Source organism: Phalacrocorax carbo, chromosome 2 (assembly GCF_963921805.1).
Source record: "Phalacrocorax carbo chromosome 2, bPhaCar2.1, whole genome shotgun sequence".
Taxonomy (NCBI): Eukaryota; Metazoa; Chordata; class Aves; order Suliformes; family Phalacrocoracidae; genus Phalacrocorax; species Phalacrocorax carbo.
This window is the reverse complement of record NC_087514.1, coordinates 61,852,155-62,387,452: the sequence shown is the minus strand read 5'-3', so window position 1 is coordinate 62,387,452 and position 535,298 is coordinate 61,852,155. Positions and strand designations below refer to the sequence as shown.

The 535,298-nt window shown below is 37.6% G+C and overlaps 3 protein-coding genes and 1 long non-coding RNA gene across 6 annotated transcripts; 2 read left to right on the top strand and 2 right to left on the bottom strand.

Moving 5' to 3' along the window:
* The first annotated feature begins 36,700 nt into the window (after positions 1-36,700).
* On the top strand, positions 36,701-125,641 carry RTTN (rotatin). 3 transcript variants are annotated; one of them, XM_064443097.1, is made up of 49 exons: positions 36,701-37,036; positions 37,816-38,003; positions 38,595-38,793; positions 40,319-40,408; positions 41,445-41,523; positions 42,921-43,035; positions 43,548-43,698; positions 44,633-44,798; positions 48,190-48,371; positions 51,757-51,872; positions 54,866-55,036; positions 56,403-56,615; positions 57,847-57,959; positions 58,851-58,977; positions 61,208-61,333; positions 63,409-63,525; positions 65,386-65,525; positions 65,777-65,948; positions 67,036-67,135; positions 67,594-67,682; positions 70,318-70,435; positions 70,737-70,833; positions 71,631-71,699; positions 71,967-72,155; positions 73,187-73,426; positions 76,858-77,002; positions 78,129-78,283; positions 79,758-79,977; positions 80,865-80,993; positions 84,498-84,605; positions 85,354-85,500; positions 86,813-86,884; positions 90,738-90,930; positions 94,458-94,540; positions 100,941-101,052; positions 101,786-101,984; positions 102,949-103,039; positions 104,111-104,264; positions 104,423-104,560; positions 105,607-105,818; positions 110,028-110,133; positions 112,455-112,549; positions 116,083-116,160; positions 117,606-117,732; positions 119,270-119,469; positions 121,328-121,595; positions 122,907-123,010; positions 123,372-123,441; positions 125,171-125,641. In XM_064443097.1, exons 1-49 carry the CDS (start codon positions 37,006-37,008, stop codon positions 125,251-125,253), a joined length of 6,687 nt encoding a protein of 2,228 aa, XP_064299167.1. In that variant the 5' UTR covers positions 36,701-37,005; the 3' UTR covers positions 125,254-125,641. The 3 variants fall into 3 exon arrangements, with proteins under 3 accessions (XP_064299167.1, XP_064299166.1, XP_064299168.1); XM_064443096.1 differs by having other exon boundaries at positions 85,354-85,512; XM_064443098.1 differs by lacking the exon at positions 73,187-73,426 and having other exon boundaries at positions 85,354-85,512.
* A 14,950-nt stretch (positions 125,642-140,591) lies between these two features.
* Positions 140,592-174,195, top strand: CD226 (CD226 molecule). Its single transcript, XM_064441781.1, is given in 7 exon segments — positions 140,592-140,673; positions 145,450-145,777; positions 162,207-162,547; positions 171,825-171,933; positions 172,792-172,816; positions 172,818-172,853; positions 174,067-174,195. Coding segments are annotated over 7 exon segments (1,050 nt in total).
* Positions 174,196-174,954: 759 nt separating this feature from the next.
* Positions 174,955-449,812, bottom strand: DOK6 (docking protein 6). The gene is made up of 8 exons (XM_064443089.1): positions 449,419-449,812; positions 347,984-348,091; positions 322,936-323,050; positions 290,948-291,067; positions 281,592-281,781; positions 257,916-258,054; positions 230,687-230,804; positions 174,955-187,575 (listed from the first exon to the last, which is right to left on the bottom strand). Exons 1-8 carry the CDS (start codon positions 449,482-449,484, stop codon positions 187,436-187,438), a joined length of 996 nt encoding a protein of 331 aa, XP_064299159.1. The 5' UTR covers positions 449,485-449,812; the 3' UTR covers positions 174,955-187,435.
* LOC135312311 (uncharacterized) lies at positions 441,966-444,708 on the bottom strand. The gene is made up of 3 exons (XR_010371882.1): positions 444,661-444,708; positions 443,164-443,363; positions 441,966-442,208 (listed from the first exon to the last, which is right to left on the bottom strand). It is a non-coding gene; the product is annotated as an uncharacterized LOC135312311 (long non-coding RNA).
* Positions 449,813-535,298: the final 85,486 nt, after the last annotated feature.

The following is a 535,298-nucleotide window of genomic DNA, read 5'->3' as shown; positions in this document are numbered from 1 at the left end:
TGCTGCCGCCCCGCCGGGAGGCGACGGCGATGGGCGCCCCCCTGCAGCCCCCGCCGCGCCGGGACGGGGGAGGTGGGCTCGTCTCCCTGCCGCTCGCCTCCTCTGCGCGCACACCCCCTCGGCGTGACCCCGCTGCGCCAGGGAAGGCATCGGTTCTGTGTTCAACTTCGCTTCCCGGGTCGCCACGAGAAAAGTGTCACTGAAGTTCGGCCACACCAGCTGTGCGACGGCCGTTGCCTTGCTGGCTTGCTTGCCGGCCGCTCTTTTAAAAATAAAATGCTGAATCAAGGGCAACAAAGCAGTTGTTAACTTTAGACGTGTGAGACCGACGGCAGCGACTAGCACGGGGCAAAGAATTAATATCTGTGGACAATATGGGTCATAAAAGTTGTCGCGAGTCATATTTGCTGAATGATGCGGAGCTAGTAAAATTCTACCTTCATTTCCTGCTTGTGGTGCATAACTGACGCAAATCAAGAGCCTGATTTGCAAGGATAGGCGTAATTTGCTTACCTGTGTAATCGCATGAAAGTCAGTGAGATTGTTTGTACAACTCATTATGTAACTGCTTAACTGATTTTAAGGTTAAAAAGTAATTGATAGCACTCACAAGGTTGTGAGAATATTCTTGTACATGCTGCCTGAGTTCTGCTGAGATCACAGGTGTTTGTGGGTTGAGGTTAGTGAAGTCTTCAATTGCCAAAGTTATCTGAGGTCAGAATGTGTCCTGATTGCTTTTACATTTTTATATCTGATGCATTTATTGAGAGTTAAAGGCTTTTCTTGAGTCTTATCCAAGAGTTGTATGCTTCTTTATGTGTCTGATCAACCTCGGTTGCTGGCAGGCCAGCACCATTGCATGAGATGATGACTATAGTAAGAGTTGCAAAAGGAAATAAATTTTTTAAAATACAAAGTTTGGCTTTTTCAGATATAACATACCTAGAATGATTTATATTTTTGTTAAGTGTTTTGTATTAAAACTGTTTGCTTTACAATTATGATTACATGTTATCAGTGGTATAACAAACAAAGCTAAGAATAGCTCCGAGTAGATCATTTTGGAAACCTAATGGAGTGCAGTTCTTGCTTGTAAAACCGATACTGTCGGTATGAAAAATACAAGTGACTTTCTGGGTTGGCAATGGTGTTCAAAGAAAGAAAAAGATGCAGTAAATCACAAAAGGCTACCTTTTCTATCAACATAGTAGGTTCCTCCTTTCCTAGGTAAACTGTTGGGAGTTTAGCAACCTAATCCAAAAGGGTACCAAGAGAGCCGTATAAGGAAGGAAGGCCCTGAATGGGAAAGTTTCAGTTTAGTTTTCATACAGTTCTGTCAGCTCCTCAAATTGGGGGGGCACCTGAAGGGGGATGTTTTTGTCTTCTCAGGCCTCCTTTTCCTTTGGATACAAACATTTGAACAAGTAATTATCTTTAGGATCCAGCTGGTATTCTTGCAGGACGCACATACGTAGTACCAACTTCAGCAGCAGCTGTGGGGCAATAGCAGCCGTTCGCGAAGAAGCCAACTGGGCTAAAAATGTTTTAACACCTTCAGCCAGCTTTTACCATAGGCAACTTTTGCAGTAGACTATACTGCATGTAAGACAAAACAAAAAAATTGGTCTTGGGAATCGTATTGTACAGCCTCCTACACTACTGAAAAAACAGTTTCCAGATTATGACGTTTTCCAGCCCGTGTGTCGACCAAAGGTTTTCATGTGTCTGAAACTGTCCCCTTGTCACTCTGATAGGAATAAAAAGGCTTTGTTTTTTGCAGAAATGGCACGGATAGACAACCCTACAGAGCCGAAGGAAAATAATCCAGAAACCGTGGTAGGCTTTTCCCACACAGTTTGTCTTCCATACCTGAACTTTCTCCTCACTAGTGATGATGCTAACTAAACACGGCTTAAATTAGTACCACTACGAAAAGTGGTGACCTTCCTCATCTTGTCTCCGTTGTTTCCTTCCCTCCTCCTGCCCACACCTCTCATTTTCTTTACAGTGGCTCCAGTGCTCATTGGACGTCTCTAAGCCAGCTCAGGTAGCTAAATCTCCTGAAGTTCATTTGCCGAACAATAAAACATGACATAAATTAGAATAAGTGCCTTATTTTTCACTCCTGTCATTTAGAAACTCTCATCTGTTCCTGTAACAGTTCACAAGAACAGCATTTTCAGCTTGTTAAGCGGTTTATAAGAAGTCAGGGTCTTTCAAGTCAGGCATGCAAACTTAATAAGCAAAACCAAACAATACTTTCCAGCTGGATTAGTAGCTGATGTAGTTCAACCTGTTATCAAGCGAGTACCTCGGCCTACACAAATAGAAGAGGTAGTTTGCTCGTTTGAACTGGTGGTGGTAAGAAAGGGGAGGAGGATCAGGGACTGGGATCCTCTCAATAGGTTACCAGTGTGCTATTGGCTTGTCTCAGCCTTAGCATATAGCTTCATGTTCTGGATAGATTTTTGTCTGTCCAAACATGTCAGCAAACAGCCGTGTCCCAGTAAAAGCAACAGTTTATCGCCTAAGTGTGCTACTGGCATTGCAACTTGAATGGCAGACGGGGAGGATGTTAGCAGGATCGCTCAGATAAATTTGTTCTTGGCTTAAAAATACATGAACTAAACTGGGCGTTTCATACATTCACACATCTTGTTTTAATGCCTTCTGCACATATCACCTATTAGACTTGCCTCACAGTTGCTAGCTTTGGTTCAAAATCATGAGGACTAGAAATTTGGTTTTAGTAATACAAAATTCAGATCTTTCATATCCGATGTCCTGATATGCATGAACTTCTAAAATCAGGAGCTCCAGACCCAGTTCTAATTGCTTTGACTGAGGTCTGCATGTTGATGAGTTCCATATTTTGATATGCTTCTGTATTTTTTCTCCTTTTTTATACTCAAAAGTGTGATTACAAATTATTTATTAACTTTTGAGTCTTATCTGTGTATATACAAATCTGTAGTTCAGAGAGACGGGTCAGAAACCTAAATTATGAGTGTTCCCTGACAACAAAGCCAATATTATACCCACCATACCCACTTTTTATCTTATTGCCGCCTACCTGCCTGGCATAGGTTATTTATCGAACATACATAAAATTACACATTTCTTTTTCTGGCTAAGTATAGGTGGCCCGTCCACCTTGGTAAAGACTGGTGATTACTGTCTTTGGCAGGATAGGTGACACGTCGTGATACAGAGCCCCAGTTTGTCCCTACATACTCTTGCCCTTTTATCTAAGCTTTTGTCGCCCTCAGCTTTTCCAGAAGGGTCCGGCTCCCAGCTTAGATAGATAGAAAATTCAGTTTATTTACAAATCATTTGATAAAACATTTACAATACATTAAATCATTAAGATCTTGCAGTAGTTCTTACTTGACTAACAAACATAAACGTAATGTCCACTGAGGAGACCAACGCTCAATTCAATAAAGTACGAGCTAAGTTTTCCTGTCTGTGATCTTGTAAACAACTATTCTCCTCCTGGCTCTTTGGCCTGAATTGCCATGGGAAGTTAATGCCTTTGTCTTCTTACTGCTCTTTGCAGGCATGTAACTTTATGCAATTGTATTTTAAGGACACAAATGTCTTCTTTTCCGCTTCTGTTAAGTATAATTCAGAAAGGGCATGTGTCGTCATTTTATTAAAATTTTCAAATTATTTTAACGCTTTACAGGAACTTGATCTTTTAGACGGTAAATGCTCAAACGGCCTTAGAAAATCTTAGACTTTTAAGGAAATCAATATTCACAAAGTCACTGTGGATTGCTGGTCATTTTTGGTAACTGTAGTCTAATTTTCTGATTTTTTAATGCCTGTAGTTATTTTTTATTACATGTATTTTATTTATTCCTGTATTTTTATTTTTAGATAATATTGTATGTTAATATTACTACACTATTATACATATTAGAAATGTTTATCACCTCATCACATACAGTTTTGGGGCACTGTAAGTTGATTGTTCACTTTGTTTTCGCATAGATTCTTGCACATCTTCTGTTAGTAAATTCCATTTCCTTTATAGCAGTTAATTTATGCAAATATTTTCAAAGTTGGGGCGTTTTTTCCTTCTTTTTGAAGGGACTTCTCTCCACCCAGTTTAATAGTATTGTTAAAAAAAAAAAAACAACCACCAAAACAATGTGAAGTATGCAGGAAGTTCTTTCACAGCCCCCTTTGTCTCAGATTGGAGTTAAATTTGCATTGTTTACTGGCACTGCTGAAATCTGTTTAAAGTATAATTGGCGTTAAGACCTTACCAAAGATAAACTATCCATAACACATACGTATAAATCATGTGTCATGTTCTAATCAGAGTAGTGCTATTGCTTCTGCTTCATCCTGTGGTTATGTTGTGATACTCTGTATCTGTATCTGTTATGCTTATGCCTAAAAAACCAAGTGCTTATTTACTTCAAATTTTTCTAATTTACACTTATTTTTGAGTGCTACTCTCACCTGTTTCATTTCATTTCAAGAGGAAATGTACTTAAAAATGATTGGTGAGCACTTTTGAAATTAAGATTTTTAAATCTATAACAAAGCTTCCTGTTGATGATAGGGGTGTTCACTTTTTAACAAGAGCACAGCTCTATAATTTCTTAGATCAAAGTTCTCTAACATTAATATTATGGTAGAAAACAGTATAGCAAAATAACATTCTAATAACAGCACACGAAGACTAACTTCTAATCTGCTGAGCAATGGAGAAAGGGAGGGGTCATTCTAATTGTCTATGGATGAAAAGATGAATAAAATCTGGGTGAACTGGGCCTCACAAATGGATTTCTATTAAAGTCAGGGAAATAATATATTGCTTTTCTTGTCGTCGAAGACACACAATAAATCATGGCGATAGCTGTTGTGAGTAGCTCTATACTGTTAGGTTAGCCTATGCATCTTATTCATTGATTGTCCATATTGCCTGTACAGTCGCTTGTAAACTAGCTCAGGTCTGCAGTGAGTCATGTAGATTTGGAGATGCAGAAAGATGGGGAAGGTGGAGAACTCGTTCCAGCTCAGATCTCATCTGTACAGGCACTGTTGACACAACCAGTCTGAATTTATTGGCATAGTGGATTTTAACCTCGAGTAGAACATAGCTAACAAAGACAATATATATAAATATATATAAAGTCTGTACTCTCATAGCCAATGCATCTGTTTTCCCATACTTGTTCATCAAAATAATATATATAGAAGGCTATGGTCACACATTTTGCTGTAACAGAAGAGCAGAAACCTCACAGAGACCTCCTTCTTCAACTTGTAAAGTTTATGGCCTTAAAAATCAAAAGTATATGTCCAGTAAGAATTTGTATCGATACTGGTGTCTCATACCTTTTTTGAAAAAATATACATATATTTTTATTTGGAACATTATATTCTCCTCTGTAGCCAAATTAATTCTATTTAAATTCTTTATTGTTCTTTACAGTGCAGCTCATGGGCTTACTTTTGTAGCCTTTAAGTATTCAAAACTGGCCCAAGGAGTATAGACCTCACCACAAAGCAATAATTTTGGACAGCAAGTGCCGAAGACAAACCAAAACAACTCCAGAGGTCACTTTAGAGTACTTAAACATTCTGAACTTTTGGTTATGGGTTTGCCATAGGTCTGGAGGATCGAATGAGATTTGTGTGATTTGACTGAGATTATGGCAAGGGCATGTGTTGCTCAGTGTCTGTTTCCTGGTTTCCCTGTCTGGAGGGTGAAACTGAGCAAGGAAATGTTGCACTTGAACTGTTTTTTCAGGGAAGAGTTCATGACAAAAGTGTGCCCCAAACTTCTCAAATATAAACCCAGTCATTTAAAAATAAACAATTCTATTTGTCAGAAGTTTATTGTTCTTAAGCAGGACTGCTTAAAAGGAAAAGAAGCAGTAGTTTGTGTTGTCATCTTTAAGGGGGAATAGAGCATGGAATAAAAAAAAATGAAAAGCAGTTAGAAGATGACTCACTCTTTTTCACAGGGAAAAATATTTTTGAAAACTCAAGAGGTAATTTTTTTTTCTGCATTTTTTCTTCAGCCAGCTGCTGTCGGAGTTATGTGAGGGCTAAGCACACAGCTGTAGCTAGAATTTTATTAAACAAACTATAAATAAAAGTTGGTTAGACACCAAGAATCATACCTAGCTCATTAGACCACATAAAAGAGAACAAAGTGTAGATACCAAGTCAGAATGTTCACCACAAAGGATTATATTAAATTTGAAAAATGTCTAAAACAGTAGTAGCAGGTGTGTCTAGAGATTAATGTTGTTCTACTTTCTGTGTAACGACTAACTGTTCCTCTTGGCTTTAAGTGTTACAGCCATTTCCTTAGATATGAAAGTCAAACGGGTTCTTTTCAGTCTCCTTAAGAATGCTTTTAAAAACATGCATAAAAGCATAAAAAATACTCAATTCATGGGCAGAAGCATATTAAAAATAATAAAACCCTGCCCGCTAAAATGGTTGTATGGTTACAGGAAGTCAGCAGATGTCACAATGCCAGCCGAACAGTTCTTGTCCAGCCTTGATCGTCCTTTCCTTCCAGTTCACGGAAAAGATCCGCATTTACTTCAGCACTGTAAGGCTGTGCCTGTAGCGCCACAAACAATCTCTCTTCATTTCTGAACTCCCACTGACTTCAGCTAGATCCAGGGCTGCTCCAGTACTCTCATTTCTCAGTGGCTTATTGTTACGCAGTGTACTTTCAGCTGGATCAAGAGATGCCCCCATACTCTTGTTTCTCAAGAGCTTATCATTAGAGGGTGTACTTGAAGCTGCTAGTTTTAATTGAACACAGTTTGTAAATAATTTTAACCCATATTGATTATACTTAAAAAGCTCAAAAAACCCAACCAACCCCAAACAAAGCAAAACTTTGGGCTGTATCAGTCAAACAATACAGTTCACAGTCTTCTGGAATAAAATTTACTGCTGTTGAAGAAACAGTGTTTAAGTCTAGATGGCTCGCAGGGGTACATATGGAACTTTTCACATTTAGGTCACAAGTTCAAACATGGTCTTCGTTACCTGCAAATTAAATCTATCAGTAACTGACATCTGTTACATAACCAATATACAATGAGCTGCTTTCTAAAGTGGATAGCACAGGAGACATGATCGGTGAACTTGTTCCTAACTGTACTCTAAACGTGCACATTTAAATATCTTTCTTCTCAAAAATGAAAAGTCTTATTTCTCAAAAACAAGTCAACAGTACTGACTCCTACATTTTCCAAAACACTGTTTTATTACTGTTGTCCCAACAAGTAATAAAATATTGACATTAAAAGCTCTGTTGTACCTGAAACTTGCTTTCTCATTGAAGTCTGAGCTTCCAACTACAGTTCCTCACATGTGTGCTGATCTCTCAGGAGAGGTGAAGCTGACTGGCAGTGCAGGGTGGAAAAGCCCCTGGTGCTCACAGTACACTTTTTCAATAGGTCTCGGACTCAGGTCGGATCACTGCAAGATCCTGAAATGGCATTGCGTTCATTATGAAATAATCTATTGCACCTCTGCATATTATTTTCAAAAACATCCTGATAGTATTTATGAAGACATCTATGCAAGTAGAGAGCCACAGTGGAATATAGTCTACATTTAAGTGTGAGGAGGCTTTATGATCAGTTAATGAAATTTGGGTTGTTCTTCAGAAATATTTGTCAAATTAATCCCCAAAATTATATTAAGCATTTAAAAAAAATGTAGGAGGACAAGATGAAGTTTCACAGCTTCAGAAAAAAAAAAGTGAAAAATCTTCAGATTATGACTGGTTTTGTAGGTTGTTTTTAGTGTGCAAAACAACCAGGAAATATTCTGTCAGCTTCTCTGGCTGCTACTTGATGGCCAAAGACAGAGTTGTAATAGTAAGTGAATGATCTTTTGTATAAGCCGCCTTCTTCCACAACATCTTTGCAGATCCGTTAAACATTTCTCTGCTTTATTTATGAAACAGTAAATTTTGTCACTGTGTAGCAAAACTCTTTTTAATCATTCTGCTCTGCTCTGGATAGAAGTGACTGAAGGCATCTTTCAGAAGAAAAATAAAAGAAAGACTCAATAACTACAACCTGGACATGCTAAAGTTCACATCACAGCTCTTATTCATTTCATCCAGGAACTTTATCAGAGAAAAGAGCAGTGCTGAATATGTAATGTGTTGTTCCAAAGCTGGAAATTATTACTGATGTAAAATAACACTGGCAGCAACTTCTTCCCACTGCAAATGCAGTGACTTTGAATGTGTTCCTCAATATACCACTAAAATCTACATCTGTAAAGACAATGCTAAGAATGATATACTCTTAAACCCCAGAAATTTCAGCTGAAACTGATAAATAAGGCTATTCTTTTTGAAAAAAGGAGGTTGATATGTTTCAAAATGTGATCACATAGTGAACACACAACCACAGTCTCTTCTGTGGGTAAAAATCAGTCTTAGGCTGCATTTAATAATTTCCTCCAGAAAAGAAAATGCTTCCTTTGATGGAAAGAATGTCATTCTACTAAGTAGCATGCATTCAAAGCAGATTTTCAAAGACATGAAGGGCACTTAGATACATCAGTTGGGTGCCTCGTGGATCTTTGTGCCTTTGAAAAAATATCCTCCCTTGCTCTGGTAGGTTTTCTTAACACAGAATTTCTTTTCCTTTATGACTCATCTCTGTCACGTCTTTGCTGTAAATAAAACATTCTCTTAGTTTTATAAATATGTTGATAGGCAGCATGGAAAACATTAATCACTGTAAAGCTGAAGGATACTTAGCAAAAGTGAAGATCATGAATTGAGGAATGTTGATTTAAATAGTATTCAACAGCTAAAAAATGCGATGCAATTTCACTATGATCACATCGGAGAGGCTATTTTATCATGCATGAAAAATAATAAAATCTCTATTTGTCTAATCTGAAACAAAAAGATAGTGAAACAAAGTCATTCAAAACATGTTATGTAACACTAACATTAAGTATTTTTAGAACACATTGACAAATATAGAATATTACTTTTTTCATGATAGACATGCTTGATAAAAAGAAGAAAATTATTAAAAATCTTGTAATACCTAAGTAGGTACCTAGTGGGAGCAGTTTTTATACGTGGACAACTAAGGGTAGATGCTTAATTATCAATGAACATTTGATTTTGCATAGTGGGTGGCTTGAAACAAAATCTTTATGCCATTTAAATACTTAGCAAAATTGCTGGTCACTTCAGAAGGACTGTGGTTTCCTCACTCTTGCTTAAATACTAACTAGAATGGCTGGTATTATGTATGTTACTGAATAGTAAACCCTTCCTGTAATAATCTAAAGATAAAAATAATAGAATATAATTTTTAAACCTTCCTGCTTCAGATTCAGAGGAAGTCAAACTACTTCTTTTTATTAAGAACATCAAAATCAAAATGGAACATCAAAAGCAAATTAATGTAAACAGAAGTGGCTATTCTTTGTTGTGTTATAAGAAGCAATTGCTCTTGTAAAACTGCTCTACTTAATTAATGCACCAAATTTTTTAAAGAAATATCTTACTACTATTGATCATTACATCAAATTATTGCTGGCTGTTGCCTATTCCTAGTTGAATTGGTATCAGTAAATACTGATTTTTGTACAGTTCAGCTCCTTGGTCCAAAGTGTCCCGGTTCTAAAGAAATCTTGCATTTCCCTGTGTTCTTGAAAAAAACATGAAAGTGCTGAACTACAATATAAGTGGAAAACTGTCCTTAAATATATCATTTCAATGGGAATTAATCTACTCATCACATTTCTTTTATCTGTATTAAATCTTAATCACAGACTTATTCAGTAGTAAGGTAAGTGCCATCCTGTTTCTTTAATACTATTTCACTTAGCTTTAGACTCACAAAAAGCTTGGTCAGTTTGACCAGACCCATTTCTCGTAAGCCTATGATGTTTGGCAATTAATTATATTTCTGTCTTTTAAGCCTTCATTATCAAAACCTGTATCAGGCTAGTAATTTTCTAGACTTTTTCCCAGTCTTACTGAACACCAAGAGAAACCTTGTGGCTGATTACGCTTAACATCTGTGTGGGAGGGATGTGTGTGTGTGTGTGTGTGGTGGGAGGAAACATTTCGGACTTATATTAGTAATGAAGGCAGCATTTTGGGATTATCTGTTTAAGTAAAACCAAACATAATTTTATATATTGGGCAAAGATACTGCTGTAATTGTGCCTGCATGGTCTCTGTGACGTGGGGTCTGCAGCTCTTCCCTGAGCGTGTGCCTGTGAGGCTGGGAGGAGGGCACCCTTCAGGAGATGTGGTTAATGTAACTTCCTGCCCAGTCTGCGCTCTGTGTAATGCAAAACCAACACCCATAAGCAAGACTGTGATTTTGAAACCAGTTACAGTTCTGCGTGTGATGTGACTTGTCTTATTACATTTAAACCAGTCTAATCTGAAAACATGTCTTCATTCCCCACTCCCAGCAAAGTGTCCCTGATGCTTCCGTGAACTGAGCCTGGAGATCGTGCTGCTGCAGGGGAGAATCGACTCAGTCCCTCAGCCATTCACAGGGTGTGCCAGGGAAGGTGGGTTAGTTTTCTGACAGATGGATGTGCTGATCCAGCTCACATTGACATGTGATTGCTAGAGCTGATACGAGATTGGGTGGGAAAGGGGAAAAGCAGGATCACCCTTTTATCAGCAGCCCACAGTCATGTCAGATGAGGTGTGAGCTGAAACCGCATCCTTAGGCTGAGGTTTCTTGGTTGGCAACTCTGTTGCTGCTCCGCTGAGCACCTTCTCCTGGGGCTTCTCCCTCCCAGCCCTGCACAACTTCGTGGCTCTTCTAGGGCAATGGCTTATGCAGCTGCACAGGGAATGGGTTGAGGAAATAATCTAGGTGAAAAAATAAAATTAAGAAAAGCTTGATTTTTTTGCAGAAAAATAAGTGATCTGCAGATCACTTCATCAGCCTGGTTCCAAGTGCAGCTGTACTGCTTGCAGTGTAGGAGGTTACACAGGGCATACGTGAGAGAAGGGGCAGCTGTGCCTTAAAACAGAGTCTTACATGTATTATAGGTAGTCCCACTTCTGCAACAGTAAGAATTGAGGGTTTAGGACTTCCCAGCCTTCCAGACACTGCCTCTACCACCCTCACTGTCACTTTGCAGCTGTGGAAACACCAGTTTCCCATTACTTTGCCCTTCTTCATCTTTGACATGGGCTGTAACTTATCCCAATTCTATGGGTGAATGTCTGTCTTTTCTGCCTGTCCTCTACTGGTCCATTATTGGACTTGTCCTTCTCTGGCTGTCCCAGAAGGTCATGTTCCAGTGGCAGAAGGAGGAGGAGCAGGACAGAGATGGGCTAAGTCAAGATGGAATAGACAGAGACCATTGCTGCTGTTACAGATGCTGCTGGGGAGAAGAGGGAGAGGGAGAGGGAAGAGCACCTGCTGCCTGGGATAATGAAATTCAGGTCATGAGCTGCAAACTGCACCTTATCTCCTAGGAACACCACCGTGGGATTTTTTTTGCCATCAAAGCTAGGGCTGGTCAAACATCTTAAAATGGGTTTTCAACTGTAATGATTTTTTTTAAAGAATTCTTTAATTTTAAACAATTTTTTACTAAAGAATAAAAAATGTTGGCACTTTTTAATCACTTTGTAAACCATTTGATAAATCACTTAATAAATTATCACTTTATACAGTGGGAAAAAACCCTACTTGTCCTGCAAGTCTATGAAGTGGGATTTCCCCTGCAAAAATCACGCCCACAAACATAAATGGGAAAATATACTTTTAGTGAAGCACACCGATGGAAACAGAACAATGTAATTTTCTCTATATTTTCCACAAAACAGAATGATATTTTTGACCAAATCAGAAAATCTGCCAGAAATTTATGTAGAATTATATTGTTATGGCATGGGCAGAATAAGTGAGTCACAGCCGCTTCACTCCTGTGTGGGATGACTCCAACTAGTGACTCCATCAGTTCTGAGCATTTCTGTCCTTGTACCTGTGCTCTGTCATTCCTGTCAAGGGTTTGACTGCCAGAAGCTCTGAGATTAAGATCTCACTCTCTTGGGCCTTGAGTTCATGAAATCCCTGATATACAGACCTTACAATGTGAATAGGTGAGACAACAAAAGGATGAGTGGAAGGTGTGCTTTGACCAAGGTTCAACAGCACTTCAGCAGCAGCAGCAGACACACAGCTTTTTAGAGTATTTTTTCAGCTGACTACTGCTGTTGATTCCTGAATTCATCTTCCCTACCAGGTAAGAGCGCTAAAGCATTTATAGGAAAAATCCTATAAAGGATCCTAGAAGGAACCTCATTCATAAACGTTGAAATAACTTTAACTATTCACTTTATGCCAGGGGAGGGCTCTTCTGCAAATGCTCAGTGATGTCAGATTTTTCAGTCTGCTTGTGGAGGTATGCTAAGTGGCTGATCTTTGACGAAAATGGATTCATTTCAGTGAAATTACACTAACTGATACTAGCAGAGAGTCTGTTCCTAGCCAATCATTTACTAATCGGTTACTGGTGCAATAGAAAGTGAATGTAAGCCTTGCTGGGAAAACTTTCAGGTTACTGACATGTAAGATAATCACTATGGTCACTTAATTCCTCTGGAGTAATTTATACTGCTTTACCTATCACTACCCTGTAAGTCACCAGATTTCTCCTTACCATATTGTGACTATTTATATGCAGGTAGTTCTCACCAGCTGTTTAATGACCATCCTCATATCAAAGTTTAATTTGTACATGATACTTTCCTGTTACATTTCTTAGCAAGATTGCCCTAAGCCAACAGGCAACGCATCCGAAAATGGTCATTTTTCTAAAAGAATGAAATTTAATAGAGCATTCATCTAATAATCAAAACATATTTCATTCTTGTTATTTTCAGATATCATTAATTCACAGGGGAAACTTAGATGTTTCTCCAGTCTGTAACTCTCTTAAGCAGATTCAAAAGACAAAAGCTGCATTGACTGCTGCTAAGGGAAAATTGCTGGAGGCACTTCTTTTGTTTTTCTAATGAACACCATATGAAAACAGGCATAGAGCAACTATTTATTTACATGCAGTGGTCTACTAGGGTCTCATACATGGGCTACGTCCTTCTCCATGACAGTGAACGTATTACAGTGGTCAGTCTATTTATAAGACTTTTCTTATTTCCTTTTTTTTTTTTTTTTATTTTTTGCAATGCAATAATCATAGAATCATAGGATCAATAAGGTTGAAAAAGACCTCTAGGATCATCAAGTCCAACCATCAACCCAACACCACAATGTCTCCTAAACCATGCCCTGAAGTGCCACATCTACACACTTTTTGGACACCTCCAGGGACAGTGACTCGACCACCTCTCTGGGCAGCCTGTTCCAATGCCTGAACACTCTTTCAGTGAAGAAATTTTTAATAATATCCATTCTAAACCTCCCCTGGCGCAGCTTGAGGCCATTTCCTCTCATTCTATTGCTTGTTACTAGGGAGAAGAGACCAACACCCACCTCACTACAACCTCCTTTCAGGTAGTTGTAGAGAGCGATAAGGTCTCCTCTTCTCCAGACTAAACAATCCCAGATTTCTATATTACTTTGACCTGAATTTTTAATGATGGTGCTCTGTGTATGGGTGAATGATACTGTTATGTATAATTTACTAGACTTAAACACATAAAAGAGCAATAATATTTGATAGATTTAAATGTTACAAAGTCAGTCTTGCTCATTTCCTTATTTCAAAGTTCAGCTTTACTCTTCACTGATACCACAATTTTTATTGTTCCTGGTGCTGGAAGTTCCTACTTTGCCTGCTTAAGGATGATTTGGAGAGCATGTTGGGAGAGGAATGGATATTTTTATAGACCTTCCTGGATTAACCATCTATGGCTAGATGTGCTTTTGGTGACCTGGTACAATGATTTACAGTCTTGCTTTCCAGTCTAGTATTCCCTGCTGCATCAGATTGATACCAGGCAGCATATACTTTCCTGAGTCCACTGGCATAACAGCACAAGCCATGTTGTGACATGTGTCAGACCCAGGCATCCATCATTCTGCTGCAAAAAGGAGGGACATAGTAGCTGTATAGCAGGATACTGTTAAATGGTTTTTTGTCCCTTTACCTATCTATGCACGTGCATACAACTGAGTTGAACACAGCACTATGAAGAACAGCATTTTTTTGCAAACAGAATACAGGTACAGACACATACATATGTATTTCCACATCTACTAATTTCTTTGTACAAGTTATTGTCTTCTTTCTGCATCACATTCTTTTCCAGAAAATTTCACCTACTTGTTTTAATAAGAATAACTTTGTTTTTTAAGAGTAACTTGTAGAAGACTTTCAGCAGGTAAAATAGTTCACCGTAGTAAACCTTATTTGAGAAATAAGAATACACAGTCCAGGAGGGACAGGCTGAACAAAAGCAAAGTGTAGAAAATTACTTTTAATTTTCCAGTTTCTCTCTGGAAGTTTCAGAACAACTAACCACCATCAGCTTGACATTAACAAGCTTGCTACTACAGATATATAGCTTTCATTCAGTGAAGAATGACCTGTAGAAAACTTGCATCAAAAGCCAATGAAGTGAGGCAATGATTTATTTATGTGCATCCCAGTATGAGAAAGTTACTTTCAAAGGTAAGAGAGGTGATTTGAAAAAATATTGCCTCTGCATGAAAAAAACCTTTGCTTTCTATTGAACACAATATATTAAAGTGAAATGGATAGCAAATATACCTGAAAGTGATTGCACAAATGTTCAGTTCAAAGAAGGATCTGATGTGTTCAGGGGCTTTTTTCCTATGAAAAGCTTGATAATTAAAAACACAGTTTGTACAGGATAAATAGCTACAGTCATTTCCACTTAATTATAATTTGAGTTAAATATTTAGCTTCCATTAAATAAAAATACTGAGATCCACCTAATACTACGAAATAAGAAATAGTGCTTACATTGTTCGAAGAGCATTAGTAGGAAAACATTACATGAAGAGTTATTTTAAGTCTTGCTCCTCCCTACTTACACCTATTCTGTCTAAGATTGTAACTAGTGGTGTGACATCTGGCAACCATACTACCTCAGGTTGTGACCTTGTCAGTTCTTATAAAACTGTGGGAAAAGTTTAACAGTGTAAGCATCAGGTTTGGATTATTTTAACTCTCTAGAAGCGCAGAATCAAATATAGATACAAGCTACTCAGCTCTTTTGTCTCTGGACAGCTAAATCTGCTTTCCTTGGGACAGATTCTTTCAAGAGTTGCAGTTAGATTATACGCAGGCAAAGAAACTAAGTGGTTGGGGGCTTTTGGTGGGGAGCAGTTCTTGAAGCTTACAGCAAGTCTATGTTCCCAATTAATTTATATCATCCATCTTGAAGAAACATATAGCAAAAGAAAGCTGATTCTGCAAAATTGCAAAGTATATTATTGCAAAATTTTGTAACTGGGAAACTTTTTGCAAAATTGTGCATTTTTGCTATCCATTTGAAAAGGATGCTGATTTAATTGCTGAAGTGTTATTATTAAGAAAAAAGGGCGTTGTTATCTGACCAGGTTCAAGGTCATATTTGTAGTTCTAATCATAAATATCCTCTCTTCCACCTACTTTCAAGATAGTAATAAAAAGAAGAGAAACCAACACGCTCAGCCTTCTTTCTGGCAGAGGTCACTTTCTGTTAGATGGCACTATGTTATAGAGCGAGTTGCTTTGTTCAGTCTCTGGGGAGTATGTTAAAGTATTTTTCTCACTGCATGGCAACGATCACCACAGAGCAGAGTTTTTCAGTTCAGAGATGATCATTTTGCATTAAGCATTGTGAGGAGTGGCATCTGGAGAAAGCACATCAGTGTTAAAAATCAGGAGGAACATTCAGGAATAGCATTAGGTATGAGTATGAAATCGGTGGTATCACAGAATGTAAAAGTAGTCTTGGATGAGCTGGCAATCTCCAGTTACCCAGAGATCATCTGCATTCTCTTCTCATCATGGCTTCTTCAAATTGCCAGAGAAAATTGTTCTTCTATTGAAGGGACATATTGTTTGGCCATCCAGTAGTAAAGAATTTACTAAAATCCTTTGGATATCTAAAGCTTTAGCTAGATTTAAGAAATGGCAGAAATGTTTGCCATTCTTCCATATTTAAAAAGAACCCACCCTTATGAATTGTAGAGTTCTTCTGGTTGCCATATCACCTAACGTAATATAGGATATGTGATGCTGAGCTTGCAAAATGAAACTACATGTCATCACTCAGATAAATTCCAGTTGTGAGTTAGAAGCTATCACATCTTCTGCTACCCTTGTAAAAGCATAGTGTTTGGGAGGGTATTTAACCATCATCTACTGTAGTCTGGTGTTTGGCCACCAGGTCAGGCTGAGTGCTACCAGAAAACAGAAGCTTCAGACACTCTTAGGTATCTAATCTTCTCACCTGTCATTAAAAAATACTTGAAAAAGTATTTTGCAGTATCAGGATATTAGCTTTGAAAAGCTTTCTTAATTTCTTGTTTGCCACACTGATGAAATGCCTAAGACATAAACTGAGCTTTGGAAGAATCCCAAGAGAGGAGCCATCTGCTAGACAGGAGAAATCCTGTACCTCTGAACAGTTTCCTTCAGTATTGGGAATACAACACCATGCTTCTTTCTTCTGAAAACTGGTATAAGTTATGACCTTATTTATCTATGTTTGTCCTTTATCAAAGATACTACAAAATGTTTATTGCTTCTACTCGCATCATCACCCATTTTATTGAAAATTGCTGCTACAAGCTGATACTTTCAGTACCCTTCAGCTGTGTTTTTCTTTATATAATTGGGTGAGAATAAACACTGAAACAAACAGCAATTCTCTTCTTTGTTTCTTAGGATCACGTATACATGGAAGATAGGTCTTTAACAGAACTAGCAATTCCCCCTATTCAGAAAGCCCACAGTTACATCCAAGATTCTTTTGATAATGACATTGCTGTTCAGAGCTAGTAAAAAGTTTTCTCCATTTTTTATATCCAAAATACTGTTTAAGCTCTGCATGCTACTTTAGCTGGCATCTTAGGACTGGGTTAAGAAGTTCTAAACATTACAAAAGATGCAAGTGACTAAGACAATATTCGTATTTTGGAAACCTCCTGCAAGGAAGAGTTCTTAAATGGAAGCTAATCAAATGAGTTACCATGGACACAAATGTTTTTGATGGCCTGTGGTGGGTTAACCTTGGCTGGGTGCTAGGTGCCCACCGAGCTGCTTTCTCACTCTCTCTCCTGAACAGGACAGGAGGAGAAAATAAGATGGAAAAGCTTGTGGGCTGAGATAAAGACAGAGAGATTGCCCCCCATTTACTGTCATGGGCAAAACAGAATCAACTTGGGCATGATTAATTTAATTTATTGCCTGTTAAGAATAGAGTTGGATGGTGAGAAACAAAGACAAAACTAAAAATGTCTTCCCCTACCCCTTCCCCCTTCTTCCCAGGCACAACTTCACTCCCTCACTCCTGACTCCTCTATGTCCTCCCCTGTTGCCAGAGGGGAGGTCAGTCCATAACAGCTCCTCTGCCACTTCTTCCTCACACTCTTTCCCTGCTCCAGTGTGGGGTCCCTCCCATGGGAGACAGTCCTTCATGAACAGCTCCAGCATGGATCCTTCTCCATGGAGTACAGTCCTTCAGGAACAGGTTGCTCCAGTGTGGGTCCCCCCACAGGCTGCAGCTCTGCCAGGAGTCTGCTCCTGTGTGGGCTCTCCACGGGCTTCATCTTCCTTCAAGGACATGTCCACCTTCTGCAGCATGGGGTCCTCCACGGACAGCAGGGTTACAACCTGCATCACCATGGTCTTCTTGGACTACAGGGAATCTCTGCTCTAGCAGCTGGAGCACCCCCTCTTTCTTCTCTGGCCTGAATATCTGCAGGGCTGTTTCTCTTCCATTTTCTCTCCCCTCTCTCTTACAGCTGCTATGCAGCATTTTTACCCTTTTCTTAAACATGCTTTCCTAGAGGTGCCACCGTCATGGCTGCTGGGCTCAGCCGTGCCCTGCGATGGGTCCGTTGGAGTTGGCTGGAACTGGCTGTGTCTGGCACAGGGCAGCCCCATGTCTGTTCTGATAGACACTGCCCCTGCAGCCCTCCTGCTGCCAAAACCTTGCCACCCAAACCCAACACACTGCCTCACAGGTCCATTGGCTTAAACCGAGCATAAGCTGGGGCCTGGTGCACAAAGGAATCAGTGGCGTGTGCCGAAAGGCGCATGGGCGAACAGTTCAATGGTACGACTAAAACCTGAACGCCACAGCCACTGCTGGTGTCAGCTCTACAGATCTCAGACAAGTAACAAAAGCACAGCACTTGATAAGTGACGCCTCATTTTGGGCACGATGGTCTTTGGATTTAAGTACTTGCGAATGGATCTTGAGACATCCCTGAGCATCTCCAACCTCAGGTGAAAACAAGGGGAAGGATGTACAGGTGCTCAACATCTGAAATTCAGACCCAGGGAAAGCAAGAATCATCACTCAAATGTGTGCCACTCATTTGAAGGTAGTTAAAAAAAAAAAGTTGCCTTGATGAGGTACAAAAGAGCAACAGAGAAGAGGCTCTAGCCGTAACATCTCCACCTGCCATGGTGCCTGCATGCCTGTTTTGTGTGGCAGACATTCTGGAGGCCCATTCAGCCTGAGCCAGAGCCTGAGCTGGCCCTTGCCTTTAACCAGCTTGTTCTACATTCTGCATATGTAAAATAACTCATATCCCTCACCTGCCTCTCAGCACTGTTGTGCAACTTAATTAGAAATAGCAGCAAATTCGTCCCATGTGTCATGCCCCTCCCAGCTACGCAAGTGCTCGAGCATCTGCTGGGAACCTTCACCAGAGAATCAGCGCCTGTGGTCCAGGTATCATTTCCATTATTAAACACTGATTTATTTCATGTCAGTATCAAAGAGGCTGCCAATAGTCAAAATCTTCCCAGTCACATTTAGCACATTAGACTAAACAGACTAATTAGACTAATTAGAGGCAGGACTTCCCTATTGTTATTCTCTATAAGTTCAAAGTAAATTTAAAAGCTTATCGGAAAAAGCAGCTTTCATATCAAGGGATCCAAATGCTGGACAGACTTGACAGGTTTTCTCTCTCCTTCTGCTTGTCCCATCTATATTCCCTGTAGAAAATAGGCTAAGGGAAAGAACATCCACATACCCTAATATACATAATATGAAAAGCTAAGTCAAAGACTGTGGCAAAATCTCTGTACTAGTAATGTACATATCCAGTACTATCCATACGAAACAGAAATATCTGAAGCTATTACATTAAATCCAAAATCTAATCTATATAATAATACAGGTGATAAGCTAAAAGGTACTTATTTTCATTTACACAGAAAAAATAAAGACTAAATCAACCATGGTGAAATTTAAATATGCAATTTTACAAGCTTTGATATTCAAACTCCATTTTTTATAACCATTTTTATTTTTTTATAGTGATTTCTACCTAACAATAAGAAGAATAACCTGTTTAATGTCTAGAAGTCTGAAATTTTAATAATTAAAAAACCCCTATTTTAAAAAATCACCTATTTCAAGATACATGAAAGGCAATGTAACAAAATAAAGCAACTTCTTATTTATGTCACAAAATCAAGAACTATAACTTCAGTGTACTTTGCCAACAAGTTCACAAATACCTAAATCTTTATTAGGTTTGTCCCGAATTTTAAGGAACTCTCAGTCAACTTTGGTGTTAACTAGCTTAAAGTTAGATTTGTAAAACTTTTAAAATTTGCCATTCCCTCAGTATTGATACAGTTTGATAATTATAGTTATTTCACCCACCTGATGTCCTCTGATGCTCAAATCCACAATTCTATAAACTGCAACTAGTTGGCAATTCAGACTAAAAAATATTTTCACAAAGCCTGTGTGTAGAAACTGGACAATCCTATGCAGCTGTACTGCTAAAGCATTTGTTAGTTCTTTCAAAGGGCAATCCTACCTTTACTCCAATAATGAAATTATACCAAGAAAAGTATAATCATCCAGTGAAACAGTACTTAATAATATTCCTTGAAGAAAACAAACAAAACAGTAATACTTTTTGCAACGCTTCTAATTTTAATTTTATTTTGGATAAAATTTCACATTCTTGACTACTTTTAGCTTCTGAAAAAAAGTTGGAATTTCCTCTAACAGTTTGGTCATTTTGTTTTTAATCTCGTCGGAGACAGAGCTTCCAAGTTAGCGCACATCTTGGTTGCAATTTGCACCAATGTAACCAAGTTTTGACAAAAAGGCTTACAGAATAAACAAAGAAATAAAGAATCAAGTGTTCTCCATGTAACAGTGGTTTAACAATAGTTTCACTTTATGTGTAGAGCTTTTGTTTCTGGATCTGGGAACAGCATATGGCCAATTCCTCTTACCCTCAAAGGTCAGATTCCATTATATCTGACCTCCACATCACAAATTAGCAAACAAAGCCATTTGTGAGCCTTCACTGCTTGACATTGTTATTCATGCAAATCTGCTGCAATTTGCCATTTGGGACAGTCATTGTTGTAACCCAACTACATGACAATGTATGCAAATAACTAACAGAATGAGATACGAAGAAAGAAACAAGAAGTTAGCATCGATTTTCCCCAGTTGTCCACATATGTAGGCATTAATAGCAGGAATATCTAAGAATAATTGAGCCAGCCCTCGGTGGAGGAATGAGGGTCTTGCACCCAGGAAACCTGGAGAGAATCCTGCAGAGAAAAAGGACAAAAAGGTCTGGATGCAGTTTATCAGAGGGTTCAGAGCTGTTAAAACCCCAGGGTGGGGGGATGGGGAAGAAAAAAAGTTTACATTGAGAAGCAGGTTTATTTCAATCCATAAGTGTTCTTGGATGTCTATTCATGTTTTATTTTCTCACAAGGGATATTTAAAGGGCATTAACTATGACTAAATTAAGAGCATTGATTAATTTCAGTGTAGCATATCCTGTAGAGTATTTTTGTTGCAGGCAGTTGCTGTCAAATGTCAGGATCCTCAGAAAGGGTATGTGTTGTCCCCTAAGATGCCCCTTTAAGCTATGTTAAACTGGGGGAAGCAGGGAGTAGGACACTAGTCACTTTGGAGTTGACCTAAAATAGCAAAATATTTAGGCATGACAGATCCACCTAAATGCAAAATCTGTAGTAGGGGGAATTCAGACTACATTAACTGCTCTTTTTGATGATAACAAAGTGAACTGTACTGGAGGGCGTAAAGAACGATCCTGTAACAGCCAAGAGGTGGGCTGTTTGATTTTATATATTTGTTCTGTACAAAATAAGCACATTTTTTGGTGACTCAGCAGTTGTTTATAAAGTAGATTTGCATTATACAAAACTTAATGAACTTTGAACCAAATGTCTTTGTAGCATTTGTCCCCTGGAGTTTGACTTTGAATTACGCACATTTTCACGTAAAAGAAAAATTAATCTATATTATGTTGTTAATCATAAAAGAAAAAACTCCAAAATTTTATGGTACACTGATGTACGTATGGGGGATGTTGGCATAACAAATGAGTTATGTAATCTGTAAGGTAACAAACAAAGATAACTTTCTCTGTATTCCTGGCTCTTCCTGTTCCCATGTTTTTATTGTCTTTTCACTACATGTGTATGGAAATTATTACGTGTAATACATAGTTGAGGACAGCTAACAAGTCTCCACTGAAAGGCATATAACCAGTTTCCTTATTACCACTGTTTCTATGCCCCGTTTTCTTTGGCTTGAAAAGTTTAATTTGAAAATCACTGGGAACATTTTCCTGTGTCAGTTATATAAATGCAGTTAAATATAGTCATTAGGATTTTCTATTTAGGTCCTTCCCATATGTTTAGGATTTCCAACAGAGATTTTACAAGCCATGAAATCACATGGAATGCCATCGAGTAGAGTATAAATTTCTATTAAAAAAGTAGAAAAAGGAAGCACAAATACTGAGATGTTAGGTTGGTTTTTTTGTTTTGGTTTGTTTTGGGTTTTTTTGGTAATACAACCAGTAATATAAGGAAGTGTATAATTCTGAGTATGATTGACCATATATTATCTTATTTTCCTGTTTCTTAGGTTTAATGGCCAGGCCAGGCCAGCCCTTCCAATCCCACTGATTTCAGGGATGCATGGGGATACACCCCTCCACACAACTATAAACCTACCTCAGTACTTTGGTAAAATATAAATCTATAAAAATGCTGTATTTTACGCCTCCATTGAAGGTCTCTACCCCAGCCAAGAGTCAGACCTTCTTTAAAAATTTGACCTGCTCCTCTGTATGCAAATAAAGTAGCAATTTAAGCATAGATGTTTTCTATCTGTTTTAGTTATGATTAGATGGCTCACAATTCCCTAAGAGGGTACTTTATTTTTGCTTTCATTGTCATAATGTTCTAGCCAAACTAAAAGTTATAGTCCGTAAAGACCATATATCTGGCAATCCAGAGTACTTTACGGTATCTTTGCAAATTTTGCAAGAATTGTTTCCATGCCATTTGCCAGGAATAAGCACTAAAGTGCTCTTCAGCATCCCGAAATGCTGCACTGTTTATTACAGCTGTTCTGATACACTGCTGAGCTGAACTCTCTCTAATATTAATACCTTTTCTTTCCAAAACCAGTCATATCCGGGCACTTAAGAGTGTTTACTTCAGCTGGGCCGGTATCTCTTTTTGAAGTTACGAACAATTTTCTCAAACAAGGAAGTTCTATTAATATAAGTTTACAGGCAAGAAGCCCGTGTCTGCGTTATTCTCTGACTCATCTGTTATCAAAAGAATTAGTGTCGTCTTTAGAAAACTCTATTTTACAACTGCAGCCCGAAACTTCAAAACTGTTTAGAATGTCTCAAAGTAAAAAATTTGCAATGTTAACATCTCAGATTAAACAAAGAGTAACAGGGAGAGAAAAACACGAGTTTTATTTGTGTCATGGAAAGATACAAAGACAGGATTTATCATACCTGATCAACATCTGAGTTAACATCCTATCTAAACCCGGTAATCTATTTAAAGCTTTGCCCAGCGTGGGATGCTTCATCTAAGGCGCTACTCCCTCAAATACCAAGGTAATTGTGTAATGCTGTTGAGAGCTTTGGAGATGCAACTACTTCCTAAATTGTCCAAAAACTAAGCTGAGCCCCTAGGCTTCCTTAATGCACAGGACTCTGCCTGAGACCGTAACACCACAACCAGCATGTGGGGAGCAGCTCCCTGGCATCGCCTCCTGCACTTCCTCCCTGTCAAACACATGTCTCAGTCAACAGCTGTATTTGACTCTTCTCAACCAACTTAAAGCAATGGGAACAATGAAAATAATTCCTTAAAAAAGTGAAAACTAGAGACAGGCAGTTTAATGAACGGACAGACTTATGATGGGCGGATAAACAGGGGGTTGCTACTAAAAAGCCCCTGTGTGTGCGCGCACCCTTGCGCCTACATATTTTACTTAAATATCCTTCACACATGAGGACAGGGTCTCATCTAGGAAAGGACATATTAGTGCTGCGGGATGAGATAGCTTGCTGTGCTAACTATGAAAACTGTCACATCAATAACAAATAACGTGATGAAATATTTAAGTAACAGGATCTTCTTGGATTTCTAGTGGCATTCTTTCACAGAGCACTCACAACTTCACAGCTTATGAAGTCAGTGGAATTTCTTTGGTAATGAATACTGCTCATTTTCTTAGAAAGAATTTTAAATGTAACTGTATTTTATGATAATATATAATTTTATCTTAGAAGCAGCAGAATATTTGGGGTTATCTCAGACTCACCCTATTAAGCTCTATTTTTTAAAGCTGGTAATTGTCAAACAATTTCAGCATGAATGTAAGGCCTCAGATCTGGAAAACGTTCTGAAAATGAGTTGTAAATTTGCTTAATATTGCTTAAATAATCTCTGTCTTGATCTGAATAGAATATAAACCAGAAATATTTTGGGACTGAGTTTGGGTCACTTGTTAAGGGACCTTTTTGGCCTCTGTTCTGAGTCCTAGTATTTAGATACTAGTGTTTGACAGTTCTTTTTTTCCAAATGTTTCAAAATGTTTAAGAGGATACCTAAGTTCTTATGAGTAAAGAACTAGGTTCTTTTTGAAGAATAAGAAGAATAACCAATATATATACACTTTAGGCTGGTCATTTCACAGTAATTTAAAATAACCCCTTGACTTGACTACATTCTAAGCCAGTAAAAAACACCTATGACTTAACTGGACCAAGATTTCTGTAGCTGTACGCTTCTACGGGAGAACTTATCTTGGGCCGCATACCTCCGGGACACAGGGCTCTACCCACCCTGGGGACAGTGATGCACAGACACCAGTATGATGGATACAAAATGTCCGTTTATTTAGCTGTGTCACACGCTTATATAGCTCTTGCGGTTCCTGTCCCTGCCACTCCTATGGGGAGGAGTCTATCTTTCCGTCACATCCCGTGATCTTCCGGTCACCGATCCCTGTCTATTCCCCTACATCTTCAAATTTTGTGTGCAATTTGTAATGCTGTCAGTGGGCTTGCATTTTTACTACAGCTTGTAAATCACATCAATTAATCCTGAATTTATTTAGAGAAGGAAAAGCTTGTAGAAACTGTTGTATTAAGAAAATGAATAAACATGGTTATGTATAGAAATTGCATGGGGGAGGAAGGTTTGAGACAAACAATATGCTACCCATTGATAAATATATAAAGGGTGTTAGAATCAGAGGGGTATAAATAGTCTGTTGTCTGTCAGGAATGAAAACGTAAGCATGCAATGACTAAATTAATCTTTAGTCAAAAATATATAAAGGAAAAAAATAGTTCAGAATGATTACACAAGTCAAAAGTAAGAAATCATTAGAAACAGTCAAATAGGCTAAATAAAGCCATCATAAATACTAGACAGGACATTCTTCCCTTCAATGCAGAAATGAGCTGGAAGACTTTTTAGACTTTCTTTCATTTGTAATTTCTAGATGTGGATGTTGCAAAGCTGCCTAGCAACACTGAGTGCCCAGTTTCCTTATTGTTAACCAGTATGGGATATCTAGCTCTCTTAGCTGCTTATGAAAACTCTGAGCCCTAATCCATCATTTCGTGGTTAAAAAGATATTTTACAAAAAATCTACAGCCTTTGAGGAGCTAAAGGATGGTTCTACCCTCTCTTTTGTGAGTGTTATAGGTCATGCATTGCTTTCTTCAGTACTTTGTCTTAAGACAGTTACTAAACCAGTGAAGTAATTTACTCCATTAAATTTTCCTTTAATGTTCCTCAAGGGGACATGCAGGAAACCAGTTTCCCTTCTGAATGCCTGTGGACTGTCAGTAAATTCTACTCTGCTCTTTGCCAGGTGTCCCAGGCTTTGCTACTTGCATCAGTAACGGCTGATTGTAGAAAGAAGAGGAAGAATACAACAAGCTCCAGAGTATTCATTCATAGTATTTTAAAATGCTATTTTGAAAGGTTGCAGGATGAATTTGTGGTAATTGCTGGCTTAACACATGAGATCTGAAAAATGTCTTTAAGTGACGATGTCCAGCCTTTTGTTTTTGTTTGTTTTTTCCTCCCCACTGAAGACACTCAGTTGTGATAATATACCTAGTGGCCAAGTAGAAGTTGAAGAAGACTCCTCTGCTTCTGAGTATCTTCTGGTGTCACTGCTAAATCATGCTTCTACCTATAGCATATCTCAGAGAGTTTTCCATTTCCCCAGGTTGTGCTTCTGCTGAACTTCAGTCCTCAGGGCAAAGAAAAGCAGTCTTGTCTGTATCACCAGTCCCTTGTACAGGGGCTCAGGTTGCCCAGAGGGGTGCCCTACATCTCTCCATTTTTAGAGCACTCCCTTTAAAAACAGAACCAACAAAAAAATTATAAAGATTTAATGAACCCAGATTTCATTAATTGCCATGCGTGTCAGGTAGTGGGTGTCTATAAACACACAGCAGTGAGGCTGCAGCTGGCCTTCAGACTGCAATATGTTGCAGCTGAATCAGAGCAGGATCACGTCTTTTTACAGTGTACAACCCATCGGGCAGTAATTTGGGGCTAGATTGCAGTTTCAGCCTCATGCTAGCCGTGGGGAAGATGAGCTGTACACTAATAACAGTTCCCAGCGATGCTCCCTGTTGTGCTGGGAGTGCACAGACAGCAGCTGCTGCTGGCCTTGTGGAGGGCTGTGCACACCCTCTCCTACACTGGTCCAGCCCTGATGACATCTGTGTACAAACAGCATCATCGCTTCAACAGTGTCAAGGCTACCGCCTACCACTAATAAGGTTTCTGTTACCACTTTTTGACAGGTCCTGATGAAATAGGTGAAGTTCTGAAAAGATCAAAAGTAAGGAAACAGAAGAATATGCTATTCTTTATCCTCATTCCTATGCATACACTTATGGAGAAACGCTAACCAACAGCTTGTCATTTCACTGAGACATGTCTACGTAGCGATACAGCTTTCAGACAGTTAAATGGGTGTCTTGGAGCTTAAAGAGAACTCTGGGGAGGCACAGTCTGGGACCAAACCTCTCATTTTGAAACACCACCAGCCTAATGCTGTTTAATCCATACACAGCGAGGGGATATGAAGCTACAGTCATCTTTCTACTAAAGCATGAGCCAGTAATAGACCCCTGACTCGACAGAATGACAAGACTGAGATCTAACAAAGTGATTTGTGCTTCCTATTGGACAAACGATTATCCGTCACACTGGTACCAGAGAATCTACACGCTGCGTTCTGAAAGGGTTGCACAGCTCAAATGGATTCTTAATGAAACTAGTTATTTTCTAATTGTAGAGCTAATTAAATTGTAAAGAGAGACCTGCTGGCACTGGAAACAGTATTCACACTCTTCAGCTACAGCCTTATTAAAAAAGCTGTTGAGCTACTATAGGCTGGCTGGACCTCTGCTGTATCTGTCTAATCCAGGTTTCTTTCAGTATCTGTGGAGAATATTTGGTTACTGCAAACAGATAATTTCAAGGAATGTTTTTATAGCAAATTTCTTTCTTAGAGATAAGTATACATCTGCCTTCTTCAGGCAGTGAACAAAGCAATAGATAGATACTGGGTTACTATTTCCCCTGCCCCTGACTTTAGCAATTGGAAGGTATGTATGGTTAGGTGGCCCTTTTGCTACATTGAAGATATATTTATATTTTGCTACATTCAATAACATATAATTACATTCACTGTATAGAATTTAAATCGCTAGGAAAAAAATTAAAAAGCCTTCAAAAATATCATGATGTTAGAAAATACAGATTTCTGTCCTGTCAGCTGAAGAATAGAAACATTGTCCAACAAAACGGCAGTAGCTCTCCTAATGGCCACCACTATATTATTCATTAAAAAGAAACCAGTGTATTTTTCTTCACTAAATATAGCGGTTTTGAATGTTTAGATACTGCCTGTAAACAGAATGACTTGTCTGTGAAAAAATGAGAATTAAAACACCTTATAATTTTTTCACTGTTACATCCAAATTATAATATAACATGCAGATTATGTATGAAATTTCCTACTAGTTAGATTAAGATGAATGCACAAACCAAGATGGTAAAGAATTCAGTACCGAGTAAAAATATTTTTAGCCCAGAATGTGTCATATCTCTCATATCTTTAGGGTGCTATTAATAAAGTTTTCCTATATGAAACCAGAAAAAGGCATTGCCAGGCATTGCAAAAATATAGATTTTTGTCATTTATACTTTGAAAAACAATTAAAACTGACTCATTGATAATAGCAGAAAGCTTTCCATATTTTCATGCTTATGAATACCTCAGACTATTAACATTCCTTAAAAGTGCCTGCATTTGAAAATAAATCCTCAGACAATGCATGCCATCAGATAATGCACTCCTTTAGGCAGCCCTGGCAAAAACAGAGGCAAAGAAGGTGGAAATCAGGGACAAATGTATGTATACATATATATAAATGTGTATGTATATCTCTCTAAACCCATAGTGCTGGTGAAAGATAGGTGTTGGGTTTGTTTTGCCTTTTTAAGTAGCGCTGACATCTGAGCTTCAGTGTTTTAACATAAGACCTCTTCCTCACGGAGTGCGACTGAAGCTTCTGTGTTTTATATTTAGCATGTTAACTAAGTGAAATTACGATCAGAAAAAGTTGTAAAAATGAAAAGTTGGCAGCTCTGCTGGGTCTGTCGATGTCTCATTTATTCTCTCAGGCTACACATGCCAGTACATGAACAGAGTGATTTCAGCTACCTGCAAAAGAACCATGTCCCCTCTCCTCTGCCTATCATTCATTGCCTACTGCCACCGAAGACTGGAGAGACTCAGTCTTGCTAATAATCAGCCCTGCGGTTAATTCTGGAGGCAGAATATGGTCCATCCAGCTCACTGCTTGGCAGCTACTCTGAGTTAGCAGGGTGACATTAGCTAAAACTTATTTTTGTCAGTTCACTAAGAAAATATGACTAGGTGAAGGCATACATATGGTTACATTTCCAAACTGACTTCTGAAAAATGTTCTCAGGATATTTGGAAAAATGCCTGTTTTTAAAGACAGAACTGAAGCTTTGTACAGAAAATAGGCTTTCCACATACACTGTATCTCTTACAAGTGCTACAGGTGAATTTGAGTATGATGCTTTTGAAAAAGTGCTGTGGGATCCAAAAAAAAAGAAAAAATTAAGAGTTGCCATTCAAATTACACCAGCTGACAGTATCCAATTTTTAGCAGTTCAGAGGGAGATATGAGGCTGAGTAGGAAAACACAGTGAGGAATACAACTGAATGACAATTATATAAAAGAGTTTAGATTAATTTACAGATCAAATTATCAGAAACAAATACCTTATCTTTAAGATCTGTAGTCATAAAAATGTACATATTATTTCAAGACTGTTTAATTGTCTTCACAAGCTCTGAAAGCTTGCCAGAAATTGAGAGTCTCACATTGTTCATGTTACTGTCCAAGAACATTCAGGCAATGACAGCTCTTGCAGATGTCATGATGTCAGACTTGTGGGCAATGACAAGCCATGTGACTTTCTGCTGCCTTCACAAACAGCAATTGAGAAATATGCGGTATTAGAGTCTCTGAGAGTTACTGTGCCTATATAAAAGTGTGCAGTACAGCAATCGCAATATTTAGAGGACAACAAATGGTATTGCAAGATACCTGGAGTCCAATATTCAGATTCAAAGTCTAGGAAAGTCACGAGAGAAATCAAGAAATCAGACCTGTGTTAGTGACAATCTCTATGAAAAATTAATTCTAAATTTGGAATTCACACACATACACTTTGAAATTTTGTTTAAGATAGAAATAAATATATTTTTATAATTTTGAGGATTTTGACAACAGAAAATTTTCCCAAAACATTTCTTCCACTTGAACATAAGATAGAGCATCTAACTTCATTGTCAAATATTTCAGCATATAACTATTGTATTTCACCATTTCTCCAAAAGCTAGAGAAGTTGAGAAACGTAAAATATACAATTCCAATTGCATCTCAAGTCAAGTCACTGCTGTACAACTATCTCTATCTTTGTTTTTAGAAATTGTGCCCTACTCAGGCCAGGACGCAATTTACACTACAATACTTGCCTCAGTAATCTTCTCCCTCTTGTCCTTTCTGCCTGACGTGAATCTACAGCATCTGGAGGATGCAAGCCCTGTGCGTGAACAGCAGGCCACCTCTTACTTCTGCGATGAGAACCATAATTTTGATGAACTTGGTGGATTCTTGAAAAGATAGAATGGAAACAGAATCTCATTTCCTCCTTCTTTGGCACCATCTTTAGTTATTTATTAATTCTAAGGGAAGGGCAACACTGGAGAAAAGTATTAAATGGGAAACACTCACCACTGGCTTCTTTTTCCTCTGTAACTCATAGACTGAAGTAAGTGCAATGGCTAATTAATGGCCAGACTTGTGAATATGACTGTGTGGCTGAGATGCATGGGGTAATGACATGAGTTTGGAAAACCCACTTTCTGAGGCAAATAGAAGAGTATTACATAGCTTGCAGATATTATTATCACTGCTAATTAATAGTAAAAACATTCAAAATTATATTCAGCTCTATTAATGTCATCTGAAGTTTTTACAAGTCCATAAATTAGAATGGTACAAAATGATTACTCCATCAGTACTTTAAGAAGAATTATTTCCTGTTTTGAACTAGACTTGGTAATTTAATTACAGTTACATCAGAATAAAAACAAAAATGTCATAATGTTGGCTAAAATGGGAATATCTTCCAAATCCAAGAACTGATTACTTAAATGTTTTTACCCTTTGCTATGATGTACAGCATTAGTTTTAGCAGAAAAGTGTAACTCCCATGACAATTTAACAGTTCTCAATAATATACTGTTTTCTAGAATCATAGCCCATCTTGAGATATTTAATATTATCCAAGCAATAAACTGCATAAGAAACTCCCTTCAGAATGCGCTGTCTTCATGAAGTAAGTGCACTAAACAATGTCCTAAATTATCTAAAAGCAGTAAAGAAGTGCCTTGATACAAACTAAAATGCTAGATGTTTTAATAACATCAAAGGTTTTATCTGAGTGGTTTATTAATTTTATATAACTAGAAATTGTTTATAAATGGGAAAATATACATGGTAATTATGTATCTTGAGCCAGAAATCATGTGTAATGCACTGTCCCCTCAAATAAAGCAAACTAGTTACGTATGTTAGGCATTGCCTTGCCAGCACTTTCTGTGAATTGGATGCAGAGAACATTTATGGCAGTTTAATCCAGCCTTTTCATTACAGCAAAAAACCCCATGCCAACATTCAGTTTGATTTGGCTTTATATTTCTGAGGGAAGAAGATGCCTACTACCTGTGAAAAGGTAATTTAAAATCTGTGGGCCAGATCTCTCTTTTGAAGGATTTGGAACATGACAAATGCTAAATGCAGGAGGCGCTTTTCAGAGTTGTAAAGGCTGGATCTAAATTCACCCATCAGATGAGAGTAAGAAACGTCTTACCGGAGGAGACGGATCTAGCTGTTGATCGAAGACACTGCTGGCGGAAAGCTGCTTTCCCGTCGTCTGCCCCATCCCATCCAGAGACCATGTCCGCTGCCTTGGAAGGCCAGTGGGCACATCCCTGCCTCTGCCTCTGGTGTCTACAGGCCTGTTCTCCGTTACTTTGCCTAATCTTTTTTGGGTTTACTGGTACTACCTGCATTGACAACTTCTTGTGCCAAAAAATTCCATAAGTTCATTACCTATGGTATAAAAATGTGCTTCTATATGCTTTAAACAAACATCATGGAAAAAAGATTTTCTCAGGTTTTTTAAAGTCCTTTTCTTTTGCAGTTTCATAGTAGACATTTATATTGATATTGACTGTTTCACCAAATGCAATAATCCATATGAATTTAAATTGTCTAGCTATTATTTAGCTGCAAGTGTTTTTTCTGCATCCCTCTATAAGCCAGTTACATATCTGCATATGGAATTTAGCATAGGTGGTAGATCCAGTTAAATGAAAAAGGAAAACAGAGAAATTAGAAAGCCTCACTAGGGATGAAAATATAGACAATAAATTAGTAATATCATAAATAAGCTTCCAAATTTGCATCTGCACTGCTGCAAACACAAACATTTGTAACATGTTCTTAGGTTGGGTATTACATACCTGATTTGGAAGCAGTAAAATTCAAGAATTTACATTAAAGCACCTGTTGAGATCCTGTCACAAGCTTTAAGATAACGCAATACTAAAATGCTGTTCCTGGCCACAGAAAGCACAAAGGAAAGGGTTTTTATACATGCAGCTCCACTGATGTTTACAGAAAACCTTTACAAGTCTGCAATCATCCTACTGATTTGGAATACTAATTTCAGGAATCTGGTAGTCACTTAAAGCAATAAACACACAGCTACTGCGTATGCCCATGTTGTCTTTACAGAGCATGTGCAGTAGGTCCAGTATGGACTGCATATACAGGCAACCCATGGGTTTTTTTGTTTTTAATTTTAGATACCAGCATGTTCTTTTTACCAATAGCAGCTAGTTAACGGAGAAGGATGAGAAAGCTGGGGGTGACAGCAAGCAAAGAAGGTCTTCAGGACAGGAAAGGATACTTTGAAGTGGACTCTGAAATGAATAAAGAGGCAGATTGACAGGATGGTTAATATACAGAGATGACTTTCTCAGCTGGGGAATTTCTCATCTACACTCTCTTGGCCATTTCCACCTCCTTCCATGCCCAGTGTTCTCATTTTCTTTGCTTTCTTGACTTCCTTTTCACAGTCTTGTTTCAGCTGGTAAGTCATAAGGTTCATTTTAACTACAGCAGTCAGTGAGGTTTGGGCACCACTGTCCGTCTTTGGCGTCCCCTTCAGAGAGGCACCTGGAATTCATGTCTTTTGCATCCCACATGCCCTGCTGTTTCTTTGTAAGGTTGCTGCTCTTTGTGAAGAGCCAGACAGCAAGAAATTCATAGAGAATGTTAAGCTCAGAACTACAGTAAGATTATTATCAAAAATGGAATAAAGACCCTGTCAGATAGAGTCTTTGATATGGTGAACTTCAGAGAACTTTAGGAACACAAGACAACAGAACTCAAAAGCAGTGAGGAAAGGAAAAATAATTGTTTTGAATAGACAGCTTTGAAAAAAGAATGCAGCGATAATAAGACTTCATCCTGCATTGAATGAACCACAGAAATTATAAACAAACTAAGACTCTGAAAATTCTTTAAAAAAGAATCAGAAAAAGTTTTTTTCAAGCTCATCTCCCTCTGGATTTAACTGAAGGGAAGTTTCAAAGTTACAGGGCATCCTGTATTAAAAGTGCTAAAAGATAGTGTTTGTCAAAAATTCTTCACAAAACCATGAAGATTACAAGGCCACTTTCATTTGTGCAACTGCAGTTCCACACAAAAACTTCATGAGCATATACACACAAAAATGTTCTTTACTTGTCCACCTATCATCAATTTATTGGGACAGAACCCAACTGATACAGAAGAGATTTTAAAAGGTTATTGGAATTATAAAAACCAAGCTTGTGAGGAGACACGAGTAGGCAGCCCTTTAAAGTTCATCTTACGTAGAGTGCAGTAAGGAAGCAACAAGGGACAATGTAAATGAGATTCTGTGACTAATTTCCCCAGTGGTGGAACTCCTACACATTTTGACTGTGGATCAGTAAGAATATATATGGTGGAAGTGTCATCCGTGTTAAATAACACCAATGGAGATGAGAAAGTCAAACTGGTTTCAGAAGCAGCTATGGGAAGCTGCAAACTAATGGGAACAACCAGACAGTAGGGAAAGTGGAGGCACTAGTGGGAGCCCAAAACAGGAGACAGACACAGAGGGAATCAGTGCTCCCAGTCACAGGAGACTAGTCTTCTCCTATTTAGGTTATCTCACAATGCCAACAATAATTATTGAATCCATCCACCATTTTTTCCATTTTGAATACCCAGTAAAATGTTGTGTGGTGTTTTTTTTTAATTTTTTCTTCATATACAACACTTTGTCCTTATCACTCCTCTATTTGTAACAAAGAAAATTTGATTACTGATCATTCTGAATACCAGTCTTGAGCCATGATAGCATAAAATGTATTGCACCAGCTGATAGTGTGCTCCCGGATCACTGTTTTAAGTACACAACCACCCCTTCTCTGGTCTAAACCAGGAGCAGCAATATTGAGGCTGCTCTTCAAGGTTAGGAATCTTTTTTGGAGTTGAAGTTAATTATGCCTTCAGTTAAGAAAATCTGAATGAAATGCCCATGCTTACAGTGCAGAGGAGTATATTACCAATGGAGAGTGCGTATGTGTCACCCGTGCATTAGCAACAACTCTATGAACCGTTTGTGCAGCAACTAATTCAGACACTGAAGACAGTGCAAGAAAACATTTGTTTTTCTGATGCAATATAGATTGACTGTATTTAAAGAGGTGAGAAGGACCTGGATCGAACACTCCTGTAGATTTGAATGATACATCTTTTCCTCCTGAAGGAAAGTTTTCCCAAAAGGGAAATGACTGCTTCAGCAATTCCATCTCCTTGCTGGACAAATGAGACACAAATCCATTCCATTATTATTGTGAGTCTCATATCAGGTCTCATAAAATTCCCACCGGTCCTGTGTGGGGAAATGTGAGCAGCCCTGTGCAGATCTGATTAGAGCTCTTCATATTTCATTACATGAGCATACCATCCACAGCTAAAAGCAATTTTTACTCAGTTATGCTTCTTTTGTAATTGCTCTTGTAAAGCCTCCTGTGGAAAAAAAACAAACAACCCTTGCAGCAATCAAGGTAGATTTATAATGAATTTAATAAAGTCCCTTTGTTTTATTGCCCCACAGACAGAAATATTGTCTTGCAAAACGATGGACAGTTCTGAGTTGTGTACAGCCTTGATAGAGCAGATAGAATCATAGAATTGTTTAGGCTGGAAAAGACCTTGAAGATCATCAACTCCAACTGTAAACGTAACACTGCCAAGTCCACCATTAAACCATGTCCCCAAGTGCCACATCTACACATTTTTCAAATATCTCCAGGGATGATGACTCAACCACTTCCCTGGGCAGCCTGTTCCAATGCTTGATAATGCTTTCGGTGAAGAAATTTTTCCTAATATCCAATTAATAGGATTATCCAATTAATAGGATTTAATGAAAAATCCATTTAATATCCAATAAAATCCTCCCCTGGTGCAACTTGAGGCCATTTCCTCTTGTCCTATTGCTTATTACTTGGGAAAAGAGCCTGACACCCACCTCACTACAACCTCCTTTCAGGTAGTTGTAGAGAGTGATGAGGTCTCCCCTGAATCTTGTTTTCTCCAGGCTAAACAACTGCAGTTCCCTCAGCCGCTCCTCATAAGACTTGCTCTCCAGACCCTTCACTGGTTTTGTTGCCCTTCTCTGGACACACTCCAGCAACACAATGTCCTTCTTGTACTAAGAGACCCCAAACTGAACACAGTATTCGAGGTGTGGCCTCACCAATGCCAAGACAACCAATTCCTTACTCCTGCTGGCCACACTATTCCTGATACAAGCCAGGATGCTGTTGGCCTTCTTGGCCACCCGGGCACACTGCTGGCTCATGTTCAGCTGGCTGTCAACCAGCATCCCCAGGTCCTTCTCCGCTGGGCAGGTTTCCAGCCACTCCTCCCCAAACCTGTAGCGTTGCATGGGGTTGTTGTGACCAAAGTGCAGGACCTGGCACTTGGTCTTGTTAAACTTCATACAATTGGCCTCGGCCCATCAATCAGCTCGTCCAGATCCCTCTGCAGAGCCTTCCAGATGAACACTCCCACCCAGTTTGGTGTCGTCTGCAAACTTTTTATGGTGCACTTGATCCCCTCATCCAGATCATTGATGAAGACATTAAACAAGACTGGCCCCAACACTGAGCCCTGGGGAACACTGCTTGTGACCAGCTGCCAACTGGATTTAGCTCCATTCACCACAACTCTTTGGGCTCAGCCATCCAGCCAGTTTTTTAACCAGGGAGGAGTACACCTGTCCAAGCTGTGAGCAGCCAGTTTCTCTTGGAGAACGTTGTAGCAACTTGTGTCAAAGGCTTTACTAGAGTCCAGGTAGGCAACATCCACAGCCTTTCCCTCATCCACTAGGTGGATCACCTGGTCACAGAAGGAGATCAGGTTAGTTAAACAGGACCTGCCTTTCATAAACCCATGCTGACTGAGCCTGATCACCTGGTTGTTCTGTATGTGCTGCGTGATGACACTCAAGATGATCTGCTCCAGGTATGCGCAGAGCTCATGTTCAACCTACATGCACAACAGCAAGGTGTCAGCTCCCTTACTGGCACAGAACACCAATTGCTATTGAAATGCTTACTATTCTGAATGCTGCTAGACAGGTAGCCCGTTTGGTTTTGGTAGACTAACCCGCAGGACCACCGCTGTGTTACCCAGGTATGGCAGCATTCTGAGCCATAAGGCTGGGAATTTTAAACTGTAAGGTTGGGTTTCTGCATTGCACAGAATAATGATGGAAAGGGCTTGCGTTTCTAGAACATGGGTAATTCACATCAAGCTGGAAAATGCACGCCAGTAATTGCAGGTGGCCAGCTGAAGCTTTTCTAATTATTTTGAAGGATAAAACAACGTGTCTGTTTGCACTGAATTTTTTAAATTCTCTCAGGTGCGCTGACTGAATTGCGAACCCACTTGTAACCGGTCCTTTGCTATCTGAAAGGCATTGCTCTAAATGTTTGAAGTTTGACAACGACTTACAAGTTACTCGTTCGGTTCATTAAGCTCCGCCCCCCCGCAATCGCTTGGAGAAGCCTGAGGTAAAAAAAGACACCGAGGATACCTGCTTCTGCCAAGAAACCACGACTAAGCCCGACAGCGGTTCATCCGGCCAGGACCCCACAAACCCCTACCGGCGGCAGGCCGTCCCGCCGGCGCGCTCTCCCTCGGGGCAGGCGGGGCGCGCCCCCGCGGCGGCGAGGACCCCTGGGCGGCGCCAGGCCCGCGGCCTCGCCGGTGCCCGCGCCGGGAGGCGGCTGCAGCCCGCAAACCTTAGGGAAAGGGCGGCAGCAGCAGCCGTGCCACCACCGGCCGCCGGATCGCTGTCACCCGGGGCCGGGGTCGCGCCTAGGCGAAGCACCCCCACACCCGCGCATCGCGGGCGGGCACCGCAAAGCCGCCCCGCTCCGCTCCGCCCTGCCGGCCGGCTGCCGCGGCGGGGCGGGAGGGCTGCCCGCGGGGCTGCCCGGGAGTCGGAGTTGCTTGTGCCCCCTCCCCTGGAGTGTCCCCCCGCCGCACGGCCCGCTCCGGGGCTGCGGCGGCGCTGGAGGCTCGCGGCGTGCGTGGCGCGCAGCAGCGGCCGGTGGGGAGCGGCGGGCTGGAGCGGGAAGCGGGGCGGACTACGTTTCCCAGGGCGCACCGCGGCCGCCGTTGGCTCGGCGGGGCGGGCTGGCGGCGGAACCGGCGCGGCGGTTGAATGCTGGCGGGGAGCGGGGCGCCATGGAGGTGTCGTCGCTCGTCAGGAAGCTGGGTAACGGCTCCCCGCTCCCTCCCGGAGCGCTGCGGCCGGCTGTCGGGGGGCGTCGCGGCTGTCGCGTAGGGGGCTGCGGGGCTGCGTGCCGGGGGGCGGCGGGGCAGGTCGCCCCCCCCCCCCCCCCCCCGCGGCGCTGGCCGCGGAGGTCTCACTGCCCGGCCGGACTCCGGCAGCGAGGACAGGAGGGAGAGAGCGAGCGGGAGGTGGAGCGGGGGCGCTCCTTCCTTCCCCGGCACCGGCGGCCCATGCCCGGCCTCCGGTCCCGCACGGCCGCCGCCCGGGCCCTTCCCCTGGTTTTCGCCTTCTGCTTCTCCACGCGTCTGCCCGCTGCAGGCGTGCAGGGGGCGGTGGCACGCGTGATGCCCCCCTGGGGAACGGCGAAGGCTTTCCCCCTCGGATACGGTGCCCTTCGATGCACTGGGCTTGGGCAGGTTTTGCCTGATGGGCGAGGCTGAGGCAGCTCTTGGTATCTGCAACGTATTGTGGTAGAGTTTTTCAGAGTTTAGTTGTATGCTTCAAGGAAAAGGCCATCCTCGTGTTTTACGTTCGGCACCAGATTATATCAGCGTATTTTTTAATATTTTACAGTTTTACACCGTGCAAACATACTTGATTAGCTTACTGCTGGTGAGAGCAGTGTTTCTCTTCCTGGCAAGCATAATACCGACCGTATAAAAGCTACCTTTTTTCACAGATCTTTTGACAGCGTTCTGGTTGTCCAAATATTAAGTCAGATGAATTTATGGGGTTTTTTTAATCCCCCTTTTTTTGGGCAGGTCACGAACTGGCAGAGATAAGAGAACGATCTCTGAAGACTATTCTGTTTAAATTAGAACATAACTTGATTTCGTACGCTGATCTGGTCCATGAAAATGTGCTTTTCCTTAATCTTTTGGAGTGGTTCAATTTTCCAGTCGTACCAATGAAGGAGGAAGTACTAAATTTTGTGAACAATCTAATCAAGGTATGACACACTAATGTTTATTTATATATAAACTATATGTCTTTAGAATGCTAAAGCTAAATAAAACTGGATATTATTTAGTTTTGTAGCTCCACGTGATGAGATGTTATTATTCACTTCTTTGTAAAACACTCTAAAGTAGTGTGTGGACAGAAATTAAGACAATTTGAGTGACTTGCAGTTGGTCATAGGGATAGCAGCAAAACCTAATTCTTTTCTGGGCTTCTGATTTAGTTCTTCTTCAGCTTCTCATTTAGTGTTTAATTTCTTCTGTGGAACATGATTTGCAGCTAAGCACTTGCACTCTTCCTGAAAAGTGAAGATTTGAACAATGGTGCAACTTTTAAAAAAGTTGAGAAAACACTGCAGAAAGTTTGGCGATCTCATAATATGGTCTTATGTTTTAATCACTAAACAACAGCTTTGCAGAGGGGGAAAAAAAAACATCCTTGAAACTGATGGATGGCCTAAACAAAGGCGAAATCTAACTTAAGTTTTGATGACGAGTCTTTCCTTTCCTCCCCCTCCCTCAAGGTTAAGAAACCTTGAGCCTCTTCAGGCTAACTTTGTCAGTTATTTGTCCAAATGTAGCATCCGCCTGTGGCCCAGAAAATGATTGGAATTGGTGCAGTGGAATTCTTCTCTCAGCTTCGCCCCAATGTGGATCCAAACTTACAGGCTATAATTGATGGGATTGTGGATGGGCTGTTCTTCCTTCCTTCTGGACTTCCTTCTAGTTCTTTATCAGTATGTTATCAAACTCAGTCTCAGCCTTCAGCAGATCAACCAGGTAAATTACGCATTTTGAAGTGTGATTTATTTAAAATGAGAATAAAGTAAATAGAAAGCTTCTAGGCTATGAGAAGTTGAGGCTTTCAGCCATAGTAGGCAAATGATTCTTGAGAGATCAGTGAAGTGCGTGGTAAGTAGATTCTGCCAGAGAAACTGTGATCTTTAGCTAAATCGTATAGTGTCATTCCTGTAATGGAATTCTCTGTACAAGAACACCACCACTGTTGTTTGTAACCTGACCTTCTCTGTCCATTTTTTTCAGTATGTAATGTCTGTTTGCTTTAATGTAAAAAGGGCATGATACAGGACATAAACTTCCAAAGACTGCTTCATGGCAGTGAGAGCAGCAACTTTGAACAAATATGTAATTAAGTGATTGGCACTGTGATTTACAGTGCCTCTTAGATGCAGTCAAGAAGCAAACCCATGTGGTTCTCTTCTGCCTTAAAAATTTTAGCACAGAGGAGAAAATTACGTACCATGGAGGTCCTTACTTTATCCCTCTGGTTCTCGTGGGAAGGACACTGCTGTTATACTGCATGCTGTAGTAATGGACACAGCTCTGTCACTTGTACTGTGCAATCTCAGAGCTAAAAGTAATTTTCCTGCTGCTTCTGCAACCTGTCTAGTGCTTGGAGTTTTAGTTTGCTAGAACTATGTGGTGGCTGTAAATTGATTTCCCTCCCCCCACTTCATGCCCACATAAGGATTTAGCTAGATTTTTACCTAGGATTGCAACTGTATGGGGAATAATACAATTTTTACATATACATTCTTACACTAAACCTTTTTTAAACTACCCAATTGAAGTATTGTACATAATTCCCATTTATGCTGTAAATTGTCTACAGGTGTGGATTAAATAATGCTTAGTTACAGGAGTGTTATATTTTACTTTCAATTTCACTTACTGGGAAAAATTGTAAACTAACAATTTGCGCATTATCTAGTTTGATCCTTTGAGCCACATATGGTGTTCTGGAGAGATTGCTTTTAATGTTACATACCTTTTGTATACTTTGTAATATAGTTTGTGTATTAATTGCATGTGTTTAATATACATACTATATACAAGGGGGGACTACTTTTCAGCTGACTTGAAAAGAAAGCAGTTTTGATATAAAAAGGTTTTAAAGAGTTAATTTAAAAAGTTGATTTTATTACTGTGTAGGTAGATTAGAGGAAAACATATTTTTGGCTGCCAGTTCTCCATCAGGCAATACATTTTGTGTACCTGTTTTTACTATTGCTTATGTGCTGTGCAAGGTAGTGTAAGAAAATGGAAAAAACCTTTACAGTTGCAGAATATGACTGTAGAAAAATAGACATTGACACACTCCTTTTTTTCACTCCACTTTCCTGATCAACTGAGACTATTTTAAATTGGTTGCCTGAACAGGTTAAAACTCAAGGGCAAAAGGGAGGCAGTTCAGGAGAAGCATGAAGATAAATTGAGGCTTGCTTTCGGGTGTTTTTTTTTTTTTAGTGTGCATTTTTTTAAACTTACCATTTATTTGTTTTAGCTCTGCCTCACGAGGAATTAGTGACTGGATATTTTTGTCAAGGTAGAAGTCATCTGCCGCAGTTAGAAATCCCTCCCAAAAGGACAGTTGGTATGTGTAGTTATAAGAATATGTTAATTACAGAATTAGAGTTGTAATTTAGATTGACTTCCGTTACAAGTATTATTATTTTCCTGTTGTTATTCTATGAAACCTAGTATCACAGAAACTACGATTATAATGTTTATAAAGATGACATTCATCTTAATAGATCCTTCTCTTTTCTAATAAATAGTTACTATAACTATTTGGAATATGTAAAGTATGTTAAAATATGCTGTAATTTAAGAAAATATTTAAATTTTGAATGATTTTCAGAAGATTTATGTTCCATACTAGAAAGTGTCTGTTTAAGTACATTTTTATTTCAACAGAACTTAAAGTCTGAAGTACCTTTCTACTTTTCAGAAAACTAGATTATGTGCTTTAGAAATCTTTGTATCTAAGTGAAAACCAGTGTTATGCTTTTATTTATTGTTGGTAAAATGATGTGAAATGTTTCACTGACAAACAGAGATGATTATTATTTTGGAAAGTCTTTGCCTGTACCAATATACTAGTAATAGTTCACATAGGAGCATCATATTTAACATGCAATACAGTGCTGAGAACTAGATTTTAAAATATGACTTTGGAGTTACTGTATGTAAATCACCCAGTGTAACAGCTGTCTCTAGAATTGCATAATTATGATATTGGTACAGGAAAAGATATTCCAAAATATATATGGCCTGTGTTTGTAGTCTGGAAAGACTACTAAAGAATATTTGTAGTAGAACAAAATTATAATTTGATGGAAAGCATGATCTGGGAGATTGAGTGCTCTTCCACTAATGCCGTGTTTTCCATTTGCTAAAACTTACTTCAGTAAATGTATTTCATCTTGATTGGAGATGACTTCAATATTTTTTTGTTATTGCTGAAAATTCTCATTAGAAGCACTTGGGTTTGTGTGAGTGAATATTTAATAAAAGGTATTTCTATTTCAGATACTGTGTAGTTCATAAGTTTTTGACTTTGCCATGGAAATATACAGCATAATACTCCTTTAAAATATTCTCCAAAATTTCCCTTCTCTTTTTTGCAGTGAAATGCTTGAAATTTTCCACGTTTCCTTGGCTAACTCTGACTTCAACAGATAGACATGTTCTTTCATCAAATGAAAGGTACAGTAATAGAAACATTACAGTTTGCTTGTAGTAATTTTTCTTGGGTAAAAGTGGTTCTAAATTTCTGCCCTTCTGCATCATTAGACTGTTCCTGTAAATAACTTAATGAGGTAAATTATAATAAATGATCATAAAAGCTGCCTGGAAGTTGAGAGCCAATAAACAATGAGTTGTAATAGGACAAGTTTTTTGTTAATGTTGCTCTCCATTCTTAGTGTTTAATTCAATGTATATTCTTTTTGTTCATTACACTTCAGTCTCTCTTCTAAATTTGTCAAATGGATCAAAGATTTCATTCAGTTAATTCAGTCAATTAAATTTCATTCAGTTAATTAAGCTGGAATAAAATCATTATTTACTTTACCCCTACAGCTGCTTGGCAGAGAAATCCATACTTTCAGGAGTAGCTTAACTAGGTTTAGGCCAATAAGTTTAGGTACAATACCTTATCCAGACACTGAGTCATTTGGATCATCTTTCTGTAGTGAATTTCTTTTTTTGTTTGTTTTTAAATTTATTTTAGAAAAACGGTGTTTGAAGTGACTCAAGGAAAAGTTCTGTAATTGGGATTCCTTATGAGTTGTCACAGAGCTGTGATACTTTTGTAGCATAGCCAGTAATGCAGTTTCATGGACTGGACTATTTAACAAGTCTACTATAACTGTAAGCTTTCTTGTAAGAGGTTTCAAAAGATCTCTGAAGCTGGAAAACCTCTTTAATATTTAATTTCCCTTATGCCTGAGTCTAGAAAAAGAACACAGATCCTTAAAACTGGACGTGTTTGATATTTTTTTTACAGTGGTTTCAGAAACAGTGGTTTCTGAAACAACAAAAATAGGGAAAAGAACAGTAAGGTAGAATCCCCAAAAGGTTCTTATTATTTACTAATATATGTATTAGAGAATAGCTAATAAATGTTTTCCTTTACATAACTTCCCACATATGTAATTCAAGTGCTTTTAAGTTATACATGAACCTTGGTAATGAAAAAAAGCTTTCTTACTGGTAAGAGTTAGATTACTTGCTGTATACTACTAAGATAATCACTAGGTTCACAGGAAATCTCCAGTCTTTCTTAATTTCAAATTCAGAATCAATAAAGTTATTTCTCTTCTGGGAACTTAATTTTACATGTGGTTTGATAACAGCTGGAATTGAGTTTGTTCTCTATTGTATACAGAATTAGCATAGCTAAGGAATAATTCAAATTTAAAAATGGTATGACAGTAGAATTACAGCATTTTGTTCTTTAGATTCTTCAGTGTTGTGATTATAACTTTCTTGTAAAGCCTTGTTCAAGCTCATGATTACTGGTTGGGTTTGGTGGTGGTGGGTGTGCGTTTTTTTTGTTTGTTTTGTTTTAATACCTATTTAAATACGTACTGCATTTTCAGCTCTTTGAGAAGTAACAACCAAAGTTTAATTTGGAGTACATGTGAGCTTCTTCAGGATGTGATTATGCAAGATTTTCCTGCTGAGATCTTCCTTCAAAGGCCAAAGATTGTACAGGCAAGAATTCACTTCAAGTTTAAGGTTTTTATTGTGCTGTAGTGTAAGTTGTGCCAAGTAAGAATTGATGTAAATGACTTGTTTCTAAATGAACTCTTGTTTAACTGTTTTGATTATGTAAACTCTAAGTGCACAGACAAGGGGACCTTAGCTAAATATTGTATTTACTAAGTTATTTGGTTGTAACAATGTATCTTGCTAATCAGTAATGAAGTGTGTTGTGAACTAGTACTTTGTTTCTTTTGGATAAGATAAAATTGTGTCATTGTCATGTGCACATCCTTGGATGGGCTCCCATAATGAAAGTAGTGACCTGATTGAAAATATAATGTGGAACCGATAGTCTTCATTCAGTAAGAAAACAGTAGTTAAGCCTATTTATTCTTTGCTGTGATTTTTAAACACTTAGAAACATCTGTGAACTCTATATAGTGCAAAACACTTGCTGGCAGTGTTGTTCATGAAGGTGCATTAATGTTCAGCTACCAGCATTGATGGTTTTGTATTTGCAGAGTCTTTTGTGTCTGCTAAACCTGGCTTTTGGAGGAGATGGAAGACATCGGTTAGCTTTGCAGGCTGTGTCGTGCCTGCAACAGTTGTGCATCTTCTTGAGAAGCAGACTTAACTTTCACAGAGATCCAAGTTTTTCTTCCACAGAGCACAGTAGGCATTTTCAAATATTTGAAATACTGTTGTGCTTTTACCACAGGTAGGACTGTCTAAAATAATTAAAGAAAAAAAAAAGCCAACCCACAGGTTTATAGCAAACGTAATCTTGTGAAACTGTTTTGCTAAATGATGATGTGCAGTACTATTCATGTTAGTAAATATTCTTTGAGTGCTGTCTTTATTTTAAAAAACGGACTAATTTTTACACTTTCCTGTGATCCTCTGTTCATCAGCTTTTTCCAGTATCCGACTGTTTGTATGTCAGTAGGAAAGGGATTTTTAATGAAAACATAATGAAATCTGTAAAATAAAAGTGGGCAGAGTTTCAGAACAGTTTCCAATCTATTAGTGCTGAACAGTTTAGTTACTTATTTCATGAGGTGTGTTTAATTTTCTTTTTTTATTCTGATGGCTGAAAATAGTCTAGTCATCGGTTTGAATTTTACAGTGATTAGGGCTATTTCACAATGTTCTTCATGCTTAAATTTTGTAGATTTAATAGTGTAGATTAGTTATAATGATCTTCCTATTTCCATTTTGTCAGCTGAATTTAATCAACTTTGTTTCTGTAAATTCGTAGTCTGGTTCTCTTCATAAGATTGCCACTATATTTCGTGTCTTAATAAATGATACTGCTTGTTTCATTGCTAATTCAGTTATAACAACAAATCTAATAGCCTTCATCAGATGCTATGTTTGTATTTTTAAAACTCAAGATCTGTGATTCAACTGTGATTTTCAGTGGTTTTGCCTTGGAAATGAGTTTCTAAACTCTGCTACTTGCCAGTGATAGGTTGTTCTAGCTTGCCAATATTTACTTGGTGTTTTCCATATCTTACCTTGGCTACTTTTACCATTACTTCACTATGTAGAACCTTTCAGAATAATGGATTCTGTTAATGGAAAATATTGTTTGTGTTACATAAAGGCACAGCTTCCCAGAATTCATCTATATCTTACTGTCAAGAAGCAAGAGGTCCTCCTCGTTCTCAGAATCCATCACCTGGAAGCAGTAGCCCTCGGCCGTCTGTGATTGGACGGCCAGTTCAGCGTCCTAGAGGAGATGGTCAAGACTGGGATGCAGCATCTTCCAGGTGAAATAGCAAATAAATTTTTATTTTAAGTGTAAGTTATTAATTAAGCTAATTAACAATTGTCAGTGTGTGGGATGATGTGAGAGTTTTGTGAACATGGAAAATTCAAACCATGTTTATTAGATGGTTAGTTCTTTAACTGGTGTTCAGAATACATAAGGTAAGTTTTACCAGCCACATTCTGTACCCAACCAACCTTTTTAACGAACTCTCTTAGTATCAGTTGTTACTGCTTGTGCATGTATTTGTAAGATGCAGAAAAGCATTTATGCAGCCTATTGCTGTAAAGTCAGGGGTTTTTCTTCAGCAGATGACCCTGGTAAGTTCTTATAAGTTAAATGGCCATCCCATAGGTAACAGTGTGCAGTATTGTCAAAAATCCTATCTGTATAAAGATTTCCATTGAAGCCTTTAAGCTGTGTTGTGAAATCTGACAACAAATTTCAGTAGTATATCATCTAACTATTCAACTCCAATATGAAATTATGAATTGTCTGTATACCTTCAAAATGCTGAGGTGGTTCTTCATGTGTAGTTTTATTACTCATCTTGACAGACTTAAAGCTGCTGTTCTAGAACCAGTGTCTTCTAGTATGTGGGAATTTAACAGTTCTTGTGAATCCTTACTGTGTGCTTGTTGGCAGTTCTTCTGAGTCTCCATGGAATATTGGCTTAGTGAATCAGTAACTCCTAGGTATTCAAATAGACTCTGATATTACAGATGAGAATAGCTCATGTAGTTACTTGTAAATGCATCTTGAGAGTCATTATATTAAAAGGTTATTTTCACTCATCTTAAGTGTAATGTATTCATTTTTTTATTATGTAACTGTAAATGAACTCCAGGCTTTCTGTGGACCTCTGCATTATGCATTTATGCATTCTACGACCTGTTTTCCCCAGTGAACGGTTAACAGTTTAATAGTAGCTGGTGTATATTGTGCAAGAGACATGGATGGCCTGCCTATCCATGTAGTAAGAAAATTTACATAAGAGTAAGCAACAGTGAAGGCTGTGATGAGACATCCACAAAGCAGGGAGTGGTAATATATTAAAAGTATAAGGCCATATTATGACCTGTTCATGACGGTACACTTCTATCGTCTTGCATCCTGTGTGCTGCAGCAGAACTGCTCACTGCCCATGGATCCCATTTCTTACATAGATAAAATTTAGCCCAGAGACAGTATAAAGAAAAGCCTGATGTTGAACAGGGAACATGGTAGAGGGAAATGACTATAGTGTTGCTCTGATGTTGCTGATTTTGATATGGAAGAGCTGCTTTTAGTGAATCTTGTATTTTTCAACATTATTGTTGTATAAATTATTTGCTTATTGCCATTCTATATGTAACTCTTCTTTTTCCTTGTTCTTAAATCTTGAGACTCTTCAATCTATCTGTTTGTCTGTTTCAAATTCTGCCTGGAAACTTAATCTTTCCTCTTCTGAATTGTTTTTATGATTGATACCTCTCCTCCCTTACCCTCTGGTAAGTGTAATCAGAACCACTACCTACTGGTGAATTCTCCTATCTTCCTTATAGTCTTCCATTTACCTCTTAAAATCAGTTGGCTTTTAAATTCTTAATTTCTATTCTTTAGACATCTTTTACATTTAGTTAGACAACATAATGTAACTCAGTCATGCCACAATTCAGTTTCTTCAGCTTGCTTAATAATACAAAAACAACCAAACAGAAAACAACTATAAAAATCACACGTGTTTTTAAAGCAATTCAAGATTGCTAAATACTAGGCTAAGAAAAAATATAAATATTAATTCTGAGTTGCATTAATTATAATGTTGCCAATAGAATTAGATTCTTTTTGAAAGCAGTCAGAAAATAAAATTACGAACTATAGAGCTCATAATTTTAAATAATTATATTTATAATATAATGACTACATGTATGTTTTACATGTAATATATACTTGGTTGCACTTAAGGCTTTCTTGGACAAGGGAATGTTTTCTGTTTCACAGTGGACAAAGAGGTCCTATAGGCTTAAACACATGGCTTGCTTACTTAATTTTCCTTCTAAGGATTCTTGTGACTAGCCGTAGCAGATGAAACCAAGCTGAGGAGTGAAGTTGACATGCCAGAAGGACAGGATGCCATCCAGAGACTTAGACAAGCTGGATAGGTGGGCCTGTGAGAACCCCATGAGGTTCAACAAGGCCAAGAGCAAGGTCCTGCCCATCATCTGGGGCAACCCCCAGTATCAGTACAGGCTGGGGGATGAAGGGATTGAGAGCAGCCCTGCAGAGAAGGATTTGGGGGTACTGGTGAATCAAAAGCTGGACATGAGATGGCAGTGTGCACTTGCAGCCCAGAAGGCCAACTGTATCCTGGGCTGCATCAAAAGAAGCGTGGCCAGCAGGTTGAGGGAGGTGATTCTGCCCTTTTACTCTGCTCTGGTGAGACCGCAGCTGGAGTGCTGCGTCCAGCTCTGGAGCCCTCAGCACAGGAAGGACATGGACCTGTTGGGGCGGGTCCAGAGGAGGCCACAAAAATGATCTGAGGGCTGGAGCACCTCTCCTATGGGGACAGGCTGAGAGAGTTGGGGTTGTTCAGCCTGGAGAAGAGAAGGCTGCAGGGAGACCTTATTGCAGCCTTTCAGTACTTAAAGGGGGAGTATAGGAAAGATGGGAGCAACCTCTTTATCAAGGCTTGTTGTGTCAGGGCACAGAGTAACGGTTTTAAACTAAGAGAGGGTAGATTCAGACTAGATATAAGGAAGAAATTTTTTACAATGGGAGTGGTGAGACACTGGCACAGGTTGCCCAGAGAGGTGGTAGATGCTCCATCCCTAGGAACATTCAGGGTCAGGTTGGTCGGGTCTCTGCACAACCTGATAGAGTTGAAGATGTCCCTGCTCACTGCAGGGGGGTTGGCCTAGATGACCTCTAAAGGTCTCTTCCAACCTAAACCATTCTATGATTCTATATAGAATGGCTTTAATATTTAGTAGGTATAGTTCAGGCTGAAATTTTATTTAGTAGGTGGCCTTGCTGCAAGCAACTAAGACTTTGTTCATGAAAAATGATGTTTCAAATAAACGGATTTTTCTCTTGCAATATAGTATTCGTTGCACGTGTATTTATTTGAGTACACATTTCTGAGTGCTTTTGAAGATGACTGCCAAAAAAGTAGGCATCCTCCTGTGATGCTACCGGTTCTGACATTTAAAAAACATACCAAATAAAATCCCTCTTTTCCTGCAACACTGATGGATAGGAGAGAATGATTGGGATAGAAGGAAGGATATGCACTGAGGAAGGAGGACATTAAAATACTTGATGTTGTTTTTAACATATGTACATACATGGGTTTTCTCTTTGCAAGAGTTAACTGTGGCTTTTTTTGTGTGTGTTTTGTTTGTTGTTTCAAGTGGAAACAGTACCCAAGCAAATGCAACCTCCAGAATATCTCTGCATTCCCCACTTGATATAGGACGTATTGACCTACCAGATAATGAAAATGAGGACACTTTGGAATTACAGATGAAGCAGCTTAGCCTTCCTCAGTTCTGTGTTTCCATCTTAGAAAATGCAATACCTCTTCTAAGAACAGGTGAGAAAGTTTTGACTTACATATTTCACTTATGTATCCTTCCCATCTTCAGTGCAAACCTCTGAAGAAGTTGGTACTATGAGTTGAGTACCTAAAATAAATAAGGTACAGTTGATTGCCAATATACTGTAGGTAGTTACAACAGTTCTTTTCTAGAGATTTTGTTCAGGTCATAAAGCTTCACTCTTCTGGTTGATTTCCAGAATTGCCGCAGAAGTTTGAAGTGCTTTTTACTGATGGTGGGAAGTAGCGGTAGGAAGTAGTGGGTGTGTGGTGGAAAATGGTACGGCTGAATAAAATGTCATTCAAGAAGATGAAAAAAATAACCACATGTAACAAAATGTGTCTGATCTCTTTGAGCATAGAGTTTTCCTTCTGTTCAGGAAACAATGAACAAGAATTCTGGGAGAAGGTTTGTTTTTATTCTTATGAATGCAGTAACAAATTATAATTATGTTTTAAGAGACATAAGTAATGATAGTGTAAGTAAAACTAATGATTTTTAACTTACAAAGCTTCTAAATTGCAAAGCCTGTTTGAAGGACAGTCTTTTTGCTCTTAGATTGTCTAAAGTAGTATTTAGTCATAAAACAATGTCATCCAAAACAGGTATTAGTAAATGTGGTAATGTTTTCAAAGTAGGAGCTGGAAATGTGTATATATTTATGACTGGAATACTAAAGGTTGTTTTTTCTAATATTCCTGTCAACATTGCCTGAGCTGGGTAGTGGCTTTAACTTACAACAATTGTATGAAATATGTATGAAACTTCCATTTACTGTTGTTTTCATTATTTTTTTATAACTTTTAATGACTTTCTGCTCTGTCATGAAATACTAATTTATTTGTGTATTTCATAGTAACATCAGCATTAATCTGTGTCCACAAGAAAATTATTCAGTCCTCATTTTACTGGTAACAAACAAAAGTAAAATGAACAAAAGTTTTGTCTTCCCCTTTCAGAACAGTGATAATTAAATATTAATTCTTCACAAGCACATTCATGAATTCTGTCATCTTCTCTTTTTACTTATAGTGCAAAAGAAATATTTTCAATTTTTGCCATTTCTGGCGCATGTAACTTCAAATCTGCAGTTAGTGAATTTTTCCATCTTTCAAGATTCTTTTGTTGTATCTTATCATAGAACTAAAATAGTTTCATTTTCAGATGAAGTTGATCTGTCCTTATTTCTCTTGCCATCAAATTTTTTATGCTTTTTAAACTCTGCTAGATCATATTTCTTCTTTATTCCACTGTGCTTTAATGAGACATGGATTGTAAGTAAACTAATATTTTTACTCTGATCCCATTGATCTGATATCCTGTGATCTGAAGGCACCCTGTCATACTGTGAGAGGGTGACACACAGTAACACACTGCCTCTTGTGTGGTTATCTTTTCTGAATTGTTTTCTTCAGTAAAATCAACAGGCACTTTTACAATGTAATGGCAAAAGTTATATGGTAGGTATTGTATAGTGTAGATTTTCTTCTGTTTAAATTACCGGGTAAAGGAAAAACAGTAAGCTTACTGTAAAATTTGCTTGCTTGTATTTTACACTATAAAGTATTTTTTTCTGTTTTTTTTTTTTTTGATCAGTTTTAAGATACCATACTCGTCTGAAGTTCAGTGTTGATACTGCATGTTTTAAAGACAATTATTTAAATCTGAACAGCATAAGATTTGTTTTATAGCAATTGATTATATCTATCTTACTGTGCATTTAGTAATAATGAACTCTTAGCACATACTAATTGCCACAGGTGTTGGGAAATAAGTATTTTGCTGATATATTCAGGTAGGAATATGGTGGAATGAACTTGCATGTCTTTAGATCATTACAGCTGCCGCAAAACGTTGCAGATGTTATTTTCAGTTATTACCTTAAAAATATTTCTGAACCTATAGTTCAAACCCACTATTATTTACTTGCATTATAATGGAGAAATTTATTAAATCACTTTTCAAATGTTTTAAGCACAGAAATTTGATGAAGAATTTGAAAAATAATTGTGAAGAGAGAAAAAGTGCTTCTGGAGTTTTCAGGCATATACCCTTCAAGTTGGCAACATTTTGCCTAAAATAAATGGAAAACAGCACTTCTGTGAGATAGGAAAAAACAAGGTTTCAAAAAGGCCCTGTGCCATTTTCTGCCATATGCTCACTCAGAGCAGATCACTTAAGCTGCAGATTGCATGAGCTGTGGTCATTGTCACTACGTATATAGTCATGCACAGACATATATATATTTTTCCTCAAGTATATCAACAAGGCTTCTACAGTGTATAAAATCTACAAGAGTAGAAAAAGTGACAAAGAAATTAGTGTTCAATCATAAGCTGTAGGGCTTGCTTTGTTTTTTAAACAGATTTTGAAGTGTGCAAAATTTCAGTGGTAGTTGAAAAATAAATTGGAGGTTCAATGGTGCTGTGTGAAATCCATCCATGGTTTTAAATAGAAACATACCATCAACAAGTAACTAAGCCAACAGTTGCACTAAATCAAGTGTTTGCGGGAAACTGTCACTGTATGGTTCCCTAGGATGCCAGACAGTTCTGGCATCCTGTCTTGTATGAGGTTGAAAATATTTGGTCTGGCTCTACATACTCTGCCTTGTAATTCATGAAACCTTCTAGCCTTTGACTGTTCCTCCCCTTTTGTCTCATTATCTGGGACATTAGGGGGAGGTTTATATTTGTAGTAAATGTAGGCTGTTACTGTTTAAGTTTGGGCCGTGGACCTGTGTGAAGCATAAAACTGTACAAAGTATAAAAGTTACTAATTTTACAGATTTTCCTTGTTATTAAGGGATACTGAGTCAGAAAGAGCAATGAAAATTAATAAATATGAGCCTGAAAACAAGGTGGGGAAGCTGTTATGGGGAAAAGTACAAGTGGGTAAAGTGGGTATTCATCTTTTTGCCTTTCAGAAAAAGATCTCAATCAAAATAATGCAGCAAGAAAGCCTCTCCCACTATGCCAAAAATGCAGATTAACAGGAATAGATAATACACATGGAAGATCTGTAACCTAGCTGCCAGGGTGGGGGAAATAAGTGACTTTATTCTGAACTTCAAAGAAGTCCAGTAATCAATTTACAGCTGTAATAAAGTTTATGTAGTACTATAGGATTTAAGGAAATGCAGTCTTTTTCAAGTATATGATTGCTTTAATATCTCCTGTTGTGATTTTGGCTAGTTATTGTCTTCCGCGATTCAGAGCTATTGGTGGTTGAGGGCAGTTAGCATTTTTTTTCAGTAGAAGGGTATAGGAAAACTAAAATACCAGAATTTCAGATTTAGAATAATCCCTTGTTCAAAATGGTGTTGTCTGAATATTATAGTATAATATTTTGCCTGTGTTATTCTCTCATTTGTATTCCTAGGCAGTAGGAGAGTGACGATGGAAGTTCTTGAGTTGCTTGTTGAAGATATGTTCCTTATTGGTGATGCTATTTCTGAAAACGTTTGGGAAGATGATAGCCTTTTTGCATTGGAATTGGTAAGATTCTTTAGGCTTTGATCAGCTGTTTTTAACAGTCTGCTTTTATAAGCCTCTGACATTTTCTGCAGTGATTCATATACGTATCTAATCTGCTGAGCTACCCTTTTGAAAAATCTTAAATAGTTTAGTACTGGTTCTATCACTGGCATATCCTTTTTATTTTAAATGTAAGTTCTTTTCTAGATGATACTTGAAGTTTCACCTCAACAAAATAAGTAATGAATTTTGTCTTACAGTGAAAGGCTGTTAAGCAGCCATTGAGAGAAAAACATGTGGGGAAGGGTATCTGAGGGGAAAACTACTGACTACAAATGTTGGAGACCAATTTGATGTAAATGACAACTTTCACTTCCTTTACTGCTTATAAACTATCTGTTTAAAGTTAGGGAGATAATTGTTTAGATCCAGGACTAGGATTGTACAATACATGGATTAATTTCCTACACAGGACCTATTGATCCCTGCACAGATTTCAGCTATCCTTCACTCTGTGGCTTAGCTGGGAAAGAGGAGAAGGCTTTTTGGCCCAGAAGAGATACAAAGTGTTAAGGTGCTGTTGACCAAACAATTTAAATTGCTGGAAATACATACCTGAGCACAGCTGAGGGCTGTTGTATACATGAAATGTCAAATTAGTGAATAACAGATGAAATAATGATGAGTGACTTGCTTGTTTGAAGACAACTAAAAGCTGAAACTTAAGCCAGCATGGCTTATACACGTAACAAACGTACCAGAGTTGCAGACTGAAACTTGCCTAAAAACTTGAGTTAAGTGTAGTCTTAAATGCACATCACTTAAGTTAGAATTCATGAAAATACCACTGAATATGAAACAATGGTATTCCAATAATTATTAAAAAAATATTACTGGAAGCTTTCCTATTATTGATTTTACAATCAATTTTTATATTATTTTTAAGACCTAGCAGTGAATCAGAACTTTTTTCTTTGAATTTTGTGTACTGATCTGTCAAAACCTATTATAATTGATCAAGTCAGTACTGAAGATTCCTTGCAGAACATTTAATCTAAGCAGCTTAATACAATCATAGAATCATAGTCTTTTCTTGTGATAATCTTCTGTCTGGGTGTTGTATGACCTGAATCAGTTTATTCCATTGGATATAAATCATTCAAACTACAGTAGAAACTGTAAACACAATCAGGTGTACGTCATACTGATTGTCATTAGTAGGATAACATTTGTTTCCAGGCTACTAACAAGCAAAACTCTGCAAATAAGCTGGGTAACTGTATACATTTACATTGATTTTTAAAAAGAAAAAAAAAAAGCCTTGCTGATATAACTTTATTCCTTTGGTAGAACTTTGAGATTTATATCTGGAAAGTATTGTACTAATAAAATTCACATCCCATTGTAAGTTATGAATCTGCATCAATTTGTGATGCAGAGCTGGACTGTACAGTGCAGTCTAAAAAAGCTCATTTTGATAAAGCAATTGCGAAGCAGGAGATAAAAACTAGTTCTTCATCTGTCTTAGTGTTTGACTAAATAAAAATAATTTACCTTTATAGTATTTAAAACTATATAAAATAATGTCTTTTATCAGAAGTAGACTGTTTTTAGAGTTGTTAGGCTTCAGTGCCTAGAGAACATGCTTCCTCTTTGTGTTTTGTGTTAGCTGCAAGGGAAGGAGGTTATGTGTCTCTTTTCTGGGAAACTTGAAAACATTTCTTGCATAACATTATTGCTTTATGTTTCATTGTTTATCCACTTTTAAAACTCTGCACTGGAATATTGTTGTGAAAAATACATATTTTGGAAATCCCATTCAAAAATACTTAAGTTTGTAGCTGTGTGTATTTTACCCATGTTTTTATGCTTCCTTCCTCCAAAGTAAAGTTTTTACTGTTTTCCAGTTTTGTCAGTGTGCTTAAGTGCAGTTTGATTCTGCCATGCCAAAAAGTTAGATACTGCAGATTGCCATAGATTTTTTGGATCACTAGCTTTGAGATGGTCATCCCTGTCTCAGGGAGGAATAAACTTTGAATCCACTGTTAATTTGAGACTCCATGGTCTTGAAGCAGGGGCGCTTCCTACCTCTCCAAATGGTAACAGGGCAGAGAGAAATTTACTTTTTTGAACTCCTAGAGATGAAAATTAACCCTTTTCATCTTACTGTATAATACTGTGAGTTGACAATTACTTTAAAAGACTGATTTGATTTAGTCAATTGCTGCTTGTCATTTTCTTTAGCTGTGTTGAGTCAGATAAATAGTGCTTAATTGCTTAACAGTGATTATCAGTTTCTGTACTTAATGAGCTAAATCTCACATGTGCTATTGACTTCATAATTGTTATGAGGCATTCCAAAACTCGCAACTGAAATTAAGTCTACCTTTGTTCTAGTGTCCTTAAGTACAAACCTGGCTTTCTCAGGTGACCAAAATTCTAGAAACTAATTTTGTTTTCGCCAGTGTCCATGAGCTGGGTTTATCCAACGGTAGTGATTCTCTAGTAGGATTTTACATAACCTGAGAAATGTGCTGCTGTTTCCTTTGAGAATCAATAGGCACAAAAAAAGTTTGATGTTGTCAAGGTTTGGGTTGTGGGTTGGGTTTTTGTTAATTTATGTATTTTTAATTTTAAGATAAAGCTTCATAAGCAGGTTCAAACCTGCTCCTAATATTTCCATACTAAAACTTCAAAATAGTTAAAATTCCAGAGGTTCAAAAGTGTAGTGAGCATGGATTGGGGGGGTGTGGGGTGGGGTGGGGAGAACAACCAGTAATGGATAATTACTGATCAAAGTATTGAGAACTGCAGGGGAAGGTAGATTGAGGTCTAGAACTAATGCACAGTTCTGGTCAGATGACAAAAAAAATGCCATGTATTTTGTACTATTTCTGCATTTTTAAATCATTTGGTATAATTGTGTTAATGATGCTATGGGTGCTGTATAAACACTGTAAAGACAGTAGTGTTTCAATTCTTTCTAATGATTGTACTTCTGATATTGTTTTCAGAAAGAGAAATTGCTTCTGGTCTTGGGTTTGCTTGGAGAAACTATATTATATCACAAAACCAATATAAGTGCAGAACAGCCCGAGGTGATGTTGGTGCATCACAGAATGGCATTTATTAGCATTTCACTCTTCACTGTTAGATTGCTGCAAATACTTCTCCCTGTGGAAAAGGTATGCCATCACTAATTTTAAGTCACTGTCTTTTGGTTTTGCATTTTAAGAGGGCAAAAAGTGATACCTTCCTCAGTGATTAATAGTGGGAAAATACTGGCTGATGTATGATCACAGAAGGCGACTTTGTCTGTTCTGTAGATACCGGTGCATTCTGCAGAATCTTCTGCATATTTCAAGTCTTCAAAAAATATGTTCAATACAGTTTTTTAATTAGTTTTTGACATTCAATGCTCTTTTTCCTCCTATAGTGTTTTTTCTGGTATGATGCATGGTTTGCAAAGCTATGCTGCCCTCTGCTCGTTTATAGTATGCGTGCAAGTAAGGCTAAGTAAGACTAGAACAACATAGCGTTTAAGATCATCTCTCTCAATCTGATGACTCATGGTAAATTATGTTTCATACATCATAGGGATTTTAATTATTCTTTGCTTTGAATGCTCTTTAAAAGAAGTTTTGTTGTAGCTCTTGGGTTGTGTGTGTGTGTGTATGTGCTTGTGTATTTCAGATGGGGTTAGTCTGATGTTTGGAAGTTTGTGGGATGAAAAGTGTTAAGATGTTAAACCTGTGTGGGTTTACATTTTTTTGGATCAGTTTTTATTGCAGTGTAGGTCTTCTTTAGACATTCTTTGTCTGAGTAGCAGGTTGATTTTCAGTTACAGGCTTTTTGTCACAAATATATAGTGTTTCCCTATTAATATAAGTAGTCTCTTGTACCTGCAAATACATGTAGACATACTAATCTGATGGTTTTTTAATAATTTTTGTCTTTATATTATTACAAACATAATACAAAATTCCCGTTCTGTGTATGACAGGGGTTGGAAAAAAGTTACTGTATTTGAGCTCAAAATTTTAGTTGAAGGAATAGTGAACAGTTGCAGTAAAAAACCAAAACAAAATCCCACAAACAAAAACAAACAAACAAACAGAAAACCCCCACACCAAAAAACCCAAACAAACCCTAAAACAGCAACAGAAATCCCAGTTCTTAGTATGTGGAATTGTAGGCAGCTTTTTTTAATTCAATCCAGAAATAATTGTGGTCTGTGTATTCTCTGCCATCTAGTGGTTAGTCAGTAAATTGACCCTGGTGAGTGTTGTGTGTGGTGGTTGGTGCTGTGGCTGGATCAGACACGACTCTTGTGACTGGTTGCAGGTCTGACATTAGGCCGGACTACTAATGAACTCTCACTTTTTAATTAGTTAAAAAGAATTTGTCATATAGAACTCATTTGATACGTGTTTTTCTCTAATTTTTAAGTAGCAGCAGTAGTGATTGTACTTGTTGAATGACTGCAAATGCTGTTTTTGGTTTTACTGTATTTTCAGGTTATTATTCTGACAGTTGTTTTCTTTTTCAAAGGCGAGTAAAGTTTTACAAAAGAGTTTGCTGAGCGCTTTATTTCTTCTTTCTCTGGACGTGTCCTTCTCCATGGAATACCCAAGCATTCATGAATCTGTTGCAGCCTACCTGGAGCAGATGAGTACTGAGAACTACAGTATTTATAAACAAGCTTCAGAAGCTGTGTATTCGATCGAATGCACTTGTAGCTTTATGACTGAAGTTCATAAGAAGGTGTGAAATTTTATTATATAAAATTTCCTGTAGGCAAATTTCTTCCTTCCACTTCCCTTTCTCTGTGGTAAAAACTATAGTCGAGCATAGCCAAAGAAAATCCATGAGTGTTCCGTACCATGCAAGATGTAGTTAATTTATGTTTGTTTTCACTAATACTACTTGTGATGTTTGTAAATACTTTATCGTAAGTAAAAACAAAGAAATAAAGACTGGGAGATTGGAAGTGAGCACAAGACCTTTTATGGGCAAAGAAGTAAGAAAGAAGCAAATACTCTAAATATACAGTGTGTGTATGTGTGTGTGTATGTATGTTGTCTAGTACTTAAATAGTTCAGAAAATTCTAATTCCCAACTACTTGTTTATTAGAGTTAAAATTGCCAACTGCTTCTAGACTGTGTGAGATTTGTGTGTTTTCACTTTGTTATGGAGACAACTAATATACTTTGCTTTACTGGTTGAGAGATTCTAGCATGGTACACAAATGTTCTTCACCATTATCCAAATGGACAAGTAATTGTGCAAAATACTTGTTCCATTGATACTAAAACAAATGAATAAAATACAGCAATATAAATGTAGTGCTATCTTAAATCTGAGTTAATCTGTCCTTCATAAAGGCAGGTTCTGAACTTAATAGAAGCAATACTTTGCTCATAAAATACCGTTTACATGAGGTTCACTCCATCAAATTTAAATGGCTCATGTTTAATGTATTTGGTAACCAAAAGTATGAAGAGATATGTACTTAAATTAAAAAAGAAAACTTACTCTTTAATATCATAGTGAATTGTTAACAGTTTACAAGTGAAATATTTCATTATGCTTTTCTCACATAAAATGCAGTTGATTTAAAAAAAATAATAATTTGATTAAACGCATAAAATATTCAAGGATGAGTCTATTCTTGGGCATTTTAGAAAGTATTTTGAACAGTTATAGTGTTCATGCTGTGAAATGTTAGACATACTTTATTCTCACTGAGTTTAATAGAAGTTTATTTGGATTCAGCAGCTGAAGCATTTTCAACTCCCAGAAGCAGGTTCTAAAATTTGTTTAAAATCTGTTTAATTTGTTAATCAGGTTAATTATGAACTTCTCTGTGAAGGCTGAACCAAACCTTAGTTGTTAGAAGTATTAAATGATGATAAATTCTGCAAGATTACGCAGTAACATTGTATATTTTTAATATTATTAATCCTTATTCTTTCTCTTCATTTTACTTCTCAGGTGGACAACAATCTTTCTGAATTAGTAGAGTTGGCAGATCAGGCCTTGAGTAGTCTACCCTACCATCAACACTTTCCCTTGCTTCAGGAATGCATTCACATGTGCTCAAATATGTAAGTATGTTACTATTTAAAACTCGTTTTTAAGAAAATAATATTTTTTTTTTATGGATAAACTTTCTCAAGTAGAAGCTCAACTTGCTTAATCCCTGTATTTGAATGATTGTTTTCTTCTAGCCATCGAAAGGTCTCTTCTAAATAATTTGTGTCATTCTGTAGTGGATTTCTTGAAAATTGAATTTCCAGTGCTAAAAAACCTAATGTCTTATTCTTTTCTATGTATAAGCTTCTATGGTCTTGTGTATAAAGTTACTATGTGATTTACAAAGAAACAGTCTTAAAACACTTCGACCTGTCTTTCAAACTTTTTTTTTAAATTATTTTGTCCAAGTGTATTTGTTTAGCTTTTATTTTATTTTCAGAAATCCTAAAGGACTTATTTTATTGCAGATGCTATATATTGCAATATGGCATGGCATTTATTAAACAGCAAGTTTTTACTGCTTTTATTGATTTTTCCAGTTCTCTAGTTACAGAATTTAAGTTACCTTGTGGTGCCTGGAGAAGTTCTGTATTGAACACTTTAATTAGAAATAGAAAATGTTAATTTTGTACTGATTCAGAATTTGACTTTAGGGATTTTTTCAAAGGAAACTATGTTTAAAAACTATCTAATAAGCGTTTTTAAATTATGAAATGTCAGAGTTTTCAGTGTTCTAATGCATTTAGAATCAATTATTGTTTGATTACTGTTTCAAGCAACAGGAAATGCACTTCAGTTGATTAACTAAAATCAATTAACTATGTGATAATGTGATGGACTTTTACCTCTACAAGGAAAAAATTCTGAAAGCATAGAATAGATTTTATAATCATATACCATGATCTAAGGAGTCTTTGGGTACTGTAAAATAAATAGCTAAATTAATTATTTTTCATTTTTAGTTGGAAGTCTGACAAGGCTAACTCAGTGCTCCAGGCTGAGAGTCAGAAGGTGCTTCTCCGTCTGTTGTCTCACCCTTTGCTGAATATAAAAACTGAAGCCTATCACTGCTGTTTGGAAGTGGTTAAGGTTAGAACTAATGCTTACGTAATGGTCTTGGTGTTGCACTAAATAATAAGTATTATATGATTTCCCCATTAAAAGCCTTTTTAATGCAAATTCTGTTTACCATGCTATATGCTGTGAAATCCGTATAGGCCTGGGTTTGCAGTTTGCTGTTATAGTTTTGGTTTTAGATCTAATTGATTAGGTTATAATTCAGGTACTTCACTTCAGAATGACAGGATTTCTAGAGGGGATAAAACAGTGACAACTTTATTTTTTAAAAAGATTCTTAATAATGCCAGTCACTTTAGTGTTTTTGTGGTTTGTGTTTTTTTTTTAAACACTGTCATGCAGAAGTATTTCAATTTAATTATTTAATTTTGCTTTTGAAAAGAATTCAGGTGTTCAGTTTTCCTTATCTGCTGAAACGATGTTCACAGAATCACATACTCATTTGGTTAGGGACCTAGTCCAACGTGCCTGCAGTGAGCAGGGACATCAACTCTATCAGGTTGCGCAGAGACCCATCTGGCCTGACCTTGAATGTTCCTAGGGAAGGAGCATCTACCACCTCTCTGTGGGCAACCTGTGTCAGTGTCTCACCACCCTCATGGTGAAAAATTTCTTCCTTATATCTAGTCTGAATCTACCCTCTCTTAGTTTAAAACCGTTACTCTGTGCCCTGACACAACAGGCCCTGCTAAAATGTTTGTTGCCGTCTTTCTTATAGTCCCCCTTTAAGTACTGAAAGGCTGCAATAAGGTCTCCCTGCAGCCTTCTCTTCTCCAGGCTGAACAACCCCAACTCTCTCAGCCTGTCCCCATAGGAGAGGTGCTCCAGCCCTCAGATCATTTTTGTGGCCTCCTCTGGACCCGCCCCAACAGGTCCATGTCCTTCCTGTGCTGAGGGCTCCAGAGCTGGACGCAGCACTCCAGCTGCGGTCTCACCAGAGCAGAGTAAAAGGGCAGAATCACCTCCCTCAACCTGCTGGCCACGCTTCTTTTGATGCAGCCCAGGATACAGTTGGCCTTCTGGGCTGCAAGTGCACGCTGCCATCTCATGTCCAGCTTTTGATTCACCAGTACCCCCAAATCCTTCTCTGCAGGGCTGCTCTCAATCCCTTCATCCTCCAGCCTGTGCTGATACTGGGCGTTGCCCCAAATGATGTGCAGGACCTTGCTCTTGGCCTTGTTGAATCTCATGAGGTTTACATTGGCCCACTCCTCAAGGACAGGTTCTATTCTATTCTATTGGTTTTGGGTTTGGTTTTTTTTTTTTGGTCAGGTTTTTTTTGTGCCTTAGCAAAAATCATTTTGAGGTGACTGCTTTCTGCTTTTTACAAGGATGTTTACTGAAGGAAAAATAAAAACATATTAATTAAATAGTCTCAAAATAAATATTTTTACTTAGATTATGCTTTAAGTACTTAGACCTTACTAAAAAAAAGTGAAAGAAAAATACCCTTTTTTCTCCTGTGTATAAAAGCTTGGGTTGTGTTTAAGAACATGTACGTCTTTTTATGTAGTCATTGTTCTAAAACCTTAATTCGTTGTTGTTTGAGGGGGCTTGTTTTGTTTTTGATTTTGTTTTGTATGGACGTTTTGTTACTGCCTTAGCTTTTCATAAAGATAGCCCAAGCGATAAAGAGTGTGAACTCCCTAAAAGTATGGCTGTACTCTATATTAAGAATGGCAATGTCATATTCATCAGGTCATTTTAGGTATTCAGTAATATTGGCTCACAAAATAAAAAGCACTTTTCTATTTTGATATAATACTTTGTTGTAATTCTTATTTTCTATAATAGACGTCAGCTAAACTTACTGTGCTTATAACACCATTCACTAATGTACAAAAGATGCTGGAGCTAGTTTTTCACTAAAAAACCCTCTCTCCACTGAATGACACTTGTATCTTTCTGTGAGATTTTTACCTGCCTGTTTTAGGTTTTGCTTATTTTAATGTAATACCAAACCACATATAAAGTTTAATTTATTTTCACTATTACTTAAAATAGAAGTACAAAATAATTTCATATTTCTTAGTCCTGTGTAGCAGCAGGAATTTTCAGTCAGTGATCTGTAAAGTCAATGTTTCTTCCAGTGCTGTAATATTTAGCTTTCAGAACTGCAGTCTTCCGAACTTCATGGAGAAAGACTTTGACTGGATGACAACTTCAGGCGATCTTTAAAACAAGATGTAGTAGTGGAGACTATCTTGAATTTTAAAACTAACCAACTTTATTTTCACTGAAGGACTGTTTAGGTATTCATAATACTGCGAAGCCTGTATCTTCACTTTGCCATGGAGTACATTTTCTTCTTCATCCAAGAGTTTTCTATGAAATCTGTACGTTTGGCCTTCAGGAAGATAAGAAGGAGGTACTGTGTTTAGTAGCTATATTTATAAGTTGATGTGCATGCAAAGTAGGTGTTGAGATTCTCCATAGTGGTCTGAGGCTTACCCGAAATTTTGACTACATGCAGTTTCTTGTATGTAGAAAAGCTATGCAAACAGTGAAGTTGTAGTAAATGGAGATTTTTTTTTATCATGAATCCATAATGTTCTATACATAGGATGCTATTACATGTAATAAAGACCAATGAAAAATGAAATAAGCTATGTCTTATAATCTTTTCCTGTAATATATTCAGCCCTAATAAAATGTGCATGTGCTGAAATAGTATGTATGATGCTTTACATTTATGGAATACACGAATTCTCAAGTCTGTGTAAAGGTGGGATGACCTCAGAAATATGTGCAATATGTGAAATATGTGGTTGAGGAGCAAAAAGGCACTTTAAATCTGCAGTGTCTCTGCGATAAAAGTGTTCATCACTACAAACACATCTGTGTTTCAGTTTAATTACCTGAGTATTATAGAAGTGTTTTATAGTATTATAGAATAGGAGCGAATTTCCACTGGGTTCATTTTATATGCATGGATGCTGAACATATATCCACTATTTCCTAGCTTACATACAAAGCTAAGTAGGGAGTTCGTGGCGGGTGGGTGGAATTAGTTTGGTTATTCGTAACTACTTTATAGCTGATCTATAAGGTCCCTATGGTCAGAGCAGAAAGAACATTGGCTAACAAATTCTTTTTTTCAGCTTCTCTCTTGAAACGAGATTTTTTTTTTAACACAGAACTGTGCACAATTCCATTTAGAAGTGATTTTTTTAAATGTTAGCATTTTAAAAGAAGCAGAATATGTTCGATAATGTGCTGTGTTTGTATTTGTACTTTGATGTAATTTACCTTTTCAAAGGAAAGCATATATTTTGTTTGACTACTCCATTGGGTGCCTTATTAAAAAGACTGCCAGTTCTCTCTTTTAGTGATTGGACAAGCATAACAAATAGACTTCTGCTGATGTCAAATTTAAAAAAGATCATTGAAACAGAGAACACATTTACAAAATTATCTCAATTTGTTCTCTTTACCTTATAATGCATTATTATTCTTCTAACAAAATATATAATGAAGTTCTTATTCAAACATTTTTTCTTTAACTTCTTGGATGTATATCTGCTACATAAATTCCCATAAAGTAAAGTATCAGCTTAATCTTTCAGGCATGTGACAGTGAGAAGAATTTGAGAAGAAGGTTGGGCTTAAGATTTGCCATGTGATTTTACAAATCCAGTCCCTTAAAGAGATAGGCCAGAGTGATATTATTAAAGGCTGTTCTTGTTGTCTGGGGTGAGAGGATTTTTAGCTCTGGCAAAAAACATAGGTTTTTAGCTGCTAAAGGTAGACGATTTTACACTATGTAAGTAAGAGTGAATTCTGCCCTTCCCCCCACCCCCCCGTTCCCATTGTAGTAGTATTAGCTTGTAAATACTTTAATATTGCATATAGTGTACATTATATACGTATGCAGGAAAAATTAATACGGTATAAAAGCTGTATCATATACCTTTTTTCTTTTGTGATAAGGAGCTTCAGATAAATTCATGTACAACTTGAAATATTTGGTAACCTTGGTTTGGCTATTTTCCTCAAGAAAGTGAAATGACCATGTAACAGGCTTTAAGTCCCTCTTCTTCCTGTATTTTCAGAAGCATATCATAAAGACTGGGAATGAAATGCTCCAGAAATGTAACGTCAGGAAAGAAAAGAAACAGAATTTGTTTTACCTGCAGGATAGAGGGACCAATAGATATATAAGTTGAAGTAATGATTTATTTTATTTCAGAAAAGACAAACCAGAGTTCTAAGGGGAAAATAATTGGGTGCTATTTAGGCAGAATATGTTTTCTCTGAGAGGCTTCTCTAACAACTTAATGTTTAGCGTGACTGACAATTCAAAAGTAGCATTCCGCAGTGACAATATTGTGTCTGTAGATCCTCTTTGAGATGTTTTTGTATAATATTTCCAATTACAGCATTGACAAACTGTCCTAGGCACATCAGCTGTTGCATTAGTTTCTTTTTTTTGTTATTGAGCAGGTGAACTCTACAGCCAAGGCCATTCTGATGCATCTATTGCAGGGACGATTAGTAATGGCAGTATTGACTTGGAACAAGTTTATTGAGGCCCTCTATCCCGTCATTCCTATTTTACAGGTACTTGGAAGTGCTTTAATCTGAATTTGATGTATAAAATAATGTAAACAGCAACACTGTCATGTTGAATGACAAACAAAATATTCATCTAAACTGCAGGTAGAAAATAGATAAACAGTAACAGACTTGTTTAGTCAGATGTCAAATGGAGAAATGTTTTATAAGGGTTCTAATGCCCGTCAAAGTTACTACTTTGAATTTGTAGACAAATCTTAGCTTGGTATTACTAAAATGTGAAACTTTGAAATGTTAGTAGAAATCAAGAAGTATTGACTTGGACTTAAATGGTGTGACGATAGAAGTGGATAATCCAAGTATAGATTAAAACATTGCATGCTTTTTAATATTCGTTAATAATTCGAATAATAATTAGAATTCCAAATCTTAAATTTGGAAATTGTAACTCCTCTGTGATGGTTATATTGTTTTCTGATCAAGTATGCACTCAATAAATAGCAATAGGTGTAAACTGTATTTTCTGTATGTTTTGATGTTTGGTTTTTTGATTTGTTTGTTTCCAATATTAGAAGCATCAACAGTCAGTATTATCCTTAGTCCTTAGTCTTTATATCTGTAACAATGTGCAAATTTTCTTTTAGTTATCTTTATTCTTGGCTTACTACAATGGGAACTTTGGCCTTTCTCAGTCTGATTTTCAGCCTAGTTGATCCATCCAAATACTTTTTTGTTTCTTCTCTGATGCTAGAAATTTCCCTTTTGTGATCTGCCTATAGTCGTCCAGGTTAGATGTTTTGCTGCACCTATCTCATATCTGGTTTTTGTGATGTCTGGGTTTTTTGCATTATCACTGTCATTTACTTTAATTTAGCTAATGCATCCAAGTATACTTTTGGGTTTTTTTCTTCCTCCAAAAATGTCACTGTTGATAATTATACCTATTTCTTTATATCGCTGCTATATATTAATTCGTTGCCTGCACCTCAGTATTATCATAAGTTCAAAAAAATGCTTATACAACTTAAGTCCTTGCATAAACGGGACAAAAGTTAAGGCAAAAATGGGGAGAAATTGCAGATAAGATGGGCCATGAAATAGAAGGCTGAGACAGAAAAACATGCAGAGGAAATATACTGAGAACTTGAAAGTGCTGGGAGAAAGCTTACCTCAGAGCTTTCTTGACCAGTAATGTCAGCTTTTCTGTGTTACCCATATAGGTATCTTCCATTAGTATTCAAGATTAGGTAGGTGGGGGGTTAATATATGCTGTAGGCTAAACATGTGAGAAAGAACTTACCCTGCTTTCATTTTTGTGGGTAGAATTTTCCTCTGTACTGTAGCCTGTAGTGGCTGTGTACAATAGATACTTGAGCAGATCATACCAGAGGCCTACCTGACGCATATAAAATGCCTTGTATTTTACTGTGCTGTTTAAATGTTTGCAGTATCATTACTTGATGTAACTGATTCTGGTTTGTCTTGGTTGTGTTGAAAATGCTTTGACTAAATATCTGAAAATAGATAGGATTTAATGTTTTGAAGTAATTTTCTTGTAGAGACTGAATTTGAAATGGAAATTGACCTTATAGAGCAGCATCATGTTAATAGATTGAAGGGTAGAGTTTCAGGTCAAAGTACCTCTGGGCCATGTAAAAATCTTTATTTTGATTTGTATACAGGATAATCTATTAATTTTTAAAATTGTTTTTATAAAGGAATATTAATATGCAGAAATTGAGTGTTTTCCCAAAAGTTATTTCTTTTTGGAGGGTGGGGATGGGTGGGTGTTGCTCTTCTTCACCTTTCCTTAGCTGCTAAAAGGGGCATTACCATGTCTAATTTGCTAAGTTAGAAGGCGGATTTTTCTAATTTTTCTAATTTTTGTTTGTTTGGTTGGTTTAGGGTTATGCTGATGCAAAAGATACACTAGGTAACTGTATCCTCACTTTGAGTGAAACAACCTCTGACAAAGGAGAGGGTATTCTCCCTAGAACTACTAGACTGCGGGCTGCTCTGCGTCTTCTCTTCTCAAAGAAACAGTTGTAAGTAATGCCCTGTAGCATTTCAGCACATTATCTAATGCTCATCACAAAAATATGTACTCTAAAAACCCAATTGATTATCACGCACTGGGTTGATTTGGAAGGTAGATTAATCAATACCAATTAATCAGTATTAAGTACTTCCCTCTGACTGTATTAACTTTATGTACTAATTAATTTTTTACCTATACAGCTAAAATTTTCCAGTATGAGGATTTATATATTTATTTATATGTTGTTTACTCCTATAGGGTTCGTTCTACAGCACTTAAACATTTAACTTTCCATCTTTTGAATGAAGAAGGGGCAAACCTGAAACGGCCGCATCTGCATGGTAGTGTGCTTTCCAGCATTTCCAACTTATTTATTATAGAAAGAGCTATTGAACTAAAAATGGATGATAAAACTGAGTCGATATTTAAGGTGAGTAAACACTGTCTAAATATTGGATCATCGATTAGCTCTTCTACCTGCCCAGTCACTGACATTATCATTTTCTGAAGGTTGCAATATTCCATACAAATTGTCTTGCTTCTTAAAAAGAAATCTGTTGTTATATTCTTTCCATGTACATTTGAACAGTAGTTTTTACGCTACCATATACAACAATAAGAAAAGAATTCCTTCTTTGTTCTTTCCTTTATTTTTTCCTCCTCCTCTCTGCAGATAAGTTAACAGCAAGACTTAATTTGAGTACAGAGAGCACAGGCCTTCTCAGCTTACAACAGTTTCATTGTGCATGGATAGATTCTGATTTTTTTCACATGAACCTTTTTTCCCCACAAAATCAATTTTTACTGAAACAGGCACAAATAATTTTTAATATTAAATATTCTGAAACAGATTACAAATTTGTCTGTGTTTTCTTAATATTGCTGCTTTTGCAAAGTGAAAAATCATAAATATTTGACCAGTGGAAAATTTCAATTTGGTTTTTTTATTTTTCTTTTTTTATCATCCCTACTCCATTCTCCTTCCTTCTTCATCCTCAATGCTTTCAGATTAACAACAATATATTAAACAAATGCTAAGATCCTTCCCCTCTGAAAAAAAGTACTCTGACCATTCATTGTACACTTGATTTCTATTCTTTGCCTACCTCCTTCAATAAGTTAGAACCACAAATTTGTATGGATATGTGGGGTTATTTAAATTTCTCTAGCCCTATTGCCATTAAGAAGTCAGTCCCATTCACAGACTTAGAAGCATATTCTAGCATTTCTGTGTCGCGTTGAGCTGTCAGTAGTGCTGTATACATTAAACAGTACTTTTTAGAAATTTGCTTGTGTCGTGTGCTAGCAACTATTGTCTTGTTATATCCTGCAGGTATTAACAGAGACTTGTTTTAAAAAGATTATAACCTAATCCTTTCCTTTTACATCCTTGTGGAATCTAAGCAAATACGTTCTAATAAGGAATTTAGATCTTTTTTCTAGTTCCTGTTAAGAATTTGGCTGGTTGTCTTTATAATAGTGTACTGGATGTAAATCTGATACAGTTTTACTTTTAGGCAGAAACTATTGAAAAGCTGTATGACATCCTGACTTCTGATGCTGTTGACCTAGTTTTACGGAAGTCTGCAGCCGAGCAGCTAGCTATCATTTTAGAAGGTAAAATTCTTCAGAAACTCAACCAGCTCAACTGACATAGCTTTACTGTTGCTGAATATTCTTAAACCAGGTGCTCTGAATTATGAGTTCAGTGGAAAATACTGTCATGGTGATTGAGTTTTTGTAAATACCATTTTTAGTTCCATATTAAACTGTTGAAGTCTCTTTAAATATTACAGGTGAAATCCTCATTTGACTGAAATTGAGTTGCACAGGGGGTCACTGTAATTGTGGGACATGAAGTTCTTATGGGAAGTTATGTAAGATATTTAAGAGTCTACTATAGTCATATAACGACTTTGAGGAGCCTTGGTACAGGTAGAGCTGTATTTGTTCTGTTGATTAGCAATTTTGGAAACTCGTTCTCAACAGCAAGAGTTTGTGATCTTGTGGAAAGAAGTTTAATATTAAATTGGTGCAGAACCAGTGATTCTTACTATCTCTTGTTTTTCGTACAGATACCAAAATGCATGGCACCGTGAAAAAGTTAGGTGTGATAGAAAAGATTTTGGTTTACCTTAATGAAAGTATACATGTGGATGGCAAGGTAAAACTGTTGTTACAAGTTCTTCTGCAAGCATTGCACAGCATTGACAGTAGTAGCATTTGCCTTTTTCTGCACTTCTAACACTATACTTGTGCATTAATTCTCCGCAGAACACAAAAGTTTAGTAACAATTGTAGTTGCATCATGTACTTTATTATATTTTTGATAATGCTAAGATTCTCTAAATGAAAGAAGACTGGTTTGCCTGCCTATTAGAATAATTAGCCAGAGAACTGTGTTTGGTGTGGTTCAGAAATATACCACAACTTCCCTGAAGCTTTCTCAGTAGAGACTAGAAAAGAAAATTTTTAATGACCTTAAAAAAATTGTTATTGTATATCATAGTCTCTAAATTTGAAGTCCTAGATGTTATTGTAAATGGGAATCTATGTGTCAGATTGAGTTTCAGATGGAAGTAATTTTCTGACCAATGAAAGATCACCTCACCAGGGAGAGTCTCAAGAGATAAGATCATATTTAGAGTTTAGTGTATATTTTGTAGATGACAAAGCTTTCTGTTTTTATAATATCTCTAATTTGATGCTTGAATTTTTCTGAAATTAATAATTTGAAAACATTTTATGCAAACTTATTTAGGCTATAAGTTGTTCAGCATCACTTCACTGGATAAACTTTTTGCATATTTCCATGAGAATTTTCATTTAGTAATAACCTCTTTCCCAAAAATGTACATGAGAAAAGAACTGCTTGATACTTAGTGGAATTCCTCTTATCTGTCAAATTAATGAAAATTATGTTCTTCTTTCATAATGGTAATGGTTTTTTTCCCCCAGATTATCATTATCTAGGATTATTCTATCCCTGTAGCATTAAGGAATGTCTAGTCCAGTTTGTGATAACTTGAATATCAGTACTTTTATAAACCACTGAAACCTAGTTGGAGAAATTGAAATATTTGGTTCGTCAGGTTTTTTACTGTGTCGGGTTTTTTAATGTCAGTTTTTTATTATCTTAACCTTTTTTAAAGATGCAGAGTAATTCAACTATTGTTTTGTTTCATTTTGGATAGTCACTAGATATTAGCATAATTACTTAATAATACAGAAATACAAGCATGGGAAATATATTGCCTTAAGCTGATCTTTCACAGCCAGATAAGTGTCTAGGATGAACTTCAAAATAATGTAAAAAAATGTGGTGTGTTTTTTATCCTTTATAAGCCTGAATTTAATCCAGGAAGGGCACAGGCAACAGCTCTCTAGGGGCTGTGAAACCTTTCACTTGCACACATGGCTTGTGCAATGCAGGACCTTGTACTAAACAGGATATTCAAACTTAACATTATGAAAGTTGCAGAATATTTAGAGGAGAAATCTAAAATTGCAGATGTTGAACAATGAATGTTGATCAAGTCAGCAGAAGAGCGTAAGCCAGCAGCTGTCTATGAAATTCCACTTCAAGTGCTATCATTCAGAAATTTGTTCGTTGATTCTGTGTTGATGGAAGTTTTGGATCCCAAATGCTCTGCTATGTGAAATAACTGTAAAATGTTTCCTCTGCAAAATGACTAAGCAGTCTTACTCCTGTCTCTTGAACACAACCAGTAAAGGTCCTATCCTTAGCTCCCTCAAGCTCTGACAGTTCAAACTAATTCCCAAGAAAATGAGCTATGCACCAGAATAGAAAATAAATGCAGTAGGAGCACTGCTTACCTTTTGTTTGATATAGCTTGGTCTAAACACAAAGTAGTGCTAGTTTCATTAGGTCAAAGACAGACCCATATAGGTGTGATGAAATAAGTCATTAGTACACTATCCTGAGGGCTTCTAGGCCAGATTCTGGTTCTCCTCTCAAATTAGGTTTTTTTATTATTATTTCATCCTAAAATCAATAGAAAGGAAAAACAAACAACCCAAACAAAAACCCTTGCATGTTCTTAGAAAGTGGCTACCAAGAAAAGGATTAAAGGATGGTAGTAGATGGAAAAAGCACCAATTTAAATAAGGCTTTATATATAGCTGTGCAAAACATTCTTTCCGTTTAGTATAAGCAGGGCTTTTGTTTATTTGATATTAAACTAAACTGTATTTGGTGATGCAGTTTACAAAACAAAATTTAAAGACAGAACTTCAGACAAGCAAAGTAATGGTACTGTGAAAGACATACTGTCTTCTCATTCTTAGGAGCAGTGACTTCGGTCATATTTTTGGCCATTCAGTGATACTTTAATTTTTAGCCAGCTGCTTTTCCTTCATAGATTTCCTGATCCAAATGATTGAGTCCTAGAAAATTAATGTGATACAATCAGGTATTTGCATTAAAAAAAAATTAATAAGCTTATATGTTGTAAATATTTGGGGTTTTCTTGAAATCCCTCAGCTCACATATGTGCTTCTTAAAAATACATGTTTTGGAAATAAACTTTATAATTGTGTTATGATGCCAGAGACAAATAAAATGACCGTCAATTACTAATAAAATTGGAAATTAATAAATATTTTCTAATGAATATGCAGTTATCATCTGGATGAAATGTGCTTGTCAGAAAGTTCTAGGATTCTCTACTATAAATGATGGAATGTATTGCTTCGTAGCTTGACAGTTTGTATTAAGCATTTCATAATAGATTATCCTAATTATTATCTGTATTTAATTCTTTTCTCCGTTCCTGCAGCTCATGGAATCCATAGTGTTACCATGTCTAGCACTCTTACGCAAACTTGTATATGCTGATCCAGCTGTTCGTCTATCCCTAGCACAGCAGTCACCTTTACTGCTTTCACTATTCAGAGGTAAAGACTCTATTTTGACTTTAATACATACGTGGAAAGAAAATATGTGAAATATGGTTTAACCAAAAGCCTTCTTAAGGAACTTGGATCGCTTCAGAGTCTCTAATATTCAAAAGATAAACCACTGTGTGCTAGTGTTACCCATGTTTTGGTATCTGTTGAAGATGTTGGCAAAATGACTGTGGAAATCAGTTGGTTTTTGTTGTGTGTTTGTTTTTTTTTTTTTAACCAGTGTCCTTCTATGTATTATTAAACGTCAATGTTTTCCTAACACATTTTTAAATATCTTTATTTTATTCAGTTTCCCTGATATTCCAAAACGATCGTGCTGTTTTAACTGAAACTACAGTATTGCTTTGTCTTCTGTTGTTTGATGAAGTAGCAAGAACAGAAACATGGTATGAAAAACCCCCCAGTTATTTAATGGCATATTCTCTAGTCAAAATGTAAGGTTTTAATGAAAATTAGGCTATATATATCTCCAAACAAATTATACCCCAAACTTCTATATATTCAAAATCACTTATTTGTAGGCCTAACAAATTGTTTCAATATTTGGGTTGCATGCTGTATAGGTCTACTTGGCATATTTTTGCAGTATAAATACTTCGTACCTCAGTGTTGATTTTAAGTTTACTTTAATTTTCAAAAAACCCTGATGGGTCTGTAATCCATCTTTTCCATAAATGGAGACTGCACAAACCAGATAGCTAGCTGTAGGCATGGGTTTTTTAACTCAGTGAGAATTCTCCTATTTACTTTGGCTTTTAAGTGTAGCAGTTGGCCTTAAAACAACAGACTGCAGCTGATGATGTTTTATTATTTGAAATTTGCATATACTTCAGAAGAAAATATGTTTTTAGAATTCACACATGTGAAATATACTGAAAAGAATTATAATGCATATTTTTTCTCTAGTAGAAAAAAGGAAACAAACATGTGCTTTGGTATATTTAGTTTCATTTTTATGTGCAATACATCTGCAACAAGTATTCTGTATGTGTGTGATCTACGAACTATTTTAATATCGCATAATCATGAAGAAACATTGTTAAAACAAGTTATTCGTCAATGCATTACTAAAGAGCTAGCTGGAGGAAAAAATACAGCTGCATCTGAATAATAAATAATAAGTGTACCATTAGTAGAATTTTGAAGCTTAAAATAGGGAAAAATATCACTTAATGTCTTACAGGGCTGATGGTGTAATCAGTAATGATAGTGGCCTACCTGCCTTCAGTTTACCTGTTGCTGTTGTTAGAAGGTATGTATGATGTTTGGTTTTTTTTGTTTGGGTTGGGTGGGGTTTTTTTGTTTTGTTTGTTTTTACAGTTAACTCCGCTTCTTTCCATTTGCTGTCCTTCCTGAAGTATGGGGGTGGGAGAATGAAGGGAAACATTTTGACGTTAATCCAAAATTGTCTGCAGTTTTAAACATGGAGTTTTTTCTCCAAGTCTTTGTTCTCTGAAAAAGACTTTCAAGCTTGCTTTACTAAAGCCTTTTTTGTTTTGTTTTCGTTTTTTTTTAATAGGTATCATCTCCCAGTTAGGACCACTGCTCATCATGTTGTTAGCCCTAATACTGTTGTGGTGCCATTGTCTTCTGAGTGTTTGGCTATGAAACCTGTGTCAGATATGCTTAAGATGGCTTGGAATCTGTCATGGTACCATGGGACTGAAAACCTATTGCAACTGATAAATTATGAAAAGGAAGCAGAAACGTAAGCCATTTTATCTTGATCTTTAAATCCCAATATATTTTTATTAAATTAGTGTTCCATCAAGTTTAAATAGGTTTTCAACTTCAAACAGCAGTTCAAGTTGTTACTGGTTTGAGAATGCTGCCTTTTAAAATGTAAAGGATCACAGTCCAAGAGGATGTAGATATGTTGTCACAGCTAATATTTTACCTAAATTGCATTTATAAATTAATTCTAGAGCTTGATCCAACCTTTATTGATGGTCAGACTAATTTCAAACAATTTTAAATGGGGTCTGTGGCTGTTTTTCTTTGTAGTAATTGTGGTTTTTTAGGGAGCTGCCCTTTTTCCCCCTTTATAGTTACTTAATTTTTCTCTTTCCTTGGGGTTTTAAATTTCAAATAATTATTCTTTTTAATGGTAACACTAAGAATTATGGTAGATAATAAAGAAAATTCCTTTTGCATCCTTTGATTAGCTCTTGATTACGGATCATTTCTCTCTGAGACTGTTTTGTGTACAGAACTCAATGTCTTAAAAGATTCTTGATTTAATACAAATGAAATGCTCTGTCCATCTGGACAATTTTTCAGTTTTTGCTTGTGTCCTTTAAGGTGCCCTACAAGTTTTAATAGAAAACAGTGTGGTTCTGAGCAATTGGAAACGTTGTCAGTTCCTCCAGGCAAAACCAAATCAATCTCTTAAAACAGTAAAGTGGTGTATTCCAACTGGCCAACATTTACAGCAGTGTGGAGAAAAAGTTCATTATAAACAATGTGAAGACCACCTTTCAAGTAACTTTTTGGAAGGTGCTGTTTTTCCAGAGAACCCAAACAGTTCAGGATTTAATATGTGGTGGGGTGGTTTGTTGGTTATAGGTCTTTTGGAGGTAGGGAAGAAGGAGGAGAAAGGATTAGTTAACAAAAAGGAAGTTTTTAAGGCAATTTCTGTTTTGTTTTCTCATTTGGACTGGGAAGTGGAGGAGTCCACAGTCACTGAAATAGTTTATAAAAATACTGGCTATAAATGATTTTTCTCTTATGCCTTTTCAGATTTTTAGACTCGCTAAAACTATCCTCAGAAGATATTCTTATACTCAAAATAACCCACACGAACTATGGACTGCAGGATTGTCTTCATTCAATCATTCAGGCAGTATCCCACAGGGATGTTAGGGCTGCTCTCACTAGGCTTAGTTTTTATGTTCTGAATGACAGACTTGCATTAAAATGCAGTTCTGGATCTTGTGGAACCACTTTGAAGAGCTTTGTTTGGCAAAAAGCAATAAACAGGTAAGCATATTGACCACCTCAATCCATTAAAGATTGATGTTTAAATTGCAAATTTTTTAGTTTTGATATTTTCAAATTTATGGAATTGATTGTCTATGCACCTCTGATATATCTATATATGTTGTTCCCTCTGTCTGGTGGAGGGACAGTGCAGCAGGGCATAAGCAATCCAGGAGGTTCCTGGAGACCATCAGTGACAACTTCCTGATTGAGGTGACAGAGGAGCCAATGAGAAGAGGTATTCTGCTAGAACTAATGCTCACAAACAGGCAAGGGCTCATTAGGGATGTGAAGGTCTAAGGCAGCTTTGGCTGTAGTGATGATGAGGTAGTAGAGCTCAGGATCCTGAGAGGAGTGATGAGGGCAAATAGTAAGGTCACAGCACTGGATTTCAGGAGAGCAGACTTTGGCTTCTTTAAAGACCTGCTTGGTAGAGTCTGGGATCAGGTCCTGAAAGGAAGAGAGGCCCAAGAAAGCTAGTTAATATCCAGTGATTGCCACCTCCAAGCTCAAGAGCGGTCCATGCCATTGCACAGGAAGTGAGGCAAAAATGCCAGGAGTCCTGCATGAATGAAGAAGGAGCTCCTGGCAAAACTCAAAGATAAAATGAAAGTCTACAGAGGGTAGATGTAGGGACAGGTAACTGGAGAGGAATACAGAGGCATTGCCTGATCATGCAGAGACATAGTTAAGAAAGCCAAAAGCCCACCTGGAATTGAATCTGTTGAGGGATGTCAAAGGCAACAAGAAGAGCTTCTGGGTTGCTAAATGGGGCAGTGGTCCCAGTGACACAGGACATGGGAAAGGCTGGGGTCCTGAATGCCTTCTTTGCCTCAGTCTTCACTATCAAGACCAGCCTTCAGGAATCCCATGCCCCAGAGACCAGGGGGAAAGTCTGGAGTAAGGAAGACATATTGTTGGTGGAAGAGGATCAGTTTAGGGAATAATACGTAAGTAAACTGGACATTCATAAGTCCATGGTTCCTGCTGGGATGCACCCGTGTGTGTATCCTGGCTGATGTTATTTTGTGTCTGCTTTGATCAGTCAAGGTGATTCAGAGAGGTGCCTGAGAATAGGAGGAAAGCAAATGTCGCTCCTATCTTCAAGAAGGGCAGGAAGGATGACCTAGGAAACTACAGGCCAGTCAGCCTCATCTTGATCCCTGCAAAGGTGGTGGAGCCAGCCAACCCTGGAAACTATTTCCAGGCACATCAACAAGAAGATGATGATGAGTAGTCAGCATGGATCCACCAAGGGGAAGTCATGCTTGACCAGCCTGCTGATACCCCTCTAAAATGAAGTGACTGGCTTGGTAGATGAGAGTAGAGCAGTAGATATCGTCTACCTTGACTTCAGGAAGGCTTTTTGACACTGTCTCCCATGAGATCCTTGTGGAAAAGCTGATGAGGTATGGGCTGGATGAGTAGACAGTAAGATGGATGGTAAACTGGCTGAATGGCTGGGCCCAGAGGGTGGTGATCAGTGACAAGAAGTCCAGTTCGAAGGCAGTAACTAGCAGTGTACCCCAGGGATCAATACTGGGTCCAGTTTGGTTCAACATCTTCATTGATTATTGGAGTGCTGGGGTGGAATGCACCCTCAGTGACTTTGTTTATTACAAAACTGGGAGGAGAGCCATGCTGCCATCCAGAGGGATCTCAACAGGCTGAAGAGGTGGGCTGACAGGAACCCAATGAAGTTCAACAAGGGGAAGTGCAAAGTCCTGCACCTGGGCTGGAACAACCCCAGGCACCACTGTATGGTGGAGCTCACCAAGCTGGAAATCAGCTTTCTAGGAAAGGACCTGGGGATCCTGGTGGAGACCAAGCTGAACATGAGCCAGCAATGTGCCTTTGCGGCAAAGAAGGCTAATGTTAACCTGGACTACGTTAGGAGGACTGTTGCCAGCAGGCTGAGGCAGGTGATCCTTCCCCTCCACTCAGTACTGCTGAGGCCTCACTTGGAGTGCTCTGTGCAGTTCTGGACTCCCCAGTGCAACAGAGACGTGTATGTTCTGGAGAGAGTCACAATGAAGCACCACAAAGATGATGAAAGACTGGAGCATCTTTCCTGTGAGGAAAAGCTGAGGGCTGGGACTTCTTAGCCTGGAGAAGAGAAGGCTCAGATTTGGGGATATTACCAGTGTTTGTAAATACCTGAGGGGAAGATATAAAGAAGATGATAGAATCATTAAAGTTGGAAAAGACCTCTAGGATCAACAAGTCCAACCGTCAACCCAACACCACCATGCCTCCTAAGCCATGCCCTGGTTTAAAAAACATCTACATGTTACATCTACATGTTCCAATCCCTTGCTGCTCTTTCAGTAATGAAATCTTTCCTAATATTCAATCTAAACCTTCCCTGGTGTAACTTGAGGCCATTTTCTCTCATCCTGTCAGTAACTTGGGAGAAGAGACCAACACCCACCTCGCTACAACCTCCTTTCAGGTAGTTGTAGAAAGCAGCAAGATCTCCCCTCAGCCTCTTCTTCTCCAGACTAAACAACTGCAGTTCCCTCAACCTTTTAATGTAAAACCTGCTCTCCAGACGCTTCACCAGCTTTGTTGCCCTCCTCTGGACATGTTACAGCAACTCAATTTCCTTGTAGTGAGGAGCTCAAAACTGAACACAATATTCGAAGGTGGGGCCAGGCTCTTTCCAGTGGTGCCCAGCGACAGGACAAGAGGCAATGAGCACACACTGAAACACAGGAGGTTCCCTCTGAGCATCGGGAAAAATTTTTACTGTGAAGGTGACCAAGCAGTGGCACAGGCTGCCCAGAGAGGTTATGGGGTCTCCCACCTTGGAGATATTCAAAAGTTGATTGGACATGATCCTGAGGAACTGGCTCCTGCGTAAACAGCGGGGTTGGACCAGGTGACTTCCGGAGGCCCCTTCCAACCTCAATGATTATGTGATTCTGTAATGTACATACAAAAAACCAGCTAAAAATAGGAATGCTCTATTTAAAATGCATAGGTAGGCTTTGCTACTATTATTAATTGCTAGCATTTAATAACTAATTACCTTTTTGCTTTCCTGTCTGTGGCCCTGTTCAGATTTTTCTACCTTTTACTATATGCAATTCCATGTTTATTAGAAGTAAATACATTTTAATATGCATAAAATTTTATATTATTACAATACACAAGAACTAAATAATAGTATATAGGTATAATAATTTAACCAATAGATTAAAAGTATTCAAATATATCTAATTTAATATATATGATATATAATGAATATAATTCCATATTTGCTATATGTAAATATATGTAATACACATATTTACTCTATATTTTATTTTAATAATACAATAGTTGTATATTACTATATTTGCAGGTGACTTCAGTCCCATTAGGCTGAGATCTTAAACTCTTTTAACATGCTACAAGTATGAAATTAAATATTTTTGATTGCATTGCAGGTTTCTGCAAGTGCTTCCAGCTTCTGTGGAGGATGAGAAGCTTTTAGTAGATGTCCTACGGTTGTTAAACAAATTGCTTAGAGAGCAGAGATCAGATTTGGAGTCAGACCATCTAAAGTGGATCCTGAAATCATTGCTTAAAAATGTAAGAATATACCTAAGAAGTTAGCTGTAGACTGTAAGAAATTATATAACTGTGAACTGCTTGGCTGGGTTGTTTTTGGTGAGTTCTTCAAGGAAAATTACTTCTCTCAACAAAAGCAAGAAATAGCAGATCTTGGGGTATTTACGTCTTGCTACTTTGTGGTCAGTGCTATGGTTTTAGTGTTTGGGGAAATTAACTTTGAACAAGAGCAAATTTCCTTCTCTCCTTTCTATTTGAGAGATCTGTTCTATCCAATACTGTTCACTTAAGATGTGTAAAGTTAGAAAGTATAAAAACAAACAGGAAACAAACATCATAAAGCAGTATAAAACAACTTTTATTGTATTTGTCAAAATAAAATAATCCAATCTTGCTGTATAAAAACAATAGTTAAATGCCAAGGATAAAAGCCATGGCTGCAGTTTTAGAAGTTTGAAAAGTATTGTTCTTCATAAAGCAAGGGCATACTGCCCACGTGCGAGATCATTCATGGTCCTATAAAGGATATCATACATGAAGTACAGTCTGCACGCACTTGCATTTTCCCATTTCAAAATACAATCTTAAAAAAAAAAGCTAGTAGACTTCATTTTGATTGCTTGTAGAGTTCAGGTACTTCAATTTCTGGCAAACTGGGAATCCTATAAAATCCTATAAAATTGTGTAAGTGTGGGCCATTCAGTATATTAATATAAAATTTTTTTTTTCAAATGATTTCAAGTTTTTCAAGCAACTAACACATACAAGATCCATCTTTAGCTAATGTTTCTACTGTGTATTTTCTGTTGTGATCTCTTATTGCAGGTTGTTGCTGTATATAACTTCGATTTTTCTCTCATGCTTCATAATACGCTGTATCATGGCTTAATGCCAGGAAATTTTAAAGGCCTTAACAGTAGGTTCTTTTATGGCATTTAGTAGAGTCCAGATTCAAATAATTGGCATTTGTACGAATTTTTTACTGTGCTTTTTACAAAAATACTTCTTAGTAAAACGATCATGGAATATGTGATTTATAATGTGTTGTGATTTGTAAGCTCTCAAAAGAAAAATGGCTTTACTGTGGGTATTAAAATAGGATTTAAACAATGCATTATGTGACTGTATTTTTATTTTTCTCTCGTAGAAGCCCAAATCCCTTTTGGGTCTCCTGGTGCGACCGGAATCCCAAGTGCGGGATGAAATAGATGAAGTGCAGACTGCTGTCAGGCAGCAACTGGATAAAGAACTCGTTCGTCATTTTAACAAACTGTTATTTTGTTCTGTGTCACTGACTGACAGGTACAGTGTAGATGGACCTGTCCATGTAATTCTGACTGGGGATCGTAATACCTACTGCTGCTGTATCTCAGAATTTGAATATTATTACATCATGACTCAATAATTTTAAACTGTAAAACCAGAATATACTTCTCTTGAAGTCAAGATCAACATTGTATAGGCCTTTTCACAGTAAAATTAGGAAATTAACCAGGAAACTTGGAGGAGTATGTACTAGTGATCACTTTTTCAGCAAATTAGTGCCCAACGACGGGACAAGGGGCAATGGGCACAAGTTGGAACCTCAATATGAAAAAACCCTTCTTTCCTGTGAGGGTGCCAGAGCAGTGGCACAGGCTGCCCAGGGAGGCTGTGGAGTCCCTTCCCTGGAGACATTCAAAACCTGCCTGGATGCGTTCCTGTGCCCCCTGCTCTGGGTGTCCCTGCTCAAGCAGGGGGGTTGGACAAGATGATCTCCAGAGGTCCCTTCCAACTGCTACCATTCTGTGATTCTGTGAAATGATAATTAAACTAATTACAGGGAGGAGATGGGCTATTTCTCTTTCACTGCTGGAAATTTGCATGGGCAGATGATAACTTGGTTGATTTTATAGCGTTTATTTATAACAAAGTAAAACATTTAAATATTTGAAATATCAACAACTCTTTATTTTCACTGAACTCCTTTTTGGCCTAATATCGTATATCAGTGCACATTAGTGATTGTTTAGGGCAGCTACTTCCAGCATGGAGTTCCAAACTTCTTGTCAATCAAGCAAACACAGAAATTAATTTCTATTAGTTTTTTCCTCTGAGTTTCTAATATAACATCTTCCTATGCTGAATCTCTCTGTCCAAGTGTATTCTAAGGGATACTAAATTGCAGCTGAAGGTAATATTAATTCATTTATGTGCCGCAATGTAACTATAAAGATACTTGCAAAATGTTACCTTCTTCATTCTTCCCATGCAATTATTAATTTTCTAAAAATTTTCACACTGGAAAAGGGAGCATTCTAGAAATTCCTGCTAGTTATATGTTACACTCCTGTATTTTCTATCTGAATTCTAGATTGATGGTGTTTTGCAGGAAATATTTTTAAACTTGTCTCTTGAACCAGAAAAAAACATAAACATAGCTCCTAACCTTTGTGGCTCTTCTCATTGTTATCCATCGTCTTCAATCTCTTGCTCTTTATTTAATATGCTCCTTAGTAATTAGAGTTATTTCTCATTTGTCCATTTTTGGTTAAGCAACTTGTTTTAATCAGATGCAATATTATGCTTTCAGAACTTGGGTGAAGCTAGAAAAATCAAATTTAATTCCATGTTATTCTGTGCATAAGGCAATAGTAACCAGTTGAGATGCTGAGACTCATAGACTAACAGTAAGAAGAATGAGGGATTGACCTCTTGTAAAATGATTCATTTTGTTTTGTTTTGTTTTGGTGTGGTTTTTTTTTTTTGTTTTTTTTTTTTTTTACATTTAAACCAGAGAGGGCTTGGAACTTGCTGGCTCTTTCAGAACTGAGTTGGCTCTGAAGCTGCTGCAATGCTTAAGGCTAACAGATGCACCACATTTTTATGGACTTCCTTCGCTGGAGAGAACATTACGAGGAATGGTTCATGTTACTGCTCTTCCAGGCTGGAGTACCTATTCTGCTGCAGTTGAACCTTTCACAATTTGTAAGAAATATTTAATAGGTCTTCTTGAGGTAAGTAGCTTATGGTATAACTTAGCTTTTGGTTTGAATGCTTGCAAAGAACAGATTAACTAATGACATTATCATTTTTAGGATTATGGAATGAAATCAACTAGTAGAGCATAAACTTTATGTGCAGAAGAATTACGCAGTTTTACTTGGCCTGAATATGAAAGTAAATGTAGTTTTCTTTTTGGGGGGAGGGGAGAAAGTGAGCTTGAAGGAATTCCTATAGAGTGGGACACTGAAAGGACAAGACCAAAAATGGAGAGGCTTAAATTGCCATGCTTTGGGGAGAAAAATACATCTAGAAGTGTAAGCCTGTAGATTATTAAAAAATACTTCGGGGCATGTTTTGTTGAAAACAGCACACTTTTTTTGTTTAATGTGTATGGTTAGATATTTGGTTAGAGAATTTGTTTTATGTTATGTTCCAGTGACCTTTATTTCTGTTGATTAGAATTTCATATAAAAATCTGATATATTTATTCCAATTTAAATCACGATAAAAGATCTAAATTACTCTTTTTACTGAACACAAAATTTTGAAAATAAATTATATTTTTAATTCCAAAATTAGCATCAAAAACTCGGTGTAATAAATGGACTTTTTCCATCAAAAACAAACTTTCGTGTTTCTATTCAATATTGTGCGTATTATTAAGCTCAACTTCATTCTTCATTTGAAAAAGCAAAAAGCACCACTGATCTTCAGAGGTTTAACTGTATAGGAATCGATCACATGACCAAATGACTCATAAATAAATAAATTCTTAAAACTCAGCTAAAAATCTGCAGTGTTTTCATTAGTTTATAATTTAGTAGTGTGTAAGACAGTTTGTACTCTACCTGTATACTGCTTACAGTAAACTACCATGAACCTGTACCCCCACTCCTAGGTCATCTCATCATTTTATGTTGAATGGGGAGGAAACGCTATGTCCTTCATGGGAAAAGGTGTTACGAAAAGCACAGTTCTTTGCTTGCTTCACTTATCTCATGAAATGATGGCTCAAGCCAAGGATACGGTGAGTGCATTACAGTTGTAGTTATCTTGTCATTCGTGAGGGCTATGCACAGTTATATTTTAACTGCTAAAGTTAAATGATAGATTTTCTTATGTGGTGAGGGAAGATGTCTTACATGGCAACAGATAGTAAAAGAGTGAAAAAAAAAGGTAATCTCATTTAGTATACCATGTTAGATAAATGAATAGGATAGAGTATAGTATACAAGAAAGATGAAGATTCAGTTCTAGCCTTAGTGAAATTATTCTGCAAATAATTCTGTGGATTTAGAAAGGCCTTCTTTCAGAATAAGGTATAATTTTTTTCTTGTAAAAATGACAAATCAGGATTTTGTGTAGGATGAATAAATTTAAGGATTTATAACATCATTGTTACTTCAGCCTTATACAGATAACATTACACATATGTCTGTGTATATGGGGAAGAGATATGGATATCATCTATCTGGGCTTCAGTAAGGCCTTTGACATGCTCCCCCAATATATCCATCTCTCTACATTGGAGAGAGATGGATTTGATGGATGGACTGTTTGGTGGATGAGGAATTGGTTGGGTGGCTGCATCCAGGGGGTAGTGTTCAACAGCTCAATGCCCAGATGGAATCATAGCATTGTTAAGGTTGGGTCACCCGTGGTATCCCTCGGGTCCATATTGGGACCAGTATTGTTTAATATCTTCGTCAATGACACAGACAGTGGGATCGAGTCGTACCCTCAGCAAGTTTGCAGACGACATCAAGCTGAGTGGTGTGATTGATGTGCCTGAGGGATGGGATGCCATCCAGAGGGACCTGAACAAGTTCAAGGAGTGGGCCAATGTAAACCTCATGAGATTCAACAAGGCCAAGAGCAAGGTCCTGCACATCATTTGGGGCAACCCCCAGTATCAGTACAGGCTGGGGGATGAAGGGATTGAGAGCAGCCCTGCAGAGAAGGATTTGGGGGTACTGGTGAATCAAAAGCTGGACATGAGATGGCAGTGTGCACTTGCAGCCCAGAAGGCCAACTGTATCCTGGGCTGCATCAAAAGAAGCGTGGCCAGCAGGTTGAGGGAGGTGATTCTGCCCTTTTACTCTGCTCTGGTGAGACCCCAGCTGGAGTGCTGCGTCCAGCTCTGGAGCCCTCAGCACAGGAAGGACATGGACCTGTTGGAGCGGGTCCAGAGGAGGCCACAAAAATGATCTGAGGGCTGGAGCACCTCTCCTATGGGGACAGGCTGAGAGAGTTGGGGTTGTTCAGCCTGGAGAAGAGAAGGCTGCAGGGAGACCTTATTGCAGCCTTTCAGTACTTAAAGGGGGAGTATAGGAAAGATGGGAGCAACCTCTTTATCAAGGCTTGTTGTGTCAGGGCACAGAGTAACGGTTTTAAACTAAGAGAGGGTAGATTCAGACTAGATATAAGGAAGAAATTTTTCACCATGAGGGTGGTGAGACACTGACACAGGTTGCCCACAGAGAGGTGGTAGATGCTCCATCCCTAGGAACATTCAGGGTCAGGTTGGTCGGGGCTCTGAGCAACCTGATCTAGTTGAAGATGTTCCTGTTCATTGCAGGTGGAGGTGGACCAGATGACCTCTAAAGGTCCCTTCCAACCCAAACCATTCTATTTTATATATATATGTGTGTGTGTGTATCTGTATACGTGAAAGAATATATACATACATGAAAGAATGATTATCTAGCTTACAAAAGGAGCTTTCATTACTTCTTAGCAAAATTCATACCTGTGCTGTCCATGTGCATATTCTGAGAGCTAAACTTTTGGGTGTTTAGAAAAGGCCTTCATCCTGAAGCAGGAAAAGCAAATTCAACAGTTTAGTGTAATCATTGTTGAGAATTAAAATCCACTCCTGTTAATATCTGATAGCCACAAGTGAAAACTGTTCAGTATGATCAAGTACAGATGTACCTAGAAACAGCACTATATCTGCTTCTCTGAATTCCAGATGTCTATTTCTTCAATTCTGTACTCCTTCAAGGTATGTGCTGACAAAATTTATTTAAATTGCATGGATACAGAGTATTAACTACACTGCAGGAAGACTGCAGCTCCAAAGAATTAGATCATAAATGCGTGGATGAAGGAGGGGACTTGAACTGATCTTTGGGGTTTTTTTCATTATGCCAGTCTTGTAGAATAATATGTTCAGTAGCATATGATAGGTGACTTTTTTTTTTTGTGGCTACAAATCATAATCTGTACGTACAGCAGTGTTACTGTCTAGACTGTAGTAATAACATCTATTCTCACAGAAATTTTAAATACTGGCCATTGTTTACAATCATGTGATACAGTGTCAAATCTTATGAATAAAGAAATACAAAATTAGCCTTCTTCCTCTGAGCAAGCAGTGTTATACAGGAGGTATACACTGGATAACTGATTAAAAAAAAAAAAAGTAACTTAAAATATACAGTCTAATGACTTGAAACTAAAATTAGTTAAAGCAAATTATTTTTTTGCTCGTTAGCAGTATTATGAACCATTATGGTTCTTGGTTATTAAAAGAACCACCTTGTTAAGTCAGACGTATGATCCTTTAGCTCATACTGATAAACAGAAGTTAACTTACAGATGTTTGTAGTACATAAGAAATAGACCATATGCTTAGGGTGTACTAGAATTGCTGCCATGTTCTGTTTGTTTGTTATGGTATCATTTCACTGGTTGTGCTTTGCTGACCTATGCTTTGTATTTAATTTTGTATTTTAAAGCTCTTTTCCCCCAAATTCAAAGATGTAAAATACAGTACTTTTTGTAATTAATATTGTGTACATTGAGGAAAATCCATGCAAAATATGCTGCTCCAAATGAAACATCAGTCATCTACTGTGTAAAAAATATACAGGATTGAGACAGTCAGAGGACACATACATAAAATTTTAGGTTTCATGATTCATTATGAAGTTAATGCATTTTTTGTTCAGTGCCATGGTTAAACAGCATTTTGCAGGTATGTGGTTTTGGGGTGGGTTTGGTTTTTTTTAACTGGAGCTAAAGCAATTAATTTGAAAAGTCAACTATGATTTCATAGAATCTGCAGCTAAGTAGTATGTGGGAATCTGCATGACTTTAATCATGTGGCACGTGTATGAAGAAAAAGAATAAATTATGATCAAAGAAAAAATTGCACATTCTTATTTGGTAGTTTTCTGCACATGTATAATTATGAGAGAAAGATTATTAATAAGCAAAAATTAAAAATGTAAGGAATAAATTTTGAATAGAAATAATTATCCCAGTATTTCAAGTAAAATATTTAATATCTCTTTATCACTGCTGTCCTAATTCTATGAAGACCACACAAATTTATTAATTGGGTGAAGTCATCAGGTTAAATACTTATTTATAGAGGCAGAATCAAAATAGTTTTCCTGGCATATCAGTGTTGTGTGCATTTAAAGTGTTTTAGTATGTAATCAGTAGCTTAGGCTGTGGGTAGACTGGCATGGTATTGAAAGATTTATAAAATAATTTCATAATTTATTTTCTGTTTTCTTATCAGGACTGGATATCTCTTTGGTCTTTGCCTTATGATAACAGTGAAGAACAAGTTCTTTCTCAGCTAGGTTTGGCATGGCTGGTTCCTTTATGGGTAGATAGAGACCCTGAGGTTAGTTAATATAATGTTAAGTTGATATCTTTTGACCCTGAGGTATTTGCAAAAGGAATGAATGATAATCAAAAAAATAATTGCATGGTTCTTATTTGGTAGTTTTCTGCACATGTATAATTAAGAGAGAAAGATATAATAAGCAAACATAAAAATGTATTTTTATTAATTTTTATTTATTAATATTTATACTGTTTCATTTATTTAATATTGAAACTACTGTTTTGCATAATTTAAAATGTACTGACTATATCCTAATTAACAGTAACAATGAAGTAGGGAGAATGTTTCCATATAAACAACTGCTGAGAAGTCCTTCCCTACATCTTCTGTCTTCTGTGCTTTCATTAGTCACTCACGGTCATGATTCATTTCATTGACATTGCTGTTACTTAGCTGCAAAGCAGAAACATTTACATGAGCTGCAAATTTAGAGCAAATGTATTTGATACAAATCTTGAATGAGTTTGCTAAATTGAACTATTTTAAGTGGTAAAATGAGAAGAATATTGCAGACTATCTTAGTATTTTTAAGTATTCAAAGATCTATTTTATTAATTCTGTTGTTTTTACATGCATGTAGTTTTGATTATGAGTATAGGGCCAGAGAAGTATAGGCAAAGAGGTTGCTACTTTTTTCAATTATTCCCTTAAGCTCCAGATTCAGTTGATACAACTTAATAATTTAAAAAATGTGTTGCTAATGACTGTAAGAAATATCACTCTGTGTTGTCCTTATATGTGCTAGGTCAGATTTACAGCACTTGGAATAGGATCAGCTCTTACATCTCTTGAAATAGGATGTATTGCTTTAGCAGAAAGTTGCCAGAACATCTCAGGAGGGCTGTGGGGGACAGTGATAAACATCCTTCTGGACCAATCTGAATGTAGCATGGTACGCAGGGAGGTATGTTTCTTGTGTTCTTCTCCTGTCTTAGATTGTCGAGGTTTGTTTTTTTTTCATTAAGGAAAAAATATTTTTTTTCTTTTTAAATTCTATAAATCTATTTTCTGATGTTCCACAGCACCTTCTGCTTTCTAAGTTAAATACTACCTAATTAAAAAAAATGCTTAGCTTCTTATTTACAATTACTCAAGAAGCAACAATTACAGGTGGCTAGTATAAAAGCAGAAATTATCTAAACAAGTGAATGCTTAAAAACTCCAAAGGCTTACCCACGCAGTCCAGATTTTAGTGGCTATTTTGTTCTATTTATGAACACTTCAGCATGAACTCATCACCTGATCTATAGTAAATATCTCTTTGTTGTTTATGAGAATTGAAAGTGTGTACTCTGGTAGAACAGCACACAGAGTTATGTAATACTGTATTTAAACTGTGTACACATTTTTTTGCACCTTTCTGTCAACTTTAGTTGTAAGGTTATTTTTTTCTGATGACTAAGAAAGAACTGTGACAAATAGTGGGTTAGTTTCTTCCCAGCTCTGTTGCTCAACTGATTACATATTCCAAAGTAATATTTTGTATTTATTTGTGCAAAATGCTTTTGGGAGAGCAACCCTCACTGTTTTATTTAACTTCCAGATCACTGCAGTAGTCTCCAAAGTCAAATTAATGACAAAAGATTGACAAGCTATGAAAAAAGCAGTTTCTATCCACCCACATATGCATGTGAAATGTTTGTAATATAATTTAGAAAAACACACATACAATGTATTTAGAAAGGAAAATATTTGGAACATATGTGTCTCTGTGTCCCAATATGTCCCCCGTGTTGTCCCAATTATTTTACAGTAATTAAAAAAAAAAAAAAATGAGGATAGAGTGAAAGGTCATAAACAGGTATCCAGGTTTTTCTGCTAAGGGTTTTTTTTTTTTTCCAGTACTACTTGTTATGTAATGCTCATTCAACAGGATTGACTGTACTGGAACAGTGATGAAAGTATTTTATAAAAAAATTAATTTGTTTCCTTGTGATTTCTGTTCCATCTCTTCCTTGTCTCTTTTTCTTACCAGCCTTCTCCTCTGGCATGCCCTAATGATGTCTGTTGTAGGTGAAGTTTGAGGGGGTTTAGGTTATATCCTTCTAATATTTTTTTTCCCCCAACATGAACAAGAAAATTCTTTGTCTTTTGGCATACGTCTAAAGCAATGGAATAATATGTAGACTCTGCTGTTAAATCTGATGTGGTATTTTTGAACTGTGATGGCTAGATGACAATGCTGATGCTTTCCTTTCTTTCAGGCTGCTTTTATTCTACAAAATCTCCTTGTGATTCCAATTCCTACAGATGATGTGAAAGATTGTATTTGGCAAGTGAGTGACTATTACATTTGATGACAAAGGTAGTAGTGTCAGAGAGATGTTATTTGATATAAAAACTTATGTCAGTACACCTGTAAAATACAACCTTAAAAAATTACATGTCTCAGGTGACGTTTTGGAAAGAGAAATATATGAATAGACAAATTTCTTTCAAACTTACAGCAAGCTCAAGAAAAGAACCAAAATAAGTTTGTATATACATTGCATTTCATGAATATACTATCTTTGAGCTCCTAGGAAACTTGCATACTTGCATAGTGTCATTAATGTTTTAGGATAGAAATTGGTCATTAATGTTACCCACAGCTGGAATGCAACATGATTTGAGGTGTATGAGGAAGAAGAAATTCTGAGAATGCGATGTTTATAAAGTGTTTTGAAGAAGTATGTGATACCTTAAAAAGTGATTCCTTACAAAGAAAGATGAAGCAGCTTGTTGCTTAAGTCAATTTAAATGCTGCTTTAAGCATAACGTACCCCCATGCTCAAAACAGGGTGAACTAGATAGAGCAGGTTGCTCAGAACTGTGTCCAGTTGGGTTTTGAGTATCTCCAGGGATGGAGACTCCACTACCTCTCTGGGCAACTTGTTCTAATCTTTGACTACCCTCACAGGGAAAAAGTTTCTTCCTCAGTTTAAATAGAAATTCCTGTGTTTCAGTTTTGCTTGTTGCCTCTTGTCCTGTCACTGGATACCAATGAGAGTCCCTTTACTGTCTCTCATCAGATATTAATACAAACTGTTAAGATCCCCTGGAGACTTTTCCAGTTCTGATCTTGAGTCAGTTGAGTCATCTCGTGTTACCTTCAGCAAGTCTGGTTCATTTTACATAAAGATCTTCGGATCTTAGTTCCCCATTTTTGACTTTTTTGTTGCTTTGCTACCTGTTTTTTCGTCCATCTTGCTCATTCCAGGATGTAACATCGTACCTATATGAGAACAGTGGTATGCTCTATGTTCTTATCAAAGAAATTTGCAGATGCAGCCATATCCTGTTTTATCTGTTCCTTTCTGCAAAAGATCAAGTTAGTACTGAAAACAGTGGTCCTATTTTTCTAGGATAAGTTACCTATGATTCAGCTGCACCCAAAATCAATTATGCTGTTTCTTGCAGAGCTGCATTTGTAGTATGCCTTATCTTCCCTGATCATAAAGAAAGATGTTCAAGTCATCTTATGAATCTGGCCATTGTTTCAGTCATCTTGCTTACTGTGCTGGTTTTGGCTGAGAAGGGGTTAATTCTCCTCACTGTGGGGGTTGGCTACCTTTCCAGCTTCCTGTGCTCTGCTGCGTGGTGGGGCGGGGCTGGGAGGGGCAGGGCCATGGTGGGGGCGGCTGACCCCGACTGGCCAATGGCAGGTTCATTCCATACCATGTGACACCATGACCAATATATTGAGGGGGGGGTGGTGGCAGCGGGGAGGCGGCGTGGCGTCAGGTCGGCAGGCGGCTGCGGCGCGTGTGGTTTGTTTCGGCAGTTCGTTCCCCCTCTCCCCTCCCTTCCCCCCCTGCCGGGGCTTTGCGCCTCTCGTTGTTCTCCTTTGCATTGCATTTCTATTGTTGTTTCTTTTAATTTTAATTATTAAACTGTTCTTATCCCAATCCACGAGCGTTACCCTTCTGATTCTCTCCCCCATCTACCGGTGGGGGACTGAGCGAGCGACTGTGTGGGGCTGAGCTGCAGGCTAAACCACGACACTTACTTATATTTATCAATAAGAATAGCAATTCTTTCAGTTCATAATAGCAGGGGATTTACAAGAGGCAGCCGTTGTAACTTGTTGGTGCAAACTCTGTTAAAAGTTGCTTTTTAGTCTTTTTAAACATCTCAGTGACTATGGTGAGGTGACAAAAATTGAATCCAGTTGCAGAATTCTGGATGAATTCCAGTGCAATTAATAGAAGCGTTGAGTCAATGTGATTCTTATTCAGAAGTGCAATTTAATTGAAGTTGTTCATCACTTATTAAGTGTTCATGCTGAAAGATATTATCAACACTTTATGGTAACGGGTAAATTAAACCTGTTCAAAATACAAACAACAATTAAAATTGTAAGATACCACCAGGATCAAATTCTGTATTTCAGAGTTATGTTGAACTGAATAAGATGGTTTGTCTGTTGCCTTAATGCAAGCAAGTTCAAAGGAGAGCTGTAAGTGCATCTGGGTGACTAGTATGACTAATATACTATAGCCACATTAGAACATTATCATTTTATCCCTTAGGCAAATAAGGCTCGAAAAGGAAAGGCTGTTAATAGAGTTTGTAGGCCTGTATCTTCATAAGAATGTCTATAGTGTTGCTGTTATCTAGTTGATCTGCTTAGGAAACTTTTTGTCACGAGTAAAGTCAACCTGTGTAAAGTATTCTAAGACTGCAGCATACTGTGTTGTGTGCAGATTGCTGAAGTCAGAGCACTTTAGGAATGTAATTGATGAGTAGCTCTTTCAGGGTCCCCATCATACAATCAAGTGTCTGGCATAGCTTTTTAAACTGGCAAAGACAGTTTTGGATAGTAAAATTTTGACTAAATTTATCAAAATTTCCAAAGTATGCATTTGTCATAGCTGATATAGTCCAAATATATTGCTGACAGTGTACGAGTAGTTTTATAATTAATTCTAAACAGTTTACATGAAATACTACATTCTTCTTCAAGCTGTTTGTCATATCTGATTCTCCATTAATAGGCATAAAAGGCAAATAGTGAAAATAGTCTGTTTTTATATTACAGAAACCAGAAAGGATGATCAGTAGCCATCCAAAACTCTGGTTATAACTTACCCTATAACACAAAATTGTTTTACTCCTTCTACTTGATCTGTTCTTTGTTCTGTTTTCTTGGAACATGAACATTAAGTGTAAATGGAGGAGTTGGGGAAGAACTAGAGCCTTTTGGGGACAAACGGTGTTTTTCAAATCACTTCTTTGCAGTTTATCTACCTCTGCTCTCTCCTGACTGCCAAACAAAGTTTCTAATTAGCACTGACAAGTTTTCTTTCTGTAATTTTAACTAGCATCTTTTTGAAGTTGTCTCCTAAACCTGCCTTGCAGAATGTAATTAGTTTGAATTTTTCTCAGTCTGGGTTCTTTTGCCAATTAAAACTTCTAATTTTTATGGTCACGCTAAACAGGTTATGTTGTAGCTTAATAAAACTTGTTGTTTTCCTCTGTTACCATAGAAAACACTGGAGAAACAGTGTAACAAAGGCAGTCAAATCAAACTGTTTATTTGAAATAAGACTATGAAGTCTTTCTTTTCAGGTGTAAATCCACTTCTCTAGAAAGTTTTCCCTGAAGTCAGTATTTAAAAAGAAATGACTGAAAACCATTCCTCAAAGAGACTTTCTTTCTTATCTCGTTTTCTGATAAATCTTTTATCATAGTAGATTGACATGGATAGATGGCAGTATACTTAAGAGTAAATATCCTGAAAAGGTCATCCTGTTCTAATGTTAGTATGAGTGTTCTCTTTTTCTGAAGAAAACTTTTGCATTAGTTGATATCTGTAAGTAGAATGAAATGAGACTTTAAAATTGTAAAGTCTTGTGATACATATGCTGATTAAAACCATCCAGTTATAGCTTTCTGTGGCTTTCTGTTTAGCTGTTAACAAATTTCTCAGGAGCTAAATAACTACTTCTATTTTTCTAACTCATTAGAGTTTTGTAATTTATTATGATTTAGGTCAGCCTTAATAAAATCTACATTCGATGTTTTGCATCTGTAAACCAGCTATGTGTATACACACGTAGGGAGAATTAGGCTTAATTCGGGATTTTTTGACAGTTTAAAGGAATCTTTTACATAAAATAATTATATTTCTGAATTTTGTGTCTTCAGGGTCCCTGTGTACATGATGAAGACTCTGGCTTCTCACAGATAGGAAAACCTGCACTTAAGGCCCTTTTGTATCACTGCCAATTCTATGAACATGTGAATCAGATGGTGAAACACTGTTACCTAGGATGTTATATGTTTGATTTTAATTCTTCCAAGGAAAACAACCTCATCATAGAAAAAGGTGATATAATTGGTAAGTGATGTTAATGTAAACTTCTAGCATTTTAAACCCACTTAAATAACTTCTAGTTTTGAGTGACTTACCTCAAATATTCTTACTAAAAATGGAACTGAAAATGAATATCTAAACCATGAATTAAATATGCTGTTAAGTCAAAATATTGCTCTGAAGATTTAAGATATAGATTAGTCACTAGTTTAACATATGTCAGAAAAAGTTCTGAACTGTTACTTGCATCTTCAAAAAGTTACAAGTGGGAAAGGTATCATTGGTCCTGTAATATATTTTCTTGCAAAATATGGGGGGAAAATAATTTATACGGTTGTGACTATGACAGACCAGTAGAATGAAAGTTTAGGAAAAAGAAATATATGGATTGTTTTTAAGACTCCTACTTCTGTTGCTTGATGTGTTCAACTTGAAAGACACATCAGTAGGAGTGGACTCTAGTATGCTGAAGTTAGCTGCATTCTAAGACATTCAGGTATAATTTAATTCATAGATATCAAATTTAATACTCAGATTGGACTGATTTTTTTTTTTTCTAACCTATATACCCTTGGAGTATATCAAGTCTAACTTTCGTATTGACTAATCATTGTCTGAACAATATTTCTAAGTCTTACTATGATGCATTGTGTGAACCCACGTTCTTGTCCAAATATGTATTATGATCATAAGTTTAGAAACCTAGGAAATTCTTCAGAGCACTCAATAAGAACTGCTCAAGGGAAGGAAAATTATTAAGTTAGTTCTTTTTGGTTTCTTTCTTTTTTGTGTGCTTAAATCTCTGTATTTCCATCTTCTAAGTCTACAGATTTAAACAGTTACAGAATCACAGAATGGTGGGGGTTGGAAGGGACCTCTGGAGATCATCTCATCCAACCCCACTGCTTGAGCAGGGACACCTAGAGCAGGGGGCACAGGAACGCATCCAGGCAGGTTTTGAATGTCTCCAGGGAAGGGACTCCACAGCCTCCCTGGGCAGCCTGTTCCACTGCTCTGGCACCCTCACAGGAAAGAAGGTTTTTTTCATATTGAGGTGGAACTTCCTGTGTTCCAACTTGTGCCCATTGCCCCTTGTCCTGTCGTTGGGGACTATTGAAAAGAGCCTACTCCCATCATCCTGACACCCACCCTTTAGATATTTATAGGTATTGAAGAGATCCCCCCTCAGCCTTCTCTTCTCCAGGCTGAACAAACCCAAATCTCTCAGCCTTTCCTCATAAGAGAGGTGCTCCAGTCCCATTATCATCTTTGTAGCACTCCACTGGACTCTCTCCAGTAGTTCCCTGTCTTTCTTGAAGTGGGGAGTCCAGAAATGGACACAGTACTCCAAATGTTGCCCCACTAGGGTGGAATAGAGGGGGAGGATAACCTCCCTTGACCTGCTGGTGGCACTCCTTTCAATGCACCGCACAACACTGTTGGACTTCTTGGCCACAAGGGCACAGTGCTGGCTCATGGTCAACTTGTTGTCCACCAGCACTACCCAGCTCTTCTCAACAGAGCCACTTTCCAGTAGGTCAGCCCCCAACCTGTACTGGTACATGGGGTTGTTCCTCCCCAGGTGCAGGACCTTGCACTTGCTCTTGTTGAATTTCATCAGGTTCTCCTTGGCCCAGCTCTCCAGCCTGTCCAGGACTTGCTGGATGGTAGCACAGACTTCTGGCATATCAGCCACTCCTCCCAGCTTGGTATCATCAGCAAACTTGCTGAGGTTACACTCTATCCCTTCATCCAGGTAATCACTGATGAATATGTTGAACAGGACTAGACCCAGCACAGACCCCTGGGGAACACCACTAGTTACAGGCCTCCAACCAGACTCTGCCCCATTGACCACGACCCTCTGAGTTCTGTTGTTCAGCCAGTTCTCAATCCACCTCACTGTCCACCCACCCTTAGCTTGCCTGTGAGGATGCTATGGGAGACAGTGTCAAATGCCTTACTGAGGTTGAGGTAAACAGCATCCACTGCTCTCCCTTTGTCTACCCAGCCAGTCACACCATCATAGAAGGCTATCAGGTTGGTCAAGCATGATCTTCCCTTGGTGAATCCATGTTGACTACTTCTGATAACTTCCTTTTTCTGTAGGAATTCTGATAGGTCTGCTTCTGTTAAATTTGTTACAGAAGCATGAACAGAAGAGGAATGCTGTTTCCCCTACCAAGTTATGAATTCATGACAGACCCAAGGAAAAGAAATACTCTTGGTTAACTCAGTGATTTAATCAGAGGAGTATCTCAGCAGTATACAGAATTCCAGCCCTAAAAATTCTCAGTTTCTTCTGTGGTTGCTTCCTTTAAAAGTATCTTTTTTTCAGTCCAACGCATTTCACTCCTCCTGGCGTCCCTTTATTTGTGCTTCTTGATAGTTGTATTAGCTGGTGCAATATCATATCTAAAAGCAACTCAAAGGATTGTAGAACTTCTCAGTGAGCAGCTGAGATATGTTTTATCAGGTCATTGAAAAGCAAAGCTAAAAAAAAAAAAAAAAGTTTCCAAGAGTTTTAAAATAAGGAGGAAGAATCGTTTACGATATTTCAGGAACAAGAAACAAAATTTTGGTTTATTTATAAAAGGGAGGACAGGACAGTGTTTGCTCCCTCTCTAAAACTATAGTGCTTGAAAGGCCTGTAAATACTTCATTCATATGTTCAGAATTGTATTATTTATCTATAATGACCTGTTTCTGCTTTTTAATATGTCCCTTGTCACCTGTTCATAGAAGATCTTGATTTGGTTTACTTTCCTGAAACTAGTTTTGACATTTTTCTTCCCCTATGTATTTTCCTCACATTTTTCAGGAATACAAAAAAAAAAGTCATCCACAAAGTTGTGTTAAAAATAAAATTAGTTAGCTAAGTTTAGCAATTAGCGAAGATATGTGTAGGATTTCTACTTTTGTGAGTTTTGCACTCAATCCGTGTCATCTAGTGCTTTATTCTTCGTTGTTTTCTAAATATTTGAAAGTCTCAAAACCTGTTATTGACAGGTTCATGCTATAAAATTTTTGGCACTTTTTATTCTGAAACAGATTTGCAAAGTAATTCTGTCTTCATTATATTTCCGAATAAGAGTTCTCCTGAAACTGCTTCTCTTAAAATGCAAATTTGAAGTTTTTTGAAGACAAGGACATCTGCTCATTATGTTTGTGCTGTAAGATCCCAGTATGTTCAATAGTTTTGTACTATTAAGTTTTAAATAAAACTGAATCTGAACTAATTCAAATTACTAAAGGCTATGCAGTTGCAGTTTGAGTTGTGTAGGTTTTCTCAGACTATTTTATGTTGCAGATGAAAATTGTGTTTTATTTAATTTCTTCTTATTCAAGGGATATGCTGGATAAGAATTCATAGGCACAGTGTGTGAAAGCTTATACTGCGAGATCTTCAGAAGGATAACTGTGATTGGCTACTTCTGTTTCATGGAAACAATCCTCTGAAAAACATGTTATGCTCTATGCTCTCTGCTGGCCTTGTAGTAATGAAAAAGAAAACTTTCTTTGTGTTCAATTTTAATTCTTCTTTCATACAGATTTTGATGATCCTCTTAATCTTTGGAAAGCTCCATCCAGTCAAAGCGAATCTTCACATTCTCAGTCAACGTCTGAAACTATGGTAACTTAGAGTAATCTGTTTGTTTCAAATATAAAGTTGTTCATGAAGCTCTTTGAAGACTAGTACTCTTAAAAATGCTTTAAAAAAACCCAACAAAACCCAAAACAAAATTGAAATTAAACTGAAAATTAAAAAGCTGAAACTAAATTGAAATTTACTCTGGAGTAGCTTTACTGTGTTAAAGAAAACTTTTACAGTCATTTACCTGAGCAAAAGTAAATAAAATAGCTTACTGTGACTAGTTAAATGCATAAGGCAGTGCTAAATTCCGTAGCTTCTCACAGCAAGATATATTCTCTAGACATTACTTTGTAATTGGCTTTATTGACAAAATGCAGTCATCTCCATCTACAGTTGTCACTTCTGCTGCTTTTATCCAAACTGTCCTTTCAGAGTGAACCTATATTTATACTACACAGCTACAGAACTGGATTATTCAAAACAGCAGAAGTACATTGGGTTAAACTTATGTTGTATGTTGTAATAAACTCTGGATTCTGAAAATGCTTTTATAAAACATAAAAGTGGCCCAAGTGTAAGACCCAAAATAGACATGGAAAATATAAGAAAGCAGGTGGCTGCTTGAAAAATTTGTTTCTGGCTAGGATGATTACAGGAGTGAAAGGCTGTAAACATATGTTGTCTTTCAAGATGACAAATGCAAAGGAAATACATTCTTTCAGTTCCAGAGTAAGTTTGTTTTTTTTTTTAATATCAGATCAGGCTGTAGGGGAAGCTTTTTATAACATTCATTAGTTACCTGATAAAAATGATATATTTTTAGTGACTGCAGCATAACTCCAAGGAAACTCTGACATGTTGCACTGAAATCCATTTTTATTTTGTATTTTCTTCAAAAATTGTTGATTTATGAATAACCATCTAATGTAATACGGAATCATAGAATCAAAACTCAGAAGTTTCCTTTCAGCTAAACAGATGTGCTGATATCAGTCTGTTAAAGCACAACAAGATACTCTCTTATTTTATTAACTAAAATTGTTATGCCCAGTTTTGCTGTGGATCATGATAAAAATGAAAGCATAGAAAAGCCAGTAGTGAAATTTAGTTTCAAAACATTTCACAATTATAGTTTTTCCTTACTGTTTTGTCTCTTTATTATAAATGTATTGCTGTCTAGTTTCTGTTATTGTTATCTGGCATGTTTTTAATAATTGAGGAAAAAGTTTTAAGCTAAAATTTCTTTTTCAGAAATTTTATTAATGAATTTAATTTTCATTTATCTAGAACAAAACAACACCAACACCACCCCAAAACCCCTTAGGGTTATTTTAAACACAAATACAGACGTTTGAATATTTGAATATAAAATAAATGAAAGCACATATAAATCAGGAAGTAGATGTGAGCATGAGTACTGATTAAAAAACATTTACTTAAGAATCTCAGATTGTTTAAAAGCAGTTGTTTCCAAATTACTTCTTACTGAATAAATTGAGTGCCACTTTCTTAAAGGAATAGAATTTGAAAAAATTTGATCTTGTTTTGTTCATGTTACTTGAAGGAAAAATTAAATTTCAGCAATTCTTATCAGGGTTGAGTGTCTAATCTACTTGAAGTTGTACTTGAGTTCTCACGGAGAGTTGAAGAATTAATTACATGAAATTGCTTCAGCTTCAGTACCTTAAAAGAAGAAAAAAGGAAAAATAATTTGGAGTCTACTAGATCAACTTCAAGTGTCTATATTTATATGTGTAAAGTAGCATCATAGTTTAACAAATGGACAGTTAATTATTTAAAGTGGAAGGCACAGTGTAATACTAAGATGCTCATTTGTATTAGTCTTCCAGATGTTGTAGACTTCATATTTGCTAAGATTATGCTCTTAGAGCTAATGTTAGTTTTATTCAAGTTTGGTTTTTGTTTGGTTTTGCTTTCCTTCTTTCCCTGATACATAAAACGATTTCACACAAAAACTTTGGTTGTCATTTACAGAAGTTAATTTAATTTCTGTTTGTCCTTCATTGACCTATTTAGCAGCTGTAGATTTTTTTTCAATTAACTAAGTTTCTTACCTTTAAAAAAAATACCAGTGCTGACATGACAGATGGTAAGTTTCCAAGCTGGAAGGCAAGATGTAGAGGTCTGATGTTCCAATGCCAGTATTAATTAGGAGAAGAAATATAGAGGAAGGGAACTAAAGCTAAATGCAAACTATTTCAGAGGGCAGTTAATGACTATTAAGTGTCTATCTAGTAAAGTTTAGAAATAATTTTAAAAAAACCAAACTTGTCCTGAAATCAGGCATTTCTCAGTTATTCCTATATAACTTCACATTTTATGTTCCTACGCTTTGTCCCAAAGCTTTCCATTTTGATGTATGTGAAAAAGAAGTACATTTAGGATGTCATTACCAAAAGTTTGTAGAAGTTTGTCTCTAAATTTTATATATTGATGGTACCAGGAAGATGTAGTTATTCCATGCCCACTAGATGGCATACTTTCCCTATCACAGCTGAAAGGGAGTCTGCCGGTCTATTGAAGGGAAAAATGGCGCGGGGGGGCGGGGGGGGAGGTGGTTTTGTTTATGGTACAGATTTGATGACAACAGCCAGAAATAATTGATAGTTACCAGCTATCAAACCAAGTAGAATCATTTCAACTGGAAGCTCTTCTGATATTTTAATAACGTTTAAAAGCAAAAAAAAAATAAATAAAATCTTCTAAATATGTCTATATCCATTCATTCCAGGAATGTCAGAGTAAGAAGCCAAAACTGCTTTTTGCTTCAGTAAGCCACATCCTGAAGATCTTTGCAGAAGCAAAAGTGGTGTCTTTTTGCAGAATTTTATGGATTTATTTTCTGTGACGAGAAAAGGCCTGCTGGATTTTGGTTTTGTTCAAATCTATTTGGAAGCAGTTCTGACAAAAAGACACTATTATTTTTCTCTGTTTTCAGATTTCAAGTAATCAATACTTGAATTAAGCTATCTGCTATGAAAGGCTGATTTCACACAGGGTTCATATAAACTGAAGTGAAAATAGTATCTAAATTACTTTTTGGCTTCATCTTTTTTTCCCCCCATCCCCATTTTTTTTCCCAAATTTGCAGAAAGTAAAATTGAGAAAATTAAAAAGCAAGTATATTAATAACAGAAATTATTCTTGTTTTACTTTAGCCTATAAAATAGTCTTTCAGAGGTCTTGCAGAGGCCTTAAGTACAATTTTCCCCAATTTGTAGAGTAAAGAATAGCAAAGTAGGGGTGAAAACAATGATTCAAGGTCACGTAAAAAACAGCAGCATAGCTGGATTGCGTGTACTCTGTTAACTCATATGCACTGTATTTGGTGTCTTTAAGATCTCAGTGGATTACAGGTTTTTGACAAATTATTTTTCTCTAAACTGGAGTGTGGATACTGCAAAAAGTCCAATTCTGAGAAGATTAAAAGTCTCTGCCTTTTATAGAATTCATAGTTTAAATGTTCTTTCTGGTTATCATTACAGAGGGCAAATCCTTATTCTTATTTTAGCCAATGTGTTGTTTTGTGTTTAGTACATATGACTGAGAACACCAGTTAGGATGGAGATACCAACTTGCTTCACACTGCATAAATACACTAGGGCTGTTCTGTGCCCAGGACTGCTGTGCAAAATGAGCAGTTATTTAAAAACTTGAGCTAAAAATGGTGCAGGTTAAAGATCTACAGATATTTCCCAGATAGCTTTAAGTCATGGCCATTCTTTCCTATGAAATCTTGCTATTTTATAAAAATGTGTGCTTTATTTTCTGGAACCATGGTTATCAGAGTGCTATACAGTTAAGTGATTTAAACCTTTGAAAGGAGAACTGAATAGAATTAATCACTGCAAGTGTATTAAAGGGATTTTTATACTAGAGGTTAAGAAAAGACCTGTTATTCATATCTAGTAGATAAATGGCAAAATCCTCACATTTCTTCTGTATTTCCAATCAAACAGTTTTTCTTTTCTCTTGTATTAGTTCTAATCTATAGTCAACATGTCCACCCACACATCCCTTTCTTTTCCCCAGTTAAACTCCTTTCTGAAGTGTGGTGTTTCACTGTTAAGCAACAGAATGCTTCTTTGCTCCCAGAAAGAATATGGTGGCAGTAGTAAATATCCTTTAATAGATACAATGTTCCAGACCCCCAGTTCATCCTTATCAAAGGTGATGTGTAAAAGCAGTAATATCTTTTCTCTCCTGGAAGACAGAACATCATGGAAACAATCTCATTGTGTTACTCTATGTTTTTTTGGTTAAGATAGCAGAAAATTTCTGGTTTTAACCCATGCTCTGCTGTGAAGCAATTACCAATGAATGTTCCATTAGTGCAGGAAGCTGATATTTTTCTAACCAGATAGAGCTTTTACTGATCTTATTTTTTTAACATATCTAAGACCTTATTTTTATTTCTTTGCCCAAAGTGTTTAGACAGTTTTAGAAGATGAAGAGTTGTGCAATGTAGAAGATACTATTTATTAATATGTGAAACCTTGTATAAAATCATAATAATATCTTTAAAATTACTCTTAGCATAGTAATAATTCCTTTTAGGCCTTTACTTGTTGCAAAAGAACCATATGGACTCTAGAAATTGCATTTTGGGTTTGTACTTTTAAAGAAAAAGTTATGGTTTTTGTCATTTATTAGGAAGCTTGGAATTGCCGTATAGTACTGAAAATATGCAGAATTTACCATGTGTCATGATGGATTGATTTATGCTAATATAAATATTGGATTTTAATAATTATTTAAATCAGCAAGCATGAAACTTTATTTCAGTTGGCAAATATGAGTTTTATATAAACAGAATTTGAATTTCAGTTGGTTGGTACAGTTTGGTACTGTGTTTTGCTAACAAGGCAATAATTTAGCCAAGCATGTTCTAGTGTATGTGACCCAAGCTATATGTGAATCATGGGTTTCAGACATGCACCCCAAATCCTATTGTAGCTTGTCTTCTGTGTTACAATAACATTCTAGCTTTTTTGATGAACAACTGAGTGTGCTTGAGGAGAAAGATTCAAGACTGTAGGATAGACAGTAGAGGAGACCAGAGGAAAATAGGAGAGAGAAGGGAGTTACGGCATGGAGGTGGCAACCTTTAGGTCATGCAGGGACTCTGGTCTCAAGTAAGGATGTTCTGATAGAAACCTAATAATATTTGGAAGTGATGGGGGGAAGAGGTGGAGTTAAACCTTCTAGGGGGTGAGAAAAGACTAAGTAGAGAGTTTCTGTAGCTCAAAATTCTGCTGAGTATATCACAGCAAAACCTGGAAAGCAGTGACCTAACTGCAAGGACATAATATCTAGGAAGGGAGTAATCTACAATTTCCTTCCCTCCATCCTTCTTGTCAATTAAGTCACTTGTGACTTTTCCTTAGGTAAAAAAAAAAATTCCAAATGATATTCTAATAAAAATCATGAAATTCTAAGAAAACCTTTGAAATATTTCAGTCTTCCTTAGAAAGCTCACTGTGAGGAGAAGTCTGGACTCCTTCAAGCTGTGACTGTCTTAGAATTTCACAGGCTTCCCCAACATTCTTTATCCTTTACATTATATAGGGACACTGGAAGAAGATTTATCTGATGTGGATTGTCCAGCTAGAAAACAAAAAACAGAAGTGAAAAAGTGACCTGACATAGGAGATGCTTATCCCATACTTGAAATAGGTCACAGGTCTTGTCTTTCAAAAGCGTGTTACTAAGCTGGAGATTCTAGGTCTCCTGATATCAAGCTTGTGGTTTTAAACAGAGTTGCAAGAGCATGGGGAACTTTTGAAAGCATGCAATAATTGGCAGAAGGAGCATGGTAGCATGATAGAAAATTATCTACTGTTGTGTAAATCTCATATCTTCATGAAATGAATACGTGCAAGGATCACAGGACTAAGGTTAAGAGAAGTAACCAGAGTTGGAAAGACTCTAGAACTTCAGCTTTGGCTGATGACTAATGCACTTGTGATATTTTTATCTGAGTGTGTCCCGGTACAAATGGGCAGGCACTGATATTCTCAGTAGAGCAAATAGTCCATGAAAAATTTGAGTTTAAATGCTTCAGTAATGCCTTTCTATCTTTGTCCAAATGTAGACTGAGTCAATTATGTGGATGAAAAAGAAGGATTAAGAGGAGGAATTTCCAGAAAGATGGGTGTTGATCAGTTTTTAACTGAAATGTTTCACAGTGTTGCACATCTGTCAATAGTTTCAATTATTGGATGTTTATAAATTTTATTTTTATATATATATACATACATATAATGAGTAAAATTTAATCAAATTAGTTTTGAACAGTAATTTTTACATTGGTTTTGGTTTTGTGAGCTTGTTAGTTTGGTGAGTTAGTGGTTTGGTTCCCTCCACCGCTGCTCTATAGAAGCTGGAATCAACTAGTTTCCCTTTTATGTCTTTCTAGATTCGGTCTGCATCACCATCACTGGGGAGCGTTGCTGAGCTCCAGGCAATAGTCCCAACAAATTCAACCCATTTTATTCCTGAGTCTGTAGTTGATCGGCTTATGGCACAAGGTAAGTCAGTCAAACTTTGAGTTTGTGCACGTAGTGATGAACACCATATAATAGCCTCCCATATTCCAGTACTTGTACATGCATATAAAGCTTGCGTATTGATGGAACAATCACCATTAATGCTCCTAGTAGTTGTTTTGGAACACAAACATAAAACGCTTCGTTTAAAATGGAGTGAAATATATTTGACAGAAATAAGTGAAAATGGTTGATACTGCTTGAAATATAAATCAAAACAGGTTCTATTCCTCTCATCCAGTCATCCTTTCAAAACTCAGTTTTGCTAGATCTGTCATATGCATACATGCACACACACAGACAGCTGTGTATATAATTCTCTTTATATGTAGAAAGATAAAATGTATATAATGTGAAAGAATATATAAAATGGTGTATGTGGAAATAGATATCTGCAAATATAAAATATTTTTCTGTGAAGGAAAGAAGTGAAAATTTGTATCTCCCAAATTTACCATTAATCTTTAACAATTATTAGTGCCTTGTAGAAGGAATATTTCATTTCAGAACTGTTTTAAATAACACTTTCCTGTATCTGATTTCTTGGTTTTGGTTTGGGTTTCTTTTTTCCCCTCATTCCAGAATATACTGTTTTAAATGTCGAGGGAACTTGGATATTTTATGAAAAAGAAAAAGCAGTTTGTTTTGTGTACCTGCTCTAACCTTTTTGTGTTTTTTTCTTTTTCTTTTCTGTTTTTTATTAAACATATTGTAGGTCAAAGTGATACAACCACAACAGAATCCTCAAGTCAACATGATTCTCCCATGTCTGCTGCCCTGCCTAAACAGCGTGCTGTAGTCACACCTGCCCTTTTGTCAGCTGTTTGCAGCCTTCTGCACAATCTGCTGGTTGTCACACCAGAAGATACTGGAATTGCTCTTCAGCAAGCACATTTGCTAACAGCTCTCAGCAGGTATGAGATCAATAACTGCTGAACGACAAACAACATGTAGCAATAGAGGTGAAAAGTTTTAAATGAGATCTACCAGTGTTTCTTACCAAAACTGTTAAATATATTGATCACCTCTTGCCTCCAAAGTATTTAGAAATGCCCTTTTTTAAAAAACACAGTCAACAAAAGAGAGGAATTTGGTTTATTTCTTTTTTTCACAGAAAAGGTAATCACACTGGTGATTTCATTCGTAGTGTCTGTGTTCTACAGGACTACTGTCTTCCTCAGTAATGTTTTCGTTTTTTGTCTAGATAGCCATTTAGTCATCCTTTTCGGAGGGGTAATTTTCTAACATGATATAGTCAGGTATTCACAGGTAGATCATTTCAGTTCATTTTATGATTTTTTTTTTTTAATTGTATGCAGTGTTTTTAGGATGAGCCAAGGGCATTCACCCTAAAAAAGAGTAAATAATGCCAACTTCAGAATAGTCTTCAGATTGTGTTCCATGTTTCCATTGGCATTTTAACAAATTCTTTCACTTGTAGAAAGTGTTTGGAAGTCTTGAAATGAAGCATGAAAATTAGTTCTTTTTTTTTTTTTAAGGTTTTCAAGAGCTTTTGTAGTTATTCATACTGCAATTAATGGAAAAAAAAAACCCAAGACCTTCTTTTGAAAGCAGTTTGTATTATTATATAGCTGTTCATTCTTCTACAGGAAAGAAAATAAGCAATCAAATATAAACAAAAAATTTTTACCAGTGCAGTCACAGCCATTGTGGAGACTATTTTGAAACAACTTACAGCTACTATAGTTGCTATTGCACTATACTTGCTGCTAAACCCCACTATTTTAAGAAAGTTCTTAATAATTTATTTTTACTCTGTCTATTTAAAATGCTCTCTTCTATGGAATATTAAGTTAGTAGAATGTTTAGTCGTTTGATTAAGTATATTTCTAACCAAATTACTTTATTTTATTTTAGTCTTGTAAGTGCTAATCTGGTTGAGAGATGTATCTTGGAACTGAAAGCTCCATTGGGTCATCCATGTCATATAGAACATATAAAAGCTCAGGTTAGAGAAGTGTTTGTTACTTTCTAATTTTTTAAAATTATGATATTAAATGTTTGCATAATCTATACTCATTAACATAGTTCAGACACACTGCTATATGTTACATTCATGTGAATCTCTGTGCTTTAGACAAGGTTTAAAGAAAATAAACCATGTTATATTCAACACAGACCAATTTCTGTGTTAGAACTATAACTAGAACCATCAAACTGAAAACCAATTGTGTTTTAAAAATACAAACTGAGTTTATCAGTTACAGAAATCATGTAATAGAATGCCTATGTATGGTATTGAAGTATGAGCCAGATACAGTTACTGACATATTTAATATTTATTTTCCACAACAAACCCAGCTGCTTTGTGTTGTCTCCAATCCTGCAGACACTTACATAGTTCTCAATTTATTTCGATGTATGCAAAGCATATAGGGTTCCTGCCAGTGGAATTACTTTTGTACCAAATTTAACTCTGTATATATAATATATAGAACATACTATGTTCATGGCACAGCACCATTTTAAAGCTTCTGCTGCTCTGCATTCATATTTACTTCGAAGAAAGATACCCAGGTTATAGAGAAAATATGTTTCTGCAGAAATCTTGTGAGAATAAAAAATAAATATGTCAGGATACTATTTTTTTCCTAAAGCTTCAACTTGAGCTTCTGTTTTCAGGAAATACACATATATTCATCAATATTAATGACCATTTTTATGTTTTTCTTTGTAAGCTTCCAGAGAATATGTACATATAAGGAGAGTCATTACTTTCTCACAAGGAACTTTATTCTTTGTCACTAGAAAATTGATTTCACGCATGTTTCCAGACTAAGAATTCTGTTTCATCTTCTACAGTAAAAACTGAGAGCAATTTTTAATTTGTATCCTATTATTTCTGTTAAGTGGTGTGTATTAATTCAAAATGTTATGAATAAGCTGAGGAGGTCTTTTCCAACCTTAATGATTCCATGATTCTGTATACGTGTAATGTGAGTACTTAAATTAAGAAAAAAATATGTGCAAGGTGCAAATATATGGCATTATTTCATATCTTTTTAAAAATATTTAACAGGTGTTATTACTACTTCAATACTTGTCATCTGTGTCCAGGCTTCTGAAATCATGTTTATTGGTGGACTCTCAACTTGTAATCCAGGATGAACTGTTGAAACCTCTCTTGGGAAATACCTTCACAATTCTCGCCATTCGCACCAGAGATGGGTTAGGTAATGAAGTACTTTGTTTCCAGTATAACTAGGCAGAGGCAGGTCGTCATTGATGTACCACCTTCATTTAAATTGGCAGTTGTTGTCAGGCGTAGCTATCCAGATTTGCACACGTGTGAATGGTTTGATTTTTTTTTTTTCCTGTATTATCTTTGCAGATGCCGAGTTAACGTCTCTACTTCGTGAAACATGGGTAGACCTTTTCAACCTTCTTGCTACATTATTGTGGAAGAGTGGTCATATATCTTTTCCACCTGTGACAGCAGCCCTTGCAAATCACTGTACAGCAATAATTGGTAATAACTATTCCTGGATGGGTTTTAATGTAGCAACTAATAAAATAAACAAATAGAAGAGAGGGGCATTGCTGTTTAGAAGCTGTTAAGTAATTACTAATATCCAAAATGAAAACCAAATGTGTCCAGAGCTTGACTGGCTTTTCCCTGTAATGGGATTTTTATAACTCTCATACTATCAGACTAACTTCTGAACTGCCAGATAAAATCACAACTTCTGTTTGCATATATGGGTTACTGATACTAGTTGTAAAACTTAACCAAATATGGCACCTTTGAGTAAAGCCTGAAATGATCCATTAGCACTTCATTTTTTTCCTTACACGTTTTGGGTTTTTTAGGTTTGTTTGGGTTTTTTTTCATGGTTTGTTTTTTGTTCTTTTTTGTTTTTTTCTTTTTGTGTGTGTGTGTGGTTTGTTTTGTGGTTTGTGGGTTTTTTTTTGTCTTACCTAAAAGTAAAGCAAAATTTTGAGGGGAAATAAGAGATATAGGAATTAAAAATTATTACCCAGGGTGTGTGTTTGTTTGTGTTTTGATTATTTCTTCATTAGTTGCTTGCCAAGTCAGGGCTCTAGGTTACCAAGGTTTCTTTGACATGTTTCAATACTGAAGTATGAGCATAGTCCATTCAAACTTGTGATTTCAGCCAGGTGCATGTTAAGTGAATCCAAATCCAGTTGCACATAAAGCAGCTGATGAGTACTGTTGGAATTATAATGTAAGCTCTTGGATAAAGTGAGAAGAGTTCACAAAATTGTCGAACAAATGAGTGATTTAGCAAATAGAAATAGCTTTTTTTGTTTTATAGTCAAATTAATGCAGAGCAATTAATTTATCGAAACCTATAAAATTGAAAATTTTCTTTCTTAGATTTTTTAAGACTTATCAAATGCATAGAATTTGTAGAGTTCCTTGTGCAGTGCACAGGTATAACTGCTTATTGGCCTTCACACACTTTATTTGATAAGTCTTTCTGAGTTCTGAAGCACTTAAGCTTTATTCAGAATGAAATATAGAAGTTTTTATTTTTCTGTTTAACCTTTCAGATAATATTTGTGATTGTATTCATCTGTCAACCACATATCCTGCTTTATATATGGCTAGTTTACAGTTCCTCTCTGTCCTTTTGAATGAGGAAGGAAGAAGACAGCTCCAAGATAAGCAGAGTATATGTCAGAATCCAACTATTAGCTTTCTTCTGGATCATGTTGAAGTATGCCAGGCATCAGTAACTCAACTTACTGCATTAATTATTCAGGTATTTAAAATCTGATTGTGTGAATGCAGGATATATTTTTGCATTTTTGTGTTTTGTTAAAAAGGTGTGTAGTTACCTAATGAAAAATCAGTTGTTTGCAGTGATGAACCAAGACATCTTTGATTTGAGACATCTGTTACACTGATTTTTTAAATTCATGTAATAAGATGGAACGATTGCCAAGAAGTAACTTCACAAGCTGTCCTAAATGATTTTTTTACTTCCTTTATATTTACATCCTTCACTTATTTACTGACTGTTAAAATATCTTTCATTTCTTAGTAATAAGAAAAGTTATATGTGAAACTTGTGTATGATTCGTTTCCCTCACAAGTTGGTTCTTTTATCTATATACTCATTGCCCTTCTTTAAATTATGTGCAGTTAGTCATTGTAACAATAATAGTGATCCATAATTAGAAGTGTAGTGTCTGAAAGACGCAGGTTTTGTATAGCATAATGTAGCTTATGATTTCTGATGTTCTGGAGGCAATGTCTTGTAATTACTACTTTTTTTATACATAAGAACCATATTTAGTACTATTGTGCTATGTAAAACATTATTTTCAACATGTATTAGTACATATTGGATGGTGTGACTGAAATAATACTGTCTTAGTATCACTTAATCTCTCTTCTTCCTGTGGTTGCTGAATTCTTGTAGAATAACCTCACTGCTACAAAGACTTCTCCTGATCTACCTAACATCTCTCACATAACCTGTGTTCCTTTGCTGCTGTGTTACACCACTGTGACTCTGCAGTGTTTATTGGGGCATAATAAGAACCTGGTGTCTTTCAGGGAGGAGGGACTTCCAAAGAAGTTCTTTCTTGGCATCGCTGTATAGGCTACTAAAACTAGAATTCCCTGTGTCTTTGGCAACTAATTTCAGATAATTTCTGTGCACAGAGATTTCCTGTGAGGACATGATTTCAGAGACTCTGACAGCAAAACAGGGGCACTTCACTGAAATCCCATAATTTGCTAAATTCCTTGGTAGGTTTTTGTATTTAATGCTTATGTATGTGCCTAAAACGGAACTTCTTGGCTCTGGCACAAAAAATGTGATTGCATGAAAGTGTATCAGACAAAGGTGTGCTGTAAGTCACATTCCTCTGTTTTCGTACAAGTATACATTGCTTATGACCAAGCTTTGGCAGCAAAAAGTGATGGTTCTCATGGTGACAGCAGGGAAGGTCTATACAATGAAAAATTAACTGCAGCCAGGCCAATGAAAGTATATCAGACACTATGACATAGTTTAAGTATTGTGAGAGATAGCAGCTTTTAACTTGCTCTTTAACTGTTCAGAGCTGTAGATGGACATTGCATTTTGTTCATAAAAGAGCTCAAAAAATAACCTATTCTGTGTGAGGCTTTGTAATATAAGAAAGGGACATCACTGCTATGATCCCCAAAAAAGGATAACAGAATTAAGAAAGAAACAGCTTAAACTTTTTATAGCAAAGTACATATAGTTATTTACTCTTTTTTTTTCCACCCCCCCATGGTGGTCAGTGAGAGGCAGTTGAAAGAGGAGCCCATCCTATGGGCTCATAAAAAAGAAGAAAAAAACCCAAACAACCCAAAAGATTTAAATATGATCAATGTTCAATAGAAGCACTCAAGCAAATAATTGACTAATATAGAAAAGGCTGTGAGAGAAAATTTTCAAACAATGGGCCACCTCCATTAATCACAGAATCACAGAATGGTAGGGGTTGGAAGGGACCTCTGGAGATCATCTTGTCCAACCCCGCTGCTTGAGCAGGGACACCTACAGCAGGGGGCACAGGAACGCGTCCAGGTGGGTTTTGAATCCTAATTACATAAAATCTACAGAATAGGTAATACTCAATGGCAAGTGCTAACTTAGGACCCCATCTGCAGGTATGAATATTAGCAGACCAGGTCCTGGATTAGTATGCATTATTGCATACAACCAATTTAGTAAACTCATATGTTGACTTTGAAAGGTTTTGTTGCTTTTGTGTATGTAAATTTTAACTCTTGTATACATGTTTTCAAGATCAGAGGTAAAAGTAGTGAGGAAACTATATTCTGTACATAAAGTCTCAAATTTAGGCCCTACCTTTTTTTTTCTAGATATAAAATTTACAAAATTCTAGAAAGGCTGTGATCTCACCTTCAACTAATTTACAGTAGGTGCAGGCTAACATAGCTAGATCTGCTGTGGATTTATGGGCCATCTTAAATTTATTTTGCATCATAATTTAAAACAAGAATTAAAAGTGTCCATTGTCATTTTAATACTTCTATACTAGTAGATTAAAACTATAGAATCTGCTGGCAGAAGGCATAATAAATATTCGTAGCGTTATTTTTTTCCATTCAACTAGTAGTTAATCATCAATTAATTATTAAGTTTTTGTGTTCCCTATGATTGACATAAATTTTTGTTATAAATTGTAATTCTTGATTACAGAGTAAGGAAAAAAAATGCATAAAAGAGAATGCTTCAAGGCATGGAATTTTGCTAGTTTTTAAGATAAAATTTAGAAAATAGTAAGATGAAATCAAAACTTTTTAAAAAGATACAAATATAGGACAACTCAATTATTGTTCAGTTCTAATCAGCACACAATAGTTAATTAAAGGAAAATGCCCAAGAGATTGACAGGGAAATATGTTTTTTAATTACTAAAATATTCCTAAGTACTAAGAAAAACTTAAAAAAAAATACAGCTAGCAACTTGACAGGGCAAAAGTGTTTGAGTGGATAAATCGCAAAAAGCTACATTTGAGGTTGCACAGGACTGAAGGAGCTTAACATTTTCGTTTTTCCTGGCTTGTGTAAAGTAGAATCAAGTTTAAACTTTAAGATTTTTAGATGTTTGAGTAGTTCAAAATATAAATTATTTAATTTGCAAAGAAACCACCATCTATCAGTACAGAAAAACCGTTAATTTACTTAGAACATTCTTGTATTTCTGACAGCTTTGAGATTTCACTTGCGATCTAAAAATCAGTTGTAGTCCAAACGTGACATTTCTTTTGTTATCTATCAATGCAGAACCCAGTCTATGCTTTGGGCTTTAGTGCTTTAATTTGATGTCAGTTGTCCTTATCGATGAGGTTTTGGGGTTTGTGGTTTGTTTTGGGTTGTTGTTTTTTTTTTCCAAGTTATTAACTTACTAGTCTTCATTCCTTGACCTTTTCAGTCCTGGTTACACTGAACACTTCAATAAATGATAACTCTAGAGCATACACTGATATTTTATTGCATATTAAAATTTGAAAAAATTTCTTAGGCAATTACTAGGTGGAGGACTAAAGCCAATAAAAAGTGATATATGTGATGTATGCAGAGGTATAAAATCTATGAGGTCCTGTGGCTAAGGTACTAATGAGATTTCTGTCTGACGTATTAAGTTTTTGGTAAGATGTTGTTTATTTAGCTAACATTAAAGTATGTTTTTCTTTCTACTATGACCCAGCAACAGTTCTTAGTTTACTATATTCTTCTGATTACAATGCATACCATTTTCCATTATATTGGATGTCAGTATTGGAATATATTAGGGAAAATTGCTGGATGCACAAAATTCTCTAGTGGATAATATATAAAGCTCAGACAGCTCCTCGTCTTTCACCTCTCTTGTTATATGACTCCAAATAAATATTCCTTTGAAAACACATCTTTTATTTATGTTACTGGAAATACAGTGATACTCACAAAGGCCCCACAAAAATAAGTCAAAGTACCATTTTTCTCTGGTTGGAAGAGTATCTAAAAAAATTATCCATGTGTCAATGATATTTTTATTCTAAAGAATTTAACTGGTATTTAATGTCTCTTCTTCATCACTGTGTTCAAGGAAAGTGAGATTGCGCTAATGGCATGTCAGTGAATTGTCTGCTGTAGCAAGCCTGAATGTTAGGAAAGGCCTGGAATGCCAAGGCTGGGAGTCTAGGCTTTAAGAAGGTAGAATGCTAAGAAAAGAGTAAGAGGATTGGGTTTAGGAGCAAGAAAAAAAATTATTTTAAACATTTTAATTAGAAAAAATAATGAAGCACTTCAGTATAGACAGACTATAAACATGAATATAGAGAGGGAGAACTCTGGATAGGAATATAGTGATGAATCATCCAAATGAAAAGATAGACTATAACAACATATTCATAGATATGAATACTGCTTTTAATATGTTCACTTTTTCATTTGGTAATGAAATTGCATTATTTGAAGGTCTGTGAAAGAAAATCTTCAAAGGATGTGCTGAAAGAAGTTGCTGCAAATGCATTGCTGTCTCTCTTAGCTGTCAGTAAAAATGCCCAGAAATGTGCTTTGGAAGGTGAGCATTTCAAAATGTGTGTTAAATGATTTATGAATCAAATGCTTGCAGGTGTTTTATGTATTTTTTAAATAATCATGTTTTTTGTCAAAACAAAAGACCTAGTTTTCAGTGGCCTTTTTTGCAGATTTTTACAGAGAAAGCTTATGAATAAAGTTTTCAGCTACAGATAAAATATGTTGTAGCGAGTCTAAAAATTTGTAGTTAACGCACAGCTCTGTGTTAGAGTGAGAAGAAACTTGCGATCTTTTACTGCTAGTGGCATATTCATCCATTTGAAACTGGAGATATCACACTGTCAGTATCTTCCATTTCTTTTTTCACACTATGCCAGTGCAGGTTTGTAGGTGAAGGTACACCCTGTGTTCTCAGTTCTGGCTGTACCTAGACAAGAAGAGACTTCTTGTTCCCAGCTTTGTTCTTCCCTGACTATTTGTTTCTTTCTTCCTGTTTTACAGTTTAAGTAGGGCCTTCTCCCTTTGCAATGCAACATCTTTCATGCCTAAGGTTTTTACTTTATAGTAGTAAAACAAAAGTAAAAAACCTCTAATCAAAGGCCTTTTGTGCCCACTAGAACACAGGGGAGACTGGTTAATTTGCATTTCTCATGGATCATGCATTTAATAGCTGCTGATCAGCCCAAGTGCACTTTGTCTTGGGTGCTCTCTCATTACTTGCATCTCTCTGTTGGTTTGTTCAGTCCTTTAAACCTACACTACACTGAAATAGATAGCCTAGATATGTCTGCTCAATGTGTGATCCCAATAGTGGCAGAAAACTCCAAGTTTCAAATCCTATGCTATATACCTACTTTCTGCTCTTTCCCAGTCTATTGGTGGTCTACTCAGCCCTTGCTTCAATCAGGTGGTTGTTCTGCTGATGACCTGACTTCCCATGAAGGCTCTACCAGTGCATGAAGTGCATCACATTCTGTGCTAGAGCAGTCTTCAAGTCATCCTTCCTGTGATGCAACACAAATCTTAGAGAAAAGGAAGAGGAGTTCTGGGTTCATATCAATGTTCTGAAGATATCTGTAGCTCTTAAAGATTAATTTTTAAGATACACATGCTGCAAAGTCCTGCACCTGGCCCCTTACAGCAGTACAGGCTGACCAGGGAGCTGGAGAGGACCTTGAGGTCTTGATAAACAGCAAGCTGAATGTGAGAAGACTTAATAGCATCTGGGGCTGTATTAACAGGAACACAGCCAGTGGATCGAGGGGAAAGGATTATCTTTCCTCTACTTAGTACTTGTTAGACCAAATCTAAAATAATGCATCCAGGTTTGGCCCAGTACAAGAAAGACATCAACAAACTGGAGCAAGTTCAGCAGAGGGCCACTAAGGTAGTTGTGTCCGCCTGTCCTTAGAAGATAGGCTGAGGAAACTGGCCTTGTTCAACCTGGAGAAAATAAGGTTTTGGGAGGATCTAATAGCAGCCCTCTCATACCTGTGAGGTTTTAAAGAAGACAGAGCCAGGTTTTTCACAGCAGTGCATGGTGTAGGAGGATGAGAGAGAATGGGCATAAATTGAAACGTGAGAGTCAGATTGGCTGTAAAGAAACGCTTCCCCTTTGAAGGTAGTGAAGCAGTGGTTAGGCATACTATGCAGTCTCTGTCTTTGGACATTTTCAAGACCCAACTGGATAAGTCAGCAGGTAAACCTTGCCTGATCTTGTAGGTGACTGCTTTGAGCGGGAGGTTGGACTATATGACCTCTGGAGGCCACCTTTTCTAACCAGAATATCCCAAGAGCCTATAATCTTGTAATAAATTAAAGACTGTAGATCCCAAGAAGAGCACCTAACTCAACATCTTGCACGTTGAGTCACCTGAACATTTGCTTTCCTCTGTCTCACCTCAGATGCAGCAAATCTGTTGCTGTCAGGGAAGATTTGGGTAAGATAAATGCATGCCCTAACCTCTTGAAGCTTCAGTCTTCTAGGCAGCAACACTGACGGTATCCTGAAGAGTTATGAGTTGCTATCCTCTTCCTCCCCAATCATCCTCCCCTCTCTATCTTATCAGTCCTTCCTTTGGGTACTCCTCTCACAGAACTCTGTTGCAAGAGGACTCAAATGTATTCTTGCTTCTCAAGATCATTCAAGTAGATGCTATCCATCTCGGAGACTGTTAGTTACTTCCTGATATCAAGAAGAATACAATATATTATGAACTCACAGAATGTGGACATCTGAACTCTTAAATCTCAGTTCAGGAGGGTAACAGTAACTAAGATCATTGCAAGAAAGTTATTTTATGTTTCATAAAATATTTTTGATTGTGAATTAACTTCTAAATGTTAATACTTTTTGTTTTCCAGTTGGCCTGTTAGACAGCTGTATAGAAGACATGAAACACATTCATGCACAGCTGAATTTGGATTCCCTAAAGCCTGGGAAAGCACAGAAAAAAAAGGTAACTACAAAACCAAAAAGACCGATACAAGAAGACACTTCCCTGCTCTTTTTTGTTTGTTCTGTTTTTTTTTTTCCTTGAGGTGGATACTGTTGGTATCTGTCACGTGTGAGACAGTAAAGGAAAACTTGTAGTGGATCTGGATACTGGGGCTTCTTTCTGTTTCAATTACTTTAGAACTTTTACCAATTTGATTATCTCACACTCACTCTCCCAGACAGAATTTTGTTCACTAGGCCTCAACTTCCTTTTGCAACATGGAGAGGACTGCTGGTTCAAGAAAGTCAGGCAGAAAATCACATCAGTTTGTGCTTTGCGGCTGCTCAGTTACCAGTCTTGGGTGTTACTGACCAAAGCCCCTGAGCATGTGCTCATGTTTGTCTTCATGCATCTCTCTAGTCTCCAGGATCTTCTCCAACTTGCAGCATTGTTCCTTCAGCCAGGATCTTCACATTCTTCTTTTTGGGCCCATTTCTTCTTAGGAATCTTTCTTTTCGCCACCAGCTTTTCTTTCCAGAGCTCTGAGCTCCAGCTTATCTAATAAATATTCTGTGTGTGTGAAGTATAACGCATGATCAGCCTCTGAATTAGTGGTTCTGTGTCATGTCTTTTCATTAACTGGAGGATTCAGGACTTCCCACTTTTAGTCCAGGTTATCAGAATTAGCAGCTAGCCCATTCTGACTGAAGCCAGCAACTAGCAGACTTCTCATTGATAGTTCAAAAGTTCAGTTTTGGACATTCACACACATACATGTTCATCCATTTGTCACCTGCCAGTGCTTGCAATTTATGATATTAGCCTACAACAATATCTAGGAGTACTGTATTATTTTCAGACGTAGTTGGACTTTCAGCCTTGACTTTGTGGTTCTATCTAATCCAGATATTTTTTTCCATCTTCTTTCCACAATAATAACTTTTGTGTTTCTCAGGTTTTCTTTCTCAGTGTCTTTCAATCGATGCTAACCATTTTTTTTTCTGTTCCTGTGCCAGTCAATCTCCCTCCCACCCCAAAACTAGTTCCAGTCTCTTTGTGCAAGTCATAGTTTTTGTTCTCTACCTTCTCATATTATCTGGCTTCCAATTCTAATTCTTTTTCTGTCCTTGTGCCTACTTGGTCTGGATATCTTGGTCTCTTGTCATCAGACTCAGTTGTCCCTGGCTGTAACTTCTTGTCAGAATTTTTTTGTTTTTTTATCCTCATACTTGTGCTCCTTTCACTGCCTGTACTTCCAGTTTCGTCTCTCCATTTACAATTTCTTTTTTTAGCCTTTTTTTTAACCTCCCTTCCAGTTGTTTTAGGATCTTATATCACCCAGCTCTTCCTTACCACATCTAGACATAGATTATTTCTTTACCATCATACAACAGTTTCATAAGATTTTTGTTGCAATCTGCTTGTTTTCTACCACTTTCATCTAAGAGAATTATTAAAATACAGACAATAACCTCTGCTGTCAAGTTTGATATCTTGTCTACTCCCACATAAAGCAGAAATTGCAGAAAACATCTTCCTGCAGGATATTTCTGCATTGTTTGAACTCAATAGTATTTTCCTCTGAGGCACTGGCACAAACAGACATTAGCCTTGATTTGTGACACTGGAATTGTGTTTTATAACAATGTGGTCTTAAAAAATTTTGGGTTTGACCCTGACACTTGAAGGCTACAATATTTTTTTCCTGAGATCTCCAAAACACATTTATTATCCGTTCTTCAAGGCGTGGAGGCTGAGAGGTGTCCTGCCCTAGATATGTCCAGTAAGGTTGAAGTCAGCTGGTTCTTTATATTTCTTGGGTTGAGAATTGAGAAGCTGAGGACGTTTTCTCCTCTGCTAAATCTAGAATGAATTTTAAACTTGAAAAAAATTGAAGGAAAGGAGCCTCTGAGAAAGGTCAGAAAGACTGTTAATGTTTGTTTAAGAATTCTTTGAAAGAGATTTGCAAAGGACTGTGGCAGATTTCCCTGCTGAGCTGGGACTGTAGGTTGCTACATCATATGTAAGTGTGCTGTTTATCATATGTGGTGCATAATGACAAGCAATCTAATTTCAAGTGAGGGAAGCTGAGACATTGCTTTCATAGTCAGATTTAGCTGATCATTCACAAAACTGCCCCTCAGCCCACTTCGAGGCACAGCTCTCAAAATGAAGTCATCAGCACTTCTTTTCTTTTTAACTGTTGTGAAAAATGCGATTGACTTAGCTTCATTCTCAGGGCAACTGAAGTATTTTAGCTGATAGTCCTTTTCTTTCACAATAATTACTGATGCTAACCAAGGGCATGAAAAGTATTTACAGATAGTCAAGCTTTCAAAAAAACCCATCAAAATAGAATTTAGTAAAAATCAAGGTATCCTAAAATAAATAAATACAAATGGTGCCATCAACACAGTCTATAACTTTCTCAGCCTCCTAGGAATTTACACATTGAGTATAAGTTGTAGCTTGTGTCATTTCATAGGATTTAGTGCTATTTGTACTTATTAAATTTATGAATACATATGGAAGTTCTTGAAGGAAGACATTAGAGTTAGCATTTTATTTAACTAAAAATGATATAAACCAGTTAAAACGCATTTGTAACGATGACTTGTATGTTTCTTTTTCCTCTACTATGCCTGACTTTCATTAACTTTTTTGAGATAGATTTTTACTTCATCTCTAAATGTCATCAGCTGCACATATGATTTATAAGCAAGCATTGTTGCTTCACCTTGTCTGAGATTAAGCATGAATCCTATTTTACATTTTTGTTCCTTTATGATTGATAAAACAGAAATAGTCTGTGCTGAACAAGCTTATAGGAATTTGATCATCTTTCAGCAGTGGTTTAGTATGTCAACCTTATAGAAGTTAGGTCAGCCATCATTAGCCTTTTAGTGTCACAACACTATCATGAAGATAGATTTTTTGTTTACTTGTATACTTGAATCTCAGTATAGTACCTCACTGTCCAAAGAGCTGTATTTATCTTTGTAATATTCTTATCAGGTTGGAAACTATTTCCATTATTAAGAATAGGGAACTAAGATACTGGGAATATAAGGATGGATTGATCAGACCAAATGTAGATATCTGCAAGACAGAGCTATTTTATCCTTGTTTTTATCCAAGGAAGAAAAATAGGTGCTTCTAGGGAGTGATTGATTTGACTTGTGTTAGATGTCTGCTTTAGGATGGAACAAATACCCAGACAGTGTTCCCACCTATTTGTCACTAGTTGTAAGAGAAATGGAGCTCTACATTACAGATCTCTGCATTTGGCCAGATCAGTGCCCCTGCAAGTGGTATCTGTGGGTTATAAAGAGAGATGAGGATGACTCCAAGTAACTTGTAAATGTCTTTAGTATACGTGTTTAAATCTAGCTGAGATGAATTTTACCTGAGATCAGAAGGAAACTCTGCTGAAGAGATGTTACCCAAATGTTGATGCTTTAGATTTGCACCTTCCCTTTGAAATCTCTTTCCTTCTTGTACAAAATTCGTTCTGGTCTTCTGTTGGTGATCATCAAATATTTTTCTCTGGGTAGGAGGATAACCTCATCAAGCAGTTAAGGTGTTCTATGCAGCTCCTCAGAAACTGCCTCTTTCAAAATGAAGAATGCAAAGTAAGTATTCTTATACTGAAATAATGTGAGCACATTCAGTTAGTGAATGAAGATCCTAATTTTCTTTTTTCTACTTTGAAATTATTTTCTAAGATGGCTAAATTTAAGCTTGATATCAAGGCAAGAAATACTTCAAATTTCATTATTATTCCCATCTCCTAAGAATATTTCATACGTGCATTAGGAACTCAGTGTTCATATTGAAACATCATCTCCCAAAGGTTTCAGATGGATAACATCCTTTATACCCACTTCTGCTTTGCTTAAATCAATAATTACAATTTTCAAAGCATATAATGTGAAAAATGGATGTAGAGAAAAGCGTGGGGCCACAAAAAAGGCACATAAGAGGAACATTTCACATCTTGGGAAAGTAGTTCCATATTCCTCTCTCCTTTTTCCTTTCCCTTTCTGAAAGACAAAAAAAAACCCCAAACCAAAAACCAATCTTAAATAATAACTTGCCATTTACTTTTGTCTGAGTTAAATTACAATAATACTGCAAGTCACAGTTTTGTTTTCATCTTAATTTTTTTCATGATTTTGCTTGCTCAGAATATTGTTCTGAATGTCGTCTTTTCATTTCACATTCTCTGTCTTTTTCTCTGTGCTGTTCAATTTCTTTTCTACTTCAGTTCTTCTGCCTACCTGTGGTTTTTTCGTGGGAAAAATGTTACTTTTTTTAATTATTTTTTTCTGTATTCTTTCTTTCTGATCATTACTCTTCCTCTTTCTTATTGCTAATACCTTTCACACATTTATTTCCATTTTCTTTCCACAGTTTAACTTGTCTTGGCACTCCGATACAACTTGTGATACTTTTAGCAAATGCATTGGTGGAATCACAAGATTTCCAGACCTTCTAGAAGTACCCCTGTTGAGAGCATGTGTTAGCATCCTTTTTGTATACAGAACACCATGTAAATTATGGGCCTGAATAAGCCATCTGGTTATCCCTAAGGTCCCTGTAACTTGGTTGTGCCATCATCTCAGATAAGATTATTGTGGGATATTTTTCTTCTTTTGATCAGGGCAATGCAGAGACAATACCTTGGAGGAGAGGAGGAGGTTGCTGGTGGTAGCTGAAGTTTTAGAATTTTAGAATAATTTGCTCTTCTATTTCCATGCTTTTTGAGTTCCAACAGTTAGTTTAGTTGGAGTAGAATAAAGCTTCAGAATAGGGAGCTCTTGAACAATCATAGTTGGAATGAATAATTCTTTGCTTTTGTTTGCATGTCTCTGTATTTAAAACGTGTGCTGGTTTTGACTGGGAAAGAGTTAATTTCATTAGTGTTGAAATAAGGATGTCAGTTCCCTCCATACAAACTTTTAAAGCAAAGTAATGGGACATAATAAGATAAAAATATGCTTTTATCACTATTTATACTTAATTTTCAAAGTATTCAACAGTATAGTATTTTAAATTCTTCCTCATGTTCTTGTAGGTGGCAGCACTCAAAGCTCATCTTGTTCCTGTTCTGTATTCGCTATGGCCATGGTTTTTAACAGATGACTCCTCCATGCAAATAGCTCTACATTTGCTTTGTGTCTATACTGCAAACTATCCTGCAGGTATGAGAGTTACTCTGTGATGTAATACATCAAACTATTTAACCAGAATAAGTCAGACAGAAAAGCATGATAAAGGTAAAGAATGTTGATTACTACCATAGGAGGAAAGTATAAAAGCACTGGTCCGCCAAAGTCTATCAAGAGTTTTGATTTTGATACATTCAAGACTTCTGTTCAGATCCTGTTTCAGTCGGTGGATTTAGCAAGAGTACAATTGTATTACAGGATTAAATAGCATTTAATACAAATCATTGTGTTTGAAGGTTACACTGAAAGGCCTGCCGAACTGAATAGTATACTGTAGAAATAGTACTCTAGAAATTCTCTTACAGAGAACAGTGTATCAGTACTTTATACAGTTTGTACTTCAGCCCTTATTGATGACATTCTGGTTTTGAAATATTCAATAATCTAATTTAATTCTGTATTAAATTTCTTCCATTTATTTATGCATTAGGCTCAGAAACTTGTATTTTGTATATTTTTCATAAGGATTCTCTTGATTTCAGGAAACTCTTTGTTTCCATTGAGATGTAATTATCGCCACCACTAGAAGCCTGTGCTCTTTTCTAGTATTAATCCATATTCTGGTTATTGAATTAGATAATGATTTGCTACTGGCTTGAAGAGGCATATAAGTATCTGTTGATTTCTCCCTGTCAAGGTACCATAAAAGGTTTATCATGGTTAAAATATATGAACTGAACAGTCTCTGAGCTTATATCCTCTTTTAAAGTTAATGTCTCCAGACCTTTAATAAGCTTGTGATGCTTTGTTTCATAAAGACTTTTTTTTTTAATATGGACTTGAATATGTATTAGTCAACCACAGGATATAAAACTAAAATGCACTGTTCTGTGATGTACTGGAAATCAAGCTGAAGTTCTGATGGTCTTTTCTTGTTCCTTAACTCTGAGTGACTCTAAGCTGCATTTTTATTTCCTTTGCAAGTGGTTTTAGACTAATATGCATATTTGTGCACAAACATGCTGGTAACTCTGTTGTTCCCTGATGCTCTATTCATTGGAGCTTATTAGCTCCAGAGCATAGGATTTTGCATGCTGCTGTGGTACAATGTAACGATGGATGCAGACAGTGCTTTTATTTCTCAGAAAAATATTTTAAGGAACTTAATAAACCTTTCAGATATATAGGCACCTCTTTTTCTGAACCAGTTTCAGAGGGTCACTTCAGATTCTGATGCCAAATAATTGTATAATGCCTTAGATAAAATGTTCAGGTTTTTAAGGAGACTTTCCGACACGGAGCAATGGCTTGTCTTTAACAGCACAATCGCCTCTTAGATTCTAGAACAATAGGACAGTAGGCGCCTATTCCAGTAAACTGCCACATGCAGGCATATTTCTATTCAAAGCCTGCCCATTGACCTCACTGTGGTTCAAAGAAAAAAAACCCCAATCCTTTCAAAAGTCTCATCTCAGTCTTTGAGCTGTTAGACTGCTCTTTCATAGATTTTTTTTTTTTCTCTTAATGTATATATGCGTTTCTCATATGATAAACATTTTATTTCTTTAAGGTTGTGCTTCACTTTGTTGGGCCAGTGGTGGACAATCATCACTTGCATCTGCACGAAGTGCAGCTGGCAATTCATTAATGCATAGCATCTTGAAATTGGCTTCCCAAGTGTCAAATGATAACAGCCCAATTCAGCAGGTGGTCTTTTGTCTTCTTTCTAACCTTGCTCTGTCTCATGACTGTAAAGGCATTATTCAGAAGGTAAGTAAATAATATCCTTGATTTTAGCAATGTGATAGATGCATTTTCCTTTTTAATAAACCATTACATTTCAATATGGAGTGTCCTGTGATCATAGAGAGATGCTTCTGTGGGAATCAAAACGATTATGTCTTCTCAGTTGTGTTACTGTTCCATAAGTGCAACATGGAGTTCAGTCTTATTCATAGCCTGAACAGAAACGGCATATACACAATTTTTGCTAGAGCTTTTTATAACTGCTCAGTTTCAGTGGGGTGTAAAATTTTTAATACCCATATATATATTGATACCAATCACTAGTGGATCATGAAAGTGAGCATGCAGTAGAACAAACTGCGTGTGAGTAAACAAGAAATTAAACATTGTTATAAATCATTAGGTATACTATGGGAAACATTATCTTTATAAAAATTATAGTTTTAGAGATGTCCTATGTGTCAGTAATTGGCTGCTAGGTAGAAATCTATTCTTATATAAATATAAGTACAGTCTTTTACCTTTTTTTATATATTGAATGATCCTTACTCTGTTTTATCAAACGTTCTTTGAAAAATCTGTTTAAGTTTAACTTTGATCATTTAAATAAATTCAACACCTTGAAACAAGAAATCAAACCATGTAGAAAATCAGTTATAGTGGTGATGTGATAAAACTAGCTAACACACAGAAATTATAAAAAGCATTTGGTTTTAGCATCTTTTATAGTAGTTTAATAATAACAATTTCTTTCAATTTAAATTAACAGTGTTCTGTGCTTGGACCTAATTAGCTGTTAGAAAGTGCAGGGAAATGTGATCTTTTTGTGGTGCTAATTATGTAAAATCTGGTCATACAGTTACAAAATTGCTGACACTCAAACTTTTTGATAAAAATGAAGAGTAGTAAGTGTGAATTCTGTGAATTGTTTTGGCTTTTGCTGTTTTCAGAGTTTCACTCTAGTGTGAAAGTACTTAGTCTTCATTCTCTCTCCTAAGCTCTGCTTTCGTAAGTGTAAGCCATGCTGAATTACTAATTCGATCTGGTAATTGGTAATTAAATTACCACTATTATATTCACATGAAGAAAACCATAGTGAGTTGATATGCTGGATTGTTTGCTTTTGACTGCATGCCTGTATGTGTTGTTGAGGGTCAGTGAGGTTGAGAATATTTAGTCAAGGACATTTTTCATCAGTGGTGTTATTTCAGGACATCTCCCTCTTCCAACAGGGGAATAGATTTTCACCTGCTCAGTCTCCTTAAAGTGGAGGCAAACCCTGAGATTGGGAAGCAGTAGTATATGCCATGTCAGCATATGGACCTTTTTCTTCAAAGTTTACAAAAGTAGAGGACTTTACTGTGGCAGTCAGTGAAGGGGTAGGGTAGTATAGATCCTTATGGGTTCCTTCCAGCTCAAGAAATTCTGTGATTCTATGGTACCTTTAACGTTTGCTAATAACACAAGCAATAATAAATAACGAATCAAGAATACATTAGGTAAGTAGTGCATTGATTCATTTAAATTGCTTCTAGCTTATTTTGGGGCAGGAATGCTAAGTGCAATGCAAAAAGCTTATGTAGTGGTGGGAACTAGCCTTCAGAGAAATATATTGTGTTGGGTCAACTTTTTATGTATCTACACTGCATAAATTACTACAGAAGAAAATTTATTTTACCATATTAACTTTTTAACCAAGATGTTGATTATTTTTCAAATGTAATTCTTTACAAAATCCTTGATTAATAGTGGATTCCCTGAAATATATCAATGAAGCATTAGTACTAGGTTTTGGTCAAGTATGCAGATTGGAAGGTCAAAGAGCAGTGAACAAACCAAAGAATACTATAAATTCTAACATGCTTATTCTCCCTTCTGACAGAGTAAGTTCCTGCAAAATTTTTTGTCTCTCTCACTACCAAAAGGAAGCCATAAAAATCCTGGTAATGTGTCTACTCTTTGGCTAAAGTTGCTACTGAACATATCTTTTGGAGAAGACGGACAGCAGATGATCATGAAGATAAATGGTTTTTTAGACCAGATCGTGCAAATGTGTAAATACAAACACAAGAACAGCCAACATCTAGCACTTCTCATTCTACATAATGTATGTTTTAGTCCAACCAATAAACCAAAGATATTAGCTAATGGTAAGTATTTAAAGAGTATACAAGCTATTTTACTCTGAGAATATTGTCTTCCAGAATACCATATTTTGGTTGCACTTTGGGTTACTGACCTAGAACTCAATATTGTTATTTAGAAAAGCATTCTTATAAAAATTATTTTCATAGATTAATTATAGAACATACATCTTGGCAGAAGAGCAATTAAAATAAGAATATATAGCAAAAGGAAATAAATAGTTTATAATAGAAATAAATAGAAATAAAAAAGCAAATTTTTTTTTTGAAAAGAAAAAAACCCACAATTTATTGTGAGACTGGTCATTTGAATATAGTAGCACATTATGAATGGAAGCATTTTTGCAGTTTTCTCAAACAGTTAGTTTTTCAGGGAGCAGTTGAAGGATTCCTTGTGTCAGTCAGTTTGAAATAACTAACTTGAGAAAATATTTCTTTAAACATATTTCTACCATGGAAGTTTCTTTCTTTAAGTTGGACAAAACCTTTTTAGCTCCTGCAAGTCATGGATGTTGAGACAAACTATTTTGTATTCTGTCATGTGCAGAAAACTTTTATGATAATGATGAAGTTATGATCATGGCATATATAATGTACCAACATTCACAGAACTTTTTTCTCTGTTGTTTGTAAAAGGCATGTTTCTTTCCCCCATTTAATTGCAGAGAGACTGCTGCTGTTTTTGTCATAAGTTCTCAGCAGGTTTTCCATATTATCCATGCTTTTAATTTTTACCTAAGATGCTGATTTGCTGCCTTAATTAAGCATACATTTTCAGTTACATAATCTGTGAATTTTTATTATGACGTGAACAAGGAAACATAGAGTCTGGCTTCAGAGCAAGGCTAGGAAATGAAGGCACCCACAGTGGGGTGGCATATATTTCTCATTGGTTATAAATCATCTACATAATAAGTGCTAAGGAAAATAGAAACATCTTAATTTCTATCCTGATGTGGCTCTAATTGTGGCTACTGGGAGTTATAAAACAGCTTCGTGGCTTACTCAGTCCCTATGCGTAGCTGATGGCTGTACATAACATGTATGTTTTATTACTGATGACTTAATTTTTTAGCATTGCTTGTTTTTGTTTTGCTATATTCTTATTAACAGTTCTTTCAATGTAGCTTGCCAATTTCGTGAGCATATTTAAATACAATTAATGTGATGATAAAATTTCTGTAATTCCTTTGCTGTACCAATACTTGTTATAGAAATAAGTGTGCTCCAAACATCAAAATACTGAGACATGTAAATATATTTCTGTGCTTTTGATGATATTTTCTAGGTGAGGTTTCTTTTTATTTTTCTCATTAGGTGAAGCGATTGCAGTATTGTCTGCCTGTTTGGAAAGTGATAGTTGTGCTGTTCAGAGAATAGGAGCAGCTTCGCTTTGGGCTTTGCTTCACAACTATCAGAAGGTTAGTATTTGAGAGATACTTGAAAAAAATTGTAAAGTTACTTTTATTATGCTGTAAACAATACAGTAACCTTTAAGAAAATAAAAATAACGTTTACAGCAGCAGTTCCATTTCATTATTTTAATTACATAGCTGCTCAGGCTAGCAGGTTAAACCACATGGTAAGGAAGGAGCTTGTCCTCTGTGATTTGTGACTGCTTATATAAATGCAGTCTGTGTGATGATACAGTCATACGCTAATTCTAAAATTCCTGAATTTCATGTGCTGCTGGTTTTTTGTCATTTTCTAAACTGCTCTTAAAGTGTGAACATGTGGGGAAGAAAGTCAAGTCTGTATTTTGTGTGTTTGTGTGTACTACAGGCAAAAGTGACTTTGAAGAATCCGTTGATACGGAGAAGAATAGATGAGGCTTATTCTTTAGTGAAGAAAAGTAAGTCTTAGTTCCAACTAATGCCAATTGTTTTATTTTTCCAACAGGTAGATCATTAATACATTTCAATTTATATCATCACAATAAGTTTTTGTTGTGCTACAAGTTTTTGAAAGGATACTTTTGTCTTTAAAATCACGAGCAGTAATATGCTATATGGTTAGGCATCTTATAAATACAGATATAGAAAAATGCCTCTTGGCTTACAAATTATAAGTAAGACCTCAGGTAATTGCTAAGGTTGGTTAGTAAGAATAGGACTGATGGGGCTTGCAGCAAAATGCTTTCTTTGCACGTTACACTTCTGTGTTAATTTTTAAATTTAGTGATAAGAAAAATTGTTCATTTAGCATTGACTATGCTTAACAGTGCTCAGCCTAGCTGTGTTCAGCCGCGCAGAGAAGGTATCAGAACAGTGCCAGTCTTAACATACTGTACCATGAGTTAGCTGGCTTTCTGAAAGGTTGAGGGTTTTTTTGCTCAAGTAAATGAACTAAACTGTTGTTTGAATAGCTTTTATATGAGCTAAGAGCATTCATTTTGAAAGATGTTCAAACATTGGTCTGTAGTTGGAGCTTCAGTAGCTAATAATGGGTTTATTGGTTGTCAGTCACATCAAGACTCTGTTCTTGCAAAAAACATACAAATGTTTCATTTTAAGCCAATGAGTTTTCCTACTGATTTTAATTGCTCTATAGATGTACTCCAATAGGTTTATCAATTGTGGGGCTTATAATACGAGTTCCAATAGTATTTTGCACAACAGAATTGCCACAAAATTTCTGCCATCATTGAACGCTGTTTGTCAGTATACTAACAAGGAGAAGGTGTATTTTTGCTAGAACATCTCATGAAAATGCTTCCTGTACTGTCACCCACATCCATTGATTTTGTCAATGTACTGTTCTTTCAAACTCATCCTTTATGAAGTCGACCATTAAACATAACATAATCTAACGTTTCATATACTGATAGTGTGTTAATAAATAGATATGTTTGTATTGTTCTTTATAGCATACCTACTACTGACTGATAAGAGACCTCAAAATACTGTGTTGAATCAGCAGGGTAGAAATATGCAGCTTTTACAGACTAGCACCTTGTTGCTTTTGTCCCTATTTATTTATGTACTACTTCAGAACATGAAGTCCTAAGCTGAAAGATTGATTATCTTTAATTCAGTAAACATTTAAATATCAAAATATTGAGTACGCAATATTTTATGCAACTGTAATTGTTACAGTTTACAGTCATATGAAGTTGTCCTCTATCTTTTCCTGCATTAAGGTTCTTATCTAGCCTGCCCTATTAAAGCTTTGATAACTTTACAGTGATAATTGGGCTAAAATGGTAGATTGTTCTTCTGAGTACAAGTGGGGGAATTTTTCAACACGTTTATTGTTATTTTTCATTTCCCACTTTGTCCTACCCAAGCAGTTCTGCAACAACAAGGCATGACCTCACTGTAACATAGTATAATCAAAAGGCAGTTTACACTTTATTACAACTAAGTGGGGGCTTGGAAAGCTGCTAAAAACCCTAGCCCTTTTAGAAAACAAAAGAAAAGAAAATAAACAGACTTACAACATAAAGTATTAGTATTTGATTTGCTACTCATAATGTAGATGTTAAGATCATAAAATAGCATTAATACTAGAAAGACATTTGATGTGATATCATCTTGTATTAACAATTGAGAAGTTCAAATCTTGTTTTTTCTTCCTTTTAGCTACTCCACAGCCAGAGGAAAATGAGCTACATGCCTACTATTTAAAATGCTTAGAGAATATAGTGCAACTTCTTGATTGTTAATGATCGTCAGATGACTTCTCATGTTGAAATTGGACAGCTTATTCAATGGAGGCCTGAAATGTGAAGAAAACACTTCTAATTCATGGATTTGTGGCAGCAGCACACATGCTGTGGAAGAAATTTACGAAGCCTTTGAGGAAGGACTTCATCACTTTGAACCAAAGAAATTGCATTAAATGTGGTTTGAACTGTTTGTACTGTAATCCCAATGGGAAATTGTAATGATGCTACTATGTAAAGTATGTACACAGAAGAAGGAATGTACAGAGGAAAAGGATGTGAAAAAATCAGTGACTTTCTTAAATTATGCATTGAAACTGTTACTGTAAAGGATTAAAACTGCTGTTTTGGATTGGTCTTAATAAAGGGTTTTTTAATGAGATCAGCATTCACTGCCGGTGGACTGCAATTTGTTGTGTTGCAGATGTGCACAGTGCGTACTCCAGATACAAGAACTGAAAATGTTGGCAGTTGTGGTGTGTTAGAACAGCAAGGTGTGTGTTTTAGTTTTGATGCAGTTTTCAGTTCAAACTGCTGCATTTTTTTAAGAGGCTAACAACTGAAAGAGCTCTCAGTTGCCCATATTACAGGTGATAGTTACATTCACATAGCCGTTTATTCAGGGTATGAGGTATGTGCATCAGTTTTAGTTACATTACATTATAGAAAATATTTGAGAGACAATCTGTTGGTTTCCAATTTATAAACACTTCAGATCTTTTCCTTCAGTTAAACAGTCTGTTAATCAGGTCTGTGTTTTCTTTGAACTGCTACTGTGCAACTATTGTCATAAATTTCTCAGTATTCTGTGCTAAATGAGTTTGAGAGAAAAGTACATTGATGCCTGAGCACATGACGGTTTTGCTGAACATGCTTCTGAAATATCTAGCAGGGTGTTTAGATTTCTCTCAACGCAAAGTTTTGGGGTTATTTTTTTGTCAGGGACAGATAAAAGCGAGCAAATAGAAAGCAAAACTTGGGTAACATCTCTGAAAGAGTTGAGCAAGGCTATGCCTATCTGTAATTAGTCTTTTCTTCTTAACCAGGTGATGAAAGTATTTTCCACCGACAGAAGATATTTTTGTTTGTTTGTTTTGCAATGCTTGTAAGTAATGTGTGACTTGCTTATGTCAGCCGCAATATAGTGCGATGCTTATAGTGGCTGGATTAAGTCATTGCTAGAAATGTAATTATTGGCTAACCTCCTGCTCCACCAAACAAAAAGCAAGGATAGACCACCAGAGCCTGATTCGTTTCTGCTTGATACTTTGCATAATTATTGTAACTTCAAAAGAGATCGTAAAATGCTGTCATGTTCATCCCATTGTGTTGCAGAAGAGTGAGCTGCAGGGCAGGAGAACACTTGACAGCAAGCAAGTCTGCAAGTCAGAGTTTGCTGTCTGGGCTTGGGGAGGGGGGTCTCTTCCCAGCAGACTAGTGAGTGTGTTCTCTTTAGAGACTTGTGATTCAGCACACTTGACCCCAATGATTTCTGTCATAAATCAGGTTATAAGTCAAAATGCAGATTGTTTGCCAGTTTTCTTTCTTCTCCAGAGAAACCAAAAATAAAGCACTCAATGCCAAATTAATTCCAGTGAAACTAACCACTCGGCAAGGAGGGCGAGAGCTCTTCCAAAGTGTAGAAATACGTATGGATCTAGTGAGATGAAATAGGGCTACATAGTTGAATGACTCCATTAAATGCAAGTACAATATAATAAGAACATAGAAGAACTGGCTGCTTATTTTCTGTTAAACATTTCTATTTTACTGAGCTGTACAAATTCTTGAAGAAATTATTAATATTGAAAAATCTGGATAAGTTGCTAATACTTCTGTTGTTTCAGTAAGCCCTAGTGCAAGTGCTGTGTTTATCCCAAAATGAGCATAGAGGTAACTGCTCTTTTCTCAGTGTTTTGCAACACTTTACAATTGTAGGATGCAACTGTAGCGATGGCATAAGTAAATACTTCTCTTTGGTGCTGCTTGTCAGGAAATTCAAAATAATTTTTGGCCTCTCAGGGCACGTACATTGAATCTGTATATTCACTTTGTGTACAAAGTCGTCCAGAATACTTAAAATTTTTCTCCTTAAAGATTAAGGAAAGAGGAATTTAGTTAGTTATTAAGGGACAGCACTCTCTTCATCCCCTTTTTCCTCAAAAATTGGGGACGTAGAGCAGCTGCATCCTGTCTCCCTGCATGTTGATAAAGAGGTGGGTTATAAAACAGAAATGACCCTATAATTTCTGTTCACTAGCACAATTAACCTCACAGTAACCTTTAGTCTTAAGAGTCTTAGTCGAAAGAAAATATTGAGACATCATTCACAGTTAAACTTAATTTCGGAATTTTGAAGATGCACCTATTTTCAAGGATGTGGTATTTATCATGTAGAAAACTAAATCCTAAAATACCTGCAAATTTTAAGAGCTGTAAAATAATTTCTTATCCTACAGGGAAAGAGGAATTAAAGCGGAGATGGATTGCCTGATTAGACCACAGAATTTAAAAGGTAATATTCAGCATGCATCTAGTTTCTCTAATAAAAGTCATGGCTATGCAAGCTAGGAGTCTCTTGAAAATCCTTATCCAGGAGAACACAATTACCATTTGCACTAACTATAGATATATTATGCTCTCACTTGGTTGCTTTATCTTTTACGATAACTTTGTAATCAAGAAAGTAGTTATTTTAAATTCAAAAGCGGTATGTACATAAAATCCACTGCAAATGAGGCTTTCACATTTTTCAAGACTGATGTGTCATCTATTGCATGTTATAACTTTCAAAGAAATAATTTTCGCTTGAGTGGTTAAAAATTGTGGATTGAACTTAAATCATTTAGTTTTGATTGTGTGTGTTCATGCAAAGAGAGACATTAAGTCATGACTTGCTGATGAAGTTTTCAAACCTTTGAGTAACAGATTTTCAAGCCTACTTGAAAATTCTCAGAAAAAGATTTAATTTATGAGAAAGGCGCTATTTCTTGCTTTTCTAGCAATTTGGACCTAAGGATTCTCCTCAGTCATACTAACTACACAGCACCTGGTGCAGTTTTTCATTGGTTCTTCTCTGTATGAAACTTGCAAATTACAGCAGTTACAGGCTTCTGGCTTCAGTGGAACGATGGAGCAGTACTGGCCAGACTGGGAAAGGGAATTTTCTGTACTGTGACTCCGGCTCAGCTTTAAATAAAGATTTCCCCTCACACTAAAGTAGATGATACTGCGACAACTTCTCAAATCTGATGGTACTTCAGAGAAGTGTTTTACTGTCTTCTAGGGGGAAGAAAAACCTGGTTAGCAGATACCTGAAGGTTGCTGTCCTCTAGGGAGTCTAGGGACGCTCCACAGTCCACTTGAGGTTTCTTACGGTGGTGGAAAAAAAGAAAAAGTGATCCCTTCAAATCTTTCCCCCAGACGGCCTCCTAGAGTAATCATTTGCAGCCACACCTCTGTGATAGCATCATACTACCATTACTTTAGAAGAAAGAGTGTGAGTTGTAAATATAATTTCACACCACATAAATCATTTTTAGCTCATCTTTTGGCTCCTAGGCCACACTGTAGATTATGTGCACTCTTCATTTATCACCTCTTCCTCATTTTTTGGTGATGACCTGACCTCATTCAGTAATTCTGTGTGGCCTCTGGGCAATCCCAAGAGCCAGCAAGTCTACCTGTTGTGTAACCCCGAAGGGTTTGGCCCCATGGCTGGGTGTCGGTGTGTGCCCGCTGGCCTCAGCGCCAGCTGCTCTTTGGCATGTCTTACTTTTATAACTGGTGTTTTTAGGTGCTGAGCGGTAACTGTAGGGATTTTACAGATCAGATTGGTGTTCAGCTGCATGTTCTCCCCACTAACCCTATCTCAGCCACCACAATGTTTTCAAGGAAAAAAAAAAAAAAAGTATGGTCCGGGAGCTGGTCCCAGTTTCACTGGAAGAGGAGATTCTTACAACACCTGCTTTTCTGCATCCAAAATGGAGAGTGTCAGTCTGTACTGGATTTAGAGCAAACAAACATGCTCAGGTTCGCAAATATACCCATTCTTCATGAATACATGGACCAGTTCTGACTGATCAATCCAGGTGTTACATCGTCATTCCAGCTTCTTGATTGCTTGCTAACAGCACTATGAAATTTTGCGCTGTTAGATCCGGGTCCTTAGTGTTTAGTGTATGTGGACAAGTTTTGCAGAGCAAAAGTCTAATTTCCATAGAAACCAATACTGCATATGATTTTTGCATAAAGTTCTATAACTTTATTCAAAATGGAAATGCTGGGAGACAGTTGGAGTTGAAAGATTTTTTCATAAATATGTGATGGAGCTGTTTGGAAACAAGTTCATTTTCTGTTGCACAAAATTTTTATATTCCTTTCCACTTCAGCTGAAAATAAAAATAATCTACTTTATAAAGAAATCTCAGGAGACTGATAAATAGATTGGATTATTATTACATTTTTATTATTTTTATTTTTAATACTTTATTTAGATGTTTTTATTTTTCCAGAGAAGTCTAATAAATTTTCAGTAACTTCAACACTGGCATATTTCTGCTTTTATCCTTTTTTCCTTTGTTTTGGATTACTGACACACCATTATCTACCTTTTAGATCCAATAATGTACTATATAGGGCCTAGAAATGTAAATTCTTCTGACCAGTGATTCTATCAAATGTGTCTTTAATTTGATTCAGCATTTCTAAGTTTTCTCAGTTTGAACAATTACGCAATTTAAATCCTCACCCATTGTTATCAAACAGTGTTGATTTTTCTTTTAAATTAAATCAAAGCCAAACCCATTTCAATGTTCCTTGTTTTATTGAAAAGTACATGCATAATTGTGGTTTTTTTTAAGCAGGTCTCTATTTTTGTACGCAGCATCTGTTGTTTCTTCTACTTTCCCTAACTTAAAATCACGTGAATGCTGGTCTTACTGAGATCTCAGAGTTTAACAGTAACTCCTGCTACTGATGGAACTGATGATTTTTCAAGAAGCTAGTGGGTGTCTGGTTTTTTGTGCCTGTGGTTTTACAAAGCATGGGTGATGCCGGCAAGCCCCTTTTTGGTATTTTCAACCTGTCAGAGAGATGCCCTGCAACTTAGAGAACATGCTTTTCTTTGTAAAAAGCTGAAAGCTTTGCTAACCTTGCTCCCTTCCCTTGCAAATCCAGTGCAAAAAATTATCACAATAGTTGTGATAGTTATTTATCACAGGCAAAATATTTTATTAATGCTGAATTATGCATATTAACAATGGTGCAGTGTTTGAAGTACTTTGCCCAAACATATCACTGCATGCAGTGCTTTAACCTGCAAGCAAGATTTCTTTATATTGGAATCCTTGTTTAAGAATAATTTTGTATGAAAAAAACCCAACCCAAACATTTCCAACTGTAGAATCTGATGTAGTAGATTAGACACAGTCTTTTATCAACTCATGGTATTTTATTTAGTTGTGAGACTTTAAGGCATATGGTGGGGGAAAAAAAACACTATCCAAAAACCCATGACAGTTTCACAATTCCTCGAAACTCAATATCCATTTCACAGTCAAGTTATGCAAGGAGAGAACAAGCCCAGGTCTTGCATGGCTGAGATCACAAGCCATAAGGATGGAGAGTTAAGCCAAACTTCAAAGTGACAGGACAGACTGCATTCACCCACATCTCTTAAAATCATAGAATCATTAAGGTTGGAAAAGACCTCTGGGATCACCAAATCCAACTGTCAACCCAACACTACTGTGTCTTCTAAACCATACCCTGAAGTGCCACGTCTACACATCTTTTAAATGCCTCCAGGGATGGTCACTCCACCACCTCTCTGGACAGCCTGTTCCAGTGCCTGACCACTCTTCCAGTAAAGACATTTTTCCTAATGTCCAATCTAAACCTCCCCTGACACAGCTTGAAGCCTTTTCCTCTTGTTCTATCACTAGTTACTTGGGAGAAGAGCCCAACTCCCTCCTTGCTACAACCTCCTTTCAGGTAGTTGTTGAGAGTGATAAGGTCTCCCCTCAGCCTCTTCTTCTCTGGGCTAAACAACCCCAGGGCCCTCAGTCACTCCTCGTAAGACTTGTTCTCCAGACCCTCCACCAGCTTCGTTGCCCTTCTCTGGACATGCTCCAGCCCCTCAATGTCCTTCTTGTAGGGAGGGGCCCCAAACTGAACACAGTATTCGAGGTGCGGCCTCACCAGTGCCGAGTACAGGGGCACGATCACTTCCCTGCTCCTGCTGGCCACACTATTCCTGATACAAGCCCAGATGCTGTGGCCTTCTGGCCAAAGACTACCAATTCACTTCATTTAGAGCAAGAAAGTTCTGGCTGAATGCAGTTTCTGACTTCATCGGTAAGAAGGAAAAACTGCAACCAATTTCCAGTTTGTTACTCTCTGAAAATGGGGGAAAAGCTGGTTTGGATGTGCCTTAAATATTGCTGGTCCATTGCTGACAATAATAGGTAGAAGCTGGTTGTTTTTCTTGCTGATTTGTGAATGATTTTAGTGTAGTACAGGTTCAGCTGGATGGGATTTTTGAAAAAGAAGAGGGTCAAGGAAATCTGCTGTACTTCCTTTCACAGTTATTGCTGGCCAAGTCATGTCTGTTTTCAAGAGAATCTCTATATAAGGGGATTTCTGACTTAGTATCGAAACTGATACTCTCTTGAGAAGCCTGAGGTTAACAACTCCAAAACATGCATATTGTATGACTGCTTTCTGTAAAATAATTTATAGTTCACTTACTGTTTTAAAAGTACTATTTTTAGTATTTTCTTTGACCTAATACTTGCCAAGATCAGCAGAAAAAGACAGGACAAAAAAGAAAAAAATTCTAAAAGTGAGAAGACTCATACTTGGGGGGGGGGGGGGGGGAAATACGGGGTATGCAAGTGTGATTTTTCAATCACCAAAGCAGGATTGATTAAGTCACAGCAGACAATTTTTACGACCAGTAAATAGTAGATCTGAACCCACAAGCAATACATATCCATACATACTTTCTGTCAGAGCTTTTGCTTCTTGCTGGCAGGTAAAACTTACGTTTTCATTCTTTTTTCCATAGGATAAGTGCTTCTAAAAACAGCATGGCGTGTAGAGTAGTGCGACACAAGAAACACTGCTAGTGAGTTGAATGTTTGAAGCATCTGAAGCCATCAGAATACAGCCTGGCAATTCCCAGTGCTTCATGTAGGTAGTACAAGATTTTGTTCACTAAAATGGGTAGTTTACATCCCCTGTAATTTTTTGCTGGTGTTGCCTATCTCTCTTCAAAAAGGCAGGTTTAGAAATGCTTCCTAATTCAGAAGATTTTCTGAAGACTGACCTGGAGTTAAAATACATGTGAGATCAGCAGCAGCAACAAATGCCTTTTAAAATGAAATATTTTCTATCCTCACCCCTTCCATAACCCTACATAGCAGTGCAGAGCTTCACAGAGGCAGAGCAGAACGGGAGAGAGAGGGGATGTCCGCACTGCCTGTTGACCCGGTATCTTACACCTACAGGGAGTTAAAGCATCACCTGTGTCCTTGCTTTGGATCCATGAGTAATAAATGTGTGTTATTAAAAATTTGCTAGCCAATTCAGATGTGGTCTGCTAACTGAGTTTAACAAGAGCATAATGTCTCCCCGGTTTCATTTCCTGTGTTAGGTCTGCATCACTGGCTGCTACCGACTTCAAAGACCAGTTATAGTGTGGCTGAGTGCCAATCGTTAAACCAAACGATAAAACAAAAAGAGGAAAAAAAAAAAGAAAAAAAAAAAAGTAAAACCTCTTCAAAAGCTTTTTTGAGAGAATAGAGTTGCCAGCATGCAGGTGAGCTGGGAAAGATTCACTCTCAACTGAGGCAAGGGCAGCCAACATGCTAACATTAGAACAGCAGTAGTCATCACATAAATCCAAATTTAGGGTGTTGTAGAAAAGCGCAAAGTTCTTCCCCTTCAAAAGTGAATCTCACCAAATCAGGAAGGGGAAAATTGTCTTTCCTCTCAGTTACCGTTCCAGGACTCTCTGTAGCTGAGAATTTACAGAGGGCCATTTTCTCATTGTCATGGCAGCTGGAGCATGACTCACTCCTCCTCCTCAGCTGGAGATCTTCTTGCCCATCAGGAGACTTTTCCAGAAAGGTGTTTTGCAGACTCGAATTACAGGCCTTGAATAAAAACTTTGAGTTGCTTCCAGTTAAAGCTACTTTATCTGAATTCAGAGCCTTCCTGTACCTGGAATTTGGCGAATCCCAAGATTACACACAAGCTTTAGTGCCTTCATGGTTAGATTCTGTGCAGTTTGAAAGTTCTTCATAAATGGCAAATAACCCTGAAGTTTCTAGGGCTAGCACAAGCTTCCTCTGGAGGTAGAAACAGCATCACTGGAACTCACAGTTTTTCTGACACTTTTGGTGTGATTTTTAATCTGTTTGCATAAATTAAGACATCAGCTGGCCATTAATCCACAGCTCAGGAAATTGTTCCTTAGACACTTTGGACCCTTTGCACCTGCAAGTTGTACAGTTTCCAGCATTAAAAATAATTTTAAAAAAGGAATATTGAATTCATCTGCATGCTGGTTTCTGATCCAATAAAAATGCCCCACTTGAGTGAAAAACCTTGTGTTGTCCGAAATTACTGTGCAATAACTAAAGGTTTGCAAAGCACCCCTACCAAAAGGTGTATTAATACGTGAGAAGGCGTGCAGCCAGTCAGCCGGAGGCTGCCAGTAGATGTAGCAGCCAGCAGGGAGGGCTCTGAGGTTTCAGGGCATTGCAAAGCCTGCGGCTGTCTCTGCACCTCAGGGCTCACCCACCCTCCTCGTCTGCACCCTGCGCTGGGGAGCAACCAAACAGTGGCCAAAATAACAAGATTTACTTGCGAGTGGTGATGTTTAGCACAAAACTAATGAGGGTTTCTGAAAATTTTTCCTTTTTTTTTTTTTTGCATTTAACATTTATAGGAGAAAAAAGTATTTCTGGTCACTTTGGGTATTTGTTGACAGTAATTTGCTGTTGTCTTGTTTCCCTTTATTGCATTTACTGGACATCAGCAGACCAATACACACCACCCCCCACCCCCACCCCAATTTGAATAAAGCAACTGGTTTTATACAGTTTTAAATGGCAATATGACTAAGGCCAGAGTCATAAAAATGCTTTTGAATATTATTTTAAAATCTGAATCTCTTAGTGACAAGCGGTTGACATCCTGTAAGAATAGAAATGAGAACAAAATTGTAGCACAGCAATGGACTATAGGGATTTGTATTCTTCCATCTGTGTTATTCAAAGTCCGTATGTGGTTAAACATGCAGATTAACGTTTTATCCAGTATGCTTTTCAAAATATATAATGATCAATGAGCATGGAAAGAAAAATTGTTACATATGTACCCAGAACTGATTTTAAGAAGCCATAGACCATAAAAATCAATGGAAAAATCTAACCTGAGGTGATGTTGGACTAGATTCCAGCAGGGAAACATTATTGTGTGGACAAATTCACTAGGGAATATAACAGGAATTGAGGTCAAAATGTAATCACCCAGAATGTAGCTCTTGCGGGTGGATTATTTTATTCTCCCTCTGAACTGAAACATCTCTTAATGGTAATAAATCTCCTTATTCTGTGCTGAGAGTGTATTTGCAATAATGTATCAGAAAAAAGATCCTTAACAGCCTACGCACTTTTTCATAGGACTCTAAAGTATTCCATGCTTTCTTCCCAACATGCTGGCATAATTTTATTTTCAGTTAGAGATAAAATGGCCAACTGGAAACAGTGGTAGGTGGCAAGTGCTATACCAAGGGTTTGAAACTGTACAGAGAAAGAGAGAGAAATAACATAACAGGTAAAGTAGCCTGATATTGTAGTAAATAAGTTCAAACGACCACAACTATAAACACCTGTGAAAACAGCAGCTGTCTGTGCCGCCATCATAGTTTGAATTTCATTTGTTTGACCCTTATTTTCTTTTTCGCTTTTTTTCTTTGTGCTTAACGATGACTTATTTAAGGTGTTTTCCATTGCTGCAGTTCTAGAGATTTTTGTTAAACCTTACTCTACGAATTGCGATCAAAGCACTTACAAGCAGTCAACAGATTTTGTGTCAACCACTTTAATGTTGGATATTTTTGTACAGACATAGTTGCAGTACTTTAAGGTTGGGGTTTTTTTAATACCAGTGTAACAATATTATTAGTGATTCTCTTGCAAGCACACTATATAGCATTGACTTCCATGCATATATTCACCTTCTCAGAAGTGAATGAAATGGTAAGTGATAAATAAACAGAATTATGTGCTGGTACAAATGCACCTGTCCAAGGATGATGGCATTACTCTAACCATGGTGGCGTAAAGGGACCACTTTCATGCACAGCAAAGTCCTTGAACTTTTCCATGGAAAATAAAGAGAATATATGATGATCTACTTTCAGCAGTTCTGTATTTCTTCTGCTTAAAACACCCCTATTCTGCCTTTATCCTACAATCTGACAGTAGTTCTTTTTGGTTTTAGTTAGAACTTTTCTATCTTTTCTACTGATTTCACAGGGACCAGCACAGTCTATTTTAGAATTGCAGAAAATCTGATGGTGACCAGCGGAGGATGAAATGGCACACGAGTCCACCACCAGCTTCCGCCCCAGCCAAACCATGAGCAGCTCACCCATCTGTGAAGCCAGGCTGGCTGCCTCATGGGGCAAGGAGTACAGTTCTGTGCTTCTGTTCTCTCCTGCCACCAGTGCATGTTACTGCTACTTTCAAAAGGAGTTAATTTCTTCCTACGGAAGACCCCCCACAAAAGAAGTAAAAACCTTTGTTTCAGTGAAGTCACTGGGAATGCCTTACTTGGCATGGTAGCTAACGATGCTAAAAATAAGTTTTGTTTCGTTTTGTTTCATTTTGTTTTGTTTCATTTTCTGGGGTTTTTGTTGAATATGTCAGTACACCAAACTTGACAGCCTTTTAAAATGCAGCAGAAGGTCATAAAAGCATCAGAACTTTCTGTTAGCAGAAGTAATTAACACTGTCAAAATCTTTTCAAAAATCGAATGGAGAATTATTTAAGATCCTTTTGATGCTACCTGTCCTATACAAAGAATGGATAATATCAGAATGACAGGAAATCTGTATCTTTGTTCTCAGAATAACTTATCCACCATTTGATTAATTGTCAGCTGCCACATTCTGTATTTTTTTTTTAAAGCAATAGCATTCCTACGTAAGGGGGGGACACATATGTATTCATTTCAGGCTCAGTAGAAAATACAGTTGATTCAGATGTGGAAAAAAAAAAAGCCCATTGAGACTGAAACATAGTATCCAGAAAATATCATTTTACCATCATCTACAACAGAAACAACAAAAAACAGCACACAAAGCTCTCAGTCCCAGGAATCCAGGGACAAAACGGAGCTATGACAATACAGTGTATCTTTCATTCTCTGCTTTGAAAAAAAAATCAGACAAAAAATACTAATGCCATACATCCAGATTTCCCATTGCAAAATAAATATCATTTGGAATGGATACAAACGCTACTGCAAGGAGGTTGACAAATGTAATTTTGACCTTGGAGATCTTGATCCAGGCTATTCGCTTGAATAACCCAGAACCTGAAGTTGTATGTGCGACAGTCCAGTGTGTGCATGAGGATCCCCCTCCTTTAGCTCTTTAAGAATGAACTGCCTGAAAAAACAAGATCTCTGGGTGTTCCTGATCAACCTAAATTCAGTCAACCAACTCTTTAAAATTATCCTAGTAAGGTTTGCCACGGATTATCTGTTTAAATTCCTGCTTCTCCAATACATCAGATTATTCTGGTAAGCCTTTGAGCAGTTGCACATCATATGCTCACATCACTACCCTTTTTAAAATATCTCTTAACAAAAAAGAAACAAAAATTCAATTAGAAATAGAAAGACATCATTCTAAGAAAATAAATATCTGCAATTTTTAACTTTGGATGGTTGAAAATGGGTTATATTTCAAACTGGCAGGGGCTTCACACATGATTTCAACGAAGGGGAATTGAACCCAACCGTAAAAATAAAAGCGTAATTTTTAGTTGATAGCAGAATCAATACGTTAGGAGAGTTATGTTAGGATAGTTGATAAGCTTTTTTTGAGCAGGTATGCTACTTTACAAGCGTTTTATGATTCCTATATCTCACACACATAATTTTTTTCAAAAAATCTGTCAGACAAGTGCCTCTTGTTATGAACACACTAATGAAACAAAAGACCTATTCAGTCACAATAATTCAATTTAAAAAATAAATCCTCATATATTAACTTTTGATGATTCTGTAACGGGTGCTCTGAAGCCCTGTATATGTAATTAAACTTTCAGGTTCTTAGAAATCCATTAACACAGTGGCAGGCTAAATTTTGGAAACTAAGAAAAAATCTCTGATATTCCTTCTCAAACTGAAGAGGCTAATTGAGAATATGACTCACTGCTGCTTTATGTCAGTACAAATATCATTGATTTCTTTGGAACTAAATTAGCGTAAAACAGATATAATATGTTGTAGTGAATCAGGCAGGAGTTTATGGTACAGTTATGCTATTTCTACTACAACAAACGGTTGCAGCAGGTATTCCTTAGTTCCATTCATTTACAGTTGACTGTGGTACCTTTCTTGAAAAAGCTCTACTGTTTTGTTGGGCTTTGCCTGAGCAAATGAACTTCTGGAAAGCAACAACATGCTCAAGAAACATCTGTTCTAGATTTTAGTAGGAAAGGGATTTTTATCTGAGGAATTGCTATGTATCAGTATATGAGGGTGTAGAGTTAAAAAAAATAACAAACCACAACCCCCCCCCAAAAAAACCCACACAAAAAAAATGCCTCCAAACCCAACAGAATACCTTAATTCATTACAATAGAACAGTATTTTAATTTTTTCTTTAGGTTTTGTTGCTTCTTCCATTTCATTACATATGTAAAGATTTGGTAGGAGATAGTTGTTTTTACATAGTTTCTTTGTCTTTCTTAATCCCCCTCCCCAAGGTCATTTTTCCCCCCTAGAATGGAGAAAGCTTAGTCCATTATATTTTTCAAAAGTTTACTGGCAAATACTTTTTTGTTTTCCATTTTGAAAATCTTTAAGCACTGTACTTGCAGGGGAAGAGGTTGCTTGTTTGTTCTGAATTACACTTCTTTCGAGGGGCCGTTTGTATGGATGGGTTGGTACCTCTTGGGACATTTAAAACAAGTCAAAGATCAAAAAGAGGAAAAGGCCATACATTTGTGTCAAGGTAGTTATCTGGAAAGATAAATACAACCCTTTCTGTGTAAAGGACCACTAAGTCAGCAGGACCTTCGAGCAGGAGCTACTGCTGCTTTCCCTGATGCCACCATACCAAGGTAAGACCTGGGTGTCCTTGGCTGCATTTCTTCAGAATACAAGTAATGAACCAGAACAAGGTCACTCTTTAAAAAGACAGATCTCAAATATGATAGACTAAATAAGAGAGTTTGAAAATAAGTTTCCCCCTGAACCCTGTGTCCTCACGGGAGCAGGTCTCTCCCCTGGTTCTGCTGCGAAGCCTCTCCACTCCACCTGGGTGAGCAGCCCCCGCAGCCTCTGCCGAGCCTGTGAGGTGGCCTGACCCTGAGCCGGCGGGTCTTGTCGGCTTTGGGATCCCATCTCATCTGCTCCTGACTCCTCCAGCCAGCGCCTGCGTGGCGGCGAGCGCATGGCTCCCTGCCCCATCTCCCTCTCAGCATCTGACTGCACCCAGCTCGTCTCAGCCAGCGCCGACAGCAGCTTCTGTCTCTGTCACACAATGACACCCCCCACACCCCTTTTTTGATTTTTAAACAGAAAAAACAATAGGCAGCATTCATCAAACTGGAAATAGCAAAGCAAGCAGTCATCTGATTTTCTGGTTTTGCACATCATGACCACGACCTATTCGGGTTTGGTGTTTGGGGTGTTTTCCTTTGTTTTTGGTTTTCTCTGGGGTTTTTGTGTGTGTTCCAGATAGTATTGGCTGCTTGAGTTGATCTTGTAGGAAAGAGATGTGGATTACTGGAAAGTGATAAACTGTCACTTTGCTGTTTACCAAGCTTTTTCCCAATAAAGGGTCACAAAAAGTGTAGAAGAAAAACAAGATGCATGAGGTAACTGTCTTTGCTAGAAAGGGAGGCTGTGTCGGGTCCTGAATGCATCAACAAAAAGGGTTAAAGATGCCATATATAAAAGATGTATTGGTTGGTCTCTAGCTTTCTTCCTGGATTTTGAAGGACCATTTTTAGTCATAAGCTTCTTTGCCACATAAAAGCTACAGATCTTTCTTGGAGACACATCTGAGCTGACAACATCCTATAATTCAGGATAGCCTCAACCTCAAGTGAACCGCCTCTGCAGGAAGTTTTCACATCCAGGCTGTATTTGAGGGTATTGTTTATAAGGAAAGAGCTCTGTAAGCCCCTGCCAGCAAATGAAAAAAAATCCAGAAACATTCATTTCCTTAAACTGACTTTTAAGAGGGTTTTTTAGCAACATGATGGACGTAAAAAGCAGAGTTGAACCAGGAAAAGGATAATTCAGGAAAAATAATAGGTGTACGAGAATGGCTGTGCTCTGAAACAGAAACGTCAGTTTCCTGTCCCAATAATGGATTTGTGTGAGAACCTTGAAGCCTTTCTGTTTTGATTTTTTTTCTTTCATTAAAATGAATCTTTAAGGTTTCTGCAAATAATATCACTTTTTGGAAACTAATAAAATAAGGTGCTTCAACAGGAAGACAAGAACTAAACTGAAAGAAATAAGCATAGTCAACTACACAGTAGTAGTACACTAAATTCTTAGAGACTCAGTGTAATTTACTGCTTTCCACTGTGAATTAGTTTCTTTCATGAGTTTCAAATGCTGTCTTCCATGTTATTACTAGATGAAAATTCATAGACTAATTGTCAACAAAATGTGAATAGAAATCCAGCACTATCTTCCTATTACAAAAGTAGAAGAATTTATAAAATATTTTTAAGGATGTTTTTGATACCTTATTGAGCTAACCAGTGGCAAATATTTACAGTCAAGATCACTGAACAGAAAAAGTTTAGATAGAAGGGAGAGGCATGGTGATAGCTTTTTTCATTAAGCAATCATGTAAATAAAAATATAAACAAAATATTTAATTGGATATTTTCTTGGGATTATTTGTTGAGGTCTTCTCTTTTTTAAGTAGATCAACTTGGCTCTTTTCATTGTCTTCATAATTATCTTCAGTTCACTTTTTTGTCATATTTTCCACGTTTGTTTTACTCAAGTGGACAGAGGAGTACTTTTAATGGCTGCTTTAAGGAGTTCCCCCTCACATGCAGACATGGAAACTTCACCAAAGTTGAGCAAGTTGTCACAGGCAGACTCTCCTGCTACAAGCACATCAAAGGAACATTACTTACACGGTGAGCTTAAAAAAATACCACAAACCTGATCTCCTACCAACACACATTTGGCTTGAGAGTCGTCAGCAGTAGCGCTTTAATGGTGCCTAGTTCAAAGTTTGTTCATCTGTGGTGTTTCTTCCACTGCCTTAAGCAGACCTTGATGGTATTAGTACATCTCATCATTAGCTTATTCTGTCACTAAACATAGCTTTTCTATATTCAGATGGCATCCATTACTCATGAATAATCTCCCTGAAAAAAACCCCTTTCTGAATCTCAACGTTTACTGTTATCTAGCCTTCATATTACAGCTGTGGTTTTTACCACCAACAGTCTTCAGCTTCTTGACCCATTTAGGTGTTCAGTGTTTTGTTAGGATGAATATCCAGTTGGTGGTCCAGTTCCGAAATATGCGAATGATTTTCCATTTCCAGAAATGTAGAAACATAACCCCTTATCTAAAGATTCCTGAACACGTATCTGCTTGCAAAGACTGGCTTTTTGGGGTTGAAGCATTTCATCACAAAACTACAGTTTATATGCTGTAGCCTCTTGGAGGCGAATATGTTTAACAATAAAAAATTATTGAGAACTTGACTTTGTAGATTATATTTTCTTTACTTTTCTACATTTAGGAAAGGCTTTTAGATTCAACTTTTTTTCCTCTCTGAATCATCTTTACCAATATTCCCAAAATGTGATTGTATTTAATTCACAAGTTTTTACTTTCTCTTTGGAGGAATACCTGGTGTTAGCTTCTCCTCTGAGGTTAATGAATACCTACTGAAGAATTCTATCCATTATGTTACTGAATCTGGTATGCCTATAGATTAATCCAGTTTGAGGGGCTTTATTTGTTCAATTAGATTAGATGCAGAGTAGGAAAACCAAATTGAATTACTGTGCCTTTATCCAGCTGTACCACTCAGCCACCCTGCTTAAAGAAACATAGAACAGTGAAAGGAAAAAGAGGTAATTTCCCTGATGGTAGTGCACGGGCAACAGCGGGACCCTCATCCGGAGAGAAACAGGGAGCTGTATCACTTGTTACTAAATTGTCATCTGGGTTGGTTAACCTGGCTTCTACAGGGTTAGAGCTAATCTACAGGGATGCTCAGACCAAGTGCAAAATACGCTCAAGCCTCCCTCCTCCCAGCTCATTTGCTTCATTATCTTCACTGGAGATTCACTGAAACTAAATAAACTTTTATTTGCCCGATCATTTCCCTGTCGGTCATTTTTTACGTAAAGAAGTGGTACCCAGAGGGGTCTCCTTTTTAGCTATCTCATGCTTCACAGTAGTGCCACAGCCAAGGCCTTTTTTCTGATGGTAGCAGCAGTTCGCAAGTATATTTGCCACACTTTCTGCACTATCGCTACAGGCCTATCTGTTAAATCTTAAATACTAATGAATCATTAAAACGGTATTAACATATTGTGCTGGCCCTATATGCATGTCTTATTCTTCACAGTTTCAGAGCAATTTCTGCTAAAAAAAACTCATTACAGAGATTATTGCAACATGCTTAGAAACAGCAGCATTCATTACATATTATCTATGTATTGGAGTCTGGGAAATTAATGTACCAGGAAATTAAATGACTTACCCAGGGTCACTGAAGATGTGTGTTCAAGTCATGATTAAAATCCAAGCTGTAGATCTCCATTGTGCTTACTGCACAGTCTTTTTCGCTCTTTCTCTTTCCTTCTGGTTGTGGTTTGGTTTTGTTTTTTTTTTTTTATTCTTTTAAACCACATCCTACAGTTGTATATTCAACTGGAAAATTCCACATGCTGCTTTTGTTGTCAAGTTGTAATTGGCATTTACACAACAATTAGCTAGCAACAGCTTGTTTGTCTTTGTGAGCCTTCCCTTCCTTTTCTTAGGGGTTCAAGGGATGGAGAGGAAGTGGGATTACTGGGAAAGAAGAGCCAGACTATGGGGAATGGTGGACAGAGAACCAGAGAGTCAGAGCCCAAGGAACCACTTGTGATGGAGTGACTGTGAGATGTGCTGCTGCTGCTGCTGCTGCTGCTGCTGCTGCTGTGAGAGTCTCTGATCCACAGATGATCAGATAAGTGGATTTTCCAGCCTTTGAGTGCTGGGGAGATAGGGAGAAACAGAGGTTAGAGTTAAGTGAGGTATGAGGAGAGGCTGGAAGAGATGGGGCTGCATGATGGACCTTCCCCTACACTACTTGCTCTGCTACATACATTGCCCAGGAGGGAAGGGTGATGGTGTATATTTCTCTCTTTATAGGTTATATCTTCTGTAAAAATATGATACTTTAAGTGTGTGCCTGCTCCCAAATTATACCAGTAGAGCCAGCTTTCACAGTGCCTACAGCTTTCTGATTTGTGACTTGCAGGTGTGTTGCCCAGGTCTCTAGAGGGGATGTGTACTGGTGCCTGGCGGGGACTTGTATCACAGCTTTTAGAGGGACACCCAGGAATGCTCTGGTGTCAGGCTGCTATTTTTAGCAGGTATGACAAGGGACCCTGTTCTTGGGACTGGCTGACCAAGAATCCCTGACATTTGTAATAACTGTGTCTGTTGTACAGCAAATAAATGTCTTTAGACAACATAAAATATCCTCAATACTTAAGACATCATGTGGGGTTGGACAATAATTTTTTGACTTCTGTTTTTCTTTTAATGCCAGATGGAGAGAAACAAGCATGAAATTCAGAACAATAGCATTGTAGTTTATATTTGTAAACAGATCAGTGAAGAATAATTTTCATTTAAGGGAATTTGTCTTAATTTTGGAGACTTCATGAGTATTTCATCTTACCTTTAATTAAAGAAAATGGATGTGTAAAAAGTTTCATTTTTAATCATAATACAGAAAAATTAACATATAGTAATATTTTCCACTCCACTTTAGACTTTCTGGAACACCACTCATCTGTAATCTACTATACACGTATGTAGTATGACATAAAGAATAATATTTCAAGCTAGAGAGATACTTTATCTTTTTGCCTTGTTTGCAACTGCAATTTGAGAACAGCTAGCCACTGAGGTTCAAGATTTGAATGTGGGAACAATATAGATCCTGTGTAGCTGGTTTAAAGGCCACTATGCCACACAGCACTAGACCTTTTGACCTCACAAGATCCTTTCTTTTCCAATACAAAATCTGCAGTTTAGTTTCTGAAGCTTCCCATTTCCTGCTTTTCTTATCAGCAATACTTCTGTTTCCTGAGACAAGCTTAATGTAGGTTAATCTTTTGATCTGTTTGAAAAGGTAACTTTGTAATGCAAATAAAACAAGACTCAGTCTTCAATTCTTTTCTATTTAGATTTTTACACTCCCTATCAGATGGACTACCAACTATCTAGGAGTACTCTGTGAATCCAGACAAGGTAGAGTGGAAATAAGTGCAACCATGGCAATGGAGAATTACAGATCTAACTAGGAAGTGGCAAAACGAGGTCCTTGCAAACATCTGAAATGCTGTGCTATCCTAAAACATGCCTAGTTTAATACAAATTACTATATAAAGATTTTGGTTTGCACACAAGTTGTTGCACTGTGGGAGGAGTCTTAAACAGATCTAATGCTAAGTTCTGCTCAAGCGTATGCCGGTGATGACCTAAAATATTAATTTCTTTTGTCAGCTTTAGTTCAAATTGCATTTGTTTATTCATTTGAGAATTTTAACCAGTTGATTCAAGCTTGGTTTTGACTTGAAGTCAATCATGTTGTTCCAATTTTAAGCAGCTCCATAAATCTATGGATTGCTGAGGTGCAAAAAATGCTTGCAGTTGTCATGAGAAAAATTCATGAAGAATGGAATCACAGAATCACAGAATCCCAGGTTGGAAGGGAAGTGTCACTTGTTTTGACAAATTTCAACACGAATCACGAATACCCGGGATTCTTACACCTTTGAACATGAATTTTTGAGCTGCATAATTTTGATCCCAAAATACTAGCTCATGACATGTTATCACAAATAAATTCTCAGACCTTAAGACATTGCTTTTTATAACTAGCAACAGAATTATGACCTCTAATATATAGGAACTGCCTGGTCTTCTCTTAGGTTTTATACTCCCTGAATAATAGGTAAGTGTTGAACTGCAGTGTCAGAAAAATTGAGAAATTCTGTTGATTTTGGATACGTTTCACATACGAATTCTGTTTGCTTCTGCTGATGAAACCTAAAGATCCTCACTTCATCAGTTTTCATAGTATTCATGCATTTTGCTAAAGGTTCATTAGCAATGCAAACTTTACTCTGAGGTGGATTTTGATAGGAATTTAATCTCTCTGTTGCAACTGTACTGAGACCTCAAACTTGGTGTTTCTTAGAATGTGAAAGTAAAAAGTGCACAGTGTTTTTCATATCTCAAAAGAAAACACATCCTGTGAGAAGGACACATGGTGCGCAGAGATTGAATAAAACCATGTCGTGCTGCAGTCACTGACTCCCGTGTTCTTTGAGATGGACCACGCAGCTCTCCTTATTGTTGTTCTCCAGCTTTGTGGAAGTAAGATTGTTCCCTTGCTCATAGCTAAACTTCACTCTTTTTATTACATTATGACAGATGTGATAACAATTAATGAGTGTGTTACTGTGTGGTTCAGACAAATTGTAACTGTTCAATGATATTCGTAAGTTAGAAGTAATAATAATGCCTAGGGTTTGGTGGGTTGGTTTTTTTTAGTGAACTTTTTCTTCAGTGTTTTGCTTGTAGTGCTGCCAAAGTTGTTTCTGAGTTTTTCTATAATTTAAATTTTCAGTTATCTTAATTCTGAAACTGAACTTCTTTGTGTGCTTTAGCCAACGTGGAAGGAGGTTTTGTGGATTCAACTGTAAAACTTACTGAGAAGGCAAAACTGGAATGCATCTACCCAAAGAAAGCCACGATAATCCAGACATCCTGGATGAAACTTAATGTAACTCATAAAGAAAATATAGCTGTCTTGCACCCGATCTATGGCATACATATTGAAGAAAAATACAATGGAAGAATTTATTTTGAAAATGCTTCCAGGGAAGACAAGTCCTTATCCTTTATCAAGAGCACTTTGGAAGATGTTGGTCTTTACTTTTGCTCCATTGTAACGTACCCAGATGGAGTTTGGGAAAAGGTAATAGAAATTGTTCAGCTAGGTAAGTAAATATCTCATTGTTTTCAGATTTCTGATATATGCAAAACAGAAATCCATGCCAACTTAAGGAGTGTCTGGCATTGTGATTTTCCTTTTCAAATATCTAGCATGCAGAAATGGAGTAATTTGGGGAAAAGAACTAGCATGACAAAAAAGAATTATATTACTTTGACAAAAGGTCAGTTTAAGAGAAGTGGGCAGGTAGGAGGGGAACTGGAGGAGGCGGACAGATGGCACAGCAGCAGTGTCATACATGGCAGACTTCAGGAACTAATGGTCATTGGAAGAGTGATATTTCCATTGGGCCAGGGTTCTCATAAATTCTGACAAGCTATAAGATCTCTTCAGAGGATGACATTGCAGCTACCCATGAAATAACATGGATGAACCTTGTAACCCATGGAGGATACCATATTTTTATCAGTGTGTTATACAGTGAGGGCTTTCCTGGTTTGAAACTAGGATTGTTTTTTTTTCTAGAAGCTCTTCTGTGCTTGCTTTTTCAGGAACAAAACCATTTAGGAATGGTGTGGAAACAAAAAAGAGGGAAGTAGGGAAGTTTAAATGAAGAAAAATACCTTTCATTTAAAAGTAGACTTTTTTTAAAGATGGAAAAGGGAAGAAGGAAAGAAAAAGATCCAGTTGTGCCCATGTACTTTCCAAGGGCTCTGTAGTTACCTGACCACTCACCCCATTTGGTTTCCTGTCCATCTGTATGAGTAAGAAGAGAAAACACTTTTCTAGTATTTTTCCTTGCACGTCTGTTCAGCGTTGGTCAGCTGACAACTCTGGTGCTAATTAGCAAGCTTCTCTGATAGAAGTCCTTAGAAGATCATTATGTACATATCTTCAAAAGATAACTAATTTTGGTTATTTGTTTCTTGCTTTGATATTGTGAATGTAGAAACAATCTGTTCCTCTTTCCCATCCTCCAGAGTGAAAATAGACTTAATTCAATATTTTATTGTATTTCACAGCTAGGGGATAATGGGTTGAAAGGAAAATTTAGTTCCTAGCAACTGAAAGACCAGAAGATAAAAATAATAATTCTTTTCCTAGCCTGATCCTTCTGAGTCTTCATTTCAACCTTATCTACACCTCTGTAATTTCAATGTTACAATGAAACAGTGGGCCTGACTCTTGTAGGAGATATCTAAACTTCAGAAATTCAAGGTATATGGTTCCTGCCTTCACCACCAAAAGTTTTTGAAACTTGATTTTAACCAGCACATTAGTTGACGGCACTGATGAAATAGGAATCCCGATCTGTCTTCCCATCTCTGCTATCTTTATATTAGTAAACACTGCTGCTCATCAATGCAAAAAATAAGCCACACACAAGTTATGTCCCTGCCTTGGAAAAAAGCAATTCTGTCTTCTCCAGATAATTTAATTAGATAAGATAATTTGGACCTGAAATGATTTTCCCCACTGTGACACATTGGCTATTGGCATAGCCATAAATTCACAATCATTCATGTGTAGAGGAAATGTCCTACTAGTGCAAGAGCTGAGCGGGGTCCCTCAGGGCAGGCTTGTGGTCTGGAAATCCAGGTTGCTCTTTCCAAAAAGGAACTGGCAAACGATCTCTTATGTGGTTTGGTCCAACCCGAATTCTGGCAGTGCTGAGCCCTCTTTCACAGTAGGTTCATTTTCTGTAAAATCCTAAAAGTTAGACAGAGTAGAGTTCTGCAAGTTCATTTAGTCCTCTTCATGGCCAAGGTAGTGCTGCTCTCAGCTACTTGTTCTTGACTGTATTGGCTATGGTTAATCTGAAATGATCCAAGAAACAAGGCAGTCAGTTCCCTGTGGGATGTTACCCTTCAGGCCAATGCCTTGTTAGGCGATCCACTAACAGATTTCAGCACACAAAAAGCGGATCAATTATCAGATGTATGTTCTTTTAAACAATACCGTGGGATTCAGTATTCTCAGTATATGGGATTTCTCTCTTGGATTGAGAACATTAAAACACAAACCTGAACCAAAAGCAAACCCCCTATTTTTCAAGTATATCAATTTAATACTACTACAGAAGGAGATAATAGTGTTCAATAGAAATTAATCCTTTTCCATTTAAAGAATCAAGGTTTCTGAGAACAGGAGCAATCAATCCTGTTCAGTTCCTGATAGAAGTGTATAAACATGATCTTTATATGCACTGATCTGAAGAGAATGAAGTGTATCACCAGTGAAGATAAAATATTACTATTTTGATCTGCATGGCAAGTTAACTATGTTATTAAAACCTGAGTTTAGAGAAAGTATTTATTTATGTAGCAGTTATGGTAGAACTCTTATCAGTGAGGCTTTATATTACTTTAATAGCACCTTCATAAGTACTAAATATTTTAAACTCACTGGGTGATATCTTGCTTTGATTAAATCAACAGTAAACTTCAGATTCACCTCCATGTAGCTGGTATTTTAGCTTGCTGATTACACTAGAGATATATTTTTTCTGCTTTGTCTTCCAACCCATAAAATTAGGATGCCGATGTTAATCTTTAATTTTTTTTTTTTATTCTGCACTTGTGAATAAGCTTTGAGAAAACTGAGTGTTAGTCTCATAATTTCACTGGACACAGACTTGTTCTATAGGATTAATACACAAAAATATTTGAGGTCCTGGATAATGAAGTGTTTTTTAAGGAATCTGATATTCTCTGGTATAATGAAACCTGGCCAACATACTGGAAAGATCATTTTATAAGTAATTAAAACTTTGTTTCAATCACATTGTTTTCTTTGGTTGAGATTTATGATTTATTGATTCCCGATAGGCATTATTTTTCTAAAAGCATTGATTTACCTACACTACCCCAGACAAATAAATAGCTCACTGCAAAATCCATTTCTTCTGTTTAACAGTTAATCAACAAACATTTAAAAGACTAATTCTTTTTTAAGGAATTGCATAGTGTCTAAATCTTCGCGATTTTTTGAAGATTAAAGATTTTTGAAGTTTTAAAGGTTAGTTGGCTAAGCTAAAGTTATATCTGCCTTTAAATGGATGCAACTTTGTGGACATATAATATTCAACACGAAACTTAAACCTGCTTTGGTAAATTGGCACAGATGAAGTTAAGTTGATTATAAGGTTTTTGTGTAAATCAAAACTGAAACCTGGTTTATAATTTAATTTGTGCTACCAGGGCATTGAAAATTGTCAGGATTTATCTATACTGACCTGTTACTGTGGGACCCAGAAACATTCCTGCACCAACTTAAGTAGGTACTACTTGCGGAGGAATCTGCAGTGCATACCTCAATGAAAGCTGGCAGCAGAATATAGATATAGAATTTATGATTGGCTTTCAGAATTTCATCTGAATGGAAATAGAAGAAATAAATAGAAATAATGCCATATGGCATTATAATAATGATGGAGATTCTTAACTAGTTTAAAGTCTAAGGTGAAATGTTCTTCACATGGCAATCATATCCGCTGACAGTTACGTCAATTTGGATAAAGTATCTCAGATTAATTTTTGCTAGCTTGCAAAACAATGAACGTTTCTGCACTCAAACTATTCAAAGTTGCTCTAGTGTTTCATTCCTGGTAATCAACAGAAGTCATGAGTCTGATTCTGCTTTCCCATGTGCTTTGTATAATTTTTTTAAAACTACATATACAAAGTGAGTAAAACTGGTATAATTCTGATTTGTCAACATTTTTCATTTGCACAGTTTGAAGCCTCAAGTGCTGATGCTTAATGACTAAATGTTTCAAGTCTAACTGTCACAGTAGTGTCATTAGATCCAACAACTCAAGTGATAACAAGACCCTGACACTACAAGATCAAGCAGTTAAAAAAAATTTGGGCCTCATGACTTGCTTTTTTAAACAAGAACACAGAAAGAGAAGAAAGAAGTATCTGAAAAGCCTTAAGCATGTTTCTTTTTATTAGTATTTTGACAACATCCCTATTTCTTTCCATTTAGAGTAGAGGTGTCTTTATAAATAAAAAAAATCTACTGTAGTTACACTCTTTCATATGTGATTAAAGATGCTATTGAGTGAATAAAAGATCACTACAGATTTGCAGTGTATGAGGTGGCAAAATAATACTGAAGAAACTATTTAGGGCTCTGCGTCTGGCTTAGTCTCTGATCGCAGAACAGCAGTTCACCCCACCATGGTCTGGATAGGGTGAATGTGATTTTTTTCAATCAGTAAAAAATGCAAACAAACAAACAGATTAATCTTTGATAAGCAATGGCTGAGCTGTCATAAGGACCTGAGATTCTAGGAGACAGAGGAGGTTATAGACCTCATTATAGAGGCCTTTTTTTGGTGCACTGTCCTCATTGCATCACTGGCAGATGGAAGACCCTAGGAGTGGTGATAAATCACCACTTTTATAATGTTTGTGATGTAATTATTGTAGTAACTGATCTTTTTTTTTACTAGACGTGGTCTCTGCTTAGTCCTGGGGCTGTATCAGTATATATAATAAGAATGTTAGGACAAATTTGTTCTTTTTGCCTTAAATTTTGGCTAAAGATTTCCTATTACATCTATTAAATAAGTGAGAAAGAACTCTTGCAGACTGCACAATGTTATCAATGCTTTCTTTACTGACAGTTACTGAAACATACTGACAGAAAAGCAATAATACTTGGGATATTACATCGGAAACTTCACATGTTATGTAGCTACAGGATATTCTTAGAAGTGGATGCAGTGCTGAAATGCTGTACCATAATTGTGAAGAACTTGAGAGTATGTTCTGTCATGGTTACACATGAATATATTTGTCAGCTGGGTGAATCTGTTGCTTCTTTTTTCCTGTAGTGTGAACATATATCCAACAGTTTTCAGAACCGAATTCAAGGGATTTTTTTTTCTTAATATCCCCATATTTTATGAGTCACAACTACTCCTGCACTAAGCAAAAAAAACTCATACCTTCAGAGAAAACTCCTTGTACGTTTTTTGATAAGATGTAATGATTATGTAGGAATAGTCAGTAGTTTTATTTCACCTTCTTTCATGAACAGTTTAAGGATGATCTGTAGTTACTTATATACAGTGCTTAGATATGTATTCCTGAAGACTGATTTTGAGTGCAGTATAAAATATGAGGAGTAGAGACTGAAGTCATTACTAATAGAAGAAGCATTAGCATTGGAGACATCATGCAGGAATTGTTGATCTTCAAAAAGGTGTTATTTCATATGTTTGCTGCCTGGAAGAGAAAGCATTTGAAGCTGCAGGTGTTGTAATTTTACTTTCAAATGAAAGAGCAGTGTACTCGGTCAGTCCATTGGTCTGGTGTGAACGGAGGTGCCTGTTTGTTTAGCTGTCATCCCAGGTCGCCACTCAAAATAGAATGCTCAGCTGTGTCATTTTGCCAATTGCTAGCAATAGCAAGGAAGCAGCTGGAATTCTACAATCAATCTTCCCTTCCCTTCCCTTCCCTTCCCTTCCCTTCCCTTCCCTTCCCTTCCCTTCCCTTCCCTTCCCTTCCCTTCCCTTCCCTTCCCTTCCCTTCCCTTCCCTTCCCTTCCCTTCCCTTCCCTTCCCTTCCCTTCCCTTCCCTTCCCTTCCCTTCCCTTCCCTTCCCTTCCCTTCCCTTCCCTTCCCTTCCCTTCCCTTCCCTTCCCTGCCTTGCCTGCCTTTCTCTTTTGCAAAGAAATATGTACAGGGTACAGATACATTTTCAGTCTCTAGCACTTTGGAATGGATACTTGGATGACTTTCATTTGCAAAGGAATTGGAAGAGGTATTGGCAAAATTCCTTTATGCTTCATACTATATCCCTTGGTTTTTTTCTGGTTTATCCAGATCTTTGCTTATCTATGGTCACTTGAGACAGGGATCCATTTGTTTACTTGATCCTTTTCCAGACTGTCTTCAGTCCTTTGGTTCTTATCTCTTCAGTTAAATCCATCGGTACAACAGTTACTCACTTTTGAAGGGATTTTTTTTTTTTTAATTGGAATAAATTATTTATTCCCAGAAAAGGAGTTTAAGGGATTATTCTCATCATTTAGTCAACAGAAATTAAGGTTTGGTGCTGTCATCCCCTCATGCATATGTGCCTTTAAGTTCTTAGTTTTGTCTGATCTTTGTCAGCCATTCTTGACCCTGTGGAGCATTATAATGAGGATATATCAACAGGAAAGGTTAAGAAAAGATCAATAGACATATTTGGTTCAAATAAATTTGGTTGAATATTTGTTCAATATACGATTTCCATTAATATCTGTACATCAAGATCTTAAGGCTTCTACAAATTTGAAGAGTATTTCTGTCTTTTTGTCCCAACCTGACAAAATAAATTAGTGATAATTTACATCTAAAATATCTTCCAGGTCCAGTACTTTGTTGAATTTAATGGATTTAATTTAGGCTTCTTATATAGACACTATGTAAAACATTTTCCTATTGCACTCTCGTATCTGCGATGATACAAAACGTACCATTAATACTTGGTTATAGCTTTGTATTGTCATTTCCCATAATGATAATCTTGCCTTTTTCTGTCTTGCCCTTGTGAAAGTATGAGGCATTTCTTTGTCAGTTGCAGTTCAGTGCAATACTTTTCACATTTCCTCCTATGCAACTACAAACTATCCTCCAATTCATTCTGCCTTGAGAAATACTGATAAGTACATCTGGCTTCATGTGCTTCACACGTCCTCCCGAACCACTTGGCCTGACTAACAGCTAGTTGCCTAGGTTGCATTGCATCAAAATGTAGCAATCCCTGAATTAAGGGTTTTAAAGTTTCCAATGAAATATATAATTAGAATATTGATTATTTTAAACTGAACAGAATCAGGGATGATGGAGTGTAGGCAAAAACTGTCTTAGAGGCAAAATAAATCAACTTGTGAAGAGTTTTGTGATGCAGAACTCAATCAGTTAAAGTTGGAGCAGCAGTCTTAAAATGCATGATGGACAAATTTACAATGCAAATTTAGCTTAAAATATAGAATATAATAAACATCATTAAAGAGGTGACAAACTGATATTACTCTACTGCTATACACTATGCCTTTGCAACATGTCTAGACAGAAAGTCAAAAGTCTTCAGCAATGAAGAATTGTGTGATAGACAAACTGTTTACATGAAAAGTGGCCTTTATGGCAGAGCAGTGTTGTATGTTTACTTACATAAAGAGCAAATCTAGTTAAAATTCCCTGGGATATTTTTGTCCTGTGTTCGTTCTTTTGCCTTTCAAAACTGTTGAATTCTAACATGAATTTCTGTATATTTTGAAACTTATGTTTATTTTCTCAGAAGTTTTATTGCAGTTAGGTGTTAAACTAGTACTAGTTTGACTTAAAAATTCCCAAGTTATGCTCTGAATAGAATGGGAAATATTCTTGTGATGTTCGTCATGACTTTTACATACATCATGTGAATTATACAGAGCTGCAAATTGCTTGGTTTTATTTTTTTTCTGTTATATGATTGGTAATTGTTGTGGGTTGTGGGTTTTTGTTTTTGTTTTTGTTTTGTTTTTTTTAAATTCATGAGTAAATTTATGTTTCTATCAATCAGTGACAACGGACCATTTGCTCAGGGGATATGTTTTTCTAGCAACTCTGAATAAGAATGGAAGTTCATTAATTGAGTATTTAAATGCCAGATGTACCATGAAGTACTCCCATATTTTAGAGTGATCAGCCTGTTCTGTGATAGCAGAGACAGAGCTTTTCTATTCTTAGCTACTGTGATGATATCCATGCCACTCAGCACTTACTTCTATATTAATGTTCCTCTGCCTGCCAAAAGCAGCACATTGCACAGATTTTTTTCAAGTCTCTATTCACCTGAAATAACTTGCTTTCTATTTATCTCTGTCTCAATTTAGAATGTGATTCATAGGTCTACAGTGAAAAATTATCAGCCCTTTAAAGCACATGGAAGCAAGACCTAATCCTCAGGGATCTTAATTCTTCAACTCTTAGACTCTGAGCTCTCCAGACCAAGAACTATCTCTGTATCTTACACAGTGTCAACCACATTGGCAGCACCTAATTAGAAAGCAAGAGGACGGACACAAGTGAAGCTGCTTTTCTCCCACCTCTGCTGTGATTACTGACCTGTTAAATGCTGCTGTTCTTACTTTTTACCTTCTGTGATGAACTAAAGATTGGGTGCCCCTTCAGTATAAAAGGCTGGGGAAAAAATGAAACCAGCCCTGTTGGGAGTAGAACAGATATCTCCTCTTCCTTTCTGAAGGAAAAGTTTAGATCAAAATGAATTATAGAACTGTGGAAAACTAAGGCTGGGAGAGACATTCCAAATTCATCTCATCCATCTCTGTGTTCTGAGACAGGATAAGCATATCTGTATCATCCCTGACTGAGTCCCATGTTGGAAAAGCATGCATAATACTCTTGTATAGTCATTCAAGCACTTAACCAGCCTTACAAGATCTTTTTCCATGATATCTAACCTAGATATCTCTTGTTTATTACTGAGTTTATTCACTGTAGTCCTTCCTTTGAAAAAAGAGGAAGGCTCTCATGTTGCCAGCCGTCAGTCATCCCTCCGTACTAAACCCACACAGTTCTTTTAACTTTTCTTCTTAGTTCATGATTCTAAATTTCATCATGTTTGTTCTCATCAGAATCTTCTCCTGTTTGTATATAAGCTTATTGAAATAATATACATAGAGTGAAACACCATGTTCCATCTATGGTCTTACCATTGCTAAATGAAGCAGAACAATGCCTCCTTTGTCTTGTATATGACTCTCTGTTGACATACCAGAGAAAATTTGTCTTTTGGAAACAGACAATGTGATAACATTTTTAATTCTACCTGGCTAGCAATCAGAGCATCTGGATCCTTTTATTCAGCACTGGGAAATTTTGGACTTTTTCCCCCCCTCTTTTCTTCTTTTTGTTCCTTACCATTTTGAACGTTCAGTTAGTTACTAAGAATAATGATGCTGTTATGTACTGTTGGTTACGTTGTTTACATCAGAATATGCTACGTTAAGGAAAAAATTGTAACCAAAGTAAGGTAAAATTAGAAGGGTTGTTTTATATGGTCCCTATGAGCATTGTTTTGATGAACATGCATTGCATATCAGCTTTATTAACTGACTTGCTGTTGTGTGATAATTTGGGGATGACTGTCAGTTCTCATCTGTTTATCTGCTGACCCAACCTTCTGCCCAGGGAGGTTTGCTGCATGCCAGGGTAGACTCTAGGATGCTGCAGCAAGACTGCCAAGGCTTGCCCACTCCTCAAACTCCTCATCCTTGCTGCTTTTCCACACATACACCGAAGACTAGTCCAGGACACACCTGGAGCATCAGGCATGACTACGTGGTGCTGGAAGTGGTAGTCAAGGGCATGGGCAGCTAAGGGGGTGGCTCCTTGATCCTGCTGAAGAAGGAAAAATCCCTGGGAAGAGGGGGTGGATTCTGTGGGTCAAGACTCAGTTGCACAGCTGGTGTCAACAACAAGGTGTTACCTTTTGTTGCCATTGACCCTTTTTGATGATCAGGGACTGCTAGGAAGAGACATGATCCACCTGAGCACGTGGGGAAGAAGCATCCTTGCCAACAGGCAGATCAACATAGGTGATATTGTGGTGGGTGTCTGCTACTGATCAGGGAGATCAGGCCTGATATAGATGAGGCCTCCATCAGACAACTGAAAGAAGCTTCATATTCTGTGGTCCTCATGGGAGGGTTCAACCACCTGGTATCTGTACAGGAGCAACACAGCAGGGCACAATCAATCTGGTAGGTTTCTGGAGTGCATTGACAATAACATCCTCACTCAGGTGAATAAGTAGCTGAAGAAAGGTGTGCTCAACCTCAGACTTACAGAGAAGGAAGAACTTGTTGGGGTTGTGAAGATCAGAGGCAACCTTGGCTGTATAGTAAAGTAAAGAAGGTGATAAAAGCAAAAAATCAGGATCACAACCCTGGGCTTCAGAACAGCAGACTTTGGCCCGTTCAGAGTTCTGCTTGGAAGAAGCCCAAGGGTGATGGGGAAAAGATTTTAAAGGAAAACCTCCTCCAGTGGTACATCCAGGCAAGCAGGAAATTAAACAAAAATGCCAGAAGGCCTGCATGGTTGAATAAGAACCTTCTGACTAAACTCAAACATAAAAAGGAAGCATAGGCACAGTGGAAGTAGGGGCAGTTGGCCTGAAAGGAACCTTGAAACACTGTCTGAGCATGAATGGCTGCAGTTAGGAAAGCCAAAACTGACCTGGAGTTGAACCTAGTGCGTTAAAAATATTTTTATTTTGGGGGGGCAAGCATTCCCCTACCTCTATAAGCCAAAACCACTTCATCTTCTCAGCTACTATTCACTAATTCTATGACACTACAGCCACCACTGGGAAATTCAACTCAACTGAGTATGGTATTATCTCTAGTATCAACCATACTTGCTGGGACACCCAGTAGTTAAATCCAGATCCAAGAGTTTTATAACTTTGTTTTTTGTTTCATGTGATGGATGAAATTTTGAGATAATGGAATTTGGAAATCATTACAGGATGCTGTTGCAGAGGAAAATGGAAAAATGCACCCTGACAGCTTTAAATATTCAAAATTAAGAAGACAGTATTAATTTATTTAGGACCGACTGAATGATGTTTTATTTGGGGAAATATACGTTAGGTTCTGGAATGAACAGAGGTAGGTGAAAAGCAGAGGGTAAAAGGAATTACAGATTTGGATAGTTAAAATTCGAAATAGTCTAAAGGATATCACTGAGATAATTAATATTTTAAGTTCTGAAATTATCCCATCTGCAGAACCTCTTTCTGCTGCTTATATTTGTAATGATGAACCTTTCTTTCAGCTGGCCTGTCAGACAGGAATATAATTTATAACTTAATAAGGACAAAAAGAAATGGAAAGGAAACATTCGGTAAAAAAATACTGATGATATATAGATTTCTTCAATTTTCTTACCTAGTGCCAAGCTGCATAACAAACTTATTATGAAATAAACTGTATCTTTATTTCTTCTCCAATAGATTTGCAGTCTATAAACCAATCCATTATGCTTTTATCAGATTACTTCTTCCCCAACAACCAAATTCTCCTTGCTGGAAGTTCATGAATGTTTATACCTGAAGAGAGGATGATTTTCTCACACTTATTAGCACTGTACTCTTTCTCTCTCCCTCTCTTTGGCTTCTTCCTTTCCTTGTACTCTAGGTAACTAAAGTTCAGCTTCAAAGAGTAAAATAACGACAGAGAGTAATGGAGTATACATAAATAAAATGGAATCGGCAGGTGAATTACAATTGCATGCTAAGTGTTAAGAACATCATGCAGACTTAATAATTGGTACAGAAAGATTGACCAAATTGTCACAGTATAATTTAATATATATTTAAAGGGATGTTTTAAGGGTGTAGGAGTACAAATACTTCAATTTTAACTTTTATGACCCCAATAACTGCTAGTAGAAAAATACATCCTTTTCAAACACTGCACTACTGCTGCTTTCTGAGTCTGATTCTAGAACTGGTGTCAGTAGCTCATTAGAAATTAAGATCTTTACTGTTCCAACTTATTTAACAGCTATGCATCTCTGTTTCCCCGTCTCATCCAAAACAGGACAAAAACATTTTTTTAGAAACTCAACAAAATTGTGTGGTGTTTGTTAGTACAGTTGGAAGATATCAGTTTGTGAGCTAAATACAATTCCATATTTAGCCTGTTCAAGAAGGGTGAAGGGGTCACTCAAAGTATTTTCTCATCTGAAAGTTTATTTTCTTGGTGAAAAGAAAAGCCCCAGAGAAAGTTCATAAAATTTTAAGCCTCCTTTTCATCTGCAATTTATTTTGTCACTTCTTATTATAAGCAGAGGAAGAAGATTGTGTTTGTATGCAGAGCTTCAGCAAAGTAAGCGGAACCTGTCTCTGCTGTAGAGCTAAGGTAGCTTTTCAGTTTTGAAAAACCTGCTAAGGTCATTAGTTATTTCTGATGGAGAACATTACTTCCTAAGGGTAGCTACTTTGAAGGTACGTCTGTTACCATCAGTCAGACCCATATGAGCTTGTCCTGAAAACGTCTGTGTGCGGGGATGGCTGAGCGTGCGATGTGACTCCCCACATTCGTTACTCGGCAGTGTATGCTCTTGCCTGCAGGAACCGATGTAACTCTCTCTGTTACACCAGCTGTAAACCAGCGCTGGTAGTACCTAACCTCTGCTAAGCTTTAAGCCTAAACAGAGATGCAGAAACATGCTAAGCCATGCATTTTATTTTACTGTGCTGAATTTTGCCTTTCTGAAGTTGCAGAACTGATGCTGAAGTATGAATATTGTTTCCTTTGTATATGGTTTTAAATCAGGGGGAATGTGTGAGATTTTTGTGTAGCCCAGAGTAAAACTCTGGAATCTTGTGCAAAATTATAAATCTGGGAGTGGTGAAACTCTCAGTGAACAGTAATTAAAAGGTCATAAGTACTGACTTTAAAAATTAATAAACTAGTGGAAGACAAGTACAGATATCTAAGCAACTTTCCTTTGAAGGAACAAAACCAGCTAATCCTGTCAGAGACCAAAAGAACAAAAAGAATAATTGAACTGGAAAGGACAGGAACCAAAAAGTAAGAAGTCTGAAAACCTCCACTCAAAAGAATGGGGACGAAACATTTACGTAACATTCATCTTGGCTTTTACTTGTTGGGGGAGGGGGGGAGGGGGGATAAAAATATAATACCATTATTTTATTTTTCCTCCAAAATAAAATAAATTCTTAACTTCGTCAAATTCCCTGCTGCAGAATTTTGGTTTAGTGGCTTGATCCTTTAAATCCTGGGAAGCTGGTTTACGCTCTTGTATACCTCTATATTCTGAGGTATATATTGGTAAACATATCTTGGTATATTTCCAAGAAAAATATTGAAATATTATGTTTTTAAAAATATGAAATCTTACATTTTTTCTCCTTTAAATGACTAGTAGCCCTAAAGCAGATTGAAATATGTATAACTGCAAAATATGATAACAGTCTACCAAAAAAGATGGGGGGGAGGATATCAAACACAGAGCATTTCTTTAGTAAGCAGAGGCAAATTCACCTACCGTGAGTGCTTTCACCTCCTCCTCCTTCCTGCTCAGGAGGAGAGACGACGTGGCCGTGGCAGGAGGCAGAGCAGGCAACAGTGCTCATTCTGATGAGCAGCGGGCAGGGGATATTTTTATCAGATGCAATAATACCTTTTTTTATCATTTCTGAAATGTTCACGCATTGTGTGTCACCTTGGGTTGTGTGTGTGCGGGGGTGAAGATATGTAGGTATACCTTTTTCCCCATAGAAGCATTTCTCAGAACGGGAGGTTCTCATCCCACGTGTACCAGGCTGAAAGAAAGAAACTCTGTTCAGAAAGCTGCTAAATAAAGTAAGTGGTTGAAGAGAGGAGAGGGAGGATGAAAGAATTATGCTGATGCTGGTGTCACAATAAAATGGGACAATTGCTTAAAACAAAAGCCTGGAACACTTTAGTGTGCTTGGAAGGTGTCATTAGAACCACGTAGGTCTGATTCTCCACTGCTTGTGCCTTACATAATCATTTAAGTTGTGCAAGGATTCATACGGTAAGAAGGGGAACAATTTACATCTTTCATCAAGAGTTAAAATGCCTGAATGTTGCTTCAGGCTATCAAGTAAAATACACATGCAATGCAAAAAATTAAAATGTGTTATGATGTCTGTGTTTGAAAATGGTTATGACAGAATGTACTGCAGCTGAAAATCTCAAAACTGTTTCTATTTTAATTTGGCTCTTTGCACATTCTCATTATTAACCTGCTATTTATTATTTGTATAACAGCAAATTATATAAATATATCAAGATTGGTACCTGGAAATTCTTCACTGAAGTTGCAAGACAACCTTAGCTTTGTAATGTACCCGTTACAGTGTACTATAGTATGTTGTAGTATTGGTAAATATAACACACAAAGTTAACTAGTAAGTTCTAAGACAGAAGGGATTTTCATTGGTTGAAAATGTTTTATCTTCTTGTTTACAGTTCACCATATGTATAATGTATATTTTTCTAGCAAACGTACAGCAGGACAGCAGGGAAGAAGGCTGGTTTTTTATACAGTCCTTGTCGCTGCCCTTTGGGTCAGGTGGGAATCCTCTGGAAGGTGGGAGGTATCTTCATACATGTAATTTCTGTAATAAGCATGTTTAGGTAGGAGAAACACCTGGAGTTCAGGGTACCATTGAAACGATAGAACAGCAAGGATGGACCCAGGACCAGATGGAGAGACTTCGAGAGTCCTAAGGAGAATGTGGCTAGCGGTAGGGCTTGCTCATAGTAGAAGAAGGCAGCAAAGACCGTGCGGTGAAGAAAAGACTTCTCAGGGAAGCATATGAAGTTTATTGTAAAGCAAGCTGTTGCTGGAAGTTAGTGGTCTGGGAAGTGGGACAGGAGAAAAGCATCTCACGTTCTTAAGAATGTGATGGGCAAGAGTGAGAATTGATTTCAATTACCTTTTCATTTACCCCTCTTCCCTAGCAGACCTGAATCTGCAGGTCTGAATTTGCTAGATATATAAAAAAATACCTTTTCTAGTGTAGTGATTTTTGAGGGACTGCACTAGAAGGAACACCTTTTGCAAGTGTAGAGTCCCATCATAGTAGTCTGATATGAATAACACTTAGACTTCCATGAATAAATTCTTGCTGGAACTAGCATGATGTCTTAAATGATTATTTAGCCTTGGCAGCTGTCTTCAGTAATAGAAAATTAGCTGCCTTTGGCAAGCTGTCCAAGGAGTTAATTAGCTCCACTGTGTTGTACCTTCTGTTTAGTTTAGTAAATCTATCTCTCTTCAGTCCTTGTCTATCATTAACTTTCTGTCTCCTTGATTGCAGTCTACATGGATCTTCAAGTTCTTCATTAATTTTTTTTAGGTAAACTCATTAGACACAGTTCCTTTTGTCTTTCAGCATTTCAGTGTTTTAATCATACTTCTGGTCTCCAAAGGCAGAAATAATGTAATTTTTCTGTGCTGTGTTCCATTGATAAAAAATTCACTGTTTCACAGAGACTGCACAAGTCTCAGAAGTCACAGTCTTCCACAATGAAGTTTCTGTCCTGTTGACATGAATACAAATCACTTATTCCTAGATTTAGGGTAGTACAGTCGCCCACATGGAATCCTTTTACTCTTCGCACCTAGCTTAGGAGGTGACGTTGGCCACCCTGTACTGATGATTTCTCCAGTACTTATAATTTTGACAACCCTGTCACTAACAGCAGTCAAAGCGATACAGTTTGCCAGCATTTTCCCCCCTTAGATTTTTGATAACAACATTATATCAAGGAGGATTTAAATCTAGCTCCGCCCTACAGTGTATTCTGTTCCACTCTGAGTGCTACTGCAACCATCCCAGCCCATGAATCTGGCTACAGCTTCATTTTAAAACTCTTTTTTTAAAAAAACCAGATCTTGATGCATTTAATGAGAGTCATTTTTCCTATGCAATTTTAATTTTCTGTCTTTACTCCCAGTTGTTACAATACATAGAGGTAAACACATTAAAATATATATACTAGTGACATTTTGTGACATAAAGGCATCTAATAACAAAAGAAACTCACTGAACAGCTTGAAAGGTCAGTGTAGGAAAAGCAGTCTGGTCATTAGTGTTTTTCAACACTGAAGTCTTCAGAAAGGTGGCAATGCTAGTCCTAATTATGAATATATGCATTACAAAGCCAACTTTAGCAACCAAATAGCTATTGAGTGCTCTGAATATCAGAAACATTGACAATCTGTGTACTGAAGACTTAAATTTTTTTTTCTTGATTTGTAAACAGTGAATTCTATTACTAAAAGCAATAGAGTGGGGGAATTTTAGTCAAAATTATTTAAGATATAATGTATATACAGCTTATATGTAGTGGAAGGCTTGAATTTGTCTGGAAGTCTCCTTTCATACCGTAGCCCATCACACAGGTTTTTCCCAAGTAGAGTATACAAAGAGTTAAGAAGCTTTTTTTTTAAGTGGTGAAGTTTGGGAATGGGACAATTGTAATTCATAGGCTGGAATGTCTTGTAACATAATTTACTAATGCATGTCCTGAGGGTCACATCCAACTATTTTCTTTTTATTATTGGTATGAAAGCGGAAGAAGACTATCACAAATTTAATTAGACAGGCCCCATAATTTATGCTGTTGAATATTTGCTGAAACAGTTAATAAAACATTCATGTACTCAAATTGTACAGAAGTAGCCTTATTGCCATGTCATTGAAGCCTCTTTTGTCTAAATGTGCACAAAAAGATAGTCGTAGATAGGTATAAATAATATTTTTCAATGTTTCAAATGATTTGAATATCTTTCTGCTGTAAGTCAATGTCATTAATATTTGGCATACAGGAATTGTTGATACTAAACTTCCATTGAATGAAATATAAGCAGGTTTTCATTGGGTTTTTTTGTGTGTGTTTTTCAACAGATGCTTTTGAAATATCTGAGAAACAAAATAATCCCGTGTATACCAAGCTGGGAGGAAATGCAGCTTTTACTTGTCCCTATAAAATTGGAGATTCAGTGAAGCAAGTGATGTGGGAAAGGATTAAAGCAGATCAGGTGGATACCATTGTTCTGTGCAGCTCGTCAGGAAAGAGAAGCTTTGGTTCAGATTTCAAAGAGCGTACACTGGTGGATTGCTCTGATCAGGCAAACTCCATGATTATCATTCAAAACATCACTGCCTCTGACTTTGCAACGTACCGCTGCGTGGCTACTGGAAGAAACAAAACCTATGTGATGAGTTTTACTGTGGCTGGTAAGTAAAGGAGGAAGTGGTAAATATTTTTACAATACACCTTCTGAGGTATTAACACTTCTACCCTTATAAAATAACTGTTTAGTAACAAGTGAAGACTTATTTAAATACCACATTCAAATTAGTGACATGTAAAAGATAGCAAAGTTAACAATTAATCTTGTTTCCACAGAAAGAAGCTGGTTTTAAGCTTGTCTGATCTCATTATAGGACTTCAGACCTGTTTGTGTGAAACTGGTTTGATGGTAGGAAGGAGATGCTTTGGAAGAGGGGAGACTGCCTGAGTTTGCAGGGAGAGGTGGGAATTCTCCCAAAGAAGCCATGAGGGGAATTCCCCATTCGCACAGTGCACCTCAAGGTCCCGGGGGAGACACCTATCCTCCAATGTAGGTAAAGAGCACACTCTCATTTGAAAATGTCAAAAATTGTAAAAATGGCCTCGATCTTCATGTAAGGAGTTTCTTTAGGGGAAGCTGAGAAGCTCTCTGGGTTTTGCTGTGACTTCTGTCACAGTTTGGTTATGATGGGAGCTTAGGTCTCCATACACAGACACTTAAAACAAGATTTCTCAAACCGTGAGCTGAATTCCACCTTTACATCTATTTTCTCTTATGACCAAAAAACCCTCAGTTTTGATTCTTCTCTATAGCATGCATTTTGAAGATGCAGTTCTTATTATACCCCACTCCGGCCCCGGTTGCAGCATTCAGTCCATCTCTGGTATCTTTTGAGGGCACTGCTTTTGTTCCTGATAATAAATAGGGTTCGTAGACCTCTCTTTGGCAGTACTAAGAGCTGTGGCATAGGGTAGGAAACTTCAGAACATGCGTGATCTGTGATATTGTTATTGAGAAGTGGAAAATGCGCTCAGAAAAAAAATGCTGGCCAGTTTTACTCTGAATACTTGACCATAAAGGTCCATGAAATTGAGCAGAATGTGATGAAAAGAAAAGGGGTATCAGGAGAATTCCTCTCTCCTCTGACAATTCTAAACATTCAAATTTCAAAAGGTTGACTATATTCATATAATCAAGCATATCCGAATTGTAAAGCAATAGAAATATTTTTTGTTTACTCCAAGTGCAGTGCTTCTTATACCAAAATGAAAGCGTATGAGTTGCAAAAACATACAACTGTAACAATTATCAGTGCTCCCTACACAAACTATTTATTTTCAGAAGAAACCGTTTAGCTTCCATGATTCTTTTGCTCTTGAAACAAATTCTGTTTATCATTTTTAGTTCTAACAATGCCAGCATAGTTATACATATATATATATATATAAAAAAGGTCTGAAACCATTGAAGAAGCTGAAGTACAGTATGATTCAGAAGACACCCCATTGTCTCCCTTTTAAGCGCTCATAAATTATTATAAAGCGTATTTTGTTGTTGAATTTTCATTAATTCCAAAGGAAGTGAAGTGTCAAGGATTTCTGATTATTTCTCTTTAATATTTGGAACTGTTTCATAACATGCAATTAATATTTCCAATAAGATATGGGAGAACACTAAGGGGAGAGGAACAACAGGGAAGGCATCAGCTCCCACCTTACTCTGTGGTATAGCCAGTGAAGTCTCTCACAACTTCACGAGTGACTTACTCTGCTGGATGCAACAGCTGTGGCTTGAATAATCCAAGTGGTAACAGAAACTTGCTACGTTATTTTTTGTGTATTTTCTATCAATTCAGTCACTTCATTTTCTTTGGCTCAGCATTAGAGCTAAGCCACACTCCAGCTTGGATTTTCCTACCAAACTCCTCCAATGTTTTTTGTCTGCTGGTGTGATTCTGCATGGGTACTGCAAATCTTCTCGCCTTGCCCAGTTCCAGAGATATTCTGCAATATTGAGTCTAGAAACTGGGAGAATAGCTGCACTGTAAACAGTAACAGGGAAAACTCTGCTTATGTTGCGAGAGGGTAAGAGGAAAGATAAGAAACATTTTTTTTTGAGAATCTGTCATTGAGAAGACACCAATAATTTTTAAAGATGATGACTCTTAGGTGAAAGGAGGTAGAAATAAAAGCACAGGATTATTTGCAGAACTGATAATAGTTCCAAAATCACTAATTCAAAGATGTGGTACAGTAGAAAGAACCAACTTCCTACTTGTCTAAAGGTGAATGTATTTTTTTCAAGGAGAAACAGCATGGAATTCCTAGGAAGGAAAAAGGGAGAGTGAGGGGAATAGGTATTCAAGCGCTGTGAAAGCCTGTAATATTCTTGTGGTTGTAACAGTAGAAGTTGGCATGCTGCATTTAACATTTTTGAATGAGTGAAAACAAATCCATGAGATCCATTCAATATCAGTAAGCTTGCCTAGTCTATCCCACTAAATATTGTGGTGGTTGTTTTTCAGTAACAGGAATTTCCAGCCGAAATGGGTCTTCTGCAAATCTTGTTTGACCTCAAAACCTGGAATGCATAAAGCAACATGTGTATGTAAAGTAGTGTAGATTTTGTAGGACAACACTTACAGAAACAGGAGGCTGAATATTACATAATTATGTAAAGTGTTCAAGAAACCTCAGATTAACTTCTGATGTGTTCTTCACCATGTTTCTCCTTCTAGAAATTCTGTTAATACAGGGATTTGTCATGCCACAAGATTCAATGATTGTGACGGTAAGGTTGAGTGCAATCCGGGCAGCTACAGGCTAGTCAGCCTGACCTCGGTACTGGGGAAGATTATGGAGCGGTTCATCTTGAGTGAGCTCACCAGGCAAGTGCAGGACAACCAGGAGGTCATCAGGCCCAGTCAGCATGGGTTCATGAAAGGCAGGTCCTGCCTGACCAACCTGATTTGCTTCTATGACCAGGTGACCCACCTAGTGGATGAGGGAAAGGCTGTGGATGTTGTCTACCTGGACTTTAGTAAAGCCTTTGACACCATTTGCCACAGCATTCTCCCAGAGAAACTGGCTGCTCATGGCTTTGATGGGGGTACTCTTCACTGGGTAAAAAACTGGCTGGATGGCTGAGCCTAGAGAATTGTGGTGAATTGAGTTAAATCCAGTTGGAGGCCAGTCACAAGCAGAGTTCTCCAGGGCTCAGTGTTGTTTAATATCTTTACCAATGATCTGGATGAGGGGATTGAGTGCACCCTCAGTAAGTAATTTTGCAGATGACAAAAATTGGGTGGGAGTGTTGACCTGCTCAAGGGTAGGAAGGCTCTGCAGAGGGATCTGGACAGGCTGGATCAAAGGGTCGAGGCCAGTTGTATGAGGTTTAACAAGGCCAAGTGCTGGGTACTGCACTTTGGTCACAACAACCCCATGCAACGCTACAGGCTTGGGGAGGAGTGGCTGGAGCTGCCTGGTGGAGAAGGACCTGGGGGTGCTGGTTGACAGCTGGCTGAACATGAGTCAGCAGTGTGCCCAGGTGGCCAAGAAGGCCAACAGCATCCTGGCTTGTATCAGGAATAGTGTGGCCAGCAGGAGCAGGGAGGTGATCGTGCCCCTGTACTCGGCATTGGTGAGGCCACACCTTGAGTACTGTGTTCAGTTTTGGGCCCCTCAGTACAAGAAGGTCATTGAGTTGCTGGAGTGTGTCCAGAGAAGGGCAATGAAGCTGGTGAAGGGTCCGGAGAGCAGGTGTTATGAGGAGAGGTTGAGGGAGCTGGAGTTGTTTAGTCTGGAGAAAAGGAAGCTGAGGGGAGACCTTATTGCTCTCTACGACTACCTGAAATGAAGTTGTAGTGAGGTGGGTGTTGGTCTCTTCTCCCAGGTCACTAGCGATAGAATGAGAAGAAACAGCCTCAAGTTGCATCAGGGGAGGTTTAGGTTGGACATTAGGAAATATTTCTTTACTGAAAGAGTGTTCAGGCTGCCCAGAGAGCTGGTGGAGTCACCATCCCTGGAGGTATTTAAAAGATGTGTAGACATGGCACTTCAGAGCATGGTTTAGAAGACATGGTAGTGTTGGGTTAATGGTTGGACTTGATGATCCTAGAGGTCTTTTCCGATTAATGATTGTATGAGTCTATGAAAAATCATGTGTTTAAATATCATCAAGGATGGGTGAATCTAAATAGACTTCCATATTTCAGTAGCATCTCCAGCCTGCAGTCTAAACACTCCAGACTTCATTTTTCTTTTCCTGAAGTTTCACCTTCAGTTTTATCAGGTCAAGATAATAATCTCTGAGTTAATGAGTTTGAGAGCTGAGATTATCAGATGTCAGTTAAATTTGGATGAGAAAAATCATTAGAATTTTTTTAAGAGGAAACAACAACTCAAAGCCCTTTTGCCTTTTCTCATTTGAAGTGAGTAAAGCCTTCCTGAGGTATTTGTCTTCTTTAACTATACAAAACCTTTTGTAATTACTGACTTTAATATAACATGGAAGATTTTGCAGTTACACGTCAGAGGCTTGTCATGTGTCTCTTTAGTTCTTGTGTTCTCATCAAAGGTTATATGCTGATGGGAGGCTATTAAGTGTATTTTCAGCATGAGTACAATTTTTGTTAAGACAATCTGTTCCTCTTCCCCCCACCTTTGTAGCCTTGGCATTTTCTCTGCAAGACTGTAATTTTTGTGCATGAAGGTTTTTGACCTTTAGTGTGCTGACTTCGGTTTTGAGTGTGCTGATGGGCCAGACAGTCCTTTGTTTTAACAAGAAATTTGAACTGCATTGTAAAGATCTTCATGTAGCTTGTCACATGCCTGCTGGACTGGCACATATGGTATGCTAACAAGACGTAACTGAAATAGTTTTGCCCACAAGTGAAGGGAAGAAATCCAGCACGAATGCATTCACGCTCAGAGAAAGGTGGTTTTTTGAGCAGACACCCACAGACATGGACTGATATCTTACCTTCATACTGGATGAATTCATGAAGGGAGAAGGAAAGCTAACCTCACTCGTATCCTGATTCTCCTCACCCTCACCTGCAGCCTTGTCTGTTTTCTATGGCACAGAAGTACTGCTGTCTCCTCCCAGCTCAGAAGGACTGTGTGATAACCCTCAATGACTGCACAAGTAGTGCCCCACTTTTCATCTGGGTGCTGTGAAGATCATACTGGGTTGAAGACATACTGAATTGAAAGACATTTAAAGGACAATTTAAAGGCACATTTAACATGGATTCACAAAGGGAAAGTCCTGTCTAACTGATTTGATATCCTTCTATGATAAGGTCAGCTGCCTAGTAGATGAAGGGAACAAATGCTGGATTCTGCACCTAGGACAGATTAAGGCCAGGCACAAATATAAATGGGGAGAGGAGTGGCTGGAGAGCAGCCCTGCAGAAAGGGATCTGGGGACGCTGGTCGACAGCAGGCTTAATATAGGTCAGCACCGTGCCCTGGCATCCAAGAGGGCAAACCGCATGCCAAGGGTGCATCAAACACAGCATAACAAGCAGGTCAAAAGAGGTGATTCTCCCACTGTATTCAGCGTTGGTGCAGCCTCACCTTGAATACTGTGCGGTTCTGGGACCCACAATTTAAGAAGAAAATTAAGGTACTTGAATCCATCCAGAGGAGGGCAACAAAGCTGGTGAAAGGTCTGGTACAAACCATAATGTAATTCTGACCCCTAAATCTACATTTAAATGTAACCACCAACGATTTTTTCCATGTTAGAGGTTGGAAGGAACTTCTAGAGATCGTCTTGTCCAACCCCCTTGCTTGAGCAGGTACACCTAGAGCAGGGGGCACAGGAACCCATCCACGTGAGTTTTGAATGTCTCCAGGGAAAGAGGCTCCACAGCCTCTGTCTATTCCTGTGCTCCGTTACCCGCACAGTAAAGAAATTTTTCATCATATTCCGGTGGAACTTCCTGTGTTCCATGTTCCAGCTTCTGCCCAATCGCTCCCTGTCCTGTCACTGGGCACTACTGAAAAGAGTTGGCCCCATTCTCTTGACACCCACCCTTCAGATATTTATAAGTATTGATAAGATTCCCCCCTCAGCCTTCTCTTCTCCAGGCTGAACAAACCCAAGTCTCTCAGCCTTTCCTCATATGGGAGATCAGTCCCCTGATCATCTAGCTCTCCGCTGGCCTTACTTGAGCAGTTCCTCATCCTTCTTAAACAGGGGAGCCCAAAACTGGACACAGCACTCCAAATGTGGTCTCACTAGGGCAGAGTAGAGGGGGAGGATAACATTCCTTGACCTGGAGGCCACACTCCTTTTTATGCACCCTGGGATACTGTTGGCCTTCTCAGCCACAAGGGCACGGTGCTGGATCAGGGTCACCTCGCTGCCCCCCAGCACTCCCACGTCCTTCTCAACAGAGCCGCTTTCCAGCAGGTCAGCCCCCAGCCTGTACTCGTGCATGGGGTTGTTCCTCCCCAGGTGCAGGACCTTGCCCTTGCTCTTGCTGAATTTCATCAGCTTCCCCTCAGCCCAGCTCTCCAGCCTGTCCAGGTCTCGTTGGATGGCAGCACAGCCATCTGGCATATCAGCCACTCCTCCCAGCTTGGTATCATCAGCAAACTTGCTGAGGTTACACTCTATCCCTTCATCCAGGTCATCACTGATGAATATGTTGAACAGGACTGGACCCAGCACAGACCCCTGGGGAACACCACTAGTAACAGGCCTCCAACCAGACTCTGCCCCATTGACCACGACCCTCTGAGTTCTGTTGTTCAGCCAGTTCTCAATCCACCTCACTGTCCACTCATCTAATTCACGCTTTCTTAGATTGTATATGCAATGTTATGGGAGACAGCGTCAAAAGCCTTGTTGAAGTTGAGGTAAACAACATCCACTGCTCTCCCTTTGTCTACCCAACCAGTCACACCATGATAGAAAGCTATCAGGTTAGTCAAGCATGATCTTCCTTTGGTGAATCCATGCTGACTACTTCTGATAATTTCCTTTACCTCTACATGCCTGGAGATGACCTTCAGGATGAACTGCTCCATCACCTTTCTGGTGACAGAAGTGAGGCTGACTGGCCTACAGTTTCCCGGGTCCTCCTTCTTGCCATTTTTGAAGATTGGAGTGACATTTGCTTTCCTCCAGTCCTTGGGCACTTCTCCTGTCCTCCATGACCATTCAAAGATGATGGAGAGTGGCTTGGCAAGGACATTCACCAGCTCCCTCAGCACTTGTGGGTGCACCCCATCGGGGCCCATGGATTTGTGAGGATCCAGTTTGCCTAGGTGATCTCTGACCCGATCCTCCTCAACCAAGGGGAAGCCTTCCTTTCTCCTGATTTGACGTCTCACCTCTGGCAGTTGGGATGCCTAAGGGCCAGCCTTAGCAGTGAAGACTGAAGTAAAGAAGGCATTCAATAACTCTGCCTTCTCTGCATCCTGCATCACCAGGACACCCACCTGCCCAGCAGCGGGCCCACAGTTTCCCCAGGCTTTCTTTTACTGCTGATGTATTTAAAGAAGCCCTTCTTGTTATCTTTGACATGCATTGCCAGATTTAGTTCCAAGTGGGCGCTGGCCTTCCTCGTCACATCTCCGCATACCCTGACAACGTTCCTATATTCCTCCCAACTGGCCAGTCCCTTTTTCCACATACTGTAAACCTCCTTCTATTTGAGTTTTTCTAGAAGATCTTTGCTCATCCATGAGGGTCTCCTCCTCCTTTGTTTGACTTCTTCCTCCTAGGGATGCACCAATCTTGAGCTTGGAGGAAGTGGTACCTGTATATTGACCAGCTCTCTTGGACCCCCCTACCTTCTAGACCCCTAGCCCATGGGATTCCTCCAAGGTGTTTGAAGCAGCCAAAGTTAGCTCTCCTGAAGTCCAGGGGTTGTAACCCTACTTGTTGCCCTCCTTCTACCATGCAGGATCCTGAACTCCACCATCTCATGGTCACCCCAGCCAAGCCTACCCCCAAACTTCACATCCTCAACCAGACCTTCTTTGTTGTTAGTATAAAGTTCAACAGCACAGCTCGCCTCCTTGGCTCCTCCACCACCCGTGTCAAGAAGTTATCCTTGATGCTCTGCAGGAACCTCCTGGATTGCGTGTGCCTCACTGTGTTGCTTTTCCAGCAAATATCAGGGAGGTTGAAGTCCCCCATGAGAACCAGGGCCTGCAATTGTGAGGCTACTTCCAGCTGTCTGTAGAAGGCCTTGTCACCTTCCTCTTCCTGATCAGGTGGTCTGTAGCAAACACCCACAACAGTGTCACCCATATTTGCCTGCCACTTAACTTTTATCCATAAGCTCTTGACTCATTGTTCCTCACCCCTAGGCAGAGGTTGATACATTCCAGTTGCTCTTTCACGTAAGGCACAACTCCCCAACCTCACCTTGCTGGCCTGTCTTTCCTAAAAGGTATGTAGCCATCCATGACAGCATTCCAGTCATGAGAACTATCCTACCATGTCAGTGTAACTGCAGTGAGATCGTGGCCTTGATACCATGCACACATGGCTGGTTCCTCCTGTTTATTCGCCATGGTTTGTGTGTTGGTGTACTGGTATTTCAGAGAGGTACTTGAGCATGTGGGTTTCCCTGGAGGGATGCATGAGGATCCACTATAGCCATGCAGACCCTTGAGGGGTTTGGTCTTCTGATTGTCATCTCATGAGGCAGCTAAGGCATTTTTGTGGCTGCTCTGGTTGTCCTGGCTTATTATTCTGTTGGATGTGATGGCACTAGCATTGCCAGTTTGGCCTCTGCCCCCCGAGTTCTTCTGTTTAGGCTAGAACAAATAGTATTGGTTTCCTGACATGCATGCACAGAATGGGTTTATATGAAAAAAAAGGTGATCACAATGGGAGAAATCTTTGTGAAAATATTTTTGTTAAAAAGTGAACAGATTTCCTTTTGAATTGGAGCAGAAAATAACTGATACAACTGTGTACAGAATATAAAACGTCTTGGGCACTGAAATGATCTTCCTGGTGCTCTGAAAAATGTCTTGTTGCCACGGATGTATTGCATGATGGTTAGGTGTCTCTTATGGGACAAGCTTTACAATGCCAAGAACATTCACTTAAGTAGTCTGAGTGCTTTTATTATCTGTATATGAGTCATCTATGTATGCTGTTGGACTGTTTTCTCACCACGGGAGTGAAGGAGATAGGAGAGTATTATACAAGGCATCACAGTTTTTTTCATACCACTGTGCTGTGTTCACTCACCTTTGGTGATCCCAGTCACAACCTTTCTAAGAGGTAGTTCAGTATAACAAAGGCATTTTAGAAACAAGGGAATGGTTGTGAGGTCTAAATATTGAGCATGCGCTGTCATGGAATAATGTCTCTACATAATCGTTGATTTTCAACTTAGTTTGTCATAAAAAGTCCGTGCTGATTTATACAAAACTCTAATCATATTTATTACGATTGTATTTTAGCAACTTGGGATCCAAAATTTTTTATTACCTACATAGCTGGAGGAATTTCTGCTGCTGTCTTACTGTTAATTTTACTGATCATCTGCATCGCCACTGCTTATCGCAAAAAGTGAGTAACAAACCAATTTGCTTGATATACTGAGGCAGATAAGTATGAAGGTGTTAGCAGTTCATTCTACTATCTCCTTCAGAAGCAATTAAAAAAAAAGTAGATGTGAAAGTTTAATTTTCTTGCCAAAATTTAAAACTTTAAAAAGTAATCCGTTTTACAGCCAATGAAAAAAGTGACATTTTCAATTTTTTTTCTTTTTTTCACATTTAAAAAACCAAATGGCCTACTGAAGTTCCTTGGTCAGCTAAATGCTTACAGTGATATTAGCTGAAACTTCATGTCAAGGGTGATTTGTCAGGAATAACATAAGCCTAAGCATAGGCTGTTCCTATCTTGTACATAGAGAAGGATAGGCGACATCTTGAGGTTTTCCAAATCTTCTAGCATTTTTTGTCTTCTGATTTTATGTTCCAAATTTGCTCACAGCAGGATCAAGATTAATAATTTAAATCATTATGTAAGTTTGCTGTGTTACTTGCTAAATATACACTAGCAGCCTGATCCAGAATCTCTGTTTCCAATGAAAAGAAATAGTGGGCAGAAAAAAATATTTCTTCCCCTACCACAATATATGAAGCTGCTGGGACTTGCTGGCGATATATTACTGTATTTGCCCTTAAATCAGAAGGCCTTTTTATCTGTCTGGGCCTTTATGAAATGGCGGATCTCATGCATGTTACAGTTTGCAAGTCAGAGGAAAGACTACTTGGATTGGTATTGTCCTTACTGGTTTCAGTGGGAAAGTAAGCAATACCGGCATCATCTCTTGTATGCTGGAATTAGATATTTTGGACTATGCTATGATGCAGGGTGCAGTTCCCTCCATTGTGTTTCTGACTGAATGTGTGTCACCAGAAAGAAGAGGAAGAGAATCACAGAGGACTTCCAAAAATGTTTTGTACTCTACTCAGGCCTGGGTAAGATCAGCTGGAGTTTACTTGTATTTTGTATTGCATATTTCTTAACACCTTTCTCTTCTGTATCTGATCTTTATATTGCTTGAATCTTATTGTCTAATCTTAAACTATAGAGACTGGAAAATTTGAGCATTTTACAGTGTGATTATCCTTATTCACTTTTTAAAATTAATATTCTTTAATATTTTATAGCTACATTTAGAGACCCAACTGTGTTCCATATTATTAACAAATAAGTTTTTTCGGCTTGTTAGCTTTTATATTATTTGTGTATTGTTAATGCTTTTTTTCCTCAAGTTGCTACTTGTAAAAGCGAGGCAAAAAATTTTAGCCCATGATACCCTATGCCTTTATTTATTTCTTCTAGCTCAGCTTCACCATAATTCATCGGGACAGCTGTTTCAGTGCTTCTCCTTTCCTTTTGTATTGTAACAATCAACGTTCTGGAGCTCTGAGTCTTTCATCCCCTGCCCTTAATAATCCTATTCAAGGCCTGAAGTTTAGAAGTGGAAAGATAGGACCCAACTTCACTGCTTCTGCCTTGTCCCTTCATACCCTACAGTCCGGGTATGAAGTGATGTGGTGCTTAGGAACACGACCACATTGTCACAGTCTGAGACTCTAGCTTTCCACCTATCTCCTCTGAGATTACACTTCTGTATGGTCCAACAGTGAGCTCCACTGCAGATATGTCCTTATAAAGCCCTTTGACCTCCTGCCATTTCCATCTCTCTCATTCTTGGGTCACTGTTTGTATCAGAATGAAGCTCTTCCTACTGTGGCCATAGGCTAAGAACAAGCCATTTGCTTCAGAAACCATCTTTCCTCCCATGCCAGTTAACCAAAGCACCATCATATTAATTTGTCTTAATGACAAGACTAATTCTTAGCATGGTCATTACCTTTAGAGTGATTAATGTTTTAAGATTGACACAGTAGATTACTTCAGTATCTGGAGTGTGCATGTGAAGGGAAGGGGGCATTCCACTGGTGCTTTACCAGGCATGTGATGTGGGAAGTGCAACTTCTTTTTTCATGTGTTTTCAATCTGCAGTGTATTCACAGAAAACAATAAACCAAAAGGTATTTTGGCTGATGGCTGAATATTTCTCAGTAAATCTGCATATGAGGAAAATTTGCCATTTTTCTCCTATTTCAAGTCTTTCAGCTTTTTCTTTTTCCTTTTTTTTTTTTTTTATTTTAATTTTTCTAGCCTGCTAACAGTTACGGAAGATCCAATTTTCTTGGCATGTGGAACACAGAAAGAAGAGAAGAATCATCACTCAAGCAGACAGAGGAGATTTATGTCAATGTCTCACACAATCCTACAAAAAGCCATTAGATTCCTTCTTAAATATAAAGTAACCAAAGTGCAGGCCTTACATTTGCAGCTTTGGCATTTTTTTTTTTTTGTGCTGGCGAGATGTGGAAGGTCAAACCAGCTGTGCTGAACACTGCCTGGGCTGCTTTGACTGGACAGCCAGCCTGGTCCAGGTTACACCAGGTGTATTTGTGTTGTATTGCAGCCTCCAGCATCAACGTATCCTTTGATTCATACGTAGAATTAAAGATTATTCGTACTTCTGCAATTTAAACATTTTTATCCAGCAGGTGTACTCTTAGGTAAGAAATTTAGAACAGCTTTGATATGCAGAATGGAGCTGCATATGTTTACATAAAGTTAATTTGGTCTGAGAAATCTCTGTCTGAGAAGCCTATGTGACAGGGTGAGAAAGAAAATGTGCTCGATGTTGTCCACGCCCATGATTTTTGCATCTCAAACTGCAAGGTATTTAGAATAACAAATATCCACAACTTTCCACACAGGAGGTGTTATTTTGCTGCTGGGCAAACAGTACTATTCAGCTGACAAAAGCAAATATATCAGGGATCTTTGAACCTAGATTTAAAACTATGAACAGAAGCTTGCTATCTGACAGCTGTGTGGTTTTACAGGCTTCATGCTACTCACCATAGTTATTTCAGCACTTTCTATTTGGGGATGGAATAGAAGTGTAGCCCCGATTTCCTCTCTCCCTCCTTCCTCCCTGCCTCTCCCCCCATACCCAGGAGAAAACAAAACATGAAGACTCCATCACTGTCAGGTTATATTTAATAATAATTTATTTTAAGGTTTAGTTGCACAAAAAATAAATGAGAACATGGAAGATACATGAATAAATGATGCAAAGCAGAAAAAAGCATGATTGAGAACATTTACAGAACAATACACACACACATGTAGTTGTATGTGTGCGTATGTATACATTCTGCTGAAACCTACAGAAGAAACCACACAGAAATTGAACAAACAGACAAAAAAAAAAATATCCTTAAACAAACAGAACTAGAAGGCAGACCTGAGAATTAGGATCTACACATCTTTTGGCCTTTTACAAATCTGCTGTGTTACTGAGGACGAAATCCCAGTAGATGAAGGTGTCACCATGACAGCTGATAATCATATATGTCTGCACACTAAAAACTGTGTGCCTGGCCCACCTATGCTTGATTCCTCTTTTCTCTTGAAGCATTCGTAAAAGTGTTGCTGAATATGTTGGGTTTTGGTTTTGTTTTTGTTTTTTGAAAAGGATCGAGGGGGAGGCATCATGCGTCTGCCTACGGATCAGTAACTGGTTCCACCTGGCCGGCTAGGAAGGAGCATCAACAGCTTGACAGTGAAAAGCACATTTTGTGTAGCCTTCTCCAATGGAAAACTTTCTTCACTTGCATGGGAAAACAGGAGTCTACGGTCTCTGAGAATAATGTGGATACAAGGCTTCTCTGAACTATTTGAGCAATCGTAGCATTGTGTCGTTATCCTACACTTCAGCTAAAAATCGAAAAACCTAAACTAAACTGTCCTTCAACCTAGCACTGAAGACTTAAATTGTTTACAATGTCTTATACCATTAGAAAACATCTCATTTTGGTTTTGTGTACTCCTGAACAAGGACACATACACATTGCGAGGGATAGTTTTTTTTTTTCTTTCACTTACTGAAGGTTTTGTGATATATAAATGCTTGCATGTGAAGTTGATGAGGATACACAGAACTCTCTTATCAATATGTTGGTTTACTTCCTGAGTATTCAAATGTCATAGCAGATAATTCTAAGTTGTGCACAACATTACAAATAAAACCCTGTAGCATCAGGTCATTTCTTTGATGACCACATTTATATTAAATTGCCAAAACAATAATGCAATGAATGTGATTACTGTGAAGTTCTCAGTTAGAACCCTGACACAGAAATATCCATAAGCCGAGAAGTTAGTACTGTTTCACTGCTTGTAGAGACAGTCAAAGTACATCCTTACTTTACTGAGGGTAAGACTGGGGACAGGTTGAGGTTAAGTACCCAGAATACCAGACTGTTTGATTATTTCTGGTAATGCCCTTATTTCTTGCCTCCCTTGGTACTTTTAGCTTGTCTTTTCAAAATAATTTTTGAGAAAGAAGAAAGAAGAAAAAAAATCTGTAGTGCACATCTTTGCAGGTATTTAATCTGTTTTAATTCAAATTCCATAGACATATTACTTCTACCAGGATAGTCCACAGGGTAAAGCACATCACACATAGCAGAATAAGAACAATATATTATTTTTCTCAAAAAACAAACCCAAAGCAACAGCTTCATTTTTGTACCATGGTAATATCAGTGAACAGCAGCTGAACATGAGACCTATATAAATGAAAACCAGAAAGAAAACAACCCCAAACTTACCAATATTCTCATTGGCTTAGAAACTAGTAAACTACACACAAGAAAAACTTACAAAAGTATAATTTGAAATGTAATATTAAAACTCTATAAATATTTTATGAGCCTGGCAGGATGGGACCCAGCAAGAGTCTATTTGATGTGACAGAGTTTGGATTACGTAAATAAACTTTCCAGTGTAAAATAGTACAAGCTATTGTTTATTGCTGTTTATTTTCAATATTTCCCATAGATTAGATTTCTTTCTTTTGGAAGGTTTTAGTTCCTTTTGAATGAACCTCATCAACTGTAATTTAGAAATTTTATGTTGAACAATTGTGCTATTTCATGCTGCACCACTTGCCCAAATAGTTAAGAGGGAGGGGAAAAAAAAAATCAAGGAACATGACACAACTATGGATAGTAACCAGCTCAGCATACTGTCTAACCTGTAAGATAGTTGTCTTTTTTATGTTGTTTTAAGGCCTTAGAAACTTGGCTGAATGGAAATAGACATCATAAAGCAAATTTTCATTAAAAACACTGAGTCTTTAATCACTGGGTAACTACCTTCTCTGTAACTGGAAAATTAATCTATGAGATTTTAAGAAAAGTAAGAACAGATTTCTTTTCCACAACAACAAAAATTTGATCTTCTATGCTGGATGAAAAAGGTAGATGTTTATGTAAGTCCCACGTTCAAAGGAAAAATCCATGATTAATAGTACCACTAAGTCTTTAAAGGACATAAGCTCACATCTGTCTAAAACAAACATCAGAGAAAAAAATTATTTGCAGTCAGTCTTTGCTGGGACTTCTGAATGTGGGAGAGGCAGTTGCCAGAGTTTGGATCAACAGGGCAAATTCCAAAATTACAGTCTATGAAAGAAGGTGAAAGTTAGAACAGTAACATACATGATCTCCTGTTACTTTCTTTATTCATTTCAAATATGTTCCTTTACCTTGAAGAGCTCCTCTGACCCTGTAATATAGTCATGTTACTGCTCTTTCTGCTTGTCTGCTGCTCTCCCTTGGCTGAGCATCTTGGGGTGAACCAATGTTTCTGTGAGGAAACAGTCTGCTTTAAGGGCTGGACCTACCAAGGAACACAAGAAGCTGGACTCCTCCAAACCCCCATGTTAGGCAGGATAGTCCAGCACTTAATCTGCCTTCTGACCTCCACCTGCTCTAAATTCACAGGCATCTTTTCTGTTAAGCACCTAACTTTTTTCAAGAAGACTCAGAAATAACTTGTTCTAACCGTGCTGTGCAACTTAACCACCTACCTCCTATCCAGGTCTTATCCCAGGACTAGTGGACAGGAGGAGAGGACCAATGCAACAAAGCAGGCAGAACAGTTAAAGTATAGGTGCTAGCTGCATTTGCTAGTTTGATAACAGCTGGATGCTAGTTTACTCCTGAGAGATCCAAATAAGAAACCTTACTTCAGAAAAAGAAAAGATTTCAGAGGACTAATCTCACTATCATCAGTTTCATTTCTAGTTTGGTTTTTTTCTGAGGAGTGGTGGTGACTTTTTTGTTATCATAAAGACATCTGGGAACCAGGGTTCGTTTTTTTTTTTTTTTTAAATTTATTTTAAAATCTTATCTGCATCATGGCCCTCTAAACCTTCTGTGTTATTGAGCTATGTGAAAGTTCAAATCAATGGTATTTATTTACAGTAGCAGAAACTCTGTCTCAGTGAGTATTTCCCAGCACAAGTGAAAAAAGACTTATTTTCTTTAAAGCCTAAATGCTCAATAGGAGTTAATCCCCTAAACGGCTTTGGAAGTCTGACGCTAAAGGCTAGTTCCAAAAACACTCCTGTCTGTCTACAAGATAGGTGCTAAAATGCCTTTTTAGACCGTGGACCCCAGGAGCAGAAACTACATGTCAAATTCTCAGACTGTATTATTTAAGGTGTAAGGCAACTCAAAAGACATTTTCAACACTTATGCATTCCTGGGGAACCGTTTTGGGCACAAGACATGCCCCCATTGCCATGCCTTGCTGGGATGTGGTGTCAGGGTATGTGTGGGCTCAGGGTGGCCACTGCCCCTCTGACATCCAGTGCAAAGGATTCCACCTTGAGGCTAGAGAGCCACAGTGGTCTTCAAAACACTATGCTGGACTAGACTCTTCACTGTCATATGAAATGCTGTTTGTGCTACCGCAGTCAGTTCATCCAGTATCCTACCTGCCAAATCAGCCAGGAAACGGAAGACCCTGGACCAGTTCTCCCGGAGCCTGCATCGGACATGCATCCGCTCTCCCCCGCCCTTTCCAGCCTTCCCCTGAAGCTGGGCTCCTGTACAGAAACAACTCATGTTTTAAGGACTAAGAAGAACCTGCAGGGCTCAGTAGGGCACTCCAAGAAGAGTGTCCTTGTCTCTGCTTGTCCCCCTAACTCCTTTTTTATCATTCTTTTCTAAGAGTAAAACGCATTAAGAGTGATGAGAAGAGGATGGGCATCTAGATAACCATGGGAAAAACACGTGATGAGTTTGCCAACATGTCCTTTAAAATATGAGAGCCTAAGAATCAAGATAGTCTCACCTGTGGGAGGTCTGAGACTAATGGAGCAGGCTACCACCATGACACAGGACTGTGTCACTGCTCTGATGAGTTTCTTGACTCTGATTAGGCTTGATTTATAAAGCTGTAGGTTTACCTTACTACCTATCTGTGTTATAGTCTTGCAGTTATATATACCTACATCTAACTTAGGACATAATGTTCAGGCTAGAAATACCGAAGGAACCGCACAAAGTTATGTAAAGCAAGTTTCAATGCTATCCATGTTGCTAGCTGGTATAATTAGATAAAATAACTAATATGAATTACTAGCAGTGGCCAACATACTACTTCTAGCTTTATGCTTACTTAAAAAGACAATTTTGTAGTTTTAGAAAAAAAGTGTCACCGTGATTCTAAATGGCATTTAATACATTTCTTAAAAGTTTAATTAGATTGTTAGACTAAATAATTAATTTGTAGTATTAACCAGTAAGTTTAATAACACTCCAGAAGGACGGGATGCCATCCAGAGAGACCTGGACAAGCTTGAGAGATGGGCCTCTGAGATCCTCATGAAATTCCACAAGGCCAAGTGCAAGGTCCTGCGCCTGGGTCAGGGCAACCCCCAGTATGAGTACAGGCTGGGGGAGGAAGGGATTGAGAGTAGCCCTGCGGAGAAGGACTTGGGGGTACTGGTGGATGAAAAGCTGGACATGAGATGGCAGTGTGCACTTGCAGCCCAGAAGGCCAGCCATATCCTGGGCTGCATCAAAAGAAGCGTGGCCAGCAGGTCAAGGGAGGTGATTCTGCTCTTCTGCTCTTCTCTGGTAAGACCCCACCTGGAGTGCTGCCTCCAGCTCTGGAGCCCTCAGCACAAGAAGGACATGGACCTGTTGGGGCGGGTCCAGAGAAGGGCCACAAAAATGATCCAAGGGCTGGAGTGCTTCTGCTATGAACACAGGCTGATTTGGGGGTGTTCAGCCTGGAGAAGAGAAGGCTGCAGGGAGACCTTATTGCAGCCTTTCAATAATTAAAGGGGGCTTATAAGAAAGATAGGGACAGACCTTTTAATAGGGTCTGTAGTGATAGGACAAGAGATAATGGTTTTAAACTGAAAGAGGGTAGATTTAGATTAGATGTAAGGAAGAATTTTTTTTACAACGAGGGTGGTGAGACAATGGCACAGGTTGCCCAGAGAGGCGGTAGATGCCCCATCCCTGGAAACATTCAAGGTCAGGTTGGTCAGGGCTCTGAGCAACCTGATCTAGTTGAAGATGTCCCTGCTCACTGCAGGGGGGTTGGACTAGATGACCTCTAAAGGTCCCTTCCAAGCTAAACCATTCTATGATTCTATGATTTAAGTGATCAATAGCTTGTCATAATAAGATCTAGTAAAAAATTACACAGTATCTTTTTTCTTTTTTTTTTTCAATACCTTTCTGTATTTGTGTTGATGTTTAAAGTGTATTTCAAGATAAAAATGTATGTTAGGAATATTTATATATATCTTAAAAATTCTCTTTGTTAATACAATTTTTTTTCTCTGAAATAAATCTCTTTGAAGCAGGCATTTATTATTTTCTTTTAAATTTCCATAATTTACTCAACAATAGTAGTATGGGAGGAACTTTCCCACAGAACTCTGTCAGATCATTGTGCAATTAGATGCATAAAGGCTGAGGACCTATGGATGTATTTTTACACATCATGAATGCAGATGTTGCTTTTATTATCTAGAATTCGATCAGCTCTGAAATGTTCTAGGTAATATTTTTAGAAATATCTGGCTGGCTGCATAACGTCCATAAAGTTGTGTGATAATCATTGCAATGCATGGTGCAAAATACTATTTTTTAAGCATCTATATTGCATAATGCATGTTAGATGGACTGGTACTTGGTTTTTCCAGCCAGGTTAGGGAAAATGAGCCCATCACTCCTGAATCCATTGTCACAGAGCAACTGAGAACTGTGAGTTGGATTAAACACAAAGTATTGTTCCCAGCTTCTCATACAGCCAGAATTTGAACGCTCTGGGAAACTGTTTTGCACAACACAACCCATTGATGTGTGCTTAAATATCTGCTAAATTCTTCTAATAATTTTAAAGATTACAGATTTTTTTTTTTAAATTTTTGCTGGTTTCTTACCCTATTTTTAATTTCCTTTTTATTAGGTTTCAAAACCTTCTCTGTCTTTCTCTAATTATGATTTTCAAAGAAAGAGAAAGAAATACAAGATGAGCATGTGCCATACTTTGGTAGGAAGTCATAATGCTTTTTATCTGCATTGTCTTTTTTCCTTGTAACCATCTTAAATCAGTATAACCTGCAAAAAGCAGTTCTGGAAAATACATATCTCCTGTCACAGCCTGTCAACTGCAGAAACTCAGGAAATGCAACAATTAACATCAACAAGGATAGCTTTATTTTACATAATTTTTCTATTTTAGCTTTAGGAGCAGTGATGAGAATAAATGTTTAACTGGAACCTTTATTTTTGTTACTGTAACAGAATTGCCAAAACAGAGGATTAATTCGTGCTATTTCTATGCCCATTGCAGTCCTGCAATCATACAATTTTAAAAAAGATTGGAAACAATGTGTAGCCTATATTAAAAATGAGGGTTAACTTCATTCATGTCAGCTATTGTTACAGGAAAAAGATCTACTACAGAATGTATCAATTCACTTGACAATCTCAGGATTGTAAGGGAACATGGTAAATCCATTTAACCTCACAAGGATTTCTGTACTGATGGAAAAAAACCAATGAAATCCATGCTTTGGGACTTTCAGTGGGAGATTTAAAAAGATTAACTCTTTCATCTTAGAGAGTGTATTAGATTCTGAGCTTGCATTTAGTTAAAAAGAAAATCTTTTCTCCATTACAACTTGCAATATTCATAACAATATTGACACTTTAAAATTTATTATAATTAATCATACTTAAACCTCAGTTACTTTCATACCTGTTTTATTCACATCCTTAAAAATCTGTCAAGCTGTATATGCATGCAAAGGTGTGAAAAGCATCTTTGTGAAGTGAAACTTCCATTTTCTTCAATAGAAGCAGTTCACCTATGGATTCTAATATTTAGGTTTCTAAGTATAATGCCATTTAAATAATTGCTGAACGCACAGCACCTTTACCTATTGTCTTCTCAGGGCCTGGACAGAGAGACAAACTTCTTATCACAATAGGTTAGTCAATATTCTTTGACATTTCTTTCATTCTACTGTACGTTTCTACTTGTTTCCAATATAACACACCTTTTTACCTAAAATCAAAAGTGAAGACCATTTATTTATAATATCATGTTCTTGACACACAGCACCCTTTGTGGAGTGCAACACTTATATATCCGCACAGTTAATATATCCAACCTTATAACCTTTGATTTTAAAGTTATGTCACTATAATGGTGTTGCACAGTCATTATCTCCTACCTACAAAATAAGCAGACACCCCAACCAGTTGTCTGTGGTGAAAAATATAAGATTCTAATATATACAGGTTGTGTAAGAAGCTGGTTTAGAAACAGTCACAAGTATTTGGATGATCTACATGAAAACAAAATTTTCCAGTGCTGTGGGATCTGCTCTTTTACTCAAACAGTAGCTTTTGACACTTTCTCCACAGTCCACTCTATCCTGTATGTAGATAAAAGCCACATTTATTCTTTTGCAGCAGGTATAAAAGGGAGCTGAACCAATCTCATAATAAACACATATTAAAATAAAATCACTGATATAAAACACACATAAAACACACTAAAAAAGAGATTAATTGGAACACCTTCCTCTTTTTCTTTTAGGAAGAAACAGTTGTAAATAATGCTGTATTTCATGCTAAAAAGCACAGCCATTCAAGAGATTTCTATTTTCTTATGGAATACCACCCTGCAGTTTCTAGGTTACCAGATGAAAACTAGCAAAAAATGTGGCTGGTGAGCTAAGTCTGAGTAGAGGTTTATATGCTACAGGCTGATGGTCTTTGTCAGTTCCTAGAGATGAAATGTCTCAAAAATCACTACTCCTTATAGTATTGCCTTTTTGACTGGAGAGCTGAACAAGCATGAAGTTCATTCCTTTTCTGATAAGTGCAATACAGAGATCTGATTAATGCTTTTTTTTTTTTTTTCTCTTTGCCATGAACAAGTAAGGGTCTTCACAGACTGCCTGCACTGAGCGACCCCTAAATGAATGAGTGCCTGAAATCTGTATGTTGTAATTAAATTATTGCTATAGAGAGCACTTTAAAAGACTTTTGACCTCAGATCTTAAATTTCAACTCCTCCTCCAGCAAAGTGTTATTAGCGTAGGACAAGACTTGATTAGAAATGTGTTTGCTGCTTCGCAACAGGATTTCTAGTCGTGTGTTGTAAAATTAATTATTTTCCCGAAATGTCTGGTAGACTTTTGTCAAAACAAAAAAGAGTTGCGAAGTTGCAAACTTCTTTGGTTTATCAATACATTTCCAAGTTTTACTTGCTAGCTATAGGGGAAAAAACAAAACCAAAATTACCACCAAGAACATGTGAGGAGCTGGAATCAGAGCCTACCACAGAAAGGAAAGTCTACACATCTACTCAGTAAGACAGCAAACTCTATGTGACAAGATTTTCTTTTTCCTTTACATAGGCAGGCAAAATTATTTCAAAAGAGTATACTCACGGATGATTTAAACTATCAATAATAAAATGTAGCTGTTTAAAAAATGCGTCTACTCAAGTACCTTAGCACCATTTGGTGATTTATTACCAGTCTCCTTCAATTTCTCCTTTTCTGCACCAAGTGACTACAAAATCAAAAGAACCAGCATGCATCAATCTATAATTTTCACAGTTAAGATATGTTAATAACTATATTTAGTAATGCTGTGTGTTATTTGTTCATAGGGGTGAATATATTGTTATCAAGAGTCATTTTTTAAAAATTTAAATCATGGTTACGGTTATATATTCCTAACACATCATCAGAACCAAAATGAAAGCGACAGCCTTATATTATTTCTTCTATTTTATAATGTACTAATGCTAAGTTCCATTTGTACCAGTTGCACCTGGTTACCACTGAAGACATTTTCTGCCCTCCATCTCTTCACAGCTCATTAGCTGAAAACAGAGAGCTCCTCTTGGGTCAGGAGTAGACACATTATCTGTGTGCCTTGCACATGAAGAAAGCCGAGACTTGAACAGGGACCCATGGGGTCCCTGGGCCTATTTAAAGGCCCTCGTAGTCTCTAGGCAAGCAGCTCTACCACGTGTGCCAAAAGAGAGTCTTCCTTCTGGCAGAAGCACTAGGAGCTGTACAAAGTAGTCTCAGTGGGGAATCACTTAGATTATCGACAGGCATATGCCAGGAATTAAAGCAATTCCATGAAAACAGAATTTTCTGGCAAACTGTTGGTGCAGTGCCTGCCTGGTTCTCATAGAGCTTTTCTGAGGAACATTTCTGGAAGCTGTGCAAATACAGAAATGTTACAGTGATATCATCTGTTGTGGACTGGCACTAATGGCAAGATCCACCAGCTGCTGAATATCTTTGTGCTTCAGGTGCCCAGTTTTCTTAGATTGTACGATTACAGTACACTGTGAAGTTGCATCCTTATTTACAACTTCCAGCATGGTTACATTTATTCTCTACAAGAAATAGGCTCCCAGTAGGTCAGGTTTGCTTTTTGCTGGTTGCTTTCTCCAGCTTTGTCCTAGAGTTAAAAGTTTCTGACTATTGCTACAAGATGAGACTTCACAGATGTTTATAAATGTATGAGTTGAGAGGATAGTTGTATTATGTAATGAAAGCAAAATATTTAGTAAAACTCCTATACATGGCCAATCGCCCCCTTTTTTTGTGTGTGTTTTGGAAATAGCATCTACATTTTCATTAACTAGACAATATTCATGCACTGCATAGGAAGACAAAACCATCTGTGACAGAGAGCAACTGTTCCCCAGGAAATAGAAAGAGCACACTATGTAGATCTTAGGCTTTTTATCTAAACATAGCTAAAGCACTAACTTCAGGATTTAGATAGGTTCTTAAAGTATATGGGCACTGGAACTACAAAGCAGTTCTCATACTCTCCTGTTTTGCCTTTTCCCCACTTTTAGATTGTGTGAAATACATAAGTACTCAAGTCACGACACAGAGGAAGACAGTTACATGGACACAGCATAGAAATCTGCAGAACATATTGGAAACTGAACCTAAGGAATTTTAAAGAAAATGTATACTTTTAGGGCAAGTGAAAGAATTGCAGTTGTATAGGAATAAAAACAACTGGCCAGTTCCTCAAAAGGCGTGTATTTGGCAAAGCTGCATTTAATAACAGAATTACACCAGGAGAGTATCTATCTTTTTGTATCCCATTTTGCATGTAACATTTGCAAACTGGAAATTTTCCCAAAGCAAAATGTCAACCAAATTTTTTTCTTAAATGAATGTGTGAATGAAGCTTCCTTGATGGGTACAGCTCAGAGAGCACCATGGGTACAGCTCCCTGACAGCGTGGGAGAGCAATTTTTCATTTTAGCTCATCAAAATAATCTGTAGGGAGCCGTTCTATTCCTGAGTATGGCAGCACTGTGAGAAGGAAAAGAGGTAGTGAATGAGACAGGGGAAAAGAGGAAAAAATAAAGCTGATTGTGGTGGGGTAGAAGTGTTGCATTCAAGCGGATCACAAAGCTTTTTTATTCAGTAGCTGTTCACTGAGGTGTAGAAAGCTGTAAGTCTGCAAGGTCTCTTAGCCTGGAAAATGGTTGGAGAAAAGCTGGACATACTGTATCAGTAAATGCTTAATCAAAAGCAGAAGTTTCTTCCATACTTTTTAATACATATATATATATGTGCATATATAAAACAACCCAACAGCACTTTTTTTTTTCAGTTAAATTATGGTACATAAAACTGATTGTTTCATTGGAAAAAAGTCTATGTGTCTCCTCCTTGATATGCTTCCTCAACCTGTCCTGAGAAAAAACTAATGAGACGAATCCGTCTGGTAATCATGGCATCATTTCACACTGGGAACAGAACACAAGGCTGCTCAGATCATAGTAAGAGGGCAGATATTTCTCCCCACAATTTCAAACATTTCAGGGCATCACAAGAAGTACAGAAATGTTCGATACCACTTACAAAAATCTAAATGTTCAGGATAGATAAAACTTGTTCCCCACCTACAGGTATGCCTTCCAACTTATTCCTTCATTACTGATTACAAACACACCTACTAGAGTTCATTTTTTAAAGACCTCTTCCAAAGACAGAAAATTTTCATTGAGATGTACTCATCCTCTTTTTCAAAGTAAACCGATGCTTGACACATGATCGTACAAGGTACAATGTGCATCTAAAACAGAAATTTGAGAAGTAAACAGAGAAAATCAAAGTAACGCTGACCAGAAAGACAAGCCCAGAGCTCAGCTCTACCGTATCTGGCCCAGCCATGGCACAGGCAGTCACCAGCTGGGGATGTGGCCCGCTTTTATTTTTCTGAGAACAGTTTTCCCGCTTTTTAAAGTTAGGCTTGCAGGCACGGTTACCTAAATGATTTGCAAATAAGGACACCTCGCAGCAGTTCTGAGGACGAGACTGTGGTGTTGATGTGGACGTTCACAGCTCTCAGGGGTGTCATGAGAATTATGTGCCAATTAGTAAGGGATGAATTTGTGCCCCAGGAATTTAAGATTAGAGTCATACCAGGCGATAACCTTACCTTAACGCATCGAACTCTATTCCCAACAAAATGTATTAGCCTGCTACTCCAGTATCTGTTGGTGCCTGGCTCGAAAAACACCTGACCACCTTCTAGGGTAATGAGAGAACTCGCTTGGATATGAAGGTGACCCCTGCAGCGCTGAAGCTGCATCTCGAATCGGTGATGTTTCAGCCACTCCAACGGGAATCGGTGGGCTGTGGCAAGGACCTAAAAATGTTACGGGTGAAGATGGGCCGGCCTGCTGGTGGAGGCGGGTAGGAAGGCCCCGATGTCGAATGCGCCATCGTGATGGAGCCCCAGAATGGGCCTTCTCCGGTCATGCAGAAACCTTCACATCAACACAGTTTCGTTTGTTTCCACCACTTTCTCACAACACGAATGTGTTCCCTTCCCCCCCCACCCCCCTCCTTCCTGAACGTTATAGACAAAAGGAACGGCAAAATAAATAAATAAAGACTTAGCCTCTGCTTCAGGGAAGCCGCCTCTCCAGGTTTCCGCCTTGGCAGTGACCCGGCTGGAGCTGGTAGGCATCAGTTTTCACGGCAAATGGTGGGTGCAGAGGGGGCCGGTGGCTCCCCGGCCCTGGCGGCAGGCTCCAGGCTTGACTGTCTCTCTCGGCCGGCCGCCCCCAGCTGTCATGGCACCAAGCCTGAGCCGTAGCTGAAGGCGTAGCTGCTGGACAGCGAGAGGGACTGCTGGTGCTCCTCACCCTGCTCCGAGGGGTAGCTGGGAAATGTCTGTGCCCGGGACACCTTCGCCGAGCCAAGGCTGTGACCTGGAGGGTGAGACATGGACACAAAAGATGTAACTGGGCTTTAATTTAATCTCAGTTTACTTGAGGTCTTTTGCCATGGGTGTGGACCCTGACAGGCTGATGTTGTACTGTCCCGTGGTGCCAGGGTGCCCGGAAAGCAGATGTGCCACATGGGGCCTCACTGGGGCTGCAGAGGAGGGTTTTGCCTGTGCCCGAGGCTGGAGCAGGTGATGGATGCCCAGCTGAGGCAGAAGGTCCCAGACTCAACACAAGCATAATTTATGGGCAGAATTTTTTAATTTGTTTTGTTTTTTTTTAGATTGCAGAATATCATATCTGTAGATCTCCTACTCTATACATCTCAGTTATGCTTGTTAGTTAGAGCTGATGAAGAAGTAATGCACTTATTTATTTGAAGCACTGCTTAAGTGGTGGAAGTAATGCCAGTGGTTTCAAAGGGATTTTTCACATAAACGCCGTTTTACGTACCTACTGTCTTTCAAATAGGATGCCAGTTTGTCAGGTAAACACATCATCATTGCCGTTTCAAAAGGAAATGGAGGTGGGATATGGCTACGTGGCAGAATACTGGTTGGGAAGAGGATGTGCAGGATCTTTCCTCACACAGGCTTGTGATTGTCATATAACCATGGCTTGCTCACTTGCAGACAGCAAGATGGGAAACCATGTGTGAAAAGCCATTAAAAAGCCAATGACCAAACTTAGAAGATGACTCCTATGGCCTGATTCTGTATCCCAATAATTTGCCTATCTCAAAATTTCCTTCTGAAATTGAGATTTAATTAGCAACAAAAAGTTAAGTTCCAAAGTATGTATCTTCATGCAATGTATAGTCTCCATTTTCTGGAAATGTATATTGAAGCCTGTATTTAAAATGGTTTTGGATAATGCTTTTAAAAATGCCTTTAATACATGTATTATATGTAGAAATGCAAAATCTTATTTTTCTTTCAACCACAGAACTATTAAAGAATTGCTGTAACAGAGTACAAGAAGAAGTCAGTTCGCTCTGAAATGTTTCAAAACAGCTAGCAGCTTTCTAGACTGACACAATAGCGCTGGAACCAAGAATGATGTTGACAGAATTTGGCAAAACTTAATCCTAACTTGTATTTGGAAAAGTTTTGCTATAACATGTTACTGACTGCTTCACGAAAAGACCCGGGATCCTCCTGAATATTAGTCTATCAGAGCAATACTAGGACCAAGAGAGAAAAAAAACCTGACTAAATGAAAAATAGAATAAAAGGTACATCTCAGTGACACTAGAGACAATAAAGCCAGAGACTGAATTCCCAGTGGCACGGTAATGGTCATAAAAATCCCTCTGATAGCAAAACCAAGCAGGATGCATTTTGTATGTGTATTTTTACTATTCATTCACTGGGTTAAATTGACATCGGCTATCAAAACCTGACTGAAATGCCAAGTTTAAATGTTTTCTGCTTCAAGCTTTTGCATCAAAATGAATTAAAATGTATGGTGGCTGTGAGATCTGAGCTGCAAAGCAAAAGCACTGGTAATACATTGAGAATAGTCTTAAATGTTATATGGCTTGACCAACTTTTAACCATGATATTAAGTGAGGCCTTCATACGCTTTTATTTCGGATTTGCATCACAATTACTATTAGGGGTTTTTATTTTATTTAATGCAATCCTAAACATAGAAAGTTGCATGATTGTAAGTTTTAATTTTATATTCCAAATCTGGCATTTTTCCTTCTGAGGATGCAAGGTCTTGTTTTCTTCTTACCCAGAAGCTAGAATCATATATATTTTAAGGGCCTTAAGGAACTGCCCATCCAGCCATGTGACTGGCTATGTAAAATTTTTCTCTTTCTTACCAATAAAAATATGTCAAAGTACCATTCTTTTTATGTATTTTATAAAAAAAGACGTGTAACACACAAATAGTCCCTGTGACAATGAGCAGGAGTAAAGACACTTGCCAACTGAGGTAGCTCCCCAAACTCAGGCCTATGTGTATCATGTGCTGTATCTCATATAATTAATTTCAAATTCCCTTCTGTAGAATAATGCAGCTTTAATGCAGTGATGAAGAGTGCCCCTGCTAAACTGATTTCTAGCCAAGGTACTAAGGCAGCCTCTTAGAATATAGAAGATGAATTTGAACCTATTAAGGTTAAAAAGGAAATTAAATTCAGGTCTTCCATTTCCTGGATGTATGCGTCAGCTGCTAGCGCATCCCTTACTGTTCTTTAAAAGAAAATTTGTAGCTGCTAAATCTCACAGCATGGCTGATCTTAGCCATTTTGTAACGAAAGGGGTTAATGAGGATAAGTGATGACTTCTTCCCTGACTGTTAGGATATATAGTCAGAGAAAGAGAGAGTCTCAGATCCAAAAGATTAAAAGACACACTCAGCAGAGCCGAAAGATGTAAGAAACCTGGTTGAGGCTCAGGCCAAACAGGATGACATCAATCTATGGAAATAATAACAAAAAGAATAGAAGACACTGGTTCAAATGAAATGAGAAAGCTATGGGTAATAGAAAATTTGTGACTTTAGGAAAGAATGGCTCAACATTATATATTTACTTGCAACTTTTTTTTTTTTAAACAATGAACTATATTAATATATTTAAATAAAATGAATCAAAAAAATAATGGTGGCAAAATAATGAAATAGTCCAATGGTTCCAAGTTGGATTAAGACTTCTAAGTAGTAAATTTCGCAAATTTAAGTTTTTGTTCAGCTTTTTTTTTTTCATTTGAGTATATCCTGTACTAGAAATGCTAAATGATAATTGATTCTTTTATTTGCATTCCTACTAAATATTATTTAAATACTTATACAGCTCATCAGCCTAATGGAGTCTTAGGTACTGCAGCATCTTCACAGTTATGGTCTATGACAGCAGTAAGGCTTTTGAAACTGAAGTTACAGGCCAAGTTTTTGCAGTAAAGAATTTAAGTTCCACAGCTTTCTAAGTCTCCTGCTTCATTAGTATTTTTGGTGTCATATTTGGGTCTTAAAAGGTTAAAAGAGAAGAAGAAGGCGGCTGTTTGTGGATTTTGCAGCTCTTTGGTGCCACAACTGTTTTCAAGAATACAAAACTAACTCTTCTCTACAGCTCTTCTGAAGTCAGCATAAGAGGAATTTGATTAACACACACTTTGTGACCTGAAGACACCAGTAGAATTGGGGGAGTTTTTTCCTGTGGCTTACATATGAAATGTTTTGTTGGTTGTTTTTGTTTGTTTGTTTGTTTGTTTCCTCCCCCCCCCCCCCCAGTTCTAGGACATGACCTTGGAAACGTATTATTAAGCCTACTTCATCCTTTGTTTAAATTTACTCTCAGGATCATAGAATGCAGTGAAGCTGTAGACCAAAGCAATTAGGTATGAATGATTCATCAAGATAATTTAATGTAACCTGGCAAATTACACCAAAATTAGATTTTTCCTGATCTTAATTATGTTGGAAGCAGAGGCAGTATACACAAGGATCCTATTTCATGACATGGAGCTTATTTATAACAATTCTTTAGAGGAAAAGCTCAATGGTTTCCTAGTAACAGCAGTGATTGATGTACATATAAGTAGATCGATCACAACTTCTAACCGAAAACTTGCAGTACTCAGCTAAATGAAAAGAAAAACAAAAAAAAAAAAGAAGAAGAAAAAAGAGATCCAGCAATAGGCTTTAAAAGCTCCCTTACTGCTGTTTCTTGGGAGATATTTCTCTTTGTTTCAGATTCAGAATTCAAATTCTTAACCAGAAGGAAGGTGCCAAACCTTTTGCTTTTCCAAATTAAAAAAAAAAAAAAAAGTTGTGCTTTTCTTTTCCAGCAAAATAATTCAAGGGAGTCTCTCATCTGATATTCTTTGCTTAGAGCACTCATCTATGATGCAGAGTCCTGTATTAAAATTCCCTTCTCCATGTGGGTAAGGTTCGACATTACGCTTTCTGTAATGGAAAGATCCACTGAAAATGTTCCCTTTCTCCTCTGCCCACACTGCTGCTCGCTGTCCGTCAGTTGTGCCACTGCAACTGAAAGGCTGCTTTGTAAGCTGAAGCACTTTGGTCATCTGGTTTGCAAGAGCCCTACAAATTGTTGTACTGGCACAGCCGAGGAGCAGGACAAGCAGCCAAGGGTAAGAGATGGCAGGGTTTTTCTAAGACTGGCTTTGGTGCCAGATAGTTTGCTTGGGGAATGATGACCTGTGGGCAATATGCAACCCAATGCAGGTGAATGTTATTGCCACCAGACCACTCGCTTCTCTGATGCAGGATCACTTTTGAAACCCTGTGACCAAGCTTTTCTAATACAAGATCTAATATAAGTGTATACTTTTGCAGTACAATGATTAAAAATTAATAGGACCAGAGACTCCTGTGTTTCAGCTTCTGTTGCAGGCCTTTATGTACCTCATATTAGATAGTCATTAGGTAAAATAAAGAAGCAGACTTTTGCAGCTGCACAGCAGGCTTTCATCTGGGATTTCTTAACCTCTGAACAGATGACTTTACAAACAAAATTATGTCCTTCTAATGCAGTTTTACTTTTCTAGGTAATAATAATAAACTTTGTTTTTGAAAATAAAATTTGGCATTTCCATTCCCAAGATTATGAGCATAAAATTGAAGTAATTAAATTAAAGCCAATTGGATATCTTTATTAGTATTATGTTTTGTATATTTGTACTTGGGAGAGCTCTGAAACTTTGTGAGGACAAGAGTTCTGTGATTGCTATAGATGTTTCTATAAAAGTTATGGAAAAAACATGGTTGTTCAAAAGAAATTTATATGAATCAGTCAGTGCAAGTTAAGACCAAATAAAGTGAATCGCTTGGTGTATTGTAAAGAAATCTTTTCTTTTTAGGAATATTCATTCAAAAAATCTGTTGTTCACAATACACAGAACAGTCTGGAAACCAGTGAAACAGAGAAGACAAGGTTTTCTCCAAAAAGGATGGTGCAAGGAGGTGGAAAAAAACCCAATTAGCTAACAGCTGTTTCAGGAATGAAATGTTAGTGGGAAGAAGATAGTTGTATGTTGTTCCTCACACAATTCTCAATAGACAATAAATACAGCCCTTCAGCCAGAAAAGTTCACAAAACTAGTACCAGCCTTTAATCTAGATTTATGTTCTCTAAGGACTTTCCCAACAGCAGCGAAAGCTCCTATTTATACCAGAGAGGGCATGCAGATTGTACTGAGGATATGGTTTTGATGGGCAAGCGTGTCTCAAGATGCTTCAGCCTCTAATATTCATTCTCTGCAGCATTTTTGTTAAGACACGGTACAAAGTGGGAGAGGCACTGTAGCTATGCACTGAAAACCTGCTAGGGAAAATGAAACACTTACTGCAAGAAACTAAATTATTTCAGATGGAAGCTTTTATCCTCTAAGAGCTTTTGTTGTAAAGAAAGAGACTCCACATTTTATTCTGGATAAAGAAAAAGTTCTTCAAAAAACCCCTACTACAATCCCAAATTAGTTAAGTGGCTATTATTGCATCAAAAATGATACTTTCATTTAAGGCAGAAAATAAATGATTGCTGTTACCCTATTTATAAATTGATACTGGTTAGAATTCTGCCAACTCTCCGTATTGAATATACAGTGCTTTCTATTGAGCTGTTGATGACAAAGCAGCTTTTCCTTTTCTGCTGTTAAATGATTGGAATAACTGAAGCAAAGTTTCATAGCAGGACAAACTGCTACAAAGAAAAACATTTATTTTGCAGTAACGATGCAGTTGGATTGCAAGGGCATTAATTGGTACAGCAATTATTACGTTGTCACTCACAAAAAGATGCATTGGAAGGGAGCAGATGGAAACTGAAAAATAGCATAAACTACATTACAGCATATTGATTTCCATATACTTATTGAAAGTGAAACTGTGCGCCTGTTTCAGTTCCAAATAAAGAAATAAAAATTTTCCCTTGAATTTAACTATAGTTGGAATCAAAACTCCAGGGAGCACAGACGGGCTCCATCTTCTATACTTACTAAAATAATTTTGGATTTCATTTCATCAAATATTTATCTTTCTGAAGGGAAAATACGTATCAGGAAACATAATTTTTGAGACAGATTTTTAATAAAATGCTTTAGTTTATTTATTAGAAATAATTTGGAATAAAAATAATTTAAATTGATAGGATATATAGGAAATATATTGAATGAATGTAAGAAACCCCTTCTTAACATTTAAAATATTTCTTTTTTATGCCTTTTATTAAAAAGCATTTTCATTTTCTTTAGAATTTGAAATTAAATGAATTTTTTTTTTTTGGCCCAGCATCAAGATTAATAAGTATCTGAGTAAAATATATTTGTTACATAACTCTATCACTTTCCAGAACTGGAAGACTATTATTTATCTTAGAAGTTTTTGTCATTGTCATCAAGCCCTCCTCTAGAAAAGAAGAAATTTTACATGTGCATGCAGTAAAGATTGCAGAATTGGCAGTTCAAAACAAGTAAATTTACAATATGTAACATTTTTGACTCAAAGTTTTCAACATTCCAATTTCGGCACAAGTATGCTGGAGTTCTATGAAGATTATATTCACATGTCAATATTTTGAAATAAAGAAAATGCATGTCCTTAGGACTTTGCAATAGTGACAATTGTTTCAATAACTACAAAATGTGAATTCCTTGCAAACACGATCTATGGAAAAAAATAAGCATTATTTCATCTGTACCCCTACCTAAAACAGCAAGTATTTAAAAGCAGTACCTTGAATCACATAACTACAACTACTGTATTGACTAAAGGTCAGTCTGGTTTAATTGTGGTTGTGTTTTTCCGGATAGTATTTTTAAATACTTGCTTTCCTGTTGCATTTAAACTGTGGTAGAAATATCAGAACATCAACCACATCTTTCTCAAAGATAGATAGGTTTACCTTGCCCTCTACTTTTAATTCATTAATCTTTTCCGCTGGGAATTTTTCCTAGTAATGCATCTTTTTATTCATAGTATCAGCTTTCTATGCCTCTGTGTGTTTATAAAGGGAGGAGACATATATAAACATCTCCTACCTAACATCTCCACCTAGGAGACAGAAAGTTACTTGCACATGTCTCACATTACCCAATAGTCTTTCCCCTTTCTGCCCGAATTCCTGCAGCCAAAATATGCCACGTATTTGGGAAAAGTAATCTATTTTACATTTTACATCTCTTTGACTTGTGCTCTTCCATTTGTAATACATACTTGTATGCCTGCGCGCCTGAACTACAGGGAGATGAAATAAAAGAAAGTATCTGACTGGAGTAGCAATTTTTTTTAGTTCTGTACTCTGAGCCAATATGCAGATGAAGACAGCAAGCTTGTACTTAGCTTTCTTATGTTGTCTCCCATATACAGATTCCAGTGGTCCTTACAGAGATTAATTGATTTCATCTTTAGAGCTTTTTCACTTGTGCTAATATTGCAATATGAAGCCAGCCTCCTCTCTCCTCTGTTCTGAGTCCAGCTCCTTAACTATGCCAACACAGTTGATGGAGGCACAATCATGTTCTTATTTAACACAAAATTAGGCTAAGGTCCAACTTTGATTCAAAACAAACAGAATTTTCCAGATAAAAACTCTCAGAAAGAAGGGTTTTCTGAGTTTCGTTTTGCAGATTCTATAGAAGTGAAAATTTCTGCATGGATACTTTCAATTTTCAGTTTACTGATTTTAAAGTATTTATCAGGGAACCCAGATCTCTGCTAGCCCTGCATTGAGGAAGCAGTTGGGATGAATTAATTCCAGAGCCAGCTTCCAACGCAAACTATTCTGTGATATAATGCAATACTTTATTTTCAGCCATTTTGCTTTGTGAGAGAAAAGGAACTATCTTGTTTTAATTTGCTAAAGAAAACATTCAGCTGTTCTTTGTGACTGACACACTATATTGGAGAGCTGTAGGTTTTTTCTGAAACAGGTGATAAAATTTGTGTGTGTTAGAGAAGTGACTATGATCAAGGATTTTGTTTTATAATGAAAGATACAGGCATCATGACCTTGAAGAAAACCTTTTGAGAGGACGTGTGTGCAGTTTAATACTGAAATGTGTCAAAATGATCAACAAATTACTTTAAGACTCTAAATACAATCTTGAATGAGTGCCCTAACAAAGCCACCTGAAAAGGCTGAGTACTTTGTACAAGGTGGCTGGCATAGTCAGCATAATTTATGCTTTCAACTACAGACTCAGTCAACCAGAAACTAATATAAAGCATTTCCACATAAGTAGTATAAGTGAGGGTTATTATGAGAATAACAACTCTGTTCCTGAACTTTATACCTTTCCAAAGTAAAGTAAAATTATTTCATTTACCACAGACATAAACAGAGATTAAGCATTTTTATACAAAATGCAGGCACTCTCATTTTCCTATTCAAGCTCAAAACTTAATGAGCTTTTTAAACAGAAATTTCACAAAACCGAGACATTCCATGTTGGTAATATTAAGGAAAGAAAAAGAAAATGGTAGAGGAGAAATTCCTGCAAGTCACAATTTCTTTCACTTCAAGGTATATTTGAATTGGATAAGGATGTCAACAAATGATAAGATGATGGCAAAATGCAAGAAATAATAAGAAAAAATGCTCTGATCCTAAGTACATATGGGAAAGGCTAAATTGGGGGGAAAACAGCTAAGGAAAACTCCAATAAGAAAAATTATTTTAGTCTTTACAGTACTTGGTGTCATGGGGACAAGACAAACCAACAAAAGGAAACACTCAGAAAAATTACCCTGTTCCTGGAATAACTGAAAAGTGGGAAGAATATAAAGCTAGTGAAAAAAGAAACAAATGTGAAAGATAGATAAAACTGTACGGATTCAGTTACTTTGTCTCAAGTAGTGATTTTCTGATGTATTTAAGTAGGTAAAGCTATACACTTTGCTGTCTTCTTTGGCTTTTGATTCTTGTGTAGAGCAGCAAATCATTATGAGAGTGAACTGACTGTTGATGTCTGCATAAATAGATTTCCAGTATAATTTTCTTTTACATCCTTGAAAATTACATCTACCACCTTAATTTATCATCTTGGTTATTCAATTTTTTAGCTCATCATTCACTTTTCCCTTCCTTAAAATGTTTTTGTTGCCTTTTTGTTACAGCCAAACTAAATTCCAGTCAAAACATGGATCTTATCAGGTATCTTGTTAAAGAAAAATCAACCCCTAAATCTGTTAGTGATTTAGCATGAAGCATCTTACTAAAAAATGCAATGCAAAAATGTAAATTTATACATAGCATATTACTTTGATGATATGGAATACCTAACTGTTAAATATTTATTGCATTTCAAATCATGTTGACATTTCCCCTTGGATACACTATTTCACAAAACACTATACATGCCTCATGAAACTCCACTCATACTACAGAGATGAAGTGAAATAGTGAATTTCTAATTTCATGTTAGATATCTAAAGTGAAATGAAGGAAAAAAAATTACTTACATTGAGAAAAAGTGTATGAAGTGGAGACAGTAACCTGCCTTTGAAAAAGGGGATGCTACTGGAGGCTGATTGATCAGTACTGTTCAATCTTGTTGCTGTTATAATTCTGCTGATCTTTAGTGTGGCCAATATTTCCTGCCCCAGTAGTATTTTCATTATAAATGCTCCATTCACAAAGATTTATAACTAGCCTATAAAAAAATTGCCATAAAATGAAACTCAGCGCATGAGATTTGAAGCTGGTGAGCAAATTTGGTCTGACAGGATGGAGGGAATATGCTTTTCACCAGGTTTTTATGTACGTAAAATACAGCTTTGATTGGAAAAAAAATAAAAAGGAAAAAATTGGTAGGCAGTATAGTTTACATTGCTTGATATAGGAAAAGATGAGGACAAAGGATTTATACCACCCCAAATGGATACCTATTCTACAAATATTAAGTTTAAAAGACGATTTCATTATGTCAGTAAAATGTGAGAACTAAACACATATAAGTCTAAGACATTCACGGTGAGTGTGGTGATACAGCTGAGCCCTTCCTTTGACACTCCCAGCCAGTTTTTTTGCACACCTGAAGTGCCAGAGGAATAGGGAGATCAACGATAGCAAAACTAACCCTTATCAAAATCAAAGAAACAAACAAAAAAGCAAACCAAAATCCAAAAAATGTTTTATGCCTGTTAGGCTTTCACTGTGGAATCAGATGTGCTCCACGTCTGGGCTGTTTAAAGAAAAGACAGGAATGCCTGGCTGTTAAAAATGGTTATGAGGTGTAATTGGACCATGCATTTTAGTATATCAGCTGTGTCTTAGAATACCTGAGCAAATAGTTGCACTGCAGTGTCAGTCCCATTTGAGCTCTGCCAGTGTTCCTCACGGCACAAAAGCAGCAAAATCAATCATCTGTTTTGATCACATACTTCTACCCTTGCTCCAGAACACAGAATTGTCCCATTACTGTACTTCCCTATAGGTATTTAAAGACAAAATGCTGTTCAAACTGTAGGCAGTGTCCTCCAAAGACAGGAAAAATTCTTGGACTCCGGTAAAATGTTTTTCATTCAAGGAACATTGTAATTCTGGTGTAACATAGGGAATTAGTCATGCTTTTGTGTATTTTGCTGGGAAGGGAAGGAGGGTGGTGGTTTGCGGGAGGTAGACATGTAGCTCCCAGTTTAATAAAATGAGTTATTTAAACCAAGTAAAGATTTTCCATGACTTTTTTTTCCTGCCACCAATGAACAACCTTCAGAAAAGATAACAGATCTCACATTAATATATGCAGGGATGAAACACAGCTTTTAGAACTTGTACCTTTCAAAAGCTGTTCTATTTTTTACCTATGCATTGAAAGCATTTATTAATCCATTTGTTATTCAGATTTAAGCTTTCTATGAAATAGCTTTCTAAGAAATATTCCTTGGAAATATTCTTTAGAGGGCCTTAATGTTATTTCAAGCTACAACCAGATAGCAATAGTAGATGCCATATAAAAGTGAAGATATTGTGTTAGCTGATAATTAGCTCTCTGGCAATGACTAAGAAGCTTCCTCAAACACTTGAAGACAGGAAGACACATCTTTCCAGCAGTTGTAAAGAAGAAAGGACTTTTTTTTTTTTTAAAGCAATTTGAAATTACAGGCTTATGTTAAACTTAATAAGACTTGAGAGTGCAGGCATTTTATCTAAAACGTAAGGTTGCTTGACTTTAAAAAAGGACTTCACCGTTCACTATGCTTTCACTATACCTGCTTAGAACAACTTAAAAGGATAGACTGGATTACTGAAAAACTGTAACTACAAATTTAGGAATGCTTTGATACTTTCTCACTAAAATAGCAAAGGCAATCTGCTGAATGACATGCAGCCATTAACCATGTTTATAAATTAATGTTTCTTAGACTAAATGCATCACTGGTACTAACCCAATGAAAGCATGATGATAGCTAATTGTGAAGTTAGAACAGTGTCAGAGAGATATGCTTTCCTCTCATGGTGGAATTATAGAAGAAGTGTGTTTAAAAGCTCTCCCTCTTCCTGCTATCATTTTTGAAGTAAAAGCTCATCTCATACACCTCTGGAAGTAGAAAACCAGCAGAGAGTTTTGAAAAGGAGCAGTAAACTGAATAATCTTATACACACAAGAGAGAAACTTTCGGGTTAAATGATAGTATTATTATGTGTTTAATGTCTGTTTGTAAAATGAAGTCGTAAAGTTCTACCAGAAAAAAGTAATTGATGCTCTTCTAGTAAAGAATTTTGCAGGTTACCAATGTGCTACTAAAATTTTGGATTTCAGTTTATTTTATACTTTAGAGAGGAAATTTAAACAGAATGAAAAGACTGACTATAAGAAACTAATACTTTTTATATTTCTAAAAATATTATTTAAGTTTTGGATATTTCTCAGTCATTATTCCATCTGTCTCAAGCAGACCTCTTGAATATTCTCTGAGGAGTAACAATTTAATGCTTCCTTTATTTTCACAGGATTTAGTTCATATTTCTCACATTTAGCAGTTTATTCATTATCACCCAGGCATAATTCACCAAAACAGAAATAAAAACCCTTGACTATCTAAAATATCTCAGGGCCCAAACACAGAGACAAGTTATCATAGCATCAAAATTCACCTTTAACAGGAGAATTTGAGATCTGTGTAGTAAAAATGATGTAACTTGAACAAGCTTGGAATAAGTATCTCAATAGATGCCATCCAGAGCTTAGCCTAACAGTCGTGATGTTAATAAATGTTAGTTGCTGACATGGTAGCAGCGTCCATTTCCAGTCATGGTATTTAACTGAAGATCTTCCTACCTCCATGCTCTGTTCAGTGTCCAGAATTATTTTTTTCTATGAATAAAGATTATGTCAATTTTTAAAAGTTATTTTAGTTATGACTGTTAAATGCTCCACTTATGTTTAGTTAGCCAAGTCTTCTCTTGAGATAAATCGTTATGCATTGAAATCACAATGATGAGAAACATACACACTGTAAGCAAAAAATACAGAAATGGATTTTATGATATATAACTAAGGTATATTTTGAGTTTGAAAAAATCAGTAACTATTAGGAAACTGTATAAACCTAATTTTGAGGAGAGGTACAGCAGGTTTCCTGCATACTTCCATGGCTTCTTCTGAGGCATTTGGTAGTAACCATTGCAAGTGTTTGAACAGTTTATTGGATGGATGCAAATCTAATCCAGCAGGAAAGTTCCTAGGTTCCTTCCCAAAGCTTGACTTCTGTGCAGCCACTGAAGGTGGTGGGAACAAAGGAAAGGTTTCTGTCTATATTGAGCTCAATAGCACTTTAAGCTCTTTTGTTCCTTGCAGAGATTACATGTATCAAATATGTGGAAATAAGGCAGTTCACAGAGGCTAAACAAGTTATTTTCCTCTGTAATTTATTTTCTAAAATAAAGAAGTTCATTGATTTTTAGATTATATAAGTTTAATTGGAGTAAAGTAGATGCCTAAAACCTCAATGAAACACTCAGTAAAGTTAATCCATTTTTCATGACTCTATAAATAACTTCTTCTAGCTGTAAAAGCCTTCAATTACCCACTAGGAAATAAAAAAAACAATGGCTGTAATTCACTGAGGGATGCAAGTGATGTTCTTTTGCTTTTTTTCCCCCTGAAAGGGAATTCACTGTGATTCAGTGTGAACAAGCTGTGCCATTTGCATCAGACCTGTGTAAAGCTAGAGGAAACGAGCAGAGGTAAATCTTGCAAAGGTGTGTCAAACTGTTTGATCTGCTTGTGCCTGCAGATGGGAGGAGTCCCCTTTTCTTCACTCTTTTGGGTGACAGAAGAAACAGCTTAAGCCAAAGCACTTATTTCCTTCCTCCCAAAGAAATAAATAAATTGAATATCAAAACCGAAAATAATAATAAGATACACTGGAATTACCACCCACATGTCTTCTCTGTGGAAATTTGTTATTAAACCTGTAAATATCCTGTCCCGAGTTTAGCCTTTTCTGTTCCCCAGCTTGCTGAGGCTGGGTTTTTTGCTGATATTCCTTTTGTGGCCATTCAAATCACAGAAGCTGTAAAAGCAGCACAGCAGTGGTCCCTTCAACAGCTTTCCTTAATCCCAGCTGCCGGGAAGAGAGTTCTGACAAACCCCAGTGCATTCCGGCAAATCAATTGACCGATCTGCTGAAAGCAGGAAGGGGTAGGGGACTATCATCCCTTACGTGATGTTCATTCCACCCTCTCTCACTGCCTATTAGTTAAGTGTTGCTAAAGCAAGCTAGGAAATGAAAAAAAACCAAAGTGCCCATAGCACAAGGCAATAACCAGAAATTATATTCAGAACATGACATGTACAAAGTAATTATGCTTCATACGGACATTTGGAGAAAAGAGCGTATTACATTAAAGCAAGGCGTTTTCCTGGTGGCGATTTTGCTCGTGGCTTTGATTGGAAAAGATCTGTAATGCAGAAGTTAAATTCATTTGAGTGCCTGTAGTCATAGTCTACAGATAACAGATGATGCAGTGAACAAAGATGAAGCTCACAGGATGGTTGAATGTTAAAGATATTAGTGTTAGGCAGCAGTTTAGCTAAGAGCAAGATGGATGGCATGGAGCCACCAGCAGTAAAAGGGAAAGAAAATGAACATAAGGGACCCACTTCACAATTTCTGAATAAAACCTGGGGTATTTCTTGTGTATGGCTAGACCCAGTCTTCCAGTCATTTTCAGCTATTGGCAGCCACACAGCCGCAGGTGAAATTCAGAGCAGCCCTTTGTGTATTGCTGTTCAGAATACACTAGGACACAAAAGAGACTAAAACCAGCTTTGCCTTCCGCCACCATGGCTCGCTGCTTGTTGTGCTATTTTTACTCCCAATGCCTATTATACTAGAGCAGCATATATTGTAGAAGAATACAATGTGAGACGGTATTCTTCAGTCATGGTACTACTTCTTCATGAACACTGCAAAAATTATTAACTCTCACGTAAATTTTCAGGTTTATTAGTACAGCTTTAAAAGGAGGGAAATAAATGACAGAATACAAGTAGTTTTCCAGCAGGACAAAAATGGGAATTTAGAGAGCTGGAAATCAGCTCTGATTTAAAAGGAAGTTAAAGTATAACTTTAGCAGAAATTACTCTGGAGGTACTGTATCTGATAAAACATGATGACATAGTTTTACATTAAGGCAATATGGCAGCTTGCAAAATTGTGCTGTGTAAAGTACTGGCTCCAGGTTGCAAACATAAAGCCAAACTAAAATTAAACATATATATCCTCTATTTTAAGAGCATACTGAGGATAATTTTAAGGGGAAAAATTAACTATAAATACCTAACATAGCAATTTCATAAAATAAAGAAGAAAGCAAATGGCTTTTTCCAGTTATTTTCAATTTATCTCTTTATAGCCTCCTCCTCCCTGGAGAAATAATAATTAAAAAACAGTAATTGTGAGGACTTTTACTCATTGGTTAAACAGAATAAAGCAGTACTGAGAACAGGTATGCTATTAACAACAAAATATAAATAATTTATATCAAAAGAAGAACAAGAACTAAAATCTTTCATGTTATAGCTCAAACCAGTGATAACTGCACCATCCTGATTACTCATGACACTGATTCTGCATCATAAAATCACCATATTCACATCCCATAGCTAGAACTTGCAGTTAGAATAAATTTCTTTATATAGTCTTGCAGCTGCAGACATGAGAGCACTACTAAGGCACAGAGGAAGGAGTATTAATCTTTCTTGGAGACCTTTGTCATTCAAAGGATGAGATCTTTGCATTCTTTTAAGATTTTATAGTTTTCTTCTTAAGTGTGAGAACAGGATCCAGGTAACAGTTAGTTACTTCCACTTTTGTTTCTTTGTGATGGATATTTAATGAAATACAGGAATGGGTATAGAAGCCTCTAAAATAGCTCAGAAACTGATGTACCAGCTCAGAATGTCAGACAACTTAACAATATCTGACTTCATAAATTCGCTCTGAAAGGCAAAACAAAATTAAACAAACATTTCAGCCTTTTTGAGGAGCTTCATGAGAACAATCATATGCTAAAAAAGGAACTTTTCCGGGATGTAGAATCTGTCTGTCCATTTGCGTTACAGGATAATCAGGAACTGAATTTAAAAGACAACTGGGGAGCTATCTGAATTTTAGAAGACATCAGGCCTGCTGCTGAAGTCTTTGAGACCATATGCTTTGCTCCTATAAATGTGTTTTTTAGAAGATACCCAGGGATTTCAGTAGAGGCAATGAGCAAGGCAAGTTCCAATTTTTAAGTCCTTGGTAGAACAGCTAAGCAGCAACGATTCAGGCAACTGGACCGTCATGATGCATTACAAAACCACCCTGTAACTACTAAACTGTTACTTTAAGAGCAAAAATAAGGAAGAAGTAGCAGCAAACAGAACAATGAAAAATGTAGTGTTACTGTTTCTACCAGCTATCTATCATTCTTCTTCGTTTTAAAAATTTATTGCCTTGAAAAAGAAGCAGAGATGTGTCACAATATCTTGAATTTCCTTCCCCCCAAAAGCAAAGGAATTTAATTTGAAAGAAGATAGAAAAGAAAATATAAAGCTGTACAGCACATGCTTTTTTTTGCTTGTTTTTGTGTGCTGGAGTCATGTAAAAGAACAAAAAGTGATGTAGGTGCTTGGACAACAGCACCTTTGCAAGAACTGGAGTGGAGGAAAAGGAAGTACTACTGTGGTATTTTAACTCTGAAGTAAATAAAGGAGGCAAATAGCATTCTTCACTAAGTTTAAGAACAGAGACATTATCTGAAAGAAAGCATTTCCTCCCTTCCTCAAAATAGGATGTGATTTTTGGTTCATTGAGTATCGCCCTTTGATCAGAGACTTTACATGTACTGTGGTCCCTTGTGTGTTTTTGCACAAAAACTGTCTTTCAATGCCCTATTTTTGCCTAACAAGAACCTAATATATATACATATATTCAACTTACCAGCTAGAAGCTATGAAATCAGTGAGAGTAATTTCAAATTATGAGCAATACTAAACCACTAAGAGGATCTGTCCCTTGCTCAACCCACCTGTGATACAGTAGGAGTAGAGCTGGGAGGTTTACAGCTTTCTAATCTTTCTGCCTAGAACACCATACAGAGGCTGAAACACTCCCTTCATTATTCTGTGGTAACAATGCTCACTTTGCTACCTGCTTGGCTCCTTGATGCTCAGCAGTAAGGAACAGGGATGGATTACAGTCCTCTTTAGACAGAGCACAGTTCTTCAAACAAAGCCTTTTCTTATTTTCCTCTTATCAGTAGCATCTCCCGCTGCATCTGCTCCTGCCTCTCTAGAAATGACTAGAAAGCAGAACCATCACAGTAGGACTTGTCTCTAAATTAAATGATAATAAATGTGCATATGCAAAAGATAGGGGGACTTGGTGATTATTTTTTCAAATATTGCTGGCTGATGTATTTATTTGAAGTTTCTTCCCCATGTCTCTCTCAAGCTTGCTATTTAATTTATTTCTCCCACTATATAAATAATTTAATATTATTTATTATGTTAGGAGGAAGGTTTTTTTTAAAAAAAACCCAAACACCCCCCCCAATTATTTCCAGATGCTAGCCTTTTTACAAATAATTTGAATTTGCGTTACTGTTAATTTCAGATGACAAAATACTCATGTATGCAGCAGTTCCATGAGATGGAGTAACTTCACCCTTTTTGTCATGCATACATATTTCTTCACTTATTTTTGAGAAATCTTTTAAATTCTTAGACTTCAACAGAATTCAGACATATACTTTTGCTCTGATAAATGACAGCCAACTAGCATTAAGCCGCACCACTTGTCTTTTTTTACCTTAATTGAATAAGAATTGAAAAATTAGTCAATGATAAATGACAAAAAAAAAAAAGGAGACATTTTTGACTTTTTAAAATTTGGAGAAATAATAATCTTAATCTTAGGCTAAAATTATTATTTTTCATTTTCCCCCCAAATATTCCTAAATCATTCAAATATTGTCAAGGAATAGATGATGGAAAACTACTTCTGATGAGATGATCAGATATAACTGAAATTTCCTATGGATTCATATATCCCCTATTTCCATATTTCCATAATTTGTTTTTTAACTTAATGAGCAATATCATGCATAAACATTTTCCACTAAGCATTACGTGATCTGCAGAAAATATATAATTTATTATCAAGAATCTTAAAAATATTCTAGTAGATTTTGAATATTTTTAATTTTTACTATTTTACTATTTTTTATCATAGAATTTATTTCTGTGTTGGATTTATTTCATACACCCAGATCATGTGTCAGGTAAAAAACCCCTCTTTCTCTATTATGTGTTCCACAAGTGCCCATATATTTAGAAGGGGACTTGATAAAAAAGGATGCTTTATAGAGCATATACTAAATATTATTGAGAGAAATGAAGAGGAATATATGGAAGTACAGTAAGCTGTGACACACCGTTAACCACTTTATCACCTGTAATGTGTCTTGCTGGACTCGTTTGGCTGTTTACCTGTCTTAGAAACTCTAAATAAATCCTTTTTTTTTTTTAAACTGGTGCTTTGTCAACTGGAATACCACTGCTGCTTAAAGATTTTAATATCTTAGCTCCATTCATCACAGCTGCTGTCATGTCACAGCACTTAGCAGAACGTTCCACTGTCATATAAGAAGTTAGCACACCTGCTGAAAACTGTGAATATTAATTAACTGTATTACAATGCAAATTCTTTTCATGCACCAGAAAAGTCTATCATTTGGATAGAAAGCATCTGGATAAGAATGACCTGGTCCCACCTGAAAAGTGGAAACTTTTTTCCCCAAAAGATTTAATTTCCAGATAAAACAAAAGCGTTACTATGTTTCACTTGTTTTACTTTTTGGCTGACAGAGTTTTGCTGAGAAATAATTAGCCAAAATCCGTGCTCTGGTTTAAATGTTCTTGATGAGCTGGATTATTTTTAGTTCCACCACCAACACACCACTGAAGTGGAGAGGAGCTTTTTTTGCACCCAGGCATCCCTCGGATCTCCGTCACTGTTCCAGGTATCAGCGGCAGCCCTGCAATTCCACTTCCTACAGGAGGATTGTTCCCAAATGCCATAGAAATGAATTCTGGGTTTTGAAAGCAAAGGCTGATTTAAGACCTGCCCTTCTCCGCCCCCCCCCCCCCCCCCCACCCCCCCCCCAATGTCTCACAACCTCATTTCCTCATTTCACAGCGCATCTCGCTGTGGTCACACTGATTATCCCGTGACTGCTGGAGTCTGTACCGTGAAAGCCAAGTGAGGGGCCAAGTATAAAAAGCCCCTCAGCCTAATTCAGTAATTGGGACTCTGGCTGCAGCTTTACAAAGTAGCCAGTTTTCCTTACACTGCCCACTGCTCGGGTAATTGGCATGACATTTTATTCCCTGCTTTGCTGGGAGAAGACACTCGGGCAGAAAGATCTTTCTTCCAGCACATGCCTCTGGCCCCGAGTAAGAGGGCAATTACGCTTCGTGGTTCAGGTGCTGACACCTTTTCCAGGGTGGTCAAGAGTGACCATCTCCTACTCTATCACTCTGCTGAAAATGAGGCATGATGAAAAAACAGAGTGAATGCGCTTCCTGCAAATTCATTCTGTCAGGTAGTTATATACAGATAAAACCTGCCAGTCACATAATTAGGTATGATGCCATTTCTCCCCACCCCCAAAATCTGATGTCTAGGCAGAATTGCTTGGCAAGTATGTGGCACATAGGTTTAACTGTTTCAGATAAACCAGAGGTGTCCATGGATTAAATTGGCCTTCTAGGTTAGAAATTGTAGCTCTATTTGCTGTTTCTCCTTATGTCACTTATGCTCTTCGTTAGTCCTTCAGGAATGGGACAGCTTATGCCACTGAGGTTCAGTTTCATATACAGGTTTTAGCTTGAATTTCTGAGACTTGTCATCACTTTCACTTTAGAAGAAACCTCTGTCTTCAAATACCACCGCAAGGTACTATAGAAATTCTGTAACCGGAGTTAAAATATTGACCACAGCATTAGCGAAGATATTGTAATCTTATAAATTAGGTTTCAGTCATGAGAAGATTTGTTGGATGTGGAACTGTAATAGTGCTCTTTTTGCAGCATCCACTTGCTGCAACAGACAAAACTCTGACAGAACAATAGATTCAACCCCAGTAAGAAGTTAATCTTCTTTCATCATTGTTAACCTGATACAGACTGCATCAATTAAGGAGTATGACCTAAATACACAAGTTTAGCAGTATTGTTCCAACTGAGCATTTTTACAGTCAAGTTATCATAGAAACAATGTCATGCAATTAAATAAATAAGCAACAGGTAAAGATTAACAGCTTTGTGGCTGAGCCGCTGCAGAACTGTCTTTGAACGAATCACACACAACTTCCCTCAAATGAACAAACAAGCTGCTAAGGAAATGGCTTCACCCTGTAAGCTGTTATAAAATGTATAATCAAAGACAAGCTACATTCACCAGAGGGCAACCCAGCACTTTCCAGCATGAAAAGGGTTCTGTTTTATAAATATTCATATATAGGTAAGCCAGCTATAGTCAGATTCTCCAAAGCTCATAAACAGAACAGCAACAAACATGGCAGGCTAAGTTATTTCAAGTGAAACAAATTGAGCGTCTCAGAATAAAAGGAGAGACCAAGAGGTAATACCTTTAAGGTTTAAAACAGCATAGCAGCATTTAAAGCCTTTATTTTCTTTATTGTTGCAGATATCTGTAAGAACAGATGGTTTCAAAAAGATGTGTTTTCACTTAGGCTTTTTCTGTACTGTATTTATGAGAGTGTATAGTCACAAGACATATGCCACCTGGCTTTGAGCTGTGATTCATTCAGCTGCAGAACTGTATTAGGTGAAAATCTTGCAAAACATTGGAGAAGTTGCTGGAAATTTGTAGGAATAAAACTCCTGTGTTTGACGCACTCTACCCTGTTTCCGTAACAATAACTATACGTGATATAGAGTAAGGAAGAAGAAAGCTTAAGTGGATCTTGTAGATCCACGAGGTAGCCAGTTATTCATTTGCCATTGACAAAGACCAAGGAACAAACCTCACAATCCATATGAGTAAAGGGAAGGAATTAGTTAATGAAATCTAGTCCTGAAGTCCCATTTCCAAATGCGGATCTAATGAATAATCCCTAACAGTTACTTGTTCTTTTTTGCAAAAATATATGTGGCTGGGTACATGTCCAGGTGTGTATCTTCATGTATATACAGCCATAAGTGCATTCTAAAGACATGCTGTATTTTATCTTTTCAGCTGTAGTTTTTGAACGATGCTTTGTGGAACCTATCAGTTCTGTTAGAGTCCTTCTGGAAAAGAGTGGAAGGTGACAGGGAATTAATCAAAGACTTCTTCTGGCATTAATCCACTTGGGCTGAATACACGTTTTCTAAGAGCCAAAGCGCAGACACCTACATGTGGCAGCTGTAAAATTTGTTCTGTATGCATATAACCATACTACTGACAGACAGAAGCAAGAACACAGGGAAGTGACCTGTCATTTGAGTCTCAATGCAAGCTGCCAGCAAGGCTCTTCTCTCTCCTGCTCAAGGTTCCTCTCTATCAATCCTGTGATCACAGCCAAACTATGGTTTTGGAACTATGTAATGTAGGAAAGAAAAGAAAAATTTAAATTTCCACAAACTAATGAACCCACTTAAGAACAGTTTAAATTTGGTGACGCATTTAGGCTAACATGGGAGTTCACCTCTGTCTATTCCAGATACCTAGTGCCATGGGCTCCAGAGCCAAAGAAAGCAAACTATTGGGGAAAACAAAGCAAGCCAGAAAGCTTAAATGCAATAAAAAATATCATTTACTTATCAAAGAGTGAGGAGGCGTTGTCATCCTTCCATGTGAATCAGTTGGAAATTTAGAGAACTTTTTCTTTTGTCCCTGATTGATTTAGTCTGGTCAATTTCCTCAGTCTTGCAAAAGATTTCTGCCTAATATGACTCTGAAGCTCAGTGAATCACGGCTCGGAAATGGGAAGATGTACATATGTTTCTGATCATTGTTAAATGTACTTGACCGAATTCTGAAGTGAAGAATGTTTTCACTTTGGGAATACTTGAAAATGTACTTCTTTAAAAGCTTAGTTTGCAAGAAGAGTGTCAACACTGGTTTGAGATTCAGCAAATATATTTATAGCCATTCTAACAAGAAAAAAAGAAGGCAAAAAACCCCCAAAACTTGTTTCTATTTTAATACCAGATAAGCGAACTGACAACCTACACGGAGTTTCATAGATAGGCTATCAACAAGGTGATTTGCTTTGACTGATCAGCCATATAGGCAGGTCTTGGCAGCCTTGTCATGGTTATTCAATGCAGCAGGTGCAGGCCAGATTCTGAACTCATCTCATATTGTGTAAACAGAACAATAATTGCAGTTATATTATATACACAACTGTAGGTATATATGTATTATAGTGTAACATGCTATTTATATTGTAGCCAGAGCACAAGATAAGATTTAGGTTCAGAACTCTGCACTCCTTTCTAGATACATCATACAAGCCACAGGTATGTAAGGAATTAAATAATAAATTCCAAAGTGAAGTAAAGATATTATCAAACAATTGTGTGCTCTTACAGGAACTCTTCAAATTTTCCCCAGTTTTCTGCCTATGAGCTGGGGAAAATTTAAAGAAATGTTAACAAAGAATACAGAATAAACCTCCTATTAAAGGTCATCTTTCTTTAAATGCAAGAAGACTTTTAAAAATAATCTTTCTGTGCCTGAACTGAAATTTCAAACTCTTTTCAAACTTTTCATTTATTTGCTCAGACTTCCAGCACATATAACAGCTACTGCAGGTATATATCAGACTGATGTCTTTTGTGTGAATCTTCACTTTAAAAACTGAGGAGAAGAATTACCTGTATTTCACACAACCCACTGAATGGAAAGGAACCCCTTTTATTCACTCAGATACTACACGCTCAGGTTACTAATGTAGGTGCAGAAGCTTGCTTTTATAACAACAATATCAGCTGGACTCAACACTACCCTCCCATGAAGAATGGTCTAGGGAGAATGACACATCTGAGACAAATCTGGGAATTTTGTAGGGGGGAAAAAAGTACAGTCTGAAAAAAGTTGTACACGTCTGTGCTAGATCTGTTGCTGTACATTGTCGCATCTGATGGCTGCCCAGGGATCCAATTTAAAGGAGATTCCATTGACACAGAAATGCAACAAAACCGGGAATCTCTTGCTCTTTCCCTGCGATTTCTGCTAGTTCAGGAAGAGTCAGCATACTGTTTTCAGTGAGCTGCAATCCAAGCTGCCATTTTTCTAACAAGGTAAGTGGCGAAGACACTCAAAGACTTGTGACTATGCAAAAAGATTATTTGCCATTACTCATTTAGCAATTTCCAAGATGCTGGTCACTGCCTCGACATAGCATGGCACTATGAAAGACAAAGTGCTTGGGCATCCTTTACTCCTGTGTTCCCCCACCATCCTGAGCCGCCACTTTTGGTGGCGTTAAATTTACCAAACCTAACTCGCACAAACTGAAATTGCATTGGAGTATGGTTTCTTAATGTAGGATTATTTTTAAAGGCAGCAGATTCTGTGCCCCAACTCCTGCTTATGTCAAGGGCACTTTCAGGTCCTCCTGTTGTGTATCTTACTGAACATCGGGTCTTAATTCCCTGGCTCTGAAGCCATACCATGTCAAGTTGGGGCCATAAAAAAAATAAATGGCCCTAGAAAATACTCTTTTTTGTCACATAGCACAGTATTCCAATCTGAAATGTGTTTATGTTTCTAGGTTGCATTCTCCCACCCAGGCATACGCAGATTTATCCATCATGAATACTTCCAGGAAGAAGTTAAAAAGTCTGAGAATGTATTTAGTAAGGAGGACATTTAAAGTAACTTTTTTATATTATTAATAATGGGTGATAATTAGACCATAGGATATCAGATACTGCATAAAAGTACAGATTGACAGCATCATATTATCTATTTTTTACTGTATTATCAAACTAGCAAGAAGAATAATTAGTTGCATAATGGAAAGTAATGAATGGCAGCATAGAAGCTTTTCTCCCCCACGTACTTTGCCTGATAATAATGCTGAACCAGGAGCACTGTATGGCCACACACACACAAAAAATGCTAAAACTTCGCAGTGTGGGAATGAAACAAAACACCTGGTTAACAACTTATATGACAACTTTACAACAATTAGAAGAAGGGATATCATGCTAAGAAATGAAAATTATCATTCTTATGCTCTGTTTTTATGAATTTAAACCAATTAACACACTGGCATTTGGATTTAAATTCACAACTTGTAGAAGAAGGAATATTTTAAACTTCTAAAAGTTTCACCAGAAAATTAATGTCTCCATCCTGCTGTTATGCTAAAATTATGGAAAAGGAACCCATCACTGTAGGTTTAATATTGCTAAGGAAATAGCAGTCCTCTTACTGTCAGGACTACATGCAGAACTACGATAAGCCTGATCTAAGAAATGCCTACTTTCATGTAAAAATGCATAGTAAATCATTTCTCCAGGAAAAAGGAATTTGTGCTGCACTTGAGATCATCATAGTACCGAAGAGAAGAAGAAAAGTATAAATACACGCGTTGGAAAGTTCTTCTGAATAGTAAAAATACGTACAAACATGAAATACAGCTCATCTGGATAGATACTCTTGTTTCAGTTAGCTGAACAGTCTGGATGAAATTTTGTTAGCGCAGTAAAGCTAACCATTCTGTTCCTCTGTCACTCACATTTTTGTGAGTACAGCTCAAATGCTCTTACCAAATACACTACCCTTGTGCTAAAGAATTCCTTTGAAGTTGTTGCTTTAGATTGGGAAGGGGTTCAGCACTTGGGCAGACAGAAGAATGATTTGTATGCAGTCATCAGCACAATTTTTTTCTCAGTGTCCTAGATAGACCAATCCAATCAAGTTTATGAATGAGTCTGATTAATAATGATCAATATTGAACCGAAGTAGAAGTTGCAGAAGTTGCTGCACTATAGTATGTCTACTGCTCTGTAATACATTAAATTTGTGGCTTGTAAATAGTTGTGTTTCTGTACAGTTACACAAAAAAAAAAAAAAAAGAAAAAAAATCCCTGGTTTAGCCTATCCCGTTTTCCTTTTAAAGACCTAATGTCTAGTGGTACGAAGCTCTGTCTGGAGGAGTATTTATGTCACTTACCTTTTTCTCTAACTGTGCTATGGATGCACTTAAGCAGTCTTGTAACTGCTGTCTCTTCTGATCACAAAATGGCATTTCGTCTATGAGCCAATTAGTTTTGCCAAGTTTGCGAATTACCAGAGGGACCACTTTTGTAGTCTTTAGAAACCAAATGTTTCACACATTGTTTTGATGGCTTAGATGTTAAACATTATTTAGACATTAGAACCCTCCCTTACTCATTAGCAGTTAATGGACTGGGAGCAAAGGAAGCAGCTAACATTTATTTCTTAAAGTCATCTTTAATGACAAGCTCTAGTAGTGGACTGACATAAGCTAAGTAAGTGAGAAGGGAAATAAACTCTCTGAGAAAAATATAACTCTTTTAAATATGAAGATAAATAATCTACCCCACAGCTAGCATAAGTAATACAATTACAGACTAAGAAGTTATCTTGACCCTGAATTTTCAAATGCTCCTCTCATTTCATTTCTGTCCTCCATTGATTTTTTCTAACATCTAAAATTTGTAGAAAAGTCCACTTATATACAACAACCTCTTGTAGAGGTCACTCCTTCTTATTACCACCAAAAATATAGAATTTCCACCCAAAGTAAGCATATCTGAGGCCTGACCTAATACAGGCCTTTTTCCATTTACAGAAAAACTGAAGTCTCCTTAGGGCAAGAAACACATTTTCTTGCAGTGACTTGTACACTTTTGGCATTCGATGGCAATAATGACAATAAATATAGCTCCTAAAGCCCTCTAATTGTAGTCCATAGCTACATACTGCACATGTTACAGTGAAACCTAGCATTCCTCTTGACCTATGAGAAGGTGTTCAGCTAATTTTCCCTTTTTATGGAAAAAAATTATGCCTCTTGGTCTCTCAGTGAGTGGAGAATGTGCCTCTCCTTTGGGTAAAATCTAGGTGCCTCTGTTCCAAGCAGTTGTTTCAGCCCTTTTAGCAATATAATAAGACTATGTCATAAACCCCAGTGTTTTAATAATATTTACTCTACATTTTTTTCCAAAACCACATAGATGTTGATGATAGGTTATGATTTTATGACATTCATGGATATATTATATAATCTCACTGTAAACTTATTATTTTTAGAATGACAGAAATGTAAATAAACTAAACCACACTGTTTCTTGTACGGATATTAAATGGGAGGAACAAAAAAGTATACTTAATATGTAAAGGCTAAACATTAAGATAAAATTTGCAACAAATGTGTATCACTATTCCCACATTTCGTCTGAGTTTTTCATTACAGTGTTTTCTACTTCTCTTATAAAGAGCTAAATGCAGGGTGGGTTTTTTTTTTTGCTGTTGTTTTTGCCTGAATCTTATTGTACACAGTGATGGCCTTTGCTAACACAGTGAACAGAATTATATCACATATTACATTTATACTACCAGGAAATTTCAGAATAGATCCATGGATCACATGTTTATAATGATAGTGAGGACATATGTTGGAAGTCTGTATGACTTTTTCTCCTTTTGCTAGGAAATTTAAACTGGAAATTAAAATAATTAAAATATTTAAGGCAAAGCTGATTAATGATCCAGATGTTCACTGAAAACTATGCATGTGAGCTAATCCTTTAAGAATGATTACTGATAAGGTAATTTGTTCACAGACACAGTTAGTTCCTCTTGTCTGATAACAGTGCTTAATATCCTTGGCATGTTAAATGCAATCCTGAAAACAACAAAGCTGTTATCATTAGAAAATATACTAACAAAAGATTAAATATATCCATCCATACAGAGGTTCAAAACTGGTTTTGATAGTTATTACTAGAAGTAGTGCAAGATAAAGAACATGAATTTAATTGAAGTGTGGGAATATCAAGTAAAAGGCCACTCATATGTGATCGGCCTTATTTTAACAAATAAGAAAATGAAGTGATACAAACATAAGTCTAGTTAAATACAGATGGAGAATTGAGTTAAGTTTATGCGTGCACTGTGAGACAATAAGGTTATGAGCAGATCTATATTCCACAAAAGACAAGCAGTTTTCAAAGTTAAAAAGCAGCTTTGAGTAAACTTCCTTATAATTTATTAATTTTATTTCTAAAATGAATAAATGTAAATTTGAGTCAACCAGTTGAATGATATTGATAGAATACACTCATTGCCTAGGTTTCTTCTCTAAAGTAAAACATTTTAGAAATAGATTTTAATTTCTAACTGTTGATAGTGTGTTAAAGTACTGGATTATACTGATCGTATTTCTCAAAATATTTGAAAACGTGGTATTATTTGTGGCCACTCTTTGATAACATGAAGTCAAAAAAGTAAAGTTTCTCAAACAATTTGGAAGATTGGTAGTTAAACTTTTAACTTACTGGAAGAAATCCAGTAATAGTTTTTAATATGTAAAACCTTCTGTCAAAATTGAGCTATTGAATAGTGTCTTAAAAAAGCTAATTTCTTCTTTGGGCGCTATCTACATTATATATACACACAAAAAACTACTTAATATTTAGTGAGTAGATATAAAACGAACATTTCTGAATGTTCTTCCTTTTCCTAGAAACTACACACATAATTCAGGACATGCTTTCTATTTTCATCATGACTTTGGTTTGTAGAATTGTTGAGTTTCACATATTTTAGTACTATGTTTCTAGCAGGATTACATATCCAGATAGATTTGACAGATAAAACGCATAACCACTGTTCTTGCCAGAAGGCAGAACATACGTTTCTGTTCCTTCCATCCTGGAAAAGGCTATACGATATTGTCACTACAGTGCTTTTATTAACATTCCAGGGCAGAGAACAAAATGTTTCATATTTTTCAGTCACTATAAAATATAACCTCAGCTTCTTCTTCCCTCCCTATTTTCAATAGGATTACAAAAGTCTATGATATTAAACACACTCTTTCTTCTTGGTCAAATAAATGATAGACTATATAACCCTGCTATGGTTTGATCAAAATGTAAAGGTGTTCACTGTTAGTAGTTATAAGCTGTAGATACAGTGTACTGTTTCTAAGTGATTGGTAATCAAAAGAAAAAAAGAATTTAATGCATTTCCTCTTTCTCTATGATGCTTAAGCTCAAATCCGAGCTGAACCTCTCCAGCCATAAAAATACAGCAGTTATTAAAAATAAGCTTAAATCCTGGCACACAGCTTCTTTGGTGGGAGGGATCCATTATAATATTGATTGTTCACTTTTTGAGAAGTTGTTTTTCCAGAAAAAAACTATCAGTAAACACCCTCCCACTCCCATCTCCTCTTTCCTCCTATCCTGAGGTATCTCAGCTATTTTCTGTCTACACCTGGCTTCTTGAATTGACTCGGATTTTCAAGTGAAATGATGAAATTGAAATTTCATGATAGTGAAACAAGTGTTAGTTGAGAGCAGCCCTGCAGAGAAGGACTTGGGGGTACTGGTGAACAAAAAGCTGGACATGAGATGGCAGTGTGCACTTGCAGCCCAGAAGGCCAACTGTATCCTGGGCTGCATGAAAAGAAGCGTGGCCAGCAGGTTGAGGGAGGTGATTCTGCTCTTCTGCTCTTCTCTGGTGAGACCCCACCTGGAGTGCTGCCTCCAGCTCTGGAGCCCTCAGCACAGGAAGGACATGGACCTGTTGGGGCGGGTCCAGAGGAGGGCCACAAAAATGATCCAAGGGCTGGAGTGCTTCTGCTATGAACACAGGCTGAGAGAGTTGGGGTTGTTCAGCCTGGAGAAGAGAAGGCTGCGGGGAGACCTTATTGCAGCCATTCAGTACTTGAAGGGGGACTATAGGAAGGATGGGGGCAACGTCTTCAGTAGGGTCTGTTGTGACAGGACGAGGGGTAATGGTTTTAAACTAAGAGAGGGTAGATTTAGACTGGATATAAGGAAATAATTTTTTACAACGAGGGTGGTGAAACACTGGCACAGGTTGCCCAGAGAGGTGGTAGATGCCCCATCCCTGGAAACATTCAAGGTCAGGTTGGTCGGGGCTCTGAGCAACCTGATCTAGTTGAAGATGTCCCTGCTCACTGCAGGGGGGTTGGACTAGATGAACTCTAAAGGTCCCTTCCAACCCAAACCATTCTATGATTCTATGAATGAAAAATAAATGTTTCTTGAGTAATCAAGATAGTTATTTGTTTTATTTCAGAATCAAACATTAGCAATGTTTAATGGGTAACACCTTTTATCCCAATCATGTACATAAAACTACAATGGTGGTTATGGATAATATTTCTCCAAATCAGCCTGTTTCTTAGTGGGGAAAAAACCTAATTTCTGAAGTAAAGAAGCTTTTCTCAATAATTTCCATGGGATGTACCTACCATTCTCTTCCAGAAGGAAGAAACTGTTGTATTATCTGTGTCATTTTAATGTTCCCACTTCACAGCATTAGCTGTTATAACTGAGAAAAGTACTGAGGAAAGAAAAAAGTTACCTCAGAATTACACTATAAACACTTCCCCCCCCCCCCCCCGTTTTAAAATGTTCACTTTTTCATGGACATGTTCTGTATAAAATACATAGACATAGGTATCTGGAACTACTCACAATGTTTTATGAGCCTTCACCTTGGCACATGGTCTTGAGAAGGACTGAGAGCTTTTTTGCAATATTTAAAGTACTTCCTGTACCAACACTATACTCAGCTGGTTGAGAATTCAGGGCACTTATCTGCTTTCCCAGGAGTCACACCTTCAGCCTGCATGAACTGTCATAATCATATTAATATCAGTGCTGACTTCTTTATAGGGACTTATACCTTCCAGAGGCCTAAGGAGACACATTCCCCCTACAATATTGAGGAAGTAGTAACCTACATCTAAAAGGCAGACCAACTGATTTAGGGCATTTTAAACCTCAGACTGGTTCAGAGGCAGGACCCAATTACATTTAGTCCCAAAATGTGTGTATCATCTCTTGCACTCCTGCTGGCGATCTAGTCTTTGAACACTGACCTGAGCCCCAGAACTCCAGTAGCGAGAAGAAAAATTAAAAATGGAGATTTGGGTCATGGTTCCTAATACCAGTGAGGCACAGGCACATCACTCAGTCACACAGACTGAATCTAGATCAGGCCTCAGAACATGAGCTTATTTATGCTGAATAAGTGAGAACATACTGATTTGATATAAAGTTCAATTTACATCTAATTTGGCATAAAGTTTGCCTTCACAAACATACCTATCAAAATATTTTGAACAAATTTGAACTGTTTTATTGAGTTTGTGTCATTTCAGCATTCTGAATCAAATAGCCACAGCACTCCCTGTCAAGCAGCAGACACTTTCAAACTGGATTCATTGTTTTGTCAAGTCACAGTCCTAGTCCATGCATCAAGAGGATCATAAGCAAACAAGGCAACATTTTAATCAGGGCACTGCTACCACTTATAATAATTTATATCTCTAAGTTTTACATCAAAATCCTTGCAGGGATTCTTCTCCTAATAAAAATGAGTAAGGAAAAAAAACAACCACAAATATCTTTCATTAAATTAGCACTTGGAGATATGAAGTCGTTCATCATAACAATGCTCATTAATACTATTGAACATGGATGGGTAGGTAGACTTTCTTCTTGCTCCTTCGCTTCATTTTTCAGCGCACTGATGGTCATAGTGAATATGAAAGACCTGAAGAGTTTATCGCCTTGTAGAAAGCTCTTGTCAAAAGCATCTGCATTTCAGTCAATCGTGCAATATTGCGATAACAGTAATTCTTTCATTGTGACAATCCAGATCAGTTTTTTTTTTTTTTCCTGTATTTGTGCCTGAAGTGCTTGTCCTAAGGAAAGAGGCTTCCAGCTATCATGTGACAGTAAATGTGTCTATTACACTTTCCACAGACACTAGAGCACAGCAAATACTTACCAGCGATATCGTTTTGTGCATAGCCATAATGCCAACATAAAAAAATTAAGTTGTAGTTTGTCAAAACAAACGCAACATAAATCCATCTGCTAAGCAAAAGAAACTTTAGGATGACTAGAATGAGTATAAAATGAAAAATATTTTTAGCACATTAGAATGGTAACTATTCACCTTTGCATTTATGATAGCAGATAGTACAAGTACAGAATAATAACATATAAAGGACACCTAACTGTGATGAAATAAAAATTTCTGATATATTATGACCACTTGGAGGTTTCTTTAGCAGAGCTATGCTGATCCATAACAGATTGGGATCTGGCACTCATTTTGGTCTGTCACATAATCAGGAATACTGGACCTAATTGTCATCAACTATTTGCATATCATAGACATTTGAATAGTAGGGGATATATGTAGTTATGATATATGAGAAATGAAAACAATGTTACATGGAAAAGAAGTGAGAAAAGATTTTAACAGTAACATAATGTACATTGGGCAACTCATAAAAGACAAATGCCTGACACAGAAGGTGTAAGGCAATTTAGAATATGCTGTACCTGGCCATATATTTTATGTCTGTGAAGTCTGATAAAAATATGTAAAAAATATAATAGATAACATGGCTTCCTGTTTAACTCCAATCTTCACTCATGGTATTTTTGATCTAATGTATACTTCTGTGAGGAGAAAACACCTGGATGGGAGTTGGATTCAAGTTTGCAGCTATTTAGAAGAGTTTACATAATTTACAAGACGTAATATACATATTCAGGATCTGGCACATCTTGACATATTTTAACTATACAGTTTAGAAAAGATTTCACATTGAAATAACATCTGTGTTACAGCAGTGCATCCAAAAGTAATGTATGACAATATATGAAACTTCATGCTGAAATGCTCATTTTGTAACATGGTTCGTCTTAACATGTACATCTTATGGACAACCGCATCTTTCGTTTTGATCTGCATAACACTTTTTTATTTGCTCATTCACTTTGTGGGTTTAAAAATCCTGTTAACATTTTTGTATGAGATATCTGGGGAATGACTGATATATTAATATCCATGAGTTTTGTGTTCAGCTTCTGTTAGTAGAAGTCCAGACAAAAAAACCCCACCTATAACTATCTGGAGAAACTTCATCCTTATAAGTACATTCACGTAAGCAAAGTACATATAAATATTTCCATTTCAAATAAAATGCTATGAACTAATTCTGGATAATTTTCTCCTAGGAACAATTCTCTTGATGGCTTCAGTGGCCACTTCAAGAAACAATAAACTTCAAACAGTATGCACTAACATGGTACATACACTCTAGTATTGTGGTTGAAGAACAGTGCTTGGCTGTTGGATGAGAGATGCCACAATAATTGTCAGATGTCAATGATTCTTCCCCAGGCAGGTGAACACTGCAAATGCTGTGTAGTCAGACAGTGAGTCATACTTCCTCTGAGGGTAAGGTAATTTACTCCTCTGAGGCCAGCAAAAACAGGCTTCAAAGCTATTTCTATCTATCACTTCTGGATTAAAAATACTTTCAAGCAGCAACTCACAGAGTTTGGCTTTGGAGCTCCTACTGACTAGGGGCTGTTTTCAGGGAGATAAGGGCATCACGACTCCCCTGCTGTTGAGGCTGAATATTGCTTCACAACGGTATGGACCCATTCTCTAGGTATTAACCTATACTGCAACAGTATGTGTGTTGAGACAATTTCATGCTATGTGATGGTACTGAGAAGGCTTTATTAAACTATTTCCACAGCTGCAATGATATTCTTGGTTTTGGCTTTTTTTTTTCTTTTGTTTAATCACATCAATGTAAAAAAATAAGAAAAAGAAAACTCTTTCATAAAGATGACGTTTAAGTCCAAAGCAAATGCGCAGATATTTTATTGTATAAAATGCATCTACATTACCATGTAAAAATCCAGCAGAGATCCATGACTATCAGAATAAAGATTAACTTCAGTCAAAAAGGCTCTACATAATTACACGGACCACTGAAGAAATACTGAGAATTGGGGGTCCTGCTTATGCTACAGTGATCTGTGGACATGAGTTATAGGGAAAGGTTTTCATCCTGTCTAGGTCAGCAGAATTTGGGGATTTTTTTCATGAGCAAAGATACCTTGCAACAGCTGAAGACCAAAGCTTTAACAACAAATTAACTTCTCTTTCTTGTCTAGTTATGAAGGTTTTCTTTTGCATCTTGCATTGTTTTGAACATTTAAATAAGGAAAATGAATAAGTATCTTATATTCATAGCAATGGCACTATTCAGATCTTCTGTACATTTTCCCTTTTCATAGTAGTTATGCACTAGCATAATGTTATTCATGTCCCTGGCAACATTCCTGATTTACTGCAGCATAAGCAAAAAACCAGTCACACCTTGAAGATAACAGCCTAAATTGTCCCCCTCTCTCGTATTTTATTACACAATAAACACCACTGCAAAATTTACGGCTCATTCCTACAGTTCGATACAAGGTTTAAAGCACAACTAAGGTAATAAGAGTACGTGAAGAGGCATCTTGAGCCTTTCTTTATATTTCTTCAGTCCTAAGACACCCTGGTGCTGGTTCAATCCATGAGCATAAGGTGGGGCATTTCTTTGCTTTGAAATGCTGGACAGCAAATCAGGAAATAGTACAAAATGATGAAGAAGCTCAAGAAAAATCTCTTTTCCTCATTCTTATGCTAGATGAAAAGAAGATCTAGAAGCTACAAGGTATTGAGAAGAGATCTTCTCACAGGTATCCTAGAGAGTCAGAAGACGTTACTAGTGCATACAAATCAGTATATATTATGACTGAAAAACCACACATTGGTACAGATAATGTTCAGTATTTGCTGCCCCTGGCCCTGTGTGTCGTTCCCCCCTTACTCCCCATTGAATTGTTAGAAATGGGTTGTCTTAGTTACTGTATGGTGACACTTAGGAGAAAACCAAGACTCTTCACAAACAGATTCATGGAAAATCACTACAACAGATTGACACTTAAACCAAAATGCACACACTTGATCAGAGGAAAGTGTTTCTATAAGAGGCATGAAAGGGATGAAAACCTGCTGAGCTATTTCTCAGAATTAAATATGTGGTCTGATGAATGGGAAATAATGAGACAGTTGACAAGAATGAATGAAATACATTTCCATTTCCTAACCCAGAACAGGTTATCTTTTCTATCATAAAACGCTTGTGACATCAAAAGTTTGGTGATGACAAGACTGTCATCTCACAAACAGAAGCCCTGCAAACTGCTGAGACATCCTGGAACCGTATAACAGCAATAATGAATAAAAACAAGTGGCCAAAGTCTGTCAACAATGAATCATTTAAATTGATGGTACATTTGTAACAATTACAAGAAGAATAGGCTTTTTCAAATGAAAATTTAAGCTTCAACACTTATGTAAACGGGCTCTGAACCATACCTTCAGCAACATTCTTTGCAAATATTCCCAAAACCTGGGATATTCACATATGAAGAGAGGAGATAGAAAGCACATTTGGGTACCTGCATTCCCCCTTTGATGCCATTCGTCTGTGACCAAGAAACTAGGAAATCTGACAGCTTCTCATTAGACACCCTAATACAGCATGCAGAAACCTTATTTGAAAGCAAGACTTTTTCCTATTTTAGCAAAAAAGTAGGCAAGTGTATGGACACAGAGGTGCTACTCTGACATGTACGTAATAGGTATTTAGGAAGAAAACATTCTGTTATTTTTATCTATTTACATGGAAGTGTGGAAAAGAGACAAAACGAGGTAAAAATAAAAACTTGTTTCATGCAGTTTTCACTAACTTCCATGAAAAAGAACAATACCCAGTAATGACAATTTTACAGAAGTACACTATGGAAAAGAATAAAACTGATAGCATTTAAAAGCTTAATTAGTGAAATGCAAGAACAATGAGCAATGTTGTAAGCCAGGGGAAGACTATTTTTCTTGGAAGCTGAAAACAAACAACTGATCAAAATCCTCTTTTAAATATATTTCATGCAGAAAAGATAAAAACAGTGGTATAGATATAACTAATTAGCCATGTGTCTTTCGTTGAAACACAACGATGCACAACTAACTGATTCTCAGCTACGTAGTCAATTAATGAAGTAGACGCTTTACTTTGAGTGTGTGATAATAGTGACTATAAGTTGCACCTAGTTCAGCTCATATCAAGCAGCTTTGGGAACAGCCTGTGGTGGCTATCTAGGGTTCAACAGAGTTTGGAGAGCAAAACGGAGGCTCACTGCTGGCAGTGGCAGTCCCCACCAAGGACTATCCCCGGGGACAAAGGTGGGTTGTCCGAGACCCTGCTTTCTACCGTGGCTGGGGATGAAAGTACAAGGAGGATAAGAGGCAGAGAAAAGATGCATCCTTAGTTTCTCAGTCAACACACTCTGGGCAGAACAGCCCCGCTGGCACAGGGGGACAAGCTGTGCCTCCCCCTGCAGGATGCTGGATTTCCATCACTTCCTTGAGCTGGGCTGAGGGATGGGATTAGTGCACAGAGGAGGAGACAGGATGCTTCTGGGAACACAACCACCCATGCCACATTATGCCACACGCACTACAAGGTCAGAAAGAATAACTATGGCGCAGTCTCTCTTCGTGTAAATTTGGTCTAGTGACAGTGACATAAATATTTGAGTCATTAAAGAGAAAAATAAGGATCTTTTAACTTCATCCTCACTCTCCAATTAAGAGTTCGCTGCTGAACAGTGAAAAGCCTCAGCCCACTAAGGACCTCACCTCTACCGTCTCCAGTTAGGATAGGTATGGCTTTACGGTACGCTGCTCTGCGACTCTGCACTGAATCCTCATCTGGACATTTTTTGTTAGAGGTAGGGAAGGACAGAGTCTTTGATATTTATCTTGTAAATTCCAGAGCATGCAACTCTGGTTTCTATCAAGTCCTTTCTCTCTTATCTGTCTCCCAGTCTGGTATTGCATTTTCCTTTCTTCCATAGAGACTTATAAGAGTATATTTCATTTGTTCTTAAACTTGGGGCAATGAACCTTTGATTAAAATCCTTTCCCAAAAGACATCTTCAAAGAATATTGAAGGATAAACAAGTATCCAGTGGCTAAACAGTGAACTCACTTCTAGTATTCAAACATGGAACTTCGAGGAGTTGGCAGACTTCCGTTTTGGAAAACATGAAAAACTTTCACTTTGGTGAAATCTTGTTAACTCTGCACTGGGAGGAAATTCCTATTGTTATTCACAGTTCTTACTTCCGTGAAATTTATCTTAGTTTCTTACGATGTCTCATTTTGATCAAATAAAAAGTTGGCAGGATATAATCATTCACCAAGATGAAAAGGCTTTTCTGAACAAATAGAGAATGAAAGATGCTCTAAGATTTTTCCTTTGAACATTTTTTTCTCTACTGAATAATACTATGATTTTTTCAATCAGTTGTGCACAGCTAAAATTCACTATTGAGTTATAAAAAATATTTTCTTATGGCTCGAGTAAACTGAACTTACTAGGCAGTGTGTCCATTGTGCTTAAATTGGCCTTTACCATGAAAATAAAAAGGTCCGGACCAACAATAGACTGTATGTTGTGTGCCGTGAATATTGTCACCATAATATTGTTGCATATGAGTAGAGTTACACATAACAGATAATATTACCGAACTTAAGATTAATGTATCGAGATCTTACAATACTCTTTCTGTAACAAATATATTCAAAACTTCAGAATAACCAGTTAAGAGGCAGTTAGGTCAAATATATGTCACTTCAGACAAGCAGTTAAATACATATTTATATGATGCCATTTTATCTCATTAACCATAGAATGTGAAGGGGAGGGTAGATCTTTTTTCCACTTAAAGCAGAACACAATCAATTGCACTTGAAATCCTTGGGCTTGGCTTCTTTCCTCATTACTGCTGACAAAAGTGATATTATTAACATCCCCCACTCTTCCCATTATGCAGCCTATTTTCAAACTTATATTGTTTCTAGATTATAAAAAAAATTTTGTGAACACGTTCTATAAAAGTGTCAATTTTAATAATTTTTACTTTACTTAAAAATAATTATTGAAAGAAAAAGAATTATAAACAGCTCCTGCAAATAAATACAAAGAAAAATGCTTCTTTTTGCCCAGTTATTTTTTTCACAAATAAGCAGGCTGCTCCTCACCTCAAATTGTTTCAAAAGGGGGTTAATGCATCCATGATTTTGAGTAATAATTTAACCAGAAAATCTGGTTTGTCAGCATAGAAATATTTCAATTTGTTTGAAATTACAAAAATGAACTGACAATCTTCTTGATTCTGTGATAACATCCTTATCACAAAATAAGATCGTCATATCTAGAGGAGTCCAGATTTATTGGTGGAACGATTTAACAGAAAAAAGCAGTTTTCATAAAATTGACCTTTGGCAAGTATTTCGATTTTCTTTCTCATATAACATAGCAAACCTTTCTTTTTCAGATAATCCAATACCAGCTGACAGTTTGCATCCATGTAGCTGGTTGTGCGTATTCTCCCACTACACCTATTCTTTCACTGAACTACAGCTCTCATGATACAATGCAGGTCCTTGAATTCTATGATACAGCAGAGACATCAAATGATTGTAGCATAAATGTAGTTAGTCTTAAGCTACCTTAGCGTAAAGATTCCTGGTTTTGGTTAGGTTGAGCTATTCATTAAGTCATTAAGCTAAGCCATAAAAAGAGATTTATAACTGAGAATTTGTGTAGTTTGCACGGAAGAACTTATATTTGTTGGTTTTTGGAGGAGAGAGGAAGCAATCAGCCACTTTTTAACTGCTCTTCTTACACGGTTTGGGCTTTCAGTTGTAACTTGAAACTACAGTGACTTCCACACTTTCTTGTCTAGCACAGAATAACCTCATTGACAAATGATCTCACTGGAGGACCATCTTCTGAGAGAAAGGGCATCACAATACAGGGCTTAAATGAAATCAGAACTTCCGAATTTGACAACAGAATATGCTCTATTAATCTTTTTTGGCTTTTCCCCCCTATTTTCCATGGCTCATAACTGTAACAACCTCTTACCTCAGCAACCATTTATCAGAATGAAAGGGAATATGTCAAGATACTCTTTAAAGCCAGGTCAGTAATGCTCTTAATTAACTATAGCAATCACTGTTAAACAAAATGAGGTTGTTCTTTACTAGTTTCTGAGTAAGACACTTCCCATTTCCAATATGCCATTTTAAAATAAGTTTAGTGATGCGGCATTTTGCACAGAATTTCAAAGCTCAAAAGAAAAGGATCAAATCTACTGCATATGACACGAGAGGCCGCACAATCCAGTCATTTTAAATAATGGTGCTCTTACATAGTTTCTACTCAGTAAGTATCTTGTTTCAGGTGTCCTTTATTCATACTTCAAATTTTATAGGCTTCATTTACTAATGTTGAAGTCCTGATGAGATTCAGCAAAGGAAATGGGAAGGTGGCAGGCAATAAAGCATTTAAGCTTTAGCTGCTGGTAGACACTTAGTGAAACATTACTGAGTGATCAGGTTTATATAACAGATATATTCTAACATTTTATGTCATTCACATTATTCTGGCATCAAGATTAGATGGGGAAATGGATTCTCTACTGTGGCTGGGCATATGAGCAAACAATGGAAATGCCAAAATGACAAATGCCCTCCAATTTATTTTACATACTTTAATTTGCAGAAAACTGCAGAAGCCCAAATCAGAAATTTCTGCAGGATTAACCTAAGGAAGATTGAACAGGATGATTCAAACCCTTCTAAATATTTAGCAACTCGAATATTCTCTGATTATTTTTAATGACATATCAGACCTTCTACTCTGAAAAGGGTGGAGACTTATGTTGCTGGGAGGAATCATTTGTGTATGACTTTGTCTCCCTTTTATGTGCAAAATTTTTAGCTGAATGGTTAACATCACATGTTATTCTACTTAAAATATATTCAAAAACAAAAGAAGAGTGACCTCTCACCTAACAAGGCCAAAAGACAAGGGACCATGCAGGCTTGCTTATGGAGCCCAGAAAGGAGCCAGAGTTTCCCTCTGTTTTGATTTGCAAAAGCAGATTTATCTCTCTTGCATCTTTAGTGTGAAATATAAAAGATAATTGTATATCAACAGCAAAATTCCTACAGACTTCATCGAGGCCAGCTTTTATTTCAGTCTGGTTTTGGTATGTACTTACAGGCTTAAGTGATGCTTCCAGCTTAAGTCCTGTCTTATTGAATACTATAGTTTTATTTCTCAAAGTTCCTCACTAAGTTTAAAAATATGACTCTAGCTCTTAGCAGGCATCTTAGCATTTTTCTGTGTAATTACTTTGTTATGGGTTTACAGCAAAATATGATAAGCATTTGTGATAGAGCAAATCAGCATTTGTGATAAGCAATTTACTGTGGAAAAAAAGGATTAGTATTCTCTTTAAGAGGAAAACATGTAAGACGTTACTGGTGTAATCCTTATACAAATATATGTTCCTTCATGTGAGTACTCTCACAGAAATGAAAAGAATTGGTTTTGCAGGTAGGTGTTCATCTCTCTGAGTATGGATAATAAAACCAAAGTCCAAATAAGGAATAAACGAGGCTCAAACACAACAGGGGTGATTGAAAGCGATTCTTAATTTTTAATTTCTTGGAGAAAGGCCAGCCTGTAATTAGATTTTCTGAACATAGTTCCCTCAGGGATTTAAATAACTGCAATACAAAAAGCTAATGCAGGTTTCCATACCAAAATTTTATTTGGCCTTGTTTGTTTAATACTATACAAACTGACTGCGTTTAAAATTTGTACTGTCCAAATTCTTTAGAGCAAGAACTGTAACACTAAATTTCAGCTAGCTGACAATTCAGTCTGCAACCCTTTTTTCGTCCTTAGCCAATTTAAACCCCCAAATAAAACCTTTTTAAAAAAATATAATATATTAATGCTATTTATTATCTTTTGCTGTATAAAAGGACAAGTGTTTTGTTTGTCAATTTTTAATATCTTGTGAAACAGTGCTAAACCTTATGCCAGGTAGTAACAATAAACAATGAGTTATGAAGATACATACAGGTTGTTTTTTTTTCATGCTTACATGGCTCTTGTATTTTTCTCCTTAACCATGATTTCAGTTCACAAGGTTACTCTTGGCTTGTAATTTTTGTGTTTTTGTAAGTCTTGATGTATAGGAAAGCATAACATAGCAATGAATGTTTATCTTCTGTTGGGCTTGAATTCTTGATAGAGCTGTCTATTATTCATGAAAATGTATAATTCATTTCAGTCTTACTCATGTATGGACAAAAAAATAGTGTATAAGTATTTTGTTTTCTTTTCTCACTGTTACTTAAACTATTTCATGATAAAAAAATCTGTAAGGTCACTATTTCATTTCTGAATTGTAATTAAAGGCAAGATCTGGATTATAAATATGGACACTTTAGAAAGAGGCATTGTGATTTGTAAAGCCATGGGTATCACTTGGGAGTTTAAGTGAAATCATTCTAACACAGAAGTTTAGACTGGAATTTAACCTGATGGCTGTAAAAACTGTTTTCTGCCATGGCAGCAATTCCCCTTTTTATCGTGCAGTGCTGGGGCTTGCCACACGCCCAATGTCACGTCTGATGGAGAGGAGGGGTGATGCGCAGCACTGAAAGGGCACCACTGGGTCACCTAATGAGGCCCCACACCACAGCCTCCACAGCGGCTGCAGATCGCAGATGAAACTGTCAGACCTGCAGCATTGTACTGTACAATTTGAAGTGAATAGCGATAGTGATGTGCTGCTACTTGTAAGAGCCAACCGCCAAGTTGTTCCTATTGACAAGATTAATTAGACAACTAAATTACTACTATTATCTTAGCAGTGCAGTCAAGAACTGAAAGAGTGCAAAGAAGACACAAATGGAAGAAAAGACATATAAAGAGAGAAATGAGCCCACCTCATTTTAGGATATTTTGTGCAAACTGTGTTCCTTTAGCACTATTATTCTGTGTTTTAATCTTTTCAGGTCTTTACATGTGAATGTTTTCATGGGCAGGTGGAGGATGATAAACCCAATACCCATTTATTGAATTGCCGTTCCTCATCTGAAACGCAGTCTTAAAAAAAAAAAAAAAAAAGGAACCACAAAACCCCTCACCTTCTTACTCTACAGCATATTCATTATCAGATCAGCTCACATAACTAATTAAGTTCAATTTGACTGCTAAATAACTCCTGAAGAGCCAATTTATCTAAGGTAGTATAAGCACATATTCATTTCTCCATATACACCACCAGCTGTTATTAATTAAATTCTAGTCACATCAGACAGCAAGTTTGAAATAATTGCCACTATGGAAATAACTTTTACACTGTACTTAACAGTGAGTTTGGCTGTTACTTTACTGATATTGATAGTAATCTCACTAACTCTAAAATGATATAACTGGAGAGGTTTGTGAGATATTCAGAGGAATGTGTGGAATTTTCAAATTCGTTTGTCATAAATACACATGGAGTGCAGAACTGAGTTTGATGGATTATTCTCTAAAGAAAACATCTCCCCTTTGAAGGTGTAATATACCTTTTCAAGCTCAGAGGAGATCACAGCAGCAGCAAGTGATTTTTCCCTCTGCAACAGCTCCTCTCAGCTGGCTGCTGTACTAAGGTGAGCGTTGAAGTGATGCTTGCAATCTGCTTCCTCGCTACCCACCTTCCACCCACACCTATGAAGCATCTGTGGGCTGATGCTTTGACAACCAGTAGGTCTCTGCTGTGCAAAGACTACCAGCATGAACACATATTAGGAGGAAAAAGTGTTCTTTGCTCTCCCTTCATCTTCTGTACAAATACATTGCATTTAATTAGTCATTGCAGCAGAAGGTTCAGAGTGATCTTCATTGCAGGTAATAAATAATACTCTCGCATGTAAAAGTTTTGCAACTAGAGGGAGACAAAATTGTCCTCTGGAGGCATTTCTTACTCCACTGGTAAAACTGAACAAGTCTCTCCAGAAATCAGCAATGTTCTCTCAAGTGTCAGTCATCACAGTACACATAAGAGAAACGGAAATATTAAGTTCTGAAATACTTATTAGGCCCACCTTTCAGTGGAAGTGTGAATAAAATCTGCGTACCTCCAAAAAGTAAAATTATTACATTTTTAGTAACACACTTCTAATACGTTGCGTCCTACAAAGCTAGTTGGTATAGGTATTAAACTATTACTTGATATATCAGGTTTTGCCTTCCTTTATTGCAAAGGCAATTTATAAGAAACATTGCAGACAATGAACAATGTTCCATACATCTATCTCACTTCATGTATCTCATAACATGTTTACCATCTTTTCACCAAAGGAAAGACGCATCAAGAACATAAGAAGGACTCTAACATCTGTACAAATAAACTGGTTGGTTTTTTTTCATTCTTATTGTGTTCATGAAAAAACACAAGTGATATGATGAATATTTTTAAGGTGATCCTCAAGCACAACTTTTTTCATAACTTCTGTAAGGTTAATTTCTTTTTTCAATTACTGTTATTTAACTGTAAGACTATAACCATGACTAGAAATTAACTTTGTTGTATGGGGGATGACAGGAAATAAATGCTGTACCCTTTAGTGAGTCACCCACTGAATTCACAGCTCACCTGCTGATTTTAATTTATGTGATAATTTACAAAACAAAACAATTCATGTCTTTCGTCTATATACTACATTTCACTTATTTTGACAAAAACATGTACTATGTTTTCTTGCATTGGGTGTTCTTTTGTCAGCAGTTTCTAACCTCCTATGAAACCATGAATTGCTTATGCAAATTAAGAGATAAGTGAAACAAAATCCTTAAGCCCTTCCCAAGTAATACAAAAGAATATGTTTCTGATAGGGTGTTATTTTTTAAAAGTGAAAACAATACTACTACCTAAGGTCTACATTTTAAATGTAACAATAATTTCAGTATCCTAAAAGATACAAATAAACTTCTATGTTAAAAGCAGTGAATCATCATCATCATCAAGTTATGTTAGTTATATATGGTAAAGTCTTAAGCAAATAGATTCGAATCTAAACATATGAAAGAGAACTGGTGATAGAAAAAGATTATATGCATACACAGAAGGCCTGCAAGTTAGTCGAATTAAGAGTTCATATGTATGATTTGCCAAGCAAATTCACCAAAAATAGCTCTTATTCCCAGAATTATATTGTTTTAAACTTGCAACTCATATAGCCACATTATGCAGATTTAATTGGGCACCCTGAGGCTGCCCAAAGCAGACACAATCTTATTGGAAGGAAATACTAAAACAACCTGACATTCATTAGCTACTGAGAAGCTACATTGAACCAAATTGTCTATCCAGCTTTATGTGGTGATTCTGGGAATAATTTTCACCGTTCGTTTACAAAATGACTAAAAGAAACCTGTTTTATGTAAATTTGGGAATCCTGCTGAGGTTCCTGACAATTGATGAAATGAAATGAAGAGGAAACAACAAATGCAAATAAAAAGCAGTTTGCGTGAATTCTGGTCAAATGGAAAGAAGGTAATGGACATGGCATTTACTTATAAGGAACTTGCCTTGTAAACTGTAGATTTCTCCAACGCTGTTCTGCCGGGTGATATGATGCCAATATGCACTACGAGGAAGTGAGATCGACTTGGATAATGTCATCGGTTCAGAGAGACTGGTCTGGAGCTAAAAACCAAAGCAGTGTAAATGGAAGATCATACATAACCATACTTGAGAGATAATCTCAAAACTGTAAATTGAACCAATGTTGTTATGAAGACACAATTTCCTGAATTACCACAGGTTTTATACCATCTTTTAAACTGTGTTATAAGCATCAGCACTGTAAATGCTCAGGAACAAGCTGGAAAAGCGTATTTGGGTATATAGGTTCATTATCACAGGCTAATATTAGGACATAGGAATGTGTCTCTCTTTTCTACAGCTATTCTTGTTGCTGTCATTGTCTTCTTTAACTTTATGTTAATGATGGATTAGCATATGCCCGAAATCTTAAACCCCTTTACAATCACGTTTATTTTTGGTCATTTAAGCTGCATATTGGACTGAATACCCAGAAAGATGCTAAGAGATAATCTGAGACAACCATCAGAGAATTAGCAATGAAGAGTCACTAATCCCCTAATCCTCCATTCAAGTGGAGGCATCTCATCACCAGTAGCAGGCTACAGCCTCAAGAGCAAATTTTCCCAGTCCATGAAACTGTGAACTGCAGGATAAGTGTCCATGTAAACAAGAGCTATGGCACAGAAACCTGACAGGAGGAATGTAAACTTTATTAAAGAGATCTCCATCTCCAATGCACTACAGAAGTAAGTGAAAGACAAGCCTAGGCTATAGAAAAAGAATGATGGAGGATTGTGCATCCTGACAACCTCTTCGGACATACCTGTAGAACTTATGCTTTCTCTGTCTAGAAGAAAAGAGAATGCGTCTGCAAAATTTTTGTAACTCTGGCTTTACAGAATATAAAATGCTATCAGTAATTTGCAGGATCTAGCAAATCACAGTGATGCTGTGGGGCATGTAATTTCTTCCGGGGATGCCTGGAAGGATCAACATGGAAGGATCAACACGGAAGGATCAATTATGTCTGAAGATTTCAAGTGGAAAACCTCTTAATTTCAGGAGCAGCACCAGGCTGGTGAGAGTGGTACTCTGAAAGAGTGTGCCCAGAAACCCACATTTTCTACAGAACTCAGCTACAGAACTCAGCAGAAGTTCAGCAGAAGGTACTCAAGGTCTGGATCATTCACTGCAGGCTAATGATTTACTCCAAGGGATTCCTCATTCAGAATCATAATGCCAAATAATAATTAAAGAATTATCTGTACAAACCCATGTTATTCTGTAATAAAAAAAACCCAAACCAAACTTTTAGAGACAGCATCCACCCAAAGATCTACAATTATTTCGTTTTGGAGTATTAACACACACACTGATGCGAGGTAGATATTTTGCTTCAGATCAATCCACTGTAATTACTTCTGTTGTTGTTTTCTTGAGAATTGTCATCAAAATTACTCCCTGTCTACAGCTAATGTCCTTTCTGCTCATTTATAGCCAAATATTACATTTCATTTGTCAGTGGTGCAGATCATAAATGGAAGCTCTTCCATATGAAGTAAAGTGCTTGCAGAAACATCTCCTCCATTAGAAAAAGGTCAAAATCCTTATCACAGGAATGATATTTTTAGATAGACTTGAGAATTTAAAGTTTATAGGTACAGAGAATTTCCTTCATTGTGGAGATCAGGACAATAACAAACCTTATAAGTTATTTTACCATGGTGGTAGAGCAAGGGTAACAAGGGTAACTTTGTTGAGTAAGAAAAATAAATAAAATCATGTAACTTCAATACACAGATTATTTATTCATAGTTTATTCACCCAAAAGGTAAATAATAGTCTTGAGGCAATAGGCAAACCTTTTTCTTAGTATGCACTCTGAAAAAAATAATTCCAGTAAAGGGAACTGCTTTGACTGTGGTTCATTATCTCAAAGCTAAATCCATGGACTGAATTGAAGTGGTTAAAGTTATATCATTATTCCTGATCTGAGGTGATTAGATCCTGCCTGATCTGACCAACAGTGATGCAGAAGACCTTTATATGCACACATTAAAGCTTTGAAAGAACAACAACAACAACAAATTCTCATTACAAATTAAGGTAAGAACGGGTCAAGTGCAGAATATCACATTGTGAGCATTCAAAGCACTTTGTTTCGTCAGATTCCCTAAGAACAACTTATGATATCACCTTTTGGGCATGAACTATCACCATATGCTAACTGCGGTAGGACCAGATGAATTACTGTGGGGACTCCATAGAGAGAAAATGCAATTTCTGTTTTGTTAAAATACCTTTCTCAGAAAAAACCACCACTTTCAAATACATTATCAATTTTGTTTTTAATTTGGGACTTTAAAATATAAACATAAACATAGGGATTTGAAGACCTTATCATCATGTATATCATGTAAAGGATAATATAATAGCACATTAATTTGTCCATTAAGTTATTCTTGCTAATTGTTAGATCATTATTAGCTACAATTTTGGTTTTTATATTTTATATCAGTATAAAAACTACATTATTGGTCAAATGTAATTGACAATGACAGAATGTTTACTCCTACAAACCGCTCTTTGTAAAAATATTTCTGTATTCAATGAAAATTGGATAACCTACTGACACAAACATACTTTCTCTAGAGACCATCTTATATGCTAGATAGTGGGTGTTTCAGATAAGAAAACTTGAAACCAAAGTGAAGAAAATAGGCATATAAACATCCATATAATCAATTGTTCATATACTATTACATAGCTTTTTTTTGCTATATAAATTATTACAGGTTAAATTGGAATTGAATATACAGAGATCTACTGTTTCATAATCCCTTTTCCCCAACTGTAAATTAACTTCTAGTACTTATCGATGTTAAAAAAGAAAAGCAAAACAAACAATTTGTAAATCAGGGAAGATGAACCAGAACTGTTTACTTGTTAAATAATTAGTCACTCAGGTTTGAGACTTCTGGTGTTCCAGACCAGTTGAAGAGACCACTCTGGGTAAGTTCAGAGGCTTTATCCTAGATACTCTTCCCTTTCGCCTTTTTACTATGCCTCAGAATAAAACAGCTGACTTCTCTACGCTTTTCTGAATCAGCTAACTCAGAACATTTCACTATGGAAAATCAAGTAAATAACCTTTCAATTTTCTTCTTTTCTTGAAACTTGTAGACATGAGTTTCCTGCACAGGTTTATTTCTGTCCTTAATTTAATATAGTAATTCAAAAAATATCTTTAAAAATTATTTCACCTATGTCCTTAAGTCTATTTACCACTTACAAAACCAGATCAACATCTCTGAGTATGGACCCCTTCTTATGTAAGAGGCCAATGTTCAGTTGTTGGTTCCAACACTGGCACATTTTCCTCAGGAGCTGGCAAAACAGGCTCAGATGCATTAGCATCAACTGTAACAGAAAGGGCCCATAGTGGCAGAGGTAGCACAGACACACAGAAGAAATAAACATTTTGATCTGGGAATGAATCTGAGGTGATTCTGCCCCTCTACTCCGCTCTGGTGAGACCCCACCTGGAGTGCTGCATCCAGCTCTGGAGCCCTCAGCACAGGAAGGACATGGACCTGTTGGGGCGGGTCCAGAGGAGGCCACAAAAATGATCCGAGGGATGGGCCACCTCTCCTGTGGAGACAGCTGAGAAAGTTGGGGTTGTTCAGCCTGGAGAAGAGAAGGCTGCGGGGAGACCTTATTGCAGCCATTCAGTACTTGAAGGGGGACTATAAGAAGGATGGGGGCAACGTCTTCAGTAGGGTCTGTTGTGACAGGACAAGGGGTAATGGTTTTAAACTGAAAGAGGGTAGATTTAGATTAGATGTAAGGAAGAATTTTTTTATAATGAGGGTGGTGAGACAATGGCACAGGTTGCCCAGAGAGGTGGTAGATGCCCCATCCCTGGAAACATTCAAGGTCAGGTTGGTCGGGGCTCTGAGCAACCTGATCTAGTTGAAGATGTCCCTGCTCACTGCAGGGGGGTTGGCCTATATGACCTCTAAAGGTCCCTTCCAAGCTAAACCATTTTATGATTTCACTGAGGGTTTTTTTTGCAGTCTTGCATCTAATGAACTGACCTAAATCTTTGGTATCTAGGTATAGAAATATAGAAGAAAGTAAAAACAGTACACCAAATTAAATATATATAATATATTAACATAGCATTAAATAAAACTTGCATATAGAATGATTTTGCTACAAATATTTTTCAAATCTGGGGAGATTTCAGGAAATGAAAAACACAATCTAGACTTTTTTGCCCAACTTAAAAGGGAGAAAATGATGATGTAATTAGCACACGGGGAAATACATACTTCAATACCACATCAGCTCAGGGATTTTTTTTTGGTGGTAATATAAAAAAAAACCACCATCAAAGTATTTTTGTTATCTTTTGTTAACTTGGTAGTTAGGTTTCCCAGTTTCCTCCAGAATCTTTCTTTGATTAAGATACCTTCCACACAGAGAATGTTACATTTCTTTCCTGTATCCAAATAAAATATCCAAATCCAAAATATCCAAATCCAAAATATCCAGGATATTAAGTCATATGAAACCTTTGCATTTCCAGTGACAACTTTATAAATCTTAAAGGACTATTTGATTTGAATAGAAATAAAATAAATAAATATATTAGTGTGTCATTGTAACTAGTTCCCCATATTAAGGGCTAAATTTTCTTTTAATTCCCATAGGCCATCTCCATTGACTTAAAGAGATTTGTTACTCTGATATCAATAATGAGTAAATGCCAAGAATGGAGCCTGTTAAATGTATTAAGGTTCTGAGCTTTGATCTGTTCAGCATATTATTCCCTCATTTTCTTTTTGCATTAGAAAAGTCAAAACACTGAAGGTGACAGAAAACACATTTGTCTTGGGGAGAAGAACTGAACAATATACAGTTCATTCTATTTTTTAGCCTGCAATAAAGACAGCTTGCTTTTTACAGATATGCTCTGGAAATAGGTTAGTTTATTATGGATAAAAAATCTCAGCTCATTTCACATTCTCATTAGAGTCTTTAAACAAATATAAAGAGAACTAGGTCACAGAAGACTTACAAGAATTGTAGTCTGGAAATATGAATTAAGTAACACTATTTAGATTTTTTTTCTTTATAACTCTAAAGAATGTTCCTCTGTGTGTTATGCCTTGATGAGGAAGAGGGGTGAAGAAATACATTTCACTTCTCAAGCGTCCATTAGCTGACAGTAGAATAGCACAGACTTATTTCACTGGTATCCGCAGTGGCAAATTACTAGAGTTTAAGAATCACACAATCTAGAAGGTAGCATCAGCTGATGCTAGTTGATGTTAGCTGATGATAGTTGAGCTAGAAACTAGTCAGCTGAGTTAGAAAACAAGCAAAAAAAAAAAAAAAAGTTTTCAGTAATGACCAAGAAAAAGGTGTAATGTTTGCCTTTTTTGCAAAAGCAGATACTGTTGTCTCATGTTCAACTTGTGTACTATGATGCATAGACCTGTTCTACAAAAAGCAGTTCCCATCCAGTTCTGTCAAGCAGATTATTCCTTCTTAAGGGCAGTGTTTTGCTCATGTTTCTGTTGAATTTTATTCTGCTGTTCCAAACAATTTTTCCAACTTGTCATTTTGAATTCTGTCTCTTCATTGACCCACTTCTATATCGTCTGGTAAGTTTAAGATGTGGAAGTCTAATAGTCAGATTATGCCTTGATCCAGAGCTTCTATGAAAATACTTAACGAAACTGGATCCAGGATATATTCCTATGAAAGTCCAACGAGGATATTCTTCCCTTTGGTGATGTCTACTAATAATTACTCTCTGGTTAGAATTTCTCCATAACCCTTTGTTCACGATCACTTAGCTTGCTTAGAAAATAGTTGTGTTATTTGGACCGTGTTCATTATTTAAAGGTGCCGACTAGTAATATAAACACTTATAGGTAACAGCATGCTATTTACTTGGTATGTACTGCTTTATGTTTATTTTTACATTTTTATCCAGTTTGCTGTTCCTGACAACATTAGCAAAAGCCCCACCAATATATGACCTCATAATCTTCTGAAAAGACTTATAGAAAAGCTAGCTGTGAAAGTCATTTCAGTGATTTCAGCCTTTATAATATATTTCTAGCATTTAGGTTTTCATTAGCTATTGTAACCTTCTTATGACCTTTCAGAGAGTTTCTTAATCAATTGTGCAGGAAAAACCTCAAAATAATAATACCACTTTGCAGTGCCAAGGTCGATGATGATTATTCTTTGGTGGTTGAATAATATTATGTCTGAATAATAAAGCAACGGCAAAAGAAAAGCATTATGAAGGGAGATTCAATGGGACTAATATTTTTTTTTTTTCTAATCTCCTTGGCCACACTGAGAATTAGGACATTTTGCTCCTTTCTGGCAGAAGTGTGTTGGGTTTTTTTCTTTTTTTTTTTCTTTCCTCTAAAAGAAGCTCATAATAGATCACTTTGTTGTCTGACAAAATGGATTAATGTTGAAGAAAAGTAGCTCGTTTTTAGTGTATTAGGATTATATTTGTTGAATGTCAGTAAGGTGTGTGTCTTCACCCGTATTCTGCCACCAAATTGTGGTTTTGTTTCTTTCATGAAAGAAGTTTCCTGCCTATGGGAATTATACTAATTACTGTGAGGGCAGAAGATCAGGTTCTTACATCTTTATAAGGTTTGAGCCATTGTATTATATATAGGCAATATATGAAATACTTTATCCCTTTTTCATTGTATAAAACCATTCACTAATAACATGGGAGATGATGCTGACATGAACAGAGCTGAGACTATTTCAAGCCTGACTATGCAGTAGATCTTAGTGAAAACAAACACAATTAAATGGTAGGAGTCTCTAACACATATATTGTAGGGGTCATTTATCTCAAGCAGTTCATCACTGAAATGTTCATTTATACCTTTGTCACTTTTCAAAAACAAGCAGTGAATTATGCTCATCGTTATGAGTGTTTGTTAGTAGGTGATATAAAATACAATCAAAGATGGGAGGGCTAGGAAGAGTTCTGGTTTTCACTGAATTAAGGAGTTAATAGTAGCCATTAGAGTACAGGAGATGTTATTTGGTTTGCGAAAACAACATTGTGACTGGGAGAGGTGCCTGAGGATGGGAGGAAAGCCAATAACACTTATCTTCAAGATGGGCAAGAAGGAGGACCCAGGAAACTACAGGCTGGTCAGCCTCACCTTGATCCCTGGGAAGATGATGGAGCAGCTAATCTTGGAAATAATTTCCAGGCACATGAAGGATAAGAAGATCATCAGGATTAGTCAGCATAGATTCACCAAAAGAAAGACATGCTTGATCAGTCTAATACTCTTCTATGATGAAATGACTGGCTTGGTACAGGAGGGGAGAGCATGGATATTGTCTACTTTGATTTCAGGAAGGCTTTTGACACTTTCCCAAAAGATCCTCATGGAGAAGCTGACAAAATACGGGCTGGATGAGCCACCCATTTCAATGAGCTGGAATGAAAACTGGCTGAATAGATGGGCTTAGAGGGTGGTGATCAGTGGCATGAAATTTACTTGGAGGCCAGTAACTAGCAGTGTACCCCAGGTGTCAATACTGGATCCAGTCCTGTTCAACATCTTCATTAATCATCAGCATGAGGGGGCAGAGTGTACCCTCAGCAGATTTGCTTATGTTACAAAACTGGAGGAATGGCTGATACACCAGAGGGTTGTGCTACCATCCAGAGGGACCTTGACATGCTGAAGAAATGGGCTGACAGGAAATTTATGCAGTTAACAAGGGGAAGTATGAAGTCCTGCACCTGGGTTGAAACAGCCCCAGACACCAGTATGTGCTGGGGGCCACCAAGCTGGAAAGCAGCTTTTCAGAAAAGGACTTGGGGTCCTGATGGACACCAAGTTGAACACGAGCGAGCAAGATACCCCTGTGGCAAAGAAGGTCATTAGTACCCTAGGCTGCATTAGGAGGACTGTCGCCAGCAGGATGAGGTAGGTGATCCTTCCCCTCTACTCAGCACTGGTGAGGCCACACCTGGAGTGCTGTGTCCAGTTCTGGGCTCCCCAGTGCAAGAGAGACATGGACATACTGGAAAGAGTCCAGCAAAGCACCACTGAGATGACAAAGGGATTGGAGCATTTCTCCTAGGAGGAAGGGCTGAGACAGCTGGGACTGCTTAGCCTGGAGAAGAAAAGGTTCAGAGTTGGTGATCTTAACAATGTTTGTAAATACTTGAAGGGAGGGCACAAAGAAGACGGAGCCATGCTTTTTCCAGCAGTGCCCAGTGACAGAGCCAGAGGCCACGGGCACAGACTGAAACATGGGAGGTTCCCTCTGAATGTCAGGAAACACTTTTTTACTGTGAGGGTGACTGACCACTGGCAAAAGTTGCCCAGCGAGGTTGTGGAGTCTCCCACCTTGGAGATACTCAAGACCCATCTGGACATGGTCCTGAGCGACCAGCTCCAGACGGCCCTGTGTGAGACAGTGGGGTTGGTCAGGATAACTTCCAGAGCTCTTTTTCATCCTCAACCAGCCTGTGATTCTATGACTAGCATCTCCAAAATTATAGAAACGGTTTTACTGAAAAAGGGAGCGTGACATCTGTCTTCTGAACAATGTAGAAATAAGTAAGTTGGGGTGGGAAAGAACAAACTGAAATGCATCAGTGGGAGAGGTCAAAGAAAGAGACTGTCTGCAAAGGCTGGTATGCTTCAGCAGGAGTGAGTGTTTCCTGGGGAATTCAACCTGAAATTTATGATATTCCAGAAGGTTCCCTTTCATGAGGTGTGTCTGCCCTGGTTTCAGCTGGGATAGAGTTAATTTTCTTCGCAGTAGCTAGCACGGGGCTATGTTTTGGATTTATGCTGAAAACAGTGTTGATAATGTGGAGTTGTTTTCATTGTTGCTAAGTAGTGCTTACACTAGTCAAGGACTTTTTCAGCTCCCCATGTTCTGCTGTGTGCACAAGAAGCTGGGAGGGGACACAGCCAGGACAGCTGACCCCAACTGACCAAATGGATAACCCATACCATCCAATGTCATGCTCAGTATATAAAGCTGGGGGAAGAAGAAGGAAGGGGGGACATTTGGGGTGATGGTGTTTGTCTTCCCAAGGAACCGTTATGTGTGATGGAGCCCTGCTTTCCTGGAGATGGCTGAGCACCCGCCTGCCCATGGGAAGCAGTGAATGAATTCCTTGTTTTGCTTTGCTTGTGTGTGTGGTTTTTGCTTTACCTGTTGAACTGTCTTTATCTCAACCCAGGAGTTTCCTCACTTTTAGTCTTCCGATTCTCTCCCCCGTCCCTCTGTGGGGAGTGAGCGAACAGCTGCGTGGTGCTTGGTTGCTGACTGGGACTAAACCACGACAATGTCAAGTCAAAGTTAAAAAAAGTGACGCTTGCCATCAGTGCCACTTACAAAGTCTTGTCCTCTTTCCTCTGTCTGCTTTTTACTCTCCTTGCTATGCTCGGTGTCCCTCTCTGACAAAGCTGCTCATGTCTGACCTCAATCTGGTTTGCTTCAGAGGAGATTTCAAAGTATATTAGGCTTTTTCATGGTATTGCTTGCCCAAAGATATAACATACCTTAAGGAGGTATTTGGGACACTTGAAGTCCTCAATATTTTACTTGAGAGCACTGGAAGGACAGCCTGACTTAATGGAAGTTGATTTGGCCGGTTTTAGAGCTGGTATGGTAAAAGTCATGGCATGAAAAATTGTACCTCAGTGGAGAACAGACTTCAGAAACTCTCTCTAGCATGCAGCAAGAAGGGTGAAATAAGAATGAACTCAGAATGTCCCCAGTTGGGAGAACCTTACCAGAGTAAGTTTGGGGCTGAAAAATTGGAATTCTGAGGCTTATGTCTGTATTTTGGAAACAAAAAAAAAAAGAAGCTAGAATCTGTATTAAGAGTGTTCACTGCACAGTTATTTGAGTTTCAATACTTCTGATGAAGCAAATCCTTGGACCTCACAAGCTTTCTTATGAAGTTTATCTTTTATTGTCTAAAATAGATAAGTAGTTTCCAATTACACGTATTTGTGGAAATCACATTTCTTTTAGCCGCTTTATTTCAGTGTACAGAAATTGCTGGCAGCACTGAACTTTAATAAAATGAAAGGAAGACAATTTTCTGAATACTTGCTGAAACAATAATCATCAATAACCTTTCATGAATATTCCTTTATTAAGCTTATCAGTGCGTGACTCCAGTACTCAGTAACACACATAGTCTTACTGACCTCCACTTTCTGGCATTTTCAGAAGTTAGTTTTATGTCATACAGAGACATTTCAATTTAAAAGAAAAAAAAAGCAAACCCAGAATACATAAACATTAATATAACGTAGTAAAGCCCTCTTAGATGACTCCTCAATACCTTCCAAAAGAACACATTTCCTTCCTATTAACTAGTCACTTTTAAACACTATAAATGCATCTTGAATCATAAATACTGGGGCTAGTTATACATGTGCAATGCACATGAATGTATGTAAATGTAAATTATTAAGTTTTAGCTTTGAAATATACTATATTTTTATAGAAGGGGCTAAAAATATGCCTGTGCATATGAACACACAAATAAACGTATTATTTTAATTTAAAGTAATTAATTCATATTTCATATAATATTTACTTTAGTAGCTCCATTGTCTTTAGCAGACTTTAACGGATTAAAAATCAACAGAGAAGCTGCTATATAAAAATAAAGGGCTATTCTTTTCCACTGTGTGTGCTCACACACAGGGATCACATCATGATTGTGTATATAGACAGATACAACTAGAGAATTCTTGACTTTGCTCAGTTTTAAAATGGCAATAAGCAATCACTCAAAACCAATGCATACACTTCTTAATAAATGTACATAATGTATCTTGGAAATATTTTTTTTGGTGTCCAGAAACTACTTAAAATGAGAGACAAGACTCTCCAAATCACAGTCCAAATTTCTGCATAGAAGTAAAGCTAGTCAAATTTTTGCTTCCTTACTGATGCTAGTTTACTAATGTAACAAAAATAGCTCCAAATCAGGAACCCAATTTGGAAAGGGGAAAACAAAGAAGTGTTTGTAAATTGCTGTATCTTTCAACATACTTGCATCAGCCTAATAAATCCTACAACTGGCAACCTTTCTCCATTTGATTTCATTTTTAGACAGTAACTCGGGTCATTTTTCTTCCACTGGCAAAAGTTGCTTGGCGTAGTAGGGGTTGTAGATGCATGACCACATGCCGCATAACTCAAGCCTTTTGAAATCCATGGTTGCCATTTAACAGAACAACCCTTTGCCTCTGTAAGTTCCAGCTTCACAAAACAAAGGAAAGAGAATTATATCGGTTGCCATGGAAATCTGCAACTCCATCACTTTTCTTCTTCATGCAATACAAAATGTGTGTAAAGGTGATCACTGAACAATATGTGGGAAATGTTACAGAACTGCCACCATTTTACAAATGGTTTTACAAAATCTCTCAGCTAGTAGTAACTGCAACTTTTACCACTGTGTCCTACATGGAAACGATAAAGAATAATGAAGAGTCCACAAGTTCTTTCATTTTATAAACAGGAACCTATGCTGATTTGTCAATGGATTTTGAATCACAGATACTGTCGAGATTTGCTTCTAACAGCCAGCCATATGAATCCATATGAATCTTGCCTGGCAGCTACCTTTATGGAAATGGATTCTGACAGGCTGAATATGTGATGAGACTAGCAGCTTTTACCCTGAGACAGTCATAAATAACAGAGCGATGTATGCTTCTACCACTGCATAGAAAATCTTCATCAAGCCCTTTGCTGCTGAATACTGCAGAACTGAAACATTTTTTAAAAAACCTGTTACTGCAGTTTAGATGGGTCAGTACTCCAATACTTTTTAATGTCTTCATAAGCAAGACGGGCAGTGGGACAGAATCCACCCTTAGCAAATTTGGGGATGACATCAGGCTAGGGGGAGCATTCAAAGACTCAGATGGGAGGGCTTCCATTCAGAGGAACCTCAGCAAAGCAGAAGAAAGGGCAGACGGAAACCTTATGAAGCTCAGCAACGACAGATGTTAATGCTGCAACTAGGTCAGGGCAACTCAGTGCACGAGTACAGCCGGGGTACTGACTTGCTAGGTAAAAGCTCTGCCAAAAGGACCTAGAGGTCCTGGTGATAACACAAATGATCAGTGTACATGTGCAGTGATGGAAGTTAACCACATACTGGACCGCATTAGCAAAGGCATGGCCAGCAGATCAGGGGAAGTCACATTTCCCTACAATTTGGCATTTGTGAAAACACATCTGGAAGTTTAGCTGTAACCAGTGTCTTCAGGTTTGGGCCCCGGCACAGGAGAAATGTCAAACTGGAGAGAACCTGGCAGAGAACCTCTAAAAAGCAGAATATGATCAGTGATGCTGGATTAAGTGTCTGATGTTTATTCAGCATGAAAAAGAGAAGGCTAAGAGAAATGTAACTACAGTTTCTCTCTGTTCTTAAAGGTACGTTGTAGGTAAGACTGTTAACAGAGATGCGCAGTGAGAAGGACAAGAGGCAACAGTCACAGACTGTGGCAAGGGAAATTTGAGACAGGCTTAAGGAAAAATTCTTCCCAGTGAAAGCAGCCCAGGACTGGAATGGGTACCAATAATCTACACCCTTGGCGGTATTCAAAACTTGACTGGATAAGACTTTGGGTAACTTGATATAGTTTTGATGCTATCCCTGATTTGAACAGAAGATTAGGTGAGCTGACCACCAGCAGTCCCTTCCAATGCCAATTTTTCTGACCTATAGTCAATGGGTTTGAAAATCTGAGAGCTAATGAGATGGGCTGACTCAGTGTGTTAACCTGACATTATTTTGCTTACTGCATTAGCTGCACATCTTTATATAATATAGCTACTGTAGTAACTGAAATAATGTGAAATCAACAGTACAGCATCTGTATTGTCTCTGCTACTGTCTTACATTTCTCCTGAACCAGATTCCTGCACAGCTGATAAATGAAAACTGTTAGCATGGCTGGGATCATATGGGATATCAGTAATGTAAGAACAACAACCCAAGACTGAGAGAAAAAAGGAACATAAACAACTCCTGTCTGGACAGGCTTTGATTAATACATATCAAAGGACAGCTTGTTCTTGGAAAAGTGCCCATATTTCAGATATGGCTTTTTAAGATAATAAATACATGTTGTCTTCAGTCTAAACATAACCAGAGAGATGATTATAAATAATTTGCATGTTAAAAAATCTGTCATCTTAATAAAAGGAACAGTAGCAGAGAAAAAAAGCAAAATGAAGACAAAGCGTAAACTTCACCTAATTTTTGTCCCAGCAACAGGCACCTGAGGAGCCAAAGCACAAAAAGCACAGGAGAGATTTACAGAGTAACTTTAGGACTATTATGAGAATTTTTGATTCCCTTTCAGATTATTACTTCTTATAATTCTCCTATTCTCTGAAAAGCACTGTGCCTCTCTAAATCATTGATAAAGAAGTTTCTTCTCAATCAGAGACAAAGCCTTAACTATTCCATCAGGTGATATAAAGTTGCTGAAACAGAGGAAGGCCTTGCTTGACAGGAGACACAGAATGATGCTGTAGTTCAAAAGACTGATGAAAACCATGTGAAAAATAACTTTTTCAGAAGTTAATTCTTCTGTGAATAAGTAATTGACTATGATTCAGGATTGGGTTTGTTGTTGCTGTGCTATTCCCAGCGTACAGCTGATTGCTCTATGACCTTGGGCAATTCATATGCAGCTGGATTTGGCCTTAATCTTTATGTGCCTCATTTTAGTTTACTCATTAGTATAATTATTATAATAATACCTGTCTCCTGAGAGCATCGGGTGGCTTCATCAGCTGTTATTTTTGCTAATAATAATAGGAGCTCTATAGGTTACTTTAGTTTACAAAAAAACAGTTTTCTCAAAATAGCAGATATGAGATTAATAATAAATTGAGCCCATTGGAGAACTGGTTTGAGAATTATTTTTCTAGTAATATTTAAGTCAACATAACTGGCTCCTCTGTTAAGAGAGTTCGATGACATAAACCTACCAGCACAGTTATGCAAGCAAGTTGTTTTAAATGTACACAATGCCAAAGAAAACTTCCCTTCCATATTAAATGCTTTTCAGAGTTTAATTAAGAGGAGGGCTGGGAATAGCCAAATAGGGTTCAGTCAGGCATGCAACAACTACCATATAATTACAGCAACCATTCCTAATTTATCACTCATATCACCCATGGCTTTTAGCAAATAAGACTGGTAATCAAATAATCAATTTTGTTTAGGGAAAGTTCTCTGGCTCTTCACTTTCTGCATTTTCTGGAAACAACTATGAATTTCAACTTGACATTGTCTCTCCAACTAGTTTGATAGCTCTGTAAACATGCAATATTCTGCAAAGTACAAGAAAAGAAAAAAAATACTAATGTGCTTATGTCACTAACATTCAAATCTACATATATTCAAATGCAATTTTGTAAAGTTGAAATACTGACTTGTAAGAAATATGTCCCTAGCTCTTTAAAAAGTTCCTAGAAATGTAGATAGGTGGATTTTTGTATGACACATAGGATTCATGTATGCAGCTTTAGGATGGCTTCACAGGATGGAGCAGGTTCCTGGCAGACAATAAACTGTACTCTCTCCATTATGAGACACCCCTGTGAAGCTTTTATTGCAAGTTTTGATTCAGCTCCTACTTTATATTAGGACAAAGGCGGATTTCAATCTGAGTTTTAGGTAGCACAATAGACAGAAAGCTAGAAGAACATTGTAACATTATACAAAATATTCCAGAAAGAATGAGAATAATTTCTAGGTCAGGATATGCATCCATATGGTGAGGTATGTGGGTTTTAGTCCCTAGGAGAGGGACTTTTTGCATTCAGGATCATTCAGCCTAGTGGCTAAGGATAAGAGAGATTTCAAAATTGTGTCAGGCAAGGGAGGAAATTAATTTTTCCCACCACACTCTGAATGAGAGCCCTCATGACTATTACCACTTCAAAAACATTCAAAACTCCAATGCAAGCTCTAGTGGATAGCTTTCAAATGGCAAAATGGCATTTAAATTACATCACCAACTACCAAAATATCTGATACACTCTTATACAAAAACTTGCCAGCTCTGCTCTTGCAGCTACCCACAGCACTTACCTATGCACTCCACAAACCTTTGTTGTCCGCAGTGTTTCTGACATGACAAATAACTCTGTTCCCCCACTGCATACGAGCAGCTGCGCTGACCCTTCATTACCATAGTAAAGAATTTCCCTGTACTGGTTTCATTCAAACACACAGCAGACGCCCAGCAACAACCACCACCTGCAGCATCCCCTGGAGAAGCAGGGCTTTACACATCATTCTCTCACTGCCTGCAAGGTACCTTATAGCAGCCAGTAGACTCCTGCAGCTGATGGAGGAACAGGTGGGTAAAAAAGGTGTTGACTTGGTAAGAAAGGAATAGGCAGTGGCCGTGGAAGTTCAGATTCCATGGCAGGATGAAGTATTTTCTTTCAGAAAATGAATGGCACCTGCTGCATAATTTTTGAATGCTGTGGCAGTATTTGAATGTCTGTTATAGGATATGAGTAATAGTCTCTGAAAAAATGCCAGTGAAATAAGTCTACATTCAAGAAAATATTTTATTTCAATGAGATTAAGAAATAAAACAGCTCCAGTTGGAGGAATCATCAACTGCTGCTGAGTTTTCTGAGCCCAGGGACTAACAAAGAGCCTGGCAAAATTCTTTTAAAAATTCTCAGAGAAAAATCAGAGTCAGCAAAAATGTCATTATGTGCTTAATGAACAAAGAACCCTATGGGAAATTACTGATACTTACGGGAACTAGGTTTACAAAACTCAAACCTAAAAGTACACAGATTCTGACTTGGGGGTGGGGGAAAGAAGTCAGTATTCTTGTTTTTGTTGTTAATCTTGACAATATTTACAGCTGGTCATGGCTTGCCAGTGGATAGATAGATCCTACAGTGGAACACTCCCAATTTTCTATTATCATTTTCCACCACAAAGAAGGATGAGCTTCACTTGCCTAGAAGTCCTCTCCTGCCAGCAGCGCTGCAAGGCTATTTCAGCTTTAACCTGTTACTTTCAAAGACCTCTAGAAGCAGTAATCGAAATAAGCTTCACAACACCTGTGTGAACCAAGTATACAATTCACCGACTATGTTTTGCAATAAAGCAGTCGTCTTTTTACAGGGTTATAAAGTTCCTAAACAAACATTACACAGCAACATCATACAGTAGTTTCAGATGGGGAATACTGAACAATATTGAGCTAGGTATTTGCATGAATAACTGAACAGAAGCTATACTTCAGCTTCCATAAAGTGCATGAGTTCATGAATGATTGTATCTGTTCAGAACCTCAATACTTGAGCTTATACATAACTTGGAAAATGTACTCAGAGACCTATGTGTCATGACATGGGATCATCTATGGATGAACTCTGGAATTTTCTTCTCCATTTTCTCCTCCAGGTATTGACTCTACACAAATGCACTTAGGCAGAATTACAACATAAAAGAGCTTTGTCATATTAAGTAAATTGCAGTGCTGAAATGGAGCCCAAAAGACAAATATTTTAACTAAATATTTCACATAATCATTGAGTCAGCAGCCTCCACTAGTGTCGCTCTGAATTTCCCATACTTCACAAGTTGAAAATAATAGTTATACCATTGCACAAAGACATTAATAACAACCATAAACCAGACAAAGCTCTGAAGATGCACTGGCAAAAGTAGGATACTTCAAACTGAAACCATCAATTTAAAATGAAAATTTAGATTATTTGATGTGTTCGTTGATGATATTCAATCCTGTAATGTTTCAATGATTATGTGTTTAGGTTGTGATTAGGGTAAAAATACATGACGGAACATGTGGTACACACTTGTTCACAGAGCAAAGCTAAATTAAAAGTTCACTTTGAAACTATTATTATTTCCTCCAGCCTCAGTGTTTGTTTTTTTTTCTTTTCTGATTCTAAGACAATTTACATTGATATGCTTCATTCTATTTACATTCTTATTAATACCACGCCTGACAACTCTGTCATTTATATTTATCCTCAGACAAGTCCTATGAAATGCTGTTACCCTCCTCATTCTGTTCCTGATAAGGAAGATTAAATGACTTGCAAGCTTATTTCTTAGCCACCTTCCTCTTCAACCTCTCCTTAAGCCCAGTTCCACTGCTTGATATTTGTCTTCTTTGGCAGATTCATTATTTCCCTAATAACTTAAAAAAAAAAACCAGAACAAACCTCATTGATATTATCTTTTTCAAATGACAGAAATCTATCATGATGACTCACTCACTTATATTAAGTTGAATATTAGAGACAAGACTTGTAAATAATGAGAATGGAAGAGAAATATACTGATGCAGTGTTCCATAAACGTGTTTATCTTCTGGTAAATGTTAAAGGATCACAATCTAAAATTACATTTTTTTACAGCTCTGCTGTCTAAAGAAAAACAAGTGTCATAGAATATTTCCTATGATAATAAGCTATGAAACTTGCACCATTATAATTTCTTCAGGCATTTATACTTCAGTCTTACTGATGTTTGATTAACTTCAGCTGGTTAACATCAACTTTAGTGCTATCTTATTTAGAATTATTGTTTTACACATTGTAAATTTTTATTATTTTGGGATTACATAACAGGTTTTCACTGATAGCCCTTGAAATAAGTGATTTATAAGGTTACAAAGGTATGACTATTTCCTTAGCGTGCCTTCCTCAGATGGGTAGTCATAGCATGAGGAATCTACAGTTCTTAACCCCCTTTTTATATACTTGAACAACAGTGGGTGCAGAAGTTACATCAGGAGTGTTTTCAGAGGAGACTGAGTGGCAGAAGATCAAAGCTGGCATTAAGGAGGAAAATCAAGTCTTAAATTCCAATGCTATGTGACAGGAAGCATGTTGTCATCCTGCTGTAGAGGTTAGATAGACAAGTGCTGCTGAGGATAACTGTGTGCCTGTACTGGTGTGTGAAAATTATCTTAACTGAGATTCTTTAAAGATCACCAAAACCAACATCACCTACTGATTGAGAGGAGGATACTCAGCATTTATGGAGGGTGAATTATTTTTTTTCCTTTTCTCCTTGTGATGGGATAACCGGGAAGATCTGATTGTTCACTGGTGCCTCTATAAACCCATTCAGCTCAGTAACCCTGCAGAATCCTCTTCCTTTTAGCTAGTGGTTTTTTTTGCCAAATCAGCAAACTGAATTGACTCCCTGAGTCAGATAAACACCTGAGCTAACAGAAGGGAAGTGGAAAGAGCTTGCAGACCAGCCTGGGGACGGGTGGAAAAGGTGGTTGTTAGACAATCAGAAGCGCATCTTCCATGCTCAACGTTAAACTACAGTTACTCTGGATACATGCTATTCTTCAGGTAATTATTTTTTTTTTTTTAATTCCAGGAATGCCAATCCAACCAGATTTCTAAATGTTATATTTAAAAACAAACAGGGGTGGTGGTGTGTGCAAGAGAAGAGGTATGTAGGAATGCAGACTCTTAAGATGATAAAACCAGTGTTGGTGACACTCTCATATAGATAATACAACAGCACTAAATAAAATCTTGTAAATAGAAGAAGTAAACGAACAGGTCATTGTTCATTTTGATTAATTTGTGGTGTCGATACTGTAAAATCACTAACAAAATGATCCCATATCACCATTCCCCTCAGAAAACACCCACAAATGAAAATTGTCATCTGTATTACACTGATCTATTAAAAAAGCAAAGCCTGAAAAAAGTGAAAATACAGATGATAATTTCCCTGAAAATAATTTCAATTTACTTGCTTGCATTGGCCCAAATTTACTATTGTCCCAAAGTGAGCATAAAACACTATCACTTTGCCAATTTAACATTTCAAACTCAATCACGAAGACCACCTGAGCTAAATTAGATTATTGTACACTTTGCCATAGTATTTGAATAAAATCCAGTCTGCTCTGATCACAGTAAAACCAATAACCAACTCAAAACCACACCTATACCAGGGACTATTGATCCTCTCTTTCAGGTCCTTCTTCCAGTGTCATAATTTGAAAGGAAAATGGGCAAAAGACAAAAGTGTGCACATGACTGTCTACTTTGACTGGGATTCTCCTGCTTGTGATGACAATGCAGCAGACTTGGTAGGTACTGTATTAGCTGCCACAGAAAAATTTTGCTCCCAGTCCATGCCCTTTCAAAGGTAATGGGAAGAAATAGTTTCCTTCTCATGCCTCTCTCTCATTAACATAGTCATCCAGCATGTTACTTGGCTTGAGCAATGGATTTCTTAGCATAAAAATAAATTTATTGCTTAGTATTCTGAAGCAGCATTTTTGCGTGCAGGAACCTCCAAAAATGGAGTAAATGTGGCCTGTGGCTGCCTGCAATACCTTTATCTGACAAATCTCTGGCAGCAGTAACTAATTTTACCTTTTTTCTTCTGCCAGAATTTGTTTCTGGTTTCTTGTGTGTTTTGTGTCTTTTTGCTTTTTTATTAGTAAGATGATGAACTTCATATATTCATTATGAGAACTAACCTTTATATATTTCATCAAGTTTGCTTCGGTAAGAAATGTACTTTCATTTTCTATGTAAGCTGTATTCACTTTTTATAATACCAGAATATAACCTGTTATAATCTGGAAAAACTTAACTGAAACTTCAGTGTTTTAATTACTTAAAGTAGGTTAACATTTAGGACAGAAGACACAATATTCAGGAGTGCTTTCTAATACATAACTTCTAATGATTGGAAGGAAGAAGTAAATATGGAATCACCATTACATTTATTCCTTTTTTCTGATTTGTATAATAATGGATATACCATTAAGCTTTCTTTACTTTTCAAAATTTCCTTCATTTTCACCTTAACCAAAAAATAAAAGAAGATTTAATTCCATACTATTAGCCATTAGCTGATCATTACAGAAGGGGTCAGGAAAGAGCAAAAAACCCCAAGTATAGATCTATAGATACAAAGGATCAAAGGTCAAGCTCTGGGAAGACCTAAAAGACATTTATGGCCTCTAGATCCCTGATTGAAAAATACACTCTTTCTTGTATTTCAATTTCAGTTCTTATGGAAAATAGATGCATAGGCATTTGGTGAAACTTCTGGATTTAGGTATCACAGAAGCAATTATACTTGATAAAAGAAAAATAACTCATACTTAGTGTCCTGGTTTCAGCTAGGATAGAGTAATTTTCTTTCTAGTAGCTGGTATAGTGCTGTGTTTTGGATCTATTATGAGAATAGTGTTGATAACACACTGATGTTTTAGTGGTTGCTAAGTAGTTCTTACACTAAATCAAGGACTTTTCAGCTTCTTATGCTTTACCAACTGAGAAGGCTGGGGATATAAAGAAGCTGGGAGTGGGCACAGCCAGGACAGCTGACCCAAACTGGCCAAAGGGATATCCCATACCATATGATGTCATGCTCAGCATATAAACTAGCAGAAAGCTGGCTGGGAAGCCACTGCTCGGGGACTGGCTGGACATCAGTGAGTGGGTGGCGAGCAATTGTATCGTCCATCGCTTGCTTTGTATATTCTACTATTTTCATTGTTATAATAATAATAATTTTACTATTATTATTATTTTATTTCATTTATTAAACTGTTCTTATCTCAACCCACTAGTTTCCTCACTTGTACTCTTCTGATTCTCTCCCCCATCCCTGTGAGAGGGCAGTGAGCAAGCGGCTGTGTGGTGCCGAGCCACCTGCTGGAGTTAAACGACAACAGTCTCCTTTCTGGCACCCAACGTGGGGTTTGATGGGTTGAGATAACAACAAATCTGACCAGAGCACGTTACAACAAATTTGTTATAAACATCCATTATGTTAGTTTGCTTGTTGCTGGTCACAATGTTGATTAATTTTCTCTTGGAGTTGTCATGTTTGTTCTCAGAGTTGTGTTATGTAACACCTTCCTTGCTGTGCATGTTCCCTGTTGTGCTGTGTGTCACCTCTGGGAGCTGGGTTAAGGCTGTTGTTTTGCTGTACTTTGTAACACTGGTTTATGATATGATCAAACAACTGGCCATTAGACTAATCTGGTATTTGTACTCAGCATTGTGACATCGCTATATTTTGGGAGCCATCTCTTGGAAATTATTAGTAATTACACTTTATGGCTTTTCTCCTTTGAAAGCCAATTTATGGGGGAGACACCTTCCTTCACATTCCCTTTCTCTTCTAGGCTAGTTGCAATAGCTCTTGAGAACCTTGAATATCCTTGGGATGTTCAAACTAGCATGTTCCTATTGCTGTGTCTCCTGAATGTGCTTCAGGTCTGTTTAAAGTTAAACAACTACTTAAGAATACCACCCAGAGATCTACCCCAAGGCTGGACAGTAATGAGTGGCAAGCTGTGTAGGATAGCATGGGCAAGTACCTAGCACAGGTACTGGGCACCTCCAATATTTTGGAACTTCACCCCTAAACAAGTGCAGAATCCTAAAAAATCAGTTAAATATTTGGAAAAAGGATGCCGTCACCCTGGCAGTTCCACAGAGACACAAATCACTGCAACGTGCTGGGGCCTGGCCCATGCCTACCGAGTCCTGTTCAACACTATTCAGTATCTTTAAGGCGAAGAGAAGGTCTCTGGATCTGACAACAAAATGACAGGTACTGAGCTACTCCAACCCCTGTTGGAGTGCAACAGGCACTGTGGCCACTCCAAGCTTGGTGACCAGCACTGCGACTACTCCAGTCCCAGAGTCAGGAACTGAAGCTGAATCCGAGAACCAACCCGTGCCGGTATCAGTCACCCCTATACACAGGAAGAAATCTTGGAAATGAAAGCCAGCTCATTTAGTAAGGGATGATGAAAAAGCAAGGCCATCACAAGAAGAGGAGGAGGAAGAGGCAGACCTGATAAATGAGGTGGTAGCCACCCGATCCCTATCCCTGAATGAGCTGCGAGATATATGAAAAAATTTCAGCCATTGTCCAGGAGAACACATTGTCACCTGGCTGCTCTGATGCTGGGATAATGAAGACAGTAGCCTAGAACTAGAAGGTAGGGAAGCCAAAGTGAGTCTGGGAATGAGTGCCAGAAACACCCCATTGTGACTGGCCCAGAGGCTCTGTACATCCTTGGCATAGACTACCTCAGAAGAGGGTATTTCAAGGACCCAAAGGGGTACTGGTGGGCTTTTGGTATATCTGCCTTGGAGATGGAAGAAATGAAATAGCTCTCCACCTTGTCTGGTCTCTCAAAGCACACTTCTGTTGTGGAGTTGCTGACAGTCAAAAAAAAAAGCGGTGCCAATTGCTACCACAACAGTGCACCGGCAGCAATATTGCACCCCTATGGCCAGTGCAGAAGTCTAATGGAGAGTGGAGACTAACAGTAGACTATCGTGACCTGAACAAAGTCACTCTACCACTGAGTGCTGCCATGCCAGACATGCTAGAACTTCAACACAAACTGGAGTCAAAGGCAGCCAGGTGGTATGCCACAACTGATATCGCTAATGCATTCTTCTCAATCCCTCTGGCAGCAGAGTGCAGGCCACAGTTTGCTTTCACATGGAGGGGCATCTAGTACACCTGGAATCGACTGCCCCAGGGGTGGAAACACAGTCCTACCATTTGCCATGGACTGATTCAGACTGTACTGGAACAGGGTGGAGCTCCCAAACGCCTACAATAAATTGATGACATCATTGTGTGGGGCAACACAGTGGAAGAAATTTTTGAGAAAGGGAAGAAAATAGTCCAAATCCTTCTGAAGGCCAGTTTTGCCATAAAACAAGGTAAGGTCAGTGGACCCTCACAGGAGATACAGGTTGCAGGAATAAAATGGCCATGTGTCCACCAACTAGCAAAAAGGAAACACAAGCTTTCTTAGGCATTGTGGGTTTTTAGAGAATGCATATTCCAAATTACAGTCTGATCGTAAGCCCTCTCTATCAAGTGACCCAGAAGAAGAATGATTTCACATGGGAACCTGAGCGACGACAAGCCTTTGAACAGATTAAACAGGAGATAGTTCATGCAGTAGCCCTTGGGCCAGTCTGGGCAGGACAAGATGTAAAAATTGTGCTTTACACCACGGCTGGGGAGAATGGCCCTACCTGGAGCCTCTGGCGGAAAGCGCCAGGGGAGACTCAAGGTCAACCCCTGGGGTTTTGGAGTCGGGGATACAGAGGGTCCGAAGCCCGCTATACTCCAACCAAAAAAGAGATATTGGCAGCATATGAAGGGGTTTGATCTGCTTCAGAAGTGGTTGGTACTGAGGCACAGTTGCTCCTGGCACCCCGACTGACAGTGCTGGGCTGGATGTTCAAAGGAAACGTCCCCTCTACACACCATGCAACTGATGCTACGTGGAGTAAATGGGTTGCACTGATCACCCAGCAGGCTCGAGTAGGAAACCCCAGTCGCCCAGGAATCTTGGAAGCGATTATGGACCGGCCAGAAGGCAAAGATTTTGGATTATCACCAGAGGAGGAGGTGACACGTGCTGAAGAAGCCCCACTGTATAACACACTGCCAGAAGATGAGAAGCAATATGCCCTGTTCACTGATGGGTCCTGTCGCCTTGTGGGAAAGCACCGGAGATGGAAGGCTGCTGTATGGAGTCCTATATGACAAGTCACAGAAACTGCTGAAGGAGAAGTGAATTGAGTCAGTTTGAAGAAGTAAAGGCCACCCAGCTGGCCTTAGACATTGCTGAATGGGAAAAGTGGCCAGTGCTCTATCTCTATACTTACTCATGGATGGTGGCAAATGCCCTGTTAGGGCTGGCTACAGCAGTGGAAGCAAAGTAACTGGCAGCGTAGAGGCAAACCCATCTGGGCCGCCACACTGTGGCAAGATATTGCTGCCAAGGAATACAATGTGCTTGTAAAGGTACGTCATGTGGATGCTCACGTCCCCAGGAGTCCGGCCACTGAAGCACATCAGAACAGCCAGCAGGTAGATCAGGCTGCCAAGATTGAAGTGGCTGAGGTGGATCTGGACTGGCAACATAAGGGTGAACTGTTTCTAGCTGGGTGGGCCCATGACACCTCAGGCCATCAAGGGAGAGATGCAACATACAGGTGGGCTCGTGACTGAGGGGTGACTTGACCGTGGATGCTATTGCACAGGTTATCCACGAATGTGAAACGAGCACTGCAATCAAGCAAGCCAAGTGGTTAAAACCTCTGTGGTGTGGAGGATGATGGCTGAAATATAAATATGGGAGGCCTGGCAGATTGACTATATCACACTCCCACAAACCCACCAAGGCAAGCGCCATGTGCTTACAATTGTGGAAGCAACTGCTGGTTGGCTGGAAACATATCCTGTCCCCCAAGCCACTGCCCGGAACACTATCCTGGGCCTGGAAAATCAAGTGTTAGGGCGACATGGCACCCCAGAGAGAACTGAGTCAGAGAATGGGACTCATTTCCAAAATAACCTCAGAGACACCTGGGCCAAAGAGCATGGCATTGAGTGGGTGTATCACATCCCCTGTGATGCACCAGCCTCTGGGAAAATCTAACAATACAACAGACTCTTAAGGTCTACACTGAGAGGAATGGGTGGTGAGACATTCAAACATTGCGATACATGTTTAGGCAAAGCCACCTGGTTAGTCAATGCTAGGGGATCTGCCAATTGGGCTGGCCCTGCTCAGTCAGAACTTCTACATACCGTTGAAGAGGATAGAGTCCCTGTAGTGCACATAAAAAATATGCTGGGGGGACAGTCTGGGTTATTCCTGCTTTGGGTAAAGGCAAACCCGTATGTGGGATTCTTTTTGCTCAAGGACCTGGGTGCACTTAGTGGGTAATGCCAAATGCACAAGACGCTGGGAGGGGACACAGCCAGGACAGCTGGTCCAAACTGGCCAAATGGGCATTCCATACCAAATGACGTCATGCTCAGTACACAAACTAGCAGAAAGCTGGCTGGAAAGCTGCTGCCTAGGGACTGACTGGACATAGGTGAGTGAATGGTGAGCAACTGCATTGTGCATCACTTGCTTTGTATCATCTTTTTCTTCTTCTTCTTCTTCCTATTTTATTTTATTTCAATTATTAAATTGTTCTTATTTCAACCCATGAGTTTTCTCACTTTTACTCTTCAGATTCTCTCCTCCATCCCATTGAGGGGAGAGTGAGCGAGCAGCTGTGTGGGGCTTAGTTGCTGGCTTGGGTTAAACCATGACACTTAGTCTATTTAATATCTTCAGATTTTGTTTCTAATATGAATACAACTCAAATGCTGCAGATGACACAGATGACCACACAGGTGATAAATGTTCAGCACCCCATCAGTCAGGAGCAGCAGAGCTTACAAAACTAAACCAACATTAGCTTACTAGTTGAAGTACAAAATAAACAGATTTTTCATCCTCTTTTGCATAGCCCACAACTTCTACGCAGCCTACAGCAGGCCTCTACTAATCTCCCTCTGCAGATTACAATGCAGCCTCATCCAGGAGCCAAGTACATAATACACTGCATGGCTGATGAGTCATTTCTATTTCTTAGCCTGCTCTCAGAGTTTGATATTACATACTGTATGGCCACAGCCTTCATAAATGAGGTTTTAAGGAAGTCATCTGATGGCAGAATGTAAACAGCTTTGCTAAGCAGCAAAGCTGCTAATTGATAGGTGGAAGACCTGAAAGTGGTGGCTCCATGAAAGGAAAATCCTGTATAATCCTGGTCTAAGCACTTATTACAGCAGCATGAAAATGCTCTAATTTCTCTTGCCAGTGTAGACACTTTAAAAGCTAACATATTTATAATGGTGCTTTTTCCTGATTTTGGAGCACTATTCAATCACTTCCTGCCCAGCAGAATGCAGTTGTTTTCTGCTAGCATTTCTAGTACTTCACAGGCTCTTCCATTTACTCTTTCATCTTGTTTTGGACTTTCCAGCAATTGCTCCTGTGTCCCTAACCTTATTTTAATCTCGATTGTGAGTTCTCCTCTTCTTCCTTTTTCTGTCCAAAGTTCATGTATCTCAACTACTGTGAAAATGCTCCTGTTTTGTCTAATTTTATTGAAACACTTATCCACCTTTCTTCATAACCCCCCGCCAAAACCCCACTTTCTATGGCTTCCCAACTCAGATCTTATTTAGAAATATGCAGAGTCTGAGGGGAGCATTCAACATAACAGACTTTTGATATGGAAATCTAAATATTTTTTAAATTTATTTTTCAGTAAATAGAGGAAGGAAAACTTACCTGGGGAGTCATTAGGAGGAGGAGTTGAACACTGGGGTCCTGAGTTGCCCTTTGCAAGAGCCTTTCTCTCAGAAAGATATTTTGACAGTGATGGAGCGTGTGGGGAGAGGATCACGAGTCATGTAAACATGACAAGGAAGGATGGAAGGGAAAGTCACTGGAAATGCTGCAATTACCCTCAAATCTCTTTCTAGGGACAAAGCTAAGTGGAGAATCTTGGTCATCTGAGAAGAAAAACCTGAAGACCAGGTTCTCTGGGCTCCCCATATCTTTCTGAAGGTAGCTTCAAACCACGGTTGAAAGTTAGCTTTCCAGAATGATCATTTAAGACCATCTCTACTTCTAAGCATACAGTGAACACTTATTTTTCCTTCTGTCTTAAAAAACTCCAAACTCTTCAGTAGTCACTTAAAGATAACTTGTGCAAACTAGAAATTCTGAACATAAAATTAAGAAATATCTCTTTTTTAACTCACATTGCATTGGTACTTATTATAGTGTAGGGAAAGTAATTTCTTTAGAGGGTTAAGAAAAACAGAACACATCTGTTGTCACCTAGGAGTGTTTATACTGGACTTTTTTTTCCCACCTGTGCAATGAGGAGCAAATAACACTTATTCATCAATAGTCAGCTCAGAGCTGGCTTCAGCTAAAGGCTTAATTTTTGAGTAACAGAGCCACAATTTTTGAGAAGGTAATAATGGATCTCACATTTAATCTTATCCTCCATTCCAAAAAGACACCAACAATAGATCATTGTATAGCACATGTTGAAAATCCCTGATCATGAAAATATATAAATCTGAAAGTCTGTTTTGTCTTAGCCACACAGCTAATACCATCATTACAGCTGAATCCATGGGCTGCCATTACTCTATACTTCTTTTGTTCATTACCAATTTTTAAAAGTTTAAAGATTTTGGTGAAGGGACCTTACCCGTGCCTTCTGCTCCATCTCCATCATTAATCTTTCATGTTGCTCTGCTATTGCCAGCGTTGCAGAATGGACTTTCTGATATATCATTTCCCCTTCTCGTGTCTGAAAGGTGAACAGCCCTTCTCCTGTGTCACACATCCTGCAGTGAGATTTAAGCAGAATGGAAGGAAAAAAATGAGTACTGTGTAATTTTTATCTAACTATTATAAAAAGTGCACACCTTGCAGTAGAAAATGCCAACTTTTGTAGTTAAACTCTGGGATTCTGAATATCCGCAGTTATTTTTACCACTGAAGAGAGACATAGTCCAAGAGATGTGCAGAACTTCATGAACATAACCTTTAAATTCAGATTTAATCATCCTCTGGATAGTGAAAAAGAAGTCTTATCGTAGAATAAAGACTGGAGGTAATACAGTCAGCTATTTATGGCATTGTTTCAAACGTCTGTATTGGTAAATGGGAGCTAAATTTAATTCTCTTAACCAATTGATGCCAGAACTACATAGCACAACATGATTTTGAAAATTTGACATTTTAAGAAGATGTTGACCAATTAAAAATGCTATTATGGCTGATCACTACAAAGAAGCTGTATTGAAAGGCAGCATTAAGGAGGGTTAAATTATAATTGTCTCTGTTAGTACATTTATGTGAGGCAGCATCTAAAGCTATCCTGACAATTACAAAAGCTATTCAGTCTCTTCGACAATAGGAATAGTATTTCTGTAGTATTAAGAAGATTAAATAGAGGAAAAAAAAAAACCAGAAATAAAATTTACTTTCTTCTTTTGAGAGAACAGCTGCTATTGTCTTTATCTGTGATATTGCTGTGGCATTATTCTGAGAAAGAAGAGTGGTATAGAGTAAATGCAAAGACAAAGAGGGCTGGGAAATACAGAAAATGTGAGTAGACAACAATGTTAGATTATTGAGTCACTGTTACTTCAAGGATATATACTGTGTTAAACAGCGATGCAATTAAACATATTTATATTAGCAGTTCCATCACATTATCGGTGTCTGATTTCTGTATTTTTATAGAATTATTCTTGCAATTTTAGATATTGAATTAAAAAATCCCTTTTATTTGGTCTGATACTTCATGTAAAGATTTTCAGTTGTCTGTAATAGAAAATTGTTGACTTGAGTCACTGATTCATAACATTCTTCAACCATAGAAGGATTTTGACTTGCCTTAAAATACCAGATTGCTTTAACATTTTGGTTGTTTACATTCTATTAAAGGACATCTATTTTTTTAAAAATATCCCAACACTTTCATACATGGCCCCATAAAGCCCAAGAATTACAAAGCACTTTAGAAAAATATGTCCCAAGTAGCCTAACATTCTACCAGAAAAGCGTTCGAGGCAGAGACAGATCAAACAGAGTTGGTTCTGGAAAATACCTAGTGAAAATACTTAGTAGTCATCAATTCAAGCATTTAAAAGAAAGATGTAGTCTTAAGAATTGATGATTCATGATATTATCCATATGGATATTTGTCATGGTTTAGCCCCAGTCAGCAACCACGCGCCACACAGCTGCTTGCTTTCCCTTCCCACCCCGCCCTGGTGGGATGGGGAAGAGAATCTGAAGAGCAAAAGTAAGAAAGCTCGTTGGTTGAGATAAGAACAGTTTAACAATTGAAATAAGATTTAAATAAATAAAAATTTTAAATAAAATAATTGAAACAAAGTAATAATAATAATAATTACTACTACCTACTAATGTGATGGAAAGGAATACAACACGAGAGAAACAAAACCCAGGAAAATCAAGTGATGCAACCACTCACCAACCAATGCCCAGTCAGTCCCTGAGCATTGATTGCTGCCCCTCAGCCAACTCTCCCCAATTTATATACTGAGCACAACATCACATGGTATGGAATATCCCTTTGGCCCGGTTGGATCAGCTGTGTCCCCTCCCAGCTTCTTGTGCTCCCAGCAGAGCATGGGAAGCTGAAAAAGTCCTTGACTAGCATAAGCACTACTTAGCAACCACTAAAACATCAGTTTGTTATCAACATTATTCTCATACTAAATCCAAAACACAGCACTATACCAGCTACTAGGAAGAAAACTAACTCTATCCCAGCCAAAGCCAAGACAATATTATCCATGATTTTATAATAAAAATAGTCTTCCCCATCCCAAGAAGTAAAGAAAATACAATCCACTTTGTAGACAGGTATTATTTGATCAGTATTAATGTGGTGTGCCAATTAACCGATTAAAAAAGGAAAGCTTTTTTATTAAATTCCAACAGAGATCAAGATCCCTGATGTAAACATCTAAGGTATTTTATATCCTTAGCCACAATTCTCCAAAGAGCTTCTGGTAGAAATAAAATGTCTCCAGAGTTTTGCAACATTATGGCAACAGCATTTCAGATCCCTCAGGGCATCATATAGCTGGTATTCTGCTTTTGTGTAAAGAGATCTTAATAAAATCCAAACAGCGTGAAATGGAAAGTCTGGAAAAAATGACGAGGTTTCAGAAACTGAAGGAAAATATCATCTTTTTGTTGGTTTCAGAGGATGAAAAATCCTACAGGGATAAAACCAAGGAAGCAGGCACAAGGGCGTGATTACGATTCAGAAGTTAAGCTGCTTGTTTTAAGAGAGCAAAACCTAGGCACCACCGCTGCCAATCAGACCGGGGTCTGTACTGTCTCTGTGAGCCCCGGGTGGAGGTAGTGGTGTGCGCTGTGGCTCTGCCCCAGCACCTCGGCCACCACACGGGACAGCACTGCAGGGCCCTGCTTGCCAAGCGCAAGGGTGACCGTGGCGGACGTGTCACGCCGATGTCGGAAAGCCATTGATGGCAGCCTCCCTGTGTCCAGACTATGGGTTCCCTGGCTAACGATGGATGATATGCACGCAGCCACTCAAAACTGGAGGTGGTGGAGAATTATGGGCATCATTTTTTAAAGTGCTGAATTCCCCTAACTGGCTTTGAAGTTAAACAGGACTTAAAGGCCCCAAGAATGAAGCAATGGGCATGTATAACAGGCATGTCTCTGTAAAAGCAAAAATTGTTAGAATAAAACTTACTTTCTTCCATCTAAACTTATTAGTAATCTCTCTCCCAAGGAGATGAATCCCTTTGCCACAGTGAAGTTTTCCTGTTCAGCTCCTCAGGATTTTATTGCTTTACTCAGATAAAAGTCTGAGTTTAGACATTCTATTCTATTATTTTATTCTTCTATTCTATTCCTCTATTCTAGTCTAGTCTAGTCTTCTCTAGTTTCTGTTCTATTCTATTCTAGTTACAATACCTAGAGCAACGGCATATTTTAGGGTTAGTTTCTGCCTTTCTAGAACAAGGAAGCACAAACTAAAATAGAAGCACTCCTAAGCATGATGGAGATGGGGACAAGGAAAGAACTAAATGTGCTCTCCCAAGCTTAAGAGTTTTGCAGAAAAACCAGAGGACCTTTATTTATCTGGCCAACAGAAATGGACAAGCCCATGAGCTGAAACGCACATCTTGTTCTATTTACCATCAAAACATAGTCAGCAGAACAAATAAACTGTTTTCTCTACAACTTCTACTAGAAGGCAGATAACTGTCCATTTAAAGCTACAGTTTCAGGTTTGGCCTTATTAATATGTTGTTTTATTATGACTGAAAGTGAAGTAACTGTGGGTAAATTTAAATTTCTCTGTGCTCAAAGCACACACGGTTGTTTAGTTGCATCCATTTCTGGTTACTGTGAATTATATTTTTAAATCAATCAAAAAATTGCTGCTTGCAACTTTTCTCAAAAACTTTAGAAAAACTCTGTTTTCTACCAACCTTTTAAAATGAAAAATGACCTTTTCCAAAGCATAGATCAAAACTTGTCATAATTATTACTTACATCATTATTGCTTTCCTGCAAAATAATTTTCTGCATTTTTGATGCTAAATAAACAAAAACTTGACTATAATTTTATGTCAATTTAATAAATTCTTCATAACTTTTACATTTCCTAGAATCACTTTAAAGAAAAGACAGAATAAAGGTGTGGGCCTCTTCTTTTCCTGATGCTCCCACGGTTATGCACTGCAGCCCAACCAACTCAGTATGACCTTCACTGTCAAAAAATTTCACTGATCTTGTAATCTTTAATTTTTGATGAAAGCCTTACCAGTCTGTGGTTGCTTGACAAATGCTGATGTTAGTTTTTCTATTTCTGTGTTTTCCAACTTTTACAACAGGAATGTCATTAACCTATGCCTTAGGATATTTAAGGATTCAATACATTAAAATATATGAACTGCTTTGACTGAAATAGGAAAGTGTATTTTTTCTGTATTATTACAGGGTAACTGCGCAGATAATGAAATCAGTAGATAAAGCATTACAAATCACTGTAAATTTTTTACTTCTTAAAATACCTCCACTACTTTTCACAGCCATCATTGTTAGTTAGGAGGTGAGGGCTAAGCTTGTGGCCCAGGATACACTGGATTTGAGATCAACAGTGAAAGTTCTTGCCTTTATTCAAAGACAGGGCTTCTGTTCAAGCCCAAAAGATTTTCCCACCAGTACTGCCAGATTTTTTTTTATGATTTCCTAAACTCACACAGTGTTTTTCCACTGCCTCTGCTCAGTACAGTAAATTTAATCTTTTAGAGCAGAATCGATACTATATATTAAGCTTGTAGAATTCCCTTCAAAAAGGAAACTTTGTGGACTTGATTTGACCACCATTTGCATATGGTGGGTTTTTTTTCCCCAAATAGAGGTTCACGCTCTCATGCCACGCTTGAAATATTTTAAAAGTTTAACAGTGCAGTATTCAGCAACTGCATGAAAGGAGATGAATTTGACATCTCAGTCTCATTTCACTGTTTTGGTAAAGGGTTGTCCTCATTTTGGTTCAGGTTAAACCACAACAAAGGTAAAATGCATTTTCACAATAATGAAGGTTGTCTGAAAATTGAGATGCCCAGAAGCATCATTTGCTATAAGTCCTTGCTTTAAAACAAAGGATAAGTGAAAGTTGTAACTAGAAAATGTTTAGTTCTTCATATATCTAAATCTAATTTTTAATGGATTCATATGATTTCTTTTAATCCATGAATAATTTAACACTGAAGAAGTAATGGCTGATTTGTAAATTTATTACTCAACAGTGTATAAAGCTACATAAAAATGACTAAAAGATTGGTAAACATTCTCAAATAGGCATTGAAAAAATACAATAAAAAACTTTTACTATTAATAACTGATTACTATAGCTACTAATAGCTAATACATAATAATTAACTACTACCCTAGTTTAGCATTTCTAGTTCTTAAAGTAAAAATGGACTTTAAATTTTCAAATGAGAACAGATCATGAATAGGTATTGTCCAGTAATAAGAGTGCTAAAAGTTACCATTACCAAACTGGATGTAATTGCTGTTGCATGGTCTGCACTTAATGTGAAAAAGCTGTTTACTCAGACACTTTCAAGGCCCAGAAATGAAGTTAGTAGTTAGTCACTCAGAAATGAAGTAGTTCTTATTTCCTGTATGCTGAACAAGGTGCTACATATGGACCTGACCTGTAACTATCACAAGGTGAGTGGTCAATAAAAGATGGCCTTCCTTTCAAGCCTTGAAGCCATGGCTGTCAGTCAGGAAAGAACTAATTGGTATGTAATATCTAACTCTGAACTTATTTCTTGTGTTGCTACAGCTTTGTTTTTCTAAAAAGTGTTGGGAACTTGCAATTTTGCCTGCAATTTGATTAGATTATCAGAGGAGACACACAAACACTATCTCTCTTGTGGATATCTAACTTTTGTTCTTTCCTTGTCTGTTGTTATCTCAACTTGAGCTAAGCCATTTTGACAGAAATCCTTTTTGTTCTTTGTGTGGACGTTACACATAGCATACACTAAAGACAGGTTAGCTAACCAGTAGACCTCACTAAGAAATGAATGCAAAGATTCCCTGAGGGTCCAAATTCTTTGCTCATTCCAGCCTTCAGTACATCCTAGCTTGCTTCCTCCCAGTGTTGTTCTTTTCTGAGAAAATGAAAAAAAGCAAGGAAAGCAAATAAACCCTTTGTGGCTGGGCATATTTAGACAAAAACTTCCATTTATACTGAGGAACGCTTATCAAAACAACTGTAAAATAAACTATATATGTTTTTATAAAATTGTAAGTAAAATTCTGTGTTGAAAGGATAGAAAAACAGAGGAAGAAATAAGAAAATGTTGATAAGAATCCTAGCTGACAATAAAGCAGGCAAAAAAATGGATACATTTGGTGGGGAAATCAATTAGAAATATTATAACTACATCATTAGGATATGTATGGGACCTAGAAAAGGTCTATGGGTGAAACAGAGAGAACTCAATAGGAAACATGCACAAAGTGTAATTAATTCAGGTATAGGATTTTGACAGCAAATGTGGTTAGAAAGACCTAAAGTTGGGACAAAGTTGGTGAAAGCAAGGAAAATGTCCTATGAAAAATCTGTGAAAGGGAAATGAAGATTGTCAGCATGAAGCACAGCAACAATATAAAGGGCAATATCCAGAAGAAGCAGACACAGACTCTCTACATCTTCTGAGTGTGGCCTGTTACTCAAACCCTGCCTGAATAATGAGTTAGATTGCCATGCATTGCTGTCAGCAGTGCAGAGTTTTATCCGAAGTTTCAAACAGGTATCCTGGCAATTTTATGATCTGAGAAGCAAACAATGAAAATTATCCAATACATGAGGCATCTGCCTGTCGCCCTTAATGACGGTTGTTTACTGGTAAGAATATACAACATGTAGAAGTAATTATGCATGACATCTACTAATTGCTGGCTATAGACGTTCCTCCATAATATTTATTGTCATGTTGTCGCACTTCAGCTGAGGTGGGTAACTTTCCACTGCTCTTGCACATGCTCATGAGATATAGATAGCAGTGCTTAATCTTAAGTTATCTTTCTTTCACATGGAATCTCCTTGAATTTGGCCTTCGTTAATACAGGGAACATAGAGTATTACCACACTTCTGATATGGCTCAGTAACTTGTTCGTGGAGCTTAGCCCTGAAGATTTGTTCAAGGTCAGATCTTGTATTTCTTGAGTCATCCTCAGCTTCTTCAACTAAAACAACTAAAGGCTCCCTTACGCCATCAAAGCAGCTTTCCCACAAAGAACATTTATGGCAAAATTTTGCAATTCTGAGAAGGAAAATGCTTAGAGATCGAGTGGAAATGAGTGATGATTTGCTCCCAGGTAGCTGGGATTCCATCACTTGGAGGAATCCAGCAGTCCTTCTCCAGTATTTCCTAGAGGACCTTAATACTTTCCAAGTGATAGCTGCATATCTTTTTGAGATATTATATGCAGTCACAGTAAGAGAAACCTTATGTGCTAATCTGATGAATATGCTGCTAGTCTTTTCGAAGAGATGCATCACCCTACAAATTTTCCCTCTACAAGGGAGATTTGTTGTGTGAATAGTGTTTTTTCCTCATAAGATTGTTTCTTTTTTTGCCTAAACCAAACAATCATTTAAGTGGTGTAATATAAACAAAATTTTTCTCATGAAAGCATGTTTTTATTTGTTTTGTCAGATGGGAAAGATTTCTGTACAGTACTAGTGGTAATTATGCCTCTTGGGATATATTTTTTCTTCTCATTGCCTGTCCTGCCTCTACAATCACTGTCTCTGTGCTGCCCTCTGTGATACCACATTTAGACTAGTGGGGCATATATCACACTGCTAAAGCTTCAGGGACAACTAACCCATTCCTGCATGTCAGATGCTTTCCACTTTTTGCTTAATGGAAGTACAGAATACAGAAAGCAGGCTGCGTCTTTCTCCAGACTATCAATGATTGTCCACTAGGCACTGCAATTCTCTAATTAATTTCCACTGGGTTTATCCCTGTCCATCATAAGACACAGCAGAAAAAAATTGTATTTTAGTTTTTTTCCCAATGTTCAGTTTTGATAAGGAGGAGGAGTCTATCTGGGACTTGCTTCAGACCACTTTTATTTGGTTGCTACCAAGCCTTCCCTTCTCTTCTCATTAAAATGTTCTTATTTATAGCAATTACTTTAGTATATCAGAAGAAACGTAACTGGTGCTGAAGAATTAAAGACAGTAACTCATTCTCAATGTTAGTTACAATATAAAAAGCAGAAAAGCTGACTTTACCGAAGAGACGTGTAAAAGGTAGAATGTGGAGATTGGCATGTTATTATGAAACATATCCATAAGTAATAGTAAACATTCTGCGCAGAGGCTCTGTTTTCTACTTCCTGACCCTAGAAACTAAACTATAGTGAATAAGAGAAGCAATTTTCTAGAGTCTAAGAAGCTGAATCCCAAACACTTTACTGTGACTACAATCAGATTTTTTGGTCTCTTCCTCCTTATAGACTAGTTTCGTAAAGCATGACCTAGACATTTTGATGGGGAAGATTGCACTGTGCTCTTTGTACTTTATCACCTCCAAGGATTCTAGGCTGTACATGCAAATCACCTTCTTGTATTAGTATTCAGTTCATATTATTTAAGAAATCAGTGTAGGTAATCAATGCATATGTATATGCAAAACAACCCACTTTACAGAGACTTTTGACCTCAACATTTTCTTTAAAAAAATAATCACATATATTACACAAAAAGGGAAGTTAGCATAAACAAAGCAAGGATAATAAAACCAATTGCTGACATGTTCTTAAATACACAACCCATTTGCATTTTTGACAGTTTAAGTAGTAGAACAAACATGAAAATATTGTTAAATAATTAGTTCTGTTTGTAAAGCTCAGGTCTTGTTGATAATGATGAAATATTATTTAACAATGTGTTGGATGAGTATCTATTCTTACCAGCTATATGAAAGATAAATCAAGAACTCAAATATTTCTATTATCATTTTAGCACAGAAGCAGCAGTTATGGTTGGCTGTACAACAAACAGACCAATGAAAAACATTAGTCTGAGAAAAATAAATAGATTTCAAAGATTACAAACAGCTAAAAATTTTTTTATTAAACCTTTTCATTCATCATGGTTTGGCTATTATTTTTCATCTCACTTTTGAAGGAGAGGGATATAAGTTCCAAGTCCTGGAAGCTGGCATCATATTCAAATATAGGTATTTGTTACAGGACTTCTACCACCCTGTTAAGAGTTATTACTCCCCAATTCCCCAAGACAAACACATCCCATAACAATATTACTCAGTTCCCCTCGCTTTCTTTAGTAGCAGAACACAGGGGAAGCAGCATTAATCTACATGAATTTCGTTGACTTTGACAAGTACAAAAATGTTACATATGAAACCCAAATAAGGCCATTATTGGTTAAAATAAATGATAGTGTAATAACACAGGAGCCCTGTGGCAGCACATCACTACTTGTTACAACAGAAGCAGTAAAACTTAGTGGCCCAGGATCTTTATTTTCTTATTTTTTTTCCTTCTGGAGCCCTAAAGTCACTGTTATGTCCAGGACTACTCCTTGCCCAGGGTGTTGTGGACAAAAATCCTCTCAGATGATACTTGCTAGAGTCTAAATTAATTCTGAACACAAAGTGACACAATTCTGAACTTATTCATAGAATCATTTAGGTTGGAAAAGACCTTTAAGACTATCGAGTCCAACTGCAAACCTAACGCTGCCAAGTCCACTCAATCTTCTCTCGGGAAGTAATGAATTTTGTAAGAAGGCGGCATCTGCCAGTTAACAGATGTTATCATAGTAACAGCCAAGGAACTAATTTGCATAGGTATAATTGATCATTTTACTTCATCTTTGAGGAACTTGGGGTGCTCAGAAGCTATGACACCGGACACTGCTGTAAAGGTGCCAAAATATTTGGAGTAATTGACCATGCTCAACCTAAAAGTTAAACAAAAAGGAATTAATAAAACCCAGTTTTGCATCTGCACATACCAACAAATATGATATTAAGAATTTATCATAGAACCACATTTAAAATTATCTACAAGAGAATTTGTCCTATAATGCCGCAATAACCTCGCATTTATATATTGAATGCTGTTGGAAACACATTGCACCTACCATGATGCAGACAAATACTGTGTTTGTGTCATTACTCTCCTTTTTATTTTGACAGCAAGTACAGGAAACAGGTATTTCCTGTATTTTGATCAAAGTACATCCACTTAAGGAGAGGAGGGAAAATTTCTGGAGGGCTGAACAGGAATGAGTTAATACAATTAACATTTTTGACGGATGAATAATATCAAGACAGGAAAAGTAAAAATTATTAAGGAACTAATACAGAGCAAGGTTTAGATCCATAGAACCAGGGGAAAAAAAAAAAAGGCAATTTAGTCACACTTACTTATAATGTGTATTCAAAACATCAGTTTTCCCAGTTCATGGAAAATCGTTGCTGCATTCTCTCATTTCAAAAGTGGGACACACAGAATGCAAAGAAATGATGACGTGAATATACTGAGCACCCTGCTGAGTTGTTTGAGTTTTGACTGCTTCAGAACAAGGCATTTCAAGTGTGTCCCCTGTCCCCTCCCCTTTTAAATGCACCGTCAGTAATGTTTTTGGCCACTTAAACCATTTATGGTCAGCCACTCTCTGAAACTTTAAGTACACTATGATTTTATTGTGATGGGTATTTAAACACTGCTGTCTTCTTTCAATGTCACTCTCTCCATTTTCAAGGTATGAGAGCTACTGCTTTGACCATTGTGGCCACAGAGGAATTTTCATAAAGTCATATGCAAATATTATGGGCACACAGGGTTGGTTCAGAGACACTCACCATGCTATGTACATACACTAATGAGCAATTAACATATGCTAATGATATCCAAGGACTCATCAACACTAATCTCAAAACTGGCAGGTTGTCAACTCCAGTTTGGAAGCAGCCTGCTACAGTGGCAACCCCCGGGACAAAAGCAACAGGGATGTGACAAGGCAGGGATTTGTTTTAAAAAACAAAAAGATGTATTTCTCATGTGCCAACAGTAAGAACTGAAGATCTTAGCTGAAGGCCATGTTTCTGCTCTGAACTTTAACTAGATATGCATACAGATCGAAGTGGTCAAACAATGCCTTCAGTGGTAAACTGGATGTGCAATAATAACATAACATTAAAAAATATTTAATGTACAGCCCCCAGCACAAGTATAAAACATTCATTGACATTCCGCCAATTTTCTACATGTGGTATTTAATTTAGAGGGGAAACATGACTTCCCTCCCACTTGCTTTAACTTTTTCTCTTTGATATAAGCCAGGCAGAAGTGAAGTAGGTAGCTTTTCCCTGTTCTCTCAACTGCAAACAGCAGCAATTGTTATGTATCAAATAACCCGCACTGCATTCACCTGGCACCTCTGACTCCAGCTTTGATAGTGTATACGACACCCTTGTGGCAGTGCTTCCAGCAGTGGGAAAACCCTCTGTATGTCTCATCAGCCTGATAGCTAAAATCAATTGTTCAGGAAAGTAGCAGCTTGATGAGGGTTGAGAACCCTCAAAATATCTTTTGTAAAATTTTATTACATAAAAGAAGACACTCCTTTCAATTGCACAAGTAAGTAGGTAGGAAAAGGTACAAGTGGATAAAAGGAATGTAAAAACAAAGAAACAAAACAAGAGAGTCCTGCAAAAGAATATCATCACAAAGAATCACATGTATGAAATCATGCAGAAAAAGGACAGGAAAAACATGCAAAAGGATGAAAAATAAGCAGAAAGCAGTATTTACAGCTTATAGTTACATACTTGGGCTCCCCGCAAATTTTCCAAGAAATATCTTCTTTCTAAAACTTCATGGGATGTAATGGCTAGCCATTTTCTGATATTTTGATAAAAGTGTATCTCCACCTCTGATGAACAGCAATCAGTTATGCTGATTAGATTCTCTTAGCTGAATATCTACTACGAGTCCTGTGTGAAACTACTGACGCTGTACTGGATAAAGACACATTTTATGCTATGTTTAGTGAGGATTTTGGCCATTGTGTGTATATGCCACCATCTATTCTTGGTAAATATTCTCTCAGGCCAGTTTTCTACATAGCACAAGATGCTACTAATTGACAAGAAATGCACCTTGACAAGTCCACCAGAAGAGGGGAAAAATAAAGACTGCAAAACAAATTTGAGATAGTAGAATATGGAAGTATGAAATGCATAATCTCTAATGCATAAAATTTTTAAGCACAGCATGCCTGCTCTCTTCCCAGCGAACCTGGGGCATTGTTAGAAAGCAAAATGAAAAAGACTATAGTCCTTTGCTGTGAAAAAACACGAACCAACTACTTTTACACTCGCACTTACTTGTCTAGTTCAATATTTCAGAGTTTAGGCTTCTACTGTTCTACACCGGCTTAGTAATATTTTTATAAGAAATCTGTAACAGCCATGGAACTGCTCTGAACACTGGAATGGATCAACACCTTCTGTCCATGATTCTGTATGCCAGGTTTAAAAAATCTGTGAACTATAGATGCAATACCTACTGGCTTCATCAAAAATTTATATATAGCTATTCAAGAAGGAAGCGCTATAGATGTCAGAAGAGAAAGGGTACAAATCTCTTATGGGCAGAATGATATATAATGGATATTCATAGTTCTTATGCAGCAAAAGGTGACCATGCCTTCCCTGGACATTTACACATAATAGCTTGGGCATGTTTGTGGCTATTTCATTTATGCCATTAGGACCATTTTGAGAATCCTAGGTAACATTTAAAAAGTCTTTTGAAGTATCTCACCACTTTCTTACTCTGAAGCATTCATATTATAGGTATCCTTCATATCACAGACAGAATATTAGTCTCAAGATAAATGCTAATATACATTTCTATTTCTGTGTATTACTATTTCTGCTCTAATTTCTCTGATGGTCCTTTTTATGAGCTATTTGACACTACTTCCACATGCACTGAACACTTTTTTCTTGGCTGCCCTCCATTTCATCTGCGCTTCTAAGACTGAGAGCTAATCATACTCATTTTTCTTTCTTTTCCTCTCTGAGAAATTGGCCCAATAGGGCTTAAAGAAGCCTCCCATAAAAAGGCAAAGTACCTGTGAAATGAAATATTTGTGATGGTATTGTCAACATCTGCCCATGACAAGCACTTATCCTAGACAACCTCTTGGTTTGCTTTTTGAGCAAACTGAGCAACTTTTTGCTCAGATCTTCCACACTTTCTGATTATATGTTGTTCCTAAAATGCTACAGATATTCCAAAAGCTGCTACAGTGTTCCATCAGAAAACCAGCTGCATTTTGCTTTTACTTACCCATCCCTCCCTATCTATTAGTGTCTTACCAGCCCATGTATTTCATCACCACATTCCTATCTCCTCCTAGTTCATGTGCTTAGCCCATTTGTCCCCCACACGAAACCTTCCCTCCTATTTTAATCAATCCCTTGAGTTTCTTTTAGTCCCAGCAAGCCAGTCCACTTGCTGTCCAATGTGTGTGCAAAACAGCTTTAGCACACTCATGCCCTGGTCCTCTCCAGACCAGTGTTGGTTTGCATCGCAGCTGTCACTCTCCATTCTCTGGCGGCAGTGACAGTACTCTTAGATAAGTAAGTCAGCAGAAATATAGATGATCCAACCTGTTCTTTCATTAAATAAAGGTTTGGCACCCTCAGACTTCATCTGAAAGAACTTCAGGGTTTTCACTGAATCATCATCTAGGCTATAAAATTTTCTGCCCTTCAATCCCATTCCTGACAGTAAATGATACTTATGGTCAGATAGTTTCAAATTTTTTTTAGTTTTGAAATACTGCGTACTAATAAATGCAGTTTTGAAATAAGTGATGATAATTTTTATTTACTTTTATAGTCAACTTAATGAAATTTCGGCCATAACAGCACACATTTCAGGAAAATAAACTCTCCTGTCATTCAACCCAAAATGCTGTTTTCAAAAAGTGTATCAGGGATCATTGAAAGTATCATTTTAAAGGAGGGATATTTTCTGAGTTGGACAGAAAATTGAAAAAAACCCCCACCAACTTTAAAACGTGAACACCTACTTTGTTGCACTGGTTCAAGCAAGTCATGCGAGTGCAATGTTATATTTGACTTTTCGGCCACTGACAGGATAATCAAGTAGATGATGCATCTTGGTGAATTATAGCACTGTACTGAGTTTTATTCCAAAAAGTCAGAAAGATCAAATGATGTTTGGAGTCACTGAGATTGAGGGATTCCATTAGATGCTGTCTCTCCCTCCCCTCTTTCTAATAAGATGGAAGCTTTTTAGAAAATACGTGACAAATGACTACTCACAGCAGAAATAAATCACACACCACAGAGTACAGCATTATTAATAGTGCAATAATAGTAATAACTTACTGTGATAGCAAAGAAGTACTATTAGGAGGGACACAGTAGCTAATAGCATTTCGTCTAATGGGGGCTAAGGGACAAACCTTCCTTTGGTACCTTATAAATAAGCGGAAGATTAAAGGAACCTTAGGGACCAGTCAAGCACACCTCAGAAATAGCCTAACTTTTCTAGAATGCTACTGAGCAGGCACTGCCTGTAAAGTGCCCTCCATCTCCCCTGTATGACAATACTTTGATAGTTTTTTAAGTTAATTTAAATTAGAGTGAGAGGACACTTAGTTGCAGTAAAATATTTGAGAGGGGCATAATGTATGATAATGCTAGGAGGGCTGTGACATGGTTTTCAATTGTTAGGCTTGTTTTCTCCTTAGCAGAATGCTTTGTGAAAATAAAACCTGAAATTTATCATGTGGATTTGTATTCAATCAGCATATACCATCACTATCTGAAAAATTAAAGGAATTACTCATGAATGGTCAATTTTATAGTACTTTCAGGTCTTCCTATTTAGTAATATCCCTATTTTGGGAAGAATACATTTTATATTACATTATATGTGTCTTCAAACATATTTGTGTGTACGTGTGTATTTGTCTTAGTAGCAAATACAAAATTAACTTGGATTTCATTAAGGGTCCAGCTGTGGAGAAGTGGTGAAGAATCTATATCAGAGTTTTTTAGCATGTTCTAAAGGTTTGACCCAAAATTTTGTAGGTGTTCTCTGGTTTGCATGGACATAAATTTTAAAATACCTGATTTTATCACAAAAAGAAAACGAATGCAAACTGCCCATTAACTTGCCTTCAATATTATTGTCTTGATCTTTCTTTACCTATAGTGTTTTACAGAAGAGCAGAATTTATTTTTCTAATTAATGTAAAATTAAGTAAATTAATAATTGAGTTACTAGATGAAAATATTCATTACCTTCATGATTATGGATTGATTTTTGCAAAGAAAATTTGTAAAAACTACAGCAATAGAAAAAAAAATTAGAAGTCAGTAACCTCCACAGTTACTCACATATTCCGACACAGTCCTGGGTGCACTGAGATCAAATGTATAAAATGTATAAAAATGTTTGGAAATATTTACATGCAATATACATATATAAAGCTCTGTTGGTAATGGCATTCAGCGTACTAATGAAAAGCCAGAATACAGCTACTGAAGAAAAGAATCACCATGGAAATGTCCACACTAGAGTTTCTGCTCTCACAGTATTACTATGTCCAGAATATAGAAGTACTTCTGGAACCGCTATACATCTGTAACTGACAGTAAAGGCCAAAACCACTCCGTTGACCTCTTTTTGAAGCAAAGAAGTTACTGGGTACCCTCATCCTCCAGAAAAGCTACATCTTAGTAAATTAAGCAAAAGATTGCCAATAGGTATTTTATAAGTGAGTGTTTTATTTGTGAGAACAATGAATTAACACTATCTGAGAGAAAAGGGGGGATTAGGCAGATATTAGGTAAACCTTCCAAGACCAGCCTGCTAAAGCAGCTTTCTCAGCTCATGAGTAATCACCAGCAGTCATGGTATACTCAACTTGATTCCAGTATAATCAAGTCCCAAGACTGAGAGAAAAATAAAATTTCCACTGCAGTTTGTCACAAGATACAACAAGAGACAACTGTTCAGACACTACAATGACCTTTAGAATAAACCTGTGTGCCAGCTGAAGCTGAGGAACCACAGTTCCTGACAACAAATGAAGCTCACAAATGTTTAAAACCATGCGCCTTTATGCTTCCGCAATGCTCCGTGTGTGTACGGTGCAAGCATGGGTTTGCACAGGTTCCTACATATTCATGAACAAGGCTCTTCTGTTGTGCAAATTCCAGCCTTTGCATTTTGATTACTTCCTTCCATGTTTGTACAGTACAGAGCCGCAGCATAGAGGATATTTCAAACGTCCTCCTCAATCGATGATACTACATTCAGAAGCTTTGGAGAAAAGGAGTATTTATTTGTGCCTAGCATTCTTGCTGGCTAGATGGTTCTCTGTGCAAAACGTGGCCTTCTAGATTGCCCTTTGTGAAGTGTTTAACACTCTCCTACTGTCTGTATAGATAATTAGGTGGCCACTTTCAGCGTTTTTAATCAGCTCATGCAAATAGGCTTAGTGGGGGAGAGATGTGGCAGTATTTAACTGCTAAAACAGACACCCTGGCACTAACTGTAAATGGAATCAATATAAAGACAAGAAGCATTATGAAATTTATTAGCATCTTGTATACATGAGTTTCTGAACTTTGCTATTGATTTTTTTTAAAGGGGGCTTTTATTTTGGTGTTTTCTTTTTTACTTTTAAAATCTGAGATGTTTCAGTCCCCCTATATTTTGAGGTAGAAGGTTAAACTTTATTATGACTTTTGGAGAGAAAAGAACCTGCTCCTGGGGCATCTGAAGTTATTCAGAACTACCATATGAGATTAATTATTGCTATTGCTCACTGTGGAATTTAAAGGTTAAAATGTAGAACTGACACGATAAGTGAGTCCTAATGTGATTAAGAATGTATGAATTATTTTGTCTGCTTCTTCTCTGCTCATACATTACATAGCAATAACCTCATTAGTCATATTCAGCATCAGGAATATTAATCCAACAATGCATGCTTACAGCAGGGCATATGTATGAAAAAGGGACATTTAGAAAATAAGTAACTAACAAATCTTCTGGGCTCAAGCGTGGAGGTAAAGCCATCTGAAAGCAAAATGGTGGCTGGTCTCAAAATACTTTAAAACAAGCCCTGTTTTGATTAGGACATACAACCATGTTACGAAGGGAGAAGGCAAACCGTGCACTTCAACTGAAAGGCACAGTTCACGTTATCTCAGGGTCACCAGAAGGAATGTAGCGTGCAGTCTGCTAATACGTTAGGCAAACACAATACAATTCTTAGCGATTTCATTAAAAAGCTTTGTAACGTTTGAATTATACCAATGATATTTGATATCTAGTGATCAGCTGAAAACTCATGCTGCACCCTCTGGGTTGTAAAATGGGCAAATACGAGCCAGTTCTATAGATACCTCAGAGATATGGCTTTCCTTCTGAGCTGCATGTCTTTTGTGTTAACTGGACAAACTTTAGGTGACTTTTTCTAACTGCACGTTTCATTTAGCACAAACTCATAAGGAAATTTACTGGTTAGGCAATGGTGAGTTAATGAATTAGTGATGTGCTCATGCTTATCAATTTAGTATTTGTAAATTTGTTCATTACTATGCTACACAACTCCACCTGTGGAGCTTGCTGCTCTGTCCTAGGGCTCACTGACTTCTCAATCTATTTGTGATGAAATTACAGTTTAATAAAGGTAACTTTATTCTGTCTTTTTTGAGATGCCATTGATTTTCTCATCAAAATTAGAGCTTTCACAGCAAAGTGGAATGGCTCAGGCATTCTTTGTCAGTCGGACAAAATCTGTTGTAGGTGTGTATGTCATGGATGAATTTTTAAAATAGGGGCTAAAAATAAAGCAGAACACTTTAGAAGGTACAAAAGAAATTTAGGATAAAGAAGCTTGTATGTAATCCCTTCTCTCTGCCATACTGAGTTATGCCACGGAGAGTTACATCGTTACGTGAGTTTTGGTGGAATTTGGTCTGACTTTCCAATGCTAGAGCAGCTTGAGAGGAGCCTTGGTGCAGAGAGAAAACTCAATGACCACTTTATAAATCACTTACAATGAGCTATATTAGTTTCTGCTAGTAAAAGAGTTCTTAGATTAGGCACCATGATCAAAACCAGAGCAAGAGCCCTGTAGATGAGTTAAACACACAACGCCTTTTTAAGTAGGGTTTCAGTGAATCAGATGACTAACACAGAACTTATTCCAGGTCAAGAATTTGGCAGAAGGCAAACTGGGAGTTGGAATGGAAAAAAAGTAGGAATGGAACTACAATTACAACATGTTACAGCATAACCCTGGCACTGCTAAATACCAGTAACTAATTAAACCTTTTCAGTGGTAAAAACGTCATTTTTCCTAAAATTAGAGCTATGTGATTACTGAAAAAAACAAGGGGAGAATACATACAAGAGATTCCTGTTTCTTTTTTAAAGTTATTTTAAGATTTTAGCAAACCTTACTGCTTGGGGAAAGAATCTGGGAAAGAAGGGAAGAGGCAGTGACAAAACAGATAAAACAAAACCACAGAAAATTCAAAACATCGATAATTAGGCTTTCTGAAAATATTACAAAAGTATAAAAGAAGAAAAAGATCCTAACAAACTTAACTATTAAGTGTGGGATACTGAGAGCTCTGAGCTAACGTTTTTGTGAAATGGTAAATATATTTATTGCAGCTGCACATGAATGCTCATACTGCTGCTCAACCCAAAGTGACTTACAAATTCTATGACAAGCTTATGACTTATATTGATATTTATAATGATTGAAAATATATGATTTACATAATTCTATGATAAACCTATGAAAATCTTAGTCTACAATTTAGATAATCCACCAGCAATCAGGAAATGAAGGCTTCTCTTCAGGGGGATATAGACTTGAGTTGATACGTACATCACTGTATGAAGTCCCAGAACAGCTGTCTCTTGAGGCACACACATAAGGGGCCTCTCCCCACAAAAGGGAAAACGAGGATGTTTCCTGTAACTTAACTTTAAGGGTTAATTGCCTGATACATTTCACACTAACACCAAAAATCGCCACAGAGGACTGACAGGCAAATGAAAGATTTCAGTCAGATGTAGTGCCTGAAGCAAACACTGAACTTTCTGCTTCAGATAACCCTAGCATCTGTGTATCTGCTGCTGAGAAAATGAGTATGTCAGTCCTGGGTCGCATAAAGGGAAAAAAAAAATCTGAGAAATTCTCTTGTTACCACTCTGCAATGCTTGAGCTTAAGACTTTTCTGGACCAAAGAAACAGATTCTAGATCTTAGAAGTAACAGAGAATACCACATTTCTTTAGATTTTCTCTGACGAAGACAAACACAAAATCAAAGGCAAATGAAGAATAGCTTAGTATGGTTCAGTGGGTCTCTCTGAAAGCACAGCGTGAATAAAATCTGAAATCCTTGAAATTGTTTAAATTTCAATGTCTTGTCTACAAAATAGAAGAAAATATAATTCAGAAAAATGAGTGTGTCATGGGTTTGTGGATCCTTCTGTTCTCAGAACTCTAAGTATAAACCTACTGCCTCCACCTCTCTACTCAGCTAGAAACTTAGAGTATTTGACTAACTTTGGCTTGGGCTTCCACAGCCCATCCCCTTATTGTATTTTCTCACCATGTGTAACTTGATTTCAGCTTGACTTTGGTGGGGTTTTTTTTGGATACTTTAGGCAAGCACTTAATAAACTTGCCCAGACAGCTTCCATACATAGAAAATATTGTTTAACGTAAAAGGCAGATTTGCAGTAAAGCAAAAGAATGAACATTTCAAAAGGAACAGAGTCCGTATGTGTTTATTTTTCTCAGTGCCTCAGCCTTCAGAAAAACAATTCTGAGTTCTTAGAGGTCTCCTCTTATGCTCCTAAAAAGTGCCTCAGCCAGCTTGTTTTGCTAAAAGGAAAGCTTGGACAACTGCCTTTTGCAGTTTCCAGAGAGTGAATTTTAAATATTACTTATGGACTTTGTTATGGATTGTTTGGTTTACAACATCAGCAAAATGAATTCCGTAACTCTGGCAGGAGTCTGAAAACAGTGTCTTCACACCTGATCTGTGCTAGGAAATATTTAATCCGTTCCTGTTTTACTACCTTTCTGGCATGCTTCTTGGATTGCATGCAATTAATGTAATCCAGTGAAAATTTACAGTACCTTCACCTGGACAGTTAGGTGGGTAGTTCTGTAAGGAGCAAACTTCCAATTTCAGTGGCTTAAGATCAGAGGCAGTCAGGGACTAATGATCAAATACGTGGAGCAACAGTTCTAAAAGTTTGAAAAGAAATAAGTGCACTCGTGCAGATCACCTGCATTCTTAGGCACAGTGTCTTCCAACATATCCAATACCAAAAATAATGATAATGAGGTGTCTGACAACGTAATAGATGTCCATAAATTACAGAAATCCTGTTGACTCATTGATGATTCAACATTAAAACTCCCCAAGCCAGTCTGAAGCTGGTCAGGTGGAAAGCCTAGCTCTTGGAACAGTAATTGTTAGGCTCCTACCTCATGTGCTCTGAATACACTGTGGGATCCATTCACTGCATTAGATGCACAGTATTAACCAGTACAAAGCTATTGTAATGCTTAATGGAGTTGTAAATTACTATTTTCTGATTGATGGATAGATTGCATGGGATTAGCCCTAATTTGGTACTTTAAATAATGAGAATCTCTCCATCCAGAATCGAACCAAGCTACACAAAACTGTACTTCCCTCAAATCTCAGCAGAGTTTGGATAGTGAAGAACACATATTAAAGTAAATCACTGAGCATGAAATACTTACTTTCACTGGTTCACTAAATAATGAAAAATAAGGATGTCTAACTTCATAGGTAGTGGAAGGATACACATTTACAAACTCCAATCCAGTGCAAAACTAAAAAGAAAAATCTGGCAGTTGAAAAGAACCTGTGTTCGTTCCTTCCATATATCAGACATCCTCCAAACCATGTAGTTATTACATTTTATCAGACAAGTGAAAAGTTTAGTTTTATACATCTGAGTCCATATTCCATTTAAATGCAAAGCAATATATTTATTTAAAGAAAAATTTAATTGTCTGAAAGCTCAATTTTGATCAATTTATCATAGTATCTCTTCTTGATTATGCCAATTTATTTTAATGGTAGGAATTTATTTTCTCAAAGTATTACCAAAACTGAAGATGGATAATAAATACATAAAACCGAGCTCCTAATGTTCATGCAAACCACATACAGATATACTGCATAGCTGCTAAAATTCAGTAAAAATAAGAACCTATTTAAAAATATTTCCTTTAAAGTAATTGTCTACATTTAATATTTAAGCCTTAGGGAAAAATTAATGCAACAACACTTTTACTGCATAACATTCTCATAAAACATGGATGAGTGCTTCACTTCTGATAAGACAGCATGCATCAGGAATTTACTGTATTAAGGTACTAGCAGATCAAGGGACAAAGAAACTCATGTTCAGAAAGATGAGAAAGATGCTGATTAAAAAATAAAAATAAAACCCCAAACAAATCAACCACAGATTTAAAAATGAGCATTAGTGTTGCCCTATATAGTCTCCAGATGCTATTGAAGATACTGACTTTTCTCTAGTCCTATTTTTTACCTCTATAATTTTCTGCCAGTCTAAATCTAGTCTTTATGCATTTCCAAATCAGATGGATAAAGAACTCCCAAACAAGCAAAAGGGAGGAATCAGATCAAAGACAATAAAGCATGACAGATAAAGGCAGAGCTAGCTCATAATAATAAAACACAGCAAAATAATCCACTTTTCATCAGGTTGCATGGTCCATGGATTGTAAAGGAAGATGATATTCAGATACTAGTATAGAATTAAAATATTGTAGGACGCTTGAAAAAGCAGAGATAAAACTCACATTTTACTTCAGTATATATAAACACTATACATAGCTCGTTAGTACTTGTGTGCCATAGATAAAAATAGAGCAGTACAGAAAGCAACTATCTTGTAAAGAAAAAAAAGAATTTCACTATGATACAGAATAACTTTTTCCATCATTAAAACACTGTAGAGAATGACACACCTACATTTAGAGACACGTATAAGAAATCAACTTTAAGTGATTAATCTGAATTAGTTTTAGTAGCTTAATTTTAGTTAACAGTGGTTCCCATTTCCAAAGATAGTTTCCTTCAGAATCAATTAAAAGAAATGGGTCTACTCACACAGATGCACTAGTCTAAATAAGCAAACATTAGTAAGTCTTCGATCATTATCTTTTCATGCAAAAATAACCCCTTCTGCTTTAATAAAATGCATACATGTAAATAAAAATTTAGCCAGTCAGATGAGTGCCATATTCCCAAAGAATGGGATACAGCTAAACCCTAGGAGGTTTATTCCTTTGTTTGCTTGCTTCTTTGGTTTTCCTCAGAATAATATGGTGGGTTTAGGCACTGTTTTTGGCATTTTATTCACTTTCTGGTATTGCATAGGTATGTTACTTGAACCAGTTTCACATGAGGTAGTTTGAGGCCTAGAGGAAGGAATGATTTAGCAAATTATTCTTGCTAAAACCGTGTATTTGAATAAACTCCACAGCTTAATAATTGAAATTAAATTGAAACATGGGTCAGATGTTGCTAATTTTTAGTAGAACAATGTTAAATAGAAGACAGTATTAATGTCTTCAGGATTTTTTCCTCATAGAAAAGTAGCTGAGCACTAAAGAGCTCTGGTGACATCAGTCTGGACATACAAAGTTACAAGTGAAGTGGTAACTCCCATCTATAAGAAACTGCAGAGGAATTTTCGTCATTACCTCCTTACGCTGCAGGGTCCATTTGATCCATGTTTTTGTTTGTGATCACAGTCTGTACTTTTGTGAATATTTGTTAATGATACTGAGTAAGTATGCATCAAAATGCGTATAAAGATTTTTAACAAGGCAGTGTGGCTAACCCAAGAGTGTAGAGACACCTGTAATTTCACAGATAGCTTCAGAAAATTCAGGCTCCGCGTAAGGGAGTCTGACAAACTTAGAAAAGTCTAGAACCATAAAATACAAGATGAAACATCACCAAAGACAGAGATAAATGCAGAACTATTTCTGTGCAGAAACGCAGAAAAGGCAGTGGGCATAATGGCCAGATATGAAATGCATTAAAAAGGGAGGCAAAACAGAGCTCCACGGACATTTAAAAGTGATCTGAGGATGGGAATGGCAATGAGGATTAAAACTGCAGGCAGAAAAAAGAGCTAGTCTTTTTACAGGTTCACAGTGTTCTCTGTACTCTTGCTTGCAATTATACTCTAGGGTAGCAATCAGTCATCAGGAACATCCAAAAAGAGTAATAGCTACTGTAAACGGAAGTTATTCCATTCATACTATGTGATGAGCCTTTTCCATGATCCAGAATTAATTTCTTCTACATCAAAAGTACTCAAATTATGCCATGCTAGTGTTTAAGCACAATGAGACAAAACTTCAGAATGACAATTCAACTGCAGTTAATTAAAAGTCAGAGGAAGCTTAAGCTCATTTTAAATATAAAATATATTAACATTTATTTCGAACACTGGGTTGAATATATTGAAAAGTAATATTCGACAGATGGAAGTCTGTGGAGAGGCCATGTATTCTGTCTGTCGTTATAATGAGAGGCTAATCTAACTTGTCAGACTGCTTCTCAAAAATCACTGCTTATTTCTTCTTCTTGCTGCTTCTCCTTAGCTCTTACCTTCCAGACTCAAATGTGAACCATGTTGAGTCACGTCCGTATCTCCTCAAAGAGCTCAGAGGCCACATGACCAGCTTGACCTTGGCATTGTGGATGTCCCAGAGATAGATGTTTTCGTGTGTGATCTGCATTGTACATTCCCCATAGATATCTAAATTTGGTGTAGGCATAAGATATACATTGAATCGTTCTGGGGAAAAAAAAAAAAACAACAAACACAGAATAAGGCATTAAAGTAAGATTTTATACTGGGAAAAAAAATAAAGTCTTTAGTTACTGATGGTTGAGAAATCAAGGCCAAGTTCCTAGTCTTGAACAGAGGTGATGATCCACTGATGTTGAAGAAGCCTTGCTAGTGTACATGAGAGGAGCAAGAGGAGAATCTTCTTCATTTCATTTTTGTTATAAATAACACAACAGACTGAAACATCTTTCATAGATGATCTGCATAGTCCTCTTTGACATATGTCCCCAGCAACTTAACTGAAGTCCTTTATCCTCAAATTAAGGTCCATGACTCCTTGGAAATCAAAATTAACAATGACTTGAACTCTGACCGAGACTCCTATAGGCATCTTGGCAGAACATGTACAACCGTTGTCCCTCAGAAAAACTGTCCTTGAAATTGCAAACTTAGGTTTACTTATTGAAGCTTGTTAACAATTACTTTCTTTGTGTTCAGTTTCTATTTATTTGCCAAACTCATTATCATTTGTCAAATTAATAATGTTTTTAATCATCTGCTGCTTTCTTAAAAAATCTGATTCAACACGATATATTATTATGGTCATGACATCAATTGCTGTCAACTGCACTTCCGCTGCAGAGTGTACTCATTGCAGTACGAGGTCAAGGGAATTAACAATTTTCTGAAGTGCCTGAATTGCATGTAATTTAATAACCAATGCAAAAACTATCCCCCCGGCAAAAAAAAAAAAAAAAAAAAAGGAAAAGAAAAAAGGAAAAAAACCCCAAGATGATGTAAAACATCATTAACTTACATGGAGGGAAGTAAGATGCAGTAATAGCAAGAGAATTTTAAATAAAAATTCAATTTTTGTTGAAGAATAACTAATGTTTCTATAAGTTGCTTCTGCAAAGAATGAAAAACTCAAATTTCAGGTTGTACCTTTGGAAATGCTACCCTATATTTTAACTCTAAAGGCACTGCAATCTTAGGGCTTAATGGCATAATATTGGAAAGTGAAGCTGATTCACAACTTCCTCTCTCAATTACCTTTCAGTTTTGAAACAGGATAGAAATGTAAAATGTCAATGTTACTGCACTGAAGGTGTTGACAAAAAAAAAAAGAAAGAACAATTTTAAGTATGAACATGAACAATGTTTATTCAATAAAAAGAACTGGGAAAATGTATTTTAAAGGAACATCTGATAGGAAAATAGTCTCCAATTACTTAATAAATGAATGCCAGTTTGGTGTGGAACATTTTTAATCAACATTTGCACTGAATTTTCTCATGGTGTCCTCATAAAAATTAGGAAGGAATTTAAAGTAATCAGAAGAGGAATAAAATGAGAAATTTATCATAACTCTCAAAATTAGATGCAGCTTCCCATTGTGTTTGACATTTAATATCACAGATGTCTCAATTTTTTAAACATTTCATATATATATACTTTTCTGAAAAATCAGTGAAAGTATTGCAAAAAAGTCAGTTAACATAAAATATGTTAGAACTGTGTGTCTGAGTATGTGTGTGTGTGTGTCAATAAAGGAACAAAAGTTTGGCTAAGGAATGCATGGAAGTACCGAACTTCAGGGTGAGCAGTAAGAATTGCCGTCCTGCATAGCTATAAGTAAACTTGTCATCCCCAATGCTATTCTGTTGCAGTCAATTTAATTTTGTCCTATTAAACTCACCAATTGATTCATTCATTCTCATAGCCATTCAACCTCTTCTCCCAGGCTCTAGTTCTCATTAATCACACTAATGGGTGTTAGTCCTAAAAGTTTCATTTTATGAAAAGGTCCCAAGTGTGAAACTCCTAATGTTTTGTAAAAGTCTTCTGACACACAGCACAAATAAATTAGCAGGTGCTGCTAAGATCACTGCAAAGATTTGCCCCTAATCCTCAGAGGACTGTAATGGGCACAGGTCTAACATAACCCTACTGAAGTAAAAGGAAAGACTTACATGGGAGTTTTGGTCAATGACTGCATTGGGAAGGGAATGGTGGAGAACAAGATAACTGGTACTTTGCAATGGAATTATTGTATATATATGTGTATATATATGTGCCTTTTTTCAGTATCCATATGTTGTTATAACGGTCATGCAAAAATGCCAAGGAGCCAAACAGGCATGCTTTTATAGAATCATAGAATCACTAAGGTTGGAAAAGACCTCTAGGATCATCAAGTCCAACCATCAATCCAACACTACCATGTCTCCTAAACCATGCCCTGAAGTGCCACGTCTACACATCTTTTAAAAACCTCCAGGGATGGTGATGCCACCACCTCTCTGGGCAGCCTGTTCCAATGCCTGACCACTCTTTCAGTATCATATACTAGACTCCAGTTTTGCATTGTCATGCTGTTATTTCCTGTTAGTTACCTCCTGTATTTGAAAGAGAGAGACAGATGACCAACTTATCAACTGGTTCTCTGGGCCTCTCCCCCCCCCCCCATTACATGAAATCACACAATATGTCTATGGGGGAATGGGATTACTATGTGAGGATGAAAATCTTTCCCTTTCCCTGTCTTCACTGACAGAGCACCTCAGACAGCAGAGAAAATGGAAAGGTGCAATTATTTTCTGAAGTAAACATTAAACTGTTATGTTGAAGACACAGACTATTTCAACTTGGTTTAGAAGTTACCAGGATACTCACAAAATGCTCAACTTCTCTGAAGTGTTTGAGGATATTGCACGAAGGGTATTCAGGACATATGGTATCCTCAAACTGTCAGGAGACATTTGCTGGCTTTGCACGGGAGGCCAATGTCTAAGGTGAGGTGTCATGGATTAAAGAAAGTATGTCTGATTAAACTGAACATCAGCTGCAGGGCAAAATGTAGCACCCTTGGAACTCACTCAAATTGGCAAGGAAAGCAAGTTTACAAATGTATGTGCTGGAGAAGATTGAGGATGGATATATTTGCTTTTGAAACAAAAATGTACTAATACTTTCAAATAGTGGGAAATTGAGGACATGCAGAGGTGTGGATACTTTTAAATGATTTTAGGAATTTAAACGCAGGGTCCAATTCTTCCATTTCAGAAAATATTTGAACAGGTATCTAGGTAACGGTAGTACAATCATTCAGGTTTTAGAGGCAAATTTTGCCCTTAAACTTATCCAGGCAAGAACAAACATTTGTAAGATAGATTTGGGAATCCCAGATGAATTCTGTCACTGTATCTTCTAAATCACATCGAATAGGATATTTAGCTTCTCTGTGGGTCAGTCACCGCCTGCATATGAGTGGGATGAGATAACAACAATTCATTCGGTAGTAAGATTAAGTAAGTAGAAGTTAATGAGGTCCCAGAAAATAAGGTGATGGAAGAAACTGAACAAGGAGATGCTCTCCTGTTGGACAGGAGAAGGCTGAGACTAAGCAGGTGCAATTCCTCAGCATTCAGCATCACTATCCTCCTCCCTCCCCTAAAACTGGTGAGAGCAAAGTTCAGGGGGTGGGGGAGCCAGGGTGAGAAAAAAATGCTGATATATCGCTACACTTGTTATTCCACTCTTTCCAATGTAACTGCTCTTTCCCATCTACTTGAATAAGCATAGTAATGCTTCATCATACACTTTGCGCATGTAAAGGTGTTTAGCATTTGGGCTTTGGCAAGAATATGACTTTAATAACGTTTTCCAGAGCACAGAAGCATATGAGTCTTTGTTAAAATGAGCATATTGACGGAGATGGAGACTTGGCAGCAACTCTGAAATGCTCTCAGCCTTTCAGCTCAAAGTCCAGCTGTACTGAGGAAACGAAATGACTGTGAGGCTCAATGATCATGGTTGTGCCATTTTATCACTGGATTCCTTTGCCTAAATCATCCCAGTTGGAAAACTGACCAGATGACACTGCAGTCTCACAATCCAGATGCTTTGTTTCATTTCAGCTTTAATGAGAGGGAAAAATTACATATGGAAGGAGGTAGTCAGTTGGTGGGGGTCTGTATAAGAAGAGATTTTAAAAGCAAACATTCAGTTTCTATCTGGAAGAAATACTTTCTCCATCTATGAGACCTCTGCTGCTGACCATCTGTGGCTAATTTTCAGGTGGAAAGAGAGCTTTAGATCTTGAAATCACAGCATTTTTTGTTCATTCATATGTCACGTCTATTAGAACGATTCTCTCCTGCTTTATAGAGTGAGGAACCAGGACTCCAGAATTAATTTTATTCCCTTGCTTATAGTTATTATTATACCTTAAATAAATTATTGTAAATTGTTTCACTGATAAGTTGTGAGGTAGGGAAAAATCTGAAATCTCACTGGATTAACCAGCCATTGAAAGTGAAAACACCATTCTTTTCTGAATAAAGTTGGCTATGTTGGGTTTATAAAAAAAAAAAAAAAACAAAAACAAACCAAAAGTATAAAAATGGATTAAGGATAAAAAACCACATAAAATGCTTTGATGTAGTAAATCACAAACAGAGATTCTACAGACCCTAGAAAATGCTCTAAAACACATCATCTCTGTGAATGTAATTACAATGTCTCTATGCTTGGCTGTAGTTTGTAATCTCAGATATGTAATCTCAATATGTAGCATAAAGAAATAACTCATAATCCTCTTCTGAGGATTCAAGGATGTTGTTCACTACGAAAAGCTACATTTTTACTAACAGAAACTGATGAGTTTCTTGTAGTCAAAACCCAGGAAGCAAGACTGCTGTACTGTGGAATGTTTTTAAATCAAAAAGGAAGGTAGAACAAATGTTATGAAAAAGACGAAAAACTTTACAAAGGAAGTGATTTTATGAGATAGTAATTTAAATATAAGGCAGGGAGAAGAAGTAAAAATTGTTACCTTTCATACTTTCTGAGACTTATAAAATCAAAATTAGTTTCAAAATGCATTAAAAAAAAAGCCAAAGCACCAGTAGCACATAATAGAAAAGCATCGTATTGACATCACGGGCATGACACCTAACAATAAATGAGCTACAGCAGCAAAAGATGGATCGGGCCTTGTCTGCATTTTAAAAATTTGCATTTTCACATTTGCCTATTTTCTTCACTGTTTACTTCAGCTTCACAAGTAAAGTTTAATAGAATATGATTTAGTACAAGTATTCAGCTATTTTAGTGATATTATTTAGTATTCAAAAGAGATACGATTAGAATCTTCACCAAAGGGAAGCACCTGCTCTTGAAGAGTGAATCTAGTAGCACTGTCTATACATAATGCTTTTTTAACCAATATTGTCTTGAATATTCTGGTTTCTTTTTCACAGTAAACATAGTCTGTGATTGTATGCTGTCCATTTGGATGACTTCTTTGTAATTACTTTGTTTTATCAAGAATGAAAGTACAGTGACACATTTGAAACAGTGATATTTTGAAAAAAATATGAGCATGGACGGATTCTAGATATGATGACAGACAGGCAGGTAGTAATATTTTTAAAAATAGAATAATTTTTTGTTATGTTTTGGGGTATATTACAAATGCTCCCAAATGCATGAGACCTGAAAAAGAAGTTTCCAATTCTTCCAGATGAAGATATCACTCTACATCCACAATTTCTTTCCCTAGTAGCAGCTTGAGAAACCTAAGGAATATGAAATGTGTGTGTAAGTATCACAGGATACTGCTTATAAGACTACTTGTCATCAGTATTAACAGATCCAACTGAGTCCAGATTCTCTTTCCTGGAGTTATAATACTGTATAATTGTTTCTCTTATCGTGATATATACAGCTCCACTACCATTATACTAAATTCATTATCTGAATAGGATCATGTAGTCTTCACTGCTTTTGATTTAATTCTGTATTTTCATTCTTTATCAAATAATTTAAATGGACATTCATAAACAGGAAGAGCCTCTGCTGTGAAAAGAAATTTAAACAGAAACAGAGTTGTTGCTATAGGGCTGAGGAACACAAACAAATTACTTAGATTTGCATGAGAGAGAAGGTAAAATTGTTGGACAGTAACAAAAGCTTCATTCCAAATCTCAGTTTTATTGAAATCTACGTATCTTTGCAAACTAAGCAGCCATTAGCTGTGAGCCTTAAACATGAAAAGAAAACCACCTAAGGGTCGTTTTCTGCAGCAGAGTTTACACAGTAAGACTTGTGGTAAGACTTTTTGAAAGCAATAACAGAGATGAATTCCAGTGAGGCGCTTTCTGTAACTGATGTGCTTTGCACAAGAATTGCTCAGATGTCTTCTCTATTCTTCCTAGAAGACACAATAGCTAGAAGTCTCTGCTATAAGCAGTGTAGATCTATAGTTTGGCTCTTTCAGCTATCACCACTGCAGAATTGCTTGGTGCTGGAGGGTCAAGCAACAGTGCAACTACAATGAAATAGATCTCACTAGCACTTACTGAACAACTCAGAACTATAAAAGAAGGCCTCTTTCAGATTGCTGAACTACCATAAATTTTTATCCTCATATGACAAATAATTTTCTTTTGGGAATCCTATTCTTTTGGGATTAATGGTATTAACACCCTGTCATATCATAGAGATATCAACAGTGTAACACCATTATTCAATTGCTTTTAGCCCTTAAAATGTAAAAAAAATTATACCTCTAAAACCAAAAAAACACTGCCACTGTAGTCTTTATGACCATGAGTTCTGTGAGTTCTCAACTACTAAGAGACATCTTTTTTTCAGTGACCTGAAAGCAAGCCCTCGCATGGTTCAGGCAACAGAACCTGTATAAAACTAGATGGTGAGGCTTTACGATTCTATTACAGGTTTTACAAACTATTCTCACATCTCTGTTTCAAGTAAATATAAATACGTCAACTAACTCAAGAGGAATTCTATGTAGCTGACATACTTGCAATATGTTTTGGAATAATGACATTCAAGGGTACTATGCGAGTGTACAGTTTTTATTTAACACAACAAAAATAAAATGACCCTGACAGTGACACAGCTGTCATTTTTACAATGAGCAAGATTTTAGACATTTCATACATATAGTTACTTTTCATGAATTTCACACTGGAAAATTAACTTTGATCTTTCAGTTTCAGGCCAACAAAAGTTCAGTAGACTTTTGAAAGGTTTTTAGGTATCTTTTGAACTACATTTTTTGACAGCATGCCTTTAAAGGCTACAATATGGGGAAAATATGTAAGAAAATAAATCTAAAATTTGAATTTCTTATCAGAGCTCACCAAATGATTCCACCCTCCAATTAGTCACCTTTTCCATAAAACTGTCATGTGGGGAGTGACACTGCCATTTGCAGAATAAGATAACTACTATAAACTGAAGTCACAGTTCCACTCAACTGATTTTACTGATGGAATCTGCTAAAGAAATTTGAGTGCCACTTCAGGTTCTTGCAGCACAGCTAAATGAACAAAATGCTAGATCTCATACCAATAGCAAGAATCTCTGTACTCTTCTCTCCTTCCAAGTTGATTAAAAGACCCCCAAAACAGAGTTTGCTTTGCTTCTGAACAAGATAACTTTGAATTTCAATCATGCTTATTAAAATGCAGAGTTGTACATCAAGGGGATGAGGGAAGGAAGCGGATAGGTATCAGAATAACTTGTCTGAGATACTGTAACTAATGATTTAGCAGAGCATGTTCATCAAATATTGGATTATAGCTGTTCAGCCACTTGGTTTAAAAGAATATGGCTAATGATACCCTCCATGCATTTTTATTCATGAGATTTGTGCAACAAATACATGCTTTTCCTCTTTGTTTCCTTTCATTTATTTACTTGGAACAATAAAGACGCTAATTATGTTCATATATGCTGGTTGGTAGCATTGCAATTAAATTTCGAGACTAAGGCAATTGAATCAAGACTAGCTCACACAACAGAACTAATCTATGTCTTCTGGAGGTCATGTGTGTGCAGCTGGATCTCTTTCAAGAACAAGATGAAATGTAATATTTGCCATCTATGTCCAAAAAGCTGCTGGACTGTATAAGAATTCACTACAGAAAGGGCTTGAGGAATTTCAAGCTATTTTTCTGCTCACATCACAGGCTTTTGACAAGATTTATTCCCTTTTGCATTTGTGAAGGAGCTCCACCTGCTCACATAGTTCTCTCTTCAGCATCCATATAAGCTTTATACCTATAGCCTATGAGCATATAGCAGATAGGATGCTTTGAGTGGCGTCTGATCATTATCACTTTCCTACAACATTAGTAGCTCTCCCTTTGTTGAGTAGCTTGAGACTAGAAATTAAATCCTATGCCTCATAGCATGCACACAACTTCACAAACATTTGAACTTCTTTTAAACTGCACTTGAACATGTCTGATTTTTGAACAAAATTTCTTAACGATTTCTGTATATTTTATGTTATTTGGTTCAGAGGTGTCTGGACTCTTCTATGAAATTAATCACCAATATAGTGCTGATTTATTTACGTAATTCTGTTTACAATGATGGTTGGCTTGATATTTTATGACCATTGAGGCAGTTTATTTTATTACTTTGTTGAAAGCTATTGGATCTTATAAAAGCATCACGACAGTAATAATCATTGAGAGCTGTAATTTGGGGAGGAATAAATAAGCACATTTTGTCTTGCTCTCATGTTCATTAATAGGAATTAAACGACAAGATAATCACAGATTTTCTTTTGTTGTTGCATATTCCATCCACTAGCATCCTTCCTGTGCATGTGTCTAATCTAAAGTTCTGTTCCAAATAGCCTTTAGATGAAGACTTACATGCACAGGCTTAGTGCTGACTAGCACCTGTCATTGCCCCTTTCACCTGTATTTGAAAACATATTTAGATGACCTTGACTTCATTATTCAACACAGGTATGAGTTTAAAGCAAATATGTGTTTTACAGTCCAAAGTGGTGTTGATACGTTCATCACTGTCTTTTAAAGGCTCTGTAACAACAGCTCCCGTTTCATTCCTCTGCAGAGAGGCCATTGCTTCTAGAACCAGAAAGGTCATAGTCATCACTTCCCATGACAGGAAAATGTGAACGCAATGAAGACATGAAGTCATTCTACGTGTGCTATTTGGCATGGAATTTAATCACCTTTACTTGTAGGAAAAATAGGATTATGACTCAAAACCACAGCTGAATGTTTAGTAAGTTTTGCTTGCCTTTTGCTTGTCTCACAAGCGAAGATAATGTGGGACTCCACCTAAGAATTGACCTAGGAGCAATTACAAAGTTACTTACCATTTTGTTCCCTCTGGACTCCAGCAGCAAGCAAATCTGGTTCCCCAAGACTTATATCATTGAGCCTGGTTCCTAGACACTCCATGCAAAGATGTTTGCACCATTCCTCTGCCTCTAGTTCTGGAAAAACAAAAAAAATTGTTCATGTTAACATTTTACTCAAAAGAGTGTGAAGTTAAATCAATACCTTCTTACTGACGAGCTTTATGACAATAAGCTTGTGTTGAAACATGAGTTATTAGCATCAAGTTCCCCATTAATTTCTTTCCCTTGATTTATGAACATCTAAAAGGGTTTATACTATTAGGACTGTATCTTCCATTTTCAATTTTGGGAATAGGAGATGGAGTTAACAAAAAAGAGAAAGGAGTAGTGATTTTTCAAGGTAGTAATTTCTAGTAGGCCTTCTTGAAAGAAAAATGCAATTTAGAAAAACATTAGATATAATATCTGGAATATTCTTTACTGCTCTTTAGGTGAATGTGAACTATTAAAGCACTTTCTGTTTCTAAAGGTTCTAGAGTATTCTCCTAGGAGCAAAGGAAAAAACAGTAATAAAAAGATCTTAAAATACAAAACTTCCTTCTCTGCTGTACTGAACAGCTATGCCTGTCAAGTTAGTCTGAATAATTAATGTCTTCAGTTCTGTTTACCTTCTTTTGGTCTCAGAGAAATGTGGTCATTAGTTACAATATTTATATGAAAATTCAAAACCTCCTAGTGTTTTCTGAGTCCTCCATTGCATCTCATTGACGTACATCTGAGAGCTCCCTATCTGCCAGTCTACCAAGACATAAACTCTCCAAGGCATAACCCCCTGAGACACCTTAACAGCACCCCCCCAGCCTCATCCTATCCACTTCCCAAACTTAACATCACAAAATCTGTGATTGGTCAAACCAGCAACATCTTGAGTTGGCATTCACACAGTGTGAGACCACAGCTAATAAAAATCATGCAACTAGGCTGACTGTCTTTTATTACAGGATAGGTTTCACCCAAGGTAAACTTCCTGGAGAGCAAGCTTGGGACCAGGAACATGCTGAACATCCACTGTCACAGTCAGTCTATATCTGATCATCTTTAGGAGTGGGTGACTCCAATCATCTAGAAATGTCTCTATTAAGCTGCCACAGTGTTTTCATTCCTATTTTAGGGGACATCTGGAAAATACTTTTGTGACAATCTCTCCAACGTAGTGCTGAAATTCAGAGAGAGAGAAAAATACTGCATGCAAGCTCTGAAGCGTCTAGTGATGATGATGAGTCATTGTAATTAGTGAAAATTTTTACCCATGCCTAATTGGTACAGTCCTCAAATCCTTGCCTGGTTAGGCATAGATCTCAAGTGACAGAAACATTTGCTGGACAGAAAGGGGGCATGCAATTCCAGTCTCCAAGAACCTTTGGATACCCTCCTTTGTTTCAGGGCCTTGAATAATCCAGGAACAGATTGTTCCTGAGTTATTTTGGCTATCAGCTGACTGAGTTCCCAGGTAGAAAGCTCAAGGAATAGAGCCTATTTTGGGATTCTTGAGAGCCAAATGTGGTTCTTGTCACAGGGACACAAACAATTTGGGTGTCTTCTTCAGAATGCCGTAAGCAAAGGTGTTTCCCTTAACCCTTCCTGATTTTTTGCAGTCTTTGTCTCAAGACACAGATCCCCAAAGCTGGTCTTATCCTCAGCTTCTGGTGGTAAGAGATAGAACAGTCTGTCAGTAACATCCAGATGACATTTAACTTTGTATGTGAGAAGAAAATACTGAGGTAATAGTGTACTGTTCCTTAACACTTTTACAGATACAGCCTCCTTGATGGAGGCAAGGAGAGAATAGGTATGTATCTGGACAGCAAAAAACCCTTTGGGCTTTTAAAAGGAATAAGATGAATTTTTTAAAAGCCTACCTCCAAGACTCATCTTTTACTCATGCATGAAGAAATTTTCCTCCTGTTTTACCTTCCTCTCCTTCAGCCTTTGCCATTTCCTTGGATATTCGTGAGGCCTGTTGAACCAGAGCCATGCCTCATAAATCATACCCTCCCATGGAGAGGGCTTCATGCCAGGAAGATGATAAAAGTGGACCACAAGACATGCTGCCATATGCTGGCAGCACGCAGAGGGGGTGTGGGGGCAGCACACCAGCACATGGGTAAGTCAAGCTCCCCTGGGGAGGGTTTCCACTGAGTTGCCCAACACCTGTTTCCAGCTACAGATAAACTGGGGGAATCAGTGCAGAAAGGCTGGTACTACAAAGGTGACAGTGCAAACCTAGTCCAGTGCTCCCATGTTTCCTTCCTTTCCCTCTCACAATTTTTATTTCTGCCTAAACTGTATCACAGAACAACATGTATGCTGACAGAAAGCATACTTCTATAGAAAGCCTGTAATTTTTACTGGAGTGTGGTCAGGATATGAGGTTTTGTGTCTTTTACAACATCTGCGTTTTATTACTTTCTTTCACTGAGCCTGCACCCAGACTGAAAGGGTATATTCTGGAAATGTAGAGTGTGATGTTGGTAAACAAACACTAAACTAACCTTTCTAATTTTACAATCACCTAAGAAGAAAGGAAAACAGATTGGCATTTACATAAATCCAGCTTAACATCAATATAGGTTCAAAACAGGACTCATATAAAAGCAACAAGTTCTATTTATATGTATTCTCACACTACATTTCCAGTAGATGTTTTGGGAAACAAACAAAAACATTGTTCTAGGAAGCAGATTCTTGTGAGCGTCGTTTTCGTCTCCTCCATCCACCCGCCTCTCCCTATTACAGGAATACCTACATCTTGAAAGTTTGGATCCAGAAACTGCCTTTCAGAGTGTTTGACTCCGGCAGTTTAATTTAAGCTGCTTCTTCTTCACTGCCAGACATTGATGATTAGACCCAGATTAGACCATTCTCCAACTGCCACACAGAAGAAACTTATCTTACTGTGAGCATTATAAGATCATGACTACTTTTTGCAAAGTATAGGCTACAACATGCATTGCATTGCCATATAACTCAGAATTTGTATCTTACAAAAATGATCAACATAATACTACAGAAAATACAGTTTCAATGCAGAACTGAAATATCTTCCCACAGAACTGTAAGGATTTGTATCTGCTGTCAGAAGCATCAACTTTATCTACAAATGTGTTTGGAAGGTCAAGGGTATGAGGGTACTGTGTGAGTTAGCTCTACCTAATGCATCCTGATAGCTATTGCTTACTTGCAAGGGATTGCCTTCAACCTTCTCCTTGATAGACATGTGAAATCTTTAGAAGCAGGTGAATTACCTTTCAAAGCCAAAGCCATATTTCTCCTTTCATCATGTACATCTATAAAGCAGTTCACCATTCCTTTGTAAAAACTCTATAGAATTCTTTGCATTTCTGGATAACAAATTAAATATTATTTATTATAATTTATAGTATATAAATGCATCAGCATCAGTAGCAACCTTTAAGAACAACAGCTACCATGTCACAAAACAGATATACCACTGTTACTTCTTTATTTTGATTATATGCGTGTATTGAAACAGGTGAAATATTACAGTGGAACCAAGTAATAAAAAGCTGTCAGCAAAATTCTTCTCTCTAATGCATATAGATTAGATTTATTGGTGGTAAATGCTGAGTTTTTGGTCATAACTGGTACTTGTCATTGAAAAATTTAGCCTCCTTTTAAGATAACTGAATTCTTGGACTGAATGATAAATTGTAAAGCATGCTTTCACAGCTATAAATAAAATCCAAATACTTGAATTTTCATCTTTACTGTTATTTGATTACAAAATGCTGCTATACAAATGTCGTGAGGTGAGATAAAATGCAAAGAGATGGGAGACCTTAATTAGGCACTGTTTATTGCATAACAAATATTACTGGAAAATCTGTAAACTTGTTATCTGAAAGCACACACCTTGATATTGTCAATATTTTCCTGCAGTTTACCTGAGATTCTAGGTCATGCTTGAGGTTATATGTCATTTCTACTTCAGCTCCCAGGTAATTAAACTGGTGCCATACCTACTCCAGCCACTAAGTTGTGTATTGCAAATAATAGAATCGTTAAGGTTGGAAAAGACCCTGAAGATCATTGAGTCCAACCACTAACCTATTACTGCCAAGTCCACCACTAAATCATATCCTCACAGGATGATAAATGGTTTTTGTTGATGAAATAATACTGGCGAATGGTGTTAGAATCATAAGTTTGCGATAGTGAAAGAGCTCTTCTGCTACTTATGGTTTAAAACAGTTCATGCTACACAACATATTCTACAGGGAGGAGGTGATGGGACAGAGATATAGATATACAGATATATTTTACTTCATTATCCTTAGAGATCTTTAAGACTAGAGGTGGGATAATTTTCAGACTCCCAACTTGGAAAGCATTTTGTGTGTGAACTAAACCAAATCTGAATCCTGATAACTTCACATTCGTCCACATTTACCTCCTATGTTCACATTGCACAATCCTACAGCAGCCAGTTGTCACCCACCACAACAAGCTGCCAGCAGAGTTGAACGCTGCTAGCCTGAGATAAAGTCTCAAAGAGGTGACTTCTCCTGCTCACTTCAGCTTGTGTCTCCTTGAGCAATGCCATCTCCTGCTCTGCAGGGCAGTGTCCTCCATTCCAGTAGGTCCCTTCCATCACTAGCAGCATCAAAGTATTGCATTCGTTAAGAAATGGCACAATTTATATGCAACTCTCAAAGTTTAAGAACAAAGTTGAGGAAGTCTGTCTCTTGCCCTTCTCATGCAGCCCACATAAAGTGACATGACCGAGGATTTAAGTTGGAAATAACATGTATGCAATATCAGAGGGGAATAAAAATCTGTCCTTGTGCTAATCCAAAAACCTCACTTACTTTTTGAGCTTTCCCTAATGTCAAAATGTATAAAACTAAAACATTAGTTTCATTTCTGAAACAGTTTTATGTAGGTTCTGCACAAATTGATTGAGTCTTCTCCTCTGAGGTCCAAACACAACTGAATATTCTTAACTCTGAGTGGATCTGGAAAATCTTTCCTGTTTGTTTACCTCTTCTAAAAATCACCCAGCCTTCATTAGAAGTTAATAGGAAACAAAAAATAGTAGAATCCCCACAGGACTGATGTGTTATTGTACTGCACTACATAAAGTAACTTAATTTCATTTTTTTTCACCAGCAAATAACACTATTGCCTGCAGGCACATAATTTCTTATAAAAATAAATAATACCTTAAAAAACCCCTCTATTCTTTTGTGGATGGATGCCAGGTGACCACCAAGACCACTCTATCACTCCCCTCCTCAGCTGGACAAGGGAGAGAAAATATAATGAAAGGCTTGTGGGTCAAGATAAGGACAGAGAAAGATCACTCACCAATTATTGTCACAGGCAAAACAGACTCGCCTTGGGGAAATTAGCTTAATTTATTACCAATCAAATCAGAGTAGGATAATGAGAAATAAAACCAAATCTTAAAATGCCTTCCCGCCACCCTTTCCTTCTTCCCAGGCTCAATTTCACTCCCGATTTCTCTACCTCCTCCCCTCCAGCAGCGCAGTGGGACAGGGAACGGGGGTTGTGACCAGTCCATCGTTGTCTCTGCTACTCCTCCCTCCTCATGGGGAGGACTCCTCACAGTCTTTTCCTGCTCCAGCGTGGGGTTCCTCCCACAGGAGACGGTCTCCATGAACTCCTCCAACGTGAGTCCTTCCCACAGCATGCAGTTCTTTACGAACTGCTCCAGCGTGGGTGCCTCCCACGGGTTGCAGTCCCTCAGGAACAGACTGCTCCAGCGTGGGTCCCCGACGGGGTCACAAGTCCTGCCAGCAACCCTGCTCCAGCGTGGGCTCCTCTCTGCACGGGGCCACAGGTCCTGCCAGGAGCCTGCTCCAGCAGGCTGCAGGTGGGTATCTGCTCCACCATTACCCTCCATGGGCTGCAGGGGGACAGCCTGCCTCAGCATGGGCTTCACAATGGGCTGCAGGGGAATCCCTGGTCTGGCACCTGAAGCACCTCTTCCCCCTCCTTCTTCACTGACCTGGGTGCCTGCAGAGTTCCTCCTTTCACATATCCTCACTCCCTTGTCCCAGCTGCAGTTGCACAGTTTTATTTTATTCCCCCTTCTTAAATCTGTTATTCCAGAGGCGCTACCACTGTCGCTGAGGGCCTCGTCCTTGGCCAGTGGTAGATATGACTCGGAGCCGGCTGCCACAGGCTCCACTGGACATGGGGGAAGCTTCTAGCAGATTCTCACAGAAGCCACCCCCGTAGCCCCCCCCGCTACCAAAACCTTGCCATGCAAACCCAATACACTTTTATCACATACTTTGGTGATTCAAACATAATTTTATTTTATAAATTTTTAAAATATGTTATCTAATAGTGTCTCCAGTACTTAGGGCACTTGTACAAGAGCACATCGCACACACTCAAACACACATACAACTGGCTATTTTAATCATTGCTCGGAGGATAGTGCTTAATTTGTGTAATAATGTATTACTGATTAACATTGGCTATGCATGAATTAGGCAATTTTTTTGTTAAATGGTAGATAGGAAGCAATGAAGGAAACCTAAGTTCTATTTAGTGTAAAAGAACAGAAAATTAGTCTGTATGTAGACTAAAACATGCTTTCAATTAGATAGTAACAAAGTGGGCTACAACTCTGAAAGCAATTTGGTTACTAAAATTATTCACCAATTATATTTTAAGATATTTTATGACATATGGGACTCATATATAGAATTTTTGCTTGTATTTCAACAAATACTACTTTTAAGGGAACTTTTAAGGGTTTTCTTCAACTGTGATTTTTTAATCTTTCACCTGGAGCGTCCTATTATTATGTAAGTGTAAATCACTGAACCAAAAAGGCGAAGGAAAAGTCATAAAAGAAAAAGATGTATACAGTCAAAGTTTATTATTTTACTGAAAATATTCAGTAAATAATATTCAGGCTATGACAAATTACTTTAAGGGAAATATGACAATATTCTTTGAAAAACAACTTGGTAAGTCAAGTTCCTCCAAAATTTTTTGTCATTGTCACTTTTTTCTTTTATTATCATAAAACCATTAATATTTAACTATTTCCAGCTATTTAAATGTATGTATATTTTTGAATATATCATCAGCTTAATGACATACCCACCTTTTTCTGTCCAATTTGAGCATTATAAATTTGTTTAGGGAAATATTGAATAATGTAGCAATCAAGCTAAATGAATAATTATGGAACACAAACATATATTATTCTGTAATTTTAGACATTGGTATATTTTCTTAACGCCCTTTTTTATCTGAGGGAAGATACAATCTAAGTACTATACTAAAAGAAACTTTTATTTTCCCATCATTTGCTATTTTAAACTTGTGTTGGCATGAGGGTAGCACAGTTAATTACAACAATCACCAAAAGACATTTATTAGCTCTAATAAAATTAAAACTGATATTTCTGCCAAAAATCATCCACGCTTATCTGGAGATGCTGCAAGAGACATCACAGACAGGGTTTTGATAATTTTAATTTGTGCATGTACCTGTGTTTGCAAATAGCCAGCTGTGTGTCCCTATAGTTACTGAGGTATATGAAAACTGACATTTTACTGACAATTCCCCCTTCATTTCTGCAAGTCTGATAAAAAATGTCAGCTTGAATAACATGTATAATGTTACATGAATGCTTTTGAAGGCAATAACAGTATTTAAAAAGATTTATCATATTGATGGTACTGTCTTAAAATCGACTTTAGTTGCACATAATATCTACTTTTATCTACATTGCTTCCCCTTTCCAGTGTAAAATTGCAGTGAAAGAGCAACCTTCACTCAAACTCTAAGAGAAATGCCCCATAACACTGATTAGCAGTCCCTAAGCAAAGTTAAAGAAGTAGGAAACGAAGTTTCACATCTGAAATGCTGTTTCAGAAAGTAGTTTTCATACAAAAACAGAATCTGACTTTTTTTAAAAAATGGAGAATATATGGGAAAATGAAGAAAAATAGTTAATTTACAAGAAAGTTATTTCCTTTGCTCAATACTAGTAGTGATAATGTAGCTATAGGACATACATTTTTCTTTTTTTTTCTTTTTTTTTTTCTTTAGGTAAATGGCTGATTTCTGATATTAAAAAAGTGAATACCACTTTACACAGTGATTAGACCTACAGAAATGAAAGATGCCATTCCAGTAGGAAAATGGTATTTAGTAGATAAATTAGTCCTTGAGGGTGGATTTATAGGTATCCTTACAGATTGTGTATAATACTTCATGCTGGGGACTAGTGACTCCCATTATAACATAGAGGTTTATCAAGCATTATTATGTCCAACAGATCAACAGTGAGCTGATATAGCATCATTATTCAAAAATATCCCTAGCAAAGTTTCACTCTCAATTCAAACCTTCTTTCAAGTGCTGAGTAATAATTATGAAAACCTGCCTGAACATAGAAGAAACATTTACATTTTGTCTGAAACATGGGCCAGTAACAAGAATCTGGTATGGGAATTAGACAGTTCCCCAGATTGTCAATCCATACCTGTTTCAACAGTTATTAACATTAAATGACAATGGCATGAAAGTATAAAAACCTCAGGCAGCTTGTCTGTATGACAGTGACATGGGAATGTACGGGAATGACATAAACACCATCAGTCAAGTGTCCAAAAAGCGTCTGTCACCAGTAACATAACACACAGAGGATGCTATCACATCAACTTATGTAGCTACCCCATGATTGGCAGTCAGAAATAGCATTTGCCTGGCTTAAAACTTCATAGTATTTCAGATTTAGTCTACTCCTACAATACTTTTATTCCTCTTGGGAAAGTTTCTTAAATGCACGGGAAATTTAATACATTCTGTGTAAATCTGAAGTACACCTCTCTCCCACTGTCAAGTGTTTAAGTTGCAATCTAGTAAGAGGATCCATACCCAAATAACCTAGTACAAATTCTAAGGTTCATTTAATTTTTTTAATATGTTAAATATTGAGTCTTATCTCTGAACTATTGACAAATCTTGTGCTTGAAGATCAGGAACACCGTTAGATAAGGTAAATAATTCTAAAAGTATTATTTTCCTATACAAAGTCAAGGTGATAAGGACTAGTTTCAATACATGGGAGAAAAAGTATGCATTATTGCCACTTTATGCTTCATTGCTCTTATGCCTTTGACCACATGACTTTCAGTCCAGCCATCTGAATATCTTTTGCATTAAATCAGTAGGAGCAGACAATAACTAGGAAGTCTTTGGAATCTCCCTTTCTTCCCTTTGGCTTCCCTTTGGCTAAACGTGTCTGGCTAAAGCCAGACTCACAGCTTTGAATACTTAGATTTATTAAATATTGTCCCATTTTGGCTGAGCATGGAGGGCAGTGTTAGTATTGTCCCCTTCTGATTTTGCAAATACTCTAGGAAACCTTTCCTGCACGGTGCTACACACCACTTTCAAAATAACAAGAACCCCCCTGAAATAAATTTTTTTTTTCTTTCTGTACTTCCATTGCCCAAGAAATACAGCATTTTTCTCTAAACCCTAAAACTACTGCTGTAGATACCTGAGTCCTTGCTACTATTAGAGTGAACGATCAGGATTTTATGTCATTAGAAGTGCAATGAAACTGATTCAATGCAATTGCTGACAACTTCTGAATGAATTAATCTGTAAGATCGTAAATCCATGGTATGTGTTCTACTTGCATAGAACTTTGCTCTCAGACAGAACTATTTGCTAGAGATGAGTCTGTGTGTCTTTTGCTTTATTCTTGGTGGATTTTAATGTGGTACTACTGCCAAAAGAAAAAAAAAAAAAACAACCCTTAAAAGCTGCATAGTCTAGAGTTAGTATTTAAGGAAATATAAAGAGAAATGTCATTCTCAAATTTATTATCTACAGAATTTAAACCCAAGGGGACTGTTTTTTGTTATGAATTCTTCACATTTCTTACTCTCATTTTACACTTTTTTTTGTATCTTTCATTCTCAGCACTAAATGGGTCCCTACATTTGATGCACCTAAATTTTATTTCCATTAAAAAAGTGGTTTATGAAAATAGACATTCTTTGAATGTTTATGAAAATAGATGCTTTCAGTCAGGCAAAATCTCCTGTAAATATTAGTCTCCTAAAATAAAATTGTATCTAAGATGCAATTTTAGATTCCTGATTGTTGATATACACCACTGATATCTCTACCAACACAATCTTAAGTAAGAGACACATATGGCTGCCTGAGAAGAAGCAGTCTGCTTAAAGTAGAAACTCAGAATCCCAACTTTCATTAATTAAATAGGATTTTTTTCCTTCTTTTTTTTTCCTTCTTTTTTTTTTATTTCAGTGGAACACTTCTAAGATTCAGCACAGCAAAATTACGTCTTTGCTGAACCAGGAAAACAGCAAATAGATCCAACTTCAATTATGTGTCATTTTCCTCCAGGAAAATCAGAATAAATCCTGATGAATGCAATCTTACAGAAGATACCAAGATTAAGTAATTTGAAACTTCAAGAACTCTGCTGAATGATGGCTTAAGGACATGTTAACTGGAGACTCACCGATGAAAGATTGTTTTACTTCAAATCTTTCATCCTTATTTAAAGGTAAACAACTCATCATAGAAATATAAAGAATGTTCAAATTTAATATTTTGAACCATATAAAGGGAGAACTGCACAGTAAGGTTAGGAGTTAGGTTTGTAAATTAGGGGTGATGATTACAGCGAAAAAAAGTATCTGAAGATGAAGCCATAATTTATGCACACTGGTAATCAATTGCCCACGTACAGTTTACTTGTGAACTAATTTATAAACACACACAGCACTAGACGGCAGGGGATAGATGTTGCATTCATGCACTAGCAAAGACCAGTCTCCTTCTGTGTTCCTTACTTGGACTCCAGGCAAAAGTCCTCTTTGGGATCTCTCATGACATAAGCTAAATTCAAGTCCAGTTCTCCCTGATACCTTTTAATGGAGAGAACAAGCATGAAAACCAATTATAAACAGAAATGAGTTATTAACAGTAGGGATGAGAAAATTGATCACTATCATTTAAAAAGTTATCTAGCACCATCAGCACACTCAAAAATGGGCAAAAGTATATCATAATCGATGCCATATGTTTTTCCTTATTTTCTGCGTTAACGCTTTTAAATGAGGAAATGGCTGATTTGCATGTTACCCTTCCTTCCGCTTGTAAACTGTGGCCTATTCCTAAGCAAGGCTGCCTTAAAAAATGAAAAAAAACCCAACAAACCAAAACTAACCCAAAACCAAACCAAACCAAACCAAACCAAAAATCCCCAACAAACCTCTTGATTTTGTGATATGGGAGGGTAAGCAGCGGTTTATTGACTTCATAAACAAATGAATTTGACATCAGGGTTTTTTCCTGGATCACAGCATTGCAATTAGACCATAATAGCAGCCAGACCACAAAAAGCATCTAAATGCAAAATTCTCCCCTTTTTTCTGAGTCAGATAAGGGCAGACAGACACTTACTATCCGTTACGTTATCATAATAAATCCTAACATACGCCTTTTTGTAGAATCTTTATAACTTTGAAAATTAATGAATCAGTTTCCATGCCCAAAACCAGTAGTGTAATATAGTAGATTGAAGCACAAATGAAAGAAATTTATATAAACGATAGTGAAATTTTGGAAGAGTAGTGCTTTACTGAACGATAGAGAGAGAAATCTTTTCCGTTTAGATCAGAAAATTGGCATCTTCTTTTACTCCCTTGGTTTGATCCCTCATGAAGCCCAAAGTTTATATTGACAAATATATGTATAATGCTTATAAGTACAAAAATCAAATTTCAATGAAGGTTTTTACATATATACTGCTTAGAGTTATAAATCTGTAGTTTTTCTTCAAGACATCCATTAAAGACAATATTTATTTCTTCAGTATTCATAAGAATCTTCATCAGCATACATAGAATTTTTTACATGCTGTTATCTACTTGATTCATAAAGGAGTCTAAAATTATAGATGTGACAACCTTACAAAATTAATATTATTTAAAACCTCATAGTTCATGGCCTAGCACTATTTTCTTAATTTATCATGCATGCAGATACAAACTGCCTATGAAGTAGTTTGACATAATCACATGCAGAAACATACAATTCTTCCTCCAGCTTCTTCCTACTCACATTTTCTAGTACTATATGATCATAGATTTTAAAAATAAACCCTTAGAAATTAAGATATTAAGTCTTTTCACTTAGATTGCTGTCTTACACTACTAATTTTTATTATACTCATGTCTACATTTTAACTAAAATGGCAATTTGTGATAGGAATTGAATCCAAGTTGATCTTCAGGTATCAAGAAATGCAGAGCAGGGCATTGCATTTGAAGGACCAGCCAATGACATGTACGATTCTTAGAATTTCTTTGTAGTTAGTCCCTAACCACAGCAAACTAGATTTTCATCTAAGAAAATCTATAGATATTCTGTAGATAAGGAAGAAACACTTCTCAGCAAAAGTATAACTCTCAGTATGAAATGCCATATGGAAAGAAAATTAGTTATACTCAGCAAACACTGGAATTATTGTTAGACAAATGTAACATAGAGAAGTTATGTATCTGAATAATGCTGATTTGTAGATTATTGCTTATGAATAACAGCAGTAAAGACAGCATTTATTAACAATGCTGCTACATCTAGTGACATATGCTGGGAGCACTGCTTCCTGAATCGCATAGTTGTCATGGATGTTGTACTACACTTGGAAAAGATTCACAGTGTCAGTGAGCAAAAACATTTTAAAATGACATTGGCTTTTTGAGATTCCTACATTAATTCATTTCCCATCACTAGAGAGAATAGAGGAGATGAATGTCCAACACCCTATTTAATTCACTTCTCATTTTTTCAGCGAGGTGACTGCAAGGTATAGAAAAGTTTAACCTAACCTCCTTGCACATTCAAGCAAACTTACCACAGTAAGATCACTGATGTTTAGAATGTAAAGCAGAAGCTACACAGAAAGATGTTTTGTCATTCTTACTGCATTAAGGTTTATAGGAACATACCTAACACAGACCTGTCTTATCTAGCTAGCTTAGCTTAACTATCTAGAGGCTTGTCCATTAGCACATTCAAATGCTCTTTCACTTTACATTTACTAGCCATATTCATTTTATATAGCCACAGCAAGTTCTCAAATTTTATTATTTCCATTTCTAGGTCCAGTCAAAATTATCAGTAACACAATCTAGGCAGAAAAACCAGCTGTAATACTAACTTCATGTTTTATTTACAGAATACAAACTTCAGTTATGGGATTGATTTTTATTTTCCTTTTAATTGAAATTAAATGTTCAGCTACTGAGAAGTTTGGCCAATGAAGAACTTTCTAAAGAAACAGGCAAATTCATATTGTCACTGACAAAGTACCATTCTGAAATGGAGTTGATTGTTTTCCAACAGCAGTCCAAAGAGCTATCTTTGTGGGACACTTTACAAAGTACTTCCCAAACAGAAATAACATATATTAGTGAGCCACTGTTCTTATTTGGAAGATGGTTAAATGATCACCTTGCTGACAGACTTAGTTCCCTTTTCCTCTTCACTAATTCCAAGTTTGCTTAATTTTTCTGTTAGCCAACAGACTTACTTTTTTCTCCTAAATTCAGTATTATTTTTAATTATGTCTGTTTAGAAACAAATGATGCTTCACAATAGACCAGTTTTTATGGTTTCATTAACAGAAAAATAACAATATTATGTCTGTATTTTAACTTTAGAACTACACACATTTTTAAGGAAAGGCTTGGTTTTAAAACAAACAAGGAACTTCAGATTAGTTCTTCAACTTTACCTTACATAATCATAAACATGCACACTAATTGCTCCTTAATGCTACCCAATAAAGTGATAGTCTCATAAGAATTGCTATTACATTTATGCTGCTGCAGCTTTCAAAAAATTAATTACAAAATTAAGCCCAGATACAGATACAAATGTGGGAAAACTAAGAAATGGCCCACATTTTCAAAATATACAGCTTTCCAGAAAGAAAATGGATCTAGTTTTCTGTCATTTAGAAGCAGACCAAATTCCTCATAGTTAATTAATATGCATCTTTCACTTCAAAATAAGGCTCAAATCTTCATAAGACATTAGAAGACTAGTACATGTCATATGGATTTTACTAAATATGAAGCTTAAACCTCTAACACATGCCAGAACACTGTATGAATGCATTGTTAGGAAAGAAGCATGAGTACAGTTTGGAAATATTTACATTTCTTTTGTGAACAGAATTGTTGATTCTAAGTTCACCAGGGCATGTAGAATCATTGAAATGGGTGATCAGTCAATTTGAATTAAGAAAAAAAGTAATCCATCTAATATGAAGCAATCCAAAACCTGTTTGAGAGGATATAGAGCACTGTCACACTAGGTAGTATTCGAAACCTATCAAACAGTATTGCAAGTTTGATCCACCAAACACCTGCAAAATTTAAACCTAATATGATTTTATTCTGCTTTCTGAAACATTTCAGATTAATAAAAACTGAACCTAAAGCAAAAATGCAAAAAAGTTCCAAAATAAGAATACAAATTTTCTGTATTTTATACAAAATTTTCATACCAACGGTAGCTGTTTCAGCAGGAAGGAGAAAATTAATATATTTTCCATCATTAACAACTTACTTGCCTTATTTGCACATTAATACACTATTTTATAAATTTCAAAAGCAATTAAAATTGAAAAACAGATTTAACTATGTGACTATTTAAAAACTAAAATGTAACTTGCAGTCAACAGCTTCCCTCTATTGATTTTTCCATTGATTAACTTCAGTTTTAACCTCAGATTAACTTGCAAGGCGGATTTAGTAGCAGCTGGAAGCAGTTGGAATTACTTAAAACAGAACTTTTAAAGCAGCCATGCTTTAGGAGAGAAATTGGAAAAAAGAAAGCTTTTTTAGAACTAAAAGGTTCATTTCTCTGTATAGCTTAGGAAAACATTGTATGAATGTACCTGAACTGCAGTTACAGAAAATATGTTCACATTTTCCAGTTTCAGTCCAATCTTCATACAGAAAAGACTGAATTGCAATTACTGTCATATTGATTTCAAGAAAAGCGGCATACTTTGGGCCACTTTTTAAAACCACACTACTTTAAAACTACATTAAAAGGAGTACTGATCGTGACTGATAAAGGCTTTTTTAAAAATAAGGTTCTTTGGACATCTGAAGCACAATTTGCTTCTTGGCCTTAGACTGAATTTACTTATTTGAAATAAATAGATAAGATTTAGTGTAAGATCTCCAGAGAATTTAATGCTGAACATCCCCAACTGACAAGGGAACTACTCACACAGTAAAATTCATTCAGGAAAACATTCTTATTTATTTACCAGGGAAAAGGCTCTGTCCTCTCTTTGAGAGATTTAATGCTGACTTGCTTGGAACTTTATCCCAGGATCATCAATTACTGTAAACAGGGGAATCTCAATTCTCTGGGCATACACTACTTAGAACCTGAAATCTCTGTTAATTTGTGTATTTGTATTTCATTCGCATATCTACCTGAAATCTTCGAATCTTGACCATTATATGAAAGAAACTATCTCATGTTTGTAACCAGAACCCTATTTTTGGAGATTAATTAACTCCTCTAGTTAAATCTCAAAAACCAGAGGCCAGACTTAGTAATGTCGGACTACTCTCAGAAAATATAGTCTTGATAAGACTACTGTTAAAACCAGTGCATAACTACTGGGAAGGAGTTGATATTTTAAAAGACAAATGTGGTGCTATACAAAATTCACAAAAGGACTGGATACTTCTTCTCCAGGTGAGAGATTTTCTTGTGTGCTGCTCTCAGAGGTTATGAGGCCATAATTATTTACTGGAAGGTTTCTTGTACTTTTCTGAAGGGAGCACATTTTCTACTTTTATTTGGAGAATGTAACAAATTATGCATGTGGTAGTCCTTCCAAATACACAGGAAAAGTGAACAGTCTGAATTATTGAAATTTAGAGTTATTTCTATCTAAAATTTATTTACTTATGTTCTTTAAGTTAAGTCACAGTTCAGTATGTTTTCCCATGAAATATTGCCAAAGAGATGAAAAAACCTGAACGGGCTGTGACAATGCACTAAGTAACTTCACTCTTCAGGTATGGAAGCTGGGACAGCTCTAGAATATCTCACAAAAGCATGTGGTCAGAAGTCACATAAAACTTCATCTTTACCTATCACTATATACCTGTAGTAGTCCCACACATGGTTCAGTTTTAAGAACTGCTTTAGTTCTTACTGCTAGCCAGCAGTGAAATGCAAATTTATAAGCTTCACCAATCACCCTGACTACAGTTGCCATTCTAATTGTTCAACAGCCCACTGGGCTGGGTTAATGCTGATAGCAACATTCATATTGGCCATGGACTTCTAGCAACCTCTCAAAATATTATGAAGATAGATGGGCAGTGAACATAAAATATTAATATTTGGGGGTTTTTTCCTCATGTGCACAAATTTGTCCAAAAGTTTCATGTCTAGACTGTACATGAGGAAGAATTTCCTATGCTGAATACATGGTTAAGTTTCTGTGCTCATTTATACATGCTATTCTTAGCTTGTCTTCATTCTGTGGCAAAATGTTTGAAAAGGCTTGAAACAGTTAACCTACTAACAGTCCCATATACCTTACACACTGTAAGTAGCCAAATGTAATGCAAACTGAATAGTGACAGAGAATGAAAAATAGATTGGGTGTTTCAGGTTTGGAGCAGTAAATTATCATGTTATTCACTGAACTCTCCCTAGGCTCAGCCAGCCATACATCATCTGTCAATACTCCAGATTCAATCTATAAATTAATGTCATGATTTTTGTGCTGTCACTCAATGTATGCTATTCTCAGGAGAGGTCAGGATCTGCAGAAGTCACATTATTTTACAGGGTGATACACATTCACAAATCCCAGGAGATCTGACCTACATTCCATGTAGATGAGCAGAAACCTTTTTATCTACCTCAGCTGATACCTGGCTTCCACTCTAGTCTTAGCAAACTTGAGGAGAGCAGGTGGGGTATTATACCAGTCCCAAATGGAAAGGAAGTAGAAATATGCCAAAACACAATAGGTATGAGTTAAGTAATTGTACAAAAAGTTTTTAAGTGGGAAAAAATAATGGAAAAAAGGAAACAATCCAGAAGTTCACCAGCTATGTACTTCTCTGTTGGCATATTAGTACCAAGTCAGTAGCATTCCAGTACTTTCCAGAAGAGCATACTGAAAGGATTAAGAGTTTGAGTGAGTGATAATCTAAGTAAATAAATGTGCTTAAAAACCAAGAGCCTTAATACTACTAGTCCCAATAATAAAAAAGGAAATAAGTATGAAAGAAGTGCACAAAGTAAGTGATAAACAGTTACATACAATTAAAAATGTCTTAAACTTGCTTATTTGTTAACAGTTCCTTGATGATTCAGTATTTCTTCATAGATGCATTGGATTTACATGGCAAGGTTTTGGTAGTGAGGGGTGTTGCGGGGGTGGTTTCTGTGAGAAGACACCAGAAGCTACCCCCTTGTTGAACAGAGACAGTTCCAGCCAGCTCTAAGAATGACCTGTTGTTGGCCAAAGCTGAGACTATCAGCAAGGTTGGTAGCACCTTTGTGATAACACGTTTAAGAAAGGATAAGAAAAAAAGATGCTGCACAGCAACTGTGAGAGAGGGGAGTGAGGAAAAAATGTGAAAGATACAGCCCTGCTGACACCAAGGTCAGTGAAGAAGGAGGGGGAGGAGGTGCTACAGGCACTGGAGCAGCGACACCCCTACAGTCCTTGGAGAAGACCATGGTGACACAGGTTGTCCCTCTTTGGCCCATGGACAACTACAGTGGAGCAGATATTCATGCTGCAGCCCATGGAAGACCCCACACCGCAGCAGTTGGATGTGCCCAGAAGGAAGCTCCAGCTGGGGAGAGCCCATGCTAGAGCAGGCTCCTGGCAGGAGCTATGGCCCTTGGAGAGGAGCCCACACAGGAGCAGGTTTGCTGGCAGGGCCTGTGACCCCATGTGGGACCCATGCTGTAGCAGTCTCTTCCTGAAGGACTGCACCCCGTGGGAAGGATCCATGCTGGAGAAGTCCATGAAGGACTATATACCAGAGGTAGGACCCCATGCTGGAGCAGGGGATGAACATGAGGAGGAAGGAGCAGCAGAGATGAAATGTTATGAACTGACAACAACCCCCATTCCCCATCCCCCTGCACCAGTTGGGAGGAGGAGGTAGAAGAGCTGGCAGCGAAGTTGAGCCTGGGAAGAAGGGGGGTGGGTGGGAGAAGGTGGTTTCAGTTTTGCTTTTTATTTCTCACTATCCTACTCTGTTATTAATTGGCAATAAATTAAATTATTCTTCCTCAAGTCTGCTCTGCCTGTTTAGTAACTGGTGAGCGATCGCCCTGTCCTTATGATGACCCACAAGCTTTTCATCGTTATCTTCTCCCCATTTCCTGCTCAGAAGGGGGAGTGAGAAAGCATCTTGGTGGGTACCTGGTGGCTAGCCGAGGTCAACTCACTAGAACATAACTACAAGGTCTCTGTGTCCTAGATATGAATATTGGAAATAGCGGTAGTGCAGATTTCTTTCACTTAACAAAACAGTCTGAATATTGTCACTGAACATGCCCTGCCTCCTCGCAGGTCTAGCATTGTGTTTACTGGTAAGGGCAGGTGATCACGTTTCCATTTTGACTCTACTGCAAACCAGATGAGAAGTACTGGAAATTTGCAGAGACATGATGCCTTCTTAACTTAAAGCTGAACAATTTACCGACTAGAGCTGGCTTGAACCAGGCTGGCTTGCAGCCAAGACTGGTTGTATCTAGGCATAAAGATATAAGCAAAAAAAAGTTCTTTATTGACTCTCCCCTTTATCAGGCAATGAAAAATAGAACCCTTTGCAAATGACACATCTTAACATGGTACTAACATTTCTGTAAGGTTTTAGAGATAGGTCTCAAGGCAGTGATGATTCACTCCGAAGTGTGTTATTCTTACAGCTGGTTGGGACTTTTCTGACTAAATGCAGATTCATTGAGACCTAAATGCACTGTCAGAAATCTACCCATCTCTCTGCCAGTCTGCCTGGCAGGTTGCTGAAGAATCCATGACTTCAGCATCAAAGGCAGTTGTATCACGTTGATGGGGGTAAGAAGCCTAAAAGCCTGGGGAAGAATAGCTATATCACAATAATCAGGCTCTGGAGTCCTGCCTGAACTTTCAAGGAAAACATCTTGTTTGAATTTCCTTCTTACAAGAACATTTTTAAAATCTATTTTTAAATTGCGATCTTCAGAACACAGGAAGTAGTAAATTTGAAACCACCCAGATATACGCTATTATGTTTTGTAGTGCTAAGCGCTAGAAAGTATAAGCCTAGGAAAGAAACTGAATCAATTTCTCCTGGGTTTCCAAAAACCTTCTTAAAACGCTGAGTCTCATTCACTTCTCTTCCAAGGTACCTACCACAGCAGAGGCTCCTAAAACAAGTTATTCAATTAAAGACTACTACATGCAAAATGTAGTATGGGACAGATTAACCAAGACAGAAAAGACAAGCTTTTGATCTAGTTTCAACTAAATGCTGCTATGCCGTTCTCTTTTCAACCTTAGTAATCCTGATACATTTTTGTTTCTTTTAATTATGTTCAAAAAACCCTGAACAGACAAGACATAATCTAGCAGGAATGATATACATGTATACAATAATATACATACACACCTATAAAGAGGTATAGCTTATACTTCCTTAGGGCAGGGAGGCTTCCCAAGAATACTTCCAGCCTTATTTATTATCATAAATATAAATATAAATAGACAATGATCTTCACTTTTTTTTCTTCATTCTAAGATTGACCCTATATCATTCTGTACTTTTTGGTAATGAAATTTGACTGATTACAATTGGCTAAATGTCAATCAGACCATCATTTCAAATGCAGCGGTGATTAAGAATTCAGTTCTACAATCACCATCATCATCATAAAATCAAGGTAATATGCCTCGGAACCTGAACAGCATGCAGGAAAAAACAACCTTAAGTATAACGACAATGTTACAAAGTATTTAAAATAATCCCAAAGCCTTTCATACTGTGGAACGCAAGTAATAAATTATTTTGCTTAGTGTACAATGACAAATACTTACCATGATCTGTTCTGCAAACACCAGAGTGCCTATTACATGAATGTTTAAAAGATACTTTTAAAAGGAAAACATTAAATTTGCCTGCAAATTCCACCCTTTTCGAGCCCAACGTGTTGTTTCATAATGTTCTGGTTTTGGATGGGATTTTCTTCATAGTACCTAGTATGGGGCTATGTTTGGATTTGTACTAAAAACAGTTTTGATAACACAGGGATGCTTTCATTATTGCTGAGAAGTGCTTACATAAAGTCAAGGGCATTTCTGCTTCTCACCCCACCAGCGAGTAGGCTGGCGGGGCACAATGGGTTGGGAGGGGTTATGGCTGGGACAGCTGACCCCAACTGACCAAGGGGATATCCCACACCATGTGACCTCATGCTCAGCATACACAGCTGGGGGAAGAAGAAGGAAGGGGGGCGGGGACACGGTCAGGGTGATGGCATTTGTCTTCCCAAGTAACCGTTACACGTGATGGAGCCCTTCTTTCCTAGAGATGGCTGAACCCCTGCCTGCCCATGGGAAGGAGTGAATTAATTTCTTGTTTTGCTTTGCTTGCATGTGCAGCTTCTGCTTTACCTGTTGAACTGTCTTTATCTCAAGCCAGGAGTTTCCTCACTTTCACTCTTCCAATTCTCTCCCCCGTCCCACTGGGGATGAGTGAGTGCGTGAGCTGTGTGGTGCTTAGTTGCTCCCTGGGATTAAACCACAACATGTAACATGATCCCCACATATAAGAACGCATTAGAAAACAATCCTGGATAAGTTTTAGTGTCTGTATTATATACAATATGCAGCCATTTGAATAGGCAGGTTTTTTTCAGGAGGAAGAACGCATGGATTTACTCCTGCTTCAGAACATAGTTTATCTATTCTCAGATAGCGTGTAAAGTCAACTGTGTAATTTCTCTGATTAATGCCAACATATGGCCACAGAATACAACCATCTAGCTAGAGAAGAAATAAGTGGATGAAGAGGAAGAAAAAGGAATTTTTCTCTGTTTTTAGTATTTTTTTTTAGTACTTCCTACTGATAAAGGCAATTGCAAGTCTACACTACAAACTCATCCATGGATATTTTAGTGAAAGCAGATTCCATCATCATACACGTATCTATAGTAGATGTTTAATACGGAAGGAAATCGTCCGTCTGAGATTCTTTTCCAGGCTTTGTCACATTCATCTGCCATTCAGTTAACGAAGTTGCATTTCCATTCCCTCTTCTGCAAGCTTCCAGTAACTCAAAATACGAGGCAATTTTATGCATAAATCTCATCCAGATTCTCAGATGGTTTTCAGTAATACTGAAATTAAGTAATACTGAAATGTGCTGGAATACCTTCGGCAGTGTAGAACAGGCCAATATTTTTAAAAGCAAGGTACAGGACATTGTAGGATACTTAGCATGAAGACATGTTAAAATACATATAGTGCCTTATTGCCTTACCTTCTTAATAAAATGTGTTTACATGATAAGAACTATATTTGGACTCACACACTTATGATAAAAACTATTCTAAGTGTCACTGTAATTAATTTATGTCATACATTATACAATGGATAAAGCAGTATCTCCATATCTTTGTTTCATAGGACTAGCAGTTATTTATGACATTTATCAACTCCACTAAGAATCTCAAAATGGGATCAGGAAGAAACCTTGTTATATATAGATGCACAAAGTATTAATTTTAGATTTCAGTTTAAGGTAAACAGTCAGAAGCTAAGAAAAACTTACTTTTTTTTTTTTTCTTGTAAGCCAGATGTGAGACTGTGTTTTTAGACTGCATTCTTATGGTCTTGTGTCATCACACTAATACAGATTTTCACAGAATCACAGAATCACAGGTTGGAAGTGACCTCAGGGATCATCTAGTTCAACCTTTCTAGGAAGAGCACAGTCTAGACAAGATGGCCCAGCACCCTGTCCAGATGACTCTTGGAAGTGTCCAATGTGGCCGAGTCAACCACTTCCCTGGGGAGATTATTCCAATGGTTGACTGGTTTCACTGTGAAAAATTTCCTTCTCGTGTCCAGTTGGAATCTCCCCAAGAGCAACTTGTGTCTATTCCCCCTTGTCCTCTCCATGTGACTCCTTGTAAAAAGGGAGTCTCCATCTTCTGTGTAGCTGCCCCTTAAGTACTGGTACATGGTGAGGAGATCCCCTCTGAGCCTCCTTTTCTCAAGGCTGAACAAACCCAGCTCTCCCAGCCTATCCTCACATGGCAGGCTTCCCAGTCCTTTGATCATCTTGGTGGCCCTTCTCTGGACCCCTTCCAGCCTGTCCACATCCTTTTTTGTATAGCAGGAACCAGAGCTGTACACAGTACTCCAGGTGTGGCCTGACAAGCGCTGAGTAGAGTGGGATAAGGACTTCTTTATCTCTGCTGGCGATGCCCTTTTTGATGCAACCCAGCACCCTGTTGGCCTTCTTGGCCGCAGCAGCCACTGTTCGCTCATGTTGAGCTTCCTGTTCACCAGGACCCCCAGGTCCCTTTCCACAGAGCTGCTCTCCAGCCAGGTGGATCCCAGTCTGTGCTGCACTCCCGGATTATGTTTCCCCAGGTGCATGACCTTACACTTCTCCTTGTTGAACTTCATAAGGTCCTTGCTGGCCCACTCTTCCAGCCTATCCATGTCTTCCTGCAGAGCAGCTCTCTCTTCTGGAGTGTCTACTTCCCCACTCAACTTGGTGTCATCAGCAAAATTCATCAGGCTTATCACTTATAAAGATGTTGAATAACATTGGGCTGAATATTGATCCCTGGGAGACTCCACTTTTGACAGGTTGCCACTTGGAAAAGGAGCTATTTCTCACCACCCTTTGGGTGCGGCCTGTCAGCCAACTCCCCACCCACTGCACAGACCACTTGTCTAGGCCATAACCCATTAATTTCTCCAGGAGGAGACTGTGGGGGAGGTTGTTCTGGTATAAAACATGGAGGCTGAAGATATGGCAAGGTTCATAAGATGTTTAGCAACTTATGAAGGAAAAACCGCCAAAACAATAAATAAGCAATTATGAAACTTTCTACTGAAGTCCAAGAAACAATTCCACACCTCCGTATGCTGATATCCTGGGCTTCACCATCACTAACCTACCTCCGCTCTGTGCTTACTGGGTAAGGTAACTGGGAAACGTAACTGTATGCTGAACTCCTAAGGCAGAGGCTTTGAGATTCATGTATTTCTCCTTGTCTCTCTATAATCAACATTCATCTGACCTTGCACCATCTAGCAGATGAGGCTGAAATCTGCTTGCCTTCTTCTGTTTGTCTTCTGAAGTTGCTCAGCTTCTGCACGCACTCCTACACTCCTCTAAACTACTCCTACACACACTCTGAAATGGATGATTCACTATTATCTTAGCTATCTTCTTTGACTTTTGTTCCTATGGGAACAGTTTATATTTCATATAAATTTCAATTCCTTTGAGTAAAACTGTGATAAGGAAAGCACATACAGTGTCTGCACTTCAATATATTTGTCCAGGAAGAAAGAATAATACAGAATTTCTCTACTTATCTAGATACACTATGTTAAACATTAGTAAAGAGTGTCCAGACAAATTTACAGTAAGTGAACAGCAAGGGCAACTTATCATACCTGCAATATACACAACTATGTAATGAAACTTTAGGGAAATAAAGAAAAATTTTCAGCCTCCAAATGTTTTGACCTTCAAAGCCTTAAATTTAGGGTTTCCCATATTGCAGTCCCAGAGCAAGTTTACCTTTTTCAGTTTCCACATTTAGAAATCTAACAGCTTTCCTACTCATTTCGTCACAGCCCCTGTGCATGCTCCTGCTAGGCTGGAAGTTAACCTTGTTTCCTTGCTGTCCCCCATTCACCCTACAAACTGAGAACACAGCAGTGGTCTCAGCTCAGGGACCTGCCCGAGAGAAGTGCTGAAGGGATGATGACCATTTTGTATGTTTACTGTTTTCAAATTTAGCAGCTGGCAATTCTACTAAAAAACCATATGACTTTCTCTTAGCAAAATATTTTCTTTTAAATGGTAATTAATTTTAGAACTAAGTTTGCACACAATTAATAACCAAAAAGTGGCTGAAAAAGATGGAAAGTAATAGTGTAGTACCTGCTGCATCAATGGCTGTGTCTTGAAGATGGGGCAACATTTTCTGCATTCCCCCATTTGCTAGTTATACCTATTACTAATGTGTGTCAGAAAATTGTAACAATGTAGTTCAGACAGATAACCACAGAAGAATGAGGACCAACAGCAAAGCAACCAGCTACGAGAAATGAGAGCAAAAACACAAATATTTCTAATTTATAAATGCTAAAGTCATCATAAAGATGCATATTTTTAGGCCAACATGAAAAAACTAGGAAATAAAAGTAGTTATTAATGAAAAGGGAACTATTTGTCCAGAACCAAAGAATATACATCCTAAATATTAATCTTAGAATATAATATTTATAACTGTGACTCGGACTGAACTTGCCCTGAAAGCAGACAGTATTTCAAATATTATGATCAAAAAGGGAGAATGTAAGAATCCAGAGCAACATATTTTACTTTATGCAATGCCTGCCTTTTCACTTTTTTTTGGATCTCAAAATTTTGTGGCACGTGTGGAAGGGAGAATGTGTATCTGACCTCCAATGAACCATACACTTTACAGAGAAGTAAGTTCCCTTCAGTATATTAAAAAAAAACCACAAACAGAAAGCAGAAAAAGCAGGGTCATAAATTTTCATATAACAATCCCTGCCCCTTTAACAGAGAAATATACCATCTTTCAGAATATTTTCTACTATATATGATTATTTTTCTGCATAAACAGGCAAACTTTTTATTCCTCATTCCAGTACCAAAACTGTATTTGGGAAGATGTTCTTCACTTTTCACCACCTCCATGATCTTGGAGCTTCAGACTCACAAAACGAACAGAGAAAATGGGAACTTTAGTCTGGTTGCTTTTAAAGCTTATATAGCCATTTGTATTGTTAGTAATAACAGCACGTATGATCACTCAATGTTTCACTGTAATTTTAATCCAAAACCTCCAGGCTTCTTAGCTGTCAAAGGATATAGTGATATGAATTACTTCTAATATTCCACTGACATCTGTCAAACTCTTCAAGCACAGAATATTTTTTGCTTGTGAAAACTATCAAGGAGAAAAGCCCAGCTCATAATCAGTAGTAGTTTGGCAATAGCCCAAAAGCTTTTTCAGTACAAAACTGAACTGAATTTGTGCCTTTTTAAACAACAGCAGCGATGTAATTTTTTTTAAAGAAAAGAAAGCTACACCAACAAATGGTGAAAACAGGTTTAAAAGGAAAAATATGTACAAAACTAAAAAAAACACACTGCTGAACACATTGCCATGTGACACCAACAGCCTTTCATTTTCAACAAAGTAAAACTTTTTTGCAGAACTATAACAAGGCTTACTTATCACTGTTCGACTGCACTCAGAAAAAGTTGAAAGCATTAGAACATAGAAGAAAAAGACTGTTTATGTTATAGACGTATAAAAGAGTTTTGTCAAGGTATCCATCACAGAAGCGAGACATTCAAGAAATTAAAATGGTGGATTGAACCAAAACAACTGCAAGGATATTGATATCAGTTAAGCTATATCAGTGTAGTGTAATGACAGATAAACCGCTAAAACAGAAATTTCAAATAGGGTAGCTGATCGACTTTTTGCAATACCCCAATTCTGTTTTCCCCAGGACTTGGACAGTGGAAGTCTTAAGGGAATGCCAAAGTATAACTTCTTAAAAATAATGAAGATGTTCCTCGATTGCAACGACTATAGAACTGCAGTTCGTGCATGCCTGGAAAGAAATAAACCCCTTCAATTCATCTACTTCTATACAGAATGGGGAATTGTACTGAAGAGAAGCCTGACAAATATCAGTGTCTTGGGGGATGTCTGCATTTGTTTCACAGTTGCAGTTTTAAGATTTCTCTGACATTTTGCCCCTTTTTCTCATTTTACATCTCATCCTATACTCAAATCACTGACATCACATTTCAGCCCTAATTTATTTTGTCTCTCTTGTCTCTGAAACCATATTATTGGCACACTCCCCCACCCCAATTTGATTTTATAAAAAGGTTTACAAGTTCCTCAATTTTTCTCACATTCTGTTGTTTAGAAATCAAAATAAGATTTACACAAGCCTGTGCTGGTGGGTCCACTGAGCCTAAAAGAGCCAGGGACATGTATCACTTAATATTCTGCTGGCATCACTAAAGGAAGAATCATGCTCCCATATGGTAGAGCCGTCATCCCTGAACGTATTTAAAAGATGTTAGACGTGGCACTTCAGGGCATGGCTTAGGAGACATGGTAGTGTTGGGTTGTGGTCTTGATGATCCTAGAGGTCTTTTCCAACCTTAATGATTGTATGATTCTATGATTCTATGGTCTGTCACTGACCTAGTACAACCCAGTAACTTCATTCCTTGAAAGCTAGCTATTAATCAGGCACAATTCTCATCATGCTAGCAACTTCCATAATAGCACCATAAACGTCTAGCTTTAATCAGTATTCATGTCCGCCAACTTCATTTTCCTGCTGGTCCTGCATAGCCACCATTGCTCACTGCATCATATCTACAACTTTAGGAAGAGTTTACAGGGCATTTCAGACGACCTGTCTCAGTGCAGACACTTGGGCTACTGCCACATTACAAACATTAGGCTTGCAAGAAGAAGAGCTTCTCAATAGATACATGTGTCTGAGCATAGCTATATCTACACAAAAACTAATGGCACACTTACCTGGAAAAAAACCCCAATAACAACACAACAAACACACAAACAAAACCATTCTAACAACTTTTTTTAAAAAAAAAAAAGTATTAGGAAAGGACAGCACCTCAAACCCAGTAGCTAGCATCCAGAGTTAAAAGAATTTCTCCATTTCCTTGCTAATACACTGTGAAGTGCAGAAAAAAAAACCACATGGGAATGGGGAATGATTTCTGTAAGGCTGTGTGGAACCTCACTGCTTTAACTCCCTACAAATTTTCCTCTAAATTTTCACTCTATCTTGCTCCTGATATTTGAGTAGCTGTAGAAACATAGACTGATACTGGACATATATTCTATATTTGTTCTTGTGATAAGGTCACCTTATATCTTAAAAACTTCCCCTTTTTTCTCCTTGATGTATTTAAAAGACAACAGTAATCTCTTCAACCTTTATTGCCCTGGAGTAAATATGATCAACTCCCCAAAAGCGCTACATTTTTCTTCAAAGTATTCTGTCCTTCTGTTTAACCTGAAATTTGGTGACATTAAATTTATCTCAAATCTCAGTGCGTTAGTAACCTTGGAGTTTTGCATTTCCCTGTTTCTAAAGAAACTCAGAATGTCACCATTTTTGATTAAAAAAAAAAAAAAAAAAAGGAATTCTTAAAATTCCCTTAATGGAGTAACTTTCACATGATTTTCAGGGAGGCTGAAACTGAGACCGTAGCATGTTCCCTGGTCAGGTGGCAGCCATGTCTTATGGTCTGAAGAAGAATTCCCACTCTTTAAGAGTCTGTCGTAAGTTCGCTGAGTTAAAGACTACTTTTCATGTTATTTAATCAGCCATGACTTCTCATTAGCTTACTTCCACTGAAACAATTCTGATGGTAACTGAGACAATTTAAAAATGTTGCTTGCTAATCACTGAAGTCAGAAGTCTCTGCCTACTAGAATAGGTGTCAGAAAGAGGTATAGTGACAGTGGGCAGCTTCCTTCTCTCCCTGAAGAGGGATAGTTCTTCTTTAAAGACCTGTTATCCCATGCTTTTAATCAGGGAACTGTAATATCTGAGACTGGTTTGCTCTTCAAACTATTTCAGTAGAGCTTCAGAATTGAACAGATTTGTACAGCTGTTGTAGACACTGTGCACTGGAGCACTGGAGGTAGTGATAGGAACAGCTACTTGATAAGAAAAGCATATGGAGATTTTTGTTTGGTTTTCTACATAATATTTTTATTAGCAAATGAAGATTAACAAAAAATAGATGCTCCTCAAATGACTAATTTGCTGAAACCCTAATGGAAATATGGGGGCTACAGCCCATCCAGAGCTCAAACGTGCCAGTAGCTGCCTTGAAGACAATAAGCAAGCTGAGGGCCTGGAAGCTGCAGGAGTTTAGGGAAAAACCATAGGCTCCCAGCCAGCACAGCTAGTGGGCTGGCATCACAGCTCTTAGGCTTTCTGGGGAGGACTGAAGTGTTCTACATCTTTAGAGAACTATTTTAAAACAGAATAGCATTTTACTGTGCTTAATTCCATAATTAAGAAAGCTAAGTACCAGAAAAATGTGCTACTTTTCATCACATGGACTTTTAGACTGCGCAAAGAAAAAGATATCAGCTCATACTATCAAAACCAAAATGATACAGTTATTTTAAAACATTTCCTGGCACAGCTCTGACAAAAACCCTACTTCACATTGTTCATTCCCTGTATAAAACCAATTCAGCTTTGAGCATTACTTCCCACTCCTTTCCAAGAAATTATTGACTCTACACTCAGCAGACCTTTTGCAATGTGTTCAGCATTACTGTCCTTCAATCTGCCCCTGCAGGTCAAGATGATAGGAAACAAAGTATATGCTTCTGTATATTTAGAGACTCCATGGTGGAAAAATGTTCATATCATGAAACTCTGGGCCTCTAAATAATTCAAGGTCAAGCAGCTATGATTCCAGAAGATTTTTGACTGAGTCAAAACCATTTGAGTGGTTCGTTCCCATTGAAGCCATGGGAAAGAAGAGGTATTAGTAGACTAAAGGTATTATTGTGTTAACCAAAGAAGTGGCCTGATTTGCCAAAATAAACCCCATTGTGTGTACACCACTATACACCATGAGGCTGTTAAAACTCTAGGCATTGTTCCATAGAAACCACTGCCACTGAACATTTTTTAGACATGTGAGAAGAAGAAGAAAATATTTTAAATAACAAGCAGCTCTCCAAATATTCCTTAAACTTCGGTTAAGTTTCATAAAGGAAAGCAAAGTACTTGGCACATTTCAGCAGCAGTAAAAATGGTAACAGTTCCTTGTGGGAAGACAGAACTCAGCTGGTAAATGAGCTGCAAAAGAGATTTTTTAAAACCATAACTTCCTAGTTCAGAACACATAAAAGATTTGGAGTTCAAGAGTCAGATTTTAATGAAACAAAGCAGTGTAGCTATCTGACCAGTGTATCATCTGATGGAGATGATGAACTTTATACTGTTTAGATACACTGAAAGCATGGAGAAAGGCAAACATTGAAACTCCGCTATACCCACAGCCAAGATTTGTTGTCTTTCAGAAACAGCAATATATCTGACACTTTTATAGCTCCACCTTCTCTGTGTTCTCAGATCAGGTAGTTGTAGGGAGGAATAAGATCCTCTGAAGTTGTTTCTTCTCCAGGCTGAACAGGCCCAGCTCTCAGTCTCTCTTCACACATCATATGCTCCTGACCACTGGGTTCACTCCTGTATGTCAATATTCTCATGCTGAGAGCACAAAACTGGACAGAGTACTCCAGATGTGGTCTTATAAGTGCTGAATAGAAGGGAAGGATCACTTCCCTGTACCTGCTGTCAACACTCTTACTAATGCAGTCCAAGGTACGTTCAGCTTGTTGTCCACTAGGTGTGTTCAGCCTGGAGAAGAGAAGACTGAGGGGGGATTTCATCAATACCTGTAAATATCTAAAGGGTAGGTGTCAGGATGATGGGACTAGGCTCTTTTCAATAGTGCCCAATGACAGGACAAGGGGCAACGAGCACAAGTTGGAACACAGGAATTTCTACCTGAATACGAGGAAAAACTTCTTTCCTGTGAGGGTGACAGAGCAGTGGCACAGGCTGCCCAGGGAGGCTGTGGAGTCTACTTCCCTGGAGACATTCAAAACCTGCCTGGACGCGTTCCTGTGCCCCCTGCTCAAGCAGGGGGGTTGGACGAGGTGATCTCCAGAGGTCCCTTCCAACCCCTACCATTCTGTGATTCTGTGATTCTTGTACACATGGACAATGCCTCTGTATCTCCCTTCCAGGTAGTCTGTACCTGCTTCTGTGTGCTTCTCTTTTCTTGTCTGAGCTGAGTCAGGACCTCTCATTCATCCCTACTGGTCTTCTGCAATACTTGTTTTCTGAAGAATGGGAAGTACAGTTCTTGCTCTCAGAGTATGCTGTCCTTGAAGATTAGCTAGCTCTCCTGGGCCCCTTTGCCCTCCAAGGCAATTATGCACAGGATCCTGCCAAGCACGTCTCTGAAGAGCATCTTCCCTCATCACATTATTGATCATTTATATCAAGAAATTGTCTCCAATATCTTCCAGAAATCTGGATTGCTTGTGTCAAGCCATATTGGCCTTCCAGTAGATATTGTTGTGGTTAAAGTCACCCAAGAGTACCAACACCTGGGACTATGAGGCTTTTATCACTTGCCTTAAGAATGTTTCATCTGCCTTCTCCAGTTGATGAGAAGGTCTATACTTACTACAGTATAATCTATGTTGATCTGTCCTTTGATATCTGCCCACAAGCTCTCCACTGGTTTGTCACTTCACCAAAGGCTCCCTCCACTCAAAACAGACCTTTGCACAGAGCATAGCCTTAAGGGAGGGCATTTCATACTGACATCTGTTAGCACCTTAAGGTACTTATGTCTTATCTACACAACTGCGTTCAAGGTTAAGAAGTGGCATCATGTTTGTTACAGAAGAAAGGGATGAGTTGGCCAGACATGTTGAACTATCTTAGGTTTGCCCCTTCTTTGATGAAAGAATCCTGAAGTTATGATTTGCTGTCACTCTTTTCAAATATACCTGCACCATAGTAACTCTACGGAAGGAATGAGATCTTTTAAAATTTAAATTAATAAACAAACACAACTGTCAATCTCTCTTTCGTGATGGGATGTACAGATCAATGTTTGCAATAGTTGATCCAAAATCCACGTAATTCATGACCTTCCACACTTTTAAGCTACCTCTTCCACATTTCTTGAATTTTGTTTCACTGTATTTAACTTAGATTATACACCATACAATGTTTATATAATGTTAAGATATAATTTTAAAATGCACAGTCTCAAATATGTCACAAAACAAATAGAAACCTTATCACTAAAAGATTCTCATTCTTTTTAAAAACACTTTTTTCAGGTGAAATATACCCTAGGACACAGACATGTACAATTGCATTTTCAAACAAGAAAACAGTGCACTTTAATAGTGCAGTGTTCAGTTTCTCACAAGTAACTACCTGTCATTATGTACCAGGATGCCCAGTCTGTTCTCAACTCATTCATTATACCATGTAGCTGCTCAACCTGCAGACTGCTTGACATCCAGCTTTACAATATCCTGAGGTTTTAGCTGGTATTTACCTCTTATTTGCAATGGCATGATAATTATTAGTTTAGTAAGTGCCTATAGCAAAACTTGGAAAAAAAAAAAAAAAAGAGGATGTTTCACATCTTGACTTAATAACATCCCATAAGTATTTTTTTACTCAGTTTTACAAGTTTAGCTGAAAATCTCCAGTCTTTAGACCATCTGTGTGCAGTCAAAGTAATGGAAGAAAGAGCTCTGTAACACACCCAACACCTCCGAAAGTATATTAAAAAAACCTTCCCAAACCCCCCAAAACCTAAATCCCAAACTCCAAAGTTCTTCTTTACAACAAATTCCTTTAAGGTAAGGATTTCTATCTGGTGTTTTGAGTTAATTCATGTGAGCAAGACTTTGATGTGTAACTTGATTTCTTCAAGCTAGAGATGCGGTACCAATTGCTTACCTGACTCACACGCAAATGTCTTTGACGTCTCATCATGGAAGATAATTGCCACTGCATGCTTCTTTGTCTCTCGAGGCAATCTAGTTATGTTTTTGATATTGTGCAGCTCAGTTACCTTAAAATGAAGAAAATTATTTTAGGCCAGTGTATAAATAGTACAAATAAAAATATTAACCGTAACTACCCAATTTTTACTATAATCTGTTTCCCCCCCATGGCTATTTACACTTATAAGTTTTTTAATTGGCAAAAATACATAAATGGATAGAGTCTAAAGTTGCAAAATTTTCAATAAATTGTAATGTATCAGAAAATGAATGGTCTACTTCTCTAATAAAGTTCTACTTGGAAACAGTTATCACAATGACATCAAGACAGTCTTGTGATTATCCTATATTTTTTGATTTCTATATTCATACACCTTTGATCACTTTCAGGATCTGCATCAAATACATAACCTACTGTAGGAACAGTGGTGTCTTATTATTAGTTAAGTGGAGTCACTCGATTATCATGCCAATTAGGATCACTACATTTGTAAGGATAGATCCTCATCTGTCTTTAAACTGTAATTGTCATCCTCATAAGAACTGACAATTTTATTTTCCAAATATTAGAAAAGTTTATCAACAAAAATATACTCTTGTAGCAAATTTACAGCATAAACAATTGAATCTATTTCCATTTTCCTTTGACGCAATTAGATAACTGCAATTAACACAAATGGAAGAAAAATATGTTATTACAACCAGAGCTGGTAGCACAGTCTATATTAAACTGCTTAACACTTCACATTGTAAAATCTTTTTCTCAGTTTCTTGGAACACTAGGCAAACTTTATCTCTTTATAGTTAGCTTTTCCAGGCAGGACATCTGCCTCAGGCAGTATTAATTTCTTAAAAATCCATATGAGTTTGGCCATCTATGACTGGGGAAAAAATGGACTGAATGTGGATGGGATTTTTTGTTTAGTTCTGTGATTCTTATGCTCCCTGTGTACAGCTCTAGCATTCTTCTTCATATGCTGGGAAGAATGTTTTTTAAGTGACATAGATTTTATATAGTGTAGTAAAAAAAATGGAACATGTTGGGGCAAAAACACTGCAAAAAATACTGAGAGTAGATGAGCAGTGAGAGCCACCAAGAAGCAGGGAAAGAAACTGAAACAAAGCATGATGTGGAATGTGTAGGTGCTGATGACTAACTTGAGACCAGAACTGAAGACTGCTATGGAGTCTATCTTGACAGCCTTCAGCAAAACTCACTACAGTTTGTCATTAGCTTTGTTGTGACAGGTGGGCCAAAACTAGATGCGGTACTCTAGATACGGTCTAATGAGTGCTGAACAGAGGGGGATAATTGACTGGCCATGGTACTGTTTATACAGCCCATGGAGCTGTTGGCCATCTTTTCTGGCTGAGACACCAAGCCCCAGGGCCCTTCCCGCAGGGCTTCTCCCAGCCTGTCCATCCCAAACCTGTGCCATCGCAGGGGCTCTTCTGTCCCAGGGTCAGCACCTGGCACTTGCTGTTATTCAGTTTCACAGTGTCCCTGTTAGCCCATTCCTCCAGCCTATTCAGATCTCTGGAAGGCAGCCTGACTACTGAAAGCATATCAACTGATCCTTCCTAATTTGCTATCTGCACAATTGGTGAATGCATGCTCCACTACCTCCTGAAGGTCCCTGATTACAATACTAACTAAGAGATGTCCCCGTATAGGCCCTGGCAGTTTTACACTTGCTACGAACCTCCAGGTAGAGTATGACCCATTCACCATGACTTTCTGGGTCTGACTAGCCCACCAGCTTTTCATTGCCTAGCCATCCACCGACCTAGATGATAACTTCCCAACCTGGATATGAGAATATCTTGGGAGACAATGTCAAAAGCCTTGCTAAAGTTGAGTACCCTATGACAACCTCTACTCTCTCCTCATCCCAAATCATAGATGGCTATCAGATTAGTCAGGAGTGATTTACCCTTGGTAAATCCATGCTGCCTCTTCTCAGTTGCTATCTTCCCCTTCACATGCCCAGAAATATGTTTAAAAAGGACTCACTCCATGGTTCTTCCCATGAACTGAAGCGAGCCTGCCAGACCTGTAGTTCCCTGGGTTGATCTTTTGGCCTTTTTTTTGACAGAGGTGTAACATCTGCCTTGCCATTGGGTTCCTAATCCTGTACAATTTTATTTTTAGTCATGGATTTTCAGGGCTTTGCATGAATTGATTTATTTATTTTTTTTGCCTGGGGGGAAAGAGAAGGGCTGAACACGACAAATATCAGCGTTCCATTGAAGGAATGACTACAATCTCTGTTAATTTTCCTTGATCTATGCATGGTAAATGATCTAGTATGTGAGAGGATTCCTATGGCTTACCCAAAGCACTAACCTAAAGGAAATCCCATGAAAGGGAAAAGAAAACATCAGCAGCAGGTAGAGGAGAAAGCAAACGTGAGAATTCAAAACCTGAGGGAACAATACCAAATCCAGAAGACATTACTGAATTCTGAAGACCCAGAAGAGCCCAAAGTAGGAGACAGGGAAGATAAGGATCTACTAGTCTTGCTAAATAAGAAGGGGATATAAGAGCGAAAGACCTAAAAATATTTGGGATACAAAAACGTATAGGTTATTCTTAAAGATAATTTATATTTTTAAAATAATTCAAAGATGCACATAACTCTCCTCTCAAAGCTTCAAAAAGATAACTGACAGTGCAATATGAAAGGGGAAACAATAATAGGAAGAAAAAAGCCCCAGTGATTCTAACACAAACAAATGAAAGAGAAAGTGATATTTTTAGGTGTGTGTGCATGTGTGACTGTGCACACTATGCAGTACAAAACCTTAAATCTTGTTATGTTACAAAGGCGAAATTTCTCTTTCTGAAATAGCAGGAAGGGAAATAGAAGTGCTTTGAATAGTGACAACAGGGCATATCAAGCCTTATTCCAGTCTCTTTCAGACAGCAGACCTATTATTTTCTTCAACATTTGAGTGTTATAGATTACTTAAAGATCCTGCGATGTTGGTAAGTTTGATAATAGATACAAAAACCCTAGATTCCTGGCATCAAAGCTACATGACTTTCACAGTAATTTTTATTTGAAACATAACTACAGACACTGGGGCTGCAGACCTAGCCATCTGTAAAGATGATTTTATAGGTTGTCTTGTTGATCAGCACATTAAGCCTGTTTTATTTAATATATTGATGGATTTTTTTTTAATGCAAGATCATTCACACACTTAAGAATATAGTCAGCACAAAATGAATAAACAATAGAATTTTATTTCATTTGCTGGTGGGAATTTAATGTCTGAAAGAGACAATGAAAACACCACCAAATTCTTACATGATGCTTTTCAGTACCCATACAAGAGATCCAGCTGAAGAAAGTGCAAGGCGAGTGAACTTTCCTTTCTCTCTGGAATCATACTGCTCCCCTAGACAGCACAGAACTTATAACTCCAACATGACAGGCAAAGAGTTACATGAATTGCCTCTTCCAAACTCCCTGACTTTTACTTTCTTTTTTTAAAGCAAGGGTTTTTGAACCATTCATAGTTTCACACAGAAGTCACATTCCTCTTGTGTACATCTTCCACAAAAACGGACATATTTCAAACTGTCATGAGATATTGTAAGATATTTGTTTTCTTGTCAAATGCTTTAATGGTTTAACATGTTTAGCCAAAATATTTCTGCCAGTTTAAAAAAAAACAAAACAAAAAGTTAATTAAAAAAAAAGTAATATACTTCACCTTGAAATGCTTTGTTTTAAAAGAACTGAAGGTTTTCCTGGAAATAATACTGTTTTAGTCGTAATATTCTGAGGATAAAGGGAAAGTATCCATATGTTAGTTAGGAAAAATAACTAATTTTACTGGGCAAACTAACACAAAAAAAAAGACAAAGAAAGTAACTGAGCTTTAGCACTCAGTCCTATCATTGTATCTGAGAAATCGGCAATTTCACAGCATCACAGAATGATTGAGGTTGGAAAGGATCTCTGGAGGTCATCTGGTTCAACCCCCTCTGCTCAAGTAAGGTCACCTACAGCCAGTTGCCTGGGACCATGTCCAGATGGCTTTTGAATATGTCCAAGGTGGGTGACTCCACAGTCTCCCTGTGCCAGTGCTCAGTCACTTTCACAGTGAAGAAGTGTTTCCTGATGTTCAGAAGAACCTCAGTGTTTACCCATTGCCTCTGGTCCTGTCACTGGGCATCACTGAAAAGAGCCTGGCTCTGTCTTCTCTAAACCCTTTAGGTATAGAGAATAGACTCCCTGATGAGTATGTAATGAATGAGCCTTCTCATCTCCAGGCTAAAGAGTCCCAGCTCTCTCAGCCTTTCCTCATAGGACAGATCCTCTAGTCCCCTTATCATCTTTGTGATGCTTCACTGAACTCTCCTCAATATGTCCACGTCTCTCCTGCACTGGCAGCCCAGAACTGGACCCAGCACTCCAGGTGTTTTCAATGAGCTGCACCAGAGCTAAGCAGAGGGGAAGGATCATCTCCCTTGACCTCCTCCTAATACAGCCCAGGATACCATTATCTTTTTTTGCAGCAAGAACACATTGCTGGCTCATGTACACCAAACCATATACACGTTGAAGAAGCAGTTGTAGGTTTATCTGTTAGGCAAGTCAATGGGTTGACAAAAAACCCCCCACCAGTTAACATCTCAGAAACCCAAGTTGATGCTAACAATGAGAGAGAACATATTATCAAACAAGCCCCTCAGTATTTCTATTGGATATATCATTTTTAGTATCAAATAGAGATATGAATTTTTGCTTCCCTGTTCATCTATCAAAATTGTACTGTATGTTTCCCTCCACATTCAGAGCAGAAAGATAGAGGCAAGAGTAATAATACTGTGAAAGTTTGTCCTCCCACTACTAGACAGAATTGAAGTTAATCAAATTCCAAATACTGGGTTTACTGCCAATGAAACATGAGTCATTTCTCTACTTGCTGAACATTTGCAATTAAAAAATAAACACCTGAGAGTTTTTATTATTTTGTATGAAAGAAAACTGAACTTGCCCTTAGCAACCAGACTGCTTCATCTCAGTGATTTTTAAGTGTGGCTTAAATTGTTAACTATTCTTTTCAACAAACAAACAAACAAAAAAAAACAATAAACCAACCAACCCTTTTTTAAAGAGGAAAAAAGTATCAAAGCTACTTAAAAGACAAAAATATCCTAAGAAAGGCATAACTTTTTGAAATAATTTAAACCACCTCTTTGCAAACTTTAAGGTTACAAAAGACTAAGCTAATTGAAAATTTATGAAAAAAAGCACCCCTTTTTTATGAGTAGTGCATTAGGCAAGTCTTTTTTAAGCAACGAATGTTATAACAAAATCTGCTTCCTGTGGTATCATAACAGACTTGTTGACAAAATACAGTCTCGCTCATTGAAAACATTGCTGTTCTTCACAACAAACAAAATAGTATTCTGGAACTACCTAGACCATTGGCAACCCTGTACCACTAAGAAGAATAAAGGGATAATTTACTGTGCTATTACACACGTAAGAGTCTTACCTAGACTTTCCACAAGAAAAGATGGAAATATTCCCATTGTGGGATTACACTTTGCCTAAAACTTTGGTAATATTAAAAGCAACCCACACTAACAAAAACTTTGAAAATCAGTTTTCCTGTTTCCACCCATTTATATCCCTCTTGAACAAAATAAACTTCAACAACAAATAAAATCCCTAATATTACCTCTTCAGTGAGTAATCTTGCAAACAGATTACCTGCCTCCCCTTTATGATTTCTTCCAACAGGCTAAACAGATCCCTTTGTATTAACCTATGACTATGTAGTTTGAAACTTTTCACTAATGTTAGTATGTTAACTTAGACTTTCTTTTCTCTACTACACATTGGTGCTATCATTTAGTGCAGTACTCCATATGGCGCTCAGTGTGGTACTCTTAGCACCTGGCCCATTTCTCAGTTCTCCTACTCCTCATCAATAATTCCTGCCTCATATGTCCTTCACTCAGCAGCCCACACATACATTTCCTTGCTTTTTTTTTTCCTACTTGGTTTCTTGATCTTTTCCTGTATCGGTCTCTAAAATCATTTTTCTTGTGTCTAGCATGACAATGAACACCGCTTGGAGAGAAGATTTGGAATAGTAACATAACTTACATGTAACAAAATTGTCTTTGTCAAACTTTTTTTATTCCACTTCTTTTCATATATAAAAGTTTTGTTCTTTCTTTGGGGGGGTTTTGACACAGGTATATGAGAGACATCCAACTTGTTTACTTCTGGTTAATATTTGATGAAAGGACATAACCCTCAAGGTATACAAGGTAGGAGAATTTCTAGGACTGGTAAAGGCAGCATCTCACTCCTGCAAAATTAAGCTAGGCTCGGCTTGCACCAGGGTCTCAAGGCTGCACATCAGTGTCGGTTTCTGTAACTTGCTTCCTCGCACAGTCAAGAATTTGGATGACTTCAAAGATTCCACATCAGCACATCTGATCACCAGTACAGCCTCAGGAAATAAAATGCACTTGGTCTGCACACAAGTTTTTTGGGTCAGTGTCAGACTGTTCACCAAAACGGAAAACTTCTTTACAGAGGAACATGAAGCACTGAACAAGAATGCAAAAAGAGTCTATAGTTAGTTTTCTGCCACCATTGCTCATATATCTAGAGCACTTAAGAACCATCCAAAGATTGCTTCACTTCTCACCCTTATTGTTTTTCTTTATCTTGGTCTGCAGGGGGGTCAAAACTTATACATGTTTTGTGTTGATATAGCATCTCATCTAAAAAGGGCACCGCTTTCAGAGCTTCTACTTGCTTCCTTTAAGTAAATGTTATATAGGAATAATAAAATCAATAATCATCAACACCTTGTAAATGCTGTCTAGCCACATCTGGTGGATCAATCATTAGGAAAAAAAAAAAGAAGAAAAAAAGGCAAACAAAAGCTGTCTGCTGCTCTATATTATGACTGTATAAGTTTCTTTTTTTTTTTTAATAAATTAAAATAAATAAAATATAGAACAAGGCATCAGCCTTAAGAACAAGAGGAAAAGTTGGAAAGGACTTCTCTGAAGGAACTAACAGTTAAAAACTTCCTGTTATATGGTCAAACAGATAGGAGGATCAGAGGAAAAAGAGAACTTATGACCTTAGAAAAAAAAATAATAAAAAATCTTAATTTCCTTGAAGATTTTCCCTACCCTATGTCTTACAATAATCATTTGCACCCTGAGAGGTTCACAGGTACTTGTAGTTACCTTTCTACATGAAGATCGTAAATTTGATCCCGATACCAAATTGCTTCCATTACCTACTCTCTGCCAGAATGCCCAAGCTTTGCCTGACGCCAGGAGACTGAGTTACAAGAAAAAATAAAGGATTGGTCTATATAAGTTTTTGTGCATTTCTGTGTCAAGAGACTTGGAAAAGAACTGAAAACCATCCTGAAGATTTCAGAATTCTAACCTCACTTCTCCCTAGCTAAACAACTCCTGTCTGGTTTCAGTAAAGTCATGCCGTGGATTCCTAGTAAATAATTCAAGAGCAGGAAAATTGTTAATATAAGATAGTCTGCAGTGGCAGGTAGCAATAGCCTAAATCCAAGCAAGATACACAAGCATAGGCCGATGATCAAGGAAATTATTCAGAATTGTTATATGGAAACTTTGAACTGTAGATCCATTCACTGAAGTAGACAGTTACCTCTGGCTAGCCAGAAGAGATCAGATAATAGATTGCTGGTAACAAACTTCAGGTCTCTTTAAAAGCATTTTAGCCCTTACCTGTCATGACGTGACATTTCAGAAGTCTCCCACTCTCCCAGTCTGAGTGCTGCCTATAACAACTCATCCATGTCAAGAGCTTATTTTTACATGGGAAAAAGACCCACATTTCTTATGTCTGTGAGTCTGTGGCCCATGTTATAGCAACCCATAGTCTCCTTTTTGAAAGTGCATTTGTAACCCCAGTAAATTACAGGAAATAATTACAAGAGCACATTTTCATTATGTTAGCAAAATATTCAATATGACAAAACAGCCACTGTCAATGCAGCTTAAGTAGGATACCTGCCCTTTAAAATGTTTGTGGGTTTTCATGTTTTTTCTTTTCTTTTTGGCATCTTAATTACATCCTTAGATGTGATAGGCTATTAAATTACAAAACATGCTTAATTTAAATACAGGCTCAGATTAAATGGGATTTGTTGCTTCTTAATGGTCGACATAATTTGACATTTTATGATTACTTTCTTGGGAACTACATTTAGTTCTCTCAAAGAGGAAGGATTTTAGGAACAATTCAATACATTTTCTCTTAAATCCATCATATTTCATCACTGACCTACACCGGACATTTATTTGTTTACTTATTGTACTAAAAATCTGTTCCAGTCAGGGAGCTGAACATCTAGGATTTGCATTATCCACTTTTGTTTTACATGGGCAGGTAAGGACTGCATGTATGTGACACATCTAGGGCTCTGGTGCTTAAATTGTACATTTAAATAGATAGAATAACTCTCCCACAATTACAGAAATATTGATTCCAAATCACATATTACATCTACATCACTACAAATAATATAATTCCACAGTAAATAGGAAAGGAAGTCCAGAGAAGATGAAAAACACAAAAATCATGCATAAGATCTCAACAGTGTGCCTCCCCTATGAAATTGTGAGGGAAATGATTCTGCAATTCCATCTACTGAATGTTATTTCCACAGCGCAGAGTCCTGGAAATTGCTTAGGCAGAGGAAAAGGTCTGAATTTACATAAATGGATTTCTGTTTTGCAGTGCGCACTACCTTCCTGTCATTTAATTTCTATGTAGTAAAAATAGAAGCAGAAGAGAGAGCTACAAAATGTAGTTGTTCATTCCCTTATTTCTTAATAATGGCCCACATACTACCATCTGTTGTGTAATACCACACAAGCAGTAATGTAACAGAGCAAAAGCCAATACGGCGGCAAGGAGCAGGGACTGTAGTGAGTGATGCGCAGACACTAGAGAACTACCTCAACCCAGAAACAGCACGACAACAATAAGAGAGCGATATAAGAAGCAAGAGCTATGTGAATTATCATAGCAAGAAAAGGGTAAAGGAGACACCAATATGCTAACGTTACCACTGCTGGTCTGCAAGGGGAGAAAAGGACATGCTGGCCCTTTGCAGATGAAAGGACTACAAAGAGGAGTATCTCAAAGAAACAAACCATCTCCCTCCAGCTCAGTTTCAGTCATCGTATCTGCAGTTAGCAGCAGCTCCTTTTACATGGCTAAATTCAATTGCCACAGAGTAGGAGTATTGTTACAGCTTCAGACAGAGCTGGATGTGATTTTGGCTCTTAAAAAAAGGCAGTGTGCTGCTGCCTGAAAAGCATAAAGACCTTTGGGACAGGGGAAATGGCTGCATTAACAGAAGCACTGCTGGTACATCAAGGGAAGTAACTTTTCTCATTTTCTCAGCACTCATTAGATCACACCTACAATACTGTGCCCGGTCTCGGGACCCCAGTGCAATTGATAAACCAGAGCGAGTTCAGCAGAGGGCCCCTAGGACAGCCACAGCAGGACCCCCTGCCTTGTGGGGAGAGGTTGAGGGATTGTGGCTGCTCCAGCCTGCAGCAGGGATGGCTTCAGGGGCACCCAGCAGCAGCGCCCACAGCCCCTGAAGGGAGGTTATCAATGAGAGAGTCAGGCACTTCACAGCTGTGCTGGGTGGGAGGAAGAGGGACAATAGGCCTAAACTAAGACAAGAGATGTTCAGGCAGCATATAAGAAGCAATGTTTTCACGACGAGGACAGCCCAGCAGTGGGACAAACTGCCCAGAGAGGCTGTGCAGTCTCCATCCCTGGAGCTTCTCAAGACCCAACTGGACAAAGCCCTGAGCAACCTCATCTGATGTCAGAGCTGGCTATACTGTGAGCAGGAGTCAGACAAGAGTCCTCCTGAGGTCCATTCACATCTGAATTAACCTGTGAGTCTAAGAAAGGGATGCTAACAAATCTGCAAGGCTATTTGAACCTTTATGGGTTTGGGCAAACCCATATGGGATTAGGCATTCAGAGTATTTAAAACTAAACACATTTTCCTGACTTCAGCATTTCTGCTGAAGAACTGACAATCAACAATAGGACCAGGGGATGCAAGAGACTGAAAAACAAGACTCGAGGTTAAAAAGTACTAAGAGGGAGAAAAAAAAAGAAAAACCTATTTCACGAAAGAAAAGAAATACTTAAAACACAAGATTACAAGAGGAATATAACGGAGAAAAATCCCAAGATCAGAAAAGTAAAAGAATGGATCATATAAAAGCAAAACCAATTCACAAAGAAAACAGAATAGTTTTCCCCACCTCTGCATGTGGATTTATCCTTGGAAGAGGATGAGTTGTTATGGTAACAACACTCTCCAGGAATTTTGCCAAGGAGTGGCAAATCAACCTCCACTTTCTGCCTCTGGGGCAGGTCTAGAGCTGCTATTTCAAAGCAATAAGGGTTTAAGAAACTACTACCAAGTAAATGTTCATTCCTGTAAGCACTAAATGGAAAACACACCTATAACAGCAGTAAGAATTTTATCTGTAAACTGAAAAAGTAGACAATAAAACACAAAAGAGGGACAGAATGGAATGAATGCATCTATTAAAAATAAATCAGGCTAGGTATAAGCCAGTAATGTCAGGGCGAGAAAGTGAAGTTTGATGGGAAGAAATATGCATAGGTCTGATAGTAGAGGGATACTGAATAATGCCTTCTTGCACTCCAGATAAAATTGAGATTTAAAAAAAATTAAAAAGCTTACATTTTTCAGCACTTTTGGGGAATGTAGATGACATCATGTAAATTTAGACAGAATATAAAATAACTGTCTTATAATTTCTCAAAATTTAAATAAATGTAAAAGAAAAAGAAAATCTGAATCTTTACCTCAACTCTTTCTTGTCTCTAAGTTTTCACTATTGCTAAGCATTGCTAAGTATCAGTATTGCTGACTTTCATATGGACTGCCCCCGGGCACCCACATTCATGCTGTACTCTAACGGCCCACTCACCACATAAGCAGTTACAAACTTTTCAGTTTGCCTCAATGAAATTTTAAAAAATAAAGGTGGAAACCAAATTTAACTTGATTAGCTTTTGTTATGCCTCTTTAAATGCTATATTGTTTCACAGTGTCTGTAAATCTAACCTACCAAGGCAGAAAAAGCATATTAAGTCATACCAGCTACCTTTAATAAGCAAAGAAATAGGGGTTTTGCCAAGCCACGTTACTTTACTTTCTCTTAGACTGCGCTGCTGTAATACTGCCAGGATTGAACTGCTGCCTAATCTATAAAATCAACCAGCCTACTGGGATTATTCTGGTTTTGGCTGGTAGCCTGGTGTTTTAAAGCAATAGTGAAAATCTGATCAGTTCACGTGTATGTGGCCCTCTTCCCTTAACAAACCTTTTAATTAGGATTTTTAAATACATACTGCAAAAGAAATGCCTCCATACTTCAAAGTGTATTTTTGTAGTCATTTGTAATATAAAAATCCCAGTTCTCCCCAATCCCATTTCCTCGCTATCCTAAAGAACCTTTGAAATATGTTTTCCAATCTGACCTTCCATTTTGATGTGCAAATGGAATACCAAACTACTGTGTTGGTATAGCACTGAAAAAAAGGGTAAAAGACCAGCCTTCTGTAAGAGTGAGTGTTGATGAAATTTAAAATAACTAATGCCTTGATACTAAAAGAACACTCTATTTTGAAACCCGGGTTCACACTTGAAAAATAATACCATGCTAGAGAGATGGCAGAGAGGGAAGATGAATCACAACTGAAATAAAATAGGTTTCCCAATTATCTTTCCATATTTCAGCTACAATTAAAAAAAAGATACTTTCAATATCAAGCTTCCTGCTAGAATTACTAGGTGTGCAAACAGTACCACTGTGCTTATGCCTGAGAAACAAAATGGGGCATTTCATTACTGTAGTAGTTTAATTATCCAAGTAGAGTAATAAGTCGATACTTCACAATGAACATGTAAATGAATTAGATCATTATATAAGTTTTAATAGCCTTATGAGGCTACTAAAATATACTGGACAGTTAGAAACTGTTTCCATTTTCAAGAGTTTTCACTTTTAATGTTCTCAAAGTACATATTACGCCCAGACCTTTTCTAGTTTCGACCCAAAGGTATTGGTTAATTAAAATGAATATGTTATTGGTCTTCAAGTATAAAGAAAAGGAGAAATGTACTTTTCCAAAACTTCCTTTAAACTTTCCTCTTGATTTATTTAAATTGGCTGGCCTGTAATAATTCTAAAACTTATCTTGTTAGATAAGCTCAATTAAAAATAAGTGTTTATTAACACAGACTACATTTGAAACTAAATTACAAGCAAAGACATGCTTACAAAATATCTTTGCTGAATGCAGTAAGTGATGTGTATATAATTCTCTCTGCTAAACAGCTAGGTATAACCCTAACTACAGAATCTCAGACTGCATTGACAAACTGGGTCAGGAGTGTTAGAGGATACAAGGAAACATAGGTTTCAATGCACATAAATTATTCTAGTTGTATCTATGCTGTACATTATGCCAGTGGCTGAGCCCTAAGTTTAACTTCCCTTCCTACCCCTTTCAAACTGTGATAGCCTGCAGCTTAGGCTGTAGCTGTCTTCAGCCAGATCTTGAAAACATGGGGAAGCCTTGGGTCAAAATCAGGTGAGAAAGGCTGGCTTACTTCCATTGTATCACACACAGGAGGAAAAAAAAAATCATGATGCAGTTTTTAAGGATCTCTCAGGTGCTGGGTATCTGTCAAGAGCTATATTCAGAAAAAGAGAAATTACATTAGCCAGGAAAGGAGAAGGGACATCATCATCTCTGCCCTCCCCATTCCTGGCTCTTCTCACTTGATCCTGAAGGTGAGGAAGCCACACACAAACACAGGACTCAACTGGGGGATCTGCCCCATATCTGGCTGTGGACGACAGCAAGTGGTACAAGCCCATGCATGCACGTACAGAAGCACAACCACAGAAATATCCGCTAGCCTAAATTGTTTTGTTTTGTTTTTAAAAAGTTTTAAAACAATAAATACAAACCTACTACAAAAATAGTATTATTTAGAAAACTCTACCCACATTGATTTTTAAAGGGTATAAATACATCTCAGTGTCTTTAAAAATAACTCCCATCCCAATCCAACAATACCAAAACTGGCATTTTGGTGCTGTTCTTAAATATAAACATATATATTAAAGGCATTTCAGATATTCTGAAGGAAGTATTAATAGCACCATATTACCGGTGAGATTCTTGATGCGCATCAGAAAAATATATCCACTAGATGAAAAAACAGATATAGAAAGAAAATTCAAGAGTTTAAATTAAGCTAAATTCAGCACATGCCTGTACATGTGTGTGTACACATACACTCAAAGTGGTCCAGAGTTCTTTAGCAGAAAAATGCAAAAGAGAGAAAAATATAACAGAGAACCTGAGGCAAAAAAAAAGTGCAAGAGAGTGCAGTAATTTGAACAAGAAGAAAATGAAAGATTCTGAATAGGAATGCAACCCTTCTTTTAGGATTTTTTTAAAGGAGAGTTTTAAATCTCTGACAAATTTTTTGAAATATTTTCACTTTATTTGCTTCTAAAATTAACTGAAATTTGTTAGCTGATAATTTGAAAATTCTTTTAGCTTAATTGTCATTGGGGATAAATTAATTTTGAATATCTATTATGACAATTACATACAGCTACATTTTCAACTCTAATGCATTTTTAATAACCTTCATCAGCCAGTGATTTGAATTTCAAATTTTCTCCTATGAAGAAGTAAAAATTAGACAGCTTTGTGCCAATTTTCATAATAAATTGCTCTTTATTTACATTGCAAAGCCTCCCTTACTATAAGCAAATCAAAACCTTAAATGAAACTTAGTACTCGTAAGACATTATATTTCACCTCCCTTTATTAAAGGAAAGTAAATTACAGTGACAGACCTGTCTGCCCTCCTTGGTACACTATAACACGATCTTTGTACCTCTCTGCTTCCTTTTATAGCTATTGCACAAGGGACCACGCCTCTTCCCATCTCCACATCAATATGGTGAACATTCCTCCAACAACACAGACACAAATTAGAGTAGCTTCAAGGAAAGATGTCATTAAGAAAAAAAAATATCCTCACATAACATTCCTTTACTTGTGTTATAAACAGAAGGCTAGCTAATTAGGTCTTTAACTTTTATCATGAACTTTTATTTATTTATGTATTATTTATTATATTTATTATTATTTACTTTCTGCACTTGAATAGTGAGAATAGACACACACAATATTGGAAAAAATAACAAATGCAGAGTCAGGTGGTGAAGGCTGGGAAAGGAAGATTTAAATATTACTTTGAATACTAGTTCTATAGGTCTAGCCCATTTTCCTGTTGTTTGTATGGCAGTAACGCAAATACCTTTACATTTATTGCTACCCCTTCTACACAATTATGATACACATCATCTTAATTATATGATCATGTTTTGTTTTTCGTAACTATTTTTCACCTCAGCCAGGATAAATGATAAATACCATTCTGTTAAATAGATGCTTTATAAATTGTGTTTGATTCTCATAATTTCATGCTGTTATTCTGACTTAATGGTATACTGGTTACACCCTGGTTTCTCTCAGGGTTCTTCCAGAATGATCATCACGCAAGTATATTTCACAGAGATGGTTTCACAAATATTAATTTTCTTTCACACCCTCCCTGCTCTGAGAGGTGCGGATTATATTGACAGGAAAGGAACAAAGAAACTCTATGTTGAAAACAAATGGAAGTCAAAAAGATGTCCTTTAAACTTTTGATCTGAATTTGAGATATCCAGGATTCAGCTTTTAAACAACACTTGCATTAGAAAGGGGAGCTTAGTGCAAATCTCCACAGCAGAACCCAGCTGCTTTGTATCCCAGCTCAACCATTTCTTCTTGATCTCCTCCCAAAGACCAGTGGAGACCCACTTCAGACACCTTATTTCAAGTCTCTTCTCAGAAGTACCTATCCCCCAGTTTCATCTGGGTAGCTGGTACTGAAATCCTCACTCCCAAACAGCAGGTTTTCTTATTTCAGAACCTGCCACTCCTGAGAAATATCTGAGAAGTACACTCCTCCCAGCTGCTGAAACATGAGGTAGGTAGCGTTTTTAGAAAGCAATTTGCTTTGGTGCAAAAACCTGAACAATCCCTCTTGCTTTCTCTTAACGTGCATCCATCCTGCTGCACTGATACTCTTTGCCCCAGATACAATTGGGCTGAAGAGACAAACTATGTCGATGCTCTTTGCTTCCTTGCCCACCTCCCTCTCATTGTCAGATTTTTATTTCTGTACTAGCCTCTCTTTTTTTGTGCAAAGTGAGTGAAAATGGATTTCAGTTTACCCTTACTAATATGCACTTTCTTCACCATCTTCCCATCTCATTCTTTGCTTTAGCATTTCTCATACCAACTTCTCAAACAGCCAGCTTTCCATCTGCCAGAAGCTTTTGGTGTTTCTCCCAGATATCTAATTGAACAAGTGTTTTCATAAAGTGCTGGGGCATTTATTCCTTTATTTTTCTCCCACACTCTAACATTTGGTCTATATCTTCTCTAAGTTTTAATTCAACAGTTTTCTTTTCCATGTTACCTAGGTGCCAGAGGATATACATACAGAGAATGGCTCCATGATCTCATCTCAAACACCTGACTCTGTACTAGTCTTTATAAATGACAAGTAGCTATTAGAGTGAATGTCAGGCTTTAGCCCTGAAAGAACTGGAGGGAACATATTTCATTTCTCAAGAGAGAAAATGATCTGAATTTCCATCATATACGAAGATTTACAGATGACACGAGACATTTTAGCTGTCAAATTCAGAAGTGTTTCTAACAAACGTGCACAAAATACAGGTTTGCAAAGGCTTTAAACTTTGCCAAAACGTGCCTAGATTTTCATGGCAAAACCAGAATATACATAACTGACACACAGACCATCATGTTCCCTACTGTAAAGCAATAATACTAAGTAGTTCAAAGAAAAGCTCTCTTGAGACTGTTTTAAGAGACTCTAGGATGGTTAAGTATATTTTTTCCATCACTAGAAATAACTAAAATATACTCAGGAGAGGGCAGGACCAGTTTGACACAATACATGCAGCACAGGGATATATCAAGAGCTTGTAGCAACTTTAATGACACATATTTCATAGTTCACAGAAAAGTCTAGGTTGGAAGGGACCCTGGAGATCATTTGGTCCAACCTTGGAAGCAGGGCCTTAGTTTAGGTTACACAGGGCCCTGCCAAGCTAGGTCTTCAAGATTTCCAGTGAGCAAATAATGACCTCCCTGGTCAGCCTGTTCTGATGTTTAGTTGTTCCCATGGCTAATTCTTTTTGTTTTTTCCTTATATCCAGCTAGTTTCGCCTAAAGCAACCTTCGTGGGTTCCCTCTTGTCCTTTCCCTGTGCATCCCTGAGAAGAGAGCACCTCTGTTTCTCACCTCAGCCACCTCAGAAAACTGGAAGGCTGTGATTAAATCGTCATTGGGCCTCTCTCTTCACTAGTGCAAACACAGTTCTTTCAACTTTTCCTCATACATCAGGTTCTCCAACCTCCAATTTCCTAAGTGGCCCACTGCTGAACCCTCTCAGTTTTTCCAGTGTCTCTCCTGAATAGAGCGGTGAGGGGACCAGAACTGGGCACATTGTTCCAGGTTTGGCTTAACAAGCACTCAGTAGGGAGGAGCCTTCCTCGTTGAGAGTCCTGAGTCTGCTGCCCATGCTCCTGGTGAGGCAGCCCAGGACATGGTTTGCCTTCATTGCTGCCAGGGCACACAGCTGGCTCAGGCTAAGCTAACTGCCCAGCAAGATCCCTCAGGGCCTTTTCAGCAGAGCTGCCCTTCAGCTACTCAGTCCTCAACCTCTTTTGGTGCTTTCGTTATTAAGACTTAGGTGCAGGACTTTTATGCTTAGCTTTGCATAGGTTGTGGAGCCTCCATCCCTAAAGATATCCAAAATCCTACTGGACATGGCCATGAGCAACCTGATCTGACTGATGCTGGTTTGAGCAGGAGATTGAACTAGATGGACTCCAGAGGTCCCTTTCAACCTGAATTGTTCTATGGGTCAATGACATTTTGGAAGTTTTACATTATAAAATTATTTTTCTTTTTTTTTTTCTTCCCTCTGCTGAAATGTTTGGATGTTCCTCCCCTATCCAATAATATTATTTACAGCAAAAATTTCAGTCTTCCAGCTTGTTTTAACACTTAATATAACAGAGCGCTGGCCCCTAATTAAACAGCTGATTTTTAAGAGTAGAGTATCCCTTTTGCTGCAGAACTGTGTACACACTCAAGTACTACTATGAACTTACTGTAATAAGTGTACACGGATCTTCATATAAGAACCACCACTAACGTGTCTGGGAGTTGCTTTGTGTTACCACTAAAGATTAAAAGATTATCTTTTCTTTTCCCACCATTTATTCCCTCTTTGATGCTTAGATTCAGCCACTGATGCTACTGCTGAGGAACTCAAAGCCACCCACTGACATCACTTCTTTATTTACCCTGTGAATTGACACTCCTCCTTAATACTCCATGTCTTCAAGGTTTAGAAGGATGAGTAGAGTCCTACACAAGAATAGACTCATAGCATTATTTAAGCATTTTAGGTCCATGCTCACAGGAGCTCAAAGTCCTGTCAGCATGCTCAGTTTGTAGATTTCTTGCTACATTATTAAGGAAAGAAGATATTAATGCCTTAATACAATCTTCATTGAAAGAGATTTTGTTTTATTAGTTTGCATGCTGTCCTTTGATGTGCTCAGACTCTATTAACAGCTTTATTACCAGCACAGCTCCAATTATTCCCGCAATTTGCTTTTTGGTGCATAGAAAGCTTGCTTTGAACAATTACATTGTTCAGATACATCTATATTTTAAGAGGGATCTGATAATTTCTGCAAATCTTATTGTTTGGTGTACAGAACTAACAGTATTCATTTAAATAGGGTTCATTTTAATGTCATCAGCCAAGTAAGAGCTGATCATGAAAGCAATGTCCTCCGTAACCTTCCCGTACCGACCAGATGATTTTGCTATAAGATAAGATATTACTTGAAAGAGATGTAGACAAATATTTTAAGAAAATTACATGTCAAAATGGGGAAAAATAAGGATACAGTTTTCAGGAAAATTTAGTGTTCTCTGCTTTGGTAGACTCAACAAAATAAGGGTCTAAAAACCATGTAAAGTACATTTGGGCACCTCTTTCAACTTCAAAGAGCAAACACAAAAAGTAACTGTTAAATTCTTGTTTCTTAGCAGATAAAAATTTGCAAAATATTATTCAAAACTAATATAGTCATACATGCACACACACATTCACTGGGCTCCTAAGAAAATGCTACACTGAGATCACTATTTTGAAATTTTCTGAAAGAAGTTCTGAGCAATAAAATATGACCACATTTTTTAAAGAACAAGGATGAAGGGAGAAGACGGAAAGGACAAAATGGTCTGAATTTGGGATTGTTCTCAAAGTAAAAATCCAATATCTGTGAATGTGACCAGATCTTCATAAGGTATTCATTTTTAGCTTTCACCTTATATGATTTTCTGAGTGAACTTAACCAGATGATAAAATAAACACTTACTTGGGAAATTTAGATCAACTAACAAACAGTGGAAGCAGAAAGGGCAACTCAGCAAGAACAGACAGGTTTGAATTTGAGACTTTGAAAAACAAAAAGGATAAACATTATACGTCTCCAAAAAAAAAAGCTAGGAAGGGGAATTAAAATATTCAAATCTAGATGCAAATCAAGTGTTTTATCTTATCACAATAAGTGCAAGAACTTAAGCCTAAAAATTACATTTTGATAACATTTATCAAACTTCCTTTTGAGAATGTCTTTGCATCTGAGAAGCAATGCAATATCATAAGTAATAATAGTAGCACCCCAGATTACAGAGGTCCATAAGGAGACTTGCATAACTTCTGATTTATAATGAACGTGAGTAACACAAGAGGCTGAAACACTCCATGATAAAGTACAACTGTTGGACTACACTAAAATAAACACTAGGCTAGCTCACATTTCTTTAGCAACAAGAATCTTTATTTAGGCAACCTGGCAGTGACCAGAGAACACTGAGGAAAAAAACTGAGGAAAAAAACACCCAAGGTAACTGAATAAGTGGAAACAATCAGAGAGAAGTTCTTATAAGGATTATGATAATGCTACCATACGTAAATATCTTTAATTTTCATTTTAGAGTTGTAATTACATTGAAGAATAATATGGACTAGCACATCAATGACTGTGGCAAAATTTAGTGTTTTTCAGAGTTATCAGGTCTTCACTTAAAATTTAGTGTTTTTCAGAGTTATCAGGTCTTCACTTATCCAGAAATATCTGAAGCGAATAACCGCCTCATGGTGTAAGGGCATCTCAGTTAGAGACTAGCAACTGTGCTGTACAAGAATATCTTATTGTTCCTGCATACTGAGTTTTTAAACACAAAAAGAATCTGTCCCTTCCTTCCTCTTACAAAACAGGACTACAAACATACCACAGAAACTTGGTGTGTGTGCTTGTGCGCACATGTGCACAGGAGATCTTATTGCCAAGAATTGTTCAAGAAATTGCTGTAGCTGATATAGGAACTTGCCATAAATCTAGGATTGCATTACATAAATCACCATTTTCTGAAACTAGTGTTTAGCATTCCACAAGTTTCTTCAGGATAATCAAGCAGTGAAAGAAAAAGTGCAATGTAGCTCTCCTTGTGTGGCTCTTGCCACAAATTTAATTTAGTAGATTACAGTTAGAAGGCTACTGCTATTCTTTTTCTTGATTATTATTTATTTTTGTGGACACACATTATATAACATGTGCTTAAGACCATCTGTTCCATATATATTTTTGACTATCAGAAATCATTGCTAAAATATTGTGCAGTTAATTTTATTTTGCATTTGCAGATTTATATAAAGCACATCATAATCAAACATGATAACAGAAGAAACAAATAACAAAAAAATCTAAAAACCTTACCCAACTTTAATCTTGCTAACTTAAAACTCAAAACCTTAGACAGCTGCTGTTGACATAATCTTAACAGAACAATCTCTTATATTAGGGGGATTAAATCAGTAAGTCTTGAACTCTATGCCAGATATGACCTATTTATTTATTTGAAGGGTAAGCACGCCAACATTGACAGATTCAAGCTTCTCTTGCTCTAAGACAGCCACATCTTATGTGCTGGTTTTCATCAGGATAGAGTTAATTTTCTTCACAGAAGCTAGTATAGGGCTGTGTTTTGGATCTGTGCTTAAAACAGTGTTGATAACACAGGGGTGTTTTCATTACTGCTGAGCAGGGCTTGCACAGAGTCAAGGCCATTTCTGCTTCTCACCCCACCCCACCAGCGAGCGGGCTGGGGGTGCACAAGAAGTTGGGAGGGGACACAGCTGGGACAGCTGACCCCAACTGACCAAGGGGATATCCCACACCATGTGTTGTCATGCTCAGCATATACAGCTGGGGGAAGAAGAAGGAAGGGACATTCAGGGTGATGGCATTTGTCTTCCCAAGTAACTGTTACACGTGATGGAGCCCTGCTTTGCTGGAGCTGGCTGAACCCCTGCCTGCCCATGGGAAGCAGTGAATGAAATGCTTGTTTTGCTTTGCTTGTGCTTTTGCTTTACCTATTAAACTGTCTTTACCTCAATCCACTGGTTTTCTTACTTTCACTCTTCTGACTGTCTCCCCCATCCCACTGGGGGGTGAGTAAGTGAGTGGCTGTGTGGTGTTTGGTTGCCAACTGGGGTTAAAACATGACATCTTGTCCAACTCACAACATTGTCACTTCATGCGAAGGTTATTTACCTTACTAGTGAAAAAGAAGCATGCATTAATGGAACTGGAGATTTTACAAGGAATGGAAGAATCCACATCTGTTAGTTCCCATTTTAGGCTTTATGGACTAACATTAGTAATTCAGTTATGTCATCCTTATGTTCCCTTTCGGCTCGTGAGTGAATGTGTTCTCCATACTTTGCTAGTGAACATTCTGCGTAGTTGAGGTTGAAGTATCTATGATCAAGTTCATGAAACAGAGATATCTCTGCAGAATCCTCCCTTGCATAACCACACCAGAGCATGCTAGTTTCCTCTACAGTAAACTTCATCGGGAATGTGTTCATTTATACTCTCTTTCTTGCACATTTCTGTTATACTCTTGACTGTCATTTGGATGCACAGGGTCTTTGGCAAGCCATTTGCTCCTCCTAATGGGTTAGAATCTGTATTTATAACCAGTTTTAACTCTTCTGGTTAGCTGTTCTTCAAGCTCTACTTTGTTCATTGGGCAACTGTGTAATGCTTTCCAGTTTATTTAGACACACTTCAGGTTTCGAAGTTTGATCTCTTATTTCTAGTAACCTTCATGTTATTACTTAGCCACGTTGCCTTCCTGTAATGCTACTGCAAGCCCCTCCTAATAGGTAACAGGCACTGGTACTGTCTGATCAGTATGCCTCTAAAAACTGGAAGAATTTAACTTTTTACATACCTTTTATCCTTTACATAAATGAGAAAGCTTGTTATTTATTCCCTCTTTTAAGTTGGTAAAGCTGTAGTGTCCAATTTTGGCCTTTTCTGATAGTGTAGGAACAGCTCCTAAGAACACTCCCACGCCTGGGATGGGTGCAGGGCTACTGCCACTTTATGCCCTCTTTGGAGTAATGGGAGTAAACACAGCTGTTCTGCACAACCTCTACAATGAATGTTCAAGGGAGAACAGTACAGCTAAGCTATAACTTACCTGAACAAGAGTGTAATGATCTAACTTTACAGTAATAAGAAGTTTTAATTTGATACCAGAAACTGGAAAGAACAGATGAGGTCATGTTTTGATTAACGAATGTAATGTTCACTGTTACTGTCCAGAGGCACTTGTCTTTAAGGACTAATGCCATTACTGTTATTTATTGTAAGAAAATCACTAGAAAAAACACCAAAGCAATGCACAACAGCATTACAGAATTTACAGAAAAACAAATAAGGCCACATATTGTCTGGATATTGGGGAGGTGGGGAGTCCATTTTCTAAAAAGGCCAGCTTATTTGCACATTAATAAATATTTATTTAGGATATGTAAACCAGCAAATCTATTTTTTAGTTCTCTTAGCTTTGCACTATCAGACTTTTTTCTTCTTTTTTTTCTTTTTTTTTCACCCCGGAACCCTTTCTATAATTCACACTGCCCAGTACACAGGTTCATCAGAAGTATAGGAGATATACAGCCATCTAGGTGAAGTGCTTTAAACAGGAATTTGATTTGAGCTACATTTCAAGCTCAAACGTCCATAGAAAAGTGGAGATATTTAAGATCTTGATAAGTTACTTCTATTGGGGTGCTGTTTGTGATCCTGGATACTGATTTAAATGCAGATAAATCAAATATATTAATTTCTGTTATGTTTCCAATTGAAAGGTAAAATCTTCTGTAACTCTATATGAGAAAGCTAGAAAACCTGCACACTACAATGTAGTAAAAATACGTACTACTCCTAGACCTTCTCCCAAGGCAGCCTAGACTGACCTGAAGGTCTGAAGGACATGAGTACCCAGAGAAACCCAATACGTTCCAAGTCCCCCTCTGCACCACCCCCTTTCTTCTACTAGTTATAAAGAGATTGTACGGGAATAAGGATCTCAGGGTCAAAGTACATATTCTTATATGAATATTAGTGTGTAATCAGAGCCTTTCACCCATTCAAGCATGTTGTCCTTTCATAAGGGGTCAGGCTCACAACATGTATTTTAATCTCCCTTAAAAAACACCAGGTCTTTAATTTCTTCAATATTTAATCAATATTTTGATTGATTCTTAGTGATCAGTTACCCTTCAACTTTGCAGAGCAGATGGCCTCCTTGTATTTTGTGAGTGAATAAGGAAACAGAATTTCAAAACAGGGCTAACAGTTTGCACAGGATAGAAATAAACGTACATTTTGAACCACTCTGAAATACAAAAAAGCAATAAGCAGCTCTAGAAAAGAAAGAAAGAGAATCAGGATATTTTGATCCAATATCAGCAATCAAATAACTACATTTGCTCCCATAACAACCTTTATTTGTTCCCTCAATAGTCACTCTCGATGACACAATCATGAACATCTACTTCACCATTTCGTTTATCAAAATGGAGAAAATTGAGGAGAATAATCATTACGAAATGATAAAATACCTTTAAAAAAAATCAAGCCTGTGAATAAGATTCAGGGCTTCTATTTTCTGATAATATAACTTTAGAAATTATTTAATGACTTCATTTGAAAAATGGGTATCATCCAAGTGAATGGATAAAATTCTTTTTTCTCTACAGCCAGAAACCCAGCATCCTTTTAAATAGGAAAGAGTATCCATTTATTTCTCTTCCCCTTCCCCACCCCCAAAGAGTGGAATAAGGGGGGAAAAAAGACATGAAGAAGAACCATAACACCCTTTCCATTTGCTTACGTTACATGCAAAGGGCCACACCTCCATCAATACTACAAGATGCAGCCGCAACTGTATCTATGTTACTTTTTTGATGTCTCAAATGATTCTTACATTTCACATGATTTTTCTACAAAGATGAGAGTTGACAAGAAACATAAAGTGTTTCTGAATCCTTTTACACATGAAGTATGCTATAGGCAATAACACGCTCAAAAAATTTAAACCCTCCCCTAAAAGCTTCCCACAAAGCCCCACACTTGCATCCTTCTGCCCTGTTGCTAATCCACACAAACTTCATACACAAAGGATCTCCTTGGGATTTCTGCAGCTATCAGCCCAAACCATCCAATTAATCTTGTTAAAGACCCATCATTAAGTTTCATGTTGAAAGTAAACATTTTTTGAAATTTCTGTTGAAGAGGAGAGTCATTTTTGCCTCATGTGCACCTCCTACACATGGGAGGAAACATTGTCACTGTGGTACATCAGTGAACGTGCCAATAGTCTAATACACATCAGTCATAAACCGGGATACCAATATAAGATCGTAAGTTGGATTCTTGGTATTATGAAATTACTGGGGCTCTTTTTCTTAGAAAATATTCACAGGATAATTGCATTACATTTTTCATTTAAGGATAACAAGAAGTTGCTGGATCTTAAAGGCTAATCTGTAGTTTTATGATAGAAAATATTAGACCTGCATTCAAGAGATCTAGACTTACATCCACACTCTTTCCCTGCTTGCTGTATGACCTTGACTAAGTCATCTTTGTGTTTCAACTTGCCGGTTTTAACATAACATCTAATGTTGATATGACATAAAGCTAAAAGTGACTGGATAGAAGACAATCGTACAAGCACAGAGTCCTGCCCTGTTTTAGGATTAGCTAACTTGAAGTCTACTGCATGTCGTGGGAAGCTGATAACAGTAACTTACAAGACAGAAAGAAAAACCCATGCTCGAATATCTTGTTTTCCATCACAGAAGTGATAGTGACAGAGAAAGCAGGAAGAATCTCATTCAGTTGAATCCTGAATTTTTACCCTTAAAAATATCTGCCATTGACAGAGCTTGTAAACTTTGCATATTCAACCAGTGCCACCATTACAACCGAGGCACTTAGCATTTTAAGCATTTGTTCAATACTTAGTAACAAAGGTTAAACATTTCATTAAGCAGCCAATTTTACACATTTCCAAATACTAATGTTTAAAGAAAAAAACCATCCATCTGTCACTTCACACACACTGGGGTTTTTGTACTCATCTGGAAAAAAAAGTGTGATATCTCACCTGCACCAATGAGACTTACAGACATTTTACTGTGCTTTTAGTGTCAGGATTAGGTTTTCAACCCAATTCTCACTGTATTTTTTTGAAACTAGACACATTCTTCCCAAGGAAGAGTTGTAAGCAGGCAATGCTTCAGTTCATGAGTAAGGCATGACTTACCTTGTGAAAGTTCCTGAAATATGCTGCCTTCTCATCTGGAAATTTTTCTAGCCTCCTGGGTCCTTTACTGGAAGCCTTCTTGAAAACCAACCAACAACGCCTGAAAATCTGCAAACAAAATCACTGGATTATATCAGCTTTTCTTTAAAGGTGGACAGAATCATGAATGCATTCAGCTACATAATTGACGTAGGAAAAAAATTTAAAATCACAATATTTTATTTTAAAAGTCTAGGAAATTCTGAGAACACCAATTATTTCTATAAAAGTAATCCAAATTCCTCAATTTATGCATACCAATTGTCAGTACTTTGTATACTTTTTTGCTTCAGTTTCTTTCATTCATGCCAAATTTGACAATTCCTGAGATGCAAGTAAATCCATGAACTTTGAATATGAAAAGTATTATAAAGCTGTCATCAGAGAAAGTTCTTTCAGAAATCACTCCATGCATTTCTAGCTTTCACATTTGTACTTTATTTCTATGAGAGTATCGATACCACTGAGAACATTTATTGCAGCTTGTAACACAATACAGTAATCAGCAGAGCTCGTATGCGCAGAAAAGAATGTTGAAATAAGCACCAATGTGACCGCTACTGGACAACATCATCTAGTTCTCTCACTTACTTCAATAACTAACTTTCTAAGGAATAATTAATGTTTGGGAACATGTAGTGAAAAATAAAATCCTTCTGAAAGCACAAAATGAAAAAATATTATCCTCTCATATTAATGAAAACCACATTAGATTTTGCTTAAAATGCATTTTTAAGCCACAAAGGTACTTTATTAGACTATTTACCAGGCGTTCTTGTGGTATTGCCATAACCAAAGGTTTAAAATCAGGATTGAATCATCAAATAGGAATACATTTGCAGTTCAAAGAGAAGCTGATTAAGGATAATCCTCTAGAATATATTATGCAAGTAAGGGATTATATGTTAATCTAGTTTTATAATCTGTGGAACTACTTTACTTCATTCCCCTCTTCAGTACTTGCACATCTTTATTAAGATACCATACAGAATTTTATTTTATTATTTCAAGGTTACATTGAAAAATTAAAAAACTCCAATACTAGTTTTTTATGGCTCCACTGGCCATATGTGGAGAAGAGCCTTATTTCTTCAGAAATTCTCACAATTTAATGAAACAACACAAGAAGTTTATTATTATTTACTTTGGATCAGATCAAGCACATATTCCATTACAAAAATAAAAATCAAGGAAATATGAGCAGGGAGAGCTAAAATGAGGAGTTTTCCCCTCAGTGTGATGTTGCCTAAACTAAGCATAAGCAGTAAATATAGTGTCATTAAAATAATTAAGCTTAATTAGCCACATTCTGATATAATAATATTGACACTATCCTGTTGTCATTATCTCAGATGAATCTTATTAGTCAAAATAATGGTTTTCTTTTAAAAACCTACCATTGGACTACAGTTTCAATATGTTTAATTATGAAGACTTTTGGAAGAAAACAGCATTTAATGAAATCCTCTGCAAGTGTACCTCTTACAAAGCATACAAGTTATAGGGTTTTTTCTACTAAGGTTGTAAAGTGGCAACTGTACAACTGTACTTCCTGTCTCAGAAATTACTTCACCTAACCTGGGGGAAAGCAAAGACAATATCATATTTCCTGAAAAAAATGGCATTACACCGTGGGACATCATAAACCATCTTTATTAGACAGTACTTTCTCCAAATAACACCTTGGCAGTGTTGTAACTTATTTAACAAAGCTATAATACTGTTCTCACAGTTATCTCTTGATTAACCCATATTAACTCTTTACAAGATTATGTTGTGGAAAGCTCCACTTTTGCAGGTAAAGGATGTTCATGCTATTTTGACCTTACTAAAAGCAATAGCACCAACTGTCCAAAGGGGACACATTTATTCATCTAATAAAAATGTCACTTTTAATAATACTCCTGGTTCTTCTGGGATCTGGGTTGGTTGGGGTTTTTTTAAGTCTATCTGTATTTTCGGTTCATCTCTCTTCCTCTGAGGAAAGTCTTTTCCTAAGAAGTTCTTTATCAAGGTAAAAACCATTACCTTCATTTCAAATCTTTTATTGATTTCCTAATTTCCATTATCCGCCCCTAGTCATTTACAGTCCTCACAGACTTCTCTTTAGAGAAACAGACCAACCTACAGTCCCCATCATCAGTAGCGGCGGGTTTTAGCACAGCCACAGGATCCACATTTTACTGACAACCTGAATTTCGAACAGCTAGTGATAAAGTAACAGAAGTTTTGCGTCAATTGACAGAGTAAGTTTTTTCAGTTTGTTTTTTAATATGGCACGGTCATTCTTTGTGATAATGCAAAGTATCAGTTAGATCCAGCATGTACCCAGAAGTTTCTGTAACAAATGGAAATCCAGACATGCAAAGTCAAGGAGTCAGATTTCTCCTTGTGAGGACAAGTACATATTCCAGACAAAAGGTCATCTAATGCATACTCCAAAGCAATTCCTTCAGTGACAAATGAGCAGTGCTCCTGAATGACAGCTTCAGTCTTTTTTTCACTCTATATCAATCTGGAACATTGTGGAAGTGGGTTTGAGGGTTTGCAGCTGAACTGACAAAATTAAAGAGGTAGGCTTTGACCCCCTTATTAGTTGGGGCTTCAAAGTATCCATCAAAGAGGGCTAGATGCTAGTTATCTTTAAAGATGCTCGTCTTCAGGCTTTTTCCTGAAGTTCTGCATTGGGGTGAATTCAAAGGCTTCAGCATTGAGACTGCAGGAATGAACAGCCCTTGCTTTTACAGGAAAACACTGAATAGCAAGAGGAGGAAACCATAAGTTTTACCTTTAGCCTGTTACCACTTCAATTGATTGACATTTGTTTTTTCCAGACCTTTAGGAAGAGGAGAGATTTGAAGAATGCAATGGCTCAGTGAGGACTCCTGATTTGGTATGTACATACATCAAGGTACATCCTTGCATTTGGGTTGGGTCTTTTTTAACCTACAATCACTTTTAAAGCTGGTATAAACATATACACAGTTCCACTGCATTTCAGTGGCATTTTATGTGATTACACCAACAGACAGTTTGTATCTCAGTGTTTGAAAAAGCATTAGCATATGAATTTACCTATAAATATGAATAAATAGGTGCAGATGTGAGCACAGCAAAAAAACATTTGCCTTTCATAAGGCACCTCATTGTTTTACAGAAGCCTACTCAATTATTCACAAACTGTGAGATACGCTTTTATCCCTGGCCTAGTTTATGATGCCATTGGCTGTAATCAAAACTTCTGAAAGACTTCTAAAGTCCTCAGATAATTGGGGTAGCCATTGTGAAAGAAATCAGCATCAGCCCTCTAACAACAGAGAGAATGAGAACCACTTGCAGTGTTGTCTCCATAATATTTAGTATTTCCTGTGAGACTTAAGTGTCTGTTTCTCACACATGTATAGTTGAAGAAATGCCAAATATTTGATTGTTTAATCAGTTTTACAGCATTCTTGGATGAGCACTCACTGCTGAGCAAATATGATTTAAACATTTTGTATCAAGGGCAAACAACACAAAGTCTAACCCTATGCCATTGGGTTTTTTCTGCAGAGGTTCAGAAAGATAGAATTAAGTACATGCTATGTTTATGTTTCCTTTTATTAAAGAATCAATTAGAAGGACCAGACCTTGTTCAGTACAAACCTGAGAAGGATTCTATTGAAATTACCTGCTGAGACCATGACATAACAGAACCCCTTCAAACAAAACCCTTCCTCTCTTTTTTACAAGATGGGAAAAGCAGAAAAAAATATTCCTCTAGATCCCACTACCTGTACAACCATGTATCAGCAAGCAATGGCAGTAAGTCAGCACACTTGTGGTCTGGTGAGAACTGATTTAGCTGCCCCGCGCAGCATCATATGGGAATGATTTCATTACAATGTACAAGCTGCAAGGGAGAGTAGCCTCTGTTCCTAAGGACGGACTCTAAGAAGCCACATCTCGTTATCCAGACAAAAGGATTCCAGAACCTCAAACAATATAACCATATCAACCCCAAATTATTTCTGAAATCTTTCCAATTAGAAATTCGACTTCCAGTGCTGCTCCATTTCTATTAATCTTTAGAGATCCTTTTTTATATTTTACTTGAAATACTGTCATAGATCAATTTGTGATTAAGATCTCTGCATAATCTTCTTTTTGTATTTTTTCTTCTGCTTAAATCACCTCTCAGCTCACCTTTCCAGCATGTTCATATTTTTTAATATTCTTGACTAATATATGCAAAAGTTTGGCCTCTGAACAGATCATTATTCTTCAGGCTCATATCATACAGTTCGGTTTTATTGTTGCCATGGTTGTTCATAAATCCATTAAAAGACACATTAAAGGAAGTCCACTGGCTAAATAAGTTTTTTAGAAAGAAAAAAAAAAACTTTTTCCTTTTCCTAAAATAATTTAAAATCATTAGTTTACAGTGGGAATCTTATGTATGATTTTCCATTTTCCAGAGATTTCTAAAGCCTTTTCCTAGTCATTTACAATAGATGCTTTTGAGACTAACATTTCTTTTTATCCACAGCTGTAGCTAATAAAGCATTGCCAGTCATCACTAATATTTAGAGAAGGGATTTTTATTGACAATTCTCTACACATTATTCCAGAAATTCCACCTCACACTCAAAGAAAACAGAAAGAAGAAAAACCCTCATCCATCTTTACTTCTTTTTAATGCCAAAAAGAAAGTTACAACACTATAATTTTTTTTTCCAAACCACTTCAGATGCTCTGATATCTCCCTGACCTATCCAAAAGTTAGTATAAATGGCAATCACTTTCTTGGGTATATTGGAAAACCATCTAAATTTCTGCCACTAGGTGTAAAACATTTGTGTCTTGAGAGAAGTAGCAGTAAGCTCCTGGTTACTAACAGAAACAATCACTGACCAGGACGGACACCCAAGCATCGCTCATGGGGCTTTTTGCCAGCATAACCCATCAAATGGTTCTTCCAGGAAGACATCTACATAATAATATTCAGTTCTGCATTTACATCTCATTATTTGCAGGAAAGGTTGATTTCTCCTCCCTGACGTTCCACATGCACTGCTCTCCTGTTAGACAAATCAACATCTGCAGTGTATGCACTGAAAATGCTAAAACATGAAAATCTGCAACTTTACTTTCTAGTTATCTCCATTAAAAATGGATATTTGTTTTTATGGATATGTGAAAGAAATGCAGTATGGTGTGAGCTAAAAAAAATTCTTGACTCACAAATTGAAAAATGTGGCATTCATAGTAAGAAAAATAAAAAACGTTGTCACAGTAAAGTCATATTTGACTATTTTGACATCCACCACTTCTTTATTTTTCTGTGCATATTTTGGCAAAGGGCGAAGAGATGAGGGGTGACACTTCACTGCTTCAGTGGAACCACACACATCACGAATTCAAGTAAAATTTAAGAGAAATTGAAAAGCAGTTATTATCTGTAACAAGGCCCAAGAGGAAAATGGGAAGACAAAACCATTCATGCCTCAGCTGAAGAGCAACTTACAGCATAAAAACTATTGCTGAGTAAAGTCAATACAAAAAGCACAGCAAAACAAAACAAAACACCTCATGTTGCAATCCACCTACTTGAGTTACCAACACTTTGCATTAAAAAGACAAAAGCAAGTACTGCTGTAACAAGGCATGCAGTCCCTCCCGTACTTAGGTTTCCGGGCATCTTTGAAATTACAGTGCCCTAGAAACAGTGCTTTTTCCTGCCTTGAACAGCACTGGTTTTGTCATTTGCTTTTTTGAAATACAGTCACCACTGCACTAAGTGGGTGCATTTTGGACCCCTGAGAAGAAACAAGAGAGACGGAACGCTACTGAGCTCCCCAATTACCGCAGAGGGTGCATAGTAGTAGGGAATCAGGGCCAGGTCCTGCTTCTTTACCATACCACTGGGAACTCATACATTTCCCAGCAGCAGAGCAGATACCCTCCACAGTCAGTTGACACCCACTCCCCACCAAACTGAAGGAGAGGCAAAAATAACCCTTAGCCCTGCTCAGAAGCATGAGGCTACTTGCTTCTTTCAGCAGCTCTGGGATGTGGAGCCAAGATTTTACCACAAGACACAAAAAGCCTTGGAAGGTTTCCCCTTTTTTATATTGACTCCAACTCTCCACCCGCTCTTGCCTATTTCAACTTTTTTTTTTTTTCAAATGTTACCGGAAGATCTATCACAAAGCAACTGCAATAAAAGCAAAGCTGTTTCAACTGTAAAGCCAGGATTTAAAAAACCACAAACATATCCCAAAAAGATCACTAGTAATGCCTTTAATAACAAATGCTGTCTGAAGGTGTGTTACAAAGGCTATCCAACAGGGAAACATTCCTCATATATGATAACCTTGCGTGTACCCTCGAGCTTCATTTTATCATCCTAATTAGAAAGCAAGGTTAAACCTCTAGTTTTTAAACTTTGTAGTATGACCTTCTGCAACATTATAGAAGACAATTTGGTCTGAGATCATTTTAGTGTCATAGGTCAAAAACTAAAATTTCTGATAGCCTTTTTTTTATCGTCACTATTATTTTCCAGATTGCAAATCTTCTGGCATTTACAGTTAGGAATAGAAGAAATATAGAAACATCTGCTACAAACTGTTTCATCTCAGATTAGATCAGTCCTTGTGGGCTTGATTGCAGTCAGTGAGAATTAGGATGGTTAGAGAGAGACGATTAGGGACAATTCACCCAGTTATAGTATATATACATCATGTTTTTTCTGCCATAACATACTATTATAGATTCATATAGATGTTTATAATATACTATAATTTATGGTGTTATAGTCACAGGCTATACATGTAATCCATAAAAAGATTTATTTTATTATTAGAGAGTTCTGTGAAACCAAAGCACATCATAGTAATTTTCCAGCTATTCCTATACTAACTAAACTACTGTGTGTATAAACACTTTAGCCATGGAAACTGAAATCTTTTTTTCCTGTGTTTAAAAAGAGCGGGGGGATACATATCTGGAAAGCTTTGCACATTATATTCCCGTGAAAAGTGTTATGCAATTGTATCAATCCTTAAGCACCCACATCTTAAAAACTCACCACTGTTACTTTGCTTTGAACTGCCAGCAGGGCAATTCAAGGACAGAAGGACAGCCTACACAAATAATGCACTCAGTCTTCATAACAGTCTGCAGATCAGCAGAATTTATCACTTATATCTGAATTGATGTTACGGTTATTTAAAAAAATCAGTTCCAGTAACAATTGTTTGGCTTTCTGCATTTCTGACTCAGTTTTGGCAAGACTAACTTCAGTGATTCTTTTGGAGGAAAACTAATACTGCTTGCTTCATGGCTGGCCTCAGAGCAGATGACAGAAAAAAACTCAAAACAAACCACAACAAAAATTCAGTTACAACAGTTTTAACAGGCATCCAGCAGTAAAATCCCAGAACTTGCAAAATTTTTAAAGAAATTATTATACCCAAGAAATCTCAAGCATTTCACTGAGCTTAAGCTGAATGTGTAGCAGCTACTTAAAAACAATTATGTAGCTAGAATTTTTACCCAAGTCTGTATCTCCTCCCACAGGTATTTTCTACATGTAATCAGAAAAGAATACCAGCAGAGAAAGCTATGGTTTCATTATATTTTAATACTAAATTTGAGTTACTTCTCAAACTGAATGGGAGTAACTAGCTTGCTTCACTCATCTAAAGTTTTTTTGATGGAAATACCAATTTTTTCCCCACTTTTTGCAACATTTTACTTTAGTTACCAAAAAAAATATAGTTCACTTGAATATGACAAACCACAATAGTTTGATATTCTGCAATGGAAAGTAATAGTTAGAGAAGAAAAGTTATAAGTCTTTTCATTAGTTTCTAATGATATAGGTATATATTGAAATAAGGTAAATACCACTGCAGTAAGGCTTCTTAATTTTTGACTCTTCCATAGATGAGCTTATTAACTGAAATGCAGTATCTTTTACATATATTTAGTAGACAGTCATCACTTTCTTCTTGAAAAAGTTGAAGGCATTTAGCATACCTACAAGAGAACTTAATGTTGAGAAACAAACAAGTTAGAATTATTGAGATAGATTTCTTATTTACGTCTTTATAAAACAAAATTCAGACCTTTACACACAATCTGAAATAACACACTTATATTGAAAGATTGTATCTATCTGCCCAGATCCCTAATATTTTATGTTTAGGAAGGCAGGGATCTGTGAAAATGAGTGTTACAGAATCTAAAACATGCAACAGTATACCTTAAAATGAACCAGAGCTTCTGAACAGAACAGTAATCGCAAACATCTGTTCCATACTACTGAGGGACAAAAACTCAAATCATTTTTACGGCTCCAGTCCAGAGGGCTACAAGCTCAAATTCAGCTTCGGAATCCAAAATTATTCTTTAGGTTTACATCAGCTAGCATTTTACCACATCTATCCATACTTCTCACTACATTATCACACAGAAACCTGTCTTAGCAGGGGTATCACAGTCCTCAATATGTTGTTTTGACTGAAAGTAAGTGGAAACAGTGTGCTTTGCATGGGATTTAATATAGCTGAGCACAGCACTAAATCTAAAGAATTCTCCATGAAGAACAAAAATGAGAGCTGATTATAAGTGCCACTGTATATTTACGTAGGTGCATAATTTCTAACAGCAATTGATCCTCAAAGTAGAATAGGAAAGTTAAGACTCTTATGCTTGGATGATTTTGTCATTTCAGCATATATCTAGAAAATCTTGCGAATCCAGCCACACTGATATATATGGGTGAAAGCTAACTGTAATCTATAGCTAACTATAATCTATAGGTGCCGCTATTAAATGCCCGGTCACAGACCCAGGCACGCATGCATGCATGCATGAACGTGAAGTGTACGCAACATGTTTACATTCAGTGAGACTAAACAATATATAAATGCTAATGTAGAAGAAAAGCCCTTCAAACATCCTCTGATACACTGTATTACAGAACAGAGTACAGATTCTAAAAATGCCATTTACCCATGACATATCATTCAATAAACCTCTGAAGTTGCAGGTTGTATGAATCAATCATGTTGGCTTCCTACAAATGAAATGTATCCTTTTATATGAAGTTACATATTCTACTTTGACTCTTCTTTAAGTATTATGACATGTCTGCTAGATTTTATGGAGAAATTCATAAAATTCAATTATTTAATCTTCATTAAAGATGATTAATTTTGCAGAACAAAAAATGTTCTGCAAAATGAAGCCTGCAGTAGTATTAGAGCAGGGCCCTACAAATAGTAAGAATCAAGAGGATGTCTAATATCAGTGCTGGTTTTTTGACATTTGATCACCTGCATTACTTTAACCTATAGGTTAAATCTCCCTCTGGTAAAGAATCATAGTTTTAACAGATGTTAATGTGTCCGCAAAGACCTTCATTACGTCTTACTTTTAACTTAATTGAAGGGTAGGAAGATGATTTAACAGCTCATGGTAAGTGGAAATAGTTAAAAGCTCAGAGTTAGGGAGAATCCTCTGCAGCAGGAATAATAAGGGTACTAAAATTGAGTACTGCAGTGAAATTTTTTGGTAATTCTTATAGAGTTCAAATTTTTAAAGTCAAAAACCAAAACAAAACCAAAAGCAAACAAAACACCCAAAAAAACAACTGTCATTTGCTCTTGGTCTTAAGAGTTATGAGGAAGATGCATGCAGACAGAAAAATACATATTTCAAATACTTCATTCATTTGTATTAGTGATTTGCTTTCTGCCACTCTTGTGCTACTTATTTTAAAATATTTCCTGAAATTCTCTACTTAAAGATGTTACCAATCTGCTACTACAATGCATCGATATTGCACTAAATAAACAAGTAATCCAAAGCAAGAAAAGGATGAGAAAACAAACACTTTTACACACAGCTAAGGGGATTTGGAAGAAAAAGCCATAGCACTTAGCTCTTGTAACTACCAACACCAGTTCTGTTCAGCTGTCTTAATAGCAAATTTTTAACAGATAAAGACAGCTTTTACTCAAAGAAAACTAGCATGAAAGAGCTTCCCTGAGAACTCAAATGCAGCTGGCATATTACATTCCCAGCCAGGATATTCTGTGGGGAAATGCGCTACTGTGGGGATTAGAGCTCATGTTGTTACAACCCCAGGGAAATAAAGCAGAGGAAAAGCAGACGGCCTCCAAACCCAGACTTCATAAATCCAAAAGACCACTCTGAATTCCCTGCTCTGTACCTGTGAAGGGCCTCAAAAAAGTCTGCCCTGGAAGCATTGTAGAGATTCACCCAAAGTTTATCCAAATAAACCCAGAGAAGCCATGTCAGTGTTTTAGTATGCTTTGGCTCAGACCCAAACTGGTAACACCCAAGCCATCATAGATCAAACACCAATTTCTTTGTTAAGGGAAAGCTGGTCATCCCACCAAGTTAATAATATTACCTCAGAGAAAAAAAACCCAAAACAAAACAAAACAAAAAAAACCCACAAAAAACAGTTGTCCCCCATCACTTCCACTGATTATCACTAGCTTTCCAGACCTTGTAGGAGATAAGATTGGTTTTTTACAACCATTTCCCATGCACAGAAGAAAATTATTAGTCTGCCCAACTGATGCTATTTATTTTGATATTCTCATCAGCTGCATATTAATATAAAAAAAAAATCTTGATTCTTCTGTGCTCAGGGGACCACCTGAGGGCAGGAGGGGGTAGAAGAATAGGAAAAAAAATATTATTGTATCATTTCTGGTCAAATCAAACAGACAACCTGTAATACCCTATCCAGAGTACAAACATCTAGCATATTGGTTCAATATTAGCTAACACAAGTCCCTTTTCTCACTTGCAATACTAAAAGTGCAGATAGGTCAATAGCAGCAAATCGTGTTGCTCACTTCCCACGTCTGCTGAGATGGCCTCAGATACAAGACCTGAAGTTGTAATACATGGTCTAACATAAAAGTGAAGGGGAAGGGGGGAGAAATTTTGTGTGCTCATTTGTATTAACGCTACCAGAAGCAAGATTTGGCTTTGCAGTATTGACTGGTTAATCCTCTTATTTTAGTTGTGAAGTTTGAGTGAGAGTTTAAGTGTAAGACTTAAAAAGTAGGAGTCTTGTCACAGATACAGCTTCATTATATAGTGATAGTTATGAGTAAACTCATAAAACCAGAGCAAGTCAGCTTTCTTGTTAAGCAGTATTTCTATGCAAAAAGTCAGTAGAAAACTATAGTTACAAAATAAAAAATGCAGATTTTATGGAAAATACCCAGGAGGCTTAATAGAATGATTACTCTATCTTTATTAATAGCTACTCTGAATAAGAACATAATATGAATCATGAACTAAAAAAATTTTGCCAAATTCTGTATGATAACAGAGACTGTCAGAGAATGGGCTAACAACTTTACTGTAATTTTTTGTACTAGAACAGTGAAATAAGCAAAATATTATGAGTAATTCTTACCTTCTTCATGGAAAGAATTTATGTATATGGTGCCAGTTGACTGGCTCACCACAGGTGCTGTCTTACATATCAAGAGCCTGCAGAAAGTGTCTCTTCTTGACCCATTTAATTCGTAATGAAGTCATAGGGAAAATTCCCAAATGACTTTCAGTACCTTAAAGTTTCTGATTAGGGGTGGGGTAGGAAGGAGAGACAGTATGGGAAAAAGTTTTCAGTGTAGAATTACATAAATGAATATTCATAATCCCAGACATCTTCACTGAATGACTCAGAGTTTGAGAGGTGTTGTTTATATTGACATCATCCATACATATTAGACAGCTGTAGGTAAACTTCAGTCTCTGCATTTAATCGATATTTTTTCTGGTTATTCACCAATAGATGTATTGATGTATTTACATCATAAATAGGATTCTAAATTCACAGTTACATTTCCAGCATCTCAGAAATCAAGCCAAGCAACGCTTTTCACATGGCCATTAAAATCTTGCCAGTGTACAAGACAGATCCAAGTCCAGCACTTCAGAGCAACAATTGCTGCACATGGTCCCTTTTTGTTTTAAAGCCTGCACTTACAATGACCCAGCTTGCATATTAACTGAAATAGAGTTAGGCAAGAGTTGGACACAGATGAATGAGAGGAAATGTGCAAGTCACTGAGCCCTGCCTCCTGCAGTTGTAGAAAGCCAAGCAATAGGTGCCTGCTACTTTTTTTCTCTCCTTCTCCACCCATCACACTATGTATACCCAAGGAGATACTTGAAGTCTGACAGTTTTTCATGTTGTCACTGCCTCACTAGAATAGAAATAATTTCCCTCCTGAGAATTAATAGGTAAAAAAATACTGGGCATTTCACATTCATAATTTTTTTTCATAGGTGCTCAGCGGCTCATGCTTTGGAGAGCTAGTTTTTATTGTGATTTAATTTATGAGCCTTGTTCCAGCAGAAATTTTAATCCTTGCAGCTGACATCTGCATGAACGTATTTTTGCCTTTGACTCCAAATCACTCGTTTTAGCACGTTCTTCTTTTGGCTTTTGTATTTTTAACATATATTATAATGAATCTATCAGCAGGAAGATCCGTTCAAGTGCAGACGTGGTAGTTCAATACAGCATTCGCCAGTGAACTCACAGCATCAGGCCACAGCAAGCCAGCCACTGTGACACTCAGTAGCTGAGGATGCTGTACCATCTTACCTTTTGATGGCAGAGCCTTTTGTTCTATTTCTCTTTAGAAGGATCCAACTCTATTCTTTTCAAACAGCATCTGGTGTGTAATTTTTCCTTCAGCTCCTCTGCCTTTCAAATTAACAATTCCCTGCTTCCTATTGTTTTCCCTCAGGTCTTCTTAAGTGTGCCCTGCTGGACTTTAAATATTTTTCAATAATCACCTGAAATGAGTTCAGTCTTGGTTTATGATGGATTTAAGCTCTAAGACTTTATAAATGAATAAAATATTACATAAATAGAGCTGACTCATAATGGAACATCAGCCACATTCACAGGGAAAATTTTAGACTTTCACAGAATTCTATTTTTTCTACTGTTACCTCCATTATTGCTGCTATTTCATTTTTTGCATATGACAGGAATTCCTTTCTACTATCAACAGCATCCATTCTTTTGTTATTAGCATCATAGCAATTGACAAATATTATCAGCAGTGGTAATTGTCTCACAGGATACGTTCCAGGAGTTATACGGTGCAATGCCATAGGAGTCTGTTTATTTCCATCCTACATACATAGCTGAAGCCTCCTCTTCTTAAATATTAGCAGACTTCATTCTACGACAATTGTTTTTGTGTGAAGCGTTTTAAAATATTTGGCAGATACTTTTGCTGCTCCTATCCTTGTTTCTGAAGTCTGCAGAAACATCATTAAAAAACAGTTTTTAATGGTACAGGCTGAAGACGGGACATTTTAGGGGTTTACATTTTTTCTAATCTTAATCTTTTCAGAAAGTAATAGTATAGTTGTTTACTACATGGTTTTCATGTTTTATTTACATTAAACTTTTCCAGTCATCTTTTGCAGACGAGGGGCTTGCTATTTACTTATCTGCATCTCAAAAGGGAGTGACAGCAATATTCCCATTGAGCACAGGCAGAAACAGGAAGAGAAGAGAGAAATGGCCTATTACACAAAACTGAGTCATGTTTGGCTTCAGAATACTGTCATTAAAATGGGTCGTCAAAATTACTCTGAACAGGTCTACATTAATATTTTCCCAGTTTCTTTTCAGAATTTTCTTTCTTGCTCATTGTTAACAAAAATTCACAATCAAAACACAATAAAAAATTGGGAAAATAATACTTTTACAAGATATACAAACACAGATCAACTCTAGAGCCAATCGTTTGGACAAACTCTTTCTAGAAACACAGTAGCATTAACCTGTTATCCCATGTCTTCCTTGCAAGAACCATTGGAATTGTCCTGACAGATTTTGCACAAAGTAGTACACATTATTCAGCTTGTCTTTCCATGCTCTTCAGCATTCAGAAATTGTGAGAAGACCACAATTTTTAATCTTAATCTTCAGTTCTAGATGTCTTCAAACAACCTCCAATTAAAATTGAAGTGATATATATCCCTTGAACCCAAAGAACTAGTCAGCCTAGGACTAGTTAAAATATTTTCAGTTCCTTTGGATAATCATTACATTTTATCCACCGCAAACTTTGGATCAGACCATGTTTTGGGCTTAGTCTTAGAGTTTTAGTCCTTATTTAAATGAGATTATTTTAAATGAGTAGTTAAAAGTTCTCTCCCCTCCCCCCATATCTATAAATAAAAAAGAACATTAATTACTTAATTAAAGAAAATAATGTCTTTGATGATTTTTCAGGAAAAGCAAAGCAAGCCATAAAAAAAAAAAATCCCCCAGTGACCCATAAACTAATTCAGTAACATAATACAACACATACTTAACTCCTTTAAGGTCATGCATATTATGTCATTCTACTTATCACCGTTCCTTATAACGACACTGCACCATTCCTCCAGAGATGCAAGTTACTTACGTAAGTGGTGTTTGTTCTAAAAATACACCAACAATTAAACGTCTGAGTGTGTGTGTGTGTGTGTGTATACCTTTACTCAGAAGCTTTATTGGAGGGAATGCATACCCTCAAAATGAAGGCACAGAATATGTCAAAATTTAACTAATTTATAGGCACCCCAACTGGAAAATTCATTAGCACAGAAGATTTAAGCAAAGTACATGTTATAAAAAAAATAAGCACTTGCAAGCTTTGCTGACTGAAGTTCTTCATTTTTAAGACCGCACTCTTCCCGATGTTGCCACTGGTGATTAAAATTTCTTAGAACTGTCATAGAGATGTGTGTATAAGAGAGTCCTTATATTAAGAAATCTTTTTCAGTATCCCTTTCATTACTGCTGCAGAAGATTCCTGCAAACTGTGACCAGCAAAATTTTGATATGATGGCTGAGATTATTTTAAAATCACATACTAGTAGTCAACAGTCCCACTCAGGGCTGTTGGACTAGCTGACCTCCATGATCCTATGAATATGCAAATTAATGACTAAATACAACCTTAAATGCTTACATTTTCTTTTAGACCCAAATTTAGTTATATTTTTCTCTGCAAAGAATTTCTGAGGAAAAACATCCTGGAGAGCTCTTTCTCTAAAGATACAGCCTTTTCATTCTTCTCTGTTTTGCCCTTTATTCTCTTTAAAATTGGACTTCAATGAGGCAGAGCAAAATTAGTCCACAGAGTCTACAAGAGGCTTTACCCCATGTAGACCCTGGAAGCAGGGCTCTCAAGAAAATCATTGAAAGGTATCAAAGTAGTCTTCTATCAACGTCTACTCCTGATACTGTAGGAAGCATTAACACAGTGTGCTTTTCCCAAGCCAACCAGAGTCTACCCTTTCCATTCCCCCACCCTGTTCTTTTATTGCTACCTTCCCCTCAGCAACAAAACTTTTGTCACTTTTAGGGAGAAATTACTTGGGATGGCAGCTCTTTCCCCTTTTAAGATTGAAAAAAGATCTGAAATTCAACTTTCTCACTTCCAAATAAAGGACCTCCTAAAAAGCTTAGATGTTAATTGTAGTAAAGGAAAAAAAAATCAGTGAACTAAAGTAAGGCCCTGTCGTGGTTTAGCCGGCAGCTCAGCCCCACACAGTCGCTCGCTCACTCCCCCACCGGTAGATGGGGGAGAGAATCAGAATCAGAATCAGAAGGGTAACGCTCGTGGGTTGGCGTAAGAACAGTTTAAGAATTAAAATTAAAAGAAACAACAACAGAAATGCAATGGAAAGGAAAACGAGAGGTGTGAAACCCAGGGCGGGGGGGAAGGGAAATGAACGGCCGAAACAAACTGCTCACTGCCCACCGACCCGACACCACGCCACCCCTGAGCCGCAACCTGCCCCCCCTTCATGTACTGGTCATGGTGTCACATGGTATGGAATGAACCTGCCATTGGCCAGTCGGGGTCAGCCGCCCCCGCCATGGCCCCGCCCCTCCCAGCCCCCCCCCCCCCCCCCCGCCACGAGGCAGAGCGCGGGAAGCTGGAAAGGTAGCTGACCCCCCCCCAACAGGTAGGAGAATTAACCCCTTCTCAGCCAAAACCAGCACAGGCCCTTTTAATACTTGTTGTGGCTCACTATATAGCTGTAAAACATGATTATGAGGTCTGTGCATTAAGGTTTAGCAATTTCTAAAGAAAAGAAAGAAAAGTTTAATGTTGCTTTGTCTAGAGTAAGGATATGTAATTTCTTTTTTTTATTCCATCACGCTTTACGCCTCCGAGTTGCATAATTCTCTGACCCCATCTCTGCAGTCTAAACATAGCACAGTTCAAAACTTCATGCAGATGTCAGGCTCTGAACAAAAGCTGAATAGAAATTAGATTTCAAGCACTGGAATGGTAGGTTCCATTATTCTGAAAGCATGAAGGAAAAGAAATAACGCTGCTTCTGGGATCACAGTTTTATCCACTATTACAGAAATGTACTTTCCACTATTGAATGTACTTTTTGTTCACAAGTTTTTGAAGTTTTGATCACATACAATCATAGAACCATTAAGGTTGGAAAAGACCTCTAGGATCATCAAGTCCAACCATCAACCCAACACTACCATGTCTCCTAAACCATGCCCTGAAGTGCCACGTCTACACATCTTTTAAATACTGTATGAAGACATCTATGGGAAAGTTCAGAAGTTGTATCTTTTACTCTCTGTCTAGCATAACTTGCACACATTAAGTATAGGGTATATAGCAAACATATGCGGCTTTAAATTAAGGATTTTTCTTCTGTAATGGCACTTTTCTCCCCTTTTCCATGTCATGTTTTACGGGGAGCTTTGAACAAATCACAGAGGGTTTATAGTCCTGCCACTATTGTAGCAGTGGTTTTGATGGCAACACCCATCGTGAAGGTTACACCACAACCTAGGTTAGAGAGGCCAGAGGCTCATATCAACTTTTTTCTGTCCATTTCAGAACGGTACTTAACACTTTGCAAACTAGAAGCTGAAATTTCATTGACCTTAAAACATTCCTCCACTGCATTTCTTACATTTTCATTACCAGTCAAGGAGTCCTAAGTGTCACAACGCTGACACTGGTGTGACTGCATGGATATAAATTATTGCTTGAACAGAAAAGAATTTGCTTCTAAGCATTTCAGAAAACTAATTTCCTGCATGTCACCTGCAATTGATGATAGCTGAATGAATAAGGCAAAAACTTTTGTGTGAAGAAGACACCCAGGATGAATAACTAGATTTTGATGCTTTCATTTTTCACCTAAACAAATATAAGCATTGCTAAAGGCAAGCACAGTAAGTTGTTTCAAGCTATTGACAGGTTGTCAGATGCACCAGAAGTGATAAAAAAGTTTTTTTAAAAAATTCACATTTTCAATTCCCAACAGTAGATTCCTTTAAGAAAATATGACAGTGCTAAATACATAAATAAAGAGAGATTGGCTATCCTTCTTTTCATGTTAGCTTTCTTCTGTTTTCTTGCTCATGTGAAAGTATTCCCCACGCCCCAGGGAAGCAACTTTTCACAACTAAATACAAACTGGACAAACTAATTTGATTTCCGAGAGTTAGAAAGAAATGAGCACTAAATTTTTGTCTTGGTGAAGAACCATTTGTCAGGTAGAATGAAATAATTAATATTTACTCTCTAGAGAAGACTCTCAGATGGTCCGAGTCTGAGCACAGAGGAATTTTGCCACTAGAAATGGAAGCTTATACCTTGGTGATTTGAAAGCTGGCACTTCAGTTGTCTTGTTTATGAACAAGAATTTCACCTCTGGACCTGAAACTTTGCATCCATTCAAGCAGCAATGACTAAAATATAGAAGAGCTACCCCCTCTACTTGGAGGCAGTCACATATGGCCTTATTGCTGAAGGCTGGGATGGTTGTCTGCAAAAAAATGAGCTACCGCAGGAATGATCAATAGATCACCATTATCATTCATGAAAACTCAGAGGCTTATGACTCAGACGCACATTTTGTATAAGAAGTAGCTCTTGTGGCTATAGTGGACAACCCCTAAAAATCATTCAACTCATGCATGAATGATCCTGTTCAGACCCATAGGACAGACATTTCCTGCATTGTAGAAAAACAAGCAGAGTGTAACAGTCTCATAAATGGACATTTCTCTTCCTTCCTGTATTATTTTACAATACTGCCCTCTCTGCAGTTAATCCTCCCAAACCAAGCCAAATAAATGCCTGACAGAACCCATCCCCCTGTATGCACACACACAGATACCCAACCAGAAACTTCAAAATATATGCTGGTAGTTCCTTCTTCCACGACTTTGCTAATTTCTTGAATTTAGTGAGGAGAACTTGTGCTTACAGCTTACTGAAGAACAATCATCCTGTTTCACAGGATCTGAAAAGGTAGGACAACAGGTTATTTATGTAAGCTCTGCTGTAATTTGACATCCCTGCTGAGTGCCCTAATTCCTGGGTTGAAATAGTTTTGTCTCAGATCATTTTGAATCAAGCATAGAACATGAACCTCTCAAAATTCAGACAAGTGTTTAACTGATAATCTATATGGAAAAAAAAGAAAATCTGAATGCCCTGAGGTATTCAGTTAAAAACACCTCAGTTAACTCATCATTAAAATCAAGGTTTGGTTTTGTTTTTTTTTTTCTTTGTATAGATACAGTACCTATAGAGATTTGTCCCTCATTTATCTTTTTGCATTGGATCTGGCAATGAAGCATAAATGCTGAACTGGTGACATCACAGCCATTTCCATAGCAACACACCAAATTCCCAAGCATCATCATGGGTCTACTGTCACTGAAAGCTGAAAGAAAAGCAAGGCTGAGGGAATGTTTATCAAGCATTCAAACATAGCACTAGTTTCAAGTACTCTCTTAAAGTAGACCAATCCTTATCCTTCAGCTAGAATACTAGCACAAATAATTTTAAAAACCAAACAAATAAGTGTTTGGGTTGGTTTATTTTTTAAATGTCTTAACTTTAGTTATTACCAGTAAACCTCAATCAGCAAATGGGCGACTACTTTAAAACAGATATTTTGTTTTGTTGTTCATTCCCATTCTTTATATCATTTGCATCACACCATAGGTTATCTAAATAAGGGATGACATCTTCACATGCTTTACTGCAGTAGCGCTCAATATAGCCCTTAGAGAATACAAGAATACAAAGTATACTAGGTTTTAAACATGAAGTTGATTTAAAATTTCTTTGCCGAATGCTGACATTAATTATTAACTAAACACTAATAAAAAATTGATATTCACAACAGCATAGGTTTCATTATTAGTTAACAAACAAAAAAGCTCTGAAGAAAGTTACCACATTTAATAACAAGATCATAATTGCTGAAGATATCAGTAAAATTAAAACAAACCAAAAACCACTTACTACCACCTTTTTTAGTAAGAGACCTGAACTCTGATTAAATTTTAAAATTGTATGTTTTTCCATGAATGCCCCATAGAGTATGTTTCTCAGAAAAAATCTGAAAGCTAATCAAAAAATCATTTGACTACAAATTGTCACGCCTTCAATATAGCCAAGCCAATTAATCACTGTGCTCCTATCACAGCATTTCAAACATATTATGTGTTGACAAGTTGCCTACACAATAGCAGCCTTGTAATGGAAAATAAAAAGCAAAAGGAGGAAAAATTAATAACATATTGAACACATGCTCTGTCGTCCATAAAGTCTCCTCTGGCTTTTACAGACCTGCTCTGAATCAAACCTCCGTACTTTCCCTCTTCCCAACTCACATCTTTAGAATTCCAGGCCACCCACATACCTACCCAAGAGGTGGCATGAGTTTTTTCTCAAGTCCTGTAACCCTTTCAGGGATTCACAACAACAACAGAAAATCAAGCCTCGATAGCCTTTTACAAGAACCAAATGTTTCCAGTGACACTCAGTCACCTACAGGTAGCTCAGAGAGTTCATCTTAAAGAGCCATCCATCCCACACCATTTAATACACTTCTGTGACTAAAGGAAACTCCTGCATTAAAAGATGGGTCTATAACCAAATTAGGACATTTCTGTCAGTCAGAAGAGGGGTAAAGACCAACACGAATCATCATCTAGTATTATGTATTGCACAAAACCCTGTTTTAATGCTTTGATTCACAGTGCCTGGTGCCTTAAAAGAGAAATGGCTAGTTGCATGGAGAAAAGGAGAACTGGTATGACGGCTGAAAATGTTTTTGTGTTCCAGGAAGGTGATGATTTGCAACCCTTGTTTTATCTGATAGTGAGGGAACCTCAACAAAAAGTGTAAGTGAAGTCAAACTATATTCTTAACACATCAGGAACGTGTCTGGAAGATATCTGAGCTGTGGTATGAATCTACTCTGTTTACTGCACCCTTATTTCCTTATCTGCTGAGCCCTACCTCCTCCTTCCCCATCTTCTCCCCTCCTATGCCCTCCCGTTTCAGCTCAGCACTATGAATTCATTCAGCCTCATTACTTTTGTTCTCATTGCACTTTGTCCCGTAATTCAGGCATGCACTCAAGGTCCAAACTTTCCCAGCTCACCTCTGCTTATTCCAGTCCATTTCCCACCTGCCCTGTCTAGGAAAGCAATGAGCAGCTCTCCCCACTTTCTTGCTTGAAATTCCTAGAGTTCAGAACCTCCCTCCTATCAGACTGCCAAATTCAACAAATCACCCTTTATTCATTTACACAATGCAGTGAAACATCTAAAAAGTTAACGTATTTACCTAAGAGATAACAGCAGTAATGTAACACTGACAAAGGACTAATGTTTCCAACTATTTGTCTGTAAACCCATAATCTCTAAACTTTTCCCATTCTGTCTCACTTTTACGACACAGTACCACTTATGCTTTTTACTTGTTTGCTTTTAGAAGCAAACAAAGCTTGCTAAAAGCTACAGCTTCTTTAGAAGCAAGCGAAAGAGAAACTCTTTTTAGAAAAGTACTTCTCACAGGAGGGGACCTAGTAAATTGATGCAGGCTAACTTAGGAGAATTAAAGAGGAGCATAATAGTTAATCTCCCTCTCAGGTCTCAGTACGGAGGACTGATTCCGATAATGTCACTAATGTGAGTTTTCTCCTCTGTTGCCTGTCAATGATTTCAGTAATTTCTACACCAGCTGAAAGACTCAGTGTTTGGAAAACATACGTCGCTTCCTTAACGTACTTTGAGAAAAACATAGCAAAAACTGCTCAGCCAAATAGCCTCTTAGCAAAGAGTCTACACAGCAGCTGAGAAAAAAAAAAGAGAATTGTTTCAGTGGTCCTAATACAGACTCCACAGCTGCTGCCACTTCCCCCATTACCACAATGCATGCATGCAAGCCAGTGGATACACAAGGCTGAAGACCTACCTGCCATGCTCCATACCTACTATTTTGTGATTGTCCACTTTTCTCATGAGAATGTAAATCAGCTCTTCGCAAAGCAGATGTGTCACCTAACCTGGACTTTTTTTGCCTTTACTGTAAGAGTGGAATTGCATTTGCCCTACCTTCATTTTATCTTCTCTAGCTGTTCAATACATAGGACAAGGCATGATTGCCTCTACTGTTTCATAGATTCATTGTTACTATAGCACTAGATCTAATTTTCTATTTTAGACATGTAACACTGGGAACTAAAAATATAAAAAAAAGCAGTAAAATCTTCACACATTTAGCTATGGTTTTCCTTCTAAAATTATATGAAGAGTCAAAGAGTGTAATTAAGAAGAGATATTTCAGGTACTACAGATGCAATTGTAAATATTTATTAACCACCTTCTTTTTTATTTTAGTCTAAGACACAGGTCCCTGATCTGACAGCTGTGCTGACCCAACATCCTGAGAAGGAAGTCAGTATTATGCCGTGAGAGCAAGATAATAACTTCATGCAAAATGATTCTTACTGTTCATTTTTCTAAAGAGCAAAATCATTAAAAGTACAGCATAATACTCTGTAATTATAACCTAAGTCATTTCCCCTGTTAAAAATATATTCTAATTGCTTTAAGTGAAAACACATCATTATAACTTCCCTTGAAAGGGGAACTAATAAATAGATTAGTAAAATCCTACAGTCAGTATATTAAATCATGTTTATTCATTCAGCTGAGACTGGAACATGTAAAGTACATCTTCTTACGGAAAGACACAATTAGGGAGAATGGCTGGCTCATGGGATTAGCCAAGGGATTTTGAGTTTTCCACATCTAGCTTGGTGGTGCGAATCCTGCCCAACTTGGTGTTGACTGAAGCTTATTACCATCTGTTGCCTGTTCAGTGTCCTACATAAAATGAACTGGTTGTCTTTGCCCAATTCCAAGCTCACAGTTGTCTGATATTACAGCAATTGACAGCAATTAGCACACCTTTAAGCAATATCGGCAAAGATGCAGAAGACCTCAAAAGTATAACAAAGATGCTTATGTAACCTGGTATGAGCAGTCTACCAAAGCCACACTTTGGGAAGAGATAGGATGGTGCTTCTGCCAAATCACTGAATACAGATGATTATATTCTTGCATAAAACCTTAAATGTCTGATTTCACTAGATTTAAAAATCACAAGGAAGTAAAATGGCAATACCATTTTTTAAACTCTGAACGCTTATGTTTTCTCACCTTGAAGGAGGATTTTAATAGTTAAAATATAGTTACTATAACTAGTGTGGCTGTACTGAATCTCAGAGAACCATTGTGGTGTGTACAATGAATTATTTCAGTTTCTACGACCCCTAGAGCAGCTGTGCAAGCAACTACTCTGAGCAGGAAAGGAATAACAAAGAGAGTTACAGATTAAATTATCCAGGTCCCTTATTATTAACCTTTACGTGAACAGGCCTTGTTCCTTTGCTCATCTCAGTCATCTCAGCTATAGCTTTGTTTTGTTAAATAAGCAGCAACTCATACAAATGGCAACCTAACAAAGTGGCAGAATAATTACTTTGTAAAAGCACTGCACTGTTACTGTATCTGAATTATAGTAACATTAAGTATGAAATTAAAAGGATAATGAGTATTTGCCACATATTTCACTCTCTAGCAATAAGTCCCTAGTTAAGCTAGTTATTAGTAACCACAGTCACCAAGCTCGGTGCTGTAAAAGCTTTCCAGGAATTTTGGCTCAGTGAACAGTGTATTTCAATGTTTGTTTTCATTTCAGAATAGAGGAAAATTTGAGTTTTTTAAAGTTACATAATAAAAGTTTTGAAGTAAATAACTGGAAATCTCTCACCTTCCAAACACACATATTTAGAATTAATTCCCAGTGGCAATGCGCTGCCTCTGCTTCATCTAAGTTGCATTTCAGGATGCTACCAGTTTCCATTTATTCCAGAAGAACATGATCAAGACCTTACTGTTTACAGGCAGAGATATACTGAAACCCTTTAAGAAAAGCTGACCGTCAAGAGTTTTAGTCCACCGAGCTTGTGAGTTTCCTTTCTTCAAGAAGAAAGATGGTCATTTGGCTGAATCATTAATGGAAATCATCTTGTTCTTCAGATCTACGTCCCTCTTTGGATGACAAATGACAACTATTAGGACTCTGCTTTCTCATGACACAAACACAAATCTCTCTACTGATTTTGACAGGACAAAGAGCCACTGTGCCAAGTTCTGTGAGAGTTCAATCCACAAACTGGCACCAGGTTTCCTATATATTTTGTACATTTCATTCAAAAATAATAATATGCATAATATGCAATGATGTACATACGTAGACAGTAAAATACAGTCAAACAGCTGTTGATTGCCTGTATGTAAAATTACATCTGTCTTATGAAGCTATGTTTCAGAAGCAACAAAAATATGGGGTATCTATTCACAATAAACAAGCCTTATGGAAGAATACATAGAATTTATAATACACTGATCATCTTTTTTAAAGCAACAGAAAAACCCAAAGATAAAGGGAAGAAAAACAAAGGAAAAATGACAGTAAGTCGTAGTGGCTTTTAGTTATGCATCTAATTTGTTAAAATGAAAAGTAGAGATGGCAGCCTGCTTATTTTAGCAATTTGATTTACTCTAATCTGGAATAGCTTCTGCATATTTTACATGTCACCTTTACAGCAGAAAGGTTATCTCACCAACAGCACTTTGTATTCACAGACACTCTTTCTGCTGATATAACTGCACACAGGGCTTCCTCTTGTATTTTTCTGCTTCCCTTTGACACATGATCAAAGTTAGTAATATATTAAAGACCAAGTTAACTTAATAATGTTGAACAGTTTCAATAGCTGAAAAAGTATCTGTATTTCCTACTTCACTTCAGACAATGGAATTTTGGCAGCTATAAGAGAAGGTTCCTGTCGGTATCATCACTCAGTCCATCTAGCTACCTCATCTTTCTCATATACATACATCTGCATACAGGATCTCCTGATAGACATAAGCAGGCTCCATTTAGCATCAGTGGGACTGACTGCAAGAAGCAGCTATAGCTGTATAAACATCTGCTGATTCAAACTTCCACCTAAATGCAAGAAAATCTCATGACTGAAATGATTCATGCTTCAACTTGCTTTAACTGTAGGGCACAATCCAGCTCTGTGCAGAAAGCTGACACTCATTTCGTTCTGTTAAATAAGACTCTTCGGTCTCACTTTGACAACCTATTTGGAATGTAAGTCCTTGGCACTGACTTTTGTTATAGTTCTTCATGGGATAGAGTTCCACTCTTCGTCTGATGAACTGTATGTATTTGTACAAAATTACTTATGCTTAACAGGCTTTGTAGTCTTTGTAGCCCAGTATTTACCTAATTCTTAAAAAAATCCAACAATGGAATACAACATATAAAAGACACTCATACTGCTAATACAAATTGTGTGTAACTGAAAGAGAAAGGCTTTATTTGCTGAATATTATATTATAAAATGAATTCCAGCAGGGAAGGTTTAGTGACATATTTTCTTAAAGTTTAATCATACTGTTAAGATGAACTTGCAGTGTTATAATTAAGATACAGCACATTCATGATTAAGAAAAAAACAAATTATTAAGTACTTGGCAAATATTCAAATATTGCTATTAATATGGTATCTTTAAATGAAGGCTGAAAAGAAAAAACTCTATTATACGACAGCACTACATATGGATTTGACTAACATCATCAAATAGACTTCATTGGTGAAATGCAGATGATAAAATACTGTGAAAAATTAAAAACCATGTATCATTAATATAGAATTTTAATATGCATCCAATTCTAACGCATTTTCACTTGAATTTTGGCTTGTATTTTGGAAAAATACAAAATTCTAGAAAAATAACAAAGAATTTACAACGGCTGCAGCATGGATGCAGGTTTTTGTTAATGCCCATTACAACAAAAAGAAAAAGAGAGAAATGAAGAAGAACTTTCATAGTCAAAGCTAATTTGTTTTTTATAAATAAACTTACTGGTATACACTAATATTTTGACAGCTCTGAATTTCAACCAGGCATATGCATCCTAAGTTGTAAGGAAATCCTCAATCCTCTCTAGTATCAGGGAAGGACATTTAATGGATCAGGCAGGTCCAGCTGATCAACACGTGGCTCAGAGGCTGGCATCATCGGCGGAATTTTGGCTGTTTCGAACATGGAATGGTATACTTGACACCAGGACTGCTGACATCTGATGGTATTCAACTCTCTCAGAAGGGGAAAAGGATTTTTGCTCAGGAGCTAGAAGGGCTGATTGACAGGGCTTTAAGCTAGATTGGAAGGGGGAAAGGGGCAGTACCAGGCTAGTCAGCGATGGGCAATGGGTAGAGTCAATAAAGTTGGAGGCACTGTGTGCTAGTGAAACTCCTCAGCTTGCTACACGTGTCGATGGGCATAAGGAGCCACACTTGAAGAGTTTCTACACAAATGCACACAGCATGAGGAACAAGCAAGAGGATCTGGAAGCCTTGGCCCAATCCCAGAGGTATGGCATCATTGGCATAAGTGAAACCTGGTGGGATGAGTCCCGTGACTGGTGTGCCATGATGGATGGTTACAAGCTCTTTAGGAGAGCCAGGCAGGGCAGGCGAGGAGGGGCGGTGGCATTGTATGTAGCGGAGGAGCTGGAATGCACGGAGGCAATGGCACAGTTGAGACCCTCTGGGATGAAGGGACAGACAAATAAAGCAGATGTTGTCGTGGGAGTCTACTATAGACCACCCAGCCAGGAAGGTGACACCAGCGAGGTAGTCTTTAAGGAACTATGCGAAGCCTTTAAGTCATTTGCCTTGTCCTTATGGGGGACTTCAACTTGCCAGATGCCAAGTGGGAATACCACACAGCTGGAACAGGTCCAGAAGGTTCCTAAACCATCTGGATGACAACTTCTTGGTACAGGTACTAAGGGAACCTACCAGGAAGGGTGCTTTGCTTGACTTGCTGCTTATTTACAGAGAGGGCCTCATGGGTGGAGATCAGGGGCTGCCTTCACCACAGTGACCATCAGTCAAGTTTAAAATCTATGGTGACAGGAGGAAAGCTGCCAGCAAGACCTCAACTCTGGACAAGAGGAGAGAAGACTTCAGGTTGCTCAGGGAACTGCTTAGTAAGGTCCCCTGGGAAAAACCTTTTGAAGGTGCTGGGGCCCATCAGTGCTGGTCATTTTTTAAGTACCACCTCTAAAAGCACAGGAGCAGGCAATCCCAAAGTGTAGGAAGTAAAGCAGGTGACGCAAAAGCCTGGCTTGGCAGACCAGGGCTACTCGTCTTGAACTGAGAAAAAAGAAAGTATATGGCCAGTAGAATCAAGGCCAGGTGACATGGGAGGACCACAGGGATGCTGTTTGCCATTGCATGGAGGAAATATGTGAGGCCAAAGCTCAATTAAAGTTGAAGCTGGTCAGTACTGTAAAGGACAATATGAAGGGCTTTTTAAAATACATTAATGGCAAAAGGCAGGCCAGAAATAACATTGGCCCGTTGCTTGATGAGAACAGTCACCACACAAGCGGGGACATAGATAAGGCAGGGATATTTAATGCTCTCTTCGCCTCGCTCTTCAACACTGGGCTAGTGGACCATGACTGTGGGAATGATAAACGCCTAATAAACCCTGAATTTGTGCAGCTCTTGCTGCTCCAGCTAGATCCCTATAAGTCGATGGGTCCTGATGGGATTCATCCAAGGGTACTTAAAGAGCTGGCTGATGTCATAGCAAGATGTCTCTCAGTGATTTTTCAATGGTCTTGGGAATCTGGAGAGATCCCAGTTGGCTGGAAGCTGGCAAATATTGTCCCAGTCTTCAAGAAGGGCAACAGGGATGACCCCGGTAACTACAGGCCCATCAGTCTCACTTCTGTGCCTGGTAAAATTATGGAGAAGATTATTCTGGGAGTTATTGAAAAACACCTGAAAGACAGAAAACAGTCATTGCTCCCAGCCAGGACAGGTTCACGAGGGGAAAGTCCTTCTATGACAAGGTTACCCACCTATCACCAAGGAAAGCTGGTCAATGTGATCTTCCTGGATTTCAGTAATGCTTTCAATAACATCTCTCACAGTATCCTCCTGGACAAAATGCCCAGCACAGAGATGGATAAACACATAATGCAGTGGGTGAGCAATTGGCTGATGGGTCGGGCTCAAAGGGTTCTAGTAAATGCGGTTACATCGGGCTGGAGGCCAGTCACTAGTGGGGTTCTAGAGGGATCCATCTTAGGGCCAGTACTCTTTAATGTCTTCATACATGACTTGGATGCAGGACTGGAAGGTCACTGGAACACTAATTAAGTGTGATGATGACACAGAATTGGGAGGAGCTGTTGACACTCTCAAGGGCAGAGAGGCCCAGCAGAGGGATCTGCACAGACTGGAGAGCTGGGCAATCACCAACTGTGTGAAGTTTAACAAGCTAAAGTGCTAGATTTTGCACCTGGGCCACAGCAACCCTGGATGCACATAAAGACAGGGGAAGGAGAGGCTGGAGAGCAGCTCTGCATAGAGGGACCTGGAGGTTCTGGTCGACAGCAAGTTGAACATGAGCCAACAGCATGCCCTGGCAGCCAAGAGGGCCAACCGAGTCCTGGGGTGCATCAAGCACTGCATTGCAGCCAGCCAAGGGAGGGGATTGCCCCGCTCTACTCTGCGCTGGTGCTGCCTCACCTTGAGTGCTGTGGGCAGCTTTGGGAGCCACAGAACATTAAGGATCTAAAGCTACTAGAGAGTGTCCAGAGGAGGGCCATGAAGTTGGTGAAGGGTTTAGAGGAGAAACCGTACGAGGAGTGGCTAAGGTCACTTGGTTTGTTCATCCTGGAGAAGAGGAGCGTGAGGGGAGACCTCATCACAGTCTACAGCTTCCTCACAAGGGGAGGAGAAGGGGCAGGTGATGATCTTTTCTCTCTGGTGACTAATGATAGCACCCGAGGGAATGGCAGGAGGATGTGCCAGGGGAGGTTTAGGTTGGATATTAGGAAAAGGTTCTTCACGCAGAGGGTGGTGGAGCACTGGAACAGGCTTCCCAGGGACGCAGTCACAGCGCTAGGCCTGACAATATTCAAGAAGCACTTGGACAACACCCTCAGAGACAGGGTGTAAATTTGGGGTTGTCCTGTGCAGGGAGAGGAGTTTGATTTCATGATCCTTATTGGTCCCTTCCAACTCGAGACATTCTACGATTCTATGAAAATGTGTGCAAGTATATAGGTTGGAATAGATGTCTCAGCTTCCTGTTAAAGCAATTGAGTTTGGCTTGTGCAAAACGAGTTTCAAATAGAAAAATTACATTCTACATTGTAAAAGGCCACTGGCTTACTGTTTGCTTTGTGATTAAATGGTACAGGCACCACTATAATGAGGCAGTCTATCAAAGTCTTCTACCCGGTTGTTTACACTCCATGAGACTGTATGAATGAAGGTTTTTAAAGTTTTCATTAAGTCCTCAGCTGCTGTGCATGCACAAACACAAAGCCAATTATTTTAAAGGTACACAAGCTTTTACTCTTTTTATCTTTCTTGAGAGCATTACTGCTGCTGCTTATGCTTCACTAAACAATACAAATAGGGACAAAATTCCTGTCTTTTGAGCAGGCTGCTACAATGTCATGGTTTTAGCTAGCATATAGTTAATTTTCTTCACTGCAGCTGGCATAGTGCTGTGATTTGGACTTAGTATGAAAAAATGTTGATAACACACTGATGTTTTGGTTGTTGCCGGGTAGTGCTTGTACTAGTCAAGGACTTTTCCAGCCTCCCATGCTCTGCCGGGTGCACAGGAAGCCGGGAGGGGAGGGGGCACAGCTAAGAGAGCGGATTCAAACTGGCCAAAGGGATATTCCATATCATGTAACGTCATGCCCAGTATGTTAACAGGGAGGAGCTGGCCAGGGAAGGGAAGCAGCAATCGTGGCTCAGGGACTGGCAGCATCAGTCAGAGGGTGGGGAACGGTTGTATCGTTTGTGTTTCTGGTATTTTCCCTTTTCCTTTTTATGATATTATCATTATTGCTATTATTTTCATTTTTTTTTTCATTTTTAATCTGTTCTTATCTCAACCCAAAAGTTTTTTTGTTTTGCTTTTGCTCTTCCGATTCTCTCCCCCATCCCACAGGGGTGGGGGGAGCGAGTGGCTGTGTCGTGTTTAGTTGCTGACTGGGGCTGAACCACAACATACAATTATCCTATTTATGCATGAAATGTCTTCTATATATGTAGGCATCAACAACTTAATTTGAATTTTCAATTGCAATACTAAATTTGGGGGGCAGGGAAGGTTTAATTAAATTACATAGATATTTTAAATAACTAGCTGGCTGAATATGTACATTCCTATATACTATTTCCCTTCTCTAAATCATTTCAATTTGCAGTGGGGGAAATCTTCTCTTTTGTATTTGAAGAAAAGAGTACACAATACACCAATATAGAAACCTCTATACAGCTACCCTACCATCCCCCTGGTGTCTTACTCTATTATTGTTTCCTCTGTCTGTAGAATGGTTTTCCATCTTTTTCTTCTATTCCAGACCTTGATCATGTAAACACTTCCACAAAGACAAATTTCTTTTTTTGAGGACTTGATTTAAGAAAACTATTGCAACATTTCCTGAACTAATTCCTGAGCTGACAAGGAAGAAATGTCCTGAATTCCAAGAGTGGCAAGCCAAGTGACCGATATCTCCATATTTTCTTCAGGTGAGGTTATCCATCCTGAATCTCAAGTCCTCTACAATGTACTCTTATATTCAGTGGTGACACCTATGATTTTTTATTTTTTTTTTTTTGTATTGTTTCAGCATCTAAGTGTTTAGTATAAAGTCACACCTTTTCTCAAAAGAAGAAAAAGAACTTTCAACCTAAGGACACCATTTTTTTTAACATTATCACAAATGCTTTTGCAGATATAAAACAGAATGAAATAGGTTCTGCATCATGTATTACAGGGGATTTATCTTAAAGAACTCCTTACATAAATGTATTTACCTATAGCTATACCTATGCTATGGGCCAAGCAGGCACTTCATTAGTAAATTTGGATGCTCCAAAAGCTGGGAGGCTAAATTCAAACACTATGTGTTTTGGAAGAACAGCTTAATAGAAGACAGTTAATACACCATCAGAAACTACATACATATATGATCACTGAAATTTTTAAAATAGTTTTTAGCTATATTGCTATTGTTCAACAGAAATAACCTCCCTCCCAATCACTAACTTCTGCTACTGTTGAAAATCTATTCATTATATCCACATTTAGAGAAAATAATAATATCTATCTAAGCCATAGATTTATTGTTACTAACTTTACCTGAGACACTGACTTTGCATTAATTTCTCATGCAACAGATGAAGATCTTTCAGTTAGGAGGGCACAAAATTTATCCTGAACCCATATTTAATTCATTGATCTTAGAGGATGAAAGTAGCAACCAATTTTCCTGAAAAAGAATAGAAAGATTTATCTGAAATGTAAAGTCTTTTGTATTATTTTTCAATTTAAATTAAGATAAGAAGTTTAAACTTTGATAAGTATATAGCTCATGTCATTAATGTTCCTCTGTCAGAAAACATCAGCATCCAAAAAGTTGTATTTCAGAAATAATCAGCTGCATAACTAAAGAGCATATACTGGTACTACAGAGTATAACATAGGAAGAAAATAACTTGTATAAGCTAAAATACAAAGGCAATTTATCTAAGTATAATTGTCTATATTAAGCTAAATTTTGAATACATATTTGGATTTCCAAAAGATGTTTGATGCTGGCTATTAAGGAAACAAGGCAACCCTGAGGTAAGAAGGAATATCATGGAATGGATAAATAGTTGAGTAAAAGATGGGAAACTGGTGAGAGCACGTGTTCAGTCCTCATGGTGGAGGAGGGTCAGCAGTGAAGCTCTTCAAGAGCCTTCACTGGGTCCAGTGCTGCTCACCATATCCTTCAGGGGCCTCATAAGAGGGCAAACAGTGAGGCAACTGGTGATGGTACACTAGTGCTGGAGATAACTGGGATGAGGGCAAGTGGTGAGGATGCACACCAGGCACTGAAATGGCAATAATACTGGCAAGGCTGCAGTGGCAATAGTATGCCAAAATTCAGCACTAAAACACATTAGTTAACACAAGCCAGGGAACCAGGCCCATCTATTTTAGGAAATCAGGGGCTTTAAGCCTCGGCATCAGTAGACTTCCCTAAAGACATCAGCTCAGTCAGAAAGGCAAATCAAGTGCTAGAACAATTAGGAAAGCAACAGAGAAAAACAGAGAGCATTTTTATGCCACTAAGATCATGGTTCGCCCACATCTGAGCCCATGACATCTTTCATTCCTCTCCAAGAGGGAGAATAGGAAGGGTCAGAGGGAGAAACAGGAGCTATCCTAAAGGTATGAAACAGCTCCCATCAGCAGAGCAGAGAGGCCTCTTCAGTCTGGAGAAGCGATTGCATGGCCAGGAGAGTAGGTAGCTAAAGTACAGATCACTGAGATCTAAAGTGATATGGTGCGAGAGAGCTGGTGTAAACTATTCACCAACTCTTCCAGTAGAGGATCTGAGGGGAGGAGACAAAGACAGCAAGATCCAGACTCAAACCAGTCACAGGAGGTGGTTTGTCTGGCAGTGGGTAAGAAGGCATAGAAGTACTTTAGGCAAAGAACATTGTGGATGCAAGAAGTCAGCAGTGGATTCAAGGGAAGGCTGGACAGGTGTTGGAGTTGGGATCTGCTAAGAGTTACCAAGCAGAGAAACCATGAAAGACTTAGGAAAGCTCATGAGTGAGAAACCATTGGAGGCTGGGACACCAGTTGTGAAAAATACTGTATACACTTGTTTTGCTTTTACTGTTCACTGCACATCAGCTTATGAGCACTGGTGGAGAAAAATGACTAAGCTAGATGCAATTTTCATTCATATGACTCATGACATATGTTTATAAATTGGGTCAATACCCAAACAGTCACCTCTCTGCTCTCGGTGAAAGTCTCGAAGGTTAGACAGGGCTCTGAGCAACCTCACCTAGTTGAAGATGTCCCTCCTCATTGGAGGGGTGTTGGACCCACATGACTTTTAAAGGTTCCTGTGACTGAAGTGAAAAGAGAACTTCAGGCTCTGTGTTTACTCAAGATTTGCAGCGTAACTCTTGACAAAAATGGTGGCTGAGTTTTCTGTCAATGACAAATCAAAAGTAACAACATCCCATTTTCTGCAGTCATTTACCTTTTCTTCAAATGCCTTCTTGTGCTAAATCTTACTTTTTGCAAAATTTGACAAGACTGCAGGCAATGACATTGAAGAGATAGAATGCAAACATGCAGAAGTATACCTCTACACTGACTGGCCTGCCTTTTTAAAGCTGCTGAAGAGCAACATTTTGTATCCTGTGCATTCTCAACTGAAAGTCAGTGATAACCCTATAGCACTTTGCTGTAGGTTAATAACTTTGTTTAAAAAGTCTTCAGACATCAAAAATTAAAATGTCATTTCTGACACTGCGTCATCTTTATAAATTTTCTCATGTATCTTTCAAAAACAAGCTGGAACGCATAGCACATAAAAGTAACATCACACCACAACAAACAAACAAACAAAAAAAAACAGAAAAAAAAAGAGAAGACACACATAGCCTTCTTTTGAAAAATGTCGTTAAAAGCAGAGACATGTAAGTACTTACTTGCCAAAAGAAAAACCTGGATGTAATGAATGCATAAATCCAGATTTGTGACCTAAAAATTCTGTAAGCCTCCCAGTCCTAAAAGAAACAAGCTGATCTCAAAATAATAAAATGCAGTGACTAAAAGACTCTTTCTAAACAAGTATGAGAATCATCAGGGAATTCTTTGGAATACTTGATTCTACTAAGTTATTGGACATGGGCAAGAGAAGCCCTTAAGGCCCATTCCAGTTTCCACAATGCAACAACTCTATGGACAGAACTACACCTTTTTCTTGCTTATAATTAAGCAAGAGTGAAATATAGGAACCATCCTTTCCTCTCGTTATACTTGATTGTGTAGATGATGGCACGCCTACAATACAAAGATCCCTGTCTGGATCTTCAAATGAACGTTTTATTCAGGATATTAGAAAAGCTAGCTATTGACATTTTTTTTTAAGAGAAAATGCTGATGTTTTTTTCTGAAAGGATTTTAAGTGCCATCTCTGATTAGAGGTTATTACGCTATGTTTCTGACTAACCATTCAATAGAGAGAGAAGGAATATCCTTATGCTGCAATTTTCCATGCTGAGCCCTTCTGACCATTCCTCAGTCAGCAGATTTTGGAACCCAATCTGAGCCACCTAGGCCCCTCAAGGGAAAGCCAATGAGCCTAACTCTAAAATTTGGCATTTTACTTCAGAAGGGAGAGCTGAAACGTTACCTTTTTAATTGTTCAGAATATTTCCTGACCTAGCCTTTAAAGACATGCTACAGTAATAGGGTTCACATTAATTTACAAACTAAAATATATACCAGCATGTAGTGCTGGACTGCTATTATATGATGGAAGGCACTTTTGAAAATCCCCTTTTAAATCAAGAGAATAATAATAACGGTAAGTGCTTATTTGGAACATAAAAGAAACATCAGAAGAAAAAGGACAAAGTAAAAATGGATCAACGGGGTATTTTTTATAGGAAAGAGATTCTCACTTTTTCTGTTAATCATCAGTATATTATAGGTATTACCATGACACATTAAAAATCTTAAGCCTGCCTGTGTTGCAAGCTCTGCTTTGGCAGACTATACCACTTAAATTCAAAACCCCCCAAAAGTTGGCAATATGTTTTTGGCAGATTAAATATTAAATCTTTGCACCTTCAATTTTTATTTCAGCTGGAAATACTGTTTGTAAACTTTGTTAAGCACATTGTAACTATTGTGAATGTGTAGAAAGCCTTACTCAAAACAAAAACCTGGATATGTTTGATCTGGAGACAAGAAAAGCTGTGCAGCAGAAAGTGTACACTAGCATATTTTTTCTAAAACAATTATTGCAGGTTTTTTTTTCTTTGCTACAGAACAGTGTTGTTTAAAGTGTGATTCTAAACATGAATTTCTATGGTGCTCTTGCATGTGTGAGGGATACTGTAGGTTTCTTTTAGTTAAGGTTTGTGGTTTGTTTGCTCTGGTTTTATTAACAGACAGCAAACAACTCCCATGGGACAATTTTGTGCAAGAACTTCTACAAAATAATGTTCCAAGAAAACTGACACAATATTATTTCAGTTGTGAAATTGAAAAAGTCCATTAGCTTAGGGCTTCACAAGCTTAATGTTGGCAGAAATTTGTTGTACTAAATCAGCAGCATCAGCAAAATTGTAATTTGTGAATTGATTGAGAAAGTTTTCATTACTAATAGCTAAAGTTAAGTACAAGCATAAGTCACCAGTCATGAATCTCCATTAGCAATACCAACCTGAAAAATGTCAGTAATAACACAGAGAATAAGAGATGTGAGCTGACAGCTCATTATGAACAGTACTTCATTACTCTTACGGTATTTAATGTAGAAAATTGGTAGTAATTCATTAGTTATATATACAAAATACTTTAACCTTGAACAAAATCCTATAGATGGTTTAAACCTCTTTCCAGTGCCATGACTGACAGCCTTTCTAACAATTTTAATAGGATCAAAACTATTATGCTACCACGTTCCTTCTCCAGCACAGATAAGGAATAAGGAAGTGCTCTATGAACTTGCTTCTAAATATAAAATAAAAATCTATTTCGTGATATGCTTAAGATTTTTTTAATGTCTTGCAATTTACTACAATTGTACGATTTACAATATTCTGATTTATGACTGTATGGTCTGTACCTTCAGGTCCTATACGTAAAAATATAATAACTTTCTTTTCTAATTTTGCCTTCAGAATAAGAATATTAGCATTATCTTTAAATAATTGTTAAAGTTTTTTATGCAGTGACTGTAAACTTACAAAGTAAAAATTAGTTGCAAACATATTTGCAACAGGAATTAAAAACCACCTGCCAAGCAGTTGCTTTTTAAGTTCTTAGCTGTCAACACTGAAAACAAATGAACTCAGAGAGAAAGCTGTTCTTCACGACAAATGCTAACCATGCTACAGTATGTGTCTTCTTTATGCTAACTGTACAATGCTTACAAATGAATAGCTCTTCAGCCAGACTTCCCCAGTGAAATAAACATCATTCCTCCCAAATATTCCTTATTATTTTTATTTCAAAGAGTGAAATCAATATACTTGTAAAATAGTAACGTAGTTAAAATCCCACAACATGCAGATCACATGAGTTATCAGAAATAATCTGATGGCTTGTGTCCAGGATTTATGCTTGGACAGGAGGGCCTGGTCCTGTACGTAAACATCACCTGCTACAATGGTAGCCAATGTACGGCTGATCAAAAATTTCTTACAAGTAAGAAAAAATATATTCCTTGTTTTGACAATATGTATCACAGATTTTAGGATTTTAACTGAAAGACTTACAATGGAAAAACTATTTTCTAAGGGAAGTAGATATATCTTAGAAATTTAACTTAGTAGAGAGACATAAAACAGAGTTTTAATGGAAAATTCAACAATTTGTAAACACAGTCCCTTAAAAACTATCTATAAATTACTTATTTATACTTTAGAACGATTCTTTGTTTCTCTCTACTGCCACTCCTAGAAATTTTCCCACAGAATTGAAATCTGTTCTAAAGGCTCCGTCTACATCAGCATGTGAAGAGATATCAGGATTTTGTAGATGATGCTGTGTCCACATAATACGCATTTCACTTGGGATTTATGTCTCCTTCCATTGATGAAGTGCCCTTAAAGATTGGAGTACATTAGGTACACCCCCAGCACCTCTTCGGGGATATTTTCTCTTAAAAGAAAGCTAGTCAGAGCCCTCCAAGATGGCTTTGTATTGCAAACCAAAGCTTAAGTAGAGACCCAGAAAGGCCTTTCTACTCCAAGTGAAACGCTAATGCAGATGAACCCTTAGAGATCTGTTTGTGATAAAGACAGATCAATTAAGGTGATCAAAAACAGATCAGAAAACAGTAAGATTAAAACAATACAATTAAAACAATAAGATAAAATCCTTTTTTTACAAAAGGGATCACCTTACTAATTTGCATAGATATTTGTCTAACTTCACTTTCGAAGTGCATAAATATAAATATTTTATATTACAACTGGTGTAGATGATTTAAACAGCCTTAGTGCTGCCACTTATAAGTTGTGACTAGAAATATGATTTCCTTAGAGTTCTGGGGAACAATATTAAAAAAAAATTGTACAGCTTCTCCTCAAAACAGATATTGCCAACAATTAAGTCTTAGAAAATATCTCCACTGAAAAAAAACCAAACCAAACCATAAATCACACTTTCAAGCCTTTATGTGTTTTTAATCATCTGGAAAGCAAAATATTTTGTTGATTCATACATATTCAAAATTTCAAACTCTTGAGAAAGTTTTTTTTTTTTATATGTAATGTATACATTTCTGTGGGAATGTTCAAGCAAGGAAGCTGACATTTTGCTATTTGTTTCTTCTGGGTTGAGAATGTTACCGCTGAGTTCATAAACAAAATAGTGACCATCTAAAGCAAAAAAACCCATTCAATTCCAAAGAAAATTCTTAAAGATTTTCAACTAATAACAAAGTGAAGATATAACAAAACTCTTTCTTGGAAAAAAAAAGGAAAAATTCCACTCCTGTTCCAAAATATAAGAGATACTATATACAGTTTCTCCCAACTAATGAAGGCAAAATGTTACCTTTGGATGAGTTTACTCAAAGTAACAAGAACAATCAATAAATATGTGTCTCATTAACTCAATTCACTGCAATCAAGACTGTTCTTAGCAAATGAGTCTAAATATACTGTACAGGTAAACTTTTACTGTCTACAGTAACAGTTTTTTTCTGTTGGACAAATTTTCTGAGTTGTGGCTGTTTATGAGGTACAGAAAGAAAATACAGCAACAATGGGGAAGACTACTTGGCTTGGCTTGGCTAGGATAATTTATCTTACTGGTTTTCACAGGATATAAAAGAGGAAGACTAAAAGCCAAAAATGTGTCAGAGCTTCCTCCAGCATTCTGTGAAACAATTCAGAAACTAAGCTTGTATTTGCATGTTTATTTAGGACTTTTATTATAGTTTATATAAATTTCTTATTCGCAGATCCCTTGCTCTATCTATGTCCACATCTGAAGAAAGGAAATAATGATTGGGGAGTTACACTGTACTCCATATTATCTTCCTCAAAACTCCTGTTTGCTGTAGTTTTAGCTTAATGCTATTGAAATAACTGATTGGACAACATATAAAAAGCAGAATAAAACAAGAAACTAGACTTCTCCCTTAGCTCTTGATCTGTACAGGTCAGGATATTTACATGTAGTCAATCTGCATTTCCTTTGAGCTGGAATTTGTATTTCTTTTAAGCACACATTAATGGTAATAGAAGTAAAATTAGAAACACAGCTGTGGGATCTAGGTCTCTGACAAAAAGCAAAAACAGATGGAAAAGGCAAGTGCATCTGTTTGGATTTTAAGGAACTTTAACTCCTTCTATGAGCAAAGAGTATCATGAATTATCTGAAACGGAGATATTAGAGCACTGATTTCCAATGAGTTTTCAGTGTCTCAGTGGAAAGGGAAAAAGATTCCTATTTCCCTACCATAGGCAACAATCTCCTTTCTTTGTAAAAATAATATCGACTTTTTCTTTTTTTTTTTTCTTTTAAGGAGATGTACTTTTTCAACAGGACAGCTCTGAAGTGATAGGTATTAAGAAAAGATAGATATTATACTCAGTAGCCAGGTGTTCAAAAGTAACGAAAATTAAATGGGTAATTACAAATGAGGACACTGATATGTGAGGTAACTTGGAAATTGTGATAAAAAAACTAGTAGAATACATTCTGGTATAGAAATATAAGAATGACATAGGAGGTGATACCATGATGCTTTAAAGAAGAAACAAGATAATTAAGCTTAATAAATTAAAGCATCCACTCAGTAACATTCATTTCAAAGCGATGAACTGCACTGAAGTATTTAAGTTAGTAAACTGAAAGTAAATGTAGCAGTTAAAAGGTTAAAGTCTTTTTAAGTAGGATTTAAATTATTTAAAACACTAAGGTAGAACATCAGATTAAATATATATATGACACATCTGAAAAGGACCAAAAGAAAGCTGGCTTTTTTAACAATCAGAAACTGGCAGAAAGAATTTTAAAAATGCATTCCTTAAAAAGTAAAAGTTGGGTCCAGCCGAAGAAAACAGAGACAAGCATAAATTTTAACACGTTAAATGCAAAACAGTAAGTCAGGCCAAAGAGTATCTTTAAAAAAAAAAAAAAAACTTAAAAAAAAAATATCCAATGCCAGGGAGCCTGCAGGGCCAAAAGATTATCAGTGTGTAAAAGAAATGTTCAAAGAACAAGAGAAAAAATAAAATAAGCCATTAAATTAATCCTTTGCATCGGTCTACCAAGGAGCTTGAGTGACATCCAAAACAATGTTTTGATTTTTGTTGGGTTTTCCCTGACATTAAATAAGTAGCTGTCTCAGTGAAAGCATTAGTAAAAGAGGCTTTGGAAAATAATCAATAAAAAGAATAATAAAAGATTACTACAACCCAAACGCACTTACACAAGAGCTGAGCAACTCAAGTGCAAAAACCCCAAACGATTAAGTAAAGTGAATGAAGTTGCCTTTAGACTGGCCCCGTAACTAGTGTAATAAGTAGGAAACGTGACACAGAAGTTTTCTTCCAAAGGATTGGGTATGAACTGTGGAAATACAGAGCAGGAAACCTGGCTTCCACATTAGTCAAACTAGCCAAAAAACAAAACAAAGAACACAGTGAATAGGAAAGGGTTAAGTATTGTAAAATGTCGATGCAGCTTTTGGAACCAGGGTCATTGCTTCTCAGAACAGACATGGTATGGCTAGAAACGTATGGAGAATAGTTACTTAAAGTACGTAACGGCTTCTGTAATGGGATAAAATAAAATGATGGAAATGCCTCAGTCTGGAAAAGGCACACCTGAGGAGAGAGATTGTGTAAGCACATAAAATCATAACTGGCAAGGTGAGGATGGATAAGGAATAATTGTTCACTGTTTCATAATGCAAAAAATTGCGGACATCAGATGGAAGTATCTTTTCAGTAAATAAAACAAAGGAAGTATTCTTCATTTCCCTAAAAATAATCTTGTGGAACTTACTGCTCTTGCCATATCGTATGATAATGTAGACAAATTCAGAGGGAAACACTCACCAGGGACTAAAACTAATGACACTATTGATTAATTCCTTAAGTCAGAAAACACTGAACACCAGAACCTGGGAAAAGAACTATCACTCTGAATTTGCTCCAGTGTTTTACTGCTACCAACATAGATAACATAGATGTCTTCTACTAATTTCATTGGATACTGTGTTGGACAGACAGTATGGCCATTACATAAAGCACACTTCAGAAAAAAAACACAGTATCCATTTACTTTGCTGTTTCTAGTCTTTATTTCACTAGCTCTAATACATTACTCTAACACATTGTATTCTATTAATTTTAAATGTCTTAATCTACACTCTGTGGATTGTGGGTCTAGAAGCTAAGTGTGCTCTCATACGAAATTTCGAGCACAAAATCTGAGTAAAAAGAAACTGTGGAAGTTTCTTCTATTAATCTCATGTGCTCTAATGTCTACACTGAAATGACAAAAACATTTTCACATGAGCCACTGTTCGCTCATGTGAATAAGAGGTCGTAACTGGCCTTCACTTTAGCCGTGCTGGAAACCAGAGATAATAATAAAGGCTCATGAATCCAGGAATATGTCCAGAAAGGATGAATTCTGAATGAGAACTCAGTCTCACATGTGGCTGAGAAAATTCGGTTTCATTTCAAATGCCGAGTGTAATTCACCCGCTAACCCTCTCAGAAGCCTACACAAGGTGAAAAACAACAAGACAGACCAGCATTTCTACAAAGCATGACCTAGCACATCATCTGAAGCTCACACTTACTTCATGGAGTACATGAAGAAAGAATCATGATTTAATTGCTTTAACTGGTCAATAATGCTCATTTATGTAGCCTGAGTATAAATGTCTGTAGTAGAATTGTGTCTCTGAGGACAATGTATTGAATCCTTAAAGCATCTACACTGTCAAGCAGTAAGTCCTCCATATGAACACTATCTTAAAAAAAAAAAAAAGTATTTTTTTTACAGAGAATCTTGTCATGTTTGATAATACTGTGACTACTGATAGATTATAATACCTAGTAAAAGGTCTTAGTCTACTCTCACAACAGGTGCCAAAAATATGCAATATTTAATCTCACAATTGGATGCTCCAGCCTTTTTATAGAAATTAATTTTACTTTCAAGCAGTTATGTTCACTTGCTGTTGCTTCACAGTTCTTATATGACCAGTTGTCACCCTGGAACGGGTGTAGAGCACAAAAGCCTTAACAAAACAAAACAAAAAGTTATTTCTTTACTTAAAATACTTAAGATTTTAAGTATTCAAAAGAAAAAACCTGACAAACATTAAGACTGAGAAAAAATAACTTTGGGATTCAAGACTCCAATCTGTAAGAATTGTGATGAAATTGTGTTTTCTGCTCATCAGTGGCAAATGGAGAAAAACATTGAGGATTTTGTATGTCCTTCTATTTTTAAATTTACATTAACCAAACACAAGAGAAAATAGATCCAACTCCCTGCAGAGAGCACAATATTTCTGTTCCTAACAATATCCTAAGGCTGTGTTTTCATGTTAAGATGCCCTTGGCAACAAAACTAGTTTTAGGTGCTCCTGTCCCCAACCACTTGTTTGTGTCCCCTATCTCAGTACTCTGCTGATGCCAGAATAAAAGAATATTTGTTTGTGGAACCAGCTTTATAAATATAGCTTATAATAAATTATTTTGGCTGATTAGGGGATGGGAAGGGCTCATGCACTTATTTAATTATATATGTATTTCTAAAGCAGGATCACTTCCCTTACCCATATCTCAGGTGGCACAACTAAGTGGCTACTCTGCTGCTTCCTAGAGAGGGAACCATATGGAAGTAAGGAAATCAGGGAGACTTTCTGACCAAACTCAGGAAGCCACTGACCAGTTTCTGTCATCCATCCACAGCCACAGAATTCTGCACAGCCATTTAATTATGAACCTTACCAGTTCCCTCCCAGTCACCTCCCTTCCTTTAGCAATGTAGTGTAGGCTATTTTATAGTGGCAGAGAATATGAAGGTCTCTCGTTAACAAATATATTTGGGTTTGCTGTATTAGAATTAAAAAAGATATATACTGATGACCATCCAAAAAAACCAGAACTTATTACTGTACTAAGGAACTATAACTTTTTTTCTGAAGGAAAATGGTGTAAAAATAGTTTAGAGTGTATTTGCTTAACACTAAGCCAGGAAATATAAAAAAAGGTTCTCACAGATATCTGTAGAAAACACATAAGTTACACGACTCAGATATACAAACAGGAACTTTGTGAAGTTCATAGATACCTGCTCAAATCTCTGCTCCTCCACTGTGATCAGTCTGGCCTCTGATTTTGTGATCACAGCTTATAATGGAGGAAAACAGGGATAGTGTCATGAAAGGTTGATTTTTAATGACCATAGCAGTTGAAACTGGCCAGCCAGAAATGGAATTTTTCTGGGATATTCCAGATTATGTGAGATCTTTATCTATTCTTTTGCAGTATTTTTCCTGTGTACTGTCTGCATGTGAAGCCCTTACAGAAACACTGTGTGTGGGATGAGGAAAAGGAAAAAAAGTAATTGCAGCACTTTTCATTTATCTTCCCCCAAGGCCTTTAAAGTGAATAACTAAGAACTCAATGGCTATAATATCCCAGGCAAAACTCCTCAAGAACCATACTACTGCTGACATAAAGAAGTCACAGTGCCACAGGGTTGGTGAGAAGGGGTTTCTCATATTTTATATTCTCCTTGCAAAAAATAGGGAGAAAAACTAACCCCCTCTCTGTAAAACCATAAATTACAGTTTTCCTCATGAGTGTTCTGCAGTGAGAATGAGGAAGCCTCTTCTCACATCCTGGTTAGTAAACTTACAGTTAATGCTGTATTTTTAAGATGACCAGATATGGGAAAATTGTTCTTGAACTAAGTCAATTAATGCAGCCCAAAACCAGGTCTCATTCTTTCTGACATCCAGAGTGTTTTGTATGAATTAAGACTTCAACTAATTACCTAGTCACTGATCTAAGCATCACACACACACACACAAAAAAAGAAGAAATGTAAGAGCCTTTGTTTTCTCTTCAAGTTGCTTTCAACTACAATCTCAAATAACATAAGCCTTCTTTTCTCATGTGTCGGCCATAAAAAATACTTGTTTAAAAATCTGATTTGGAGACTTCAAAAATGGTGCAAAATGGAAAGCAGAATATTCAACGTCAGTCTGGCCATGCCCACTATATGGCAGGTTGACAAATCGCCCCACACGGTTCCCTGAAACGCAAAAGTATCCCATGACAGCAAAGCACTGAGAAATGCAATTGGACTATTTCGTCTTGCTATTTTTGAATGGGGATAGGTAGTATCAAACCAGCTTGCCCACAAGACAGTAAGTAACAAGGTGGGATGACAAGGTACACAGTAAAAAACACTGCCTGACAGTTTTCTGCTCTGGCAAGGTTTCCTGCAATGGCTCAGAGCAGCAGAGCAGAGGCTATTACTCACATCCCACTCCTGTGAGGAGCTAACAGCTGAGATAAATCCGAGATGCACCTGCAAATCTGCAAAGGTCCCAGCTATGCTGTTTTTTCCACTATGCTCTGACAGTCCCACCTTTCCATGAAGACACCAGAACAGAGCAGCAATGCCATTCAGAAGAAAGCATTCAAAACTACATCTGAGCAGAGCTGACCTATTGCTGAGCAATATCGTGCTGTAGGATGTGGATTCTCCGTTCAAATGAGGTACAGTTGTCACCTTAAATCAGGTGACAGTAGAACCACTCCTGTATGCCAGCTAAAGTATGCACTTTTCACTTTTAAAAAACCCCAAAACGCCAACATAAGAACTACAGCTAATGACTGAGAGTGCTTCAGCACAGGCCTGCACTCACCTGTGAACTCTGGGAACATGAAATTCAGAGCAGATGCTATACATAATGAAAGGTAGAAACATTATAGTATTGCCTTACAACTTGAAATGCATGTGTTTGAAGCTGGTTGCTCAAAATCCTAAACTCCAAGGAAGATGAGCTTGCAGCTTACCATATAGCATTGAAGAGTACTAACAGATAACCAGTTGCTTTTTTTTAAACTCTGGACATGCGACTATGTCTACTTAGATATTTTCCTTGCATAAAAAAATTTCGGGGAGACATTCAGAACTGTGCTGGGACCTACTGCTTGCTCTAGTTGTAAGGATCCCTGAAGAAAGCTGTCCAGTGGGCACTGAAGAGAAGAACAAGTGGCTTTTTTATAAAGTGAGGGATACTTTAATGGTGGTTAGACCTGGTGAGCCACAATCCAGTTTTATTAACTTCAGAGGGGAATCCCCCTGCTCATCTCCAGGTCAATATGACATTATTTTTCACTCAATCCCTTAGTAAGTGAGGAATGTGCAGTACCATACTTTTTCTTATTTTCTAAGCACTCAGAATCTGATTTAGGTGGAATTTTCCTGTGAGAATGGAAGTTCTCTCTTTAACCTCTTACTATATTTTGGCAACATTTTGGCAATGTTAAAACATCCCTGATGATGTTCGGGACCCTTTCCAAATTGGGCTGTTATGTCAGTCAGTAAATTTATTTTTCAGCTTATCTGCTCTAGTGAGACAGTACTGTACACTAATAGAATTTGATTCCTTTTTCATTTAGGTCTACCCAGAGGTAAGTAATTTGTGGTTCTTGTTTTCAAAGAAAAGGGAGAGAAATACCCTGGGTTTTCTCACATGATATTCTCTTTTCTTTTACAGTCAAATTCAGAATAAAGAAAAAAGCTTGTTACAGGCAAGACTGCTCTGCAGCCAGTGGTAAATGGGTAGAACCATTTTAAGTGTAGGTCAGGTGTACATCTCAACAGATGAGATTAAAGAAGGTAAGTTAGTAACCACAACAGACATTCCAACTACAGAAACAATTTTTCATTCAAACAACTAAACCATTCCACATTTTAAAACCAAATTTAATACTGTATGACAGGTCTGTTGGGAGTATGTTGGAAAGAAAAAAACTGCACATTTTAATGTATCAGACCAATAAGTTTCCTTTGCTTTTTATTTTTATGGCCTTTATTTTGTCTCTGAAAGTTACAAGATAACAAAAACTGATTAGCTGGGCATCCATTAACTCCTTTAGGAGTGATGGGATTTATAATAGCAGCAAAGCTGCCAGTTTTCTCTTCTGTCTCTTGTGTAATTAGGGAAAAACAGTCTTCCAGATGTGCTGGCAGTATGTGCTATATCCTGTCTGTCTTAAATTCTGTACCTCAAGGTAGTAATTTTTATGCTAAAAAGGAAGCATTATATTGTTTAGAAATGGTAAAAATACAGTCTGAACTTGGACTGTTCACTGAAAAGTAATTTATGTACGCAGTTTTCTTAGATACAGAAAAGTTGGGATATTGTTGTCTTTGTCCTACGCATTAAATCTATGCAAATAAAACACTCTTGAAGCCAGAACAGTAGGCCAGACCAAAAGTGTTCTGGGACATTTCCAAGTTGGCTAGAGCAACTCCATATTCATCTAATACCCCAGAGCCACCCTATTTTAGCCCGTTGGTTGCAGTGTATTCTGAGGTAGCAATTACATCACCAAAGCATAGAGAGAGGATGATAGGATCCACTTAACTGACAAATCCCCTGCTCTCTTTACTTTTAAATGTTTTTCCAGCCCTTGTATATTGCCATACAACGAATGAACATTTTTTCTGAGGAATATGTATATATTCCTAGACTTAGGGACAAACAACTAAAGGATCAATTAAATGAAGTCTCACTACCCTCTTCATAAAAAACTCTTTGAAGACCTCTGCTGTCTCCCTGCATGTGGGCAATTTCACAATATCACAAACTATTCTAATTCTATGTAGCTATTTAGCTGTTGCACTTATCTACTTAAATAAGGTTCAATCAAATCTAGTAAAGGTGCACAGTTCCTCAATACATATTTCCCAAATAACCCGAAGGTTTTCTGTGCTGTCCTTCTCCAAACTGCTGGTCTTGGCTCTATAGTACAGTAATGTCAATTTTTAATCAGATTTTTATTTTTTTTACTATATGTGAAAAAACCTATTTCTGGATAAAATTTGTGGTTTACTCTCAAAATCCCTAAAATACCATCCGAGTTGACAGCAAAATTTACTGCTGTTAAGGTTTTCAATCTTCACTGTGGTTTAACAAGCCAGGTCAGTGAACAGGTTCCCATTCAGGTTCATGCTAGAATGTGCATTTACGCTATTTATATTGGACCTTTCGCACTAGTTTAATAAGACTACCTCACAAACCTTTGTTAAGGGCTAGTAATTTTTATTTGTTTTTTTTTTTTAACTCTTTTGAAGCAAGTTTGCACACTTGATTTTTTTGTATACGTGCCCCTATTATGGTTTTTCAAATTTGTTTGAAGTACCTCTTCAGTCTACCAAAACCATATAAAATTCTAATCATATATTTCAAGGTACCTGCAGTAGCTCGCACCATACTGCAAGTCTACTGGGTACACTTTCCACTTCTTCATTTAGGTCACTGGTGAAACTATTTCAGAGTCTGAATCGCAATTCAAAAGAAATTTCTTTTGATGCATCCTTGCTTTTTAATAGTGATGTAGTGTTCCCTGAACACTTTTAATAGCTTATCAATAGTTCCCTGATTATTGAACTGATTTTGCATCCATTTGTAGAAGTTTTCCTCACTTACAAGATGTTAGAAAAACCATTATGGAAGTCTAGACAAGATATCAGCTACTTCTTGTATAATAACAGTGCCTACCACCATAAGAACTCTATCACTTTATCACTATAACAGCAATTTTGATAAAGGACTAGAGATAAAGCTATAACTAATAGATATTAGTAACAAGTAGTTATGAAAGCATTGACTGTCTATCCATCTATCGGAAATCTCTAAGTGGAAACATTATATCTGTAGACTGAATGACCCTAGATTAAACCTACAATAAGAAGGAAGTATATATACATAATGGCATTGTGCTAATAGAGGTCATGTTATCAGGAAGCCACATCTCACAGGCTTCTGAAGAGAAAGCCACAAAGTATATCAGAGGATACAAAAGTAGTAACCTGAGATAGGAGAAACCTCAGAAGCATAAAGAAAATTACTAATGGTATCAATGCAAATTATAAGAGATTAGCTACTAAGAAGTGCAACAAAAGGTTATTTAAGGTGTAACTCAAGCACGTATAGAACTGTGCAGCAACCTATTGCAGCTGCCCATGATTGACAGCCTAGGCTGAAATGTCTTTAGACTGCATATAACTGCAAAAAAATCCCAGCTGGTTGGAAAGGCACCTAATTTCAGAATCAGTTACAGAGTACTGATCACTCCAATCTCCAGTATTGGTATATAGGTATAGGTAAAAAATAAAATCCACTCTAAAACAAATAAGAAAATAATTCATAAATACATATAATGGTGAAAGGAGAGAATCCTACTCCTCAAAATATGCTACTGACTTGCAGTATCATTGTTGTGGTTTAGCCGGCAACTCAGCCCCACACAGCCACTCGCTCACTCCCCCACCAGCGGAACGGGGGAGAGAATCAGAAGGGTAAAGCTCATGGGTTAATAACAGTTTAATAATTAATATAAAACAATATAAAACAATATAAAACAATAGAAACAACAACAAGAGTAATGCAGTGAAAAGAAGAATAACGAGAGAGGTGAAACCCAGGCCAGGGGGCAGGGGGAAATGAACAACCAAAACCAACAGCCTGTGACGCAGCCGCTCACCGCCCGCTGACCCGACACCGCCAGTCCCTGAGCTGCAACTGCCCCCCCCCCCGGCGTCACATGGTATGGAACAAACATCCCATTGGCCAGTCGGGGTCAGCTGACTCGGCTGTGGCCCCGCCCCTCCCGGCCTCCTGCCCACCTGGCAGAGCGCGGGAAGATGGAAAGGCCCCTGACTGCTGCAGGCGCTGCTTGGCGACACCGAGCCGCTACTTAACCGCAACTAACGCATCAGTGTGCCACGGGCGCTTTGCCAGCTGCAGTGAAGGGAATTAACCCTGTCCCAGCCAAAACCAGCACAATCATGCAACTACAGCAGCAAACATTGCTAAATTTCCCTCAAAAAGTATAGCTTATGTATATAATACAATGGATTAACTGGGGATTTCTTCAATGTCAGCAGTTCTCGCATTTTTGGCAATCCCAATTTCATTCTGAAACACATTTTATTTTACTCATACTTTATTAATCCTGACAGAGTAGCTAGTGAGAACAGTACACCAAATTAACCTAAATCCTGATAGCAAGACTACCTTTGCTTTGAAAAGATAAAAGCAAAGCCAATAACACAATGTTTGTCTCATAACCTCAGCCCCTCATAATCAAAGAATAGTGTATTACAATGAGGAAGAAAAAAATATATGTTCAGACACTTCAGTATTACACATATTTTTCAACTATTATTCAGAGAAAATTCTGGGCTGTGAGTTATCATTTAAATGTGATTCAAATTTCAAAGATGATTATAACAAGAGTTATTACAAAAATAGAATTGCGTTCATGCAAGAGAGCTGGGGCACTCAAACACTCCGAATAAAACGGAGTTATTATAGTTAATATCCAATATTTGAAAGAGTATTCACACAGCAATGAAAAGATAGTCAGCTCAGATTATGCCAAAGGACCCTCACCTTTACAGACTGCATGGTGAAAAGAATGTTTTATGATTTTGTTTCCCCAAATGCCATTTAAGATTGACAGAGTAGACTGTCATATCTAAATTTATGAAGAACAGAATTCACGTGTATTATTGCAACAATTTAAACCTTAGAAAATAACCACATGTAGGAGATCTTGCTAATCTAAAAATATGCAAATAATATTATACCTTTTTGCCATGGTTTTCCTGAAGCCTGTCATGTATTTCTAAATAGTTCTAGAATTTCTTTCTTATGTCATAAAATGCCATATCCACAGGACTGTCATTTACTAAGATAAAATTATCTGGCAGATTGATATATGCCAATATTAGGTCTTCCATATGTTTTTAGGTTACTTCTTTTAATACCTGTTTTCGTATCAGCAGTTATCTCAGTGAAAAGGGCTAGAGAGAATGTTTGTGCTACTATAAATCTTCTTCCAACCTCAACAAGAAAAGAACAGGGAAACAGAGAGAAGATCATCCGAATAAATACCACACTATCTTTTCAGATACAAAAATCTCAAAGGAACATCTCCTTGAAAATACAGAGGACAACTTATTCCTCCTCAAATCCACACTGCCTATCTAACACATTCCTAATGCCTTTGAAGCACAAACCAAGGCTCCCTACCCAACAGTGCTAATCTCTCACTTGGGAAAGCATCACAGTCTCTTTCTTTTTTTCCCATTTCTTTCTGTTTATTATCCTTATCATTCCTGGGACCCCTCTGCTCACATTCTTCTTCATCCTCCTGCTTGATCATTCAGTCCAGCTCCTTGTTCCAAGGTCTTCCTCAAATTTCAGGTTGTCTGCCTATGACTTCTCTGACCTTCTGTCACAAATGCTACCTCCTTCCAGTAGCAAATCTATACTGAAAAACATGAAGTTAAAAGAGCTTCTCAAATTATTATCCTCAGACACACATCCTTAAACTCAGTAATCTATGACAGTTTCTTTGTTCTAATGTAGCTAAACAAGTTTTTTCTTCAACATTGCTTTTCAAATGGCTGAACTGACACTGTTGAAAAAAGAATTCAATATCAGGGCTAAATTCTAGACTGAACAATTTAGCACAAATATTAAAAAAATATTATAAGCTATAAATGTTTAAAAATCAATTCTTATAATGAGAAATGTCAGGAAATCTAATAAGTGCTAACAAGCTAGGCTAAAACTTACACAAAAGTATGTCTGCATAAGACAGTGTACCGATACTTCTTTACAGGTGCTAATTGCCTTAATTTATTGAGTCCCACACGTTCATTTATTTACTTTCCAGTGTCCTCTCTCTAGCTAATTGGACCTAATTGAAGTGGTATATATTTCCTTTTCAAAGTATTCCACCCATCATCAATGGAATGGAAAGCTTTGCCTGAGAAAAAAACTGAACAAGCACTCCAGGATTTGCCCCCAGTTGTTTTCTTTTGCTGAAGAAGCTGGGTAAATGATGTTGCTTCAGTCATCAGAGCCAACATAACAGCAGCTTTCCAATTCATAATTCCATAATCACTGCTTGTATGCATACTTGTATTTGTAGGGTTTTAAAAGGTTTATTTTTCTTTAAAGAAAATTCCTACTGCAGGCCCAGCTCACTTAAAAATAAAATGGAATTAATATTTATAGCTGCCCCTTAACAACACAGATTTAATTCCAATCACATGCAATCTCTTCTGAATTTCTCGATAACTCTTTGCTTAAACTAAACAATTTATGTTTATATCCCAAGGCAAAAGCAAGCATTCAAGAAATTATAATAAACTGAAATAAGTATAAATACATAAACTACATATTGTGCTAAATTACTTTCCTTCAGCAGTGAAGAAAACAGCTTTGTGACATATTTTTAACAGATGGACCCTAAAATGCTGGATTGTTTTGCTTTGTTTGGCCAATGGTTCTTATGGCCCCATGCTCAAGATGGGCTCAGCTGTTTGCTGAAAACATACGTTCACGCAGCAGGTTGTAGGTGGTCAGGTGTCAGTCTATACTCTCTTGACAAAATGAAGCAAATCTAGCTTAACCCTGGAGCAAAAGGTTGGAAAGAAATAATGAACCATGAAAGTTTACTAATTCAACAGTTATCTACTACAGATCAATATTTATTACTTTTTAATGAGATGGTATCTTGATGTACTGCCTCCCTGCATGGAACACATGGAACACATCCTTCATTTCCCACCAACAGAAAACCCAAATTTCATTCTGAATCTGTATCAGTTTAACCATAATGCTGATGGAATAGTGGAGTAACCAAACCTCCTGATCTCTTAAAATATAAACACAAGGAATTAGAGACTGATCATCTGCAGCAATTTTTAAAATCACTTTGTGTATAAATTTAAATTATTTCAACAAGGAGTTTTACTCTTTTCCAATGGAGTTCATTTCCTTGTTTTTGTTTTTGGGTTTTTTTCATGATTTATTTTCACAGGAGTTAACAGGAATAATCCATCTATATAAGGCTTTCCTTTTACAAGACCTTTTATCACCACACTTTCGAATTGTCTAACTCCTTTTCAAAAATATATCAAAGAAACAATGACTAGCATGTGTAGTTAATAAAGACATCTCTCTAGTCAACACTATACTTTAGATTTCCTCTTTATAATACTACGGTTTACAATATTTTAGAGTTAAACTGCCGGATTACTCTCAGGGAGAACATGGTTCAGTTTGTTGCTAAAGAACAGAGTTTCTAAAAACTCATCTGTTCCTGAAGAATGGGGTTTCTAAGGCAGAAGAGGTCTTCAGCATTTTGTAACTACTCAAAACTTTAAAAAGAAGGCTTGGAACATTGAATCGCAGTTCAGGAGGAATAGTGAGCATTATCCAGCAGACATTCACAACAGCTCCTTTTTTACTGGAGAGAAATGTTTTCATTTATAACCACATGCATTCCTTTCAAGACAACGCTATCAGAGATGTTAGCTATATCTTGCCACTTCTTGCAAAATACAAAAAAGGAAAACCAACAGCAAAAGAGTAAAAAGGACGTTATGTTTTCTTTTAAAGCTGGGTAATTCTTTCCATACTGGCAAAGGGTTGCATTCAAGTCATTTTGCCTTTTGTACAACTTGGAGACTCAAACAAAACAGAAATTCTCATTTCTGTGGTCTAAATCTGTGTATAAGTTATTTTGACTCACATATTCTCTTTACTGCTTGTAGTGCCTCTGTGGCACATCCAGAATCCATTCAATCAACAGAAGAGCCATTTAATACCATTGTTATCAGAAATTCTACATGTTGTAAAAACTATCCTCTATACTGGCTGTATATTTATAAACACTGCATTTGTCCACTAAGGAATCATAAAGACTTATCTTACTCATGTCAGAGGAATCAAATGATTGTATTTTCAACTTTGATATATCAGAGAGCTTGGGCATAATACATATTGCCTTAATAACTTCTGAGATTTAGCATATGCAGAAGTAATGAGTGACAGAGAAATTAATCCCCATTATTTCTCTGCAATTAACTGCTTTTATTGAAATTTCATTTCCCAGTCCACTCTCATCCTTCATTTCCTGTCAAAATTTTCATTCTCTTGAAGTTTCAGATGTTCGAGGATCATGTTTTGCAACTATCCAAGAATATCAGAGATGGTTTACAAAGACTATGAAAAAGCTGGTTAAAGAGAAGAAAAAAAATTCCAGTGTTATACTTCACAAAATTAAATATTGCCATGCCTTTTTTTCCTTCTCTGTCATATTCCTCAAGAATTCAGGGAATACCAGTGCCCAGAAAGACTTTGTAGTTCAACTTCTCTTAAAATCAGTCTAGAACAGAGATCAGTGGCAGAGATTTTTGATGGACACAGATCCATTGACCCTTTCTGTGAATACAAAAGTGCATGGACAAATTTGTTTTCTCCAAATTAATAGTATGGGAAACCCTCAGAGTGAAGTCAATACAAATATCTCCTTGTGAGTGTATAGAGGGTATTTATTAAATTTTTGTAGTATGAAATACTCTTAATTGGACACTGATGTCACCATGATTCCAAAGGTTCCTTCCAGAAACAATCAGTGTTTTGCACAACTTTTGGAACAGTGAATTAAAAAAAAAACAGATATTCAGAGCTCATTCTACTTGCTTTCATACATTCACAGCATCTCAATTTGTGATGGCCTAGAAATTATAAAATTTAATCCCAAAATGGTATTTAAAGCATTTTATAATGAAATATTTAACAGCCTTTATATCAGCATAGAGGTTAATATTGTCACCACCTTTTTATAAATGAAAAGCCATCTATCCTAGTCTAATTCAATATACACAATTGGAATCAATGAGAGTTCTATATAAAGAGCAAGGGTAGAGAATGATGCAAAATGTCAAGAGCTTCTATTTACAGGTACTAAAATTGTAACAAAAAAAGGGAAAAAGAAAGAGGGAAAAAGTCAGGTTTGAAAGGAACTGATTCTTTTGAAGTAAAAATATTCTCTTACTGTATAAACATAACCATGCAAAAGCAGAAACTCTGTTCAATGTCTCAGGCACTGTCCTTGAGACTCACTTTTCTGAATGTTTAGAATTTGAAAAGGATCCATTCCATTTGACCTTCGATAAAGCATAAACTCTAGTAATTCTATAAATTGATACTATATTTTGCTTTCTGAAAGGATCAGAGGTTTGTTTTAAAATGAAGATCAGTAACACATATTGTTATTTGTGCTTCTGTAGCAATATCTGAGGTAAAATATCCTTAATGATTACTTAAGTAGGTCTTAATTAGTAGATATGTTTCATCTGGGTAGCAAATATCCTGTCCATCCACATTAGACTATCTTTATCTTTCCACTTGACTTTGCGATACTGACTTAGCTAAAATCACACCTTTCTAATTGAACTCTAGCCTAGTTTGCTCCAATGTCACTTCATTACTATTGGTTACATGAAGTAATTGGTGCTACAGTATAACTCAGCTAAGCAGTAGAAAAGACAAGGATGTTACTGAAAGCTGATTTTTTCATGACTAGAAAATTTACCTCTGAAATAATCATTGAGAAATTAAAGGTTAAAACTATCACAAGGCACTAGAATTGTAAAAACATGATAGTTTTACATTTTCTTTTGAAGTCAGAAAAGATGAATAGCAGATACCAGCTTATTTTAATATGCTTATAACAGAGGAAACTGTATCTCCAAAGGCCTATGGTATTTTATGCTATCTTTCCAGTGCCTCTAAGAACCTGGGTTTTTTTTTAGATAGATAAAAATATAAATTTTCAGATTTACTATTGAGATACTACTATTTCATATTTACTGCTGGGGATACACTGCATATTCTTCATAGACTTTCAAATTCTTTACAAGTATTCAGGGTCAGATCATATCAAACAAAAACAGATGAACCTACAATGAACATTAAACCATTTCGTCAATGTTAGTTATTTGCCTTTGATGCACTTTTTGGCCAGTTGAGTCCTAGGAACCACTGATTAAGTCTTTCTTTGCTAGGCCCTGTGAAGAATTAATACAAACACAGATACATGACCTAAAAAAAACCCCCATTATGCTGCATGAATCCCTCTTCCTCTTATTAGAAAATACCCCACTCTTGCTCTATGACTTAGGCCCTATTATCTTCTTATAGATGAAAGCAGAGGATGCTACGATGGCGATTTCACTTACATGAGAAACACCATCTGAGGCTTCCTTTCCGGCTTGTAAAACAAGATTACTGTTCTGAAGAAAACCTCTATTGATATATTCAAGAACTAAATTTTCTTTCCTTCTTTAAGGTCTTCAAAACATCCAGCAAATATTAAAAAAATCTGCATTCCAGATAAGCCACCTCTGGCTAACTACTGACTCGAGTTAAGCTTTTCTTTTCTAACAAAGTTTCAAAACCTAACTAAAAGCCAATTTCAGACCTGTTTACAAAAGCCAATGAACTTAGATGAGGCATAATGTGGATTCAGGGCAGCCTACAGAAGTGGATGACTTTTAGTGGTCCTTTGCTGTCATTAGTTGGTAGGAATCCATTAATTTTAATTGTCCTATACTGCTCTGTGACACTCATATTCCAGCTGGTGACAGTGGCAGAACAGTTTACTGAATGCATCTGAACACTTTCTGAACAAAAAGCCCAAAACATGCTGCTGGGGATCATCACGGAGGCTAAAAAATCTTCACCTTCAGAGTCCTGAAACAATCATTCTTAACCTCATTCTACTCCATATTCAGAAGCAGGTGTGAAGTGAGCTGTAAAGTGTGGAAAACCACAGTTGCATGATGTGTCAGTAGCACACAATATAACGTATAACTAATCACAGTCTATAACTTTCACCCTATAACTATCTATAACTTTCACCCTATAACTGTCACCCTTTCTCTCTCCAACCACAGCTACAGTCCTTCCTTGCCATGGCCAGCCCCTTCATTCCAAACCCCTGGGTGTACCAAGTACACAAGGTCCAGCTGTGATATGACATGGCTGCTTAGCTTTGGCTCCAATTACAGACAGAAGTGGGATTAGCAGCTCAAGGACTCAAGAAAGTAAATGCTGGCATAGAAAGGTATAAAACCCTACAGAAAAGAAAAGAAGAGAGAGGCTGGTTGGTCTGGTGGGAACTGCTGGGTCACCAGTGTCATCCACATCAGAACTGGTGGTGGTGGACAGACACGTAGCAGCTGAGAAGACCCCTTCCAAGGAGCTGCAGGTACCTGCCTGCAGGTACCGCTGCCTGCCTGGCCAGAAGACTCTTTGCTGCCTCACAGGAGTGTTGAGCATGTTAATGCTTAGCCGAGGAGCTCATTAGGTCCTACGTATCTGTTGTGTATCAGGCAAGAAATTATTGCTTTACACTTTTGAGTTACGCATATCCTGTTTGCAGAAGCCCAAACAAATTGACCCATAACAACCTCCACTACTGGTAAAAATTTTGGCTCTATGAGGAACACTTGGTTGATATCACCTTGAGATAAGGTTCGTTGTTTGAATTTGGCAAAGGAAAATATGTTGAGGAGTTTTATCTATAATGTCATGTCCTTTGTTTAAAAATGTGTGTCTGTAAACTCGTTGGCACAGATTATAATGTAGGACTGCCCCTGAATTTTCTATGTTGAACTATAATAGTTTATATTTTACGTAAAGAATGTGTTTGACTACCTGTAGCTGGCTCAGACAGTGCATTTCATCCTAGCAGGTTATAGACTGACCACATATAATATATGCTTTCCTGCCTCCTGGCTTCAGCAATGCAACACAGCCAGGCGTGAAGCCACCAACCCTCAGGAATATACAACACTTACACAAGACAGTAATGAGCATACTCAGAAATACAAGAAACTGAAAATATACCACACCCCCACACTGACTGCTTACAGAACAGAAAGTCTTTATTCTCATCTACAAGTTCACAAATACTTAGGTTTAGGACACCAAGGGAATATATATAAAGCAGCAGGACAAAGGACTAAGGTCAAAATTTCCATTTCTAAGATATAATGGATACTCTATATAAGTATATAAATTGCTTAAAGAAGAAGTTCATCAGAACAAGTCTGACACAAGTCTGGAATGAACTCTGGGATACAAGAAAGAAGGGACTTCTCACCAATTTCTATTCCAAACACTATCTGCGTTTTTTTCACTCATGTTTCCACTAGAACCTAAAAACAACAGAAAAATATTAAAATATACTAAATTCTAACACATTTCGGTGATTGTCAGATTGTTTCCTGAATTATAGGAGGATGCACAGTCCCTGAAGAAATGGTCGTAAGAACTTATACAGCATGCTTGGGTGCTTATGGTGAGGGGTTCTCCTAGCTCTTTCAGGTTTATGAGCTCACTTTATGAGCTGACTGTTTATGAGCCAGACGGTGGAGCCCCTAGCTGCACTATTCTGTACAAGGTTATCAACTTAAGGAATGTTCCAGTACAACTGAAAACTGTCATATTTTAAACACTGGGCTGAAGAAATGGGAGTCTTAAAGAAGAGACCTTTTTTTAGATGAAGAAAATCTGCACCTCCTACAAAACGCTGAAATACCCTTTCTTATGGATACATGTTTGAGCTTGTCCATTTTATTTACACTTTTTGTTAATATAATGGAGAGTAAACCATCAACCTAAACAAGGTAAACTGTCAGTAAGCCAAAAAATTTATTTTTTTTAATCCAATGTTATTAATAAAAATGAACTTAATCTCTTGTCGTTTTATGACAATGAGCTTCTGACACACTCTTTCTAACCTGTCATCTGTAGTTCTTCCATATGCAAACCCACACCACATGCTGTAACACACTCGTAATGAGGAGAACCTCTTGTGGTCAGAGGGAAAACAAAACCATAAAATATGCAACAAAAATCCTCATGACACCAACATGATAGATAGAATTTTTGCATTTGTTCAATTTTCTGGGAGCTTACACAGGTCTGGTGGTCTGGTTTTTATTTAATTAGCACAAGAGGTAATAAAGTTAAAGGCATACCAATGGGGAACACATCATTACTGAGAGTTGTTAACTAATTAATACAATCTACTGCTCTTTTAATCAGCACCTAAATTAATTAGCTGTTAAAGGTTAGAAAATTTTTCCCCAAACTTGACCATAGTGCAGAATTTCTTTCTTATATTCCAAATTTTATATACATTGTAAATATATTCATTTGGATTATTTCAATATATAAACAAATATTCATTTCAGTTACTGGGTGAACACTTGATTGGAATGTAACCTGAAAGGATGAAGTATATGATAAACACCTTTTTTTCCTTAAAGATACAAGATCTGTCACCTCATCAGTATTTATGAATTCTCTCAAGTGAAGTCACACTGTATAACATGAAATTTTCATTACAAATATCTAAGTGCTTCCAAGCCATAATGCAAGAGTCTTATTTGCCTTTTTGTGTGAAAAGCAATCTATTCCAATGGCTACCAGCATTGAGGACTTAACATGTAAGACACTACTCAAGATCGTTTTCTTTGAAAGAATATGATTATGTATATATGTTGCCTTAAAATAAATAGGAATAAGCTGCCTCATATCTACAGCAAGGTAAGAGCATACAGGGATTGATTCAGATATACGTTGTAGATATACCTATACCTAAAGTTATGCGAGCGTCAAGGACTAGTTGCACAAGATAAATTTCTGCATTTGATATGTCATTCTACCATTGTCACTTCTTCCTACCTCACTGTCATGTTTAACACCTACTTCTCTTTCCTTCTCCTGAACTCCTACACACTCATACACAAATGTTTTCATTTCTATCAACTATTTAGTCCATATGTTCAAGATATTTTCAAGAACAGAGTAGTTTTGAATAAAATTACAAAACCACACTTTCTTTACTGTGCTACTAAAAAAAAATCTTTTCAGTTTTTCTAATACTGAAATTTATATTATTATTACAAGATAAGAATGCATAAAGTGCAATACAGTGTACATTTCTAATACAGCAACAGTATGATTAGCTATATATGCATATATACCTGGGCAAAATCTAATAACTGCAATACATTTAAGTTTCATTGTGAAATTAGAATTTAGGTTCTGATTCAAAACCTGTAGATGTATGTTATTATACTGTCCTGGTTTCAGCTGGGATAGAGTTAGTTTTCTTCCTAGTAGCTGGTACAGTGCTGTTTTGGATTTAGGTTGAGAATAATGTTGATAACATATGGATGTTTTAGTTGTTGCTAAGTAGTGCTTACACTAGTCAAGGACTTTTTCAATTCCCCATGCTCTGCCGGGAGCACCAGAAGCTGGGAGGGGGCACAGCCAGGACAGCTGATCCAAAATGACCAAAGGGATATCCCATACCATATGACGTCATGCTCAGCATATAAAGCTGGGGGAAGAAGAAGGAGAGGGGGGACTTCAGAGTGATGGTGTTTGTCTTCCCAAGTAACCATATTTCTCATTAACACACAGATACATATAGACAATATATCATCTGAACAAAAAACTTTCATAGAACAGTACAGATAACTTTATGAAGTCTCAAGTGGACTTTTCTAACCTTCCCATTAAATAAGTTATAATTAAAACTTCAGAGTTGAGGCTGAGATTTGTTTAAAAACATGTCTACTGCTCGCTTTTTATAGAATTAGTTTTAGAGAACAGATGGACATTTGAATATCTTCTTTAAAATGTGTATTTATGTAAAACTTTAGGCAGGAAATAAAAGGCTGCACTTAGAGAAAATGTCCAACAGGAAGGTAAAGAAAATCTAAAAGGATGACTGGAATTTTTCAGGCTACTTTTCAGGGATTAACGAAGTGTCTGTAACTGAAGATACCATCAAGCAAATACTATAGTGAAGCTCATCTTTGAAAACATACTGGAAGATACGCATAGACTTGCAGTATGCCTTGCCAGTTCCTCAGGGCTTAGTTTACCTTACTCCCCATCCAATCTTCTAGTCATACTTAAAAGGCACAATGTACATCCTCAGTTATTAAATGTTCTCAGACATTAATATTTATTGGCACTTCTTTTTTTTTGTTGCCGATGATTTTGCAATTTAGGTGCTAGATCTCATGCATGTTTTCATTTTTAGTGTTCTTGAAGTATTGGGGAGGTGATTTATAAAAAAATCAATTTGTAATGACTTACAGTAATCTTTATATCAAGAATGGAATGGGCTTTTTCAAATCTGAGTTATGCTTATGTACAAAGTTATTATGGATTAAATACTGTTCCATCAGTGTGTTGGGAAAGAAGCAAAATTATAAGTACAAAGTGGATTGGAATCAAATAAAATACAGAGCTCAAATCTTTACAATTAAATGAATTTCTCCCCCCTTTGTTGCACAAGGCAATTATCTCATAGTCACTATGTGCTTTCTTTTTTCCTTTCCTGCAACTTTGTATTTTTATCAGCCTTTATAAGCTATAGAATGAACAGTTCTAATACAATGAAAATTAAAGCATTTTCAGAGACATTAAGTATGAACTAGAAAAAAAGAACATATAAAGCCAGTTACTTTCAGCCTGTCTCAATGCAGACTTAAAGCAAGACTCCACTGACTAACACACTGCACTGCTGAAGGTCAGCAAGATCCAATGTCTGACTGTACTGAGAAACAAATTAAACAATTCATTGTATGTTGCCATGAACAAATGACTGCATATACATCAAATGGAAATAACGGAAAACAGTGCAGAATGAGCAAAGTTATCTTCAGAAATAAAGTAGGCATACAACTTCTCATGGTTTTAGCTGGGAGAGAGTTAATCTTCTTCACTGTAGCTGGTATAGTGCTGTGGTTTGGACTTGGTATGAGAATAATATTTATAACCAACGATGTTTTAGTTGTTGCCGGGTAGTGCTTGTACTAGTCAAGGACTTTTCCAGCCTCCCATGCTCTGCCGGGTGCACAGGAAGCTGAGAGGGGAGGGGGCACAGCTAAGAGAGCTGATCCAAACTGGCCAAAGGGATATTCCATATTATATGATGTCATGACCAGTATAATAACTGGGGGAGTTGGCCGGGGGAAGCAGAGATGGTAGCTCAGGGACCGGCAGCATTGGTTGGCGGGTGGTAAGTGGTTGCATCACTTGTTGTTTGGGTTTTTTCCCTCCTCCTGAGGTTTAACCTCTTTCTCTCTCATTATTTTACTTTTCATTATATCATTATTATTATTATTATTATTATTACTACCATTACCATTTTATTTTCATTATTAAACTGTTCTTATCTCAACCCACGAGTTTTCTTACTTTGGTCCTTCCGATTCTCTCCCCTGTCCCACTGGGATGGGGGGAGTGAGCGAGCAGCTGTGTGGTGACTTAGTTGCAGACTGGAGCTAAACCACGACGAACTTTTTCATATACCTCTAACCACCATCACGTCTATGTAATGCACATCTCTGTTAATACCTAAGAGATCATCCAAATGTATTGCTCTCTACCTACTCCTTAACTTCCCTTGATGTCAGATACGTTTCTAAAATTGATGCATAATATTCCATTTATGCTAACAGTTATGCTAACAAGGTGTACCTTCTCTGGCTGGGATGAAGTTAGTTTTCTCCACAGCCATGTTTTGGATTTGTGGCCGAAACTGTTGGTAATACAGCAATGTTTTAACTATTGCTGAACAGTGCTTGCACAGCATCAAGGCTTTCTCTTTTTCCCACTTTGCCCCCACCCCCAACACGGGATGGCAAGAAGTTGGGAGGGAAAACAGATGGGAGAGGTGACCCAAATTAGCCAAAGGGATATTCCATACCATGTAACACAATGCTCAGCAACAAGAACCGGCAGAGAGGAAGAAGGGAGTGAAGGGTTGCCTTCCAATGTGGCTGATGCTTGGCAAATGGCTGGGCATCAGCCTGCTTGGGGGAGGTGATAAGGGACTTCTTTTGCATTACTTGTTTGGGTTTGGTTTTTTTTTTTCCTTTTTTCCTTCATTTATTAAATTGTCTTTATCCTAACCCATGATTTTTCTCACTTGTTTTTCTTATTCTCTCCTCCATCCTGCTGGGTGAGGGGAGTGAGTGAGTGGCTATGTGAGTACTTGGTTGCTGATTGGGATCAACCCATCACACAAGGCTATGTAAATGTTGCTTTAAATTTAAATAGTATTTATACCTTTAGTATAAAATGTCAGAACTCTTAAAAGAGAACCCTACTCTAGACAGTCCACGGTGACATGCTCTACTATATTACATAGCTCTTATCATATTCTATTTGTGGAGCACAGCTGAAAATTGCACAGTTCTGCAATACAAATTTCCATGTAAACAAAAGGATTGTGCTTTTCATATCTGAGAAAGAATATTAGTAACTTGACAGCAAAGCCATTTCTTAAGAACTCTTGTCACCCAAGAGCATATCGGCCCTCCTTCCCCTCAATGATACAATACGTTCTATGGACAAGATAATACCCACATCTTTAACACATCAATGACTGATGTTAGTTGTTCAATAAGTGTCACAAAACTGAAGTTTACAGCAACCAGATGAGTATCAGCTAGTTTTTGGTGTTTGTTTGCTGTGTGGGTTTTTTCTTCCCTACCATTTCATCTGACATTGCAGTTATTCTTCCACATAAATTCAGAGAACCCAGACAAAATCTGAATATCATAAGACACACAGGTTTCATCCCCATATATTTGGAATGCCTGTGCTATTTGGAAACAGGCAAGGAGTGAGAGGTCTGCAAGGGTGAACCTAGTACACCAGGTTATATTTACTGCAAGGAACAAAATGCTTCTGAAGAAAAATGCAGTGAAAGAAAATTACATAGAATGAAACACATTAATAAGAATAACAATAGAAATTGGCTATTGAAAATCCAAAAGTGGAAGATGCATTCATGATTTCCAAGGGGGAAAAAAAAGCCAGGCAAGTTATAATTCTGGCTGTAGAAAAACAGTAAATATCAATATATAAACTAAAATAAAAGCTCTTAATGATTGACGTACAAGGCACATGTCCCCTTATATCTATATGTCAATAACCATAGATCATCTATCGGTAAGAACCTCTCAACATTTACTTTTCTATATATTTTTAAATTTAAAAAAAAAGGAAAGACAAAAGTCACTTGGAAGGGGAGGGGAAGGGGAAGGGGAGGGGGAGGGGGGGAGGGGAAGGGGAAGGGGAAGGGACATTGTAGATCAGAATTTAGTTTTCCAAAAAGAGTTTAAACTACTTGTCTTGAAATTTAGTCCAGCTTAACCAATAGAGTATTATAGACCACTGCTTTTATTCTGTGAAAGCTTCACCAAGCAAATCTGCCAAACTATACTATTTCTTTTATGAATAAAATAATTTCTGAGGAAAATCAACTTTTCCAGGAGTCCCCCACTCTCCAAACGAAACTCCAGCTACAAAATGATACATAGGGAGAATACCTTTAAACTGCAGTTGTTGAAAAAATCACTTTCCCTGTGATTACATATATTCTTTCCCAGAGGACAGTAATAATTGTCATTCATTAAGTTTATTGTATCTGTAACTTAGATTATGCCTTTTTACCCTTGTTTCTATAAAGAAATATAATTATACCAACTCCTTAAATGCTTTGCCAATCAGTTTCATTATCCATTTTTTAGACATTTGACCCCACAACAAAACAGCAGCCCTAACTAACTGACCTATTTATCTACAAAATTATGGGAAGGTTATGATCTGTACGAACACCTATTCCATATGGCAGAAACCTAAAACAAGAAGCTACCCGGTCATATCTACATAAAGAAAAGACACAGAAGAGATTATTTTTTCTTTATACCTACTCCCTCTATGTGTTAGGTAACTTTCAGGGAGGTCGATTTGCACTTAGATCTGAACTGTGCTAATTCATTTCCTGAAGTACTGCCTTGAGGCAGGATATATATAGTGCACTGGCTATGTTACAAAAAGAAATGGGCAACTCCTGCTTCAATCTAATAAAAGTGACTTGAGCATGTCTAATAAATCAAGCTTTTCCAGGGATAAAAATGGAAGTGATTTTACTTTGTGAAACCTTAGGACTAAAGTTCTAGCGCACAGTAGAGCGAAAGAGAATTCACACAATCAGCAGCTGTGAAAAGGGGTAGAGAGAATCACAGTTTTGGATGAGGAACCCTAAGTCCTACACAAATTTGCTTATGCAGCTTCCAGACTAACCTAATTATCAGTGATCTTGGCTGATAACAAATGGTAGGTTATCTGACTAGTGGCTAACGACCATGAATACAGAGGAGCAGTGATAGGTGTAGGAACCCCAGTAACCTAAGAAGTTAAAATGGAGCACACTCAGCTGGCTATTCCAAAGGCCATCGAAGGAAAATTATGAGATGGTTGCCCCTGGTGAGGACACCAACTCAGGTGGGTAAACAGGGAAACTATCTCTGTGGGAAGCCATGCATGTTAAATGGGGTGACCAGGGTACAGGGCTTATTATGGGGGATGAGAATTATGGGATAAAGCAGAGAGAATATTTGGTATTGTATAAACATTATTATGAGCTGTTCAGGGAAAGGACCAAAGACATGGAAAAGGAAAGGGTCAAGACGGATCTGCAAGGGACAAACATAGGAAAATGGAGAGAAACGGGGACAAGAGAGGCTAGTCGCAGGTAAACAAGTTGTTCAGCGCGCTTGACTGGCTGAGCCCTGCACTGCTCTGCAGCCCATCCTATCTCCTCAGTAAAGTCTATCTTCTGTGTGGGTGCACTCTCAGCTCTGAGTATGCATGTATGGGAGCCAGCGAACTTTGAGTTGGACTAACCTGCAAGCCCAGTGCGAGGTCTGAGTGCCAGCAACTGGAATGGGACCACAAATGTCAGGGGCTCATAGGTCCAAGTGCTGCAAGTGGTCGTGCTGCATAGGCTGAGAGTGTAAGACCAGGTACAGGAGAGACTTGTAACAAAAGTGTGGGTGTGCTGCTAGAACAGGAGAAATTAAGCCCTCCACAACTGGCTTCCCTAACAACAAAGATGAAAATAAGATTGGGACAGAAGATCACCTATGTAGAAAAGTAACAAGGAAATGTTAAGTGCAACCAAAACAGGGCATTTGAATCATTTGTTGAGAAACACACCAGTATATGTGTTTATAATGGTGCAGTTATTCAGATGTTACACTGTGGTGCTATTCACTTAAGCTAGAGAGAAAAATTACCAGCAATGGCAGTTATCTCAGTGTCTTGTGAAAAATTAAATTTGGATAAATATGTATCTAATTGCATTTCTAGGTAATCAGATTCCTCCCTATATGAAAAATACCCTGCTATATTCAATTACAGAAGTTAGTCTTCTTTGCTTACATCCCTAGTATCTAGTGATCATTAATCATCCTACTGCAAACTGGCTGATGGTTCTGGTCTGGAACTTCCTCTTTTATCAATGATTTTGATAGAAAATGTGTATTCCACAAGTATTATGACTTTCAATGGGAAATTTCAGTTTTGCTAAAAATTTGTAATTTTCTTTTAGAAAACTATTCCCAATTACAGAAAAATACAGCCATCCTACAACTCAAACTGTACTGAAGCTAACAGGTTTTCCAGCGTTCTCAGAACAGAACTAGGCTGGTAAGAAGATACAGATCCCACAGCTTTCAAATTTGACCAGTAAGCAATACTTTCAGACACCTCAAAACCTATTCAGGAGCAACCAAGAAATCCTGGGAAGCCTAGATGCCAGGTCTACAGTCTGTCCAAGATTCTCCATAGACACAAGGTCTGGAAGCTGGGATTTGACAATGTCTCTCTTCTGGGAGAAAAAAAGCAGGGTCTCAAAGTCTTAGTTAAAAAGTTGAAATGAAACATTTTTTCTCTAAATGAAATATTTAATTACTATTCTGCAGAATATGCCAGCTGCTCACTCCACTAAAGAGTATTCCCCATTAGTTTTTGTTTCAGACTACTGAAAAGTATTTTCCGTTTCAAATCTGGGGATATACATCTGTTTCTAGAAAAGATAACCCTTTCTCATATATCCCTAAACATAAAAACTGACTGCTGATCTATTGAAAGATTTTCCACAGCTTTTTTAATGTATTTTTAAACAGTAATTTTTTAACATATGTATTCATACATACATACACACATATACTATATGTAAACATTTTTGTCCAATGTCTAGTGACCGGTCCACTTGAATTATGTCATTCATAGAATCATATCATAGAAACATAGAATGGTTTGGGTTGGAAGGGACCTTAAAGATCATCTAGTTCCAACCCACCTGTAATGGTCAGGGACACCTTCCACTAGACCAGATTGCTCAAAGCCCCATCCAACCTGGCCTTGAACACTGCCAGGAGTGGGGCATCCACAGCTTCTCTGGGCAACCTGTTCCCCTGCCTCACCACCCTCATGGTGAAGAATTTCTTCCTAATATCTAATCTTGTCCTACCACTACATGTCCTTGTAAAAAATCCCGCTCCGGCTTTCTTGTAGGCCCCCTTCAGGTACTGGAAGGCTGCTATAGGGTGTCCCCAGAGCCTTCTCTTCTCCAGGCTGAACAACCCCAACTCTCTCAGCCTGTCTTCACAGCAGAGGCTCCTCTCCTTTGGCTACCTACTAGAGTTTTCTTTCCCTCCTCCCCTCCTTCATCTGATGGAATTATGTGTTCTTGTAATGAAAAGCTTAATTTCTGGGCATTTATGTCTGGATATGGTAACAGTTGCAAATGCACAGATTGAAGAAAGATTTATATTTTTCCCAGTGGCTAAAGCAGAACAGTACTGTGTACCTCCATCTGTCACTGACATGAGATGTGACCTTTTTAGATATAGTTTCTTCATCTGTAAAATGAGAATTATATTAACCTACTTGTACATCAGAACATTAACTTAATTAATGTTTTGGGGAAAGAAAGCTTAGAAGTAGTCAGATGAAAAGCACTTACAAGGTAAAATAATATTACTGCTACAAAAGACATTTGGGCTGAATATATTAAAAGAGCTGTTTCTAACATTGGGATACACATAGAAAAGAGATACCAAATTCCTGCTCATCATTCCAGTCTCTTGTTAAAACATCTGAAGAAGGTTACTTGCACTTTTGGCACTCATACTTTCACAATTATATCCTGAATAAACTTCAAGATTTGTAGTAGCTGTATAGTTAGATCAATTTATAAATAAGGAGGAGCAAAGAGACAAAAAACTCATTCAGAAGTATGCCTTACATTTGAATGTACAATGAAGCTGAATTCATTTAATCTAAAGCATTAAAATAATCGAAACAGTGACAAATTCATGTAAATTTTATGCAATTTATGTGGGTATGCAATTTTCATGCAATTATTGTTTAGATATTTTGACTCTTAATCTCCTGCTTCTCTCACTATAACCATCATCTTTCCTTTGTCACGGTCTCCTTTTATTTCCCCTTCTTAAATCTCACCATAGGTGGTATTTTGAATATTAAAGCCTAAGCCTTTCACTGTATGTTTGTGGACATGAACAATGACAGTGACTTGGCCTTACACTTCATAAAATATAGCAAAAAAAAATTAAGTACCTTGTTATATCCCTGCCTTGGAAAGTAGTTCAGATTTTTAACATACAAATAGCCACAAAGTTTTTCAGAACAAGTATGTCATGTATATGTCCTTGTATATTTGCACATACTGTTTGCTGACTACATGTTTAATGACAGTAAAAGAAAAGTTAGCAATCCAAGGTGAAGAAGGAACATTAGTTCTTTACCAGAGCTCTGGGCTACCTCAAATTGTTGATACTGAATTAGTGTGTTTATTTCAGAATCTAGTGAATAGAACTATCATTGGAAACCTGTTCACTGGAATCAGTCATTTGGACCATGTCATGATGAATGAGGAGGTGACACTAATCTCTAGAGATCAAATTTAAGACTTGGTTTCTGGAGATATTTAATCCAATGTGTAACCTGAAAGTATTTGGATAACGTTGTATAATGCATACACTCCCCTAAGAGTTCTGTCCACTTTGTACAGCATTGTTTGCAAATTTGGAATATTCCTGTATCATTTGGACTAATTTAAAATTATTTTCTTCACAAAAAATTATAGGTAGGATTTGTCTTCTATTTTACGACTCAATTTCTCAATTATGTCTCAGTATTGTAATAATACTGTTTATAACTTAGTCATGTACATTCCCCAGTGCAATACTTTCAAATTATTTTCCTCTACATTTTATTTGAATGACATCTACTATGTTAATTACTATCTGAATCCAAAGGGAGAAGGGGGGGAGGGGAAGAGGGAGGGAAATGTAAAAATACAAGTCAGCAGCTTTTTAGAGAGTTTTAATAACCAGTTTAAAATTTATTCCAAAGGTAGAAAAGCTAATAAATAAGAAATGTTCTTGTACTACTACATTATATATTAATTAATGTGGGTATGCAATAACTAAACCAAATTTCTGGAGATACCCTAAGGCAGGCAAAAAAAGTAATATCCAATATCCTTTGATCCATTTTGTAAAAGTTTAAGTATACTTTCTGAGCAGAATCTAAACTACTGCTCTGATCCACAAGTAAAATCCAGAAGCCAAAATGCAGGAGACTCTGAATTCCTTACCTAACCTTCTGTAGCAAGGATCAGATGTTAATTCTGTCCTTTGGCACAATGGGTGGATAGCCCATACTGTCCGTTACTAATATCTACCTTCACCTGAGCTAAATCCCTGACTGAACGCACCTAATTTTAAAAGTGGGAGAAACGATAAAAATCCGTAATGAAATCAGCTGAACTGAAAAAAATCCATGAAAAGCTAAGCTTCTGTTCACTTCACAGTTTTGTGAGCATGTATGTGCTTTGCTGTACTTGCAGTTATATTTAGACTGGTTGTTTCAGCACAATGTCATTTCAGACATTCCCTGCTCCCTTCCTTACTCCTCCTTTTCCCTCATCTCTTCCCCCAGGCAAGTATTAATTAAAAATTCTGAAGTAAAAATCAAAAGGCAATCAACTCTGAGATAACTTCACTTTCTCAGACAGTGCCACCCTGTTGAATTTGATACCTACACACAACTCTGAACAAGCAAGAATAAGAACCAGGTCTCAATTCATCATACAGTTTCACCAGATTTCTTTACTGTAAGTCATTTCTTAAACCATTGCTTCTTCAGAAACTGGAACTGATTGCTCTTTTCTGCCCAACCAGTGAGTCTTTTCAATTCAACAATGGGGTGAACCGAAACCTCACTCTCCCAACTCTCTTTGGCTTTGACTGGATTTGGAAGTACTGGAAGTACTCAGCATATTATGAAAAGTGTTCCTTCTCTCGCAGGACCAGCTTCCCTCAAAAATTGTTATTTTGTTTGTTAGATACATTCTCTGTTTGTCTTTCTCATACAAACTGTCAAACTTTGACAGTTGTATGTTCAAATATACAAATAATAATTACATTCTTTCTATAAGTATCTATACAGGATAATGAGTGTAAGTAACAATTAACTTCATACAGATTTATTGTAAAACTATGAACCACTGTTTGGCACAGGGATTTCTTCAGCCTTATGACTTTGACCAATCCTGAGAATTTACATTTTATCAGTTATGCATCTATTGACTGGTCTCAGTATAAGATTTATCGACACTCCTTCACTAAAATATACATCCCTGTTTAGAAAAAAAAACAAAGAACCTATTGATCTTATATTCAGAAGCATCAAATTGCTACCATTATTTACTTGCAACTGTGTACAAAACAACCAAGAGAGTAAAGTATGAATCACTATAATCATATAAAGAGGATAATACTTGCAGCAGTAATGAGACATATGATAAGGAACGATAGGAATTGTGATTTTACTTGGGAAAAAATCTAATAAAATAGCCTCTCAGAATTAAATTATAGACTATTACATAGCGCAGAGCTTTTCAAAATTGCAAAACTGCTGTCTTTATTTTATTATTCACCCTGAACTAGCAGCTCTCATAAACTTTCCAAATTCAATTGCTCCTACCCCAGCTCAATTTTCCCATCCAATTTGTATTAATCCAATCACAGCACTGAATAGTTCCCTTGTGAGAATGCAGGCCCTTAATGGAAAAGGCTAGATGTAGTTAAGGTACTTAACAGACATCATACTTTTCTTAAAGAAATAAAATGAATAAATTAGAAAAATTTACCATATAGGGTCAAATTTTAGTGAATATTTCTATATTTGAGTCTTTAAAGTTAGTAGACGTACTATCAATAAACTAGTAACAGTAAACAGAAACTCAAATCGTATTCTTTTTCAAAACTCCTATAGGTTTCTAGTAACCCATGAGCCTAAATAAATCACAAATAGCAAGACAAAACCAGCTAGGCCACCGAGAAAGGAATATACATGAATGTACATGAGGACAGGAGCTGTCCCAGCCAACGAAGATTCACAAGGAGACTATTCAGATACACAGCAAGGGAGGCTGCAGTTGTCTGAGGCACGCTGCACCTCATCACCCCACAACAAACAACTTCATCTTCAGGACTCTAAGCCTGACATAATTTGCCAAGAATGATTCAATCACCGTTGTTGGATTTTTTCCCCCCTTCATTCATGAATACAGTGCACATGTAGAGTATGTGGGAGGTGGCACTAGAATTTGCATGAAGCACAACTGTCCCTTTTTGAAGCAGGCAGCATACAAACTCAGAAAAGTGTGATGTGGCAGCTAATCTTACCAAAGGTTCCCTTTCAAACCCAAGGATCGGGAGCACCTGTGAATGTAAAGCACCTGCATGTTCTGCTGGACTCGGAGAAAGAGTTCTCCAGGCTGCACATCTGCCAGATCAGACAGTGGTTCAGGTAAAGAATGTTGAATGAACGTCCAGGAACGGCTAGTATCATGTTCAGCTTTATTTTTTTACCTTTCCATACTATGCTGCTGTCTTGAGAGGCACAGAGAGCATGAGAATAGTAATTAAAATAAGAAAAAGCAAAAGACGCTACAGACATCAGAAACCTGACACTATCTTGATTGTACCAGTAGTTTGGCTGGTATCTGATAAAGGCTAAGAGGCTTCCATAGCTCAATTCAAAGAGAAAAACTAGAGGAAGAAGAGATATTAAATCTTCATAGATTTAAGTTTCTTCTCATCCTGACTTTGCATTCTAAATTGGAATGGCCTTTCACTCAGCCATTGACAATGACCTTCATTACAAATTTAATGTAATTTAATTCAATTTAACTGTTTAAGAAAAATGAGTCTTACTATTTGCTGCCTTGTTTGTATGATATAAATGACTACACTCCTTCCTGGAGCCAGTTAATACTTGTAATGAGAGCATCCCTCTGTTAGTTCTGGATCCTGCTGCTTTAAACCCTCTCACAGGCTTTACTGTCATCCTCAGGAGTGTTCTAGTAGAGACAATGTTGTGTAAGCAAGGCAGCGCCATTGGATTGAGTCAGTCCCTAAATTCTTTATACAATTAGCACACAAAAAATTGAGCTAGGAAAAACTTAAAACCTCAAGTGAAGTTTAGCTTTTTTAACAACATATTTCAACTCCATTTAATAAACATTCTGGAGTCTTCGGAAAAATGTAAGTACAGATCAACTGGGACAAGATAAAAGAATTCATGAAGTGATAATATGGAAAATACAGTCAGTATATGCGTGCCAAAAAAATGAGCACAATGGTTTGAAAAACAAGTTCCAATGTGTTTTCTGTCTCCTGAGTGAGTAATTAATATTTCAGTATGCCATTTCTGCTGCTTTCTGCTACTGAAGTAAATATATTTTGGTGATTAATAAGCCAACAGTGATATGCTCAGGGCCAGGCATCACTACCTGAGTGACTATAATAATACCTAAGTATTATTATTGTTGTTCTGAAAAATTTTATTTTTAGTTTGAAATCCTACAGATAGAAGGGCAGTTTCAATACCAATTTAAGTATAAAAATTCAGAAGACATACATATCTTAACACTCTTACTTACAACTTACCCTAAAGTCTTTTAGTCCTTTTATGCCAAAAATCCTTTTAGTCCCCTAAAAGCCTACATATAATGGTACCTATGGACTAAATATAAGATGACCACTAACATCAGTGGAAAAGAAGTCCAAAAATAGAATGACAAAAAAAAAAAAGAGGATAATTCCCCTGAAGTGATTCAAAGGGTATTCTTCTTGGCAAATTTTCTCCTTAGTGCAACTATTACAGCTTCTGATGATGTAGGGAATGAAAAATCTTTAGTTATTACTATGACGAAAAACAAGCAGAAGAAAAGTAAGGAAACACTCATCCAAGTGTCATATTCCTATCTGAGTTAGAACAGCACAAAGTTGTAAAAAGAAGCTTTGAATAATCCTTTTTATTTTTCTGCTATGTTTGCTTTCTGTCTCACAGTCCTATTAACAATATTTCATCTAGGATTTCATGATCACCCAATATTATCTCCTGCATCCCTGACTTCTGCCTGGGACTTCCCATGTATTGCATAGGCAGAGGAGCATCTCAGAACTGTGACCCACATCTCTGTAGGATGAGTCACACTTTAGAGGCACATGTCTCCTCTTTTTGATTGCAGATTTCCAAATTAGCTCGAGTTCCTGACTTAGGCGATTTACCTACTGCAACTAAACGCAAGGAGCTCAGTGAGAAGAACAGAGAATTGAATATTCAGACCTGTTCAGCCTGATTCTGGACAACCACGTATCATTCCATACCTCCAGGGACAATAAATATAAACAACAATCTCACATTTTGCAAGACAGACTGTTATGGCAACAGACAATGGAAAAGTGACTGCCTTAAAAAAAATTCTTTAGTATGTTAGTATGATCCCAATTATTTTCAATGATCATATGTATGAATAATATACCACCTAGAATAAAACACTGATTAATAATCAAGCTCTCTGTTTCCTTACTTTGGAGCCCTTTAATAGCAAGGACTCCCAGGTACTTCTAATTTAAATGGGAGCTGAAAGCATGCGCAGTGTTGATTACCAGTACTTGATACTTTCATTGCCAATACACTCAGGCTTGTATGCAGATGCCTAAAAGACAGCAGACTGTTATTCCAAGTCATCACTGAATTGTGGTCCAGGCCTTCTGGTATTAAATGCAGTTCTTACTTTAAGCCATTTTGAAGATATTCCTTTAAAACAAATAAAAAAATAATACTTTAAAAGAAAAACCTCTAAAATCGAGAGGGAAGAGAGGGAAAGAATACATTTTCAACTTTAATTATACACACACAATGATTAAAAATAAAAAGACCAGTCAGTATTTGGGTAACAAGAACCTGACTTGCACAATCATCATATACCAGAACAGGTAAACTAGTTATCAGTTGAATTTTAAAAGCTATATACCTTTTTAAGACCTTCTAAATCGGAATTAACATATGTCAGGATTCATATCTCAAAACAGAAAATGCTTATCTCTGGATTAGGCCAAAAATATTTGTAAGATACTAGCACATAATTCTTCATTTTTACAATTTATTTTTCAGCTGCCATTTTTCCAAATAATTGGTTACGTTCATTAACTACATTATTAAACAATTCTAGCAGTTTTTAAAAAAAATATATGAGAAGGGAAGGGTTGAAATTAAAGTATTCTGTTGCTCAGGAAGTTTAGGTATCTGTGCAAATGCCTGGGTGCCTGCCCATGCAAGTGACTGTACACTACTCATGTGTGAATGAGTATGTTCGCTGTGGGAAGAGCTCTTCAAAATCAGCTTCTAAGGAGCTAGCTGGAAAGAAATAAATGATCAAGCAAATGAGAAAGAATACTGTCAGTCAGACCTCTCAGTTCAGAAAACTTAAAACACACGATGATTCTTAATGGCTTAGTTTCCTTGGCAAAAAAAAAAAAAAGAAATAATTGTTCAAGTCCCAAGAGATCCTTGATTCTCAATGCTTAAAAGCTTTTTAATCTGGATTTGTTGAATTATATGCAGATTTGAGAAGTTCATAATCTTCAAGCAGGAGGATTAATCAGTTAATACCTAGCATAAAATGTTCCATGAATATATCGAAACATAAGCATGACAGTTCATGGAGTGTTTTAATAAAAAACAGGACTGAACAAAACTGTGAGGAAGAAAGGCTTTCCGTCATTTAAGATAATTTACTGAATAAACACTTTAAAAAATATCTTTTGCATAAGTATCAAGTAATAAAATGGGCACTAATTTAATCAAAATGTTCTTGAAAGTAGGTACTCTAAAAGCTTAGTTAAATGTCCCTCACAATTACATATCCAAGGGCTCATACAAAATGTCAATAGCAAAAAAAAATGCTATTTATAGCAGTACGGCATCCAAATCCAAACTACTGTATGACCTCTGTGTAAATTGTTTACCTATGCCACCATGCCATTTGCTGTGCTGCTCAATAAAATAAGTGGCGAAATAAGTTGCGATGATAACAGCCTTAACAAACAGCACCAGCAACATCCACAGAGATTTAGGGCCAGGCTGTGCCATTATGCGGTATCTCACATAAGTGGATTCACAGCTACCAACCGCTTAGGAAGTAAGTGGCTGTAGGATCTATTCCAAGTAGATATCCGAATAAGGCTTCTATAAAGCAAAGTAATAAGCCATTTTATGATTTAAAGAAAGATATATTCCCCGTCTCAAATTTGCCTGATGTATTATGGTAAAAGAGGAAAGAAGGGTTATACTGTTACTGAAAGTGCTTTAAAAAATATATTGATTTTTTCAAGTTGTAAAGTTATGACACAAGATATGGCCCATTAAGGCAGAAAAAAAAATTAAAAATCACTGATTTCTGGGGACTTATAATCAATCTTTTTGTGTTTGAAATTGAGTATGCAACCTTCACCCAAGGGGAAGCAATCTCTTTAATCCCACCTAAAAGACAACAATTCCGTCTTACCTCCAAATTAGAAACAACTGTTTTTACCTGTCAACCCGACTGTTTCCTAATGATGACTGCTTGCTTTTGCTCTGCCCAGTTTTACAGTCCTGCATTAAGTGAAGATCGGAAATGAACGATCTTTGTACTTATTGGTGCAAAGGAAGGATAAGGAATGCTGCAATTCATCTGTGACACAGTGATGCTAGAGGAGCACCAGCGCTGGTATCCTTCACAAGAACATGATGATAGCTGAAGGTCACATCAAGAGTAGTCCGCAAAACAGAAAATATCATTTAAGTCCTCCAACCACTGAAAGAAGACATTACCCTTATGACTGTGAATCATAATGAAACGGCAAGCTGTGCTTCGGATAAATTTCAGTTTCTCTTACTCTCACCCCTCCGATTCTCAACAAGCCCATTGGTTTTGTGCTCCTCACAGGCACTCACACACACACCCCCCATCACTTTGCCCATTGTTATTATGCTACATCTTTTCCCCAGCAACTTGTTCAAGAGAGATACTTTTGAAGGAAAAGAAATGACAGAGGAAAAACGAAAAAGTTCAGTATCTGATCTTCAGAGACTTCTGCGTAAGCACTTCTCATTGATCATTAAGCATGGGAAATAATTATTAACACTGAGCTGGCACGGCAGTTTACAATTTTCTCTGCAAAGGAAATTTTTGGTTGAAATGAAGAAGAATCTTAAATTCTGATAGTAATACATTGATAAACATCATTGGCTACACCAGGGAATTTAACCGGACCTGGTTTTTTTATGGCTCCATCCCTTTTCTGTTTTAACGGTTCATTTTGCCATTTGCAAAGACATGCTATTCCACTTATTTTTTGAACAATTTTTTGATTTAAAATTAATGTTGTGAGACCTCAAGAAATATCATAAAAGGTTTCAAAGCCAGCAGAATCTGATATAATTTTTATATGCAGTGAACCCTGTAGCAGTATATTTCAACTCTTATGATGATATCTTAATATTTCATGAATGTTCTTTCTTTATGAATTTCAGGTAGTTATCTAAAAAGTAGTCTGAGCAAAAAGAGTGTTTGTTGAATAACATGGTTTGCTGGTACATACAAGTGGACCTGCATAATCAAATCCTGCAGAATTATTCACGTTTGTCGCTATTATATTCTCCAATTCTGATGTATTTTCCTCTCAAGATCAATCCATTCATGTTTTTACTTTCATAGACAACCATACGATAAACAGAAAAACGAAGCATACACTTTAAAGAAAAAAAAAATCATCTGATTTTTATTCTAATTCAGAACAACAGGAATCTTCCTGTGCTAGGACTGTGTTTAATTGCCATTTATCTTCAAAACAAGAGTCTTGGTTTTCTAAAAACAGTGTTTTATGTGGAAGCATCAATGCGGGGTAGAGTACTGTTATATCATCACAGAAATCAGTTGGTAACAGTGCTGAAAAAGGATTAGGAGGCTTGCTAGAAAAGTGTTAGGGTTTTTTTTTTTTGTTCTGTAATTAATCATTTGCAAGATTTTGTAGTTTTTTAAAGTATACATTATAAGATGGGTCCCTAGTGTTCTGCTTTTAAAGCAGAACAAAAAAGTCTGACTGCAGCTTCTTCCACTAATACCATATTTATATTTGTTGTGTTATTCAAAATGATGGAGGTGTCCGAAGTCTGTGCCTAGACACTAAGCACGATTTTATTCCAAGCTTTAAATTTTACTTTCCCTGATCTGTTGCAATTAATTGTAAAGGGGAAAATCAACATTAGATATTTCTGTAAAAATAATTACCTTTTTATCTTATTATGTCCTATAAATTTTATTTTTGTATCTTTTTTTTTTTTCCCTAAAACCAGAGTTGCCATGTTTATGCTATCTTGAAAGATATATGGAACAATTAAAAAAATAGGACTCTGGTTAAATATCCCAGTGTGTTGTTACACTAACTGGCAAATACAAAAGTGAGTTACAAACTGGCTGTGAAGAACTCATCAGAAACTGAAGCACAGACTATACGTTCCCAGGTACAATGTCAGAAACATGATTTTCTGACTTTACAGAAAACTTTTCATTAAAAAATTAATACCAGCATTCTCTGCCCTTATGTAAATCACATTTTCCCTTTTTACATTCAGTGTCTTGCAGTTTGTTCACTCTAGCTCCTAAAGAGAAAGGAGAAAAATCCTTAACATAAGCATAGTATTTCAACTGTGAACTCTGTGGCCTATTATGAACTTGCATTTGAAACATTTAATCAATATTATTATTAAATATTTTGTTGCTATCAGATATAATCTTTTTGTATTCTCTTTGCCTTCCCCCAGACATTATTTCTGCTGCTGTTCCTCAGTTACACTCAAACTATGAAGTAAATTATATAAAAAAGATTGTTTTACTAAATAACATATCTATTGTCTAGAACAAGAACAAATTGCAAATGATGAGCAATTACTACACTCAAGGAGTTTAAACGTGGAATTCTGCTTTGGGCTTACATATAAAATCATCAGTAATATTAAACTATGCATTAGAGTCATAATGCTGTATATCTCTACACTTTTACCGTTATATACATAGCTGGATTTGTACATACTACAAGAAAGTCTAATTTAAGACCTACGTTTGGTAAAGAATCAAGATTATATTTTCTAAAGGGAAGAACACATTTATAATGAGGAAATGTATAAATACTGAGCATTTAGTGCGCCTGAAATTGTATTGCTTTATCATTACTAGTAGAAACCATTAAACAGAGCTAAAATACTTCATCTAACTACGACATAAGTGGCATAATCCCCTAAGAAGATTTTTCTCCCCAGGAGGATAAATTTTAATTGCATTTTTGTCAGTACAAAGAGTTAGGGAAAATGATTTGTAGTTACAAAAGCTCTATAGGCTAGTAGGAAAGATACACATTCCCAAATGTGACTGGTGGACCAGATGCTTTGGAAGTCATGAATGAAAGAATTTCATTTCACAATTAAAAAACATCCAACGTATAATATTACAAATTAGCATATACAGCTGTTCATTGAAAGGGATTGAGATTGCCCTATTAGTATGTTTAGTGACTAAATTTTACATGCTTAAGGTTAGGTATGAAAATCTACACCTCTACTTAACAATGTAGTGAGGGTTTAAGTGAGCCAAGCACTCAAAATTCCCAATTTTTAATAGGGTTCATACTGTTACTACTCCTGCTGAGTAGTCCCAGTATTGTTAAAGAGAAAAGGTATGTTCTGTCCTGTTCAGCTAAAATTGTCTGTATTTTACCAATGAAAAATAAAATAGGAAAATGAACTCTGGTGATTTTAGCCATGGTAAGCAAGGCATAAAATGCACAACATGGGCTTTAGGGTAGTTCCTGGAGTAATTAATGAGGAAAAATGGAGATTAAATAATACATACTTCTGGTGAAGAAAGTGGGTAATCAGTTAAAGAATCATTGAGAAGTCAGGATAAAAGGAAGAAAAAGCTGAGGAAGCAAGCCAGACTTGCCATGGAAGTTCTATACCACTCTCGTAAAAAGGTTACCTTTAAAATAAAATATCGTTATACTAGTATTAAGGCAACTGATTTCATATTAAACAGTACTATTAAATTGAATCTCTAGTGTAAAATGCCAGTTTGACCCCGATTCTGTCAGCATCCTTATTCTTCTCAGGGCACCCCACCCATGCAAAAAAAAAAAGGGTCAATCTCAAGTGAATGCATCACCAAGTGAAAATTACTCCAATTTTTGGAAGAAAATTCACATGTTCAGTTATTAATATGGTTGCTATCAATGTTAGGCCTTCCTACCTTCAAAGCACACCTTGATAACATTAATCCAGAATTATTTCATCTGCAGCTAGGGATAAGCTTAATATAATGGAGCCTTTCTAAAGTCAGGTTGATTAAAGCAGCCCTATGAATGCAAACCAAGCTAAAAATAGGTGCTAAATTATTTTAATCTTGTTATTGAATAGAAAAAAAAAACATTACAAAATGAAACCAATTTTCATTACACAAATTGGTTTCTCTACTCCATAAGATCAAAAGAAATTGCAAGGCAGGTTTTTCGCAGGTGTTGGGGGAGGAAAAGAGTTGTAACACTTGAACACTTGCTTCATCCAGCTGTGCATTTTACAGAAGGTCAGATGTTACAAGATACTGTGCAAACACAACCTATAGATTTTAAGATTTGGATTAGGTCCTCTTGAAAAACCTGAAGAACACCTGATTTAACTGAAAAGAACATTAAGTCTTAATAGCATTGCATGCCTAGGCTCACCCACCCTTGTTGAATGCAATACAGAGGATTGCCTGTTATTTGAAACAGATGACATACTGTGCACGCTTAAAAATTATTCCTGGCAGGTAAACACATCTTTACATTCAGCATCCAGCGGCAGCCTCAGCAGAGACCTCCCTACTCAATTCACAGCATGGCGTCACGAGGATAATGGGCGTTACTCCTCTGCAGTCTCACAGGCACACAGTAATACAAAAAGATGCACACAACAGCTTTGACAGTGATGGCATATTAATAAATACACAGGCAAAGCGCTTCCCAAGAACTGGTCTCTTCTCCCCTGGACTGCTGAAATGCCATACAAAAAGACAGCAGCACACATCCCATCTGACTGCCATTCTCTTTGGATGACCTGTGAGTGCCCAGACAAAGGTTTCAACATATAGACACACATATAGGCTATTTACTGCGTGACTTGTCACTGAGCCACACTGGTTACACGTAACACACATAACCGCGATGTAAACTATTTTCTCGCATAACAAGTTTGTGAAAGAGGTCTTTGAATGCCTCTACTGTAAGACCTTTAAATGCCTATCAGGACTTGAAAAGAAAGGATGGCCAGCCACCCTCAAACCCAGGGAGACTTTCAGTTATGCCATGTAAAATTATTTTTCATGCAGTCCTGCAGCCTCCAAATCAATTATACAGGAAGAACAACCTCTCTCCCTTCCTGTATGTTTTCTGCAGGGCGACTAATAGTAGTACTACATGGGGAGCCAACTCAGATTAGATCACACATAAAATGAAAGATACATTTCTCCTCAGTGCTTTGCTACCCATGTGCTCAGATACATACACACTGAAGTCAGCCCAGCTCTCTTCATTTCAGTGTGTGTTAGACCAATGTGTTGATATGAAAGACAGTGAAATAGTATATGAAACTAGAACTCAACATAAAATTGTCCTGCATAATTCATAAGCCTCAAGGAAAATATTCATAAAAACTTGCATATAGTAGACACAGATTTCAGGAGGACTGTAAGTCTTCTAAGAATTAAAAGCATCGATAATGTATGAGCGTGGCATGCCATTACTGCAAAGAGATTGTTCAAAGGCCTTTCAGACATAAAATGGTGAAGCTATTTTACCTAAAAGCCAGGAAATGCTTGAGGACTCGATGATCTTCAAGTAAAAGCAAGAAAACATTGAATCCAAGAGTACAAGTACATTACACAAATTAACATACTTTAGAGAATCAGTCTTAAACCCATATAATTACATTTCTCACAGCGTTATTTAATAAGTTCTTAGGTTGTCTTCTGTAAGAAGATAACCACATATGTTCCCATTTCTGATAGAAAGACGGAAGACTGAATGGCATAAGGAAGGAAAAACCTACATGACCAAAGCACTTCAGGCATCTAACCCCCACTAAGTGAACATGGCCACTGTACTGGAATGACCAGTCACAGTGGTCATTCTGAAATACTGCATCAAGTCCAAATGATACTTACGCAAGATAAAAATGGCTTAAATCCCTCACACTGAAATCAGCATCTTCCTTCTTTTATTGGGATCTGGCTCTAAGCCACCAATATATTCTATCATTCCACAGGAAACTTCTCTACAGAAGACTTGAGAAAACTGCAGAAATATGCATGAAGGAAGCTTCTGTCATAGTACATACTATAATAATTTCAAATCAGTACAACACCTTGTTATTGCAGTGATTGACTACTCAAGAAATGCTGGAGATAGGTGAAGTCTTCACTATGTGGCTATGCACAGCCTCCTAAGACAAGCTGCAGGCACACATCTTGGAGAACTTTTCACATCAATTAAATTGCATTTGACAATTTGTCTAAAGTAATTTTGATGAAACGAAAAATATTCCTTTACTCTATTCCTGCTCCTCTTTCCTCTCTCTCATGATCTAGATGCACAGCTATTACACTAAGTAACTTGACGGTTTAGGCAAAAATATTTTATCTGAAACATCAGGCATGACTGTTCATATACTTCTTCTAGTGAGACTCCATTATTCATGGAGGTACTTTTTCTTTTGTTTACCTTTGCAACAAGAAACTATTATTTTTGTTTAACTCAATTACAACATTTAGTTGTCCTCAATGTCAAATATTGTCCCTCAGCTACTAAATTATTTAAGCTTTAGTTAGAAAATAAATTATAACAATTGAAAGAAGTATTCATTTAATACATCAGAATTTCATTCAGGTATGAAAAGACACAGACTTTGTGATAAAAGGATAAAAGTGCTTTTATATTCACAAGTGTAAATGCACGCTCAGTTAGGCAACAACCTTTCCAACAACTGTTACCAATAAAGAGAAATACTCAGCTAATTCACCTTAAATTAAGATACCATGAAATCTGCCTAGCAAATTAATTTAAGAGGGAGGACTACAAAGATAAACAGACTTATGCAGTGTTTGAACTTGTATGCAAAATGCTCTATGTTTTGAGTAAGTCTGCACTTACACACCTTCTCAAAACTTACACAGGCTGGGCTTTTAATGTTGCCTTCAATCAACCTCCTGCTTGCTTTCTCATCAGTGTAGCATCATTGCATAAATACACAGTAAAAAAAAAAAAGAAATACATAGTGAATTTTGCCGAGCAGCCACATTAGCTCCAAGAGAGTAAACAAAGCGAGGTATTCAGTGGACAGACACCAATTCTGAATTCCGTAAGTAAGAATTTTACTCTTATCACATTTCTGTGCTTACAAATAAAGACCTTGGCATTCTTTTGCTCTGTATGGGTTGCCTTCTCGCTCTGCACTTAGCTTAGCATCAGTCCCCCGTGCTGGAAGCTCCTTATTCAGTTTTAGACTAATACTGATGACTGTTACTAAAAAGGCAGGTAGAAAAGTGACAGAAAGTTACAGAAAGAAATGTAGCAAGAAATAAGAACACAGAGCTTGAAAAAGATTACTCTCAGCAGTGATGGAGACCAGAGTCACACAGCAGCAAATCAACTGCTGAGACTTCCTGGGTGCCATCAAGGTCCCTATAGGTTTGAACAGAGAAACCAGTTACCAGAAAGCTGGCCAAAGACAGGAGACACATTTGAACTCTAACACTGCTGAGAAAGCAGCTTGTGAAAGTGTCCCAAGGACTGATAAGCTCTGGAGACTGACCGTCCTGTTGAGACTGCAAGAGCTGATACACTCGAGACACTGACTGCCTGTCGGAAGGACAAGGCCATGGGCACACGTAAACATCAGCAACAGGTTGTACAACTTAGATCCTATGCAAGAAGGCAGTGGCTGGTACATGCAGACAAAGACTACAGCATCATTTGCAGACCTGATGAGAGAAAGGGCCCCCTGAAGGTCTTCCTAAACACCTACCTAGAAGCCCCTGGCATGCCAGCATAGCCCTCGGCCTCTGGGTAAACAGCCACATTGGCTTCCCACCACTCCTCCTGAAAAGTAACTACAAGCAAGCACGTGAGTAAACTGTGTGAGCAAATAAGTAAACATGTTGTTTGAAATGTTATCTGTTATTAATAATGGCTTGATTTACTTAATAATAATAGCTTAATGAACAAAAGTTGTCCTAAGCAATATTGGTTGTGATTTGTGAATCCTCTCAACTTGGTCTTCCACTAGGCAAAAGGGAATTTACAGCACCGACAAAGAGCTAGTATGATGGCTGTTTGTGGAGATGAAACCAAAAAGAAGCACGATCTTAATCGGCTACAGTTTTCCAGGTCTCCAGTAGAGAAGATATTAACCAAGTGCAAAGCCTGAACAGTGTACTGGCATTCACTGAACTCAAGGAAAATGGTCATGCTGCCAAATGTAATTTTCCCAGCTGCCAGTAAGGCTTGGTAAGTCCAGAGTCCTGTGACCTTGGACAGAAATTAAACTCTTGCAGACACAAGGGTAGATTTCCACCAGAGAAAAGGGTGAAGAACAGAGGTAAAATAAAAGGATATTATGATGACAGAAGCTGCTTTTGTAGGGCAGACAAAAGCACGAAAGTAATTTTTCAGAGTTTTGATTACTTGAATTGAAATAAGCTGCTGACTCAACAGCACTGGCAGCAGATGCATAAGATGGAAGAAGGTTCAGGGAGTTTGAGAAAGTAAAACACAAAGAGAAGCTGCTTAGTTTCTATTATTCACCGCAGATGGCTGTTGCATTATCTTAGTGTAGGTAGAAAAGGGCCAACCAAAATGTGAAACTAAAATATAAACCTATCTTCCCTACTCTTTCCCTTTTATATCTATCCTGGCCACATATGATTAGCAATCCTGAACTGGATGATCCCAGGCTTGCTTTATCTCCTTTGAAAACAAGAACTGACATCATGCATTTAACTATGTTTTCAAATATGACTGGTCAATTGCCTGAAAATTCACAATTCAGTTTTTTTCCAGTCACAGTGATAATACAGTATTAACCACCACAGCTACAAGAACGTAAATTTAAAAGGCAGATCTAGCCAAAGATTCAAAATCTAAACCACTGTATTGCAACATATGTGCGCAGCTCATGTATTATTGCACTTGTACGTGACACTATAATGTGCAATTAAACAGCCTTACAATAGGAAATCAGCTGGGTCTTTTTCTCCTGCAGTAATATCCCTACTACACAAACCTAGTGAGTACTGTGGGCTAAAACTCCTATTATAACAATCATAGCAATGCTAGAAACCATGAGCTGCAATTTTAGCTACAAAAGTTATATTCCTTTATTTCTCATTTAGAAAATGTTTGCCATTAAATTGACTGTTCTAAAGTCTCCTTCATTTGCTCATCCTAACTGTTTACTTCTGTTTCAGAAGACTCATATCTCTATTCTGCTTGTCCAGGACTGTCTCAAATCTTTCTCCTGAGCAGCAACAATGTATTGTGAAAGTGAGTGAATCAAGTTAATAGCTGCGCTCACTGCATTTATGATGCATCAAAGAGCCGTAAGAGGAAAATGCAACTATGGAGACAAACTGTTTCTTCATTTTAGCTCTCTCGTTCCTTTTTTTCTTCCCCTTTTTTTTTTTTTTGTCTTTTTATTTTTGCTTCCTAGATTGCATCTGCATCCACAGAAAATTTGGTGAAATTCTCTTGGCGTAATAGTTCTGCTTGATTAACTCACATCCGATATCTGCCCTAAAACTGTACATGATAGAAATGAATACAAGTTATCAAAGATTCTGTTTGCTTTACCAAATGCCAGCAACAAATAATATACACTGGACAAACATTCAAATGAAAATGTTTTAAAGGAATTGAGGAATCAACTGAAATTAAAATATGAATATATATGAAAATATGGATAAAAATATCAATTGTTTCTTTGTTCCTAAACCTTTTAGTAGTATTATTATTATAAAGAGATTATACTGTTTAGCTTCTTGCTTTTCAAAGCAGGAAATTGTTCTTTTTGTTCGAAGATATTTTGCTGTGAACACATTCAAAGGGAGTATGAGCTGACCCAGCACATGGCTTAGTCAATCACACGAGTGCAACACTTAAGTGCAGTTAGTACCTGAATATCTACATCAGATACATTATCCATGCCCTTTCTTCCTAATTTATATGGAAAAATAATAATAAAAAAAATATGCTACAAAGAGCCTCCTTCATCTGCAAACACCTTTACTACCTATTCAAGTCACCCAAATGCCCTGAATCAAATGCAGCCACCATGACCATAGCATGTTAGTGGCTTGGTAGAGCCATCTAGAGCCATCTACTGATTAAAGAGAAGAAAGGAATAATAGTGCATTATTTCCTTCATCATTGATTTCAGATTAGGCAAAAAGCAAATATAAAAGGAGCGTATCATTACTGAAAAAGGTAATTTTCAGTTTGAAATTTGTTAACTCCTGGTAAACTAAATAAAAGTTCTGGACAGCAAAGCGTAACAATCGGCTGAATTTTAGACTAATACCTTGGCTCTTTCAGATCTTCAGAGTAATTTGTTTAGTCAAAGGAGTTCTTGCAGCTAAAAGAATTTTTTTACATGCTCTTAAGATTCACAAAGGTTGCAATATCACAAGGCTTTGGGTAAAATGGGAGACAGTTTGGTCTAGTGCATTTAGCACTTTCTGATTGGTGCTTCAAGCTTTAATAAGAATTTTCTGTCTCATGTAAAACTAATGTTTTGATTTTCACACAGTAGTGCTCTTTTTAAAATACAAAATAATAGAATGAGCAATTAATAATGTGCATTATTCCACATTTTTTAATGCATTTTTAAATAAAAATTGCATATTTCAGAAGTTTGATTTGCTAGTAATGCAAAATATTGGTTTTTTTTTTATGGACAATTACTGTAAGCTAATATACACTATGGGAAGATAAAAATAAATAATACTTTGTGCTTCTAAAACCTTGTTCTCCACATTTTAATTCTGTATCACTACTTAAAAAATAAGGGGAGGAAGGTCTCCAAGAAAAGAAGAATTGGAATAGGAGATAAAACATAAACTTACACGACCATTAAAGGTAAAGCACTATACAGTAGAGTCATCTTGTATGTGACTTACTTCATAAAGTTCATGCAAAAAGATGTGATTTTAAAATTACTGGTAGAATATTAACCTTAGAACTATAAACATAATATTGTGAACACACACACATTCAGATTAAATGGTTAGGAAATGCAAGAATGAGTATTTCTACAACAGTGTTACCTAGGTAAAGAACAGAGTAGTTTGTTTTCCAGTTTGTCTTATTAAAAACTTGTTTCATATTTTTTGTTTCACACTTCAGTGAAGTGAATGGAAAAGGCAGAGGAAAGAGTTCATGATTTTGCTATCACTACTATTTGACTGAAGACCCTTTCCTATGTTAACAGAGCAGATATATGTATTCTGATAACTGTTTCTCGGCAACAGGAAGGGAAGTAACTTTTTTCTTTTCTTTAACCTCAATGAATTATGCGGATAGAGAGTTAAAGGGACAATGGACATGTGGCACTGCAAATTATTTCGTATTTTCTGTAAGTTTTCTTGGAAATATCTTGTTCAAATTTTAATAAAATCAACAGCATTTAGGTACATTTTGCTGCATCTGTGGGTAACAGAACAATACTAGATAATACATTCTGAATCACATTGCTTATATAAAAAAATGCTACCCATTCTGTGGATAACCACACAAGTTTGCCAAATAGTTTGGTAAGAAGGTCATTCTTGTGAGCTAGACTTGCAAATCTCTGAGATTTTTAAAAGCAGAGTTACAGACATTCTTGACTTGGAGGGCATCGCTCGTGTATGTAGGTCAGTTTTGTTTAACAATGACCTTGCTGATGAAAGTCTTGTTTTGCTCCTTCTCAGCCTTTCAAGGCTAGAACTACCCAACATTACGAACAACTACAGAGGATGCAGAGCACTAAAGAAACTCAAAACTGACCACTTGTCTGTATTTTAAAAAGCTGTCCTGTTATATATCTAATGCACTATGTAACACAACTTAGAACATTTTACACTATCATAGATGCATACGAAGTTACAACTTACTGAATACAGTTTGAACCACAATTAGTCTAAGGGGCACAGAAAATTTAAAAACAAAGCAGATTAATTGAAATAGAAATACTTAGTATTTTTAATTACTGTATGTTTGACATAATTTCCATTTAAACTGCAGAGAAATTTACTATAATACTAATTACTATTAGTCATCTTAGTACACTTGATGAGCATGCTTCATTTCCCATCTTCTGAGAATTAATAAATTAATAAATATTGGAGTAAAGCACTGTTCTAAGGTACTTCAGCTATCTGCTCTTCTATACACATTCAGTTATGTAGATTAATATACATTTAATGAACTGTGAGATGACATATACAGCTTACAGAATATACTCAGGATACAGTATGTTCAGTAACAAAATGAAATAGATCTTAATCATTGGCAAGCACAAAATCTTTTTGGATATAGAGATGTGTATTTTTCAAACATGAAGACAAAACCTCATTTAGAGTTCACAGCAGCATCTGTTTTTCTCTCAGGTAGTATCTTACATTTTCCTCTGCTCTAAGCTATGCATCCAGTATATGAAAAACATGCTAATACACAGAAAACTGGCACTTCAGAGTGATATGGTAAGTACAAAACACATTTCCATTCATTTTTCCTTTCAGCTTTTGGGACATAAACAGCTATACAACTACACCGCTTGGTATTTTTATTACTACTGTATAAACTCAACTACAGATAACGATTTTAAGTTAGAGTTCAAAAATGAAACAGCAGGCTAGTAACTTTAAGAGTTACTATATTACACTGTAATAATACTGCATTAAAAATAAACATATGAGGATATCACAGTTCAAGAACTGAACTTTTTAACATTTAAATGCAATGGTTGGTCCTCCATTAACTTGGCAGACAGTGAAGCTTTCGTGATATTCAGACACCTGAATGAAATGACAGCTCAGTGAATACATTTTGATATTAAACCTAGATTTTAATATTAGGAGGATACTACTACTACAGCTACTGACATAGGTTATCTTTGGCTGCTGGGAACAATTGGCATTTCTTCTTTTATATACTCAGTTCAATCCCAGATCTCCTGTCCTTCTCCAGGAGACAAAAAGTTGGTATTTAAGAGTCATATAAACCAGTGAGGTGAACATCCAGCTATCACTTCAGGTACTTATTTCAGTACCAGCTGCACAACATATAACTCAGAAATTATTTTCCTGCTCTTCTGCTCAAAGGAAGGCATTTCATTAGCCTGAAAGGGGAAATCTAATGATGCCACGTGTTGAAATACTTCATCGTCATTTGGTGCTACAGAAAAGCCTGCTGTTTGTCCTCACACTCTTCACGCAAGTGTGACTGTTTCTCTCTAGTTAACAAATTTTAGCTTGCATTAAACCTTATCAGTAAACATGGCAGTACTGCAAAATCAGCAATTAAGGCCTCAATAGCTTCCACCAATTAGAGCTGTTGCGTGCCAAGAGCTACAGCAGAGACAGATTGTGCGCCGGGTTTATTAACTCATTCTTTTTGCAGTGGAACAGCTAACTGCCTCTCTTCTGGCCACATTAAAGTAGGTATGGTTGTTTTACAGTGACATATGCCTCTGCTTTAAAAAAACAAAACAAACCCCACAGAAGGCTGTGGATTTTTCACGTGGGAGCTTTCACATCTATACCAAAGTGACTACTGCCTCCGCAAGTGAAGCGCAATCTACGCATTGCTATACCTGTTGCTATACCGACAGCACTTCTTTTATGGGTTTCAGTTTTGAACCATCTAAACCAAACTGTTTTTCCACCTCTGTCTGTACCTTCACCCCCTATCAGTGCTTTCCCTGAACCCAACAAAACTGTACAATACAAGGGACTTTATTCACACCAGTGACCGTTTCTTCATCAGTTTTGGGGGAGGAGGAAACTGTGACAATCAAGCTTTAGAAATCCATTTGCATAGACAGGATAGGCAGAAATGGATGACAAATTTAGAAGGAAAGCAATATTTCAGTGAAAAAAATAACATGAGATTTTGAAGGATAGCTTTAACATTTCAGATGTTAGAGTGTAAGCTCTTTCAGGCAGGGACCATGATGCTGTCAGGCATTTCTATTCTCCCCAGCACAGTTCGACAGTGATTAATTTGCACTGCAGCACTAGAAATCATGAACAATTATAAGCTGTGGTCTTCCACAGTGCTGCATATCTTCAGCACCTCTTTTTTATTTAAATGCAGGTAAAGAAGCAGAAAATACATTATGAAATAAAATACATTATGAAAGTCAGATTTCCTTCAGCAAGAGAATATATGTAAGTCTGAAAGTTAGAAAACGCCATTCACTGCATCTGTCAGGATAACTAGAATGCAATATTAACAGCAATTCACATAACAGAGTGCATTTAATATGATCATTAATATTTCAGACTGATTTTGAAACAGAAGAAAAAAGGAGAAACCAAGATGCATATGTAACAAAATTTATATTTCATGAACCTTAATTGCTGTAACTAGGGCACAGGGATTAAAGGCCTATGCCTAAGGCATCTGGTCCTGAGGACAAAATATTACACAAGCATTTCAATTTCTGGTTTCAGAAACTAAGTTTTTTAACCCTCCTGATTCTGAAAAAAAGCTGAACCATGAAATCTGAACAAATCCCATTTATATGAGATACACTGCTAAAATTACCTATCTCCCTAGAAAAAGAATTTTGAAAATGAGGGACTGCTCTATTCAGATTAGTTATTAATACAATTTTCTGAGATTCATAGAACTTTAAGAATCTGCTGTAACAAAGGATTGAATGAAACTTCATCAAAACTTTCACAGCTATGGTGAGCCCTGTGGCTGGCATGTAACACCTATAAACACATACACTTCCACAGATATTTGCACAATCAAGGGCAGATTTGGCCCTCTTTAGCACACATCTTTCCTCTATATTTGTATCTCAATTCATTGTGAGCCTAACTTACTGATACCGGCAATTAGGTATTACTAGCTGAGCTTTTTCCATTTTCACTATTTCAGTCATGACCATCCTAAGAGCTATGCAGGCAGCTATGCTTTGCTTTATAGCTCTCTAAAGTTGGCTTCAAAGGGTAGCAAGTAGCTTTCAAAGCCCCTGGTTTAACTCAGTTCATCTATTGTACATTACGCTCAGCCACGCGCATCAGTGAGAGCACAGCTGTGACACTACTGTGGGTTAGCTCAGGTCAATGAAAATCAGTATCATTTACAACTTTTTACATTTTCCTGACATATAATGAAGGAGGCTGTATTTCATATGCTTTTGTACTGACAAGTAGATATTTGGCCCATTAGCTCAACCCTTTTTAATTGGTACAAGTAAATCAATTAAGTATATTAGGAAGCGTATGTGTGTTTAAACGAGAACAGGTATTTACTCTTTCTAGTAATTTCCAGTTACAGTAAGGAAAAGTGTGAATTTTGCTATCAGAAGATCAATTATTTATCTAAGGCTGGTCTAGTGTATGTTTCAGGTATGACAGAGGTGGGAGGGGAAAAAAGGATTCTGAAGAATTGAACATGGCATCATCTCACTACAGTTTCAAACTCAATTTATTCAATTTTGTTCAGATCGCAGTTCAGGAGAGATTCACCTTGAATATTTCTTTTTAGGAGAAATGACTATAAGCCACAGAATAACATTATACAGAAACACAACCGAAACAACAGATTTATTTGTTCAGACGTGGGGGAAAAAAAAAAAAAAGATTCTAGGCAAAAATTATTTTCTGACATCAAGAGCTCTGGAAAATACACCTCCAAAAACATTTTTAAATGTATTTAACCTCTGGGTTCTCTTAGGAAATAAAATGCATTATTGCATGATCATGTCAAAATCACATCAAAAATATTTACAAATAACATTTACTTTTCTATTTTCTTCTTCAGTTCAAAAAAAAACCCCAAAGCAATACAGCTAAACATTATATGTATATTCTGGTACAAAAGCTGCTAGAGTAACTCTTGTCCTCAAATAAGTACAGTATGAGGCCCACCAGTACAAACTTTCCACTCGTTGCCCATAAATCTCATCTAGCTCTATTCCATGGCTTCTCCACAGAGTCCTCCTTATGGTTCGAAAACCAAAGCCGCACAATGAGACATTCAGACACCTAACTCTGATAGTTTAACCAATGTCCTCCACTGGCTGCTAAGCTGTTATCATTAGCTACAGCTCCCTTTCACGATTTGTAAGCACTGTCTTCATCCCAAATGATTACAAAGTATTTGAAAACAGTCATCTCTAATGATCCTCTACAGGCAATCAGACCTAATTCTTCAAAATAACCTGAATCTTCTGAAATGGTAGTGACCCAGCAATACCCTGCTTGGCTTCTGGGTCTTGAGCAAGTCCTGTACCATGCAACTGCTTATATTCTAGAAACACAGCCTTTGCATTAACATATCTACTCTACCTTTAAAAAACTGCAGTCTTCTTTTAGTAAGAACTGTAGGACCATAAATATAATTCTATTCCTGTTTTTCTGCAATGACATCAGAATAGAGCAGTCTGCTTCTTTTCTTTTGCTCCTAATTCCTTCTGCTATATTTTTAATACAACTTACACCATTAATGGGAATAACTGCTCTCAGAGATTCTGTTCCAACAGCAGTTAGATCTTAGAATTTTTTACTTTGATTTTTGTAAATCTCACTTTCACTAACTCACACCAGCAAAAATTTATGTGCAAATGTAGATTTACTGCTGAGAAACTTATTGCCTGTTGCGCACCTTCTTCCTGCAAAAATTTTTGTTCTCGTGACTTGCCAGAAGCAATTAAAAATGTACCTACACAGAACAATGAGACCTAATGAAAGGAACAGTTACATACACCAGAAACAGCTGATCTAGTTCATCTACAGGTTTGCACTTACAGCAAAAAGTAGGATATTTGCCTATTTTTAACATTTCAATTTCTCTTATTCTTCTTTAGGATGGGTCTACATTAGAATTTTCATTATTTAAAAAATGTAAAACTCAGAATTATTCAATGATTGGAAAAATGTAACATGATGAAGAAACTGGGTTTGTTTAAATACATTACTACCTAAGTGTGTTGACACTACATAAGCTTAAAGAGTATATTCAAGCAACACATATCATATTAGTAAAGGCTACCTGGTATCCTTTCAGCCTTTTGCTCTGAGCTATTACCTACTGAAGAGAATACAGATCTTTCGGTGATTTTGAAAGGCTGCAGGAAAAGGGTTTTTTTTGTTTGTTTTGGTTTTTGTTTGTTAATTAAAGGCAAACCAGTACCCTGACAATACTGGCTGTTACAAATCTTCTGGAAAGGCTCATGTTAGCATTACTCTTCTGGACAAACCATAACATCCTTTCCAATAAATGTTTCTGTTGTGCTTTCTTACTGCACGTATTGTGTAGATATATTTCCTCAAGAAACAATGCATTTTGGCATCTCTAGGCTCTGCAAGTGGACTCAACTGATTTCATCCTACAACCTGCACAAAGTCCCACTGACCTTCCTCTATGGGATCATGCAAACACATACTCCCCCATGCTGAGCTCCAAGGTATTAATGGGTAAAACACACAACCTAAGGCTCAGTATTAGTATTACTTAGCAGAAAGCTTCACATAAGCCTAGACAGGAAGGGTTCTCCAAATTGTTTCGTGGAAGAGTATACCTTTTATAAAATTTGGAGCTGAGAAAACTGATGTCTTCTCAAAATCTCACCAGTGATATGCTGGAAAGGAAAAAGATGTAGTAACATCTCTAACCCTTCCCTCCCCTGTATAATAAGGTTGTTGCACTGTGTGACATGCAGTTGACAAATATGGCTAATTTCTGCATGTCTGCAGTCAGACATTTACATCCACAGTTGCAGACAAGTAACCTTAGCAGTTACGAGATTGCCTCATGGACCACATTCAGCTCTCAGAATTGTTCTGCCAGTTAAGATGTGAATAAGCGTACCTTTAACATTTTCAATTATATCTACTTTTAAAAATGAAACCATTCAAGACACTAGATTTTGTGCTACAATTGTGGCTCAAGTAAAGCAAAAGAGACATAAGTTCCATCAAAGCGATCAGCTTCACACTTCCTGCCCTTCTATCAGTGGTACCTGTTTCTACAATGAAAACTAATGAGCAATCATTTCTATCAGTAAGATCAGGGCAGGGGGAAGCAAAATGTTTACTTTCTTTACATGTAAAAATTCAAAAAACTCAGATACCTGAACAAATCCTGACTGTAACTTTTTAGTTACAGTGAAATGTCTAAAGAGACTGAAGAATTCAATGAAATGTATCTTCCAACCAAAAGTAATAGTCTTCATACAACATTAAAATAGGGTGACCCTGCCTGAGCAGGGAGGTGGGACCAGGTGACCTCCAGAGATCCCTTCCAACCTCAACTATTCCATGGTTCTGTGACTCAAACTATTCAAAACAGATTCTGAATTATTCCAATATTTTCTGTACAGTGGTAGTATCTAATAACAGTTTTGACTATTATCAGTGGTAGCCAACCCACATATCTAAAATGAGAATTTATCAAGAGTTTAGAGTTGAAGCAGACAAAATAAAGAGGTGGATGAAAAGAGATTATACTCATTTTACAGACAGAAAACTTAAGCTCAGAAAGCCTGTTTTCCATTTGCACTAACAGCATTCTTCACTAGGCTGGCAGTATAAGGGGCCTTAATGCAGCTTTAAATTTAATTTATGTAGTGTACAGTGGGCTTAGTATAATTGAGAACAAGGCTGGAATGAATCAAAGTGCTCAAGATTACAAAATACATCTCTGAAAAAGACTAAAATTTAACTCTTCTCAAATACAGTCCAACTTGAAAGCACAAAGATTTCTGTCCTGTTAGAAAGAGGGTATTTCATTAATAGTGCAAAAAGCTCCATAAACCTTACTGTATTTTAAGAAAAAAGGACTACAGAAAAAAAAAAATCAGTAAAATATCTTTTATTTTACTACTCTTCTTGTTACAACTATGGACAACTAACCTTCTAGCTTTGTCGATAGGACGCTGCTGTTCTTTTATATACATATATATACACACACATATATAAATGTTTTCCTCTTGAAAGGCAAAAAAAGCAGCATTACATTTCTCCTCGCAAAAAGTTTTTCTTTGTGTATTTGTATCTTTGTAAGCCTCAGACTTTTTAGGATTATCAACAACAGTTTACATGGCTGGAGTTCAAAATACTGAAACTTTGAGAGTACTAATACCTAGCATCAAATACTTCAATACTCAGAAGTCAAGAAATTTATTCTCAGATATGAAACTTAAGCCATCCCAGGTGAATAGTCTCAATCTCTCTCAGTCAGTAGGTAAATACTGTGCAACTTAAAAGCAAGAATCACTACTATACGGGTAGACAATATAACTAATGTAGTATTTAGCCTTGCATAATTGATGCAGAAAGTGACGTTCATTAAGAATGATATCATATGAGGAGATGAGGACCTTCAGTGCCTGCTACAGAACTCAAGAGAGATCTGAATGTGTTTAGCAACTGAAAGGACCACACACTGAACAGCTCTAGCTTACCTTCGTTGTGCCAAAAAATCCCTGCTCTTTTTCTGTTCTTGCATGGGAACACTGCATCCTGCTGAAGTGTTCATGGGGACAGTTTAAAAGTATAGTTTCAAGAAGAAAAATAATTACCATCCAGAGAAAGTATCACTTTTCTTACTGTATCAACAAAAATTACTTTCATCAGCAAAACAATTTTAATTGAAAGTACCTTATTATCATACTAACCTAGCGATTAATAATTTAGTATATCTACTTCAGTTAAAATGGAAGTTTTATCCAGTCTTAGTTAAGCCACATGTTTTATTTTTTCACATTCTCTATTCGCATTTGAACTAGATAATACATTTACTGCATCAGGTAATTACTTTATCAAAGACTGCATTCTCTACAAGTAGGCAGATAAATAAGAGAAAAAAAATAAAAGCAATTATAATAAATATAATTTATATTTATCATAATAATGCCTAAAGGACAACCACAAACGTAGTCTCCTCTTTCTAGGCACTGTACCAAGCAATAATTACGACTACGCCTTCAAAAAACCCTTTTTTATTATTATTTTGTACAACTTCACATATTCTTTCATCTTTGTGGGAAAATTAAATGTTTGTGTGAGAAAAGAGAATACACCAATTTACTCTGAGGGTAGAGGATGCCAGAGCAACAGTGTCTAAAAAAGTATTCCAAGGACAAAGAACAGAATTAGAAGTATCATGAACTTCCTGCTCAAAAACATCCCTAATTTGTTCCTACAGTAGTGAAAAACTTTTGATAGTAAACTTTGCTATTAATTCTTTTTGCAATAAACAGGTAGGAGTAACACACCGAAGGGCTCTTCCTCCAGTAGGTAGGTAGTGCACAACATTTTTCCCCAGATCTAGTCAATACTGTGTGTTTCTAATTCCTTGCTGACGTGTTAATGAATTCAACCTCTCCAAAGTTCAGTCCAGATAAGCTGGAGACGATGAGGGCCAGTCTGGGAGCTGAACAACAAAAAGAAATAAGATCAATCTTTTTTAAAAGATTTACACGCTTTCATTAATTATCTTCCTAATTTAGGTGCATCTGAAGTGACCAGTAATTCCTCCAAGGCTCCATTTGCACGGTCTTGTAGCTTCTCAGCATGATGGCAATGACATTTTTCACACAGTACAATTGTTAAAAACCTGCAAAATTGTTTTGTGGTGTTCACAGAAAGGAAGTATATTTCATCTGTACCTTATAGATTGCTTTATTCTTTTCCTTAATTTCTAAGTAGAATTCAATACTAACATTCATCTTCAAAACTCTTCAGAGCTTTAGTCCCAGCTTTCTGAACACGACTCTGCCTGTCCTAGTCAGGAGGAGTACTCCTGGAGTCAGCAGACCCAGCGCTAGCTGCACTAAGCAATCACGCAAATCATCTTCGCAGACATGATGCGTAGGTATGTATTCTGAATAGCAAAAAAATATTAATATAAAGCATTTATGTGAGACAAAAGTGTTGATACAGTTACAGCAAGCCCTACTATCCCACAAGTCTTCTTTATAAGCACGCAATTTTGTCCTACTGTGCACAAGATTTCTCACCAAGATTAAAAAATTTCTTTATTTCTGTTGATCTTACTAAAGAAATTTCACAGTATTTAGAGTTGAAATATGTACTTTATCTGGAGAAAAGTTTTCAACAAAACGATGATTAATTACAGTAATACACCAATACCTTTTTGATTCTTAGAGCTGCATTGCAATTTGAAGAGATTAAAAACATAAAATGCAGCACAATGTTTACATTTGGTTTAAATATAACAGCTCTGAATGGCTACAGTATACGGTAAAGTACCCGCATTTTGGTTCACCAACACATTTTTAAAGAACAGTGAGGGATATGAATCAGCATTCATACATATTAAAGTATTTTCCACCTTCAAAAAAGAGAATATTTTACATTGCTTGCTATGGCTGCATACGAATATATTAACTATATAATAACATTTATGAAAAGCTGTTCAACTAGCAGATCTTTTACATTAGCTAAAAAAAAAAAATACAAACTTTCCAGGGTAATGTAGACCCAAACCCCTTTATTCATCTTATAAAAAAAAAAAGAGCATTTCATAGCACGCTTTGTTTAGAAATTTCTCATTAGTACCTATCTAAAATGTATTCTCTATTCATAGCCATATATATAAATGTATAACTAAGAACTGATTCACATATGCTGTTGCCTGAATATGTTGTTGCCAGGCAACTGCTATAAAGCATTTTGCTCTGCTTGCAAAAATCTGAATGAATGATTCAAGGCAAGATTATTTCTAAAAAACTAGGAAGAAAACTCACTACTCGAACGACATGAATATTTCCTTGTGTATTTCAAGGACTCACAAAGAATGTTCATTCCATAATTACCTATTTGAGAAAGGACAACTCCTTTCAGTAGGACTTGAAGGGCATTGTACAACAAGGAAATTCATGTTCTGTGCATGCAGCTAATGTTCCTGCCTGGACTCCGAACCAAAGCCACCGAAGTTAACTGGTTCCTTTAAATTGACTTCAGGGTCTTTTCATCAGGTCTTTAATGTCCATTGTAGGAGAAAAATGACAGACTCCTAAATGAAAAACCAAAAGGCCATCACCTCAGAGGAGGTACAAATAAACTCTCAATAGAATCTTACCACCTCGCGATATGCAAGTGAAAGAGGTCAAGTCTACAAACACTTCTTTGTGTAACCATCACACAGCTAAGGTACAATCTCACTGAGGCTAATGATATTACACAAAAGAGTGAAAACAGAAGCATCCATAATCCACTGATAACGTGGATGGGATATGCTATCTGCAAAAGAGAAACTATTTGTCCCTTTAAATAAGTGCCATCCGTTACAAAATTAATAGACCTTTGGCTATCAGACCTCTTTAGAATTAAGAGATGTTAAAGCACATCAAGAAAATCAACTGGGAAACAGAGCAACTCCGAAATGCCTAATACAAGCCTGACTCACAAGTTTCTTTAAACACAAACCTGAGCATAAAAAATTGTTGGACTTTTTGTCCTTGTTTACAATGACTGCAATATATTTCTCTGTTTCCTGCACAATATGCTTAATCAATAACAACTGTTCAAAACCTCAAAATTATTGTTCTTTCCATAACAACCAAATTGGAAATCCATATATTTTCCATTTAATTCTGCAAATCCATTCATGTAACTGTAGCAAGAAAGTACTGAAAGCAGTAATTATTGGTATTTTAAATCATACTTTCAGTATTAAGTAGTAAATGTGACTAGATTCTTTAATGGATGACAGTGAAATCCTTTAAATTCCATATCTCAGGTTATCTAGAACTAGCATGAAAAGGAGCTCCTTTACATGAAGGGAATGTGGCACCTAAATCCTGTCAGTCTGAAGCTTTATTAAAATTAAAATAAATTTATTACAGATAGGAATTAAGTTTTTAAAGTTTCATTTGAATAATTTTCATGCTCTGAGATGTAATTCATAGTTGAGGTCATCCATCAGGATGCAGTTATAAACGGCTATCTCGGTGCTTTCAAACAGGCTGAGCAGATTTCCCATAGATAATAATCTATGCTATAATCTATGAATTATCTATGAATTATTATCATAGATAATAATCTATGATATCCCATAGAAAACAATCTATGAAAATATATCCATTCCAGGCTGCACTATTTGCTCGGGCTTCTTCATTTGTTTGTTCCTTAGAATATGCTACGGCAACTCAAAGCAACAGAAGAACCTTGACTCTGCCCTCTGTGTTCATCATAACCCACTTACAAAGCCACTGTCATCAATCAGTGTAATCTCAAACTCAGGACATTTTGCAGAATCTTGAATATATACACAATACCAATTAAATGTTAGGATTTTGTAAGACACATACTGCACTTTTTCAAGAGGAACCAAACTTGCAGCAAGAGGTTCATATTCATATCATTGCTAGGCCTGACCAATTGAAGACAGGGTTAACAGCAGAAGGAGAAATGCTATGTTCACTTCCAGAAAAGGTACCTGTAATGATCTAAAAGTATGGTTAAAAATAAGGGGTTTTACACGGTAAAACTTTTCATTTGGTGACTAAGAGCAACCTGTTATTTATTACTCAATCAAGACTGACTGGCAGGTACAATTTTCTCTTTGGATAGCAGTATTAGAGTATAAACTGAACCACTTAGGAAATAATTCTACTCAGTATGTGGAAACACATAAAAAAAAAAAATCAGTATTTATTCACCGAGTGAAAATTTCTGTTAGATAGAATTCTTTTCTTTTGTTCTGTGGCCAAGGCATGCCAAAAAAAAAAATAAAAGACAAAAACAAACAAACAAAAAGATTATGACTTCCAAGATTGATATGGGTCAAAACAAGACTATCAAAGTGACACAATGTTCGGTTTTAATTAGACTTCCTAATGTGACATCGAATTGTTTTTCTTCTTAGAAACAGCACTTCAGCAAGGCATGAAATCCTCACAGCTTAGTTTATTGGGAGGCAACAAAGGGACTCAATCTGCTACAAGAAAGTTTCAGCCTATGAGCACAGCCAGCACAGTATAAAATTGTGTCATATGAATTTTAATGCGACACAAGAATGAAAGATTCCAGAAGAACAAAGGCAGCACAGTCCTGTTCCATGCTACACAAATGACCTATTCTGATCTAAACAGCACACCACATTACAATCAAATTTATTTCAAAGGAGGGTCGCACAGGTCAAATGTAATGGCTGCAAGAATGAGGTATTTCCTTTATGTATTATTAGAGAAAAGCAAAATATCAAACAGCGCAGGAATGCCATAGCACTGAAAAGAATGGCATATTTAGGCTGCAGGGAAACAGATTTTTAAAACATGTTCTAACTGCAGTTATCCTCACCGACTACAGCTTCTAAGTTTCAAAGATGCTTGCGATACCTCAATGAAGACATCATGTATACATTTGAGGTTGTCTACTACATAAGCTTAATATACATTTAAAGTTTCAAGGCACCTTAGAAATGTTTTATATACAGTTCATGCTTAACAAAAGGTAAGGAGACGGGCTAATTGGTCTAACTGGCTGGATATTTCTTCGTGGCCTGACACCTCCGTGGCAGAAAGCGTGATCTTCTCAATGGAGGCAGATGTCTGATTCCAACAACAGAGGCAAGCTGACTATCCAACCCTACATCGAAAGAAGCTACTTTAACAAAACAAAGGTATCGGAACAATGGGGTCTACCTGAAAACACTGGACTGTCAGAAAATATACAGAAGTGCATTAAGATGTAAACCCAATGGCAGACAAGCAGTTGATAATTATAGTGAAATAAAGGCAAAAAAATGTCTTGCTGATCAGGTATCACTGAACAAAAAGTAAGGGCAAATTCTCACATCACTTCTTGGCATGTATTCCCATCAAGACATAGACCTCCTCTTTGACTTCCGATATCCTTTCTGACCAGAATCACTTACTGATGGCAAAACAGCTCTAGTCTTGACTGCTTGGTTCAGAATGGATGTTTGTCTGTCCTCCGTGACTGGAAACAGCACTCATGCATACAACAAATCCAATTTACTTGTATGTGGGGAGTGGGTAGAGAGGGTAACAAGTACTTAAAGCAAGGTATAGCCACAGTAAGTCAGAGGTAAACATGTGATACCTTGTAAAAATACCATTCAGAAAGTTTCTATTTTACAAAATACAAAATCAATAAAGGGAGTCAATCAGAAGACAACTTATGACTTGAGTTTTTGAAAACTAAATTCTACCGGAAAGTCCACACCAAGTCAAAAGTTGGTGGTTTGGTGGTTTGGGTTTGTTGGGGTTTTTTTAATAAAATGAAATATACTATCTGATTTTGTGCTATGGTATTATGTCACTCAGTTTTACCTGAAACTTCACAGGCTGCATTATATTGAAGTAGGTTCTATTTGATCCCCAGCCAGGGCACCCTCAGTCACAAAACAAGACAGAATAAAAGCTGCACTAGAAGAATTTCCATAATGAGCTGGATACCAGCCTAAAGGTTAGAATTAGTGTTATTGCCCACGTCTAGCACTAAAATTGGTTTTAGTCACCTCGGCTCTCCAAGTTCTAATCACTCTACTTTTCAGGAGAAAACAAAATACTCAAAGAATGTAAAATATTATGACACCTCCCAACCCCACAAAAAAATCAGTACCTTCCAGTGTATAAGAATGAAACATATCCAGCAAGAGATACAATTATGTTTACATATTTCAAAGTTATCTTAGCGTTAGTTTCCAGAACCCATAACTCTCTTCCCTCCTTTCAGTATTTTTTGGAGGTTAAAAATATTCGTTTGTTAACAGACATTTATATCCCTGAGAACTGATGTATTCACCTACATTATGACAGCTCTAGTGTAATTCATTAAGGTTTGGACTTGGAGATAGACATAAAGGGAAAAAAAGCAAACCTTTAACATTTCACTTGGTGAATAAAAATTGCATTAATTTGGAAATTCAGCCACCAGAATCCAATTAGCTATGGATATATACGCACATATTCATACTTTTCAACCATCTCATATCATTTGAATTTTGATGCTATTTCTATAAAATATAATCCATTTTACATTGTATTCAATAGATATATTCAGATGTGCATCCCTATATGTCATATTAAAGCTTATACTACCACCTGCCTGAGGCTGTGTAGTCTGAATTGTCACCCACACACACCTCTTCAGTAGGAGAAAATCCTCCATAGACACAGTTTGAACTGTTTCACTTCTGCTTAATGTGGAAGTATGATAATCATTCTTACCATGAATAATATCCACTCAAAAAAAAAATGCAGTTATACATCCCCCCAAAAAAATCAGATTAATGTCTTCCAAACAATATATTCAAGCTACTTAAGATATGCTGCAATGAAATATCACTGTCTTCATAATTTCATTTTCACAAGGCAGAAAGTATTATCCAAGATTAATATGAACTCTACATTCATTGCATATATGCTACAAACATATGTATATAAAAGAAATCGCATATATGGAGATAGGCATATACATAATTTCACACTTAAAGGACTCTGAAATACCTTCAAGTACAGATTTGCAAATCAAATAGATTAACTCTGCCTCCGACTACCAACATCAAGGTGATGTGATACCATCATCCCACTGCTTTGTGTTGGGCCCATCTAATAACATTGCTAAGCTAGGAAAAAACTGATGAGCAAAGGTTAAGCCGAGGGCTCCAGAAACAAACTAAGGCTTAGAAATTCCTTCTTCAGACTGACTAATGCTTGACTGATGCATGCAGTGACTCTGGGGTTGCAGAATCGTTAAGATCATCCATTCTCTTTGGATTTACACCATCTCTCAAACAGTTGGAGTTGGTGCTATTAAAGGATTCGGACCAAACTCTCCGTGCTCTTTTGGAATTAACATGCCTGCCAAGGCAGCAAAGTGCTCCAAAGGTCAATTTATGATTAGTCTCCCACCATCCTGCACACTGTGTCTGCAAGCAAAGCACAGCATCCGGGGGGAAGTGAGAAGGGGGGAGGAGAAGGACGAGATAAATATTAGCCCTGTGATAAGCTCGCAGAGCCTGACTTGGAGTAGGGTAGATTTCACATGGCCCCTGCTCCGTTGGGTTTTGAGGGAAGCAGCGGGGAGGCTGCCCACCTTCCTGGAGGGGGAGCACGTAGGGACTCTGCACTTTTCTGCACAGGCAGAGAAAAAAATACCAAGGTGAACCCAGGAAGAACCCCAGCCCTCCTCCCAGCCAGGCTTAGCCTCCAGCCCTCAGGGACCCTGGTCTTCTGGGATTACTGGCAACATCAGTAGCTGTCCAAGCCAGCAGAGGCCTTAGGGCTTTCAGCTCCCCTGAGCCTTCTCCTTCTGACACAAAGGGTGGGAGAAAGCCCAAACTGCTAAGTCCCGGGAGCAGCTGAAGTTTAGGAAACCCTGGCCCCTGCACGCACTCTGCTCCAGCTTCCCTGCCTTCTCAAGGCTTACTGTACCCCACCAGGGAAAGTGCCCACGGCCAATCTGATAACACGGTGTTATCTTCGGCCTCGCAGAGCATCCCGGGCCACCCTCAGCTCAGAGGACGCCTCCCCCCCACTTTTCTGTTACTAGCGGGCTGCTCTGGTACCAGCCTCCAACATTTTCAGACCTTGCCCTGATTGAAGACATCCCTTTCCCAAAACGGGAGAGGGAGGGAGGGAGAGAGGGAGGGAGAAGCTGTGCACAAAGTTTTCGCAGACCCTGCCTGCGCCTGCCTCCCCCGACCCGAGCCCCTGCCGGAGGCAGCAAGGCGAAGGGCAGGCGCGGGAGGGACGCCCGAGGGGGTGCCTGCCCGGGCCCGGCTGCGGGGCTCGGGGAGGACGGGGCGAAGCCTTCCGCGGACGATGTCCCTGGAAGGCGCTCGCTAAGAAAGCGGGGAGGAGCGGCCCCTTCCCGGAGAGGGAGAGGGCAGAAGCCGGCTCCCTCCGAGGCGCAGTGGCAGCGCATCCCCACCGACCCCTGCGGAGAAGGGAGCGAAGTCCGAGCAGCGGCAGCAGCAGGTCGCCGCGCCCCGCTCTGGCGGCCCCGGCCCGGGCACCGCCGCCCCCCCGGCCGGCAGGGCGGCCGCCCGCGCCTCGCCCCCACCCCCGGCAGGGCCGGCGAAGGGAGAGCTCACTCACCCCCAGCTTCCTGCTGCGGATTTTCACGTAGCCCTGCTTGACTATATCGTTAAAGTTGGAGGCCATGGCCAGCGCTGCCTGCTTCCTCCCCTCCGTGCCCGGAGTCGTCCTCCTCCGCCGCCGCCGCCGCCGCCTCCTCCTCCTCCTCTTCCTCCTCCCCCGGGCCCTCCCGGGTGCCGCCGGCCGCCGACTCCCGAAGCGCCTCTGGCATCCAGGCAGCGGCAGGCGCCGCGCTCCGCTCCACTCCCCCCGCTCGGCTCCGCGCCGCCTGGGGGCCGGGTGGCGGCCGCCGGCCCCTCGCGTCCCCCGCGCCGCCGCCCTGATCGCCGGCCCCGCTCCGCTCCGCTCCGGCCGGCGGCGGCCCCGCGGCTGCCCGCGCCTACGGCCGGGGAGGCGGGCGGGGCGGCGGGCGGAGCGGAGCGGGGACACCGCCCCCGGCGCCGCGGCCGCGGAGCCCGCCCCCAGCGCCGGCCCTGCCCGCCGCCGGGGGCCGCGGCCGCCCGGGCGGGGGGCGCGGGGGGGCGCCGCCGGGCTCCCGAGCCCGGAGAGGGCCGACCCCGCCGCCCCCGGGCATGCGGCAGGGCCGAGGCCGGACGCTGTCCTCGGCCTTGGCGATGTTGCCCGCTGTTGCCCGGGCTGTCGGATCGCCGGGGCCGCGGCACCCCGCGCCTGGGCGGCAGATCCCTTCGGAAGCGCGGTCCCGGAGGGCATCTTTCCGCCGGTGTGTTCGGGAAGGCGCCGAGACCCCCAACGCCAGACATTGAAACACCGTGTCGGTACAACTCCCTCAGCGAAACAAACATCTAAACTACAAAAGTAAAAAAAACAGAGGCTCAAGTCCACCTGAAGTTGAAAAATGGGGTGTCACACATAGGCTTTCTGTGCCCTCCGCAGCGATGACCATGCCTTTGATGAATTACACTGCTCCTTGAGGTGGACCCTGCAAAAAGAACGACTTTTGAAAAACACATAATGTTTAGAAGAGATCAGGAGGAAAAAAGAAATGGAATTGCTTGTGTTTGCTGTAGCTATGTGCAAAGCAGGCACGGGTAAGAATGAATCTAAAGTGCTTGAGAAAGAAAAACTACGAACGTATGGGATTGACAAGAGTGCATTACTATAAAAATGTACTTCATAAACGCTTTCAGTTGAAAAAGTTCGATTTTTATGATAAGCTTAATAAAAGCTTCATAAGACTTTTTCCTCGGTATCTACTTTCTACCGCACCATCGCCCTGAAGTTTTATGTGTCAGGAATTTGCAGCATACAGTGTGCTACAGGGGCAATGAAACGTAATTCTGCAGTTGAAAGTTTGTCAGATTTATTTCCGATTTTCAAAAGCAATGCACGATATTCTTAGCAAATGGATAATGAAGTTTGTTATAACTTGGTCATTTTTGCATATCCAACCTTCAGCGAATTAGACTTTCTCTGTAAAACTCTTCTGAACTTACATCTAGAGATTAATCTTGCAGCAAATAGGAAAGATACAATCTCAAAAATCGATTACAGTGCTTGGGTGATGGCATTATAAAGAAAAGTTCCGTAACTTCACTCTGTATTACTATATAGGGGAAATGGGAGATAAAAGAGAAATCTTGATGTTTCTGATTTTCAAAACATTTTACTGTGCTGAAAGTATTTTCACTAGCCCACCATAAACCACGTATAGAAACCCATTTAAAAAAAAACAAACACAAAAAACCAAAAAACAACCCAGAATCTTAATATTATGATCTAAAACCTCTTGCATCTTCATTGACTTCTGTTGGCTTTACATCCAAGTCTAACAAGTGTGAAAATTATCATACTAGGCCAAGAAAATTCTCTTTCCGCAGAATAACCCTTATTATTTTATTTTTTCTGATTTTTTTTTTTTTTGCCATAGTCAATTAGCAAATGGTGAAGCAGATGGAAGTTTACCTGTCCTTTCATTTTCTAGCAACTTGATTCCCAATTATATGAACTTTGGAACATCTGCTAGGAGTAAGATTCTGCATTATTTTTATCCAAGCAAAAACTTCTATATAGTTCAGCAATTGTTGATAAAAGATATGATCATAAAAAGGAATAGAGAAAAATAGTTGGCCTATATACAGTTGTGGCTTCCTAGGTATTTCTAGTGAAATGTCAAAAGGATATTGTAGGTTTGAATATCTACTTTGGGCAGAATATGACTTCTTCCTTAATTTCCGAAGGATATGTCAAATCAGAATGTTGTGTGATTTTAGAGAGAAAACTGGGATACGCCTACAAGACAATTCTTTCAAGACACCTTAAAACATATTAAACATTAACTTTGTTCAAAATGAGACTAGCGATTGACTGAAGTACAGAAAGCTCTTGAAGGATCAAAAAGGAAAGGAACATTTCCTTTCAGTTGCCAACCAGAAAAGTACATAATCCTATTCAATTAACTGACAAAAAGACATTTCCCTTACAGATTAACCCTGAAAGATTTGTGAGTTTGTAGACTTGGTTTCACATACAGTCTCTGCCCCCTTTCTCACCACCTCTCAGCTACACAAAAATTGACTTGTAGGATCTGAGAAACATTCTGTGTGTCCTCAAACTGAGATAGAAATAATGTTATGATTTTTTTTTTTAAATGCTGTGCTGTATATCATGCAAAAGGGGCAGCAGCTTCAGAACATACAGCATTCCTGGACATTTTTTAGTTTTTCAGTCTCTGCAGTAAGAGGTAGCAATACAGCAGAACTTGTGTGTCACCTCCCTGACATGCACGTCTTGGTGTCAGAACTCTACTGTTTGGAAAATTTCCTGGCAGTGAAATTGAAGACGGGGTCATATTTCCAAAGCTAATCAGCCATTTCTCCTTGAGTATATTACTTTATTGTATAACATGCATGGAAAATAGGTTTGATGGTATAGATAATCATATCTCTATTAGTAATTTTCAACAGATTTTCCCGAATTATCTATTATTGTTCTTGTATTTTTCTTTAGAATCCATGTATGAATTTCATTATTATTATTTATTTTATTACAATAAAAATGTAATAAGAGATAAGCAAAATATGTGTAAAATACAAAGCATTTTCATTCTACATTCTACAGAGCATAAACTAGCCAGCCTGATCTTATAAGATGATTGGCCTGGTATTTATTTTCCGCTGCTTTGGATAGCACCAGTCAGAATGATCAAATATTCATTTGCATATGGGTCCCAAGGGCAGCTTGCGGCACACATGCATGGCAAGGCCACTCTGAGTCTCAGGAAGACAGCTGAACCCTCTTGTGTCTTCCACACAAAAATAGTATTGTGTTCATAACACGTTTGTATGCTGTATTTGCTGTGAAAGCCACAACTTATGAAGGAAGATTCCCCAAAGCAGTCACCCCAAATGCTTTCCCTGTTTTTTCCCAGAACTCTCAGGAAAGAAAATGTTCTCAGAAACTCAACAGGTACAAACTCAATGAAGGCAGAAGCAGGAGGCAGGAAAGACATAGTGTGATTCCTTCTGAAGAACACGTTGCCATGATCTAATGCCTTATATATTTTGTAGAAGATTATTTCTGATATGCCTGTTGGTGTGAAATCATAATTTGGAAAGGGAAGTGATTCAGCAGGTAATCAAGTCACAAATTATTTCAAGCAGAGAAGTTAATTTCTCATCTACCCAACGTTAAGTTCAATCAAATCTAATATTATTTCAGACAGACAATACGTATTGCCATTTACCTCTGTCAGAAAGTAATTTGTTTAAACAGAACAGTCTTCACTTGTGCAAAATGAACAAATTTTGGCAGTACATATTTTAAATCTGACTTTATATATCCCCCATGAATTCCTGAATGATTCTTCAGTAACAACACCAGTGTTTGAAGTTTCCAGCCAGGATGGACTTTGACCACACTTGCCAAAGAGGAGCACAGAGAGCTCCCTCTCTCAGTTTATAGCAAAAGTGATTGTGTTTCTCCTTCTTCTTCCCTGACCAAATACCAGCTGAGTCTAAAGGAGAATCTCTGGTTAAAAGTTTATCAGGGAACTGGAAGTTAGTATTTAATCAAAACATGTGATAAAAAACATGTCCTCACCTAAAGCTGTTTCCAACCTAAAATAAACAGTAATTTTTATTATGATAATAGAAATTTGCGTAGGCAATGCCAAGAAAGGAACATTAGCTAATGTATTATTGATGTGTTGAAAGCCTACCTTCAGCTAGGCTTCAGACAATTATTTTGCTCCAACCCATAAATCACATACTAACCAGAGTCCTGTGAATTACCATGAAACATAAATCACCTAGATAGACAATATTTTAAAAACTGTTGTTTTCCATGGGCATTGTAAAAAGCAAAGGCATTAGTTCCTGCATGAAACCGCATGCATATTTATTACTGGCTTACTATCCACCCATAGTGCATATTCTTTCGTCACCCAAATATAGGGTAGACAGATAGGCTAACATCTTACCCTGTTGTTTCTGACCTGTGTCAGAAAGGTAAATTGAAAAAAAAAAAAGTGACATCTCCTTATTTATAGGGTGATATTTTACAGCTGATTATTTAGTCTGTTTCTCTAGATCAGAAAAAGCAATATTGTCACCCCCGCTTTTCTGTCAGAGATCTAGTGAGAGTCACATCTCTGCTCTTCTGAGGCTCTGCCTTTGGGCACAAATCATAATTCATGCTTTTTGTTATTTGCCCCAAAACAAGAAATACCACAGTCACGGCTGGGGCCCCAGTAACTGCATTGGCAAACTGACTTTGTCCTGACAGATGTGTTCTTTCAGAGGTAACTGCAGCAGCCCGAGGCATTACTTTCCCCAGATGTCTGCCCCAGGCCAGTTTTGGAAAGCAAAGCCCTGTAGCAGGGATATTAGAAGTATATGTATACTGGCTTTATCATAAAGGGCTTAGGCTGATATATTTGACTATGAAGTGCAATATCCAAGAGTAAGATGCTTTGCTTCTGCTTATGGGGGAATAGTGTTTTGAATTAAGGCAGGTAAATCTTAGAGAACCCATTAAGCCTAATCCCCTTGCAAAAAATATAGCTATAAAACCAATAATTTTCTGACTGGCTTCTGCCAATTTCTAAACACAAACCTGGTGAATACCATATAAGTATTCTATTTAAAATATATTTGGCATTTTACCTATGATATACTCCAACAATCTTCAGCAACAGCTGCAGGAAAACTTTTAGGGAATGAAATCACATTTTGTGTAGAAAGTATTTTTTTCCACTACAATTATCTTTAAAGACTCAGACTGAAACTTAGTAAAGGACACTTGAGCTTGAAGACAAACTTGAATTCTGATTCTTCAAAGTTTTCTGCCATGGGAAGTCCTGTATTAAAAAATTATTCCCCCTGCTAACCACCTTTCTTCATATTCTTTCTAGTCTATAAATTGTCAGAGTTATCCTCTATTCATGAAAAGCACTACAGCAGAACAAAAGCTACCAAATTCATTCTAAGCATATTCTATACCTACAATTCCCTCCCCTCCCACAGGGAAACTGTGATATTTGATTGCCCTATCTGTTTGTCCACCAGTTCTGTCCTCTCAGGTAACCTTTAAATCTGGTCTCAAAAAAGATAAATTTCCTTCCAAACTAAACCATGTGATATTAAGAAAGGGAATGGACCTAGAAAGAGGACTATTCATTTTATGGTTATTGTAAAGAATAAGGTTTTATGAATATGTCTCCAGAAATATGCACATGGGAAAAAAAAAACAAAACAAAACAACACACAACCCAAACAACCTAAAACCAAGAATATGGTAATGAAGATGTAGGATAGAAATGTTAACTGAAGAACCTTAAGAAGTTGGAGAAAAGGGACTGACTGTAACACAATGAAGTGTCTCAGTGCCAAATTTCACAAGCTAGGAAGCAATGTCTTCCAAAACACAAGTGAGAGCTAGGACATCCTAGCTTAGCATATTTCTGTGTTATAGTTGTCCCATCCTTTCCCCTTCTTACCCATTTCCCAGAGGGGAGGAGACAGTAAGATCCTGAGAAAATAGGAGGCCTTAAATTTAAGGGAGATTCCAGCTTGACCAAACAGAAAGAGGAATGGAATCTAGCTGAGATGCTGAGGAATGAAATATGCAGACTAATGTATTTAATTATTACAGCTGTGGTGAGCTTATCCTCAAGACACAGGAACTCCAACATTTTAATATCCAGCTCCCACCCATATTGCTCCAAGATATCCAAGCAGAAACATGTACCTCTTCTTGTATTGTCTAGACTAGCTGGGAGTTGCTGGTGTGGAGATCTGAGGGAAAGAAATATCAAGAGTTAGTTAGGAAAGCTTTGGATGTGCAGGAAGATACCAGGAAACATGTCTAAGTAGGGACCATCCTTGAGAACATGCTCTGGATCCTTGTGAAGCTTGACACAGCCTAGCGGACAACCCATTCTGGTGGGAATAAAAAAAAATGAAAGGTGGGTAGTTGCTTAGAAATTCTGTGAAAACCGGTATCAGGTAAAGAACAAGGACTGCAATTAGTCCCATCAGTAAGGGAAGGCAAGAAAATTTCATCGATCCCATGTTCAGCATTGCTGTTATCTTTGGGCCAATCCCCATGATAACACTCTTGACTATATACAGCAAGAGCTTCTTATGTCCAGGTGTTGCAGGAGACAGCAGATGAGTTGTGGTTAATGAGGCTAGGACATCTAATAGAGGAGCAAAATCACAAATTCCTAGCAGTCTAGAGTTCATTGTTTTTGCTCACAAAATGGCTTGTTTAAAATCCAGCTGCACTGAGAGTGCACCAGCCCTCACCTCACACCGTGAGCAGCCCTTGCAGCCTGAGAAAGGCATCTGGATGCATAACTTTTCCATGCACTTACAACCAAAATTTATGCCTTCGCTATTTCAAATAGCGGCCCTTGCGGGTATCAGATATTTCAGAATATAGTATTAGTAATGGTAGTAGAGGAGGTAACTGTCACAAACCCACGCCTCAGTATCATACACCATATTATTTACTTTACCACAAAAGATACTGCAGCTTTAGCCAACTAGATGAAGTACCTCCTCCAGGAGAGTGTACAAACCCACTGCTTTATAAACCTAGCTCTGAGAACATCCTGGGAACACCGTACCCGAAACTGGTGCACATTCCACTGTTTTGTGGGTGTATCTGGACTGATGCTAGCAAATGGATGTCAAATTTGCAGAGAAGTTCTGCAGTTGCTGTCAGTCGCTGTAATTTTCACAGGACTAGGCTGGGACTCACAGAGTCCCAAACAAAAATTTGAGCTCGTGGATAGGTCTAACTTTCATGACGTTTTGGGTAGGGTCCAAGAGCTGGGAATTGTATTGGCTTTTTATAAGCTCTCACATGACTGTGCCTTCAAATCCAGTGAGAAACTCAGCACCAATCAGTTAAAGTCTGCAGGAACCGTGGTTGTGGTCTGCATTTTCCCTGTGCTGACATCAACTTTTTCTACTGTATGCAACCCAAGCGATTCCAGCCCAGGTCCTTTAGCGGGGGCAGGTGGAGAGTGGCAGAAGGAAGAACCTATTTCAGTCCTCAGTGCCATGCGCTTTCCACTGGAAGTGTAGCATCATGTCATGTCACTGTTTTTAATGTGTTACCAAGTCATCATTCCTCACCCTCCATTGCTTGCAGTATCAGGTAGAGTAGGTGGTAGGCACCGCTTCAGGGAACGTACAGTGTAAAACATAAGTATTCCCCTAGTTATCTCCAAACACATATGTATATGATTTTGCAGCTTAATTAATCTTACGTGAATACCTTTGTGGAATGGTTCAATATTAACATCACTGACCTTCTGTAAATATTTAGAAGTAATAAAATTATTATGTATGTAGCTAATTGCCAATTCTTAATCTTTTAAGGTTAATACTATTTTTGTAGTTAATGCTTTTTTTTTTTCCTGTATAGAAGAGTTGAAGCTACAGCCTGAGAAAATAAAAAATGTTTAGACTTTTTTTGAAAAATTTGAATATGTGAACATTTTTCTAGGTCAAATAGTTCAAAAAAGGTTTTTCAGATGAGATAATTTTTCTCTGAAAAACTGCTCTCTTATTCCATTTGAAAATATTTGTGACATTTTAGGCTGAATAAGAAAATCTTCTCTAATATTCATTCATTTGCCTCTAAATGTACATGTAAGCATGTGTTCATGCACAAATAAATGTGGGGTCCAAAGTGTAACTTATGGTAGAACTGTTATCTGTTTTCATGCCCTAACAGTGCAATAAAGCTCTTGTGTGTGTCTATAAAATGAAGTTAAACATTTTATTAGTGTTTAAAAATCATCCAGGAATCCATCAACATCTGACTTACTTGACTGACTTTTTTTAAAAAAAAATAGCTTCAATTTAGTTCTAGAGATCTGGGCACCTAATTCAATCCTTTGTTCCAAAGGCAGTAATTTGAAAGGAGTACTTTCCATGAACCTAACGGTTTGGAGCACTAAATGTATTTTCAGACAGCTGTAATGATTTGATAGAAATTTCTGAGTTGATCATTTGTGACTGTCAGATATGCTATTACTTGCCTATCATCTTTTATTAGAAGGTGATGTTAGTATTTGCCCTTTCTGTCTGTATTTTTTTTAACCACAGATGATCCAGGTTTTACATTTTAAATATGACTAACTATTTTAATCAGGAGCAAGCATTGTTATTCATTTCAAAGACAAAATAATAACAACAGTCATATGATATCCAATAGGTATTGTATTTATTAAAAATTGAGATTTCTCTTTCTCCTCTGAATCTGCAATCTGTGCTCAAAGACCAACAGGTATATTTTAATTACTCCTTTCTGGAAGGCATATTTAGGTGGGAAAATTTTATTAATAAAAAAAATTTGGTACTCTTTTATAATCCCCAGCTTGTTAATTTTAAAAGTAATGCATAACTTCACCACACATAAAATACTTCTTTTATCCTCTGTGAAGGCTATGCCTGTTTGAAATGACAGCCAGCACGGTGATGATGGCTAGGCATCTGCCAAGGTTAGAAAGAAGACGAATCTAAAACCAAGGTTTTTGAGTTACATCCCTCATGATCTCAAGAAATAGATAATAGCAGCTATGAGATTGTAAGTGATGTTTTCAGAGCTTGGTGGGCAGTAAAGCAACCCTAAATGTGGGTGACATTGCATTGAAGAGATCCCAGTATAACTCTTCATAGTTTTACTGATTCCATTTCTGACTGGAAATCACATTAAGAGTATTAAGGAAAGACACAGGCCTACATAAGCAGAAATACAGAGGCAAATTAGAATCAAAACAGTTGCTTGTTTACCTTCTCTACTTTAACAGAGCCCTGGTAAGATAGGGTCTTTTGAACCCCGGAAATATCATTTTCCTGAAAGCTTTGACAAAAAACCTTCAGACTCCTTCAACGTATCCTTTATAACTTATTTCCTTTAATATTACTTTTCTAGGGATGTTATATAGTACATTAGGCTATCAGTTTTCTTGCTACACACACAAAATATGTATATTAAATGTAGATCAACGTTGATTGTAATATACAGCATAGCTATTATTACGGCTAAGTCTTACGTTTCATTTCCAACTAAAAACATATCTAGCAATATATCTAGCAACATATCTAGCAATATATCTAGCAATATATCTAGCAACATATCTAGCAATAAAAAAATTCTGACTTTGCCAAAATACTATGGTTTTTTTTTCACTTTTAATTTAACCAACAAAGTCAGTACTACTCACTACTAGCAGTCTAGCCTAGTACTCATTGCAGGCAGTAGAGTAGTTTGTATCGATCAATATGCCTGCCACAAGATCCCTTCTAATAAGCAAGCATCATAGACACCTGAAACTATCTTTTCACGTCTCAGCAAAATGAAAGCTTCTAACTTATGTGCATTGTCAATAATAGCTAAATGCAGCTTTGACACACTCTTTTCATCCTAACACCATCCTCATACTGCTCCACGATCTCAACTAACGAAGAGAAATGGAAAAAAAATCTCGTTCTCTCTCATATCCTGTTTAAAGTGAACTCAGGGAGGTGGTTTCATTTACTGCCTGTTAGTAGAAGTGCATTTTTTAAAAAATGAAGAAGGGTGGAAAAAAGGTATCTTGAATATCACCAACAGAAGCAGCCAGAGATGAAGACCAGACACCCCTATGAAGCTTCATGACTCCAGAGGGAGCTGGATCACAGCAGAAGTGAGAACTACACAGTCTGTTCTTCAGGCATTCCTCTACTGCTATGAAAACAAAACCAATGAAATTAGGTTTCGGTAAAGAAAGCACACATAATCACATGACACAGGGGTGGCAGCTGAAAACCATAAAAATATAGAAACTACTTATGTATCATCAAAAATATGTATATTTCCATATGAAGTTAAAAAAAAAAAAGGTCTCCGTTTCAAAATCCTGCTGGAGAGACATTTGTTCCTCTTTGAGGAGTGAATGACTGTATGCTCTAATTGCTGGCATTTTCAATTCTAGGCACTTCTAAATCAAGCAATGTCTAACAAATAATCAATAGCTACTGTGGCATTGGATCAAATCTTTAAAAAAAGGCAACAGAGCTTCTTCTCTGAGCACTGCTAAAGATCATTTAAGATCACTGACATGTGACACTAGTCAGGTATTCAGAAAACCTAAGGAGTGAGCCTCAGAGCAACAAAAAATCGAAGGTTTGTTTGGATCTATTCACAGGCTGGTGTCAGATGAAGGAGTCTATTCACACTTTTCTGTGAACAAGGCATAAGCTATTTAGGATTTGCAAAAGACTGAATGAGCAGGTCCATCATATGATACAACACCTTATTAGTTTTTCTCTGGCCTTGTATGAAGTCCAGATAATTTACATATTGTATAAGTTGGTTTTCTTCTTTTTATTACAATTGCTTTTATCGTTACTTCAACCTTTTCCTTCTATTTACCAGTTATATAATGCGTTTATGACCACTCTGCTAATGCATTTTAAACAGCCTATGCATTTAAGTATAGATTTATATATGTGTATATATTTATATATATTTATAACTTCCTAACAGTCATGTCTTACTACAGCTCAGCCATACAGCAGCAGGTGAAAATACCTCTCTTTGTTCCACAGCCATCACAAAACCCCGTAGTACACCACCATATCTCCTTCTATTAAAGCTGTGCAGCTGGAGGCCTGTTCTGCTCTCACCAGTGTGTGCGCGCGCATTTGGTTTTTGAGTGGGTCTAATGTATAACTTGCAAAATGTTAATTCCGTTTACATGCCGAAAACTGTGCAGTCCCTCTTCTATGTCATATGAGTAGGAAGCTACTGAAGATTTTTACCTCACAAAATTTCCCTTTAGGTTATAGGAGTTTTTTCCCTCACATGTTTGCATAAGAAATGAACCTATTTTACAAAGATGCTTTCAGGAAAGGGGACCGCACAGGTCTTCTTTTAATCTATTGGCAATGGAGGCACTGTTTTCTCAGCTTTTCAATGCCTTTTTATTTATTAGTTTATTTTTAATGGTGAGTGGCACATTCTTTCTTATGCCAAGACCTGAGTTCAGAAAATCCTTTCCTGAATGTTATAATAGTAGCTTATCACAGCTTATATATTCAAAATGTCTAATGCTTTCCAATTTGAAGAAGTTTTTCAAAACCCACATTTCTGCTCTTTGCCGCAGACTGTGGAGCCTGAAGGGAAGAAATCTGTGAAGACGACAAGACTGAGTTTTCTCTTTTCATGGAATCGCATTCACATTTGACAGAAGGTGCAAAGAAATGCAATATCTCTTCTCTTAACTTCTGTTCCTCAGGAATAAATCTTGGCTGTGTGCCAAAATCACCCTCGCATATTCCCAGACCAGGTTTATACTACTGCTAAGCAATGTATTAAGCAGCCACATCAAGCTGCCTGGAAGTACCGCATTACTGCAAGAGCAGGAGAAGGAAGAGAATTGAAAGGTGGATTTGGAAAAGTTAGAATTCAGATTGATTGCAGAGTCCTCAAGCCACCTCTTTTTCTAAATCCTTTGTAGTACAGCCTTTAGTTACTTGGTATAATACAATTTTTGGTACAAAATGGCTGATTGTCCTTGGACTAAGTGCAGTGACAGTTTAGGACTACGCAGGGAATCAATCATACCTTGTGTTAACTTTCAAACACTTCACTATGTAATCTAACATTGGGCTGATACAGAGCAAATGAATATAAGCATTGTTTTTTTTCCATGTTTTGAGTCAGGCTTTGAAAGGGACTCAGACCAGTGCATTAGATATTGATAGAAAATAATCTTAAAATTATTATTTTACAAAAATTATATTTTTCCTCACTTCTGTTTTTAGCTTTATTGTTCTCTATGACTTTCTCAGTCATATTTTCCATGAAAAGGCATTCTAAAAAATTCTGTTCCCATTTTTTTTCCCCTCTGCAATAACAGAACAAAAGCCCAGTATTATTATTCCAAAAGTCTATAGGCAAAGAAGGTCAACAGGATATTAAAGCATGCACAAGGAATAGAGAAATTTCTTCTGAGTCCTAGGAAACCCCAAAGGATGGGATTTGGGGAAAAGGTTGAGCTGGTACGAGTTCCTGTTCTCTCTCTTCTCCATCCATTCTAGATTACATTTGCCTTAACCTCTGCCTGCTTTCAAGGAGAACAAAGCACAAACATTAGTTACCCTACTGCATAATTCAATAGAGCATTACTTTTGTATCTTTTTAGCATATACTGAACTTGTTATTGTAAAAGAAGTGACCTCAAATCCTAATTTAAATATAGCATTGGTCAGTTTAAACATAGAAGGGGGCTGTCTGAAATAACATGAATGACAAAATAGAAGATTTCTTCACATGACTTCTTTTGTATCTTTTATATGTTACATGTTTTGATTTCAATGGAATACAAGCCTTGCACAAAGCAAAGGCCACAGTATGGGTTAATGTAAGCTACACAGTAGCACAATAAATCAGAAAATAGGCATGGACTTTCATGTTCAAGGCTTGAAACTTTGCTCAATGTAGTCAGTATCACATAAAAAATTTATAACAAAGTTTAGGATTGTTTTTAATACAAATTTGGTAGACATCTGTTCATGATCTGTATCTGATTTTAAAGTTTGTATTTAGGCACAATATCCCAGGATTTTCTTAAATTCAGTCTTAGTTGTTAGTAGAGATAGTAAAGCAAAAAAGTATTATTAGAACTTTTGATAAAAATAAGTACCTTCTCTGATTATTTATTTTAATGCTAGAAATCACACTCCAGTGGAAAAGAGTATCTTAAAAATAACTATTACTCTTTTCACAATACAAAAAGTTAGTAACAAGAATTATGACCATCAGTGCCCCAAATCACAAAATTTTGAAAAGAAGTAATCTTTTAAAATTTTGCTATTTTTTTTTCTCTCGATCAGCTCCATCAATAACAAGCTGAAACAATAAAATGCTTGTTTCACTTCCATTTTTCAGGTTTCACCCAGGTGGACTGCGATGTCTTCATACCGAGCAAGACTGCAATGAGAGACTGATATTTAATTTAATGAGAGACTGATATTTAAATTTAGCGGACCCTAATCAACAAAAACAGCAATTAAATTCAGGATCTCCAGACCCAAGAGCACAATCCTTGCAGTATGTCAGATAAACCCAGAACTGTTTGGTTGTTTGTCTTTTTTTTTTTTTTTTTTGGTGGTTGGGATAAGAAAAAAGAGAACAATATGCAAAATAGCAGTATATAAGTTTATTCATTCAGTTAATTCAGCAACTCAGAGAAGCATTCATTATGATTTTTGACTGGCACAGCTTAAATTCATAACAGGCTGCCAAGTACTGCAAGAATAAGTATTTATAATACAAAAATAAGAGTTGTTATTTTCTTAATCAAAAGAGCTGTACTATCACTTTTTTATTTAAACGATTGTAAGTCAATGATACAACTGTACTAGTCTCTTTGAGATTGCAGACACCCTTTTAACATACCAGAGTAAGCTGCATAAATGATAAAGGATATTAATTCACTCATTTGGAGGCGGGAGGGATCTTACAGTGTCTTAAATCTAAAACAGTGGGAGTAGACCCATAAAGCTCCCTGTTAGTGCCACTTAGGCCTAAGCTGTGGTGGAGCACACTGGTTAATTACAAGCACAGAAAAGCTACAAGCAAGTCGATGGAGAAAGATGACATATGTAAGCTGTGGTAGAGGTGTATCTTCCAGTATTAGAAAGCGTTTGGTATATATAATGTTAGGAGAACTCAAAACGAGTTCTATCTTAAGGTGCCCTCAGAGAGGCCCACATTCCAAATTTGTCAAAGAAATGGCAGCTAAATGACAGTGAGCAGGTAGCCTATGTACTAGACATGCTGAACTGCTGCAGTGCAGGAGATGTGCTCTTTGTCAGGTGTGGCCGTGTTCAGTCTCACCAGGCATTCACCCAGGTAATGCCAAGGTAGTCAGAGACTCCCAACAGACCAACATGGAATGAGGACTAAGCAGAAATTTTAATGATATTGGGTTTTTTTTCAGAGTTTAGCAAAAGCATGCAGTAAGTATACCATTATCTAAGTTAGATGGACATTTTGGGTGATGCATTTCTTTGTATGGTGATTTGGGTTTGTTTCAAACACAGACTGTGATGCCAGAGGTGTCTGTGACAAGAGGAATGGGCCTTTGCCTATGTTGATGACAAAGACAAAGACAAAAGAAGAAAAAGAAATTACTTGGAGGAGGAGGTTTACTGGGAGTACTGACTAAAGCTGCTTTCTGAAAGCCAAGTGAATTTCTGAGAGAAGTTGATAAGCCTTGAAAAGTAATTCTCTCTTTCTCATTGGACCATCTCCTATAATGTTGTTCATGTAACTCATCTACAAAACTGTCTGTGAGAAAGTGATTTAATGTGTACCTATGGGAAAACAGCAGTTACAGGTTTTGAGAAAGCAAGTCTGGCTGGCAGGCTGACAAGCACAGTCAGAGAATATAGTTGCTTAAAAAGAATACAAGCTGCTCATATTTTTTTTTTGCCAGGGTGGGGTGGGGGTGGAGTTGAGAACGCCTTTTTCTTATTAAGTCATTTATTCATTTTTAGTTCTGTTTTCACCAACAGGACTTTGGTACAGGCTGACATATCACAGCTATGGTTCTCTCTTTATGTATTGTCTATTCCAAGTGCATTCTACAGAAATGCTAAGTCTTGTCAACAGCAAAAGTCTCCACAAGACACTTTGTAAAAGAACCTTGAAGAATGGTATAGATAGGTAAACTAGAGAGTTATAAAAATAAATGATTTTTCAGTTCAGAGGGCAAATACGGCCAAAAAAGAAAGGGGGGGGGAGAAATCTGCTTTGAGGTGAAATGAACTAGGAAACAGCAGTCAAAGGAATTGAATTACAGACCTAGACTGACAAAACTTTGCTGGTTTGACTAGCTTATCCCTCATACACTGTAGGACCAAGAACAATACAGTTCTAGATGTCATCTGTTTTAATTAGGGGTAGGATGGGTTTTTCATTTTCTATATAGGTAACCTGTTCATTGACTGCATGATTTTGTAAACAAGCCTATTCCTTCTGAAGAGTTTAGACCATTTTATCCAAATAACTTTGCATGAGGTAAATATAAGAACAAGGAACCTGCAAGCCCTGTTTCTTCCTCATAACTCTTTAAAATAATTGATAAACCAGCTTTCTCACAGACTTTCAAATGATATCAGTAAAAAGTGTAACAGCTTCATCTGAAAAACAGTTATAAGAAACCTCATTCTGTATTGTCTTATAAATTCAGGGGCTAGAACACTTTCATGATAAAAGACACAAACATTGCAGGGAGGGTGCTGCAACTGGCTTGTCGGCCCACAGCCCAGGAAGTTCTCTAGGTCTCTGCCAGGATGGTGAGCACTCACCACAGAGCTAATACCAGTGTTATCATGGCAAAAGCCCCAGAGAGGTCTGATGCATCCACCCAGACAGAGCTGGAGTTTTCAGTACAGACGGTATGTTGCAACATGTGCCACAACCCCTCCCTTGGTGAGAAGGTAAGTACCTGCACAAGGTGTGCACAGGTTGATGATCTGCTGGGCCAGGTGGCTAAGTAGCAGGAGACAGTTAGAAGGCTGAGTAATATTAATATTAGAAGAACTGAGGCAGAGATAGATAGGCAGCCCAAGAACCACACTCCTGTAGCAGACAACACTGAGAAGGAGGAGGCACCTTGGACCCTGGTCACCCACAAAAGCAGGGCTCCACCTCAGCCCCCACCTCCCGGTATCACCACCAGCAACAGATTTGTAGCTTTAGCTACTGCAGACACCCACGAGCAAGGTCCACAAGGTTCAACTGTTCCAGCAGCACAGAGTAGATACTGCAAAGGGAAGAGGCGAGTGCTTGTGGTGGGTGACCCTCTGTTAAAAGGCACTGAGGCACCTATCTGCCGACCTGACAGGGAGTCATGAGAGGTTTGCTCCCTTCTGGCAGCTAAGATCCGAGACATCACTGAGAGGGTGCCACTTGTCAAAAGCACTGATTACTGTCCTCTGCTACTCTTCCATGTGGGCAGAAATGACGCTGCAAGCCAGAGTCTGGACAGAACTAAGCAAGATTATAAAGCTCTGGGAAAGCAAGTAAAAAATATTGGTTATCTTCTCCTCCATACTGCCTGTTGGAGAAAAATGGGTGACTAGAAATAGTCAAATAATACAAATCAACTCCTGGCTACATGGCTGGTGTCAACGTGCGGGTTTTGGCTTTTATGACAATGGTTCTTCAACAACCATAGGCTGCTAGGGAGGGATGGACTCCACCTCTCTGGAAGGGGCAAGGGAATCTTTGGCAGCAGGCTGGCAAACTTGGTGAGGAGGGCTTTAAACTGAGGAACTTGGAGGGAGGGGGACAAACTGGTAATGCTAATGCCATCACGCACAATGGGGAAATAAGACAGGACAACTGAGCAGTGATAAAAGTGCCATGGTGGCCTCATGTGATGGCAACCAGGAGACCAACCACCTCAAGGGTTTGCATAACTGTAGTGGGTCCTTGTACACCCCTCCAGGGAAACCTGTGTGCCAAATATGCCTGTGTGCCAAATATGGGTGACACTGTTGTGGGAATTTGCTACAAGCCACCTGATCAAGAAGAGGAAGTTGATGAAACCTTCTACAGACAGCTGGAAGTAGCCTCACAATCACAGTCCCTGGTCCTCATGGGGGACTTCAACCTCCCTGATATTTGCTGGAAAAGCAACACAGCGAGCCATGCACGATCCAGAAGGTTCCTGCAGAGCATCGAGGACAACTTTTTGATGCAGGTGGTGGAGGATCCAACAAGGCGAGATGTGCTGCTCGACGTTCTCCTAACAAACAAGGAAGGGCTGGTTGAGGATGGAAGAGTTGGGGGTAGCCTTGGCTGCAGTGACCATGAGGTGGTTGAATTTAGGACACTACGAGGTAGAAGCACGACTATGAGTCAGGTTACAACCTTGGACTTCAAGAGGGCCAACTTTGGCCTCTTCAGAGACCTGCTAGGAGGAATCCCATGGGCTTGGGCTCTGGAAGGCAGGTGGTCCAAGAGAGCTGGACAGTATTCAAGGACCACTTCGTCTGAGCTCAAGATTGGTGCATCCCCAGGAGGAAGAAGTCAAGCAGAGAAGCCAGGAAACCCACATGGATGAGCAAAGAGCTTCTAGAGAAACTCAAACGGAAGAAGGAGGCTCACAGTACGCGGAATAAGGGACTGGCCACTTGGGAGGAATATAGGAATGTTGTCAGGGTATGCAGAGATGTGACGAGGAAGGCCAAGGCCCACTTGGAATTAAATCTGGCAAGGGATGTCAAAGATGACAAGAAGGGCTTCTTTAAATACATCAGCAGTAGAAGGACAACTGGGGACAGAGTGGGCCCACTGCTGAACAAGGAAGGGGCCCTGGCGATGCAGGGTGCAGAGAAGGTGGAGTAACTGAATGCCTTCTTTGCCTTGGTCTTTACTGCTAAGGCTGGCCCTCAGGCATCTCAGCCCCCAGAGAAGAGAGGAGAAATTGGGACAAAGGAAGACCTACCATCAGTTGAGAAGGATTGGGTCAGAGATCACGTATGCAAACTGGATCCTCGCAAATCCATGGGCCCCGATGGGATGCACCCACGAGTGCTGAGGGAGCTGGCGGATGTTCTTGCTGAGCCACTCTCCATCGTCTTTGAAACATTGTGGAGGACAGGAGAGGTGCCCAAGGACTGGAGGAAAGCAAATGTCACTCCAATCTTCAAAAAGGTCAAGAAGGAGGACCTGGTGAACTACAGGCCAGTCAGCCTCACCTCCATCCCTGGAAAGGTAATGGAGCAGTTCATCCTGGAGGTCATCTCCAGGCATGTAGAGGACAAGAAGGTTATCAGAAGTAGTCAGCATGGATTCACCAAGGCAAGATCATGCTTGACCAACCTGATAACCTTCTGTGATGCCGTGACTGGCTGGGTTGACAAAGGGAGAGCAGTGGATGTTGTCTATCTTGACTTCAGCAAGGCATTCAACACTGTCTCCCATAGCCTCCTCACAGGCAAGCTAAGGAAATGTGAATTAGATGAGTGGACAGTGAGGTGGATTGAGAACTGACTCAACAACAGAACTCAGAGGGTTGTGATCAATGGGGCAGAGTCTGAGTGGAGGCCTGTCACTAGTATTGTTTCCCAGGGGTCTGTGCTGGGTCCAGTCCTGTTCAACATATTCATCAATGACCTGGACGATGGGACAGAGTGTAACCTCAGCAAGTTTGCTGATGATACCAATCTGGGAGGAGTGGCTGATACACCAGCAGGCTGTGCTGCCATCCAAGGAGACATGGACAGGCTGCAGAGCTGGGCCGAAGGGGAATCTCATGAAATTCAACAAGAGCAAGTGCAAGGTCCTGCACCTGGGGAGGAACAACCCCATGCACCAGTACAGGCTGGGGGCTGAACTACTGGAAAGCATCTCTGTTGAGAAGGACCTGTGAGTGCTGGTGGACAGCAGGCTGACCCTGATCCAGCTCTGTGCCCTTGTGGTCAAGAAGGCCTACGGTATCCTGGGGTGCATTAAAAGGATTGTGGCCAGCATGCTGAAGGAGGTTATTTTCCCTCTCTGCTTTGCCCTAGTGAGGCCACAGTCGGAGTACTGTGTCCAGTTTTGGGCCGCCCAGTTTAAGAAGGATGAGGAACTAACTGCTTGAGCAAGTCCATCAGAGAGCTACCAAGATGATCAGGGGACTGGAGCATCTCCCTTATGAGGACAGGCTGAGAGACTTGGGTTTGTTCAGCCTGGAGAAGAGAATACTGAGGGGGTTTTTCATTAATACCTATAAATATCTAAAGGATGGGTGTCAGGATGATGGGACTAGGCTCTTTTCAGTAGTGCCCAATGACAGGACAAGGGGCAATGGGCACAAGTTGGAACATGAAAAGTTCCACCTGAACATGAGAAAAAACCTCTTTCCTGTGAGGGTGCCAGAGCAGTAGCACAGGCTGCCCAGGGAGGTTGTGGAGTCTCCTTCCCTGGAGACATTCAAAATCTGCCTGGATGTGTTCCTGTGCCTCCTGCTCTAGGTGTGCCTGCTCAAACAGGGGGGTTGGACAAGATGATCTCCAGAGGTCCCTTCCAACCCCTACTATTCTGTGATTCTGTGAGTTGTTCTCTTCAGGTAGGAAGACCTACAATCTAGATGTACTTATTCTTCAAAGCAAGTAGGCTAGTATGATAAAAGAGCAGGTTAGGCATCATGCTATTTGTTAAGAGAAAGAGCACTTTGGGAAACAAGCTCTAACTCTAACAAAAAGTTGGGGTTTTGTCCTGGAAAGTTAAATTTTTCTACTCACCTAGCATCCTTAAACATCTCTTAAACATCTTTTTTTGAAAGGCCAGAGTTAGTTGCCAGTTTCTACCTTAATCAAAAGATAAACTGAGGGCAGCCAGAACTACATATTTAGGTAATGCATTAATGCTTCCTAGTTAAGAATGTCTGAAATCTCACGATTTCTGTGGTCAGTTATGGAAAAGCAACTGCTGTTCTTGACTGCTGAACTGTCAGGCTGTGGCAGGTGAATCCAAGTGGAGAAACTAAGAACATTAACCTGCATGTGAAGAGTGGCTGTAGCTTGTCCAAGGCTTTTTTTCCTTTATTTTTCCCTGAAAATCTTTACCTTTGAGGAGAAAGCTACAATTAAGTTTAGTTCCAGATTTTGAAAGATCTCTGCAGGCAGACAGATCACCTATTTCTATGTTGACAACACATCTGACTGATGAAATGGTTAACAGATTACATGTATACACTGATGCATATAGGCCATACTTACAGAAATGAAAGAAAGTAGACATGCTACATACTGACCCCTCACAGCAGCCTGAAATAAAATATTCAGTTAATTCTGTCTTAATATTAAGAAGCAGTACAGAAAAAAAAAAAAAACAACAAAAAACAAGTTTAAGAGAAACATCTTAAATTTACCATATTTTGCAGGTAGTGAGCCTGGTTTGTTTTGTTGGGATTTTTTCAAATGTGAAGATGAAGCTGCATTTTTCTTTCTCAGCAGAAAGTTTTATGCAGCATTTTCCTATAGAATTCAGAAACATATTATCCTGATGCTAAAAAGTCACAATGGCACAGTTTCTAAAATCATCCCATTCACATCCCTGCCTGCTCTATTTATTAAAACTCAATGCACGTTCAACTTTTATCAGCTTATAAAGGTGATGTAAAATGAGAACAGTACACTGAGCTATGACTGTAATGCTAAAGGTATTCAAAAGAGAAAAAGCAAGAGTGTGTTACCTTTTGTACAGGCAAACCCCGAACAGTATCTGCCTCCTCCAGAACTGAGAGCAAAGGAACACCACATATTTCAAGGGTGCTTCCTACATTAGCATTCATGCCTCCAGCCTCCATTAAGTACATTTGTAACTCATTCACTGGAGGAAGGCAAGTCTATAAGGTTATTTGCAATTGCCTTGAAAAATGAATGGATTAATATTTGTATTTTGACATCATACTCATCTGCAAGATCCATTCCATTCCAAGATTATTGCGTAACCTCTTTTTTCAGTTCCTCAACTTTTATTAGAAGCTAAAGTCAACCATCACTAGTTAAGAAAGGCATAAATCATGGTGTTAAAAAATAAGATCCAGTTCCATTACACAATGCAATTCTTCTTGATCATATGATATCTTTCTTACAAAGTAAGGGATTTTCAACACTGCATAGCACCAGTCTACACTGACTTTATTTTGAACATCAGTCATAACCTACTATCATACCAACAGCTCTGAATAATTAACTACTCTTCTAGTCCCTTAGGAACATTGTACTTTTAGCTTTCTAGCCTCCTGCAGCGTTCAGACTGGTTGGTTGCTTTGGTCTGCGTTCACCTCTGTACTCTTTGTGCCCTGGGAGCCGTATCACCCACCTTGTTCCCCGTTGCTAGCACATCTTAAAGATCTCTCACAGGGCCCCTTTTTTTTCCATGTAGGAAGCTCAGTTACAGCAGATTCAGAAAACCAATATAGTGGATCTTGTCTGCTAGTTTCTGAATAAGCAGAACCCAGGTAGGGTTGTTCTTCATATATAACTTCATAAACACATTAAAAACAAAAAATATATTGCTCTAAATAGCACATAGTCCTTGCACTTAAACTGTTGCTAGCTTTCTACCGCTGTGCCCTTCAGCGCAATCTCAGAACTTATAAAAAAATTTCAGAAGACAACTGAGCGTAGTTACTATACGCTGACCCCTACTAAAGGAAAGGCTGGCTTTTGCAATTGCATGCATGTCCTTCAGTCAAATGAGCTCTCAGAAGACAGAGAGCTCTACGGAGAGGCTGAGAAGAATTAGTTATGGTCATGCAAAATTAAGTCAAGCCCTTAAAATTCCATCATTCTCTGATGCAGGAATTTACTAAAAGCAGAGTATGGAAGTCAGCTAGATTGGCCCCATAAGTATGAAGTGTATTCTGCTTTTTAAAATTACCTTTTGTTTTCATTGCAAAGCACTTAAATGTGTAGGTGTCTTTCAAGCATGGCAGTGTTGTCCGAGTATTTCCTCATAAATACAAGTCTCCAAATAGTAGCAGTCTACAGAAACACTTAAATTTTTGCATGTAAATACAATAGCACAGATTAGTACTGTTTCCAAGGTCAGGAAGTTGTTATTAATCTCCTTCTGAGGAGTACAGGTACTCCATTATCTATCTAACTGAAGCACTAAGGCACAACAAGGTATGCTTTAAGAAATAGTTAACATATGCCTCCAGAGCATTGGTAGGTTCAAAACTTGGTCCCAAGAAGTGTATTAAGCTCTAAGTAAATTTTCCCTTGAAGTCTCATACTGTTATAGAAAGATCTTTTATTTGGTGTTGTTTAAATTTTGGAAAGAGTATTTCCTTTTTAAAAATAAATAATATAGCTTTTAAATGGAATAGATACAACTGTGGAGAGAGCAAATGACAAGTTGAAGACATAAATGCCAAATACTTTTATAAATCTTCATTGTTTCTTAATATATTTTATTATTTTTACTCCAAACTATTAGTCCTGTACTTTTTCACCTGCTGAGAGGCACTGTGGGTTTTTTAAGTTTAGCAGCTAAGCTATTTTTTCTCTGAAATTTTGTTAAAATAAAAACAGCTTCTGGAATTCACAGTAAATGCTTTGTCATTGACCTTGAGAGTACTTTGGCAAGCAAGGGATTTCTGTGCTTTGCCAAGAAGTAATGGTGATAGCAGGAATTCTGACACAGTTGAAACTACAATAGCTAGGCTACAGTGTTGTTGGTAGTGTCACCCATCAGTATCCCCAATGGCAATATTGTATTTCAGTTGTCAGTTGAAAAGCATATAATATTGGAAGAAAAAGGATTTTAGAGAAACAACATCAGAAGCACCAGTATGTATTTGACAAAACCTAATATTCAGGGATTTTTATTTTTCTCATGTTTCTTACAGCTTAGTGGACAAATAGTGCAGGATGTTTGAAAATATATATTTTTTTTCTAAATTAAGAGAACTTAATATAATCAAGTTTCTTTCAGGACAATGAAATATTCTAGTAATTTATCTCAGGTATTCTTTAAAATAAATACAGAATTATAAAATAATTATTTTCTTTTCCACCAACAGCATTTTTTTTCTCCTTATGGGTGTATATTATAGAAGAAAAATACAGACTTTTAGAGTGTTAAACTGGAAGAAAGCTGCTTTTCAAAGTTCTCTGAAGTAATTTAATCAAGGTTAGTCACCTTTTTCAGCCTGAAATCCTTTGCTACAAACCAAATAAAAAGTCTTGAGGCCAAACATTTTGAGTGACAGGTATTGTTTATATTTAAGTAAACTGAACTTGTCTATCACTTGTTGCCCTGCCTCTCCGTACAAGAATTAAGGCAGTATGCTTCAAACCCTTAATCACATGTTATGTTTGCAAACAGCATGGGGAAAATTTTTGATGCTGTTAGCCCTTTTGCACGTGCGGCTCCGGCCTGCTGAGGCCAGATAACGCAGCTGCGAGCAGTGCATCAGCACACCTCCCTGTCGCGGAGCTGCGGTAACGCGGTGCTTTCAAAAGCCTGGTGCTATAATGAGCGCTTCAGCAGATAAGTGCTGTGGCCGTGGCTGCAGGGCTGGGGAGTTCATGCAGTGCGCAAGACCTGGCTCCCTCCCCGCTCGCAGGCTCCGCTTTTTTCCCTGTGGGAAACAGAGGAAGAGGAGACAGCAGATTATTTTTCAGACTAAACATCCAGGCTTTTTCCCTGACACAGGGTGTGTTCCTTCAGCTCAGATGTGGCCATTACATTTTACATGTTGACACCATATCTTCTGTTTAAGGAAAGTTTTCAACCAGTCATCAGAGGTTCAAAGAAATGGACAGTCATGCTCACATAAACAAAACAGGGTTATTCTCACCTGCACTAAATAAAAAGGAAATTTTTCGGCTGTGAGAATGAACATTTTAAATACTATGCATCTGATAATGAATTAAAGAGTAAGAACTTTCTGTTTTGTCTTCAACATTTCATATTTTTTTTTCCCCTAAAAAACAGTAAGTGATAAAGAATCCAGTTGGTATGATACAAAATTTCTGTAATGCCGTTGTTAACTGTTACATTTTGTGGGAGGAAGATGCTGTTAATTCAGCCTGTTCTGATTTCAGGCTATTGAAATAAATAATAAAACAAAATTTATTACATTATATGAGAAGCCTTCTATATATATACCCAGCTATACCTGACAACTGTATCAAGAAAGAGGGAAGGGAAGGGAAGGGGAAGGGGAAGGGGAAGGGGAAGGGGAGGGGGAAGGGGAGGGGGAAGGGGAAGGGGAAGGGGAAGGGAAGTGAAGGGAAGGGAAGGGAAGGGAAGGGAAGGGGGAAGGGGGAAGGGGGAAGGGGTAAGGGAAGGGGGAAGGGAAGGGAAGGGAAGGGAAGGGGGAAGGGGAAGGGGAAGGGGAAGGGGAGGGGGAAGGGGAGGGGGAAGGGGAAGGGGAAGGGGAAGGGGAAGGGAAGTGAAGGGAAGGGAAGGGAAGGGGGAAGGGGGAAGGGGGAAGGGAAGGGGGAAGGGAAGGGGGAAGGGAAGGGAAGGGGGAAGGGAAGGGAAGGGGCAAGGGAAGGGAAGGGAAGGGAAGGGAAGGGAAGGGAAGGGAAGGGAAGGGAAGGGAAGGGAAGGGAAGGGAAGGGGGAAGGGAAGGGAAGGGAAGGGAAGGGAAGGGAAGGGAAGGGAAGGGAAGGGAAGGGAAGGGAAGGGAAGGGAAGGGAAGGGAGGGGAAGGGGAAGGGGAAGGGGAAGGGGAAGGGGAAGGGGAGGGGGAAGGGGAAGGGAAGGGAAGGGGGAAGGGGGAAGGGGGAAGGGGGAAGGGGGAAGGGAAGGGGGAAGGGAAGGGAAGGGAAGGGAAGGGAAGGGAAGGGAAGGGAAGGGAAGGGAAGGGAAGGGAAGGGAAGGGAAGGGAAGGGAAGGGAAGGGAAGGGAAGGGAAGGGAAGGGGAAGGGGAAGGGGAAGGGGAAGGGGAAGGGGAAGGGGAGGGGGAAGGGGAAGGGAAGGGAAGGGAAGGGAAGGGAAGGGAAGGGAAGGGAAGGGAAGGGAAGGGAAGGGAAGGGAAGGGGAAGGGGAAGGGGAAGGGGAAGGGGAAGGGGAGGGGTAAGGGAAGGGGTAAGGGAAGGGAAGGGAAGGGGAAGGGAAGGGAAGGGAAGGGAAGGGAAGGGAAGGGAAGGGAAGGGAAGGGAAGGGAAGGGAAGGGAAGGGAAGGGAAGGGAAGGGAAGGGAAGGGAAGGGAAGGGAAGGGAAGGGAAGGGAAGGGAAGGGAAGGGAAGGGAAGGGAAGGGAAGGGAAGGGAAGGGAAGGGAAGGGAAGGGGTGAATGTGCCCGCCATTTAGCAAAAATATAAAGGATGCTACATATTCATGATGAAGTAAAAGACAGGATGGCTTTATAGTATGACAATATTTAGGGGTCAGCTTTTTCATATGTGAAATGGAAATAAACTTATTTGAAAAGTTGGCAAAGTTTAATTGTGTTTGAATTGTATATGGCATTATATTGATCAAGGCACTGGGGAGTACCATATACATATAGCCCATTGCTCTAATTTGAGTGCTAGGTTATACACCTATTATATTTAGTCATGGCTGCTTAATGAGAAAGTGATAGAAAGGATTGTGATAAATCATCATGCACACAGTAGGTCCTGGGAGATCAGACGTAATTCCATCATGCAACACACATAATGGATCCCACCCCAGAACAACTCAGACATGTTACTATCTTCCTGAAGAATGCTTAACATTACAGAAACAAGCATTTCTTTTGTCAGATTTTATATGTAGTCAAACGAATTATGGCAATGGTTTTCTCAGAATTTCTGATCCTACAGAGGAATAATCAAAATTTAGAGGAAAGACCCTCACAGAACAAGCACATGCAGAAAGTTAATTTGCATGAGAAAAGGCTTTTAAAATATAAACTAAGCTTAATTTTTAGATTCAGATTGGTCTGAATGTCAGCTAGGACAGCTGCAAATAGCCAAAACTGAAGCATATATAGAGCTGTAACTCCACATGCCTCAAAAACCTTTTGTCCCTCCATGATACAGTAGAAACAGTGAACCTGAACTAGGTTTCATATACATTCGTGTCACATCTGATCTGAACTCACAGAGAGTGTCTTTGTTATCTAGCAAAGGCTGAGTTCAAAACACATGTAGGGAATTCTAATGAAGTCTCTCACCTTTGCCCATAATATATTTTCCTGCAAACAAATGAAATATCTTTGAGACCTATACTGTTCTGCCAAGTCTGGTTTAAAATGATCAGGGTTTTGGTGGATCAGAGACACAGACAAATATGTTGACAGACCTGTTACATAGGACTAAATTCCTTAGGAAACCAGGATAGCCAGTTCTAATGAGCTTTCTATGAGGAAGGTCCATAACTTCTGTAAAGAACCCATTCTCATACTTCATTATTCCTGTCCCTGACGTTCAGCTGGAACATTCCTTACTGGAATTTAAACTTCTGACTTCTTGTCCTATCACTACTGAGAGCAGATTACCTCCTTCTCCTTTTCAGCAACATTTTATGCATGAGAAGATTGTTATATCTCCACTAGATTATTTTTCAGACTAAACATCTCTAGTTCATTCAAAAACCTGCTTTACAGAGCATGCTCAGAGGTCTATAACACATAGCCATGACTTCCTGTGGTCTCTCTCTCAGGCATCATTCTCCTTGAACTGGAGTCCTCACGCTAGGATGCGGGTAAATCCTCTCCACTGTCTTCTTCAGAGATAAGGAGTATTTTCCGTTCTCCAAAACCATACTATTCTTTAAGCTTCCAAGGAATATAGATACCTGCCCTTTTTTTCACCTCAGCATAACATTAGTGATTCACAGAGGTTTGTAATCCCTGTAGACAGATTTTTAATCAGTTATCCTCACATTATCTTTATGCAACTGCTTAGTTCTCGTCATAAAGCACTATGCTTGTCCCTACTCAGGACTGTCTTCTATGTACAGATAATGTAGATATCTTTTCTATCTGTTCACTTGGAATTTCTGTTAAGTCTCTTTATTTTTCTTGTAGTTCCTCTCATCTTGGTGACAACTTTGAGTTTAATAAATACAATTCAGTTCATTAATGAAAACAATGAAATCTAATGGCTAAGACCCCAAATCATTCTGTTACTCTCTGTACACTCAGTCTATATGGATCAATATATCTCTCATTGCTGTTTTTGGAAGAGGTCTATTTCAGGATTTTTTTTTCTATTTTAAGAAAGCACATATTTTAATTTAACAGATGGAAAAAACTTTTTTCCCTAAAGCTTTTTTAGTTTCAAGTAGAAAAGTTACTCAGAAATATTAAGAAAAACTTGTCTCACCTTTTTTCCTCTCCTATGATTCTTCTTTCTTCTGAGTGCATCATTAATAATAAAACTCTGGACATTTTCAGCAGTACTTTTACCGTTACTTGTGTGTTCATGCAGCTGTCTTACAGAAGAACAATGGTTTTGCATAATCTGTATTTTGTAGTGTACTCTTGAATTGCACAATGTCATATCTACTTTGAATCCAGCTACCCTTTCTCTCACATTGGAGCAGGTAAAAATGCCACGTGGGAGTAATGAGGGATCTTCCCTAGTTCTACTGAAATTTTCTGCTGTTGTAAATTTTTGTAAGTTCTGTATTAATAACTGCTAAAGCTTCATAAAGAGAAAGAATCAGGAAATATGTTCTTACATCATGGAGCTATGATGTCTCTTACTAAAACATAACATAGTTACGAGAGAACATTAACTTGTTGCTGACCTTGGAAACTTACAGGCTAGTTGACAAAATGAACAAGCACAAAAGAAAGGAGCTGATTTCCCAAATGGTCCATTACATACTATACCATTTTCGATATCCCTGGAGTATTAAAATATGAATGAATATAGCTTCTCCATGATTGCTTGTCTACTGCAATGTGCTAAAACTGACATTAGTGCTAAAGTTGCAGCTCATTCAAACTGATGCAGTTGTATAAAAGAATTTTTAAAATTGCCTGATAAATTGTAGTAGATGATATATTTGTAATCTTATTAAGAAATAAGCATTTAGATAGCTATTATCTTAAAAGGTTTATTTTACTTTATAATATGGGTAAACATATAATTACTGTGTGAATTCAGCAGTATGCAATCAAATGCTATCTTCAGATTAATGGATAATTATACACTTAAAGTGGTTAAACACTTTAAAACTCTAATGCCCAGGTAATTGCACCATTTAATATTATGACAACACTGTAATTATCTTCGGTGACAAACATGGAGCCACAGACAAACTATTGAGACAGGTGTCTGACATGGCTAAAGGAATATTAACACCTTCTGGTGCAGTAGGTGTGTTTCATGTCATGACACAGCAGCAGCTGCTTATCTTTACAAAGCAGCTGCTCTGTTTGACATTGCTATTGTATTCATCCTCTCTATCAACCACATATGTGTAAGTGAATACACACATGCATACACGTACACATATACGTATACTCACACACATAAGCATACACACATACATACATGAGAGTTTGTCTATTTCTTACCAAATGATGTGAAAAATCATCCCCAAAAGACAGTTTGCAATATGTTGCTTTTAGTGCCAGTTGAGCAGGTACCAAATATTGCTGTTTAAGATTAAAAAGTTATACTTGTTTGGTTTTGTCTGTGCTGAGCAGTTTTTTGACAGTTTTCTAACAGATTAAGATACTATCTTAGATGTATGTGATATTCTTCTCAGTTTGACTTGAATATATAATCCTCTTATTTTGGCTTAGGCTTTCATTTGTCTTTGAAGAGCATTTGTTTGCTTGGTTGGTTGGGGATTTTTCTCTTGCAGGCATGTTTCTCTGTAGTTGTGGCTTTTATATTATTATCAGTCCCCTCTCATTTTATTTGAGATAGTTAACTATTTTTTTTTCTTTCCAAGACACTGAAAATGAGAACAAGTTCCAATTCTTTTTCATTACATATGTTGTGGAACACATGATGGATACCTTTCTTCTAGTGCTTTGTCTGTTTTTATTCTATTGGTCTGCTTCACAGACAAGTAACAATTATAGTAATTTCAGAAAAAGAATCTGAGACTCAATATCTGGCTGAACATCAGTATATAGGTCTACTAGGTATCTGGATAAGTCAGGCATATGCATTTTTTAAAATCCTCTGGCAGGTCAAGTGAGATTTCTTTCCCCAGTCACATGCTAATTTCTTTTAAAAGAGCCATAGTTAACAAAAAATTTGGTATGAATCCAAGCCACATATTGAAGGTATATGCTAGATTCATTTAATTAAGATTTTTCTTTATAGGCATAGTATTGTTTATTGCACTCCTCAAAACTTTTGTTAGAAATATTTGTTCCTATTCATTTCTTCAATTATTCACTAGAAATATGATGTTAAATTGAGTTTAAAGAGATTCTGATGAGTTTTACTTTCCATGAAAAGTTAATTTTCTCATTGATTTAGTCTTATTTTCTCCATCTGAGCTGAGAAATGGAAGTTTTAGATATCTCTTGGTCTTAAATTCTCAGGCTGCTATGATTTTTTATTCAGGCAGATAGTCTTCACAGTGGTTTCTTCCCCTGACATTTTTTGTCCTGCATTCTTTACTCAGCTCACTTCAGGTAAGAAATTCTTCAATGGCCAAAGCTTTCTGCTAGTTCTAAAATTTCCTCTCCTGACTCTCCCTGATCTATGGACAGTGAAATTGCTGATAGTTCTTTGATCTGATGTGTACACATAACTGAATTTCAGGATTTGCTAGATGCTTTGCAGCTTTTCTGGGTGAGCAGAAATATTTTATGTCCAGCTATGCGGCTTTGCAGTCTGTCTACAAGCCAGTCCTCAGGCATCTGATAAGACTTCAAATCTCATTTTAATTTCTTCTTCAATTCTCTTCATAATTTCTCCGAGATGGTTTCAGGTACTCTTTTAGGTTTCTCTCTTCTGGGAAGATTTTATCAATCTTTGGACAGTTTTAGTTTTGTGAAATCTTATCTCTTTTATAAATGAAGTAGAGACTTCATGGTACCTTTCACATGAACACACTCCCTCCAACTAGCTGGAAACATGCACAAACTTACAGACTGCTCTTCTATAACCAAGGAAGAAATAGGTGTCAGAGGCTTTGTATTACTTTTGAATTTTAAATTATCTGCACAAATCAGTCAGCAAAATAGGTCACAAAAGAACATGTATCCAATGTCTCTTCAGGAATGTAAGTGGATGTAGGCTTAACAGACAATATTGCATTTTCCTCTCACTGCAACAAGAGCATTTATTGGTATTTCAGCATAAGACTTATTGATACTAAGTTTTCTTCTATTTCTTTACTTTACCTTGACATATTTAGGGAATAGGTTTGTATGGCGAAACTATTCACCCACCAGAGAATGAATTGACGTGGAGACTCCTGAATTTTATGTACTATCTCTTTTAGAGGACGTTTAATAATATGAGATTTTAAGAACTAGACAATGTAATTTAGAAAAGAGATTTACATTGTATTTTCAATATCATCATCCATATTTCACCTTTAAAGCACAGGTTCACTTTTAAGTGCTAGTATTATTTCAGATGTTAAATTTGCATGAGTTATTGATTTGTTGTCTTTGACTTCTACGGTAATATTAACTGCACTATTAATTCATTTAAGGTATTTTATAAAAATCATACCTGACAATTTTATATATTTATTAATTGCACTTGTGTATATACACTGACAGATATGGCATATAGCTTAGCTTCCAAGACACAGTTGTTAATGCATTCCAGCTTCTGTAGCAGACTTCAGAAATCTTTAAATCACACATAGCTCTGAGATATATATATAAAAATATGTATATCTCAGACACAGAGATGACCTATATGTGTAGGTCTTCAGCTAAAATTTATTATTCCACATAAGAGCTTTTGAATATTTAATGAGATTTTTGTGGAGATTAGCATTAGGTCTTTTCTCTGTTTTATTCATTGAAAAACTTCATTACTTTAATGAAAAATTCTATGGCAAAAGTAAATAATCTGTGGGATTGATATGACAATTATGAGTGTCTCCAAATACTACAGATAGCAAAAGTATGAACTAATGCATTAATTTATTATTGATTCACAGATACAAGGAACATATGGTATGCTTTGCCTTTAACTATTTATAATCTTTCAGTTATCATTAGTTTGGAGACTATTTGTTCAGAAGTGATCTTTCTGAAGGAATTTTTTATTGGTAATTTTTAATAGCTGCCTACTTACTATGATACTGGTCTTCATTCCTCTCTACTGCTGCCACTGTTGTGAAGTTATTACTGAAATGATTATTTATTAATGAATTAAGAACAAGATGAACCTACTACTCTTGCATCATGGTTTTTAGGGGCTACCAAATTCCTCTTGAACAAGATGATGTTCCCTGGCTCATTGTCTACTGGCTTGGTAGGTGAGGGTAGAGCAGTTGATACTGTCTACTCTGACTTCAGGAAGGTTTTTGACATTGTCACCCATCACATCCTTGTAGAAAAGCTGATGAAGTATGGGCTGGATGAGCAGCCCATTTCAATGAGGTGGATTGAAAACTGGCTGATTGGGTAGGCTGAGAGAGTGGTGAGCAGTGTCATGAAGTGTATCCCAGGGTCCTGTTCAACATCTGGATTAGTGAGCATACCCTCATAAAATTTGCAGACAGCACAAAACTGGGAGAAGTCGCTGTTACACCTGAGGGTCATGCTACTATCAAGGGTAACCTCAACAGGCTGAAGAAGTGGGCTGACAGAAACCTCATACAGTTCAACAAGGGGAAATGCAAAGTCCTGCACCTGAGGAGGAATAACCCCAGGCTCCAGTACATGCAGGGGACTGACTGGCTGGAAAACAGCTTTGCAGAAAAGGACCCTGGGGTTTCTGGTGGACACCATGTTGAATGTGAGCCAGCAATGTATGCTTGAGGCATAAAAAAGGCTAATGGTGTTCTGGGCTGCATTAAAAGAAGTGTTGCCAGCAGGTCCAGGGAAGTGATCCTTCTCCTATACTCAACACTGGTGAAAACACACCTGAGGTACTGTTTATAAGCTATATAAACAGCTGAAGAGGAGGTGCAAAGAAGATAGAGGCAGATTCTTTTCACTGGTGCCTACTGACAGGACCAGAGGCAATGGGCACAAACTGAAACACAGGAGGTTTCCTCTGAACATCAGAAAACACTTTTTTACTGTGAAGGTGACTGAGCACTGGCACAGGTTGCCCAGGGAACTTTCAGAGTCTTGATCCTTGGAAATACTCAGAAGCTTTTGGACATGGTGTTGGGTAGCCAGCTGTAGGTGACGCTGTTTGAACAGGGGGTTTGGGATAGATGACCTCCAGAGGTCCTTTCCAACATCAACCACTCCATGTTTCTGTGGTTCTACTATAGCAACCCGTTTTGGTACTGTGCTCTAGCACTAGCCTTGCTCCTGTTTTAAGTATCACAGCTCTGGGTAAAGAACATAAAAATATGTTGTTTATGCTTCTTCAGTTTTTCTACTGAGATGATAATGAGAAATGCTGTGAAAAAAGTGCTTCAAATTTCATAGTTTGGTGCAGCCATCTATGTGGCTGAACTTCCCCTCAGACCATGAAACTTTTAAATTAAACTATGAGAAATTGAAATATTTTGTTAGACCAAATCACTGTTTCTAATGAAGTTCCAGTTTGAGAAGATGGAAGATGGAGAAACAGAACTTATTTCCAGGCTACAAGTTTCTCCAAACAAATTGCATCCCCTAAATTAATTTTGAAACATGGTCGAGTTCACTGAATAGTGAAAGCCAATTAGACAGGAAAGTGTTTTGTCCCATAGAAATGGGTTGTTAGAATAAATTAGGACTGGCCTTTTCAGCTCAGAGTTAGAAGACATCTCTTATGAATTAATCTGATTAAAAATGTGGATTTCTGCTCTGAAATAAATTCAAACTCTTCAACACTTATTTTTGCCCTGAATCAGTACTGAAATTTGTCATTGCCCACAGAATTCCAAAAATAGACACATCGAATATTGAAATGTCAATTTTCACATAAGCATACAAAGCCAAATACATTTTTTTTTTAATTTCTAGAAAGAAAATTTTGTTCACCTTTATTTAACCTGTGGAACTTTTCCTACCAATGGTAAGATAAATTCATAGATGTCAGTTTGCATGTTTCTTGTCCTCAGGAGATGAGGACATTACCTGATGGAAATGCCACGATTTAGCATTTAGATCAACCAAAGGGGGTACCAATACATCACAGAAAATACATTTCAAATGCAAATACTGATTCATAGAAGAGACTGGAAACATGAGACAGAAGCTGAGGTGCTGTGGCACTCAGGGATTCACTGACAGATTTCCATTTGATCTACTCTAACTGATTCAAATTAACAATTAAATGTCTTAAGCACAGTTGACCTGATCAAAAATTATAGAAAGTGAGAGACTGAAGAGGGGCAGACAAAATATATTAAAAGAACATAATAAAGCATCCAGGAGTTATTTTCTAAGAGAATTGGGATTTTTTGAGCAAGTCAAAACATAGGAGAAAAAGATGATTTTCCAATTTAGTTTACTTTTTCACTCAGTTCCAATGACTCTTCAACATGAACTTTCATACTGCTTCAAGTTAATTAACTGCATCTTATTGCAAGTGAAGTCAACATTTCAGTGCACCATTATAGACTGATTACCCTGCTAAAGAAAGCTGACAGTCTCTGTGTAATTGGAAGCAGCTCAGCATTCACATATAAAGCAACTTCCAGTTTTCTTAATATTGCTTAAAGTAATCAACAGTACAATTAGGAACAGGAAAAAAAAAAGAAACCACCAGCCATTAAAAAAATGAAGATTGATCATTCACAATAGTGCATAGGAAGTACAGGCTGACATAAAATGCACCCGGATTCAATTTCTGTAGCGCATGTTGCATACTGCACAGTTTGCCCAGTTATCCACAACAATTTTTGGGGATAGCTGTAGTCCATGCCTAAAACATGCTCCTGTTAATGTTTTCTTCTCAGCCCCCAAGTTTCCCATACCTTGTTCTTGTCCAGATACAGCAAGTGCTGTGGTTTGCCCATTTGACCAGCCTCAAGTGCACATTGGGGAGTGGGAAACACAGTCCAGATGAAACCAGGAATATTAACATTTGTAGATATGGTAATTTGAAGCCCAGAGGGCTTTTGTTCTACTGCTCATTGATACACTTTTTAACATTTTCTTCTAACATTCAAATAGATAGCCAGAACCTTAGCATCATATGTAATGAATAATTCAATTGAAATCTATTTCATATGATTACTTTTATTGTATACAATTAAACGTGGCTGGAATTTTGTAGCTACAATAACCCAGGGATTACTAAACACAGGAACACATTCCTGCCCTTCTAAGGTAGTTGCACATTTAAATTCTATTCTTTTATTAAAATAATCTCAGAATAATATTTCTTTGGATTTGTTTTTCACATGGACTCTTTATAGAGGGTGAATTTACTTTAGAAAAGGAATTCTTTTTGTTAAGTGTTAGCTTTCTGACTCAGACAAGTTAACAAGAATACAATAAGGGGTGGCAAGAATACCAATGAATTAAAGAAAAACCACTGATTGTATTCAGAGAGAAAAGGACAGTGTAGAATTTTTATTCTTTGAATTTTGTTATTTGGTGATTGGGGTAAATGTTTTCTCTGCTTTCACTAAAACATCTGCAGTATTAACCTAGTACTTAAATTACAACACATCATGCTTGACTGAGGTTAATTATCACTGGTGTTATAAATCTAACAGAACACATCTTGAATTCTAATTTTGTTTTAGTTACAAAAGACTAGTTTAATTAAGCTATAAATTATGCTTAACTCCGTCATATTTTCACAACACAGTCTTTCAGTTCATAAAATAACATACAGGGGAAAAATGCAATAACTAAACATAGGTCACAATAATGCTAATTATCCATAATCAAATTTTCTTCTTGTGTTTGCTCATGATTTTGTTACAGCATAACGAACCGTGTAATATAGCCTCTATAGATTTCCTATCAAGATAAGTTCTACCTACCTGAAATAGGTAAAATATTTTCTCTCTTCCGATCTACCTTTTTTTTCAATAAAATATATCTGTCTTGAAATCTTTAACCTTAGTGTAAGTCAGTGATCTAGATTCCTTTGACATCGCTGCTTAAAACGTGCTATACTAAAGAGTGGAGAACTTCAAATATTGTAGAGAAAATAGCTTGTAAAGTCTGTAATGGGTTATGATTACAAGCGTCTCTCTGTCTTGTTCAAGAAAAGATAAATACTGTAGGCCACTGCTCCTCACAGCATAAAGAAACAATGTGCTATGTGGCAACTGTTAGTAAACATTTGATCTTTATGTTATTCTACCAGAAACAATCATACTAGTCTCAAAGCTACCTTTTCACTATAACTTTCTGCAGAAGAGGAACAGAGTGTCTAAAGATTCATGTGGACCAGGACAGTGAAACTGGACCCCTCTCCAGACTTTGTCCTGCTGCTTTCAACCAATGAGTCCAAAAAGCAAATTTGGAAAAGACTTCAAAGTGCATCCTGAAATATGTTGTTTCCTATGAGCCCTTGAATAAACAAATTTTTCTAGCTACATCCACCTTATGAAGTAAAAAACAGGAAGGCTTAAGCAAGCTAATGGTCAGGAACTACTAACACACTTCTGATTTTAACCTGACTTTGTGCAAACCATCTGTACTCTGTGTACAAATCACTGGAGTCTGTGATGATGGTGCTGCCCATATGGGCGCTAAGTGCAGCATGTAGACAGTCTTGGCTCAAGCTTAGCTTTCAGCTTCAATGTACACTTATTCACTTCAAGGAAAGACTTTCCTCTCCAGAAACTGAAGCATCTGAAGATATGCGCCACGTCCAAGAACTCCAGCTGAGCATCTCCTTGCTGGTTTATTCTTTGTTTGTATTGCTAATTGTTATCTACTTCATAATCTATAGTTAAAGTATCAACCTGATGATTCCCAACAAGTCTGTGAGTAGGAACAAGTCTGTGAGTAGGTGGATGATCATAAATTTTTCTGACAAGTTCTCTCATATCTTAAAAATATATTCGGGGGTAACTTTTGCAATTTTGGAAACATAACTAATTAACCACAGAGGTCAAGTTTTTAATCTTTACTTAGGGTTTATAAACACAGTGAACCAAGTCTAATATTGCCATTCTGAGAAGTAAAATATTGAATTAATTTTATTCTTATTTTCCTATTTAATTATTAATTATTTTCAGTTCCTGAGTTCTTTTCTCTAATCTTTGAAATATGAATTTAATATTTTAATATTTAATTCATTGTCATAATGCAGGTTTTATTTTTTCATGTGAAAAATAATTATATAATGCACAAGGAATTATTTTTGTCACAGTGTAAAGCAACATAAATCTTGACAACATTTATATGACTGCTGTTTTTGGAAGAAAAATGGAAAAGGTTTGTCATAAGCAAAATTTTAAAAGTGTACTTTATCTCATGTTTAAGTAAAAGAAAGTATTTTTTTTTCTACATAGAAGTTGAAAATATTTGGTCTAATTATAATGAATATATACTGTAGGCTGGGAAATAACATTGCAGAATTATACTCTTTACTTTGACATGTGATGAAGATCCAAAGGTAAATAATCTGGGAACAACAAAATTAATTTTTTTGTGTGTTTGTTTTGGTTGGTTTGATTTTACTTTTAAATAATAGGTGAGTCTGCAGATTTTTCATTCCAAGTGACCTCTCGAGGAATTTCAAAGCTATACATAAACTTTCTGCTCTTGCCATGAAAACTGACAGGACATTGTCCTCCCACTTTATAATTCAGTGACTGTGATTCACAGGACAGAAAGTAGATGAGGGAACTGGGAAATTTAGGAAGCTAAATCCTGCAATTTATTAAAGTTATCTAATGCCTAACTTCTGTTCTAATATGATCTTCTTGGATTAGTTGTTCCTCTTAAGCTTCGTGTTTGCTATCTTACTGAACCGTCCTGTCGTGTAGGGAACTTTGAAGATGTTGAGAGTCACAGAAGACATAAATATTATTTTAGTCGAAAGTCAGGCCTTCTTATAGGAAAAAATGTATTTGCTAATGACAAAATAGGGACCAAACCTTACATTGACCAGAAGACGGCTGGCTTTTCTATAACCCAAGCAACCAAACCTTGTAATGAGCTCAGTTGGCCTCTGGATGGCATGATGCCGTCACACAAAAAAGGACAAAAATCTTTTAGCAATCAGTTAAAAAATGGTTTAAAGCAAAAGTGCTGAGGATGAATTCTAAGTTGGGTTGTCATTTTATATATTACATGATACACAAGAATATGACAGTCATATTCGGTATTTGTTAAACTATTTCGTTATTAGAAATATTAGATATTTCTTGTTTTCATAGACCAGAAAGAGTCACCAGTCACTAGCGCTCATGGGCTCAGATCCAATCCACTTTAAGTATTACTTTTCTTCTGTGTACAGTGGGATAGCATTATATTATGTTGGACTTTCAAGCTAGTCACACGTAACATTGCAGTGTATCCAAACCGAAGTGAACTAATGTAGGAGTGCTAATACTCAGCTCTATAAAGATAGTTCATTAACAAAATGACTGGGAAATATTTTTCTTTAAGAAAGGAAACTTCTCTGTGAGAAGTTATTAGAAATATTAGACCCTTAAAGTTTTATACTTTTGCTTTTTTATATTCAACTTTTAAAGTATGTTTAATCAGAACCCAGCTCTGATTTTGGGTGAATTAAAGTCATACGTTGCTCCAAATAAATCCAGTTTGTGCCTTTCCTTGGAAATGTGCATTTGCAAATGCAACATCAGGTGATTTAGTTAAATTTTTGTATCATATTAAGATTACAGCGTGTTGCTATTAGTGATTAAATACAGTTGTTCTGAAAGGCAGAAGACCTTCCATTCACATCTGGAAATAAAGAAATGTTGTATTGCTTTTGAGTTGTACAACTATTTTGGCTTCTAAAGATACATAAGCTTGAGGTAGAGGAAGGCTGCGGGCCATTATGAAAATGAGACAGATGCTTTAATTTTATGTAAAAGCATGTAACTTAGACATCAGGAATTGACAGGGTTTTAGTAGCTCTACAATTTGCTCTGCCACATAGCTCTGCCTTGTGAATCTTACTGTAAATCTTTCAAAACTGGCTTTTATTGCAACCTAGAAATTTGGAGGGAGGTGGTGTAACTACAGAGCAGACACCATCTCCTGAGTTCCTGTGGGCTATACAAGCAAACAATACTACAAATGTGGAACTTTTATTTCAAGGGCCATAGAGGTAGTTAATGATTTGGTTATATTTCTGTAGCAGGCAGAGCACTAGTGAAAGGTACAAAGTCACCAGGTAAATATATATATCTCTGTTCTTTATGTAGGACAAAATTGACACAGTGAGATTTCTTTCTAAGTTTACAGAACTATGGAAATAAGGGGGAAGCTTCAGTTATTGTTATTCTTGTCAAGCGAGCAGTTAGTGGACTCAGGCATCTGCCTGTATTTAAATCACTCTTCCCATTTGTCCTGCTCATTTCTTTCCTTGCTCTCTATATAACTTGCTCCCCTCCATCTGCTGTGAATGCAAGGGAGCTACAGTATTGCAGACTGTAAGAAGCATTCCTTTTCTACCAAAATTATAATTCTTCAGATAAACAGTCAGAAATCCTCCCACAAGAACTGCACCACTCCCACTGTTGTGTGCTCTGGGTATCCCAAAGCTTTTACAAGTACCTCCAAGAGCAAGGTGAGTTGTTTTTCAGCAGGATACCTATTTCAGCCACTTACATGTATCATTGTCAGCCAACAATCACATCATATTGCTATTTCTCTTCCCTGGGCTACAATTTCTAGTGGCTCAACTTATGTGCCAAACGATAATTTTATAGTTTTGGTTGATGGTACATCACCTTCATAAATTGTACTTAAGACTATGTATTACACTTGTACATCTTCTTGGTTGTGTATGTTTTGTTACAAATTAAGGTAAAGGCAAGTAAACTTAAACGAAGGGTTCCTTCTTCCAGTGAATGTTATGGAAATAGAATATTAGCCTACAATACTATAATATAATCCGTGTCTTCAAATAGATAATGCTTAAATATAGGTATTGAACAGTTAGATACTGAAAAAATAAAATTTTTTTCTACAGAGTGTATCTTCTTTTGCAGGTTAAATGTTAAAGTAATCAGAACAATTACAGTGATGCTGAAGTTTTACATATGATGTCTACAATTTGTGCATGCTTTATAATAATTTTACTGATGATCCTCTATTCGTACTTTTTATGTTGCTCTTTAGGAAAGTCTGTCAGACTACTACTACTACTACTACTACTAATTATTCATCATAATAATTCTTTTGGTATAATTTACAAAAAAGTTTAAATTATAATGTGTGGTAATCTGGAAACAAACTGGACTGTCTGTTTTTACTTCTGCTCAGCAAAGTTACTTACTGTACTTTCTTTCAATTAATAAGTTCCACAATGTGACTTGGGCAGGATAAAATGCAAAGTGTGGCTTTGCATTCACACTATTTAGTGCTGGTGACCTCTAGGATTTATTTATTATGCCCATAATGATTGCCCAAACAATTCGCCCCAGGTCTCTTTTGAGCTCAATGCAGTTACACTGTGTTCTAATTATTGTCCTTATTTTGCACATCTTGTACTTGCTGTTATTTTTAAATATGTGCCTGAGGTGGCCCATAATCTCCATTTGTGTTCAAGAACCTTCTGGCACAACTTCGTCTCTACTCCTTTATAAAAGAATTTATTTTCTTCAGTGTCTGTGCAAAGTCACACACTGGCCTTACCAGTGTGTGGTATCTAAGTTGCTGTCATCTTTTCAAAGCGTTCTTGTTGTATCTCACAAGCTAACCTTTGTATCAGTACCTTCTAATAGCAATGACAACATATATCCAAAGTTCCATTGAGCATTAACATTCATTTAAATGGGCTTTGAGTAACCTTATAGTAAAAAATAGGATCAGTAGAAGATCTCTTAACATAGTGAAGATGTTTTGGATCATATTTATATTCCAATACTTACATTTCTATAAAAATAATCCCAGAAGGTGAAAAAAGAATGATGTTTGTCAAAACATCAATAAAAATTTCTACCACATTCAGGCTCCAAGATTGGGAGGTTAATTCCAAAGCATGGGAAACTCAAAAGAAAGAAAGATTTCTAACTTGCTGGGTCAGGTCAAAGTTTCCCATTAAAAAGAAAAGGAACAACAAAGAAACAGGCTTTGATGCTGTGTAAAAGCATTTGCTGATGGAGACCATTTTTCACTTAAATTAATTGCAGTGAGATCAATGTTTGGTGTGTGGCACATGCCTATAACCTTTGTCTGTGTTATCACTGATAAGGCATTCAGCACTCACTTATTCTAAATACTCATCAGATGTGCTATTGAGGCCATTATCCTGAAACATATTTAGCAGCATTTGAGATCTTTTTTTTTTCTCTCCGAAATACAGCCTGTCTCACCACTTTTTTGCAGCTGCAGAAGAATTGCCTGAATGAGTTTCTCACCACAATAACTATGAGGATCAAAACGACCAGATGGTTCTTTCATCCTCTGTAGGCAAATAAGACACGCCATACTAGGGATACCCAGTCTATAAAGTCCATTTTACAGATAGACATGAGACACCTTTGCTCTCATTCTGAGCTGGCTAGGAGCCACATGCTTTGGTTAACACAACGCCAGCTCGGAAACTCCAATGTTGTTCAGCCATAGCTACATGGCTTTCAGCCAGCTTGTAGACTAGGCCCTACGGGTGAAGATTTTGTACAGATATGTCCCTTCTTGAAATAAATGCTTCCAAAACACCACCCAAGTCCTTCAGACCTGAGGAGCTTTACTGAGTGGGCTTGCTGGAACTAGAGAGGAAGCTGACTGACAATCTTTGGAAAACATAATGATAAGCTTGTATTATCTCCTTGGAGAAGCTCAAAATTCTGCTGGATAAGGTCCTGAACAACCTGATCTAACTTTCCAGTTAGATGCAATGTCCAAATTGGTCCTGCTCTGGGACAGAGGACCTCTAGAGGTCTCTTTCAACTGAAATTATTCTACAACTCCATGATTAAACGATAGTAATTTAGCAAGCTCAACCATTCTGTGTATCTGTGTGATTCTGTGACGCTTTCCCTAGGTGTCTTTGGAGCAATCGTATATGAAGAAGCTCTGATAAAAATATTTCATTTCTGAAATATGTTATAGAAATTAGACATATTAGCTATAGAAATCTCTCAACAATCTCCTTCATTCAGGTGTCTTCTGCTCATTTCACCAAATCAGGAGAGGGGGTGAAATTACAGAGAAGTTTCTTACTAAAAGTAAGAAGTAAATATGTCAAGTTATCTTAGACAGTGTTGAATGTAATTTAAACTTTTTATAATAACATGAAAGCTTCATTAAATAGATTTTTGTAAAGTCATTTTTCCAATCTTTCTTTCTGCAGTCTGACCTTGTTCCCCTCGCTAATGTTCTGTAATTGATCTTAAAAATCCCCCTTTCTTCTAATGTGGTCTAAGTCACTGTTCCTAATTTCAGAACTACAAAGCATAATCTAGGCTTATACTTGTCCTTCCATTATCTACTAATAATAGGTAATAAAGACCATAGGCAGAACAAGGAGATGCATTTACCAATGGTACTCTTAAAAGTACGTTTAAGAAAATGCTTTGAAAAGAGTCAGACATGAGCTTCACCTGGTCGATCTCATCCCTACTGAGAGAATAAAATTTGTCAATATTCAAGACAAGGCAGTCTTTATATTGTGGTGTCTTTATCTTCTGTCCTTCGTACATGTGGCCATACCCCACAGCTGTTTAGAGTAGAATCACAGAATCATGGAATGGTTTAGGTTGGAAGGAACCTTTAGAGGTCATCTATTCAAACCCACCTGATCAATTATATAAGATTGCTCAAAGCTCCATCCAACCTGACCTTGAATGTTTCTAGGGATGGGGCCTCCACTACCTCTCTGGGCAACCTGTTCCAGTGTTTCACCACTCTCATTGTAAAAAATTTTTTCCTTATATCTAGTCTAAATCTACCCTCCTTTAGTTTAAAATCGTTACTCCTTGTCCTGTCACAACCGGCCTTGCTAAAGAGATTGGCCCCGTCCTTCCTATAGTCCCCCTTCAAGTACTGAAAGGAAACAATAAGGCCTCCTCAGAGCCTTCTCTTCTCCAGGCTGAACAACCCCAACTGTCTCAGCCTACCCTCACAGGAGAGGTGCTCCAGCCCTCAGATCATTTTTGTGGCCCTTCTCTGGACCCGCTCCAACAGGTCCATGTCCTTGTGCTGAGGGCTCCAGAGCTGGAGGCAGCACTCCAGGTGGGGTGTCACCAGAGCAGAGTAGAGGAGCAGAATCACCTCCCTCAACCTGCTGGCCATGCTTCTTTTCATGCAGCTCTAGGATATGGTTGGCCTTCTGGGCTTCAAGCACATATTGTTGGCTCATGTCCAGCTTTTTATTCACCAGTACCCCCAAATCCTTCTCCACAGGGCTGCTCTCAATCCCTTCATTCCCCAGCCTCTACTGATACTGGGGGTTGCCCTGAGCCAGGTGCAAGACCTTGCACTTGGCCTTGTGGAACCTCATGAGGTTCTCAAAAGCCCACCTCTCCAGCTTGTCTAGGTCTCTCTGAATGACAGACATATCCTTCTGGTGTGTCAGATGCACCACTCAGCTTGGTGCAATCTGAAAACTTTCTGAGGGTACACTTTATCCCACTATGTCATTGGTGAAGATATTAAACAGTACTTGTCCCAGTACAGACTGTTGAGGGGCACCACTCGTTACCAGTCTCCATCTGGACACCAAGCCATTGACTACTACATTCTGGATGTGACCATCCAGCCAGTTCCTTATCCACTGAACAGTCTGCCCATCAAATCTGTATCTCCCCAGTTTAGGGAGAAGGATGCTGTGGGGCACCATGTCAAAGGCCTTGCAGAAGTCCAGATAGATGACATCCATAGCTCTTCCCTTGTCCACTGATGTGGTCACTCCATCATAGAGGGCCACTAGGTTGGTCAGGTAGGACTTGCTCTTGGTGAAGCTGTGCTGGCTGCCTTGAATCACCTCCTTGTCCTCCTGCCTTAGTGTAGCTTCTAGGAGGATCTGTTCCATGATCTTCCCAGGCACCAAAATGAGGCTGACAGGTCAGTAGTTCCCCCGGCCCTTCTTTCTACCCTTTTGAAAGATGGGCACAGTGTTTCCCTTTTTCCAGTCACCAGGGCCTTCACCTGACTGCCATGACTTTTCAAATATCATAGACAGTGACTTGGCAACTACATCAGCCAGTTCCCTCAGGACTCTGGGATGCATCTCATCAGGTCTCATACACTTGTGTATAACTAGGTTACTGAGGCGGTCACGGACCTGATCTGCCTGATCTACCTCCCTGGTTCCCATCTTGTGGTCCATCGACTCGGGAGGGGTTAGGAGAGAAGTTATTAGTGAAGACTGAGGCAAAAAATGTTGTTAAGTACCTCAGCCTTGTCCTCGTCTGTTGATACAAGGTCATTATTCTTGTTCATCAGTGGGGTATACTTTCTTTAACTCTCCTTTTCTGGTTGACATACCTGTAGAAGCCTTTCTTGTTATTCTTTGCATCCCTTGCCAAATTCAGCTCCAGCCTCGCCTTGGCTCTCCTGACCCCATCCCCACACAACCGGGCAGCGTCCATATACTCTTCCCAGGATCCCTGTCCCTGCTTCCACTGCCTGTGCAGTTCCGTCTTGCTCTTCAGCTTGACCAGCATGTCTCGACTCAGCCATGCTGTTCTCTTCCCTTCCTTGCCTGATTTCTTGCACCTGGGAACTGAGAGCTCTTGTGCTGTATGGAATGCATCCTTAAAGATCTGCCAGGTCTCCCCTGTTCCCTTGTCCCTGAGAACTGTTTCCCAGGGGGTCCTGCTGACTAACTCCTTGAAGAGCGGGAAGTTTGCTTTCCTAAAATGTAGGGTCCTGACTACTCCTCGCTTTTCCCCTATTCCTCAGGAGTGTGAACTCATCAGGAGTGTGACTGCATGATCACTGCAGCCCAGGCTGCCTCCAATCTTGACATCATCAATGATCTCACTTGCATTGGTGACCATCAGGTCCAGTATTGCATCCTCTCAGGTAGGTCTGTCTATTACCTGGCTCAAGAAGTTATCCTCAACACATTCTAGGAATCTCCTGGAGATGCTGGGGTGGTTGAAGTCCCCCAGTGGACAAGAGCCTGTGAGCTCAAAGCCTCCTGGAGTTGAAGGAAGAAGGCTTTGTCAGTGTGCTTCCCTTGATCAGGCTGCCTGTAGTAGTCACCAACTGCAAGGTTCTTTTTGTTGCCTCTGTCTCTGGTTCTTACCCATAAGCTTTCAACCTGCTTGTGGTTATTCTTCAGGGACAGCTCTTCACGCTGTATTGATTTCTTGATGTAGAGAGCAACGCCTCCACCCCTCCTTCCTCACCTGTCCTTTCTGAAAAGCCTGTAGCCATTGATAGCCACAATTGCAGTCATGGGATTCGTCCCACCAAGTTTCAGTAATGGCAATCAGGCCATACCTTTCTAGCAGCATGGTAGTTTCCACCTCCTCCTGTTTGTTTCCCATGCTGCGTGCTTTACTGTAGAGGCATTTCTTCTGGGCCGTGTCTCCTTCTTGGTGGAACACCCTTTGATTCCCTTGAGGTGTTTCATGGGAGTTTTCTTGTTGGCCGCTACTACCTCAGGAGCCCCCAGCTCATCTCTGCAAGACTTTGTGCTGCAATGCCCCCAGCACATCTCTGGGCAACAGGTTGAGGGCTCATACTAGCAGCCCATCCCTCTAACCGTTGTGTATTGTCCCACAGCTTGTCACAGGCAAGCCTGACATGTTTCCCCTCCCACTTCGCCTCTAGTTTAAAGCCCTGTCAATGACCCCCACAAGCTCCTGAGCGAAGATCCTCTTTCCGCTTTGAGAAAGTTGGCTCCCATTAGATGCCAGCAATCCTGGTGCTGTGTAGGCCATCCCATTGTCAAAAAACCCAAAGTTGTGTCTGTTGCACCAGCCATGGAGCCATGTGTTGGTAGGTTGGGTCCTCCTGTTCCTTTCAGTGTCACTGCCCACAACCAGAAGGAAGGAAGAAAAGACAACCTGTGACCCAGATTCCCTCACTAACCGTCCCAAGGCCCTGAAGTCTCTTTTAATCACCCTTGGGCTATGTACTGCAACTTCATCACCACCCACGTAGAAAAGCAGTAATGAGGAGTAGTTCAAGGGCACTACCAGGCTAGGAAGTTTCCTAGTAAAACCTTTTCTAGAGGTAAAGTCCTCATCACTGGACTATGTACTATGAAAGCAGTGACAACCTGTGATATGGCTTCCTTCATGCTGTGGGCAACAGAACAGAAGATCCAGGGATCCACTGAGATGGAGACAGCTGCAGTCCATGTCTTAGAGTAGGCCCAGACTGCTCTTTGGTTCCTCTTTATTGACAACCTTTCAACGATACATGTGGTTATCTGAAATGCAGTGCAATATATTTCTCTTGAGGTGTTCCAGATCCATGCAGTCACTGTGCCTTCTGTTTTCCACCTATGGACAGAGTTCATATCTGGACTCAGTCCTACAACCTCCTTTGCCATAGGTGGCTTCTAAAGCTTCAGCTGACCTGGGTAATGTGTCTGGAAAACCACCAGGTAGGCAGGAGGAAGTGTTGTTTTGTAGCAAACTCATGCTTTGCCAAAAGAAGAGAAACTAACTAGGAGAAAAACAGGAAGTCTAGCAAAATATGTTGGAACATAGAAAGTTTTAGAATGAGGAGTCAAAGTTTATGACTCAAAGTGACATTTATCTGTTAAATTCTGCCAGCAAAGCCTTGCTTTCATTGTTAGGAAAGGAAAATAATCCTACACTATGTGATAGTATGACAATACTTTCCAAGGAGGGGATGGAGCAGTACTGCTTCAGAGCCTTGGGCCCAGTCCTCCTCTCTTTTAAAGTCAGGGAGTTTATATTTTCCAGAACTTTGCAATTATATTTACACTATAAACACAAACCAAAGCCTGTGTTACACAGATAAGATTATAAGACATTTAAACTAGGAGTTAGAACATCTTAGATTCCTTAAGTAACTTTCTTATTTCAAACCAATGCAAACTAGCTTTGCAGTGGGGTAGCCTGTCCTAAAGGACTCACAGATCTTTGAAACTTTGAAGTTGTTTAAAAATGCTGAAGCGTTTTTAAATGCAGGAATTCTTTTAAGCCTCTGTAGAAACCTAAGTTTCTGAAGTCACCTAAATTTCTTAACCTGAGTCTTGGACTCCCTGGTGAAAGCAAAATGGCCTGTGTCCAGTGTATCTACTTCTTTTATTTTTTGAATAAGGACATAAAGGAAAGCTGAATGCTTAAAGCAATGGTTTATTTCCAAATGAAAGAAAAGAGTTATATCCTAAGAACTCTTGCTATCCTGCTTAATTTGTGAAGAAAATCTCCTCTACGGCCTAAATTACCATCTAATAACACAGAGGTAGTAACTGACAGCAACTTTCATTTAAAAATGTCTTTGAGCACTATAAGAATATATCTTGTATGTTAGAACAGCTGGGATCTGACTTATGTACAAAGTTAGCTTATAATGTGGATGCACTCAAATTCATGCTAAAAGTCCACTGAGCTCAGCCTGATGTGGCAGACTCCAGCACCCCTGGAAACATACATTGTGGTGCTTTGACCAGCTGAGCAACAGCAAAATGTAAGCAAATCATAGATACATGATTCAAACAGTGTGTGTAAATAGATGAACACAGTTAAAATGCAGTAACAAAAAAGATTAGTAACTATTTAATGACAGTAGCCAGCCAAAAATCATTTTTATAAGCTTGTTCAGGATAGTTTACATATAAACAACACATGCCATGGAAATATATGCTTTTGTCCTAAACTTGACAATCTGGAATCTGCAAGCCAAATCAGCTTCTGACATAAACTAACATAAAGACATTGGTCTGAGATGCTTTTCTAGGCAACATTTTGTTATGCTAAATAATATTCTTGGAGACTGGAGAAGTCTGTCTGCCTTTAAAAGTGACCATTGTAAAACTGACACCATTAGTTAATGTATTCCACTTAACTCTCTGCCTTTTTAACTCTTTTTTAATTACTAGAAAATATCTGTCCTGTTCCCAGATGAAATATTTTGCAGGTACATGTGAGTTCACTGATATTACAGATATATGTGTAATCATGCTTAGAGTAAAAATATCTGTACTGCATTGGCATGGCCCAGAGCCAAGGCTACTCAGTCAACCAGATCTTGAGCCTGTCTAAAACAATCAGACAATTTGGAATTTTTGGTTAGAGAAAAAAAAATTAATATCTCTCTATCCCCATTTTCATACTATTCCCACTTAGAGGATTGATTAAGCTCTTAATTTTTTTTTTCATCTTTCTTTTCTCTTCTTTTTCCACTGATTTGCCTAAACATCAAGATAAGTGAGTGGAGAAGTTCGTTAAAATAATCTATCAAAACTAATATTTAAAAAGGGTACCTTTAACTTGGTTTCTTATGGAAATGAGGCACACATGATCACATGTGTTTATCTCCCCTAAAAATACTTGACAGAAAGTAATCTGAAGAAGGCTGCAAAAGGCAATAGAGAGACACCAACCAGCTTTCAAATCCTTCCAACCTGAAACATGACAAAAGAAACAAAATGTCTTTTTTTTTTCTTACCTGAAATACGTAAAATTAGAAAAATCTTTAGGAATCAAAGCAACTGTGCTCTTAGGGGCGTATTTGTATGTTTGAGAGACACACATATATGAGAGAGAAATGAGAATGAGTGAGTGAAAGAGCAAGAAGATCATAATTAATTTAGGAGTAATGGCTGACAGGTACTATGACTAGTTTATACAATGCTTCAAACATTTAAAAATCTTCTATTTATTCATATCTGAATGGAGATATATTTCAACTTAATCTACATCAGTGATTAGGAAGCTGTGATAACATTTTAGAAAACTAAAGGACAAAAATTACTGCCTCACATGGCAGTTCCTTTTTGCCTCTGTCTTAACATAGCAAGTCAGTCAAAGAATCTTAATTGAACACCTAGCGTGATGCTTAATAGCACAGGAAGGTAGGTATGACTTGTTATTTAAAGATCCCTTGCCTGTCCTGCAGTTTCCACAGTTATCATATTCCTCTACAACATTACACCTGCACCATACTTAAAATCTTTCCCAACCAACCAGCCAAAGGAAAAAATTATTAAAAACCTGGTGCTCCCTCACCTGCCCCCACATTGTCAATGTTGTTCCATAGGTTTCCATAAAAGTCAAGGGATCAAGGGGGACTTTTCCTGGGAACGTAAACTAGATGAAGAAGGAAAAAAATAAAAGTTTTTTTTGGTTTGTATTTTGGAGGTTGGGGGTGGTGGTCGTGGTGTTTGCCTTTTTACTGGTTTAAAAATAGACCTTGGAGTATGTTTTGTCTTTAACAGAAAATATTGGTAGTGGGCTGATGGAATTTTACCTTTGTAGACAAGATCGTCTTCCTTTAGAATGTCTAATTCACAGATAATGTTAGGTTCACAGTTAAGTGAATTGGTAATTTACAAACAGAAGTGTTAATATAAAATTCAGGTTGTTTGTATATTAATCATTGAATACTTTGAGGATGTTTCCGATGTTTTTCAGAAGTTTCAAGCTGGACTCATGTAAATGAACTACAGGTGTTTAAATTTCTTATTACTGTATATTCTTCTTGGTGACGTAGGTTGTTAACTTATACCCTGGTTACCCAGAAAAGCTGTACTAACACTCTCTTGTTGCAAAACAGCTCATAACATATTAAGCAAACACAGAAATTTGTACCTTCTGTTGTAATAAATGTCCTTTTCGCTCTCAGTATTGTACAAATTCTGGTACATTTCCTCACTCTGGAGGCATCTTTAATTCTGCTAGCTACTTTGAACTGTGTTCTTAAAAACAAAGCACATTGTGTAAAGGTAAATATGAGAGTGTACTCCAGTTAACTGAGATCCACTGGAATAACATTGCTGCTCTACTCAGGCATTGCTGGGAACTGTTTGTCCTTAAAGATCATGAATAGCAAACTCTGGTCCTTACTCCTTTAAACATTGGTTTTTGAGTTTTTGAGGAACAGTTTGTTAGAACAACTTTCTCAGAAAATGTCAATTTAACAAAATCAAATTCTGTGATAGGACAACCCTGCTGTCAGTAAGTTAATCCAGCTAACTGTTAAAAAACCAAAAAGCTGAAAACTTTAATTCTGATACCTTCAGATTAATCCAATCCCAGTTTTTGAGTTGAAAAAACTGAGTTATCACCTGAAACTTACTTAGTCCCCCAAATTCATTAATATAAAATAGTCTTCTACGTATTCATATATAAAAATGAGATCTCTCTACATTATTTCCATTGTTTTAACAAATGCCTCACATAACTTATTGATGTGTGGATAATTTGCTAATTTTAAGATAATTGAATTTATCTGCTTAATCTTTTATCTTAAATTGTTAGCTTTAATGCCTTAGATTGAAGTAAATGTCTTAAATATTTGGCAATATTAACAACTTCCCAGCTTCTTTAATCTATATAAATAATAGTTTTATACTAAGAATGCATTAATCCACTACTTGAAAATGTCACTGGGATGAATTTTTCCCATTAAAATGCTTCAGGCATGCCTGAAAAGAAATAATTGGCAACATTAACTGCTTTCCTCGAGGACAAAAATAATCTTTAATTCAAGGAAGTGAAGGCATGATCAATATATTCAAAAATTTGAAAGGATCACAGACATTAGAAATAAGGAAATTGTCTTTGCTATTCTTGTTTAATTTGCTGGTTAAGCCAAAAAGCTGTGAAGTAAAATATTTCTGCTATTTTTTGACTGGCTTCTTTTTGTGCATTGTAACACAATCAATGAGCAAATGTGAATCAACTTTCTGCTTCAGGTTCTACTCAAATAGAATACAAATGATTTAGGGCTTTGTTCTTGCAGAGTGCTCAGTTTCCTCTTAAATCCCAATAGTCACTGATAACATTTATGTACTGTATATAAAGTATATAAACATTAAATCTATAGCTCAGCTGGAATGACGGTGAGTAACATGCAAGTTCTTTTCTTGCTGGCTATAACAGTGATGGATGATTTACAGGAACAGGACAGATATGCCCATGACAACTTCTGGTTTTAGGACTGAGATGGAGAGAGAAGACAAGCCTGGAATTTTACTAACCGTTCAGTTGTACGTATAATCAATAATTCCCCTAGTCCTCACTGAGCATAAAATTCTGTTAGCTCTTTAATGCAGTAACATGACTTCTATTTCCCTTATTTTTTTCAAACCACTTTCTGTCAAAATATATAATTTATACGTCAGTAAAGCGTTTCTTCTTATTTCTTGACATTTTCTGGGACAGTGACCCCTTGCTTCTATCTCACTGTCTCCCTTTATTGTTAGGTGTTATGACTAATACCAGTGTACCTCAGTATATCACAATACTTTGACATGAACTGCATAGCTGCTGCTAGAATACAGACAGATTGGTTTTTGATGCTTTGATTTGTTTTTATTTTTTTAAATGATGTTGTAGTATTTTTTTCTTCAGTGATTTCCACTGTCATCATTACTTCAACTGATGAGGTAACTTCAGAACCAATGAAAAAGCTCGTATAGCCAGTGAGTAATTAACTCCATGATTGCCTAATCTGGATGGAGAGCAAGAATGTTCTAATACTCTACAGCACAAGCTGCTTTCTAATGATGTACTAATCTTTTCCTAAAAATAGTCTGTTCTACATGCTCACTGGTCCTTATTTATTGTTTGCAAATGATATAAATAATAAGAGCATTAGCTTCATTGGATCCATAATTGCTTAAAAGCAATTAACTTTGTAGCTTTACCATGAATTCAAGAGGATAGTAATAAAAAAGTTAGAAACATGGCATGAATTTGGCCCTAAACCATGGAGCCCAAATGCTAGTTTGTAGTCTTCTAATTGAACTTAAATAATCCCTTCCAAAAATGACAAGTATACACTTATCCACTGATACGACTCTTTCTTAGGCCAAATTTAATTGGAAAAAAACTGTAGGCAGAGATGGAGGAAAGCATCAAAAGAATATCATGCCTTGTGTCATGGTTTATCCCCAGCCAGCAACCAAGCACCACACAGTTACTTGCTCACTCGTCACCAGTGGGATGGGGGAGAGAATCAGAAGAGTGAAAGTGAGAAAACCGGTGTGTAGGTTGAGATAAAGACAGTTTAATTGTTACTTGGGAAGACAAATACCATCACTCCAAACGTCCCTCCCCTTCCTTCTTCCCCCATCTTTATATGCTGAACATGATGTCATATGGAATATCCCTTTGGTCAGTTGGGGTCAGCTGTCCCAGCTGTGCCCCCTCCCAGCTTCTTGTGCACCTGGCAGAGCACGGGGAGCTGGAAAAGTCCTCGAGTAGTGTAAGCGCTGCTCAGCAGCAACTAAAAGTTCCCCGTATTACCAACATTGTTTTCAGCATCAGTACAAAACATAGCCCCATACTAGGTACTATGAAGTAAATTAACTCTATTCCAGCCAAAACCAGGACACCTTGTCTTCAGATTTTCTTCTGAAAGACATGGTTAAATGGTACTAAAGAAGGGATCATAAACGTAAATGGTGTGCTCTAGCAAATTAAGGACTGACACATTTGCTATTGATGTGATTTGTAGTCTTCAATAAAAAAGTACAGTATTGTGCCTAAATGTTTGCATCACAGATCAGTTTAAAAGTATAATTAATTTCTGTGTGACACTGTATGTAATGTTTGATTATCTTTAAGAAATATATTTATTTGATGTATGTTTATCTAAGTCAGTTTAATTTTCCCTTTATTCAGATGTTGAAACATCTCAGGAACTGTACAGAAGACGTTCAGTATTTGGACTAATTTGTTAAGCTGATATAACATCTAGTTCTCTATCTGGAATCCTGAAAATGTTCCATTTAGAGGGATAGACTCAGCAAGATGGCTTATCCTCCAGACTTTTTTCCTGATACGTGAGTTTTCTGCTTGATGCTGCCAAATAAACAGAATGAGCAGAGTGGCTCATTAGAAGTTTCATCACTACCTAGCACTGAAATAAAGTGAGTTTTATTCAGTGCAAATGCAGTTGGTTTTATTGCACTTTGCAGCATCGAAGAAGTGGAGAGAGGAATAAAAGATTCCTATTAAGAGCAAACAGACAACCTGCAGTTCTATTAAGAGATTAATCTCCTTGAAACTCAGCAAAATTGCTTCTGAAACTCTGCAACACAGCGCTTTACATATACTGCCGTCTGGCTTGGTACTGTAAGCACAGGAAACACTGAAGTAGTGAGTTCCCATAGAGTGGTAAGGATTTGTGCTTCTTCATGTAACATTTATTTTCTGTCTTTGAGTTAGTGGATCAATAGAAGAAGTTCAATTTTAAAATGTGGAAGCTTTAATGGGCTATCAAAATCTCAGACTTAGGACCTGATTCAAAGACCATTAAAATCAATATGAGGGCTGACTCTCATTGACATTGATAGGCTTCACATCATGCCCTCCAGCTCATCTTTGCACTTACAGTCAGTTTCAAAATGTTCCTCAAGGAGGATTATATCTTATTTTTTCAGACACTTAATGGAATTGAAGCTATCTATTTTTCCAGAAGCTTCTTTTCAAAAAAACTTTTAGGTATTAAGTCCTATAGACGCGTACTCTTTGATTATAATATAACATTCAAAAATTATAACATTTTGAGTTTCACACAAGTAATTGGGTCCTTATTAGAGGCTGAGAGAGTCTTCAATGTTACTTTGGTAATTACTAGTAAACAGTATTGAAATAGTATTGTATCACTGTTGTACGTTGATGGACAATCATTTTTTAATATGATTACTATTAGAAATATGGGGATATTTTCTGTGTATTCACGTTGCCAGGGTAAGAACTCTGTAGACAGTCAATCATTTTCATAAGCAGAGGACAGGTGATATGAGAGTAGAGTGATGGACTTCCTACAGATTTCAACCTTGGCTGTCTGAGAATTTTATGGGAGAATAGGTGGCTTAAAGCTCCATGCTATTTCAGTCTGTGACTATTCCTCTTAGCCCAGAAGAGAGTAGTTTTATGCAGTTGTTCTTTAGAGTTGACCTGCATTATCTTTGTAAGAAACTGTAGCATGAAAAGCTTTTGACAGTGTATGATTAATGTCATGGGCTGAGGAAACAAATCAAAATGTGATTCTGCCACTGCTCGTTGTGCCACATTTTAAATGAACAATGCCAAGTGTAATAAACTATTATTTGCTTGCTGCATGAAGGTTGCAGAAGGCCACCGTGTCATCACTATTAAATTTATCAACCAAGGTTCTGCAGGTGGACATTATGTCTGTTATAATGTCAGCATGGAACATCCATGATCTAATTGGCTTGCCTGCAGACACTCCATGTAGCCTCAACTTGAAAAGAAAGGTCAGAATTCAAAGAACAGATGGCAACTGGCTAAAGTAATTAAGTGCTAAAAATCCAATCCTTCTTTACACACATTGCACAGAATGTTTAATTAGAATTTGACCAGGAAAATCAGGAACTCAGCATTTTCCCCCCTTTTCTGACCCTAGGAATTCATTTTCTACTAGAAGTAAGAATTTTACAGCATTAAATAAAGCACTGAATATGTTAAAAAACTCTCCTAAATAGGACAAGAACCTTGATATGAGAAAAGTAACAATTTTAATTTAGAATGTTGTTTTCATTATGCAAAACATACCTGCAGGGAATAGCAGAGATGGAAAGCAAATTATTCTCTTATCATTTGTCCTCAGCACTTGTTCTTCAGTTCAAATACAATAGATTATGGTTCTAGTTATAGCCATATGGCCAGCAAAATAAACTGTCAAATTATTGAGAGAGGAGCAAAGTCAGGTTAATTTAAATCAGAACATCTGTCACCACAATGTATCTTAAAATACTGGGGAAAAAAATCACCTTAACCCATTGCTGTGGGCAAAATAGTCTCAACCTGGGTATTTCTACTTAATTTAATTTAATTTTCTGACTATTTACACAATCTTTTTATTGCTGATTAAGATATTGAGAAAAACCATAGTCAGTTAAGCAAACACTTAGGAAACATCTTTCATTCCCATTTCCCCAGGATCATCTCCCATTGTTTTTGCTGTGGTTTATACTTGATCCCCCTCAACACCTTCAGTGAGGGTCTTAGTCCCTCGGCCATGTTTCTGCCCCAGCATGGGTTGTCCGCAGCCATGGTCCCTCAGTAATCCCTGCTCTGGCATGGAGCACATCCTTCACAAAGTGCAACTCCAGCTACATCCCCAGAAATGGGCCTTTCATGTCTGCTCCATTTCTCCTTACGTGTCTCCTCACATGTCCCCTCCCCATGGTGGCTGCATCATTTTCTTATATATGTCAAGGTCAGTGCACCGGGGATCCCTGACAGACTGTAGTGCTGTTCCCGTTGGTGTTGTGCCTGTGACTAGCACAGGGCAGCTCATGGCCTCACCCTGCACAGGGCCTCCTGTAGCCAGGTGTGCCCAGTACACCCATTGCAGCTGTTTGATTACTTTTACTAATATTTATTAAAAAAAAGAATAGACAATAAAACCAAGTTGCAAATACGTTACTAATTAATTTCTCTGTTTCCCACAGGTAGTCAAAAGTTTTCATAGTTTTAGATTTATGTGACAAAGGATTGTAACCATAATGTGCCATCACTAGATAATAGGTAAAGGAACTAGTGCAAGTACCATAATATTGTGCCTTTCACTATGACTTTGAGATAGCTCAGTTCTTACTTACAAGAGGTTTTCAAATAGCATTTCTTATAAAAAAGAATGTTGGAAGGGTAGCTTACTGCACAACTTTGAGCAGAAGCAGAAAATTTTCCCTTATAGTTTAGGTACTCCCATTGTACACCCTCTGGCCTACCACTGTCCTGTGATTAATTAAGTGGAAGGCACAGAGAACAGAGCAAGACAACAATTAATGACTACTAAAAAATGCAGACATGCAGGTTTGACTCCATAACATCAGATGAACAAATCTGTTCATAGTGCACAAATTTGCATTAAAAGTTTCAGGGCAGATTTTGACTAGAGATCCATGTATGGCTTTTCCACTGCAACAAATATGTATTTGCCACATATATGTCAGGGCAGTGTATAGTCACAATGAAACAGACCTGACTAACTTTTGGAGAACTTAGCAACAGGAATACTTCAAAGTTAGATTGGTTTGCGAAGACGTAACAAAAGAGATCAGATTTTCTGGTGACTAATCACTTTGTGTAAATCTTTGGTAGAACTGAACAAATATATTTGACACCTTTTTCATGCTTGAGGTTTAGGCTTGAAAGAGATACAAACCTGTGTTCTGTAATGATTTCTGTATTTGCTATATTTGTTTCAGATTTGATACTGAATTACAAAACTAAAGTAAATTTTTTTAAACTCTAAACTTCAACAGAGAAAAGATCATAAATAATTACAATTTTAAAAACCTTTGTGGATTTACTTTATAGCTTTTGCTTCCTGCTAAGAAAGGGAACATGCATGGAGCAAATTCTCACCCCCCTTTCTTCCTTTCTTCTACTCCTGAAAAGAAAGAAAAGCAGAAGAGGAGGGGGGGAGGGGGAGAGTGGGCATGCAGGAATTTGAAGATTTATGTCAGTTTGTACCACATGCATGGATTCATAGTTCTTTATTTTTCACACTCAGTTGAGAGTTATTCCTGATTACCTTATCTCTAATGGGTGCATACATTGCCTTTGTTACACTAGCAAATATCATTGTTTGACCTGATGAATTACTATGCAACAAATACAGATTCATCATAGTTCTCTCTGCAGATAAATTTCTGTTTGTTCATAGCTGAAGGACATCGCAGCTGATTCTTTTAGTTTACTGTGGCTTCACTTACTTTAGTCTCGCTTATAAAGACCAACCACCACAGTCTTAAAACTTTGATGAAACCTTGGAGAACTCTACAGAACTGGCATGTCTCAAAAATGCAGAGAGAAAGATGTCAGTTCTTTTCATACGAAGAAACCTATCGGTAACCTATGATAATGCCTAAACTGTAAACTGCAGACTTTGATAGGCAATTCTTATGATTCATTCACAGTTTTTGCTCATCTTGACATAATCTCACTTACTTCTTTTGAGTGAGAAATGAGAAGTGTTTACTCTTAGAATCTGTCTGAAGCTTGGTGTCATGGTTTAATCCCAGCTGGCAACTAAGCACCACGCAGCTGCTCGCTCATTCCTCCCCCCAGTGGGATGGGGGAAAGAATTGGAAGAGTAGAAGTGAGCAAGTTTGTGGGTTGAGATAAAGACACTTTACTAGGTAAAGCAAAAGCCACACATGCAACTAAAGCAAAATAAGGAATCCATTCACTCCTTCCCATGGGCAGGCAGGGGTTCAGCCATCTCCAGGAAAGCAGGGCTCCATCACGTGTAACGGTTACTTGGGAAGACAAACGCCATCACTCTGAACGTTACCCCCTTCCTTCTTCTTCCCCCAGTTTTATATACTCACATGATGCCATATGGTATGGAATATCCCTTTGGTCAGTTGGGGTCAGCTGTCCCAGCTGTGCCCCCTCCCAGCTTCTTGTGTCCTCCCAGGCCACTCACTGGTGGGGTGGGGTGAGAGGCAGAAATGGCCTTGACTTTGTGTAAGCCCTGCTCAGCAGCAGCCAAAACATCCCTGTATTGTTAACACTGTTTTCAGCACAAATCCAAAATATAGCCCCATAGTAGGTACTATGAAGACAAAAAAATTAACTCCATCCCAGCCAAAACCAGGACACTTAGTAGTTTAAAAATAGAAAAACATTATTTAGTTTTTTATTACATCAGAAAAAAAACCTTAACAGTAATATTTTGTCTTTTCAATCAATCAGTCAGTCTGTCTGACACACCCTGCATGAGCATACTTCACACATTTTATTGCTTCTGTGCTTTCTTGGCAGTGAAAATTATCTATAAAAATCATTAAAATCTACCTTTGCAGCTAGAATATGAGAATAATTCTTCCATAAAGTAAACATGAAAATCAGTCCTTGAATAATTTTTATTCCTTCTAAGCTTAAAAGAAGCAATGATACTAGGTAAAAGACAGTGCAATTAAAATAAGGAATTTTAAGATTCTCTTCAGTTAATCAAATCAGTTTAATGTGTTTTTGCTTATATTCATTATTATCTTAGCCCTCTTAGAAGAATCTTATCGTGGAGCACTTGCAGGACCCATCCACAGTTCTGCAAAAAATTATTAACCAGAAGGAGAGAAAATGTAAAAATATGTGAATATGGAACTGAGGAAAAATTTAGCAGCTGCTATCATCTAATTCATGTGATCCAGAATATACTGTCAACTCTCCAAGTGGCATGGTAAATACAAAATTGTAAAATGGGTTAGAAAGAAGCAATTATTTGGCTTGTCAGTAAAATTCTGAATATTGACTCTTATATTAACTTCTTTCACTGATTACCACCCCTTCCTCAAAGCCATCTGTCCCATAAGGTGTCAGAAACAGGTGGCAAATTTCTTCTGTGGGATACTGATCTTTGATATAAGTTAATTTAATTTCTTTCTAGGACAGGTAATTTTCAAGTTTTATTAATCAGCATAGCTCCACTAAAACCAATGGAATAATGCTGATTTGCAGCAGTTGCCTCTCCCCAACCTACCTTCTTTCTTTATTTCTTCATATTGCATATATAAGATATTAATTTTATTTACAAGAGTCGTGTATGTTCGAAACCAAGTACATGGAAGTAAACAGAAAGACTGCCAATAACATTTATAGGCTTTGAAATATGTCCAGGGTTAAAGGAGACAAAATTTCCATAAATATACTTTTCCATAGGAACACGTGTACTGGTGTTTTGGTTTTGCTTGGTCCTCTATTAAGAAAGTACTTCTGGAGAAGCACTCTTGACCAAATTGTTGAAGTCCTGACAAAAAGTGGTTACTGAATTGTCTTGCACTGAAAGAGGCAGAAAGGCAGACAGAAAGCATGGGGAAGAGACATAGTTAAAATGACATTAGAGAGCAGAGGAAGAGATGAGGCTGGGCAAAGAAAAATGTCAGGCATGAATAACAGAAGTACAATGTGACAAAATAGGAAAAGTAGGGAAAGTAGGCAAAAATCATTATCTCTGTGAAAATCATAAGTTTAGACTACAGGAGGGAACATTCTTTAGGTAGATGAAACCACCACTGAAGAAATGAACCAGAATTGTGATGGAGAGTTCAGACTACAAAAGGAGTTTGAAAAGAACAGTTCCTCCATGCAAAGCAGAAGTTTCTACTATTTGCTTTCATCCTGAAATGTCTGGGGATGATATTGCAGCATGAGAGATGCTGGTCTGGGATCCTGATGCCAATAGCAGGATGGATCATCAGGCAATGCAGACATTAGTTTTGGTGCAACCTTAGGCAATATATTTCACTTAGATTTCTGTGCAACCCTTCCAGTTCATTTTTTCCTTTTTTTTTTTTTTTCCTCTTGATGGCTAGTAACATCTCAATAAAACACTTATCTTGGGGGTGGAAATTGTTCACTTTGAATTTTGATCAGTCTTATATAGGAGCAGGTTCTTATTTACTATTCAAACTAAATGACGCAGGATTAGACCTGACAGTAGAATGCAATGACAGATTTCTAGGGGGTTTATGACAGGCCTTTTGAAGGAAGGTACTTACTTTTTTCCAGAATGTATAAATGCTTCAGATTTCTGTATAGCTATCACATACTATTTCTACAAGAAATGTTATTCTTCTCAAACTTTGTCACAAACTGGAGGCACTCTTACATTTAATGATTTATGAACTGATGGGATTGTTGCCTTAAATGTTCTTGTCTGCACCTATAAACACATAAAATACTGCTTTGTCTTGGACTTCTTAGTGACTTGTGAATGCTGCTGTGAAATAGCCATTATAGCACAATATATCAGGAGAAGGTTATACTGTAACTTGGCTCCTGTGATTTGCTCTCCACTTTTGAAGAGCTCAAAACTGTCTGCAGATCACAGGCAAAGAAATCCTACAACAGAGAGAAAATCATTTTGGACTCAGATGCATTGCAACCAAATCCCAAGCTTCCTGCACACGGTTCCTGTTATGCTTCCACAGAGATATTGGGACTGATTTTCCAAACCAGTGGCTGCCTGATGCCTCTTACATAAATCACACTTTGATTCAGGAAAGTTTAAGGCCAAAACTCTGTATTCAAGGTTGCCTAAGAAGGGAAATTCAGCACACAGTGACTAACCCTGTCCCTGCACCACTGCAGGTGGACTGACCATCATGTGGTCTGAGAGACGGGAAGTAAGAGCAGATGCAAGTCAGAGTGCATTTATGTACTACAAAGAAGTCTATATATTGAATAGTGGAAAGTGTATTTAATACCTTTCAAAAGTTATCTTGCAACATGAAGACTTGACTAAAATTATTATGAAATAATTATTTTTTTCCTTTTAACCTTGAGTGAGTTTCTTTTTCTACACAAATACTATGTTACATAAATGTTAAAAAGATGGATGGCAGAGATCCAGAAAAACAGATCTTTGCATAGAGCAATTGTTTTTCTACTGCTAAGGTAGAAAATCAATAGTGCATCAAATCTGCTTTGTTCTGGAATCACTAAGGGCTTTGGTTCCAGATGGGTACATAAAAAAATTACTTACCTCAGCTTGCATGTATATATTAGAAAGAAAAAAAACAACTAGATAAGCAAGCCAGTGCTTTCAAGTATGCTCATTTTAAAATATTTTATTCATCTTATACATCATACAGATCAAATCTAATCTTACCCAGGAAACACTGCTTCATTTTCCATCAGAAATCTCTGCCCATTTAGTAGTGGCATATAATTTGGTATTTATGTTTTGAAGTACTATCACTGTTATACACTTTAAAATTTAATATGATTATAGTACGCACACAGAGAAAGCTATTCTTAACTTTTGCCAGTGTCTCTATAAATATCATCTTTGATAAATATGTCAGTAGGCAGAGGGACAGAGAATGTAATAAAAAGGTTAGGCTACTGGAAAACGGAAATTTTATTTTAAATTCATGAGTCGGTATCAAAATGGTTAAAAAAAGTCTAGTGATTTTTATTACCTCAGTTACTTCATGACTAATTTGAACACCTTACGGGATTTGAATTGTCAGAAGTTATGTTGCTGATCTTTAACAAACAAGCTGGTATACTGTCTTAAACTGGAAACTCTACTGAGGTGACCAACATTTCCATTCACTGTCTGAAGCTTTGACCCTGATGCAAAATTTTCAGAACTGAAAAATGGCCTTAAAATTCAACTGTTTGTGAATATTTTATATTTAAAGATGCTTTTAATCCCAAGGGATTTATCCATAAAATTTATTTCTGGTAGGAAATGCTATTTTCTATGAGAGTCAGCAATCTAATAAGCAAATAACAAATACCAAAATATGTTAGGAAGGGAAATTTTAATTACAAACCTTATAGTGTGTAGAGTTCTCTGGGATTTTCATTCTTATTTTTATCTACTACCTGACCTAGGCTTTTTTTTATGTCAATGGAAATAATTTGTCTTTAATTCAAAATGTGTTGTGCTTTGAGCATGCAGTATTTGGACTTCTACTTAATGAATTGGCAAGTAGATGTTTATTTGCTGAAAAAGAAAGAATGTAGATAATTTTACAAAGTTAGAGGTACTTCAATTAAAACTCCTAGGTGAAGCAGTGTCCTAGCAACAGTTTTGGAAAAAGAATCTGTTTTGTCATGATAATTCTTTTCTTCTAATGCAAGTGATGAATTCACAGCACACAGTCCAACCACTGTATAGTTTGTACATAATATCATAACAGGGGAAACGTAATTCCTTCTCTGTCTGAAGAAGGTAAATGCTATAAAATATGGTACTTCCTGTTACATCAGTAATAAATATAGAAATGCAACCTTGACTTAGCAAATTAAATCCTCTGCATTTGCAGGTAAACATATAGAGGAGTTCGCTCAGACCTCACAAAACCTTATTCCACATTCCTTGAGCCAAAGCCCTCCTTAATGTCTTCAAACATATGTAAGATTTGTAGTAAAAGACCAAAACCCACGACTGTAACAGACAACAAGGGGATACCAAGGGAATCATCAGTGTCCTAGGTCCCTTCCCACAGATGATCCAATAAGCAGACCTCATGTAAAAGAGAAGGAAGCATTATGTGGAAGGGTCTCCTTTCTCCACTCATATCCAAATTCCGAGTGAAGTAAGGCAAAACAGAATGGTAAATGGTGTTGCCTTTACAAGCAACCACAGTATTTCTCAAAGCCACTTTGGTAAAAAAGCATGCAGAAAGTATACAATGAAGTACTGGCTACTTTTGGAACAGCAGGTTTGAGTCTGCAGTCCTCCCAGTCAAGAGCCTGCAGACTGTGCCCATTCTTGAATTGGTTTCAGTGATTCATTTTGCATTTTTCATGCTCTGCGATGCCTTTAAACAGACAGGGAATGGCACACAGTTGTGAATGAATGTTACTTTGATGAGAGTCAGGAGGAGCATGCCAGATAGCTTGATGCAGAACAACGTCACATATGACTACAACAATTTCAAGCTACAGTTGGAAACCAAACTTGGCATAGCATAACATAGCTTTTCAAGGCAGGCAAGAAAAAGATGGAGGTTAGGTTTCCCCAGTTTCACTATTTATCTGCAGCTTGCAAGCGAGGCTGGCTACCTCTGAGCTGGGGGGGGAGAAATTCCATGTATTGGTGTTGAGACTTATAAACCATGTTATTTGTGTCACCCTCATTGCATTTCGCCACATCTTTTAGGACACTGTCACCTCCCTTTCCAAACACTGCACCAAGCTAAGGATTAGGCAAAACCTGGTCATAGTTTGTTATCTGTGTCATTGCTGATTTTCATCTTGTCAGCTTCTGTATACCATTTTCTGTTGTTTTTAAGAGTATGTTATAGAAATCTGGACGTGCTGATTTTGTTGGAAGGGTGTGTTAGGGTTTTTTTTGTTTGTTTTGCTTTGGGTTTTTTTCTGTTTTGTTTTTGGGGTGGGGTGGGGTTGTGATTTGGTTTTGGTTTTAGTTTTTGGAAGTGGTTTTTCCAAGTAACAATTATTGCTGTTGTAACGTAGCTGCCATTCTCACCAGTGCTTCTGGTAGTGCTTCTCAATGCTTCTCAGCACTCTCATATGCAGGCTCTGAAGGAATATGCTTCCTGGTTGGGGAGAGAGCAGGTCTTTTTGCATTACATTTGCAGTTGCAAGGGCAACACGATGGAAACTACTTCTTGCCTTTTCCACTGAGATATAAATTTCATTCTCTTACAGAGATTCTGTCTGTACAATTCCGAGCAAATGAAATCAGACATACACTGTTAGGTCACACAGATCTATTCATACACTGGTTGCAATAATAGAAAATACAGTTAGAATTGAATTCCCACTAGCATAATCTGCCCCAAAAAATGATCTTCCTACTTCTACTATATATTATATCTATCACATTTCATGTGATTTAGTATACAGCAAAGGCAATTACAGTTAGGTTTCCATTCAGACTTCACATTACAACTTCCAAGGGGAAAAAAAGGTTATTGTCCAATTGAGAAGTGAGGAGAAACTAGATATCTGACATTTTATTGTGTGTGTTTTGGTCATCACTTGCTTCTCACAAAACCCTGTTATACCATTTTCAAGATACATTTATACAGAAATCAATATTCTTATACTTAATGCTTTATTGTGTCTTAAAGCATTTGCAAACACAACAGTAAATAATAAGTGGAAAAGCTAGCCTTAGTGAGAAAAAGCAACCACACATGCAGAAAGGAGGACAAATGCCACGGGGAGGAAAGGATGGGTGAACACAGGGGCTCGTGTGAAGGAAGGGGAAGACCAAGGAGAGGTCTGTGAGAGCCTTCCTCAGAGATCAGAGCACCTGGAGGGAGGAATGTTTATTAAGGGAGGGAAGGACTCCTTTCAAACATACATATCTTCCACAGTTTCTGAATCCCATTTATCTCTTCCTGAAACACTAAATGCTCAATGAGGTACCCCAGACTCCTCAGACACACCTCAGAGGCTCCTGTTCTCTTACACCCCGTCCCCCTGACCTCTCCATTGCTGGCAAATCCAGGCTACTTTAATAATAATTTTAATAAGAACTGGATGAAGGAATTTAAATTACAGAGGTCCCTTCCAACCCCTACCATTCTGTGATTCTGTGATTCTGTATCTGGGGATTCCTCTGGGGAATGCTCCAGAGAATAAAACTAGGGAATGCAGTGTTAGAGCTGCTTTTAGCATTTGGGTAAGTGGCTTTCTTAACAAAGATCACTTGTTTTCATTAACGTCTCATCTTTTCTTATTTTCCATCAAGAAATTCATGAAATGCAATGGAAGTGACCAGTCTAGGGACACTCAGAACAAGGGAACTTGATTAATAAGCAAACAATGTAGCAATTAAAAGCACTGGGAAAAGGGTAGTAGAGAAGGATAAAGACATAACAGAATGCTGGAATTCCAGACCAAAAAAAAAAAAAAAAAAAAAAAAAGTGAAAATTAGGTATGTACTAGTGCTTATTGAGCTCATGTAGCATTAAAGATAAGAAAAGGAAGGTAATTTCTTCCTTTATCTTTTTTTTTTTTTTTTTGATAAGAACTGAGAAGTGGCTGTAGGTCATCTGGTACATGGACGTAGAACAGGGTTGGGCATGTGCATGTTACAAAAGGCATAATATGGGGGCTGTGAATAACTCACAATGGATTCGCATGAATCAATACCATGTTTGACACATAAGAATTGACACGTATGTGAAAACACTGCCAGCAATTATGTCTAGAAACATGGGCACAGCCAATAAAATTGTCAGATGAATACTTTACCCTTAGAAAATTAAACAATAGGAAGATATTTTTGTCTCATACTGAGAATCAGAAATTTTTTTTTGCTACAAAGATGAGAACTCTGTAACTCTGAGGATAGTAAAAAAAATCCTGTAATTAAAGATAAATTTAAAATTAATTTTTAAATTGAAATACAGAGACTTAACCCATATATCATGCACTCAAGTTAAACAGGGCAGCTGATTTATCCATAAAAGGGACTGAAAATTGAGAATCAATAATTCAGCACAAATAATCAGAATGAAATTGAAGGAATTCAGACCACAGGACAAAGACAGATCAAATGATAATGCAGAAGAAAAAAAGTAAGAAATCTGAGTACTTATTCCCCTATGCAGAAAATACAGCGGGAAGATCTACAAGGAGACTCAGTACGTGCAGAGATGAAGGATACAGAAATTTCCAGTGAAAAGGAAGATATTGTAACATGTTTGTAAAATCTCTCATGACTCTCAAGGTACATGTCCTAAAAAAGTAAGCTGCCATTCGTTCAGTTGTCATAATTACCACTGGGTGCATGCAGGCTGTTCATAAGGAAGACATGAAACAAGAGATGCTATAACTTATTTTGTGTAGCAATTGACATGCAGCAGTACCACCCACTGCTGAAAAGTAAGACAACTTTTAATTGCTGTACAAAGCCAGAATATTCTCAGTGCGAGGGAAAAAGGAAAACAACACTAATTTAAGTTTGTTATGTGATGCCTTAGAAGACAATTCAGGTGTAATGATACAATGCCAGAAGCCATGCCATGATACATGCCAGATACAATGCCATGATTACAGTGAAAAAGGAATTAATTTCTGCACTCTCTGGAATGCCTAATCACCATTAAGATCACAAAGCACATGCACTCAGACATGCAGATATAAGCCATTGGAAGGAAGATGGAGCTGCCGAGTGCATCCTTGACTGCAACACTTGATTCTGAGAGTCCAACAGAACAGTGATGTTAGATACAGATGAGGAAAGCCATGAACACTTGCAGATCCATCAGCTAGGTAGCTGTCAGTCAAACATCTTTATACAGGAGAAAGACATCTTTAGGGAAAAGGAGTTACAGTATATCATTGCAAGCAAAGAACCAAAAATAATAAAATACAGTAGTATTTTAAAATACATAAACTGCAAGTAAAAGTCAAGATTCTGTTTAATAATTTAGCAAACTTAGGATGTGATGAATATATTCACCACACCTGAAGAAGCAAGCTGGACATTAAGATGTGCAATGACTTTTCAGAAATTTATGTCCAATTAAACCATATGTATGAGTAATGAAAATGTTCAACAACAGAAGGAGACTGTAATATCATGAGATTTCAGCTGACCTTGGAAAAACATTTTCCCTTCAACTTTAAGAACTACCAGAGCTGTGGTAGTGGCCTAAGACCAGCATATTGAAGATCTAGGACCTGATTAATTAGGCAGTATATGACACACAGACTTAAACATTGGCTCCTGGATTATCAGGACATATTTATATAAAAAACAGAACAACAATCTTTTTGTAACAAAACATGTAACAACCAATGGGGAGCTTTGAAGCTGACATATAAATTCAAGTAGTGAATATTTTGAAGAAATACATAAAATAGGCTACTGTCTGCATGGATAGAAAATTATTTGAAATTTTAAATTTCATAACATCTCATAACAGAGTTCAGTTTCCCCAGTGTGAAGTTCTGTCATGCTCATGACTAGCAGATTGTGTATAAGATACTAACAACTATTTCAAACCCTTTTTATACTGACTGTAAATTGATACAAGAAAAGACAGATCATCTTGAAATGGATTAATATTATGACTTCTGATCATCTAATACTGCTCTGAGACCAAGATAAGAAAAAGAAGTTGTTGTTTTAGGAGAGCTTCTTGTCTACCTAATACTGGTCTTGAAAAGAGAGCAGTTAGGCCAGGCCTGGAAGCCACAGGAGGGACTGGTGTGAACATTACCAGCCATAGTTTTCCCAGGCAAGGGAAAAACTAAGAAACATTCGAAACTTTTCCATCTCTTTACACCATCATAGAGAAATATGACCCAAAGAACCTGCAAGGCTTTATTATTTATGTAAGTTAAGCAGAGGGTGAAAATTCATGGTTGAAAATTCTCCAGGTATCTTGCTTCAAACAGTGTGGGTAATTACTTTAGAAAAGGAGTAAGTGGTTCATATTTCAAACTTTTTTCCAAGCATCTTTCTGCATTCTTTACAAAGAATCAGTTGATAGACACACATGACTTGGAGCTTTACTGCAGATATTTAATGCTGATATCTTTTGCAGATACAGATTTTCTAAGGAAGCAGCTCAAGATTTTTTTTAGTATACCTGTGTGTGTGTTTCTATAACTGGAGTGATGATGCAAAATGTTAGAGAAACAAAATTTCAGAAATCATGCTTGTGGAATGGGTATATTCAGAGCAATAGATAGCACTACATAAGACCCCAGAAATAATTGTTCAGTGGGCCAAGATGAACATATACCCTGCTGTGGGTTCTAGCTGCTGTTTAACTATGAAAAGGTCTCAATTCTTTTAGTGAAGGAGAAAGGGCAAGCATATATTTCTGGACTGGGCTCTCTTTCTAATGAGAATCTAAAAATTTCATGACTCCTGGACTAATAAGCAGCCCAGTTGTATATTAAAAACTTTTACTTCTCAGAAGAAAATCTAATTCTTCGTGGAAGACAGGCCATTTTGAAAATGCACATGACAACTTTTCTAACTGTACTCCAGTTGACTTTCACTGCAATGGGTAACAAATAATACTGAAATGTATAGCTTTCTCCTTAGCAAGGAAGAACAACCATATCACATCTTCAGACTGCATGTAGCATAGCCTCTTTTCAAAATAATTCAGTTAATTTGAAAAACTCATGGGTTTTTTAAATATTTGCACAAATGGTGGCAAGTTTTCCTCAAAAAGTGTTCATCATTATTGAAAATAATTGAACAGGTTACTATCTGATATATTCTGCAGCACAGAAACCAATCCAGAAGAATGTTTTCACGGTAATTATGGATTGTGATAAGGAAAATAACTGCTATAGAAGTTGGCTTAGAATTAAACCTTGAAAATAACTAATTTGATCTGCTGTGTAACTTCACATGGTCAGAAAATTGACTGCAATATTTACAGTGAAGAAAACGCCTTAACCTTGCTGATACTCTTATTACACATTGGGTGCTCCAAATCATAACCTCAGACTCCGAAGTGGTGGATGCCATGCTCCATAACACCGCATGTCATGCTGCTTACACACGCATAAAGAGCTGCTGTTAGTACTGACTTCAGAAAGTACTCCTCTGCTCAGAGCCGGGTTTAAAGTGATAAAATAGTCTCTCAAGAGCAAGAAGCAATTGGAGATATACAGACATACTGAGTACTTTTAGGACTAAAAGCTCAGGAGCCAGCAAAAAAGGAACAGAATGACATGGATAGTATCTATGCAGAAAGCGTTTTCAAAAGCTTTATACTTAGTAATTATTGTGCATCCCAAGGATTTATCTTTTTTGTATGCACAAATCATCAATTTACTTGCATTGATGGCATGTTTTGTGTTTGGTGTTCTCCCAACCTCATTAATTATCTCATTTACTTAAAGGTGACTTAGATGCAACAGCAATTGAATGTGAATGTAATTTGTTAACAACATTCATTCACATCCCTTCCTTTCAAGACGATTAAGCCATAATTTGACATCATGAGCAAGGTGTTCTCACAGTCTGTGAAAACACTGCTTTGTGAAGCAGCTGCTTTTAAACTTGATCTGCTTGTCTTTTTGTAGTCTGGGTAGGATTACTGGATTTATGTTCTTTCCTAAAGCTAGCACTCTCATTTCAGTAATATCATAGGTTTGAAAGGGAGGACCTTCTAATTTTGAAAAGATTTGTATCATCTTCTTCTCTAATCTATGCAACATGTCTTTTAAGTGATTTCTTTTCCCTTTCCTATCATAACTGCACAGACAGCTACATTTTTTTTTCAAGCATCCAGTGCATCTTCCAGGAATATTCCTTCATCATTGCTTTATTACCAACTTTGTACACTTATACTTTTAGTTTCACTTCTTTGGTCTTCAGATCAGAGTATGCTTTTGACTAAATAATCTTCTGATAACTTCTCTATCTCTGAGCCTTTCTGTTGAACTGAAATAACAGGCATAACCTAAGAAACCCCAACAAAACCAAATACGTTTTCTGTGCCCTCTTCTGAAATCTTGAATTTTTTCACTTCTATTAATTTCTATCTTGATAATTGGATATTTTATTAGCATCTTCTTTTTCTCCTGCCTCTAACATGTTCCTTATTGTTCTGTCCTCTATCTAATATGAAGGATTCATCTAGGACCTATGCGTAGCTTATTTTTAGACCTCCTTTCCAGGCACAATGTCTCCCACATTCTGCTGTCAGAAGCCTCAAACCAGTCTCTAAAACACTTTTTTCTCTTGATGCTTTTCAATACTTTCCATTTAATTAAAAAATTCATTTTCCTTCCTATAAAGATTGACATCACTAGTTTCTCACTTAATTTCTCTATACCCTTTGTTATTCACTCACATTCAGTCTTGCATTGTCTCTAGAATACCTGTTTTGGGGGGGTTTTTTTGTTTGTTTTATTTTTAAGGCTCCCTCAGGGTTAACAAAGTTTCCCCAAGCTGAGTAACAGGTGGCTTGAACACCACTGCTCTGTCTCAGCACCATCACTTACTACCTGTGTCCTTTTCCCAGTCCTAAATGCATGACCTGTGGGCTTGACAGGGCAATATATTTCTCTTGTCTGGGAGAATGAAGGGAGAGTATAACTGACTTCCATCACCCCCTTCACTGCTGGAATGATGTATTACCTGAATTTCCTCTTTCTTTCTCAGCCTGAAACTGGGTTATGACCTCTGCCTGAGGCAGGGGACATGCCCATACCTGAGCTGCCCACAGAGGGTTGCAGCAGGGGCACAGTTCTGCCATAAGTTCTGATTTGGTGCAGGTTGGGTTCAGATTCACAGTTTTGACTCCTTCTTGGTTTGATACCTTTGAACTTTTTAATCATTTGCTTCCTAGGTATTTAAGTTGCCTTTGCTAAATGAGCTTTCTCCTACCAGTTCCAGTGAAACCATCATTTCATATAATCCTGTCATTACCATACCAAAATTAATGTCCTTACTTTCAAACACCTTAATGTTTTCCCATACTCTCCCTTATTATTCTAAAATCATATAATGTTTTTTTTTTGTTTTGCATTTCTACATGTTTCTCTGAGTATCCTTTGATTTCTTTTCCTAACTGTTTTCTACCAGGTGACCTTTTGTCTTCTTGTCCTTACAGAGAAACCCGTCAGTAGCAATTTGACTAAGTTCAATCCCTTCCCTTATGTATTTGGGATGATGTTAACCCAGCTGACTTATCTGCTGCACAAAAACAGCACTTCCTTTTTTTTCCCCCCTGAAACTGATTTTATAATTAAGAGAAGTACAATAATTGAGCATGTCTCTGTGTGCTTTCACTATAGTTCTCTGTATCAACATTAGAACAAAACCAAAAATCTAGTTTATACACTATTAATCTTTCTAATGAGACATTCATTAATATTCCAAAGTCATTATCCAACACTTTAACCATTTTGACATCAATTAGATTTATAACCACATAAAGCCTGTGGCATCCTGTACCTTTCATAGTCAATCTTCATCTCAGATTGCATAGCAAATGGGAAACAAGAAGACGCTACACAGTCTGTAATACCAGCGATGTAAGAAGCAGCATACTGAATTCTAAAGAACTGAAATAATGTTTTAATTAAGATAAAACATTGATAACTTCCTTTTTGTGGATTTGATAGTGTTAATACATAAATTTCATTGCTGTCCTTGACAAATGAAATATGATAATGGATTTCCTCATAGACCAATTAGTATTTAATAACAATTAAATGAAAAAGATATGTAGTGATCCTGATGGGATGAAAATATTTGTCACAGGGAATTCATGGGAGGAAATTATATATGCCAGTCTGAACATGTTGAGGAAAATTCCCAGCTCCTCTCTCTCACCCAAACATATATTAATGTCAGCGCAATGCTTATTTTTTTTAGTGATTGGCATAATTTCACAAATTCTGTATCACCCACAAAGATTGCAGAGACAGCAGAGGCACTAATTTTTTGCCTAAGTCCAGCTGTTTTCCACAGAAGGGGCAGATCATCAGGCAGGATAAGAAATCCCATTCTATTCTTATTTTCTCCAGAGACAATGAATCGCATAACATTTTTATTTATCACCTATACCCCATTTTGTCATGCCAAAACACAACTAGAAAAAACACCCTCCTAAAACTGGAATAGTTCTGGAGTGACATCATTGTAGCTATTACATATATAAACATTTTTCTTGTTAAAATACATGCAAAATAGAAATGTTTAATAAAAATGAACCTTCAAGTGAGATACTGTGTCTGCTAATTACTCTGAGCAGGTCATGTATGTGTCTATTTGACAGGAGTAAAAGTCAGGTCACCGTGAAAAGCTTTTGTAATTCCACCCCTCTTTTATTTGCATTGGATGTCTGCTAGACATTTATCAGATTGAATCGATAAACTTTCACTTCCTTCTTGTTCACATCACAGCTCATAATGACATTTACAGTAGCTAAAAGGTCATTTGATTTCTCTTTATGCTTTGAAGAGAAAAAGGTAGAATTTTTAGGGAATGTGTTTCCAGAGATGAGAAAGTAAAAACTTTCTAGAGTATAAATAACAAATAAACTCTGCTAGTGACCTTTTGGTGATATCTTCCATGCAGTATTCTAAAATTGTTTTAATTGTTTTTAACAGTCTGTAGTCTTGGATCCAAGATGGAATGCTGGTGAAAATCATGGCTATTTTATATATGCATAAACTGAGTCGCTATTAAACTAATTGGTCACCAGGCACCAAAATCTGACTTTAAATTTTTTATACCAAAAGTATTCATTGCCTTCAATGTTATTTCCATTTATGCTGCATTTTCTTTATTCTTAATTCAATAAGGATTTGTATAAGTAGCTCTAAAGAATGTTATTAGGCATGATTTGCATGCCACAGGATGAATACATATCCTTAAAAGTCATTATCCCTCAGAACAAATAAGCTGAAATAGTCTGCTAATAGCAAATGTAATAATGTCAGGTTGTGGCTCTGAAAGGTATGAGTGAAATTTTATGAATACTAAGGAGTATGTATTAACGTATCACTCTGTGTTGCTCATAGCTATATATGTAACTAACCATCTTAAGCTGTATATATTAACAGAAAATAGTTCACTTCTGCTAAGCTAAATATTTAAGTCAGGCTAGCTTTCAAGTACAGTCAGGTCAAATTGCTACTGGCCCGATGAAAACATAACACGATAATTGCTGGTAAATTCGTCTTGTACCCTATAGGATCTTTCTGTAACATATAAGGAGTGTACACTGTGGTATAGGTATAAGGCATCATTAGATCATCATGCCTTTCTATATCCAAATGCCATATTGAGATATTATTACTGTACAACTCAAGGAAAAAAGTTCTTATAAAAAACCCCAAACACCTCCATTATCTATTTTAACAATAACTAACATATAGTAAAGGTTAAATTCTATTACAGGTCAATTAGGCATTAATGTGCATGTACTGATAGAATCATGTTTCATTACGTAGTCATTAAAAAATGCTATAACATGCCCAGCAGTATCCTTAATTTCTTTTGTTTAAGACAGAAGCATCAGAAGTCTCAAACTAGTGTTAAATTCCAGTATTTTCTCACTTCTAGAGAAGTTCTGATTTTCTTTTGCAGATAAACAGAGATGACATTCAAAGGACAGAGTATGTTCAGGTGGCAACAAATTAAGTGCAGGGAATGCTACTTTGCTAAAGGATACTCCTTTTAGTGAGAATAAAAGAAACTTCAAATCTTTTATGGGCAGATAAGAGCACAGGCAGACATTTAGCAATGGTAAAGATCATTCTGTTGTGCTCACTGCAGTAGTATAAACTGTGGTGTCATAATGAGACTGAGGCATCAAATGTGCATTAGACTACTAAGTCCATCAGGCTGAAGTAATTTCCATGTTTTCTTTTTCCAGCATTTATAGCACCTTGCCAATCATCTGAGATCTCCCAGGGGTATCAGGCACTGTTCAAAACATTTATTGTGTCATCTGTTTCTCCATGTATGTAGTATAGATGAGTATTCTCTTTTGTATTTGAAACCCTTGTTTCACATGTGAAAAGGTAAAGGTCAAACTCACTTGCCCTGGGAATTCATGGTTTCCTACAAGCTGGGCTGTAAAATGGACATTATTGCAAGTGTTTCATTAATTGGTGTATTGATACTATTTCAGCCTGGTATGGAAAAAAGCAGAAACAAAGCCTGAATCTTTGGACTTCAGAAGGAAGTGAGAGTCCTTCTCCTTTTCACAAGGGCTGGGTGAGATACACAGCTATTAAAGGAACAGAGACATAATTCTCTGTTATCCAAAATTCATTTCTGTACTCTGGAGGATGTTCTATGTGAACAAATGAGTGTGGGCAGAGACCGCTAGTCCACTGTCTGTGGGATCTGGTGTGAAGAGTAAATAATAAATAATCAATCAATCAATCAATAAATAAATAAATTTAAACATATACTGAATTTATTTTTCAACATAGTATACAGAATGTTGCCATTTCTTAACTACTCTTACTTGGATGCTTGTTGAATAAAGTCTTATGCTGTCTGTAAGAGCTGCAGTTGAAATACTTGCTTCCTGTTTGGTTGCTTCTCAAATGATAAATGAATTACAGATGCATCTGTGAAGAAAGAAAGAATCATTTATATCAGGAAATTTTCAAAGAAACATAATGGCATCCAGAATTGGAAAGGAGATGTATGAATCTTTAAAATAGGATTAGATTTATAGCAAGATGCCCTTAATTTTAAAGCTGTGGCTTTATCTATTGTGCTAATCTTAATACCTATTCTTCAGTCATAGTTTGTCTATCCCAGTGTTACCAACAGTGCAAACAGAGCTTCGAGCATTTTAATATAATGTCACATAGCTGCAGTGAGCAGCATTTATATCAGCAATACTGTTAACAATGGGATGAATATAGTGTTGAGAAGGAGAACTAATTTTCCTATCATTGTTGCAATGTTGGTGACTAATACTTTGAGACAAATACAATTATCAGTTCTAAACTGAACTCCACTGAAAGCACAAATTGAAAATCAGAGTTGAAAACCTGGAAAAAAAATCCAGTCCTCCTTTATAACTAAAAAAGGAAATGACTACTCTTTACAGAATTATTCATAATACTTTCTGGTAATTTATTACTACAAGAGCAGCGGCTAAGGTTAAATATATTTATAGTGTGTATTAGAAGAATAGGCTATTTCCTCTACTCAGTGCTTGTCAGGCCACACCTGGAGTACTGTGTACAGTTCTGGTCCCCGCAATACAAAAGGGATGTGGACAGGCTGGAAGGGGTCCAGAGAAGGGCCACCAGGATGATCAAAGGACTGGGAAGCCTGCCATGTGAGGAAAGGCTGGGAGAACTGGGTTTGTTCAGCCCTGAGAAAAGGAGGCTTGCTTAGAGGGGGTCTCCTCACCATGTACCAGTACTTAAGGGGCAGCTACACAGAAGATGGAGACTCCCTTTTTACAAGGAGTCACATGGAGAGGGCAAGGGGGAATAGACACAAGTTGCTCTTGGGGAGATTCCGATTGGACACGAGAGGGAAATTTTTCACAGTGAGGACAGTCACCATTGGAATAATCTCCCCAGGGAAGTGGTTGACTCGGCCACGTTGGACACCTTCAAGAGTCATCTGGACAGGGTGCTGGGCCATCTTGTCTAGACTGTGCTCTTCCCAGAAAGGTTGGACTAGATGATGCCTGAGGTCCCTTCCAATGTGGGATTCTGTGATTCTGTGATTCCCCTCTTCTGAAGAAGCTACTTAATATTGTTTACCCTTAACAGACTTAGATTTGAAATTCATGTTGCCATTTTAGATCAGATCTAAAACGGCATTAATAGAATTTTATTTCCAGTAGGGAAAAGAACCGTTGCAATCTTGATCAATCTTACTTACTTCTTAATTCATGCCTGTCCTTTTTGAGGAAAGAAGGAAGATGACAAAACTTTTGAACTTTTAGTGTTTAAAAACACATAAAACAAGTTATTTATTTTTTCTAAAATTTTTGAGAGTTTACTGAATTTTACTGAGGTTTAGTTTTGATACTGTTATGGTTAAAAACAATAATTTTCATAATCTGGACCAGCTGCTCTGAGCTAGGTATTTAGAATGCTTGCAAATGCATAATATGTGTGGTTGGATTCTGGGAAAATTTTTATGAAAAATTAGATTACTTCTTGAACTATATAATTGGATATAGTCTTTCACTAAGCTTTAGAATCATAGAATCATAGAATGTCCTGAATTAGAAGGGACCAATAAGGATCATCAAGTCCAATTCCTCTCCCTGCACAGGACAACCCCAAATTTACACTGTGGCTCTAAGGGCGTTGTTGTACAACTGCTTCTTTAATCGTGTCAGGCCTGGTGCTGTGACTGCCTCCCTGGGGAGCCTGTTCCAATGCTCTACCACCCTCTGGGTGAAGAACCTTTTCCTAATACCCAACCTAAACCTCCCCTGCTTGACTTCCTACACTTTGGGATTGCCTGCTCCTGTGCTTTTAGGAGGTGGTACTTAAAAAGTGACCAACACTGACGGACCCCAGCACCTTCAAAAGGTTTTTTTCCCAGGGGCCTTACTAAGCAGTTCCCTGAGCAACCTGAAGTCTCTCCTCTTGTCCAGAGTTGAGGTCTTGCTGGCAGCTTTCCTCCTGTCACCATAGATTTTAAACTTGACTGTTTCATGGTTATTGTGGTGAAGGTGGCCCATGATCTCCACTTCACCCATGAGACCCTCTCTGTTAATAAGAAGCAAGTTGAGGAAGGCACCCTTCCTGGTCAGTTCCCCTAGTACCTGTACCAAGAAGTTGTCATCCAGATGGTTTAGGAACCTTCTGGTTTTGTTTGTCCCAGCCGTGAGGTATTCCCAGTTGACATCTGGCAAGTTGAAGTCCCCCATAAGGACGAGGGTGGATGACTTAGAGGCATCCCTTAGTTCCTTAAGGAATAACTCATTGATGTCACCTTCCTGGCTGGGTGGTCTATAGTAGACTCCCACGACAACATCCACTTTATTTGTCTGTCCCTTCATCCCAGAGGGTCTCAGCTGTGCCATTGCCTCCGTGCATTCCAGCTCCTCCGCTACATACAATGCCACCGCCCCGCCTCGCCTGCCCTGCCTGGCTCTCCTAAAGAGCTTGTAACCGTCCATCATGGCACACCAGTCACGGGACTCATCCACCAGGTTTCACTTATGCCAATGATGCCATACCTCTGGGATTGGGCCAAGGCTTCCAGACCCTCTTGCTTGTTCCTCACCTTTCTTTCTTGCGTTTCATCCTCCTTTCTTGAGTTTATTACAACATGAACACTACTGTAGAACATTACTAGCTCTACTGAGCCACTTGGTGTCACCATGATCAATGCTTCCATAATGGTAATCAAACAAGCGAAAAATAGAAATTACCTATGTACTTTGGATATATTGGCATAACTTAAACATAGCAATGTTGGAAATATGAGGATTTGGTATCCATCTAGTCTTTCTAGGAAGCAATTATTGCCATTTTTAATTCTATCTCCTGCTCATTTATTTAGCTCCCTTCTAGCCCACTCTAATATATGCTCATGTAAGCAGTGTTTAGCATCAGGAGCCTCTAAGCAATCATGGTGCTAGAAAATAAATATTTGTAAGCCTGCAGAGTTTATTATGAATTTTTGATAAATTTTCATTCCTAGCTTTTATCCTGTCCTGGTTTCAGCTAGGATAGGGGTAATTCTCTTCAAAGTACCTAGTATGGGGGTATGTTTTGGATTTGTGCTGAAAACAGTGTGATAATATGGAGATGTTTTAGTTGTTAAACAACTGAAGTTGTTTAGTTGTGACTAGTGCTTACACAGAGTCAAGGACTTTTTCAGCTCCCCGTGCTCTGATGGGTGCACAAGGAGGGAGGGAACACAGCTGGGACAGATGACACAAAATGACCAAAGGGATATCCCACACCATATGATGTCCTGCTTAGCATATAAAGCTGGCAGAAGAAGGAAGGGGGGGACATTTGGAGTGATGGCGTTTGTCTTTCCAAGTAACTGTTATGTGTGATGGAACCCTGCTTTCCTGGAGGTGGCTGAACCCCTGCCTGCCAATGAGAAGTAGTGAATGAATTACTTGTTTTCCTTTGCCTGCATGCGTGGCTTTTGCTTTACTTATTAAAGTGTCTTTATCTCAACCCACGCATGGGTTTTCTTACTTTTACTCTTCTGATCCTCTCCCACATCCCACCTGGGTGGGGAGTAAGCAAGTGGATGCATGGTGCTTTGTTGCTGACTGGGGCTAAGCCATGGCATATCCTTGCAAAAATAAGTTGATTTTCTATAGATTCTTAATCTGTGGTTTTCTGGTACAAGAAATGCCTTTTTCTTTTCTTCTTCTCTCTCTCTCTCTCTTTTTTTTTTTTTTTTCCCCTGGAGGCAATCATTTGGGATAGTGACAGGAATTAACTCTGCCTCAATGGCTTCTCCTCTTCTCCTCTTTGGCTCAGTGTGGGTTCTGCATATCTGGAAATCTATTCTGAAATTCATTGTGAAATTTATTGTGATCAGGAAAGAAAAGTATGTCCCAGCAGAGATCAATTTCAGGGAAGCAAGTGGCATTAGCATCAATGGGGATTGCATATAAATCACACTCATGGAGGTTCTTGGAATGGTACATGGTGGGTGTTTCCTAATTTGATGATGCCTTGCTGGCTTGATCCTAAGGGAATGCATACTAACCATTATTGTGTTTCAAGCATAGTCTTCTAGAAAAACCTTGAAACATAATTACTAAATATAGACTTCTCTGTTATATTCAGCTCTGCTATATTTAATTTATCCTTATCACAGGCTGTACAGTGGGCAAACACATATTTATAGGAAAGAATGACACTGCTAATTTCCTGTGAGCAGCTGGGTGGAAAACAGTAATTATGTCTTGCTTTCAGTGGTCAATCTTTTTGAAGTTTTCACCAAATCAAGTAGACCTACAAGTCTTTAACCTGGAGAAGATGATTGTCTCTGGGACATAAAATTTAAGGCAAACCTCTGAACTTTGAACCCAGATTTCAGCCAATGGCTCTTAGTTACAAAGGGAAAAAAGAGGAAGAAATAGAGGGGAAAGAAAGGATGGATTAATTTTGTTAGTCTCATTTGGATCTGAGAAATGAAGCCAAAGAAACCACCATCAAAACCAGTATCTTTTGAGAATTTATTCAACAAAACAACATACTTCAACGGAAACATATTTTGTTAAAAACATTTTAAAAGCTCTAATTTTTTCCAGTGCTTTAGCTATGTGCTTTTATGTGCTACTTCATGATAAATTTTATGCAGCAAAAGTGCTGTTATCTTTTTCACTGCTGAATATATGTTCAAAGGCATTTATCTAGGGGTAAAAAAACCAGAAAGTGTTTTGGGAAACAATTGCTTTCCAATTCTGCCCCCCTAAAAAGATTAGTCAGCCTAAAAAAAAAAAATCCTGAAAATGAGCATGTGTACAGGCACATATACATGCTAAGAATAAAAATTAACCTCAGTCATATGTAAATTTGTTTATCATTTACCATAAGATTACCATACTGTGATAGAACCTCTATATGCTCCTTAGTTTACTGTAACTGTAATAACCTGCTGCATGTAGCACAGAGATCTTCAGTACAGAGATCTTGTTAGGTCTTGCAGAGAGAAAATTAGGAAGGCAAAAGCCCAGCTAGAACTCAGCCTGGCCACTGTTGGATAACCAAAAATGTTACAAATACATTAACAACATAAAGAGAACCAAGGAGAATCTCCATCCTCTATTGGATGTGGAGGGGAACATCACCACTGAGGATGAGGAAAAGGATGAGGTACTTAATGCTTTCTTTGCCTCAGTCTTTAACAGTCAGACCAGTTATCCCCAGGGTATACTATACTATAGTAAAGCCTTTGACACTGTCTCACACATCATCCTCCTAAAGAAGCTGGCGGCTCATGGCTTGGATGGGTGTACTCTTCGCTGGGTAAAAAACCGGCTGGATGGCCGAGCCCAGAGAGTGGTGGTGAATGGAGCTAAATCCAGTCGGTGGCCGGTAACAAGTGGTGCTCCCCAGGGCTCAGTGTTGGCACCAGTTCTGTTTAATATCTTTATCATTTATCTGAATGAGGGGATCAATTGCACCCTCAGGAAGTTTGTCATCAGGAAGATGACACCAAGTTGGGTGGGAGCTTTGATCTGCTCAAGGGTAGGAAGGCTCTGCAGAAGGATCTGGACAGGCTGGATCGATGGGCCAAGGCCTATTGTACAAGGTTTAACAAGGCCAAGTGCCGGGTCCTGCACTTTGGTCACAACAACCCCACACAAAGGTACAGGCTTGGAGAAGAGTGGCTGGAGAGCTGCCTGGTGGAGAAGGACGTGGGGGTGTTGTTTGACAGCCAGCTTAACATGAGCCAGCAGTGTGCCCAGGTGGCCAAGAAGGCCAACAGCATCCTGGCTTGTATCAGGAATAGTGTGGCCAGCAGGAGTAGGGAAGTGATCATGCCCCTGTACTCGGCACTGGTGAGGCCGCACCTTGAATATTGTGTTCAGTTTTGGGCCCCTCACTACAAGAAAGATGTTGTATTGCTGGATCATGTCCAGAGAAGGGCAACAAAGCTGGTGAAGAGTCTAGAGAACAAGACTTACGAGGAGTGACTGAGGGAACTGGGGTTGTTTAGCCTGGAGAAGAAGAGGCTGAGGGGAGACATTATCACTCTTTACAACTACCTGAAAGGAGGTTATAGTGAGGTTGGTATTGGTCTCTTCTCCCAGGTGACTAGTGATAGAACGAGATGAAACAGCTTCAAGCTGTGCCAGGGGAAGTTCAGGTTGGACATTAGAAAAAAATTCTTGACCGAAAGGGTTGTCAAACATTGGAACAGGCTGCCCAGAGGGGTGGTGGAGTCACCATCCCTGGAGGTATTTAAAAGACTTGTAGACATGGCACTTCAGGGCATGGTTTAGGAGGCATCGAGGTGTTGGGTTGACGGTTGGACTCAATGATCCTAGAGGTCTTTTCCAACCTTAATAATGCTGTGATTCTATGTCCAAAGTTAGCCTGACAGAAATAGTACCAAGAAAATCAGCAGGAAGAATAACAGCTGCAAGAACAAAGTAATCAGTAACGCTGTGGCTCTGGAGGAACAGTGGGATGATGCCCAACCCCAGACTGCTATCACCTAGGCTAGCAAAGTTTGCTTATTCCAGACTAAGCTTGGGATACAAGTACAAACTAAACTTTAAATGTATAATTCTAGGTAGCAAGGGGGAAGAAAGACACTAAGCTTAACTGATGAGAGAGAATGTAGACAGATATTGCAATGAGAAATCTGCTCACTTCAGTATAAAGATGAAAATAAGTGGGCTAAAGGGAATGTAAGAAAGCTTTCTGGGGAAAAGTAAAGCAGAGAACTTACTGTTTTATGGTTTTATGCTATGTGCTACTTACTGTGAAAACAATACATCAGTAGTCTATTCAGAACCTGTCTTCTAGTCATTTTAATCACTTTGTTGTTCATGAGGTCCTGAAGCGGAAAAAAAAAAAGTTTATATACACCAGAAAAGTCAATATGTTTGTGAAAAGAGTGTCCAATGCATCTCATTTAATTAGTGGTAAAGCTGTGTGGTGCCAGAGTTAAGGGAAACAAAGGCAGCGAGATTCACAATATACAGGCTTAAGAAATATTTGAAAGACGCTGGTGCCTGTAAAAGACAAAAATATATAGGTAGCCATCTACAACTTATGACTTGTTCATTGCTATCAACTTTTGAACAAAGAGTCAGAACAACTCCTTTTTTACTGGTGTGCAAAGATAGTATTTAAATGGCAGTTTTGAATACTGGTGTGGGGACCAATGCTGTTACTGCCACTAGTATTGTCATGACATATGTATTTCATGCAGTGCAAGGGAGCGATTGCTGTCCTTAGGCAGTAAAACAAGAACCTACATTATGCTCTTCATTATTTTCAATCTTAAATCTATCAGGAGACAACCTGATGAAGTAAAAGGCAGCACCACCAACCTACTTTGATGAAAGTTGCGTTCAAATACCACAAATTTGGAAGACATTCCAAATAAAGCAATGCAACCTTGTAATAAAATAAATTTCCTACCTATTAATCCAAAAGCTTATTGGAATTCAGGCTGACATCCAGTTTGTCAGTACCCACAAAATAGGCATGTAGTCTTGATTACTCTTTAGATTTTACGCTACAGCATGATTCTTCTGGTTAATTATTTGCAAACATCTTTTCATCAGTGCTTTATAAAGAGAAATACAAAAGTATTTATATAAATTTCTCTATCAGTACTTTCTGGACCAAAATTTATCACATCAGAACAGTGAAAATGTTATCTGCAAAAGGAATGGAGCTGTATAAAAAGAAATAATGGAGAGGGGAAGAAAAAAACCCAACCTTAATTTCGTCAAGGGATTGTATAAACCATATGAAACAGTGGATAGGCAGGGTGAACTTCAATTTTGTCCTAGTAGTGAAAGCTTAGCAGTTCTTTCAAGAAAGTACATAAGAGGGGAGTAGATCAAGGAAAATTGCCTATTTGCATTTACATCAGTTCCTCAGAGACTGTTGTGTTTGTTAAAGTTAGTTGCAGTAGCTGACTGACAAAATAATGAATTGTTTCTAGTTCTGCTGAACAATTTAGGACCGTTGGGACCTCATGCCAGTGCAATAAATGTTGTAAATGGCTATAAATCTCTTACTTGATTTCTGTTTCAATGTTTTCATTCTTCCAGCTCAAAGTTAAATTTAAAATTTCCAAACTGGGAGTAGTAACTCGTTTCTGAGTGCACACAAACAAATATAACAGTGAAAGAATAAAAAACCCCAAGTAAATATATTGAGTAGACTAATAAACTACACATATAGGGAGAGGAGAGGGAAGGGGAGGGGAGAGAGGGTCAGGGAGGAGGAGGGTGGGGTGGAGAGGAAGAGGCAGAGGCAGAGGAAAAGGAAGAGGAAGGTGAGAGGGAGAGGAGAGGATACAACTGCAGCTAAACTTACATACCTAACTAATTCATAAGGCTAAGGAGCATTAGCTGTTGTTCTTTCAAGTGAAAACTATTAAGGAAGTTCCAAACAAGTGTAAAAAAGCCTGCTAAATCATACCATGAGCACAGTGCCTGTACGCACACTGAACAAACTCAGAACGTACCTTTGGCCATAGGCAATACTGATTGTTGTGGTTTAACCCCAGCTAGCAGCTAAGCACCCCACAGCTCACTCACTCCCCACTGGTAGGATGGGGGAGAGAATCAGAAGAGTAAAAGTGAGAAAACTCATGCGTGGGTTGAGATAGAGACACTTTAATAGATAAAGCAAAAGCCGTGCGCACAAGCAAAGCAAAACAAGGAATTAATTCACTACTTCCCACGGGCAGGCAGGGGTTCAGCCATCTCCAGGAAAGCAGGGCTCCATCGCACATAACGGTTCCTTGGGAAGACACCACCATCACTCCCAACGTCTTCCCCTTCTTTCTTCTTCCCCCAGCTGTATATGCTGAGCATGAGGTCATACGGTATGGGATATCCCTTTGGTCAGTTGGGGTCATCTGTCCCAACTGTGTCCCCTCCCAGCTTCTTGTGCACCCCTAGCCTACTCGCTGGTGGGGTGGGGTGAGATGCAGAGAAGACCTTGACTCTGTGTAAGCACTGCTCAGCACTAACTAAAACATCCCTGTGTTATCAACACTGTTTTCAGCACAAATCTAAAACATAGCCTCATACTATGAAGAAAATTAACTCTATCCCAGCCAAAACTAGCACACTCATGCCCACTGTGAATCAAGCCAGTCTGTTCCTGTATAGAGATCAGTATACCTGGAAATGTTGCTTTTGTCCTTGCTATTCTGAATTTTTTATTCAGGTGATAAGGAAGAAAATACTCTCTGTATTCCAACAATATGAAGAAAGCCTCAAGGCCAAAGTGTCACCTTCAGCATTTCTAAACTTCCTGTGAGTACTTTAAAAAAGTATTGGTTTTTGTTTGTAGCCAAGTCATCTGACATGGTGCAGTAGCACTGAGACTGGAACTGTAGGATATTCAATCTGTATTGGGCATGGGGTCAGGAGTTCAGAAAGCTGCTAGGGGATGTAAAGGCAGATGGATGGAATATATTTGTATATATATATATTTATATACATTTATATATACATATGTGGATATATGCATATATACTGCTTTAAAAATAACCAGCCCAGCAACACCTATTGAGATTACTGATTGGAAGGAAAAAAATAATGTGATTCTAAAATATGGATGAATATGAAAAATACATGCAATTTTTTCTACATGAAGTAGGCTGACCCAGAGGTCAAGTGCAAGGAACACCCTCTTGGTAATCACCAGGAGCTGAACTGAATTTCTCTAGTGCACAGGTCACGGTACAAAAAATTTTGAGACAGCTACTCTAGAAGTTGGAAGGACAGAACTGATTTTATAATCTATGATAGACAATAGCTCTGTATTTATTCTGTTTTTTGTCATGTTCCTTTAAAAAGGAAGAAACTCTGCCTGTGGAACTCCCTAAAAAGTTGGAGTTGTGTTCTCTCCTGGAAGAAATGCAATAAAGTGAGAGAGAAAGTCTTTGAGACAGCAGATTTTGAGACAGAAAGACCTAATGCAAGGTGCTGGAAGTTTGCAGCACAAAGAGAAACTGCTAGGGAGAACAGATAGCAGCCAGGAATATCTCAGAAGTGACAGCAGGGACTTTCTGCAGCCCAGTGGAAACCGAAGTATTTGTTGCAGTTTGGTATTTTTAAAGTTCATTTAAAATTTTCTGTTCAGTATTTTCTTCTTTTGAATCTTCTTTTTCTATATAAAATCTAATAAATGTTGTATTTAGTGCTTATTTATGCCATTTGATCTTTTTTAGGATCTCACTATGAGGAAGAAGTCAAGACAGATTCATCCCACAACTCTAGGTGACCTCAGTTTAGTCAGCCTATTCGTTAAAGATTTTTATGGACCTGTGTTTACCAAAAAAACTTTTTAAGTTTTCTTTGCTCTCCTACCCCATCTTTCTAGCCATATTCTTGTGTCAAGAACCATCAGCATCTTTGCCTCTACCCTTGTTCTTGCCCTACTTAGTATAGTAGTATGTATACAATATAAATAAAGCCTGAGAAATGTTCAGGAACAGGAATTATTTTGGGTACTTAAAAATAGGGAAGCAAAAAAATTTGCAGTAAGGGCATGATGTGTCCATTCATGTTTATATCAAAAGTAACCTGTCTGTGGTGAAATTACTCACTCTGTTTGGGACGAAAGGATCTGATATTCGAGGATGGCAAGTGGCTTGCAGAACAGCTAACAAAAATATTGAAACATTGCATTCTTGAGGCAGTATTTTGCTTATACTGATCATCGCTCAAGAAATATAGTACATAATTTTGCATAGGAATATGATAAATTTCAATCCTAAAACTGAAAAATCTGAAAAATCAAATGTGAGTCACTAAGTAGGGAGGACACAAACAGTATTGTAATACAATATTTTTTTTTTTTTTCCAGCCATGGGTATTTTAGTTTTTACTTTAAACCTTAACACCTATTAGCTGAAGAAAAAAATCCTCACTATTGTTTCCTAGGTTAGAATATGATTATAGAAGATCAGGATTAGGACCATAAAAGGGAACATAGGTCTTTCAGGACGGTCTGTTCTCTGACCTGTGGGACAAAATGTCAACATAATGAAATGAAATTATTTTCCTTTGAAAAATTATTGGCACTGGCTATGAAAAAATTAACACTTTAAAGTGGACATTAAGGGCTTAATTATTACACCATTTTTCTTAAGAAGTAATAGCATAACAGTCACAGAATCACAGAATGGTGGGAGTTTGAAGAGGCCTCTGGAGATCATCTTGTCCAATCCCCCTGCTTGAGCAGCGACACCTAGAGCAGGGGGCACAAGACCATGTCCAGGTGGGTTTTGAATATCTCCAGGGAAGGAGACTCCACAACCTCTCTGGGCAGCCTGTTCCACTGCTCTGGCACCCACATAATGAAAAAAGTTTTTCCTCATATTCAGGTGGAACTTCTCATGTTCCAACTTGTGCCCATTGCCCCTTGTCCTGTTGTTGGGCACCACTGAAAAGAGTCTGGCCCCATCCTCTTGACACCCGCCCTTCAGATATTTATAAGTACTAATAAGGTCTCCCCTCAGTCTTCTCCAGGCTGAACAAACCCAGGTCTTTCAGCCTTTCCTCATAAGGGAGATGCTCCAGCCCCCTGATCATCTTGGTAGCTCTCTGCTGGACTCTCTCCAGTAGCTCCCTGTTGTTCTTTTGCTGGGGAGCCCAGAACTGGACACAGCACTCCAAATGTGGCCTCACTAGGGTAGAGTAGAGGGGAAGGACAACCTCTCTTGACCTGCTGGCCAGAATCCTTCTAATGCACCTCAGGACACTGTTGGCCTTCTTGAGCACAAGGGCACATTGCTGGCTCATGATCAACCTGCTGTCCACCAGCACTCCCAGGTCCTTCTCAGCAGAGCCGCTTTCCAGCAGGTCAGCCCCCAACCTGTACTTGTGCATGGGGTTTTCCTCCCCAGGTGCAGGACCTTGCACTTGCTCTTGTTGAATTTCATGAGGTTCCCCTCAGCCCAGCTCTCCAGCCTGTCCAGGTCTTGTTGAATGGCACAGCTTTCTGGTAGTCTTGCTTGAGGCATTAGGGTAGAGCTGAAAGCAAGAAAGGAAGTATGTTAGTGCTTGCAGTTTTTTAATACTTTATGCTATTTATTTATTTTATGTTAAGTCTGTGGCTTCCTGCCTCACAGAAAAAGAAATGCAGTAGTTATCAGCAGCTTAAGGGCTATCAGAGTGCACAGAGGGCAGTCAAAGTGACAAGAAAGTGGTAGCCTGCCAGAGGGTGAAAGGAAAGGAAGGAAAAAGTACAAAGCTAGTGTATTAAAGAACATATGAGAGGAGAAAAAATTGTAGAAGGGTTAATGTAAGTTCAGCACAGTGACAGAAATTAAGTCAAGAGGCTGAATAGTGAGTTGACTACCAAAAAGTGATTAGAAACCAAGAGATTTTGTGCTATCCAAAACATTAGGGAAGAAATCCACCTTTGGAGCTGGGTAGTCAGCTGAACCAATGCTATTTTAGAGGAACAGACAGCTATTGTGTGCAGAGCCAAATTTAAAAAGCAAGATAAGAAGAAACATGTGAAACATCAGCGATTCCTAGAACTGGTTATACCATGTGGGCAGAACAGGTAGTTACCTAGGGCAGCAAAATATTAAGGGCAGCAAATTGGTTAGTGACCATTTATTGTACCAGTGGATCTTTACCTGCATGAATATTTCCCAGATTGCCTGTGGCAGCAAAAACTGTAAAGCAGGTGCTGCCAGTTTCAGCCAGATATCATCTGTAAAAAGCAGAGATTAGTTTTTCTTAAATGAGGAAAAAAATGCTGAAATGACTCATCAAAACTAGAAATAAGAATCATAGGAATTATTCTCAAACTTCCATTTTTGTATTTTACAACTGTAGTTCCCATTGTGTCTGCACATGTGCGTGCGTGCGTGCCTCTGGTTTTGGCTTGTGTGGTTGGTGTTTTTTTTTTCAAAAGCTATTCTGATGCCAGATCCTATTGCTTCTGGAAAGGCTCACGCTTGTCTGAATCCTCTGTTCTCTCATAAGAGCAGTCATTGTCAGTACTTAGGGATCTTTCAGTGGCCTTGGAGTCAGATCAGTCTGGG

What these genes read in the sequence shown, in the direction of transcription:
- DOK6 (XM_064443089.1), bottom strand. Translation starts at nt 449,484, where the DNA reads ATGGCCTCCAACTTTAACGATATAGTCAAGCAGGGCTACGTGAAAATC. An exon ending in TCCGCAGCAGGAAGCTGGGG is followed by an intron (nt 348,092 to 449,418) that starts GTGAGTGAGCTC and finishes TTTTGTTTGCAG; the next exon opens with ATTTTCAGGCGTTGTTGGTT. An exon ending in AGTCCAGAGGGAACAAAATG is followed by an intron (nt 281,782 to 290,947) that starts GTAAGTAACTTT and finishes TTTTTTCCCCAG; the next exon opens with AACGATTCAATGTATATCTT.
- RTTN (XM_064443096.1), top strand. Translation starts at nt 37,006, where the DNA reads ATGGAGGTGTCGTCGCTCGTCAGGAAGCTGG. An exon ending in TGGCAAAAAGCAATAAACAG is followed by an intron (nt 73,427 to 76,857) that starts GTAAGCATATTG and finishes ATTGCATTGCAG; the next exon opens with GTTTCTGCAAGTGCTTCCAG. An exon ending in TCTGTGTCACTGACTGACAG is followed by an intron (nt 78,284 to 79,757) that starts GTACAGTGTAGA and finishes CATTTAAACCAG; the next exon opens with AGAGGGCTTGGAACTTGCTG.